The sequence below is a fragment of the Bombyx mandarina genome, chromosome 01 (assembly GCF_030267445.1).
Source record: "Bombyx mandarina strain Sakado chromosome 01, ASM3026744v2".
Taxonomy (NCBI): domain Eukaryota; kingdom Metazoa; phylum Arthropoda; class Insecta; order Lepidoptera; family Bombycidae; genus Bombyx; species Bombyx mandarina.
This window is the reverse complement of record NC_143208.1, coordinates 11,569,132-12,133,898: the sequence shown is the minus strand read 5'-3', so window position 1 is coordinate 12,133,898 and position 564,767 is coordinate 11,569,132. Positions and strand designations below refer to the sequence as shown.

Sequence of the window (564,767 nt, the reverse complement as noted above, 5' to 3'; positions counted from 1 at the left end):
AGCTTCACCCCTACTCTGACCGGGTTCTGACCCCGGACGGAGATCGGACGTCGGGTGTAAGAGTGCAGGGGAGTCGTTTAGTGGGTGGGCCCTAAAATCCTTGGGCCCGCGATCTGCTCTCAACACCTGCAGATCGTTGAGTCTCACATACCCCGCGCGCCCCCTAGACCTCGTAGGAGGTTCGGACCCCGGCCCGGAAAAAAAAAGCTTCACCATTTTCTATCAAATCAACAGCCAATTTATATGTAATTATAAAGTTATGTAACCTATTTATTTTACTTTGTCGTTTTATGGAATAATATATATATTTTTTAAAGCATCGTGTCGGTGTTATTCTGAGCGTTTAAGCTAAATGACAAACAAACATATTCACTATAATTGAGACTTCGGCTACATCTCAAGGTCGGTGGCCGTAACCGATGCACCTGACCTTGCCTACGGACGCGGGTATAGCGCGAGCAATCACCAACTGAATTCATGCCACACATTCGTAGATATAATTACATAGAGAATTACATATTTTCCGTTCACGTTAAGCTATTGCTATACATTTTGAGGTGTACAGAGCTAGATACGGTTAAGCACATATGCAAGTGAGATCTGCGTTCTTTTGCCTAACAGAGAAAGATGATTCAGCTTGGCCATGGCTTCTTCCATGCGACTCCGCATCTTCGAATCTCGAAAAACTTCGGCATAGTATCATCGATGAAGATAAGTGTCGTGCGTCAGTAAATTTTTCGTTAATTAAATGACAGTCGCGGCAAGGCGTGACCTGGTTACGGTAATTTTCTATATTGATGTCTCCCGACCGTTGGCACGTCAATACTGATGACTCAATTTATTGAGCGCATTCATCAATGCACGTTGACGCGGAATGTTATCAGGTATTCTAAGCGGCACAGGTAAGCATGATTAAATATTTATTCAAGTATAAACACAGGTCAGTCTTGTGATCTTTAAATAGACATTTAAACGAACAAGGTAGAATCGGGAAGCATAAATTGAGGCGATGTGAGTTGGCGATCATGTGATTTTGACCTATGCTAACCTTCAATAATATTTATGGCTTGCTCAATACGTTTTCACCGATCACTTGCCAAACGATTCATTTTTAAATCTTACGTTGTTTTGTTCGACTTTTAAGGATTCGCCGGCCTATAGAAAAACCAGTCTTTTGTTTCAAGTCTAATGACGTTGTCGTAATTTATGTTGCTGAAGCCATAAATAATGTAAGTTTGAGTTTCAAAATATTTGTTTGCGTTTTTCGTGTTTGTCGTTCGAAAGACCAACATGGATAAAAATTGCATGACGTAATTGACACTTTTGTTCTTCTTCGCGGTCGTTCTTTCATTGTTCAGGATCTTTTTACTGTTGGTAGGACCTCTTGTGAGTCGCACGGGTAGGTACCACCACCCCGCCTAGTTTTACCGTGAAGCAGTAATGCGTTTCGGTTTGAAGGGTGGGGCAGCCGTTGTAACTATAATTGCGACCTTACAACTTGGGCTCCAGTAGCCACTTAACACCATGTAGGCTGTGAGCTCGTCCACCCATCTAAGAAAAAAAAAATCTTGACTTTTCTGTAATATTGTTGCTGTTTCTCCCCATTTATTTCTGTCGTTTACTTCGTGGAGGGGTACGTTGACAGGCAAATCTAGCTGCTAAATCACATGATCAGACCACCCCTTCGGATTCGATCGCTAGATCTTGTGCCTTCTACTCTACCGGCAACGATGAGCCTCTCAGGCTGTGTTACGATCCAATCATCACGAAATTTGAAAAGATCAAACACGTTGTCAGCGGGAAAGAATAGAAATTAGGGTGCATTTCATAAAAAAAAAAACCTATTTCCCGGTGATAGAATTGATATTGATGTTAAGTGAAGTCACGTTCTATAAACAGTACAAAACGGGATGCAAAAATTATCTGTCATTCTTAATTTGTGTATTGTTAGTAATGTAATGCTTCAATATATAGTTACGATATAAATATAATATATACATGTATTCTATAATATAGTATCTTTAAAGGTCAAATTCCATCATCATGGTGATATACATAATTTAAATAATCTTATACACGTAACAACCTTTATATATACATACATATGGTTTCAAGTAATTTAGCTTACCACAATCATACATATTTCGTCGCAAAATTGAGCATTCCTTTTCGAAGGATAGAACTGATCTTATAAAATGGTGGTTGACACTCCATTTTGTCTTAAACTAGCTATTCCCGTTATGTCTTCCACAGATTCCGCTGATAGTTTAACTTCAAGAGGCCATACCATATATCAGTTTCATACTTAAGTTAATAAAAACATCATACCTATATTAAATTAAGCTTTAAAACAACTTTTCTATGAACTACAAACACATAAGCAAAACGTTCCGTGTTGCAGGAAAAAGAAAAAAAAACAGAGTGTAGCCATGTCGAGGTACAATTCAGTCGAGAAAAGTTGGAAGCATATTTGCCCACAATAAAGTGTCAGTAAATCTGGCTTAGTGCATACAATGAACAGGCTCGATACAAATATATGAAGAGCACAGAAGCCATTGTGAACGTGGAACATTGCACCGTTTCCCACCGGGCGTTGACGGAGCCAGTCACTACTAAGGCTCCTTCGCATTGCATCGGTACGTTTATCTCGGGAAATTCAGCTTCTCGGTCAATAGCGAGTCAGTAAAAGGAATTGGCTTATTTAAGAATATTCCGCCAAGACAAATGTTTGAAAATGTTTTTCACACGTATTTGATAAAAACCTTGACTAAAATTAATAGTTAAGACATTCAAGAATAATTGCCTATTATGTCATATTTAAAATAAAAGAAGTTGCCTTAAATTTATCTCAGACATATAATGAGTGAGCATGAGGATGTCCACGGTTCATTAATTTGTAAAGAAAACTAGACAATTAAGATCTTCACAGAGCTAGCTTCTTTGCTTGGTAGACTTAGGCTCCACATGTTTTATTTGGAACTTGGCTATAATGGTAAGTTAAATTTTAAACGTCACTAGGTTGGTTCAGCTTTTGGCCAAATGTCTTCCATTTTATTATAACTATTGCAACAGATAGTATTATGCAAATTTAATAATAAGAAGAAAAATATTAGATTAGACTAATTACGAAAACCGATTATTTAGCCATCCGTGACCACGAGAAATCGAAATTTTGGAATGCCTAAAAGTGAGATATACCAGAACCAAATCTAGTTTCAAATACATTACCTTCTTACTTCAGACACATTACCTTAAGAAAAAGAGAATGGTTCTGATATTATTAAGGACGTATTTTTGTAAAGACATTAAGATGATTGTTAAAGCCTTAAAGAACAAAAAAATATGTAATTGGCGTGTTAAGGTGTGTATTTTATTATTATTATACATAGAGCTTAAGTTATTATAAGCTTTGATAAGGTTGGTGTCTGGACAAGCCAATCTAACCAAGCCCAAACCTGGTACCTCTTTCATGATATTCTATGTATATCCTTGTAGAAAGGTAAAAGTATTTTAGTATTCATAATCAAATCTTAAGTTAGATTGAAATAATATGAAATAATATTTATTTATGACGTCACACATCCCACTTAACCTTTTCTTACGTTTTAATTTCAAGGTGAATGTTGGCATTCACCTTGAGACACGAGGGGGATCTTAATCGAAGAGTATAAGGGCAATCCTACCCTTCTAATCGTAATCGGCCTGTTTCTCGCGGTACCGGCCCGTGTGGAAGCTCCTCCAATAATTATGCAAAGTCAAAATTATAAATCATTTCCATTTGATTACACGATATTATTCCTTCATTTGAACCCTGACATAGTCTACGAATACACAGATTTATTACCCATTAGGTCATTTTAATATTGATCAAACAAAATGATTGAAATATTACATGATGGACTCAGAAAATGTTTATAGTTTTGAGGCATCTCTAGAAAATGGCACTTGGCTTACAGAAGATCTGCAATTCATTATTAATACTACATTAATTAATACTTTTAAGCTACTTCAGTATCGGAATAATCTCATCATAACGATAAGCCAAGCTCTTCAGAAAATATTACAGTTTCGATTACATTAATTCGAATAGGTAAAAGAATAACTTATGTGTATGTAGAATAAACAAACATCTCAGCCCAAAACCATTTTATAAAAAAAGTACTTAAATATTATAATACATATTATTATAAACATATTTTATTCTATACAATTTTATTATGTTTTTTTTATTGCTTAGATGCGTGGACGAGCTCGCAGCCCACATAATGTTAAGTGGTTACTGGAACCCATAGACAACATTAATGCGCCACCCACCTTGAGATAAAAGTTCGAAGGTCTCAGTTACAACGGCTGCCTCGTCCTTCAAACCAAAACGCAGTATTCACGGCAGAAATAGGCAGGGTGGTGGTACCTACCCGTGCGGACTCACAAGAGGCAACCCACCACCAGTAATTACGCAAATTATAGTTTTACGGGTTTAATTTTTATTACACAATGTTAAACTCTATTATGTCTGTGTGTTTAATTTAGATTTCAATGCACCTACCAATGTTCACTCTGCAGTACCTTTGGTTGTTTGGTAGAGGATGCCTTAGACATTAAGTCCAGCGATCTAGATCAATACATAAAGTGTAATAAATAAATAAAATCATCATTGGATTGAGAATAACTCCTCTTGTCATATTGTAAATTAAATATAAATAGGCTTAATTAACTTCAGCTTTGTTTTGTTAATAGTCCAATATTTTTAGGGTTTTTTTTTTAATTGTCTTCAAAGCGGATCTGCATATAGTTCGTTCGATGATCACCGGTAACCGTAGCATCAGCAATGGGGCAACGGCTGTAGAATTCTGTAGAAGAAGAACAGTGGCTGAAGAGCTAAGAAAAAAAACTTAATTTTGGAACTGGATGAGAGGCGTGATTTTTTGCGACGCCGTTTTTTGTACCAAGATACACCAACAGGCAACTGAGTCCACTATAGTCGAATGTGCTCGAAATGCTTCGAACCGCCAGACCTGGAGGGTGGTCGTCGGGAGCATGGGCGACCTAACGAGACCTTCTGCACATACAGCGTCAGCGCAACCACGACCACTCTGACAAGAGTGTCCGACTAAGAAGAAGACACCAATATACATGCGGCCACGCACCCAATTTTTTTTTTTAAGTTTTCGTATAATAACGTAATTAACATTCGTTTTTGTTTCGAGCCGTAACCCTGAAAACTGTTCTGAATTAAAAACGAGATTAAGGTGTAAACATTTCCTTTTTGATAATTCATAAAACTCCATAAAATATATCATATAATAATATGAGATTAATAATATTTTATTATTATTCGAAAACTACATCAATGGAATTGTTATCGAACAAGTTTAGCGAGTTTTAACCCGCAGAGGAATTGACTGAGCTGCTCCATTGAAACGAGCGATAAGCTGTTCACTTCAAAAATCATATTTCTCGCGTTACTCTGCATTCCATGTGTTGAATACCAATAATCAGATATCTTCCTTTTTTAATATAGCTAATGCTTTTCTTTTAATACTATTTTTAATTTCCTATTTTTTCATCCTAATATATTAAGATAAAACAAATAGGGGACAAATTATGGCGTCAGGCTGTGTTGATTATCTGTGCAATTCGTTTACAAAACTTGAACAAAAAAAAAAAGGTTATTAAAGGAAAACTATCACAACTAAACTATCACTAGATAAGATGGCGTCTTACAACAATACAAAGATATTCCCATAGTGTCCAGATTCGCCCACTAATACAATCTGTAATCTATACACTATAGTAAGGTAGTTTCACTTTGAAATAAATGAACGAAACATCGATAAGCATTCCAATTAAATGTACACAGTAATCAATTAAAACACTAATTACTTTACTACTAGAAATTGCTTTGCTAATTAATATAAAGCCAACGTTCGGGGTAGTGATCACAAATTTAAATTATAAATATTTACCTTCATTCATAATATAGAAAAATAATAAAACTTATCAGTACACTGCAAAATAAATAAAAATCGCAAAAGAATTATAAACGAAGTATTTTCAATATTCCATTGTCTTGTCTAGCACACAGTGGTGGATTTACACTAGGGGCAGTCGGGGCAAGTGCCCAGGGCGGCAAAATTTTGAAAGCAAAAATTTTTTTTAGTCTTATGAAGATTATTCAATATAATTAATTAATTCTAATAATTAATAATTTTCTTTTTAATTGATAATTCCAGAAATTCTATATGATAAAGTTTCCGTAATATTTTTTATTTATTTTGAAAAATAAAATAATAATATATAAACTATAATTTTAGGTAAAATTCCAGTATTGGGGCGGATTTTTTTCGGTGCTCAGGAGCGGCATTAAATTTAAATCCGGCCCTGCTAGCACACTGAATAATACTCCTGAGCGATCGGTTATGTCTGTCCTCATGTTGAGCTGTGACGCTTCCAGACTCGTACGAGCATATCCCACTGTAATTGATTCTGAGCTTAAATACAAACCTATACTTTGGCAAAACCGATATGACAACGGCCACGATACAACAATGTACATTCAAAACAATTTTCATTAACTAGACGAATATAATTAATTAGATGCATAATAGCTTAATATAGTTAGCGTTATAATTTTTTTTTTGTATATTTGATCATGTCTTATCATATATTATATCATATATTACATAAAGTTGGGGTCTAAAAAGGGTTTTACCAGAATTCCTTATATATATTACGTGACTAAATTATAATGCGTAGTTAATCTTAAAAATAAATACTCTTACTGCATGCACGTGTATCTCCATTAAAAACAAATAATAACGTGTTGCACTAGGACGGTACTGATAAAAAAATATATTTTTTATTTCATTTCAATACTCATTTTGTCGTCGATGAAATTCACTAATGAAAACGAGAAATTGACAAAAGAAAAAGCGTTACACATTCGTATGTAGTAATTAAGTAATGTACGTAATACACTCTCTTTACAAATCGTCGAAGAGAACTTCAGAGTAAACAAAAAGTTTCTAATTAGTTTCATATAAATCAAATATATTTTCGGAGGTGAAACAAATTATTTTCTCTAAATCTAAATTTTGTTGAACTTTTCTCGAATTTTATTTAGTTTGTTAATTCATAAACTGACTCTTAGGTGTTATTAAGAATTAAAACGAATCGCAAGAAACCAATGTATTAATTTAATAAATAAAAACAGGGCAATACATAACGTTCCATAAACGATCTATAAAATTTAATAAAATAGACATCGACACAATAATTGTACAAATGCAAGGAGCAAGCTTTCCAGCAAACTTAATCTCAGCTGATTTCGTTGCAGAGAGTGGTTGAAATTTTCAATTTGCTTAGAAAGTGACTTGTTTCTTCTCCTTTTCTGATCTGATAGAGATTTTTGAAGAAGCAACGGCTGTGTCAGACGAATCAGTGTCAGCGACTAGTGCCCTTAGGCGCGCCACTCTCTTCTCTCTAGCTGCACTCCTCTCGTTCAGTTCACTCATTTCGTCTTCCAGATCTGAAAGGCGTGCCCTCGTTACCTTCGCTCGCTGAGCGGCTGCACTCTCTTCCTCTCCGCTTTTTAGAGCAGTCCATTTCGTAAGCGAATTATCTTCGAGTCTCCTGGCGATGCGCTTTTCTGTGCGTTCTTCGTTATCCTGCAGAGCACGTCTGGCGCTGCTGACTTCCGAGTGACCAATCCCGACGCTTTCGAGTATTTTGTCAGAAATCCTCATTCGGTTTTCGAGATTGGCAACGCTGTTCTCAAAGTCGATGTCGTCAGCGAACCTCGAAGTCTTTTTGCTGGCGCGCAGGCGTTTCAACGATTCTGTGATCTGAAATGCAATTTTTTTTGCGATTAATTTCGATTGGGAGACAGCAGATGTTTGTGACAGATTGGAATCGGTTACATCCAAAGAGCACGCGAGAGAGCGTCGTAATAAAATTGTTTTCGACCTCGAGTTGGTGATGTCACGTAGGTAGATTGGCAGCTCCATTACACATGGTTACAGGAATATTGCCATCCGGTCTCTAGTGCCTGACGCGAGGGCCGCGTTTGAAATCTTTTTCAATTTTCATTTGAACTTGTTTGACAGACAAACAGATTGAATTTATCACATATTTTGTTTTGCTCTGCGGTAATTGAAGTCACACATAGATTAAACCAAATTCTACATACACACTACTATTTATTAACTATTTTAATTCATCGCCTCGTTACCACCCGGTTAATGTACCACACCACATATACCACACGGCTATTAATCAATTCTTAGTCGGTCAAATATAATTGTTGAAGATATTTTGCAATTCATATCTGACCCTACTTTTCCTTGTTGTTTCTGTGTATGTTTCCAACATTCATAATACAAACGTTTTATTTGACCTTTGTATAAACTCGTATATTATTACTTGAGACCTTAGAACTCATGTCTCAAGGTAGGTGGTGGCATTTACTTTGTAGATTTCTATGTCTTTGTAGATGGCTCCGGTACCCACGTAACATCAGGTGGGCGGTAAGCTCGTCCACCAACATAAGCAATAAAAAAAATACTATCCTTCAAAATTTCGATGTCAGTTTACTAACGTTGATGTTTAATTGTAATATTATCTTATATTAGTGTGCGATCTAGTCTAGGTTTTGCGATTCTGTCCCGTTGCCTCGTTAAAACTTTCACCAGCTAATATTTGTTGACTAGTTTATGCTTAGCCAAATTCAACTTGGAGTTATAATTTATGATTTAATCTTGAAACATGAATTCGAAGGCTCAATATGACGGCTGTGCAACTAACCCTTGAAACATATGTATATGTAATAATAATATAATACGCCCTACCATTTCTGCACAGAAATGAGAAGAAGTGATCGCCAAACAAAATGGTGAATAGGATGATCAGGGGATTATTATTTAGTTATTTATAAGGCACTAAACATTACTGACCATAATTATTATAACGCTATTTACTTTAAAGAAAACTCGCGCTCATCATAATAGAAACGCTCTACTTTTCCTGGGTCTCACTTTGCTCAAAATATATAAGTAACTATTAAATGAAATGTACATTTATAAACAGTATGCTTTCTCTCACTAAAAACAAACATTACAGTTGAATTTGATGATACAACATCGCTATTATAACAGAGTACCAATATTTGTATCCAATTACATTTGGTCTGCATTTTCAATTAACATGTCGTAAGCAGAACGATTGTGGTCTTGCAATTCCGTTTTGAAACAGATAATACCTGAAAAGCCTTTTACGTGTGCACAATAAAACACTAGGTCCCTTATCTGAGAGCTATTTTGTTCATAATTAAAATGACCGTTTCAATGTTTTGGGAAAACGTTCACCAACAGAACGAGGATGGATAAATGAATGAGATTTTAATTTAAGTTTATTTAGAACGTTTTAAATGGAATATTTACTGTAGTGTCATTTCGTCTTTATTTTAATGTTAAACTTCAAAGCGAATTGGGTTCGCGATGGGTAAGAAAACGTTAAAATCGTGTGGTTTATAATTGCGGTCCTCGTAGTCCTGACAATGTTTGACAGAGCTTTGGCTAGTGCTCCGATCTGCCTCTTCTAGTTTTAGTTGTTTTATTTATTTATATTTAACACTTTATTTATCTTATTGTAACTTTCCGTCTATAGCTTCGTTTGCATAGACCATGCTGTACATGCCGATACGTGAGTATCTTAAAGTGGGATCAGAATGCTATTTCGTAAAGCGGCGCAACACCGAGCTCTTATTGTGGTCGCTAGTTAATTACGTAACACAGGCGAAGGGGCAACGCAAAGCCGCCGTCGCCAGAAACATACAAATTTATCGGATCTTCCGGATCCACTCTCGGTGCCTCGGCTCTTCAAGCATCGGTCACCGCCTTTGTCGAAATTGTCGATTACGACGTCGTTCGACGAATGAACTGATCCATAGACACAGCAAATAGTTTCTTACTGGATCTTCACACCGGGTCCCGATTACGATCAGGTAATAGAGGTAGGTAATATATTCTGCTAGTATTAACAATTCTCTCAGATGAGCCCGTGAATTCACCTACCCGTCCGCGCGTAGCTGCAGTAGTCTGTGAAGCTATCAGCGGATAGGTAGGGAAAATATTCATTCTCGTATGGAACTTGATGAATTTATGCCAATGCCATTAGGCAGCAGTTTGGTTGTGTCCCTGGCATTGGTGATAGCCATCAGGAACGGTAACAACTCACAATCAGGGTCGTATATTCGTCGGCCTAAAAATATTTTTTGGAAATTACCAATTTTACTGAAACATGATAAGCGTATATTCTGCTCTAAGTTAATCGCTGTGAATATGTGTATACTATTTCAAAATTCCTTCAGTAGTTCCGGAGATGAGCGCAAACAAACACAAAACCCGAAAAAAAATTAATATCTCTGGTTTACTCTTAATTAATGATCTCCTTTCAAATTTTTATTAGTTTTCTTAAAAGTACAGACACAACGGATTTCAGTATTTCATTTTATAAAAATACTAGCCGTACTCACCCGCTTCGCTGGGCATTTAAAATTAACATTATTATTCATTGTCATTATTATTAGGGAGTCCAACACTCATATAAATATTAACGTATCCATTAAGTACATGTATTTTCTAAATGGATACCAAGTTTCAACTCAATCGGATGTATGGTTCAGTAGCTATAACGGAACATCCGTAAAAACCACTGTAGATTTATATATTAGTTTAGATGTTTTTTTTTTTCATTTCTGTGTTTTAATTTACAAATGCTACATAATAATATGCTTAACGACGATTTTGTTCAAGGCTGAAGCCGCATTTCGTATCATGATTAATTTAGAGCATCCGTGAATCTAAAAGTTTGAGTTCTGAATACTCAGTAGTGCTTTAGTTTTTCGACACACAAACACGGGGCTGTCGAAAAATCAACTCACGAAAATTTCGCCTTTTTACATTTTTTTTTATTACAGACAAAATAAATTACCAAACAAAGGCCGCAAAATATAAGCAAGCTAATAAATTGCCTTTGTCTTTTATTTCTCGAGAGACAAAGCAGATACGTCATGGAAATTCGATTTGACACTTATGAAAATGCACCGAAGAAAATAAACGACAGAAAACGAAGAAAAAACTGAAAATTCTCGAAGTGAAATGATAAAATATTTTTCAAAGAAAAATCTGAAATACCTTTACGAAAATTCTAAGAGCAAGAACCATTTAATTAAAAAGCATAAAGAGCAAGATTGATGTTAAGTTAAGATATGGTTTTTTCGTGCGAAACATTCTTGATGGCAAGAGTAAATATAAATTATTTTAACGAAAGCTTTATTTATTTACCTGTCCGTTGCGTTTCCGGTTCATTTATTTTCTTTTAACAGTTCGAGTGCCGTTCGAATTTCGAATGCATCTTGTGACCTGATTCGGCTCTCGATATTTTAGTGCTAAAGTCATTGAAATACTAAAACGCGAACATGTAGACCTTGATTATAATAATGTTACGCGCTGGGGTTCGGGATAAATAAAAAATCTACCGAAGTACAAATTAAAACTGTAATAATACTTAGGACACTTAAAACAGTTAGTTCATTTCTTGCGCTTCGCTTCAGGTGATCCGTTCACTGTTTCGCTTCGAGTAGATCCGATTACTGACCGACTTCGTGCCATCTCTGCAACGCTTTTATAGTCGATACGACGTCCGTAGATTTATCGAGAACATTCTGGGCAAGTCGAGTAGCTTCGATGTTCTGTTTCCGCTATCTGACAATAGATGGCGCTGTACTTCTCAAGCGTTCTCGATGTTACTAGTTCCTTTAATATTCGTTTCTGCTATTCGGCGATAGATTAATCTTACTGGCGTAACAATACATATAACTGTCCAGTAGGTATTCAACAAAGCAGTGCTTCCTATTTCAATAAAATACATATTATATCGGAATATTCTATTAGAAATGTAACTTCAGTGAATTGTTTCTCTGACGGTGGCAAATCATTTAGAAATGATTTGATTATGTTAATGTCACTGAAAAATCTCATGATAACTCGTATATTGTAAGCGGTACTGATATTAAAAGATTTTTGTTAGCAACGTTATAGCAACAAGAATTGCTTTATTAATACCCTTTAAAATGTGAGCATTTACAAACCTACAAGCTCTTAGCTTAGGTCCCATAAATTCTAGATACCCGAAGGCCTATGACACCGAACAGCGTCTACCGCTTAACTAGATTGTCAGCTAATGAGACGCTGGGGTATCTCGGGGCTATTACAGCATGTATCAGACTATAATTTAAGAGACGAGCGGATTTTATTACAACAACGTGTTTAGATAAATTATCATTGTATTTCATAGTTACCGTAGTAAGATTAGAATGCTTACGTACGTATTAATTGTTAAATCTATCCATCTATATATATATATATATAAATGAATTGCTGTTCGTTAGTCTCGCTAAAAGTCGAGAACGGCTGGACCGATTTGGCTAATTTTGGTCTTGAATTATTTGTGGAAGTCCAGAGAAGGTTTAAAAGGTGGACAAATATGAAAATGCTCGGAATTAAATAAAAATAACAATTTTGTTTTCCCTTTAATGTCCCCCCCGTCGGACGGATTTCTTTTGTTTGCTTTAAGTTTATTTTATACAAAAGCTTAGGTCATTTATTCATCGATTGAGGCACTACGAAGTCTGCTGGGTCAGCTAGTACTAATTTATAAATCTACAGTGGTTTTAACAGATGTTCCGTTATGACTACTGAACCATGCATCCGATTGACTTGAAACTTGGTATCCACGTAGAAAATACATGTACTTAATGGATAGAATAAAATTAATATGAGTGTTAGACTCCCTAATAATAATGACAATAAATAATAATGTTAATTTTAAATGCCCAGCGAAGCGTGCGATTACGGCTAGTAATCTATAAATTGGTGCAAATTTATTTTCAAGTTTTACGCTTTCATTTTTTATCATCGTTGAATTAATTAGTGAGTAGGTATGTGTTATTTGTTTCCTAAAAATAGGTAAGATTTTTTTATTTTTCTATTGCATAGATGGGTGTACGAGCTCACGGCTCACTTAGTGTTAGAGGTTATCAGAGCCCACAGACATCTAAGAAGTAAATGCCGCCACGCAGCTCGAGAAATTAGTTCTTAGGTTTAAATTTTTACAGTACAACGGCTGTCCCGCCCTTCAAACCGAAACGTATTACTGCTTCACCCTAGAAGGGTGGGTGGCATAAGCAGGGTGGTGGTGGTACCTAACCGTGCGATTTAGCTGTGCCCTGGTATTACTGGCGTCCGTGAGCGATGGTAACCATTCACCATCAAGTGGGTTGTATGTTCGTCTGCCTACAAATATTTTTGCAATTTTAATCTTACTGAAACATTATTAACAATATAATCTTACAATATTCTGCTTTATAATAGTCTGTATCTACATGTAAATAGTATTTTAATATTACTTTAGTAGTTCTGGAGATATGCGCGAATAAACAGAGAGCTAGAAAAAAAAAAAAAAAAACATGTTAGCTCTTAATTAATTATTACCTCTCTATTTTTATTACTTTTCTTAATTGTACATACACACCGAAATTTAGTGCTTTATTTTAAATACAATACGATTAAAATTTTTTCATTTTATTTTTTTCATTGCTGTGTTGAAATGTACAAACAAATGCTATACAAAAGTTTGAAAGGTGATTTTCGAAAAAAAACTTAGTTTCTTTTTGTTTGGACCATGAAGACATTTATTTTAAGTGTCACTTTTGTAAATACTCAAATTTATAAACTTAGTCGATTTTTTATTACATTTCATTTCGTCTTTGGGGAAAATTCAATCCGGACACTACCTTTAGTTATGAAGATAGCGACGAGAAGAAAGAGAAGTTATTCCTTTGTCGTACAAGTCGATCGCGAGAGCCCATTGGATACGTATTTTTTATCAAAAGAATGGTAGTTGCCATAAAATTTGCACGCAAAGTCGCATCGCTTTGAACTTGTCCGCCAGGCTTCAGCATTTATGACATAAATTTTGACTCGGGCACTTTCTCTTGATAGTTTTCTTTCAGTTTAATATTCTCAAAAAAGTATAGTTGAAACATAGGTTTTACACAGTCACATTCCTTCTTTGACCTGTTCAAGCTTAACTAAAATTATAATATTAGTAGACTTTAGTTTATTGCCAGATTAAAAAAAAAACTAATCGTGTTCCAGAATCAGTTCATAGTTCAATAATTACCATACACATATAGATGCTTAGTATTATTTAACACAAAACTAAACAAGAAAATGTTACTCAAAGGATTATCTAAGTCCATAAAGCATGTCTGATGTCTTGTGGTTAGTTCGTGCCCGCAACGATTAACGTACAAAATTTGGTTCCCGTGTGTAACGTTGTATTAACTAACAGACTTGCGTTATAGTCCAGTCTAACTTGTTCATTACTGATTTATGTAGATAGTGTGCTGTAAGTCGCTTAGTTAAAAACAAGTTTTGTTGGGGTGTTATTAGTGTCTTATAGTGAAGTTTGTGACCTGACAAACCATAGTTGATGAGTCCCTGGTATTCATGTTAAGTGGTTACTGGACCGGATGTATATCGCAAAGAGAATGCTGATACCTAATTTGAGATACGGGTTCTAAGTCACATTTCTATAGTACAAAGGCTGCCCCATCGCTCAGACCAGAACGCGCGATTGCTTTGTGGGTGAAATACGGTAGTACCTACCCGTTTCGGGTTTACTATACGTCCTACGATTAGTATTTACGCAATAGCGATAAACTATGTTTGATTTTTATTAGACGATATTACAATTCACAGTGAAAGTTTTTAGCGCAGAGTATGTACTAAAGATAATACGTATTTTCTTCGAAAAATGGTACCTGTCTCCGAGATTTTAACACCGGCAGTCTCGTCGCTTGGTAGTACAATGTGCGTATTTTAGTGCCAATGTAAAATTTGTTTAAATTTGACATCAACGATTCGGGAACAAAGCACGCGAAAATATATATTTATTGCTTAGTTTATTTGGCAAGAAGTGGCTACCCAAGCCCGTAGATATCAACAACGTAATTGCCACCAGCCCTCTTGAGAATCATGTTTTAAGTTTTAATTCTACAGAACAACGACCTCACCCTTTAAACCCGAACTTATTACTGCTTCACGGCTGGAATAGACTAAGTAGGGTGCTTACGCATGTGGGTTCAGTAGACGCCCTGCCACCAATGGACGCCCTATCACCAAGGGACATCCTACTACTAAGGGACACTCTACTACCAATGGACACCCTACTACTAATTGAGACCCTACTCTCAAAGGACGCCCTACCACTTAATTTTACTAATTCTTTTATTGAGTGTTACCAAATAATGTTATTGCTTTATGTGTGATTTAATTTTCAAAGTTTGTATAAAAATAAGTAATCCAACCGTTGCTTGAAAGCGTTTATTTAATTTTTCCATTCGCATAAACTACTTCCTTGTCCCATTTTTAAAACGGGTAATTTAAATCCAGTCGAGGTCGCAAATAGATTACCGATGAGTCTAGATCCCGACCGCGTTAATACCTAACTAAGATAGAAACGGTTTATTTCATTGGAAATATTACGGACGTCACAGAATAATTACTTCTATGGATTTTAGAGGAGAAAGCCTTAAATGGTAAGCTCATTCCATTTTTGACATCGTTTCTATTTTTGCCATTTAATACTCTTTTGATGAGTTTATATATTTTCATGTTCTTATTTTGGTAAAGAATTTTTAAAGCCAAAAAAAAAGTTTTAGAAGAAAAAAAACCCAGAAGGATGACAAAGAAGATTATAAAATTATTATTAGATAAAGTCGGAGGGACTTCGGTTCCCTTTGTAATTTTGTACCGTATGTTCCATGGGGAGTGCTCTGAGGAATTGTTCGAGATGTACCGGCATCTCGTTTTTACCATCGCACCGCCCGTCACCGGAGTAGAGTTCATCCATACTACCTGGAGCCACTGCGGTCATCCACAGTGCGTTTCCAGAGGTCTTTTTTGCCACGTACTATTCGGCTATGGAATAAGCTCCCCTCCACGGTGTTTCCCGAGCGCTATGACATGTCCTTCTTCAAACGAGGCTTGTGGAGAGTATTAAGCGGTAGGCAGCGGCTTGGCTCTGCCCCTGGCATTGCGGAAGTCCATGGGCGACGGTAACCACTCACCATCAGGTGGGCCGTGCGCTCGTTTGCCTACAAGGGCAATAAAAAAAAAAGTCTATTGTTTTCCTTACAACGTTTTTTTTATCACGTAGCCGTTCGATTTTACTAGGCATGAAAAATGGGACTTTCATATTCTTCCATTAACTCCAAAAACATTGATATTTCAGTAACTTTATGATATCTTAAGACATTTAGGTCTTGAAGATTGTTAATCTTTTGCGTTACAAAATACTCAAAATAATAATAACAAATAAAGAACCTAAGGGCCTATAATGAAGAGACTACACACATGGGTCGACTAGTGTTGGGGCATACATACATTCAGTCAAAAAAGTATCGGGAACGGATAATTTGTTTATGGTTCCGAACAAATTTTTTATTATTTTTTATTTGTTGTTGTTACATTGGCACAACTAACTCCATTTAGGCGAGAAATTTGAGTTGTATCTGTTTTTTAGATTAAATACAGTGCTGTTTTTAGTTATGTGTTATCTAGTGTGCATTGCCAATTTCATAATGTAAATAAAGGTTTGTCTTAAATTTTGCATCGTCAATGGAAGTATGTATTATATTAGGTATGTATTCCTCTGAATACTCTTCACTGAAAATGTTATAGAAGGTCCACTGTGAATCGATTTTATCAAAAAAACGTGCTTATTAATAGTAAAAAGTGTTAAACAACTATCGAGATGTGATGGAAAATTAGCCTCGCTCTGTGTGCTAAGTGCGAGTTTTTTAATTACTCGATCGTGTAAAAGTCACCCCGCTGAGTACCTACACGCTAGAACGTGTCAATACCGACCGACCCAACTTTCATGAAACGTTACTAGTGGCGAGACGTGGGTTTACGAGTTTGACATGCAACTAATCAACAAGCTTCGGAGTGGTGCCCACCAACTGAACCGACGCCGAAAAAAATGTGTTAAAAATGTTTGGATGATTGTTTTATTCGTTACCGTAAGTAAGTATATTGTGTCTGAAGGAGCATACCTTGAAGGTGATAAAATAAAATTTGAATGAATCTCTAACATTTTGTATGTATTCTTGATCTTTTCCCGGTATTATTTTGACAAAGTAATTAGTATTCAGCAAAACCTATCGCACCAAGCAGCACCAAGCTTAATATGTATTTATTCTACAGTATTTGATTCTTGGTCAGCATACAACCTCATACTTACTTGTTTATTATATTAAAATAGGTGAGGTGTAAGAAATAAAAAAAAATTTAAAAATTTCAAAATTGTCGTTGATATTTAAGTTTATAACAGCGTAGTATAAAATTGTCATAGTATATTTATTAGTTTACAATTCAAGTAGCTCTGTCGCTATTCTCTCGATTTGATGACTACCGCAATTCTATTTGATAGCCCGATAAGCTAGTGCGCGATACATTGAAAAATATGAAATTTTGCATTGTGATTTCAATAAAGGATACGATATAATATGCCTTTATTGGAATACCCGAAGTGCTTTTGTCGAGTTCAGGAACCTAATTGATATTGCAGTCTGTAGTTTCTGTTCGCTATGCGGAGGTTGGTATCGGTAATATAACTATATAACGAGTTCTTTACTGGAATATTTGCATTAATTTAATGTTACATTATTACTTGTGGTAGGCATGTTCGTGTGTAGGTAGTAACATAATAGTATATAAGTATAATATATACTATTACGTATATAATTTAATATGAAATGTATATCATATTATATACGTATATAACATACGTATAAAACGTATATATTATATGTGTATATGTATATCATGTCCACTCAACATCTTATAATAATAGCTAACAACTCTTTCCCTATGGACGGGAATTCTTCAAGATTTTTTCTAAAGCATGCTTCTATTGTTTTGTTTGAGAAAATGAAGTTGAATTGTTCAATAATACGAGGAAGCCACACGCTTCCCGGGAAACAGGAGTACTTCATAGAACAGACAACTGATCCCCATCAACGGACAGAAGAAGAAAAACGCGCAATAAAAATAGAGATTGAATAAAAAGCCCGCCTTCCTAGTTTTCATTTAACAGGGACTCGCTCCTCATATAACAGAGCTCCTATTTTTTTTTTAATCTAGTCATAAACTGCTTCTAGTCCTTTGTTCGGGATACTCGAGTCGATTTCGTGCTTTATAAAAGTTTAAGGCTTCGTTTAATCTCGCATTTCTTCATAAAGCATTCTCAGTTTAAAAAATTCCTGAAAAACATGACTACGCAAAAAGAAAAAGAAAAACAATAAACTGAATAGGAAAGCACCTACGAAATCAAGTTGAAACCACGCCTGCAGTTTCAACTTGTTCGTCCTCGAAACGCGACCAGTGCTCATAGAAAAACAAAAAAAAACAAAAAAACTTTTTTTAATCACTGATCCCATCAGGGGCAAAGGAGAGAGTTAATTAAAAAGCAGTCTGCGTTGTTTTTTTACGTTAGCTATTCTATGTTAAGCTCGATTGTTTTCGCTAATAATTAAAGGTACGGTCTCCCATTGTTTACACGCTTCGTCCAAAACTCGACGCAGCGCAATCCTTGTTTGATATTCGGTTCATTTTATCACTTCAATTACGTCAGACAGTCGATAAGGTCGTGCGTTTTTATTGTTTCGTCCTGTTTGCACGCTTTACGTGCTTGCAGTTAAATATCGATAGAATTATTAAAAGCAAAAAATAATAATAAATATCGATAATGTTGCAGTAAAACGATTTTACATTAAGCATAATTGCCTAAATGTGTGGACGAGCTCACAGCCCACCTGGTGTTAAGTGGTTACTGGAACCCATGGACATCTACAAGGTAAATGCGCCACACACCTTGAGATATAAGTTCTAAGGTCTCAGTATAGTTACAACGGCTGCCCCACCCTTCAAACCGAAACGCATTACTGCTTCACGGCAGAAAAAGGCGGGGCTATGGGTACCTACCCGTGTGGACTCACAAGAGGTCCTACCACCAGTAATTACGCAAATTATAATTTTGCGGGTTTGATTTTTTATTACACGATGTTATTGCTTCACCGTGGAAGTCAATCGTGAACAATTGTTAAGTACGTATTTCATTAGAAAAATTGGTACCCGCCTGCGGGATTCGAACACCGTTGCATCGCTATATACGAATGCACCGGACGCCTTATCCTTTAGGCTACGACGACTTCTGAAGTTCTGAATTCTTCTGAAGTTCTGAATTTATTAAATTTAATCATTTTCAATTTATTAAAAGCCTTCCATAATACATTTAGTTCATAGTTTTCGCGTTATTCAATAAAGAGATGATATTTGTTTACACTGAATTATATACGAATTGGAATTAGGCAATTTTTTAAATTAGCAACTACCTATTTCGGATATAAACTATTATTAGGGAAAAATATAAACATAACATTAAATTTGTTTAAGTAAGTAACTCAGGTTAAGTAGATAATAATGTTATTAAGTTTATAGAATGGCAGCCTCTTTATTTTGTAGAGCATGTCATAGTAAAAATTTGAAATTGAAATTGCCGGTAATTAATTTACGTATGTCAATTGCAAGTTAATGTTTCTTTCTACGAGTATATATGTTCGCTATTAGTTTCTAAATTAAAGATCTGTTTATCTTTCATTGCTATTGCCGGCAAGCGAGCGTCCGATCTACCTGATGGCGAATGGTCACTGTGGCTCATGGACATCTACCAAGGGCAATGCCGCTTACTGCTGAGGACTCTCTTCAAATGTTATATCACGTTGACACGTTATAGTGCTCAGGAAACATCCCGTGGAGGGGAGACGATTCTAAAGCCCGGTAGTGGATGGCAAAACAGATCTTTGGAAATGCGCTGTAATAAGTGGTTCTAGATAGTATGGATGAACTCTGCTCCTATTTTAATCGTTAAAAAGAAGATAAAAGGATCATCTCGAAGAATTGCTCAGAGTTTTTTTTTTTAGACCTGGTAACAGAGACCTTTAGGTCGTATCTTATTTGGGCTCAGATTAATAGGCATGAGGAACACAGAACAAAAAAGAGATTGAACCGTAGACCCAAAGGTACCCAGCGATCCGTGAGAAAACTTGGATTTTTTACAAAAGTGTTTGCGTAAGTCAAAATGTTCGTTAGTCTCGCTAAAACTCGAGAACGGCTGGACCAATTTGTCTAATTTTGGTCTTTAATTATTTGTGGAAGTCCAGAGAAGGTTTAAAAGGTAAATAAATATGAAAGTGCTCGGAATTAAATAAAAATAACAATTTTCTTTTTCCTTTGATGTGTCCCCCGTCGGACGGATTCGTTTTGTTTGTTTCAAGTTTACTTTATACAAAAGTTTAGGTCTTTTATTTATCGATTGAAGCACTACGAAGTCTGCCGGGTCAGCTAATATTTAATATAAATTAAAAAGTGTAACTCCCACAGCGTACGTAACCCATCACGATTTCACTACCTAGTTCACAAATACAGAAGAGCAATAAAGTCTCCGCTGAATAAAAACGTTCCGGAATACAAAACGGCGCATCTATGCCCGTAAAAAATAATAGACATTGCAACAAACAAAAGGCGTTATTATTTTTTACTCTTTTATTTCGTAATCGGCAGAGTGCCGGTTAACCCGCTACTCTGGTATAGTATTTGCGGATGCTGCAACGCGTGTAGAGAGCTCTCACAGATCGTAATCGTGATATATATATCTAAACTACCGCTTTCAATAGCATTGCTTTTCTATTGATATAAATGTTATTTGAGGATGCTCTAAGTTACCTTTGTTAGACCGTTTTATGTAGTATTCATTGGTTTACGTTTCGTAGTTTGAGACGTTTGGTCCATTGTTTTTTTTTCATAAGCTGAGGAATCCGCGAATGTATTTTTTTTTTGGGATGTAAGGGTTTCTTTTGACTCAGAAGCCTTCCAGCTTCATCGATAGGAATTTTTTTGTAAAGGCGAGGTCCCTTACTTTTGACACACCCCCCTCCAAACTAGAACAAGCCATTGATTTCCGGTTTTTTTTTTTTTACCTATGCTGATAGCCTTGTGACGCTATTTCAGCTTCACCCTAACATTTGTAGGTAAGCTCACGGGGCTCAACCGGAGAGTTGCTAACACTGACCCTAGCAAGAGCAGTGCTTCGTAGAATCTACCACCGGATCGGAAACGCGACCCACTGAGAAGATCCGGCGAGAAACTCAGTGGGCTGTGTCTATGGGTTAATTCGCTCGTCGAGCCTTTCGTCACAAGCGACGGGTTCGACGAGGACAGTGACTGGTAAAAAATGTGGAACGCTTCACGATTTTGCGTGTCATCCTTGCGCAGGGGCTATGCTAATCTTCTCTGCATCGTTCCAATTTTAGTATATGTACTGCCGAAGCAAGTACAAATTTCCGGTATAAATTGATGTGATGATTGTTTCAACCGCGCAAGCTTAAAATACGCAGCACAAATACGCAATACAATTTAACAGCTAGTCTCGAGTAGGATTAAAGAAGTAGAGAGATTTGAGCAGTTAAATAAGGTGATATTAGGGTATTAGCTGATGTTTACTTGTTGTGAGTGTTTTAGAGCCGTACCCTAAGTGATAAGACGTAAATGGTACGGCTATGCCGAAAATACGTCACGAGCACGTGTTCACAAACGACAGCTGGGTTGTACGAATGAAATCACGTGATCAAAATTAGTTTCAGATAATTTATAGAAACTGGCTTAAGTACTGATGTTCTATGCCCACGTGGACAGGTACTGCCAATCTCTATTTCTGGCGCAAAATAATAACGTGCTCCGGTTTCAAGAGTGAAAGACCCGTGGTGCATTTGAAACATCGAAACCAATGTCTCCGGTGGGTGACAATAATCACGTTATGATTTCTATCCGTCAACGACCTAAGACCAGAGAACTGCTTTCTCGTTTGGGAACGCAGTATGTGGTACTTACCTACGGTTGAAAACTATACAAAGCAAACGATTATATTATCGAGATCCGTGTGTTTTTATTTATTTATTTATTTATAGCTTTGATGGGTTGACGATCTCACAGCCCACCTGGTGTGAGCCCATAGACATCTACAGCGTAAATGCGCCACCCACCTTCAGATATAAGTTCTAAGGTCTCAGTATACTTGAAGAGGGTAATAATTGTGTTTCGTAACATTACTATGACTAGTTAATTAGAGGAGCTGTTCTGTCGGGGCGATTATAAGATCGGTAGCCATGGCGACCCCCTGCGTATTTCCTTAGGGGAAGACACGCTACGTAAATACCTGGAAAAAGTAATCTCCTATTATATCCGATGTGGTGTCGTTCGTTGCTTCGTCCGAAGCTAAGTTTTATTTAGTATACTTATTTTTATACACACTCAAATATCCCATTATTTTACCAATGATTTCGAGAACAGATTCTCGTTAGCTTTTATTCTGAATTTTAAGATCTAGATATTTGAAAATCCATTGCTACAATTCAGCCAATAGTTTAAAAATTACTTTAGAATCTTTAGTTCAGTTAAAGCACGCATTGATACGTCATTCGTCAAAAAACTACGTACTGTTATTATATATTATGTATCTTTGATAGACTCAATCGAAGTTATTTGAAGATTTTTTTGCAAATTCATTGATTATACTCGTATTTAACAGAAGATATACTTTAGTTTTTAACGAATTATAAAACTTCTTTCTACATCACTGATTATTTTTATCGTGATGAAATGAATATTTGTGACCTCCATAGGTTATTTTACTTACTCCTCGTAGAAGATTTACACAGGAAAATGTAATTAAATTATTTTATCCTATTCTATCGTGCTATTTCAATCGAGTGTTTGACGCGGGCTTCTATGGACGGCCAGCATTTGATATTCGGTAGGAATTGTTTGTGCCTTTATGAAATATATTGGGATGGGATATCTGTGTATAATAATTGTTGTCTTATATTTGTTTCTAACATAGAAGATTCTTAATTTGATGCAGTTTAAAGCGAAACTCATTTTTTACATTGTATTTTGAAGGCTCAATTAACTGAACTCCCAAATGGATAAAGAAATAAGTTATCAAAGTATAAAAAAGTAATTCAAACTCTAATGAAAACGTCCCGATCATTTGTACTAATACCCTGTAAATGTAACGAAGATTTAATGAAATTCGTTTTTTACTTTCTTTCATGTGAATTTCGTCAGTTACCTTGAGATGTGATTGAGGAAATTTATTGATTTTCTTACATTTTGGATGTTTGTAATGATGTTTAAACATTATGCACCTGAACTCAAAAATGATTCTTGATTTTTCCAGTTGCTAAGTATTGTGCATCAGAAGTCTGAATAGCCAACGTGAAAACAACTTTAGACTCTTAAGGAACGACATGGGAAACTGAATTAAACGGAAGTGTGAATTCCTGCTGAGAACGAACAATAACGAACGTTGCAATTCGTGTTTAAATCTTTATGTCCTGTTACATAGGAAACGAATGTAGGGTAACGTGTGTTCCGATTTGTGTAACGTATGCATGTGTTCACATTTCCATGTATCCGCCTTTGGATGCTCAATATTTTATTAATATTACCTATGTCACGTATGTCATTTCCAGATTGACAGCTAATTAATATTCAAAAGTATTTATATCATAAAACATATTATATTTTTAATTAGCAAACTAGTCCGTGCAAAAAATATAACATTTAAAATAACCACCCAATAAATAGGTGCTGAACTATAGAGCAACCGTTTGAACAAATGGTGGTAGGACCTAAGCAATTTTACTGGTGGTATGACCTCTTGAGTCTGCACAGATAGGTACCACCGCCCTGCCTGTTTCTCCCGTGAAACAGTAATGCCTTTCGGTTTGAAGGGTGGGACAGCCGTTGTAACTATACTGAGACCTTAGAACTTATATTTCAAGGTGGGTGGCACATTTACGTTGTAGATGTCTATGGGCTCCAGTAACCACTTAATACCAGGTGGGCTGTGAGCTCGTCCACTCATCTAAGCAATAAAAAAAATTGGGACAATATGAAACATAAAGTCTAAATAATAATAAAAAAATAAAATTGCTTTTACAACCTTCTACCTAACTAGCTCAAAGTTAACAAATGTGTACACATGCATGTCGCATCCAATCACGTCTACCTCCGGCAGCTCAAAGCTGTTTATAGTACACAATATAGAACGAGAAAGTTTGTTTAACCAAACACTTCTCTTGATTTTATACCTTTAAGCTCATTTACATTAAGAAAATTATAAAAAAACAGGCAACTATGTAACTTAAATCATAGTTTATTTACCTGTCTGTATATTCGTTTGAGAATTTGGAAATAATTATAAGTATCTACAATTGTAGAAGTAAATCTTACTTGAGCATCTGGATATCCACGATTTCAATACATTTTTTATAGCATAGATTGGTGGACGAGCTCACACCTGGTGTCAAGTGGTTACTGGAGCCCATAGACATCTACAGCATAAATGCGCCACCCACCTTGAGATAAGTTCTAAGGTCTCAGTATAGTTACATTTTTGAACTATAGTTGAACATTTTGAAAGACTATACCTACTCATTAATCTTTTAAGTATAAGTAAACGATCTCTGAAGTCAGAATCACAATTCGCATCATAGCTTAGCGATGAATATCCATTGGTGGCCATGATCCACAATCCCGTCATTTGATTTTTAAAAAAACTGTCTGGTTAATATACATTTAAATGACATGGATAAAACTGCGTAGGTATATACGGTACTTGTTACAGGCTACTTACTGGCTTAATAATTTTCGCTATTTTTTTAGTGTCACAGATTATACATACAAAATATGAAACGTTTTGTACACGAGTTTTTAATAGATGGCGTTACTGTCCACGATTCCAAAGTGAATATTTGAAAACATAATTTCAAAATATGCGACATGAATTATCTAAGAATAATCTCTGCAGATTAAGTTCTCAAGAAAAAGTTACAAAAAGCTACGCAGATTCATATAAGCTCAAACTTTGCAAAAGTAGAGCCTACTTTTTGAGTTTGATGTCGAGAATTAGATCTACAAACTGGCATATTTGTTTCATCTCGTTGCAAAGACAGGAAATAAGAATACAGAAAAAAGAATGCAAGAAAGAAATCATACTTTTTTATAACCAAAACCAATAATGTGACTATTGAGTCCCATTTAAATTAAAAGACCGAATGAATTAAATGAAACCGCGTTCGTATATTTTAGTTTGAATCTTAAGAAGAAATGATTAGGCAATCAAGGGGTCATTTATCATGTCTGTCGATTCCAAACAGCAAACCTTAATACTGTCCTTGTTCACGCTAATGTCCCAGACTGGTACGTCAACCCATTATTGCACAGTATTATACTTTTAAATTTACTATGTCGGGACGCACGAAATGCTTCTTTAAGCTAGTAGAGATATCGTATATTTTCAAATAAGCGAATCCTAAATCCAAGATAAGAATCATCTCAGATTTACGGCTGATGTCCTTTAAGTTGAGCTTTGTATCCGCTTAATTGGTATGGTGATGGTAATGAATTTTCAAAAGTGTTGCTTTGAATGAAACTCTTGAAAACTAGTTATTATAATGTATTAAATGTTTTTTTTTTATGATTGATAGATTACTGGTGGCCCGGAGGCCTTTTCAGCTTCACCAGGACAGGTGGGCGAGCAAAGGCTCAGCCAGGAGGGGTATTAAATTTTCTGGCTGCTCATTTAAATTTAAGTCCAGTATATAATTTTCTGTTTAAATTGTATGATGTATGTAATTGTTCGCATGTTTGGGATTATTCACTTATGAAAGGTATTCAATGCATAATTGATTGTAACTTATACGAAAACAATAAAAACTGTAAAATATTTGAAGGGCGGTTACTAAGTACTCTGCTTGATTCTTGCGCAAAGCATTTTCTAGGTTAGGATATTAAATACTATGATGAATACGTCTTAGGGGTATGACATTTACTATCGTAATACAAAGAGCTAAAACATTATTGTAAATAAGTTGCTGATTCCATTTCTACACTATAGTCATGAAACTATTGGGAGCATTTTATATAAATTTCAGTACTATAAACAGACATTAACGTTAACAAACTCTATTAAAATATGTCTATTAAAGTATGATTAAAATATATTTATTTAGAGTCAATTTTCATGTCCATCATTAATGTAAATAATATTATTAAATTATTAAGACTATTGACTTCTAGAAATAATTCATGACTTAAATTTTTTAGTCGTCGTGGCCTAAAGGATAAGACGTCCGGTGCATTCGTGTTGAAGCGATGCACCGGTGTTCGAATCCCGCAGGCGGGTACCAATTGTTCTAATGAAATATTATGTACTCAACAAATGTTCACGATTGACTTCCACGGTGAAGGAATAACATCGTGTAATAAAAATCAAACCCGCAAAATTATAATTTGCATAATTACTGGTGGTAGGACCTCTTGTGAGTCCGCGCGGATAGGTACCACCGCCCTGCTTATTTCTGCCGTGAAGCAGTATTGCGTTTCGGTTTGAAGGGTGGGGTAGCCGTTGTAACTATACTGAGATTTTAGAACTTGTATCTCAAGGTGGGTGGCGCGTCTACGTTGTAGATGTCTATGGGCTCCAGTAACCACTTAACATCAGGTGGGCTGTGAGCTCGTCCACCCATATACGCAATAAAAAAAAAAAAAAAAAATACATGTTTCATGAACACAGTCATTTTGTCAAGCTTTTGTCCACTTCGGCTATGCCAAAAAAACGCGGGGCGACACACAATGATGGCCATTACTGATTGAGCCCAGTTATAAACATTTATAATTTAAAGGCAGAAGGAGGACGTGCTGTGGAATCGGATAAGGTAATTTATGTTTCTGAATAAACCAAAGAGAAAAAGTATATGAAACTGGAAATAAAGGAAGTATAACTAAAGAGTGTTTGGATTTTTCGGCGAAAGCCAAAACATGTGACTTTGACCTCATGTCTCATGGTAACTTCGACCTCATGGTTCAGTTTCGCTGCAACTACGTCTCCGAAAGCGGTATAACACCAGGCGAACCTTGAGCTCGACTACTAGACCAATTAGAATAATTCCAATTTAATAAAGGGAAATGTCAAGTCTATAGCTCATTTATTCAATTCATTCATCAACTATGAATAAAACAGATTTGTTTTAAGTTTCGATTAACCATGTACCGCTACCTCCTAACACATACAAAGTTTTAATAAAAAAATGTGGAACTCTGCATCGACACGAACTACATTTTTCCAATCATTTCAAATTTATTTCAGGGAAATAGATTTTCCAATCATCCACTTGGAACCAAATAAAAGATTCATTCAAATTTGATTCGTGTTTCAATCAAGACTATTTGAAAGGAGAGAAATACCTATAGCATGTCAAAGCTTTGGTAATGCATTTCAATAAAATGCAATGCCCCATTTCTAATGTCACATCCATTTCGGAGGAAATGACTTTTCTAAAGATCTAGAAATTTCACTGGGTATTTGCGTGCTGCTTATATAATTGCATATATTTCTCGAATGGGTATTTGTGAATTAATATTCTATTTGGTTAAAATTGGTTAAATTTTGAGTTTAAAAATAGAGATTTCACCATCGTTTATTATGCAGAACGCAAGAATCCAGGTTCTAACGCATATTAAAACAGTCTTTAAAATCAGAATAACATCGAATAAGGTGGCGTGTTACGATTGAAATTAAAAATAAATCCAATTTTTTTCATAAACAAGCTGACCTGGCAGACTTCGTAGTGCCTCAATCGATAAATAAAAGACCTAAACTTTCGTATAAAATAAACTTAAACCAAACAAAAGGATTCCGTCCGACGGGGGGTACATCAAGGGAAAAACAAAATAGTTATTTTTATTTAATTCCGAGCATTTTCATATTTATCTACCTTTTAAACCTTCTCTGGACTTCCACGAATAATTCAAGACCAAAATTAGCCAAATCGATCCAGCCGTTCTCGAATTTTAGATGAACATCAATTCATTTTTATATATTTATAGATGTTTCGTCATGTCGTTGTCTACATTTAAAGCGCTTATGTTCGTTTGCGTCACAGTGATGCAATTTGTTATGTATCTATTTTCATCGTCTTGTCATGGAAATTACTACGCCCTTCGTCTTGTCCTTTGACGCCTTTTTTTCTTTTACTTTTTTTTCCTTTTTCTCTCATGTCTGACTAGCAACTTTTATATTTTAGTATTTTTCTTGTGAGATCAGTACTTTCATCAGTACTGTCAAGTACTGTTTCGTATTTACGTCATACATTTTTAAATTCAACGAGACAAATGAGTATACATTTTAATTTTATACGTAATAATATGAAAATAATTAGAAATTTAAATTATTATTGTTTTCTTTGTGTATATTCTGATGATTCGCGAGTCTAGAAAGTACAATGCATCCTGTGTAAAATTTAAAACGAGCTTTTATTAAACACACTTAATAAAGCTACTAAAGAAAATGATAAACTCAAGGCAGTTCAGAATATGTAAGGATTCATTTTGATTAATAGGTTTAACTCTTACGTTTTACGTGACGGCTCTAACATGGCATGATTATCCGACTATTCAACCTTCCGACCAAAAGTATAATAAAATACTATTTGTAATTTTATTTTAAGTTTCTGTTCAAACTACCATCTAATTTGAGTATGATAGATCCCGAATATAAAACTTATCAAAATAATCTCTTAAGTTCATATATCTCCATTAGAATTTGTCAAAATAATTTCTTAATGTTAGAATGTGTGCCGGATTAGTGAATATTTCTGAGAACGTATTCTCGTTCCGCGTCATTGGCTGAATGTTATGCAATTCAACGTCCATTGCAGGGGATTAAATATTTTCGCCGATTTCGCTCGGAATCTGACATTGGCAGTTCAAGTGCGAGAATTCCAGAAACTTACAGTCGGTAGGTACTTCTAGTTGGGACATTCAATTTCAAATTTACGTTATTACAAACTGAACATGTACTCATAGACGCAGTACAACGATCGATCTTGTGATATTCGTGAGCTATAAAGTGAATACATACTTTACGTCTACCCAAATAGCCAACATGTTTTGTTTAAATTTACTATTTACAAATATACAATCACTCCGAAATATTATTAAATTGGACAAGGTGATGCGGATTTTCGTTAGAGAGGAATAAATAAGTTGTTTTGCATATCTAGTCACCTACCTTAATTTTGTTAGTTGTTCTAATTATTTTAAATGTGTAATGATGGGGTAGACACAATTATCTTATCATTTATACCATATATTATGTATATGTCTTAATTGGGACAAAATATGTTTTATAACGAACGTTATGTCATCAGTTTTTAGATAGCGTTTCAGTGATACTTTTTCCATGTGACGAACTTCCAATGAGGATGTGTTTTAGCTTTGTCGACGTTTGCAACTTATATACTTATTTGTAAGATTTCCTGATCGTGTTTCGGTCTAAGATATGTCTTTCGAGTACACATTTTATTTTCGCTTTAGAATTATTTTACCTCGTGGGGAATCGTTAAACAGCGAGAGACACTTCTACGAGCTGAGAATTTTAAACGAACACGCAGAGCCGTAAACCGGTATCCTTGTAGTTACAGTGCCTTTGAGAAACACGCTGGCGTCGTTATAACCACGCAAACTATGTATGGTCTCATGACGTATCAACATATACTTTTTTTTTTTTTTTTCTCTTATGTTTTAATGTCTCGTAGCGATCTGTTTTTCAGTTAACAATGAGCTATTCCTCTGGCTGAATTTATTCTTAATAGATTTATAAACAGAATCAGATGTCCAGTGACACCTTCATCTTTTATTGTTAGATTTAATTTCTGTTGTGTAAGGTAGGTATACTGTACTACGTTCGAAATGTTCGCGTGAATGTCTCTTTAGATTTCAATGTTGACTGCTCGTGTCGTAAAACCGACGACTGACCTGTGTGTGTCATTTGAATGAAGTGCTACAATGTTAACATTCGAGAAACACATCGAGTCTGTACATTTAGCCTTACATTTTAGCAGACGCGGCACTGCAGATATTCGTTGCGAATGTTGCGTTCTGATAAAATGATCGTGTCAGTCGAAAGATTAGCGTTCACGCGAGCGACTCTTAGTATTTTTCAAAAGGTCCCGCTGAAATATCTTAAGATGGTTGTTCTTTGCTTTTATTGGTCCTACACTACGATCATAGGCTATAAGTTATTATATAGGTATATTAGAATTACAGAACGAAGCTCAGCATTTGAATTACAGCTATTTGAAATTCATCAAAGCTTTTCTTGTTACGGTTTCGTTAGGCTATGTTTTATACTTACGTCTTCGTTAAATTCATCGTCTTCCAAGGCAGAAGAGAGAGGTCTGCCGCGCTGGGCCCGTGCACCTCTGAAGTCGAACAGTTCATCGTTGGGTGTTTCGATGTCCTGCAGGGCGCTCTTGATGCGGTTGTCGACATCAGCTCGAATACTTTCGCGTTCGGGTTCGCGAACTATAGGCGCTTTGCCGTCCAAACGGTCAAGCACGGGACGGTAGTAGCTCTCGCCCTTGTTGTAGTTGCAGTCGTAGACGCGGGTACGTCTTGTTCTTCCAACACGGCTCATCTTGCTTTGTTTTCGGTACCCTGTGAACCGGATAAAAATGCTAATTTACTTTATCTGATCTTCTTAATAATATTTTGATTCATTTAAATTCAAAAGAAACGTTTCATTGGTTTTTCACAGATTTCAATCCAAAAAAAAGGAGCCGTAAGTCGATTCGGGGTTTATGCTTTTTTTTTTCTTTCTTAAATTAGGTACACGTGAATAGGTGTTTAATCCGCTTACTTATCGGCTAATGCAAAATAATGAAACCAAATTTCCTTCGCATAAAAACATAACCTTCTTTCGGTACTCTCGGCACTTTTGATTTTGGAATTGCAAATTCTAATTAATTAATAAAAAGTTTAGTTAAATATTTGATTAAAATATTATTATTATTACGTCGATAATCCAGAAAACAGTTTCAAAATTTACCTTTTACAATTAAGGATGTATTAACACGGCTCGAACGTTCGACTGTAAATACTAAAGTGGCTCTTACATCACTGGAGCTGTCTTTATAAACGAAGCATTCGTTTCGGGTTTGTTTATTTATAATTACATGATGAAGCGTAGTCTATGGTAATGTGTTGGCACTAACTCGGCTCCGGATAAATCACACCAAAACATTGTGTGGGCCGAAATGAATCGTTGTTTTAATATGGAATTATTCGTAGTTCCAAATAAATGACATCACAATAATGGTGGATAATGACTACATTGAGTTCTTATTAATTTATTTTTCTCTTACAATTTTAATGCTGCTACGAGTAATGTGTGCCTCAAAGTTTTGGTTTTGATTTTTATTATGTACCTACGTTGTTTATTTTACAATATATCTTTCCAACAAACATGTCATTCTGAATTGCAGTTTGACTAAGACAAGTACAAATTGTACCTAACAAGCATATTATTATCGTTTGGTTTTTTTTAATGTAACTAACATCATTATTATATTATTTAAATTAATATTATGCCTAGAAATTAACTCCAATAATCTAATATATCACAAGAATTTGACTTTTTAGAAAGAATATAAGAACGTAAAAAAATCACTTTTCCTCGTGAAACTCGGATGGGAAGATTGATTTATTTCCACGAGTTTGAGATGTTATTAAGTTACCAAATACAATATTTGGCTCTATTTAAAAATATTTTTTCAGAACAGTACTTCTTTCTGGATGAACGTTACGCTGTGTCCATACGTGCTAATGACAACGTGCGTACATAGTTTCATGATGTCCGTTGAATATATAGGTATAATAACATAACAAACAAACAGTCAAACTTCCTTTTACAAAAACACTTTTACTGGTGGTAGAACCTCTTGTGAGTCCGCACGAGTAGGTACCACCAACCTGCCGTGAAGCAATAATGCGTTTCGGTTTGAAGGGTGCGGCAGCCGTTGTAACTATACTGAGACCTTAGAACTTATATCTCACGGTGGGTGGCGCATTTACGTTGTAGATATCTATGGGCTCCAGTAACCACTTAACACCAGGTGGGCTGTGAGCTCGTCCACCCATCTAAGAAATAAAAATAAAATAAAAAAAGTTAGTGCAATATTCAAATATCAAGTAACACCTTAATCCTCCGAAACTGCGAAATCTGTAAATTATTTGAAACCTCCGGAGCAATAACATAAAAAAAATAATTTAAAACGAAATTAACCCAAAACAGTTTTAAATAGACCTCTGTGTTTTCATGATCAAGTGTTTTTTTTTCTTTCTTTCTTGAAAACATTTAGATTTTAACAACGAAACGAAGATTGTTTATCGTTGCGTGTAAAGTTATTAAATTTTCACCCCTCGGCGTAGGGCTGGCCGTCTGTACCTACTCATTAATATGAAAACAACGAATCTACTCGTTTCCATGTATGACGCCACAACTGCACATCGATGGAGGCTTACGAAAATATCTTTGTCCAAATTTCATCCAAATAAGACGTTCGATGTAATATCGGGGCATTTTTGAGTGTTACAATGCTATATGCAATAATGTTGTAAATCGATACCTATAGTTCATAGTTTTCGTGAAACATATTTAGTGTTCAGAGTCTGGATAAATTTGATTCGAATGTGTTTCATAAAAAACACACGAGAAAATCATATTTTGGTGTATTTGAAAGTGAGGCTGCTTTTTTATTAACTAGTTCCACTTCATGACGTATGATCATTTTCCTTTTAATAAGATAAAAACTAATGAGTATTATAAAAGAGATAGGTCGAGTGGTCTCAAGTGATGCTGCAAATGATTTTTAATGTGTTCTATAATGTGTTCTTGTTTCATTCATGCCATTAATGCAAGAACAAATAATTTTAAAACGAAAATTAGCGATACGAAAATGATAACGCTTAAAGCAGATTGCAAATTACAGTGTACCACTAATGTACGCTTCAGTTTAATTTTCACATCGTACTCGAGCTAATTTAGCAAGGCAATTACTTCTAAAAGCATACCGAATGAAAATGCAGCATGGTAGCACAAAATACTCATCAAACACAGACGACTTTAATTTAGATGTGTAATAACTATGAATCGTTAGCATCTCGATAAACTGCGAAAATACCAGTTCCACCCCCTTTGACGTGCAAAGCGAACACGGTTATTTTAGATCAGTTTCACTAGACTAGTCTCGATTTGCAACCCGTATTGCCAATAAAGCACTTGCTTGCTTTGATGCGAAGTGGCTGCATTTAGTGTTTCCTAGTCCTGAGCGTCAATGGCACTTGGCTTTTCAATAAACCAGGATTAATGTTAGTTTTCAAGTTGCGTCGGAGTTTCCAGATATTATCGCGGAGTCCCAACGGGCCCCGGATCCTTTTGATTCACCATTCTGTTACACCACTATAGTTTGTAATGCTTATTTTTGTTGTTCAAAATTTCTGATAGTCTCAAAATAATATAATATAACAAAAACGTAAAAACAGAACAGTTCAGTACTATTTTCTCTTCTGTTTCTCAAACGTTTCTTTTTTGTTTGTTGACTGAATACCTGTTAACGCGTTTTAGTGCTTGCAATAAAAATAAACTTGGAACAAATTAGTGTTTTTCTTCAAAATACTATCGACATAAAAGAAGTAGTTGGGACATTAAATTTATTTTGAATCTTAAGATCAGTGATGATGGTCTAATATCGATCATCCGGCGAACTCATTTTTTTTTATCTTTTGCCCCTCTGTTACTGAAAGAGTCAGCATTTGAAGACAATCAAATATGTTACGGTTTCTAAATAAGGCGAAAATCATTCTTCTCCCCGGAGATTCGTATCCTTTTCTAACTCAATTTGCCGTAGTAAAAGTATGTTTTATTCATCGAAAAGATTTTGTTGAACGTTAGGTCAAACTTTCCCCAAAACACTGGGTTCAGTTGTTTTTCAGTCGGTTTGTTTGTTTTTTATTGGTTCGAACCACCGACAAAAACTACTGAACCAATTTATTTATTTATTTAACCATAATGACGAAAGTCTGAGCTACAAAAAAGAAATCATAGTTTTCACTATGAAGCACAATTGGATACGGTTAATTCTATATGAGTTGTAAAACCGTGGATGGTGAATTTACTAATAAGTGAGTGCAAGCGACTTTAATACTTCTTGAAATTAGATTCATGAGTTTTTTCCAATTTGAACATTTCTAATCGTAATCAGTTCTGATGTAAGCGTACTTGTGAGTAATAGAAACAAAGTTTTAATTTATCAAAAGAACAAACGATTTAAAATTAAGATTTATTTCAATGCTGCATATCAACAAACTACACACAAACGTGCGTAGGAGTGTTAAAAAAAAATAGTGAAGTCAATTTGTCTCTTCGGTCAAGAAATATGTACTGCTATGATTATAATTCATATATGAAAAACATCGAAAAACTAATTTCACTACTATCGATGGACGATTGTATTATACATAAGGTCAAACATACCGAATCTTTTTTTCAATAGATGTAATCATTTTCAATCTTTTCGAAGCGGTGTTTTTTTTTTTCTTAATTTATAGGTAGGGCATATAAGGCACAAGCAGTTGTTCCTATTCTACCAACTTTTGGCGCTGTCAAGCGTTGTACTATACAACTGAATCTCGGACCTCATGTCCCAAGGTAAGTAGCGGTATTCACGTCATGTATCCGGTAACCGCTTAGTACCAGATGGGCAGCGGAACGGCTAGCTCCACTTTTACCATAATCTGCTATACAAAGTGGACGGAAAGCACGCCTAAAAACAAAAACTAGCAAGGTGCTAATAAAACTATTGTTACGCCAGTAAGAGTAACGCCATCTATCGCCGAATAGTCGAACGAATATCGAAGGATCTAGTAGCACCTAGAACGCTCGAGAAGTACAACGCCATATATTGTCAGATAGCGGAAACACAATACGAGAGATGTTTGGAATATTCTCGATAATTCTAGTGATGTGGTATCGGCTATAAAAGCGTTGCAGAAAATACTTGGTGGCCCGTATGGCCTGCATGCCCAGCATGCCTTTCTAGCTTCGTGAGGATGGGTGGAACAGGCTCAGTTGGAAAGGGTAGAGTTTATTAGCTAGCCCAGCGCCTTCAGCTGTCGTAATGGTTCTATAGCAGCTGCTTCGCGAGTCCATCTACTATTGGATCGAAATCGTGACCATATGAGAAGATCCGGCGAGAAACTCTACGGGCTGATATTAAGTAACTGTCTCTAATATCCCCCCCTCTCTCTCTCTCTCTCTCTCGCTGCAATGAAGTTATTGGGTACTTTCATTTTTGGCTCTCTATTATCATGTATAAAAATAAAGCAATTGTTGCGTTTTGATCTGATATTTAGCTCGGTTTGCTTGTTGATACGTCATGATACCTTCAGGCATTTATACAATCGCAACCCGCATGCAAAACTTCCATAGTTAGTCCACAGTGCATTCAGTTCTGTTGAATTTGTTACGTTCACAAAATGCATTTTACATTTTGAATAACAGTGTTTTATTTATCTTGCATACGTATTTCGTGTATTTAATTTGTTAAGGTCTCTTATTTCATCTCGATTCGGAATGTTTTTGTATTCAAACTGATCAATGAAAATGATGCAAAGTCATTGAAAATTATTTATAGTTCAACAGCATCTAGGTCAGATTATTTTGTCGTAAAAAACAATGTTGCTGTTAGTAGGTACGTGGAGCGAACGTAAATTAAAACAGCGCGTAATATCCTGCTATCGAAACTAAATCATTTTAACGCCATTAAACTGAACAGAATTAGAGCCAGTCCATTAATATTTGACAACTAGGTATTCGGTTTATTTCAAAGCGATTCTACGTGCGTCTTTAAAAAAAAAAACGGATATTTGGCAAAAACACAGATGTTATTAATTGAATAATATATTTTATGAGCAGATTGGCTTATACTATTGCTACTGCGACGATCCGAAACATGATTACGTTATTATTGTGACGATCAATTATGTAAGATCTAGTTATCGATCCCTCTAGGCGCTGGAATGCGCTTCATCGATAAATTCCCTTGCGATGAATCGATTATCTCTCCGAGCGCCGGCATCTCGGACAGAAATTCAAATTCTAAATAAAATTCGCAAACATTCGATATGAGGATATTTTTAGTAACGAAAACCCGGTTTTTGTTCGCCCGACTTGAGGTATTGTGATATGCACCCGTTGAATGTTCAACGGTACATCTAAAAATAAACGCACATTCGATATCCTAACGCGTAATGTCTTTAAACCGATTCAATTATTCGAATGACTAATTCAAATATTTTGGCACAAATTCCACAAACAAGAACGCACTGAAAGTGTCGCGAAGCATCGGGCAATAGAATAAAAAAAATTCGCTTATGTATACGGTTATAATAGTATAAAACAGGACTAACCTGGAGCGTGTATAGGCGTCGGGAAAGCAAATGGTACTGGGCAACCCAGCGACGACTGAGGCGCGTGAGCAGCGTGGGCGAGACTATGTTTAACCGTGAGCCACACCGAAATATACTGAATTTTGTTCCGTATGATTTCCTTGTCCAAAAAAAATGAGCCCAAGTCGGGAAGAAAATAACCGCATATAATATTTAGAAAATCCCATCAAGTTCGTTACGATATTTAAATCATATATTCAATTTAGTCCGATGACTCTGAGAGTTTGATCGCAAGTCCCAGGGTGTCTTAAACGCGTGTAATTAATTGAACATCTACTAGCGAATAAATAAATAAATAATAAATAAATATTTATTAACAGTCACGCCACGTTAACTGGTCCCGTGATAAGTTCGTAAAGAACTTGTGTTACAGGTACCAGATAACCGAAATAAATGTAAGATTTTTATTATACACATACAAATATTTAATATACATCCATAACCCTGGAAAAGACATTTATATTTATCATACAAATATCTTCTCTTGGCGGGATTCGAACCCGCGACCCCCTTGTGTAGTGACCATGTCACTTACCACTACACCAGACGGCCGTTCAAATCAAATATTAATTTAAAATGAATGAAATATTAATTTAAAACTAAATTTGAAAAGTGCCGCCGCAATATTCATTGTTGTTCCATTAATTTGCGGAGTGAGACGAAACAGTAGTTATCCGGATCTTATGACTATTAAACAATAACCCGTCGCTTGGCAGTCGAGCCCCATACCGGTATACCTCCCTCATTGTTTCTATAATAACCGACAGTTTGTTTGTTTCCAATGATATGCCTTTAATTAATTAATGCCATATTAGCTTCTACAGAGCTGGTTCATACAATAAAATAAAATAAAACTCATACGGGATGGATTTAAATATTGTGATTATTTTGTGAAAATTAAAGCCTTCATAGCCTAAAGAATGAGATACTCTCGGTACTTCTATCAAATGAAGCTACTATGTGGGTGTATAACCGCGCTGTCAGATTTTTTTAATACGATTTTTTTAGCTTCAGACATATTATGTCAGTTAGTATGTAACGGAATCTTTGAACATGATTTTGACCCCATTCAAAATGTCGGATTAACTCGAAATTTGGTATACTACGATCGATAACAACTAAATATTAAAAAAAAAAATTGAAAAAAATTTAAATTCAACTAAAAAATGTAAAATAAATAATAGTTTAAAAAAACTAACAAAATACACTTTTATAAAAAATCCAACTAAAAAATAGAATGTGGGGTGCATGGTATCAGTAGTTGTAAAATATTTTATGAATGAGTAGTAGGGTTATTTTGATAATATCCTGAAAAGCACCCCACGCTGTTTTACAATAAAATCGTTTTTTTACACTATTTTTAATTCAAATTTATTTAAATTTATTTTTAAGTAAATGCGCACTTGAAACTAATTCACGAAGACTTGCACAGCATAGTCATCTACCTCACGTTTCAAGAAGAGTGACGAAATTCAATAAAGTTGTTGCATTGTCATCGATTCTTCATACGTGTGTAAGTTGAGGCTTGAAGATTAACATCACTAAGACAGATGGCTATGGACCGCACGGAGCTTGCTGTATTTGTCGATGATTGTGTGCTTAAACAGGTTGATAAGTTCAGGTACCTTGGTAGTGTGATAACAATTAAAGGAGACCTCGATGCGGAGATAAATGCTCGAGTTAGTGCTGCTTCGGTGGCATTTGGGAAGCTCCGGGATAAGGTGTTTCGTTCGCATGACCTTTCCCTAAACACTAAAATAAAAGTGTACATGTCAATTGTGTTGCCTAATGTCTTATAGCACTCAGAAACATGGTGTCTGTATCGTAAACATATACGCGTGTTGGACAGACTTCACCTAATAGGCAGGCTAAAACGACAGGACGCGCGAACTGGACGACAGACGAAATAAACTGAAAAATAGACCGCCTTCCACCATTTTTTACAACTTCGTGGGTGCTATTCTTACGTGCAGCTTCTGTTTGCGCACGTTTATAAACAAGATAGGCTATCATAGCCATATTAGAGAGCATGAGAGGCGCGGACTATAGCTTTTAAGTTATTGAACAGAAAATTTGGTCGCCGTTGCCGAAACTGGCTTGGAATCATGATGATGATGATGATGATGATGATGAAGTTAACTGGATGTCTTTGATTTCAAATTGATTAAAACTGTAGTAGTGTATGTAGTATTTAAATAGACGTCTATGTATTAAGCGTGAAGCAAAAACTTTTTACCCCTTTTTACGAAAAATGGGCGGTCGGAGGAGTATGAAATTACCTATACTTATAGAGAATATAGAGAAGGAGTGCACAATGCATTTTTTTTAAATAGTGCATAAAAAGCACATTAAAACAATATAGAAACCATTACACGCACTAACATTTGTTTCACGCACACGCCTATATATATTACTATTTTGTATATTGTTAGTCTGTGGCCGAGTTGAGAATAGATTAATGTTGTTTTTCTTTAATATTATTTGTCTATAGTGTAGCCTTAGCGAAATCTATGATTACAGAAGTAAAGTCTTTGACAATAGAACCATAATAATGTTCACACTTATAATTTAAATTAATAATTATAGTCGAATTTCGACAACCGGGCAACCGCTAGTACAAATAAAAGCATCCCAAAAAAAGATAAAAATTCAAATGCGAAAAAAAAGGAACAAATTTTTCTAAATATTTTTGCAAAACACGACGTAATGTAATGTAACTTGAAATAAGTTGACTTGTGTTGCCAGTTATTTTCACGTATAATGCAGACATACAATATTTGTATCTCTGTAAAACAATTGCTAATTTGTAGTAATGTCTACTACTTAACTGCATAAACTAGTCTTTAAATGTAGATTGATCGTAACTGAACTAAATTATTTGCTGACTTTATTATCAATTGCATTGCGTAAATAATTTGCTCTGAATTTGGGCTATTATATTGTGGAACACAAGATAATTGACCGATGCCAAAATCTAGCTAACGATATTTTTATAATATAACTTTTGCATATTTACAAATTCCGAATGCATTGGGATCCTCGCGTTGGTCTACCGAGCCAACTTATTCGTTCGGTGGAAGAACTTCCCTTGTCGCTAACCTCCAAATATTTGACGGTACGATAGCTAATTAATAAACAAAATAACTACGTAGGTACATTCAAATTGAATCTGAGAGAGCTCGTGCAATTCTGTCAACCATCCGTTAATTATATTACAAACTAGTAACATAACAACTTGCGGGAGTCAGCGTAAAGGAAATACTCCCTGACTCTCTACAGAATCTGAACTATTGAATACTCAAGTCTAACTACGTTGTACCGACTGGAGTTGCTCGTGAATTAGCAAGTTCGTCTCAACGAAGACACTGTTTACTCATGACATATGCAGCTTAGCATCTGCGGATAGGAATATGGAACATATCATTACGCTTTGTGTTCAATGTAGTATTCGTTGACAAACTCGCCTCGTGCGATGCTCCGTAACAAGCATGCGGGCTCTGTGTTTTTGGTCTAGTTAAGCTCTTCGTATTTGTTTTGGAACTATAATCTCTAATTAACAAGCTCGTGTTTAATATAACACATGTTTGCGATGCGAAACAACGGTGATTTTTTTTATTATATATTTTTTTTGTTGCCCTATAGCCAGACGAGCATACGGCCCTCCTGATGGTGAGTGGTTACCGTCACTCATGGACGTCAGCAATGCCAGGGGCAGAGCCAAGCCGCTGCCTACTGTTTAAAAAATACATTAGTTTAACATATATTATTATAAAGAAAATAAGTTTTGTGCTGTTTCCGCAGGTCATGTACGGAGAGGCTTGCTTAAAATTAAACCTTTTGCCTGAGATCTCAAGCTCTCCTGTGGAAGTAAGTCGCAAAAAAGACCTTACCGATGATTACACTTTATTTCGACAATGAAAGGTAGCGGTCAACCAATATTAAGTAGTTACCTGAAGACATCCCAAAGCTAATACCACCTCACACCTAATATGACAGATATGACAAGGAATTCTAACAACAACAACAACAACAATAACAACAACAACAACAAAGCATCATAATTCTATTAGCTTGATAGTTGATAAGCATTCTTTTAGCTGGACCTGTAACATATCTGTCTCTTTATGGAACGAAATTTATCAATGGATTTGGACAATATAGTAATTTTATCACTTTGATGCAATACTTTGACAAATTGTTATGAATTGTTATGAAAACGTGTTTATATTGTTGTTTTTAAACTAAAATATATTTTGTAGTCAGTAAAGTCTTAAATTAACTATAATAATATCATCTTTAAATTGGTGGCATCTTTATGGGCTACAGTATCTGGTGACAGATGCAAGGGCTCTGATCTCTGTCAGTAAAGAAAAGCTACTCCCTGTTTACGATTGTATTTTGAAAGAAGATTGCTAATACTAAAATATTAATGACCAATATAAAAATGGAGCCGATGTTAAGGGTTCTCTTATTTTGTTCCATTTCTTACGTTAAAATTAATATTGAACTTACATAGTTTTAGCTATTTGCTAATGAAATTAAACATTGACTATCCTCGTTTGGTTTATATTATTGACACGGGTTATATTATAGTAATTAAAAGTAAAAATTCATGGTTATTTTGGACCAGAAAGAAGAACTAAGCGGACATACTATTCTGCATCACATGGCGTAACTTTGAGAATAATAGAAAACCACATAAGGTTTTTAATGCATTGTCTGAGTTTTAATCGAGTGAAAATATTTGGTTCCGATTGATTATATTGGTCAGTTGTTAGCCACGCAGTTATGTAATCAATTATGTTGTTGACTTCATCAATCGTTTTTGTTTTCTATTCATAATCCGTCTCTTAAAATATGCTTCTAATTAAATAAAAACATTTTGAATGTCACTTATACTTCGGAGAATGATAAATAAAATTTATAAGTGTGCACATTATGATTAAGCCCCGCAGTATAATATTTTGGTGCGTTAAGAATGCCGGAAACTGGTATGAAACAAGAACATTTGGAATTTTATTATTATACAATATATTGCGCGTTCACTGCGAAGAAGGACCCTTTTGTCATGGCACCGGAATTTCAAGGAGTATCCCTGCAGCTTTCCGCGAGTATCGGGATTCTGAGGGTCGATATTTCGAGCGATTTGTGCAATTTCGGAGTCATTTGGAAGGTAAAGCCAAATTGGCCTCTAAAATCTTGGGAGTCCTCAACAGAGCGAAGCGGTATTTCACGCCTGGGCAGAGACTTGCGCTTTATAAAGCGCAGGTCCGGCCTCGCGTGGAGTACTGCTCTCACCTCTGGGCCGGGGCTCCCAAATACCAGCTACTTCCATTTGACTTCATACAGAAACGGGCTGTTCGGATGGTTGATAGTCCCGTTCTCGCGGATCGCTTGGAACCTCTGGGTCTACGGAGGGACTTCGATTCTCTCTGTGTTTTATACCGTATGGACCATGTGGAATGCTCTGAGGAATTATTCGAGATGATCCCCTCATCTCCTTTTTATCATCGCACCTCCCGCCATCGGAGCAGAGTTCATCCATATTATCTAGAACCACTGCGTTCATCGACAGTGCGTTTCCAGAGATCTTTTCTGCCACGTACCATCCGGCTTTGGAATGAACTCCCCTCCACGGTGTTTTCCGAGCGCTATGACATGTCCTTCTTCAAACGAGGCTTGCGGAGAGTACTTAACGGTAGGCAGTGGCTTGGCTCTGTCCCTGGCATTGCTGACGTCCATGAGCGACGGTGACCATTTACCATCAGGTGGGCCGTATGCTCGTCTGCCTACAACAGCAATAAAAAAAAATATTAACGAACTCCGTCCGCTAATGCAACTCGAACTCAGTGTTACAGTAATGCCGCTAACCATTTAATCGATAAACGGAACAATTTCAGAAAAGTATCTAATAAAACTCATTTATTACTAAGTAATTACTCAGCATTTAACGTCCAAAGGCATTGAATGTTTCCAGAATTTTAAATTCATTTTGCCACACACCTTGAGATATAGTTCTAAGGTTTCAGTATAGTCACAACGGCTGCCCCACCCTTCAAACCGAAACGCATTACAGCTTCACGACAGAAATAGGCGGGGCGGTGGTACCTACCCGTGCGGACTCACAAGAGGTTCTACCACCAGTAATTACGCAAATTATAATTTTGCGGGTTTGATTTTTATTGCACGATGTTATTCCTTCACCGCGGAAGTCAATCGTGAACATTTGTTGAGTACGTATTTCATTAGAAAAATTGGTAGCCGCCTTGTAATGTATTAGCATTGAATGTGTGCACAGGTCTATTCGTGATTATTAAAACATTATTTTGTCGTTGGAAAGATCACTTAAATCACAAGCCTCAAAATTATAATGAGTAACATTCGCACGTACTTGTACTTAAGTGAATGTAATAAAGCAATTTCGTTTGAAATGTGAATGTCAAGACATAAGCCGGAATAACTGGAGCGTTTGTTCGTGGTTTGTGTCGCTTGATAACAATTCTTAGGTCACTCGGGGCGCTGAGGATTGTTGCCAGTGTGGGTAGACGTCTGAGTGTCGACCAGCAAGCGAGACGATTCTCGTTCACTGTGAATGTGATTTCACGGTATTCCACTTTACTCAATCTAGCGGGACAGTGGCTTCTACGCTCTGTTTGATCCAATTGATACGTTCTGTTTCGGAAATTTCATTATATTGTTTATTTATTCTTTATTCGAAATAAACTGATGTTTTTTTTTTATTGCTTAGATGGGTGGACGAGCTCACAGCCCACCTGGTTCTAAGTGGTTATTGGAGCCATTAGACATCTACGACGTAAATGCGCCACCAACCTTGAGATATAAGTTCTAAGGTGTCAAGTATAGTTACAACGGCTTCTCCACCCTTCAAACCGAAACGCATTATTGCTTCACGGCAGAAATAGGCAGGGTGGTGGTACCCACCCGCGCGGACTCACAAGAGGTCCTACCACCAGTGAAAATCACCAGTCCAACACTCATATTGGTCCTACCACCAGTAATTACGCAAATTAAAATTTGCAGGTTTGATTTTTATTACACAATGTTATTCCTTCACCGTGGAAGTCAATAGTGAACATTTGTTGAGTACGTATTTCATTAGAAAAATTGTTATCCGTCTGGGATTCGAACACCCCATGTATCGCTCAACACGAATGCACCGGACGTCTTATCCTTTAGGCCACGACGACTTGTAAATGTAAGAAATTTATTGAAAATTTAAATTGTCTGTAAAAAAAGGTTCTATTGTATAAATAAACATTTTATTTAGTTCGGCAACTGTCCTGGCATTAAATTTGATAACAGCACAAATTAGTCAACTATCTACATATAAAACTATGATAGCCGCATTCACAGCTGTTAGAGTTTTATTTGTCATTTTTTTTTCTAGAAACCGCTATTTAATTTACATTTATAAGGTATATTCAACGCAAAAATTTATGAAGCATGCACTTCTCCACTGCCAGGGGACAATAAATGTCATAGTCTGCAGTATGATAATTAAGACAAAATTGACGGTTCGAACTACTAAAAATCTGTAGTTTAAATTCATTGCGACATTTATTGGAGATCGGGCACATTGTGACGCGACGTAGCATTCGAAAGCTCTACGTCGCATTGTCGAAAGTTCCGTGTATGTAATATCTGTCTTTTACGACCCTAGTAAGGTCTAAATACACACCTCTCCACTTATCCAGTCTGGAACAATATTAAGGACTTTCAACCCTCCGTTGTGGTCTTTAGTTTCAGCCAGGTTGCCAATAGTTACCAAGGCCCCTCAGCACGATAAAGCAGACTGACGCGAGGGGAACAAAACCTTTCAATACCTTGTTCATCTTACTTAGTAGGAGGCTACGAATACGTTTCTATTCAATCAAATCTATCTATATGTCGCATCCGGGTCAATAGTTCGGAATATCAACGATACACAAACGTCAAAGTGACAGAATGGCCGTGTCGTGGTTGACGACTTTTAGTAATATTAAGACGGTGGTTTTGATTATTATTTTAAATGATGAAATGTTGTTTTGATAAATATCACAAAATGAAGGGTAGACTCCGTAACGCCACAGTTATAAAATGGCGGTACGTGGACAGAGTCGTAGCATTCGTGTCAGACAGTGATTCCGTCCGTTTCAGCAGTGAGTCTCTGACAGTCAGTCAGTCAGTCAGTCGGTCTGTCGGTATGTGCAACGAAACTGTCGGTTTATCCTGTCATTGTGAAAGTTGTGTGTGTTGAGTTTCACTAATTATTATTCAAAAAGTTTTATTTACTAAACTGAGTTCAATCGAATACGAGTGATGACGGAACCTACCGCTCAGCCATCCCCGCTGCCGCCGACGACATCAGAAGTGGAATCAGGACTCTACTCTCACTGGCGTGACGTGTTTGAACATGTTCGAAGTACAGCAAAAAAAACATGATGCAGATCAGAATACTAGTAGTGGTACGCCACAAGAGCGTGAATGCAGCATACGTAAGTCGTGTAATAACGTCTCTGTTACCTCGATGGAAGATCTGAGCCACGAAGAAATCGTCACATCTTACGTTCTGGCTCATGTTGCCCAGTTGACTCTCGACTTATCACATGGCATTTACTAGCGGAAATACAACACGTTACAAGCTATTGCAAGAAATTAAGGCAAGTGCAAGTCTCAAGTGAAACTTCGATCGCAATAATGGATCTGTCATGACGAGTGGGTAGTTCCGACAAGAATTATTTTATGCGGCTGACTTCTGCTAGAGTTACATGGCACTAGTGCAGTAAACCAGGACATGAGACTGTGAATTGTCGCTGAAATTTTAGAATCTACTAGATTCAATACCAATAACACTACACGTTCGATGACTTCGGGCTCCAGCAAGCAAGCAAACAAGAAAGCAAGCAAGTTTCCGTGGGGAAGAAAAATTGACACATCTGAAGTCGTCGTGACCTGTAAGATAAGACGTCCGGTGCGTTCGTGTCTGGCGATGCGGCGGTGTTCGAGTCCCGCTGGCGGATGCAAGTTTTTCTGGTGAAGTGCGTGCTTGTGCGTGCTTGACAAGTGTTTGCGGTTGGCTTCCGCAGTGTGGGAGTAACATCGTGTAGGAGAGGTGGAACCCGCCAAATTGTAGTTTGCGTGGTGGCTGGTAAGATTTGCTGTGGTAAAAAGTTTGCGTGGTGGTAAAATGTCTTGTGAGTCTGCACAGGTAACCGGAGGTGAGTCTTCCGCGGTCGCGGCCTACCCAGTCCGCGAGAACCGGGCAGATCGCCTCAACGGTACGGAGGCCGGCCGACGCGTCCGCCAAACGACGAGACCACGCCTCTAGCACGGACTGCCGAGATTGGAGCCCGCGCGCTCCGACTACACTTGCGCTAGGGCGCGCCACCTCGTAGGAGACTGTGAGGTATCCTTGAAAGACTCTGACTGCGATCGCGTGCTGCCGGCGTCGCAGCGCGGCGACGTTCTCGTGGGTAAGGACGTGGCACCTGACGGGTGCTCCGTATAGTGCCATCGACCGCACGGGTACCATCACCCTGCCTATTTCTGCCGTGAAGCAGTGGTGTATTTCGGTTTGAAGGGTGGGGCAGCGGTTGTAACTATACTGAGACCTTAGAACTTCTATCTCAAGGTATGTGGTGCGTTTACGTTGTGGATGTCTATGGGTTCCAGTAACCACTTAACACCAGGTGGGCTGTGAGCTCGTCCACACATTAAAACGAAGAGCGTAATCAAACGAAATTAGATCCGAAGTTTAAAGGGCCGTTTAAAGTAGTTGAAGTATTGGATGGTGACCGTTACACATTGAAAGCTTTAAATTCAAAACGTACTTACAAATACCCACATGATAGGCTAAGAAAAATGCCAGCATGACACATACCAGTCGAGGTTGATGTAAATGATGATGATGAAGAGCAAGCTTAAATTGTGGTGAAAACTCGAGTAAAGATAGTCTATCGGCCGTATTGTGTTCGACCGTACCAGTAGCTATTACGTAGTCGTAGCCCGGTAGAAATCGGTTGTCTCTTGAGGCAACTCAAGTAGTCCGTGGGTGCGCGGTGCGCGTTTGGCTCTGGCGGAGGTCGGGGTCTGTAAGGGCCATCGTGTGTAGTCAGCGGGTGATGCACACGGGCGATCCACGCTGTGGATGCGCATCATGAGGGCAATTGCGATTGCTGGTCGGCTGGAGAGCCGTGGCGTTAGATATTTTTACTCGGAAGTTTTCTTTGATCTGAGTTCCTGTAAGCTATGCCTGATTTGTACAGAGTAAATTTGAGGTTTGATGAACGACTGTGGTACTTGCTCTGGCTGCTGAATAGGGAACTTTGTATACCCTATTGTTTGATTTGGTTAAAATGGTATTAAAACAGTTTAAAGCTTTGATGACTTTAAATTTTCCGATAAGTCGTAAAGTGTAGTCAGGAGGGATCGAGCGGAACAAGTGTTCTCGTGGATGTTTTTGATTGTAGGTTAACCATCACACGAGGACGTCTACAGCCAGGAAGACCGTGTCGCAATCAACACGTGATTGCTGCAGCCAATACGAGATATGGGACGCAAGCGCCGTCTGTCGGCACTCGATGGGTCAACTATTCACCGGCCGAGCGGAGCGACATGCCGGTAGCTGTGTAATATCGAGTATTTTTGGTAAATGAGAACAATCTGGTGAGTCGTATTATTTTTATTTGGATTTTGGTGCCGAATGTTCTCTTGTCGAGAAATCTATATGCGATGGTTCTCATAAAAGGACTGTCGATTAGAGTCACAGGGATGACTGTCGATTAGAGTCACAGGGATGACTGCCGATTAGAGTCACAGGGATGACTGCCGATTAGAGTCACAGGGATGACTGCCGATTAGAGTCACAGGGATGACTGCCGATTAGAGTCACAGGGATGACTGCCGATTAGAGTCACAGGGATGACTGCCGATTAGAGTCACAGGGATGACTGCCGATTAGAGTCACAGGGATGACTGCCGATTAGAGTCACAGGGATGACTGCCGATTAGAGTCACAGGGATGACTGCCGATTAGAGTCACAGGGATGACTGCGATTAGAGTCACAGGGATGACTGTCGATTAGAGTCACAGGGATGACTGTCGATTAGAGTCACAGGGATGACTGCCGATTAGAGTCACAGGGATGACTGCCGATTAGAGTCACAGGGATGACTGTCGATTAGAGTCACAGGGATGACTGTCGATTAGAGTCACAGGGATGACTGTCGATTAGAGTCACAGGGATGACTGCCGATTAGAGTCACAGGGATGACTGCCGATTAGAGTCACAGGGATGACTGTCGATTAGAGTCACAGGGATGACTGCCGATTAGAGTCACAGGGATGACTGCCGATTAGAGTCACAGGATGACTGCGATCACAGGGATGACTGTCGATTAGAGTCACAGGGATGACTGCCGATTAGAGTCACAGGGATGACTGCCGATTAGAGTCACAGGGATGACTGCCGATTAGAGTCACAGGGATGACTGCCGATTAGAGTCACAGGGATGACTGCCGATTAGAGTCACAGGGATGACTGCCGATTAGAGTCACAGGGATGACTGTCGATTAGAGTCACAGGGATGACTGTCGATTAGAGTCACAGGGATGACTGCCGATTAGAGTCACAGGGATGACTGTCGATTAGAGTCACAGGGATGACTGTCGATTAGAGTCACAGGGATGACTGCCGATTAGAGTCACAGGGATGACTGCCGATTAGAGTCACAGGGATGACTGCCGATTAGAGTCACAGGGATGACTGCCGATTAGAGTCACAGGGATGACTGCCGATTAGAGTCACAGGGATGACTGCCGATTAGAGTCACAGGGATGACTGCCGATTAGAGTCACAGGGATGACTGTCGATTAGAGTCACAGGGATGACTGTCGATTAGAGTCACAGGGATGACTGTCGATTAGAGTCACAGGGATGACTGTCGATTAGAGTCACAGGGATGACTGTCGATTAGAGTCACAGGGATGACTGTCGATTAGAGTCACAGGGATGACTGTCGATTAGAGTCACAGGGATGACTGTCGATTAGAGTCACAGGGATGACTGTCGATTAGAGTCACAGGGATGACTGTCGATTAGAGTCACAGGGATGACTGTCGATTAGAGTCACAGGGATGACTATCATTGAACACTTGTAGTCACAGGGATGACTATCATTGAACACTTGCAGTCACAGGGATGACTATTATTGAACACTTGCAGTCACAGGGATGACTATCATTGAACACTTGTAGTCACAGGGATGACTATCATTGAACACTTGTAGTCACAGGGATGACTATCATTGAACACTTGTAGTCACAGGGATGACTTAGTTACTGTGTACATGAATTGTACGGGGAGAATTTGCAGCAGTAGTAAATCACTTATTTTCGTTTGTGTAATCTTACAATGTCGTTATAGAATTTGTGATGACACAAGACTTTTATTTTAGTAGAGTGGTCAGATATGGCCGAGCGTGAATGATACTGTGCGGTATTGGCTTTTGTTTAAGATTAACACACGAGGACGTGTGTAACACAGGATGGCCGTGTCGCATCCGGGTCAATAGTTCGGAATATCAACGATACACAAACGTCAAAGTGACAGAATGGCCGTGTCGTGGTTGACGACTTTTAGTAATATTAAGACGGTGGTTTTGATTATTATTTTAAATGATGAAATGTTGTTTTGATAAATATCACAAAATGAAGGGTAGACTCCGTAACGCCACAGTTATAAAATGGCGGTACGTGGACAGAGTCGTAGCATTCGTGTCAGACAGTGATTCCGTCCGTTTCAGCAGTGAGTCTCTGACAGTCAGTCAGTCAGTCAGTCGGTCTGTCGGTATGTGCAACGAAACTGTCGGTTTATCCTGTCATTGTGAAAGTTGTGTGTGTTGAGTTTCACTAATTATTATTGAAAAGTTTTATTTACTAAACTGAGTTCAATCGAATACGAGTGATGACGGAACCTACCGCTCAGCCATCCCCGCTGCCGCCGACGACATATATATATAAAAATGAATTGCTGTTCGTTAGTCTCTAGATTTGGCTAATTTTGGTCTTGAATTATTTGTGGAAGTCCAGAAAAGGTTAAAAGGTAGATAAATTTGAAAATTCTCGGAAATAAATAAAAATAACAATTTTCTTTTCCCTTTCATGTGTCCCCCGTCGGACGGATTCCTTTTATTTGTTTTAAGTTTATTTTATACTAAAGTTTAGGTCTTTTATTTCTCCGTTGAGGTACTACGAAGTCTGCCGGGTCAACTAGTAAGTAATAAGTAAAAGGTGGAAATTATACGTTAGCTAAACAAATTTCATTTCATTTTTAGCTGTCTTCAAAACGGGAGTTTGTTTTTTAACGCATGTTACCTTAGAACTTTTTCCATGGAAAAACGATTTTGCCGATTCTTTTTTATTTGAAAGCTCATACTTCTCACTCAGTCTCATTTAAGCTTTATGAAGATCTGACCAGCAGTTTTTGAGTTATCCTCAATAGTACATAATTTTTAGTTGAATTCGTTCTACATTGATGATATTCCCATTTTGCTTTTCCAAAAGACAGTTTTTTTTATTTGTTAATATCTTTTATTTATTATTTAGCAGCAGAAATAAATTTTAAAATTTATTGCTTTAAGATAAAATCGCGTGAGCTTTGATAGCGAGATTAAATTATTCACTAGTCAACAACGTGAAAGGTTTCTTTTCATTTCGTACTATTCATTGATCCGGTCGAGCACTTAATGCGCCAGAATACAAACAATGAATGAATTCAAAAGTAACACTATTTGAACGTTCAATGAATTTTCACAGCCTTCAATAAAATCTAAATAATAGTTTGATTTTTACTTCCAGGGACACCCAGACTAGGATTTCCTCCACTGTTCTAGATCTGAAAATGCACTAAAATAGACAAGAGACAATAAAAGCATGCAGATGAAGAATATCGAAGGTGTTTCACTGTTCTGGTCAACGTTCAACGATAATCACAAGACAATCGAAAAAATCCTTATGTGATTTTTTTATTTTTTTTATTGCCTAGATGTGTGGACGAGCTCACAGCCCACCTGGTGTTAAGTGGTTACTGGAACCCATAGACATCTACAACGTAAATGCGCCACACACCTTAAGATATAAGTTCTAAGGTCTCAATATAGTTACAACGGCTGCCCCACCCTTCAAACCGAAACGCATTACTGCTTCACGGCATTACTGTATCTATATTAATATGTAAAATTGAGCTTTTCATATTTTTTTTACTGGTGGTAGGACCTCTTGTGAATCCGCACGGGTAGGTACCAACGCCCTGCCTATTTCTGCCGTGAAGCAGTAATGCGTTTTGGCTTGAAGGTTGGGGCAGCCGTTCTAACCATACTGAGTGAGACCTTAGAACTCATATCTCAAGGTGGGTGGCGCATTTACGTGTACATGTCTATGGGCTCCAGTAACCACTTAACAATAGGTGGGCTCGTCCACTCATCAAAGCAATAAAAAAATAATTAGGGAAGTCATAGAAAAATCTGTCTGACTTTACATAGTCAGTGTTTTATCTGAACCACGCGAAATGTTTAACGTTGACTAGAAACTTCATATCATTATGTAAATTTGACTAACCTAGATTGTGTACCGTGCATCGTTCAAGTATCGTGAATGTTTAAAAATAGTACAGAAAAAATAACAAAACATTTAACGATGTTCCCGTAACCGATCACACGGATGAATGTTACAAGTGTTTTGTTTTTGAATGAGCTCTGCTAACAGTCCGCCCTCGGTCGTTTTTATGTTTTTTTAAATTTTCCACGAAAATATTCTCGAATATATAATATAATATAACATAATATAATATAATAATATTATAAAGAGGAAAGATTTGTTTGTTTGTTTGTTTCGAATAGGCTCCGAAACTACTGGACCGATTTGAAAAATTCTTTTACCATTAGAAGCCGACATTGTCCCTGATGAACATAGGCTACTTTTTTTTATTTTTTATTTATTTATTTTTTTGGTTTCAATTGTGTTTTAATGTTTCCGAAGCAAAGCGAGGGCGGGTCGCTAGTTCTAGAATATATTGAAATGAGATTTTCGATCATTTTAAAATTATATTTATACGATAAACTAAATAGGTACTAGAAAACACGGTAACGGGAAAGGTTAGGTGCTAAGTTTTTATATTATTATTTTATATATATTATTATTATGGTATGTATATATTATTCCCAAATTACTTTATGTAAATTTTAACATATATTTTCTTAAACGTGGCTCTCTCGATTTTTTTATTTTAATAACTGTTCAGATAAGTTCCTTTTTTTTTCTTTCAAAAAATTCAAAAATTTCGATGCAAATGGAGGAGGTTTCTTTAATAAATTTAGCGATCATTGGAGCAATGCTTGGCGTCATATTCAACGGAGACCGGTGAGAATAATTCTGGTTTTCTATTACCCGGTGCATGGTTCTCAAACTCGTGATCCCGATGATACCTTAGTTCCAACGGAACCGTGTAGAAACCAAACACGATCCGAACGTAAACACAAAATTAAGTAGACAACCTAGCGAAACACGGTTCAATGTTGACACACTTATGTTTGTAGAACGTGCGCCCATACGATCGGCTCCCTCTGTCGCCGAACTGTTATCTTATCAGGTAGCCTTTTGTATTGCAGGATTAATCAGATTTCTTAGTTTTAAATCTATCAAAATGTATCTATAGATATACTAATAATATAAAGAGAAAAGATTTGTTTGTTTGTTTGTACTGAATAGGCTCCGAAACTAGTGAACCGATTTGAAAAATTCTTTCACTGTTTGAAAGCTACACTATTCCCGAGTAACATAGGCTATAATAATATTTGAAAAAAATTGGGATCCTTACTAAACCTCCAATAATGTAACCCAAGATGTAAAAAAATTATCTAAAATATTCTTTACATCGGGTGCCCTGCGAAAACTATTGATGATAGAATAAAATAATGTACTACGACTTTGTAGAACACATTATTATTTACAAAAAGTGTCACGACAGCATACGTCTAACTATTATAGTTATGCCGCAATAAGTGTTATTTTATTTAAAAAAACTAAAACAACGTCGAATATCGTTGAAATTTTTGTTAAAGACCCGAGCGGAGCCGGAGCGGGCCGCTAGTTTAGTTATAAATGTATCTAAAAAAATTCTGGCAAAAAGTTTACGTTTTCAAAAATCTTATTTGATGCCGCCACATATGTACTTACATAATAAGTTATCTGTGAGACGCAAAATTTATTTAATTACTACAAAATATATAATATATAGTTATTGGTGAAAATTAATACTGCTTAAAATAATAGTTGCAAAAAATAAAAATTATTAATCCGTAAGTTTTCATGCTTCAAAGTGAGCTACATAATTGTCAAATACATAGTTCTTCACGCTCACCTCTGTTTGTGGAGAATTATCGAGTATCGAAAAATATTATTTGTTTGTTGAATGAATATTGTTTTTATTATTGAATCTTGTTTATCAATGTTCCCCTGACAGCCGCCAAGCAGATCTGAAGCCCACTTTCCATTAAAGCAGCTGGTGAACTTGTTGTTGTATGATGATCTTTCCTTAACTTTGCTTTAATAAACCTTGTGTTACGACAAGCGGGACCGTCGATTTGCGCAAGCACATCTCAAAATTTGTTCTACCTATTACATAAACCATTTTTAATGTTAACATTAAATTTAATGAAAATTACGTGTGAAAAGACGTTGCAATGCGTCATTTCATACGGAGTTTTAAAAAAATATGTTTGCTGAGTGAAATATGAAGTTGAAGTACATTTTTCAATCGCAGGCCGTAGGTAGCACTATCTACCAATCAATGTCACCAAGGGAAGCGGCCTTGACCTCTGAGAGGAAGCCTCAATAATACGATCAAACAGGCTTTCTCGCTCTGCATCTATCAGTTAACCTGGTTCTCATATTTCTATTTATATTTACATCTTCAGATATATTTAAGCATGTGCATTTACGATATTTGATTGATTTAAAAAATAGCTTACTCAAAATTTGGTTTTGGACCGCAAAAATAGATGTGTGATTCGGTTTACCGAAATGGCGTCTTAAAATATTTATGTCACAAAACAGCGTAACCTCTGTAACTGCTCATATTTTAGGGCCACTCAAGCTTTTATTTCCATCGCTCAGAACAGCCGGGAGCGAATAATTTTATTAATTCACTTCTCTAACGTTCATACCAACTAATTACGAAGTCTCACATTACGAAAACCTGATGGTATGTACTACAGGTAATCCACGACCAGGCAAATGTGATCCCTTAATTTCGACTGAAACAATTGCGTTAAAATTAGGAGGGTGGGTCAAGTTGTTTGGTGCGTTTTCGTAAACGCATACACCCTCGAAATGCGGAAAAGCACACTGTTCAAGTATAAATTTTAAAACGCGTAATAATTAATTAGAATTCGGAGGTGAAAAACTTGTGTAGTACTTACTTACTGCTCTTGTACAGAGAAATTAGGTCAGGTTTCGGTCGCCGCGCAAGACAACACAAAATGAATCTTTCAGAATTAGGGTTAGATTTTACTGTCATGGCCTAAAGGATAAGACACCTGATGCTCTTGTATCCAATGTTGCTATTAGGCCGAAGTTCAAATATCAAAGCAGGTATCAAATTCCTTAAAGAAATACTTACAAAATAACTCGGACGACTTTTTTTTATTGCATACTAGCTGACCCAGCAGACTTCGTAGTGCCTCGATCGATAAATAAAAGACCTAAACTTTTGTATAAAATAAAGTTAAAACAAACAAAAAGAATCCGTCCGACGTTCTTCGTAATTGTCCGTTTTCATACTTATCTACCTTTTAAACCTTCTCTGGACCTCCACAAATAATTCAAGACCAAAATTAGCCAAATCGGTTCAGCCGTTCTCGAGTTTTAGCGAGACTAACGAACAGCAATTCATTTTTATATATATAGATATGAGTGGACGAGCTCACAGCCCACCTAGTCTTAAGTGGTTACCGGAATCAATATACATCTACAACGTAAATGCCGCCACCCACCTTGAGATATGAGTTCTTAGGTCTCCGTAAAGTTACAACGGCTGCCCCACCCTTCAAACCGAAACGCATTACTGCTTCACGACAGAAATAGGTAGGGTGGCGGTACCTACCCGTGCGGATTCACCAGCAGTAAAAAATTCGATATTGACGTAATATTATAAACATATATGAAACATTTATAAACCAATTCAATTTGGTAACCATTTAAGACAAGTCAGGCCATGGTTTGTTCGTCGTAATGTTAAAATAAATATGCAATTATGTACCGTATATACGTATAGAAGTAGTGCAATGAAGCTTTGTGGATTTATTTATAATGATAAACTGATAGAACATTTGGTGCTCGAATTAATTTCGCGCTTTACCAATCGACTCAAAATGATCTAAGTACAATGCAAACAATCCTAGATACACACTAATAGCTTATAGTAACTTTTCATATCATAGTTACCGTATCATAATAATCGAATCGGCTGGGTCCGCATGCAACCCCGGATGTTTCGTTAAGTGAACCGTGATTTTATTAGTGAGTTATTTGTTGTTAATTAGCAAGCAGCCTCTCAATATCCTGGTGGCGGGAATCACTCGTCTGCCGATACGTAGTAATGTTTTGTATACAGGAAACTCATATTTCCGGCGGGGTCCCTACGATACACAAACAGGAAACTCTGCCACGAATTAATTGAGCACAATCTTAAGATTTGAGCACCTCAAACATCTGTCATTCAAAATAATTGAATATCAAAAGAGGGTCATAATTTTAACGGTTGATATCGTCGTTCTTTTGGCTCGGACAAGTGCGGTCATTTATATGTCGTCTACTGTAATTGGGGCTATTACAATGACAAAACAGCTTTATTTAAATACCTCAAATTGTACTGTAATCTCAAATTCAATAATTCATTCACTATTCATCTTACAGGCAATTTTATTCGAGCTTAGAGTTTAGAGCAAAACCGGTTGTTACAAATCTCAGACACAAACACACACAAAAAGACTAAAATTAAAACTAAACACTAAAATTAAAGAGAATAACCTAAAGGTTATTTAATGAAATCAAAATTATAAGAACAGAGAAACAGTCACGGATTCTAATCCAAAAAGAAAGGATGGTATCACTCAAATTTTTCAAGATTTGTGTAAGATCTTATAGACATTAAATAATAATTAAAAAGGTTATCATATAAAATTTAATTTCATTTTGGAAATATTGATAAGAAAGATTGAATTTGTTGGCAAATTTTGAATTTACAGTTTTGAGTATCTTTGACAAAATAGTCACTAACAAGTTGCAGTCGCATTCAATTTCAATGTAACATAGAAAACGTTTTAGTTTTAAATTCAAAGTAATGTACGCAATCGACTATAATGCGCGAAGAGAAAATAGGTTCGATGGCCCTCGGGAATGGTAGGCCCACCTCAAAACTTGGTTGGAAAACAGTAAATTATTCCACTGCCTTCGAAACCCTAGGGATATGAAGAATAACAGAAGAAGGTAGAGCAAGCCAGCGAATAATCGATTGGGTTTCCATTGGGATTGCCTTGATTTGTTGGGATATATTATAATAATAAGGAAATTATTATATATTATTTTTTACATCTTCTAAGACGATCATCTCTTCTGACTTCTGAATGTTTTTAATCTCTCGATAGGACTATAGTTTTTTCTAACGGTCTCATTATCTCATTAGATTTGTTTCTGAACACAATATTTTTTTATTTAATTTTTTTTTTTTTTTTTTTTTTTTTTTTTCAGTTTTATTTTAAAAACCATAACATTTTGTTAGTAAGAATTACTTATAATTTATGTTAGTAACTTAAAAAATCTAACACATAAATATCATTACATGCATTTTATATCATTACATATTTTTTTTCTTACCAAGTGCCTGCTGCAAAGGCTATTAATCAGCAGCCCCTTGATCTTGCTCGATATGATTTCAATATGATGTGTGCATAAGCGCAACGTCGTCGCACATAATCATGACATTTAAAGTTTAACTATTTGGTAAGATTGACCATCTTTTTTATTTAGAATCTGTGGTTATCTCGATCTTTTTTTACATGTTAGGATCCTCTGTTTCCTGCACCACGTTTTTTGTATTAATTATATAAGACTTTTAAAACATTGCGTTATTAACTTTTCTTTTCGTTTTATCAAATTATCTCGGTTTGCTTTGGTTGTGCTAAAATATTTTAAAGAAAGGCTAAAACAGATGCGGCTATTAATCAGAACAGATAGGTATGTGACCTCCTCGTTTCCGTCGACCAACAGTATTACCTCTGAATACTCATTTATTATCCTAATTAACTCCGTATTCCTCAACATAGTTCCTATTTAAGAACTAGTCATTGACCATGATGCAAACCTACGCGGGCTGATATCAAGATCCTGCTTATTAGTGCCGCAGAGCCACCCTTCATTATGGTTGTATACCTATTATTACACAATTAAAGTTTTAATCTCATATCCCAAACTGGACACCAGTGGCGTAATCTAGTCGGTTCTTTAAAAAAAAAAAGAGATCCAAACTTTTAGCATAGAGATTAGAGAAGAAGTATTTAGTTGTCTCTCGAAGATAATTTGACATCAAACTGACAAACATTGATATTTTTCTTTGCACGTTTCAATTACTTCCAAGCGATAGTGAATACTAGTGCTCGAAGATCTAAATTTATGTTAGTAGGATTACCTTTATTTATACCTTTACAGAATGAACGTTTATATAAAATTAATCTTGATGCAAAACACCTTGAAAAGTATAATTTCGAAGTAAAATAATCGACAAACGAAATGTGCGGAACTGTGCATCAAGAAAAATTAGTCTGGTTCACGCAAAATTCGCAGAAGGATATGTAATTTTTGGAGTGTAACAAGAGATCCATGTCGGTCATAGTGACTGGTAGATTTATAGATACAGATATATTTAGACGATCGATATACGACAGATATATTTATGCCACCATGGTGGTAGGACTACCGTCTGATATTAATAATAATAGTGATTTCATTGTACACCTTTGTCTGTATAGATTTTCGAAAATGGGTTCGATGCTGAGGAGTGACAAAATGGCATTGTGCGATATATATTTGCAGCCGGAAGCCGCTTTCGAAATTTTATCGCAACTCGGCGAAGTTGGATGTGTCCAGTTTTTAGACGTAAGTTCAGAACAAAATAATTTTAGAAATTATTAAGGCGCAATTTGCTTATCGTCGACAACAAAGATAATTATTGGGGCTGAGTTAGTTCTGCTAATTAAAGTTGAGAGCTTCTCCTCGAAGAAGCGTTGATACTTAAAAGTGTAAATAAACATTGGTCTAATAAAAACTGGAAAAGGTGAAATATTATTAATAAATAAACTATGAAAATTCTATTTATATCTATTAATCCGTTCTGTTTATAAATATACTCAGTATCTTGTCTTATTATTTTCTTCTTGATTTGGTCCATATCATTCTCTAAAATACCTTTTAGCGAACGACTATACTATCGCTGTTTCAACTAAAACAGAAAGTGGTTTATAACCACGGTGACTTCCACAGTGAAGGCAGCCGTTATAACTATACTGAGACTTTAGAACTTATATCTTAAGGTGGGTGCGGAATTTACATTGTAGATGTCTATGGTTCCGGTAACTACCGGTGGGCTGTGAGTTCGTCCACTCACCTAAGCAATAAAAACAAAAAGTCCGTCAGTAATGCGTAGCTGTATTTTTCCAAACAATTCCCTTGTTGTTTATAACTTAATCGAATTATTTTTGGATTTACCGATTACAATAGATTAATAGTATTATGATGCTACCTTGCACTAGAAGAAGTGTATAGTAGGCCCGGCACCAGTTTGTTGTCGCGTGGAATCTTGGGGAAAGCCTGCGCTTTGCGTTGCAAAGAATACGTCCTTCGGTGAATGATGATCATGATTATCGGTTTTGTTGTTTAATTCATTCAATCTAGCCAGTGTCCACTAATTGGCAGATTGCATTATTCATGTTTCTATTTTCATCCAAGTGACTGATTGAACTAATTAATTAAAATGCACGGCGATATTAACATTATGCTTTGGCTCAAACAATTTTATAGTTCTATGTATAATTCAATTTTGTAATACAATAATATAATTATGTATTACAACACCAACGTACGTAATATTCACAAGCATACTTTCCGTCTCAAAAAAAAAAAACCCACAAGAGATAATTGTTACAATAAAACTGAAAGGTATCTTTAAAAATGTAAATAATAATTTTGTTTCATTTTGCCAATCTCTTTCCTTTAATTTATTATTCAATTTGTCAAGAATATTTTTTTTTCATTGCCATATTTTAGTGGCGTAGCAGACGAGCATACGGCCCACCTGATGGTGAGTGGTTACCGTCGCTCATGGACATCAGCAATGCAAGAGCCAGGGCCAAGCCGCTGCCTACCTGCCTACGTATGTAATTAAGATTTTTACTCAAATTTTTCTAAACAATTATACTATATTCAATATAAAATATCATATACACAGCTTCCTAAATACTTTTACGATCTTATTTCAAACTAGCGGCCCGCTCCGACCCCACTCGGGTTTTAACAAAAATTCAACGATATTTGACGTTGTTTTATTTTTTTAAATAAAGGAACACTTATTGTGGTATAACTATAATAGTTAGAGATATGCTGTTGCGACACTTTTTATAAATAATAATGTGTTCTACAAAGTCGTAAAGTAGATTATTTTATTCTATCATCAATAGTTTTCGCGGGGCACGCCATGTACAGAATATTTTAGGTAATTTTCTTACACCTTACATTATTAGAGTTTTAGTAGGGATCCCTAATTTTTTTCAAAAAAAACTTTTGTCACTCGGGAACAGCGTAGCTTTCAAACAGTGCAATAATTTTTCAAATTGGTTCATAAGTTTCGGAGACTATTCAATACAAACAAAAAACAAATCTTCCTCTTTATAATATTAGTATAGATGAGTAATCGAAGTTTCTATAAGCCCGTTATAAGAAGACCTAAATTTTATCATCTACAAAACATCGACCTTGTTGTTTTAAGGTGCATGCCGGTCTAAATGTTGAATGTCTGTACTGCGATTAACGATTTAACGCATGGTGAGCCGTGAACTCGTTCATACATCAAAGCAAAGAAATTATAAAAGTTCAAACGTCATTTAAGCCTATGGAAAATTGAATAAGATTGTACAACAGTTTCAAAGGCTGGGCCATAACTAAAATTCCACTAGCAATATACGTATATCCTTGATTTGCTACGATTTATTGAATAATGAACTCTTAGAGGATTGGAGAACAAATAATTCTAATAATCGATCTGTTGTTTCGCTAATCGAAGACCATATTTAGTCGATTAACTCATAGAACAATTGAACACCGTTGATTAACGTTTTCACACACAATATTGATAATTACAATAATAATATTGAACCATTTTGTAGAGAACAAAACGTTCTCACTATATCTCATTCAAATTCGCACCGTTAACATCGTATAACAATTATTTATATCGCCAAATGAGCTTAATATTGCCACTAATGTTTGAAACGTTTAACAAAACAGTTCATTAGTAAAGCGTAATGAAGCAAACATATCTAGTAGGCGTCGGAACGATATCTGGGAGCTGTTACGGGTTTAATCTTTCTATAAATAGTTCAATATTTGATATTCAGTGAAACGAAACAATTCGAGATATTTGTTATAATGGAAATTACTCGAAGCGTCTTTTGCATTGTTTGAAGATAGCAATTAAAACAGTACCTTTCTTGTCTCGAATATATTACTTAATTTACATTGCTCGAGAATTCCAAGTTAGAACTTACAAGTGTTGTTCTATGTTTGACGATAAAATACCATTGCTGTTTTATAACAATATTAATCCATGTATATGCACAATGATTACTTAATTTCCTTTACGACCACAGTCGACCACACGTCTCACACCGTCCTATCTGTCGTACGCTGCAGTCAATAATTTCGTTTGACGAAAAACTATTCAATTCTTTGAGATGTATTATTTTTGAGCACATTTTCACGTAGAAGCACTTCAATATACCCGTCTCGTAAAACATTTTCGATCACCTAATGGCTTGCTCAGGTTCGACTATTTTTACAAGGGGCGAATATTCAATTTCAGATGAATCCCGATGTGCAGGCTTTCCAAAGGAACTACATAACGGAGGTGTGCCGTTGTGCCGAAATGGAACGCAAGCTGCGCTACGTAGAAGCTGAGCTGTTAAAGGATAATATTTATGTACCAGACAGCGTTCAGGAACCAAAAGCGTTGCAACCAAACGAGATGATCGCTTACGAGGTGGAGTAAACATGAAAGGGAGTCTTTGAACTTTGTATCAACCATTAGTTAAACTATCTTATTTATAAGATTTTTTTTCTATATATATGTACATTTTTTGTTGAAGTCTAATGTGATGGAATTTCGTTTTTGATTTTATTATAACTATATATATGTATATTCACTAAGCTTCTTGCGAAATTCTATTCAAGAATTTTATTAGTTTTAGTTTATTAGGATGTTTTATCATAATACCTGCTAGAAATATCTACTGTAGTTGTTTTTTATTATTTCTAGAATATTCTTGAGAAGTGGAAGAACGACATTACGGTGATGTCAGAAAATCACACGAAGCTGAATAAGAGCTATCTAGAATTAAACGAAATGCTTTACGTTTTAAACCAAATTGGTCCTCTCTTAGGCGACAACGACATGCGACGCGATTCAAAATTTCCGAAGTAAGTAGTTCGCGCTCACTACTTTAGACTTGAGTTCTAATTCGTTCTTTTTTACACGCTTTATATTAGCTTCACTTGTATGTATGTTTGTGTTTGTGACTGACTCCTTTAGAAGCGATTTTGACCCACTTTAAACGGCTAGATTTCATTCAAACTTTGTAGATTTATCGAGGATCGATGACAATACACTAATTTGATAAGATTATTCCATTATTCGATTTGCAAATTTTTTATTTTAATTGTTTTCCTACCTATGCTGATAGCCTTGAGAGGCTATATCAGCTTCTCCTTGACGTGTAGATGAGCTCACGGGGCTCAAACCCGAGTGTTGCTAACACTGACCCTAGCAAGAGCAGTGCTTCGCAGAATATACCACCGGATCGGAAACACAACCCACTGAGAAGATCCGGCGAGAAACTCAGTGGACTGTGTCTATGGGTTAATTCGCTGACCGGTGCTTGTGGTGCCTTAAAGCACCGTTAATGGATCAGGAGGATCCGTAATGACGTGAATTTGCAAAATAAGATTTTTGCCAATTTATATAACTTTTATCTTTAGTCGATAAGGCAGGAATCGATGTTAAAGTACTTAATAGTTTTAAAAATACGCTTTTATAGAAAATTTAACTAAAAAGTTAAAAATAAATATTAGTTTAAAAAACTAAAAAACACGCTTTATATAAAATTAAACTAAAAAATAGACAATTAACAATCAACGTTCATAATCAATTCGAGCGTCCATGTAAACCAACTACTTTATTACACTCACACGCACTTACACACATCGACACAACACAATCAGATTCAAACTTATTCTGCAAGTTATCATTCGACAAAGTTAATCTACCTATTTAACTGTCTTACCTTAGTTGAACTACCTGTGTTCATTAATTATGTTAAAATTTTTTGGAAACGTAATGTGTTTCTTTAATTGGCTCATGTTTGGGAAAACATCCTCTGTACCCTGTGTCTAGTTAAATGCTGTTGAAACATTGTTTATTAAATAAAAAATAAAAAAAATAAAAAAAAAATATTTTTAATAAATTTAAATTGAAAATAGTGTAAAAAATATATATTTTATTTTTTATTTTTTAAAAAAAGCGTGGAGTCCTTTTTAAGATATTATTGAAATAATAATTCTTCTATTCATATTTGTAAGAAAAATATTTATAACTAATAACACCATGCACGCCACGCTTTTTTACAATAAAATATATATATTTTTACACTATTTTCAATTTAAATTTATTAAAATTTATTTTCAATTTTTTAGTTGAATTTTATATAAAGTGTGCTTTTTTTGTTTTTTTTTTAAACTATTTTTTATTTATTTGATTATCATAGCTAGAGATATGATGACGTTAAAAAGGAACTATTTTTTGTTAATTAAGCTTGAGAGGAGCTGATATTCTACCCGGTGGTCATCTCATCGTCATGCCGGGGGTCGTCCGTCGCAGCAAGAGTTACCACTTTGAAATGATGCTATGGAGGGTATCGAGAGGAAACATTTACTATCGGCAAGCCACAGAAGATAAAATACTCAAAGACCCGTTCACTGTATGTGGTTTTTGTTTTCAAAGATTGAGTACAGTATACTTTGTATTTTGTTATTGATTTAATGCTGCAATTGAATTCTTCAAAATCTGTATTCCGGGAATGATTCTTTACAATATTTGTAAACTCAAATAGCTTCAGTAGGTTTCTGAAATTCAATTAGAAAATATCCTAATATTTTTCACAACATAATTATTAAAATTAAAACGGAACTTCAAAGTGTTTACACATCAGTTTTTTTAACATATTATCGAAGGGTGAAATTCTATTTTGCTTAAGCGATATTTAACTTTGTATTATTATAGGTGCGTTTTATTTGATATTAACATCAATTGGTTTGATATTTTAATTGAAGTTCAATTAAGTTAATTTCATTCAAATAGCTGAAGAGGTTTTTGGTATGATATTTTTTCCATATTTTGAACATTAAATGGCTGTATGTTCTGTAAAGTTGCAAAAATGCCGCTTAAATCAAATATCCTTTCACCACTCGTTATATTCTTCTCTTTTTAGTCGAGTTACATCATGAAGCAAAATGCCCACGAGCGTTCTTGTTATATTTTGCTTATTAATAATTTAATATTGTTTTAGTTGTTGTCAACATCAGTCGAATTGCGTTTCAACGACACAATTGGCTGTAGTCTCAACCTTCATCATTAAGTTATTTATTTATATATTTATTAATTTATTTATTTATTAAAGTGCACCAACAAAGTGATCATCAATACAAAGCATTGACAAACTGACAAAAGTTCATGGCAGATGTCACCTCAATTATAGGTGCAATCGACAGTGCATTAACAATTTTTTTTTATTGCCCTTACAGGCAGACGAGCATACGGCCCACCTGACGGTGAGTGGTTACCGTCGCCCATGGACTTGAGCAATGCCGGGGGCAGAGCCAAGCCGCTGCCTACCGCTTAATACTCTCCACAAGCCTCATTTAAAGAAGGACATGTCATAGCGCTCGGAAAACACCGTGGAGGGGAGCTCATTCCATAGCCGGATGGTACTTGGCAAGAAAGACCTCTGGAAACGCACTGTCGATGAACTCAGCGGTTTCAGATAATATGGATGAGCTCTGCTCCGATGGGGGAGGTGCGATGATAAAAAGGAGATGAGGGATTAACATTATCAGTGATATAATTTTTAGAGCGATGGATGTGAATCGATGCTATCCCTTAGCGTCTTTCTTACCTGTCCACAGTAGTAGAGCTTGCCTTTAATTCACTGTAAGGTCAATTTTAAGCACTGATGAAATTAAGCAAGCAAGGCTGGACGGTACCACTTTGATAGCTGTTTTTGCTGCAGATAATACGTCGTTATTTGAAGGAGAGGAAAGCCAATGTACTAAACGCGATCAAGACTTTTTAATTCTTAAATGAGGCAGTTTTTTTATGGTTTTATCGGGCACATGATATTTATTCCATTTGTGAGTTCGTCTAGTTTGTCGTGGCTAGATCGTTCTTATGAAAATCTTCTGAACCGGGAGTTTGGCTTGCTATTATATTTACACGTGTACCGCTAATTGATTCTCTTAATACAATTTCTATTTTACCTTGTTATTGTGGTTGGAGTAGTTCGTCGTATATAATGTTCAGCACAGAAGACGATGTAGCAACCTTTAATTAGGCATGTAGGCAGCCTAAGGTGGGGAGTTCTTTTTTATTGTTTTCGATACCTTGTCAGTATTTCGTTTCGGTGATTTTATAAACGTATAAGAATTTATGAAATTCGAACAAAAGTCAAATTGAATACTCGATACAATATTTAAAAGTTAATTAAAACGTTTTGTGTTATTTTCGTGTAGTGAAATATATCGGTTACTAGCTGACCCGGCAGACTTCGTAGTGCCTCAATCGATAAATAAAAACAAAAGGAATCCGTTCGACGGAGGACACATCAGATGAATAACAAAATTGTTATTTTTATTTAATTTCATATTTATCTACCTTTTAAACCTTCTCTGGACTTCCACAAGTAATTCAAGACCAAAATTAGCCAAATCGGTCCAGCCGTTCTCGAGTTTTTGCGAGACTAACGAACAGCAATTCATTTTTATCTAGATAGATGTGACGAAATTTTATTCAGTATTTAAGGAACCTAATGCGCCACAAATCCATCTAAATGCTACATATTCTTTCTTATTTACTAAAGACGCTATATTATCTAAGTATTGTCTATTTTTGTATTCTGGACGATTTATCTAATTACCTACAACATATCGTCGATATAATACTATGTTTTGGTAGGAATTGTTTGATTTCTGGATTCTCCGAACGATTAGTTTTAATTATGTTACAGCCATTGCACTGTAGACACACGATCTTGAGATATTACATCCAAGTCAATTTAAACAATGGAATTAACACAAACAATGGAATTTAAATATTCCGCAATACACATTGGAACGCGTGCTCATTTCCCGACTAGGAATAGCAGATAGGCCTGCGGTACTAACTAACTCATGCGGGCACACAACACACCCTACCCACCACTGGCACTTAAATATAACTTAGCGAGATGAAGTCATAAGTAATGGAGGATAAAATCTAAACGATTCCATTAAATATTACCCGAGAACGTCTACTATTAAATTTGTCCATTAACTAAATTAAAACTAGACTATAAAAAGGAAACTTGTTAGATGGAATTGCAATGATTTTTCCTTATTGAAATATACGAAAGCTCGTAATAATTTGTGGGGAGTTCGTGTAGGTAATAACTTTTTTTTTCCGCAGGGCATGGAAATTAGGAAAGTGGCATTCTTAGCCGTCTGCCAGGGCGAAGAGCTTAGCACGAGAATGGAAAAAATATTTAGTGGCTTCCGGGTGAACTCATACCCGTGCCCGGAATCTGCTAAGGAGCGACTAGAAATGATAAATCAGCTAGAAACGAGGATGAGCGATTTAGAAGAGGTTCAATTTCATTTAAATTAATACAACTTGAAATTTAAAGCTGAAGACTTTGTTTGTTTGAACGCGCTAATCTCAGGAACTACTGGTCCGATTTGAAAAAATATTTCAGTGTTAGATAGCCTATTTATCGAGGAAGGCTATAAGGTTATATAACATTACTCTGAGACCAATAAAAGCGGTGCACCAATAAATAATGTTTAAAAACCGGGGTTACTTTTACCTTTTGAGAGCTTCCGCTGCGTGCGCTGCAGAAACGGTTAAAGTTTCGCTAAAATAATGTATGACAGAATTGTTCACCTTTAAAAGATCTAAAAAAAAGTCTGCGACAGCATATGTCTATAAGTTAAGGTTGGCTGACTCAAATTTGTTCGAAAATAAAGCATTATTTGTGAACTATTCCACGCGGACGAAGTCGCGGGCAAAACCTAGTTTAAAGATAAAAACTTTATATAACTGGAGGAAGGTTTTGTGGGTTTACTTGGATTCCTGTGTCATAATTCTAGCACGAAACAGCCACACGTTTCATTTGTCTATGCAATTGAGAAAATCGTTGTCAAGTAAAGGGTCCGCGGTAAAATTCCTTTTTATAATAATATACCCTAGTTATCACTTAAACAATAATAAACAAAAACACGCCTCAAGGAGTTTTGATAACTGACAATTAATATAATGTACGTCTACTAAAATTAGATGTTTAAGCAATAAAAATATACCCCAATTTGCGACCTTCGATTGACACGCGTGATATTGCCAGTTTCATTGTATTTGACCGAATCTGATTGTGAATCATCATTTGTTTCTCATACATTATGTTCTACGGAAAACCATTGTAGGTGGGTAAAATTCGGAAAACCCGGGGTCATAAATTGTGTATGGTGTAAATTTAACATATCTTTGTAGATTTTGAGTAAATCGAAGTACATTCGCTGCAAAACCTTACGGACTGTCGGCAAGCAATGGCAGAACGGAATTGTACAAGTGAAAAAAGCCAAGGCGATTTATCATACCATGAACCTTTTCTCCTTGGACATTACAAAGAAATGTCTAATTGGCCAATGCTGGATACCGGAACGCGATCTCATGAGAGTTCAAGACATTTTAGTGGAATGCTCGGTAATTCAGTAATACCTCTCAAGTTGTTATAAGTAGACGTGAATGTCTCTTGACTCTTGACTTTTCGAGAAATTAGCTTAGTAACAAATAATGTAAGTTCAGAATACTATTTAAATAAACGAACGGAGAGGGAGCAAACGTAGAATGATACTTGAGATACTCGAACAAATATATTGTATTGGTCTTATGCTCATTAAGGTTCGATAAACTTTAAATAATCCTATTATAACTTTCGATAGGTTTAGGGGGGGCATTGAATCGAGCATATCTCTCCCTTGAAAGTTTTATTTTCGATAAAGACAAAAAAAAAGTATATAAAAAAGTGCGGTGACCATACCTTTTTGTTAGCTCTGTTGACCACTAAAACACCAGGGAGACCGCGAGCTGATTTACGTATTAACGCAAAAAATAAGAAAGGCTTTGTTTTTTTTTTTCTTTCTTTAGTATTGAAATGCTTCAGCTAATGTTGTATCTGTTATTCGGAACGCATTTCCCGTTGGTTTCGCGTTACGACGAAGCCAATTCATTTTAATGGAAGTTCATTTTTTTTTTGGTGTTGTAACATTTTCCTTGGTACACGAAAATATGGTTGTTACAGGAAACGATCGGTACAAATGTGCCCTCATTTATATCTAAAACTACGTTTTCAATGTCGCCGCCCACGTTCAATCGTACGAACAAATACACGCACGGCTTTCAAGTTCTGATCAATGCTTACGGCGATTCTATGTACAGGGAACTGAATCCAGGTAATCCAGTTGATACGCATATGGCAGACGTAGATTATTATGATCGAAATTCAACAGACGTAGCCGTGAAATTACAACATGAAACACATTTCGGATAATGTTATCGCGCGTGCCGTCAAGTGATCCGTGTAGCGGTCTATAGATCGGGATATTTATTATTGTTATACTTAGTAACGAATGTTTAGTGTTATTGCTTGTATTAGTATTTTGTGTGGAAGCATAGACAATAACTGTTTTATATTAGAGAAGCGTATCACGATCGAATAGAAGTCAAGCGTTCTATTTAGTTATAGCGTTTTACAAAGACTAGAGGTCCCGCAGTAGTCGAAATTCGACTATAATTAATTGGAATTGTAACTTTGTACACTATTATGATTGTATTTTATACTTCTATAACCACAAATTTCGCCAAGGCTACACTATAAAAAATATATTAATACAGACAAACAATATTTAATTTATTCTCAAATTAACAACAGACGTCAAGAACAAAAGTTTGACAATAAATAGTATGCATTATGCATGCGTGTGTGCGTCAAATACATGGTATGCAGTGTGTGTAATGTTTTCTTTATTGATTTAATGTATCTTTTATGCATTATTTAAAAAAAAAAATTAGCATTGTGCACTTCTTCTCTATATTCTCTATAAGTGTGGAAAATTTCATACTCCTCCGTCCGCGCAATTTTCGTAAAAAGGGATACAAAGATTTTGCTTCACGTATTAATATATAGATTTTGTATCTTGCTCGTGTATGCGAAACGGACCACGGTGTCGGGGTTCCGTATTTGTTAATTTCGGTATCTAGCGTTTCGAGTCCGTGTTTACTTTTTTGTGCGTTTTTCCATCACGACAGGATAATAATTGGTGAGATTTACTTAATGAAGTTTTCAATCGTGATTGATTTAATATTTACACGCGTTAATCACACCAAGGCTATGAATCTTTGTTTCAAATGGATATATTAAAACCTTTTAAATTAATTTGATTTCTAATTTTTCGGTTGTTTAGGTATGTACTCTGAATATTATTTAATAGCCAGTGATCCATCCAAAATATAGTTTGATTGCTATTCAATTTTTGTACTCAATAAGGCACAAAAAATAAAACGAAAAGATATATATATATATATAAGCTAGATGCTTTCGAGCTCAGAACAGACAGTGAAACTCACTTATCGTGGTTAGGATTCATATGAATGATTCATATTCATAGAATTCACACATTCATTCATCACAAAATTTTAAAAACAGAGGTAGGATGTACAGCTGTCGCAAACTAGCAAATGGCACATCTGACAAGAATGTTACAGATTAATATTACAAGAATATACAATATCTACATCTTTTTTTTATTGCTTAGATGGGTGGACGAGCTTACAGCCCACCTGGTGCTAAGTGGTTACTGGAGCCCATAGACATGTACGACGTAAATGCGCCACCCACCTCGAGATATCAGTTCTAAAGTCTCAGTATAGTTACAACGGCTGCCGCGCCCTTCAAACCGAAACGCATTACTGCTTCGCGGCAGGAATAGGCAGGGTACCTACCCGCGCGGACTCACAAGAGTTCCTACCACCAGTAAAAATATATAAATATTCCCCATCTTTCAATAGTGTGTAGCTATTAAATAGTAGAAGCAAAGAGTTTGATGTTACTGGTAATATAATGAAGCGCCTTCTCAGACTTTTTTTTTTGTTACAGCTCTTTATACAATAATATCTTTCCCGTTTTTGTTTGCTTTGATGTTCGGTGATATGGGACACGCTTTAATATTATTGTCGTTTTCTACTTGGATGGTTAAAAACGAGGAAAAGTTCATAGCCATGAAAAGTAGAAATGAGATTTGGAACATTATATTCGGAGGTACATAATTATTATGATGCGTAGCTGATAATTTTATACAGATTCTTTTGAGTTTTACTATCATTTAATTTCTCCATATAATAAAAACAAATTATCGTTAAAAGTTTGGTTGAAAATATGAACTAGTCGCTGGCGGCCACCGGTCCGGCGTCCGTGGGACGGTGGGATGGATGTAATGTGCTCTGCGTCAACCCTGTCCCGCCGTTTCAATAGCCCCGACTGGGCTCCGGCCCGGTCCGAGGTAGGGCGCCGGTTGTGAGCGGCAGGAGTTTTTAGTGAGGTTCAACTCCCACATACCCCACCTGCCGCGCGGGTGGGGATCCGGCGATATTCTCCTGTGGAAAAAAAAAAAAAAAAAAAAAAGAAATAAATAAATAAAAAAAAAAAAAAAGTTCAAAATGACTAGTGATCACGGATTGAATTTGGTTCACTTCGGTTATTAATGAATGAAAGAAACAGTTTTAAACACTTTTTTTTTATATTATCGTTTATAATGTATTTTGTAATAACGCTGATGGTGGCTTATAAGGCCAAGTCATTTATGAAACTCGGATTGCTTTTGACTTTGAACTTCTGTTGAACTGTTTCCGTTGCCCGTTCTCAGTTGTGCTTAGGTATTTGCGCCGCATATAATGATTCTGAATCAATTTCCGATTATCTCCCACAAGGAATGCTTTTGGAAGCTATTGGTAGTAGCATCTAAAGTGCAAGTCACTGTATTGGTCGAATTCGTCGAAGAGTCCGATTTGAAACCTAGTCAATAGCATGTACCGACTGATTTTCTCGCCCGATCTTCTCAGTGGATTGCGGTTCCGATCCGGTAATAGTTTCTTTCGGAGACGCTCGGCAGCTGTTTCCATATCCCACTCCTACTGGCTGAGCCTATGCTCGCCCACCAGATACTCGATTTCGATTCTGGTACTACGATTTCTGGTAATGTCACAATTGTACTTTTTTATCCATTCCTGCCTTTTGTTTCCCTACGTATTCATTCTCTGATAGCCTAAGCAGCCATTCCAGCTATGCACTGATGGGTAGATGTGCGTACGGGCTCAAACTGAGAGAATTTGCTAGCAGTAGTCCTAGCAAGAGTAGGGCTTCGCAGAATCGGAATCCCAAGCCACTGAGAAGATCCGGCAAAAAACTGAGTGGGATGTGTCTATGGGAACTCCTACTAGATGGCGTAACTACGCCATTCATTACGGCCACTATTCCACGAGAAAAGGAGATTTAACCACGTCGTACACACTGTAAGTGGTTACGGCTTCTCATGGATACCAAAAGAAGGATTAAAATAAATATATTATGATTCTAAAATCTGAACGACCTGGTGGAGTGAATTTAACTAATTGTGTTTTTTCAGGTCGCTATATCATTTTATTGATGGGCATGTTCAGTTTTTTTTCCGGTGTTGTGTACAACGATTGTTTCGGCAGGTCGATAGTACCAATGCCGTCTTATTGGGTGAATACCTTCTCTTCAGAAGCCCTAGCTAAACAAAGTGTCCTCAATTTAGACCCGAAAGGGAAAACGAGAAATCTTTATTTATTGGGCGTTGACCCTGTCTGGGGCGTAAGTAATACATTATTATGTCTTTATGACTACTGAAAAGCCGGTAGGAACCATTTCATATTTAAAAAAAGATGTGGTGTCGTGGGACACCAGGTAGGAACGAAGTTCCTTCGGCTAATGTAGAATCGACACAATTTGCAAAAAAAAATCGTGCTCAATTTTATGTAGGTTTTCTTGATTTGTCTGTTAAATTTTGCTGATTAGTTTTTATTTAAGTACAGGAAAGTATTTAGGAAATTCAGTATTTTAGGAAATAATAAATTACGTAAAATAAAAAAAAATCGTAATTCAAGTTATCAATTAAAATAACAAAATATGTCTCTTTATTTTTGTTTGACAACATAAAATTACATAGAAATAGAAATAATTACAAAATAGAGAGAGAAGGGATGAGAGAACGAAAAGAAAGAAGGAGAAAGAGAAAGGTATTATACACTACTCGCTTGTGTATACTACTGTCGCGCCTGCGCACGTCTCATTTAACGGTTTTATTCCAAGGACTTTTTCTTACGGTTTTACTGTCACTTTTTTATCAGTTCGGTCGCGCAGCAAAATCCCTATCTCCTCCAAGCCTGCCGTAAGGAACTTCGTTCCAATAATCAAATAGCGTGTTCAATGCCGTTCACTTTGACCTTGTGGCTCGAGGTAGCTATCAAGTGCTTATGGACTTGGATAACCTCCGGACACTGGGTTCCGTACCTCTGGAATAGTAGGATCGTACTGTAGATAATTGATACGTTAAAGTGATGACGTGTTCATAATTTTTTCCACAACCATATCAAATCCTGAGCTCAAAAAGCAGTCGATTATTTTAAATATTGTCATGTATTGTGTTTACTTTTTCGATAGTACAAACTGAAATAAGTAAAACAAAAAATTTACCGAGCCTCAAGCGTATTGTTTTCGAAACACTTATCAGCATTGAACGGTTTACTGGGCACCACTGAACTCAAGTGATGATACCTTTATTTAGCTTTGCATATGTTTTGGCTTTGTTAACCCACGAAAACGGACGGTCGCTCTTCTTTGGGATTTCACTTTGGATGTACTGGTTTTTAGACAACTCATTTAAGTCATTCATATTAAGCAAACCTGTGGACTGTGCAATTAAAAACATTCCATGTGTTTGGTTCAAATGAACGAATTTACTTTTCAACGGAATATAGGTGATACGAACCAAATTCTGAGACAAGGAGCATCGTGGGCAGCATGATCTTATGCTTATGATTAAGACAGCGTGCTACTGCAATACTAGTAATTGACAACAATGGAGGGACATAGTGTCACCGATGATGATATCTGACTTCAGATATCATCATTACAGATTAAAGTGGCAAAAAATGTACAACGAATTCCAGGTTCCCTCGTAGCGTGACTTCGGATGCATTACGCTATTGTAGCATTACAATGTAATTAGGCTATACCATTGGTGCATCCATAAATATACATTTGATTCTAAATCAAACATGTGAAGAATTACTACGCTAGTCTTCGTTTTCCGATGAAGATTTCATTGTTCATTTTATATTATTTTTTGGAGCAAAAATAATATAAAAGCTATTTTTGTAATTAAACAATCTAACGTTTATAACTAGAGCCAAAAGAAAATTGATAAAGATATTCGTTTTTCTTATATTTCAAGCTTCGTTTAAATTATAATTCTGACGTTATTTTCTAAACAAAACAAAATATATTATAGTGAAGCTATTCTCGAGTTTTTATTGTAGTTGACATGGTGGGATGGAATGAAAATCCAAACGTTTGACTTAAAATTTATTTCACGGTGTGAAAGGAAGATTAATTAGATCGGGCGGTTCATAAAATAATGAATTAGTAGCCTGGCTGGCAACCCTATTTATGGCAACAAATCGTTTTGCAACAGACTAACTTTTATGACGACTTCATATTTACAATGAGTCTAGAGCATATTTTAAATTTTAACTGACGCTCAACGCATTTGTCGCGTATAATATTTAATTGTTTTCAGGTCGCAAAGAATAACATAATATATGAAAATTCTATTAAAATGAAGTTTTCTATAATTGTCGGTGTCCTTCATATGATATTCGGTTTAAATTTGAGCGTTGTAAACCATTGGTAAGTCTTCACAGTTTTATTTTCTTTGAAAGATTCGCATTGTGCTGTAATATATAAACAATAAACTGGGTATAAGCTGTTAATCTCACTTTGGATTACCTAAAAAATACACTTCGTTTGTCAAATACGATGAGACAAGTCAACTAAACTCATATTTAGAATTAAATCTTAATATAATAATATATAAATTACGTGTCTCGTTGTTTGTCCGCGATGGACACCTAAACTACTGAACCGATTTTAACTTTTTTTTTTAATATGTGTTTTGTTCTAACTTATGCCATATGCTGGTTTTTATTTCGATTAATGGTCACAATATTTATTAATTAACGATAAAATGATTTCTTATGTTGATTATTGTTATTAATTGTAAGTTTCATAAGTCTAAAACAGATGGCGCCTTATATCAGTTTTATAGACATTAATATCTCATAGATGGCACTGTGCTAAAAAAACCAACGTTTCACATAAGCTACAATTGAATGGCATAAGCACCACGTGTTGCTGAGGCTAAAGTATAAGTGAAATTTATTTAGTAGTAAACGCAATATAGTGAAATCCAATTGATCTTACTTTGTTAATTTTTGGTATTAGCATAGCCGGCCACGTGTTATTTAGAAACAAAAACCTTAGCCACAGCAACGTGTGGCCGGGTCTGTTAGTAAAGGTATAAAGAAAATAAAACATAAAGGAATAGAACATAGGAAATAAAAGGTAAAGGAAGATATTAAATAAAACTTTGATGATAAAAACTTTATTATAAAACGTGTGATAAAATTTACTAAAGTCATGAAAATTTATCAGTTTAGATGTATTCACATTTTTGTGATATATCACATACATCAATAATAGGTTTAGTAATAGTAGAATTTTAATATCGTAGTAAGTAATAAAAAAATAATTTGAAGAAATGATCATAGAAATTTAGTCTCGTGTAATAATAATATGGTCCGGTAAGAAATACAAGCCAATTTAAATCCCCACATAGCAAAAGAGTTGGAGCTACACGCCAATGTCAAAAGCAATGACAATACAATCTTACAATATACGAGCGCTCAGAAACTGCTTCATTTGACGTATATTAACATTCATGAGCATTCCTCGAGCAACTTCGTATAGAAACGAGACTGTCGACGATTTGCTACCAGAAGGTTCTTGGTTACTTTGGTCATATTGCTCGGCGGCCACCCGACAACCTTGAAAGATTGATTGTGGTGGGCAAGGTAGAGGGGACAAGACCCGCCGGCCGGCCACCAAACCGTTGGTCGGATCAGATAACTGCGCTCACTGGACTCTCTGTTACCAACGCCCTGAGAGAAGCCGAAAACCGAAGCAAATGGAAGCTGAGGGTACAAAGAGCCACGAAGGGCTTTCAAGGACACGACCTTCAGCAATGAAGTATTCGACTAAGAAGAAGAAGAACATTCATGAGTAACAAGCATTATAGTTTACGTATTATCAAACGGACAATCTTGCTATTTCAAGATTCTGTTGAAAAGGTACTAATTGAAGACGTCTTTGATAATATATTTTTCTGGATGTTTATTCGATATTTAAGCAATGTAAGCAATAACTTACAATGTATCGAATATTCGCGGAAATTTTTCATTCTGCTACAAAAATGTCTCGTAGATAAAATTGACTATGAACCGGAAACAGCGACATTGCCTCAGTGATTTTAGTCAAAGATTTCAATTTGTATTTCTAGTTCTTGGCGGAATATTTTTATCACATACCAGCTGTGTTTAATTTTCTTTAGTTCGGCTTTTCTTATTTGACTTCGGTGGCTTTATCAAGATTCACTAGTTGATGTATGTTTTTAATTGCGTACATTTCATCATAGGCAATAATATTATGTATACTGAACTGTACTATGCAATTAAAAAAAAAATATATCGGCATATATATGTAACCTCTATATTATTATGATTTATGACATAAATCTTAAAAGAGGTTAATATGTTACAAATGTGACATAAATGATAAAATTTGAATATTGAAACATAAAAAGAAGGAACATTAGAAATATTAAAACATTTTTTGAATATTGAAATATAGAAAAAATTAAAAACTGGTGAAGCAATAGCTTTAAATGTGGTTTCTCTTTATAGAGCAACTCAGTTAGTGCTATAATTATACTAGGCGAAACTTTATTTTGATGTAAATAAAATAATACATTATGTATACTGTATATGTTTGCCAATAGAATTGCTATAAATTATTAGCCATTTTACCGTTGAAGTGAAGAATCTTTTGATATGTAAGCATCGTCACATCGAACACAACAGTTTTTGAAGAAGAAGTCTCTTGTTCTTCAGATGGAGTTCTTCACGTCTCATTTGACTTTAAATAAGCGAGGGAACATAATAATATATTTAACAGCCCGATATGCGCTCATTTAAAATATAAATATATAATAACATTATCAAGTAGACTCTTCGATACAATTATAATATTACTATAATATATAACAGAGATTTATCGATTTTCTGTTTGTACATATTAGATTACTTGTTCAATTAGTGGGTTAAATACAAAAAAACTATAAGATATAATTATTTTAAATCAACTTTTCCCGCTTAACTTTAAAATATAAAGATACTTTTTTCGCTACGGTGTAAGATACAAAAATAAATATCGCAGTTAAGTATCAATTAAGGAGACCTCCGTAATATTTCGTAGGCAAAATCCGTGACGAGCTTATTATGGTTATATTTAAAATATTATGTAAGATATTGTATTATCTATGTAATAAAATCGATTAAAAAATAATTTTAGTTCTTACCATATTATGTAGAGATATCGATGCTTGCATCTGCGTCAACGCAACGGACATAGTCTAGCGTCATTGATTAATCAGGCTCTAGTCATTGCTTTTATTTACGTTAGCTCGTCTTATTTATATATGTTTTTTTTTTCTTTCATTTTGATTATTTTCTGAAAGAAACGAATCATAAGTCTACCTCAAAACAATACTTTGTCTACGACTCCTGACGTAGGCGGATGAAACAAAATTCATTCGGGTAAAGCGCTTTAAAAAGGATTAGAGGAGGCCCTTGCCAAAAGGCTCACAGTGATATGGGAAAACTTGTATTTTATAGTTTAATGCTTTTAAAATTATTTTTGTTTATACATATTTTTTTTATGGCATTGGATATAAGATAATGTCTCAACCGACGCGAAATCTTGTTCAGATGTGTTTTTTTTTTTTTGCACTGCGGATTTGTGCATGGTTGTTTACATTCAACAAAAACACTTGTTCTAGGTACTTGAATCGCCGATACTTAATAGTTTTTCAATTTATACCTGAAATTGTATTTTTAACCTGCATTTTCATGTGGCTGGTACTACTGATGTTTTTCAAGTGGTTCATGTATAGTGGTAAAATAAGTAAGTATTGTTGATTTGTTTTAATAGTGAAATAATTTTTACTATTCACTTTCACACTTTCCCTTCATTTAAGATACTGTTTTTTTTTTTTTTTTTTTTTTTTTATTGCCTTTGTAGGCAGACGGGCATACGGCCCACCTGATGGTGAGTGGCTACCGTCGCCCATGGACTTCAGCAATGCCAGGGGCAGAGCCAAGCCGCTGCCTACCGCTTAATACTCTCCATAAGCCTCGTTTGAAGAAGGACATGTCATAGCGCTCGGGAAACACCGTGGAGGGGAGCTCATTCCATAGCCGGATGGTACGTGGCAAAAAAGATCTCTGGAAACGCACTGTGGATGACCGCAGTGGCTCCAGGTAGTATGGATGAACTCTACTCCGGTGGCGGGCGGTGCGATGGTAAAAACGAGATGCTGGTATCATCTCGAACAATTCCTCAGAGCACTCCCCATGGAACATACGGTACAAAATACAGAGGGAACCGAAGTCCCTCCGCAGACCCAGAGGCCTTTTGTCACATTTCGCTTTATTTTTATGTTAATGAAGCTATTTGATTCTACGGATTTAATCAGCAAATAAATAACGTAGCTTTTCTAAGTAACATGATGAGGTTTAGAAAGTAACAACATATTTAGTATTTGATTTGATTGTCGACATCAAAACAATATCGAATAGCACATTAGCTGTTTCTACATTTCATTGCTTATTTTGAAGTGAAACCTATTTAGGCGCGTTAAGAGTATAATTTAACTCGTGACATATTCGTTGCGTCTAGAAAGAAAATATAAAATTTAGGAAGAGCGAGAGTGAGAGAATAGACAGAGCGTCTCGCGAACTACTCGACGTGGAGAGAGGGAGAAAGCGAGCTAGATCGTTTCTCTTGTACACATTCTGTTTACGGGTGTCGGCCACTAGATGGATTGTTATTAATTTATCTTTGCTCTTGAAGATGGTAGTAACATATTAAATATTTTATAACTAAGTCGTCGTGGCCTGAAGGGTAAAATGTCCGGTGCATCCGTATAAAATGATGCACCGGTGTTCGAATCCCACCGGCATGGGCAGGTACTAATTTTTTCAGTGAAATATAATAGCAAATGTTCACGATTGACTTTCACGGTGAAGGAATAACGTCGTCTAATAAAAATGAAACCCGCAACCCGCACAACATTCCTTATTACAAGAGAACTAGCGCACACACACACACACTACAAAATAAGTTTCTATTATTTCACGTGCACCAAGCTGCACGCGTAGAATTTTTTTTTAGAAGAAACTCTTTATTAACCTAGCTGCATTCCTTGCAATTTTGACTTTTATGCAATAATTAACATTCCTAAAATTGCCTTTTAAATAAAGAAAATAAAAACGATAAGCCCTGCCGCATTTTTCATTACAATCATAGTTTTTTTTTTTTTTTTTTTTTTTTTTATGATTGAACGATTACTGGTGGCCCGGAGGCCTTTCCAGTTTCACCAGGACAGGTGGGCGAGCAAAGGCTCAGCCAAGAGGGGTGGGATTTGCTAACAACTGCCCGAGCGCCTCCGAAGGAGACCTAACAACTCAAGAGCAATTGTTTCGCGAATGAATCTACTACCGGATCGGAATCGCGACCCGCTGAGAAGATCCGGCGAGAAACTCAGCGGGCTGATGCATGGGTTAGGTTGCACGTCGACCTCTTTGTCGAGTTCGACGAGTACGGTTACCGGGGTCCCTAAGCCTGGCCCTAGTATTAGAGCTGAAGGCATCTAATGCAAAGGTTATTGGATCTGATGGATCCGTAAGGACGTGTCTAGGGCGTCGACGGTGACTGGCTCCTGCGTGATCAGGATTCGGGGAGTAGTCAGCGGCGGCTACGATAAGGTGATTATCATGACGCATAGCCTTATCGAAGTACCGTTCCGACGCTGACTTCATGTATTTCTGTATAGATTCGAGGCCCAGGTCGTCGTGTAGGTCAACGTTCCTCACGAACCACGGAGCTCCGACGGCTAACCTGCAAAAGCGGGATTGTAGAGATTGAAGGGTGTCTATGTGTGTGCGGGCCGCGTGAGCGAACACCACACTCGCGTAAGTCATGACGGGCCTTATGCAAGTTTTGTAAAGTGTCACCTTGTTCCGAAGGGACATTTTACTCCGCTTACAGATCATGGGGTAGAGTCTACCGAGAATAAACGCGGCACGGTCACGGACTGATTTTATATGCGGGCGGAATGTCATCGATGCATCCAGGGTAACGCCCAGGTACTTGACCTTCCTGGCCCAGGGTATGGATTGACTAAAGAGAGTAATCGGGGGTGTGAGATTCCTCCTTCTAATACGGGAGGAAATCCGTGTGGAGCTTCCCCTCTGAAACAGCACCGCAGTACTTTTCGCTGGGTTGATGTCTATGCGCCATTTTCGGAACCACTGTCCTAGGGCTAGGGCTGCGCTCTGAAGCTTCTTCGCGATTAGGGACTTGTTTCTACTGGAATAGTAAACAGTCGTGTCGTCGGCGAATAAAGCTAAATGGGTCGGCGGCGACCGGGGAATATCGTTAACGAATAAGCTAAATAGGAGGGGTGAAAGGACAGAGCCTTGCGGGACTCCAGCTGTGAGAGGTCGTGGGGAGGAGCGGGTTCCCTCGACTCGATATCGAAAAGAGCGGTTCGACAAGAAGTCCCGTATGATGAGCACGAGACTATCCGGCACACCCATGTTGAATAGTTTGAAAATCAAACCGTTGTGCCAGACTTTGTCGAACGCTTTTGCGACGTCGAAGAAGAGAGCTCCCGTGTATAACGGTTTTGGTCGATTAAGCCCCACAAGAATGTGCTCCGTGAGGCGGTGCACCTGTTGAACGCATGAGTGATTTGTACGGAATCCGAATTGTTCATCGATGAGAATGCCCTTGGATGAGACGAAGTCTCTGAGGCGTTTGTAGAGCAGACGCTCATACAGTTTGCCTAGAGACATGAGGAGGCTAATCGGGCGGTAGCTCGTCGGATGATTTTTTGGTTTACCGGGTTTATGTATGCCGATAACGTCCGCTTCTTTCCACACCGCGGGAAAGATACAGTTCGCCATAGCGGCATTGAAAATAGATGCCAACATCACGATGAGTTGGACGGGTAGAAGTTTAATAACGCGGTTGGATATACCGTCGGAACCGGGAGCCTTGCGAGGACGTAGTTCTTTGATCAAGTCTTTAACTTCCATCGGGGTGACGGGTGGTAACGCATCCGAGGGTGGCAAGGAGACTCTGCGTTCTACCTCACTGTCTACTAATTCTACATGAACAGGGTCCACGGATTGAGTGCTGGGCGTGCACTGGGTTTGCAATGTATCGGCCAGCAACTCTGCTTTTTCGTCATCATCAAACGCCGCGAGTCGGCCTGAGGGGCCTACGAGGGGGGGCATAGTTACTACCGTATCCGATTTGAGAGTACGAGCTAAGCGGTAGTAAGACCTTTGGGAGGGCGCGAGTCCTTCTAAGAAATCAGACCATCTGGCATCTCGGACTTCGGCGATGCGAGTCTTTACGTCGCGTTGTAGGGCACGCATTCGAATTCGATTTTCCGCGGTAGGATACCTGTCGTAGGCGCGTATCGAGGCGTTCTTAGCTCTAAGGAGTTCCCTAATATCATCGGACAATTTGAAGCGGTGAAGGAAGTCCTCCGCTACAACTTGTTTCGATGATCTATCTAATGTTGAGGTGATGTGTGACGTTAAGATGTCTATGGCTTCAGCGGTATCCTGAGGAGACGGGATAGAGTCCGGGTTAAACGGGAGCGATGGTGGATCAGATTCAGCCAGGCTGATGCCCAGCGTGTGCCAATCCACCACAGTCCTCGTGACGGGAACGGAGTCGGGAGCGCGACCGAGCTTCATAACGACGGGACGGTGGTCTGAATCTAACTCTGAAACTACTTCGATCGAGTGTAAGCTCAGAGTTACGTTTTTTAATAACGCTATGTCGAGTATATCCGGGCGATGCGCGATATTTAGCGGGTAGTGAGTCGGTGTTAGCGGAGCAACGATATCGAAGGCGAGATCATCGACTAACGCGTCAAGCCGCCTGCCATTCGGGGTTGTGGTGTGTGAGTTCCACCTGATGTGTTTACAATTTAGGTCGCCCGCCAGAATGACAGAGCTCCCCATGCCGAGCAGCGCCTCGATATCACTGCTTAGAACGATCTTATCCGGTGGAAGATAAACGGACGCGATAACGATCGGCGCGTGTCCCGTCAGTGAGATTCGGCACACTGATGCTTCGATATTAGCGAGCGCGGGAGGATCGAGCGGGACGCAATGCAGGGCTCTTCTATAGTAAATGACGGTACCACCACCACGAGCAGAGAGCCTGTCGTTCCTGACCATGTTATAGTTCGCGATTTTAGGGTCACGGCGCGCGGGCTTAAGTAGGGTCTCCTGCACTAAAAAGATATCAATTTGATGGTCACGCAAAAAGTCAGAAACCTGATCACGTTGATTTGCGAGACCATAAGCGTTAAAAAATCCTATCGTTACGGATAGGGGCTTTATTCTACTTATATACGCCATTGATTACCGGCGGAGTGAGGGGAGGACGTACGTATTTAATGACGCGTATACGTCGGCGTATTCTTGCACAACGGCGATAAAGTGTTGTGCAGTGGAGGCAGCGCGAATGGCGTCGCCCAAAGCGTTAACGCGCTCAAAGTTGATCGACTGAAAGAAGTCGATCGCTAAAGCGAGATTGTCGGACGCGGTCGGAGGGCAAGTCGCGGGAGAGGGACGAGTTGCGGGGGCGGGACGAATCGCGGAGGAGGGAGTTGTAACCGTGTTCGTGTACGGCAGCGGTTTCGCCCAAGCCGAGACACTGGGCACCGGCGCCGGAACGAACGCTGGCTTAGCCTGCGACACAGAGGGTGCCGAGGCTTTGATGTCTGGGCCGGAAGCTCGGAGGCGATTTTGGCGGGCGACGCGGCGATTTATTTTCGGGGCTCGGGGGCATCCGCGGTAATTTGCGGGGTGACCCTGTGTACGACACAGGACGCAGCTAGGCGGTTCCGTCGCGGTTTTTTGATCGCGAGTGCAGAGGGCCGTGGCGTGATCTCCTAAACACTTGACGCATCGTGGGCGCGCGTGACAGTTACGGGAAGAATGCCCGTATAATTGGCAGTTATGGCACTGGCTAGGTGTGCCTTTCTTGTGTGGGGTTTCGACGGCGATTCCGGAAAGGCTACAGACCGTTCGGATGTTGAATATTTGCTTACCCTCGGGGGTAGGCTGGAGGGCGACGAGAACCATGTTATATGGCTCCCTTTCGCGACCTGTGTGCATGCGGTGTACGGAGTTAACCGGTAGGCCTTGTTCGAGAAGGTCGGCCTTGACTAGCTCGGCATCCAACTCTTTAGGGATGCCACGTATGACGGCACGGAGTTCGCGCTCCTCCTGGAGCGTATACGTGTGGAAACTTATACGCTCCTTACGGAGATAAGAAGAGAGGGCCCTATGGTCGTCGGGTGTTCGAACCTTAATTTGAATGCCGTTCGCGAGGTTACGGGCATTCGTGAAGTTGATATTTTTGGCCTTAAGGGCCAGGGAAACTCGATCCCAAGCTGCCTTCTCTTGGAGGATTACCGGGGGAGGGGTCTGGGTTTTATTTTGTGCCACCGGACGCGGCGACGGAGTGGCACGGGCTGGAGGCGCAACGGGAGTCTGAGGGCGGGGGCGCGACGCGTTCGCGGCTTTGCTAATTTTAGCGGCCGCGGGAGCTCGAGACTCCGCGGCACGCTTCTTACCCTTTTGTACCAGGGTGAATCCATCCGTCGATGAGGCGGGAGCGAGGTCGACCTCCATCTCCGAGTCAGAGTCGGAGGACGAGGAGGCGGGCGCAGGTGACCTACGAGCAGGTGTTTTGGAGGGCACGACGGAGACTGCGGATGATCGCGCTGCTGGAACGGTGGCCACGGCGGACGACGCAGCAGTTTTACTCGCCAGTATAGGCGACGCGGGAACGGCAGGCACGACGGAGGCTGCGGTGCTCGATGCAGAAGCTTTGCACGCAGGTACAGGCGACGCAGGAGCAGCGAGCTCGGCGGAGTCCACGAGAGGGCTCGCGGTGTGATCGGCCTTGAAGGCCAGAAACTCTGAGGCGAGCTGTGGGTGGCGAAGTCGGAGGAATTCCGCGAATACAGCGTCCATGATCGCTGAGTGCCCAGGTGGGGCGGCCCCGGGTCTTGAAAACACTCGCCTTGCGGCGAGGCCCCAACTTCTCGGACCTGAGCGGTTCTATTGAACACAGGTGGCGATGCGGCACGATTACTACAGGACAAAGAAAAAACACAACAAAACGGAAATAACAAAAAGAAACAGAACAATTAAACACTTCCAGGAAAACAGTTTGTCGGCAGATGTACCACGAACACAGAAACAACAAAAGGAAACAAAACAAATAAAAACTTCCAGGAAGAGCACTTAGTCGGCAGATGTACCACGAACACAGGCCGCGCGAACAATGGCCGGGCTAACAAAAGCCGGGCGAACAAAGACCGGGCGATCGAGTGGTCGATGGGCACGTCCGCACGGGACGGGTGCCTCTATCGGAATGACAATCATAGTACACTTAAGCCCGAAGCGAATGTCGATAGATTTTAAATATAAAACTGTTCAAGAAAAAAGTCGTCAATTAATGAGTGCTCTGACGAAGCACGGGAGCAGGTGGGTGCATTCCAAACGAGTGCTATTCTAATATGTTCAGTCGAGAAATTGCAATCTCAATTAAATGGAATTCTTTATTGAATTCACATTTTTTATACCTCGTTGTTTCTTGTTTTATGTGTTATTAAACGTAGGTACTTTTGTAAGGTATTTGAGGAGTACATAAAAATTGTGAACACTTCATTACCACGTCACTTTGTGATATCAGTCGAACGTCCCCATTGCTTTGAAAAGGATTTGAATGGCTTTCCAGCCCTCACAAAAGTAAAATAAGATATGCACAAATTCACAAATAACTATTTCGATTATCGATTACGATATAATAACAGTAAGAAAATCGAATTCTCGAATGCTCGAATGATTTATATAAACAGTGTGTTGTGTGAAATTTTTGCTTCTATTCTTGGCCTGTTGTTTAGTCCTGATTTATTATTCTACATTGCGTAATCGTGGAAATGAATCTTTAAAGAGATGAAGACTGTATTAGGGGAACTGTTCGTGGAAACAAAAAAAAACTCTTACGATTCTTTTGTTATTCGATGTTCGTTTTTGTGGATTCTAGTACTTTTCTCCGAATAATGTTATCTAACACAATTCGATTTTTTAAATGCCTCTCTAAATATTAAATTTGTATCGGTAGGCTTTGCTTGGCTCTTAGAACTGTCAGATTTCTAAGACGGTTAATATTTAAATACTTAAAAGTAATGTTGCTAACTTTTTTTTGAGCATGTAGGTATTTAGAAATATTAACCCAAGTGCCTTCTCGTCTCTGGAAAGAAGCATGTTGATAATTCTTAGTATCTTTGGTTTATCATAGTTTGATTTCCTATTTTAAAATATTCATAGTTTTGATTATGTTCCAAATTGTTTTATAGTATAGTAATCTATTCTCTTATGGCATACTTCTCGTATCTCTCGGGATCAGGACTGAATATGTGAATGTCTCAACACGTTATGATTTCTATTGGCTCCAGTAATTACCTAATATCACGCGGCACGCTGTTAGCTTCGTCTACCGAAGTATAAGCAATAAGCTTGGCTTGTGCTAGTGAACAATCTCCCACTATTTAGTAATATTTTTGTACTGAAGTGTACAATTAAGTAATCATTCATTAAATATATTTTATTATTACTCAAAATATTTTTTATAAAGCACTACATTCTACCTTTAATATTTTGTTCGAGATAATTCTTAACCAACCTAATTCATATTCCGATTGATTTGTTCTAAAATATTTCCGTTTTGACTTTAAAAACCGCAATACGTTACAGAAGAAGAAGAAGAAACTAGGCGACGATGTTACCAGAAATTGGTTATATTCCTTTTATATAATTTTCAGGTGGCAAGCGAGGTGCAAATTGTGCTCCTCAAATTCTGATATTATTCATTGACATGTTCCTATGGACTAAAACTAAACCGGTGGGCGCGAACTGCGACGCGTACATGTTCAACAAACAAGAATTAGTTCAGAAGATACTGATGATTATAGCCATATCGTGTATACCTTTACTTTTATTCGGAACACCTGTGTATTTGTACTGTACTAACAAAAAGAAAACACAAAAGCCTGATGTACGCTATGATCTATTTACTATGTTTTGTATATTTTTGTTTTCTAAGCAAAATCTATCTATAATATAATATAATCTGCTATCTAATCTATATCTAGTCTATATCTAATCTATAATATAATATAATCTGCTTCTGTCTTGGTGTCAAACTTTACGAGATTTAAAAATGTTGACTATTACGACTATAAACTAGTACATATGATTAATTTTATTATTACGCTGGTCGTTAATTAAATATTTTAGCTATAGTGACTGTGATATATATTATGAAATGTTCATCTTTAAAAAGGTTCTTAAAAGATTAGTCAACGGTAGGCAGTTGCATGGTTGGAACCCTTGTAATACGCAATACGTAATACCATGGACGATAGTGACCATTTAGTATCAGAGGGCCATATGCTTTACCGTCTCCGCAAGAAAATAAAAATAAACATGTGGTCGTAATCTTTGTTGATGATAGTATTTTTTATTTATTGCTAAGATGGGTGGACGAGCTCACAGCCCACCTGGTGTTAAGTGGTTACTGGAGCCCATAGACATCGACACCGGTAAATGCGCCACCAACCTTGAGATATAAGTTCTAAGGTCTCGGTATAGTTACAAAAGCTACCCCAACCTTCAAACCGAAACGCATTACTGCTTCACGGCAGAAATAGGCGGGGTGATGGTACCTACCCGTGCGGACTCACAAGAGGTTCTACCACCAGTAATTATGTAAATAATAATTTTGTCTTAGTTGATACTGATTATATTACGAATACAATGCAGCGCAAGAGTGTATTTACTTTTATGTAAGAGTGCACTCCTGTATCGTAATCCATAAAAACCTCATTATAATGCTATTCAGGTCAAAGTGAGTGATTTCAGAAGATATCAGAGAAGAGACTCTGATGAAGAAAGGAAGGAACCTAAGAAAACCAGCGAAAAAGAGCACGACAGTTCTTCATTTGGGGATTTGATGATTCATCAAGCAGTACACACAATAGAGTTTGTCCTCAGTACAATATCACATACAGCTTCGTATTTGAGACTATGGGCATTATCTTTGGCGCATGTTGGTAAGTGTATTGTATTATATGTACATATTGTATTATAAGTTTAATCTGTGGGGTCCGAGATTACATTTAAAGGTGGGCTTCATGTTAAACAAGTACAGCCTACACAAATATCATTTTAGGTTGGATTATTCTTCTGTAAAACGAACTATAGTACAATTATTTTGTCGCTGCAGTTTGGGTCATAAAAAGTCGGAGCGGTGAAGCGAATATTTCGCTCTCTCTTCCACTCACGAGCCTTATGGACGGGCATAGTGATGCGCATTATTGTTGTCGATAAGCGTTATCGATAGTGTATTTAGTTTTGTCATTTTGTGGGTTAGTGATAAATTTGAAAGAAAAATCACTAATCGAATACTTATGCCACATATCGCCACAGCAAGTTAACGAGAACGGCAGAAATTAACACTTTGTAACTTTTCGGGATTTATTCTTATTTCAGTGAATTTTTTAAACACATTGTTGATAACAACACGTGCAAATATTATTTTGAATAAATTCTGCCGTTTTGATACAAAACAAAGGAGTAGCCATTGTGTCACTAATGAAATTCAGAGAACAAATGCATAAAAACACATTTCTCTTCGACATAATGTACTATAACTTGTAGGTAACTACAAATTACTCATAACATAACAATGTCTCACCACCCTTCGTATACCACCCCGCCGCCATGTACCTGCCTTCGATGACTCATTTGTTTTTATCGATAATGGCGTTGCGCCCACGCAACATGCTCACCGCCCTAGCCGCGCTATGTTTTCTGACCCAAACTGCAGCGACAAAATAATTCTACTATAGGGTTGCCTTGGATTGGTAACAATTAAAATAAATTAATTTACTGGTGGTAGGACCTCTTGTGAGTCCGCGCGGGTAGGTACCGCCAACCTGCTTATTTCTGCCGTGAAGCAGTAATGCGTTTCGGTTCGAAGGGTGGGGCAGCCGTTGTAACTATACTTGAGACCTCAGAACTTATATCTCAAGATGGGTGGCGCATGTACGTTGTGTATGTCTTTGGGTTGCAGTAACCACTTAACACCAGGTGGGCTGTGAGCTCGTCGATTTCTATATTTTATTTGTATTATCACTTAATTCGTTAAAATTATCAGCAGAAGTGATACATATGTAAAATGCATACGTATGATTTTAAAAACTGAGCTGAACACAAAAATGTTATTAATTCGTTTATTTAAGTAATACGAGAAGCTTTTACGATTAATCTAAGAAAAAATATAGTACGAGGGCGGCACTGAAAATTTCGGGAATTAACGAAGTGACACAACATTACTATTTAAAAATGTATTTATTGCTTTTCGAAGTATTCTCCGCGAAATTTGACACATTTTTCCATACGATGAAACCAATCATTGAAGCAACCATTCCATTCGGAAGTTGGGGTCTCCAAAATGGCCGTTTTGTAGGCGTCCACAGCTTCTTCAGGTGATGAAAATCTCTGTCCACGCAATTTATTCTTTATTTTAGGGAAAGTATAGAAATCATTAGGGCTTAGGTCGGGGCTGTACGGCGGATAGTCTAATAATTCTATGTTTTCTTGCTCTACAAAACTCTTTTGTTCTGTGCGCGGTGTGAGAACTCGCATTGTCGTGATGGAGGATGATGCGGCGGTTGCAGTTCTCTTTACGGAGTTCAGAAACGACATGTGGCAAACAAATTCTAGCATACCATTCTGCATTAACCGTTCTTTGTCCCTCAAGAGGAATAGTCGTAACATGGCCGGTTTTGGAGACAAACGTGGCCACCATTTTTTTTGCCACACTCCGTGAACGAACAATTTTTGTTGGCTTTAACTCATTTTCGAACACACAAACTCGTGACTGGTTTTTTGTTTCGGGTTCGTACGCGTATATCCAGGATTCGTCACCTGATACAATGTTGTATACAGAATTTGAAGATCCTGCGTGGAATCTTTCGAGAGTTCTGACGCACCAAGTAACGCGAGCCGCTTTTTGCTCTTCACAGAGCGAATGCAGTATCCATCGGGAAAACAACTTTTTTACACCTAATTGTTTATGCAAGATTATTTGTATTTGACTCACGCCAATATCTAAAGTTGCCTGAATTTCGCGGTATGTCACATGTCGATCTTCCTCAATCAGCTTACGCACAGCATCAACGTTTTTTTGGGTGACTGCAGTTTTTGGACGACCTTAACGGGGATCATCACTGAGCTTGACACGTCCACGTTGAAACTCGGCAAACCAACGATAAATTGTGGTTTTGGATGGGGCTTCATCACCAAATGCAGAAATCATCCGGTCAACACACTGTTTTTGTGTTAAACCACTTCGAAAGTCATAATAAATAATCGCTCTTGAATTTTCTCGAGTCAATTCCATTTTCTCAACGACTAAACAAGTTTGACAAAACCTCGTGACAAGACCGAGAATCTTTTTTTAAATAAATAAATGATATTCGATTTTTAAAACCAAGGAGTTTTCAATTAAAAATATTTTAATATGACAGGAACAGTGGAAATATTCCATTCCCGATACTTTTAGTGCAGCCTAGTATATCATGTGATTATCTTCAACTAGCGGCCCGCTCCGGCTCCACTCGTGTTTTTAACAACAATTTCAACAATATTTGACGTTTTATTTTTTTAAATAAAAGAACACTTATTGCGGCATAACTATAATAGCTAGATATATGCTATTGTGAAACTTTTTGTAAATAATAATGTGTTCAACAAGGTCGTAGTACATTATTTTATTCTATCATCAATAGTTTTCGCAGGGCACGCGATCTAAAGAATATTTTAGGTAATTTTTTTACACCTTGGGTTATGTTATTGGAGATTTTCCAAATCGGTTCAGTAGTTTCGGAGCCTATTCAATACAAACAAACAAATCTTTCCTCCTTATATTATTTGTATAGATATGCCCACGCAACGCTATTACAGTTTTAGATGAAGAATATAAAAGCCGTGTGCTTGGTGTTTGTTTTTTTCCTTGTCTTTGATTCAAAGAAAATGTGTATGTAAACAAATACGGTATTGAATATAAAAAATAAAATTAAGTCATAAATTAACTATAAATACTATGTAAAATCGAATTGTATCCCGAAGATAATAGCAAAACCAGTTAGGATATTGTGTCTTTTAAGCTCATCTAACTAAACAAAACACTAAAATAAAAACCGTCGATAGATTTAAAAATAACAAGTCATTAATTTGATTTGGTTCAAGGCAATGGCGGATCCAGGGGGGGGGGGTCATGGGGGTCATGACCACCCCCTGAGCTGGTTCCAGAACTTAGGTGGACCACTAATTGAATATAATGATTTTATTTATATATTTTGTCACCATACAGATTTTATGTAACTACATACCTTCAATATTTAATTCATTTACTATAATATAATAACTTTGTATAGGTATAATGGCAAACGTTTGGGAACGAACGCATCAAAATTTGACTATGTGACCCCCTCCTGGCGCCAAAGCTAGATCCGCCCTTGTCTCAAGGGTATATAAAAAGTCAAAAGATGACCCTCTACTGCAATCTGCATTGACAGGGTACCGGATAATTGTTCCGTTTGTCGATCAATGAATTTGTTGTCAAAAAAAACTTCTAATTATTACTTTGTATTAATGAGATAATAAAAAATGATTACTGAAACTGGAGATGTTTGTATAGCTTACTTATTTTATGTGTAAAGCATCCCATTTAATTGATTAGTAGAAAGTAATTATTTCGAGAATTGTAAATATTTGGAATGTTAGATCGACATCTTCCGCCTTAAAATATTAACACGCCTTTTTGTTGTTGTCTTCCAATTTTTTTTTTTTTTTTTTTATTGCCTTTGTACGCAGACGAGCGTACGGCCCACCTGATGGTAAGTGGTTACCGTCGCCCATGGACTTCAGCAATGCCAGGAGCAGAGCCAAGCCGCTGCCTACTGCTTAATACTCTCCACAAGCCTCGTTTGAAGAAGGACATGCCATAGCGTGAATTTAGGACAAAATACTACTATTCGTGAAATTAAGTGTAATAACTTTTTAAACACAAAGAACAAACGTAGATTTGTCGACAAAAACGAGACTGGCAGCTAATCTTGCGGCTCAAATGCATACAGCCGCAAAATTAAAGACCTCTAAGCTCAGAGTCTGTTTGTAACTAGAATTTTTAATAACCGGTCCGCGTGACATTTAATTTCATTTCTCTGAAACTTTCAAACGAAACGACTATTGGTCTGGACATAATCTCTGAAACGCTTTCAACATAATAAATTGCATATGAGTGAAAGCCGGGCGCCGGTTGCGCTTGTGCGGGAATTTCAATTTGCTTTATTGTCGTTGTAAGTATAATGCGATACAGCCGTACTTGTTGGCTTTGTACCTACTGTATTTTATGTTTTACTTTCCCAAAAGTGAATTTGAAATTTTTATGGCGTGACGTTTTTGTGACGTGTTCGTTTATTCATCCGTGGCAAAAAATATTTTACCTTATGTTCTTATTTAAGTCTATATCTAATGCATGCCGTGATTAAAACCATTGGCTAGACCCATCTGGTGGGATAAATCGATAAGTTAGATAACCAAGTATCAAAAATTATATACGTTTTTTTTATTGCTTAGATGTGTGGACGAGCTCACAGCCCACCTGGTGTTAAGTGGTTACTGGAGCCCATAGACATCTACGGCGTGAATGCGCCACCCACCTTGAGATATAAGTTCTAAGGTCTCAAGTATAGTTACAACGGCTGCCCCACCTTTCAAATCAGGACCTCTTGTGAGTCCGCACGGGTAGGTACCACCGCCCCGCCTATTTCTGCCGTGAAGCAGTAATGCGTTTCGGTTTGAAGGGTGGGGCAGCCGTTGTGACTATACTGGGACCTTAGAACTATATCTCAAGGTGTGTGGCGCATTTACGTTGTAGATGTCTATGGGCTCCAGTAACCACTTAACACCAGGTGGGCTAGGAGCTCGTCCACACATCTAAGCAATAAAAAAAAAAATCTAAACGCATTACTGCTTCACGGCATAAATAAGCAGGGTTTATTTCTGCCGTGTTAAATGTTCCAATTGGTGGATTAAAATTGTAAAGCACAAATTCTGGGTATCCTTAAATTATACCGATAGTACAAACCGCAGTTATAGCTTGAGGTAAGGTGCGATAAAAAAGTGGTGGCTGGTTCTTGCTTATCATATCATCAACCCGCTATAGTCCACTGCTGTACATATGTCTTTCCTATTGTACGCCACGGAGTATGATCCTCGGCTTCTCTCATTCAGCTTTTGCCAGCCACCTTGCAATGATCGTCATTCTGCACTGTGTTTGGCAATTCGCGGTCTCCACTCAAGAACACATTTACCCCAACGGTACTCGGTACTGTATACCCGTCTATTCATCTGGTATCACCTAAAGCAACCAATTTCATCTACCATCGGAAATAATATCTTACAAAATCTCCCAAAATTGATAAGAATATAATAATAATTTGTATTTAATAAAAAAAATTGAAATAACATCTTTCATAAAAATCATAAAATAACATTATTGTAATGTATAGTTAAATACTATGGAGAGTTAAAACGATGCGATTTGTTAAAAAAAAAACGTGACCTATAAAATTCAAAATAGATTTAATGGTATTGTAGAGTAATTTTTTGTTTTAAATTAATCCCTTTTCGATTGCAATTAGCGTAGAGTAGGCTATGCTTTGATATACCCGAAATCATCAGCTAAAATCATAGTCGACATCAAGAGGATTATAAACTACAATTCCATATCAATCTAACAAACAATACCTATCGAGCCCAAATCCGATTGAAATGGTTTTGAGCTGACGTTTAAAAGTTTATAAAATAAAAAGTAGAAAACGAATGGTTGGAGCATTAATTATATTATTATGATTTAAAAATAGCTAAGAGTGTGGGTGAAGGAAAGCCTTACCACTCCCACTAGTTTCGAGAAAACCACGTCTTAATTCGTAGACGCTGAAATCTAACGTTTAAATTGTAAGCTATCTCGATCTTCTTAAACATAGATGCTATTTTTAAAAGTGTGTATTTTTAAAATGCTTATTACAAGGGCGGGATGATAAGTAACTAGCCTAACAATAAAACACTTAAATTTTCGTGACAAATTAATTTTATTTTTCGACATAGTCTCCGTGAACCTCTACGCACTTATTCCATCTTCGTTCTAAAGCAGTAATGCCTTCAATAAAATGATTTCTTTCGAGGCCTGCAAAATACTCCTCTATAGCGGCTATGAATTCATATTTGTGGCAAATTTCTGTCCGCCCTAAAAAGTTTTGAGCTTAGGGAATAAGTGGAAGTCTGATGGCGCTAGATCAAGCGAATAAGATGGGTGGGGCAAATCATACTTAAATTCGTTGATTTTTGCTATAGCTTTAACACATGTGTGAACCCTAGCGTTGTCTTGGCGGAAGATGTTTTTTTTTTTTTCGCCAAGCCTGGTCGTTTTTGCTGAATACACTGATGAAAATTATCTAGAATATTAGCGTAGTACTCTCCATTAATCGTTGACCTTTAGGAAGGTAATCTATCATCAAGATCCTATCTGCATCCCAAAAGACGGAAGCTATCACTTTTCCAGCCGGCTTTACAGCCATAGCTTTTTTGGAGCCGGGCATCGCGATTGCGTCCACTGTTTTGATTTGAATGTCTGGCGTGTAATAATGAACCCATGTTTCACCTGTTGTTATAAATCGACTAAAAAATCGGCTTTATTACTCTTGCACCCTTGTTTTGCACCCGAATCCTTTTTTGATATTGCGTAAGCAATCGTGGCACCCAAAGGGCCGATGACTTTTTCATATTTAATTCCTCACTTAGGATATGATGTACCAGTTCTTTAGAGATAGGTACCTGTAGTGTCAGCTGTTTCAGATAACTACAATCGTCAATCTGTTAAAACTATATCATGTTCTTTCACGACAATTTCCGGAGTCGTGACGCTTTTTGGACGTTCGGGGCGGGGTTCATCTTGGACACTCATGTACGAGCGCGTTTAAACTCATCCACCCAGTTTTTTACTGTGGCATAAGAAGGAGCACATTCACCCAAAACATTCTTTAATTTATCATAGATATCTTTCCCCTTCATGCCCTTCATATGAAGAAATCAAGAATTTATCAACGCTCTTTGTTCAATTTTATCCATTTTGAAAACAGTTGACGAAATATATATTTTCAAATGACAAAAAATCAATAAAATTTTCACGCCACCAAATTCAAATTTGGAACACAGGTGGCCTGAGATACGAATGTAAAAATGACATATTATTATATATTTTATTAATTTTAACTTTTTAAATAGTAGAGGCTAGTTACTTATCATCCCGCCCTCGTACTTTTCAATGTGAAACAAATTTGTTCTCTCGAAACATTATTTTGTGGGTTTTGCTTGATTTTTTATTTGTCGTAAGTTTGAGAAACTGGCCATCCTACCTACTTATATTTCGATTTCTTGAAATCCCAAAGCTTGTATTCGTAAAGCAAAATTTCTTTTTGAAATGTTAATAATAGAATAAGTCCTATAGAATCCTGTCTCTGCCTATTTATACCTAATAATAAAATAAAATACCCAAAATGTCCATGACAAGTATTAAACAATAATAATTCAAACTATTCAAAAATTTTCGAATATTCAAACAATGCATATTCCAATCAAAATATTCATATCGGGATATCAGTTATACGATCGATGGGATTCCTTGGGGTTCTGTCTGCATTTGTGTCGCGAAAGCATTCCGAAAGCTATGGCGAAAATGTACGACGTGCCATAGTTGTGCTGTATGAGATATTTCTCTGTAACATGTTGGGAACATATTTCGAGTGGAGGCGTAGAAACGTACACATTGATGTCAACGCAGATTGCGGCTTATCTAGTCGAAGTGCCTAGTTGCCTGAAGTTAGCTATGGTATTTTTTATGTTGCTACTTTAATGTAGACATCGGTTCATGAAAATGGCCATGGTTATTGCTATGTTTAGGTTTTATACTTTAATATACGACATCACATCTTCGTGTTCGTTCTAGATAGGATTTTTTGTTAATACATAGCTCCTTTCTCTTTATTATTTCTGAATAAGTTTTTGAAATGTTATTATTTTTAATCACAAATACAACCCTGTCGTCCTTAGAACTGGGAACTGGTGTTTTACTAGAAAAAGATACATATTGATTGATTGACTGATTGAAAATTCTTTATTGAACAAATTTATTTTTTATTTTTTTATTGCTTAAGTTGTTGGACGAGCTCACAGTCCACCTGGTGTTAAGTGGGTACTGGAGCCCGAAGACATGTACAACGTAAATGCGCCACCCACCTTGAGTTGATAAGTTCTAAGTTCTCAGTATAGTTACAACGGCTACCCCACCCTTCAAACCGAAACGCATTACTGCTTCACGGTAGAAATAGGCAGGGTGGTGGTACCTACCCGTGCGGACTCACAAGAGGTCCTACCACCAGTAATTACGCAAATTATAATATTGTCACTCGTTGATGAAGCGAAAGATTCAAGAAGTGCGTAGCTGTGATAAAGTTAATACATGGCAATCATTTATAAAATTATAGTAGACATGAGTAAAAATAAACACTAGGTTATAATTACATTGTCAAAATAAATACATAGATACATACATTCATATCAAATAAAATAAATTATATAAACCACAACATACTATTACAAACATACTATATCAATTAAATATTATTTTTGTTAATACAGAATTATCAGAAATGTTATGGAATATGGTACTATCGAAACTGGCCTTACGGGACTACTCGATGTTCGGTGCCATCAAAGTATTTATCATATTCAGCGTTTGGGTCATGTTCACTATCTCCATTTTGGTGGTAATGGAGGGGCTATCTGCTTTCCTTCACACTTTAAGATTGCATTGGTAAATATATTTTTATCACTTTATTGTTAGATAGCGACCCGCCCTCGCTTCGCTTCGGAAACATTAAAACACACATGAAACCAAAAAAAATAAATAAATAAAAAATAAAAAAAAGTAGCCTATGTTCATCAGGGCCAATGTCGGCTTCTAATGGAAAAAAAAATTTTCAAGTCGGTCCAGTAGTTTCGGAGCCTATTCGAAACAAACAAACAAACAAATCTTTCCTCTTTATAATATTAGTATAGACTACACAAAAAATTATCATTGTTCTATACTCTTCGTATATACTGTATTACTTATAATATTTTGTATTCAAGTTTAACAATATTTGGAATGTGTATGTGCATTACTATAATTCTCATGTTGTATTTATTATTTTAGCTGTTCTACACACACTGATCACTTTTAATTATTATTCTCATAATCCTCTCGCAGGTCTGCTGGAAGAGATTTCTTAAAGAAATAAGCAGTGCCTTTGTACATAATTTTCCTATTACTCTGTACTATGTCTTCTTTTTTGTGTGTACATAAATAAAAAAATAAAAAAACAACAAAGTAATATATGTATACAGCGATGATTACAAGCAGGGCTTCTTTTAAAAGTTTTAAAATGAACTTCCTGTTTCGGCTTACTTTATGCCGTAACACATTTCTTTCTGCAAATGAGACTTGAGAATTTCATAAAACATATGGCTATGGGCACCGTCGTGAAAACTTCTGGTTACGTGGAAACAAAACCCACCCACCGTACCAATGCGTTTACGAAATTCAACGCGAAAAATTCATTCTCTAACTTCATTACTTAAAGAAATGAAATGACCTGGGTATATTCCCCCCATACATGAGAATCAATAATGTGCTTTCGTTTCCACACGCTGTCAAATTTCTTTTTTATTTATTTAGGTGGTTAGGCATAATAATATAAGCAATACACAGCGAAAATGAGATACTTTGAGCCTAATTTATATTGAAATAACGTCTATAAGACAAGTGTTTTTTTTTCGCAAAAAATAGGCTGAATACAAGTCATTTATATTTGCGAATATGTTTTGAAATTAAATTATAACAATCCTCAATAGTCTGTGAACTGATAATAGGCTTGATCTCATCTTAGAAGTTCCTTAAATACAGGTTTTTAATGAATACACTTCACACACGTTTTGCAATTAGATTATCTGTTAAAGGCAATGCAGGTAGGCCGTGAGTTATGATGACAAAAAAAATTAGAGAGATGAGAGAGCTACTAAATATAGAAATACAAGTAATGAACAAATACACGTTTCCCTTTTGTTGTAAGTTACATTTATTGAACTGTAAGTTTATTGTTATTAATTGAGTGGTTCACGTGACTGTTTCGCGTGGGTTAGCTACAAAATTAATCATTTCTGGCAACAGATGTGTAGTGTTGTGTATTAAAATAATAAACAATTCGTAAGTTGTAGAAGATGCTATGTTTGATCATATTTAATTGTGGCAACTAAAATTTAGGAGTTGACGATGTTCTTTAGTAAATATTACTACTTATTTCATGTTCAAAAAATATTTAGAATCGAAATTAAATTTTTTTTCGACATTGTTAAGCCTATCTTGAATTTACTACTATCTTAGCCATGTGACCGAAGTTATTTGTTAGATTAGAATAACTACTATCTTGTCTTTTAAGCCGGAACGGCAAGGGTTTTTTTTATATTTTACTTTCACTCACTTGAAATTTAAATTTTGTTTTAAAATAATACGTTTCATCTTTTTAGGGTCGAGTTTATGAGCAAATTCTACATTGGAGGTGGATATCCGTTCCGGCCTTTTAGTTTTGAAAACATATTGACAGCTGAAACGGAAAAATCAAAGGGAGAAAAGAGGGGGGCTACACATGACAACAGCAACAATGTTTAAATGATATTGTTTTATGGAGAGAAAATTATTCGAACATTATTATTATATATTAGTTAATATAATTAATTGACTATTTTTTCGTAACTTAATAATCGTATATTATATTATTATATATTAATTAATATAATTAATTGATTATTTTTCCGTAACTTAACAATCGTATATTATATAATTTGATTATAACACAAAAGCGTTATTGATTTATTTAGCAGTTAAGATTTATAAATTGAGATGGAATTAGACAGGATGGCGATACCCGATTGAGCTCACGGACATAGTGCCAAAACATTTTAAATTTAAATTATATGCTTTTATTTATTCCTTCATCATAAAGTTTGGTCTGATAGGCATGTAGAGAGTGACTTGACTATGCTGTTGGCTTTGTCGATTTTCATTAACGTGGTAATTATTCACGACCAGCCGGGCCATAAGTTGGTCTGCATATTAAGGCAATAAAGATATATATGTTTCAGGTACAAAAATACTTTTTTTTATGAAGTTTACCTTCAGTTTTTCTCTAACTTACGGCGTTGCGATGGCTAAAGCCTAGATTGTAAGAGGACTATGGAACTTTACCATCGGACCGAATAGTTATAGTACTTAGAACCGCTGCGTTCATCTACAGTACCTTACCAGATATCTTTTTTACTAGTTACCACTTAGTTTTGGAATAGACTTCTCTCCACGTTGTTTCATGAGTTTCATGAGCGCTATGACATGCCTTTTTTCAAACGAGGATTTCAGTGACTAGTCAACTATAGGCAATAACTTGGCCCCTGGCATTGCTGACGTCCATATGCTTATACATAGACTAGACCATACGCGGTAACTGCTCACCATTAGTTAGGCCGTATGCTCGTCTGTCTACAAGGGCAAGTCCATTGTAATAACTATTGATGAAATCCATTCCGCATTAGAGGGGGTAGGTGGAGCATGTCGGGGTTGGACCAAATTAAGCCTCTTGTTTCTCAATAATTGATAAGGCAGAAATCATGTAAGGCAGGCTGCGGAAAAGGTGAGGACCATGGTGCGGAGTGCATATTTCCCCGGTGCCCTGGCTCACTGGATACCGAACCGGCGGTCGTCGACGCCACGACCGCAATGCTCGGTGGCCTTCTACTCCAAGCCCGCCTATACGATGTCGCCAACTCTAGTCCCCAGGATACCTCGCCGGGCCAAAACCAGCGTAGGTCAAGGAATGCATAGATGAATCACCCGGATGTTCTATCGCAAGATGCGCACAAAGCAAATCAAATCAAATCAAATCAAATCAAAAAAGTTTTATTCAACATAAATGAAAGTACATACTTGTTGAACGTCAAAAGAATTACCGCCAATTCACAAGAATTAGCCTCCGTCCTGAGAAGAATTGGCAAGAAACTCAGCGGGCATGTTTTTTTTTTTTTTTTTTAAATAGATTTTTATTTTTAATTTCAATATTTTTTTTTTTTAAATATTCATATTACAATAAGTAATTATAACATAACAATTTTACAATATTGAAATTCCCGGAGCGTGCAACTCATTCCCACTTTGTGCAATATTCTAGATAATCATTGACTTTATAGTAAGCAGTTTACACATTGTCTTCTTTGATGGCCCGTGGAGGCTCCCAAACTAGTAAAGAATGGGGACTTGAAACACTTACGGAGCAACATCTCTATGCCTACCCCTCATCCCCGTGGCGATAGTTTGGTGCGGAAAGAGAAACGCAAAAAAAGCACAATAAGAACCTGTTTAGTTTAGTAGTTTATCAGCAATATTGTAGCACACTACTTTCATTAAAATTAATGGCATTAAGCTGAGTAAGTTATTCAAAATAATGAAGTCTCGAATATAATTCTAAATGGTAGAGGAGTGTCTTAACTATTCCCCTTGCACAGCTGATGTTCCAAAAGCAACGGTGAACACTATTAATTGTGCAATAAGCATAAAAGAAAAACAAAAAAAAATAATTGAAAGCTGAAATACAATTCGAAAGAACAAAAGCTGAAAAAATCTCGTCTTCAATAAAACGATAGGCTTCCATTCGAATGGAGTGAATGATGCCGGACAATTTGCAAAATAGATTATTGTTTTCTTTTCTCTTTTCGTGCCCGTTTATGTTGCGTAGGTAAGTGCTCACCGAGGCTTCGTTTCTTTCGTCTTATTAATTGCTAATGATTATTCAGTGTCGCCTGGAAATATTACGGCTTTATTATTCACGCGTTGCTGAAATATTGATATAATTATTGTTATAATTTCACTTTGAAACGTTTTACTTATTTAGATTCTCGATAGCGTATTTTTGTTGTGTTTTTTTTAATAATATTTATGGGGTATTAACTTTTATGCCATTACAATATATGCAATACAATTATCGCCCTTAAAATGATTGTGAATATAGCTCTAGAATGCGGTTGTGTTAAGCATTTACGTAGTATGCTCCATATTAGGTACCTTGCGAATCATAAAGTACTTCGGACACATTTTCAGAAAAGACGGTGAGTTGAAAAACTGCTGATTACTGACAAATTCGAAAGACAAAAGATCGTTGAGTGGGGGCGCAGTCTAACGCGTTGATCCGCACCACCATTAATTCCACAGTCTACGATGCTCTCTGAGTAGCCAAAGACAGGATGAGACGGCACAACATCATGAAGACGGAAGTCATGGATGGAAGTGGTTAACACAAACTACACGACACGAGGAGCAAGACTGGAAGAGGCATTAAAAAATGTTCAACGAATTTAATGGAATACACGTTTATTTCTTTTTAATACATCCATTTTCACCGCAAACAATCGCTTCGCTTGTTTTTTCTAGAAAACAAAAATAAATAAATAAACAGCGCACCTGCAGCGGCGCGGATCAAAACTTTTAATTAAAATTTCCGTATAGGTACGTTATTGTTGCCTCGTTCCGTTGTTTTAGTTTTCCTTGTTTCCGCAATCCCGAAACCATACAGTTAATTAAATATATATATTAGTTACATTATATAATTAATAAAAACTTCTTTTACAACAATAACATATCACTAAATACGGCTTAATTGAATCATTAAACACCGTACTCGCCTCATTATGTATTCTGAATACATCTTTATTTTTTTTAATAGAAGTGAGGTGATTGAGAAATAAAGCAAAACAATTTTGTGTACTCAAAAGAATGAATGATGTGACGTGAATTTTGATAAAAATGTAGAACTATCGTATCTACGTAATACACCTACATGATTTGCATTTCCGCCAAGTAAGTACAGAGATATTTTCCTAAAATAAATGTATGGGATGTTAGTTTCGAAATAGTAGTAAAAACATAGAAATACTCAAATGCGGTTAGCAGAATAAGAATTAGTTTTCAATTCACTTCAGATTCAGCGCCGGGCCAGCGTGTATCATTTGCGAAAATTTAATCGATATCTCAGCCACAATGTTTTTTATTTATAGTATCGCTCTTATTATTTCTCCTTCAGTTTGCTGACATTGCTTTTAGTGGAAACAGCAGACTTTCGGCTGACCAAAGACTTTGTGTCCGCCCTTTCGCTATCCACGCCAACATCTTCAGACACATCTTCCAGAGAAATATTAGGTGTCGCCGTCACGTTCTTATTACTGAAACTTGTTTCTCTCGGAAGATAAATACCAAAACGGTCCTGAAATTTTTAAGCGAAACTAATCGAATAAACACTTTAAAATGACGGGCTCAGATGTCAATTTACATTATCCGTTTTGTGTTTGTAGAAACAACATTTTGTTGATTCGTTTCGAGGTCATTTAGCACAGTTCGTGAAAAAAAAAGTAACATTATATTGCAATGATAACTAATTGTTTAGGTGAACTTTCGCGGTGGAATGTAAATATTTTGTGAAGTACCCACTGTGGGCAATCGCTAACGTACTTCAGGCTGCCACGATAGAAAACGTGTATCTGACAACAAACAAATGTAAACAGGACTGGCACATGCCCAGCGACTATGAATAAGAGGCGCGATTTATCACAATGAGCAATGAGCATATTACGTATTACAACTATTGTTTTCTAAGTGTAATGTTTTTATTAGTTATATTAACGTAGCTTCTAGTAGGTACCAACAGCTATTTTATGATAACTGCAAGCACATCGTGATACGTTGCTTTCATTTCTGTCAATTTCAGTTATTTAGAAAATGCTTTCAGCTAACAGACCGCTCATTGAATTTTATGTCCAAACCATATTGTTTCTAGTGTATTATTTTTGGGTTCAACGTACTCGACGCTCGCTAATGCTCTCGCACCGAAATGGTACATGGGAATTTAAAAATGAAAAGGTAATATGTATTAAGGTATTTAAAAAAGAAAACATGCCTTAGGATACCGATTGTAGTTGTTCTGCGGATGACAAACGCAAGATTTCGGCATTGGTTTCTTGTAGCTCTCGTGGGAAGAAATTTCACTCTTTGGCGTTGGTGGAGTTTCGTAACCTACATTTAAAAAATAATTGGTAAAAACATTTTTCAATTCTTCATGTCAACCTATAGCGGTCCATTGTTGAACATAGGCTTCTATGATCGGTCTCGAGTGCGGCCAGTCTAACGTGCCTCAGCGATTTTCATTAGGTCATCAGTCCATTTGAAAGGTGGCCCATACTGCGTTGGTCCCCACTCAAGAATTTTCTGCCCATCAGCCGTCCGATATTCACGCTATGTGACCTACCCATTCTAAGGCATGTTATTTTTAAATGAAAATACTTTGCAGTAAAATGATTTCGTAACATCGTGACTCTTCATGACTTAGGTTAGAATATCTAAGTTTTCGGCTTGATACTACAATCATAATTCGGGAATAGATTCGTGATAGAATTAATGTTTTTATTTGCATTAAGCTTTTTAACCTCGAGTAAAAAAAAAAAATAAAAAAAAATAGTAGTGAATGTCAATAAATTGACAATTAAGAAAACGACGCTGATCTAATTTGTTTTAGGTTTAAAACATAAGGTATGTACTTGTTTTTAATTACTAGTTACCTGTATAGATATCGATAAACATTTTGAGCAAGCGACATTATTAGGCATACCTTTGAAATTCATTTGACGTCGCAATGTTTTCTTAAGCTTTTTCCTCATTCTCTTCTCCCAAGCAATTTCGGCAGCTAAAAAAATTGTAATAGTTAAACCGGCGTTAGAAGCACACGGGGTAGTTTGTGGTGTTAAGTATTTTCTCGTTTCCTCCGAAGCATAGATAGTATGGTGGGGACATTTTGCTTGTACAAGATTCTTTATTCTTTATTGTACACACATTTAATATTACAGTAATTGCGATAAGATATAAAAAATGGCGAGCTTAACTCAACAATTGAGTTTTCTACCAGCTAACCGTTCTTAACGAAGGAAAGCTTTAAATGAGTGGGTAGAAGAATACAATCTAATCAATTTACAATTTACAATCTAAACAAGAACAATAATAAAAAAAAAAATAAGACACTAATACATAATATATTAGACTACATATATACATACACACATAAATAACGTACACACATAAATAATAATAAGATTAGTCCATAGAAATCTTACGATTTTTTTTACGAATCAATGGAGAAATGTCAAAGGATAATTATTGTCAAATGTTTGAGTGAAAATATTGCTAATTTGAAAGAAACTGCTGGCGATTTTATCATTTCCCGAATTCGTGATGGAAGCGTCAGACATGAAAGATCAACTTCTATGCACGTGGGAATCGTCCATTAGATTCGAATGATGATAAATCCGTTGCATTTAAACTATAAATAATTTAAACTATGCAATGTGTAATTGGATAAATTATAATAATATCTTCTTAATGCATTATCTTTCTGCATCAAGATCTCTCTCTGACTGACATATGAATAATATGTTTTTTTTTGGACCGAAAATTAATTGTTGCTTCGAAGACCTTTTTAGCTTCACATTAATTAATATAATATAATAAATGAGACTAATTAATGAGCACGAGCTCAGCCGTGTTGTATCATGTATTAATTAAGCGAAAAACATGTTTCTAATCCATTTACGACCTGTGAAAACTTAATAATAATAATATTCTTTCAAAATCCATTAAAAAATAACATATAAAATTTAGATTGAACCTAAAATCGACTTACCGATTCTTTCCTTCTCCATAATATTAAGTTCGAACATCTTATAAGAGTTATATAGTAATTCTGCTATGTCCTCTCTTATTTCAATGACCGGAATCTCCATAGCTTGTTCAACTGCTTTTTGAAGCTCTACGTAGGCTGTGTCGAATTTGAGTGTAGCCGCGTCAACGTTTTGGTATACTGCTTTATCGACTGTACCTAATATAGTGTTGTAGAAAATCTGCGATAGCGTCAGTTCTGGTTGTGCTTCTGGTTCTGAGAAAATAAAGTTGATCGTTTACGTGAGTAGTTAATTTTCGAATAAAAAAATGTCTACTCGCGTTTTCAACCACCTTAAATTCGATTTAATAAAATATATGATATTATAACGCTAATTAAAAACAATATTTGTTCTATAATACAATTTAAAAACATATGACAATATCAATTTAACTCCAAAATTCATATCATATATTCCCAAATTTAAAATTTCAAGGTTCACTTATTGAGGCTCTCACTCGTCCCGGTGGTTTTTCGTTGCGATAATTATGCTATATTTGCGTTGTGTATTATATTTGTATTAATTGTACATTGGATTGATCGGAACTACAACGCAGTTATCGTCATAGACAATACACATAAATTAGTTATAGATAAGCAACTCAAGCACTCTACAAAAGTGTTTGCGGGAGTCGGTCACTAGATGGATTCGTTTCGATTAGTTTCTCATTGCTCCTGTAGATGGCAATAACCTTTCCTATATTTTATTTTTTAATGAAGATTTAATTAAATTTTCATAATCCACAAATTGATAAGCTTTAATCAATTTGTCTATAACAAATAAAGACTTGTATGATTTATTATTTTTTCTATTTTCTGAGTTTAGTTATACAATAGTGAAATGCCTTAACTTTGACAACGTATAAGTTTAGGGGCATTCGCTACAAGATGTCGCTAGCATTCATATAAAAAAATATGTCTTAATAAAGTATCGCAGTTTCAGGGCCTTGGTTGTCGTGAGCGCTTGCGCAAAAGTTTTTGAAGCTGTATCAACGAGTATGTTTTTAACGTACGAACGCATTCGAGAAATGTAATGAGTATGTTTAATCTCATTTAGCGTAAGCTGCTATTCAACTCTATGTAAAAAAAAAAAAATAGTTTTCTAGTTAAGTTTTAAATTTGAATTCTAGAATTTCTTCATAGATTGAACCAAGATCTATAAAAATACATTACGATTGTTCGAGTAATATACAATCGGGAGCGTTATGCGTTTTTCCCTTACGGTCAAGCAAAGCTTATTTGATTATTTTTCTTCTAAATTATTTACTAGGAAGTTAATATGGTGACTTTGAAATAGTACAAAAAATATTTATAACCACAACTGTCCGTTCTTCTTATTTGTAGTACATGTGAGATTACAGTTTAAGGCTTAAAGTGGTACTGTACTATTTGCGTGGGTGCAATGTACCAAATCTAATGTCAGGCCTATACCTGGAGTTGGTAACGTAGTTTCCGAAGTCACACAAGATAAAAATGAAGAAGATAAAGTGGCAGGTGTTGTAGATATCGGGGATGGTATTGTCCACGGCTCCGGTGGGTAATGCTCCCTTATAATATTCTGCAAGTCCGACTTGAGTTCATAATCCTCATAATACATTGTTGGTTGGTTTAACTAAAACATAAATAAATACGTTGTCGTTTTTAAATATAATAATATATTCTCATTAATGAGACCGGATGTTCTCTTCCAAGCTAAGGACATTTAAGCCCACGCTACATATATTTACGCCCTGATTGTCACAGCTAAGTTATTTATAATTTTTTTTTTATATATTTCCCTTAATGATATTACATTTACACGATTTTTTTCAACATATTTTTGGTTGATCGAGCTCACGGTTCATCCAGTGTTAAATGTTCTTCCAGAACTCATAGAAAAAGCATGAGAATGCAGAAGAAGGAGCGGCCCCAGGCCCTGATGGTATCTACAGCCGTATCTGATATTTGGCCTTCGATGTCTTTGGGAACTACCCAGTGACAACGTCGCGATGTTGCCACGTACGCAGTGCGCGATCGCGGTCAGGGCGGTCTGCGGTTACAGCACTGAGTGAATCGCGACCGAAGACGTCTTAACTACTGGACGACATAAGTGCTGACGAGGCTGTGTCAGCCGCCACGGCTGCCTTTCTAGGTGCGATCCACGTTACAGTTGTCGCCCGATGTACTGTAGAAAAGTACCTCGATGGCTGTGTATCAACCGGGCAGGCTCTTTCTGACCCAACAGATTAACCCGGAAAAGCGGCGGCAGCGGGTGCGGTGCCGCCCCTCACTGGGCGCCATACCGCGGTGTCCAACGTCGTTGGTCATTTATGATCGTCTCGACAACCCGTATCCGTACCTTTACATACCCGAGTAGAGTCCTAAGACATCCTAGGGCCGACGGTTCGCTCCTAATGTCTGCGGACTGTCAAGACGCACATTCTATGCGATCAAATATCAAATCTATGAGATTCGACACCCTGCCAGGAAAACCGAAAAGTCTTTGGATTATAAAATTGAAACTTAGATCTCATGTCTCAAGGTGGGTGGCGGCATTTACGTTATAGATGTCTATGGGCTCCGGTAACCACTTAACACCAGGTGGGCTGTGAGCTCGTCCACTAATCTGTGCGATAAAAAAACACCGTTGTTCATTTAATGAGAACATTTTTAAAGTTTCCGTTTTAAAAATCGGTAGTTCTTTGGATTATTTAGTTGCCCGATGAGGTCACGACGACTTCAAATGAGGGTTAACTAAATAATTCTAGTTCAATTTTAATCAAAAATATGTAAGTTTCTATAGCTAAGATTTTTTCCGTGATTAGTTTCGTGGTTTTATACCTTAATGTCTGAAGCGTCAGCCGGCAAGCCCAGAAACTCCTTGATCTCACACTCTAGCTCATCCACAGTTCTAGTAAAATATTGAGCAGCTTCCTTTAAAATGTCCTTTTTTTTCGATTGTTGCACCATTTTACAGACAAAGCCTTCAAGCATCGCTTTCACCTAAAATATTATTTCTGCTTAGAGTTTAGCTATAATTATTAAAATATTTAATTAAGACATTTTGCTGATGATAGTAGACTAGCTTGCAGATCACTAAAAGATCGTGGTAAGGAAAACATATTGCGCCTGCGGGAAATTAAAACCAGATGTTTCAGAGCTTTAGTATTACGGAACTTTTGACGTATTTATTCTGAAGTTTATTTTTAAAGTTGCCAATTTTAGGTAGTAAGCGGAGCCTATGGAAAAATAGCAACATGAATTTCAACACATTCAGATATGAACTATTTCAATGGGTTCCTAATTTATTGTATTTTTAATATTGTATTTATTTGTATAATTTAATAATATTGTATTTTTTTAAAGAACCAATAGATCAATAATCTCTAGGACTCTTAATAAGTTAATGAACTCCATTACATTAATACAACCATATTGCAGGCGCTTTGAACAACGGCTGTCTTAATACTTCAAACAGAAGCACTACCGAATTGAAATGCGCCTTGTATTACCACTAGCAATTTTCGAGTGGTAAGATTCATAGCTTGAAACACAAATCTCGTGCACATTACAGCCTCCACCAATTGAAGCTAAGAAAAAAATCTGCTTTATTTAATTTAGTTATTTTATTGACAACATCATCCTTAGTCTACAGACATGTACTGCTGGATATAGACGTGCTAGCCACGTCCAGAAGATTCCCGGAAACTTCAACTTTTAGCTAGGAGGTGCTGTTTATTAATGAAGAGATTTAAATTTACTGTTATGAATCGTAGCTTTAAGTGTTTAAGACGCCACCTCTGGATGATTGATCAAATAAGCTTCTTGTTCCAGTTGAATTGTCTTTCCTAGTCTCCTGATACAGTCGCTCTGGCAGGCAGTAATAGCATTTACGTTTTGATGGAACAAGCCACGAGCAGGCAATCGGTCCGTATTTTGACCCTTCATAACACGTTTGAAAGACATTTTTGAACCAAAATTGGTGGAAATTTCGCAACGTTTTTTCCAGTGGAATTGATTAATTTATTGTCAATATGGTTTGTTGGTTTCCATAGCAATCCGGCTGTGACTTTCTACTCTATGGGTTGCGACAGTGACTTTGTTAAAATGATTCAGAACATATGTAAAAACTCATAGAGGTTTCATACTTAAGTGAACAAACATAAACAAACTTAATATTATGTACCTTAATAATCTGTGTATAGTGTATTATCTATGGTTGGGTCAAAGACAAGCCAATTACACGAATGTCGGCCATACAACAGCTTTCAATAAAAATTATACATATATGTATGAAGCTCTATGTTAAGTTCTTGATTTGAAATCTGATAAAAAAAAAATGATTGGAAGATTTAGTTATTTTCTGTTCAAAATCTGTCCTCAACTAAAATATGAAAAAGTCATAGTAAAACTGTGTTGTGCGAATGAACGGTACAGTGTCAATGACGCTTTTGCCGTTAGACAAAGCCTATTTTTTTACCATTTGATCATTGAATTGATTTAATAAATGCCTTTGACAAAATCTTGCTCATTATTTTTCCAACAACCCACGCAACTCCACAAGATTCGCGAAATCAATTTAGCGAAATGGAATTTTCTCGCTCAAGATGCTTGTTTTAAAATAAGATGTTTTCCTATGCTTTTTTTCGATCTTATGAAAAAAATTACAGGCACTGTTTTCATATTTTGTTCTCTTTAAGCTTAAACCAAAAAAATCCGTTAAGCCATACTGTATTAAGGACTAGATGCGGAACATAATATACACTTATATTATACACAATATACCCTTGCGCGTGAAAAGCTGTTTTTTTTATTAGTTTTTTTATTGCCCTTGTAGGCAGACGAGCATACGGCCCACCTGATGGTGAGTGGTTACCATCGCCCATGGACTTCAGCAATGCCAGGGGCAGAACCAAGCCGCTGCCTAACGCAAATAAAAAATAAAAAAAATTTAAAATGATACTCTAGTTTTATAAACAGAAACTAATTAAGGATTCACATTTTATTACCCCAGATGGAAGATCAGCTCACAGTATCTGGTGTTAAGTAGTTAAAGGAACACACGGACATCAGAACGAATGAATTAATAGTGCAGACCTTGGGGTATGAGTTTGAAATTTTAATTGCAAGTAAAGTAAAAACTGTCGCACCTTTCAAATCGAAACGTATAATTGCTTCCCATAATTCGCTATCGATTTTCGTTGCACCACACGATACTTTTTTTGTTCCAATTATTGATTAATATTTTTTTTTTATTATTTAAGATTATAAAACACCTTTCTAGCATGGGTGTTTGAAATATAGAAAAGATTAAAAAAACTAGATATGGCTTGGGACGTAAAAAAATGTGGTAGTTAGTGCCAAGACAAAATTACCATGCCAAGTATTCTTACTTAAACACTTATTACTGTTGTTCAAAATTATCATAGTTATAATAACTAGTCTGGCCATAAATACTGTTACATAAAAAAAAAAAAAACGTTTTAATTCTTTTGAATTTAGAAAACGTATATTATTTTAAAAAATTCTTTCGATTTTGCACCGTTTCACATTTTTTTTTTCGTGTTCATTATCAAAATACAATATGGAATGGAGTGTTAAAGAAAGTAGGATTGCAGTGATCGCCTTGCACAAAGTGGGTATGGAGCCGTCGGTCATATTTCAGACATTTCAAAAGCTTGGTATCAGCCGTTTGTTCGTATATCGTACTATCAACAGATACAACATTTCCTCTGTCGAAGATCAGAAAAGATCGAGACGGCCGCGTGCTGTTAGAGCTACAAAGGCTAATAATAATAATACTGTTACAGTCAGTTTTAGAGGACATGGCCTGCGCTAAACGACACGGCGACATTGAGTCTCTTAAAAAATCTTTGGAGCAAGCAGTGGCGAAATTTTCTTCAAAAACAGTACCTACGTAAATCCATAGATTCGTGGCCAAGCAGATGAAAGGCCTGTATAAAAGCCAAAGGTGGCCATTTCGAATAGAATATTTTTCTATTTTTTGCAGAGTATAATATATATTATGTACGTATAAATTTTAATAATATTATCTTACTGCATTAAAATTAATGAATTTTCATTTGTAACAGAACTTATGGCTGGACTAGGTACTATAATAATAGAGAAAACGAGCGCTCTTACAAATCTAATTTTAGTGGTTTCGGTGATATTTCGATTCCCCCATATTTTGACGATTCCATGGAGCGTCCTGTGGTGCAAGGCATGTGGTACAGGACCGCGCGGCTGCTAATACAGCGAGCCCGCAGCCGCTATCAGTCGGGGACCCAACTTCTCGAAGTGAAAGCGAAAGGTCCAACGAACATTAGTACCAGACCGAGGTACTGCAATCCGGTCACCCCAGGCTTACTCCATAGCATACAGGTAATTCCAAGAACACCGAAGGCTATAAATCTCAGACTCGACCGTGAAAACCATCAGGGCTAGGGGCCGCGAACTTCCTTTGCATTCTAGACACGACCAAACGAATGGCACCCAAAAAAAAAAGAAAATGTACAAAATTGGAGGATGTCTGATTGAGAATGTAGCTAAAAACGGAGAGTTATAGTCAAAAATCGAAATTAAAAAAATATATTTATCAATACTAGGTTTGACCATACACTACAACCAACCTAATCGGCTTTTGTTTTATAATCAAGCTAATGGATTGCACTGTCTAGGTTAAAATGTTCAATGACAACAATATCAGGTTCCGATATTAGTTATTATTTCACTAAGCTTTAAGGGGCAATACAAATCGAACCTAAACAATGAATGTCGTTCTATACGATTCTCCCCCACGGCTTAACATCAAAATCATTGGGTATTATAAATCATATAACTAGCACCCTAAAAATTCTAACCGTTACTTTGTACCCACATGATGGAGGGTGAAATTATCCATATAAAAAAAACCATTTCTTAATGCGAAATATTTTTGTGGATGAAAAATAAATGGTGCGGTGAAATTAGTTTTATATTAGTTCTATAATTCATGTTTTATTGCCAATGTAGCTTTATTTATACAATTCGTAATATTGAATTGGAATTAGAATAGACATGGTATTTAAAATTTTACAAAACTCAACTTATTTTGCTTGGCTTTTCATAAAATTTCAATATTTAAACAATAAGCGGGAAACAATAATAGTTACTAAGAATGGGATCTGGATAGACCGAACGAACTTTTCTACTCACATTTGATATTTTTCAGCTAATTTGCTTCCTAGACACTGCTAATTAAGGAAATATTAGCATTTAGATCTTGTACTGAAATATAATATAATATTAATTCATAAATAATAAAATAAATTCAAAGTCTAATATAATAGTTTATTACTTTCTGGCTGTTAAAAGTGTCTTTAGTAAAATTAATGTGTACAGTTCGCCAGGGCTTCAAAAAATATGATATTATTTTCAATGCTTTCTCCAAGTTATTAACTAAAGCGATGACTGATGTAAACACTACAGTCGATTGAAACTAAAACTAAGTTTTAAAATTAACTTGCAAGTTTGTTGTTTTTGTATATCAGGCTCTCGATCTGCTATAACTTAAGCTTTCTTAGCTACGAAGTTCCTAGCACTGAAATGTACGTTAATTAACTATATGGAGAGCTTTATTTTTTTTATTATATCGCTGAGCTCAATCGTCAATCTAGGTCATCGGCAAATCACTCTTTAAGTAATTGAATAAGCGAGCACGCGCCACACAAGTTCATATATAGTTATATATATATAATTTTTTCTTTCTAGTCATAATTACAATTTTAAGCAGTTATCACTGATGTCATTAACGGTATGGAAGCATAAACGATAATAACACATCTAAAGGTCTAATAATAAAAACCACGTATGCAATAAACACAGGATGTGGGTAGCCTTTTTTGAAGTTTAAAAGATTTTAGTGTTGATATTTTAGGTACCGAGAATCTAATGACTAATCCCTGTGTATTAGAATGAACTAATGATCCAAAGTGTCAGATGATTTTGATTTTTGATATATTTTGCATCCGATTTAAAAAAAATACAGTACAAAATTTGGATATGATTTTTTAAGATAAATCTTCAGCACGGTCTCCTAACGGAAACACAAGGATTGATCTGATGTGAATTGGTTTTATTCTGTTAATTTAGTATTTCTTCAAATTAGCATTTATGAAATTTGCACAAGTGTGGATAAATGTACAAGTGGATTGATAGAAATATCTGAATAGTGTACTTATTGTTTCGAGAGGCTCATTAGACCTGGGTGGGTTGCTAAACGATTCTCCGACATGCCGGTTGCCCCTGACAACAAATCCTTGATCGACAAGCAACTAATACCTATCAAGGTGGTTAGACAGATAAATTTCGTAATAGAGTGAGTCTATACAATAAAGCCACTCTGAAATTCTGATACAATAATAATACTTGAAGAACTAAATTAGATAAATTATTGGCTGTAAAATGTATGGTCAATTTTTTTATCTCTTAATTTTAGAAGAAAGAATATTTTCACAGTATACTCGTAGATATGACAAAATATGGTTCGTAGTAGAAAATTTAAACAAGTCTGTCAGCAACAACGTCAGGCTTCACGCCCGTGAGCTCACCTACTCGCCCGGTGACGCTGATATGGTCTCTCAAGACCATCAGCTTAGGTAGGAAAAAAAAAGTCACGTTGATCCCAAACACATACGACGTGATCCCGGAATAGAAGAAAGAAATTTAGTTTGTCTACAGAATCAATCATTTAGACAGTGCCAATAAATAATAATTTACAAGCGACAAACGACCTCTGAATCTTTATAAAATATTATCTTTAGACTGTATTTAGTTTTCATTTTTGTTCTTTTACAATGCTTTTTTTGTCTACGTCATTTTATTTGAGTACGAATTATGTTTGTCTTAATTTCAATGTATGTTTGGGCGCTATTTTTGATTCCCTTTATTTTTATAGGCGTGTTTTTTTTTTCTATCACGAAACCGTTTCACGATTTTGCAATAATGCTTTTAATGCAAATATGTGTTTGAAAATGAATTCTTAGGTAATTATTTTTAATATTTAAAGATGCATGCTTAACACATCTGGCAAGCATTAAAGAGCGTGTTTTATATGTACAAGTCTAAAATTCTTTTTCAATATCATTAAGAAAGTTTGTAGTCTAAAATTGAGAGTTTTCACTGTACCTTTTTCTTTTTACTTGCCTGCGAGATTCAAACATCGGCATAGTCACATTGTAAATTGTCCGATTTTTTGTTTAGTAAGTACGTTACATGTGAATGCATAAAAAAACCAGAAGACAACACAGTCTAGTGATCCATTCGGGCAAAATTATACTACGCGTTATTAAGTTATGGGAGGATCCTTCATAAAATTGTCGCTTTCAACTACGAGTATTTACCTTATGTCTCGTAAAAATTGGCAATACAAGCCGAATGTAAGCAGCGAAAAGTAGATTTATTTAGGCAAATTATGAGTTTTTTTTATTTCTTTACAAACACTCCACATTTGTTTGCATTGCTAATTTATAAAAACAATATATCTTACTACAATCCCATTACCCGAATGTGTCGTACCTATAACGAACTGGCAAGGTCGTCACCTGAGTTAGATATTTTTACTTGTAGGTTAGTTACGTTTAGAAAAATGTTCAAGGGCATCCTCCACGTTATTAATAGGTAGGTTAATGTAATTGTTTAATGTATTATATTGTGATTTTTTTTTGTCCTTACATTATACGTTAGATTCGTTTTCGTTATCGTGTTGTTTTGTCGTAATTGTAAGGAACGTTGTTATACAAATTCAGCACTATATGTCTGGTTTTGTCGTGCGCACATAGCTTATGTTGCAAGCCAGATTTTGTTTCTTTTCATTTGTATTTTTTATGTATCTTTAGCTTGTGATGTGTATTGTGAGCCTAATAAAATAAAAAAATTAAATAAAAATAAAATTCCACGACTCATTACTTTTAGTATTTTAGTACCATTAAGAAGAATTTGCCAAAAAAAAACGGAACGTATAATTTACAGGTATACCTGTATACCAGTATACTTAACATTTCGAATTTCTCAATATTTGTACCAAACTCCATAACTGATTTTAAAGAAATTTGTTTTGAAATAGTTGGGGCCCTAGGATATAATATAATCTATCAAGCCCTAATGCCAAGTATGGGTTTTCGCCCACATCATACAATTACACATAATTAAAACGGGCAAAGGTATAGGCTATTCAATTATAAAAACATAGAGAAACGGTATTACGGTATTTTTGTTTCAAAATGTAAGTCCTAGCTTGAAAATGTAAATAAGAGTTCATAGAATGTTAACAGCCATCCTTTATAGAGAGAAACTTATTAATGTCAGATCGGATTTCCATTTTGAGTGGAATTTATACTTGATTAAACTTGTATGTCATATTACTGAATCTTCCAGATACACGCTTGTTAATGTTGTTTCCCTGTTGCTTTAGCAAAAGTTTAAAAGCTCGAAGTCTGCTCGAATGCTGAATACAAGACGTTAAAGAAAAAAGATAAACTGAAGAGCTCGTTCGGCAGCTTTCATTACTAGCGAAGCATGTCTTGGAAAGGCAGTATTAATCCTCTTAGTGATTCTTGAACTATTTACCTGAGTACTTTGTGAACTAATAAGCTTAAACATGATGTTACAAAGAATTGTATCGTTTTGAAGTGTTTTATTTTTTTTCGAAATTACTAATTTTATTATGGAAATATAAGACCTTTTTATTTCGAACTTCGAGCTTTTGAACTTCGAAAAAACTATTATTTCTAGAAAGTTTGAATTTCAACTCATCTCCGCAATTAAGCCATGAGACTATCGTAGATACGTCTATAACTTGTGTAAAAAGGTAAGTGTTTTTTTTTTTGTTTTGGTCAAGTGGTAATCGTGGAACGAAGATTCGAAAAAAGCTCTGAAACGTACTGAAACAAGCGAGAAATCAGTTTCCCGATTGGTAAGTAAATTTTTATTGTTATAGTCTCGCTTGATGAAAATTATTCATGCTAAGAGGTCAACCGTCAATCATCACAGACTGCATACTTTTTGACCATTTTAATTATGAAGTAGTAAATAACTAAGCCAGCAAGTCAACTAAGCTTTGATTAACAAAACAAGTGTCAATTTTATGAGCCATCTTTGTGGTTTTGGAAGTCCACTTTGGTGCGGGGAATATTTGAACATTTGAACTGTCAAAACTTATCGGATCGCCGAAGAGGTCTTGCTGACATTGCGTATTGACATGACATTATGGCTGTGAGGAGAGATAGAGTGTGTGTAAAAAAAGAGAAAGAACTTTTCCGGTAGACAATATCTTAAAATGTGTGCGGCCTGTGAAGTTGTTCACTATAATACAATGTTTGTGAAATAAAATTCATAGCTCTTAAAGAAATTAATGATCGAACTATTTTCTCAATAGACCGGATTACCCTGGCGCCGCAAATTCGAGGTCAATGGACTTGCTCTCAGTGGACATCAGAAGCGATAACTACTCGATGACATATTTTTGTACCACCATGAAAACGTTCTTACTTCGATCCAGTTAGCTATAAATTATTATGAATAAATTATACGTCGAACGTAGTAGACTTCAATCGGCTTGAGTTAACATGAAAATATAAGTGGCGATGTTGATCGGCTGAGATAAACCGTAATACCATTATTATGTTGTCATTTATTTTATAAAATGATTACGTATCCAGGACTTTATTATACAGGGTGTAAAGACTAATTCAAGCTAAATTGCTTATTCTTTGAAAAGCTGCATTGTTAGTGAACTTACAAACTAAAACGAAGGCGGGTGGTAGGCGTCACAAGAGATCTTTAATCCCACACAGCTTTTGTAAGTTATTTTTTTCTTCTTCATTTCATATTTTTGTGCGCAGTTAAACATATTTTGAAACTGTTTATATGTGAGTCGTCTATTATCAAAGGTGGCTATCTGTGCATTTGGACAAAAAAATGTTATTGATATGTCAATACAGATTGATTTGAATATAATCGTCTCCTTCAAAGAATACGGTTCAAAACCTGCATTAAATAAAGGTTAATACTTAACCTGTTATTTATCTAAGATGTCGTTCAGAAGAGTTTTGTGACTGCGAATGGAACACAAAGTCAATAATTCGTTTTTCTGATTTATCAATAATTGTTCAAAAGTCACATTGCCGGCTTTGATAATAGTCGACTCATGTATTACATTTCCAAAACTTGGGTTCGTTCATTTTTTATTACTTATTTGGGTAGCTCATTGCCCACTTGGTGTTAAGTGGTTGTCGGAGCCCATATACATCTACAATGTAAATGCTGCCACACTGAGCTTACAGATAATACATAACAATTCCCCTACTCTTCAAACCGAAACGCATTACTGTTTCACCACAGAAATAAGCAGGGTGGAGGTATCTACCCAGCCCGTTACGTTTAGGGTATGCCAGACTCTAAAAAATACTGTAAAGCATCATCAAGCGAATTAAGATCGGGACTAATCGGTAACTCTGATGAAGTCTGAAACACTTGAGTGGATCGAGTTGGTCACCCGTTGCTGAGTCTTCCTGAAAATAAATACCATTGTTGGTAACGGAACATTATGTTTTCAAGAGAGCTATTAATTCGTAACCACTTTCGCAAGAGTCTCATCTAAATACATCGGGACAAATGTTTTGAGACATTTTTCAAAAGATATAGCTCACTCAGCCTTGATAGCTAATATACGTCCAAACCATCACTGAAGTTGGACAATGCCCATGTTGCGCCCTACCGACTAATGAGAAGCTTTAGAAGTTCTTTGAATATGCACGCCGTTTTAATGCTAATTAAAATGTTGCTCAATATGAAAAAAAAACTCATCGGCTTTTTTTCTATAATCTCCCTTCATGAGTTTTTATTTTATCATCCCATTTATTTTTAATTATTGGTTAAGCAATGGAAATGTTTCTTGTACCTGCAAATTGTGAGTCATCCTTTAAAATATCCGACACGCTTTTGGATGCTATATTAATTTCCTTACAATAAATATTTAATTATCAACAAGATTCCGTCAGATTTTTCCTTCACTGCTTTGATCGCAGTTTCTTGTAAAATGAATAAGTAATCCAGTAATACTCTTTTACAATTTATTATACCTACAATATTAATAGCTGAGTTCACAAACATCCGTCTAATACCGAGCAGTTGAAGAATTATTATACATATAATACTATTTTAATCTCACATGATTATTTAAAAAAAGATTGACGCGAAAATGAGCAAATATCACTACATAGTATAAGACAAAGTCGCTTTCTCTGTCCCTATATCCCTATGTATGCTTAAATCTTTAAAACTACGCAACGGATGTTGATGAGGTTTTTTTTGTAGATAGTGATTAAAGAGCAAGGTTTATATGTATAATAACATCCATTAAATAGTGGAAAAATCAATAATAAATTACAGCTTCCGAACCGAAGCGAGGGCGGGTCGCTAGTATAAAGTATAAAATAAATATATGAAATTGAAAGATTCCCAATTCAGATGTAATATGATTGTTTTTTCACTGTAACAGTATTTATGGCTAAACTGTGTTAAGGAACGTTATTCAAAATACGCTTTGTGGGTTTCGTTTAGACCAGTCGTTTTTCACTCACGCGTCGTGAAATACTGACAAGTTCTGATGAGGTTAAGCCTCTGAAACAACTCTCTTTATTCCGAGCGACTAACTTTTAAAAACCTTTTTGGAATAGACAGTCTTCGAAAATAGCACCTAGTACCTTATTATTATTATATTACCTTATTATTATTACCTACCTTGTTATTATTATAATAATCTTCTCTTGTGACTCTATGCAGTCGCAATTACATTTTAATTGATGTAGGAACGGAACGTAGCGATATGGATGAATGACAGATATGGAGCATGACCGAGTAAGAGAGATAGAAGATGTCGTGTTAGGAAGTAAGAAAGAGGGCGAATAAATGCGGAACACTTAGTTTTATTTAATAAGCAAGATGAGGGTAGTTCCCGGACGCGACGGTAGACAGACGCGGTGTAACTCTGAAGAAGCAAGACGTTTATATTTTAGTTACATAGATTAAGACGATTAAGACGAAATAAAGGATCAAGTTTGTATAAAGTGATCAACCGTTTCACTGGCCTATCCTAATCACAAAACCCCACATTGATATACATGAATATGAAGGCTCACGGTCTAGTATTAAATAGTTTTCGGAGCTCATACAAACCGAAATAGCACACTAAATCCCGAGATAAAAGGCAGAACTGTTAAATCGCTTTATAGACAGCGCGTTACAAATCCAACATAAGAATAGGCGAGTTGATTAGCCCTAGTCGTTATAACAATTTATAAGTTCTGCAGTTCGAATTTTATTCTATGATCTTATTGTAATATCGTGGCAGTCAATCGTACGGATGTTCGGTACTTATTTGTTTTAGATAAATGCTGCCTTAAGGATTTTCATCATCATCGTCATCATCATCAGCCTATAGCAGTCTCCTCGGCGGCCTCTCCAATAGCACGCCACTGAGCACGATTCTCGGCTTCTCTCATCCAGCTTTTACCAGCTACCCTGCAAAGATCGTCACTACACCTCATAAGACGTCTTATTCATTAATCCACGAATATTTCAAATTCTTCATGTTTTTTTTTTACAGATGACGCTTTGGCCCTCTTGTTAATTTATACTATTTGAATTTATCACGTTTATTCAAATTCAAATTCAAATTCAAATTCAAAATCATTTATTTCAACTTGGATGCCATCAAAAACACACTTGTTGAATGTCAAAATGTAAAAGAAAATGCTAACTCTACCACCGGTTCCAAAAAAAGCCACAGTCCTGAGAAGAACCGGCGAAACAAACTCAGCGGGCTTTTTTTTTTTTTTGTATTTTCTCAACTATTTTCTTTTTTTTTTTTTAAACAAGAAAACATATTACAGTATACGATAAAACAAGTCAAAAAAATACAATTCAAATAAATAATAATAATAATGAAAAATGAAAAGGTCAGGTATTTGTTAGAAACTTGATGTTGTAAGAGATTCCATAAAAATGCAAATCCAAATTTGGTTAGGTCTGTGTCTGAGCGCGTATTGCCAAACAATATAAATTTAAAAAAATCAGCGGTAAAGTACCTAAAATAAATTTAAATGATTCAAAATGTTTTTGTTGCTCCTAATAAGTAGCACTTGGCCTATCTGATATTATATGGATCCGGGAGACTATTACATCATGCAACTTGAGACATGAAATCGAACCATGAGGTCGAAATCTCTATTGTATTGTATAATGGCTGTCTCACCCTCTTCAAACGGGAGCACAAGGCAGACAGGCAAGCGCAGGCAAGACAATTTTAACTGGTGATAGGACGTCTTTTGAGTCCGCGTGGGTAGGTAAAACCACCCTGCCCATTTCTGCCGTGAACCAGTAATGCGTTTCGGTTTGAAGGGTGGGGCAGCCGTTGTAATTATACTTGGTTCATCTCAAGGTGGGTGGCGCATTTACGTTGTAGATGTCTATGGGCTCCATTAACCACTTAACACCAGGCGGGCTGGAAGTTCGTACACCCAACTAAGGAATAAAAAAAATTTGATAAAAATATGTGTATTACTAGTGATAAGGTGGATTCTAAGCACGCGCGGATATATATTACCATCCTGCCTAATTCTACGGCAAAGCAGTTAGGCTTGAAGGATGGGGCAGCCCTAAAACAATGCAACTGAAACTTTGTCTTAAACTCCGTAGTGACATTCACATTGTAATTTCCATGGCCTCGTATAATCACGTAACACAAAAGACCGTGAGCTCTTCCACCTATCTATCGTGTTAAGATAATTAAGTCGGAAAATATGATGCGGCTATACCACCAATAAAAAAATGTCGGTCCCTTAGTAAATATAATTTCTCTGTCATGAATATCTCCCTCTTGAATTAATAACGTTGAATAATTAAAAATAGTAATAATAGCAAACAAGACCTTTAATAATGTTGTGCATATTTCACCATCTAATTTTGTACGGCGCGTTGATCCAATTATAAATATTAGTGGAAAACATCCCCCACGTTTGCCATTCGAACATTTTACCCTATGGCAATTTAAAAAAAAAATACACTTTGAATTTACTCTGGTTCTATTTGTATTTTCAGTCGTCGACTGTGCCAATCATTAGTAAAACCGATAAAATAGTACATAGCTACATAATATGGTAAAATAAAAGTCTATAATTTTATTTTAATTAAAATTGTTTTAAAAGTACCACATCAGGATCACAGATAGAAAACTAGAGCGACCAAACAACAAATGCGAACTTAACAGTGAGTTAATACTTTAATTTACATTCAAAGAGAGGGAATCTGCATAAATTTTACACTAGCAATGGGCGAATTCAACATTTTCTATCCGAATGTTTCGATTCTAGAAACATCTCGATGGTTCTCGCTGATTTTCTCTTGTAATCAATTTGAGTCTAGGTGGAGCTACAGATCACAATCCAACATCATGAACTTTTGTTTCAAGTCGATTCATCGATCGAGCTTGCATGATCAGTGAGTCAGTCACAATCGAGTAATATCTCGATTTGCTGGATATGGGAACTAAATAGAACTCGATTGTAATTTTGAATCGTTGGCGATTATTTCAATTTTTAAAATATATTGGACTCGCCCATTGCTATTTACACTACACAAAGCAATGCAACAAAGTTTGATCAAAAATTATTCGTTGCTCCGTCCCACTTCCAATCAAAGTTACCGAGACGCAAACTGAAACTAAAATAAACAAAGCATTTCTTAATAACCCTCCTCCCTTAATGTTCACGAAGATTCAGAATCAAACTTAATATTTTGTAAGGCTTCCGTCGGCAGCCAAGTTTTTTTTTGTTCCTAAAATATCAATGTTTTTCACCAAACGTAAAATGTTGTTGGCTTCACTGTTTTGAGTGAATCATTAAAATGTTCTTTTTATTAAAAGTTGGTTGATATTTATGAAATGTGTGTTTGTTTATCAAAAGGCAATATTTTTTTTTTAACCTTTTTTTAGACTGCGCTAGAAACAATATTATAAAATTTTATATTTATTTAGTTCCTGCTGTAGAGATGGATGAAACGCCTACGCTCCAAATGTTATTCTCTGTTTGGCTATATAAATAGCCCTGCAAATATAGGAATTAGCTACTGAGCATATCCACATAATACTCAAATACAATTTTTTTATAAATTTCACTCGATTCATTCCTTTTCGTACACGTATTTCTTTTGTAGAATCGTTATTAGCCAAATAATTTGAATCGTTCCATATTTGTGTCACTCGAAACGATTACAGTGGACGTTTTATAAATTTAAAATATACAATTTAGCATTATTTCCTACCTATAAGACAAATATTGAGAAATATAATAAGTAAAGACAATCACCGCGCCCACATATGTTTCATTTTTTTAACTTAAAGTATAATTAAAAAAACAGTCTCTAATATCGTTCTCCTAATACAAAGCAATAATAAATTTAATTAAGCACAAAAGCAGAAAGTAATGTATTATCTTAAGAGCTCTCGTGATTAAACCAACCGCCTTTAAAATTTTAATAATTGGAGTGGAAACAAAGGCGTTTTGAAATACCTCGTGCTAATTAAATTTATTCACAAAGGTGCTTCCCTAATTAGATACGTTACGCCTTTTAGGATGCCTAATAGAACCATTTTCTGCAAAATATGTTTATATCGGAAAATGTTAAGAACGCTTTATGGACCTTCTTATTCTAAATTGAGTTTGAAAACGGTGTGTGTGTATTCACTTAATTACAACACATGACTGCAAAATGTTTGAGGCTTTTATAATAGGAAAGTTTAAATTGATAATTGACGAATGAATAAGTGAATAAAATAAGAAACAGAATACTGATAAAGATTGATTGATTTTAAGAACTAATCAATTATCTTATAAAGTTTAAAGAACTCGACGAGTATTTTAGACTTTGTACTTTAGGCAGAATACTTTAGAGTCTAATATTTTGGCTATTTTTGAAGTTATACTTCTTTAGGCGCGTTATAAAAAAATGATGAGAGTGAAATTTTACGATTCGCGCGCACCGTGATACAAAATTAACAGAATGAAGTTGCCCACTAAATCGCTCATTACAATACGACCGACGTAACTTGGCGAATCTGAATATAGCCGCAGGTGAACTTTCCTACCGGACCGAGAATTACCGAATTTATACGATGTCAAGAAAAGGGATGTCCAATATGCGTGTTTGAGGATGTTGTTTAATCGATTGTTTTTCAAATTGATTAAAATTTAAATAAAAACAAAATTAAGAAAAATAAAGTATAACTTCTTACGCGCATACATAAGTACACGCACCCTTTTTTTAACATTTCATTATCTGCGACATTTCAAATACTGTAGGTACAGGTGTCCGTGGTCAATGATCGTCGCAATTTCTATATTGTGCTAGCCGCCGTCAAATTATCTATGAAATGATTTATTGACATTAACGTTGCATTGCACATCGAAATAAATAAGAGTATCTTGAGTTTCTGGCACTTTGCTTGGCGTGGGTTTTCATCTTCACAATAAAAGGATCCCAGGTGTTAGATAAGCGCCGACCATATTTTCTATTAAAGTTAGGGATTTTCTATTTTTATTTCAAAGGCCTTACGTACTGTTTACGTGGAATTATCTTGGTTTCTTTAGGATCTTCTCTTTGGATTTTGTCTAAAATTAAATCACGAAAAGCAACCCTATTCAGAACGAACTGCAGACTTATATACGATTATTTTGGACATTCGCATTGTATAACATACATACATATATTCTTTCTTATTAGTTGACTTTTTTTTTGGTCAGGAGGAAATCGCCGGACTTCCGCCCTCCATTGACTTAGCATATTATTATTGTATGAGTTTACGTAGAAACTTGATCATGTTATTTTTTTATTCTGTAATTTATCTCTCATAAAAACAACTCATATTGCGGAAATTTTAGTAAGCGTCAGTGTGCATAGAACAATGAGCTCCATATGTAATTAGTCTGTGTTTGATAGATACATAACTAATATAGCAAGCCACTTGGACCGAAATTAAAGTAAAATTTTACAGTATATACGCTGTGTTTTAGAGTTCAGGTTCGTGTTGTTTGTGTATGAATAGCTTGCTCCTATGACTAAGTTATACTTAGTAAATAAGTACTAAGCTCATAAGTACCAAAATAGTCACAGTAACTGATGCACTAATAGTTGTTTTCTATCTTTCTACCTTCCAGACTACAGTCGTCTACTGTTGGACATAGGCCTCAAAACAAAGTTGTTTTCGCGAGACCGAAATACGATTTTGTAGTTACGTTCCATCAAACTCGTAACGGTTTGCCAAAGTCCGGAGAGTTCACAAGTCAAACAATATCCAGCCGGGTGAACTCCGACGAAATTGAACCGGAATCATTTATAAACGGGAGGTGAACGGGAGATCCGCGGTACTAGAGAGGCAAGGTGCGCGCTGCATTTTGCATGAGCTCAATGTTGGCTGCTCGATGTGGTCCATTTCTCTTTTTCATTTACGTATGTGTACGTGCGCTTGTTGCCAAAGCTACATACGCAATTAGTTTTCCAATCGATTATCTAGGTACAGTTATTTTGTTTTGTAACATCTTGAATGAAATAAATGTAGCTTAGGCTTACTTAAGCTTACTAAGACTACCTTGATGATTTCATTTGTTTTATTAATTTCTAATGAAAACTATTGAAAGACTGCGAATTCTAAACACACATACATTACTTTATCGCAGTAATAATAAAGAAAATTGTGCTGTAAAGGTTTTCAACATTAGGTACACGCCTTGTTAACATTGATTTCATATGTCAGTATTATGAGGGTTTGATTTTATTACACTATTCTGAATGTGTGAATATATTATTATCTTCATTATTGATATAGCTTGCAATCACACGTTAAGCTGTCCACATGATTAGTGAAAAAACACCTGCCTCAGGATTTAGCCATGATATTCCATAACTGTTTATTTCAAGCATCTTAAATATTCGATTTCGATACTGTTTTTTTTAGTTGTAACAAATTGGATCTGCATATATATTTTTTTTTTTTTTTTTATTGCTTAAATGGATGGACGAGCTCACAGCCCACCTGGTGTTAAGTGGTTACTGGAGCCCATAGACATCTACAACGTAAATGCGCCACCCACCTCGAGATATAAGTTCTAAGATCTCAGTATAGTTACATATTATATTGAATCTAACTCTTTTTAATTTTTTTTATTGCCCTTGTAGGCAGACGAGCGCACGATCCACCTGATGGTGAGTGGTTACCGTCGCCGATGGACTTCAGCAATGCCAAGGCCAGAGCCAAGCCGCTGCCTACCGCTTAATACTCTCCACAAGCCTCGTTTGAAGAAGGACATGTCATTGCGTTCCGATAACACCGTGGAGGGGAGCTCATTCCATAGCCGGGTGATACGTGGCAAAAAAGACCTCTGGAAACACACTGTGGATGACCGCAGGAGCTCCAGGTAGTATGAACTCTACTTCGATGGCGGGCGGTGCGATGGCAAAAGCGAGATGACGGTATCATCTCGAATTATTCCTCAGAGCACTCCCCATGGAACATACGGTACAAAATGCAGAGGGAACCGAAGTCCCTCCGCAGACCCAGAGGTTCCAAACGATCTGTGCGAATGGGATTATCGACAATCCGAACAGCCCTCTTCTGTATGGAAAAAGCTTCACTTTCTTTCAGCTAACTTCAAAAGCTAAATCCTCAATAGTACTTACTGTACTGAACGTCAAAAAAACAACCACACTGTAAAGGTACATATTATTATTTAAATTATGGTAGGAAGGTGGATCTTGTGAGCCATTTGGGTAGCTACTACCTTTCCTGTTTCTGCCGCACCGTAATGTGCTCCGGTTTGATGGATGGCAGCCACTACCTAATACTAATACCTAAGACTTCAAGGTGGGTTGATGGCATTCACGTTGTGACCCCATGCGTTATACTATCCAATCAAAAAAATATATATGTGAAATTTAGTTAAGGTATTGCGAACAGTAGTAATCCATAGTCCAAGGTTGCCTAAATGTTCGGGCCCTGAATTATGCTGAATTTTTTATAAGAACGTAACAAAATGGGATGAGGTGGGTGAGAAGCCGGGTGGCACGACTCGTCGGCGCTCTGCATATTGCATTAGATTTAAATTGTTTACGTCGTTAAGAAAGAAAGTTTCCACAAAGTGGGCAGGAGGCATGAAACTTCAACGTTGTAGTTTTACAAATTTTACACATACTACACATTTAATAATACACATTTCAAAGGTAATTTAAATTAAAGTTATTCAAATAAAACCAGCCCTCATTGGAAGGTATCTATTTATTTATGCAATAGAGCAGTAACGGCTTCTGGTTTGAAGATCGAGACAGCCATTAAATAATGCAACTGAGAACTTTGACCTCATGTCCATATGCGACTTTTATGGCAAGTTATTTCTATAATCTAGGATTTGAATACGTCTGTTTCTGTTTTTTTTTCGCAATGAGATTACAATTCACTATCTATATCCGGTGATTAAGAAACCTCTAATTGATTATTTTAGAGGACAAACATAAAAAAAAAATACTTTAATAATCGTTCCACTGTTTGTCTGTTCATTTTTCGTTTCTTTTACTCATCAGCTGACTGACCATTTAGTTTGTACCTCTATTCTATCTATCTCCGGCGATAGAGCTGCCATTCATTAGATTGGAACTGTATTCACGTTTTAGGGTCTATCTCTATGTAGAACTTCACCGAACATATTAAAATTTGTGGGTCGTCTTTGTTGCCCTTTTATATTAATAAAACATGACCTTGTTTTGGATGTCGAATAAAAATATCAATAATCTTTTCTAAAACCTTAGTAATTAGATATTGTGATGAAAACGAATGTTGAAGAAACGAAAATTTAGATTAAGGAAACGTGAAAAGTAAAATTCAGAACTGATAAATTAGAAAAGAAAAATAGAGTTACAACAAATGCTTGTTCCAACCAAATTCAGATTGTTCCAACCAATTGTTTTAAATCTAGTTTAAACTAATTAATCTTCAATCTTTATTCGTCTCTATGTTTTTGATATTTGAAATATTTTAGATCATGCTTACTTTTTTTGGCATCCATTATTTTTATGTGACTAGGCCATTCTAGCTCTTATGGTGACAAATTATGAAGCTAATAAACGTACCATCCGCCAAATGAGATTTAAAATATCTTCTAATATTCCCATTCCCAATAATCCAATTCCCAATAAATATTCCCATTTTGCTTTCATTTTACTCACTTTACTTGCATTGGCACGGAAAGGCTTTTTGCAATTTAATGTAAGTGTAGGTAATGTAATGTAGGTCACGACTCTCAGTAATGAGCAAACGATGAAGAAGAAGAAGGTAGTAGATAATAGGTATACTATTATCACTATTATCACTATTAGTTCAAGTATAACATCTGATGACTTTTAAATATCATGTCGAATTAAAATATACCACGACAAAGTTATAGCACAACTTTGTACATCTACTAAAATGTATTCATAAACACGCTCCCGATATTAAAATATTGCATATTAAGCAACAATGATATTATTAGTATAACATCATCGCATTGTCATCGTAATTAAACAATGAAATGAAACATTCTGAAATAACTCGACGCGAGAACTGAACGAAACCATAATGGCTTTTATAATTATCAAAATTTTAGTTTTATCTGTTTTTATTAAGGAAATCATTTCTTTTCCAATACTGGATTTAATTCCAGAGCAGTTCAATGACTATGTGACAACGCAGTTTATTATTACAATAACAGACCTAAAGGACAGCGTAACAGATTTCTTTGCTACAAAATTAAGTGAAGTAAATGAAGCGTCGAAACTTATCAACTTACCGATCGAGCGTGGAATCAAAAAAGCTGTAAAAGATATTTCAAAATTGACCACGAACTTAAAACAGAAATTTGACCAAATTGATTTAAAGTAATAGAGCCTGCAGTCGACTTGGTTATAATTAATAATCGTTATGGCAGAATAATAGAATAATTAAATGATACGGAATATCAACAAACTTCGTCTCTGTTGAAGAAGAAATATAATTGGATACAGTGTTTCTGCATGGAGAGTCAGACGCCATTATGAACGTCTGACAGAATACAAGTAATCATCACTTGAATCATTTTTAAATCACTTTGAAATTTCCAGTTGGCTGTGCGATGCGCAATCATTTTGTTTTGAATGTATTAAAGATTTACTTCAGTGTGGAATAATCCATTGGATACAATGGCTCCGACAGTAATATTTTTACTGTTCGTAATCAAATTTACCTGACTACAGAATGTTCGATTCGGAATAGCACCATTACTTTTTACGAGGAACAAGATCTTGCAGGAGTATATTTGTAAACTTCAATTATTATTGTATATCCAAACACTATTTTTTTTTTAATTGCAATTTAGTTATAGTTTTTAGCAAGGTCAAGTTTTTCTCGAAAAAATATGGCTAATTAATTCAAAATAGTACATACCTAATATGATAATAGCACACATTGTCGGCTTACTCATAATACTCCTATAAGCATATTATGTTTTCAGTTCCTGAAAAAAATTGTGAAATGGAGAGTGCAACAAGAAAATAGTATGTGATCTGAATTGTCACGTCGTATTATAACTTATTGTGAAAAAATAATGATGATGCTAATGAAACTATTAACTATTACTACACTATAACTAGTACTAAGCTATTTATGATGAAATCAGATTATTGAGGATTTTTTTTACGCAATTGATATACATAAGTGTTTGCATTGTTATATTTTTTGGTCTGTCGTCTGTCGAAGACATGAAAACCACTTTTGCGCTTTAATTTCAAATGTTTTAGTGTCATTATATTATTTACGACGTTTTTTTTAAGAGACATTAAGCCACATAAGTATGTTTTATTACGCGTTTGTGTGTGTAATGATTAAAAGCACGGTCTTGAGGGGTGGGTCAGTCGTTATGCAGCTGATACTTCTACATAAGTCTTACAAGTCGATCACAGCATTCACCGCAACTGTCTATGGACTCAAGTAACTACAGCAAGTGGCCCGTGTTCAGTCATTTACGCAATAATAACGGGTAGTATATTTATGATACCGTAACGATTTTATATTAAACTATAATCTAAATATACACTTAGTTATTTAAGAGCATTTACTGAAAATGAAATCGGCACGTAATATTTCTTGTGATTAGTTAACAGTATTGTGAAAAGTGGAAGACTCAAATCCATATCAAAAATATACAAATATGCACCTATTATGTATGTATTATAAATGTAATATTGTCAATTAATTTATATTATTATAACTACCTCTTATTTACTGATAATTAAATCATAATAAATAAATAAAACATCCTGTTTATAATATAGAATAGAAATATTTTGAGATTTTATAATTCCAGTTTTATTGACAACAGAAAATTACCAACTTTACTTATAATATGTACAAAAACATGTGTGCCTATGTATTAGTGTTTGAGGAATTGAAGTTATGTTTTAATAGTAAAAGTATTAAATTAGAGATATTATTAATTATCAGAGACCCTTCGAGTTGAAGATATCGAAGTTTGAATTAAAGTTCTTCAGCAGTCCTAATTTTGAAAACCAAGTCCGTATATTACAAATTCAGAAGACTATAATTTTGCTAATGAAGACAAAATAACTAAATTTGCAATCGTAATTTAGGTGAATTTTATATGGTGCGGTATTCATAAATATAAAATTATCTTCATATTTTTTTTGTGTTTATTTTGAAGATATTGATTAAATTACAAAGTATGATTACAATTGTGTGCAGAATAGTGCTTTTTTGACATCTTTTAAGGCCATGTTAGAAATAGTTTTACACCGAGGTCACGAAAGTTTGCATGAACAACAATTTTATAGGAAGCATTGGTATGGCGTAGCGTGACACGTATGACAGGAAAACGCTTCAAGACTTTGCGATGAGACGCGCAGGCGGTGGATATATTTAGGCGGAATGAATATGGGAAAACACAGACTAAATCAAAGAATAAAAAAGTCCTAACTCGCCTGATGTTATCCATGGCCTCGTTCTCTCGTCCTCGCAACCGTAGGGTTCCTTAATGGCTTCTCAGCGGCAAACAGGGCGCGAGCACTTCACAATGCTAATTGAAATTTTGTAGTTTTAGGATGCAGTAGTTGAAAAAAGCGGGCTTAATTTAGATTTTTCCCTTCCCTTATTGTAGGTACCCTAAGGGGCTATTTCAACTAGGCGCGGACGGGTAGATGAGCTGACGGGGCTCAGCCTGAAAGAGCTTGCTAACTGCTAGGGCGTGTTGTGAAGGCGCAGAGGTTGTACCACAGCCCTACCTATTTCTGCCATAAACAGTAATGCATTTTAGTTTGAAGGGTGGGGCAACCGTTGTACTTTAAAATTAAGACTTAGAACTCGTGTCTCAAGGCGGGTGGTGGTGTTTACGTGGTCGATCTCTATGGGCTCCAGTAACCACTATAAATCAGATGGTGGGCTTGAGCTCGTCTAGTAACTACACTAGACCTAGTAAGCAATCGATCACTGGACCGAAATCGCGTCTCACTGAGAAGATCCGATGAGAAACTCAGTGGGGTGTGTCTATGAACTGTATGGACTACTTCACACGTTGAATTCTTCATTGTAATCGAAAAATTTGAAGAGAACGATCACCGGTGCCTCCTAAAAGCATCGATAGTGGAACTGGGGAACTGGAGGATCCGATAAGATGTTCTTAGGACGACGGCGGTTTTTCGTTGCCCCGTTGTCTGTGTTGTTTTTTTTTGATAATCGTGTTATTAGTCTCAGTAACAGATTATAATCATCCACCTACAGCGGTGACCGGTATCAGCCTATTTCTGTCGTAAAGTAATCACGGGACTCGCTGTAAAGGTTGTATCAGCAATTTTTTTTAGCCAGATATAAATCTGTATTCTCTGGAAAGTATTTGACAGATAATTTTCATCCAACTATAACGGTGACCAGTATCAGCCTATTTCTGTCGCAAAGAAATCAGGGGACTCGCTGTATAGATTGTATCAGCCATTTTTTTAGCTAGATATAAATCCGTATTCTCTGGAAAGTATCGTAAAGTATAGTATGGACATCGGGTGATTGTTATACTCGCTTCTTATCAATACTAAGAATTCCGAAAAGTGGGATTCTTGTCTATGAACGCAGTACATGCTAAAATACTTTTTTTCTAAAGTAAATAAAATTCATATTTAAATCAATAAATAAGCTATTCAAAAATCATAAGCTACAATTAAGTCTACAGAGAGCCATTCTAGAACACATTTGAAACTAAAATCATTAGCGTCAAAATGAATGGCGGTATTCACCTTGCGATATCACACGACTTGCGATTTAATATAAGATGTCACAGACATTACAACGTGAATTTCACCATCCAGTTTTCTGCCTCTTGCCTCAAGAGGCAGAAAACGCATTTTATTAACGCCTGATTAAAATTTTTAAAATATAGGGACAGTTAAAAATACAAATGCATTCAGCAATAGAATTAACAGTTTCATCAATAACATTCCGTAGAAAGACTTAAATGGATAGTTCTCCGGACTGCGATAGATTTACAAAGAAAATTTCACAAACAACTTTGTTTTACGGGCATGATAAACTGAAAACAATACAAACAGTCAATGTAATTAAAAAGGCACAGACGAAAACAAACGATAAAAACTCTCAACAAATAATTCGAAAAACAGATTTGCATTTATTTCCAGGACAATATTAGTTAGGCCACGTTGTTTAACTGGGAATCCTTTATTTTAATTCTCCTCTCCGAATAAGTATTCAAATGCAAATAGAATACACAAAACTGTTTTAGAATTTTTGCCGAGGAAACTTTTACTTGGACAATTAGATTTATTTTTGAATTGCAAAATAGTGAATTAAAATCTACAGGGCAAGATCGCAAAGACAACGTTACTAAGGTTAATCTGTGCATAAACAACTTCTCCAATGTACACGGAAAGCCATATTCATCTTTTAAGCTAAGCACAAATAAGTTCAGCAGCACAAATGTAAGACTGCCGCACTTACTAAATGCATGCTGCGTCACTTCATTTGCTACGCTGAAATAGCCTCTCAAGGCTATCAGTTTAGGTAGGAAATAAAAAAAATCATTTGTAGTTTTGTTTGAACGTTCTTTTATTTTTTATAACCCGAACTAGCACCTTGGATTGATTCAAAGGGTTATGGGAGTGATTTCAAAATACTCTGTGTTCTCAAATACGTTGTTCTGCCTGTCTGCAAATTGGAGTAGTACGAGTACTGAACAGTAACAGTTCCAGAACACAGTTATTTATTTGCTGATTATAGAAATACACATTTTTATTAAATCGATCGTGGATCGTTCAATTAATATCTGTAACAACAAAGTTTGTGTTCGTTTTGAAATGTTCATTTCTATTGAGAGGCTTCACACCTTAATGAGAATTCGGCGGGCCTTACCAACCACTGAAAAAGGGCGAGTTGGGATTTATTCTAAATGTATTCATATACAAAAAGTACGATTCCTTTACTATAAATTGAGTAGATTATGGCTCACAGCACAAGAGACTCGATATTATAAAAAAAAAATGTTTTTTCATATAAGAATATTCGAGCCCAATATTGTTAATTAATACTAATGCAACAATGTAATGTTTACAATGCATTGCTAACTATTATATTATGATGAAATAAAACGCACGTGTTTTTCAATTATCAATGACTTACTATTATTTAACGATGATGCAGAACAAAAGGCTATTGTTCCCAAGCATATAAATAAGGCCAGATTAATAACTAGCACTATTAAAGATTTGTTGCAACCATAGCCTACATGTGCTGTAATAACATTCAATGTATGTAAAGTAGCAATAATGTGTGAAATTTATTATATGTTTATACTGATTGTCATATTAAATATCGAAGTGAGTGAACAGTTCAGTAATCAAACGATGGAAGTCGTACAAAACATGAGCAATACTATAAAAGGTTTCTTCGTGAAAACCATGAGCGCAATTAAAAAGAAATTTCAGAATCTCTGGCAAAATACCAAAGAAGTATTCGAGAAAAAGAAAAAATCCATAAAAAAATCTTTAATTAATTTCGTAACGAAACTGTTGCAGGCTGAAACAGAATCAAAAAATAAAACTGTGGTATTTTCTGAGACCCAATATGATACTGAAAATAATATGCAAGGACCACAATTGATAGCTTTTCATGGATACAAAGTTGAGTTGCATACTCTTATGACGTCAGATGGATATTTGCTCACGATACACAGACTGAGTGTAACGGGACATACACAAACGGAAAGTAAAGTTGTGATATTACATCACGGTTTGCTCGGAAGTTCAGATGATTTCATCCTTTTAGGAAAGTCAAGATCTCTTCCGTACATGCTGTCGGAAGCCGGATATGACGTTTGGCTCGCAAACGCTAGGGGAAATAAGTATTCGAAGATGCACTCCGCTAAGCCGGCAGATGCTCCTGACTTTTGGGATTTTTCGTTTCACGAAATCGGTTTATACGACTTGTCAGCTTTGATAAATTACGTTTTACAAATAAGGGATAAAGTTGAAATTTGTTTGATCGGATATTCAATGGGCGCTACCAGTGCTCTAGCGTTATTATCAACGGATTCAATTTACAATGAAATTCTCAAATCAGTGATTCTAATTGCACCACTAGTTTTCATGAGACAAATAAAGGGTCCGCTTAAACAGTTCGCAGGTTTGACGAATAACGAAGATGAACTGATTGATATACTTGATCCATACGAGATAGCACCATTCAAAATACTATCCCGAGAGTTAGTCAACAGATTTTGTCCGGGCGATGCGGAATTATGTGAAAATCCACTACTTTTCCTCACTAACGGTGGCCAAGAATTTTCCGACGAAAACATTAAAGAGCTCGTCTTAAACCACGTACCGGCGGGTGGTTCTACCAAAACAATACTTCATTACATCCAATTAATAAAAAGTGCCCGCTTTCAGATGTACGATCATGGACCACAGTCGAATTTAAAAAACTATGGAACTATCACGCCGCCTTTATACAATTTGAGGAATGTGACAACACCGGTAGTTATTATTACATCTTTAGATGACTGGCTATCAACTCCGTCGGACATTTTAAATCTAATAAACATATTACCTAATATCAGTCATCATCAAATAATAAAAAAAGAAAAATTCAGTCATGTCGATTTTCTCTGGTCGAAAAAGGCACCGTCTCTCGTATATCGATTTATCTTGAAGTTTTTAAAAAATAATTTTGTATATTAATTTTCTAGTAATTAATGAAATCATACAATCCGAAGTCCTGTTATTACTGACATAAAGATTTTTGTTAAATACGATGTTAGTGAGAGGCGAGAAAACTTTTTAATTTATTATATTTTTTTTATTTATTGCTTAGATGGTTGGAGAGCTCACAGCCCACCTGGTGTTAAGTGGTTACTGGAGCCCATAGACATCTACAATGTAAATGCGCCACCCACCTTGAAACCCATTTACAAAGATTTAATGAACAGCTTATGCTGTAATGTAAGTGAAACAGACTCGAATTGAATGTAGTGAATTATAATTTTCTGCTTTTTCAACATATTCATTTAATTTTAAATGTATGAATTAACATCGAACCTCTCCGATTTCGTAGTAGAGAGACAAGCACATTACCGTTGATCCATGAATGCAATCATCCATGTCCTCATCTCATTTAAATTAAAGATAAAGACACAGTTTGCTGTAAATATAAACAAAATTGTCGTTTAAATGGAGTGGAAGAGCGTGTTAGCTATTATCATTGCTGGAACAAGAGTTCTAACGCCGATGATTTCCCGTGCGAGCCCATGTCGTGCCCAGAGCGGCTGTAACACACATTCTGTTATTGTGACAATTATTACTCACACATAAAGCTATGCATAATTATTAGTACTAAGCCTGAAAAAACAAAAGACGATTAATAACGAAAACGTCGAATGTGACAAGCATTTTAGTTGTTATAACATCCGCCAGAATCGCGATCCGTATTTCCGGCCCTTCGGATACTGTCCTAACGTCGTTCTCTTTAATATTTTGTATGTATAATATGTGGAAAGTAAAATAAATAATATCGTATTTCATTCACATTCAATAGCAAACATATTTTAAGGGTTTCACTTGATTTTATTTATATTATCGACATTTTATACCACACTGTAATCATGTTATATGTATTAATTTTAGAGTTAAAATTTGTCTACAGGTTTACCTTTTGCAACTAAAATACATAATGCTAGACGCTCAGATTAAAAGATACAATAAAAGCATTGGACAAATCTTCCCTAGTTACTAGGATACGTTTAATTATCACTACAATATGTTACTGGTATAAATTGATTATTCTTTTAAAATTTTCAATCCGAATTAGGTTTTAGTCACAGTTTAAATAATCTAATTTTTAATTGAAAACGTACAAAACTTTCGAATAGTTTGGTTCATTATCGCACATGATACTAGTAAATATTACTTCTATTCAATATATCGCACGTTAACATGCATTACCGACCCTGCGGTCACCTATGATGCAACACGACAGAATTTATTTAACTCTACGCTTGGGAAGACCAATTCAATTTATGCCTAGTCTCTGCCTAGGTTGTTTATGTAATTAGTCGTCGATTAAAACGGCAAGCTTTGAGTCTTGGAGGTAAATTTAGCCGTGTTTACTTTGAGGCTCGGCGCAGAGGAATATGAAGACGTTTTGGAATTTAGTGAGGGTGAAATTAGTCCGAAATGTATGTTTAATGCGTGGGTTTTGCGGTAGGTTTCCCGCACTGATTACATTGTCAACACAAATAGAAATTTAGTGGCCAAACTGGTCGTGAGATATGCTGCTAAAGGATTCTTGTTTATGTTGGTTAAATTTAAAAAAAAAATACAAGATTGAGAATTAAAGTAAGTAAGTTCCTGTTTTTTTTTAACATTAATGACTTTATGTACGTCTTTGGCATTTCCTAAGATCGCCTATCAATAAAGCGATTTGAACCTTAGATACAGTTTGCTTCTTCTTCTTCTTCTTCCTCTTATACTACGTAATGTGGGGTTGGCACAGAAAGTCCTTTTATCATGCTGCAGAAGGATTTGGTATGAGTTTTACGATCAGCCGCCTCAGTGATGTACCCACTTGGATTATACAAATCTCCAGTAGCATATACATTACAACGTGCCATAATCACTTCGATAAAGCGGCACGACATGAGAACCCTCTCATCGTGGCCGCAGGTAACTATATTCCCGATCCTGCGAACAGAATGGAAAGCAGTCGACGTCGCCCCAAACGCGTCATTTCGGAGCCTCCCGATCCACTAACGGTGCTTTTAGGTACCTCAAGCACCAGTCATCGTTCTAGTCGAACCCGTCGCTTGCGACGAAGGGCTCGACGAGTAAATTAGCACTTAGACACAGCCCATTGAGTTTCTCGCCGGATCTTCTCAGTGGGTCGCGTTTGAGATCCGGTGGTAGATTCTGCGAAGCACGGCTCTGGCTAGGGTTCGTGTTAGCAACGTCGTCAGGTTTGAGCACCGTGAGCTCACCTACTAGGTAAGGTTACGCTGAAATAGCCTCTCAAGGCTCTCAGCTAGGTAGGAAAAAAAATGCCATAAGAATGGACAAATTTGTTTCTACTTTTGGTGTTTCTTTTATTTAATCCCTTTTTTTTGGTTTTATGATTTATATTTTATTTCTAGAGATATTGACATTAAAATTTTGATTTTTAAAGACCATAAAGATGAAAATATAACATTTTATTCGTTTTTCTATAGTTTCACGATAGTTTTCTGTTGTTACTACTGGTGGTAGGACCTCTTGTGAGTCCGCACGGGTAGGTACCATCGCGCTGCCTATTTCTGCCGTGATGCAGTAATTAATGCGTTTCGGTTTGAATGGTGGGACAGCCGTTGTAACTATACTGAGACCTTAGAACATAATATCTCAAGACGGGTGGCGCATTTACGTTGTAAATGTCTATGGGCTCCAGTAACCACTTAACACCAGGTGAGCTGGGAGCCAGGTATGCAGTGAAAACAAAACACTTAATAATAAAATGACGAAATTTGAAATTATAAATCCATACTTTAAAAATAATATTCATTCGAATTTAGAATTTATTGCCAGTCATACACAAAATATGTTTTAAATGGCCAGTACTGTGAAACGGCAACTTTAAGAACTTATTAGATGATTGAGATAAAACTAAGATACTCTGTATGTACATATGTGTTCATTTTAGATATTTAGTTTTAAATCGCGAGTTTTTTTTTTAGATTAATGTAAGATAGATCTTTGCATCACATGCGAGGGATGAATACAAATATGTTTATCTGATACTAGCGTGCCAAATGCATCGCAGCTGCACTCGTCGGTTTTATTGCGAAATAAAACATTAAAGCTTCGTCGCGGAAGTGCGCAGAGGGGTGATACTACTCATTGATTGAAGTAAAGCGACAAAATTGTGTTTACTTGTCATGTAATACGAACGTAAAATATTTTGTATGTCTATAAAGTGCGGCCTTCTTGCGAGACAGCGATTTTCGCTAGTCATACCGACGGCAAATTAACTTTACTAGAGGTACCGCAGTAGTCGAAATTCGACTATAATTAATTGGAATTGTAAGTTTGTACACTATTATGATTGTATTTTATACTTCTATAATCACATATTTCGCCAAGGCTACTCTATAAAAATCTTTTAATAAAGACAAACAATATTTAATCTATTCTCAATTTGACCACAGACGTCAAGTGCAAAAGTTTGACAATAAATAGTATGCATGCGTGTGTGCGTCAAATACATAGTGTGTGTAATGTTTTCTTTATTGATTTAATGTATCTTTTATGCATTATTTAAAAAATATATTAGCATTATGCACTTCTTTTCTATATTCTCTATAAGTGTGGAAAATTTCATACTCCTCCGTCCGCGCAATTTTCATAAAAAGGGATAAAAAGTTTTTGCTTCACGTATTAATATATAGATTTCAGTGCGTCCTTATGTCAAACTTGCCAAAAAACGCACGTGGCTTAAATAGCATTTTAACGGTAAACACAATAACCTTATCCATAGTCATTCTTAGTCTTATATTCAGTTTAATAAAATGCTCAGCCGAGAGGGGTAGGATTTGCTAACAGCTGCCCGAGCGCCTCCGAAGGAACCTAACAACTCAAGAGCAGCTGCTTCGCGAATGAATCTACGACCGGATCGGAATCGTGACCCGCTGAGAAGATCCAGCGAGAAACCCAGCGAGCTAATGCAGGGGTTTGGTTTCACGTCGAACTCTTTGTCGAGTTCGACGAGTACGGTTACCGGGTTCCCTAAGTCTGCTTCTAGTGTTAGAGTTGCTCCTAGTGTTAGAGCTAAAGGCGTCTTCTTATACTGTAGCAAACATTTCCGTCTTCTCAGCGACGGGATTAGCATCTTAAAATTTTTCAACACCTGACGTTCCAGTATTTTATTTAATAATTAAAGAAAAAAAAACTACAGCATGTTCACAGAAAATTTGAAAGCCGCAATTTTAAGTATAACAGATATTATCTGAATGTACCTAGCCTGAATGTAGTGAGTGTAATATTGTTATGTGTGCGGGCACGTCATTGTTGTTTGAGTTTTCCTTGGCCTAGAAAATAAAATGGCCGGTTCGCTCGAGGTGTCGAGCGACGCCACAATACCGCTCTTGAAATTCCACAGAAAAATGAACGGATATGAGACTTCAACGATTTCATTGAAAAATAATTGAACACATAAGAATTGTGTCATAAAAATTAATACAACAGTTTTGAAAATTTCGTGTTCACGAATGATTAAAGACCAAGTAACTATACTTGAGACCTTAGAATTTATATCTCAAGATGGGTGGGGCATTTACGTCGTAGATGTCTATGGGCTTCAGTAACCACTTAACACCAGGTGGGCTGTGAGCTTGTCCACCCGTCTAAGCAATAAAAAGTAAAAAAAGAAAATGTATTCCAAACGTTAGTATAGGCGTAACCAGTGGCGAATAAGTAAGTATAATACCATAATCCTGCTTTCATATTTTTGACGTAGTTGTGTGACAACCGTTATACAATATATCCGAGACGACAACCTCAAATCTCAATTACTCGTAACTATGGGCTCCGGTTCACCGCCCCTTTACACGTGTGTCGTCTCCCGAAGTACGTCAAAAAAAAAGATCTTCTAGATAAGTTTTTTTTTTTTTATATTGCTCTTGTATAGATGCGCACACGGCCCACCTGATGGTGAGTGGTTGCCGTCGCCCATGGACTTCAGCAATGCCAGGGGCAGAGCCAAGCCGCTGCCTACCGTAAGTAAGTACATAGTTTACTTTTCAAACAAGCATTATACTAGAATGCACCACCCTCGAATATTTACTTGTCGCAGATGTAAGCAATATGTTTTCGTGGATGGGATTATTCGGGGGATTAAAGTATCGGTCAGCCGTGCAAATCGATAGCGTATATTATTACATGCGACGTGCGTTACGCGTTCGTGAACCACCCCTTGGTTTTTGTAGGAGGGGAGCATTTTAAATTGAATAATAAACAATAAAACATGGTAATGTTTATTCAAAAACAGGTGCCACGTGTAAGTAGTACAAGTGGGTTTTTTTCATTCGTTAAAATTAGATATGATTTTTTTTTTAAAATGAAAAACTTGTCTAGTAACCCAGATACGCAAATAGGAAGCTCTTCGACACGTGCTCCAAACAATTTCTTTTAACTGCTTTAATCCATAACACACGAAGCCGGCGAAAGGCGGGTTTGTTCTATGAAATTTGCAGTTTGCAGACAATGCACTGTTAAATCAAAGAGACAAATTATTTAAAACTAGCTGATCCGGCAGACTTCGTAGTGCCTCAATCGATAAACAAAAGACCTAAACTTTTGTATAAAATAAACATAAAACAAATAAAAGGAGTCCGTCCGACGGGGGACATCAAAGGAAAAACAAAACTGATATTTAATTGCGAGCATTTTCATATTTATCTACCTCTTAAACCTTCTCTGGTCTTCCATAAATAATTCAAGACCAAAATTAGCCAAATCGGTCCAGCCGTTTTCGAGTTTTAGCGAGACTAACGAACAGCAATTCATTTTTATATATATAGATTTATCCAATAATAAATTATTTGAAAACTTAATTCACGTCGTAAGAATATAGACCCAATGAGAAGTTGCCTATCGATAAATTATTGATGAAATTTCGTGGACACTTGAGTTATGGGTTTATAATTATTATATTAAAATAATGTTTTTAATCATCAAACTATGCCTATTAGTGGTGGAATGAGTTAAAAATAATAAATATTACGGGTGACAATAGCTTCCATTCGATTTTAAATTATCAAAGCGTTACGTACCTACGCTAAATCCACAAGTCTTCAATCAATTAACGGAGCGATCAATGCTAGAAACTCTGGTCCAGACCACGTAATCTTCCCATCCGCTTGGAAGCTGCAGACGGTAGTTCCAATACCAATATTCACTAATTAACGTTCACGAACAGAATCACCACTAACGCTTTGACAGTCTAAATGTGTTTATTGAAGGATACTCACAAACTTGGACCTATACTATTCCCGAATAGTCTCCAAGCTATTTGCGTATCATTTAGCGTCCGTAATGGAACCGAATGGCCTTCTGACGGCCATTTTCCATAATATGAATATGAGCTAAAGTGTCAGTCGGTTCGGCAATCTCACTTGGGAGCGTTGAGGTATATGGACTTTAGACATTTTAACTCAAAGATTTTTTAGTGTTTTAATATTCAAAATATTTTTTTTTCCATTTGATTAACTCCTTATAAACAACTTCCATAAATAATCATTCTTGTAATTTTCACTAATTAACGAATAGGTTAGTACATTTTGAGATTTAAGACAAAGCGAAAAGCAAAAAAATTAACAGTATAGAACAAAATAACGATGCGAAACAATAATTCCACGACCCGCAAAAATAGTAATCTAATCTTAAAGCAGGTCGCGGTGTAAAAAAATCACTTTTGTACACGATAATCAATTGTGTTTTCTGTAAAACAACTATAATTATTCAGTAGTCCGTTATTGACATTTAATATAATAATTGTCTGTGTAATTTTTCAAAAAGTCTGGAAATTTTCAAAATATCGGCTAATAAATATATATTCGCATGAAACGTGGTTATATTGTTTCGACCAAACATAAGAAGCAACGTTTAGTTTGTAATAAGAAGCATAATCATTTGAAACCTGAATCCAGAATATCAAAATCGTCTCTAATTTAGGTATTGTTAAACTAAATGAACGAAACTTTAAACTAGAACATCCAATTATCAAATATTAATCTTAGATGCAACTATTCATAGCTGCATCTAAGATCCTTTCAAAGATATAAATCATAATTAAATACAGACCAGTTCCACTATTTTGATAACATCTGAAAATTGTGTGTAAATGTCTATGGATGGGTGTGTGTGTGTGTGTGTGTGTGTGTGTGTTTTGAGGGTGCGTATTTACACGCGATAAATTTGTTGAAATGGTTTTTTTTTTCGTTTAATGAGATTAGAGCGCCAATCACTTATTTTGATAGAAAAATTTCCATAGCTGCTGCTCTCTCTTTATTGTATTTGTTTCTTATTGCATTAAAGACAAAGTGCATTTATTGCAAGTCAAACACGCGCTTCATATTGTGTTTGTGAATGTAATGTCGAGTAAAAAAATAACAATATTAAAAATAAAATTACTTGTGATGATGCGTTTTGGAAACTCGGAGTACTAAGCTTATGTCCCCACCACTTTATCTATTGCTGCCGCCAAGCGGATATATTCCCCGGTTTGAAGTATGGAACAGCTGTGATCCCATATCTGCAGGTGGGTAGTGACACCAGTTCTACGAAATTGCTGTGTAAGAGCAACCGGTTGTCGGTATATCGCGTTCCAACCTGGCAAGCTGGTTCTCTTCCAGCGTGGTATTCCGAGACACCAGCAGCACCACTTAAGGGGACCTGTTGGGTTGCCGTACCGAAAAGACTGATGTAGAGTTATCAACTATTGCCGCTCGACGACCCACCAATGGGGCAACCTAGGTACCGCAAATCTGATTGTCGTGTTGACTACGGAAATCCCCCTACTCTGACTGGGTTTTTACCCAGGGCGAATTGGAGAGAGTGCAAGGCAAATCGTTTGAAGGGTAGGGCCCTAAAACATCCTTGGGCCCGCAGTCCGCTCCCAACATCTGCAGACTGCCAAGTCCCACATACACCACATGCCCACTAGACGGAGACACTTCGTATGAGGTTCGGCTCATAAAAAAATTACGGTCATAAAAAGATTACGACGACTCGAATACTCCTTAAAATTATTATTACTTAGTAGAAAAATACCCTGTTATCACACTGACACATCAATAGAATAAATACTATGTAACATGCAATCATCAATGCAATGTATCATGCAAAATGTTTTTGTATGACCATTACGTCGCATGGAAATAAACTGTAATGCACTAACTAAATACCTAATATTTTTTTTATTTTTTTTTGTGTTGCCTTTGTAGGCAGACGGGCATACGGCCCACCTGATGGTGAGTGGTTACCGTCGCCCATGGACTTCAGCAATGCCAGGGGCAGAGCCAAGCCGCTGCCTACCGCTTAATACTCTCCACAAGCCTCGTTTGAAGAAGGACATGTCATAGCGCTCGGGAAACACCGTGAAGGGGAGCTCATTCCATAGCCGGATGGTACGTGGCAAAAAAGATCTCTGGAAACACACTGTGGATGACCGCAGTGGCTCCAGGTAGTATGGTAGCTCCAATAGTAAAGCAAGATGAAAATGACTGAGATCATCATGAAACCACTCAAGCACTCGATATAAAGAAAATTACAGCTAGATTTTCCCCTAAAAATATTACTGGGAACATTTGACCATTCCGGGTAATTTGGGTTTGGTAATTTGACAACTTTCTGCGCGCTTACCGCAAATTGCTTAACCGATATACATATGTATAATAATAGCTATAGCACGGTTCCCGATTCCAAGAAATATTCGTTCAAAACCGATTTATACACATAATTGTGACGAGATAAAGGAAAACGCGTTTACAGGTATTGTTTTCTTTTGGCTCATAAAGAAAAAATCTTCTACAAATTCGAATCTACAATTTTGTTCTATGCTATGGGATGCTAGAAACATGTATGAGGCTTAATAATTCCAAAAATGTGAATAACAACACTAACGCCTTAGCGCCAATTACCACGTTCTATGGACGACACCATTCGCATGTAAAAGAAAACAATCGAAAATCTTGAGACCTTTGAATATGGATAAGCTTCCGTATATGGCTATTACTATTACTACTACTCCTACTATAATTAAAACAACAACAACAAAACCTACTACTACTGCTGCTGCTACTAGTGCTACGACAACTACTACTACTGCTGCTACTAGTACTACGACATCTACTACTACTACTGCTACTACCACTACTACTAGGTACTACTACTCTAAGTATAAGACTATATCTTTACGTCGAACTCATTTTTATCAAAATATATATCAATTACACAAATTTAGAAGATCAATTTCGTATATTTTTGTATGTTTAAGACTATTACTTGATAGCACGAAAGTAAAAATTCTAGACATTAAAAATTAGCAATATACATGATTAAATGTTTTTAGTTAATTTTGTAAACGCAACTACTACTACGACATATTACATATTTTACAAAAACAATTATGAAGCAAAACGTAATGAATCATGGAATATTATAAACAAAACATTTTGAAACTTTTGTCGCTTTGTTGGTTTCTTTATACAACTAAACTACATCCGAATTCGTATCAAAGCGGTTTAACCAAAAATTAAAACCACTCACTTTAAGGTGACGATCTTTAAAAATATGTACTCTCGTCGTCTTATTTTTTAAATTACAAAATATACAGACCACACTTTTTCACGATTCACACATACGAGACTATATGTTGACCAACCCAAGCCAAAGCCGCAAGTCTCAGAAGTCTCGATGTCTCGATGGCTTCGCGGCAGAAATTGTCGCGATTGATTTCCACGGTGAAGGCATAGCATCGGGTAATAAAAATCAAACCCGTAAAATTATAATTTGCTTAATTACTGGTAGTAGGACCTCTCGTGAGTCCGCACGGATAGGTACCACCACTCTGCCTATTTCTGCCGTGAAGCAGTAATGCGTTTCGGTTTGAAGGGTGGGACAGCCGTTGTAACTGTACTGAGACCATAGAACATTTTATATCTTAAGGTAGGTGGCGCATTTACGTTGTATATGTCTATGGGCTCCAGTAACCACTTAACACCAGGTGGGCTGTGAGCTCGTCCACCCATTTAAGAAATGAAAAAAAATTATGAAAAATAATAATAATAAGCAAGGGGTAGCTACCGGTGCCTCAATAAGTGCTACTAGCAGTAAAATTGACATTTGTTCTAATATTTGAGAGAGATCCATTATGTATAACCAAGCATTCTATTCGGATTGTCGATAATCCCATTCTCTCGGATCATTTGGAGCCTCTGGGTCTGCAGAGGGACTTCGGTTCCCTCTGTATTTTGTACCGTATGTTCCATGGGGAGTGCTCTGAGGAATTGTTCGAGATGATACCAGCATCTCGTTTTTACCATCGCACCGCCCGCCACCGGAGTAGAGTTCACCCATACTACCTGGAGCCACTGCGGTCATCCACAGTGCGTTTCCAGAGATCTTTTTTGCCACGTACCATCCGGCTAAGGAATGAACTCCCCTCCACGGTGTTTCCCGAGCGCTATGACATGTCCTTCTTCAAACGAGACTTATGGAGAGTATTAAGCGGTAGGCAGCGGCTTGGCTCTGCCCCTGGCATTGCTGAAGTCCATGGGCGATGGTAACCACTTACCATCAGGTGGGCCATATGCTCGTCTGCCTACAAGGGCAATAAAAAAAAAACAATATTTTTGTGTTGACTGCCTACAATCTGAATCAAAACTTACAATTAATTAGCGAATGGTAAAAGCCAGAGGTTTCCACAACATACTTTCAACATACTCTTCTTAAGATCACAAGTGGGCTATTCCACTAGATGTTTCCAAATTTATTTTCCGGCTTCATATTGCCCGAGTTATTACGTAAAAACCCTATGTAATGTCAGCAGAGTATTTCAATGGTAATATCGTCAGAGAGTACTGTGTTACATAAATAAAGTATGTTTTCAAAGTAATGTTCGCAGAAGTATTTTTTGTAAAAATGAACAAATGTACTTCAAGGAATTGCGTTCAAGCGCTTGTAGATATTTGAAATCTTGACTAGACGAGCACACGAATAACCTGATCTTTCACGATTATAAAAGCCAGTAGATGCAAAATGCAAACGCGAGCTTAACGTGAGATATGAAGTAGAATCCAAAATAAGAACGAATTAAAAAAAAAACAAGTGGTCCCAAGCGACTTTACGAGGGCGGCACTGAAAATTTCGGGAATTAACGAAGTGACACAACATTACTTTTTAAAAATGTATTTATTGCTTTTCGAAGTATTCTCCGCGAAATTTGACACATTTTTCCATACGATGGAACCAATAATTGAAGCAACCATTTCATTCGGAAGTTGGGGTCTCCAAAATGGCCATTTTGTAGGCGTCCACAGCCCCTTCAAGTGATGAAAATCTCTGTCCACGCAATTTATTCTTTATTTTAGGGAAAGTATAGAAATCATTAGAGCTTAGGTCGGGGCTGTACGGCGGATGGTCTAATAATTCTATGTTTTCTTGCTCTAAAAACTCTTTTGTTCTGTGCGCGGTGTGAGAACTCGCATTGTCGTGATGGAGGATGATGCGGCGGTTGCAGTTCTCTTTACGGAATTCAGAAACGACCTGTGGCAAACAAATGCTAGCATACCATTCTGCATTAACCGTTCTTTGTCCCTCAAGAGGAATAGTCGTAACACGGCCGGTTTTGGAGATAAACGTGGCCACCATTTTTTTTGCAACACTCCGTGAACGAACAATGTTTGTTGGCTTTAACTCATTTTCGAACACCCAAACTCGTGACTGGTTTTTTGTTTCGGGTTAGTACGCGTATATCCAGGATTCGTCACCTGATACAATGTTGTATACAGCATTTGAGGATCCTGCGTGGAATCTTTCGAGAGTTCTAACGCACCAAGTAACGCGAGCCGCTTTTTGCTCTTCACAGAGCGAATGCGGTATCCATCGGGAAAACAACTTTTTTACACCTAATTGTTCATGCAAGATTATTTGTATTTGACTCATGCCAATGTCTAAAGTTGCCTGAATTTCGCGGTATGTCACATGTCGATCTTCCTCAATCAGCTTACGCACAGCATCAACGTTTTCTTGGGTGACTGCAGTTTTTGGACGACCTTGACGGGGATCATCACTGAGCTTGACACGTCCACGTTGAAACTCAGCAAACCAGCGATAAATTGCGGTTTTGGATGGGGCTTCATCACCAAATGCAGAAATCATCCGGTCAACACACTGTTTTTGTGTTAAACCACTTCGAAAGTCATAATAAATCATCGCTCTTGAATTTTCTCGAGTCAATTCCATTTTCTCAACGACTAAACAAGTTTTACAAAACCTCGTGACAAGACCGAGAATCTTTTTTTAAATAAATAAATGGTATTCGATTTTTAAAACCAAGGAGTTTTCAATTAAAAAGATTTTAATATGACAGGAACAGTGGAAATATTCCATTCCCGATACTTTTAGTGCAGCCTAGTATAATACGCCCTACTATGTAATATTTTTGTTTTTATGTATTAACAACTATTGGGAAATACCAGTCAAGATATATTGTTTATTTTTGCTTAGATGGGTGGTCGAGCTCGCGGTCCACCTGATGTTAAGTGGTTACCGGAGTTCATAGAAATCTACAACGTAAATGCCGCCACCTACCTGGACATTTGAGTTCTAAGGTCTCTGTTTTTACAGTACAACGGCTGCTCCTCCCTACAAGCCGGAACGCATTACTGCTTCACGGTAAAAATAGGCAGAGTAATTAATGGTACCTACCCGTGCGAACTTACAAGACGTCCTACCATCAGTAAATATCCGTGTGACTATCTATACTATGACTATCGGTAAACTTAAAAAAAAATACCTTTTTTAAAACTACTCTTACGTACTTCATCTGTCTTATACTTGCCAACAATATCTGTAGAAAGTTAAAACTAAATTGGATAAAAGACGCGCAAGCGATCACAAGTAAAGTTACACACAAACATTTGTTTTATAAATCTATATATTAATACGTGAAGCAAAAACTTTGTATCCCTTTTTACGAAAATTGCGCGGACGGAGGAGTATGAAATTTTCCACACTTATAGAGAATATAGAGAAGAAGTGCACAATGATAATATTTATTTAAAATAATGCATAAAAGACACATTAAATCAATAAAGAAAATATTACACACCCTACATACCATGTATTTGACGCACACACGCATGCGTACTATTTATTGTCAAACTTTTGTTCTTGACGTCTATTGTCAAATTGAGAATAGATTAAATATTGTTTGTCTTTGTTAATATTTTTTATAGTGTAGTCTTGGTGAAATTTGTGATTATAGAAGTATAATAGTGTACAAACTTACAATTCCAATTAATTATAGTCGAATTTCGATTACTGCGGGACCTCTAGTAAGATTAAAACGTCACCAATTTTACTTAAAGTATGAAGCCAGGGAAAGGAAAATAAAACAGACTGTAATTTTACTCATTTGAAAATCAACTCTGAATCTTAAACTACATAGCTCTAGTCATAATAAAATGGCGTGTATGTACCCGCAATATAAACACACAAACTGTTGACGGCAAAATTTGAATGACCGTTAGTTAAGTCTTTGTTTAAAAACATAATTATATAAGCACGACTTGGTATTCAAGTAAGAGACTCATTTATCATTCATCATAATTTTCACTGTTAAAACCCGATTATTTTGGAAGTACCTACACGAGAAAAGCACTCGTCATCATATTTGGATATGGATGCTATTTTACCATTTCCACAAAAAACAATACGAACTTTTACATTCGCAAAGTTTTCTTTTTTATTATTATTAAAAACATCCCAAGCAGAGCCCCTTACGGTATGTTTTTTCGTGTCTTCGGAATTCATTCGGCAGGGGTGTAATCAGTGGCAAATCGTGCAGAAACGCGCCAAACTTATCACGAAAGGAATCCAGATGAGAATTTGCCTCGTGTGCGTTACAATTTCTATCAAACCCTCGTAAACGTTAATGGAAATTGTTTATAAAAGCCCTCATTCAATTCGTTATATCCGGAATTTTATATTTAAGAAAATTAATTAAAACCCACACAAATGACACCCCTGTGCAAGGAAAAAGAGAAAATAAAATTCAATGAACAAAATTAAGTTTTTATTCATGCCACATAAGCCGATTTGTTATCAATCAGCTTTTCCTTTCCAATTACGACATTGTTCAATGAAACGTCTTCCGCGTCTCTTAATTTTGTAAATTTAAGACATACATATTGCTAAAATTAAATAATATTAAATGTACTGCTAAAATTAAATTCATACAGCGCCTCGTCAATTGTGTTTTCTAACAGCTTGAAAAGATATAATATTTGATAACATTCTTACGTCAAAATAGATTTTACTTTACCTTTAGCTTTTATACATATAAACGTATGTTATATTAGTAATTACATTTACTAATGTATTTTTCAGCTGTAATGTAACACAAAACAAACTCAACTGACGTCGGAGTCAACGGTCGAAGGAATGTCAAAATAATGGAATGTAAGTCTCCCAGAGCGGTAAGTGGTGGCGCCCTGAGATCCTCCTCACAGAGTCTCCTGTTCGCCGGTTGTCTACCGGTGGTGACGTGTCAAGAAGTGGTGCGACTCTGCCCCGTGTCTCTCGGCCCATAGACCACTTTTTGGGGAGTGACGCGACTGGGCCTCATGTAACATCGGCATACCTAGGGGCACCCTCAGACACAGACACGTTATAAAATTTGAATGTGGTATACCACCTTCGGATTCCATTGCGGGTTCACTAAACGTCATGTTTCTATGCTTAGTCGAGTCAATCTATAATATTTTTCGTCCCTTTAGACCTAGGGCTTATTCCCGATTTCGCTACGGGAATAGACTGTATACCTCATAGATAGTTGTATAATAGTTTCGTTTATATTAAAGTTAGATTGTTTTGTTTCTTTGAAACTAAAAATCGACTAGTAATAGAAGCAATAATAATAAGTTTCCAACATCAACTAGAATAACAATGAAAAAAAATCACAAGATTCACATAAAACCTAAACTGAAAATTTAAAAACATTTTTATATAAATCCAATACTCGTCTTCATGCCTCAACATTGAATTATTATGTTTAGGCATGATAAGATGAACATGAGTTTATATCAAAAATTTCAAATGAATACAACAACACGTCGTTCCACGAAATTTATTTATTGCGACACTGAAGAGACGGGTGATGCAGAAACTTAAATTGAATTTCCCGTTTCGATGTCAGTGTTTTCTGACAGAGTTTAAACAATATACGATATTACTTTGGAAAGGAAATATACTAGTATTTCGTTCAATAGTGCTAAGATAGCTGAATAATAAAGTAAGAGGTAGTGCGCTAATAATAATGCACCATTCAAATGTTGACAGCGGAAATTTGAAATTCGAATTCTAAAATTTGACAGCTATCACAGACAGCTCCGACATATCTATGCAGATGGAGCTTTAAATAAAAAAGGTACAACATGCTATCATTATGAAAACTCACTACAAAAATGAGGAAGGTTACATTGAGACCACTTGCAAGCCTAGCGAAATTCATTACAGAAAGATGATAATGTACTTATTATGACGTCAACTGAACACTCAACCCGCTAAATTGTAATTTGCGTAATTACTGGTATTAGGACCTCTTGTGAGTCCGCACGGTTAGGTACCACCGCCCCGCCTATTTCTGCCGTGAAGCAGTAATGCGTTTAAGGTGGGTGGCGCATTTACGTTGTAGATGTCTATGGGCTCCAGTAACCATTTAACGCCAGGTGGGCTGTGAGCTCGTCCACCCATCTACACAAAAAATAAAAAAAAAATAAAAATAACATGCGGATCTGGACAACAGCAAAGTGGCACCATCTTCCAGACCGTGCATAATTCAATCGATTTATAGCATCAACCAGACCAAATAATTTCACGAAATTCTAATGTCAACTTGCCACAAAAATCATCCGATTGATTGTTGTACGATTCCTTTTTCTGGGTTCTATGAAATCTCGAATTTCTGCGAATGAACCAGGTACAGATCCCGAGCTCGAGGACAAGTCTAACACATTATCTGCTAAATAACAATATCCACATCTATGTGATATTTTTTTTCGAAAATTTCATGAAAACAGCAATGGCCGATCATATGAACGGCGGTGGTCATTTTCCGAATATTATTACTTCTCTTTATTCGCTACCTTTGAACCAGTTGTCCGAAGGTATCACGTATTATACTAATTTCTCAGTGCCTCAGAGGGAAATACGTCACTCGATCATTTCATTATGATAATAATGTTATCTAGTCTCGCCGGGAAATCGAATTCTGCTTTACGGATATTATAGCGGCGTCTTCTTAGCATCAAGAAATTCAACATTAAATTTTACCCAGGTGTTATTTTTAAATTTCGCGCTGTTTATATTATTTGTTCATTTATAGCTCAATACGCAGCTTTTTCAAGAAGTGCATAGTTTTTTTTTAGCTATGTGGTCGTAGTCAATAATCAAGTATGTTAAATAAAAATATATTTGTCAAGGCTTTCGAGTTACGGTCTTCCGCACCAGTACCAATTTTTTTTTATTTTATGCAGTTCGTATGTGTTTAGACATAAATATTATAAATTGAACATCAGTTGATATTTTTTATTGATCTTAAATGATATGCGTACATAATTACGTATTACGATATTACATTATATTAAGATCGTGCGGCTTTTTTTCTATTCTTATAGTATAGTCTAACTAGAGCATAATTTTTAAAGAAACTTAGAGAAATATTATTCAAGACCAAATTAATTAATTATACAGTTATACAGATCTAAAATTTAATATGTTGACATCATGAATATGCAAACTCAGTGCCCTCATTGTAAAGATGTTTTATCTTTAACTCATAGTGTGAAGTAACCGTTAAATTTTAAGGTGCTCTTATATAGTCAAGCATCTCATATGCAGGACCATAAGCTTCATGAGTGTTTAAAGAACAATGTTATTGTCACATATAACGCACAGACTTTCGAAATTAACTTTGATAGAACAGTGGAAACTTTGAAAATTTATATCCGGTGATAAAATTCGTGATGCGACCACAGCGAAATAATAACTGACATTCTTGTGCGAGACGTTCTAAAACGTCGTAACATTGAAAATTAAAATGAAAAATTCCTAACTAACAGCCTTTTTCATTCAGCCAACCGTATACCGTAAGCCATTAAGATCTTCTCATAAGTACCGAAGCTAGAATACTGAAGGAATCTATTTTACGTTCGAAATAGACGCTGTTTCATGGTTTATAAACATTTTAATTAATTAAGGGTGAGTAGTGAAAACTAGTACGGGAAATTTGAACCTTCTTGCAGCAGATATTTACAACTTGGGAGAAGACGCGTTTAATGCAAAATATTTGTTCGAGGAAATTTTTAATATATTGCCGAAGTTAGACAGAGCGGGGCGTGAGGCGCAGACATCACACAGGTACAGACTTTAAAATTTGTTGTACTATATTTTGTATTATGACTAGAGATTGTACTGTTCAAGCTTGAAGCTGATCATCGGAGTTAAGATCTTTCCGATAGCACGTAATCGCTTTTAGTGGAGGGCTTAGAGCACTATTTCTCAAGCGTATCGCATCATTTGCTTGTACTGAATTTCCCTAACTGGAAACCTCTTGAGTGAAGAAGCCTTTGCGAGAAATTAGAATTAAACGATATTTACGCATTATATAAAATCGCGTACGTCGTATTTTGAATACGACTAAATACCACAAAGTTGCCTGCTACTGCCACAAAGTATTTATGCTTTCCCTTTGGAAGGATACTACAGCCGGGATAGAATAAAATGAAAACTTCGGTCTCGTGTCACAAATAGGCCGCCATATTCAAGATGTGTTGCATATTGGATCCAACGTAAAACAGTAATGCGTTTCGATTTGACGGCAGGCGTTGTACTGTAAAACTGAGACTTCAGAACTCATGTCTAAAGGTGGGTGTCTGCATTTATGTTGTTGATCTCTACGGACTCCGCTAATCCTTTAATACCAGGTGAGCCGTGAGCTCGTATACCCATCTATATAACTAATAAATAAATGAAAAAACTGAAATTAGCCAACGCAAAGAAACCAACCCTCTTAACAATACTTTTTGATTTGCAGCACTCGAAGTCGTCGTGGCCTAAAGGATAAGACGCTCGGTGCATTCGAGGTGAGCGATGCACCGGTGTCCGAATCTCGCAGACGAGTACCAATTTTTCTAATGAAATACGTACTCAACAAATGTTCACGATTGACTTCCACGGTGAAGGAATAACACCGTGTAATGAAAATCAAACCTGCAAAATTATAATTTGCGTAATTACTGATGGTACCTGATGATACCTCTTGTGAGTCCGCACGGATAGGTACCACCACCCTGCCTATTTCTGACGTGATGCAGTAATGCGTTTCAGTTTGAACGGCGGGGCAACCGTTGCAACTATACTGAGACATTAGAACTCATATCTCAAGGTGGGTGGCGGCAATTGCGTTCTAGATGTTTATAGACTCCGGTAACCACTTAACACCAGGTGAGCCGTGAGCTCGACGACCAATCTAAGCTATATATATATATTTTTTTTCATTTATCTACCTTTCAGCCCAGACGTCTGTCTGTAACACTGTTGGACATAGGCCTCTCACAAGCCTCGCCATAATAACCACTGCTGCGCTGCCTTCATCATACATTTGCAACACTAATAAACTTTAATCACAATATGTTACACAGTCTGTAAGGTTGTAAAATTCAAACCGCATACGCTATTCTTTACTTTGGCAAAATATATTGGAATGGCTTCCATGAACTGGAACTAGAAATGTAGGGGGACAACGAATGAGATAAAAGTTTTACTTAGAATCCTGAATGCATGCAAACAAGCGAGATGATACCGGCATCTCGTTTTTACCATCGCACCGCCCGCCACCAGAGTAGAGTTCATCCATACTACCTGGAGCCACTGCGGTCATCCACAGTGCGTTTCCAGAGGTCTTTTTTGCCACGTACCATCCGGCTATGGAATGAGTTCCCCTCCACGGTGTTTCCCGAGCGCTATGACATGTCCTTCTTCAAACGAGGCTTGTGGAGAGTATTAAGCGGTAGGCAGCGGCTTGGCTCTGCCCCTGGCATTGCTGAAGTCCATGGGCAACGGTAACCACTCACCATCAGGTGGGCCGTATGCTCGTCTGCCTACAAGGGCAATAAAAAAAAGCACAAGACAGTAAATAGTTGGAAATGCCGAAAAAAGAAATTTACACTAAGCCGAACACAAAAACCGAAAAAAGAAATACACACTAAGCATTGGACGGCTTAAGGTACGATAAATATAGGAATACTGTTATTCAAAATGAATCAGAATTGAAATGTTACCTCTGAAACGAAAACATATTTATCAAAAGAGTTCTGTAAAAGAATTGATTGGATGCCTACTTAAAAATTTATAAAGATCGCTTTAAGCTGTATTGTCTAGACAGGAGCCAGTTCAATACGTATATTGGGGCGCAGGTATAAAATATTCAAGAAAAGTATAAATAAGATTTAGCCAAAACTCAAAGAAATGAGCAAGCATAGAATATTTTACTTATCTTATAAATTATCAATTCTAATATTTATAACGTAGTGGTAACAAAAACAAAGGGATTGAAAACGATTGAGAGATATGATAAACTATGAAAATGTTGAAGAGGAATTAGTGTTGTTGTGTGTGAATAAGAAGTTGTGAAGCCTCATGGCTAAGCCCTTAGTCGCCCACCTGTCCTGGTGAAACTGGAAAGGCCTCAGAGATATTGTAGATACTGGACACTTCGTCTTTGCGTATTATGACGAACACGTGAAATAGCGTTGTATTATCACTAATTATAAGAAATATGATACTCAATATTAATAATGTTTCACGATATGATTGCTTATAATGAACGCCATCAACATGTTAGAAATGATAATTTACAAATAAATGCGTGGGTGGCTACGGAAATCGGGGCTTGATTTTTATTATTCTTACATTAATATGACTGCTATATATAACTCAGTAGAGTTACGAAATGGTTTTATATTTTCCGAACGTTTTTTTTATGTACATAAGTTTCTTTTTACTTACGCGATATTATTTAACAGACATACGTGTACATTTTCACATTATTAGTTGTGAACACGTTATTTATCTGTTGCGGTATTTATCGATAAACAAAAGAGACAAAACCGTGATACCAAAAACAGCTTTTGTTGTTTTTTTAGGAAGCATTTCTAGCTTAATCCGTAAATTATTAGTATAGTAATAGTTCAGACCTCCAAATACCAACTTACTATAATAAATGTACTATGTATGTACATAAATATGTGAGTTTTCTATACTTAATATTCTTTGTGTGTTTTACGTAATATCTATGTTCAAAGGTAACAGAAATACAAACAAGCAAACATAAATTCGCTGCTTTTCGATAGACATCTAAATTTGTTATCGTAATTAAAATATCCAAGAGAATATTCAATGTATACATTTCACCGAGACACTATTTTGTTTTAATGTAGTTAGCTAAATATTGAAATGAAATAAACGTTTTATCTATCGTTTAAATAAATGACATTATCATTATTTTTTTAAAGTATTAAATATTGACTTTCTCTTATTTTATATATTAATATTTTTAGTTGTAGTTCAAATATTTTATTCAAAGTTAACTTGAGGGCCGAAAATTGATCATTAATAATTTTTTTTGTACAAATAACAATTACTTTTGTTACTATTAAAAAAAAATTTGATATAATTAGACCTTAAATTTAATTTAAAGGTAATTACGGCACTTTTTCCTGCGATCGTCACGTAATCAGATCAAGGAGAGTTTGATATCGGGCAGAATTTTTTGAATTAAGGGATGCTCCCTTCGATTTATTCCGCTCGGGGGCAAACACAGCGAAATCCTTACCCTTTGCCTTGCCTGTGGCTCAGCATCGTTGTGGTAAAACTTGTAACTTAAACGTAAGTTTTTTGATAAGTCAGTGTTTAAACGATAGGGAGGTGGGTGATACAGGCAAGAGGGTGTTAGGGGAGGCGATTTTAGTGACGGAGACAGTGTTAATGTCGATACCGCCCACACGCATATCTGGTAATTTTGATAGTTTATTTATTTATTTTGTTAATATCGTAAAGAGTGCTGTGAATATGCATATATGTGAGCTTAGTTAAAATTTCTTTAATAATCAACTTACCAAAATTGATTCTATAAATAAATCGGAGTTAACATTTAATTATGTTGTACGATAACAGTGCTAAAATAAAAAAAACCTTTTCCTAGAACAAAAAGTTATCGATATTTTTAAATATCACTTTTATCTTGTATTTTTCAGCCAACAGACCATTTATGTATGTCAAATAAAAATAAAAATAGCAATATTAGAAATTCCATAATTCTCAAATTTTTTATTTGATAAATTAAAACATCGATAGTCGACAGTGAAAATAATACAGCGGTAAGAAGCAACAGGGTGCTGGACGCCTGCGCGATGCCACTCCTCCGAGAATAAATGGGCCGGCAGGTCTGTTTGGGCCTCACATTCACATCAGAAGTCGAGAGAAGAGGCAACCGAGCAGCCAAGCCTCCCGCGATTCCACCGGCGGGGAAATGTAAAAATTTTCTAAGTCCATAAACTTTTGTGAAGTGACTTTAAATTTTTTTTTGTCGTGATGAAGACTTTCTATTAAGATGCCTGTTTTGTTCGAGCAGTGCCAGTGCAGTTACATCTAAAAGGTACGTTTTTAGTAGCATTTAAGGTTTTTTTTAGGATTTTATCAGAATTGGCAGAGAGGCGGCGGAGTTCGAGGAAATTGTTTTGCTTATAATTTTCCTGTATGTGTGTGTTTTCTCTGTCGGTTTTCCAGTGTTTTTCACATTCATCTGATATGTAACAAAAATATTTAAAAGGAAAAAAAAACTTCACATAATCGGTGAATAATATCAATATTCTGGCTTTTTTTTTTAATTAGTACCTATAAACTCTGAGAAGCTATCATAAAATGGTAGAAACATATCTACTGAGCAACTGACACTTATTTAAATTCAGTGAATTATTATTTGGGCGATTTAACAAACTCACTGGACGGATTATTTGAGAAAATCGACTGAGATAAAATTAAATAAAACAATAAAAAAATTTTAGGAGCGTGATTTCAGCTACAATTTTTGTAACCGGAGCTCCGAATTTTCATAATATATATATATCTTTCGATTTTTATTGAGTCCATTTTTTTTCACATTTGTTACACAGCTGCTGTACGGAATTATTATTAAAAATGCGTGACTAAGCTTAGTGAAAAACTATTTTTTAGATTTGCGAAACTAATAAAATGGAGTCACACATATTCAAAAGCAAAATATGCTGTGGAAACCAAAGAAAATAATTTAAATAGAACTGTCATGGTTTTATTCTAGAGCCTAATAATACAAAATCAGAAATTTAATTAAAAACCATAAATGAAAAGGAAAACTTCGACCGTGAAGGTAATAATACGTGGAAAAGCAGCTGAGAAAAGTTCGAGTTTTTTTCATTGTACTTGAACTTTTTTTGTTCATCTGTGTTAGGTTGAGTAAGATCGTGTCGTATAAGTTCTAAGTAGTCACCGTAGCTTATACCACCTTCCTTTACATCCAAGACGAAAGTTATAGTGATACAACGGACATCCTATTCTTCAAGCTGAAGGGTATGATTATTTTACAGCAGACATAACAAAAGTTTGGTGGCAGGATTTTTAGTGCATCATCGAACTAATTATGTTGGACGAACTCATCCGGTGTTAAGTGGCTAATAAAGCCCACAGACGACACATTTTAATCGTGAATGCCGTGAAGGTAGGTAAGGTAAGATTTGAGATCTAATTCTCGCTTGTATATTGCAATACAACAACTGTCTCATCTTTGGACGCCGGATACATCATAATGGAGAAGCAGCATTTGTATCCCTTTCGACTTATCAGAACCAGATACACTTCACTTCAAAGTCATATCATCAGTTTCCTGTGATGAAGAAAAAAATATGTAGTTGCTTAAGTACTTATAAACTAACCTAACAACCCTTGAAACAAACCGTATTCGTATGAATCGGCAATTCGTTTCGGCAATGAACCCGCATTAGAATTCAATTAGGAAAATCGGAACAACTTGAAAATCAGCATTGCAAATTAGGAAAACGAGATATTGATACAATTTTAATGGATCTATTCATAATCTAAAGGTAATGTAGGATTGGATATTCAATTATTGGACCCAAACAAACAAGGATAAACCTACGCAAATTATATTTCACACTTGAGATAGACGAATAAAAACGAATCCGAGTCAAGTGTGATTAGTTTTCCCATAAACGTGGCATTTGATTACGTATTTTTATTAATGATTTCATTAAAATTATAGCTTTTAATAATGGCATTTTGAATGCAGCTATTTCTTTCTGTTAAGTATAGTTGGAAAAAAAAAAGTGGTTAAACAAAATGATAAATAAAAAACTGCTTAAATACGCTTCGAATTAAAGAAAACAAAGTAACCAACTATTATTAACTTCATTTTAGTAATCGATACTAAATAGTCGATAGTTGGTCGCCATCTTTAAAATAACCACGCTTCATTGAGCTGAACTTATTTAGATTGTTGGAAATTAGACCGGCTATTTTTTTTATAGATTTAAACAGTTATACTACCACTACAATCTAGTGGACCGTAAGTAGCCTTCATAACAGTTTTAAAATACATAGATATATTATATCTACTAATAGTGCAATACTTATCTCTTTTATCATTTACATTAAGTAAATTAGGCTTTTTTTTATCTTCATAAGACGCGTTATTACTGTTTATAAAAGTTTTGAAAAAAAAGACGAAAGAAAAACATCATTTTTACAATTACTAATCTAATTTAAATTAGAATCCAATTTACAACTTGCTAATTGATTGTTTGTTAACGGTTAGTCATCTGTAAATTAAATATCTTTTGAATAACTGAACCACCTCCATTTTATGATAGATATTCTCAGAAATATTTTTCCTATTAAAACTAAATATTAATTTTAAAATTAAAAATAGATTTAGACAAAATTTGAGTCAATGGTAAAGAAAAAAAGTAAGTCACTGACATTGGAAAATCGACTTTTTTCCTTTTATTTAGGTAGGCAGCGGCTTGACTGTGTTCCTAGCGTTGCTGATGACCATGAGCGACGGAGACCGCTTACTATCAGGTGGGTTATATCCTCGTTTTCTCCGGTTGCTGCCTGCGATCGATTCTGTGACTTTTTCAGCAATTTACGACGCGCCGCTCAATTGCAGCCTAATAAAATTAATATGATCCTGAAGTTCTTACAACTCATGAAGGCAGCCTACTATTGATTCGAGAGGGATCGGAAATGTAGATTTCACAGTACGTTGTAGGTATCTTTGTCTTTACAGTCATAGTTATTCGACTAAAGACAGGCGGCATTTTTAATTGAAATACAATACAGAACCAACAATATTTAGAAATGATATACTGATTTTTTTTTAATGTTTTATTTATCACTATGCGGGTAGATTAGCTCACACCTTAATGTTAAGCGGTAACCGGAATCCATAGGCGTAACAAAAGTGAATACAATCACCAACCGTAAGACATGAGGTCAAGTTCGCAGTTGTCATTTTTACATTATTACATCTTAACTTTATAAAGTCACTACTTCTACTTTAGATGTCATGACATCATGTAGGTACATGAACAAAACGACGTTTACTAAGGTCAATTACGTTTAAATACGGATCGCGGTAAAATTTGTAGCTGCTTCGAAAATTTTATTATTCTGATACCAGTTACTGGTTAATTTTTTTTTTTTTATTGCATGGACCTGTGGACGAGCTCACAGCCCACCTGGTTTTAAGTGGTTACTGGAGCCCATGGACATCTACAACGTAAGTGCCGCCACCCATCTTGAGACATGAGTTCTAAGGTCTCAGTATAGTTACGACGGCTTGCCCTACCCTTCAAAGGTGGTACCTGCGCGTGCGGACTCACAAGAGGTCCTACCACCAGTAATTATAATTGTTAGATGATACAGTCTAAAGTTTTGACAGCTGAAACCAATTCTTTTGCGTGTTGCTGCTTATTAATACATAATTAATTTCATAATAAGTAATTAAACAATAACAAGTAAAGAGTTAAACATTCCTTGTTCGGTTATCGGCATGCCGCAACACCTGTTCTGAGCTTCCTTAGAACATCTTCATGTTTTTAATTATTAATGATGATACCTATTAATAAATTATAGCTCACAGCCCACCTGGTGTTGAGTGGTTACTGGAGCCCATAGACATCTACAACGTAAATGCGCCACCCATCTTGAGATATAAGTTCTAAGGTCTCAGTTTAGTTACAACGGTTACCCCACCCTTCAAATCGAAACGCATTACTGCTTCACGGCAGAAATAGGCGGGGTGGTGGTACCAACCCGTGCGAACTCAGAAGAGGTCTTATCACCAGTAATTACGCAAATTATAGTATTGCGGGTTTGATTTTTATTACACGATGTTATTCCTTCATCGTGGAAGTATTTTTTTTTATTGCCCTTGTAGGCAGATGAGCATGCGGCCCACATGATGGTGAGTGGTTACCGTCGCCCATGGACTTCAGCAATACCAGGTGCAGAGCCAAGCCGCTGCCTACAAAATCGTGAACATTTTTTAAGTACGTATTTATTTTGTTAAGTACGTCTAAATTAAAAATACCAAATATCATGTGAAAAAGCATTTAAGTTATTGAAATCAGTAGCAAGGATCTTTTCACTGCAATTACTCTTATAGACGACGCTGCTTTCACAGAGCTGTGCTCTGTAACATCTGCGATGCAAATACAGAATGAAAGGCGACACGTATCGAAACTTGCATCTCTACCTTTACGTGGGTAATATCACTAAAAGCCACATGCAAACTATATAAGGACCAAGTTGTGTGGGAACACAAATCCTAGTTTCCTATTACAAGTTATGGATGTTTGTTGTTTGTTCGGGGTACTTTATTTTGCGCCGTATTCTAGTAAAGTGTGGTGATTCAATATTATGTAATATTTGAAAACAAGATCTAGTATCGGAAATTCTTGTCAGTGACCAATTTGTGGAGAAAAAATAATCCGTGTAAATAATTGGACACTCCATTTTATTTACCATACCTTTGATATCCAGATTAGGATGTGGGTAATTAGGGCTTGCAGCTCAATTAGTTGAACATATATTTAACTTATTTAACAACGAAATAGGCTAAAATAGATGGAGATTTAAAAAATTTGCCTTCCCTAAATGGAAGATTAAAATAACATTATTACATTTCATGTAACTAACGGTGAGATTATAAGTACCGTTGGTAGGGAGATTTTTTATAATAGATTTTAAGTCTGCCGCCAAGTAGACGTGCGTTCCCGTTTGAAGGTTATGGCTTCCGTTATGTCTCCTATTTTCAGGCCGTGTACCTCCTACGAGGTCCCCGCGCCTAGGGGGCGCGCGGGGTATGTGGGACTTGACGATCTGCAGATTTTGGGGGCAGACCGCGAGCCTAGGGCTATTTTAGAGCTCTACTGCACTAAACGACACCCCTGCACTCTCATACCCGAAGTCCGATCTTCGCCCGGGGTCTGAACCCGGTTATATTAGAGGGGCTCCCGCGATCAACACTACAACTAGACTCACGGCGCTACTCGTTCCGTGATACCTCTATATGAATTCCGTCATCCACCACGTGAGTCATGAGCACGACATCCCTTCTTGTACTATATAAAGTAATATTGAATAAATAATAATAAACAACGTTCGTCTTTAAAACAGAACCCTTCACTGTAAGTTGTTAGATGGATGCTTTCCCAGCTGCTTCAATATAAACTGTGGAATTACTTAATCAATTTTTAAATCAGCGAGTTTGTTAAACGAATCCACTTTTCTTGAAATACATTTTAATTTTAAAAGCTCATATCGTACATGAATTAGTTGAGCAATGCTTCGGGAAATCAAACGCTTAGTTTAATTTTTATCAATGGTTTTTCGCACATTTCAAAAGTTTATTAATGAAATTGTCACTTGTTTCTCGACAAACAAACACTAAGAGTATGCTAAGTATTTTATATTATTAATCCATGAGAAGCATACTCTGAATTTCAATTTCAGAAAACAAAGGTCGAACTACGCAGTTAAGTGAAATTTCATTTTCATAAATTCTAATCTCGATAAATTATTTCTAAGTGGACGTGGGGTTGGCCTGAACAGACTCGCCAAGGTGAAGAATTAATATAATATCAAGACTCTTCCAATCCGAGGTGGGTAACGTAAAAACTTTTTTAATTTCTCTAAAAGTCTTCAACGAATCTCAGGGAAAATAATGAAACACGTACTTAACCGGAAAATCGGTAATGTTCAAATTACGGTGGGCTTTGATGCGTTCGGAAGCGTAAATGCGCATTAATTTTTAATGAAAACGTGAAATCAAATTTTAATCGTAAATTCGAAAGCGATTCATTTCGAGAAGCTTGTTCGTAACTGAACTTTTACACTCAAATCGGTCTCACATTCATCTCTTTAGAGTCAATTTTAAATGTGAAATTCAAATGGAAAGAGTGGTTTTAAGTAAAGTATCGAACTCGGGCACCATTCGAATATAGTTTGGAAACAAATAAACGACTTTCTCGACTCCTTTTTCCCTTTTTTTATACATAAAAGCGCCGAGTTGATTTATCGTCGGATCAGCGAGCGACTGCCGCGTCCTGCCGCTATTCCTGATCGACGAAGCATTTCAATTTATTTTATGAGTCGACACCTTCGCTACGGTCTGTTCTGTTCTTAGTAAAACACCCCAATTCGGTCGAGCTGACATTTATTCAATGGAAACAATTTACTACTGTTTTCAGATTCCATCGCGCTTCGGTCCATTGACTGTTCTCAATCTTTGAACGGCTAAAAGCTGGTCGATAGATTTTTTAGCTCCATTGTTTGATGTGCCTTAAAGGTATTATTTTTCGTTTGAAAATTTAAGGGTCTGTTGTTATTCTTTGTTATTTTTTGTTAACAAAATATTCAGATCAAATACTTTAACGAAGTAAGTAAATTTTTGCAAATGTAAGAGAAATAAAGCATTATTTGATTTACATACTGCGAATATTCGGGATCTCTGAAAGCTGACTTAAGCCATTTTCCAATTATCTCTAAAGGTCGTCGACTCATCTTCTTCAGTATTTCAATACAATAATTGTAAATAGCCCCTTTTTAGTTCCGCTTAAATATGAAATATGTTGAAAGCCCTTAATGTACTAAGTTTCTAGATCGAAGTTGCAGTTTTTAAAGTATATTTCGGTATCACATTAAGAAATCGTCTTTTCTGAGTACAAGCGCCACTTTCATTTTATATTTGTTAACTATTGCATGTTCGTAAATACTCTTTTTCTTTTTCTCCACCTTACCGCACTAGGTGGGGTCGGCACAGCTAATTTGTCTCTTCCATTCTCTTCTATCAGCCGTCATCTCAACACTCACTTCTCTCTCCCTCTCATATCGTCATTCACACACTCCATCCATGTCTCTTCGTAAATACTATTAACTATAATATAACGATTCATGATAATCTGAATTTTAATCGATTTGCGCTGAAAAACAGCAGATGAATTCTTGAACCGGGGCGTATAAAAAAAAACCTGAAAAATATCACACAATTCCGGCCGTCGCAGACAGCGTAAACAAGTTAAGGCTTTTCAAAAGCAACGCGAATTTTAAACGTTGCCACGGCGGAATTCCGACGACTCCGGCCCGGCCGCGTAACCGTAAAGGTAAATGGGTCATAAAGGCGTATCAATATTGACCGCGCAACTCCCATCCAGCGTACATCATACCCGTTATATTGGCCATATCTCACTTTATGCGGAGACGCCATTTTTTCCCTACTAATTTATGTACGCGTTCTGTCTTTTTTTTTTCATGTCCCTTCGCCGCATCGACGTTCCGTTTTTAACAAACGCATTGCGGCGCCCTGAATGAGCGGGCAATTGCAGATAAATCGTGTCGGCCCGATGTCGTTTAACTGGTAGAAGTACTCTCAAAAATTTCCATTGCGATTACGCTTTTATGTGGTTTTTTTAATACGAGCCCGCTGTTAACCTACTTCGTTAATGAATATTTTTAATGTAGGTTAATTTTGCTAAAACCGAGTCATTATTTACTTGATGTGCAACGATTTCTGAGCATTAAATTTAAAAAAAGAATAGTCCAAATGACTTTATATAGATAGGGATCCGTCGAATCTGTAATTACCGCCTTACGTTCGAAAGGGATTGTTGTAGGATTAATTAAAATCCCCTAAAAATTCAATCCTCGTCATTACTATTTCCTTAAACAGTTTTAATTATTGAGTTGATTTTCTCGTAATCCCGTAACACAGGCCCTTTTTCATTAGAGGTGATAGGTAAATAATTACAAAGGATGGAAGCAACGGTATAATCACGGACACTTCGGTCCGGTATCTTATTTCAATAAATAATTAACTAGGCGCCTTAAGGGATCGGCATGATTCGAACAGGAGGGGTTAGAGGAAGGGAGGAATCTACTTTAGTTGCGATATAGTTGTAATTGTGCGTGAGGGCTTTGTTTTGTGTCAGACAATTAGGCACCGCTTGTTACTGCTCCAACAGTGGATCAGCAGCTGCAGTCGAGCAAATCCCGTGAATTTTGAAAAAAATATATACTTCTAATGCTATCGAAGATAGATGAGAACATCGACCCAACTAGAAAGTTTTCACTGCTCACGGACTGCCAATACCCAGGGTAAAGACAACAGAAATAAAATGAGAGCGGTAGGCTTTAAAGCACATTCGATATTTTAAAAAGTAAGTTGTAATAATATTACAATTGTTATAAGCCAAATACAAAGTAATCTACAAAAAAAAGTACTACAAAAAACTCGAATATCTTCTGTTCATTCTAATTTGATTAAACATATAAATATATATTTAAATATATTAATATTTGCTTGATTGCATTGTGATTTTAAAAAGAAGAAACTGAGTGAGCATTTTAAATACCTAATTAATTTATGTTTCCCGTAATGTTACGAGTAATTATTCTAAAATAAAGCGATTACCGTACAGTCCAAAAGAACAGTCGAAATAAAGAACTTAAAAAAAACCCGCGCATTCACAATTCATAGCGCGAGCCAAGTGACTACTCATTCGGTTAGTTCAACGAACGATATGAAGTTTCACAGACTATTTTAATTTCACTTAAGCAAAGAATCGAATAATTTTTCTAGTAGGTAGTTATAAAAACAGCGTTCAATTTATTTAAAATCGATTAGAATGTGCCTTTCACATCAAATTCATGAAGTGTAGCCTCCCCTCCTTGCGTCCATAATCCTGAAGGTCGTGGCTTCATGAGGCTTTCTTGGGAAAATACATATGGTGGGTTCTCGCGTTCTCCTACAGCAGTGCTTTTGAAAGAGATTTAGCTCTTCAAGGCCGCTGAAGCCTTATTTGGGTCCGGCTAATTAACCACCACCAGATATTCGGCGTTGACTGTTTTACGGTGGAAAGGTCAAACTCCAACTTAACCCTCCTCTTTTCTCATCCGGGCTCGGGACCGCCATTGGCAGACTTAAGTTTGGCCTAATAAAGATTAAGTGACCCTGAGTACTCGTATCCACCGATGCGACTATATCAATGTTTAAATCCCGCCGGTACCGTTTTTTCCAACGAAATACGTTGTTAGTCCTAATTCATTAATTAACCCCAAAATTTAAATATAACGTTTTTTTATTTATTAATTAATAATTGTTTGTTATTAGATTTAATTTAATTTCATAGAATACAGTGTTATTTACAGTCTCGTAGGTTTTAATTTAATACTTGAAAACAGAGCATACGTTAGTGAATAGTGACGTAAGTATTCACGTGTTCTCTACAAACTGCTTACAAATAATTGCATTATGGTACAGGGATAGAGCATTATTTCTCAGCTCCCATAACCTAGTCTTATTGTAGGCTAGGCCTAGGCTTATGTCTCCAAACTTTGGGTGGCTTTCGCTCGTTAAAGGTATATACATATTTAATGATATTAATGATAATGATATTATTCATAGCAGTCAGCTTTCCAATCTTCTTTAGTTTCCCTATTAACATTCCACATAAAAAAGCCACTAACAAAATGGTTAATCGTAAAAGTGTTTACTGGAACATTTCACCAAAACTAGGCAATCTTCTCGCCTCCCTCCTTACACTCATTTAGCAGCAGAGTCGCTTAGCAATAAATTATTCATTCGACTACTGAACATTTCGAGCACTTATCCATGTTGTTTAGCTGAGCCCGATTTCCTTCCACCTACGTGATGAAATCGGAATATTACAGGCGAATAACTTGTTCACCTCAACTTTAATAAATTGAATATCTGTACTGTTTATGTCTTCGGAAACCTATTGGAATAAAAGTCATTCAATATGGCGTGTAAATTGAACTTATTATCTTATTTACTAGTTGTTTCTCTACTTAAATCAATATCAAAATATTATAAGCTTAAAAGAATTAAATTAATGTGATACGTTTTTAAACAAAATTAATATTTACTGCCTGCTTTTATCCAATCAACAATCAGATTAAATAATAAAATAAAACCAATCCTTTAGTTAGATCTTAGGGTGAATAACGAAAACATTATATATAGTTCTTCTCTGTTTTCGTCAATTCCTCTAATGACAAACAGCGGCCCAAGTTAAATATTTGAGCGGTACACGTTTAAGAATTATTCGTCCGAAATCTCAGATGTTGCTGGGAGCGGACCGAACTAATTACCCTTATTAAACAGAAGCGGTTAAAGGTTTGAATTGATAACGTTTATGGCGGGTTGCCTTGGACTCTATTTTACATAATTATACAAGTTTATAGGCTCGTAATTCGTTCCTGGGACGTAAATTGTGATTAAAGTTCTGTTTCTCGCTGCAAAACTATTGTTTGTTTACTTTTCGAGGGTGATGTAAGTTGACGAGGTTCTTCGATGTGTAAATCTGTAACGTTTTATGATATGCTTTGCTCACAACGATATAGGTGAGTACTCGTGAACATTTAATGTAACTTGATGAGGTGTCGTCAAACGGAAAACATACGTGCCTAATCTCGAATCCACCTTAATATGGCACGACGAGGGACAATAACTGGCTATTAAATTACCAATCTTTAACATTCGACTAAAATGTAGTAATATCTCAACAATTTAACTCGCAAATAAAGCACCTGGTAAACGCCGCCAATTGGAAAAATATTTTTCACTTTGTCGGATATAATTCAAGCGTCGAAGTACTTAAAAGAATAAAGAAGTAAAAGAAAGTTGACTACAGCACTTGAAAATATTTTCCAATGTTCCGGAAGACTAATCGTGGTGCCGCTGTGGTGCCGGTGTGGCTACATTTACGCGCGAGCATTCGCTAGGGCTGTCCAATAAAATATTCCGTAATAAATGATGTTTTTTTTTCCTTCGTAATAGCATTCAAACAATTCGCTTTGGTGTTACGATAAACATTTTTTCCTATTCGTATTCCTCGATTCAGTGGTCATAATTATTAAACTAGTTACTGTAATAAATGATCGGTTTCGTAGGTGATTCATTATACAAAATCAATTCAAGCACACACACAACACTTTAATGGTGTGTCATTGCAAAACTGTAAGCAAAGGAGGTAACCCTATAGAGAAAAGAAACTCTTTTATGCCTAAGAACCTGGCCGCTTTATTTATTTGATTTGATAAAATTCTCGGCCACATTTATATCCACAGAATGACATTCCACGACATTCCACGAATTCCGATAGTCTAGCCACACCGTCAAAGGAATCCAAAATACAAAATTATAAAACTAAACGATCTGTTCGTGATTTCCATCAATCAATTTGTTTTCATTTCATTGGTTTTTAAAACTTAATAACTAATACAAGACTTAGTGAATCGAACCATTTGGTAAAAGTAATTAAGTTACTGATCTGTTCATTAGCTTTCAACTTGATTAAACTTAATTAACTTATTTCATATTATTTAATTACAATTTCGTTTGCAACCATATGAAAAAAGTAAATGCTACTTATGAACTTCATCGAATATGCTGGTTAGGAAATGGGGCTTCTGTTATGTTTGAAGATAGATAAAGAAGGTATCTTGCTAATAGAAAAAAACATAAAACAGTGTATTACTTCTCGGAAACTGGTTCTGACATTTTTTTTGGGAACTTTTATAATATTACACAGCCGGTATTTTTTTTTTTTTTTTTTTATTGCCTTTGTAGGCAGACGGGCATACGGCCCACCTGATGGTGAGTGGTTACCGTCGCCCATGGACTTCAGCAATGCCAGGGGCAGAGCCAAGCCGCTGCCTACCGCAAAATATGAGGTATGAGGTGAGTCACGGTGTACTAAGGTCGCTGTGAATCGCTGAATATTATGTAGACCATGAACTAATCTGCAGAATATCTACTATACAAAATTGTAACAGCACAACGATGAAAACGACAATGATGATGAATTAATGATTTCGTAAAGAAGATTTACTGGTGGTAGGACCTCTTGTGAGTCCGCACGGGTAGGTACCACAACCCTGCCTATTTCTGCCGTGAAGCAATAATGCGTTTCGGTTTCAAGGGTGGGGTAGCCGTTGGGACTATACTTAAGTCCTTAGAGCTTATATCTCAAAGTGGGTAGCGCAGTTACGTCGTAGATGTCTATGGGCTCCAGTAACCACTGTGTCCTTAACCACTTGTCCAGTAACGGGTGGGCTGTGAGCTCGTTCACCCATATAAGCAATAAAAAAAGGTTCAACAATTGCATCCAAAAACCTACAAATTCATGCTTCATTACTTGCTTACGACTGAAGAGCAGCGGATCAGAAAGTTGTTGTAGTAAAAACTAACAAGAAATTCTTAAAATTCGAATACCATTTAAAATATCTTAGTGGATTTAAGCTTTATTCGTTTTTCAAAGTAATATATTTATACTCTCGTTCCATTTGAATATTCGAAGATTATCCTTAGAAATAAACAATTGACATGCCAAAGCAGCCGTGCCGCGGTTCTGTGCACGACCGATAAGGGGAATACGTGAGCACGAATATGTTAGCGATAAGGTCACTTTTAACTCAACTAAGAGTTTGTTGCCTTTATTTAAACCCCGACTATAGTATTATGTTTTATTTTCAGATAAATACGATAGATAGATTATACAAATAAGATAGATTTGGACGACAGATTTGTTCACGGAAAATGTTTCACGGTAGGTCGACGTTACATATCCACTATTTACGCAGAGGTACTTCAATTATAAGAGAACTGTCATTATGTTTTATAATTAATTAACATGAAGATATTACGTCTACTTATATACAACACTGGAAAACTAGAAAGAATCAGTAAACGTTAGTATGATTAAATGTCCAGATCCAAACATTAATAAATATAAAAACAATTATAATTTTATATAATATACCAATCAATTACATTAGCATTTGATGCATAGTAACTTTGATGATCTTTCGAAAGTTTTTAATGAAAAATATTATAATATGACTTATCATGACTCAATGACTACTATTACTATATATTATATAAATAGATTTGGATTGAGTGATGTAAATTAGAAAGATTACATGAATTAGATTTATTATACTTACTCGTTGCTTGTGTGTTTCTATATTAATTGCTAAATTCATTGAACGTATGACCCATTTACAACTCTAGACTACTATTATGCTAAATGCTCTTCAAGATCTCAGTCTATGTCAAACTATCTTGCATGAGTCTATTATTTGATTGGTAGCTCCGAATAATCTCAATCTAGTAATTTCTAACTTTCTTCAATAAACTCAAATTAATAGTAAAATTATTAATAAAATAATTATTATTTTTGTTACGTTTAGCCATAAAAATATCCTTTTTACAACAATGTAAGCTTCACACAAATATATTATATGTAAATATGAATGTTTACACATTACTTTTATAGCTTGCATATTATGTATTTCATGTTAACCATAAAATTTTCAGCAAAATTGAAAACAAAGACAAATTGTTTGACACGTGAGAAGATTTAAATCTCGGAACCCTTTACGTAAGAATTCGCTGCCATCAAAAATTAATCGGCTTTTATGACTTCTTTCAACAGTTCTTGATTAGATAGCATCATGTCTAATTTATCGGAATCTTTTAATGTAATCGGACCAATTTAGAGACGAACGATTAACTCCAAAATCAGCATACGTCTAAAAACTTATGTCAATATAATCATTTTATGACTTTGCTCTAACATCGAGATTTTGACCGAGTGGATAAAGAAAAATTGAATTTTTAATTCGCCTTGGTTCGAAAGGCTTTTAGGTGTTATTCCATTATATACGAGAAAAAAAAAAAAAAAATTCTTGAACTAAATAGTTGTAAAACGACAAACTTGTCTACACTGATTTTGATGAAAACCAAGCAAACATAGACTGTACAGTACTTATACTATAAAAATTTAATTAAACACATCAATAACTTTGTTTCAATAAACGGGTCTTTTATATAAGAGGCTTATATAGCCCAATATGTGAAGCGTATGGCTTTATGCACTGAACTAAATCAAATATTTCAATCCAGGCCATGCCTTCCTTCATTTGTATGCAGACGGTTTAAAATTCATACTCTGCCATTTGTAACGTTGCTATATTTTTCATTTATTTTCTATTCATGGGTAACTGGCTGGAATCCAATGTTGAAAAAACGTATCGAATCTGGATTGAGAATTTAACAAATTGAAATTGCATGTGACGTGAGTTTTAAGCCTTAATACGCTATTTCAAAGCCATTTCAGATTTTGGAGATGACTCTTTTAAAATCCAAAATTGATTTACGTATCAGATTCCCAGAATCTTAATAATATATTTATCAATGAGTTTTGAATCAGATTATATTTCGGGGAAAATTAACGTTGCTTTCATTCGGATAAAAGATTAAAAACAGTCCTGGTGAGCGTAATTGCTATTATATTCATTTAATTTCCTTACAGATTCATAGTCATTACGCCATAATGTCATATACAAATTGGATATTAATCCAATTCAAAGTATATATATTTTTTCTTAAGTTATAAATTTGAAATTCGTTTTGGTAAATACAAAAAAATACTTTGGATTTGAAATTAATCAACTAGATCTAAGTTTAAAGAACACAACAATATATTTATGTATATTCATGTGTTGACTACCATCCTCTTTATACAAAAATTTATCCGATATCTACCTTTTCTCCCTGGGTTTCACCTTGAGCACTTTTATTTAAAAGGCACATCGAGATCGCATCAAGAAACATGAGGAATTGTAGAATAAGAATTTAAAAGGTAAATCGTTCTTTTGTGCGAATCTTTTTCTTGAATAATGCAAATAAAAATTACGAACACTCTATGATTTTGTTCTAGGTTAAGAATTTACAAAGTATGTGTTTTTTTGCATTTTGTCATCGCAGTGAATGTGGAAATGACAGGCTCACAACATATGATTTTTAAAATTAAATATATTAGCGAAATCTTTCAGCGCCACAAAAAATTAAATAGCTAACACAATTATTCGAATTCTCGATTATTAAAGAATAGCATCAAAGCATTCATTTCAAAGCGTTAAATTTTGAGGAAAATTCACCAACCTGAAATTACAATTTCGAATAACAGTTATTCGAATTTTCGATTATTGAAGAATTGCATCAAAGCATTCATTTCAAAGCGTTAAATTTTGAGGAAAATTCACCAACCTGAAATTACAATTTCGAATAACAGTTATTCGAATTTTCGATTATTGAAGAATTGCATCAAAGCATTCATTTCAAAGCGTTAAATTTTGAGGAAAACTCACCAACCTGAAATTACAATTTCGAATAACAGTTATTCGAATTCTCGATTATTAAAGAATTGCATCAAAGCATTCATTTCAAAGCGTTAAATTTTGAGGAAAATTCACCAACCTGAAATTATAATTTCGAATAACAGTTATTCGAATTCTCGATTATTAAAGAATTGCATCAAAGCATTCATTTCAAAGCGTTACATTTTGAGGAAAATTCACCAACCTGAAATTATAATTTCGAATAACAGTTATTCGAATTTTCGATTATTGAAGAATTGCATCAAAGCATTCATTTCAAAGCGTTAAATTTTGAGGAAAACTCACCAACCTGAAATTACAATTTCGAATAACAGTTATTCGAATTCTCGATTATTAAAGAATTGCATCAAAGCATTCATTTCAAAGCGTTAAATTTTGAGGAACATTCACCAACCTGAAATTATAATTTCGAATAACAGTTATTCGAATTCTCGATTATTAAAGAATTGCATCAAAGCATTCATTTCAAAGCGTTAAATTTTGAGGAAAATTCACCAACCTGAAATTACAATTTCGAATAACAGTTATTCGAATTTTCGATTATTGAAGAATTGCATCAAAGCATTCATTTCAAAGCGTTAAATTTTGAGGAAAACTCACCAACCTGAAATTACAATTTCGAATAACAGTTATTCGAATTCTCGATTATTAAAGAATTGCATCAAAGCATTCATTTCAAAGCGTTAAATTTTGAGGAAAATTCACCAACCTGAAATTATAATTTCGAATAACAGTTATTCGAATTATCGATTATTAAAGAATTGCATCAAAGCATTCATTTCAAAGCGTTACATTTTGAGGAAAATTCACCAACCTGAAATTACAATTTCGAATAATTAATTAATTATACGGGTAAATAAGGGTTGCATATCAGGAAATGTATACTGATTGATCATTAACAAATCAAACGAAACCGAACGAATGTTTTCCCATATTTTATTTCTTTGTAATGATTGATATTTTGAAATTTGGAATTAAGGAAATCCTTTATTGAATTAGATTCGTTTAAATATTCAACAGGATAGATTAAAAGGTAGCATACATTTGCATCTCTTCGAACTAAGCCCTTTTGTTTTTCTTCAGAATATTGATTAAGTTAATAACATCGAGTTTTGTGAGGGAGATCACAACAGCGAACTAGCATTAAGTTATTGAATCATAGCTATCAAACTTTTTTTGTAAAATGATTGAAATTCTATAATTTTCACAGAAAAGATCAAAAATCGGTATTTTGTTCAACATAAGAATACGTACTATTTAGCAAACTTTCATTTAAAATGGATATTCTCATTCTGTTTCTTTTATAATTTTAGTAAGCTTTAAGGTACTAATCCAATTATGATATTTTTTAAACGTTGGCAATGGATATTCCTGGTAAAAAAATATCAATTCTGAATAGTGCTCATTTTGAAGACAATTTATTTATTGTCGATCCAAGTGAAGGGGTAGACTTCAAATATGTTCTCAAATTAAAAAGTAATGTTCTATAAAATCTTCTGGCTTAGTGTTATACGTACTTCGGAATAACTCGCAGTTTACTATAATTCTTGTATGTATTCAGAATGTTACCTGCCGTAACTATCACTAACTTTTCATTACCATTAAATTGGCTTAAAACATATAAAACAATCTTTATAGCGCATACAACGCTACACCGTGTCCTCAGCTACGCAAATGTCAAGTACAATATACATATAATAGGAATGTGCATATATTTAGAAATTCATTGCCGTAAATCAAGAAATTTATTTCGATCCCGGTAATATACCTATATAAAGTAATAAAAATCCAATTTTCCATTTATGAATTACTTTTCCTTAAAATCATGGCTGATGTCAATATGTTTTGTATTTTATAGTCGAATACTTATATTATACTAGCGACCCGCCCTCGCTTCGCTTCGGAAACATAATTTTTTTTTATTAATAGCTGAGTCCCGCGATGTTACTCGCGGTTATTCTCGTACCGCAGGTGAAGCCGCGGGGCGAAGCTAGTCTAAAAAAAGTAGCCCAAGTTATTCCTTATATCATCAGCTACCTATCAGTGAAAGTCCCGTCAAAATCGGTCCAGGCGTTTCAGAGATTAGCCGGAACAAACAGACAGACAGACAAAAATTGTAAAAAATGTTATTTTGATGTATGTACCGTATATAATATATTCATAATATGCCTGTAGTAATAAGAGGCTATTTCAATATTACAAGCAGACACTCCAATTTTATTTATATTATATTATATTGACATAACGTGCGGTAGAAATCACCACATCAGTGTTCAACGGGTGATTTCGGATGCGAATGTTTAAACTGGACAAGTTTAAATCGTTGTCATTAAGAATCGATAACGGTTCCTCATTAAAATTGATTCCATGTTTTAACGAGACATTCACGCTCTGAACTTATTGTACTCGGTCTTTTGTTAAAAAAATACCGTTGCGATAAATTACATGAAAACTTTTCTGTGTAATGTGGCGTTTATTTGAAAGATAAACAAGATTATGATTAGGCAGTGCCCGTATTCGAATTGACACAGCGTCTAATTGACTTCTTGACTATTTTACCGCAAGCCAATCTCGCTTTTGTCTGTTTATTGACTATAAGAAATATTACCAATAAAAATATGATTAAATTATAACACACGTGGTACTTTCTACTGCCAGTAGAGAGAGCATCTTGTGGACCCACACGGGTAAGTACCATCAACCTGCCTATTTCTGCCGTGAAGGAGTAATGCGTCACGGTTTGAATGGCAGTTATGTTGTAGAATCTGTGACAAAGAACTTATGCCTCAAAGTGGATGGTGTATTTACGTGCGTGATGATAGGATCTGTTAACAATTTAGCACCGGGCGGGCTGTGAGTTCATTCACTTACCTAAGCAAAAAAAGATGTATTTAGTCAACTTAAGATTACCGTACCCGAATCGTTACGTAAAAAAAATAGCAGAGGTCACCACTGACGACCTGGCTATTAAACAAGACTAAGTTATTAAATAAAGTACCGCTGATCCTTAGCGATTCCAGCCATCAATTACCTACTCGAAAGAACCAACACACTGACATAAGTGCCGTGAGCAAAGTTTCTGCTGTTTATTGTTTGTCGTGGTGTGACGTTTTAATTTTTTTAATTATTATGTTATTTAATATTATAAAAATAAAAATCAAACCCGCAAAATTATAATTTGCGTAATGACTGGTGGTAGGAACTCTTGTGAGTCCGCACGGGTAGATACCACCACCTCGGCTATTTCTGCCGTGCAGCAGTAATGCGTTTCGATTTGAAGGGTGGGGTAGCCGTTTTAACTATACTGACACCTTAAAACTTATATCTCAAGGTGGGTGGCGGATTTACGTTGTAGATGTCTATGGACTCCAGTAACCACTTAACACCAAATGGGCTGGAAACGTCCACCCATCTAAGCAATAAAAAAAATATGTTATTTCTTCTTCTTAGTCGGACACTCTTGTCAGAGTGGTCGTGGTTGCGCTGACGCTGTATGTGCAGAAGGACTCGTTAGGTCGCCCATGCTCCCGACGACCGCCCTCCAGTCAATGCGCTTCCAGGTCTGGCGGTTCGAAGCGTTTCGAGTACATTCGACCATAGTGGACTCAGTTGCCTTCTTTATTAGGTCAGTCCAGCGGGTCGGTGAGCGGCCGCGTGATCTCCTGCCTTCCACCCGGCCCTGGATCACCAGTCTCTCCATCGAATGCGCTTCTTGAGATGTGACCACAGAATTTTAAAACCCTCAGTTGCACAGTTGACGATAGTCGGTCTTTGATACAAAGTTCTTTGAAGATGGATGCATTGGTGCGCAATGCTATCCATGGGATCTTTAGGAGGCTTATGGCGAGAATCTTATTTAAGTAAAACATATTTGATACTCGATTTATAACTTAAATTCTTAAATGCTTTTAGTGAACACATGGATTACATACAAGCACGGGTGTGCTTAATGATGTGTGATTTTTAAATAGTCAAGATTTATGTCAACCAAAACATTTATGTTCATTTTAACATGAAACATAAGATGATTACTGCAAATGTACATAATAATATATGTTAACAAAACAGGAAAGGCTTACAACTACACACTTTCGTTCGTAGAATAATTAATGGTGTTTTATGTTACTGTAAGCCAGGTACGGCGTGAACACACCTTTTAGACAATTTTCGAACGTCCATTAAGGGATTCTGCGGGATTATACAAGTTTCCAATAAATCCTCTTCTATTTTTCATTCTACGGAATTTTTTAAAATATATTTGTGTAAACATACATACCTACAAAGAGTGTGGACTTTTTCCACAGATTCGGTAGAATCTGGCGCCAAGTTCCGTTCAAAAATCCCGTTGTAAACGGAGCGCCAGACTACCGACTGTGTTTACTGTGAGCAGAACAGTTGTTTGAGGTTGCGAAATTTTATTTAATTCTACGGTACTTCTGGTTCCTAAATTGTATATTATATCAATCACTCACAACTTTATTTTACTCATATTAACTAGTTATATCAATTACAACAATTAATCTACTTGAAATTATTAATTTTATCACCACAAACTATGGCTCGCTCAAAAATTTCGATCCTGACTTTTTTCGATGTAAAAAGTGACATGCCACAGACTATAAATATTCGAGAATGGTAATCTACGGCCGCCAGGGTGCGCTGGAATTATTCCTATTTGTAATGGATTTTATGACCTGGTAACTGAGACCTTTAAGTCATGTCTTATTTTAATTTATATTCATATTTTTATGAAAAATGATATTATGGAGTGAAATGAAATGTGATATTATGGAGTGAAATGAAATGAAGATGATTAATTTGAGACATTAATCAAATGGGATGAAATGAAATGAGATGAGATGATATGGAATGAAATATAATCTTAGTAAAATGGTGGTGGTCATTTACTAAGATCTCAGTGGACTTTTTGGAGGAAACCGAGAAGCTACGTACAGCGACTTTGTTTAATTTTCCCACATTTGTGCACTTTCACAGATATTAAACAGTTAATAAACCACTATTATTACACATTTAAACCCGAAGAAACACTAAATAGACAAATTAAAACAAATCACACAACTTCACACCTCACGTTCCCGCCAAAAAGTCATTATTCCTACATAAACTGTAGCTTCAAGGGGATAGTTTGCAGTTCTTATTGAACGGTTTATACATTAAATAACGTTAATGTTGTTACTGTTAGTATTTTAGTTTAAGTACTGCCGAAGCAAGTACTGTTGTTACTGTTGGAGAAACAATTTTGTTTTGTAATGTAATACCGAAATACTTTACGAGATGGCGTTACAAAAAATCCCTTCCCAAAACTATAAAACCGTTGTGATTGTCTACGAATAATAAATAATATAATAACTAATATTTATTCGTAGGTGATTGTTTAAGATGCTATGAATATTTCGGTTTTGATTTCATCAAAATAACTTGAACTTTACTATTGAATTCCGAAGAAAATTCTAGTTAAGGCTGAGTTAAGTTCAGCTTTTTATTTAAGCCTCTTACTGTAGTTTTTAAATTACATTTATGTGGATTGATGTTTCAAGGCTTTCAGATTTTAATTTTAAATTCTGAAATAATTAAGAACAGCGTCATCTACCCTTCACATTTGAAACAAAATTTAATTCGGTTTAAATTTGTAAAAGTTGATGTTGATTATTATTACATTGTAACGCAGCGTTCCGTTTCGCGGGGCAACAGCAGCCAAAGGGAATGTGACTCAGGTCCGTGCCGCGACGACCCACCCCGCGCTACCCGCGCCCGCGCATCTGTTGCATCATTCGTACCCCCAATTAGTGCGCGCCAGACTTTGAAGCGGAATACACGCGTCCCCGGTCGATACCGGAACTGACAACCAGAGAGTCTCATGCCAGTCGGGCACCTAACATTAAACTGGCAGCCCAAGCGCGGGCCCTTTAACTAGTATTTCGGAGTGAATCTACGTAATTACGACACGTACTCGTCGTCAGTCACGGCGTCAATCCGATTTTCAAGACGTTGAAGAAGAAATTGGTTCAACCGCGGGACCGACGCCAACATTTACCGCAAACAACATGGCGTCATTACAAGAAAGTCAAATGGCAGCATTCGAACGCCTACTCGACCGAGTTTTTGAGCATAAAACTCAACTCGAATCATCAGCAACACCGACGTCGGAGCCGACATCGCCGCCTTCCTCGACGCCCGCTCACCATTCTGGGAACTTCGCGTCATGCACGGCGCGGTTCAGCGGAGCGCCCGGCGACTCACTCGACGGTTTCCTTGACGCGGTCGAATCATACAAAGATTGTGCTGACGTAGGACACGCCATCGCGTTACGAGGACTCTCGATGTTACTAACCGGAAATGCAGCCGTGTGGTGGCAAGGCGTTAAAGCTAGCATCACTTCCTGGGACGACGCTTTATCATCGTTACGAAGCGCTTTCGGTGATTGCAGACCGCCCCATCGAGTCTACTTAGAGCTCTTCAAAATGTCGCAAGGACAAAGAGAGAAGACGGAGATCTTCGTTGCCAGAGCACGAGCCCTACTAGCTCGACTCCCACCTGGTGACCTTAGTGAGAAAGTTCAAATTGATATGCTTTACGGCCTTCTACACCGTCGTGTTCGTAAAAGATTAAGAAGAGACGAAATAACTTCATACGACACGTTATTAAAGAAAACGCGCCATATCGAGGACTCCATCTACGAGACCAGTCCGCCTGAATTTATTCATCATCCTCAGCGAGCGACGCCACGTTCATCGGGTAGTACCGTAGGCGAAGTTCCCACCGGTGCTTCGACTTCGCAGCATACATACGCGCGGATGACGCCGCGGAAAATATTCAACTCGGGCGCCGCTGGCGGCCCGCCACGCGACGACAGCGCTGCGCCGAGCACCGTTCGAGTCCCCGCGCCTCGCTACACGAACACTGATAATGTATCATCTACGTCGATTGTTAAAAGACTGTTCTGTGTTTATTGCAAAAAGTACGGACATATTCGTGATGAGTGTTTAAAATTAGCGTCAAAAACTAAATTCGACAACGAAAATACGCAAGCTGTATCCTCGTGTTACGGGTGTGGTACCAAAGGTGTTACTCGGTCTCAGTGTACAAAGTGTAACGCAAGTTATTACGCCGTCGACGCTGCAAGGACCCGATCAGTCACATCCGATTTACCTATTGGTAAAGTAAATACACAGCTGTCAAGTTCAGTGAACTCTATTCATCGCGACAGCTCGTTGCATACAGCTTGCACTTCAAACACCGTAAAGTCGTCCATTTATATTAATAATCGTAAACAATGTTTTGTTGATAATGAAAATAATTATTATCCTACCGATTTTAAGGCGATTCTTCCTCCGCGCTTTTTCGGTACTGATAACAAGGTTAGACTTCAAAATTAGATTCCGATAGAGGCACCCGTCACGTGCGGACGTGCCCATCGACCACTCGATCGCCCGGCCTTTGTTCGCCCGGCTTTTGTTAGCCCGGCCATTGTTCGCGCGGCCTGTGTTCGTGGTACATCTGCCGACCAAGTGTTTTTCCTGGAAGTTTTTATTTGTTTTGTTTCCTTTCGTTATTTCTGTGTTCGTGGTACATCTGCCGACAAACTGCTTTCCTGGAAGTGTTTAATTGTTTTGTTTCTTTTTTTTATTTCGGTTTTGTTGTGTTTTTTTCTTTGTCCTGTAGTAATCGCGCCGCATCGCCACCTGTGTTCAATAGAACCGCTCAGGTCCGAGAAGTTGGGGCCTCGCCGCAAGGCGAGTGTTGTCAAGACCCAGGGCCGCCCCACCTGGGCACTCAGCGATCATGGACGCTGTATTCGCGGAGTTCCTCCGACTTCGTCATCCACAGCTCGCCTCAGAGTTTCTGGCTTTCAAGGCCAATCACACTGCGAGCTCTCTCGAAGACTCCGCCGTGCTCGCTGCTCCTGCGTCGCCTGTACCTGCGTGCAAAGCTTCTACATCGAGCACCGCAGCCTCCGTCGTGCCTGCCGTTCCCGCGTCGCCTATACTGGCGAGTAAAACTGCTGCGTCGTTCGCCGTGGCCACCGTTCCAGCTGTGCGATCATCCGCGGCCTCCGTCGCGCCCTCCAAAACACCTGCTCGTAGGTCACCTGCGCCCGCCTCCTCGTCCTCCGACTCTGACTCGGAGATGGAGGTCGACCTCGCCCCCGCCTCAACGACGGATGGATTTACCCTGGTACAAAAGAGTAAGAAGCGTGCCGCGGAGTCTCGAGCTCCCGCGGCCGCTAAAATTAGCAAAGCCGCGAACGCGTCGCGCCCCCGCTCCCAGACTCCCGTTGCGCCTCCAGCCCGTGCCAGTCCGTCGCCGCGTCCGGTGGCACAAAATAAAACCCAGTCCCCTCCTCCGGTAATCCTTCAAGAGAAGGCAGCTTGGGATCGAGTTTCCCTGGCCCTTAAGGCCAAAAATATCAATTTCACGAATGCCCGTAACCTCGCGAACGGCATCCAAATAAAGGTGCATTCATCTGATGACCATAGGGCCCTCACCTCTTACCTCCGTAAGGAGCGTATAAGCTTCCACACTTATACGCTTCAGGAGGAGCGCGAACTCCGCGTTGTAATACGCGGAATCCCTAAAGAGTTAGATGTAGAGCTCGTAAAAGTCGACCTGTTAGAACAAGGCCTACCAGTGAATTCTGTGCACCGTATGCACACCGGTCGCGGTAGGGAGCCATATAATATGGTTCTAGTCGCTCTCCAGCCTACCCCCGAGGGTAAGAAAATCTTTAACACACAGACCGTCTGTAGGCTCTCTGGTATCGCTGTCGACGCCCCCCATAAAAAAGGCACTCCTAGCCAGTGCAATAACTGTCAATTGTATGGGCACTCTTCCCGTAACTGTCACGCGCGCCCCCGATGCGTCAAATGTTTAGGCGATCACGCCACGGCCCTATGCACTCGCGATCAAAAAACCGCGACGGAACCGCCTAGCTGCGTCCTGTGTCGAACACAGGGTCACCCCGCAAATTACCGCGGATGCCCCCGAGCCCCGAAAATAAATCGCCGCGTCGCCCGCCGAAACCGCCTCCGAGCTTCCGGCCCAGACATCAAAGCCTCGGCACCCTCTGCGTCGCAGGCTAAGCCAGCGTTCGTTCCGGCGGCGGTGCCCAGTGTCTCGGCCTGGGCGAAACCGCTGCCGTACACGAACACGGCTACAACTCCCTCCTCCGCGATTCGTCCCGCCCCCGCGACTCGTCCCTCTCCCGCGACTTGCCCTCCGACCGCGTCCGAAAATCTCGCTTTAGCGATCGACTTCTTTCAGTCGATCAACTTTCAGCGCGTTAACGCTTTGGGCGACGCCATTCGCGCTGCATCCACTGCACAACACTTTATCGCCGTTGTGCAAGAATACGCCGACGTATACGCGTCATTAAATACGTACGTCCTCCCCTCACTCCGCCGGTAATCAATGGCGTATATAAGTAGAATAAAGCCCCTATCCGTGACGATAGGATTTTTTAACGCTTACGGTCTCGCAAATCAACGTGATCAGGTTTCTGACTTTTTGCGTGACCATCAAATTGATATCTTTTTAGTGCAGGAGACCCTACTTAAGCCCGCGCGCCGTGACCCTAAAATCGCGAACTATAACATGGTCAGGAACGACAGGCTCTCTGCCCGTGGTGGTGGTACCGTCATTTACTATAGAAGAGCCCTGCATTGCGTCCCGCTCGATCCTCCCGCGCTCGCTAATATCGAAGCATCAGTGTGCCGAATCTCACTGACGGGACACGCGCCGATCGTTATCGCGTCCGTTTATCTTCCACCGGATAAGATCGTTCTAAGCAGTGATATCGAGGCGCTGCTCGGTATGGGGAGCTCTGTTATTCTGGCGGGCGACGTAAATTGTAAACACATCAGGTGGAACTCACACACCACAACCCCGAATGGCAGGCGGCTTGACGCGTTAGTCGATGATCTCGCCTTCGATATCGTCGCTCCGTTAACCCCGACTCGCTACCCGCTAAATATCGCGCATCGCCCGGATATACTCGACATAGCGTTATTAAAAAACGTAACTCTGCGCTTACACTCGATCGAAGTAGTTTCAGAGTTAGATTCAGACCACCGTCCCGTCGTTATGAAGCTCGGTCGCGCTCCCGATTCCGTTCCCGTCACGAGGACTGTGGTGGATTGGCACACGCTGGGCATCAGCCTGGCTGAATCTGATCCACCATCGCTCCCGTTCAACCCGGACTCTACCCCGTCTCCTCAGGATACCGCTGAAGCCATAGACATCTTAACATCACACATCACCTCGACATTAGATAGGTCATCGAAACAAGTTGTAGCGGAGGACTTCCTTCACCGCTTCAAATTGTCCGACGATATTAGGGAACTCCTTAGAGCTAAGAACGCCTCGATACGCGCCTACGACAGGTATCCTACCGCGGAAAATCGTATTCGAATGCGTGCCCTACAACGCGACGTAAAGTCTCGCATCGCCGAAGTCCGAGATGCCAGATGGTCTGATTTCTTAGAAGGACTCGCGCCCTCCCAAAGGTCTTACTACCGCTTAGCTCGTACTCTCAAATCGGATACGGTAGTAACTATGCCCCCCCTCGTAGGCCCCTCAGGCCGACTCGCGGCCTTTGATGATGACGAAAAAGCAGAGCTGCTGGCCGATACATTGCAAACCCAGTGCACGCCCAGCACTCAATCCGTGGACCCTGTTCATGTAGAATTAGTAGACAGTGAGGTAGAACGCAGAGCCTCCTTGCCACCCTCGGATGCGTTACCACCCGTCACCCCGATGGAAGTTAAAGACTTGATCAAAGACCTACGTCCTCGCAAGGCTCCCGGTTCCGACGGTATATCTAACCGCGTTATTAAACTTCTACCCGTCCAACTCATCGTGATGTTGGCATCTATTTTCAATGCCGCTATGGCGAACTGTATCTTTCCCGCGGTGTGGAAAGAAGCGGACGTTATCGGCATACATAAACCCGGTAAACCAAAAAATCATCCGACGAGCTACCGCCCGATTAGCCTCCTCATGTCTCTAGGCAAGCTGTATGAGCGTCTGCTCTACAAGCGCCTCAGAGATTTCGTCTCATCCAAGGGCATTCTCATCGATGAACAATTCGGATTCCGTACAAATCATTCATGCGTTCAACAGGTGCACCGCCTCACGGAGCACATTCTTGTGGGGCTTAATCGACCAAAACCGTTATACACGGGAGCTCTCTTCTTCGACGTCGCAAAAGCGTTCGACAAAGTCTGGCACAATGGTTTGATTTTCAAACTATTCAACATGGGCGTGCCGGATAGTCTCGTGCTCATCATACGGGACTTCTTGTCGAACCGCTCTTTTCGATATCGAGTCGAGGGAACCCGCTCCTCCCCACGACCTCTCACAGCTGGAGTCCCGCAAGGCTCTGTCCTCTCACCCCTCCTATTTAGCTTATTCGTCAACGATATTCCCCGGTCGCCGCCGACCCATTTAGCTTTATTCGCCGACGACACGACTGTTTACTATTCTAGTAGAAATAAGTCCCTAATCGCGAAGAAGCTTCAGAGCGTAGCCCTAGCCCTAGGACAGTGGTTCCGAAAATGGCGCATAGACATCAACCCAGCGAAAAGTACTGCGGTGCTATTTCAGAGGGGAAGCTCCACACGGATTTCCTCCCGGATTAGGAGGAGGAATCTCACACCCCCGATTACTCTCTTTAGACAACCCATACCCTGGGCCAGGAAGGTCAAGTACCTGGGCGTTACCCTGGATGCATCGATGACATTCCGCCCGCATATAAAATCAGTCCGTGACCGTGCCGCGTTTATTCTCGGTAGACTCTACCCCATGATATGTAAGCGGAGTAAAATGTCCCTTCGGAACAAGGTGACACTTTACAAAACTTGCATAAGGCCCGTCATGACTTACGCGAGTGTGGTGTTCGCTCACGCGGCCCGCACACACATAGACACCCTCCAATCCCTACAATCCCTCTTTTGCAGGTTAGCTGTCGGGGCTCCGTGGTTCGTGAGGAACGTTGACCTACACGACGACCTGGGCCTCGAATCAATTCGGAAATACATGAAGTCAGCGTCGGAACGATACTTCGATAAGGCTATGCGTCATGATAATCGCCTTATCGTTGCCGCCGCTGACTACTCCCCGAATCCTGATCATGCAGGAGCCAGTCACCGTCGACGCCCTAGACACGTCCTTACGGATCCATCAGATCCAATAACCTTTGCATTAGATGCCTTCAGCTCTAATACTAGGGGCAGGCTTAGGGACCCCGGTAACCGTACTCGTCGAACTCGACAAAGAGGTCGACGTGCAACCTAACCCATGCATCAGCCCGCTGAGTTTCTCGCCGGATCTTCTCAGCGGGTCGCGATTCCGATCCGGTAGTAGATTCATTCGCGAAACAATTGCTCTTGAGTTGTTAGGTCTCCTTCGGAGGCGCTCGGGCAGTTGTTAGCAAATCCCACCCCTCTTGGCTGAGCCTTTGCTCGCCCACCTGTCCTGGTGAAACTGGAAAGGCCTTCGGGCCACCAGTAAACCTTCAATCATAAAAAAAAAAAAAAAAACTTCAAAATTATTCTAGAAATTCATAATAATTTAATATTATAAATATAAAATTCATAATATAAACAATAATATTAGTTCTAGGAATAGGCCCCTGATGCGTTACTCGAGTGGTACCGAACCAAAACATAGTTATTCCGAGGTACCAAGTGGCCGCGATAGGGTGGGTGACCATGATGAACGAAAATAGGGTGACCATGGAAAACGTCGGACATTTTTCGACGATTAATTCTAATGTGAAAAGTGTTGCCCAGAGTAACTCTACTGAGCACCAGGTTAGGTTAAGACCAATTTTAAGTGTTCAAATTTTAGGTATACGAGGTAATGCTTTGTTGGATACGGGAGCTAAGAGTAGCGTTGCCGGTGCGTTGCTTTATGAATTGCTGTTAAAGCATAACCATCCGTGTGAGGAAACCAGGCGTCGGGTGAGGCTTGCAGACGGTTCCGCGCGCACCCGCCGAGTTTTGCTCACTACTCTAGAAGTAAGGATAAGTCCCGAAAGGTCAGTAACCCTTGAATTTACTGTTTTTCCAGATGCTCAAAATAATGAAACTTTGCTTGGCATGGATTTTTTGGTGGCGGCAGGTATTGTGCTTGACTTTGCTTCATCCACTTGGCATTTTTCGGGAAAACGGGTTACCTATCCAATTGAATATGAGTGCCCTAAGCCATGCATGTTTGCTTCTACTGCTGACTTCCTGCGTGATGATAAGGGTTCTATGCTTGGCTCCGATGAACGGCAGCAGCTATCACATTTATTGCAGCAGAATGGAGACATCTTTAGGGTGGGGGAGCCCCAACTCTTTACGCCGAGCACCACATTGATACCGGTGATCATCCGCCTATATCGGTACCGCCGTATAGGCTCACTCCTGTGCTTCAACAGCGAGGAGAGGTTCTCGCAATCGATTTGTTCGGGCCACTGCCAGAAGGAGAGCAGGGGGAGCGATGGGTACTCCTGGTAGAGGATGTAGCTACAAGATGGGTAGAACTCTACGCACTTGTTGATGCCACCGCCGTGGCTTGCTCCCGAGTCCTACTGGAAGAGTATTTCCTTCGTTATGGCTTGCTTATGCGTCTAGGGGTGTAATACGTAAGTTCATGCCACGACGGGATGGCCCGTATCGCGTAGTAAAGATAGTTAGTCCTACAACGTACTTCATAGCAGACTTGTCAAACAATGTCATCGGCAAGTATCACACCGCGGATTTAACCCACTCTCCGTCAAATTCAAGTACGGATCCAATTATGCCAAAGAGGCAGAGAGGAAGGCCGCGTCTTCAGACTAACAGTCCCAAGTTGGACTCGGGACGCGTTCCCAACTTGGAGGGGGAGTATGTAACGCAGCGTTCCGTTTCGCGGGGCAACAGCAGCCAAAGAGAATGTGACTCAGGTCCGTGCCGCGACGACCCACCCCGCGCTACCCGCGCCCGCGCATCTGTTGCATCATTCGCACCCCCAATTAGTGCGCGCCAGACTTTGAAGCGGAATACACGCGTCCCCGGTCGATACCGGAACTGACAACCCGAGAGTCTCATGCCAGACGGGCACCTAACATTAAAACACTAATTAATTGAGCGTTTCATTAGCTTTTAAGCTGAGTGACTATTTATAATTTATTTTTATTAAGTAATAAATGAGCAAAAAATAATACTTAACAAAAAGATATGAAATCCGAACAAAAACAGTTTCACTGTAAAAAATTGCGCCAAGTCCACGTTTATAAAACTCATCTCAATAACATTTGCACTTTACAAAAAAAAGAAGACTTCAATAGCTTTCATTCTCTACAAAAATATGTGAAATACAAAAAAATACCAAGAAACCGTCATAAAGATGAAAAAATAAATAAAAAATTGTTGAAAATTTAAAAATAAAAAAATTAAAATTTTATCGTACTTGGCGCGCGTCATTGAGTACCCCAAAATTTTTCGGAAGAATTTCAACCCGAGAAAAAAACCGTTTTGCTTTAATATACAGTGAAAGTTGAAAAAGTTACCCAGGTTGTCTTTTTCGCTCTTGTTAGCGTTTTATGAGAAATTGAGACAGAACTACGGTAATTTTCAACAGCTCTCACTATATACCTATGGGCTATTATATGCCAAATCGACCACTTTTGCGTTCGACCCCTTTAGATTCAGCTGAAACTTTATTATTCTTTTCTACCCTTTGAAAAACATCTTTGAGAATTTTTTCAAATGTTTTGAAGCCAACGTATACATACGTATCGACTCGTAAGTAGTTTGTATTTGTATAAGCGAACACGAGAGGGTGTTTAGTTCAAATCATAAAAGATGAGTGGGAAATGAAAAAAATTCAAATAACATACGTATGAGATGTCGATTTTACTTAACTTTTGTAAAACTTATTATGAAATAATAATTCATTAATTACATTTATGCATTTCATAGGTTGACCTACTTATAAATTTCTAAACATTGAAAGGATGTTCATTTATCCTGAAAAATTTGGGGTACTCAATGACGCGCGCCAAGTACGATAAAATTTTTATTTTTTTATTTTTAAATTTTCAACAATTTATTTTTTATTTTTTCATCTTTATGACGGTTTCTTGGTATTTTTTTGTATTTCACATATTTTTGTAGAGAATGAAAGCTATTGAAGTCTTCTTTTTTTTGTAAAGTGCAAATGTTATTGAGATGAGTTTTATAAACGTGGACTTGGCGCAATTTTTTACAGTGAAACTGTTTTTGTTCGGATTCATTTTACCGTGGTTGTTTGTTCACTCACTTTGTCGTATTTAAATAATAACTTGGATAGTTCTATAGAATTTATTATACATTACTTTATACAAACAATCTGTAGAAGTTTTGCAGCAGAAATGGAGGGAAAAATGCAATGACACAGATTATACCGATAAAATAGATTAATAAACTCAACAGTGGCAATTGTAGTCGATACGTTTTGTTGCTGTTGTTTTTTTTTATTTAAATGGGAGTCGCTTTGTTGTCGATTAGTATTTTGTTCGTAAACAGCAATTTAGCCTCTGCAGCAACTGGAAAATTGGTAAAAGAAAACTAAAACGAATCACGTATACAAAGAAATTTACTTAGCATTTAAAATGCGAATAGATATTCAGAATTCATCGAGACAATGCATCGTCCTATGCTCGAATTCTAGTATCGGCAAGTAAAGGAAGGAAAAAAAAGTCGATTGCGACTATTATGCTTTGAATAAATCTTACAAAGAATATAAATATGTTTGTCACGAATTATAGTATAAGCCGAACGTCGGTTTACCGAACAAAGACATCTGGCTAGATACAAAATCCTCCCTTTATACTATTTCCTTGTATTTTCTTCCAATTTATAACTAGATATATAAATAAAGTTACTGAGTTGGAGATTAAAGTAAACAGCTCTTAAAGTAAACGATTCCATTTAAATTTATAATAAATATAAAAAAAAGAAACGCTGCATCAAATAATGGAAAATTGAGAAGCAGCGAGAAAAATATGCAAGCGCACGCGTGGCGGTGCCTTATCGCAGCCACAGCGACGATCTGCGACCGTCGAAATGTTCTATTAATAAATATATTGTATAAAATTAATATTTTTAAAATGCAAAACTAAAATGAATTCCCGCATAAAGAGCTCCGGTTGTTAATTTAAATTTATAATGAAAACAAATGAATAAACGAAAGATGTAAAAACGTTTTTTTTTTTTAATAAATTTTATTAGAAAAATTGTCAGAGCAGAAGCAATTTTGACGTTCAGGTCGCTTTACATGTTGGACAAAAAAATAATGGTACATCGCAATAATCGAGATCTAAGAAAACTACATCTCACTTTAGGGTATCTTAATAGTTTATCCAATATAGATTATTATAGTATATTACGCGAAAAAGAGAAATGTCTGGCTGTTAGGCTAAAATTTTGTAGGCAGCGGCTTGGCTCTGCCCCTAGCATTGCTGAAGTCCATGGGCGACGGTAACCACTCACCATCAGATGGGCCGTATTCTCGTCTGCCGAAAAGGTCAATAAAAGAAAACAATATTTAAAAGTAACCACTACGGCTACATGCTCCGTTAAGTGCTACGCAGGTTTCACACAGACCCCTATAATAATTCTGATTACATTATCTGTATACGATACCAACGAATTAATTGATAAAATATTCAAATAGCACGACCGGTCGTTGGACTTACATTTTTAATACACAGTCCTTTCACGTTTCACTCACTGGACTGCTACGTTCCATGTAAACTTCATGTCGTATAAGCGTTCGATTTTTCAAATTACGTTACCCTGGTCGACCGTGCTCGATGTTCGTGTAGGCCATTGCGCTGCGAATCGATTTTGAGCCACATACCGGCTGGACAAAGGATTTCGTACGTTGCATTATGGTAATGAAACGAAATAGCGAACCGAAATTCCGTGAGATTATCGATGTGATACCACAATAGGGGAGGTTGTTTCAATGTTGCAGTAGTCGTTGGTTCGGTGATGGCATATTGAAAACTGTCTAATTAGGTATCAGAGTTTGCGTTGGAGCGATGACGCGAATTACAAAAAACTGAGGTAGATATGTTAGTTAAGTATCGTTTTTTTTTTCCTACCTATGCTGTTAGCCTTGAAAGGCTATTTCAGCTTCACCCTAATACTATGTAGGTGAGCTCACGGGGCTCAAACCGGAATATTGCTAACACTGGCCCTAGCAAGAGCAGTGCTTCGCAGAATCTACCACCGGATCGGAAACGCGACCCACTGAGAAGATCCGGCGAGAAACTCAGTAGACTGTGTCTGTGGGTGGTTAAGTATCAGAAGGTCTGTTTGTATTTATATAATTTTGAAATCGCTAAAGTTTTTGAAAAATAATAATACTAAATTTACCGGAAAAAAAGGACCCGTTGTTAAGCTTGATCAATTGGATTTTCTCAGGACAGGCTCTTTAGAATCGCTAGTAAGTTGAATGCGACTTTACATTTAACAATTACCTACGTTATGGTGGAATTTCAGTTTAAATTTGTTTGAATTAAAAAAAAGCACATAATTTTCATTTCACTAAAACGATATTTCGACAAGTAATTAATAGACTGCGTTCATTTACAAAGATCTATCAAAACAGGCCACGTCCGAAACAAATACACAAATAGATAAAAGGCTTTTAATCACAGCGAGAGCTATCGCATCACATTTAGAGACGAGACTTCTCTTTGCCTTTGATCTGTAAAAGCCCCTACTGATCTCGACATCAGACACAGCAAAAGTCACTACTAAGTAGGTACTTTATTCTAATTTAAATAATTATGAACGGCCGTGGGCGAAGCGACTTGAAAGGAACATTGTATGCCTTTTAGCATCACGAATCCCATTATCGTGTACGAAATATTCTTTTTACGGATTCTCGTGGAAAAATAAATTGACGCACGCGTTTTTGCAATGTAATGATTTTTTAACGTTGTCAGAAATCTGAAATATCAACTCGGCATGAACGTTTAGTGTTCTAATATAAAGCTGAAGTTGCAGGGAATAAATTTAATGTGCAGGTATTCAAAGGATGTCTTTTTTTTTTCGAAGTCTTTAAAAACGCCTTACGTTTTGCTGGCACGCGATGTTTTTGTACGCCACCGACCGAAGCACGATAGACGGTATGGCTCAAAAACACGAACATTACGTAATGTTTTCTTTGAATAGGAAAATTTTATATGCAAATCAAGTTTTCAATCGTAAAAGTCACATGTTGATGTGAAGCCGACCTTTGGAGGATGTATCAGGCTCTCCTCCTTTTAAATTATACATGCGATTTTAAGTAACCAGCCACGAGATCGGGGATTCGTAGGCCCCTCGATTCCGCTTATCTGCGTGATTTCACCCCGATATCCTTTTGGGGTAAATTGATTGAATAATGTTTTGATTCGCACCGTCTGCGCATTTACATAACAGCGTACCGAAGACTCATGAATAGTTTGAGAGCATTCTTACGTTGTTGAAACGGTTTTTCTTTATTATTATTATATTATTCTGGAATTGGATTATGTAATATATATGACGTCTCTCCATCAAAAGACCTCATATTCAAGACTACTACTTGTATTATGCATTATTCATAACGCAATATATATCACTTGGTGTGTTCACCAGTGCTCCAGGTCAACGGCCTCTTATCAATAAGTCGACTTTGCTAAAAGTGTGTAGTAGTGTTAATATGAAATAATAAAGAAAAAAATACATTTTCTAAACGAAGCAGTAATTCTGGAGAGCTGAGTGACTCATTCGAGTCCAATAACGACGTCACAGTGGAGAACGTCACACTGCGTTCAGAGGTCACTGAATTAAGATAGAGATCGTTGCGCTAACATTCATCGTAGTGTTATGAAACAATATCAAATAAGTTTTAGTTTTTTCTGTCGTCAATAAAGGGCGATTTTCAAATCGGTATCGTTTGAATGAAGTTCCGGTTCGAAGTATAAACCGACTGTTATTGAAACTTAAAGCATGCTTAACATATACAGGCTGCTTAGGCGGTTTGTAAGCAACTTAGATACCCAATCTGAAGGCATAAAGTCGAATGACATTGGAATAACAATAATTTACTATAAACTGTTTTTTTTCTTTTATGATTTTGTAATACCATTTCCCCTGGACTACAATGATGAGTGCTATTATATTTTTTCGATCTGATTAATTTAGATGACAATGAATTTTAAAGCAATTTTAAACGATTGGTGTTTTTGAACAAACCACTTTCGCGACATAATCGCGTGATGGTTATTATATATTTGGTACAACGTGAATGGTTTCCATTACATCGAAACTTCAGTTCTGATTGAAAAACAGCGACAGAAATGATCAAAATTATGATCAAAGGTACCTTTAGCTCGTACAATAAGCGCCGCCCGACGAGAAGTACAACCATTACCATCAATACAACTATTAGCAGCAGTGCTACCGTTAGCAGCAGTACAACTAATACCATTAGTAAAACTAATATGAAATGAATTTAATTAATTTCATCACTCTGTAATCCAGTATAACCGTTCGGAATCTTAGAATGTTTACCCAAAAAGGGATCCCACACAGGCGTATCCGCGTCACGGGTCGAGAGTATAAGCCTGCTTCTTTAATGTCCATACATAAATCCGAATTAAAACCTAAAGAGGGACTCGAATAAATAATGTTGCCCGTTTTTCAGAGGTCTTAAGTATCTCGTTCCACTTACGCGGCCATGTTTTCTTTTTCGAATTAAAAAAAAACCTGTGGTAATTACAAGATTCCAGGTTTAATGTTTAGCTATTAAACAATGGATTTTACTAGATACTACTAACATTACAGTTTAAGTCGCGCTGTGGACTGTGAGAAATACAATTAGATCTTACTTACATTGAAAGAGCAATTTCTGACTTTTATAAGTAAAAAGCAACCCTTTCCTGGGCTTGTAATTTGATAACAGGAGTAGTTTCAATATGTAGGCCTAGAATAGCATTACTCAATCTCTTCCTGTAGGTGTCGTAAAAGGCTGCTTAGGGATTTACCGGAGAATGGACAACAACGCGAATATACCATATTGCGATTTCAGTCGTCAGGCTATCAGACTCTATGGTTGAAATGGGGCAGCCGGCCAATTGAACCTTAAAGCTCTTGTTTGAAAGTGATCGCCGACATTCACGCTGTGATCTCTACCGACTCTTGTAAATCCTTAAAACCCTCTACCTAAATCAACCAATAAAAAATATGTAAGTATAAATAGTAAATAGTCGTTCAGGGATTAAGAAATCACGAATATAAATTTGTAATAAGTTATTTCTGGATCTACGTTCAATATTTATTTTTATATTTATTAAGCTTCTTAATGCTCACATAATCCCTTGGGGATATTGTAAAAAATCTTAAATATAATTTTATAGATGTATTACGTAACATGGATCACAGGAGATATACTTTATAAATAATACTCAAGTACTCCATACACGTGTCCCTTATAAAAATTAAATAAAGCTTATCGTCTTTGTGCTCGAATTGTTTGCCTCCAAGCTATGAAAATAGATTATTTTCACTCTTTCCTCTCTATGTCCGTTACTAAATCGTACATTCATCTGAAATATGTTTGGTGCTGAAATGTAACATGAAACAACTAACATAAATATATGACGCCTTTACCAAAAAAAATAGACTATAAATGTTTTTTTTTAAGTTTCTTACAGAGCAATATATTGAAGTATTAATTGAGTTTATGCAATAATTACAATTAGAACTTCATAGATACATGTATAAATGTATATTCACGTATTTTCCAAAGATCATTTCGACGTCCCCCAATTCACCCAACGCCGTAAGATCGCTACGGTCAAACTAGAACTCAGTTTAATATGTAATATGCACATCTTCCCGAACCTGAACTAGAATTTCCAGACAAGACATGTGTTAAGTTTCTGAACGTAAAAATATCAGCTAGCGAAGTCCGCTATGACACCAAATCCTCTTTCAATTTCAGCCGCCAATATTTTATATTGTATTTTTATATATTTATATATAGTTATAATATAGGTGTCTTATACAGTCATTAATCTATACATATAAAAATGAATTGCTGTTCGTTAGTCTCGCTAAAACTCGAGAACGGCTGGACCGATTTGGCTAATTTTGGACTTGAATTATTTGTGGAAGTCCAGAGAAGATTTAAAAGGTAAATAAATATGAAAATGCTCGAAATTAAATAAAAATAACAATTTTGTTTTCCCTTTGATGTGTCTCCTGTCGGACAGATTCCTTTTGTTTGTTTTAAGTTTATTTTCAACAAAAGTTTAAGTCTTTTATATATCGATTGAGGAGGCACTACGAAGTCTGCCGGGTCAGCTAGTTTGTAATAGAAAGGTTCAATAAATATATCGAACAAAAAAAAAACAGTCCACGCTTAATTACCATAACGACAACAACATGTGAACTCAAATCCCGAGCATAGCGACAAAAACATAATTATAATTTTCACAAATATACTAACCACGACGAAAATTTCAACCGGACCCGTGGCTCAGTACTTATTTTACCAGCCCTTCGACTGCCGTGACGATAAGAACATCGTTCAATATCGTCAGGTACTCGTAACAAAATTCCGAATGCTCAGAAAATGAATTCGTGCACTGAAAATAAAAGCAGAAGCCAATCCGTTTGCTATTCCCACGATGATCACCTCGAGATCCAATCCAGGAGGAAACCTGTTCAATCCAGCTAATTTTCAGCCCTCTCAATGGAGAATACAAGTCGGGCTACCAACGCTGTAATTAGTCTCAAACGACCTGCGCTGATGATTACTTTGATTGTTACACAGACGCCACAATAACTAATCTATTGTTCTACATTTGTATGGCTAGGGTTTTATTTATATACATATATAAATATAGTTTAGACGGAAAAATGCTATGATAGATATGCATGTAATAGAAAAAATCATTAGAAAGTACTTGTTATTTCTATAAGAAATCTTCCCTAGCAGACCCGCGTAAGAGAATAACTGAAGTGAATAACTGAAGGTGACCGAGTGTCTCTTGAGGAGTTTTACAGTATGAAATAAATGTTAGACATGTGAATCGAATTGTAATCATACAAACGTTAACGTCAAACACATGCATAAAATCACGTACAATATATAAATACCAAAAATACTTGAATAAATACGTGCACAAGACAAATACTTACTTAATGTGAATATTTTAGAATAGCCAATAAAATATTGATCAAAGATAAAACTCCTTGTTTTTGTGTTTAAAAAAGGAAAGGCATACAAATTTAAATTATTATTAGCTAATAACAAATTCCACAGTCTAAATACATGACGACATGAAGGTGTGGAAATAGAAATTGATTTTGTGAGAGCGAAATATCAGAACGAAACGTTCGTCTGACCTGCAGGGTACGTCAGGGAAACGGATAAAAGAGAATCTCTCACGTAAATATAATAGAGAAGTGGGCCTATACAGGATATTGAATAGGAGGCATAATATCCCAGCGTTCCTACGTAGGCGTATTTGTTTTTCTTTAAATTATAAAATAAAATAAAAACTAAGACAATAAAGAGTATTTTATACTAACTAACCGCCAATTAATGTAAATAAGATGAATGTTATTCAACAATCTATATAAATAAATAGACCATATAGAACGAAATATATAAAGTATTAGAAGCGCCAGAAATAATATAATGACAATAAAAAACACGAGACTAAACCGTAGGAGGTATACGTAAGAGGCTTATGTATACTGCCAAAAAAAATAGATTATAGAATACCAACTGATATATGTTGATTGAAATTGGTAGACAAACTCTCAGTTTACTTGGAGTTAAATGGTTATGGAAGTTTAGAGGTGAAATATGGAAATCCCATTACATCTAAATACGACATTGGTACACCCGAATAATTTACATATAACTATTTCTGTAAAATAGGTAGGATATTACACAAATGCCAGGGTGTACAATACACTAAATGCATAAAACTTTAACACTTTTTTTTAGATTCGTCTGTATCAATGGATCTAAATCTTTCATCGTAATTTTCACCAACTTCAAAACATTTGACTAACTTGTAAAATGTACCTACACCTGACAAGGACCAGTTATAAAATATAAGAATAATATTATTATTACACTGACCTAATTTCAAGGGAAGACTTTCATTGATATTAATGCATTTTGGTAGTTTTAATATGGTAATACGATATTATTAATATATCTCTCTGATGAATACCAATATTGAAATCTATTTAAGTAAAAAATCTTAAAAACTTATTCTTTATTACTCGAATAGGACTGACGAGCTCACTGATCACCCAATGTTAAGCGGTTATCGAAGCAAAACATTTTATTTCTAATATACTTAAATTGATCGAAAAGTTCGCGAGAAAAGTTACTAACATCAACAATTACATGCTATGTCTATATGTATTTTTAACTTTTTACTACGCGTACGGCAGGAGAACTCGTCAACCGAATTTGTCCGGAAATTACGTCGCGAACACGACATTGTCTGAGTTGGATTATTGTCAATTCGGTACGTCATATCCGTTTTACGACGACATCCGGTAATTATTCGGAAATTGTCAAATGCAATACAGTTTGATGATGTGATTCATATGTGTCTCAATAAATCAGGGATTCAGCTGAATGATTCGCTTTAAGATTAATTAAGGGTTTTAAGGTTTCTTGATAAATATTGTTACTATTATCATCATCATCATCATCCCTGTCGTCACACAGCTCACAATCGTCCACTGCCGGAATTATGTTGATATTATTACAATGAAGATAAACAAACTATTTACCATTTATGTTTAGTCAGATATCGTATCATATTTTACCCCAAACAAAAAGAAAACAATAACAAAAACCGTCGATCGTAATTAGTCGTAAATGAGACCAACAAAACAAAACAAAATTAATACCCAAAAATATGACAGTTGGTACTAAATGCATGCATTTTACTGCAATAGAGCGTAAAAACACCACCGAAATAGAATAGGACTATATGTCGATAATACAATATTAAAATAATCGATAATACATCGTTTTCATAATTCATCAATTACTCGATCAGAGCTCAAAATAATTAAAATCACTTCGTACCCATTCGAGCGTCAAGCTGGAATTGACAGGAGCATTGACGTCATCCCAGAGAGGCTCGACAGTACTAATCTTAATAATCAATACTAAAATATTTGTTGTGAATCATGTTTATTTATCAGGTTTATAATATTATTGTGAGCATATAAACTGTTATAGACTATAGGCAAGTCTGCTACAAAGAAACACTTATTTATATTAGGGTGGCACTGATTACCTACGTCTGTGACCTGGATCTGGGCAATAACTAAATATTAGATGATCTAATTCACATCACGTACGCAGCCTAATGCACGAAAATATATAATGTAAATCGTCGGAATTTTTATTTTTTTAATGAATTTAATTGAAATATTAAAAAAATTACTATGAACTTAGGTAGGTCTTAGCATCTGCTTCATTTTGTTGCGAAGCAGTCCTTCGCTTTTAGGGCTCTGTATGACAGCCTAAGATAATGAAGTTTTAGGAAATTGGAAAACATCATCCAAAGAAGAATAATGGGAGTAGATGGTCCGACCCTCAGATATGAGGAATGCGACTCAGGCAGGAAGAAGACAGTCTATTATCCCAATTAAGAATTCCTGGTGTCTCGGTGGTATTAACGTTCTGAAGCATTTAAGCTATAATAACCAAATGCACAATAAACAGGCGATAGATTATGAAGTTTTTCGTGCATTTTTTGTCTACCTCACAGTAGTCTAGCGGGGCTTTTCTGGCTTATCTATGACTGCTGGGCGATCTCATGGGGCTCAGCTTGAAAGAATTTGCTAACGTGTGTCCCAGCAAGAGCAGCGATTCGCTGAAACTACCACCGGATAGTTATCGCGACCCACTTAGAAGACCCGACGAGAAACTCACTAGGTGTTCATGCATATAGCGCTATAAAATATTTATAGATTTACCTAGTCAATCTATTGATGTTGGAAACGGAACAAGGCGAGGAGATTGTGTAGGAAATCAAAGTCCGGTGCTAAGCGGGATTAATTCTTGTATTAAGAAGAATGAAAATGGCTTTTTAGAAAATTAATCGGAAATGTAACAATTGAGGAAGGCTCGTTTCTTATTACTGCTCAAGGACGTTGTTAGACTATTTTATTATTTGATTTCATTCCTTTCTGACTTTATTATTTCGTTCCATTCACTTGTGTTTACAGTTTTTTTTTTACTCTACAACAAATCTGTGTGTCGTATTTGTTGTTAGAATTTGAAAGTCGATAGGTTGATTATGTAGGTTATAATAATTTATATTAAATTAATTAATTAATTCGTTTAATAATTATTTAATTCATTCGTTCATTATGCTATTCAATAATATATTCATTCATTCATTCATAAGTGGGTTATTCTTCATGAATGTAATTCTTCACAAATATCAAGACGTTTTAGTTCAAAATATTTCATATTTTTTTTTTATTAAAGCCTTCAATCAAATCGAAACTTTACTTTAGGTTGTTATTTAAATTTTTACGATTTATTAATCAAACAGAACGCTAATTAAAGAAGCAAGCTTGAAGCACATCTGTTAAAAAAATGTCTCTTTCAATTGTATTATTAAAGTTCAGTAACATTTCTTATTCCGAGAAACGAAAACCTCGATAATAAGCTTTAAAAGTTTCGAAGTTAGTTCTTTTCACTTAAAGTTCTGCCAGCTTATAAATACGATCAGATTTTCATCTATTAGCTTAGTTACGATATGTTAATTTTTACATAATATAGGAGACTAACTGACTAATTAAATATAAGAACAAAATTATTAATGCCTTTGACATGGCAGATATGCTACGAACAGAAAGAGCACTCGTGAGCAATCTTAAAATTGTATACGAATATCTTTTAAGGCGCTCGTGCGGTTAAGACTCGGTGTATTCGTATTAGTATACTCAGGAACGTCCGCGAACGATATATGCAGGATATATAATCAGCAAAACATCATCCGCTCACAGAGGCCCACTGCTGGGCATAGGCTTCCCCCAAGGATCGCCACAATGACCGATCCTGCACAGTTCTTTAGATAGTTAAAAAAGCCCAACGAGCAGAATTTATACAATTTCATAATTACTATTAACTAACCAATTTTCCAATAAAAACGAAATCTCGATCAAGCATTTTAGAATTATTATCGATGGGCTCCGGTCACCACTTAAGACTAGATAAGCCTAGAAATTCTCACTTCATCTAAAGCATAAAAAAGAACGGATGTATTTGAGAAAATTTGGGAATTGAAATTCCCATTCCATTCACTTTCCAGTGTGATTAAAGCTTCAATTTGCATTTGCTCGACGATTTCTAAGGACTTTAAATACTGCTTCAGATGAGACGGACCCTGGGATAATCTGATCTATCTCATGCCTCTAGGCAGATGATGCCATGCTCGTCGTCATATCTATGGGCTCCGATAACCATTTCACACCACGTTTATCGTCGTAATCTGATTCACGCGTGTAAAAAAATAATATAAATCGATAAAAAAACATACACGCGATCACCTGTTTAGAATTCGCTCTACAATAAGAACCAGACACTGATAAAGATACTTATATAAGATTTAACATTATAGACATTATAGATATTGAAAACCCAGACCCAGAGCAAAAAGAACCTGTTCATCGCACGAATATTTGCTCATTATAGAAATCGAACCCTCGACTCGGCAGTCACGACAACTACAATGCCACCGAATCAGTCAAGAAAAAAAAGACATTGTATCGTAACAAATTAATATGCGAAAGGGCTTCCAACTTCCCATATCCGAATCGAACAATTCCAAACCAATCCAAAACTCGCTGCCGATCCAACCGTCGCCTGTTACAATCCAACGCACTATTACATTGAAACTATACGATTACGGAAGGCGACCACCGAAACTATTTCAACTTGAAACTTGGGAAATCATTAAGCATTAAAATGAAGCATTCTCATGGCACTAACAACTAACAAACTGTTAAACTCAAGTTTTGTAATCGTTCGTAAATCGTCGAGGAATTTTCGGTGGCATCATATCTTTAACAGTGAAAACGCTCTTCAGAACTTGGCTTTCATAGCAGTCGAGTTGCGTAAGTTGAAGCAGGTTTTATTTGCTTATAAGATCAGTAGAAGACCGGGGCTTACGAAATATGTAGTTATATCATCGGGACCTATCGGATCATCAGTCAGGAACTGTTTTCGATGGTTATAACAAACTTGAAACATTAAATTCAAGCACTTTTTTGAATACAGTAAGTTAACCTTATATCTTTAAGCGAGCAATTCTTGTATATAAATATATTTAATCTAAATCTCGGAAACGGCTCCAACGATTTTCATAGAATTTAGTATACAAGGGGATTTCGGGGGCGATAAATCGATCTAGCTACGATTTATTTTCAGAAAATGTTGTTTTATCCGTGTTTTCAATAATCAACTTTATCGATAATCAACTTAAACATAAACTTCTTCTTTTTTGTTGAAAGAAAATAACAAATTATATAATATCAATATGTAATTCGTATTTAAATATAATTTCTAAGAAACACAATTTATCAAAATACTCATCCTCTAGTGCTTTGTTATTAAACAATTTATATCTGCAAGCCGCGTTGTATAAATGGAAGGTACGTAATGTGATGCTGTCGCTCTATGTCAAAATGAATACAAAAATGGAAACGGGTTGTTTGAAAACGTTAGGAAACAGTAAAAACGTTAAAACTACGCACAAACGGTGCCGTACCGTATCATGTCTTCCGCTGACTGACGTTTTGACGTGACATGACATCTGCGGGATAGGAAACGGGGCCAATGTCTGAATTACATGCAATTTGATTCCGTTCAGGCAGCGTTCGCTGACGTACATTTGACATCAATAGGAATATCCTCAGATTGTTATTTGTGGCATATTCTGCGGCATATCGGGAACATGTGAATAACTATCTCTTTGTTTCGATAGGCGTATTAAGTTCCGTGATCCTTTGTGAGAAATCGGATTAGGTTACGTGAGCTCATTGTCCGCTGTTATAATATCACATGCAAAAACCGAATTCTGCGACAAGATACAGAAAGATATCGTTATCAGAAGCATTAAAAAATGAAATCGCGATTCCAAATCGTCCGTGATAAATTATTTCCTGTCCCTTTTGACATTTAATTCGTTTTAAAATAAATTAATTTGTCGAGATCTTCCCTGTGATATCTAATAAGCTATTATTTATGCCTGCGATAGCCCTTTAAAATGACAGGCCCTTTATTATGTATCTGCAGCGGGAATTTAAATTAAATTTTGATAATAGGGACAAGGTATTTATCACAGATGCCTTTGTGTGACTGGCAGATGAATTCAATGTCAGCTGTAGCAAATATTAAATTTGAAGTAGGTAATATCAGTCAATGCCTCATTTTGTTGTGGAGCAAAGCGTGAACCTAGTAAAGTTTTTAGACATCACACATTTTTCTGAAAAACCAAAATTTTTAATACGTCATTGTGAATTACGTAAAAGGTCCGGTGAACATAAGTGTCATAATAAAAATTGTAAATATGTATTTTGAAATCATGCATTATGGTAAACTTTACTGTCTCGTAAAAAATCGTTCTTGGCGATCTAGCATTTAAATCATTAAAATAGATGATGGGATAATTTCTAGGAACGGTATTTTTGAGAATAGCACACATTTAAAAAGTGTTTTAATGTTTTTAGATATCGTTGAGTTGGAGAGTAACAATGATAATATTGAAAAAAAAGAAGAGAGAGAGAGAGAGAGAGAGAGAGAGAGAGAGAGAATACACTTTATTGCACACCAAAACACAATTTACATTCAAAAAAAAACAATCAGAAAACAGATAAATTTGTACAATAGGCGGTCTTATCGCTAAAAGCGATCTCTTCCAGACAACCGTATAATTTATAGAAATTCTGGAAAATATAAAAAAATATAGCAGGTATGTTGCGGTGTACTATAGATAATACGTTATAGAAAATATATACATACAATAAACAAAATATATACCGTTTACATATAATATGAAATATATACTTATTATTATATACCAATATACATACTTACACACAATACATACTAATATACTTACATACACATAATACATCAACAGTATGGAAATAATAAATGATGATGCAAACAAACAGCACTAAGAAGATAAGTAGTGTTCCTTCACCATTCTTTTAAAACAGTTTAAAGTTTGAGCACTTCTCACTGCATCCGGCAGAGCATTCCACAATCGAACCGCCTGGACGGTGAATGAATGATCAAAGAATGATGATGAATGCGCCGGCATTTTCAGTCTCAGGCTATCCGATGATCTCAGGGAAAAATTATGCGTATCACGTAGGAACTCGAAACGTTCTTTGAGATATATGGGGGCATGGGGGTTAAAGAGAGTACAGTATAGTAATGAAAGGACATGAGTATTGCGGCGAAGGCGAATTGGTAACCACTTGAGTTTAGTGCGAAATTCAGATACATGATCATATTTCCGTAAACCAAATATGAATCTTATGCAGAAATTTTGTAGCCGCTCAAGTTTATCAAGTTGTGTTTCAGTTAAATCAGTATAGCTGGCATCGGCGTAGTCAAGAATTGGAAGAAGGAGAGATTGTGCAAGCGCAGTTTTAGTGGCAGTTGGAAGAAAATTTCGTAACCGTCTCAAAGATCCAGCTGTTGCAAACACCAAGAAGATATGAAATTAAATCATATCAATGAATTAAAAGAAAATTTTTAACTAGTCTCTGCTTTAACCATATGAAGTGAGACTAGTAGATAAAGACAAAAACTATTACAGTTGAAACTAAGACCATTGAATATTTACAATATTTCCCTATGATAGTTGCCTAGCAACCGGTAATGTTTTTATTTATTTATTGCTTAGATGGGTAGAGGAGCTCACAGCCCACCTGGTGTTACTGGTGTTACTGGAGCCCATAGACATCTATAACGTAAATGCGCCACCCACCTTGAGGTATAAGTTCTAAGGTCTCAAGTATAGTTACAACTAGATATGTGTCGTTCGTTCAATTTTAGAGATTCAGATCAGTACTGACCTGTTGACAAAATGATCCGGTTCGTACGACCCGTTCAGTCGAACGAACGACTAAGCGAGACGGGCGCGGGGCGAGACGCGGCAACCCGAAATGACCCGAATGACCGTCGTACTCGTATGGTTCTTTTCTTCTGATTCGTAGGTTTTGTGTTAAACGAGTCGATTTAGTGAACAACTCATATTTTTTGAAGTGACCCTATCGTTCGCGCGGAATTTGAGACCCGGGTCGTTTGACTCGTTCGTTCGCGAACGACACATATCTAGTTACAACGGCTGCCCCACCCTTCAAACCGAAGAAATATATAATACTTCACAAACAATAATTATGAAACAGATCAAGCAAGGATCGTGATCGGTAACAAAGCTCAAAGTTATCACATAAAGGTAGTAAAGAAAGTACGTTACAGGAAAACATTTTCGTTCAAGCGAGACAAGTACATTAATAAAGTCATAAATTCTTCTGTCAATCGAAAATTTCTCGTCAGCCGTTTTAATTTACCGACATTAAGGTCTAAATTCGTTTATGGATTTCAAATTCCAGTTGCGGATCCCTGTCGAACCTTTGTCATTTTAATCATACTTCCGATCTTTCCAAATAACGTTATTGAAATATGTTCAATTTCCTAGTTTCGATTCGATCTTCATAATTTTCTGTGTACAGCCTCGAAGTATCCACGCGTTGTAATTCTACCTTGTAGGTGTTTTGTCACGGAAATAATTTCATTTCCAATTTCGTAATACATTTCATACAGCGTTCTCGTATTACGTTTCATTATTTGCTAGTGTAATGAAATTCCGTATTTGTAGCTCAATGACACTCTTTTTCCTTATATTCGCTTAATATTCGGTGTAGCTGGCGCATATTTATGTAAAATTAATTTTAATAATAAATAAGCATGGTAAATCATTACTAGTAAGTAACAAACACATATACACGCTTTCTATTACTGATGGTAGAACCTCTTGTGAGTCTGCACGGGTAGGTACCACCACCCTGCCTATTTCCGCCGTGAAGCAGTAATGCGTTTCGGTTTGAAGGGTGGGGCAGCCGTTGTAACTATACTTGACGTGGGTGGCGCATTTACTTTGTAGATGTCTATGGGCTCCAGTAACCACTTAACACCAGGTGGGCTGTGAACTCGTCCACCCATATAAGCAATAAAAATAAAATAAAATAAAAGATTCGTGGACAACACTTATACACGGATATGGTTTATCTGAAATATGTACTTTTAATGATAGAATCACGTTTACTATCAGCGTTATCCATAATCGCGTTATGATACCTATTAGCTTCGATATCCACTAAGGATGTGAACCGGCTTACTCGCCGTGCACAATAAAAATAATAATAACTACTTACATATTAACCATGTAACTGTTGCTACCGCACTTGAACAAACTCTCAGACTTTCGTCCATGTTACAGAATCTCATGAAGCACCCTAATATTGCTACACAATATATTTTATGTTACGATTCGGGACCCTTCCATCACTTCAAATACATCATCCTTTTCGTCTCACTACAACCATTTACTATTGATATTTCGTCACAAAAAGCCATTCACACATTCATGCCTGGGCTCTAGACCCGTGGAATTACTACGGAAGGCGAAACGTGATTTCAATTTTCCCTACATTTATCATAAGGGTGTCGGCGATGGGGTGGGGGCAATTTGGACCTCTTGACGCAAATTTGACGCAAAGTGCCTAGCTAAGCTGCCGGCTTACTGAATCACCAGTCATTTGCGTTTAATGAAGCCAAACTCATTTCATTGACGATATTGGATTTATATCGATTGACATTATTTCGACTATGAAGCAAACGTATATAGCGAGCCTGATGTAAAGAAGGCATTTACAAAAAAAAAAAAACATAGTATACATTTTATCGAAAAGTCTAGACGTCAGTAAAGTATTTCAATTACAATATTAAAACTGAATGAAAATGAATTTCACTTAAAATAATAAAGTAAACTTGCGAGCCCAAAAAAAAAAGTCTTATTAATTCACATCATTCGAGTTTTTAATTAAAACTACTAATTCGCTTTCAGTCTTGGTCCGTACACGTCCCGGTATTATCGTAAAATAAAATTTTGCTACTAAAGTTTCAGTTTGAAGACGACAAGCGAGCCATATACTATTTGCACGATTTTAGTTCTTATCGCCAGGCTCGTACGTCGCTTCATTAGGCCTATCACTGCATGTACCGCATTGGAAACTTGTGGATCATTTTTGTAGCATCGTAAGGTTATTTCATAAAGTCACTACGTCTGCGCTCGGCCCCGTCCATTGAATGAGCCTGTCCGACCGTGCTCGACCATGGCCAATAACCGTCGCCGTAATTATATTATAGAAAAGCGTAAATACGATGACAAACCTAAATATCGCTAGTATACGGCCTGGTAAGCATGGGGAATTATTGTTAAAAATAGTGTAACTTATTGGAAATGTACTTGCTTTAAAAAGAAAAATTTAAAATTAAAAATCTCTAGGCAAACAATAAATAAATATTAAAAATAATTAACACAAACATATATAAGAGCTCTGACAACGTCAGAGGTAAAACGGCAATACATAAAAAAGAAAAAAATAATAAATAATCGTTATTAGAATACATTACCAACCAAGACTACTTATACAATATTACTTACTAACTTACTATAGCGGTAGGCAGCGGCTTGGCTCTACCGCCGGCATTGCTGAAGTCCATGGGCGGCGGTAACCACTCATCATCAGGTGGGCCGTATGCTCGTCTGCCTACACGGGCAATAAAAGTAAGCAAAGTCGTATTTCGATTATATTCGCAAACCTCCATATTTCACGTACCTACTACTTGTTACAATAAAGACACAAATACTTGTATTTTATCTTTGAAGTCATATCAATGTAGGTCCTAAAATGCGAACACACACCTACTGCCCACCTGTTCGTTGGCCTGCGATTGTTTTAATGCCGCACCTTTATGAAATTCAAATGAAGCCTCCAGAGATTAAGAGTACCTACTTCGTACTGTTTATTTGTTTCCAAAATATGAATCGCAATGCTAACTTGTGTGATTATTGCCAAGGCCAAAACCTTTTTTTATGACTGAATGGTTACTGGCGGCCCGGAGGCCTTTCCAGTTTCACCAGGACAGGTGGGCGAGCAAGGGCTCAGCTTGAGAGGTGAGATTTGCTAGCAGCTGCCCGAGCGCCTCCGAAGGAGACCTAACAGTAAGAGCAGCTGCTTCGTGAAAGAATCTACGACCGGATCGAAATCGCAACTCGCTGAGAAGATCCGGCTAAAAACTCAGCGGGTTGATGTATGAGTTAGGTTGCACGTCGAATTCTTTGTCGAGTTCTACGAGTACGGTTACCGGGGTCCCTAAGCTTACTCCTAGTGTTAGAGCTGAAGCCGTCTAATGCAAAGGTTATCGGATCTGATGGATCCGTAAGGACATGTCTAGGGCGTCGACGGTGGTTGGCTCCTGCGTGATCAGGATTCGGGGAGTAGTCAGCGGAGACAACGATAAGGCGATTATCATGACGCATAGCCTTATCGAAGTATCGTTCCGACGCTGACTTCATGTGTTTTCGGATCGACTCGAGGTCCAGGTTGTCTTGTAGGTCGACGTTCCTCACGAACCACGGAGCTCCGACAGCTAATCTGCAAAACAAGATTATAGATTCACTAGAATAATGGTTCTAACCGCACACGGCTTATTTTATTTCGTTTCTTTTTGCCTTGACAACCCGCAGTACATTCGGTCAAACTAGTGTTAATTAAAAATGTTTTCGGAGTCCTTTAACAAAACGCTATTCAATCGCTAAGGCAGATTGAACTAATTTTTACAATAGAAGATAATAAATACAAATAAATATAAAAATTAATTTCAAAGTAAAAATAATATAATAAAATCGAAATATACTTTGATACAATCACATAACTCTAAATTTTAAAAAATTAATCACAGCTACATTGTACAAAATAATGGCTATTAAAGTGTATCTAAAACGACATTCATTAATGTAAAAAAAGCCCGTTATTAATAAAACTTTATAATCCGCGGACGTAAACAAAAAATATACTACGAACATAATAAAGCCTACCGTAATAATTCACAATAGAAGTTTAATAATGTTCATTTAGGAAATTTTGGTCGCCAAGTAAACAAGTTTGTAATTTAAATCTGCTAAGTATTCAACGAGACTTGGTAGAGTGAGTCCGGGTGAGTTCACTCACAGTTCAGAACTTTGCGAGAGGAGTTGACGAGGGGCGGAAAAACACCTTTACGAGTATTGCACGTGCGCTAGTCGAGCGGTAATTTCTGATAAAATTATACTAGTTACTGAGTCTGGTAAACGTGGCGCTCCGTACAAATCGGCTCAGTAGCCGGTCGTCGCTCATAATCCCGCAAATTTTTATCTACGAGCGCATCATCGCGACACCGCACTCTCGGTTAACGAAACACTAAAAAAAATCGGTTGTCTGTAAAGTCGGTTTACTGACGATAGTTGAACGTGACAACATCATAAGAAAATACTGATGGAATGGTTTCATTTTTCAATTATCGCAATTATCGTTGCTATAAAACCACCGCATTCACTTTTCACTGAACTTCATACTTGACGAAAACACTTAAATGTATGTATAGCAGCTGTCCACGCAGATGCATCGCTTACTCAAGTAGGAGAGAAACACATTTCGAACGCTGCCGAACGCGGAGGCCGATTGTGCTTCTTTGTCGCTCGTCGCGCGCTCTCGCTTGCACTTCAAGCCTTAAATGGAACGCCTCAGAGCGAGGTAACGGCGCATGAGTCATGTTTTTTCATGCACACAGCCAGCTCCATCGAATTATAAGACGTTATCACGTAAAAAATCTGTGTTCTCCATGTTTTTAATAGAAAACCGTCAAAGTGCGCCCAGAGGTTTCGTTGAAACGAAGCTATCGCTCAAATTTTGGTAGCAAAAACAAATTTATTTCAACATTAAATGGTGTATTTCCTTAAGGCACAATTACCCGTCCGCGTAATGAAAGCAACTCAAAGCGTTTCAATAGAAACGGCACGGTAAACAGTACACCTTTATCCACTTGATCTTTTCTGGAGGTTTCGGTATATTTCCGTTCTTGTCTCCCTTCGACAACAACTACGGGCGATTCCTCGGCAAATTGAAAACGCAAAGGGTTCATGGCTTCCCGTCAATAAACATTGAGCAAAACGAGACGTATCATTGTTCTCTGTATATTTTAATTATTAGGCATAGCTCGAGGGCCAGCCCCGGAGCGAAAAGGACCCTTAATGGGAGCGATCTTTCGTTCGTTTCACGTTGCTAGTAAGGGAAACATCCGCTATATCGTTTTACCTTTGTTTCCTAATGTTATGTTGGGCTAACGGCTTGTCTGATGCTGCTCATCTGGAAGGTGAGCGCTGTGGCGAATTATTAACGAAGCATTATTTGGGAATAGCTGTTTTGTTTTTCGTAATAGCGCTAATTGAATCGCATACCGATAACACTTTAATATCGGAGCGTATCTGTAACATTTGAATGTAAGCAATGATCAATACAGGCTTTTTGAAATAGCAGTTGTAGCGGGTAGCTACCATAGATCACAAGGTATATAAATGCTATAGGTATATGAGTGTTCATAAATGCAAGTTCCGAACATATTATAACATTCGATCTACCGAGCAATTTCGCTAGTTCCGCGGAAAATCTTCCCTTTGTGGTTACTCACTCACAAACACTTGACATTAAACTTTCTAAAAACAATAATCAGAACTCAATAATTGAAATAAAAAAATTATATACCATTTGGCTGTCACTAAATAAACGAGAAGCTGTTTTTAAATTTCTCGAAACATTCTCCACTGTAAATAATGTATAAAGCAAATATAAAGAGCCCGCATTCGCTTTTCTGTTAACTCACTAGCCGTAAAAAACAAATAAAATGCTTGAAAAAGTATATTAAATTTTCCTCATAAAATTACCTGTTTTACACTTTTAGAGACGTTTAGTCTTTTTTTTTTAAGATTAATTAATGCATCCTGCATTTATTTTAGATGTACACCGGTTTGCCAGCGCGGGAAATAAACCATTTAATTTACATTCGCCGCGAGAGGGGCTAAGCTGGCGCTTTGTGTCCCTTCGATTTATAAATTCGAAATATTAGTTGGAAGCTCCCACTTTGAATAAAACCTCCATGAAATGTAATCGAAACGTTTTGTTTACTTTGGGAAAAATGTTTTTTTTATCAAATACTAGGTGACCCGGCGAACTTTGTTCCGCCTTAGGGGCAATAAATGAGCATACTTTTGATTTTATCAAGGTCAATTTTTTATTTGGATAATTAATGTAAATTAAAAAAAGCAAGTATTTTAATGATACTTTATTGGCCACGTATTTTAGTTGTTATTATTATATTTTCTTGTTCTTCTTCAGTCCTTTCACTCGCAATGTTTCGAACCCTAGTTGCATTACGGCTTCGTCGGGAAAAATTCGATCATGTTGATCGCGGCATGGTTTTCTGGTAATGATTACCTATCTCGGCACAATAAGCTAATAGAAACTCGAAACAAACACATCAACCGGTCTACTTCAAAATTCTACTTTAATTAACCATAGACTACATTACGTTTAGCTGTCATTTGCATTTTGTTAATCCATATCAGTTGTGTTTTGTTATACCACGTTGTATGCCACGTCCCACGGGAACGTGATGAAAAGTATCCTATGTCCTTCTCCTGGTTCCTTAGAACTTAGCTTACTACCTCCCCACCAATTTTCAGCCAAATCAGTTCAGCCGTTCTTAAGTTATAAATAGTGTAACTAACACGACTTTCTTTTATATAACTAGTCAGGTCATAAGTATTGTCACACAGTAAAAACTTTTCTTTTAGAATGCTGGCCACAAAAAAGTTTATTGAATTCGAATTTAGAATTGTTCATGAAAATAAAAATGTATACTTTTAGAATTTTACTAATTTTTAAATATGGAGTGGACGCTTAAAGAAGACCGTGTTGCAGTTATTGCGTTGCATCGTTGCGGTTACGCGCCAATTCAAAGTTTTAACATACTGAAAAATTTGAATATAACCAAAAGATTCGTTTATCGTACCATCAAACGATACAATGAAGACTCTAGTGTAGATGACAGGTCAAGAAGTGGTCGCCCTCGGTCTGTTAGGACTCCAGCAGTGATAAAAGCTGTGAAGGCGCGAATTCAAAGAAATCCCAAACATAAGCAGAAACTGTTGGCCCTTCAGATGGGGTTAAGCAGAACCACGGTGAAAAGGGTGTTAAATGAAGACTTAGGGCTTCGGGCATATCGAAGAAAAACAGGACATCGTTTAAATGCTCGTCTAATGGACCTGATACTGAAGAGATGCCGCGCTTTGTTGAAGCGGTACGCGGGAAAAAAATATCGGGAAATTCTTTATTCGGATGAAAAAAAATTTATCGTAGAAGAGAGCTACAACAAAAAAAATTATAAGATGTACGCACACAGTAATGAAGAAGCGAGCAACCGTATTCCGCGTGTCCAACGAGGTCATTTTCCATCCTCGCTCATGGTATGGTTGGGAGTTTCTTATTGGGGCTTAACAGAGGTACATTTTTGTGAGAAAGGTGTAAAAACGAATGCAGTTGTGTATCAAAATACAGTCCTGACGAACCTTGTGGAACCTGTTTCTCATACCATGTTCAATAACAGGCACTGGGTATTCCAACAAGATTCGGCGCCAGCTCATAGAGCGAAGAGCACACAAGACTGGCTGGCGGCGCGTGAAATCGACTTCATCCGGCACGAAGACTGGCCCTCCTCCAGTCCAGATTTGAATCCGTTAGATTACAAGATATGGCAACACTTGGAGGAAAAGGCGTGCTCAAAGCCTCATCCCAATTTCGAGTCAGTCAAGACATCCTTGATTAAGGCAGCCGCCGATATTGACATGGACCTCGTTCGTGCTGCGATAGACGACTGGCCGCGCAGATTGAAGGCCTGTATTCAAAATCACGGAGGTCATTTTGAATAAACTTTAGTGTCATAAGAATCTATGTTTTGTTAAGTTCATTTTGGTATATGAATGGTTACATAATGAATAAACTTGTTTCAATTATTTTACATTAAACATGTGACAGAATTTATGACCTGACTAGGTATATAGATGCCATTCTTTTCCGTCGATTCTTCTTTGGGACTGCGAACTGAGTTGGTCGTATGCGCCCTTATATAACATCTAATACATCATAATTTTCTTAGTTCAATAAGCGATTCCGAAGTAAGCTGTATGACAGGTATGTACAAAGTATCTTTATTTTTCTGACCAAGGTGAACGACATCTTCTTTAATGTATTATACTCTTTATTGTTATTTAACTTAATAATAATGCGTTGTTTTAATGTATTGCACGTAGGCTAAATATGCTTATTCAAAATACAATAGTTTTACATACATTTTTGTGGATTCTAATGTAAGAAATTACAATGTTTTGATTGATTAAAAATATGCTTACTTCATAAATTATGAAAAAGAGAAGTAAAACGTAAAATTATATTATTTTTTTACACTCACAAAAATCTAGAAACCATTTTTATTTATTTATTGCTTAGATGGGTTAGACGAGCTCACAGCCCACCTAGTGTTAAGTGGTTACTGGAGCCCATAGACATATACAACGTAAATGCGCCACCCACCTTGAGATATAAGTTCTAACGTCTCAAGTATAGTTACAACGGCTGCCCCACCCTTCAAACCGAAACGCATTACTGCTTCACGGCAGAAATAGATGGAGTAGTGGTACCTACTCGTGCAGAATCACAAGAGGTCCTACGTCCAGTAAGAAACGTATACTGTATATTCTGAATGACGATTCAAAAAACTTGTTTGGCCATCTTTCTAAATTACATAAATTAAATAATGACGTAATTTTTATCACACAATTTTTCACAAAATTTTATCAATAATAAATTCAAATCAACGTAGTTTCGGTCAGGTTTGCCGCAGCCTCTCTCTAGTCTTTACATAATTGAATGACAACGCCTACGCGATGTTTGTATCCGACGCAAATTGCGTTATCGAGATGAAACTGCGGACCAGCTGTAAACTAACTTTACTGTTATTGTCTTGTTAGGTAATCTTGCAACTATATTGTCTAAACAGTCGTATTAAAATGTTAATTGGAACAAAGCGAATGTTCGACAATTAGCATTTATTTACGTATTTATGTAAACGATTATTGTAAGGTACTTACTATTGAAACCTTTTATTTATTTTATATTAAAGGATAATTTTTCGGTATCATTCCGAAAAATAATACCATATCCTGCAATAGCGGTTAAAGCGTCAATATTACAACAAGATGTTTGGTGTTTAATAATTTGAGACCAATATTATGATTAAATTGTTCAATTATATTTACCGATAGACAGTGGTATGCTGGTATCATACCATGATCGACGACCATGGACTGTATAGATTTCCTCACCGCAGAACCATGTGTCTAATAGTGTTTTAAACAACAAAATTGTCGATGACTTTTAAATTTTGCTACTATACTAGCCGTACTCGCCCGCTTCGCTGGGCATTTAAAATTAACATTATTATTTATTGTCACTATTATTCCCTAATAATAATTGAACTCCCTAGTCCAACATTCATATAAATATTAGCCCATCCATTAAGTACATGTATTTTCTACATGGATACCAAGTTTCAAGTCAATCGGATGCTTGGTTCAGTAGTTATAACGGAACATCCGTAAAAACCACTGTAGATTTATATATTAGTATAGATTTAATAAAATACGTTATATTTCCGCAATGAGATTTCTCTTTAGCAGATTCAATTCAAAACCCTTTAACGAACAATTATAAGTGTCGAAACTGGCGCCGCTTGACTTGAACAATCAACAACGTTGATTTTGTTTTCGTTGCGCTAATAGCTTCGGATCTGCATCTAAGCAGTCACTTCGCACAGCAACAAATATTCAAAACTCGGTTTACTGACTGCATTAGGAATGAGGTTTGGGAGATGAAGCCGTCTCAACTATTGCACGTAGACTATATTTGCATTAAAGCCGAATACGCAAACAATGTAAAAGCGAGCTGATTGGGTGTGTGCAAAGAGATAGTGCTAATACACAGTATGCGATTGTGAGGCGGAGCACGGCCCATGTCAGCTACCTAACGTTTACATTTGCCGCTAACTATCTGACTACTTGATGTACCCACGTGTTAGCGAAGCAACTGCGTGTGTACAAATTAATTAGGCTGAACACAGCCGACACTGACAGTTGCGGTCTCATGAATCCCGAAGTACGCTCGGGAATATGGTGATGGAATCGGAGGCTCCGTCGGGTTCGTGCTTACATCGATTCGAATGCAAAATCCATTTTTCTGTATACTCGACGTGGTTATATGCATCACTGGACGTATTTGGGACTGTGATAATTTTTTGCCTATTTCATTGATATCGCATTCACACGCATTGAAGTCATGTGACAGAAATTAACAAAAACAAAACGGTGTGTGTGTATTCACTTAATTACAACACATGACTGCAAAACGTTTGAGGCTTTTATAATAGGAAAGTTTAAATTGATAATTGACGAATGAATAAGTGAATAAAATAAGAAACAGAATACTGATAAAGACTTGATTTTAAGAACTAATCAGTTACTTTATAAAGTTTAAAGAACACGACGAGTATTTTAGACTTTGTACTTTAGGCAGAATACTTTAGAGTCTAATATTTTGTCTATTTTTGAAGTTATACTTCTTTAGGTGCGTTATGAAAAATTGTTGAGAGTGAATTTTACGATGTGCGCGCACCGTGACACAAAATTAGCAGAATGAAGTTGCCCACTAAATCGCTCATTACAATACGACCGACGTAACTTGGCGAGTCTGAATATAGCAGCAGGTGAACTTTCCGAACCGTACCGACAATTACCGAATTAATACGATGTCAAGAAAAGGGATGTCCAATATACGTGTTTGAGGATGTTGTTTAATCGATTTTTTTTTAAATTGATTAAAATTTAAATAAAAAAAAAGAAATTAATTTAATAAAAATAAAGTATAGCTTCTTACGCGCTTATATAAGTACACGCACCCTTTTTTTTCTAACAGAACCTTTGCTTTATTTGTAACGTGATGTTTAGTCGAAAATCTAGATTTTGTCAGACGAATCAAATTTTAACAGGCCAAAAGAGCCACGGCCTTCGTCAGACTTACGAACATTCATTTGCTATAACAAAACTTGGCTCCGTTAATTACATTAAAAACCCGGCGGTGGAATGACGTGATATTTGGTACAAGGGTGAACATTAATCATTTGCGAACAGCGTTATCTCGTGTACAAGCCGACGAGAACTGTAAAGTCTGTCAAATATCAGACCAAGGGGAGACTACCGACTCAGATATACGTATACAATTATTAACATACGTTTTGTAATTAAATCTGTTCCGGACGCCATTTTTAGGTGATGTTTGATGTTGGATGAATAGTTGGGCAAACATATTGAATACTGCAAGTTACATTTGGAACCATGAAAATATGTATTATGTTTCAGTAGAGAAACTCACAGTTACGTGATTCACACATTTCTCTACTGAACATTGGCATATCGCTTTAATTAGATATGTCAAACAGTAATTAAAAAAAAAACGTACTTTCGTAATGATTACTGCAATTAGTGAACGAGTTAAGTGTCAGACTGTAACGTGACTCCGAAAACATTTTTCGTGTTAGGGAAAAATAAAAAGTGACGTGACACTTTTTGCTGCTGGCTTTAACGATCATTCCGCGGTTGTCGTTAAATCAGGGGTATTTCGTGCCATGAATATGCAAATATAACATTCGTGCTGAAGATTAATGCCGATTCGCCCTCACTGGCGTAGGGCTCTATGACGCTTCCACACTACCTGTTGACATAGATCCATTACTACTTTTGTCTGAAGAATTAAGAAATCGTCTGCTGAATCAAGACAGTAACTGGCTGGATGGTACCTGTCAAATGATTTCTTTGTCAGTTTATTTATTGACCTGAATTCTAATCTTTTCGCCAAATCTTTATTTGATAAAGTGAAATAGAGCGTAATGAAATAATGTTGATTATTCTGAATAATTAATTATTTGCTGTTTTACAATCTTCAGCCGGGAAAATTACTAAAATAAAAAATAAGTTAAAAAAGTTACGACTGGACCAAATCCTTTGGACTCGATAGTATGCCGAGGTACGAGTGAATTTACAGACTCGTTTTATAGCTCAATGGTGCCTCTCTTGTTCGATAATGCACTCATACTTTACCCTAAATGTATCAAAAACCTAGGTTTACTTAAGAACTGTAACCATGCCTAGACCACGGTGTGTAGACCACGGTGTGTAGTGAACTCTAATCATTTCCGACTCTCTACTACTTTTCCATAAGCCATTTATTACATTATTTGGGCGAGCTCCTGCTAATGGAAATGCACCGGTTTTGCAAGCGTCCTCAAAAGTCTTAAAAAATTGTAAAAATCCTAAAAAGTCCGCCATTTTGGATTTATAAATACAATTCCTTGCTTAAAAAAGCATGGCTTGCATTTTTCAGTTAACAACTCAATTCATCTAAGTAGAGTTCACTCGTAAAGTAAATAGCCGTAACTATGTACACGTCTGCTCGAATTATATATTTAGTAAGGACCCATAAAGACATATGACGTCATAACTTCCCGTCACGTACCACAGAGTGTAAACAGAACGGAGCCGAAACGTTAGCAATAATTATTTACTACAGGCGCCATCTTGAAAATAATAATATAGTTAGAATCGTAAAAGCCAAACGGTAACGACTCCTGACTATTAAGGCTCCGTATAATAAATAATTATTTTGTTTTATAATTTTCTCAAATTGAATTCAACACTAGCTCATGTTATGTTTTTAATTTTAAATTATAGTTCAAATATCGAGTTATATATTCCTTAAGATCTCAGTCTTTCTACCTATTTAAAACTATCAAGCAAATATTTCAAAAAACTGTCGACTTCGAGTCCGTTGAGTGAATCTCGATTTTGGATATTAACAACTCACATTTAAGTATTTATTTTATATATTATGTATTACTATGTAAATTGAAATTTGATGATCTCTCCCCTGGGTCCATTTTGACTATTGCATAATATGAAAAACACGGATTTGCTTTGTTGATTTATATCGTGAGCCGCGGATTTTCCATTAAACATATTGAATCATAAACTTTTACGTAATTACGAAATTGAATCGGGTAAATCGGGTGCGCGATCATGTATACCACGAACAAACTAATTTTTTTTTCTACCTATTCGCTAGTAATGAGAGGGCCAATTCCATTTTCCATTTCTCGCAGACGGGTAGATGAGCTAACGGACTCAAGCAGAGAAAAACTGCAAATTTTTTTATTGCTTAGATGGGTGAACGAGCTCACAGCCCACCTGGTTGTTAAGTGGTTACTGGAGCCCATAGACATCTACAACATAAATGCGCTACCCTCCTTGAAGTATAAGTTCTAAGATCTCAGTATTGTTACAACGGCTGCCCTACCCTTCAAACCGAAGCACATTACTGCTTCACGGCCGAAATAGGCAGGATGATGGTACCTACCCGTGCGGACTCACATGAGGTCCTACCACCTGTAGTAAGTACCTCTTGTGAGCCCGCAGTACCTGCTAACACTAGCCCCAGTAGTGCTTCGCAGAATCTACCACGAATGGAAACGTGACCCACTGAGAAGATCCGGCGAGAAACTCAGTGGCCTAACGAACGAATTTATTTTTACTACACAACGTAATAACAACACGTTATTGTTTTCAACCAAATTTTTCGAGAACCTTCCAGATTCCCATATGATTCGGAACCAGATTATCATATGATTCGTATATGTATGTCATTCACAGTACAATGATGCAAACGCAATTATTTTGGCACAATATATCAAATGTCGGACCGTATTCATGCATCTGCAAGTCTCACCTCTGTGCTATGACATTCTCCGAGATTGAACACTACATTGTTATTGTTCTGATACTGTGTTGTGACAGAAGCCAATCACACTCTACATGTACACCGTGTTTCAATTACGTCTTATCTTATTTAGTGTACAAAACACGAATTAGGAACAAACTCGGAGCTAACGAATTGCTGGACATCGAAAACTGTTGTGTTTGACTCGTGCTTTTATTACGGGCATGGATTTTAAATATACGATACAAAACTCCTCAAGCTACCTCTGCAATTTTCCTACCATCACATTAGGAGCATCCTCATATCAGTTCTAGTCAATTCTCCCGCTAAATTTTATCACGAGTATCTTGCCTATTTACGCTAAAAAATACATTTGTTTCTGCCTAACACATAATAGTCTGAATACTGTAACAACTGTTATTCTAATCGCATCGTGACTTATCTCAAAATGAGCGTACATACAAATACTCTAGTATCTATGTAGCTTTCAAGCAATACAAACCACGTTGGTTACAAAGTTTGAGTAACTTAATTTTTTAGTTGAACACCAAATATATTACATTGATAATACAATATATTTTTCAACATTAAATAGGTATAATTAGATTTTTTTTATTAATAGTGTATTTAACACAGATGGGTCATAGCTGTAGGTAATTAAAAAAGGTATTTAAAGTACAATTAAATAAATAAAAAATCATATAAACACATTTAAAATTAGTATTTAGTTTCGTTGATCATATTAAACTTGACATAAACAGTACGATAATACCCACTATATGAAAAATAATATTCGCAATACTAGACGGAACACTAAAATTTAATTTAATAAAAAAACACTGACGATAATTTAGCGATTATTTATTTATCTCAGTTTTTCCGCTCGATTTTGTGTCGGTCAGGATGCGGTCAGTGCCATTGAATATCTACCGTAGGAGAAATGTCGCGTGGATTAAATCCGCACCGCATCCAAACCATATGTTTTCAGGTGCGATTTTTAAATCGCCTTTGCCACGGAATCGTTACAGAAAAAATGCGCGGTCATAACTCGTACTGTTATAACAAAATAATATCGGGTGTACCAGTAATCCTTCGTTCATAAAAAAAAAAACTGGGAGTACGCTTTACGCGAGAGCGCCTCTAGATACACAGACGAATAATCAAAGTTCTTTAGTTTACTTTAACTACTTTTAAACTAATTTATTTTTCCAATATACTAAGTTTAAAAGTTTTTAAAAAAACCTTTAATTTTTACCCAATAAAAAATCAGTTGAGATACGCATAGCACCAAATACAAATTATTTTGTAAACTTTTTTAAAAGTTTTGTTATTGAGCGCCAAATACTTTTGATTTAGAAATGTTTAACAGGCTAAGTATTTATGCTTAGTTTTATAGTTGAATATTCTTGTCATTTTAGAGATGAAGCTTCTTATGTCATGTATTGTTTTCGCAATTTGCGATTGCGAAAACTTTCTTACCGTTTTTGTTTGGAACGAAGTTCCTTATGCGATGATGCGGAGGGGTACCCTGACCGGGAAAAAACGTCCGTAACGTAAGATTTTTATTAGTAAAGCACACAGTTATTTACGACTTAACTTTGTAATAACGTACAAAAAATAACACTTTTTTTTATCATTCATTGACCACGACCTCAGAGTGTTCGTTTGCGCAATACACTAACTCTCATGCAAACAATCGTGAATGAAGTGTACCACAATAAGTTCGCACGTTACCGAATGACCGTGGGTTGTTGCGAAACGTCCAGTTTTATTGTCTTTATACCTCGAATAGAACTTAAAATTAATATTTTTATAATAAGGAACTTCGTTAGATTATGTATTTCCACCGATGCAACAATCTAACAATGAACTAATTGCCAACACACGCAGAAAACACGCAACGCACAAAAATATAAACAATGCAATGAACTGCTTAATGCTTACTAATAAAGACTAGATGCGGCAATAAAAATATTTTATGTTTCCCGTTACGTATCTACCGGGAGAGTGAGAGGCGGTCACGCGATGCGATGGTGACGTGCCCATTCGTTCTAATTCCGCGAATGTAAGTGCCTATTACGGGGCAACGTACTCGCACGATAACTAAAATAAACTAAAATAATAACTACCCTGAAAATCACTATTCAATTATATCAACTTATGTTAATCGAAAATGCATTTAATACGTAGGTACATCTGAAACCTTTTACATATCTATATATTAATACGTGAAGCAAAAACTTTGTATCCCTTTTTACGAAAATTGTGCGGACCGAGAAGTATGAAATTTTACACACTTATAGAGAACTTTTTTTTTTTTTTTTTATTGCTTAGATCAGTGGACGAGCTCACAGCCCACCTGGTGTTAAGTGGTTACTGGAGCCCATATACATCTACAACGTAAATGCGCCACCCACCTTGAGATATAAGTTCTAAGGTCTCATGTTTTAGTTACAACGGCTACCCCACCCTTCAAACCGAAACGCATTACTGCTTCACGGCAGAAATAGGCAGGGCGGTGGTACCCAACCGCGCGGACTCACAAGAGGTCCTACCACCAGTAAACATAGAGAAGAAGTGCACAGTGCTAATATTTTTTTTAAATAATGCATAACAGATACATTAAATCAATAAAGAAAACATTACACACACTACCATGTATTTGACGCACACACGCATGCATACTATTTATTTATTATCAAACTTTTTTTCTTGACGTCTGTGGTCAAATTGAGAATAGATTAAATATTGTTTGTCTTTATTAATATTTTTTTTATAGTGTAGTCTTGGCGAAATTTGTGATTATAGTAGTATAAAATACAATCATAATAGTGTACAAACTTACGATTCCAATTAATTATAGTCGAATTTCGACTACTGCGGACCTCTAGTTTATAATAATTTCCCGGAAAACAGCGAAATCGCATTAAAAGTAGTGTAAAACCGAAAATAAAATCGCGAATGCGTTAAATTCGAAAAGCTGCCAACCCAAACACCTTATATTTAGTTGATGTGCATAAAACGGTTTTTGTTTATGCAACGTCTCGTTTTCACGATGAAATAAAAAGCTCGTGCTGCACATATTATAGTGACTGTCAAAAAAGATACGGACAACTAGAACGCCGCGAATGGCTAAATGACGCGCACGGCTCGCTAAATGATATTTTAAAAGCCAGACCGACGGACAATGGATCGCTTTTTATGAATATTTATGACCATTTGTATAGATAGTCGTTGAAAGTTTTTTCCAAATTCGCATCGCTATATCAAACTATCAGATATTAATGTCAACTTTTAACTAAACCTCATTGATAAGTTATCAAACCTGACTAGACTACACACTAGTGGTAGGACCTCTTGTGAGTCCGCGTGGGTAGGTACCATCACCCTGCCTATTTCTGCCGTGAAGCAGTAATGCGTTTCGGTTTGAAGGGTGGAGCAGCCGTTGTAACCATACTGAGACCTTAGAACGTATATCTCAAGGTGGGTGGCGCATTTACGTCGTAGATGTCTATGGGCTCCAGTAACCACTTAATGCCGGGTGGGCTGTGAGCTCGTCCACCCATCTAATAAAAAGACAGAACTCCCCAGCAGTATACCTCGTTTTACAACAAACTCTTCAACGGATACGGGAAAAATTAAAGAGCGAACTAAAAAAATCAAACACGTACGGCGAAATCTCGTATTACATGCCGAAAAAGTATCATTCGCCCCCTGTTCAAACCGGCTACAAAGCGTTGAGAACGAGCCGCAGTAATCCATACACATTAACCCACTTGTTTTCACACAATATCGTTGCCGGGTCCGTGAACAAAACAAAATTAAATCAATTTTCACATTGAGGCTCCTTCCGAGGACGTGGTACTTCGTGAAATCTGACAGGTGACGCGAGGCAAGCCACAATGGGCGCGCCGCCCGACCTTATCGCTAAGAGGGAAATAAATGGGACGACTTTTTTCTACTTTACGACCGAGTCACTGTGAATTTTGTGTTTTGCCATGTTTCAGACGGAAAACATGTTTCTTTATTTTTCACTTGATTACCTTTGCTCTTGAATTTTTATTTTCTCAAAGCGGGCAAAAGGATTTTTTTTGTTTTTTATTTATTTTCTGCCCTAAGAGCGGCTGATATTTTTCATGGAAAAGTCTTCATGCCGCCCACAGTATACGCAATCTATAGACTATCTTGAATACATACAAAGCTTTAGCCAGAAATTTTCCTTAGAATATTAAAATAGCATTGAGTACTCAGTGCTAAATCTGCTTAACAATGAATTTCTGGCCTCTTGAAGTCATCCGGCTTAAATCGCGATTCCGCGAGGTACATCTTCAAAATCAATTTGATTTTCAATACTCGTAGAATTGGCTCGGAATGGTGCTTGTTTGAAAATACACCTCTAACTGTACAATATTTTGTACGTTTTATGCGACGTTGTTTCCGATTTGAATGTGATTTGCCGAAAGAAATAATAATACTCGTAATGGTTCGTACCAATGTGTGCCGCGCTGCTTTTTGTGACATCCACGTTAAGGTACACTTTATTTACGGACGCTAAACACGAAGATTTCATGAAATGGTTGTTTGTTATTTTAACTACGATTCTAATTTAAAAAAAGAATTTGCTGCGTTGTTTAACTTAATAAAAAGCCGTGTGCTTGTAATTAACTGTTAAACGTTTTTCAATAATAATAATAATAATAACATATAAAATAAATTCAATAAAATAAACCATAATAATCATACCATAATACAAGACTTCAAACTTTCTTAAAGTGAAAAAATTACGTCAACAAACAGCTTTTTGAAGTATTTCAGATGTTTTATTACGATAAATCTCAATTTTAATTAAGATTTTATAAGCAGCGGTAAGCGTTTGAACATTTCACAAATTTCAATACTTTAAATGGTTACGGAATTAATTTTGTGGCTCGCCTCATATCTACGAATGCCACGTCAGGCGTTTTCAAGCAAAGCAATGGCTTTATGAGAGTTCCCACTTTTTCCGAATAATTCGTTCATATAACGAGCGAAATTAAATTATTGCGCTCCTCGTACCCACCGCAGGTGAGCAAGCAGCAACAAAATTCTGTAATATTTTTATAGAAAAAAAACAATTTTATACATAGTACCTAATTATCAAAAAAAATTTAATCTAGGAAAAAATACTTACATATTTTATTAGCAAACAAACATTGCGCTCGAAAAAAATAAATGAAACGTCACAAGCAGATATTATGCCCGTGGAATTTGTAACGTGTATTTTACCGGATAATGTGTCTCGTTCTTATTAAATACGAAAAGACAGTTCACATTTCTTTTCGCTTAGCTCGCTCCGCCCACCTCGGGGTCCACGGAAGCCAAATCCTATAAACACACTTAAAAGCCACAAAGGTACGCAATAACGTAATGTTACCTTACAGTAAACCGAAAACAATTCATTTCTGTGAGCCCCGCCTCGCTTGGCTCCCCCGCGTCACGTACCTTAGCCCCCCATCCCTGGTAGAACCGCGGAATGTTAGCCGATCCGTAAAAAGCAATTCTTCCCGCGCCGTTTCGCTTTTTCACCGTACATTGAATGTAAACCAATGCCATAGTTTCCTTTGGTCATATTAATAAAAACAATACAACATAAAATGAAACCATTACGTTGGAAACATATCGGATGAGTGACGATCGTTTACTTTAGACCGCGTCTACAAATCTACAAAACCAAGAGTACTTTAAGTACATCTATAATAGGATAAAAAATACGCCTCACTTCTTTTGCCTAATACACAATGGCCCAAGAAAGAAGCTTGTACAAAATACTGAATACTTTACTTAAGTTAGCTAAGCACATAAGTTATAAACTTCACAGAATTTTAAAAAGCTTAAGCAAACAACGTACCTACTTAATGTTTATACAAAATGGAAAGTGAGTGATTTATCATGAGATTTACTTCCACAGGAAAATATTTTGTTATAAAACAGCTATTAGGTATTGCATTTAAATATAACATAAACAAGTATGACAAAAACGTTGGATGCCGACGGATTGGAATCTATATATTAATACGTGAAGCAAAAACTTTGTATCCCTTTTTACGAAAATTGCGCGGACGGAGGAGTGTGAAATTTTCCACACTTATAGAGATTATAGAGAAGAAGTACACAATGCTAATTTTTTTTTAAATAATGCTTAAAAGATACCTTACATCAATAAAGAAAGCATTACACATACTACCATGTATTTGACATACACACACGCATGCATACTATTTGTTTATTGTCAAACTTTTCTTTGCAGTCTGTCATGTTTTCTCTTTATTAATATTTGTCTAAAGTGTAGTCTTGACAAAATCTGTGATTAAAGAAGTATAATAATAGTCCTTGACAACAGAATCATAATAGTGTAAAAACTTATAATCTCCATTAGCTATAGTCGAATTTCGACTACAAGGGGACCACTAGTTTGTTTTAAAGCTACCAAGTTCATTTGCGTAGCAGACGATATATATTATGATGGCTGTGAATAATTTGAAAATGAACGTATGATCACGGTACTTTTCCGGGTGTCAATATAGAATTGTTCTCCCAATTCATTTTTCCTACAATTCTTTCTTATTAACAGTACACGAAACATTCACAATACCGACGAACTCTTACAAATAATACTCTACAAAGAAATGAAATTAATATTTCATATGTAACGAGTAAAATATTTCTTAAATGTCTAATATTTTTATACATATGTACATACATACGTATTATTTTTATACATATATTTCTTCTGTGCGTGTGTTTGTCACTGAGCTCCTAAACGGCTGGACCGATTTTAATGAAATTTTCTCTGTACCTTCAGGTGGATTCAAGAATGGTTTAGATTACAAATAAGCCCGGCAGATGGCGCTGCAGTCAGTATCTAGGTTATTTATCTTTCCTAGAAATAATTTATATGGTAAAACAACCTTTGCCGGGCCAGCTAGTATTTTTATACATATGTACATACGTATTAAACCATTTGAATTGAATGTACGTGGTTTGAACAACAAATATTGGAATTGCTAGGTTATAATAACATTATTTATTCTTCTAATTCCACATACTTGTAACAGTGTAATAGAAGTCTGACTGTATATTGAACAGTAATGCGTTTCGGTTTGAAGGGAAGGGCAGCCGTTGTAACTATACTGAGACCCATAGAACTTATATCTCAAGGTGGGTGGCGCATTTACGTTGTAGATGTCTATGGGCTCCAGTAACCACTTAACACCAGGTGGGCTGTGAGCTCGTCCAACCATCTAAGCAACAAAAAAAAAAAAAAAAAAATATTTATTTACTAAAAACGAATACAGTATGAATCACACAACACAGACTGTATAAATTATTTCCAAGCCAATCGTTTAATATTATATTATGTTATTATGTTTTCTCTCGACTTCTTGACTCGGCTTAGTTCCTAGCTCCCACCCTGAAACCTTCAGGGAAGATGTCTTTAAAGTCGTCGTGCCCTAAAGGATAAGACGTCCAGTGTATTCGTGTCGGGCGATGCAACGGTGTTCGAATCCCGCAGACAGGTATCAATCTTTCTAATGAAATACGTACTTGACAAATGTTCACGATTGACTAGTGTCAATGTGCTCTGAGGAATTGTTTGAGATCATTCCATCATTTCATTTTTGCCATCGCACCGCCCGCCGCCGGAGTAGAGTTCATCCATACTATCTGGAGCCACGGCGTTCAACCACAGTGCGTTTCCAGAGATATTTTTACCACGTACCATCTGGCTTTGAAATGAGCTCCTCTCCGCGGTTTTTCCCGAGCACTATGACATGTCCTTCTTCAAACGAGACTTGTGGAGAGTACTTAACGGTAGACAGCGGCTTGGCTCTGCCCCTGGCATTGCTGACGTCCATGGGCGACGGTAGCCACTCACCATCAAGCAGGCCGTATGCACGTCTGTCTACATGGGCAATAAAAGAAAAACTTCGACCTTGGTTGGATAGTGTGTTGCCTGTGAATTTATGTATCTTAGGATTATTTGGATTTCTTTCTTTAAAATATATTTCTAAACTATTAATAGAACCTACTCCTTCTGCCTTAGTCTTATAGTAACAAAACATTAATAGTGTATCTTTTCTATAGATAACATTCTTCTCGAATCATTAATATCTACTGAGCTTGTCTTGGTCTCTACCAATGGACTGGCCAGTTCTTCGCTCTGCAAAGTTTCATCGGTGACTCGGTTATGATCGATTGTAGTCCTTTTGGGGTTTCCCGGGTCTCGCCCGCTAAGTCAACGAAGAGCCACTAGCGGTCTGTATACTGTCACATCCAGAGTCCGCTCCAGACATGCCCCGACATGCCTCGGATAGCGACATTAAACAATTACTTTTATTACTTTTCTCAATTTCTTTGGGTGGTTGCCATCGCCCTTTTGGTCAACTGATTAGTAATTTCGTTATGTCCGCCTCTCACGTGGCTTAGATGTTTTACACGCAGCTTGATCTAGTGAGTAGGTAGTCGTCTGTGACCTCTAAAGTATTCAAAACGTCGTAAATAATATAAGGATAATAAATAACAAACGTGGGATTAAACTGTAAAACCGAAAGGAATACATTTGTATTTGTTTGTTTTACAATATTTAGAAAACTACCAGAAGAATTTTCAATAAACATTTTGCGTTTAAAAAACATACAACATTTAATTTGAATACTAGTCACCAATTTTATTTCGTTATGAGGACTACCGTTCGTCCGTGCCGAATATTAAACAAAACAAAAAAATTGTTAGTAAGTGATTTCAAAGCCTGAACTCCCACCCGAATTACATACATAATAATTTGAAATATATACAGTGAGTGGAAAAATAGGCCAATATTTTATAATTTAACATAGAACAATAATAAAAATAAATTGTTATTACTGTAAAATTTTATATTATTATGTTATTTTACGTGCTTCTTTATTGAGTTAAATTGTGTTTCAAGAAAAGTTAATACATAAACAGTTCTGATTACCCCCCAGATACTTTTAGCTAAATTTTACTAAATTTAAAGTCAACGTTGCACAAAAAAGCTTTCACTGAAATTTTCTATTTAAAAGCCATAAAATAAAGCTGGTACTGTTTAAACAAAAATATATTGCTTCATACTACATTAAGATAAAATTAAAATAAATTAATTTATTTACAAGTAAGTACATGTCCAGATATCATGAAACATAAAAACGTTGTCAGTAACATTAATTTATTATTAACTTGTAACGTAAATTAATGAAAACGAAGAAAGGAAAAGGAACGTTTTAAGCGAAATACCTTTGCAAACGAAATATTATATTTACAAAGCATTATTGAGTTCTTATGTGATAAAACTCACGAGTCTAAGGGATCTTAATATTTTCTTTGAGATCACGGATGGAGTCGATTCGCTGCGTAACAAATAAAAACAAATCCACTATTCGATTTTCCACATAGTGCATAAGATATTTACAAAATAAATAGATGCAAAATAAATAGAACGAGATACTTTAGTACATTCAACATTTTGTGTAGAAAGTCGAATTTAATTGATCCTAATTTATGTTCATATGATACTTCGAATATAAGAAAAAAATGGTTAAGTAGTACTATAATAATTCCAAATCAATTATCAATAATATAATGTTTCGCAAATCGATATACATTTTGCTGTAGAATTTTGTTCAAAGTGTAATATTGCTTCTGAGTACTGAAAAAAGTTAATCAAATATCGTTTCCAGATAAATCTTAATAGTTTTTTTCACTTTTCAAACTTTGATGCCTATATTAGCGTTCAAGTTTATTATTACTTTTTTTTTACATTGACCAATAAAAATTCTTAATAAGCAGCTCCGTTTAAAAGAATATTGCTATACACAACTAATGTACAGGCTCTATATAATTTACGTACCACCAAGCATTTATACAAACGAAAGTCGGTTTATTTTTGCCGAAGGACCGCCATACTTTGTTACAGATTAATATAAAATACATTTATACGGCACGGCACTCGTATTCCGAGCGAGTAATAACTTTGATTCCGATCCGTAATTAAGATGAACAATCGTCTTCAAAGCGAAAGCCGGTATTACGTATACATAATAAACGACTTGGTTTTTTAAATAGATATTTTCCGCCATTTTACGCTTTCATTTATGATTTCGTTTGATTAATCTTCTTGTGTTATTATACCGGGTACAATTGTCGCAGCATCGATGCTGTACATTTGATTACATCCACAGCTTTACGCACGATCGGATTAATCTTTTATGCCGCCCTGGGGTTGAGTTAAAAAAGCCGCCATTACTATATAGAATATTCTATAGAGAGTATATATTTAGCGTATAATTTCATGACAAAAAATATAGGCTAATAAAAATGTAATAATAATCAGAAAACATTATTTAAGGCTGGAGTAATGTAAAGTAATACATCAATACTGTACACTTGAGATATACAAATTTATTGTACTTCTTTTCATTTATTAATCTATTTAATGCGATCGCACTTGTCAAGAATTTATCAGCAGAAAAATGCTTTTGCTCACGCTCAAAACGTATCGTCGTTGGAAATTTCGCTGCACTGGCTTCACGACTGGTCTCGACCACGTTATCTATTCCTGAAAATGGCAGATTTTTATTTTCTTTGAGCCTGGTGGAAAAAGCCGAAACCATACTAACGGTCCGTGGTTCAGCTTTGAAGGTATTGGAATCAACCCCTCCTCACTACGTCTTTAATTAATCTTAGTTTTATAACTAATAATCAAAACTACTTTTACGGCTCTTACGGCTATGACTAAGGTATTTTTTGCTATTTGTCGACATTTTAATATTGTGCTAACTAGCGTCTCTTTAACTATAAATCGTTAAAGTAGAATTAATTATGGCCGCGACTCGTAATAACCAAAAACTTAATAACTAAGCTGCAATCGTGTGTATACCTTTGATCGGTAAAGCAGAATAAGTAATGCGACTACTCATTTAAAACGAAATCTGTGACTTGTTGGTTACCATTCGTTCGTATTTACACCATTCATAATGTGACGGAATAAGTGATGGTTACTCTAAAGCGACATATGCGAAAGTAAGCACGCTATGTCAAATTAAAAATTTCTTTAAACATTAATATAAACATGTCGAATAGTACGCACCTAAAACTTATTTATATTTATCTTATCACTGTTCTTCGCTTTCATCGTAATCTTTAAATACATTTGACAATTTAAATAATAATAAATTCTTACTCGATTATTTTGTTAATCATTTTCTTTTATTCCTCATCGTCAAAAGAGAGCTTCCTAAAGAAAAAAGAAATATATTTTTGTAAAAGAATTTTATTTGATAACAAATCTCTGGCCGTAAATCTTCTGCTCGACCCGTTGCAACTATGTACATCCTCTTCATTTGTCTGTTAGAATGCTTCTAGATTTCCTACTTAGCTGTCCACTTATTTTTTATGTCAAGCACTAGCAAGGTGAGGCTGGAGCTCATTGCTAACACCGTCTTGTTTATTGCTGCATCGAAGCATTTATGCGTTCAGGTTTGAAAGGTCGTTCTTCTAATGAAATTTGAGCTTTGACTACATTGTACAAGTAAGCGAGCTGCATTCACGTTCTATGTCTATGTTAACTATTAGCAATACTTGGACTGCGAGGCTGTCTAAAAAACTCCGCTGAGAAAGAAAAAGGAGTACTTCGTCCGACTATATATAACATTAACGTCCTTACAGAATTTCATGGAAACAAAGCTAACGTATCAAAAGCAGGTATTTTACAGGCTTACGTAGACTTGGGATTTTTTCATTTCAGTATCCAATATTCTGCCTCAATATTAAGGTCAAGAGGAAGGAACGCTAAAGTGTTATTTGAAAATAAAGTCTTCACTTTGCTTATTAAGGGCAATACGTAAGAAAATTAATGAACCTACACAAATTATCAATGTCTTTTTTTTCGTGTGCAAAATCACGCAAGTCTGAAATCACAAGAGTCACATCATTTTCTACGTAAATACAGAATATATTTGTGGCAACATCTTTTAGGGAATAAAAGCGGCCTGACCGAAACATGAATTGCGCTATCAACATAAATACTTCGTTTATTTTATACGAACTGTCACCGACTTCTAGTAATCAAACTGTATGGGAAAACTTAATAACTGATCTCACTTACGTCGCCACGACGACGTGGTCTGGAGATCTGTCAAGAAAATCATGTTTTTTTTGTTGGTTTTTTTTTCATAACAACCATTATGTTGATTGATTTAATTATCGATTTTTTTTTAGTATTCAATTACTTACAGCAAATGTAGTGAGCTCCAAAAAATTCAGACAAGATGAACCACGTGAAAAAACTACTACAGCAAAGGTTCATTCATATTTATTTTAATAAAATGAATCTAAATAATTCGTTTCTGAATGTTGAACTGGCAAGTACTAGTAAAACAATAGAATCAAAGATGAAAGTGAGACAGCATTGAAGGGTACTGTCTAGTTCTACAGTTCTTTATTAGTATTTATTTCGCTTTTCGCGAGTCATAGTTATAACTGAAGTCGTCGTGGCCTAAAAGATAAGACGTCCGGTGCATTCGTGTTGAAGCGATACACCGGTGTTCGAATCCCGCAGGCGGGTACGAATTTTTCTAATGAAATACGTACACAACAAATTTTCACGATTGACTTCCACGGTGAAGGAATAACATCGTGTAATAATAAAAGTGAAACCCGCAAAATTATAATTTGCGTAATTACTGGTGGTAGGACCTGTTGTGAGTCCGCGCGGGTAGGTACCACCGCCCTGCCTATTTCTGCCGTAAAACAGTAATGCGTTTCGGTTTGAAGGGTGGGGCAGCCGTTGTAGCTATACTGAGACCTTACAACTTATATCTCAAGGTGGGTGGCGCATTTACGTTGTAGATGTCTATGGGCTCCAGTAACCACTTAACACCAGGTGGGCTGTGAGCTCGTCCACCCATCTAAGCAATAAAAAAAAAACTTTACTGCTTAATTTTATGTTTTTTATTGTCATCATATTATTTCCGTGGTTTCAAATACTTTACTGCTTTAGTGGTCATGGACGACTACGGCGCTAGGTACTTGTTGACATTTCATTGGGCAACGCAATATGCAAATGTCGATAAAAATCTGGAGATTAAACCGTAAAAATGTATTTTCAATTCAGTTCAATTACATTCCGTACGTAAAGAAAACATTTTTGCATTCAAATAATTTAACATACGGTATAAATTCTATCCACTTTTGAGATTTTTTAAGACTCATCTTTCAATTTTATGAACATGTTTGTATGACAATTTAGTTTATTTTTTTTATTGCGTTATATTCATATAGGTACTTCCAAAATGTCACCCGAAAGGGCGTACTATGAGATCGCACGGGTACGTACCACCATTCTACATAATATACGGGACTCCTTCAAGAACTTGGAATCAATCCATTGATTTTTGTTTGAATAACATTGCGTAGAATGCGGTATTGCAATTTACAAATTTTTAAAATACGCCGTAATCTATAATAAATTGATAAAGTACATGATTCGTATGTACCTAGTCAGGTCATAAATTCTGTCACATGTTTAATGTAAAATAATTGAAACAAGTTTATTCATTATGTAACCATTCATATACCAAAATGAACTTAACAAAACATAGATTCTTATGACACTAAAGTTTATTCAAAATGACCTCCGTGATTTTGAATACAGGCCTTCAATCTGCGCGGCCAGTCGTCTATCGCAGCACGAACGAGGTCCATGTCAATATCGGCGGCTGCCTTAATCAAGGATGTCTTGAGTGACTCCAAATTGGGATGAGGCTTTGAGCACGCCTTTTCCTCCAAGTGTTGCCATATCTTGTAATCTAACGGATTCAAATCTGGACTGGAGGAGGGCCAGTCTTCGTGCCGGATGAAGTCGATTTCACGCGCCGCCAGCCAGTCTTGTGTGCCCTTCGCTCTATGAGCTGGCGCCGAATCTTGTTGGAATACCCAGTGCCTGTTATTGAACATGGTATGAGAAACAGGTTCCACAAGGTTCGTCAGGACTGTATTTTGATACACAACTGCATTCGTCTTTACACCTTTCTCACAAAAATGTACCTCTGTTAAGCCCCAATAAGAAACTCCCAACCATACCATGAGCGAGGATGGAAAATGACCTCGTTGGACACGCGGAATACGGTTGCTCGCTTCTTCACTACTGTGTGCGTACACCTTATCATTTTGTTTGTTGTAGCTCTCTTCTACGGTAAAAATTTTTTCATCCGAAAATAGAATTTCCCGATATTTTTTTCCCGCGTACCGCCTCAACAAAGCGCGGCATCTCTTCAGTCTCAGGTCCATTAGACGAGCATTCAAACGATGTCCTGTTTTTCTTCGATATGCCCGAAGCCCTAAGTCTTCATTTAACACCCTTTTCACCGTGGTTTTGCTTAACCCCATCTGAAGGGCCAACAGTTTCTGCTTACGTTTGGGATTTCTTTGAATTCGCGCCTTCACAGCTTTTATCACTGCTGGAGTCCTAACAGACCGAGGGCGACCACTTCTTGACCTGTCATCTACACTAGAGTTTTCATTGTATCGTTTGATGGTACGATAAACGAATCTTTTGGTTATATTCAAAATTTTCAGTATGTTAAAAATTTGAATTGGCGCGTAACCGCAACGATGCAACGGAATAACTGCAACACGGTCCTTCTTTAAGCGTCCACTCCATATTTAAAAATGAGTAAAATTCTAAAAGTATACATTTTTATTTTCATGAATAATTCGAAATTCGAATTCAATAAACTTTTTTGTGGCTAGCATTCTAAAAGAAAAGTTTTTACTGTGTGACAATACTTATGACCTGACTAGTTATAATACGTTCAATCCTATCCCGTTACGAATCATTAGCTCCACTATCTATCTTCGTTTTTGGGAATTGTTCCAATATACCCCCGTTCGCAGCAATAAATACAAAACAACGCTCTATAAAAAAAAGCTAGTGCAACGACCTCTTAATCAGATTTTATAGGAAACTCGGGAATCTATAAACTAGTCTGGTTGCATCCAATTTCGTCTTGACGCGACGCCTCTTGAACTTTAATTGAAACTCAATTTGGTACGGAAATCGTTATCGCGTCTCGGGAAATAGTCAACCTATTTAAATAATTGAACGTCTTATTCTTATTTGGAAACGACATGCAGCTGTCAATTATTTCCTTGAAATAGGTATCGATATTAGTTGAGAATATTGAGCGTCCATACTTTTAATGCAATTTAAATGAAATTTTGGACAATAATTTCATTATAAATTAAGATAGTACCAAACTAAGAACATAAATATAGGATTACAAATACAAATACACAAAAAGTTATATCAACTGGTATAAAAAGGAATGGAAATATTTTTTAAATTCAAAATGGCGAAGGATACGCTCCGTCTGATAGTATTTAGATATTAGTGCTCGTAGTTGTCACAAAGCGAATGTCGTCACCAAAACGGGTACATGAAATGATAGTCTCAATAGTATTTATTATAAGCTAAATAATAATGCTGCCGTAATCTTCAGATTGGACCATATACTACAAAACAGAAAGAAGAGCAGAAATCATTCGGGAGTTTAATGTTAATCAATTAAAATGGGGTACCACAAGCTAGAGATGGCCGGTATCGTGTACCTTTATGGCCAGATGAATAGCCGAAAAAATATCAGTATGGGATCCTCTGACCTCTGACTTGGGCTTAACATGGTTGATGATGTTGACATATAACATTTCTTAAATAATATTACTCTTCTCTTTACAAATATATTTATAAGTTCAGTAAGCATTGACAAAGTAACCATAAACAAAACTCCTTAACCTAAGATCAAAGTGGAACGTTACTAAATAAAGGACATTATAAATCGCCTGTTGAACAATAGATTCCGCCTCAAAGTACGCAATTAAATACTTAACTCAGTCACTAAGCAACTCAAACTAATGACTAACTTCGATAGATAGCAGACACAAAGACGGACCTAACTTTAATTAATTTGAAACTGACTATGTACCGTTGTACCAAGATACCTGTGCAACATGCTGAGGATGTTAAATGTATTTTAGTATTGTGCAGTCTGGTATTCGAACTCACAATCCAACTTATGTAATGTGGTCACTGGAGCGGACAGATTTTACGACCTGAACGCTGACACCCACATGGTGAGATGAGATTTTAGTCACAATTATAATAGATGCACCACCATTTAAACAGGAAATGGGTGGGATGATAGTACCTACCCGTAGAGTACCTTACCGTATATTTTAATCAATATATATAAACGTCAATACATTTTGAAATTAAATTTCATTTATTGTTTAGTTTGATTGTATCTATCAATGTCCATACAGCACTTCTGTTGCACATAGTTTCGGAACGAGTCGAGATTATCGAAGACTTGGACACAACGTTCCGTAAATGGATGTGTGAAGTCGCACGCTCTCGATAGCTTGCTGGATTCCAATCTCATTTCGAACTCCGAGGACATATAACAATTCGGATAATCAACACTGACAAAAAAATCATAAGAAAAAACATTGGATTTTCATGACTTGCAAAGTTTTTTTAATATAACGATACAGAGAGTGTCGCTGTTTTTAGTTAAATGTATACTCATTCTTCTACACTACGCAATGAATTTCGATTTTCGACTTCACTATCAATCAGATTGTTTTCCCCAAACATTTAAACATACTATACATAGATGCATATTAAAACACATTTATAGATTAAAATCTTATAGATATAGATCGTTTATAGACTTAGTATCTATAAATAAAAAAATACATGCAAATAACAAAAATTATGTTATACGGCACCGACAAACAATGCGTCGTCGTCTTAGCTCGATACACAGAGGAAGTGCCTGAAAGTACTTAAATATTATCATTAGTAAAGTGGATTGGTCTAGAGTTAAGTGGAGTCTAGAGTTTGCAACACAACATCCCGATAGATCGGTGCGAATCGCGGACATGTTGTTAATGATAGCAGAAAGACTAAATTTTAAAACACGTAACAAAAATGTATCGCATCTACGTATTAAAAAAAAAACATGCTTTAATTTACAACATAACCAAAATAAAGTTTTAAATTTACGTTATATCTTAACCCGCGCTGTTTGTTCAGTATTTCGTGGTTAGCGGCATGTTCACGATTTTCACGTGTCCCGAGTAATCTCATAAAGCTTATTTTGTCCCCCGGGGGTCCCAGGTATTATATTATGTGACGAGTTGCATGACCGCAGGTAAGGGGAGCTTTGAACCTAACCAAATACACGAGGAACATTCCGGATCTGGTATTTTGAATGAATCCAACAATGAATTACTTTGAGGATGCTCCTATTTTTCACTATTTACGTTGGCACAAGGTCTGTTTGATGTCGGACTTAGGGACGGGACAAAATCTAAACGCGTGCAGTTTGTATATTCTTTTCGCGGAACAGTTTTGAGGTAATAAAACAAGTGAACGGCAGTAGGATTGCGCTACTAATTTGTCCGTTTTTATTAGCGTATAAGTTTCACCTTTTTTTTTTTTCTTTAATAGAATCCAATAGTAAAATAGCTTTTACGAGCATCCCTATAAAACGTGCGCTCAATACATTAACAATCGCCATTCGATGGATGGTGAGGCCGAACGTAAAAAAATAATTCCTCTCCCAATCGAAATTTCACACACCGTGTAGTTGAATCGGTACACGCACACACTGCAACGTATTGTAATCACCTTACCTTTCATTGAAGAGATAAGTAAGTGGATTTACCTTTATGTATATAACGGTTGCTTCAACCAGCATTATTTATTACGTGGGATTCACTATGGATGCTAAGTCATCTCTTTGGGTTGCTCATATTATTAAATAATCCTTTTGTATCAAAGCATTGAATTTGATGTCTTTGTGTGTTGTAATATCTGTATTGTCGTAACGAATGTGTATAGTAAGTAAACAACGGTATGTTTAATGATATATGGGTTTGTCTATAATTTTAGCTGTATTTCTTCTGTAGTTCTTTTTTTTTAAAGAAAATTTACACAATAACACAAATTAATTTGATGTATAATACAAAAAAATCGTAACATAATAAACGGACATGTTTCAAACAAAACAACAGCGTGAGAAGACTATAAATCCTAGGTTTTTGCGGAGTGAATGCCGCCTTGGGCAATAATCCGGTAATCCTTATTTACAAGCGAAAGGCTTCGTAGGATAGAGGTCTTATTCGGAACTCGGTCCCCGAAGTTTGGCACGATTTCATCTGTTCATGAAAACCATTTTAACATTTAAATTATGATTTTCCGGTTTGCGACCGCTATTATACTAACTTTACGGGCAGAAACATTTAAGTGGTGTTCGCTTATTTTAATGAACGAAATTTCGTTTCTTCAAATAACATTCCATAATTTATTGCGCGTATCACATGCTTTAATTTATTTTATTTTTATAGGCATAAAAACTTTAACGCTCTTTATTAAGGTATATAAAGGAAACTATTATTTTTGTAATAATAATATTGATTTTCAGACGTTGCCCTTAAATGTACAATTTTTCATCGTAAAATTTTATATATTATCCCGGAACACTAAATTCCGTTTTCAAAATAACCAAGAATGATCTACCTTCTCCGTCGGGAAACAAACAGCGACGACACCTGTAATTCAAGTCATTAATCAAATTGATTAGACCTCTCACAAAAAAAAAAAAAAATGATAAAGGCAGGAGCGAATCGCTCGATAACCAAGTCGAATTCTTTTTTCATCGAGCGAAAAGCCCTCTGGGGAGGGAAATATCAGCATGTCATTTGTTTATATTGCAAAATTAATCCCCAGAGCCGACGTGACTGATGAGTCGAGTCAAACGTTGCTTGCCAAACAAAGAAACAGCGAGGTGTGTACTATAATCGATGTTCACTTAAACGACAGATGCTACAAACGGGTAGCATCAATCTACCTCTGTTGCCTCGCCCGGAACCTGCCTCGCTCCCCCCCCCCCGGCCCGAATTGTTATTCACGTTCCATTACCTCATTTTTTTTGAGTCGAGGTGCCTGAAAAGGAACCCTTTCGCTTATTGTGTTTCATTCTTGAATAGGTGGAGGACCATCGTGAAATTAAATATCTTTAGATTGTTCATTTTCGTTGATCATGGCACGTGTTTTTTTTTTCTTTCGCTTCGGCATCCGATACTTTTGTCAGAAGAAAATTTATAAGGTTCCCCTACTTTTTTAATATTAAAGCACTCAGGTACTCAGTAAGTTGCTCAGTAAGACCTTTTATCGCGCGGCCCACCTTTATGAAAAAAGGAAAACGTGGAAGAATATTTTACGCTTCTTATCATTCGACTCAATAGCAAACAATATGATGTAGAATATAAACAAAAAGAAAATGCGTTCGAAACAAAATATTATTATTACGTGAAAATGATTAATGAGATTAAATGAAACAGGACGCGACAAGAATCGTTGAGGAATCGATTAGGGTAGCACACCGCACACGTACAGAATCGGCAGAGCCTTGGACTAGGATACGTATACTGAACCAAGTCCATTTCCTGTCCGATCACGTACCGGCTTGCAATAATTCAATAAGATGCGATCCGAACTAGAACCCGTATCATTGACTCCGAATGCACAATGCACTTAATATACTTACATAACAACATAAAAAACAAAATGTGTGCAATTCACACGTGGTAGAAGTGAAACCTTCCAAAATTAAAATACAATTATCCTAAACGTCTTAAGTATATGTAAAATTTTGTCATTAGTAAATAATTGTAAGGTAGCGCCCTCTGTGAATTGATATTTTAATTTCAGGTATAATCCTAAATTAAAATTCACTACAAGAGCTTTCATACACACGTTAGTATTAAAAAATCTCACAGATGGCGCTGTATTAAATAGTATGTATATTTCTGTCTCATTCTTTGCTGGCTTCATCCTGCACATTTTTGTATTTGTGTCTCTTACCTGTCGTTTTTTCCGTTGCATCCGGTTTGAAATCACAACGATTCTAAAGAAGTTTTCACTTCAATAACTAACGCCTTTCATAAATTATTTAACTAGATTACACATTAATTTAACTTGTACATCTCTCCGCCACGAATTCCATAGAGATAAAAAAACTTTTGATAATTAATCATGAGAAAGTTAAACATGAACAACGTTTGACGTGAACAAAACAATATTTTAGACGCATATTTTACGAGCCCACGAAAGTGAGTAAAGACCAACAGCTTAGCTTAGTCGAGCGGGCAATTTCTCGTTTTAACAATACAGTAGCTCGCCGCAGCTCAGTAGCTGGAACAAAGCTTCATTATACGTTTAGCTCATTAAGTAAATTAATGATTTCGACAGGAAGGGTTCGGCACGCGCGCCCTTGATGGCCTCCCATCATATTGATGGCAGTCAAATGATGTGACAATGTTATTCCGTCTTTGTCTTCGCTTTAAACAAGCAAACCGGTTAATACGACGTCTTATGAGGTGATCTGTCTCGGTATACTGTTACGTTATAACGAATTATATTAAACAACAAGAATTGAATCTTAAATAGGAATTGCTTAAACTTCATCCTGCACAATTAAATTTGATTACTGAGCAAAGAAGTTGTGCCATGTAGAACGGGACAGAAATATGAATCTACAATTTCAACATTATGCTTTTTTATTTTTTTATTACTTATGTGGGGGTGGACAAGCTCACAACCCACCTAGTGTTAAATGGTTACCGGAGCCCATAGACATCTACAATGTAAATGCCGCCACCTACGTTTAGATATCTCAAGGTAAGTAACCACTTAACACCAGGTGGGCTGTGAGCTCGTCCACCCATCTAAGCAACAAAAAAAAAAGATATGAGTTCTAAGGTCTCAGTTTTTACAGTTCAACGGCTGCCCCACGCTTCAAACTGAAACACACTACTGCTTCACGGCAGAAATAGCCAAGCTGGTGGTACCGTGCGGACTCACAAGACGTTCTACCACTTTACAGTAATATTTTTTGTTAATAAAACCATTTTCTTTTTCAGTACAACTCCTAGTTGCTTTGTTGTCTACATTTAACGGTATCTTAGTATTTATGTCTGTTAGAAACCTCTCATCAACTTTACACATTATATAAAAAGGTAACACAGAGACTCCTATACTAACGGTTTTATATTTTAAGTACTTTGATAGCTCGACTATCTATCTACCTCCTCCTACTTACTAACAGGCGATGGAATTCGATGAAATAAAAAGAAGAACAAAAGAGTGCTAGAAAAAACGATATCGTAGTGAAACTTCGATGTCCTTAGATGTGAGCTGAGGCTTTCACTTTCCCGGGAATTGAAACTTACTAAAACGACGAGTATTTTCGCGTAGATTATTTAATAAAAAATACATTTTGTTTTTTTGGCAGCTTCTTTCTGTTTTAGTTTCGTTAATGTTCTTTCATATCCTGCACAGTAAGCAATTGTTCAAAACAACGAAAATACCGCTATCCACCTTCAGAAATGTGGTTAAAGTCTCGATTGTAATAGATAACGGCTGTTCCATTCTTTAAAAAGAAATAACCACTTTGACGCCAGAAATAGGCCGGATATAGGCTCTCGTCCGGGCTTGCAATAAGCATTACTACCGACAGCGGACTTAGAATGCACTTAGGAATCATCTATTAGTTCCAGCCGCAAGTAAATTCTAGCTATATACATACATATATATAAAATTGACTCCATTCATTCGGAAGAAACTTTTGTAGTTTTACAAAACAAAAACAAAAACGAAGTTAATAACAAATTTGTTCGTAACTAATGTACAGAGTTCTGAATGGCACACGCCTAACAAAAGATCCATAAAATAACTTTTTAATAAAGTTACGTTTTAGTCATAGCGTTATTTAAATGAAAGGCGAGCTTAGACGGGCACGCGACGACAAAATGCACTATGTGTGGGCGCGTGTAATTCCATTAATCAGATTAAAAGTGTTATAAAATTTGATGCATATACCGACCTGTCTGAGTTAAATACCAAATTTAAATTTCGCATGAAATTTTTGGGGATTATACACTGAACGGATTTAGTTTAGTACCTAATGATGTTAGGAGGTAACAACGATTATGGAAATGAGCTAAATATGTAGGTACGTGTAAAGCTAAATTATTGTAACATTTCTTTTTATTTATTTATTCTAAACTCTTCAGAAAATACGATTAGGATTCAAAGCCAAATAAAAAAAAAATTGATACTAAGTACTTCATCATTTTCTCGGTCACAGCAATCTTGAGAAATATTTTTTTTAATACGCTTTTATTAGCTTCAGACGTATGTATTGTAACGGAATCTTTGAACATAATTTTGACCTCCTTCAAAACGTCGGATTAACTCGAAATTTGCCATACTTATTAAGGACCGATGACAATTCAATATTAAAAAAAAAACTTTAAAAAAATTGGAATTCAACTAAAAAATGAAAAATAAATTTTAATAAATTTGAATTAAAAATAGTGTATTGTAAAAAAGGGTCGGGTGGCTAGACTAGTAAAAATCTATTATAGTAATCGGACCTCCGAAAACGCTACGTACTGTATGTACTATTCGCGAAATGTACTCGCCATCATTTTTAAATTCGTACGGTTATTCGCGTGAACTTAATAAAGAGCAGCGTCAGAACTCAAAAACCCTGAACAAGTCTTAAACATTTGAAACACATCGAAATGCTAAAACAAAGTTTGTTAGCTGCATCCGATGTTAATTGCACAACAGCTAAGCGAAAGTTTTGTTTATTTTCATGATAAGCTCTCCGCTGTATTAAGTGCGATAAAAAGTGCTTAAGGCTTATCAAACAAAAGGGGGAATTTCCCGTTTATTCCATGTTCAAACCGTTCCGAGACTTTTCATTTCTGTTTCACTTAACACTTCCAAGTTCTAAGTAAGTGTGATATATGAATGTTTCGAGGGAGCCCGAACGCCGCATTAACATTCAGACTCACCTGTATACGGTTAAGTTAAAAATCGTGTACCACTCGCATCCCGTGTGGACGCGATCGGGCAGAATGGGACGCTCATGGAAACATCTTTTGCCGAACACGAATGCATTTTCACTACACTTACAGTTCGTATGTGTATAATACCCGTAGTACATATATAACGTACCAGACTCGTGATAATATAGATACTTTCGGATTTCAAGTGAAAAAGACGGTATGCTTTTAAAGGCGAACGTTGGCGAGAGACGAGTTTTTCTTGTGTGAAACTTACGTTATCTATACTTCTATACTAATATTATAAAGAGGAAAGATTTGTTTGTTTATTTGCATTGAATAGGCTCCGAAACTACTGAACCGATTTGAAATATTCTTTCACTGTTTGGAAGCTACACTATCCTCGATTGACATAGGTTATATTCTTTTATAAAAAAAATTTGGGATCCTTACTAAAACTCCAATAATGTAACCCAAGGTGTAAAAAAATTACCTAAAATATTATTTACATTGCGTGCGTCGTGAAACCTATTGATGATAGAATAAAGTAATGTACTATGACTTTGTAGAACACATTATTATTTACAAAAAGTATCGCGACAGCATATGTCTGACTATTATAGCTATGCCACAATAAGTGTTCTTATTTAAAAAAATAAAACAACGCCAAATATCGTTTACAGGGAAGCTCTGATTCAATAAACTCAATGGCTTTTGTTTTGTATGTATTTATAACCTTTTGACGAAAATTATAAAAATAATAAAAACAACAGATTAAAACAAACATTATTTAAATGGAACTAAAATGTCATTAAAATAATAATATTCAAATTATCTTTATAATTCTCTATTTTTAGAAACCTGTCGCAAATATAAGGGTTAATGTGTGTGTGTGTGTGTGTTTTTGTGTGTGTATTATAATGTTATTTTGAAATTTGTTAAAGACCCGAGCGAAGCCGGAGCGGGCCGCTAGTATAATATAATTTCTGAAGGTAATACAAGCTGTATGTTCTGGAAAAAAAATCATACTTCTGATGCTTCTACATTAGAAAAGCCTGTAGCGCGTGATTGGTTATCGAAAACGTATGGCTTCATTTGAGTACATCGGATTCATATAAATCCCCGCTTCTGACGCGAAGAGGTTGCGAAAATATTATTGAATGATCGCAGACAGATTGCCGGTTAGGGTAACACGCACCACATTTTCTATTCGATCGATTGTAATCGTTTCGCGGATCGCCGCGACACATCGGAGCGCGGATACCACCCGTAGAGCACGACACAAAATTAGGTTACGATTCCCTCGCACCGGTTCACTTCGATCTAAAATTCCGAAATCCCCTTCCAATTTCGTGGATAATTTTTGAGAATTCGACATTGACGCTCCACGATTCGGAATATCGAATCGAGAAAGCGGTAGCGGTGAACTTTTGCAGTATTGCCACCGTCGAATGCGTTTCTTGTTCAGAAATAAAGGAGTCTTATCCGACTTGTCCTCGCCAGATTGTTCAATTAATTAAACTTTAGACTTAAGACAAAATTTAATTAATCGCCAAAATTTCTACATAGCAACCGTTAACAAATACTGTGTTATTATAAGTACTCAGAGAGACATAGTTGATTGTAAATGAAGTTATTCGCGTCTCAGTTTTAATATATTGTATATTCAGGATTTGATCTCGTTAAACAATCAAACATATCAAATCAAATCAAATCTTTTTTTTTTATTCAACATAAATGAAAGTACATATATGCTTGTTGAACGTCAAAAGAACTACCGCCAATTCACAAGAACTAGCCTCCGTCCTGAGAAGAATTGGCAAGAAGCTCAGCGGGTATGTCTTTTTTTTTAAATATTAGATTTTATTTAAATATTCATTTTTACATGAGTATTATAACATAACAATTATTACAATATTGAAATGCCCGGAGCGAGCAACTCATTCCCACTTCGTGCAATCTTCTAGATAATCATTGACTTTATAGTAAGCTTTATTGCACAGATGTTCTTTAATAGTTTTCTTAAGCCTATGTATATGTAGGTTCTGAACATCTTGTGGGATTTTGTTGTGCCTGTACAGACAAACACCCGAATGAATTTCGTATCTTATGTAACCTACTCATCGGCACAACAAGCTTGTGTTTGTTCCTAGTATTTCTATTTAGATAAGATTAAATAAGAATGAAATACGCCTCAACTATTGTTAATGTAACATATTACATATTTCTAATAAAACGGCGAAAATATTCAATTGCAACAAAAAAGAATCAAAGATTAAATTCAATTCGAGTGACCTCCTTTATATATAGTTGAACAAAATACAAAAATAACACAAATAAAAATATTCTGTAATATACACCAACTGTAACTACAAAACATTTTTTAAGGCAGATAAGTCGTCAACATAATATTTTTATTAAAATAACATTTCGGGTAAAAATAACAGATCGGCTACTATGAAACAAAAATAACTTTCAGATTTTAAAAAATATTCTGTAATATACACCAACTGTAAGTACAAAACATTTTTTAAGGCAGATAAATCGTCAACATATTATGTTTATTAATATTACTTTTCTGGTAAAAATAACAGATCGGCTATTATGAAACAAAAATAGCTTTCAGATTTAAAAAAATATTCTGTAACATACACCAACTGTAAGTGCAAAACATTTTTTAAGGCAGATAAATCGTCAACATGATATATTTATTAATATAACATTTCGGGTAAAAATAACAGATCGGCTATTATGAAACATTTATTTTCGTTTAATTCTTATGTTAGAATAATGTGAAACAAAGATGAAAATAATGAAAGCTAGTGATTTAAATCAAACGTACATCTACAATGGAGCACTAACGCCGTTTCTTCGATCAATTACTCGTAGCATCACTAGCGATTGTAGTCGAATAATTTGCAGAGCAGCAAAACAACAAATACTGAAGGAACTGAACTAATCGTATCGATTCGATCTCCGTAAATAGACAAATTAATCCAAGTTATTTATGATTGTAACAGGAGTATTGTGATGTCTGTAGACTAATTTTAATAAATAGTCATAAATGTAATTTGTATTGAGAACTTTATAGTTGTATTTATTTTCTCAAAACATCAGTCTATGTTTTCTTATTAAAAGTATTTGCGTTAATATTTTTGTTTAGAATCAAACGATATTAGGTATTGCTTCATGAAGGCGCAATATTTGAATGAAATTAAGCCATGTTAGGCCGTTGTTTGTAGTTCTATTACAATACTGGATGATTTTGCGCAACCACACGAACGAGCAGTGTGTTTAGGTACGTAGAGTTTTCGTTGCCTCTGAACCCACATCATGGAAAAGTTGACGCATCAAGACCTTAATTACACACAGGGAGGGTCGGTCCTTTTCGGAGGTACCTCGGCAAAGATCATCAGAAAGTTTCCTAAAAGACAATAAGAGAACATAAACTTATCTTCACGCTAGCACGAAATTTGGGTAGATGTTGATATTTCAATACAGAGTTATACGTAGATGGCATTTTGGACCATAGCTTCAGCTTCGGGGCTCAGTGCCGACGAAATAAAAAAGAATAGTTACGCGGTCCGCTTTAAAAAAAAATATAAATATATAATCCTTGTTAAATAACAAATAACCCAAATATTACATGTCGGTTCGCCCTCAAACACAGCGACCGAAAAAATTCAACATCAAAATCACGAGTCTTTAATGCCGTAAAAATTCAAAATTCCCGGCGAGATTGTTTATCTAAAACAATTTCCTCAACCTAGAGCCTAGAACGAGGCGAAGGGAAAAATATGGAAATATCTCCGCAGCGATTTTTCCCGGCGGCTCCGGCTGACATTCCCGGTTAACACTAACAACCAACGCATCGTACTGCATCTCAATTGTGCAATGCGAAGTACCGTGTCGAGCAATCACATGTCGCAAATCTTTTATACAGCACGTTGAGCGGAAAGATTGTTCATGCAACGCGAAAATGCGTCTAACAATTGCATTCAGCTGAATTCAACACACATTGTTCGTCGCGAACGTGGACGTTTCTGTTGGTTTTATTTGAAAGCACGTAAACAGATTTCGTAAATAAATTTCAGTTTTTTTATTGCTTAGATGGGTGGACGAGTTCACAGTCCACCTGGTGTTAAGTGGTTACTGGAGCCCATAGACATCTACAACGTAAATGCGCCACCCACCTTGAGATATAAGTTCTAAGGTCTCAGTATAGATACAACGGCTACCCCACCGTTCAAACCGAAACGCATTACTGCTTCACGGCAGAAATAGGCAGGGCGGTGGTACCTACCCGTGCGGACTCACAAGAGGTCCTACCACCAGTGATTACGCAAATTATAATTTTGCGGGTTTGATTTTTATTACACGATGTTATTCCTTCACCGTGGAAGTCAATCGTGAACATTTGTTAAGTGCGTATTTCATTCGAAAAATTGGTACCCGCCTGCGGGATTCGAACACCGGTGCATCGCAACAACGAATGCACCGGACGTCTTAACATTTAGGCCACGACGACTTATCTAGCTTGCGTCTGATTAGCGTACCATAGTGGTATGGACATGTGTTGAGACGAAATGAGAATGAGGTTGGTAAGAAAGTGTTAACTATGAGTGTGGAAGAATATAAAGAAAGAGATAGATCTAAGAAGAAATGGATGAATTGCTTTTGGACTGATTTGGTAAAGAGTTTTTAGGCGGAGTTATCTGATAGCCTCAGTGGACCTGATGACTTTAAGGTCGCTCGATTTGTTTTAACTTGACGTTTTAACAATTTATGCATTTTTTTTTTTTTTTGTTTGCTGTTGTTTGTAATTTTACAACCATTTTTCTTTAACACATATTTCTTTATTTTGTTTTTGACGAGGTTGGCGATGCGCATACGGATAATCTGATGGAAAGAAATAACGCGCTTTGAATCTGAAGGGCGAGATAGCCCTTTTCCGATGTAAACGAATTTGAAAATGTTATCTCAAAACATTTTTGATTATACTCAAACAAATTCAAATAAATATTTTTTGTTAGTTCAGAAAATTTCCTCCAGTAGCCTCCTCCGTTTTTAGAGGTAGTAGTAGTCATATAAATGGATTTCCTATAATTTAATTATTTTTTCAACCATCATTCAACCACAAGATGGTCAAGATCGGCTTAAGATAAGGTCGTATCATTAAATATGATTCCTGGAAGTCGTTTTACCGTAGCCTGAGAGAAGGAAGTTTCAAGGTAACCTCTTAGAATAAGGATTTCAGCAGAATACCGATTCCCTTGAATTTTGTTAAGTGGAGTCGAGGTAAGTTTTGTAGTATCGTCAAGGTAATAGCGGCATTTACTCAGCTTAATTTATCTTGTAATCTCATCGGAATATATAAACAAATAAAAACTTCTATTTCTTATATAAGAACAATGTTGTATTGTTCCAGCAAAAAAACAGGAGAGGCTACTCGTAAGTATAATACTTTCTCAGTTCACTTCACAATTTATAGAAACGTCACGATGACAATTTTGTTAATCGTAAAAAAAAGTAATTATTGTTAATTAACACAAGGAAGCACCTATTTTCCTTTTTCATATTCCTTGTAATGCCCTCAAAAGGGTCTTTTGAAGTTCCCTTTCAGTTAATTACCTTCCCCGTGGAGGTGAGACGTGGGCACACAGCTGAAACATTTTTCGTGCCCCGCGGGGGCTTTATTGATCCCCCGAATACGACTACCGGTAAATCGAGAACTTTTTTACCTATTCCATTTAACTCCGAAAATTAAATTAAATGAAAATACAACGAAATCCAACAGCAAATTTTAGGTATTGGTGACGTATGAAAATGGTAGTACAAGGTAGAGGGGGAAGCGGTCGACCGTAGAAAACACGAATCGAGTGTGAGAATGACGATATGAGAGAAAGAGATGTGAGAGGAGAGTGGGAAGGCTGAGAGAGGAGAATGGAAAAGCGAAATTCGTTGTTTCGACCCTACCTAGTGGGATAAGATGGAGGGAGGCAAAGAAGAAGGCGATCCTACTACCGTCGAAAAATATTGTGACGTCATCGTAACCAACATTTAACACTGATTCGTTAATGCATCAATCATTAGCTATTTTTGTAATAAATATACATTATATTATAATATAATTAGACTAGCGAGTGCTTTTCATGTTCGTCTTTGACTTGCTGTATGGAACGTTATTGTTGAATTTAATTATTACATCAAATTTTATACAAATCATTTTATAAAAATATACACAACTACTTTAGGAAATGTCACTATAGAGTTAAAGGCTTTGACGTGACTATAAAACGTTGAAAAAAAAAATAGCAACCTTTACTGCAAATCTTTTTTTTAAATTATGACTAATGTCAGACGTCACGGTGACTATTGGAACAAAAAATACTTATATTAACAAAGTTCTGGCTGAATCGAATGCATATCGGAGTTTATTTATCCGGCTTGTGATTTTATCTTCACGATTAGATAAACGCCAACTATAATAAAATAAATAAAAATAAAAAAGCCTTTATTTGATCTTGCTACATTGCTTCTTATTTTGCTAAATTTATTCCAGCAAGATCTCCAGGTTGGGTAAAGGCCTCTTCCAATGATGACCACTTATCTCTATCCTGTGCTAATTGCGACCACTCTGGGCCAGCTGCTTTTTTTTATTTCGTCCTCCCAGCGTGTCGAGGGCCTTCCTCTCTTTCTTTTTCCTTGAGGTCCTCTCCATATGTTAGTTCTGTAGGTCCATCTTTTATCTCTAAGCCTCGCTATATGACCGGCCCATTTCCGCTTTAGCTTTTGGGCGTAGCTTAGGGCATTAACGCGAACTATAGCTGGATGGTATGCGATCCCGCTTTAAGAGCGCAATATGCGTTATACAATAAATTGTCAATTAACACAGCAACAATAACGACAAACAGCAATAATGCTGACAAACGGGCAGAGGATATCAGACCCACCTAAGAACCAATGGTATCTCACAATGTGAATACCACCACTCGCTATGAGACATGTTATTAAAATATTAAAATTTATTCACAGCTATCCAAAGTTTCAAATCAGCCTGCTTTACTGAAGATATAGATAAGTTGGTGAGAGCTTGTACAAGCTCACCGTACTCCCTAACATTCGAAGAAGAAAAAAGATTCAGATTCGCATTTTTTTACTCCAATTTAAAATACAAACTTACCATTCCTGAGGAACTTTAAATTTAAGTAGCCCACAGATGATAAAACAGAAAAAGTAAAACAACAAAACGTATTTTGAAACTACGCTTAAAAAACCCCACGAGATGAAATCACGACAAGGAGACGGCTATTTGTTTTCTAAAGGAAAGAGCAAATAAAACAACTAAAATAAATAAACAAACACGTCATAAATCAATGTAGCCTTGTTATAAATAATATTACATATTCATTCGCGGAAACGTACGTACAATATTCCCGGGAGGGCTATCTGCACGATATTCCCTTGTAGAATGCAAATAAGTCTTTGATCTCCACTAATATCTTATTCTGTTTCAACAATATCCATTTCTGATGTTACTATAAGTATTGTTATTAGGTGAAGTACCTTTTTAAACGTAATTTATGTAAACGAGCCACTGGGTTCTGGCTACATTTGCCGCTGCGAAAGGAAATTTCGCTTTAAGAATCCATATATACATGAAATGATAATGTCTAAAAAGAGCTTATCAATTTACTATCTCATTGTGACGACTCCATGGGTTTTTGTTCGTCTTTCTAAAAAAGTCTGCCCCAGAATCAGAGTCCTTGTGAAGTGACCAAACCACGAAGTTTGTTCACAAGTACTCTGTCCTACTTGTTATTGTTCATCGGCGAACTCAAATAGGTTAATAATATAATGACGCATTAAAAAGAAGGGAAAATAATTACTCCGAAAATCACTTGGGCCTGATAATATAATCCATGACGTCAAACAAAGTGTCAACCTCGGTTTGTTCTTGACGTCCATCAACTTAAAGAAAATAATGGCTATTATTAAATTAGTTTTTTTTTTCCATACTTGCTTTTCTGGCCTTTTACCAAATTGTCAACGGCTGGTTACCACCTTCCTATTCCTGAAGCAAAAGCTGTTATTTATAGTATTGAGAATTCCGCCTTCAGCTACGCCTTTACTTACGCTGATATGGAGCACTGTTTCGCTTCTTAACAACGAAAATATATTGATTTCTGAGAAGCCATCTACTTCCTTATTTGGCTGGGTGCTTAGAAACTTAAGCCTTAGCTTTGTTTGTCCGTATTTTCCAATATGAAATGCTTAACATTTGATTCGTTAGACATATTTGACTAAATTTCAGATTTACCCATTTATAAGTTAGTTTTTACCGTATACTTCTCTTCAGATAGTTAATTGAAATGAGGGGGCTGTAATTTTCAACGCCAAGATTTCAACAGGTGGCCGAAAACATTAACAGTGTTCAGAATGCGTGAATCTGAGCTTCCACTAATACACGTATTCAAATGAACGTTACTTACGAATGAATTACGTCACTCAGATTGAAATAGAGCTCGCATTGTGGTACCAGAGTATTAACGAGGCTTTAGAAAGGACTGGAAGAATTCAAAGCAGTTGTTTCAAGCATTTTTCAGTACTAGAACGTTTACAGAAGAAAATTAAGTTTTTATTATCACTAAAGTACGCTATTTTTTTATTTTATCCCTGAGTTTATTACCTCAAATATCTATCATAGCAGTAGAATAAATTATGTTAAAACTTTGGAGCCTTAGCGTGGGTTCTCGAATACAATGTTTTGCTACTCGATCCTATAACTATGCAAAGCTAAAACAAAGAAACTGGCAAACAAAAAATGTAAAATCGGTGATTTGGACTCACGAACACGTGAACGAAGGGAATATTTTTTTATTAAATTCCTCGCCTCATCAAATAAAAACTATTAAGTTCAAATTATTCAATTTAATTCTCGAATTCGATCAACCCTTCACCGTAATCTCAGTTTGATTATTTAAAAAAACCATCATATTCTCCCATTCTACATATTCCTATCACAAAAGCAAACATCCGTTGAGACTTGAAGGATATGATAACATTTAATTCGGTGTAACTAAAACTTCAACCGAGCCTTTGAATTGCGATCGATGCTCAATCACTTAAATTATTTAGTTCCGAAAAAAGTATATCAATTACGTGAGTATATTAATATATATTTTGATATATATACGCAATGAGAATGTTGCCTTCACAATCTTAAAGCAAGCAGCGGGATTCGAACTGAACATAAAATGAAAATAAAAGCAAATGTAAAATAATATAAAAAAGACGTGTGGCATTCGGTGACTGCCGCGATAAAGCTATTGCATAGCATTTTTTATCAACTTATGCAATTATAATTAGACAATGATAATTTAATATTAAAACAATAATAAAGCAAGACCACGCTATATTAAACATTAAAAAAAGCAAAACATTAACTGTCCCCTCACACTCATAAGCTAGACCGCGCGAGAGAGAGATGGGTAGACTTTTCATGATGCGCATGCAGTGTGACGTCACGCCACGTGCTTATTCACAAACACTACACAAGCGCAACGTGTGAATATGTTGAATGCGAGCTACATGGTAGGCGGAGTGAGGGGTGTTAGGTTTTTTTCGTAACGGAATTTCATGATTCGGTCTCCACGCTCAAGGCCCGCGATAGAAGCTATGCAGTAGCTTAAAATATCTCATATTATAACATTTCGTTCAAATGAATATTAATGTACGGTATTCAAACGGTTAAATCCATTTACTGCGGGGCCGATAAAGCTAATCTGTGAGGCTAATCTTTTATCGATTCAGAATAGTTCAGTCCCCTAACACTGGGTATCCGTACGTACATTTAGGGTGTTTTCAATTACCGCTGTGGCTTACAGCCAAAACAACGAAACTAATTCGTACCAACCTAACCTATTGATTGAATGGAAAATAAATTAGAAGATTTTCAATTAAATGTATTTTTTTTTTGTCGGACACTTGTGACAAAGTGCTCTTTGTTGCCATCGGCTATCGAAATTAAACTCCATCTCTGTCAATAATTGGCTTTGCGGTATGACATACACTATGTTAATAGCATGTCGGTAATATGAGATACTGAATTAAAAGTCAAACTAAAATTAGACGACGCATACTAGCAAGTAACATTTACTTATATCTTACCTTTCTTTCCTATACCTTTAAATGAGCAGTTCTTGTATATATATAATCTGTATCTCGGAAACGGCTACATTGATTTTCATAAAATTTAGTATACAGGGGATTTCGGGGGCGATAAATCGATCTAGCTACGATTTACTTTCAGAAAATGTTGTTTTATTCGTGTTTTCAATAATCAACTCTTCCCGACATCTATTGGCGAATAATAATACTATTTTTCTTAATTGAGGGCAACTAACCGCTAAAAGACACAACAAGATGGCGTTATCAAAAAAAAATCTAGTAGGTCATCATCTAGTGTATTATAAAAGCGAGAAACAGACACAAATGTACAACACCTCGAATACCAAATGTCTAGATAATTCTGAATCGAATAATATCAAGGCACCTTTTTCGAGGCCTGCTATATGTTTTTAGTACGTGTTAATTGACAAAATATTTATATTTAGACTAAGCTTTGGATATTATCTGTATCGACTACATATATATGTACATAAAAATAATAACATACATTATATAACATACCCTATATAGACTCCGAAAAGGCTGAACCGATTACGAAGAAACTTTCTGGAGATCTTCAGATTGGCTTAGCAAATAACTCTGTGAAGTTTGGTAGCGATGGAATCAAAGTCAAATTAAATATCGGCCAGCAAAGCGGGCCGGGTTTGACTAGTTTGACGATAATTTCAACATTCGAGGCACCCTTTATGATTATAACTTATCAAATCATATTAGAACAAAGTATTTTAAGTATTTTTAAGTATCGGAAACAAGTTTCAACAAAACCTTTTTAGCATTAAAATTGTAATTCAGCTCTTTTCGTTGATGTCTCATCAAGCGAGAGAGAGAGAGTATCTCAGAACTTTGATGAACCTGAAATGACGTCCTGAGTGAACAGCAGTGCCATTTGAGACAGAAAAATGACCTATAATCAGATCCACTCCCAACCAATAATCACTCTCTATTATATGAAATAACTTAATGTCATAGTGAAAAAGCAAAATATAGCCCGCATTTATTACGGTCGATTAGGCATTTTGAATCGTCTATAATTACTCCAATAGCTGTGTTGATGCATGGTTTAATTATGTCAACTACGACCAACCCCTTAAGAAGGCTCTTGTCCTTTCTCTTGGCAGAACACGTGAAGAATTTATCTCTTGAACCTTCACTGATAATTAAAATAATTCGTATTAACGTAATTCAAAATATCATGTTTTTTATATCTACAAACCAATACGTGTTATAAATAACTACATTATTCTTCAAGTTTTGAATCATATCTTAAGCCACTGTTAGACAATGCTTCTCTTTGGATAGCCGAGCGAGAGGCGCTACCATCAATCATTTTCACTTTTCGATCACCCGAAATACACCTCGTGTATTGGCTACGGATAGCTAACGGATTGTTTTGCCCCACCTCCTGGTTTCCGCGAATATTTCGAGAAGATAATTACAATACTATTTGTAAAACTAACGTCATAATATTACGTGACCTTTTTTTGTTGTTTTTTTATCATGTGTTTGCTTAAATGGCTTAGGATTACGTAGACTAATTATAAAAAATTAAAAAAAAATGTTTTCTAAAAAATATTAGCTAAATAATAATTACTTAAATACTAACCTTCTGATTTCAGCAACTCTCACGTAACATAACAGCATTCTGCATAAAAATGTTAGTGTATAGAAAAATTAAATGCCGCCTGCATGTATTTTTCTTATCAATAATAACATAAGTCTCAGAAACGTTCAAAAAGACAAAGATGCCGAGAAATATTCAATCTTTTCAAGCTTTTCTTTTGAATGTTTAGTTATAATGATCGTGAGTAACGAGACATGCGCCAAAGCTACAAGCATCCTAAAAATGAGGCGCCTTATATAAACGAGAGCGCACAAAACGAATCCATACATGTGAATACGTCTCAAATATGCTCATACCATTGGATTAATGGTAATCTATCGCCGGCACACCTGTACGATTTACATTATATTGAACATACCGTAGCATCTGCGGGGGTCGACGACCTCATCTGTTCGACGTATTACAATACTAGAGCAATTCTATAGTACAATGAACTTGTAATAAGATGCCTTATAATTTAGTCCGTAACCTACCTGAGCCGAGCATTATTCTATTGTAATTAATGTTGACCTAGTTGGGTTATAAACTTACTTTTGTGTATATAGGCTTTTCAGTCGGCTGAGACGTAGTTTATTGGCTTACTTTAGAATTAACTCGCAATGGGGAGCAGCAGCGTATTTATGAACCGTGAATCAAGATAGGAAAGATGAACGAGTTTCTTATTCAGACAGTACTGCTTTCAAAGGCAGCATTACTTCGAAAAGCCGTCTATAAAGTCAGTTTTCATTCATATTCGACTATCATTACGAGTATAGGGACACGTTGCGCGACAAGACGAGTTAGCAAGCCGGTAATTAAAGCCTAAAGACGGTTGGAGCATTCGAAGATTACAAAGTGTCCTTACAGCCGTATTAGTCGCTTTTACACCGTTCCCATAGTCTAGAACGCGTTCCCTATATACTCAGATCTTAATGTCACTAAAAAGGCTGCTATTTTTTTTATTGCTTAGATGGGTGGACGAGCTCACAGCCCACCTGATGTTAAGTGGCTACCGGAGCCCATAGACATCTACAACGTAAATGCGCCACCCACTTTGAGATATAAGTTCTAAGGTCTCAGTATAGTTACAACGGCTGCCCCACCCTTCAAACCGAAACGCATTACTGCTTCACGGCAGAAATAGGCAATAGTCGAACAGTTCAATAATAGCGAAGACATATTACAAATTTTGAGCTGGTTCTGAAGAGTGTATATGGGCTCATGGTCTGATTGATGGTATGATGTTAATTAAATCGTAAAACATCAACACTTGCTGCACTCGAACATGAAACTTATTTTTTCTCAATTTAATAGATATTTTATGTGGGAAAATAGCTATCTCGCACATTTTTTTTTATTCCTACCTATTCTGATAGCCTTGAGAGGCTATTTCAGCTTCACCCTAACGTGTGTAGGTAAGCTCACGGCGCTCAAACCGGAGTGTTGCTAACACTGACCCTAGCAAGAGCAGTGCTTCGCAGAATCTACCACCGGATCGGAAACGCGACCCACTGAGAAGATCCGGCGAGAAACTCAGTGGGCTGTATCTATGGGTTAATTCGCTCGTCGAGCACTCAAACAGACAGAATGCGTAACACTACAGAAATACGATATGAATGATATTATTAAGCTATCCAGATTAACAACACAACTTACTAATTTAATTCGGTAGAAACTTATTTATCTACCCTCCACTGTGTATTTCGACTACTAAAAAATGTCATTGTCAAACCAAATTAGAAATAAATCCTCATCAATGATCTCACCAACCACTTAAAATGCCTTCGGGGATTTAAAAGAAAAATGAATGATGGAATCTAGTGACTTGGGATGTTCGAGTCATCTATCGACTTTTGTGATATTTGATGTAGCTAAACTTTCAGTCTGTTAATTTCTTCTTAAATTCAATCTATACTAATATTATAAAGAGGAAAGATTTGTTTGTTTGTTTGTATTGAATAGGCTCCGAAACTACTGAACCGATTTGAAAAATTCTTTCACTGTTTGGAAGCTACACTATTCCCGAGTGACATATCTATAATCTTTTTTTAAAAAAATTAGGGGTCCTTACCCTAACTCCAATAATATAACCAAAGGTGTAAAAAAATACCTAACATATTCTTTACATCGCGTGCCCTGCGAAAACTATTGATGTTAGAATAAAATAATGTACTACGACTTTGTAAAACATATTATTATTTACAAAAACTATCGCGACAGCATATGTCTAACTATTATAGTTATACCGCAATAAGTGTACTTTTATTTTAAAAAATAAAACAAGGTCAAATATCGTTGAAATTTTAGTTAAAAACCGGAGCGGAGCCGGAGCGCGCCGCTAGTTATTTAATAATTTAAATACATTATTTTTACAAAACAATTGATTTTATGAAGACGTTACCTATATTTGTCAACATTAGCATTTCAGCGCGCGTCGAATCATTTTTCGTGACGTACTCGCCACAGATATGATACCTATTCTGTTCTCAGACTAGAGCCGGCGCAATCTAGAAGCGACACCAATGTCACCATTTGCATTTTATTGCCAAAGTTTCTGGCCGCGGAACGCCTATTTTTATGGTAAACTTATTCAAATGCACGGCGTTGTCATAAATTGGGTAAAGGGGTTGTTTCCTGGCACGGCAGGCGCACGAAAGTTTGTGAATATCGAACGCATTGGCCGTGCTTCGTACATTAAACTGTCTGTTCGTTCTATTATTATTACATATTGTTTTTTAATAAACTTAGAACTCTATTCTGAACCAGAATGTACATAATAATCCATAAACTGTTTTTGGAACGAAGTTCCTTATGGGACGATGCGGAGGGGTAAAAACGTCCGTAACGTAAGATTTTTGTAATGCACACAGTGTACGACTTGACTTTGTAATAACGTACAAAAAATAACATATTTTTTTATCATTCATTGACCACGATCTCAGAGCGTTAGTTTATGCAAACTCCCGTGAATGAAGTGTACCACAATAAGTTCGCACGTTACCGAACGACCGTGGGTTGTTGCAAAACCTGCAGTTTTATTTTCTTTATACCTCGAATAGAACTTAAAATTAATATTTTTATAATAAGGAACTTCGTTTCTATCCGAAGACATCACACATCTTTTTTTTTTTAGAAAAACAAGAAAATAAGTTTTAATATAAAATGGAATATTGATCAAATACAATCTACATAGTACATCGTGATTAAGAAATTAACAACACTTATTTTATATTAAACCATACCAAGCTGGTAGGGCACCGACACATAAGTGAGTACAATGAAAATTTTAAAATTTAACGTAATTTTTTCATTTTATTTTAATACGAACATATTTTCATTTTAATTATATGTATTTTATTCATATAAATTACTGATGTCTACATTAATTCCCTGGTCCGCTAAGGCGCTTCAAAAAAAAAACTTTGTTGTTTGATTTCTTCTAAACAAAGAAAAAACCAAACAAACAAAATACGTACAAGTTGTAAGAAGCTTTGATTTTAGCAGGATAATAAGGTAATGTCGACGTCGTATTTCGCCGTGAGGAATTTTAAGAACCATCCCAAAGCTGCTTTCATAAAATAAATGCTTGATGTTTTGTGCGATCCAAACAACAACAAAAAAAAAACGACAAAGAATTTACTTAATGCTTTTTAAATACTTCCTTTGTCAATACATTGGTTTTGTGCTTCATCTGCAGAATATAATAGAAGGAAAACCTCTTGGTCTTCACTGAATGAAAATCAATCTCGCACAGTTGGGAAAATTCATTTATCAACCACCTGCGCTTCGCATCTCGATCAACCGAACGCCAGCACAATAGGGATCAGAGGTATAATCTCGAAGAAGGCGCTTATTTCAAAACGACTTGTCAAAGAATGCCATATTGGCTTTAATATCACCAGCTGTATCTTGACTTACCAACACTTTGACATTAATATAATAATATGATTGTTGATATTATAATATTGTATTGACACAATCATTAGCGAGATTATGAATAATTTAAAACGATCACCTAGAAACTTTAAAACATGAACATTCTGATACAGTAAAAGATTAAAATTTAATTATTGAAATTTTCATTAATTCAACATAATTTTAATGTGGAATAATGTTTTCACGAAAAGAGGACGTCACAGAAAAAAAAAGACCGTCACAACGCAAGATGTCATCACTCATCCACTGGAATGACTAGCCAACGATTTCGAGGATAAGTCAACAGAGATCAACCAGGGTCAACCGACTCTGACCGATTACCGACAGCACTGTTTATCATCTATCAACCTCACATTCTCGGGTTCGTATTATAATGAAGTATCACAAAATTGTATTAATTGCCGCTTTGGGACATGGTTATCTTGTGTAAAGAGACTATAGGCATCTTTGATACGAGACATCTATTACACGTCCTTTGCATTGTAATGAAGACCTTTTATGGATATCATTAGTTCTTGGGACACAGTTACGTCGCGCCTAAAGAAACCATTTAATCTGTAACATATACAAAGAACCGTGTTTTGAACTTTGAGATATGAGGACTAAGTCTCAGGTTATATTGGGAGTAATAAACTTCAAACGGTAATGCAAAACTAAAGTATTAATATTAAAGAATTGACCAAAAATACATGAGACGGAACTGAAAGAAATTCTGCCAAGTTAAGACCTTTTTTTTGGGTAAAAGGAAATCGCTGAACTATCTATGCGTTGGGGGCGGTAAGCGGGGCATATCGGAGCTTAACCGACTGAAGGCTTCATTCAACAATCTACAGCTTTCCGGAGCACATCTCTTACCACCATTCTCCTAACCCTGCGGAATGCCGAGCGTACAATCGCAGACACCAAGATCACGACCTACGTGCGAGCTATCCTCTGCCTAGTTGATACAGTAAGCGCGTTCTCATGGGATTCCTCGCACGGTCAGAACCAGCATGGGTTGTCGCCGTGTTGTTTTTTTATTGTATCCATGATATCCGCAACCTGGTGGTACGGATAAGTACGGGCAATTACTGCCGCTAAACAATCTTACGTTAAGTTTAAAGCTTATAAGTTTAAAGCCATTCTTATACAATTGTAACTAGATGATAACCGAGCTTTGCTGGGTTTTTTTTTTTGATAAATTGGTCTTTTAGAAATTATATTTAAATACAAATTCAAATTACATATTGATAAAATGATGAAATATTCCAAGATCGTTTAGGCATTTTTAAGTGAACACGTGAGTTAAAAAGACACAAATAATATAAATAAACAATTCATTTTCTTGGTCTAACCTTAAACCAAACACTCATTGGCTTCGGGTGGCTTAACAACGCCATCTGCTGAAATAGCTTTAGTGTTATTGTGTCTCTATAGTACTTTACAGCCATCGATCTATAGATCAATGTTTAAAGCAGTTAGTTGCTCTCAATTATGAAAAATAGTATTATTATTCGCCAATAGATGTCGGGAAGAGTCATAAAGTTGATTATCGATAAAGTTGATTATTGAAAACACGAATAAAACAACATTTTTTGAAAATAATTCGTAGCTAGATCGATTTATCGCCCCCGAAATCCCCTGTATACTAAATTTTATAAAAAGCCGTTTCCGAGATTCAGATTATATATATTGCTCGTTTAAAGGTATAAGTTATACAATTGTAATTTCGATCAAAGTCTTACGGTGGCGACATTTGTTTCAATAAAGCATATAAACATCGGGTACTATATTAGGTACTATGGTTTCGCTGTATAGCTTATTACGGTGAGTACCTATACGATTTCCGCGTAGTCGCTGTACGCTGAAAGACCGGTAATGAGATCACATTACGACATTCATACAAATGTTACGGTAATATTTTTCAATTGAATTGACTCTCTTGAACGAACGTTATATTACATTTTCTTCTCGACAATTTGTAAAAGGTATTTACGTCGCTTCGTTCGATTTCTTTTGATGTTACTCTTTTAAAAAATGTAATTCAGTTTCGAGTTTAAATATTCAAAGATAGCAATGCTGTATAGGAGTGGTGATATTGTACACCGAACAATATAAAATTACACAAACGATTTCAATTTAAGTTTACGTATATGATACGGTATTGTTGAATGAATAAATAATGAATAACCGTCCTACAAAAGAGCCGAAGCTAGAATCGGTCTTCTATGAATTGCGTATTATTTTTTTGGAACGAAGCTCCTTATGGGACGATACGGAGGGGTAACCTAAACGGGTAAAAACGTCCGTAACGTAAGATTTTTATGATTTATGTATAGTCTTAGTATGATGGCTATACAGTGTAAGTTTCTTTGTATATTATTATTATATATTTTTATAAATAATTTTGAATAAAATAAAGTTGATAACTTTGTAAAGTAGTTGTTTTTTATCAATAGAAAAATCATAATAAAAAATGTATACCCGAATAATTATTATACCCGAATAGAATTTAAAATTAATACTTTTATGATAAGGAACTTCGTTCCTATCCGGTGTCCGGCGACACCACCCATCACTTTTTATTGCTTAGATGGGTGGACGAGCTCACAACCCACCTGGTGCTAAGTGATTACTACAGCCCATAGACGTCTACAACGTAAATGCGCCACCCACTTGAGATATAAGTTCTAAGGTCTCAGTATAGTCACAACGGCTGCCCCACCCTTCAAACTGAAACGCATTACTGCTTCACGGCAGAAACAGGCGGGGTGGTGGTACCTACCCGTGCGGATTCACAAGACGTCCTAGCAGCAGTAACAATTAGTACATCAACACCTCCACCCACCGCCCCGTCGAAGAATATAAAAAAAATTTAAACGAAGATACTGGCACCGACCTGGAATAGCCACCCGGTGCCAATGTACTTTCATTATAGCGAATTGTCAAACGAATGTGGTGATCAAAAATTAATAACTTATTAATTATTATTGCACAAACCGTATACAAATAAACGGCCATGTTAAAAGCACTTACCTAATTAAAACCACTATTAACCGTCGTGTGCATGTCCAATAATGACAAACCACAGACCTTTTTGCTGTAATTTATTCAATCATACCGCGCTGTTTTCGATAATCACACATCGAACCGGCTTACAACAATTGTTTTTGTTTTGTAATATTTGGAAGACTAACAGCGAACCTAGTATAGTTGCACGTGTGTAACTTGATGTTGGTCACAAGTTTTGCTTATAGAATAACAACCAAGACTATTAATTATAGTATTATTGTTTTTATTGTTATAAATTTGTCATTAATTGCTTTTTATGGAGAGCCAAAAACCGGCTTAAGGGGTGTTCGTAGAAACCCAGGGACGGCCGATGATGATGATGATAATGATGATCATTATAACCTTCTTAATTTTAGCCTCGCAGGATTTACCTGTACGCGAGAAACCTTTCTTTTCAATGTTAACTCACGTTCAATCTTTACCATACCAGTAAAATAGTTTAGTATTTAAACCACAATTATCAAACAAAAGCATATCGACGGCAAACGAATATTTCTTAAACTGAACTATTCGTGAATAACTCCAGAACGTTGGAGTTCAAGTGACAGGCTATATATTGCGAGTGGACTATAAGTGTCAAAGTTTCGTTAACCGCAGCTCACGTTGCCAAACTAAGCTACACGAAGGTTATAACTGTCAAAGTTATTATTGTCAGTGTTTCCCGTACAAACGTTTCTCTGCGATACGTGAGGAGCGCCTGGCAACCAATTTATTCAATGACAAAATGAATTTAATTTAAGTTCAAGCAACGCTGATCTTTATAACGGAAGCCGATTGAAACTCGAAATTATTAATTTAAGAAGTAATAACATTTTCAATTTACGTTTTCGTATCCAACGAGTTTCGACATTTTGTCGTTCGGACTGCGTTATTGTCGAGGGTCATTAAAATAAAATAAGGCTCTAGAAGTAAGGAAAATTTAATAGAGCTGCAATCAAGTATTGATTCCAAACGAAGCTATTTTCTGCAATACGACCGGGAAAGTTTTATAGCTTCTGACAATGATTTAGCGAGCGTAGTGTTTTCATTTCTGTGAAAGTTAAGGCAATTTTTGTAACAAATAAAATGCTGACGCACTCCTTCAATATTTACCGTCGAATAAAAAATTCATACCGCGAAATCCGTATGAAATTTTAGTTAGGTTGAGAAAGTCTTTGTCATCCATCAAAGCGAGCACGCGAGAGGCGAGAAATAAAAGGTACGAGGCCTAAAGAACATTGCCTAAGTGGAGCGGAGCTAGGGAGGCTTTCAGTATTCTCCCCTGGGAAGCGTTAGGCGTACTCTATCCTATTCGAGAAGCCAGCAGGCGACATCAGCAGAGTATCTCGTCCCACGCGATTAGGCACTGTCCTTTTGATCGATGCAAACGAATCTGCATATTTTATGTCGCACTGACACAGTACCTGCTTTTAACCTTCAATGGGATTTTCTTTCATAAATTTGTACTAGTTGTATGGCACGTTGTGAGTCCGTACCTTTTTTTATCGATCTCCCTCTCGATCTATTCCACAAATAAGTCTTGAAGCGATAAATGCCATTACTGTTAAACTTGACCAACTAAGAGCTACAAATACATTCAACGCTTGTAAAAATATTTTGATTTATTCAACACACTTGGGCTTAATCTTTTGTCAATAAACCACTTACATTAACATTCAAACTTCGAATAATCTCCATTAAACGTACAATAACGCCATTTTCTTTTTAATTCCTACAAGTGAAACTTATAATATGGTTGAACCCCGATGCCTCCTTACAACAAAATTCCATTTGGCGAGGTAGTCGAATAGAATGCCATAAAGAATTTACAGTGGCCCTTTCGACCCCCGCAGCATTAAGCGACGCGAAACGACCACATTATAACGTTGACAGATGTTTGCGGTCAAGCACTTTAGCTTTGATATTATTTTTTTCACAACACTACTTTTTGCAATAGTACAAATCGTGTATATACTATAATAGTATATCGTATTTATTATGTCACTGTAATTCATTTTTTTTTTGCTTAGATATGCGGACATCTGCAACGTAAATGCGCCACCCACCTTGAGATATAAGTTCTAAGGTCTCAAGTATGGTCACAACGGATGTCCCACCCGTCAAACCGAAACGCATTAGTGCTTCACGGCAGAAATAGGCAGGATGGTGGTACCTACCCGCGCGGACTCACAAGTGGTCCTACCACCAGTAATTACGCAAATTATAATTTTGCGGATTTGATTTTTATTACACGATGTTATTCCTTCACCGTGGAAGTCAATCGGGAACATTCGTTGAGTACCTATTTTATTAGAAAAATTAATACCCACCTGGGATTCGAACACCGGTGCATCGCTTCAACACGAATACATCGGACGTCTTATCCTTTAGGCCACGACGACTTAAATTCGTAATATATATAATATTTATAAGGTTCCTTACGAGAACGAAACTTGTGCTCTTTTTGAATTGAATATTAAACTGATGATTCTTTTGTTACAGGCAAGATGAAGCGTATAGCGCCACTGGTGATGCGGTTAGCAACCGTGTCACTAGTGGCGCTGGCGCTCGCCGATGGTGGCTCGGGCTCTGGCACCTCCATTGTGGCAAAAATGCCAAAAGCTGCCACAGCTGCCCCGACCACTGCGCCAGCGCCACGCCGTCAGCGTCAGCGCAACCGCCGTCGTACAACCACCACCACCACCACCACGACTGAAGAACCTGACGATGACGATGACGTCGATGAAGTCACCACTCATGTCACCACGACCACTGTCGACCCGAGGACTTTTGACCACAGTAAGTGGTTAATTTTTTTTGTTATACCAATATAACCATTACCCAAAATCGATGATGCACATTTAAATGTTTTTAGACATGAGGGAGCTACAGACTTTTTAGTTTAATGACTAGACATAGAAAGCTACTTTTATACAATTACGTCAACGTTCATGAGCACGATACAATCATAAATACCAACACACACGCACAATCCCTACCAGATTAATAGTAGTCACCATCATTTATTTATGCAAAACACGTTATAATTATCTTGAAACGATTCCATAACTTAATCCTCACTAAGCCTTTTGATTGCAATAAATAAATTATCAAACCAATTATAACGGTTTGAATAATTAAAAAAAAAACAGTAAATTAATTTTCCAAATTGTATTTTATAAAAACAAAAACGTAGGCCGTATAATCGAAAAATGTATCCGAACGTTAAGTCAGTTGAAGTGTGTAATGTGACGAGCGTATCGTCGTGCTATTCGCTTTAAGGCGAATAGTTTTGTGAGGGTCCTCGCTAGGAATGCCTTTCCATCCGGGACGTGAAGACATCTGAATTGTTTACCCCAGGCATCGGACTAAAGTAATTTGAGAAAGTAACTGTCATCAACGGAATTTGTTAGGTTAACACGGCACTGTAGGCCTATTCAGCCCTATACAGTCCGCTTGTAACATTAACGGATACCATTTTATAACAATTAGAAAATTGAAGGTGTTAAATATTTAAGACTAGCCGACCCGACAGACTTCGTAGTGCCTCAATCGATAAGTAAAAGACCGAAACTTTTGTTTAAAATAAACTTAAAACAAACAAAAGGAATCCGTCCGACGGGGGACACATCAATGGAAAAACAAAATTGTTATTTTTATTTAATTCCGAGCATTTTCTTATTTATCTATCTTTTAAACCTTCTCTGGACTTCCACAAATAATTCAAGACCAAAATTTGCCAAATCGGTCCAGCCGTTCTCGGGTTTTAGCGAGACTAACGAACAGCAATTCATTTATATATATATAGTTATAAATTTGTATTAATATATATGCGCTTTAAAAATAAAGACCATGATCATCACTCAAAGGATACTTACTGACAAATACCGATTTGAAATCCTGCCAAAAATAAACAAATCTAATTGATTCCTTAAAACTTTTCAAATGAACTTACGGATTCAACAAGTCGAATATATCACGTTGTTTATTCCCCAAACTTTTCCACCTCCTCTTTCGCAGTTTTGACATAAAAAGGTTCAGTGTCACACGACCAATCAACTTGAAACCTTGAAACCAATGCACAGTGCGTTCTTATAAGGACTCTCGCTGAAAAAAATATAAACAGCAAAGGTCGTCTTCGCTTGGTTATTTTACCTCCCCACAGGGCGGAGAGTGGGGCATCATTTCACGCCTCTTGAGCGCGTATTGAACCAATATTAGGTTTATTAGATAGATGGACCATCACAAGACGGTTTTTTGCTTTGAATTTTTAGTATTTTTAGGGAAACGGTATGGACCGTGTCGAATATTGTTTTTAAGCTGTAGTCATAAATGGTTTTGAGAGTTATTAATAATAATTATATTATATATTTTTTTTAGAAAAAGTAGGTAGTAACACACTTTTATTTTTTTTAATTAATGACTTCCTAAATTTTACTGGTAAATATATATAAACTACCTGACCCGTCAGACTTCGTAGAGCCTTAATCGATAAATAAAAGACCTAAGCTTTTGTATAAAATAAACTTAAAACAAACAAAAGGAATCCGTCCGATGGGGGACACATCAAAGGGAAAAACAAAATTGTTATTTTTATTTAATTCCGAGCGTTTTTATATTTATCTACCTTTTAAACCTTCTCTGGACACAAATAATTCAAGACCAAAATCGGTTCAGCCGTTCTCGAGTTTTAGCGAGACTAACGAACAGCAATTCATTTATAAATATAGATTTGTATCTCGGAACTATAAACAATTACTAAAAGTATGAACTTAGCTGTTGATTCAATCCCATTCCACGCTCTCGAAGTGTCGAACGAAATAACTTGAAACTAGTTAAAAGAGCAGTCGTACAAACAGAAAAGGTTGTGGAAAAAGTTACCGACCACTAGCCGGTTACAACCGCTTCAAGCCGGTTCAACAAAGAGCTGAAATTAAATTTACGTGGCGCAAAGAAAAAACTAGTTACAAGAGGAAATTGGCGGAGACAGTGACAAATTGTTCCCGCAAGAGGATAGTGTATTTGTCTCTTTTAGGCTAGTATACATTTCTATTCTTCGTCCCGTTTTAGCTCTGTGAGTATGCGGAAACATAACGTGAACACACCAGAATAATTGTCGTGAAATTTTTCGATGTGTAAAATTGTGTTAGAGTAAATTTGTTTAGTGTCAAACAATGTTTTTTCAGGAAACTTTAAGATTACGAAGTTAGATTCTTAAAAATAGATAGCGAACAGGCACGATTTTCACACGCAATATAAGTTAACCTTTTACGAAGAACGACATTAATATTATATTTGAATATATGAAAAGAAATGTAATAGAAATATTGTTTTATTAATTTAGTAAATGACATATAAACTTTTGTCAGCACGTGGCTTATTATTTCCAAGTAGCGAAGTTCCGAGTACAAACTTTAGTAGCTGAAACTGAAATGAAGTTTAAATCCGAGCTATCATATTTGTTTGTACAAAACCGTATACTGACAGCGTTTCGTCGGCCGCGGCGGTTCATATTATCTTTCGTAGATTTTACGATGTGTCCCATTTGCCCAAGTAGTTTTATTATACTCTTATTCCGCCCGAGAATCTCGTTTCAACATTAAATAGTACTACAGGAGAGAAATTTGGTTGATATTTTTTTATTCGAACATTTTCGTTGCATTTTATCATGCGCGTAATTTTTAGGTATGATTTCTGATGTGAAACATCTATAGCCGCACGTAAAACCTATTTCTGGCGTGGCGACGCATGCCGTGGCGACGCATGCCGTGGCGACGCGTCCCACGCTATATGATAGTATATATATACCTCCTCCTCCTAGCGTCGTTTTCCTCATTACTGAGGGTCGTGACTCTTCCGCTACATCAGTTTCTTCCGTACGATTTCCCTCCATCTTCTACGATCCTTAGCTTTGTGGAAGGCATTGTGGAAGTTGATGTCCAGAGAAGATCGTATTTGGTCCGACCATCTCGTAGGACTGCGTCCTCTGGGACGTTTGCTATCTACCTTTCCTGTCACCATCAGCTGTTCAAGATTATGACCCTCTTTACGAGCAATATGTCCGAAGAATTCCAGCACCCTACGAAGGCATATAGTGGAAAGTCTGGCTTTGACATGAAGCTCTCTCAGAATAGACACGTTGGTGCGAAAGGCGAAGGAAGATATATATATATACAGTCTATATGCAGTAGTGTGTAGCGACTGTGCGATTCTCTCTGTGTTTTACTTGAAAACAAATTATTTTTTCGTAATATTTTATTTTATCATTATGAAATATTTAGTTCCTATCACAATCTGTTCTTTTCTGCATATTACTTTTACAAAATAATGTCGATGTTTCACATCTGCCAGGCGTTCCGTGACGGCTCACATTTTTTTATTTTTTTTTATTTCAGTTGTTTGTTTTGTAACGCCGCACGTACAGCCTTTTTTAGCGTTAGATATCATGATATCCGATTGAAAGTTAGTGCAATCGTTTTAATTGCAAATGAGACTTCATCCTCAAGGTTTGGAAACATTATAGACTCAAAGAACTAGGTCGACCAGCAGCGGACGGACCTTGTTCGCTTGTTTAAACAAATTAAAAATCATAATGATAGTTGAAATATAATTTATATGATTCTATTATAACCTATTTTACGGCTTAATTCAGTTTATTGAAGGCTCTAACCTTTCCGATACCTCGTATTTATTTCGGATACTTATGAATTTGTCTACGAATCACGGAAACCGTGCAATGTGTACCTACCAATAAAAATATGTCTGCGGTAATTATGTGAAAAAAAAACCACAATATTTATATCAAATTATAAAAAAACATATCTAAGAAAAAGAAAAAAACTAGCATCTGCTACACAGTTTACACTTACGAACAATAAATTATAATAATAATAATTAATTTGATGTTTTTTTATTGCTTAGGTGCGTGGATAAACTCACGGCCCACCTTTTCCCATAGACATCTACAACGTAAATGCCGGCACATACCTTGAGACACCCCTCGAATCGAAATGCATTACTGCTTCCCAGCAGAACCCTACCCGTGCGGACGGCAGTAATTACGCAAATTATAATTTATCGGGTTCGATTTTTATTACACGATGTTATTCCTTCACCTTGGAAATCAATGGTGAACATTTGGTAAGTACGTATTTCATTAGAAAAATTGGTACTCCCGGTTCGAACAGCGGTACATCGCAAGATACGAATGCACCGGACGTCTTATCCTTTAGGCCACGACGACTGACAAATGTAATTGTTTTTTTTGGTTTTTTTTTATTGCTTAGATGGGTGGACGAGCTCACAGCCCACCTGGTGTTAAGTCGTCACTGGAGCCCATAGACATCTACAACGTAAATGCGCCACCCACCTTGAGATGTAAGTTCTAAGGTCTCAGTGTAGTTACTACGGCTACCCTTCCGTTCAAATCGAAACGCATTGCTGCTTCACGGTAGAAACAAAGCGGGGTAGTGGTACCTACCCGTGCGGGAGAGGTCCTACCACCAGTAAATTGTAATGTTTAATTAAATTTGTACCTATTCAAACATGATCCAAGAAGCCTTACAAATCCTAATTGCAACACCGCATACCTGTGAACAGCTATAAATAAATCGATAAACTTAATCGGCTCACAGCGCTCTAGTATTCCAAATTGAGCTGAACGAGGTTACGTTGCATCGCGCTCTCACAATTAACCTCTTTACAAAAACATAAGCAATGTTTATATATATATATTTACTAATGATCACGCCACGTTAACTGTTCCCGTGCTAAATTGTTAAAGAACTTATGTTACAGGTACCAGGTAACGGAAATAAGTGTAAGATTTTTATTATACAATACATATTATATTTAATATACATCCATATCATACAAATATCTTCCCTCTGCGGGATTCAAACCCGCGACCCCCTTGTGTAGTGTAGTGATCATGTCACTTACCACTACACCAGAAGGCCGTTAATTATCCAAAAAGTTTTTTTTTTTAAATATCTTATCGAATTAATTCCCTAAATACAATATTGCAGTTATTTTTAATGTCACCATAAATATTTCCTTCGAAATAGATAAGTTTTCTTATATGTACATTGAACAAAAACACAGCGTAACGAAAGTTGAATGTTAATGTAAGTATAAATACAAAAACGATAATGTATAGGCGTGTCGTAAAATGCAGTGGCCACGCAAATTAAATTTCATTCCACATCGTTAAGTCAAACAATGCAGAAGGAAAACAGTAAACAAAATAATTATGGTCTAAGTGGAAGGGCAGGGTGAAAGTGCAGGATCTCCGTCAGAAATTCCCGTCTTCTCCTAAAGTAATGTTACTCTTTGACAATAAATATCTTTAAGTTTGCCAACGTGACTGGTTAGTAAATGATTTGAATTTCAATTGAATTGCTGATGTGTGACTTTGAAATGTTATTAATTTGGCTATCTGAATAATATTATTAAATGTAAACACAGATAAATTTAATTGTATTTGGAAAATAATAATAGATGCGATTTGCTTGTGAAGAATATAACATACTAAAAAGGCTATTTTTGATACTATAGAATGAAGTCAGAATAATCGTGTTGACCGAACCAAACTATAATTAGGTGCAAAATAATTGTTCCGCACCAGGGTTACCAGGTGACTAGAGTCTACCGGGAATTTTCCGAAATTAGACCTGATCAACTTCGAGCAGTAAAAATTTCCTTGATTTTAAAGTCGCATTAAATAAAATACTCCTGCCGAGAGAAAAAAAACGAAATTATTGGACCAATGAACAAAACAGCCTGACAATTATTATTTATTGACTAAGTAAAGGTAAAATATATACTTTCAACTAACTATGTTCTGAATTTACAACAGTTTTAATAAATTTATTAGAATCGAGTGATTCCGGAACTTAGGTCTTAAAATCTGTCTTACCTATTTTCTGTGGTGAAAGTAAATATAGTACTGTCATAAGATAACGTGAAAATAATGCTTACAAACCACTAAGCCGTGAACTAGTTTTAGTGTATTCACATTTTGTGACCACGCAATCTAAAGCAAACACGCCCGTACCCCCATGATTCACGAAGCCGTGAACAACGCACGTCAGCTGTTTTTGTTTGTGTTAAATTTATGCAGTTTAAAAATATTGAAACTATTATAATAGAATATAATTCGACAACATAAGTCTCTGATTTCGATATTTAAACATTAATTACATTGGGATTACAGTTGATTTTCAGAATATTAATATCAGCGTAACTAATATGATTTAAAATCTTACTTCATTCGAGTCATCAAACTAATTTTGATAAACGACGTGTATTTTTCTTCTTATTTTCTTTAATATGTTGTATTTATATTGTAATCGGATCAAGACTAGAATGGTTTCTCGAAGCACAACCATAAAACGCCCCCAAAAAAAAACTACGCGGTACCACCAACTACTAAAGTTCTTGTTGGACGGTGATTTAAACGGTTTATCAGGTTACATTGCGCGTGACATATACAACGGATATTTAATAAAACTCTAACTTGGCATCAACAATATGATTGATGGAAAGTCACTTCCGCTTGTCGCTACGCCTGTCATTAAGACCGGCAGTGTTCCGTGTTCGGTAAGACAGGGTAATGAACCCGAAGCTGGATCTCTGTCAGAGTCGCAGAGCTCGGTGCCACATCATTAATTTCTGCCTAATGTCTGAAACGAGCGGAGCGACGTCCTCGACCACGTTTTGCGTTCACATATACCTACGGCACGACCTTTACCTAGATGCTCTTTAATTTACTAAGCTGCTAACGCGCGTTTTGATTTCGCCTATGCAGCGGTGAAATGGCAATAAGAGACGTCTTATAACTAGTGGTCCCGCAGTAGTCGAAATTCGACTATAATTAATTGAAATTATAAGTTTTAACGTTATTATGGTTCTATTGTCAAAGACTTACTTCTATAATCTTCTATATACTTCTATAATCACAGATTTCACTATAGACAAATAAACAATATTAACCTATTCTCAATTTGATCACAGACTTACAGAGCAACAAAAGTTTGACAATTAACATAGAGTATTCATATGCGTGTTTGTCAAATACATGGTAGTGTGTGTAACATCTTTTTTATTGATATAATGTATTATTAATGCTTAATTAAAAAAAAATTACCATTCGGCACTCCTTCGCTATGTTCTCTATATGTGTGGGAAATTTTGTACTCCTCCGTCCGCGCAATTTTCGTAAAAAGGGGTACAAAGTTTTTGCTTCACGAATTAATATATAGATAACAAAAATTCTTCGGGCAAAACAACAAGTTCGTAGCACAATATTATAAAAAAATCTCTTAATAATTTAACAATTATACCTTGCATGGTAATCATCGTCATCGTCGACCTACAGACGCCCACTTCTGGTCATAGGCATCCCCCAAGCTTCGCCATAATGACCGCATCGTAGTACCACAATTAGTTTATTTAAAAGTTTCAACAATGCAATAAATAAAACAAAACAAAATACTCGTAAATCGTTCACACTGAATAAATAAAACAAAACAAAATAAATCGTTCAAACAGAATAAATAAAACAAAACAAAATAAATTGTTCAAACTGCATCACTTAAATTAATTAATATCAAAGCAAAACAAATTAAATAAACAGACGTGTCCGATGTTGTCTGAAGGACGTTCAAATATTTGATATAAACCAAGTTGAAATACAAGACATGAACTTTTTTTTTGTTTTTGGAACAGAATTTTTTTTTGCCCTTGCATGCAGACAAGCATACGGCCCATCTGATGGTGAGTGATTACCGTCGCCCATGGACTTCACCAATGCCAGGGGCAGAGCCAAGCCGCTGCCTACCGTTAAATTAAGGAAAGTGGATAGATTGATGAAAAATCATTCACCTACGAATTAACTATCCTTTAATAGGAAATCATCAATATGTGGAAAAAAACGAAGCTCATGGATGTATGAGCATCCAACGCATGTCAAAAAAGAAGTTAACATATGAAATATGAAGCAACTTAATAAGTTAATTGTTATTGTTTAACTGTTTGTTAACTTATTTAATTTCAACGTCATTAATACGGACAGAGCGAAACTTTTTACTTAACTACAGACCCCACTCACTCATCCAGACACAACTAACTATTAATTGTAGCACTTAGTTTGGACTGCATTGATGCTAATTGAAAACTAGTTGAAACAACTCGAACTGATCACAATACAATCCTCTGATACAAACAAAATCTCGACCTTTGTTATGATTATAAGTACATTTGCTTTTAGACTCAACATGTGTACAAAGATTGGATGAAAGTCAATTTCAATTTGTGCTTATAACCAAGGAGATCTTTTACCACGAAAAGCTTTTATTACATTACCTAATTTACTTATATATTTACACATCAGAAAATATTACACGTTGTAAGCGTAATTTTGCCGCCATGTTACGATACAACACAAGCACATTAGAAGAACCCGTGCTGAGAAAGTGCATTTCTAGGTTGAGTTCTAAAGCTAACAAGAAGTAAACAAAAGAGAGAGAGAGAGTACTCCCCGCTATGTTCTCCATACTTTTACATTAACGCAATATAATAAAACAGCCCCAAATATATTTCCGTAATAATAAAACAGCGTTAGTGGCCCACTAAGATATCCGCCTGTACGTAACCACCCTCAGAACGCCCTGTATCTAATGTTTAACATAAGATTCCGTACACATTTTTATTTGGCAACGCAACACGTACGAGATACGGATGTAGTCCTGGATACTGCGGTAGCGACTGGTTCCGATGCGGCACCCTCCGAAAATTTATATACCACTGAGCGTGCAAGACCCTGTACCGGGTATCCAGTGCGAAACACTCTTCTTGGTGAATTTCGACAAAGAGCGCGTCCTATTGCGGTTTGTGTTGTAAAGCCTGTCCCTTAGTCGCTTACATATGCAGCTCTGTAAAGTAAACGAATGCGAATAAACAACGAATCTCTAATAGTTGCCGTAGAGGCTCGGCCTTTGGGGCCTGGCCCGTTCAAATATTAAGTTAGGTAGGAATTTTAAATCAAGAACATTAGGCACGGTGTCTCACTAGCATTTAATATTAATAAAGCTATTCGAGCGAACTTGGCGGAAGGCTGAAACAATGAATTTTTAATAATTATTCTCCTTTACGTCGGACGATTAATGTAATGAGGTAGCAAGTTTAGTTTGCTCACGGGAGGGCCAACGGAGCGGAGTTAATTCTCGTCTAGATTCAGTCATTAATCCCGTTTTCATGAAAACGCTTTTCCGATAATAATAGTACTCGTGATGTTCCTTTACCTTGATTATTTTCTAATAATATCGCTCGATATATAATATATATAATTGATTGAAAGTGGTTACGCTGCTGAGTGTACTTAAAAGACGTGCGATAAACACATCCGTTCGTAGTCGTCTCGAGTTAGTCTCGTTATTACCCGTAATCCGATGCAAACCCTTCGCTTGCAAGATTGGTTTTATGCAAATGACTTAAAGATGTTTATTATGCCTATGCTAGATTAGTAGTTAATAGGTATTAGGGAGGGTTCCGTTATTATCTGATCTGTGTTTAAGGTTCTCGTTTACCGTGTTGCCAGTCGTATGTTAGCGTAAGTTGATACATCATATAATATGACGTTGTGAACATTATAATGATGTGATTAAAATGAGCCCGTGACAGCCGAGTCGCGGCTCATTCGTCTTCGTAATAAATTGTATGTTTTTCTCATGCCGGTTACACGTAATTTGTTCTCGTGTAATACATCACGTGTCCTCGCGGTAATGTGGATTAGGTGAGCATCGCTCCGTTACTATCCGCTAGTCGATTTCAGACAAATGAAAGGGCGTATCGCAAAAATGTTTACAGTAAATAAAGTACGTGTCAGATATTTAAAGGAACGTTTTTCTAATTTTTGCAAAAGAATTAAAAAACAACTTTTTTAAATCTTTAAATCTGAAAACAATCTAGATATTTTGATTTGATCATAGACTTTATGTCGAGTAACGGTAATATTTTTTCACCACTCTATTTATGTCATCAAATCTATTTATATAGTACGGTTTAAAATTCAACTTTTCTTTCTTTCTTTCTATAGGACTAGCGACCCGCCCTCGCTTCGCTTCGGAAACATTAAAACACACATGAAACAAAAAAATAAAAATAAAAAAAAATATTAAAAAAGTAGCCTATGTTCATCAGGGACAATGTCGGCTTCTAATGGAAAAAGAATTTTTCAAATCGGTCCAGTAGTTTCAGAGCCTATTCGAAACAAACAAACAAACAAATCTTTCCTCTTTATAATATTAGTATAGATAACTGAACAAAAGAAAACGAATAACAGAATAACATTAGTATTATATGTTAAAATAATGTTGTCCGTTGGAATGTATTTGAATATTTTATTGCGTCTCACCTGTTGTTTGCGTTTGTATTAAAAAAGGGAATAAAAGAAAAGAAACAGAGAAAGGTTGTTTTCATTTAAACCTAAACTTGATTCTTAGAAAGATTCATCGTTCGTACAAAAAACCAATTTAATTCATTAATCTAAAACAAATTATAATTCGTTGTAACATCAGTCATACCAAGATATGAAACGATGATATAATAACTATTTAAGCGTTCTGTGATAGATTGAGTAATCGAAGATTGTTATGAGTAAAAAACAATTTGAATTTTAAAACATGTCATGGTATTTAAAACGTAATTTTTATCGTACAGTTGAAGTCGTCGTGGCCTAAAGGATAAGACGTCCGGTGCATTCGTGTTGAAGCGATGCACCGGTGTTCGAATCCCGCTGGCGGGTACCAATTTTTCTAATGAAACACGTACTTAACAAATGTTCACGATTGACTTCCACGGTGAAGGAATAACATCGTGCAATAAAAATCAAACCCGCAAAATTCTAATTTGCGTAATTACTAGTACCACTGCCCCGCCTATTTCTGCCGTGAAGCAGTAATGCGTTTCGGTTTGAAGGGTGGGGCAGCCGTTGTGACTATACTGAGACCTTAGAACTATATCTCAAGGTGTATGGCGCATTTACGTTGTAGATGTCTATGGGCTCCAGTAACCACTTAACACCAGGTGGGCTGTGAGCTCGTCCACACATCAAAGCAATAAAAAAAAACGTAATTTAAAGCAAATTAACCATTTTTAATTCTCAATAGAAGGTCGGAATTTTTAAGTGCTTTTCATTTTTATATTTTCGGTGCCCTCCGGCGTATGTGTCTTGTTTTTACAGCAAAAACAGGATTGTAACGTGTTTAAAAATACAAAATAATAACCCTTTTAAAGCGATCCTTTTTGTACATGAAATTGTAAGTGATCGACTTTTTTGTTGTTTTTATTTTAAGCTCAACTTTTTATAAAAAACTGTTCGAATCTACATTAAATACCTACTCGTTTTTAAAAGCGTTAATTGAAATTTGGAACTTCTGAAATAGATATGTATATAATAGAGATATACAATACATAATATAGAAGGGTTAACGCTCTTCAACCAAAAAACAATTTACATAATAATAATAATATGTACACATAACAGAATTCGCAGTTTGTGTGTACATGTGTGTGTGTGCGCAGTGTAAATGACTGTGCTGTGTTTGTTTGTGGCATAGAATGTTTTCAAATTCACTGGTGGTAGGACCTCTTGTGAGTCCGCACGGGTAGGTAGCACCACCCCGCCTATTTTCTGCCGTGAAGCAGTAATGCGTTTCGGTTTGAAGGGTGGGGTAGCCGTTGTAACTATATTGAGACCTTAGAACTTATATCTCAAGGTGGGTGGCTCATTTACATTGTGGATGTCTATGGGTTCCAGTAACCACTTAACACCAGGTGGGCTGTGAGCTCGTCCACCCAACTAAGCAATAAAAAAAAATTACTGTAGCCAAAAAAAACACTAAAACTGATTCACAAATAACTTCTACTGTGAAAATAATATGATTGTGTGATAAATGAAACATTAATTTTTCGGTGGTAGATCTTATATTGAGCTCTCGTTTACTTCTACGGCGCAATTATTCGTATGGGCTTAAAGGTTAAGTATATTCATTAAAAAATCCAACTCGCACTACGTCTTAGCTTATACATAGCGGCATTCTCTATGTTATGTATTCAGCTCGTCATTTAATACACTCATAACCGTAAGCTTTTCCACTCATGTACTACAAGATTAAAAAAAAAACAAAATGTGTGCAATTCACACGTGGTAGAAGTGAAACCTTCCAAAATTAAAATACAATTATCCTAAACGTCTTAAGTATATATAAAATTTTGTCATTAGTAAATAATTGTAAGGTAGCGCCCTCTGTGAATTGATATTTTAATTTCACGTATAATCCTAAATTAAAATTCACTACAAGAGCTTTCATACACACGTTAGTATTAAAAAATCTCACAGATGGCGCTGTATTAAATAGTATGTATATTTCTGTCTCATTCTTTGCTGGCTTCATCCTACACATTTTTGTATTTGTGTCTCTTACCTGTCGTTTTTTCCGTTGCATCCGGTTTGAAATCACAACGATTCTAAAGAAGTTTTCACTTCAAAAATATAAACTGTCTTTCGCACGTAACCATTATCATTAAATGGAATCATTAAATAGTACACAAGATATTTCGGAACGAGAAGCACGTGTACGCGCATAAAATAAAGTCTGGTTATCTCGTGATAGGCTGCGTAACGATGTTATTCTAGAAAGTGTTTGTCATAAGTCTGACTGCGAACGTCTTGTTTGAATAAGAACTAGAAATGAATGAAAACGTGTAGGTGTTGATACGCAACGGCGCAGAATACGAAACTAGTCACGTACGTACATACGAATTTAAACAAAAACATATCAGTATTTGTTTCGAAGAACATTTGGTAGTTCTGTGATGATTTTTCGAAATTTTGTCGAGCTTCGTCGGGTATAGGGATTATTTATTTATTGATTGCGTATTTTGAACGAGTTCACGACCCAACCGTTGTAAAATGATTATGTCAGCGCCGCCATCGAACCCACCTTGAGACATGAGGTCGAAGTCTCAATTGTATCTATCCCACCCTAGAAACCGGAACGCACTATTGTTCGGAGCAAAAATAGAAACATTGACTGAGATCTTAGAACTTATATCTCAAGGTGGGTGGCGTATTTACGTTGTAGATGTCCATGGGCTCCAGTAACCACTTAACACCAGGTGGGCTGTGAGATCGTCCACCCATCTAAGCATTAAAAAAAAAAGCATACCTATGCTAGCTTACAGTACGGCGCGCCACCAATAAATATCGGTTAGAGATCGTAGCACGCTAGTATAATATGGAGCTAATGCTACTGCCATTATCGGTAAATTTCTTCTTAATACTTTCACTGCTTAGATAGAAACAAATGAGGTGCTATTCTAAGCCGACACCTGGACAAATATATATTATGTAGTTGGAAGTCGTAGGCAAATCTATTCTTCGTAGACGAGCTACGCAATAATGAGATCGTAGCAAACGTAGTAGTTCTACGAAAGTCAAACCCGCAACAACTTATTTGATAACACGGTTTGCCTACGAAGATGATGAAATTTTGTGATAATGGTTAATTGATGGAAATATTAGTCAAAACCAATCCTGACTTACGAACTGTAATATGATTTATTCAGCCAAAAAATAATTGTTTTTATTACAGTTTGTATAATTTACAAGGGCTAAAGAATTTTGAAACATTTTACATCAAATTAAAGTAATGTTAGCTGTCATAATATAATATGCTGAGTTACGTCGATCATCATAATTTTGGATAAGTACGTTTTTTTTTTTTTTTTGTTAGCCAAGTGGACCCTCAATTTTACTGATAACTTATAGCCCAAGCCCATAGAACTACCAACATGACTAACGGTATCCTTGAGTGAAATTTCTTTTGATTGCATTATTATAGCAATTCCGAACCGCGATGCATAATATCTTAGCTGCGTAACTAGGCAAGACGGTATTACCCGTGAAGACTCACAAAATTTTCTAAGAGCAGTACAAAGGACGATATTAAATTGAATTATAATCCTTGCTTTGTTACCGCTAACAACTACGATTTCGCAGAATATCTCCTACACATCGTACGAAGGGTGAAAGAAAAGCTTTGAATCGGAATATTAGAGCTCTGCTGTGTTAAGCCTTTGTCTACTTCTATCGCTGTTTCTAGGCCCATTTTATATTTTATCTGTAATTCTCTCTTTTTCCACTACAATTTATCTGTATTTCAGTTGTAAAAAAAAAATCCGCATATCAAACATTAAACAAAGCCATATAAAAATTCGATTGCTTGTAACGGTATCTCGAATGAATCGTGTTGGAACAAGCAATGTTCCATCTATACTATATTTACGAGTAGCCAAGCTGGAATTTTTAAGTTTATGATTTTTAAAAAAAAGGTTTCTCGCACTCTCTGGTTATCTGTGGTTTTTGATGTACGTGTACGGTTATATGAAAAGGAAAATAAAAAGAATTACATACCCAATGAAAAGAAATGTTTATTTTAATGATACCAAAAAAAAAAGCCCTATATCAACAAATTGAACATCCAAATACAGGTTATACAATTTAGCCAACGTTCGAGAACTAACTCGTTACATTGTTACAGCCGACATCGGCAGCTGTGAAGTGCCGTTGGGAATGGAGAGTGGCATGATATCCAACGAGTCACTTTCGGCGAGCTCCAGCTATGACCAGAGCGTCTCGCCGCTTAGTTCTAGGTAAGATTAAAATTAAGCTTGAAGGAAAACTATTGCCAGTAACTGTCTCAAAAAAAGGCTTTACGATTTTAGACCATTATCTTTTAATTATTTTTTCATTTTGTGTAGTGTTCTAAATTTAAGTTATCATATTAAATTTTATTAAGTCACATGCAGACCAAGATAATGCAAATAAAAATCAGAAACAGGTCTTCAGTTTTGGAACCGTTAATTTATTTATTTCGCTGGTCGAACTCAAACAGCACTATCATCTAGCACTAACATTGCTCAAATAAAGCTTATTCTGTATACTATTACCGTACGAAATCTTTATATATAAAAATGAATTGCTGTTCGTTAGTCTTGCTAAAACTCGAGAGCGGCTGCACCGATTTGGCTAATTTTAGTCTCGAATTATTTGAGGTAGCCCAGAGAATGTTTAAAAGGTAAATAAATATGAAAATGCTCGGAATCAAATAAAAATAACAATTTTGTTTTCCCTTTGATGTGTCCGCCATCGGACGGATTTCTTTGTTTGTTTTAAGTTTATTTTATACAAAAGTTTAGATATTTTATTTATCGATTGATGCACTACCAAGTCTGCCGGGTCAGCTAGTCTTGTATAAACATTATCTTTAAATAACAAACACCCATACTAGTAATGAACTCTCAAAGAAATTTGAATAAGAACGTTATAAACTCGCTTTCAAGTGCGCTGTTACCTGCAGAACGCGCAATTATTGCAAACTTGAAACGACCCCGGCGAAGTTGCAACATCTGCCGTGTAATATATTGAGCTTACTTAAATAAATTACGATCACTAAAGGAGGGCTCGCTTATTTTATTTTCAATCAGCAATTAAGATTTCTGGAACTTTAAAAACACAGGAATTTGTACATAAATTAATAAAAATACAAATAGTACAAGGGAGTCGGGAACAATTTAATTATATAACAGGTCTTTTTTTTATCTATGAAGTTGCCGTTTTGTAATACTAGCCATTTGCAACGCAATCTATGTATCACTGGCAATAAATTCTAAATTCGAACGAATTTTATTTTAAAATTATGAATTTATATTTTCGAATTCATTCATTTGTTTATTGTTTTTGTTGTGTTTTGTTTTTGTTTTGTTTGTTTATTTGCTTTTCGGTTTTTTTTCACCCCATTTTTATCCGTTCGATCAATATAAATACGATGAAAATATAAGTCATTATGGGATACGAGCTTCGTTGTGGTAGCAATGCAGCACAGACGGCTCACAACGTTAATGACGTGTACAGAGTGAACATTACGAACGAATGCACGACTCATTATTTGGTTTGAATGCTTAGAACATGAAAATTTTGATCTAAAAATGAATTCCGCCTGAAAACTAAAGTCAACAACGACGGATTAAAGACGCTACTCAATCTACCGCTGTGCTAGTAGCAACTTTCGACGTTAGCATTAAAACAATATTGGTTCATTTGCGCCAAATTGGCTATGTAAAAAGACTTGACAACTGGGTACTCGACAAACTGACGATAGCCAGCGCGACGTGCCTTTCGTTGCTTCGAGACACAGAAACGACGGGACTTTGAACCGCATTATAACTTGCCATGAAAAACGGATTCTTTTTGATAATCGTCAGCGGTTATCATTATGATTCAGCACCTGGACGACCTTGTAAACGAAAACTTATCCCTAAAAAAGTTAATTTCACTGATGGTGGTGCATATTTTGATTGATAGAAATAAAAAATATAAAAAAGAATACTTTAGGTACCTTTCAGTATACTAAACGGCCATTTCGTAGATAAAAACCTGTTTAAATGTATATTTGGTTGTATATACCTAGTCAGGTCATAAATTCTGTCACATGTTTAATGTAAAATAATTGAAACAAGTTTATTCATTATGTAACCATTCATATACCAAAATGAACTTAACAAAACATAGATTCTTATGACACTAAAGTTTATTCAAAATGACCTCCGTGATTTTGAATACAGGCCTTCAATCTGCGCGGCCAGTCGTCTATCGCAGCACGAACGAGGTCCATGTCAATATCGGCGGCTGCCTTAATCAAGGATGTCTTGAGTGACTCCAAATTGGGATGAGGCTTTGAGCACGCCTTTTCCTCCAAGTGTTGCCAGTTCTTGTAATCTAACGGATTCAAATCTGGACTGGAGGAGGGCCAGTCTTCGTGCCGGATGAAGTCGATTTCACGCTCCGCCAGCCAGTCTTGTGTGCTCTTCGCTCTATGAGCTAGCGCCGAATCTTGTTGGAATACCCAGTGCCTGTTATTGAACATGGTATGAGAAACAGGTTCCACGAGGTTCGTCAGGACTGTATTTTGATACACAACTGCATTCGTTTTTACACCTTTCTCACAAAAATGTACCTCTGTTAAGCCCCAATAAGAAACTCCCAACCATACCATGGGCGAGGATGGAAAATGACCTCGTTGGATACGCGGAATACGGTTGCTCGCTTCTTCACTACTGTGTGCGTACACCTTATCATTTTGTTTGTTGTAGCTCTCTTCTACGGTAAAAATTTTTTCATCCAAAAAAAGAATTTCCCGATATTTTTTTCCCGCGTACCGCTTCAACAAAGCGCGGCATCTCTTCAGTCTCAGGTCCATTAGACGAGCATTCAAACGATGTCCTGTTTTTCTTCGATATGCCCGAAGCCCTAAGTCTTCATTTAACACCCTTTTCACCGTGGTTCTGCTTAACCCCATCTGAAGGGCCAACAGTTTCTGCTTACGTTTGGGATTTCTTTGAATTCGCGCCTTCACAGCTTTTATCACTGCTGGAGTCCTAACAGACCGAGGGCGACCATTTCTTGACCTGTCATCTACACTAGAGTCTTCTTTGTATCGTTTGATGGTACGATAAACGAATCTTTTGGTTATATTCAAAATTTTCAGTACGTTAAAAATTTGAATTGGCGCGTAACCGCAACGATGCAACGCAATAACTGCAACACGGTCTTGTTTAAGCGTCCACTCCATATTTAAAAATGAGTAAAAGTCTATAAGTATACGTTTTTTATTTTCATGAACAATTCGAAATTCGAATTCAATAAACTTTTTTGTGGCCAGCATTCTAAAAGAAAAGTATACCATTTCAATATGGTCAAACGATCCTTAATACATTTATTACAATAGAACGATACACAGTAAAATTATATTTAGTAAATTAAAAGAACTCATATTTTTTTAAATAATATTGTGACACCATTGAAAAACTTTTATCACAGCTTAAACATGTTAATAATGACAACTCACTATTCAAACTAGTCGGCAATCATCTCTCGGTGAAATAAAACGTTCCTAAGGAAAAAGTCATAAATTTAATTTTGAATAATTTAAAATACTAGTTAAAACAAGAACAAAGGCTTCGTTCAACTAATTCCCGCACATTCCAGAAAACGGGCGGCAAATAGTTGAATCGATAGTAACATTTCTACGCTACCATTGTTCAACAACAATAAACTAGTATGATACGGCCAAGTTGTTACAATAATTGTGAATCCCCCGACCGCAAAACGCTCATACTTAGCTCAAACAATTAACAGAGGGTCTCACATTCGGGTCTTAAGCCCGCATAAGCCCGACGCGAGACAATGGAGCGCAAAACTCTGCTCCCGTATGAGAAATTCACTAACAGAAAATTAAATTTTCATATGAATTCGGTGAGACCGTGATCCCACAAAAGCTATCGCTCGACTCCCTAGAAATAACAAGATGTAAGTGTGGTCGGATATGTTGAAACCTTATCGTCGAGCTCTATAAACAGGGTCGAAGGCGATTTAGCAAAGGTAACTTTAATTCAGCGTTTAGCGCGCTTTGTTGCCGCTGTTTTTGAGACGGGCTCCATCTGAGTCGCCCGTGTCGAGATCGTCGACTAGATATTCAAATGGAACGGCCGCCAGACGTACTCCCATCTTTGTTGACAAACGAAACACTGGAACATTCTGCTCTATTTGTTCTGTACAACATACAGGTCAGATATTGTACATAACACGTAAATTTTTTTCATGTATAGCCATGCCTTAAGAAATTTATAAATAGCTTCTTACCGGTTAATTACCGTGCAAATTTAGGCACTAGTCCTAGAATTTTCCAAGTTAATTCTCAGAGTTAAGTAAGAAAAATGTAATACATGTATAAATCTCTCGAGACGGATGAAATATAAAAAAAAACAGCATTTTTTTCAATTTTCAAAACTCTTAACTTTGAACAGGATACGAACTGAAATCCGCGGCGGCGCCTGGTGTCCAAATGGATTGATTTCACCGAAAAGCCGTCAGTACTTGGAGATAGACCTGCACAATGAGTACCTTATAACAGCGACCGAATCACAGGGTCGTTTCGCAAACTCCATCGGAGTAGAATTCGTTGAGAGCTACTCGATCGAATACTGGCGTCCAGCGCTGAATCGTTGGGTCAAATACAAAGACTTCAATGGAAGCAGGGTAAGTGTAAAAGCCCTATTATCGAATGTATCCAAAGGTGGCGTTATTTCATTGAATAAAACTACTGAAACGAGACACTGAGTGAATTGTATCAAAATGGATACTGTTAGGCTCAAACAAATTTTGAAAGGAGGGTTATGAATTGTGTATTATTGATATTTTGGCTAAGTTTCTAGGTGGGCGGCATTGAAATCGTAGTATCACCGGTGACAGCTTGACTATCACGTGATCTGTGACCTCGTCAACCTTTACACTCCAGTAAAAAAAACGTTACTTTAAACATTAATGCTTTGAACAATGTTCTTCTTCAAATACTTGCTAGCGTTGGCTCATATTGCCAGCCCACACCTATTCGTATTCCTATTCCTACAAAGAAGTAGTCATTAATTCAGGCTTGATACCATTAAATTAATAACCGTAATTATGATACACACAATGGAGACTTTGCTCTCGTGTCTTAAAGTGGGTGACAGCATTCACCACTTTCATTCACTTTACTATATCCACAAACGCCAGTAATTTACTAATATTGTAGAGCCCAGTCTGTTTGTAGACAGTAATTAAAAAAAAACACTCCGTAACTATGACTGCGTTTGACAGTTAACAATACCTAACAACCGTGGCCAACACGGACAGTATATGATGGGCATAAAGCTTTTCATGGCAAATTCAAACTTCGAAACGCAGTTCAAAATTTTGTATCATAACACAAAATCCCTTCACAAGTCAGAACTAATGCAGTAATGCTCATGGGGGCTCCGTTTGCTCTGTATATCCGGTTACTTGAAATTAGGCCCGGCGCGGCAGTAATCCTATACTGAGGCAGTTGACTCTTTGCTATTAATTTATTTAACAAATCTGTTTATCGTGACAGCAGTTTTTTTTTACTGTTTCTATCCGTATTAATATAGCTTCTTTGTTGCAGCTGATACCGGGAAACGTGAACACTTACACGACAAAGAAGACGACCTTAGAGGCGCCCTTCATCGCATCTATAGTACGAGTATTTCCTTACGCAGCCCACCCGAGGACAGCGTGTATGCGAGTTGAGTTATATGGCTGCCGCTGGAAACGTAGGTACAACAAGGAGTTTGATTTTTTATTCGCTCGCGACGTCCTGGGACCTGCGATGCGAAATCCGCAGAAGCGACTGTCTTTTTTTCGTTTTGATTGTATTTAGCTTTGCGTTTAACCGCCATCGAGCGGCCTATTTATTTAAATTCCCGTTTCACAGAGGCTTTGATAGCATATTCGGCACCGAAAGGCGGAGACATGCAATCCATGACCGGTGGGGCGAAATTCGAAGACATGTCATATGACGGAATCTTGCGCAAAGGCGTTATGATTGATGGAATGGGCCAAATTACAGACTCTCTTTTGGGACCTAATGATTTTGAGCTACCTGATCCAATGGATACGAGAGGTAATGAAACAGATCACAATTAATATGAAACAAATAATGTATCCAAATATACTAATGTTATGAATGTCATATTTGGCAATTTTGATTTGTATGAAATTTTGTTTAAAATAGTTTATAATCTGGACTTATACATTGGATTTTTAGTACCTATAGTGAATGACATGACCCGGGTAACGTCAACGTATGTACTATGATAATGAGGACATTTGTTCGCTGGTTTGTGATTTATGCACCCAAAAATCTGCAAAATTACTAGCGATTTATAAATCAGAAAGTGACACAAGCAATTCTTTATCTCTACCAAATACAATGTTCATTCTTTCAGAAATCAAAACATAATAAACTTAAACTAGTTTTAGTTATTACAAAGAGCTAAAAATTTCTGGCCAGGGAGGTACTCAATTCACAATACATGAAACATAAGACTGTAATAATGAATTTAATAATATCTATTTAATTTTAGGAACTCGTTGGGTTGGATGGAATAAGACAATGCAAGTGGATGAAGAAGTCCAAATAATATTTAACTTTAGCACAACCAGAACCTTGTTTTTCGTCGACATTCACACCAATAACATGTTCACTAAAGATGTTCAGGTATACTTCAGCTATTGACTTTGGAGGTGTTTAATGTTTTATTTTATTCTCTTTCAACACTTTACTTTGTTACACCAACAGCTTTTCAAGGAGATAGAGATATACTTTTCCTTGGAGGGTGAACGCTGGCAAGAAGATTTTATCTCAATGGAACCAAAGCAAGACCGGGTTTCAGAACATGCTCGCATTATACATGTGGATCTTGAGAATCGTACTGCCAAACACGTTATGATGAAACTATATTTTCAACATGAATGGATACTTATAAGCGAAGTCACCTTCAAATCAGGTAAGATCTTCTTAAATCCAATGGATTCACAAATTGCAATATCCGAGGACTCCAAGCAAAAACTTCTCTTAAGCACAAATCTAAATCGATGAAGCTTGATTCTTTGGATGCTTTAGATTCCACAGAGCGGTTCAGTAAAATTATTGAGATGATACCTCGGAAATTTTTAAAAGGAAAATTGAAGAACAAAGGCCTTTGGGATTCATATGATTTTTCACGCGAACAAAAAGAGTATTCTCTTAAAGGCACAGAAATCCCAGGGACGCTAATAGTCCCCTATTACTCCTCCTCATCGGGCTTTCCTTATCAGTTCGGAGCACTCGCGAGCCGACGGCTATTTCACAAATTTTATCTTTCTCTAATTAATCCACAGCTCAATAAGGGAATCGCTTTCTAAGTGATAATTGGCAAACTAAACTACAGTAATAAACTTATAAGTAGTAAATAAGATATTCTCGTTGGTTTTATTAATTTCAAGAATATTTTTGGAATACACAATTAGTGCACTTATCGTCCATCACCCATTCGTAGTTTCAGCAACGTTACTTTTGACTACCTCAACCTTTCCATTATATAAATAAATTGGGTTAGGAATCCCTATTCCAATTTACCAAAACCTCGAAAAAAGGTCTTAAATTCTCAATGATAGGTTAGTCGTAATCTATACACCAAATAAAATTATAAAATGGTGTAAATAGATAAAAATAAATATAGGCCAAGCTTAGTGGAATAATGGGCAATAAAGTTATAAGTAATTACAATTAGTTATTGTAAACATTTGAAAACTTTTACTCACAGTGGTGTAATATGGATAAGTAGGATCCTACGCGAATCAGCCATGTGCTCTGGTGTGAAGAGTGACACACCCATAAAACAATACAGGCTTCGTTAAATAGGATATTTTGCAATAAAAAAACTGATCTGCTGTTCTAGTCATCACAAGCAAGTAACCATTGGAAAATACTTGAAACTTCAAGCATTCTTGAAGAAAACAAGCGTGAAATGCTAATCACGAACTCCATTTTTCAAAAACACAGTAAAAGCCTTTTATTTGCAAGTAATTTAATATGTTCTTTTCATAAATTTAATAATTCATACAGCATAAAAAGTAAAATATTTTCTTGAACTGTGGTCCTTAATCTGGTCAATTCAGAAGCCGTGAAGGTGCAATCGGTGTTTATTACTGGCGCCGAAAGCCTCGTTACGTTCTTATCAAAACATCATCCAACTACTTCGGATTCCTACCAATACGTAAATAGAAATGTCTGATCTATGTTGGTAATAAATTTCAAGAACCCCGTAGGCGGCTTTTGCAATAATGAAGGGAGATGGAGGGATAATTTCCAAATGCTCCTCAGAGCAATTCCCGCCAAATTACTTATCAACAATAAAAACACAAAGAGCACCAAAATCTCATTCATAAACCGAGAGGTTACAAAGTGTGCATCAAATCCGGATTATTCACAATATTAACAGCCGGAAGTGGTTCTGTATGAGAGGATTTTTTTAAATAACTTCTTCAGCGCCATCCAGTTGCTCAATCTTTAGATAGTTCTGGGAGTGCAACACTAAAACGCACCCAATATATTTACGTATTGTCCATAATTCGTGCAAAACTGTTCAAGCTGTCTTTATACAGCAATGTACAATGTATAAAACACAATTTGAAACTTACATCTGAAATGATGATTTTTTTTTTGTAATCCAAATAACCTGTAATTTTATAAATCAGAAATAAAATGATAAATTTTCCGATTTAGTTCGCGGGCGTCGCTATCATTATTAATGATCAGCATGAACTAGGTATCGTCTAAAAGGATTCATGCAGCATTCAATGAAGTATCCAATACTCTCGGACCAATTAACTAATTTTCTGCGTTATTTTTAAAAGCAAGACTTGCCAATATCTTAATTGAACTAGTATTTTGAACTAGTATTTCATGACCCCTAAAAAAAACTTTAGCAACTCTTTTTTAGACAGAACCCTCGTTCAGTGGCGAAACGATAAATGAATCACGGCACATCTTAACAAACATCAGACTCATCTATATGGATATTAAACTAAAGCCTTAAAAAAAATATTTGTTATCTTCAAATATATTTAAACAAAAGGATCCATTGTTGTTCGATGAATAGGGATGAACAGTTGAATGAAGTATTAATCGTATATTGTTGTATTGTTGATTCAACATCAAAATCCATTTATTGTAATTCTTTTGGAATTCAATCATTACATTTTTTTTTTAATACTGTCATAAATAAATATGCGTACATATTTTTTTCTAATGGCTTATAGAAAATCTTATGCTACACGAGGAACAAAATTCAATAATAGTTAAGTGAAATCAAGCTGTTCAATTATAAATTATTTTCATAATGCATATACCAATCTATTAGTAAATATTTATGTGAAACGTATACAATGTTGTATATTCATATAAAGTTAATGTTCTGGTAATAGTATAATATCATCTTTCTCGGCTCTGAGAATAAAGGAACTCGTGATGTAATGGGCCTTTTATGTTGTTATTGTGAATTATGATACCTAGCAAGTTGTGAATGGATGTAGGTCTTCCGGCCAATCGTAAGATTGCAGGTTCTCTTTCTCTTTACATTATCATTTCGAGAGTGAGGCCAGTTTCTTCATATTTTTATCTCGTTAATTTTAATAAATTCATATAAAATAGCACACTAACAAATGTGTTATTAAAATGCTTTTATCGGCTTAATTTTCATGCGCGTCAAGGACCAGTGATAATACAATAATTTTATAACTTCGCTCTAACATCCTGACCAGCATCAACAGCATAAAAAAAGTGACTAGTAGTTCTTTTTTTATTTTTTTCTCATTATTTTTTTCTTTTTAATTTTATTCTATTTAATAAGTTTTCTATTTAAATAAGTCCTTTTATTTTCTTTAACTACATATATTTTAACAGTTCATCCTTATCAAATCAAATAATCAGTATCTTGGGTAAAGTTACGAGAAAATCCTTCGTTAATCTCATTCCGCAAGTTACCACTTTCCAATTCCAAAGCTAATAAAATTTGCTTCTGACGCTCAGCAATTTAACTGTTGACCTGAGGTGCAGTTAATTAACAGCGCAATTAGAAATTAGCTCGGCATTAACTGTGTCTTGGCACCTAGTCACTGACGCCCTGGCAGGCAGCCATTCTCGGTTACCTAGTGGAAGTTGGGACCCAGTTTTGACTTCTCGTGCCGGCCTATTTGTGTTTTGCCGTTTCGGAACTTTGAGCCCGATATAACGGCTTCTGTGTATCTTATCCGACGACGGCAAGTTTCGAGTTTCTAGACTTAGATTACACCTCATTTCTTTTTCCCATTTCGACGGAGTTTGGTGCGGAAATCCTTTCGGTAATGAAATACTTTTTTAGTATTGAAAATTGTTTTTCATTTGTATCAAATCGTTTGTAAATATTCTAAGAGAATTATTAATCGTTAAAAAAATCTAAATTTCCTTTAATGTACAAATAGGACACAAAACTAAGGCAAATATTCGCGCGACATCAATTTAAGTTTATTTTACAGTCAAACTAGCGACTCGCCCTCGCTGCGCTTCGGAAACTGTAATTTATTATTGATTGCTCCACTATTTAATAGATGTTATTATACATATAAACCTTCCTCTTCAATTACTCTATCTATTAAAAAAACTGCATCAAAATCCGTTGCGTAGTTTTAAAGATTTAAGCATACATAGGGACAGACAGATATAGGGACAGAGAAAGCGACTTTGTTTTATACTATGTAGTGATGTAGGAATGAACAAAGTTTGACTATTTCTCTACTGAAGCCAACTATCGAAATCTTCACCTGAATTAATACGATGTCTCGCAGTTCTCGAAGCTGCAAACACAAAACCGAATGGACTCTAGCTAAGTTCTTGTCCCATTGTAACCAAACAATTAGTCCTGCGCTCGACACCTATTCATTTTCTCGCTTTGTTTAGGGCGACTCTGGTTTCCCTTATTCAACGCACTGAGCTGCTTTCTTAGATCTATTACACACGGTCATGTTATGAAATTCTTTGCCCAATCCTAAAGCATAGTCTGTATAAACATGGTATATGAAATAAGTCGAATATGCACCTAAGTATTTGTACCCTACAAAAACAAGTTTGTAAACAGATTTATTAAATACACATATTTTCAAATTACGACAATATTAAAAGAATCGTTTTCAACAGCGCCAACTGTCGTGAACGCGTCAGTTGAATTTCTCGAAGAATATTATCGAACGGACATTCCACCTTCTTCACGTAAGAAAAGAAATTCCTCGATGAGAGTCTCCGTCGGTTTGGCCTGCGGAGCGCTGGTCGGTGGGGGAGCATTCATAGCTGCCACCGCTGTACTGCTCACAAAGAAGGCGCGTCGTAGAATTCCGAACGTGCTGAAGAAACCTTTCTGCCCGTCGCTTAGAAATGGAAACGCGAACGCTAGAAACACCCGACGCGCGCCGAGACTCGCTCTGGCACTAGCTAACTGTCCACCGATCCACATGTTAAGGTAAGCAGTTTATTTTTCAAAATAAAATTCACTTAAAACACATTAACGTGTTGTTTTGTATCTTCGAGAATACATTACGTATTAGCAGTCAAAATATCTTGTCCGTACTTCGAATGCCGAACGCTTTGTATAACAAATATAAATGAATTGTCCATAGGCCCGCAGTAGTCGATGAAGATTATCGCGAGCCATACAATATCTGGAGGGAGACGTTGGGTCGTCGTGACAAACGAGAAATCCATGATCAGAATGAATATAACGGTACGTACGAAAACAATGTTTTCCTTCGTAGCGGAGAATTTCATTCATTTCCGCTGCTGTTTTTTGTTTCAGTGAACCACCATTTCGGTAAACGCACCTGTATTTTTTTTATTGGGCTAGATGGGTAGACGAATTCTTGGTCCAACTGGTGTTAATTGGTTACCAGACTTCAAATACATTACAACGTGAATGCCACTACTCATCTTGAATTGTTAGGTCAAGGTCTTAATTCTACCGTATTATGCAGTCTTTTTTCAAAGAGAAGTCGCACGACTATTTCGCGGCAGAAAAAGAACATGCGGTAGTTTTACTTTTAACCTATTATACTAAACAATACTGTTCTCCAAAAGAATCTTCGTATCCCTCACCCGAAATAGTTAATAACAATAATTAAAAAATACTCATAGGAAAGGTTATTTACCCTTAGAGGCCGTGTTATCTGTGATGTCAAGCGTTTGTACAGACTTTGAAGTACAAAAACCGTACAACACAATAAAAGAAGAAATTTAAAAAAATGTAATAAAGTCAGCGATGTTAAATCCACAAGAGCTGACCCTAATTGTAAACAATACTACTCAGACAAATGAACAAACTACCGTTGGCTGTTTTTTCTTGACAAACAAAGGGCTCGACCCTCGATCGCGTATAGAAACTTAGTTTGCTACTCAAAAACTTGTGTTTCGGAAGCCACATGTTCATTACATTACATGGTATTATTGGATACTGTGTAATAATAACGAAACAAATACTTCAATGACCGTGGAGCATGTGGTTCTCAAACATTTTAGTTACATCGTAAATATAAAATATTTATACCCATTATTATAAACGTACATCTACGTACTGTATGAATGTTAATATTAAATTTTAATTTTAAATAACGCATCAAGGAAAATAGTGAAGTTCACTCGAATATCTTAGGCAGCAGTTTGGTTACGTCCTTGGCATAGATAGCTCTATTTATCAACATAAACAGCTGTAAAATCTATTGCCTGATGATCCATTTTGTTCCTAAGTAAATAATATGTACAGTAATTTTTACGATTTCCACGATGAAGGAACGAAATATTTTCCCTAGCAATACCTCGTTTTGAAACAAAACAGCAAATTCTTCTTTCTAATTACATAGCTATTAAGGTGAGCGTATTGTTAAACCTAATAGGCACACTACGATCCTGCCTATTCCTGTCGTGAAGCAATAATACATTCCTATTTGAAGGGCTAGATATTCATATGCAATTGAGATATTGGCCGGGGGTGAAAACGTAACGTTTTGATGCCTACAGACTTTCCAATTGTAACAAAAAATTTTAGCTCTCTTTGTAAATGAATTATGGAATACGAGCATGCATTTAAGAGAGAATATTTAAAGGAGTTTCTTTGTAAGCCGTACCTTATTTCGTTGCAGTCGGTCCATATTTTCGCGCTAGTTAGCTCGACCGCGGCTCTTGACTGCACTCGTTAGGCCTTCAAGTGCACTTGCACAGAGATTGTTACCATTCCCGTTTCGTGCTACTTACGTGCCTCGGTTCTTGCTAGTCGGCTGCAAAGCCGCCTAATGATGCTCGAAACAATATATTATTTATTTATTGAAGTGAAACTTCTTTAGAATCGTTATGATTTCAAACTCGATGAAACGAAAAAATAAGTCCATAGAGACACAAACACATAAATGTATAGGATTCAGCCGACGAGAGAATGAGATAGAACACATTATACGTAAAGTTAAAATATCAATTCACAGAGGGCGCTACCTCATACTACAAAAGATGATTTACAATTATTTTATTTTTGAATTCTTAAACGACGATTCTTATTTCGTTTGAACACCAATCGTTACTCGACTGAACTTGAACGCAAATGTATGTAATAAAAAAAAGAAACAACGGTCTTCATATAACAAACTAAATATTTAACAAAAAAACAAAATGAGAAACTTCAGTCCGTGTACACGGTTTCTCTAACAAAAGACCCCAATTACAACTAAGAAAAGATTTTAATTTTAATGCAAAAGTTATTTCGAGTCTTACAAAGGTTTTCAAGGGACGCGGACCACAATGTTCTGTCACTAACTAGTTTCCCCTCAGGCAGGAAACGCTACTCAAACTCAAGAAACAACCAACATTAACTTGTAAAGTGTAAAGAAAAAGTTGTTTTAATCAGAACACAGCACTAATTGTACTGAATAGTGAAATTTTAACTCAACACAAACTAACGTCTTATTTAGGAGACCTTTCCTATTATGGGCTGTAATCTTCTCAAATTTTAGATATTTTAGCCGAGATCAAACAAAGAAATGCAATGCCCAATATAAAACGTAATACTACTATTCAAAGAGAGCAGTTGGGAAATTCTAGTTGAAAGGAAAAGTGCACGGTGGATAGTGTGCTCGTTACGTCATCGGGACGTCCGGCCGGAAAGGCAGCCATTGTTCAGGAACCATATTGAAAAGATGCTTCGGCCCGAGCACAGGATAATAGGAGGCAGCCGTTGAAAGACTAAGGATAACACTGTCGGAATAGCGAGATTTTGGACGGGATTTATTATTCTCGGATGACGGAATAAATCCGTTACAAATAGGAAATGGAACAGATTCAAACGTGAACATTAACCTTTGCAGAGGTCTAATTAATTTAAAGGTTAAGATAGAAACATTAGGGCTTAGACGACAAAAAAAAATTAAAAAAAAAACCACGTGTAGCACTCGGGGACTGCCGCGGTAAAGCTGCTTATTGCATAGCATTTTTTATCAACTTTGCAATTATAGTTAGACAAGAATAATTTCATATTAAAACAATAATAAAATAAGACCACGCTATATTTAGAAACATTAACAAAAGCAAAACATTAACTGTCCCCTTCACAGTCATGAGCTAGACCGCGCGAGACAGAGATGGACAGACTTTTCATGATGTGCATGCAGTGCGATGTCACGCCGCGCGCTTATTCACAAACACTACACAAGCGCAACGTGTGAATGTGTTGAACGCGAGCTACATTGGACGATGTGGGGGTGTTAGGTTTTATTTTCGTTACGGAATTTCTTGATTCGGTCGCCGCGCTCAAAGCCCGCGATAAAAGCTATGCAATAGCTTAAAAAGTTAATAAAAATACATTCTTCGACAGAAATTTGTGAAGATACCGAATTCCCGCGTCCGTACATGATGAAACGACCAGACCCGCACGAGAGCTTCTACGCAGCGACTGACATCATACACCACGTAAGTAGTCTAGATATATTACATTATATATTATATTATGTCATGGGCTTAAACTCTTAGAAACAACGGCACATACAAAAATGCAGCAACTCACATTTAGATGTCAGATCGAATACTCGATGCGAATCAGACACGTAGACTAGACTTCGTATTCTGATCCCCAACTCAAGCGCCACTATCCTATGGCAATACCTTCAGGCTTTCCAACTTAACGGGTACTACAGCATAATATGCAATAAAATACACAAGGTCATGTCTCCGGACTCGTACCACCACTAAAGAGTAGGTGGGTCGTCGCTAATCTAGAAGAATACAAAATATCGGTATTAATACCAGAATGCGATATTGCTGCGTAAGGTAAGTACAGATACAATTTATTTTATAATGTCGTGTTCAAATCGATCTGTAAAACGACTATATTTCACAGATTTAATTACGTACTTACTTTAAATTTTAAAGTGCCGTCAAATGCCACAAAATTATCAAAATTTAATTGTTTTCTAGTTTAGACATACGTTTTGTGAATCGAATAGAAATATTGGAAAATATTCTGTTATTGAAAAAAAGCAACGCATGAAACTTACTCATCAATGTTTCAATGGTTTAAGTCAAACTTGTTTTTAAACCTTTTTTTTTTTTATTTTGGTTATTTTAGTGAAAATCTTCACAATTAATACATTAATATCTCAAAGTATACTCGTACAACAAACTCTCATTTGATATCTCGTTTAAAACAGCAACTTTATTCATCATTGTTATTTAACATACCAATGCAAACTTTACGTTTATTGATATGGCACACGATCTAAATATTGGGATCTAATGAAATCAGTATCAATTTGCTACAACTCTATCTAAATTTTTTTATCAATTGAATAATAATAATATACAGTATGTCAGTGTGTTCTCATCTATATATTAATACGTGAAGCAAAAACATAGTATCCCTTTTGACGAAAATTGCGCGGACGGAGGAGTATGAAATTTTCCACACTTATAAAGAATATAGAGAAGAAGTGCACAAAGCTAATATTTTTTTTAATTATGCATAAAAGATACATTAAATCAATAAAGAAAATATTACACACACTACATACCATGTATTGGACGCACACACGCATGCATACTATTTATTGTCAATCTTTTGTTCTTGACGTCTGTTGTCAAATTGAGAATAGATTAAATATTGTTTGTCTTTCTCAATATTTTTTATAGTGTAGTCTTGGCGAAATTTGTGATTATAGAAGTATAAAATACAATCATAATAGTGTACAAACTTACAATTCCAATTAATTATAGTCGAATTTCGACTACTGCGGGACCTCTAGTAAGATTAAATTAGCCAAAAATAGTTTTAAGAGAATATTTTAACAAGCAAAAAAAATAAAGCTCCAATGACAAATTACAAAAAAATTACGCCATCACGGATTAGGGATGTGCCCATGTTGTTCATAATAGACCATAAGACCAGCATCGAAAACCAACAATTTTGTTATAAATTTTTATACATTAATAATCTGCTTCTCTGAAACGTGCATAAAATTTTACGGTACTATTATTTAAAACTTTTTTGTGAAACGAACTTCACGTGTTTTATATTTTATTCGACAATTGTAATAAAAACGGAATCGTTTCCTTTGGCCGTGTCGTAAAATCAACTCGGGTTTTATTAAATTATTTTCAACTTAAAAGGAAAAGTCGCCATATAAAAGAGTTTGAAATAGTGGAGAAACACGTCAAGAACATAAAAAAGAAAATGCGTCACTGAATTTTGTTTAAGTTTGTTTTGTACACATAGCAGTTATTAAGCATTTGCTTAACAAGACATCATACTTGTTGTGATCTGACGCAGATCTATTCAAAAAACAAAACGGTATCTCGCAAGTAAGTAGTTTACTGGTGGTAGGACCTCTTGTGAGTCCGCGCGGGTAGGTGCCACCGGGTGGTGCCTATTTCTGCAGTGAAGCAGTAATGCGTTTCGGTTTGAAGAGCAGGACAGCCGTTGTAACTGTACTGAGACCTTAGAACTTATGTCTCAAGGTGGGTGGCGCATTTACGTTGTAGATGTCTATGGGCTCCAGTAACCACTTAACACCAGGTGGGCTGTGAGCTCGTCCACCCATCTAAACAATAAAAAAAAAAGAAAAGTAGAAGACATTTTGCGATAAAATTCATTACAGTTTCTTATCTAAACTAATTAAGTAAACTAATGTTTACTTTTAATTATACTGTCGGATCGATACAAATAACATAACAGCTGACGCTAAAGTACATAAAATTCAGCGGAAAATTTCATGAACCAAATAAGATTATTTCTGTAAAAACATAAATTAACGCTGTATTGGTAATTCTTTGAATTGATTCCACAGAAAAACAAGTGAATGTTTTTTTTTTAAATACATACCATTTAATTTTCTTTTAATATAATGTGACAAAACATAACAGAATTTCCTGCATCAATACGAGCATAGAAGCACGTTCAACCAACAACAACGTTATTTCTAGTTGGTTTTGTTTTTTTCTTTAGCAATTGTGTTTCTTAATTCCTATTAAAATTTTAAATAACCACCGTTCTAACTTATTAAGTTATTATAATATAAGTAATATATCAAAATGTTTATGCAATTCTAATAATATATATTCTAGTAAAATCGTCGTGTAACAAATTAACGAATGTCGCATTTAATGAGAAAGAGTAAAAAGATAAATCAATTGGACATAACAATACCATTACCATTAATATTATATTAAAGAGATTTATCGTTTTTTTACTGGCGGTAGGACCTCTTGTGAGTCCGCGCGGGTAGGTACCACCGCCCTGCCTATTTCCGCCGTGAAGCAGTAATGTATTTCACCTTGAACGGTTGGGCAGCCGTTGTAACTATACTGAGACCTTAGAACTTATTTCTCAAGGTGGATTTACGTTGTAGATGTCTATGAGTTCCGGTAACCGCTTAACATCAGGTGGGCGGTGAGCTCGTCTACTCTACGCAATAAAAAAAATGTATTTAGTATGTGAATATGTTTACAAAAAAATACAAACTATCTAAATCACTATTATTATGTGAGATCGTTTTTCCTCAAAACAGCGGTATATTTAACTCTACCTATTATTTTAATGAATTAAATTAGTTTCCAGAATCGACCACATTTAATTACGGGGCACGTACGTACGTGATAAACTAGTGGAAATTAGTATGTCGCTAATGACGCTCGATCGAATCTGGTAAAAGGTGCTCTCATTGCAATTGGGATAGAGATGTGGTCGGGGCGGTCGCGATAGGGTCACGTTACGGAATACGACCGTTTGTTGTTTGTGGTCGTACGCTAGTTAATGATTTGGCTTTATATCACTAGCGCGCTGGTTTTCCGTGGCCATGATTAGAATCGCTCTCTGTTGGAATACGTGAATTGATCTATATCAGAACATATACGTTGATAACAAAGTATCAAGGATTATCGAGCCCTGAATCTTGATAGAATACCAAAACAAAATGAATGATTGTCTGTAAGATTCGAAACAAGGCTGTCCTTAGTTAGTAGATTCCTCAAATTAAATTAATTTTTTTTTTTCATAATTTTCAAAGTATACCTCGAAGAATGATTCCATCGACACGCAGTGCGGAAGCGGCATGGTGACGGCCCTCGGGAAATCATTTCAGCTTCTTAACGTAACTGCATCAGGGCGCAATACTTTACGTGTTTTTCCTTGTTTTGTAATTGCCAATTTTTTGTTTGTACCAAAACAAGATAAGACAATGTAAATAAATGGATTTTTTAATGCAATCAATATCTTAAAAATCGTAAAGGATATTGTAGGTAAGGTAAATTTTTTTATAAAAAAAAGGTTTTTCTTGAAAAGTGTATAAAATTCACGACTGAAATATGAGTCTCGAATCTTTAAATAAATTTAAAAATAAATTGGTACATAATCTTCGATAGTATCTTCGGCGTCGACAAACAATGAAGCTTACAGAAGGTATAATTTGCCTGTGGGTTCACGAGCCGTATGTCCGATACAAAAGCTCCACGAAGCCCGTATTGACGATGTGGTCTTTAGGAACGTGTCCCCCGGTAATGACGCTGCATTGAATAGCAAACCTTTGTCACGTCGGTGACGATTCCGCAAACACGGGTAAATTGTACTGTGACGGATTTGCGGGAAACTATCGGAACTCGAGTGCTGCCTTTTACTTTGTTATGTTGCCGTTCTGATTAGAGAATTTGTTTTCGAGATGTATTTGTCGTTGATTGATCAAGAAGGTTCTTAAGCTCTAAATAATAATATAGTCTTCTTGAACTATAACTACTGTTTCTGTATTCAATTAACACTGCTATTAAAAAGTTAAGCTATGTACTATTGTATTATGAGTCATTTTAAGAGCCTTAACACGTATAGATCTACAGGAAATTCAATCTTATTTTTAAATCGATTTGAAATTCAGAACTGACTAGGTGTTTGAAAATGATTAAAAATATACTTTGTAATAAATTTCATTGAATTATTCACGAAATAGTAATTACGCAACAACACTAGTGCGATTTCAGATCCCTGTTTTCACATTTCAAATTCAAATCTAATGTCAAATCTAATCTAATAATTCGGATGCACCCATGACAATTGGGATGCCACTTCATACATAATAAGCTTGTCATCATAATAATCTCAAATTAAAATAGATCGAAGGATTGTAATGACGCATAAAGTATTATCACGAACAGGCTATTAGTCAGAGAAAAACAAATAGTGTTTTCATTATACCATTATACGCGTCGCCAATTGCACGTTGATCATAATATAGCAGTTAATATTGAAGTATTTATAGCAACTATTGAAATTAACAAAAAGCTTGATTATTAAGTCATAATGACTTGTTGGAGCAATTAACGGGCATGTGGTTCCTGTCAATATCTGAACCTGTTGTTCCCATCGCAACTGTATAGGTTAATTACAGTCCCATAAGTAGTACTACCAAAAATTACCAAAAAAAAAGTACCAAATAATAAAATTACCAAATAAAAATTATTGGAAAATTTTTCTTTCAAATGTCACACCACAAATTTCATTTTGATATGTTTAATAAAGTTCTTTCTGGAGCTTTACAACTATTACGCATGTATCGTTCCAGAAAATCTTAACAATGGAGCAATTTATTAAAAACTTAATTTAGTCTAATAGTTGATACTACTGGCCGATATACCAAATTCTCAATTATGCCGATGTCTAGTCTGCGAAATGGGCGAATCTAATTAGGATTCAAGCTCGGTAGTGGGGATATCTATCAATACGGACTACAAGCTAATTGAGGATTGGATTGAATATACATTAACGCTGGTTACCTGTACGTACTGTGCGTAAATTTCACTAACTAGATGAATTATAACATTTAATAAGTAAAAAGCAACAAAGAGTCATTCGATCTCGCTTTTGTAATAACAAACACTTTTGTCTATTTTGTTATAAAAAATCAAAATTACAATTAGAATTAGAGTCAATTACAAACGTAAGTGTATTTGTTAGTTTACCATTATTTCACTAGACTTGACAATGGTTCGATAGTGATTTCAAAATGCGGTTAAATTGATGGTGATGGTTGTATTGGTATTATACCATTTTCATTTGATGACATTTGGCTTTATTTTCCTGTGTGGAGCTTCTTCGGGGTCTTATTGCAACGATTATTTTAATAAATACTGTCATAAAACTAACTATACTATTGTATACTACAATAAAACCGATTATAAGTTGAAACCATGGATAAGCGTTCCAATTTTGTTTAATATCGTAATTTCAGAAGCTTTATTCTTTTGGGCTTTATAAAGTTTAAATAAATTTTGTTTTCATTCCATATGATGTCAATTTAATTCAAATTTAATAAATTTTAAAAGATAATAAAAATCCGTTTGTCACCCAGGTGTTGTGGGCGTTTTTCCCATTTTTGCCTTACGTTAGCAATGGTCTTGGAACGAATCAATATCCACCACTTTCTCATCAGATATCTTACGTTCATTATATCTAAATGAAATAACAATACATTCCCATCAGACTCGATGATGAGGCTAAGCGATTCGCTTATTTAATTCCGCAATCTATTACAGAATTCAATCATCGGCCCGCTTTGTTCCGTCCGTAACAAGAGAGGTTGCAATTACAGTTCATGCAATAGACAGTTCCGTTATTGAGTCATCGTACTGACGTTTGCCTGAAGGGTATTGGGTGCATATCCGGTAATTAGCACGTAGCTGGAACGGACACGCGATGTACTGGTATTGTACTCTAGATTGTGCACTCAGGTATTTAGGATTTAGGTATAGGTACTGCGGCAGGTAGGTAATCTATGTTAGTAGGTAGTGTAATCTATGTTAATTAACACTGCAAATTAAAATGAGGTTGTCGCGATTCTTTTGGAAATGTCCTTCTAGTTCAAGGTTTAACTAATCTAATACCAATTTTTCATATCACGAAGAGGCAAATAAAAAAAAAAAGATGTCTGGTATCGTTGTACACCGGATAGGAACAAAGTTCTTTATTATAAAAATATGAATTTTAAGTTCTATTCGAGGTATAAAGAAAATAATTATTCGGGTATACATTTTTTATTATCATTTTTATTGATAAAAAAAAAAAACTACTTTACAAAGTTATCAATCAACTTTATTTTATTCACAATGATTTATAAAAAATATATAATGAAATGTTATTTTTTGTACGTTATTACAAAATTAAGTCGTACACTGTGTGCATTACTCATAAAAATCTTACGTTACGGACGTTTTTTTTTTCCGGTTAGGGTAACCCCTCTGCATCTTCTCTAAGGAACTTCATTCCAATAAAAATAAAACAATTCAAATTACTTTCAACAACGCAATATAAAATTAACAAACCTGAGAATAGAAACGAGCAATTAATTTCAAGTTAACTGTTAGGCGGGGTACGTAAGCGATGGTTCAAAACTGGGTATATATCGAACTTTCTGGGAATTTCAATGCAGCGGTGCACCGCGGTACAACCGCATCTAACTTTGTTCCACAGATATCGCTTCGTCAAAGACAATGGAATACTTGGAAACTGCGTTAAGGGATGACAAATAATTTTAATTTAAGACTTAATATATTACGTAAGGCTTACGTATTAAGGCTTAATAGATGTCTTATACCGTATTTTCAATAAATAGTGGCCATTCGTAATAAGACGAGATTCCACCAAATATGCATTCGCCTATCATGATTCATGCGATTGTGATGTTCACTCGCGCGACTCGTGGACCCTCTTCAAATGTCCTTAGGTTACCCGTTGGAGGTACGTAAGAAAAATACAACTTCACTGTAGCTCAACCCCATCCGTCAGTTTATGAAGACAATGTCAAAGCGGTTCTTCTTAACAGCAATGTGACACTTCAACCCTATTTTTTATTCCTTTGATGGTTAAAGGAGCTCACGGCTCATCTACGGCCAAATGTTCACCGGATCTCAGAGTAGCTAACAACGTAAATTCCGCCACCCACCTTTAGACATGAGTTCTAAGACTTAATTTTATAATACAACGGCAGCCCTGCTCTCCAGACCAGAACGCATCACTGTTTCGCGGTAGGAATAGGCAGGATGATGGTACCTACCAGTGCGGGCTTAAAAGACGCTCTGTAAAAAATCCAAAGCTCTTATCGTGGCTGCCACTAACGACAGATCTGATCCGGTACCACCTTTGATTTCCTAGACAGATCCTGATGGACCTACCTGATCCACTTTCGGTCCTATTAGACATAATCAGTCCTAACGCTAGCAGTGGCAAAAACTTTAAGTTACCATACTCGTCGATCTTGTCGAAGAATTCGACGTGACCCTTAACCTCATAACATTAGCCCACTCAGTTTCAGGAATTAAAATTTTAATTTGAATTCATTTAGCTTTGGAAGGAGTTCAATTGAGCATCTCAACATAAAATTTTAGTGAGGTTATATTATATTCTATGTCATAAATTTCGTGAGGTACGAGACTCCAAATGGCATTAGTGGAAAATAGCTGAACAACGTTGAATTGAATGCACCATTTCCTTTCACGAAACCGAAAGGTGAACGAAAATTCTCTTGAATCCGAAATCACATTTCGATAGGTCTTTGTAACGGACAAAGGCGTCTGTTATTTGCTTGAAAATATTTGATGAGCATAATATTTCAAGGGGATCGTGAAATTTCGTTGTACTTTCGGACTTATGTACATGGAAATAATAAATTATAATTAAAGGCCTCGCTAAAGCTTGTACTCGCAACGTTTTGTATTGTTAATAATACTTTTTTCAGTTAAAATATTATTATTTTTGATATAACGCAACAGTACTCTTAGCTTCCAACGTAATTCGTTTCATTTGATCGTTTTTGTTGGTGACAAACAAAATTACACCACGTTTTATCAAAAACAGGATAATCATTGTATCTGAACTTTTTGTTGGTTTTAAATTTACTCTTCGTGTGTATACAGTAATGAGAACCCTAGTCGCGATGAGGTGACAAGTCTAACTCGCGTTAGTTTCGCCTCACCAGAATGTCTTTGTCTGCTCACTATTATCCTCGACGAGCCCTGGTTTGCATTAGATCACGACAAAGGCATCATTATACCGTCTCTCGGCTTCAAATACGTAGCTTTGGTTAGTTACTCTAGATTTAGTTTATTTATCTACCATTACGTTTCAAAATCTGAAGGCTACATGTTGATTTTGAAAATTAAAACTTATGTTACCAAGAAAGCTATAAAGCATTTATTATTAAGCTTTGAAAATTATAATACGGACAGTAATAAATGAGAGATTAAGCAGTAAAAGTATTTTAAAGTTTAACTACATATTGAAAATTGTATTATTAACAGGAAGCCGTCTCTACGATCTACTAATGGTGAGTGGTCACCATGTTTCATAGGTACCGCTCTGGACTATACACACCGTTGTTACTAACTTTCTATTAATTTACAATCACATAAAACTATTCTCACTGTTATAATAACAATGCTATGTTAATAAAAGCATAATTATTCTAAATATTCCATGTCTACGCCCACTGTCTACGCTAGCCTACGACGTAGGGATGTACATATTATATGGCTACGTAATCCAGTATTGCTATATTTTTAACGATTATCAATAAGTTCGTCAGAGCATTCCGGCAATTTACGCAATACACTTTACTCTCACTCAGGGGATAATTATTAATATTATTACATTACATGCAATGGAAAATACTACATTAAAATAATAATAAAACAGGTATGACACGTGGGGACTGCCGCGGTAAAGCTATTGCATAGCATTTTTAATAAACTAATGTAACTATAATTAGACAATAATAATTGAATTTGATATTATGTAATTATTGCGCAGGAATAGAAAAGTGATTACAACAATTATATTACACTAAAAACAATAATATAAACAGGCAAATTACGACTATGTGTTGGTACTTAAATTGTTTATTATTACAATTATTTATAATTGCCTATTATATACATTGATTTACCAATTGAGACCTTGTTTCAAAACAATAAGTATCAAAGATTATTAATCACTATCAATTGCTTAATAAAGTTAGTTCTAAAGTTCACTAAACACACAGAGTTATTCGCGTACTATTGTTATTCATAGCCGAATAACCCTTGTTTACTTTTAATTTCGCGAAAATTACGATACACAAGCAAACTAAACGACTTAATGGATTTTTGGTAGATGCGTATCGTAAATGTTTACAAATGATAAGTTACTCAAACTACCTACTACCTCGATTATTTCAGAAAAATCATAGTTACGATTAGTTGTAACTTCAATAAATACATAATAACAGACCTAAACATTAATTTTTTTTATTGCTTAGATGGGTGGACGAGCTCACAGTCCACCTGGTGTTAAGTGGTTACTGTAGCCCATAGACATCTACAACGTAAATGCGCCACCCACCTCGACATATAAGTTCCAAGATCTCACTATACTTACAACGGCTGCCCCACCCTCAAACCGAAACGCATCACTGCTTCACGACAGAAATAGGCAGGGTGGTGGTACCTACCCGCGCGGACTCACAAGGTTCTCTACCACCAGTAAAAATAGAATATATAAACATAACATAATTGATGATAATTAAGAAGTGATTTCAAAAACAAACAAAAAATGTAATTATTGTTTAATGAATTGTGGTTCGATAACGTTTTAATACTGTTTCCTACTAGTCTTGATCTTAAATAATATATACACTTAACATTTAAGAGTCTACACCATACACCACGTAAAGTGAGCTATTAAAATTAAGCGACTTTGATTTTTTGTTGTTTGTAACGCAGTATTTTTAATAATGTTAGCGACAAACTAAACAAAAGAGCATGTGTTAGTGGAACTACTCTCAAACACGTCCAGACACTCCCACACAACTATACGACTGAAAGCCGACACCAGAAACTATAAAACAAATACGTATCAACCATAAAACAGTGATAAAATAGTCATTTAGATTGCTTAGTACTTAAATGGCTTATAGAAGTGCTCTCAAAAGGACCTAATTCGATTAGTGTATGTGGTCGTGTTTGAGTATCACTTTAAGACAAAGAGTCGAGGTTTTGTAACGACTATACTGCATTGCGCGCAATCTACTCACAAACACAGCACGCAATGTATTAATATTTAATATAATTTATGAACAAACTAGCTGACACGGCAGACTTCGTAGTGCCTCAATCGATAAATAAAAGACACATCAAGGGGACACATCAAAGGAAAAACAAAATTGTTTGTTTTTATTTAATTCCGAGCTTTTTTTTATTTTCTCACATTTTAAACCTTCCCTGGACTTTTACGAATAATTCAAGACCAAAATTAGCCAAATCGGTCCAGCCGTTCTCGAGTTTTAGCGAGACTAACGAACAGCAATTCATTTTTATATATAGAGACTGCGGGTAGAGTCGAAGACCTCGTTTAATGTAGAGAAGATGCGTTCGTTTTAGATGAGTGAAACAATGTATGATTATCATTTAATAAGCCAATTCGAATATTATCAAACTTCGTTACATGTAGAGGCAAAAAGTACGTAGCGAGAATTAGTTCTGGAAACACATTGCGGATCAGTCTGCTCTAGATAATAGAGATGCTCTACCGATGTGATTATAATTAAGAGATGACTATATAATTTGAGATTGTTAAATACGAAAAAACTTTAAAAAATAATTATCTATCCGCGGATCTAATTATGATGGCGCATGACATCGCTACTGTTTTTTTTATTGCTTAGATGGGTGGACGAGCTCACAGCCCACCTGGTGTTAAGTGGTTTCTACAACGTATATGCGCCACCCACCTTGAGATATAAGTTCTAAGGTCTCAGTATAGTTACAACGGCTGTCCCATCCTTCAAACCGAAACGCATTACTGCTTCACGGCATAAATAGGCAAAGTCATGGTAGCTACCCGTGCGGACTCAAGAGGTCCTACCACCTACATTATACACACTACATTGTACATACTACACTCGACATTGTATATCTTTAATTAGGGTACACTTCATCGCTTTTTTATAACAGATTTACGTATATATCTGTTTTTTTTTAATTTACAGCCACGACCAGCGATTCTACCGCGAAGTTCTCATTAATAATTTATTATTTAGTCGCGCTGCAAGCACTTCAACAGCAGATATAATTGGTCATAATTCACATCTGCCTACCACTAAGCACATTTGCTTTTTATGCAATTTATTCCATTCTCATTGCTCGATTTACATTAATTTGTAAAGGATGTAAATTTATAAAACCAAAAGTCAAATCTTTGCCTTATTTGCTTGCGCTACAGATTTAAAAGTACTTTTTTAAAGCATGGAAAATAAAATATTGACGCTTTTTACTGGTGGTAGGACCTTTTGGAGTCCGCACGGGTAGGTATCACCACCCCGCATATTTCTGCCGTGAAGCAGTAATTGGTTTTCGGGTTGAAGAGTGGGACAGCCGTTGTAACTATACTGAGACCTTAGAACTCATATCTCGAGGTGGGTGGCGGCATTTACATTGTAGATGTCTATGGGCTCCAGTAACCACTTAACACCAGGTGGGCTGCTTCGTCGTATTTTATTGATTTGTTTGTATATTTATTGTGTTTTTTAAGCGTACAATACTTAAGAGCAAGTACTTAATGAAATCGTATCCCAAAATAGCTATATGCATTACGTATAATAAATCCATTAGGTCCCATTAAATTTTGACATACCAAAACTAAGAAACGTTGATAAACGACCTAAACCTTTAAGGTTAAGGCAATAGACGACCGTTTTAATTGAACGTGTTTATTATCCCGTACGATGCTCAAGCCATCCAAGTTTGCTCGTGGTAAATAAACTGAAACTAGCTGAACAAACGTAAGGCGACCGCAGCTGTCGAACGCCAGGATTTGCTTTGAACGAACTCACTGACCCGTCCCGGTTCCTACTATTACTTGACTTAACACGATTAATTGTATAACATTCATGTTCGATTTCTAAAATTTGAACATAAGTACCTAAAGCGATTGAATTAAAAAAATATTCCAAAGAAAGTGGAAAAAAGTTTTAGTTTGCTCCTAGTCCTGCTGATAATGAAAATTAACAGAATAAATTTGTAAGACTCGTAGAATTTGGACTATCATTCTAAATTAGAACCTTATCTTAACATGCAAGTACAGTAAGTCTGAGCCTAGGGAGGCAGATTTTACGTGCGGCAAATTTGGATACCGATTTTTTCTCTTCTGTCTCTAAGCAAATCCACCAGATTTCTGTAAGAATACATATACTCTGGTGTGTTACGTAAAGAAGTCAACGCGAGATTGTGTTGATTACTTTTCTCTTTCTTTTCATTGTACATTTAGGATCTTCTATGTTCTAAATTTTGCTGATGTGAAAAGTTTTTCTTGGCTAGAAACTTAACAGACCACTCAATAGTAACGTGTGAATCCATCTCAGTACCTAAATTATACTTATTTATTAATTCTATTGAGTTTTAATCGAAACGTATCTCCAAGCATTTATTTGTTTATTTTTTTTCAGAGTGCGCTGCGCTTTCTTGTTTATCAAGCTTTTAAATCAACTTACTTAATTAATCAAAGTATCAAATTGTTGCAGACAACAATCAAAATACTGCATTTTTAACTAATTATAAACAGAATATGCTTCTACTGAAATGATATTTTTAATGACAATCTCGTGACAGCGGTATTCGTCTTTCAACATCAATTTATCTTCAAGTCCTTTCACTTAGAAACTACTTATTCACTCTCTCTTTAATTCTGTTAATGTAGATTTTAATACACCAAAGAATAGAATTCAATACAGAAGACTTTACAAAAACAAAACATCGATAACATAATTAAAGTTTTTTTGCTATTTCGATTTACTGCTAAAAGTGTTTTCACAAAGACAAATCTCAAAGCAAATCCTTACTACAAAGGAAAACACCAAAATTGAAACGCATATATCATCAGTTTATTTGCGAGGATATCGTTTCCAATTCAGCAATCTGTCAGAACGGTATTTGTTTTTTTTTTTTTCAATAACAAGGACAAAGGTAAACACGTTTAGATGCAGACGTACTTTTTTAATCCAATGAAAACAAAACAACGGATCGAAACATATTACTCTCCTGTTTAGACTAAAAAAGGATTTTAAAATAGAACGTACGTTGTGTTTGTATTCGAGTATGAGGAACGAAATATAGAAATCAGCTTACTTTGGTTTCCTGTCTATTCTTCAAATATTTTACAACATATTTTGCAATCAAAAATAAATCTATCTTTAATTTAAAAACAACTTCGGTTAATTCGATACTATATCGAGGGGTAAAAATCTATTTGATTTAAATTACCAATTTGGAAAATTGATGAGAACAAAAAATTTAAGCTATTTCAATGGAGTAAGAAGCTAACTAAAGTATTTGCAAAATTTCTATTTGACGGAATAGACGACATGAAAACGCGCTCTTTTTTTTTAATACGCTTTTATTTGCTTCAGACGTATGTATGTTTGTAACGGAATCTTTGAACATGATTTTGACCCCCTTCAAAACGTCGGATTAACTCGAAATTTGATATCCCACGCTTTTTTTTTACAATAAAATCATTTTTTCTTACACTATTTTTAATTCAAATTTATTATAATTTATTTTCTATTTTTTAGTTGAATTTTCTATAAGAGCGTATTTTGTTAGTTTTTTTAAACTATTATTTATTTGTTACATGACATCAAAAATGAATCGATTCTTAATTGCTATACAAATAGTTTCATTTATCGTCATCATTATGAAAGCCGACAAAAATCTGTAAAAATTTTCAATATTAACGTTTCAACATCGCTACGGCCGAATAACTCGGTTCGCTCGACATCGGCACGATTTATAACTACGGGGCCCGATCCGTTGATTACGCGCCCTCCGCTCTTTAACTCCAATTACGTACTCGTGATACCATTGTAACGAACCAGCTCAGTGCAGGACATTAGTTTTACATTCGTAATACGGAACGCGAACACGAGCTTCTTACAGAGATCAATTGCAGTTGTAGATTTGGGAATACAAATTGGGCTTTTTTGACTAATTTACGGAATGTAGAACACAAAGATCGCTGACTTCAAGGCACTCGAGGCCAGAAAAACTCATAGTATTAATACTATATAGCACTTAGTATCATATAGAATAATATAATAATGATTTTATGATAATAATCAACATTAGCAGATTATGCAAGATTAACCTTGAATATTTTTTATCACTGAGTTAATAAAACTTTGTACGTGTCTTTGTTGAAGCCAATCTGGTCCAAATCGCACCTGCGATCTTATTAAAACTTCCGATAAAACTGGATCGCAAAAAAGTTTTCCAGCTAAGCTATTGAAATTAATCAAAGAATGACTATTCACATTTTTTGTCTTCATTTCGACTTTTTCGATAGGAATTTCCGAAATAACATTGAGATTTGGTGGCTAATATCTCGACATAACGCTGCTGACATAATATCATTTTCATTCTAATTAATATACACAGCGTTCGATAGTTGATAAATTATTCTTAAACTTTGTTATTTCTTACAATATTTAGCCATATGAAATACATTTGATTGATTTTTTAACCTAAAGTACATTGCATTGTTCATACATTATGGCTTGATTTCATACATTCAAATAACAAACGCTGCCCAGTACCAATACTCCATGGCCGATTTCTCTTCAACTCCGATTATAATTATCATATTGTGCTCGTGTGTGGCTTACATAACCGATCTTATTCCTAAGCGTTCCCGCACCATGTGGGCAGCTGAGCACACCATTATAATAGTTGTAAGACATAGCACAAGACGGGCGTACTTTTAGTTCATATGTAATATTAATACAATGAAGCATACCCGCCACTGTATTCTACCAGCTTTCCTTCATCGGGAAGATGAGATTCGCTGAGTGCGATCGACATGAGACATCGATATTATAGCGATGAAGCTTTCTAGCTACAATGGCAGTTTTAGGCCCGGGACAGGCACTTGGCTCGCGGTCATGAAGCGTACGCACATTCCACGCGTCAAACGTCAGTAAAGTTGATAGTAAACTTTAGATGCGGAGGCAGCCACGGTTGCTATCCTTCTTATGTGTCGCAGTGAGCATTTGTTTAGGGCACCTTTTCTAACCCTGTTCCCGGCTGAACCAGTAAAGCAGTGCCTCCCTAAATAGAGCGGTTTTGTCACCATAATGCAGAACGGAAGGGACCACGATGTATACTATACCCTTAAAGCCACCAACGTCCAGTAGTCAGACAAAGACCAACGTCATCGCGTCAAGTCTCTCTACCTCCTCCCGTCGCCGTAGGAATAAACTGTAATCGAAGTCTTTTGCGGTCTATTGTGCAGGATATATTAACGTGCACAAGTGTACACGCCAGACACAGGTGCACATACTCATCCTTGTCTTTCTAGACCCAGTGGAACGGAGACCGTTACGGCTGGAGAAAGACAGGTGGAACAGTTTGGTGAAAAAAGTCACTGAGGTTCAGTACTTTTTCACACACCTTTAACCTCCTTCTACGATACCCACGGGAAGATATGAGGTGATGCTATTCTATTCCACCAGCACCATACGGCTATGGTGCAAAATATATAGAGCCATAATTCCCTTGTAGCAAATGATTTCAATATTGTATTTGCCCTGAAATACTTTGGTTGTTGGTATTCAAGAGCCCTCCTTGGTTAAGCTCCCTTAATGTGAAAGCAATACAAACTTTTTCGTCAAGTGTCCCTCCAATCAACTAAGTTTCCTCGCCTCGTTGAACTACCCCTCGATGCTCATCCGTTTCGATTCGATTTGCTTTTTAAGATATTTCAACAAGTAAGTATCACTAAGTAAAACTATTGCAGTAAAATAGCTAAATCGAAAATCGACCTTTTTTTCCCTACCTATTCTAGTAACCTCGAGGTTCTAGATTCTAGATTCGCCGAATTAGCTCACGGGGCTCAAATCTGATGACGTTGCTAACACGAACTCTAGCAAGAGCTGTGCTTCGCAGAATCTACCACCGGATCGGAAACGCGACCCACTGAGAAGAACCGGCAAGAAACTCAGTGGGCTGTGTCTGTGGGTTAATTTACTCGCCGAGCCCTTCGTCGCAAGCGACGCGGCGACGGGTTCGACGAGAACTATGATCGGTGCTCGAGGTACCTAAAAGCACTGTTAGTGGATCAGGAGGATCCGAAAGGACGTGTTTTGGACGAAGTCGACTGCTTTCTATTCGGTCCGCAGGATCTGAAATGAAATCGACCAATAAGCATAGACAACATCAAATTTTGATTAATTATATGAATTGCTTTTTTTTTTGTTTTAGTATGTATTCTCATATGGGATAAGACGAGCATTTTTTCCAAAAAAAAAGAAAGTATTAAGCACGCGAATAGTTAGGAGCAAACTGATAAAAGAAAGTAGGTACTGTGAGAAATACAAACCGATGAAAAAGGTGGTGACACGTATTGTTATGCCTATTTGTATATACATATTATCTCAATTTAGGTTTAAAAAGCGTGGTTATATAAATAATTTACGAAAGAGAATTGTTCTTTAGAAAATTTCTCCTCAGATCTCTTTCAAAACTAACATATAATGACCCAACTAAATTACGTCATAATAAATATAACATTTTAATTAAAATTTTCGAACAAGACCCGAACAAACTTCACATATTTCGGTTATGAATACAGCACCAAAAATTGTAGGTCTCCGCGGAGGTGCTCAAAACGAAACTCATAATAAAATCGCACAAACAGCATTCGTTTAACCTGTGCACCGATACAGAGGCGTACTCAGATAAAGTATTTTATGAATGAAAACACTTTAACATAATTTCATTTCATACGTAAATCGATTAAATAATTATGTGTAATTTGAAAGATAAAATTAGTAATGAACCAGACATGTATTTAAAGAGAAACGACACCGTTAGTTCAGCTTAAAAATAATCTACGAATAAGAAAAATGAAAAGTAAGTCAAAATTCGTAAGTGAGTCCAAAATTATAATAAAAAAAACACAAAATGTGTGCAATTCTCACGTGGTAGAAGTGAAACCTTCCAAAATTAAAATACCTAGTCAGGTCATAAGTATTGTCACACAGTAAAAACTTTTCTTTTAGAATGCTGGCCACAAAAAAGTTTATTGAATTCGAATTTCGAATTGTTCATGAAAATAAAAAAGGTATACTTTTAGAATTTTACTCATTTTTAAATGTGGAGTGGACGCTTAAAGAAGACCGTGTTGCAGTTATTGCGTTGCATCGTTGCGGTTACGCGCCAATTCAAATTTTTAACATACTGAAAATTTTGAATATAACCAAAAGATTCGTTTATCGTACCATCAAACGATACAATGAAGACTCTAGTGTAGATGACAGGTCAAGAAGTGGTTTCCCTCGGTCTGTTAGGACTCCAGCAGTGATAAAAGCTGTGAAGGCGCGAATTCAAAGAAATCCCAAACGTAAGCAGAAACCGTTGGCCCTGCAGATGGGGTTAAGTAGAACCACGGTGAAAAGGGTGTTAAATGAAGACTTAGGGCTTCGGGCATATCGAAGAAAAACAGGACATCGTTTGAATGCTCGTCTAATGGACCTGAGACTGAAGAGATGCCACGCTTTGTTGAAGCGGTACGCGGGAAAAAAATATCGGGAAATTCTTTTTTCGGATGAAAAAATTTTTACCGTAGAAGAGAGCTACAACAAACAAAATGATAAGGTGTACGCACACAGTAGTGAAGAAGCGAGCAACCGTATTCCGCGTGTCCAACGAGGTCATTTTCCATCCTCGCTCATGGTATGGTTGGGAGTTTCTTATTGGGGCTTAACAGAGGTACATTTTTGTGAGAAAGGTGTAAAAACGAATGCAGTTGTGTATCAAAATACAGTCCTGACGAACCTTGTGGAACCTGTTTCTCATACCATGTTCAATAACAGGCACTGGGTATTCCAACAAGATTCGGCGCCAGCTCATAGAGCGAAGAGCACACAAGACTAGCTGGCGGCGCGTGAAATCGACTTCATCCGGCACGAAGACTGGCCCTCCTCCAGTCCAGATTTGAATCCGTTAGATTACAAGATATGGCAACACTTGGAGGAAAAGGCGTGCTCAAAGCCTCATCCCAATTTGGAGTCACTCAAGACATCCTTGATTAAGGCAGCCGCCGATATTGACATGGACCTCGTTCGTGCTGCGATAGACGACTGGCCGCGCAGATTGAAGGCCTGTATTCAAAATCACGGAGGTCATTTTGAATAAACTTTAGTGTCATAAGAATCTATGTTTTGTCAAGTTCATTTTGGTATATGAAAGGTTACATAATGAATAAACTTGTTTCAATTATTTTACATTAAACGTGTGACAGAATTTATGACCTGACTAGGTACAATTATCCTAAACGTCTTAAGTATATATAAAATTTTGTCATTAGTAAATAATTGTAAGGTAGCGCCCTCTGTGAATTGATATTTTAATTTCACGTATAATCCTAAATTAAAATTCACTACAAGAGCTTTCATACACACGTTAGTATTAAAAAATCTCACAGATGGCGCTGTATTAAATAGTATGTATATTTCTGTCTCATTCTTTGCTGGCTTCATCCTACACATTTTTGTATTTGTGTCTCTTACCTGTCGTTTTTTCCGTTGCATCCGGTTTGAAATCACAACGATTCTAAAGAAGTTTTCATTTCAAAAACACAACAATCAAATATTATTTTTAAAGATCGACGAACAAGTTCATGACGAATTTTATCTAATTGCTGAAGCGTACAAGAAACATTATATAAATGCCGCCACAAGTTGGACCCGAATTGCCTAAAAGTTATCTGCCTCATGTCAGAAATAGTATAATGGTAACTGGCTTGACGCCTTAAATACCCTCTACTCGCTCTGAGTAGCCTCAGAACTATTATTTTTTATAAAACAATGCTGTCGTTCATCGTCAAACATTTTTTTTACGCGTATGAGGCGTATATTAACTCCGAATTCAAACCACACTACCGTTACAGGTACTAAGTCACAGATGCTTTGAAGCCAACAAAATGGATCTCCGATAAAATGTCGCATAGATAATCAAATATCAATCGATCTGACTCCGCACCAGTGTTACCGGCACATTTGGCGAGCGTAAACTGGAAGGCACACGGTTGTGGCAAACAAATTAGAGAGGACGATGTTTGCGCCACGAGCGTACCGAGTGCCGGCACACGACACCGGGGAAAAAGAACCCAAAGTACAAACGTACTCGTCCCGATACTAATGTCTACACTCACTTTATGCGCTATCCATAAATATAAATACGAAGGGGAATTTAAACAGAACACACCAACTAAATATATTTACTCGCCCTCCCTAAGTTCACAAAAAACAATTCAAAAGATTTTTCTGTTATACAATTTTCGCCTTTATTTATCTAATAGAAATAAACGTTGATTTGATTTGAAACGTTGATAAAAGTTGATTTACTTGTGACAGTTTAGACTACAAAGTTCTTCTATTTAGAAAGTTTTTTTTCATAACCTTGCTTCACACCTAGAAATATAAATGATAACATCTTAGTGACTACAACGAAATATAATTAATACAAAATAAACAAAAACGAAATGCTAATGGAATAAAATAAAATGGGCCTAAAAGCGTGACGTGCGAATTAGCACAGTAAACTACAAGTGAACGCATCTCGCTATCCAGTTGAGCGTACTCGATAAATATAAGTCAACTGACTACAGAGTACCAAAAAGGAAAATAACAACAGCCCCGCATAGACGGGAGCGCGGCGCGGGGCCCAGGTGTTTCGTAGCTTACCCTCCATTTCTCAAAGTGAATCCACATTGCGGCCCGTATTTTATAATGACACAGGGAGTTTGCCCAAACGACGTATGCTCGCTGCCCACTCAAGGATTACCTTTAGGGTTGTGCCTTTTGTAGACGAAATCTTTTCGAGGACCGCGCGGTAAATAGTGCCAACATTTTCGGGTCAGGTCCCAGAGATAACGTAAACGATGGCTTTGGTTGACCGTTTAATGAATAGTGCAAATGATTCATACTTACACACAGAAGCTTAAATTTTAAACGCTAAGCTGAGTACGGGTTTATGAATTTTAAAAAACTTCGAGGTAATCGCTTTAAAAAACACTACTGCAAGAATTTAAACGTAAAATAAACACGAATGCATGTATGAACAGAATGAATACACGGTTACATAGTTGCGCTCGGACGTTCAAAACATGAGGTAACTAAGCTAATTAGTGCACCGCAACAGCGCTTGCGGAGGCTTTTTCCAGCGATCTTAATTAATGCATTTTCCTAAAGAACACCTGAGGCAGCCTCGGTTAAATTTTAATTACGTTATTAGAAGTGCGGTGAACCCTGACAGACTTTTGTGCTAAATAATGCAAAGATCTAAGGTACCTTTGAAGGGCGTCTCCTTGTGTTATTTTCATTATGACAATCACTCGAGGCGGTCTTACACTGTCTGAACTTGTAATTAGAACAAAAGTTTTTAAGGATTCTCTCCCAGAAGAAGCTGGGTCTTACGACTTAATAAATTTGTTAATTGAATTTATTGGCAGACATGCAGGTAATTTGACGAAGTTTGAAGCTTAATTGATTTAGGTGCTACAAGTTTCGATATTAATGGAAACACAATTGGTAACATAATTAAATTAAAAAAAAAAAGCAAATACGATATGCGATAATATTTGGATCTTAAAATACTCACAATCATCCAAATGCATGTACCAATTCGTGTACTTAAACCACATAGCTGATTTAATTACACCAATGGAATTTTCTGCACCAACTTCCCTTTTTTTTCGGTTAGCCGGAAAAGCCTCCGTAGTAAAATGAAAACTCAGTAAAATCTTTCTCTTCGTAGCGACATTATTCAAGCGTTAGTAAGTCTTGAAACGGACTTATTAAATTATTAAACTATATCTCTGTGAAGTTGTTGAGGTTTGGTTCTGGAATATCTTTTTAAAATTTTATTCGAGAGTTGCGTATTAATGAAATGTCTGAGTTTAGTGTTACACTACACTACATACCAGCTTCTAATATATATATATAAACAATTGAAGATTTACGATTTTATAGATGTTTTTATTAAGCCAGCACAAACTACTGAATTTCTAATGATGACATGGAAGGAGTTAAGATATTTTAGTTAAAGTAACTATTGACTTGAAAACTTTAAATAGTTACAAAACATATTTTTTTTCAATTATTCACATAGACCATACCCAAGAGGTTAGGGAAAAGTACTCAACGGCTCATTGGCTAAGCTAAAAATAAACAAACATGTGATATACAAAATGCTCACAGACAATTCGAGACATGAAAGCCAAAAACACTTAAAACTCACTGTGCTTAATCGCTCCTTGTGTTGTCATTACATAATTCTCTACCGCTGTAACAATAAAAACCGCTATTCAAGTACTGTATACATTGTATAAAGGCTACAGCAAATATGTTTAAGGCCTTGTTTATTTCGCATAAAGTATGACAAAAACCCTCGTTGGATGGTGAGCGCAGTATAGATTAACTGATGGACGAAAAGTAATGTCACCCTAGTTTTCTCCTTAAATAGACCATAGCTAATTAAAATTAATATATTCAATCCCATTCCTTCATAAGGTAACAATGATATCAATTTTTATATACTTATGGCCTTAAGCTGAGCTATATTTATTTTTACAAAAATCTGCTAACAAATCTTCAACCACAATTCATCATCATTCGGTGTCTTAGTGAAATCATTTTTACATTCCCGCTTCTGTCGAAGCACATTACTTGTTATGTAGCAACGTGTAGCCGCAACGTTGGCTGCTATAAGCACTCCCGTGCGGCACGAGAATATGTCACATGTCCCCCCGACTTCCGCAGACCTGCAGGGGCGACACCCGAGTAGAATTAAATAATGGATTGCCTTGCATAGCCAAACCAGCTTATTTTGTTTGTCATAAATGAAAATTTACGCCCGGAAATGAAACACTCCAGATTTAGCATCCCAGTCTTCCTCTATTACTACAAACTTAAAATACTGTTTCGATTTTTTCTCTTCAATATTGAAATTACTTTCAAAATGGTCTAGAATATTGATTCCGCTACTAATGTTGAATTAAATTCTTTATTAAGATGTCGCAAAATGAAAATAGCCCCACCAGGGTCTCACTGAAATTATTAATGTTTTCTTATCCACTGCGGTTTTTTATAGAACAGAAACAATATCATAAATGATCAAATTTCCATCAACATTGTTGATACGAAGCCAGAAAAAAATACAACAAAACAGAAAACAACAGAATCAATATCATAATTGATCAAATTTGCATCAACATTACAACATACGAAGTCAGAAAAAAATACAGCAAAACAGAAAACAACAGAATCAATATCATAACTGATCAAATTTCCATCAACATTGTGATACGAAGTCAGAAAAAAATACAACAAAACAGTAAACAAACACCTACAACATCGTACATCGGGAACAATAATAATCATAATAATGTAGAAACAGAAGCAAGATACTTAACCAAGCATACTACAAATAGGACGACCGGGACTTGTAATATTAATGGAATTGCCCAAGGTATGTTTGGATTTTACTCATTACGGGTATTATGCGGCCGTTTGCAAAATGATAAATGATTAGGGCACGATATTAAGAGGAGGAGACCGACTGCCGGAGCCGACGCTGTTTTGTTAATGTTTTACTGGGGCTTTGTTAGGCTTACTTATAATCCCTTACTTTACAAACATTCAATTTTGTTCCTATTTTTACAGAAAAAAGTTTTAGCGTAGACTATTTTAACTGTTAGTTATTGTAATTAAAATATTTTACTCGCATACCCTAATTAACGACGAACTTATATGTATTTTATCTCGCATTCCAACTCCTTAAAGATTATTAGTAATAACATAATAAAACAATAATACATTTAAGGGCTTTTCATAGAAATAAACAAATAATATAAGACCAAACTTAATTATCCACATTACTCACTATTGGAATATAATTATTGTGGTCCAGTCATATCGCACACCTAGGCCTGCAATAATTCATAGACGTAAAATAAATTACACGAACGCAATCTTACGAGGGCGAATGGCAATTAAGCAAAGGAACCGAGTTATTAACCGACACATATAAACTGTACATAACGCAAAAAGTGATCGATATAGCACTAATAACGCAGTTAGGGTGCCGGCCAGTAATGTGCACTCGATTGATATTTAATGGGTTCTCCGTGTTACAAGGAAAAATGTGGAAAATAATGACAAAACGACAATAACTTTACAAATATATACGATATTAATGATAACATACCATCTTCGAGAGAGCGTTTTTTAATTTGGTTGTACATCAAAATTTGTCGTTACGATTTTTATGCTATTCGGTTGTTGATTAAATAAACTAGTTACAACTAAACATCGATTCTTACCGTTTGTGAACAAAATACTGGTTTATAATTTAGATAATCCGTTGCACCAAAGTTTGTGTGTGTTGTTTTTTATATGGGATTACTGGTGGCCTGAAGGCCTTTCAAGTTTCACTAGGACAGGTGGGTGAGCAAAGGCTCGGCCAGGAGGAATGGGGATTTGCTAACAGCTGCCCGAGCACTTCCAAAGAAGACCTAACAACTCAAGAGAAGTTGCTTCGCAAATGAATCTCAACCGGATCGGAATCGCGACCCGCTGAGAAGATCCGGCGAGTTACTTAGCAGGCTGATGTATGGGTTAGGTTGCACGTCTAACTCTTTGCCAAGTTCGACGAGTACGGTTACCGGGGTCCCTAAGCCTGCTGTTAGAGCTGAAGACGTCCAGTTCTTGTGTCTTCTATCATCTAAGATTTATAGTATTTCACTCTCAAGCAGTAAAGCGTGCAAGCACACTAATGTGCTCTGCGTTTATAGCCAACTATTTTTTTAATTAAGTAATAATGAAACACCTTTTATTTTCTTTACTTACGTACCTGCCCACGAAGAAAATACTATATTTATTATTGTTGCCCGAATCGTATTATAAACCATGTTAAAAAATATTTACGTTAATCCAAATTATAGACTATTGCTGTGCCAACTTTCATGCAAATCTTCATTGCATTTCATGCAATCTGTTCAGCCATTGGCTAACACTCATTACAACTTACAAAAATTAACGTTTTATGATACTACTCGGTATATGAATAATATGAACAACGCATTGTTTCGTATTAGTATTAATTACAAACAGTCCATTCTTAATGTTTATAACACTCACGATTTTTGGGATATCAACAATCACCAATAGCTGTATTTAATTATCTTAGCGCAATAGAAGAGAATACAATTAGCACTCGAACGATTAATAGTTGTGATGCGTTTTGAGTAGACGTTCTTCCATTAAAACTTTATAGGTACTAAAATTAAATACAAAACACTTAAAATTCACTGTTTACAACATTCGAATGTTGTGTTAATAGTGCTCTGATCGACAGAGCATTTCAATTGTTTGTATTTAAAACTAAAACATAGTATTTTACTGTAGCATTTTCTTCGGTATTCGCGAATCGTATATGTCGGCGTTAAGCCAGGGTTTACACACATAAGTTCTTTTACAATGAAAATACAATACAATTCTATAAAACTTTAACATTACTTGTTTACAACAAAAAGCCACGCCTGAATTATTCAGTGGTTCTTACACAATTAGCCATTTTGTGTTGGTTATAGCAACTACAACTTCTTTTATACAAACAAATGTAATTACTGCGAAACAATTCACAAAATATAGCTTAATATTCACAATACATATTTTAGTGATTTTTACATGACTGACCTTTAATTTATTTTACATGAATTACTTTTAAGTAATATTAACTAACATTGTTATTATCCAGCCTAATCATAGATGGCGCCAACAACATCATTGCATAACAATTACAATTATTAATACTGTTAATTATAATATAAATTATTATTAATATTTACGCTTTATTCGTATTAAATCATTTATACAGTCATTTGTGCTTTTAAACAATAATATAAACATTAAACAAATATTCTGAACATTTTCACATCAAAACAGTGTCTGCTAATTATTAAATATGGTACAATAACAGTTTCATCTTGCTAATAATAAATAAATATTAACATAGAATAAACTATACTATATATTATTATGTTAATTATTGCCAATGGTGGCGTTTGCGCCCATATGTACGTATAACGTATATTAACTTTAACTGTATAATAGACTCATCGTCCGTGACCACGAAAACTGTAGGACTAGAAATCATATTGAAAATAATATTAAACGGCCGTCTGGTGTAGTGGTAAGTGACATGGTCACTACACAAGGGGGTCGCGGGTTCGAATCCCGCCAAGGGAAGATATTTGTATGATAAATATAAATGTCTTTTCCAGGGCTATGGATGTATATTAAATATATGTATGTGTATAATAAAAAAATTACATTAAAATTTATTTCCGTTATCTGGCACCTGTAACACAAGTTCTTTACGAACTTATCTACCGTAAAAGTATTTTAATTACTTAGGGACATATTGTAATTATTCCTATTTATTGAATTATGAATGAACTAAATAAGTTTAGAATTGTCATCAACACGAATGACTGTGATAATCTAACTCGACCTACCTTTTTTTTAATTGCTTGTCGGTGGACGAGCTCACAGACCACCTGGTGTTAAGTGGTTACTGGAGCCCATAGACATCTACAGCGCAAATGCGCCACCCACCTTAAGATATAAGTTCTAAGGTCTCAGTATAGTTACAACGGCTACAACACCCTTCAAACCGAAATGCATTACTGCTTCACGGCAGAAATAGGGGGGGGTGGTGGTACCTACCCGTGCGGACTCACAAGAGGTCCTAGCACCAGTAAAAATCGTGTACTAATGTTAGCAATGACCACAGGCGTATCCAGAGGAACGTCCAATCCGTCGCGAGAGACCTATCCCAGGTCTCTTCACCTCCATCAAACTACCAGAAGCCGAGCCCCCAAACGGAGTGGCGCCCCTGCTGGACTTCCCGCGGGGGCGCATGCGACCGGTATCTTTCCTTGGCGAGGGCCCTCATGGGAATGTAAGTACCTTGTCTACTTCATTTATTTATAACTAGCGACCCGCCTTCGCTTCGCTTCGGAAACATTAAATTTTATTATTGATAGCCGAGTCCCGCGATGTAACCTGCGGTTATTGTCGTAACGCGGGTGACGCCGCGGGGCGAAGCTAGTCTTTAAGAAAGTAAGTTACTCCTTATATCATCAGCTACCTATCAGTGAAAATCTCGTCAAAATCGGTCCAGCCGTTCCAGAGATAAGCCGGAACAAACAGACAAACAGACAGACAGACAGGACAGACAAAAATTGTAAAAAATGTTATTTTGGTGTATTTACCGTATATATATTCATATGCATGTAGTAAAAAGCGGTTATTTCAATATTACAAACAGACACTCCAATTTTATTTATATGTATAGATTGCCTACTTCATTACTACTTCTGGTGGGTGGCGCATTTACGTTGTAGATGTCTATGGGTTCCAATAACCACTTAACACCAGGGCTGTGAGCTCATCCACTCATCTAAGCAATAAAAAAAATAAAAATAAAATATTGTACTTTTCAATCTATTCATTAGATAGACGCTTGTACTGGCGACCCGCCCTCGCTTCGCTTCGGAAATTGTAATTTATTATTGATTTCTCCACTATTTAATGAATGTTGTTATACATATAAACCTTCCTCTTCAATCACTCCATCTATTAAAAAAAACCGCATCAAAATCCGTTGCGTAGTTTTAAAGATTTAAGCATACATAGGGATATAGGGACAGAGAAAGCGACTTTGTTTTGTACTATGTAATGATTTACTACTGATTCCAAATTAACAAATTTAGATCAAGATTTAATCCAAAAACGCTAAGATGTTGTCGTTCTTAACGTAAGGGTCATCATCGTCTGTCAAATTCATGTTTTGATCACTCGATTTCAGGAGAACGCCACCTTTCGCTTTGTTCACGCTTTTGCTTGATTGACTTTTTAAATTGCGTAGCACATGCTTGGACGAGTCGCCTTTGAATTTTGAAGCTAATTCTCCGAAATCGACGATTTTTTTCGTTTCATTATTTTCTGTTATCACTCTTGATTCTTCTTCTTTTGAAAAGGTGCTATTTTTTTCTAAAACATAGTTAAGTACATCAAAGACCATTTAAAGTATTCCCATACGTGCGTGACGCTACAAACAATATTCTTAATTAAATACAACCTCAACTACAGTTCTCACCGTTTTTAATTAATCCAACAATATTGTCGTAGGTAACTGTGTTTTTCAATTTCTTGAAAAACTCGTCCATTTTTTTATTTATACAAATCTGCCCATTACTGCAATCTGAATTTGTTGTGCCAGAATGTTTGAATGTTAGCTGACAAGTCCTTAAACTGACAGAAGCCAATTGCTTCTCATTTTAAGTAAGAAGTTTTTATTCAAATGCAATGAGTTTTAGTCATGTATAAATTTGGAATTTGATCAAATCACTGGGTCGCAGCTGGATTATATTGGCCCAAAATCAACATAGATTGCGTAGTTGAGCTATGGGGTCGATTGGAAGGTTTTTTTTTTATTTTACATATTAATACGCTCTCTGCAGATCCGTTATCATATTTCTTTCAGTCAGTGTACTATACGGTCGTATATACAAATCCAAAGACAACCACTACTAGACAATGCACTGTTTTAATGCTAAGAGCGTTAAAATCAAATCAACTACAAAACACTCTTATTTCAAAATGACATTAGTGGGACAATGCGCTTTTCAATATATTGTTTAGTTTTAAAAGACAATAGAAAGTAATAATTTGTATGCATCGAATTAAATAACACGGTTTTCTTCAAGCCACTACTACAAAATTGTTCTGCGTGGTCAGAAATGATATCATACACCAATGAACGTGTGAATATTATAAATACAGGTTGAATATGATGTATTCATTAATTAGGCACCTATGCTTAAATAAGTAGCAAGTTATTAAAATGAAATCAAAGTTGTATTTTGTTTCTTAAGTAACTTTGTATCTTGAACTTCCGAGTTTTTTCTTGGCCACTTAAAGTATACCACATGTCGCTTTTTCGCATTAAAAGTGTACAATTTCCAAAAATATTCGAAATTGAGTTAATATGCGGAGTTAATATACCAGTATTTTTCTCATAAATACTGTCAAAAGAGCGTAGTTTAGTTTTACTTTTTTCTTTTAGTTTACCCATGTTTTGACTATTATTAACAAAATGAATACATAATTTTATCTTACTTTAAAAGACAGATAATGTAACTGGTAAAAAATAAAAAATAAATGTTGCCAAGATGATTAATATTAAAAATATCATATGATAAACCCTAAACCTTTAAAACACTCTCCTGTAAAATTAGTAAGTTTTGAGATTATACAGTTTTAATGCGAGAAGACGATGTATGTATAATACAATACGATACCACAGATGTAAATGCCTAATTCAGGACATTAACGTAGAATTCCGAATCTAGTTTCAATGACAAATTAAGCATTAGTACAATAATTTAATACCGTAAAGCCATGCTGCGGGATCTCGGCATGTAATTATCAATGGCCCCGTGGCTTATACTGATTTGACGGCCAGCTGTGACGTAGGTTATGAAATTCGAATTACCATACCGTCCTGATGCAAACCTTATTAATTCATATGGGTCTTTCAGTGTTCAGTGTGCAAAAGTTTCCTCTTCCAACAAAACTTTCAATGTGTTTCATAATAAACCGTTTAATAATTTAAATTTTACTGGTCTTTACTGGTGGTAGGACCTCTTGTGAGTGCGCGCGGGTAGGCACCACCACCCTACCTATTTCTGCCGTGAAGCAGTAATGCGTTTCGGTTTGAAGGGTGAGACAGCCGTTGTAACTATACTTGAGACCTTAGAACTTATATCTCAAGGTGGGTGGGGCATTTACGTTGTAGATGTCTATGGGCTCCAGTAACCACTTAACACCAGGTGGGCTGTAAGCTCGTCCATCTATCTAAACAATAAAAAAACCAAATAATAATATAATAATTAGAAAAAAAAACTTTAACACATACTCTGTAGATTATTAGGTAATCTTATTATCTGGAAATATTTTTAGACTAATATGTGATTAAATACGATTTTGAACGGACTACGCCGACTAGAAAAATTGAAATTCGACACAGAAACGCGGCTAGGATTCGATAATGCAATTTGTTTGAGCTTGTACGTCCGTAATGAAAACACAATAGGGGCATGCACCAATGTTTACTCGGCTCCAACCACCGACGCGGCCGACGCCTGGGGCCCGGTACGTTTTACTTGTTAGAAAAAAAAAAGAACGAGCCATTCCGTTTCATCATTAAAAGTTAGAAATTAAATTAAAAATATACCATATATTATTACGCTTTCACGAGTAAGTAAGCTTTTTAAGTCGTCGTGGCCTAAAAAATAAGACGTCCGGTGCATTCGTGTTGAGCGATGCATCGGTGTTCGAGTCCCGCAGGCGGGTACCAATTTTTCTAATGAAATACGTACTCAACAAATATTCACGATTGACTTCCACGGTGAAGGAATAACATCGTGTAATAAAAATCAAACCCGAAAAAATATAATTTGCGTAATTACTGGTGGTAGGACCTCTTGTGAGTCTGCACGGGTAGGTACCAACACCCTACTTGTTTTTGCCGTGAAGCAGTAATGTGTTTAGCTTTGAAGGCTGGGGCAGCCGTTGTAACTATACTTGAGACCTTAGAACTTATATAAGGTGGGTAGCGCATTTACGTTGTATATGTCTATGGGCTCCAGTAACCACTTAACACCACGTGGGCTGTGAGATCGTCCACACATCTAAGCAATAAAAAAATAATAGTATTTTTTCTGTTAGAGATACGAATTTAAACTTTCGATAACACATTTCGAACATTTTAATAGAAACAATACCACCCCCAATTCTGTGTTATCAAATTCGAATCAAAACTACCTTTCATCGAGCCGCGTGGGTCTTAGTGTAGAAGTGTTACTTAACACATTAGCCAAATCCATGCTACTCAATGGCATTACCGATCACCCGTTCCCGACCAATACGATCTCTAAACAGCCCCACTAATTCCATTACAACCTCCGTCCGCTTTTAGATTGATCTAAACGCGTTCCGTTCAGTTAGATTCAGATAAAATCGACCCAGCAAAATAGTAAGTGTGTGCTTACGGCTTACACATTCCGAAACCGTATTTGTGTACTGACAAATAAATATCTACAATCAACACATCATACTTTCGGTAATATATTCCGTTTTTGTAATTTTAAGAAGACAGAATCGATGTTTAAATCTATATATATAAAAATGAATTGCTGTTCGTTAGTCTCGCTAAAACTCGAGAACGGTTGGACCGATTTGGCTAATTTTGGTCTTAAATTATTTGCGAAAGTCCAGAGAAGGTTTAAAAGGTAAATAAATATGAAAATGCTCGGAATTAAATAAAAAAAAACAATTTTGTTTTTCCTTTCATGTGTCCTCCGTCGAACGGATACCTTTTTCAAGTTTATTTTATACAAAAGCTTAGGTCTTTTATGTATCGATTGAGGCACTACGAAGTCTGCCGGGTCAGCTAGTTTGAAATAAGAAAATAATTACAGCTTTGAACGGGAACGATAATTCAGTAGCAGCGCGAACGAATTAAAATGCACATCGCCGTCGTACAGCCCGCAGGTATACATATTATTATACTCGTAACTGTCATTCGGAAGGAATTCATTTCGGGCAGCTTAGCGTTAAATTTATAACACAAAACCACCCTTTGAAATGGATGTGTCACGTAATTTGATGTATTAGCACCTCAATTATTCATAGCCGCGTTAGAACCTTCCTAATTTGTATTTGGTTTGGGAATTAATTAGCTAACGTTCTCGTTTCTGTAAAATTTATAATAGGATATTAAACAATTTTCGCACCCTATTTTAGTCTGGTTTCCAACACCGGCGGAATTTCGGTACGTTCCTGAGTACATTACTGTCTTTTGGTTATTGTATGTAGGATAATTTACTTAGTCTGCCCATAAATACTGTTACAATTAAAAATAAACAAAATGTTACATTTGAATTTGGAATCTGTCATTTTTATATGATTGCTCATTGAGTTTTCTCATTTTGGCGCCAATACATTGTACAACATTTTGCGATATTAAAATGGAGTGGGGTGATAAAGAGAACCGAATCGCTGTGATTGCATTACACAAAGTAGGTATAGGGCAAATGCAATTTTTTAAAACTCTCCATACGCTTGGTATTAGTAAAATGTTTGTGTACCGGGCTATAAATAGATGCAATGAGACCTCCTCTGTTTGTGACAAAAAAAGATCTGGCCGTCCACGTAGTGTTCGTACGAAAAAGGTGGTCACAGCAGTAAGGGAAAGAATTCGAAGAAATCCTGTCAGAAAGCAAAAGATTTTATCTCGGGAGTTGAAGATAGCACCTAGAACTATGTCGCGTATTTTAAAAGATGACTAAGTGCAAGTCCTAAGTATATAAGAGACGTACTGGTCATTTCTTAACTGATAATTTAAAAGAGAATAGGGTGGTAAAATCGAAACAACTACTGAAGCGGTACGCAAAGGGAGGTCATAGAAAAATTTTGTTTACGGATTAGAAATTTTTTACAATTGAGCAAAATTTTAGCAAACCACATGACCGAATTTATGCTCAAAGCTCTAAGGAAGCTTCCCAATTAGACGACAGAGTATAAAGTAGGCACTATCCGACTTCAGTGATGGTTTGGTGGGGTATTAGCTATGAAGGGGTGACTGAGCCATAATTATGTGAAAAAGGTATCAAAACATCGGCACAAGTGTATCAAGATACCATTCTTGAGAACGTAGTGAAGCCCCTTAACAACACCATGTTCAATAATCAAGAATGGTCCTTCCAGCAATACTCGGCGTCAGGTCATAAAGCTCGGTCTACGCAGTCTTGGTTGGAAACGAACGTTTCGGACTTCATCAGAGCTGAAGACTGGCCATCGTCTAGTCCCGATCTTAATCCGCTGGATTATGATTTATGGTCAGTTTTAGAGAGTACGGCTTGCTCTAAACGCCATGATAATTTGGAGTCCGTAAAACAATCCGTACGATTGGCAGTGAAAATGTTTCCCATGGAAAGAGTGCGTGCTTCGATTGATAATTAACTGGCATCAACGTTTAAAGGACTGTATTGCAGCCAATGGAGACCATTTCGAATAAGCTTTTTATACTTAAAATTGTTTTATATTTATGTATTAAACTAACACACTGTAAAAGTAAAAAATGTTATTTGCAATAGATTTTTTTTAAATTTTTAATTGTAAAAGTATTTATGGCCAGACTAAGTATATACGACGGTGTTCTGTTTTGTACAATTCCATCGCGTAATGCTTAAAAATAAGTTTTTTATTGCTTAGATGGGTGGACGAGCTCACAGCCCCCCTGGTGTTAAGTGGTTACTGGAGCCCAAAGACATCTACAACGTAAATGCGCCAATCACCTTGAGATATAAATTCTAAGGTCTCAGTATAGTTACAACGGCTGCCACGCCCTTCACATCGAAACGCATTACTGCTTCACGGCAGAAATAGGCAGGGTGGTGGTACTTACCCGTGCGGACTCACAAGAGGTCCTACCACCAGTAATTACGCAAATTATAATTTTGCGGGTTTCATTTTTATTACACGATGTTATTCCTTCATCGTGGAAGTGAATCGTGAACATTTGATAAGTACGTATTTCATTAGAAAAATTGGTACCCGCCTGGGGGTTACGAACACTGTTGCATCGCTGGATACGATTGAACCAGACGTCATATCCTTTAGGCCACGACGGCTTCAACTAATTATTTCATAATCTGCTGCGTGCGTAAATTCAAGTAGCACTCTAGTTCAATATTGTTCAAAATAGTAGAAATATGGTGCATTTGTGGAAGGAACCATCATTAATCCGTATAAATAGTAACTAGCTCGCCCGACGTATCTAGAAACAATGTTTACTTCTAATAAAGGAGAAATTGCAATTACAATACAAACACAAGAAACTTAGAAATGTTTCCTTATATTAGTTTACTTTGGTATATCGATTCGTTCTCCAGAAATTAAACCTACCTGAATGAGAGCAAATATGCCGGAGTTGACTACTTCCTTGTAGAACAAGCATGATTTACAATAAAAATTGGATAAAATTATAGAAATTCTTGAAAACGTAATTTTATTTTATTTCTTTTTGACTTATGTAATCAATCACATTTATTATAATTCAAGAATGATAAATATTTGGGTTTTGTCAATAAATTAATGCAAATAATAGTTTGCTTGCTTATAATGTTAAGTTCCATACAGTCGAAATTGTGACAATTGAGTACGTAATAAAGACAAATTCGCCAAATACTACCTTCTACTTTTCGTTGTCTTGCTTACTTTCAAAACAAAACACTACCAACAATTCGTCTTTCATTTAATACAAATAGATATCCTCATCAGAGATTTGTTTAATTTCGAGAAAAAAAAATCCTCAAAAACATGAAAATCGTGGATACCTCCTCCAACATTCTCAACGACCTTTGTAATTGCCGCCCGCCGAAGGAACAACGCTCGGAATGAATGCCTTCATGTTTATAACAGCAACTCCGTATTATGATTCATCTAAATATACTTTTTAATTAAAAACGAACAAAAAATTGCGAAACGCAAAATTTTTATGAAACCAAAACTTGTGCCCGAGATCAAACAAAGTACATTTCTGTTGATAAATTAAAACATAACATTTTTTTTACAATGTTTTTATACAAACACAATTATTTTATTCGAGAATATAATTATATTTATCGACCGATTATTATAAATATAGTTTTTTTTGTAACTGAGTAATAAAATCATACACGAAATTCAATTTCCTTAATACTCGATTTTTCAAGCATCAAACTAATGTCTCTTAAGTATTACGTAGCTAGCTTTGGGGATCTTTTTCGATTAAGTGGTCATTTTTTTGGCAGATGACGAAGAAATATAAGTCATAGAATCGCCATTTGTACCTATTGCTTTTTTATAAATTCCATTTATCATGTAAACTAAAGCTACACCCTCGTCGTCATTTCCATATATAGTCTCCCCCATAGACACCTTAACTAATTAATTGGAAATTCCCCAAATACATAAACGTATGTTAGATTGTCACTTTAATTACGACTAGCTTCTTTCCGTGGCTTCAATCATGTTGAAAATTAATTAATTAAAAGGTAGCTAATTCTAGGTATTAATAGGTATAGCCGTTAATAGGTAGTTACGACTGTCGCATGTCGTACAAAAAAACTAAAACTACTTTTACTGTTTAATATTGGGTTTATTGATTTCAATTTAGACTGACTTGGTGGTACAGTAGCTAGCACCCGTGACTGTTGTGCCGAGGGTCGTGAGTTCGATTCCCACACCGGACAAACATTCTTGTGTTGAACAGGTTGCTCTTTGCTTGGATGTTTATTGTCTATAGATTTAAACGTATTTAAGTATTATGTCAGTCCCTCGTACACAAAACAGAAAATCTTAAATTGGAGCCGGATAACCGTGCGTGATTTCTTGTCAGCCATTCAGTTATTCATAGAAATTATTTATTATTTTCGACATCATAAATGTTTACTGTTCTACTGCCGCAAAAATAGTTTTAATTAATTATTAGGAATTTCGTCGAATTTATTTCAGAGTATTACTGTTAAACAGTTTTATGATAATAGATTATAGTATGTATCTTATGTATCTATCCATTCAGATTAAAAAAACGATCACTAAACATCGTATCGAAATGAATGAAACAAAAAAAAGGGTGCGTGTACTTATGTACGCGCGTAAGAAGTTATACTTTATTTTTATTAAATTTATTTCTTTTTTTTTAAATATTAAATAATTAATAATGAATATTTAACGTCAATAATTTAATAATATTTAGTATGAATTATATTAAATAATAATTTTGTCATTTATATTACTAAAAAATAAATGCTAATAATACTTTTTTTTACGAGTACATGCGCGAAAATTCACCTGCGGCTATATTCAGACTCGCCAAGTTACGTCGGTCGTATTCTAATGAGCGATTTAGTGGGCAACTTCATTCTGTTAATTTTGTGTCACGGTGCGCGCGCATCGTAAAATTTCACTCTCATCAGTTTTTCATAACGCGCCTAAAGTATAACTTCAATAAAAAAAAGATTTCATTCAAGTAGATCTTAATAGGTGCTCCCGCCTTCTGTTAACGTGACCGAAAAAAATCCTGATCGATTAAATAACTAAGACTTGAAATCGTAGCAAACAAACAAACTGATTTTCGCATTTATTTTATTAGCATACATGTACATTATAATGAAACAATATTTTGTGCTCTGCCAATTAATTATTGCGCCATGCATGTAGGTACATACTCGTACAAGTCGTTATCGTCGTAATACCATCAATAATTCGACCGCTTAATTAACGTATGTATTAAAACAATACCCTTTAGGCATTCCAGTTATGATGGATATCGAAGACGGAATGCCCATTACAGAAATTAATCCGTACAAACGTAATATTGCCGTGCGCTCAGACAACATTATGTACTTAATTACATTAGATGAGAGTTATTCGGCTTAGGTAAATGTTCTCGGTGAATATAGAACTAAATAAAGTAATTAGTCATACTACACTCTCACAACAGAATATCAACTAAAGTGATGTTATGAGAATTTGTATTTTCTGTTTTTAGTTTAGAATATTGTCTTGTTTGGGTACTGCCCACGTGATAAGTATTGATTATCGGACCCTTTAGACGTAAATGCTGCCTCTCACTTTGAGACGCGGTTTTCGAAGTCTCAACGGTAACTACGGTCCCACAGAGAAACCGAACCCCACGATGACTTTACAAAAATAGACAGAATACTACTGGTGCTCAAATATGGCTTTTCGCTAATAAAGGACTATAAAGCGACAAGCCATCACAGTGCGCTTGTAATACTCAAAAAACTCTGATGCCTATCACCGGAAAATCCCTCAGATATATTTAAATATACGCACACACAGCATTAGTTCCTTTCAAGGTTTAACCAAATACCATAATATGAATGAGCTTTTTTTTGAATTGATTAATAAACAACCGCTCTAGCTAAGTAATATCTGAAGTTTAAAGACGTCTCAGCGTAAATGCCTTTCTACTTTGAAACTAGAGACCGAAGTTTCAATCGGAATAAATTTCGAGTACCTACCGTTAGATAGCCTGGCAGCATTGACGTGTAAAAGTGGCACTAATAATGATTAATTGTAGAGATATAATGAACGAAACAAATTTAACAGAAAATGCTGAATATGCATTTTTATGTTGTTTACCTAACCTGTCATTAAGAAGTTACCGGAGCCCATAGACATCAGCAACATAAATGACACTTTGAAACATGATTTCTAAGTCTTAAGTAAGCTTTGTAATACAACGGCTGCCCCACCCTTCAAGCCTAAACGCATTAATTCTTCACGAGAGACATAGACAGAGTGGTGGAACCTACCCGTGCAAGCTCACAAGACGCTCTACCACCAGTAAGATATCCTACCATCAGTAGACGCCCTACCATAACGATAATAAATAGTTTGATAGCTCCTAATCACTTTGCGCCTTACTTTTAAATTAATTTACGACAAGATTGCATTCCGTGGATATAGCGATCGATAATTACCACAATTACCTAATGCGTCAATTACAACTAGGAATCAATCGCAGGTGAAACACGTTTAATTGATTTGCCTATTCAATGACAGATAATGAGATCAATGCGACCGATTGCATCGAATGCTGTGGTTAGCTGTGAGAATTAATTTTCCTCTTGAACAACCAGTGGCATTGCCATTTCACCAATTACTTAAATTGTACTATGATTTCACATAACATGAACATTCAATGGTTTTTTTTTAACTTAGACATCGATTGTTGGAAGTGTACACATTTTGTGGCATCAATGAGTTCAGACATGTCTTTTGTCTAAAACTCGCCTTAGAAGCAGTGGGCTATGGTTGCTTTTTCGGTTTATTAAAAATAAAAAGTCGTAATAACAAGGAGAATGCGCGAAGTGTACTGGTATCAAATGATGCGTTGACCATGTCGGCATTAAAATCTCGTGTATAGGAATTTATAATAAAGAATTACGTAAAATGTATTCACGAATGGCTTTGGTCGTAAAATAATCATTGAAAAACGAGTTCGCATTTTAGTGGTGGTAGGACCTCTTGTAAGTCCGCACGGGTAGGTACCACCACCCTACCTATTTCTACCGTGAAGCAGTAATGCGTTTCGGTTTGAATGGTGGGACAGCCGTTGTAACTATGCTTGAGACCTTAGAACTTATATCTCAAGTTGGTGGCGCATTTACGTCATAGATGTCTATGGGCTCCAGTAACCACTTAACACCAGGTGGGTTTTGAGCTCGTCCACCCATCTAAGCAATAAAAAAGAAAACCGAAATTTGGGGGTATAAGGTTTTATAGGTTCTAGATAATCAATGCTTTGTTTAGGAGTGACTGTGTCCAGTTGCAATTAATTAAATTCGTTAAGAAAATATGTTAACGTTTCCGACTGTTTGAAAAGTACATATTACCACGACTCTTGATCTCTAAGTAGCGGTTGTAGGCCAGGGGTTAGGCCGATTGCGTCGTTTAAGGTTTACAAGCACTTGAATACATTAGAGCTCTTCCTTTACAATAATTACCTTTGAGAGTTTACGGTTGGTTCCCGGGCAAATTTTATTCCATTAACATTTTTACGTCCGCTTTTTTTTACGTTAAAATGATAAACTACAATGATATTGTAAAACTTAGAACACTTTTATTTAGAACTAGATCACGAATAAATCTATACTAATATTGCAAAGCTGAAGAATTTGTTTGTTTGAACGCGCTAATCTCAGGAACTACTGGTCTGATTTGAAAAATTCTTTTAGTGTTAGATAGCTCATTTATTGATTTAACATCACTTTAAGACCAATACAAACGGAGCACCAATAAAGAATGTTGCAAAATCGGGCTTTTTTCCCTTTTTGAGAGCTTCCGCTGCGTGCGCTGTAGAAACGATTAAAGTTTCGCTAAAATAATGTGTGACCGAATTGTTCCCCTTTAAAAGATCTAAAAAAAAGTCCGCGACAGCATAATAATATGTCTTTATGTTAAGGTTGGCTCACTATAACGTTTTTATGCTGACCAAATTTGTTCTAAAATAAAGCATTATTGTAAACTATTCCACACGGACGAAGTCGCGGGCAAAAGCTAGTTTTTAAATAAATCCAATTAAAATATTTCAAAATAACGACTAGTTAAGGAAATATGTACTTTTAAACTTGAACAGTTTTACTGAAAGTCAGTAATGGGCCGACTTATTCAAGATCTATAAATCCGTTGCCATTTTGCACGCTCGATAAACTAAGAAACTGGGCCAAACTAGGCTTGGGAAAAATATACAAGAACTCTCTACCTACCCTCACTATACTACGTGCTTAAGAACTATTTCCGTGGAAAGTTCCCGCGTGCCGAGGAATAAATATGTAAATTGTTACATCCTTTTTTCTATCTTTTAATGCATATAGCAGATTTCCCCGGTACGACAAACTTCCAATGAAGGATTTAGCTTCCACCGAACAGGTTGGTACAAAAGAGACTCAAATCAGTGGTAAGTGTTATTGTTTAAAAAAAGTCAAAGATACATATATATATATATTTATTGCTTAGATGGGTGGACGAGCTCACAGCCCACCTGGTGTTAAGTGGCTACTGGAGCCCATAGACATCTACGACGTAAATGCGCCACCCAGCTTTATATAAAAATGTTTTCACTCAATTGAGCTATATCGTTGATTTCACAGCTCCAGATCTGCGAGACAGATGGAATCGAAGAATTGAGCGACGAAGAGTCTCCGAGCGGGGGCAGGCGCCGACTTGTCGTTGTAAAGACCCTGTGGCGCGGCTGCCATAACGATATCAAGTTAGTTTCCTTGTCAATAGTTTTCTAAACATCGACCGACACTGAATTCAGTTCACGGCAAGCTACACGCGACACGGATTCTGATGATATTAATTAAAAGCTAATATTTGTTGGTTGGATTTTTTTATTTATTGCTTTGATGGGTGGACGAGCTCACTGCCTACCTGGAGTTAAGTGGTTACTGGAGCCCATAAACATACAGCGTAAATGCGCCACCCACCTTGAGATATAAGTTGTAAAGTCTCAAGTATAGTTACAATGGCTGCCTCGCCCTTCAAACCGAATCGCATTACTACCTCAGGGCAGAAATAGGCCGGGTGGTGGTACCTACCCGCGTGGACTCACAAGAGGTCCTACTACCAATAATTACGCAAATTATAATTTTGCGGGATTGATTTTCATTACACGATGGTATTCCTTCACCGTGGAAGTAAATCGTGAACTTTTGTTGAGTACGTACTACATAACCGCGCGGGTAGCGCGGACTCATAATAGGTTCTACCGATGGTAAAAAATATAATTGAATGTGATCATAAGGCGTTTCGTAATTAACAGAGCGGCGTTTGCCCGCGAAGCTACGTGGGGCGCAGGTCTGAAACACCCTCAACTCGCCAGGGTTTTAGGCCTGAGTCTTTTAGAGCCCCCGTGCGCGGCACTCGACCGCGGCGATGCCGTTCCACTGCCTACGATATTGAGACTGGACAGGAAATTGAGGTAAATATTTAGTTTACACAAACGTACCTACCTCACTATACGTACATTTGTAATCTATACTAATATATAAATCAATACAGTGGTTTTTACGGATGTTCCGTTATAACTACTGAACCATGCATCCGAGTGACTTGAAACTTGGTACTCATGTAGAAAATACATGTACTTAATGGATAGGCTAATATTTATATGAGTGTTGAACTCCCTAATAATAATGACAATAAATATTAATGTTAATTTTAAATGCCCAGAGAAGCAGGTGAGTACGGCTAGTTTAATTATAAAGTCGTATTAAACAGTCTTCAGTGGGCTTTGGATTTTTATTAGTCTTAATGGAATATAAAATCCCACGGATATTGATTTTTTTAATGTAAATTTATATTAGCTGGAGAGTAGATAATTTATAATGTCTTTCACAATATAAATCTTGCTCGTCTATTTGTCTATAAGCCATTACGGTCGGCACAGTATTTAGTCTCAGTTTACGATCGGTTGCCAGCTGTAGTCGACCTTCCTAGTGAATGTCGTGAGGAAATATTCGATCTGATCGAAATTACTAGAAGGATTAGGAAGGTTAGAAAATTAATTAATTGCTACTAATACGGATGACTGGAATTCAGTTGTTACAACAAGTAACTGGGCTCGCCCATACCTTTAGAAAACATACTTTTGCTACATCACTTTTTTTTCCTGCCTTGAGAGGCTATTTCAGCTTCACCCTAACGTGTAGGTGAGCTCACGAGGCTCAAACCGGAGTGTTGCTAACACTGGCCCTAGCAAGAGCAGTGCTTCGCAGAATCAACCACCGGATCGGAAACGCGACCCACTGAGAAGATCCGGCGAGAAACTCAATGGGCTATGTCTATGGGTTAATTCGCTCGTCGAGCCCTTCATCGCAAGCGACGGGTTCGACGAGAACGGTAACCGGTGCTTGTGGTACCTAAAAGCACCGTTAATGAATCGGGAGGATCCGTAACGACGTGTTTTGGGCGCTATATAACATCAGCCCTATTATGAATCAGCATTTAGGAGTCACAACATTAAAAAAATGTTACGCTTTCAGTTATTCGAGTTTGATTCACATATGCTGTCAGATAGCAGCAGGCATGAAGTATCTGGAATCATTCGAATTAGTACACCGGGATCTCGCGGCTCGGTAATTATACTTCGTGTGTTACGTATTTAAACAGTGTAGTCATATTCTAATTTTCCAGACGCTTTTATTGATTAGACTTACTTATAATAGATATACATGTGTATGTATACATGCATATATCTATGTGTGTAGAGTTGCAACGTAATTTTCAGCAACATCGAGTCGTACGATCAACTTGTAAATTTGCACACGTATCAAGGACATTTGGCACAATAATTCTATTCAGTTTGACGTAATAACCTGGTCGGGATCACTGGGATAAATATTAAATTATCAGAGTGTGTTTTTTTTCCTGTAATCTGACAGAGGACCACACATCGTGTTTTATTAGCTTGCTGCACTTGCCTTGAGCAATGAAGTTAAAATCTCAATTGTATCATATCATGCCAGTCCCCACCTTTTGAATTGAAACGGACAACGGACGATGATCTTGGATTTCCGAACAAAAGTAGCCAGGTAGTGGCATCTTTCTGCACCTACCCACAATGTCCGACCGTCTCACCAATAACTACGCAAATATAGATTCTTTTTTATTACACAATGCTTTATGCCTTCACAATGGAAGTCTTTGGTGACCGCCATCTAGATTTCGATATATGATTGGATATATGTATGTAGATACGGATCGATCAATTAATACTGCTTTTTGGTCAGGAGGAAATCGCCGGACTTCCGCCCTCCCTGGGGATGGAGGGTGGGGCATGTCGGAGTCGAACTGACTAAAACCTCCTGTCGCTCAACAACCCACGTCCGAACCTCGCATGAGACAGAACCCATGAAAAGGCAAAGGGGGAAAAGTGAAGCGTTTAGTGCAGAGCACATCTCTCCCATCACCCTCCCCCTAATTAATACTGCTTAGGAGCGACGCTTAAAAATGAACTCTTTAAAATGAATATTCAACGGTTTTACAGGAACGTAACAGTGAGTGAGGAGCTCAACGTTAAAGTTTCCGACTACGCCATGTTCTGTGAAGAGTTCGTTGGCGACTACCACGTAATGGCGGATGGTACCCGCATACCGCTGCGCTGGATGGCCTGGGAATGTCTGTTGATGGTGAATTTCAATTTACATTCGCAATTTTTAACGACTATTTTTTAGTGACGCGATTTCAACGGTCGATATTCCTTTTTTTTAGGGTATGTGCTCTCCAGCCAGCGATGTATGGTCATTCGGAGTTACTGTTTGGGAGGTCCTCACCTACTGTACCGTTAGACCCTTCGAGGAAATGAATGATGACCAGGTAACCATACTTATGTTTTTTATTGCTTAGATGGGTGAACGAGCTCACAGCCCACCTGGTGTTAAGTGGTTACTGGAGCCCATGGACATCCACAACATAAATGCGAAACCCAACTTGAGATATAAGCTCTACGGTCTCCGGTATAGTTACAGTTAAGTGATTAGTACGTAATTTAGGAGGACTCGAAGACAATTTTGAACGACCTATTTATTTATTTAATATGCGTCAGATTTTGCATCCATATTACACTCATTAACATTTCATTTATACTAGAATTAAATAAAAATAATAATTACAATCTCGGACTAAAACAAAGGCAATAATAATAATAATAAAAACAAAAAAAAAAAAACAATAATAATAATAAAACAAAAACTCAAATTTAACATCAAAACTAACTTAACCTAAAGGCTGGTTTAGATCCAGAGTGCTCAACATGCACACGTGTCCAGCGTTGCATTATTGGGCAGTCCAGATCCATCCGCGAGGCGAACAGCCTAGGTACCTGTTACTGATATGTATGTTTTTTTTTTTATTGCCTTTGTAGGCAGACCAGCATACGGCCCACCTGATGGTGAGTGGTTACCGTCGCCCATGGACTTCAGCAATGCCAGGGGCAGAGCCAAGCCGCTGCCTACCGCTTAAAACTCTCCACAAGCCTCGTTTGAAGAAGGACATGTCATAGCGCTCGGGAAATACCGTGGAGGGGAGCTCATTCCATAGCCGGATGGTACGTGGCAAAAAAGATATCTGGAAACGCATTGTGGATGACCGCAGTGGCTCCAGGTAGTATGGATGAACTCTACTCCGGTGGCGGGCGGTGCGATGGTAAAAACGAGACGTTGGTATGTGCTTCGGATTTATAGTCACCCGCGTTTCCTCGCAGGTTGTCGGCAATGCTAGCGAGTGGCGCTGCGGAGGACGCAATGCCCGGGTACCGGCTGCCCCCCCACCGCGCTGCCGTCGTGAGCTTTACGACCTCATGCATGAGTGCTGGCGCCGTGAACCGATACAGCGACCCCGCTTCCACGACCTGCACCGCTTCCTCGAACGCATGACCCACGGATACAAGCCCCCGGCTAACCGTTAAACACGGACCGAAAAATGTTTATAACCGGATTCTACAATGCTGTACCGTATGAGCTTCTTTTAAATTTAATAGGCTATTATGTAATCTCTAGGAGCATATCGTTAGGTAGACGCCCGAGGTGTGTAAAAATGAGCTCGGATTCGAACAGACTGGATAGTGATATGGAATAATGAAAACGGGCAGTATTAAAACAGTATTAGGATTTTAGGAATGTTTTGAATTAGGCACGCGCTGTACGCATACGTGCATTTCAATTATTAATAGATATTTTAAACGTGTCTTAGGGTGTAAGTTTATGATAATCGATGAAGCAGCTAAGGAGAACAAAATAGGTTTCTGACTGACAAATAAAAAGTAGATAGGAATGCATGAAAACAATGCTTTTAGTCTAGTCTTTTAAAAAATTATATAATTAAGCGGTCCGGAAGCCTATTTGTCGCCAATGGGTCAACGCCCCATATCTGGCATTTATTAAGCGTATTTAGGTATATTCATAATCTAGTCATTAATTGGTGTCAATAGATGCACCGGCGTCGTCTTCTTTCATTCTATCTATCCTAGGCGCCCCTTGGCTAGTGCTAACACCACCTATCTACCGCCGTTTTGGCCTAACCCTTAGTTAGAAACAATATTTGAATACGCGTTAGAAATTTCACAAAACACCTGACCGCTATACTTAGATCTTCCACGTATTTAAATAATGTATCATCGTTCGGGAACAAGACAGTCTTCGAATAATTCTATTAACATTTTAAGGGCATATATTATTATATAGTATTAATATATTTGTAATCTCATAAAAATATTCTAGTAGTTAATTATAAGTGAACTATAAAATACGCGTAGTTAGTTTTCTATTTCGAACCTTGAATTGTTCCCGAGCGATTAGTATATCCAAAGTCTAACTCCTATTTTTTAAACCTGTTTTAAATGTTAAGGGTGTATACTTTTGAGGCGTATGTCTCTAGGCCATTATTTGGCCCCCTTTGCTTCTTGTTTTCTTCCACAAAGTCTCGTGATAGGTCATCGCACCTGTGACAATTCGGTCGCAAATCGAATTTTTATAAGAGAGAGAGAGATATATATATATCTATAACTAACGTAATGAGTTTATTTGGATAACGCAAAAAGCTGCTGTTAAAGTGAGAACCGAATGTGTTCGGATTTGCAATGACCTTAGATCGATTCTAGTCGAATTACTCCCTCTGATTTCCTATAACTAAACCTATCGCTATCGTTAGTTTAATAATATGCATTTTCAGTATAATAATTATAACGGTACATCACTATAACAATAAGTATGTGTTTACGATATAGGCACCCTACTAGGCTACCTACTACTGCTACTAACCCTAATAGGCATACCTATTCGTAGAGATAACCTGAAATGAGGGAACAGCATCTCGATTCATTTAACTAGTGAATAGCTATTATTTGTAGGTTCTCTATTATAGGCCTAATGCCGCACTTATTTCGGCTTATAATGGGATATAAATTACCCATATCTGTCGCATTTTTCCATGTATTTTATATATAATATGACCAGTGAATAGAGGTGCTGTTTTCATTCCCGTTAACTGATAATTAATAATGTTTAAAACTATTGCATGAATTCGTCTTCTATAGATTTCGATATAAGATTAGAGGTGGCTATAGGATTAGGCGTAATGCTATTATTTTAAGGGATCATTCGGCAGTCGAGTTCCGCAGAGTATTTATATTGAATACCAGATATATTAATCGGTTGAGTTTCTGTTATTAGATAATGTTCACGTTTCTAGGATATAACTAGTTAGTAAGAGCATCTCAACAGGTTGTGAAAAATGTATCATGAATAAAATTATACGGATTACCTTTTGAGCTGTTCTTCTGTATGATGACCGGCATCGCTAACCTGTCAATAATTAGCATCAGATCTTGAAGTTAGTGCTTCGGTAAGGAGGATCACACGACACGATGTTGTCGTTATTCATGCTTCCTAGATGTCAGCATAAGGTATACTGTACCGCAGGTTCTAAAATAGCTAAACTTGTAATTTTTAATGTCCTTATTAACGTAACGACAATTTGTATAAAAAAGTTGAGTCATAAAATTATGCAAACGTCTCGATCACAATTGATGTGTGGTAAAAAATCTTCGTAATACGCATTTTTGCTAAAGTTCTTCTTAATCGTTTTCTGAAATTTTTGAATATATTATGATATTAAAAAAATTGTGAGATTTTGTTGAAAAGGTGCATTCACATCCACTGAATTATAGCGCGTTTGCGAAACGATATTATGTAACTAAAGCACCTGTGCATTTGATGATTTACATAACCGTAACCACACCGTTGTGGTGTCGTGTGATCGTTCCTGAAATAACGTTCTTAAGGCTTCGTCAAACAGAACGCGTAATTAGCGCGCGTCAGAGCGCTAAACTGACGACGCGCTATGATGCGCGCTAATTACGCGTTCTGTTTGACGAAGCCTTTAGTGTTGACAAAAAGCGACGTCGATTGCCATACAAACAACAGCGTTGATGTTGTCTGCATGTTAGAACATAGCTTGTCGTTGTCGCCCCCTTTCCTATTAAACTTCTCGAAATTCGTCCCAAACTAAAATAACAAAAATCAAAAAAATATCCTAACAAAACTATTTAAACTATAAACCTAGTTACTCGCCTAGAATAGTTATAACAAATTGTAACCAATGTTAGAAACGTAAGCCTTATAATCAATCGGTTTATTGTAGGGGTAATTGTGATTAAATCTGTTCCCAATATAAATTCGTAGGCTACATGGAGATTTAATCTGAAATTAATTAGGTTCATATGATAAGAATTGCAGGTTTTGGAATATCACAATCGTAATCTGAATCATCGCGACAGCTACATTATAAATGTTAACGATCACATACCTTTCATTGTAATTCGGTGAGGCGCGCCAGTAAATTAGACTGTAATAAACATTTTTAGAGACATGCGAAACATCCGTGGTTAAGGAGGAGGTACTTGAAACGTGTGGTCATTAACTTTGATTACGTGAGTAATGTTGTGTCTATAGAGCTAGCGACACCCAGCTGACCGTCAAGCTGGAAACGAAAACAATCCGATGATATCACATAATATTTTAATGTTACAATACAATGCTCTGCGGACTCCGGCTGAACCATTAAAAATCATTTTCACTCATGCCCATTCAAATAGGTTAAGGCTCAGATTCTGCATCTCTTACAATTGTTTTATTTTTATTTTACGTTCTTTCTTTTAATAAGATCTCCTTGTAACTAACTGCGAGCGACAGATTATCTCGCGATTCACTTGATAGGAAGAGGTTACCGAAACACATGGGTACTACACTGTGATGCCGGCTGGACACTTCAAGCCCTTTTTTTTTCTACCTGTGCCGATAGCCTTCAGAGGCTATATCAGCTTCACCCTAACGTGTAGGCGAGCTCACGGGGCTCAAACCGGAGTGGAGCTAACACTGGCCCTAGCAAGAGCACTGCTTCGCAGAATCTACCACCGGATCGGAAACGCGACCCACTGAGAAGATCCGGCGAGAAACTCAGTGGGTTGTGTCTGTGGGAGTTCAAGACCCAATATGGCACTGCACGATCGCGGTAGACAGGATAATGATAAACATCCTTGCAAGCTTGGTAGCATGCCACTGAGTGCTGAGGAACCAGTTATTTATGAATTAAAAAAGAAATCAGTTGAGGATTTTGATACTGCGGTCAGATCACAGAGAAGCAGTAATTGGTCGAATACCTGTATTCTCCTGAGAATATCTGGAGAGTTGAGTTCCCTAACATGCTAGGTAAGCCGGTGAAAAGAGATTCATTCGTGCAGTGCGTACACGCAAATAGTTTCTTAAAATAAAAATAAACTGACAAGAATGTTCTGGGTGAAATTATTTTAAGTCTGAAAAATACTAAATTATATTAAAATTGAATTACTAACAAATAATAAATAGAATACGCATTAACGCACTTGAAGGCCACGGTGTCACAGGTCACCTAATGTTAAGTGGTCATCGGAACCCATAGTCATTGGTGTCGATACCATGAGTAAAACGAACTCAAACAATGAGTCAACATGGAAAAACTTTTTGTGTAAGTGAAATTGTATGGGGTGATTGCGTGAGTGCGCGGCTGGTTCTGTAGCGAGTGCTGATTCACAGTTCTTTAACTGTTATGTGTATGGATGTTTGTATGTGTGAGTGTTTGTACGGATTCAGAATGCTTGGGTGTGATTAGGGGGTGGGGGGGCGGTGTTTATGAATGGGAGATAATGTTAGGATGTGTGTATGTGATTGGGTTTGTCTGAATATCGGTACAAAAATTAACAAGCGGTTCACCTAACTCTTCAACTTCAATTTGAGATAACGAACGGAACAAAATAACAACCTTCGCTTGAAGTCTGAGTTCTATAGTTAATTTACGGGAAAATGTGTACAGCGATACAACCCAGTTTGACTTGAACAGTATGTGCGAGAGTGAGAAAGAGAGATTCGACAGTTTTACTGAGTCTGTTTGAGGGAAACGAGAGAAGATACTTATATTACCATCAATCACTCAATGTTTCACGAATGTGGGTTGGTACTATAAGTAGCATAGCAACAACAAATAGGGGTCACGATCTAATCATTTATAGAAAATCGGAATTCAATATTAATATTCAGAGAACATACAGGTAATTCTTTATTTTTAGGGATTTATTTTATATTGTTTTTTTTTTTTTGGTATGTGTATTTTCTTCTACATGCTCTGTCACTGTCTATTCTTTTTCTTCTTTTATGTATGTATCTTATGATTTCTTTATTTTTCAAACACTCTGTCCGTTTGTGATAGAAACAGAATCTGTGCGTTTTAATTGTAAGCGCAATGTGCCACGTCACAGCGTATAGGTTAATTTATTGGTTCGATTATGAAACTTTTTATTTCACTTTTCGGGTTACGTGCTATTCTCATAGAAAGCAATACAAAAATTAGTTGTGAATAAAAAAATTAGATTTGGTGTTTAAACACAACAACTTATACAGCAATGTAAGACTTTATCTTTTGCAGTCTTAGTATAGTGATGGCAAGTTTTACCTTTGTAAGTAACCAACCTAGATCGTAATCCTTTTATTTCAGCCCTTGCTGTAATTATTGCCTAGAGTCGGGGCTGCCATATTCACTTCAAAATTCCGGCCCAGAAATTTGTATCTATTTTTATTTTTATTTCATAACCTTATTGGGACCTTATTGGTAATTTTAGCAAACGCCATATATGAATATTAAGAGGTATGTGATTCATTTAGATGATCTTGTCAGTTGGCCACCTAAATATTCTCTGACAAAATGATGTACCTACAGAAAAAGGGTTTTGTAACGTGAAATATACGCTCGGCCTACAAACCGTAAAAATAGAATTAAAGCAGTTTTCACTTTAAAAATGATACCATCTTAAAATGCCATCTTAGAAACAACAAGTGATTTTCCATTTAAAGTCAGTGTATCTCTCTGGTCAAATTTCAATACCAATTTTTCTAAGGAAATACATACATAATAACAATGAACGACTTCCACGATGGAGGAATAACATTGTATGACAAAAATTAATTTTTCGTTTATATAATTTTGTGTAATTTGTATAGCGTATGGTAAAGGCTGCCCATATTTGCCCAATTTTGAAAGGATGCGACCGTCGTAATACTTCGACCAGCCAATAGAGACATCGATCCCATGTAACAAAGTGGGTACCAGCGATCACGTAGCCTCTGTTAACGACTAAACATCACGTGAGCCTTGATAGGGGCTCAATCAATCATGTGTGTATACAATAAAAATAAAAACCTTATTCTAATTATTCACTTTAATAAGCCAGCGAAATCAGTGTCCATAGTTTTCAGTGAATATCTTTGACTTGTTATTTTTCTAGACAGATAAATGATCATATACCTCTGCATGTTTATTGGATTTCGATATTTTAGTAAATTTTAGTTTTTATATGGCAGCCCCATATATTTTTGAGATACGTTTAATGAAACTTTAGTGTAAGTTTAGTTATTACGTATATTAAATTAAGCCAGCTCGTTACCAAGTAGTTCGAATACATTGAAAAAGAACAGAAACAAATATCAGTTATAATCAAAAAAAATAATTAACAAAACTGCATTCCGTTTTAAAAGAAAACACAACTGAACGAAACATTTGCAAACTATACTTATTTATTCTGAAACGGCTGCTAGATAGTAAGTTAAATATAAACAAAGATTTTAGAACTTAATATTCTGTAGTCGTGTCGTCGTAGAAATTAGATATAGCGGATAGACTTTACGTTTATTTGGATTGAACCATTTAGAAGGATAATTTTCAAGGGCTCGTTTAGAAGCAAATATTTTAGACTGCATTAAATAAAGTAACCCCAATCGGACTTGTAAATATGAAGGATAGCAGTTGATAGTCCTGCACCTCGAAATTTTTATATTACTGTGTATTTTGTTGTGTTTGCTTTGTAAATACGCGTTAAGAAGAGAATTATATTTTTATGATAATTAGAAAACGATCCAAAGAGATTTCGTTGTAAGCATTGTAATATTGTTTATTTAGATATAGGGATATTAGGTAATTAAACGTAGCGCAGATTCGAAATTATAGTTTTTAATTAAATAATTAATTCATGTTTCAGCCTTTCCTCTGACAGGAATGCTGCTTCGCGGTTCTATTATTTTAAATATCATATTCCCAGTATATTCCGATGTAATATGTAAATTAACCAGTAAAACAGGATTAGACATTATATATTATACATCCCATCTGTTTATAGTATATATGATGGTACTATATCAGAAACCTTTCCTGAAACATCATCAATAACTAGAGCATCAATTTAGTACGATAAACGAAAAACTCTCAGAACACGGAGAAACAATAAACAAAAACCCGTTTTATGCTAGCAGTTTTGTAAATATTTTAAAATTACGCTTTTATGATTTTTAAAGTAAGTAATAAGTATTGTTAGTAATTTAGTAATAATCTCGATGGTACACTGTTTGCTTACTCACTTTACGTTTGAAATAAATAAATTGTTTAAATCGTCAATATGAAAAATCACTAGAAATTGCATATAACAGAGAAAAAAACACAGATTATCAAAAAAAAACAAAAACACACAGTTTAACTAAGGATGCGAAGTTTTTTTTTAGGAATTCATAACAATATTATTTTATCTGTGCATAACGAACGAATCTAAGTGAGCAAACAATGTTATACCTTCGACACTGCCCTAGACATACTAAAGTCAATCACTACTCTTAAGAATTAGTATTTATGAACTATAACTAGCCCATAGCTAAGTTAAATTATTTAAAATTAAAACTTAATAAAGTTTTAATTTATTTATTAATATTTAATAATAATTACAAGTAAATTTAATTTCTGACATTAACTATATAATCATGGTATTGTCAAATGCGTAGTTTTACGAGTAAGTATTTGAACTATTGTATGTACTAGTGGATAATGCAAAGCATATTTGTTCGTTTAAGAAAAATATATCGCACGTAGATTAATCAAAGTATTTAATCGTAGTTTTAGATTGTCATCTTGGTTAGATACTTATTAGGGTAGCGAATCGGTCGTATAAGGCCGCTGTATGTTGATAATTAGTTCGTTATTCAAGAAAACAAGAACGGATCTGTTGCACCACGTTTTTGTTTACAAACATTGATCCTAATCTGCCATAGGACGTCCTAAATATCGAATTTTAAATACAATTTCTATGATTTCATATTCTTTTGACGTTAAGTTTTATTTTTATTTGTTATTCTAATTTAAAAAAAATGTTGTTTTAAAGGTCATTAAAAAACTGACTAAATTCATTGAAATAATGCTGAACAATGATAAATACATAATTAAATTCGTAACACTAAAATTAGAATTGAAAATCTCAAATTTGTAGAAACGAATATTTTGCAGAAAAATGACCGGATTCGTATTTTTAGGTTTAAATTTACGCTTTATTTCCATTCGGTCATTTGTTACGCCATCCTGCCAAGAGGAGTATCTAACCAAGTTCATATACCATTTTCATTCACATAGATTAGACGCGTATTCTTATTGCTGCCTCTAATCCTAATATTACATATAACCATATTATAATATAGAAAGAAAACAGGTAAGCTAAGGAATTCTTAGGTAAGACGGTCCTGCATGAATATTTCATTTTATAGAGTTAAAGGTACTTTAATTGGTTGGTTAATCATTCTATTTATAATATTATTATGTATTTTTCAAACTGTGGGTTCAGACAACGAATGCTTAATTTAACGTAATGATCATACGCCGTATGTATGTAGTCAGTTAACAGTGTAGGTCGCGTCCCCGAGTATAGAGAAACTCGGCGAAGACCGGCTTAGTCTTACTGAAGCCAAACATAACGGCAAGTTGATGTACTAAATGTTCGGTGTTACTTTAAACATTAAAATATATTGTGTTAGTCGTAATCGATGTTCAATGGACTTGTGTATAACACTCATTTGTCGAGAAATCATTGTCGTTAACCATAAACGTAATTTGAATGTTTCATTACATTATGCATGCTTAATAAATTAATTAATATATTATTGTGTGTTGCCGTCATATAAATGTACGTGTTTGTAATTATTATTATTATTATTATCTTCTATTGTACCTACTCTTTTGTCGTGTGTGACTTATATTTCTCGTGTCACTGGATTCATTAAAAATTAATTGTAATACGAAATAGTAATTTGAGCGCCATAACATCTTGAATTAAAATCGATTTCAATTTTCTAGTCTTAATTTAATAGTGTTGTCATATCGTAAAATTAAAATATTTTAAAATTCTTATAAAGAAAATGTTTTTTCCGAACTTTTACAATATTGTATGTACTTTGTTACAAATTTTATTTTTTACTAACTTAATTCTGTGTAATCTACTGCAATTCGTAAACATTGGTATGTGCTTAAATCAAAAGGGGTCTTTTAAAAATAACAAATCACAATCAACATCTTAGTTATCGATGTAATTAAAAAAACAGTAAACTTCACAAACATTTCAGCTGCGTAAAACTTTTAAGGTACATATCTGAATCGCAGAAATTATGAATTTTGATAATTAAAGAGAACAGACCCCTTTTAGGAAGCGTTGGGACCAATATCATAGGACACGCAATCGTGTCCACACATTGGCTGCAAGGGTAAAACGTAGGTCATCCACAAAATTAAATAAAACAAAACATGGACGCAGTCAATGGGAGAATTGTTGAAACGACTATTTAAAAGTGGAAGATCAGCCTCACATTAGGAAGGTTCATATTTGATTGACGATATTCGGAATGTCGTAGTATTGGTTAAATGTCCAGATTGTCGACAAATGGTGGTGAACCAAAGATGTCATAGCGTCTATGCTGTTAACATAATATAAAATTAATTTTGGCCCTCATTGCGAAACAAAAAATAAAGTTTTCCGTATGTAACGATGGTTGATTTTATAATAAATTTGTAAAGATATGTTTCGATCGAAATAAAAATGACAGTAATAAAATGCCAAAATTAAAGCAGTTTCCATCATACATTATCTTCCGTAATGTGTTCTGGTCTCCATTGCGACTTAACCTTTTTATTTCTGATCTGTATAAAATCAATGTGGTATTTCATATCTTAATAATATAAACTCGTGTACTTTGTCTTGATGTAATCATGTAATTAATGTTTCCCCTTACATATCGGATAAATTGTTTTCTGAAAATCTCGGTAATTAAATATTTGACGTGCTATCAATAATTGAATTGAGCATTTTAGAATCTAAAAAGATTTTCTGTGAAGTCAAAATTATGAATAATGAGAGTATAAGCCTCCATTTCTGCCATCTCATAGACAACTATCTTACTGCAATAAGAACTAACGCTGTAGTTAGGAATAAGTGAGCTGCATTTGCGTCCGATACACGACGTCCAAATTTGACATAGGAGCCATAATATTATACTAACAAAATTACCTTAAAAGATAGCACGTCAAAACTAAATCTTCCAACACTGATATCACTCTATAAATGAAATAAATTCTGTAGGTACATATTATATTAATCAAAGACTTTTAAGGCAGAAAGCCTTCTTTTTATGTAATTTTGAATGTTAAATAAATGTTGATAAACATATCAAAGCATTGGTGTTTCATTTATATTCGAGTAAAATTTTCATCGAATCCACAATGAGTGTAAGAATCTCCTTTCTGAAACAAACGCAACAGCTCCCGTGGTTGCTATCTTGATAGCATTTCATAATTATGATGAAAATATTTATTTTGAACCTGCTTTATTGGATAATGCAATATTATTAAAATAAACTGGGGATTTACAAAATATGGTATTTTGAAACGTCTAGTAGGCTATATTTATGTCTACCCATTTATGCTTGGATAAGTTGGATAAGTAATTAGATGAATAGCGTTTCCATTAATGGAAAAATAGTATTGTCTATATTATAACGAATTATTAACATTTCAGTCTTGCCGCTCCCTTCAGTCCCTTTCACTCATTATTTTCATAACAGATGCCATTTTAATTTAGTACCATAACAAAACATAATACATTTAGATTCACATAATATACTTTGTCCCATATGCTGAGATGACACATTAAGGCTATGATTCTAAAACCTGATCAAAAGGGCAGTTAATTTTCCAAGAGATGAAAAAGCTTCAATTAGTTCTGTAATAAGACAACAGATGACACTAGCAATTAGTTAAAATAAACGATAATAGATGGAATTGATATTTAGTTTCATTTAAAAAAAAACAGATGTCGCTAGCATTTAGTTTCATGTTTTGAAGAAGAGATGGCACTACTAGTACTATAAAAACAAAATAATTCTTCAACATACAACGAACGCTATGCGTTATTCATTCCATCAACCCGAATTCAAACTCTTTAATGTGTATTAAAAGAAATGTCCCTGAAAGCTTGCGATCCAGGTATGAGAATATTTTATTCTTGAATTGGTAGTTACTGTCGTACTCATATGATTACAACAAATTTCTCATTGGCGCTAAACATGTATTCAACTGTTCAGAAGAGCAACAGCAACTGTCTGTTCCCAGTTCCGTTCTTAGTAAATATATTAAGCAAGACTTCTTAAAATCATATTAGGCGTTGACTATAACGTGAATTCCACCGCACAACCTCAAACTTATTTTCGATTTCACGTTCCAAATCGAGACGGACAACTGCTTCACTACGGAGATTGACCCGTTGGTGACATTTACTGACAAAACAACTGAACCAATTGCAAAATAAAATGTAGATAAAGTACCGCTACAGATTGGACAACCTTCTGACTCGCCAGAAACATTTCAATCCAGTCACACTAAATTAAGAATATTTTTCTATCATTACTATCCAATACAAAAATAACTTAATTGCGAAACGTACAGAAGTTGATTGAGATTAAAGAGCCCCTAAATCAGAGCGATTGCTCTTGAGATCACCATAAGCAATCATTATTTATACGTGATATAAAGAACGTGATAAATAAAATTAGAATTATTGAAATTCAATACTTTTTATTAGATACTTATTTTCAGTCGTAAAAATATTGTATAAAATATTGTGTAATATCAATTAAAACGCATATAATCGGAGACCATTATTAACATTACAACAGGCAAACGGACAGTAATATAAAATATATTGTCAGACAAACGTTTTCTTCGTAATTTTAATTAAATACATTAAACATACCATTTTAATTAAATACAACATTTCTTAAAAATGGTTATTGAAAGACGGTTTTTATTATATTAAGATACACTAACCTTAGTCATTGTATTGTTTAATTTTTATGTCCGATTGCCTATTATTGTTTGTACAAACATATTATCAAAATTTAAAACAAACAAAATTCCCTGTGATGTAATTAATATCCGTGTGTTACGTAACATTTTATAAAGCCTAAATTTATAGAATTGTTTAAATTCAACACGGTTTTTCCTATGGTTGTAAACTTAAAATAAAAATCAATAAAAATAATTAAATTGATAAAAAAATTAGAAGGAAATGTAAAGTCGGATAAGTTTTTGAGAAAACCTCTTTTAAAGCGGTCCCACATCGGAAGCATTCGGCCTGTGCTGTCTTAGATAGAATCCAAGTTTGTGGATTTTACAAATTGTTTCATTATAAGTAACGCACTGTAATTCTCGCTGACTGATGTAATACTCAGATTTGAATATTACAGACGAGATCTCGTGATGAAAGATGAAGACGTTATACGTATTATTGTCTACAATCATAATTTATTGCCTTTTATTTACAATCTCTTCATGAATGCTTGCATTGATTATTTAAAAACTCTATCCTTGAAATGATCGCATCTATGAAAAATTTTAATCACATTTATCCGACTTTATGCTTCTTCTAACGGTACGTCGAGGATTTTTTGTTCAATATCAACTAACGCTATAATTAAGATCTGATTCCAATACTGAGTAAAAACATTAATACAAAAGAATAATAATAATACCACCACCCAAAAAAGAAATACATTAGTAAAAATATTCAGAATACAGAACACGTTGTAAATCATGAAAATGTTAAAAAAACATAGACGTCTCATAGGTAAGACGTCCGGTATACTTGAAGTCGTGCGATTGTGTCGTGGTTCGATGCAAGCTCTGACACCGTATTTTTAACTATATATATATATATATATAACTGTGCCCATGAACGACTACCGCTGAAAGAACGTGATCGTCTAATGAAAAAAGGTTTTTACTGAAGGCCGCATTCAGAGTTCGGACGTGCGATTACAGTATACAAAGACAACGTGCTAAGGCACCATTAAAAAAAACACGTGTGGCACTCGGAGACTGCCGCGGTAAAGCTATTGCATAGCATTTTTTATCAACTTATGCAATTATAAATCGACAATAATAATTAAATATTAAAACAACAATAAGACCACGCTATATTTATAAACATTAACAAAAGCAAAACATTAACTGTCCCCTTCACACTCATAACCTAGACCGTGCGAGGGAGAGAAGGGCAGACTTTTCATTATGTGCATGCGGCAGAGCGACGTCACGCCGCGTGCTTATTCACAAACACTACACAAGCGCAATGTGTGAATGTGTTGAACGCGAGCTACATAGTAGGCGTAGTGGGTGGGTGTCAGGTTATTTTCGTTACGGAATTTCTTGATTCAGTCGCCGCGCTCAAGGCTCGCGATAGAAGCTATGCAATAGCTTAAAAATACAATAAACAAATAAACTTTCAATACATCCAGACAATATCAAATATACTTAACGAAGATGTTGACGGCCACCACGACCCAAACTAACCTCGATAGAGTTTAGAATATTCTCGAAATTGCTTAACTACCAAAGTATTTACAGCAAATCTATTCGCAATTCTTCTTTAGTTCGCTTCAATACGATTCGCGTGTATAATCTACAACTTATACCATCGATATATTATGGTAATATATCGATGACTTATACACAATATATAAGAATTAAAACGAGATACAAATAAAGGACGGTTTAATTGTAGTTACAAAGCGACGTTTAAAATAGTTATACACTAACATAAACACAACACAAGTTACCAATAGTAACACGAGTTTTGTACGAATTATACTGAAGCAGCAATGTCACTCGATTATTTTATTTTTATTTAGTAATGGTTTAAGAGTTTGCAATATGTAGTCGTCGACGTGATAATATTAGTACCCGGTGTTTTTGAGATGTTTTATTGAAGATGATCCGACGCATGATCCAAAATGGTGACGTGACACGCACGGTATTATAATAACGCGACAGACATTTTTAAACACGTGAGTACTAATAATTAAAAAAAAAAAAGAATTATATTGAGGATTATACTAGACAAAATTAACGCAAGGTATTTTCAGATTCAACACAGACAACAACAGACATTAGTGTATGAAGTTAAAAAATAAATATTCTCATTTATGATGCTGATTGAAATAAAAAACTTTGTTATGATCATTAATACTTTTCGAACAATACGGTTGAAAGGGTACCTACGTTATTTAAAAACGAAGTCTTAATTCTGTAAAATTTCCGCCTAAAATATTTAAAGTGCATTCGGTGTGGCATAGTCGCGAAAGGCCGTGTGCGTATAACGGTGGACATATAATTAGAAAAACCTAATCACTCGTTTTTAATTCGTTTTAGAAATTACTTATTTCTCTGATTTCACTCAACTATTGAAAAAAGATGGGCAAAACAAGCGTTGTCTTTTAGTAGCAACAAAATATTTTTATGAATTTTGTGTTAAGAAAATACACTATGGAATATGGAGAAATTGATGCTCTTCCAGAACGTTCGAAGATGTTTAACGCCATTCCTATAAGTAGACCGGCGGTGAATGGTATCAAAATGGTTTGGATTTAGAATAAGTTAAACTTTATTCCTAATTTTATATCCACCACTTTTATATGCCGATTATTCAATTAAAATAAAATTATAATACTAGCGGCGTGAAAATTTCTAGAGATTTAAAAAAGTCGCACTGAAAGTTATAAACACTTAGAAAGTTACTCGACTTGTCTTCAATTAAATTCGATATTAATATTACTAATGTACTGAGCGAACACACCGCCTATTGTAAAATATGATTATATATTAGAACTCCCATCACCATGGCGAGACATACGAGGTTTTGACGTTTTTACTTGAAGTTTCTGCGTGTTTCTCGAACAAGTATAATAAAATATACATCAAAATAAGTAAATAGGTATTACGTCAACAAATGTGTAAACACATCTGTTAGTTTTACGTTATCTGTACGTGGGTTTCTTCATATCAACGTCGACGATAATATTTACGTTGTATATCAGAGTAATTGCACTTAACAACTTATAATATCTTTAAGATAAAAAAAAACAATTCCGAAAGAAAATACTTCTTCGTAAATTCTTACAATCTAACACAGATATACAAAATCAATTAGCTGGTAGTTGCACAAGACATGTATCGAACGTTAAATAATTAGTAGTATTTCTATGATACTAACTATATAGTAGATCTATTATCTTATTAATTCGAATAGGAACGCACGACCCATCTAGCGCTGAAGTGGTTTGTGCTTCGTTAGATATTGGAAATTTAATAGCTGCCTAAAACATTGAGACAGAAAAACGAATATTATCTAATACAAAATTGATAACGATTTATTATTGTCTTCTTATTGTCAGAGGTACACAAAAAATTTAAAAAATTACCTAAAATTTTTTTATTATTATTTTACTTTTAATATCTTAAAATACGATTAAAGGTTTTTCTTTTTCTCGTTGAAGAAATAAAATGATTGAGTATCATTTTTATAACACGCGACTCGCTCGCCCTATAATCGTTTCCTTGTCCCTCGTCTGTTTCGATTGATAAAAGATTTCATCCGAGCCGAATTACCCAGAAAATGGGGAGAGGGCAAATTGTGATGAATGAATATGGATTTATCTACATTGATAAGTATACTAACGCTTCTCTTTATAGATAAGGCCACCTTGAAATTTACTCCTATTCACTGCAACAGGATGGTTAAATGAGTCGACTATTATCAAAGCCGGCAATCTGACTTTTGGACAATGATTGGTAAATCAGAAAAACGAATTATTGACTTTGTATTCCATTGGCAGTCACAAAACTCTTCGGAACGACATCTTAGATAAATAACAGGTTAACTATTAACCTTTATTTAATGCAGGTTTTGAACCGTATTCTTTGAAGGAGACGATTATATTCAAATCAATCTGAATTGACATATCAATAAAAAAAATTTGTCCAAATGCACAGATTGCCACCTTTGATAATAGACGACTCAAATATAGAAAATATTTTTTAAGTTCCCCATGTCCTTTTGCCCTGTCCCCTTTCGTCTACTTTTTTACCGGTGAGTTGCGATCCTGTTTACAACAGATTGAAAGAGTCAATGAAACTACTGATTTATGCCATAAACAATAAGACCTGAATTCACTCGATCCGGTGTCCAACACTAAACGGCTACCCGATCCATCTCTATTTTAAAACAATCGAAACAGCTCATCTGAATCAAGAACATATCTGTTAACATAGACACACACAACTTAAAATCCTATTTATACAAAAAGCACTAATTAAAAAGATTAGTTTGAAAAAAATACTTTATGTTATTGCCTACTGTTAGGAATCCATTCTACATTGGCAACGTACACTAAAAAACTTAAACATTAAACTATAAAAAAAATGTCACATTGCAAACTAAATACTGCTAAAATACAAAATATTTTGGACGAATAAAAAAACGTAAAAAAAGAACTTAACCACGATAAACTTCATGTGTCATTAGGGACAACTCTTAAAATACGTTTCACAACAGGTAAATCTTACCATACCTTGAACGGAATCATGTTGGTAACTAGCACAAATACTAAAACTTCATTAATCATAATAAATGAAATTTGATTATGAAATTATACAACATTAAACTTTGCGTTTCAATGTATTAGAGCTATTTTCCAATGGCCGTGCGTGTTTATTCCACTAACGTCTAGTATAATATACACTTATCCATTCTGTTAAATAATACGGTTACTTTTTTTTCCTACTTATGCTGATAGCCTTGAGTAGCTATTTCAGCTTCGCCCTAACATTTTTACTCTTAAGGACGTAAATTAGGGGCTGGATGAGAACTTTATTTCATTTTAAATTTGTCCACTATGCATTCGAAACCGTTCACCCGATTGTATTGAAATTTGGAGCAGTTACAGATGGTAGGTATTCCTTATTTTTTTAAACCTATTCTATTCTTATAACCTCAAGGGGTTATAATAGATTTACAGAGCGAGTAGGTGAGCCAAGGGGCTGAAACGTGACGACGTTGCTAACACTAACCCTAGCAAGACCAGTGCTTCACAGAATCTACCACCGGATCGGAAACGCGACCCACTGAGAAGATCCACCGAGAAACTCAGTGGGCTGTGTTTATAGGTTAATTCGCTCGTCGAGCCCTTCATCGCAATTGACGGGTTCGACGAGGACGGTGACCGGTGGTTGTGGTACTTAAAAGCACCGTTCATGAAACAGTAGGATCCGTAATGACGTGATACGGTTGCATACGGTTGTTTTCAACGGTCCTTCTAAGGTAGCGGTCTAAGAAGCCAATCCAATTTAATCATATTACATTATTAAAAACTTTAATTATAGTACAAATAAAACAATTATATTATGTTTTGCTCATGTCTTAAGCAATTTTTCATTTGAATTACGTCAACCCTGATATTTTCTTCTGTTCCCTACTCAACAAACATTTACAATTTTATTCTAAGACCTCTTTCGTAGCAACAACAAAATCGATCTGTAAAGAAGCTGCGAAATAGCTCATAGTCGGTGTCCTGGTTAGGTAAAGAGCCTATTAGTTATCATTTCAATTCATTATTTAAGCATGAATCTTATTCGAAATATTATCGATGGAGTTGCTTACTTAATTACGGCTTCGCATGAACAAATAGAGTGGGATAAAATACATACCAACCTAACTAGAAATTGTTTATGCCGAAGCACAACCCGCTGGCACTATTAATGATAGAAAATGGCAAAAAGGCATAGTGTCACAAATTGTTGTTTTCCGTCATTCACTTAGGACAATAGTCGCCTAATGAGAGTAGTTACGTAGTGGAAAATGGCCTTATATTATTATTATGAATCTAATTATTACGTTCGAAAATAATTAATACTCTTGGCACCGTTTTGGCAATTTCGTCCATGACCCGATTCAAATGGATGGCAAGACATGCTCTCCAACAAAATTAAATATAAAAATTATTATTTAGTAGTATCTATATACACGAAAAAATATTCGGGCAATGCATCATTCATTGTTTTAGCAGAATAGAAGGCGACTCAAAAGCACTTAAGACCTGACTATGTCCCATTTGTTATTGGAATAGTCATCGCAGATAACCATTAAGACGGTTTCCCCTCTGTACGATCTGTCCACGCCAAGACACATTCCGGCCGCCGTGTTATAAATAGGAGAACTCGCCTGAAAAAAAAAACAACGTCAGTGGTGAAGTCAAAGACAATTTGTTTTTTTTTTAACTCTGGCTGGTGGCTCTAGATTCTGCCCTGAAATTCCTAGAGATGAGACAAAGATTTAATTACAAGTAAGGCATTGGTTACTTGAAATTCCAGATTACACAACTCTACAACAGAATTTTCGTTCTTTGTCCTAACGTCTATACTAAGTTTTTCCGGTTAATTATTCACGAAAACGGAAATAAAATACCTTTTTTTGGTATAAAGTTTGCTTTTGTGAGTTATAGTAATAATACTCATTATTCAATTTTTTTATAAATTTTAATTAATTTTAATACTTTCAAAAAAACCGCGCTATGAGAGTGGGGTGTTTACGTTTAACACAGGACCACCAGATGGCGCTCGGGTCATAAACAACGATCAGGTGTTTTGTACAAGCCCAGAAAAACTTAAAGTGTCACAAAAGTGTAAATACGATTCTGATGCATTTTGTTTCATAATTATGTGGTCAATTATTAAAGTTCAAAAGCAAACTGTTTCATGCCATGTATTTTTTTTCGTTTAATTACTATCTAAAATATTGAAATTTTATGCTTTCCAAAGTTAAATTTGGTGTTGACCCGTGTTATATATTATTCATTCGATTTCGACGAATAGTCACCGAAAAAACAAGGTAGTGCGTCGTAACATGAACGTGCACGGGTAAACACCACTATATTAAGAAGTCATTCTTTCCTGCTTGAAAGGCGGAAGAGCCATTTAAGCAATACAATTAGGATTTTGACTTCATAACTGAAAGGTTTCGGTGATGAAAACCTGCGAACCGTAGGCAGACACTCACTCAAAATAAAAACTTTTTAGTTGTCTTTCGCCGCTTAATGTGTAAATTAGTTATACAAAAATTTAAACTAATTATATAATTCAATTATATTTACGACTATCGAAGTCCAAAGAAAATACTGTATGCTAGTATTCCATGTTATGATTGCTTTTTTTTAAAGGTTTTTATGACCTGGTTACTAAGACCTTTAAGTCATGTCTTATTTTAATTTGTATAGTCTTCTTTTTTATAAAAAATGATAATATGGAGTGAAATTAAATGAAGATGATTAATTTGAGACATTTATCAACTGGGATGAAATTAAATGAAATGAGATTAGATGATATGGGATGAAATGTAATCTCAGTAAAATGGTGGTCATTTATTGAGATTTTTTCAATGGACTTTTTGGAGGATCTCGAGAAGTTACGCCCAGCGGCTTTGTTTCGTTTTCCCACATTTATGCACTTCCACAGATATTAAACAGTTAATAAACCACCGTTATTACACATTTAAACCTGAAGAAACACTAAATAGCCAAAATAAAACAAATCACACAACTTCACTCCTCGCGTTCCCGCCAAAAAGTCATGTTATAATTGCATTACCAGCAGCTAGGGTTCACAAGTCAACTATTTTTTTTTTTTTATGGCATGTTTTTTTTTCTTCATAAAACTATTGTTTAACACATAAATGATTATCACTCACAGTGCCCTTGTGTTTCCATTCCTGTGTTCCACCCATTTCGTGGCACTTTCCTAGTATCGGCGCCACGTTGTTCGATGCGTCCAGACATAATGTCCGGCCGAGCACCAGCTCGCTACGATCAGTTTCGAACCACATCTATAGAACAAACCATATATCGTCGTTGCAAACCAAAATCTGATATGTGCACTTTTTGAGATTTTTACTTTTTGATATTTTCGTATAAGTAGTTCACAGCCCTATCTACCGTATAAACAAAAAAACTGTTATGTGTTAATATTCATCTATATCTTTCACTTGATATAGTTCTTAAAAATTCATTTTCATATAAAATTTTATACGAAAATGTTTTTACTCGTTAATTCAAAATAGTTATTGCACATAACAGATTTTGGTTTGACAGCAACGTTAAAGAACATTTCTATAGAACCACATTTATTCAGCAATAAAGAAAACGCACTGTTTAAAACCGATAGAAATGGAAAAATTTGATTCGAGCCCTACACCCCAGCAGAGGGTAATAGGAAAGAATGATGATGATGATGACTGTTTAAAATGTATATACGATTAAAAATGTTATTAATTTAAATTGTTAAAATAATGTTCGTATCAGCTTCGTACGTTTACATGATTGAGCACGCTTTGTGGGAAAGGGACAGAGAATCACATTGCAACCACATTGAAAATTTTAGGCACTTATTTATTAGAATGAATTTAAAATGATCTTTTCAATTCAAATGTTCTTTTTAAATTAATTCTTCATTGGTTCGTTAATTGCTTGGTCTTATTAGTATTAATGAGGACGACATCAGCCCACAAAGCGACTATTCAGTGATGACACATATAGAAATTTTATAAAATTAATTATTATGTATTATTAGTATTTATATTATTATATGTAAATTATTATATACAATGAAATTAAGATTAACTATGACATACCTGATTAAGAGTTCTTATGCAGTTAGCGAGCACTAAGCCACTGCCTTTCGTTTTGATGTCCTTAGCACTTTGCATGCAAAGAGACGTGTTTTTCAATCGTATCTGATATGAATCTGTGTAATTACGTTTCCTGAAATAAATATTGCATTCATTAAAAGCGATCGTGGCTATATATCTATGGAAAAAATAGTTTTGGATTATTTATTAGTTAAACTTTTTTTTATTGCTTAGGTGGATGGACGAGCTCACAACCCACCTAGTGTTTTAGTGTTCTAAGGTAAGTTCTAAGGTCTCAAGTATAGTTACAACGGCTACCCCACCCTTCAAGCCGAAACGCATTACTGCTTCACGGCAGGAATAGGCAGAGTACCTGTGCGGTGCTCTCAAGAGGTCCTACCACCAGTTAAACTATTTATTAGTTTGGGCAATAGAATTGTTTGTCGGAACATATAATCAATATTTGGTATAATTTATCTTTATTCTTGTAACATTCCATTCCCATGACATCATTTAAAAGTGAAGCTATGTTTTACAATTTTTTTTTTTTAATATTTTTTGCTGTAGCCCTTTTGTAGTAAATTTAATTAGCCCGCAAATGTATGTAGTTAGGACAGCCCTGGTCTAGTTGGTTAGGTACCTCGAATGCCACGGCTGAAACTTATTCTTCTCGGCGTCGTTCAGAGCCGCCATCCTCTTCTTGGCCTGGGTGTTTTCGCCCGTCTCCAGTTCCGGGTAAACATTGTCCAAGTACCACTTAAACGTTTTGCACTGCAAACGTTCGCGCAACGCTTTCCGTTCTGATATATCGCCGATTTCCACGTGAGCCGCCGACGGATTCACTTCTATCACCTTTTTCTGAACAAACATTTAATTTGGTTCAGTGCGCTTAGTGCGAGTTTCTTAACGTTCTCGATAGCGTGAAAGTTAAGCCAATTTTTGTATGCAATTGGAACAGCGCCCCTAGCGGCAAAAGTACGCAAATGATCCCATTCCATACAATTAAGAGATAACTTTTACGCTATCGAAAACGTTAAAAAATTCGCACTAAGCACACAGATATAGACAAAAACTTCTAAAAAATGAGCGGCTATTAACGTTTACAGAGAAGTTACTTGAATTAAAAATTCAAAACCACAAGGAAGAATTCCCTAGAACGAATTATAGCAGAGCTAGTGAATCTCAGTGAGAATGTTAATATACTTGTTGAAATTAATTTTCAATCAAAATCATTAGATCGTAAATCCGCACACTTATTGATGACCGATGGTAATACAATCTATACTAATATATTTTTTTTTATTTTTTTTATTTTATTAATTTATTAATTATTAATTTATTTATTATTTATTAATTTTAAATGCGAAGCGGACGAGTACAGCTAGTAATTCTGTAAAATGCAACTAAAATTCTGATCATCTAATGGGCCTTTATCAAAAGAAACTAATCTTCTAATGAACCTTAAACTCTTTCAGAACTTTAAAGCAACAAAATAAATGGATATTCCATTTTTAAATATATTCCAATTCGCAAAAAAAAATACGAAGCAAGTTTCTATAATATTAATAATAATAATAATATTCACCACATAATCATCCATCCACACTCGAGCCATCCTCATAGAGTTCTGAAGCATGTAGTCCTGCTTCTCGCCTACACCGTACGGTCGCCTCTTACGAAACACGTGCCCGACTCGACTGCAAGGGATCAGCTCTAACGAACCACCACACATCCATATCTAAAACATTATTTTCTTCTAGAATTAATAGAACTTTTGGTCCAACTTTTGATCCAACTTCAGGTCGTTTGCCAATATTTGAACATATGACCAGCCTTGTACAGGGTGGCCCATAAGTCCTTTGATATGAAAAAAAATTATTAAAATAAAACTAATTACATTATGAATTAAATTTTTATTTACATAAAAAGCTTAAAAAACGGGAATTATTTTTTGAAAATAACATCTCCTAAATGTAATCCGTTGCGATCACGGCACTCTTGCAAACGACGTCTAAAATTGTCGATGACTGCGCGGCACGTCACTGCTGAAATGCTTGTCATTTCTCTGCGGATGTTTTCTTTTAGGGCCTCAATTGACCGCGGGTTTGTGTCGTATACTTTAGCCTTAAGGTAGCCCCACAAAAAAAAATCCATCGGGGTCAGATCTGGACTACGTGGAGGCCAGGAAATGTCTCCTCTCTTAGAGATAACTTTGCCAGGAAAAAGTTGACGGATAACGGGCATAGCAGTGTTAGAGGTGTGAGAAGTGGCCTCATCCTGTTGAAACCACGTCCTGGCATTAAAGCCAAGTTTTGCAATTCTGGTATGAAAAACTCTTCGATCATAGCCACATATCGCTTACGAGTTGACTGTGTCGGATTTTCGCGAATAGACTGTGTCACTGTGTCTATGTTTTGTTCCGTACGTGACGTCCTTGGGCGACCCAACCGCGGTTTATCTAACGTCGAACCGGTCTCCTCGAACTTAGCAACCCAGTTCTTAATCGTTTGAAGAGTTGGAGTGTCGTCAAAGTTGTGTAAACCTTTGTGTTCTCGAAATTTACGCCGCGCAACGGTTGCCGAATTGTCGTTTTTATAAAACTCGCGCACACAAAACGCACGGTCCGCTCCAGTAAAACGCTCCATCGCGACTAAATTCCCAGAAACCGAAGTTACTCCCCACGCTTCCCCTGCACCGCTCACGCGCGCCCTGTTCGTTTTATTCAAATTTTACTTTTCAAAGGACTTATGGGCCACCCTGTATATGTCTTTGAAATGTTAATAATACTTGGAGCAGTGAATCGGATTAGAGAGGCGAATGAACTTAACATTTTTTTTGTTACATAATATTTAATAGTTGGAAGAGGATGAGCTTCAAAGACGTTGTCTAAATGACAAGAAGCTTGATTTACAGTACCCGACTAGAAATATTGCGTGTCGACCATGGAAAGACGACCCACTAATTTCGCCTTGTATATCGTTATCTCTGTCTCACGCTGCCTATGTGACGTTTGTTAATCGTTGTTCAAATTTTTACTGGTGGTAGAATCTCTTGTAAGTCCACGGGGGCAGGTACCACCACCTTGCTTATTTCTGCCGTGAAGCAGTAATGCGTCTCGGTTTGAAGGGAGGGGCAGCCGTTGTAACTGTACTGAGACCTTAGAACTTATATCTCAAGGTGGGTGGCGCATTTACGTTGTAGATGTCTATGGGCTCCAGTAACCACTTAACACTGGTGGACTGTGAGCTCGTCCACACACTTAAGCAATAAATAAAAAAGTCCGGTAGTGTGCGGATTATTAATGTTTCGTGCGACAGAGATAACACTATAATAATCCGAATTTAGCCGATTGTCTTTCTCTAAAGACCGATGTGCAATATTTATCGTCGGGTACTGTACTCGTATCGAGTGATGCAGCTTTGTCTATGTTCAAATGCCTATTTTTCTAATAAAATACAAACTTCCCTCATGTTCGTGGAGTGGATTCTGATCGTAACTATGTACCTTCTCTCAAGAACAATTTCACGTTATTCTTTTACTAATATAGGCAATTTTATTTTAGTACTCCTATTATTTGTTAGGCAATCCAGTTGGTCAATAGATTATCTTAGATAATGTAGCAATCGACACAATTCTTACCGATTATAATAACAACAAATTTAAGCAACTCACTCTAAAAGATATTTCTAAATTTTCACCACCCCATACATTCATGCCAGGATCGTATTTTCCAATCGCATTAAAATACTCTCGGTATATAGCGAAGAGGCCACCAGCCATTGTCGGAGATTTCAAGGGTTTCATGAAATCTTCATCGTCTGAAAATTATTGTTTTAATATAAATCTACTGAAACAGTTACCTACTTCGCATTTATTAAATCCAAAACTACTTTTAAAATTATTTTACTGTCATTTACTTGATGAAACAGATCAGACACAATGTTTTCTTTACCACCACCCCCCCGCTGTTTTACATGTAGGTATGATCATAACATGAATTTATTTGTAAAGGCATGATTTAAAAAAAAAACAACTGACTTATGAGCGTTCCTTTTGGCAGATTGTCCCATTTAAAATGCAGTCCCCAATTAAATCCACCTCTCACAAGTGGACTGGGCGAGTACTCAAAAGTGTCAGCGTTTATCACGTCAATGACAGGCGTCACGGCACGAGACGAGTATCGCACTTTCACTCCGTCCACACCTTGGGACAAACGCTTCAGAAGCGGCGGCAACCAGCCCACATTCACTTCGATATGTGAATCTAAAAATACTAAGACCTGAAAAATGATTTTATTTTATATCGATCACTTATTTTTTTTTCTTTAATATACCTATATTTTATCTGTAGCCTGTTCATATGAACATTCACAGTATTATTACAGTGCAAAAGCCATGTAATAAAATTATTCGTAATCATCATAAAAGTCGTGAAAGCCTAAATAGAAAGCCTAGAAAAGACTAAATACATACATCACCCACACTGTTGTCGGCACCATAGAGTCTTGCCCGAATAAGTCCTTCTCTCTTACTCGTTTTTAAAAGTCTTATATTAAAAACATTATTCTTGACCTCACTATTTTCAGTGCTTTTCTTATCATAATTGTCATCGTTTATGTAATCTACAACATTTTCCATATCAATATTATTAGTTTCGATCATCTCTTCCTCTTTCTTTATAACATTATTCAATTTATCTACCGCCTCCTGTACATCATGATGCAAATTATCTAAGTCGCTGTAATCATCAACAAGTATAATTTCTTTTATGTGCTTCTGATCCGTTCTATCCATGATAGAATGTACTGATCGCATCAATGTTTCGAAATGTTCATTGTAGAAACAGATTATAATTGACGCCCGGGGTAATTCATCGAAGTATTGTTGCGATTGACACCTGAAAATCGTGGTTTTATGTTGTAATTCCCAAACCAATATAAAATACTTCTACACGTGCAGTAAGTGACATATAAATTTTACCACCAGTGCTCATACTTTAAAGATTTTTAACCTATCACATATTATTATAATATTTTCTCCCCCTTATTTTTTAAAAGCTAAAACTACTTGGTACAGGAAGCGAAAATTACTAACATCTTTTGTGAATTTATTTGGTCAAAATTTATTTATTTGGAAATATAAGAAATATCTACTGTATAACTCCTAAGCTTTGATGAAGCTCATATACCTAGTCAGGTCATAATTATTGTCACACAGTAAAAACTTTTCTTTTAGAATGCTGGCCACAAAAAAGTTTATTGAATTCGAATTTCTAATTGTTCATGAAAATAAAAATGTATACTTTTAGAATTTTTACTAATTTTTAAATATGGAGTGGACGCTTAAAGAAGACCGTGTTGCAGTTATTGCGTTGCATCGTTGCGGTTACGCGCCAATTCAAATTTTTAACATACTGAAAAATTTGAATAATATAACCAAAAGATTCGTTTATCGTACCATCAAACGATACAATGAAGACTCTAGTGTAGATGACAGGTCAAGAAGTGGTCGCCCTCGGTCTGTTAGGACTCCAGCAGTGATAAAAGCTGTGAAGGCGCGAATTCAAAGAAATCCCAAACGTAAGCAGAAACTGTTGGCCCTTCAGATGGGGTTAAGCAGAACCACGGTGAAAAGGGTGTTAAATGAAGACTTAGGGCTTCGGGCATATCGAAGAAAAACAGGACATCGTTTGAATGCTCGTCTAATGGACCTGAGACTAAAGAGATGCCGCGCTTTGTTGAAGCGGTACGCGGGAAAAAAATATCGGGAAATTCTTTTTTCGGATGAAAAAATTTTTACCGTAGAAGAGAGCTACAACAAATAAAATGATAAGGTGTACGCACACAGTAGTGAAGAAGCGAGCAACCGTATTCCGCGTGTCCAACGAGGTCATTTTCCATCCTCGCTCATGGTATGGTTGGGAGTTTCTTATTGGGGCTTAACAGAGGTACATTTTTGTGAGAAAGGTGTAAAAACGAATGCAGTTGTGTATCAAAATACAGTCCTGACGAACCTTGTGGAACCTGTTTCTCATACCATGTTCAATAACAGGCACTGGGTATTCCAACAAGATTCGGCGCCAGCTCATAGAGCGAAGAGCACACAAGACTGGCTGGTGGCGCGTGAAATCGACTTCATCCGGCACGAAGACTGGCCCTCCTCCAGTCCAGATTTGAATCCGTTAGATTACAAGATATGGCAACACTTGGAGGAAAAGGCGTGCTCAAAGCCTCATCCCAATTTGGAGTCACTCAAGACATCCTTGATTAAGGCAGACGCCGATATTGACATGGACCTCGTTCGTGCTGCGATAGACGACTGGCCGCGCAGATTGAAGGCCTGTATTCAAAATCACGAAGGTCATTTTGAATAAACTTTAGTGTCATAAGAATCTATGTTTTGTTAAGTTCATTTTGGTATATGAGTGGTTACATAATGAATAAACTTGTTTCAATTATTTTACATTAAACATGTGACAGAATTTATGACCTGACTAGGTACATACAGGCATCAACATTCACAAATATTTAGTAGTACAGTAGTAGTACTTACAGTTTATTCCTGGTATCTGGTAAGTCCCTATGGTCTCCGATTCTTTGAGATATAAGTGTATTGAAAGCATGAAGATTATAACCTTTGTCTCGGATTCTTAAATCTTCTGAATTTCTTATCAAGCCAAATTGTTCTTCTGAAAGTTTTTGAAAAAGTGTATTTTCACTAATCGATATACATTGCTACATAAAACCTAAAAACCTAATTATTAGGTTATTTCAACAAGATCTCTGGGTACATAGCCATGATTCTTATAATTCAGATTTTGAAAATTACAAACAATTAATAATTTTGTTATTAGATACAACATCAAGACACTTTATTGTGAACAAAATTATTATTTTTAATTAAATAAAATATTTTGGTGTGAAGATCGAATGATAAAACATACAAAATACTGACCTAAGAAAATTCTAAAATTCAGGGACTTTCGAGTGCATTGAAGCTCACTAAATTATTTGAGTCGTCTATTATCTAAGGTGCCAATCTGTGCATTTGGACAAAAAAATGTTATTGATATGTCAATACAGATTGATTTGAATATAATCGTCTCCTTCAAAGAATATGGTTCAAAAACCTGCATTAAATAAAGGTTAATACTTAACCTGTTATTTATCTAAGATGTCGATCAGAAGAGTTTTGTGACTGCCAATGGAATACAAAGTCAATAATTCGTTTTTCTGATTTACCAATAATTGTCCAAAAGTCACATTGCCGGCTTTGATAATAGTCAACTCATTTATAAAGAAGATATCCCAAAATTTTTTTATTAATGTTTGAGAATATTCGAATGTCTCATTTGTATTATGGTTAGTGAGATTACTACAGGCTCTTGGCTTGATTCTCGGCTGAAGCTAGTGTCTTTGTTGAAGACATTTAAATTTGCCTAACATATTTGTAGGATAAGACCTGTTTCTTGGGACCCTTAAAGGTGGATTTATTGTAGTTTGTTGAGTATCAGTTTCATAATAGAACTAAAATAATATATTACTGACTTAAGTATGTTAATTGTGTTCATAAACATCATCTGTTATCATTTGTATTGAAAGTGCAAGACTGTAAAATAATGCAATAAATATTATTATCTTCATTTTATAATAATATACATTAAAATAGGCCTTATCAGGGTAGTGGTCATTAATATGTTAATTTTAATATAGTGTAAAAGTGGGTCAACTGCATAGATGTCAGTGGCTAAGCGAATAAAGTACAACTAAGTATGTATTCCAATTCAATCAATACTAGCTATGATAACAGACTGCTCTAAGTTTATAGACTTTTATGAAAACACTTTATGGTAAACAACATTATAAGACAATCTAGGAACTCTAGTTTGAAATTCACATATGATTTTGCTCTCCTTATTTATTTTGTAGATCAGATGGGATATGAGAAATATCCCTTCATCCTTTTAATAACAAAAATAGTTTATTGCACTGCAATACTTATAAAACCAAAATAGCAATATTAATCATGTAGTTACCTAAATCATTTTCAGTCTTTTTTGACATTTTAATAGCTTGCTGTTTAGCAAATTTTTCTTTTAGCATCACTTTTCTTCGGTACTCTGATTGTCTCTTATAATCTTGATATTTCCACATTGTCTTTGACAATGTTTCCTCCACATCTCTTGGTTGGTCACTGAGTAAATCCTTCCCTTCCAATGCTGCAATAGATTTATCATTGTTCTTTATACGATCTTTGATATCCCAGTTAAGTGGTCGATAGTGGATTTTTGTTGCTTTGTTTACTATCTGATTACCTAAAAATTTTGTATCATTTAAGGATAATTTTTCTTTTGTTAGAACTTAAGAAAAGTGTTAATTGATGATAATATAATTTTTCCAAAGATGGTTTTGGGCATATCTGATTGCACAGCAGGCGAATCAAATACAAAGTAAATACATACATATGTAAAGTGCGACTAGTAGGTTTTGTTGGAAAAGATCTTAAAAATAATTGTTAGTTAATTTCCCAATATCAGAAGTTCTTCTTCTTGTAGTTTTTTATTTGTAACTTCTAAAATATGTAGCTATTGATTATTTTAAACAATAACTCATAAATTGAACAAAAAAACCCAAAAAATGAGGCCTTGCCGAATCCCAAGAATAAATTCAGAACTGTAATTGTAAATAAAATGTGATTTTGAGTACAAATTACATGACTAATTTTAGAGAAATTTATGGAATCACTATTATGGTAAGTAGTCATGGAATCACTATAGTAATTTTGAAGTCGTCGTGGCTCAAAGGATAGGGCGTCCGGTGCATTCATATCTAGCGATGCACCGGTGTTCGAATCCCGCGGGCGGGTACCAATTTTTCTAATGGAATACGTACTTAACAAATGTTCACGAATGACTTCCACGGTGAAGGAATAACATCGTGTAATAAAAATCAAACCCGCAAAATTATAATTTGCGTAATTACTGGTGGTAGGAGCTTTTGTGAGTCCGCACGGGTAGGTACTACCGCTCTGCCTATTTCTGCCGTGAAGCAGTAATGCGTTTCGGTTTGAAGGGTGGGGCAGCCATCGTAACTATACTGAGACCTTAGAACTGATATCTCAAGGTGGGTGGTGCATTTACGTTGTAGATGTCTATAGGCTCAAGTAACCACTTAACACCAGGTGAGTTGTGAGTTCGTCCACCCATATAAGCAATAAAAAAAATTTAAAAAAGTAAACAGATTTTCAGTCAGACTTTAGAAGTTGAGATTGGTGCCAATTACTCCAAATAAATAAATAATCTAACATGCTCATTAATGTCTTCCATAGTCAAGGAATAACATCATATTATAAAACCAAACTTGCTGTACTTATTCAATGGCTTTACTACTATTACTAGGGTAAGGCAGATTTGAACTGCACTTATGAATGTCACAATGAATCATTTAATGGATAGAGCAGTCTTTTATCTTTGTAAAAACCAAAGTACTGAATTATGTCATAGATGTAGCTATATCGCAACTGCTTATGAATGCATGTAGTTTTTATTTCCTTGTTAATTTACTGGTTTAGTGATAAAAGAAACCATATATTGTGTGGTCTGTGCACAGTTCTCAGCCAGTTAATATGTTGTTTGAAATATTTTGGCATTCATTCAATTTAAATTTAGACACATAGTACATAAGAAATTCCTAGCTTGGGATTAAATGCAAAACGCTTGGTATCGTAAATGAGCTTTAGACCACATTTAGTTTGGTGCTATTGAAAATGAAATGTTAAAAACTTTTTAAAGTAAAATGATATAAAATTAAGTATTTCTAATTTCTGTTTTTCTAATTTACTAAGATTAATGAAATAGCATAGAAATTAATTTAAAATTAAGTTAGCAATTTAGATGTTTCTCTAATAATTTTACCACTATTTTTAGAAACAAAATTATACAATAAAACTTGTTATTTGCATATTAATTAAACATGTGAGATAAGTATTTGCTAAACTCTAGATGATTATATAAGTATTTCAAATGTATTTCTGGTCAAATATTTTTAATATTATGTACTTTGTTAGTTTACACTATATTAATGGTTATTTACTTTCAGAACACATAATTCCACTTGAGTAAATACTAACCGCTCATATTAAGTAACCAATATAAGTAAAGCGAAATACTCCACGTTGCCGACGCGAAAATTATTCCCCAAAAAAACGAATTATTTATTTTACCCATGTTTTATTTTTTAGTTATTTTTAAAGTACCAATTAATAAACCTAGCCGAAGTTCATCGTCTGACACTTTTGTTTTATTTTTGTTTACAAAACAAAATAGATTCGGTCTCTATTTATATAACGAGTTTTGTCACGAGTTTAAAATTAAATATTATTATTTTTATTTATTTTCTAACGATATATTAAATACAATACAAAATTATTTATTCATAAAGTTGCAACTCAACGTCTTAAATTCCAACTAGAACTAAGAAGTAAGAATTGTGAGCCAATGTCATTCTAAAATGAAGTCTATGAATGCCATCTGTGGTCTGACCACAGATTATTTTAATAGTTACCACGTAAGTCTGACGGCTCAGTGAATTTAGCCTCTCTTTTTTGATTTTCAGATTTTTTTCATTTTTAATTATTTGTTCGTTAATGTTCGCATGTCAAAATTGTTTGTTCGTCTTTTATTTATTTATAATTAATTAAACAAATGATCACCGTTAAGTTGGCCTCCTTTACTAGATATCTTTATTTTTATCGCTCAGATTAATTAATTTTGATCAATTATCGTTTGTTCGACGACTATTGGTGATTGTTCGATCATAAAAACAATTAAATTCTCAATTATTAATTATTTTATATCTATTAAGCAAACCATCGCCTCACGCCTATACGGTGCGCATGCACCGGTTATGTCGGTCAGCTGGCAATGGCCGTATTTACTAGCGTTTTGTTAACAAGTGCCTTTTTACTGTGTAATTATTAAATTAATTAATAAAAATCTATGTTACTTGAATAGCAATGTGAAAATAATAAAGGTAAGTCACACAATTATAACATCAAATATTTTGTGGTTTATAATTAAAAAAAAAAATATTTAAAGATCGAAACTTAATATTGCATAAAAACGGACGTAGTCGTCATTTGTTAGTTGTCAGCACTACCAGTATAATAAAGGGGATTGCCCACTCTCCATAGTGTGCTAGGCCCAAGATGGACATCAAATATTACTATAAAAATGTACTGATTCAAATTCTTAAATGTATTGGATATCCAAAAAATATATTGAAATTGACGCCACTATTATAAAAAATGTAATAAAAATAAAAACTCGTTTTGAGGTTAATTTTCTATATAAATAAGTGTCGGATTGTGAGATACTTCAAGAACTTTTCTTTTCTTAATGTTTAAGATGTTCCTAATGTATTTTTATCCAATAGGGTATAAAAACACACTTAATTCTTTAAATATCTATATTTTCTTCATCTTCATACACAATTAGTATCATCTAAAAATAGCAAAGGAGAGCATATACACGGTTTTAAATCTCGGTCAGGGTAAAACCACAATTCACACAATGTTTTTTAGTCGTAGTATGAAACGTTATTGATAAAAGTAAAATAAATCGAAGAAAAATCAAAACACATCCATTTTGTACGCAAGCACAACACCACAAGCAGCAAGCGAAGTATCAGTCAGTCAGATTAAATTCAGTGTTGTCAGTATAAAGAAAAATAATTACATGAAATTCATATATCGATAATTTTTTTAAATAACCGATTTTATTTATATCTTAATTTTTTTTATATCTTAATCGATTGATTTATATCTTAATCTTTTTTTTACGAGTACACATTATTTTTTATGTTTTTGTTTTAGTTGTACATATTTAAATAACAATACTAGTAAAGTTTTTTTTATTGCTTAGATGGGTGGACGAGCTCACAGCCCACTTGATGTTAAGTGGTTACTGGAGCCCATAGACATCTACGACGTAAATGCGCCACCCACCTTGAGATATAAGTTCTAAGGTCTCAAGTATAGTTACAAGTTAAAGTCCAATGGGTATGTCTTCGATGTTATTTTATGTGCATAAAATCCATTAAAATCGTTTGATTAATGATAATACTTAAAATGATTTATTTATATGTTTTATTTATATACTCAAAATATTTACTTCATACGTAAAAGGATTTGAAGCTGGCAATATTTTTCCCGCAAAAATAAAAATCCTTGTTTTTTCAATAGAGTTACTTTTTTTAAACTACTTATTGTAAACTATAGTGGCGCTTATTTGCAAGAAAGTAAATGCATATTTATTTATGACAAAATTAATGCACTAAGTATTTTTTCTATAATCTATTGTCCGCTTTGGGCCTAAAATGGGCCATCCCCTTTATGTATAATAATAACTGACGATCAATTAAAGGTGAATTATCGGGAAAAAAAATTTTTTAAAACTGGAACTCATCACACTTTTTATTTGTTATTTATTATTTCTTGTTTGTTATTTTTTATTTGTTATTTTAGTTATAAAATAACAAATTTGTCAAATATTTCCACGATAAAATCAAATTTTACTATATCGGCATATGTTCTCCACTTCATCGATAATTTTATTTTCAATGATGAATTTCCACAATGGAAGTCAGAAATCAGAAATCAAAACATTAACGAACAAACGACGAGCAAATAATTAAAAATAAAAATAAAAAAATCAAAAAAGGTGGCGTGAGGCGATGGTTTGCTTATTAGATATAAAATAATTAATAATTGGGAATTTAATTGTTTTTATGATCGATCAATCACCAATAGTCGTCGAACAAACGATAATTGATCAAAATTAATTAATCTGAGCGATAAAAATAAAGGGTATCTAGTAAAGGGGGCCTACCTAAGGGTGATCATTTGTTTAATTAATTATAAATAAATAAAAGACGAACAAACATTTTTACATTCGAACATTAACGAACAAATAACGAAATAAAAAAAAGGGGGCCAAATTCACTGAGCCGCTTTTGAGCATTGTTCGAATTCGAATTCTCCAAAAATTCGAAATCGATTCATTCGGAAGTCGATCCAATAAAAAAATCTTAAACAGTACCTAGAAAAACCGTATTATCTTTATAAATATTTTTGATCAGCAGTCATAAAGTTACAACCATTTTTGTCAAAGGATAGTTAAATTACACAGACTAGATGTAGTGAATCCCGGATTAGCGCGGATTAAATTGTTGCTTTTTAAATTATTACATCGAAAGAACATCGTTTGTAGCACTGAATAAGTAATCACTACGTTATAGTTCGTAGTGTTAAGTTATTATCATAGATTTGTATTTTAAATGATTATAGTACGGAGGTAATGAAACAAAACTCAGTGCTAGATTTTCGACAACGAAGTAATTCCCAAAAAAACCGTCTAACCTACGAAAGTGTTAGACGAAGCAATGTTTAGAATTTCATTTACATAAATAAACTGTCGCAAGCACGCGTTTTGTGTTTACATAGGGCTACACAAAAATACTTGAGGTAAAATTCAATATTGATATACATCTGTATAATTTTGTCCTTTAAATAAATTTTATATGGTCACCACAGACAAGGACACCGCGACCAAAATGTTTTCTCTTTCGAGACCGGCTTCTCGGCATTAGACAGCACTCCAGTTGTATGTAGGTAGGTACTTATTAACTCCATGGTTATTATCACGAGAGAACTGTCAAAACTACTTTTCGCAATTTTTTATTAAAAGTCCCGCCATTTCTGTAGCAATGATAATAAGTCACAAAATAACAACAAGCTCTAGATTTAACGACAAAATATCTTGCGTTTTATGATGGCTACCGCCACAAAGCTATTGAAAAAAATTGATTGATACATTGATATTTTATGCAAATAAAACTGTCAACATAAAAAATCTTACTACACTGGTGGTAAGACCTCTTGTGAGTCCGCACGGGTAGGTACCACCGCCCTGCCTATTTCTGTCGTGAAGCATTAATGCGTTTCGGTTTGAAGGGTGGGGCAGCCGTTGTAACTACACTGAGACCGTAGAACTTATATCTCAAGGTGAGTGGCGCATTTACGTTGTAGATGTCTATGGGCTCCAGTAACCACTTAACACCAGGTGGGCTCGTCCGCACATCAAAGCAATTTTTTATTTTTATTAAATAGTATATCGTGTATCGTCTACCGATTTTTTTGAAGAAAACTAAGTTACTTTTGTTAGGCTACTTAAAGAATATTACTGCGATAAATATATTATATAAGCGAACGAGCAAATACGTAGCTAAATATTTGACAACTTTTGCAGCCTTTGAAAATATACCGCAATAACTTAATATTTTGTCTTCAAATTTGCGATTTAATCGGATGAATGATACATGAAGGCATAGATTTGTCATAATACTATTTATTAATCTTTAAAAAGCCATAGTCGCCATGCTTAGCACGATGGTTGACGATCGCAGTATACTGTTATCATACTCGAAGAACGCTTGTTCTTTGGAGAATCTCTAAGTCGGCTTTTACCCCAAGGGGTGAAACGGGGAGGCACTATAATTTTTCGAGATTCAATTTAATAATATATTATGTTAATCAGTTTCAAATATTTTACTATAATAATGTAAAATTTAATAAAAATAAAAACAAAATTGACAGTGTGGTGTCGAATTAATTATGAGGACTTATATATCTGAATTTAAAATTTATTTATAATTTCAAGAGAAGTATTTGTTGACTAGTTTATCCTACAATTACTAGAGAGTCACTAACAAACTTATAAGGGGGAACCTCTAAATTCAAAGGCGCGGGTCCTTTACGAGCTCTACCGACGTTATCGTAATGACTACCGTGGCAGGGACAGTAAAAACCTCCCGGATAGTCACCAGCATTTGCGATCGGCACACATCCCAAATGAGTACAAATTCCAATCACTATAAGCCACTCCGGGATCGTAGTACGTTGTTCCGGGGTCTCTGGATCGCGTAGAACCGACAATGGAGTCTTTGCCTCAATATCGATGTCTGCTTGAGTTCTACGCTTAATGAAAAGCGGTTTTCCACGCCATTTGTATGAGACACAAGCCCCGGGTGTGATTTTGGTCAGATCTACTTCTATCGATGCCATAGCTAACACGTCAGCGGCTGCGGCCATGTAAGAAATGAAATGTACTAGCTCGGATTTTACAGCATACGATCCACAGAGCAATCCGAAGAAGCCAATCGTGTAGGTCACTCCAGACTTCTCGTCGCCCGCACCCCACCTTGTCTTTCTCACATCCTTGTATTGATCTTTCCTGTACGGATTGAAGTTTGGGAATTCGATATCGCGGTGAAGACGAGGACATTCTTTGTGGTATCGCACTTGTACCCACATACTCAGACTCGGTAATTGCTCAAGATTGTTTCTACAAAATCTCGTTAGAGGTGCATCGCTTTTATTGACAGACGCTCGTTTTCGTCGCACATCCCGTACAGTTTTTATACAAGTTAAATTCTGACAGCACAGCCCGGTCCAAAGATTAGGACAAATTGCACGCGCATTATTTAGAACATTCATTTTTTTATAATCAACAATCAGCTTAAAAGCAAAATGTCTCCATCGCAAAAAGTGTATTCAGAAAACACAGGAAAGATAATTTAATGATGCCCGAACGGATTTTTTGACTTGTTGTCAATATCAGCAATAATTGTCATAAGCGGTACCAAGTTTTTTTTTAAATGCCTAAAGAGTATTCACTTAGGATATATAGCTTACGTTCTGGGATACCTATTTTAAGACTAGTAGAAATTGCACGCCTATAGGTATATAAGGCACCGCTGATTTTCCGTCCTAAAATGAACCTTTCTTACTCTTTTATTCTTCACTCGTTTGTCTCCGAGCTTCTCGCCGATCACGGCGATTTTATTCAGAGACTATTATTATTTAAATGATAGCAAAAATTTACAACAATACTAGTCAGATCACCTTTTCTTCTGGGAGTAATGACACCCTGTTAAGGTTTGAGTCATCGTCCATCAAAAATACGTCATTACATAGTGAGCAATCGATGGCTTAATTAGATTCCTAAGGACGATTTATTATTGTTACACTATAAGACATCGTCCGTCTGTGGCCACATCCACCTTACGTTTTGGTTAAAAGAGAGCCAAGGCCCAATGATGTAACACGTGAAAGTGCGCAATCGAAAGCCCCACTAGAGACACAACGTGCGTCCGAACAACACGCCGACCGGTTGGACTACCAAGTGAGTGATTAGCAATTATTGTATAACAGTTTACAATATTACAAAAAAATATCTCTTGTTTTTTTAATTTGGAAACTTTCATTTTTATTTATTTAAAGTATCAAATTTCTTAATCCTTCGTCGAATTGAAAAAAAAACTATTTTATTTATTTATTGTGCACCTGCTTATTGCAAAATAATTTGTAACTAACTTACATTACGTTTATAAAGTCTACGTATTCTTTAGAGGCAATGTCTGATTTCCGCTGTGTTTTTATTTTTCTTCTATATAGGTATTCGAACTTTTAAGAAAATGTAAATTGGTGCTGTTAACATAAAAAATAACGTAAAACTTAATTCCCCCAAATCACTTCCAATGAAGTACAAGGACAAGGGACTTTGATCTCATATAATAAACACAGGTATATTTAGGTGGAAGTGTTAATTCTATTCTATAACCGGTGTGCGGCATAAACAGGAGGGATGGTGATACAGGTGGCGGTAGATACAAAGTATACGTAGAAATTTTTTTTTTTGCATCAAACACTAATTGTATAATAAATTTAGATTACTAGAAGATACACGCGCATCACCTCTCGTGTGTTGATGGCACTACGATAGAAACCTTCCCTGCAGTACCATGCCCATTGAGTTTCTCGCGGGATCTTCTCAGTGGGTCGCGTTTCCGATCTGGTGGTAGATTCTGCGAAGCACTGCTCTTGCTAGGTTTAGTATTAGCAACGTCGTCAGGTTTGAGCCCCGTGAACTCACCTACTCGCCCTATGAATCTAGTATAACCCCTCGAGGTTACTAGAATAGAATAGGTTTAAAAAAACAAGGAGTACCTACCATCCATAACTGTTCCAAATTTCAATAAAACCGGGTGAACGGTTTACGAATGCATAATGGACAAATTTACAATGAAATAAAGTTCTCATACAGGCCTTATAATCCACGCCCTTAAGAGTAATAATCTCAATAAATTCCCATTCATAGAGAAACTAAAGTGAATTTAATACCCAGCTGGTCGGGAATTCTCAGTGGGTCGCGATTCCGATCCGGTGGACAGTGCTGCCAAACATTGCTCTTTCTAGGGCCAATGTTAACAATCTCCCAGTTTGAGCCCCGTCAGCTCATCTACAGAGCATAGCTGGAATAGCCCCATAGGCAACTAGCGCTTCAATAGTGAAAAAAATCCGTTGTAACATTATTGTATCTAAGCTCACGTGTGATTTATCTATAAACCTTATTCGTGTTACGTTAATGGATTGCTTAATTGAAACCCGCAAAATTTACAGTTTGCGTTTATATTATAGTAGTTTGGCGTATCGTATTATAACATTTACTAACCCGGCACACGCGGGTTCTGACGATTTCTGCCGCAAAGCAGACAGTAGGAAGACAGCCGTTCAACTATACAATGAGACCTCAAGTCTCATGGATGGTACCATTCATCATTGACGCAGTCCTATTTACATTTTAAAAGCATTTTTCTTGTATTAAGAACATAAAGTATTTAAAAAAAAATCAAATCGTAATAGTATGAACCGCAATAGTTTATTAAGCTAAATATCAGGTCAGGTGTAAAACATATTAGATGTTTGTACGGACCGTAAACTATTTAAGTAATGATAATGGGCATACTTTGTTAAATACATACAGTTGATGTAATGTCATGATTCTTGAGTAACTAATTGTTTAACAGTAATTGATTAAAATGAGGTACTGTTTTAAAGTTCGTATAAATTCCTATCATATGACTTATCTTTTGTTACTTTTGTTGTTTTATGAGCTTAGACAACTGAGTTCAGGGCCTTTTTTGAAGTAGTTATTGACGACCACTTGAAACATCAGGTCGAAATTTCAGTTGCATTAGAACTAGGGATATCCGGCCCTTTCGATAGGAACGCTTGACTACTTCGCGGCAGAAATAGGCATATAATCACAATGTACTCTGCTGCCAGTCGATACGATGAGTAAGCGGAAGGCTTTACACCTCTGAGTTTACAGAGACAGTTTAATTATCAAAGTTTTTAATGCATTTGGCAACTTTGGTAACAGCCCGCTTGATGTTATTACTGTCACGCATTGAAAACGGTAATTCTCGGGGTTTAGCCAACTTGCTACCTACCACTGAGAAATCCTTTCGAATTTCATTTGAAAATAGACCCGCTGGTGGAAACTACGAAGGGAGATTCATTCCAGAGTTGCCCTTTTGTTCCGGTCTACTGTGGACGGGAATAAAAAGCTACATACGATATCAAGGCGAAGAAACTATTGCTACAAAATAATGATTGGAAGTATACCTAGTAGAATTTTGCACGGCTACCTCAAGGTAGTGGGAAGGGTTACTAACAATTGACTTACCTTCGACCAGCTGGGAATTAAACTCTGGTTTTAGTTTCTCAAAGTTTATTTGAGTGTTCAGATTAGGAAAAAAGTTCACAATACATTAACTTTTTTGTAACACAATGATTCCGTGAGCATGAAAGCGGTCATTTCTATTCACAATTGCCATGAATAATTATGAAACAGGATTAAAACAGGCCACTTCTAGTTTTGCACAAAATATGTCAGACAGAAATCTAAATTATAATGATTCTTTGAAATTGTACCCCACCACCATAAAATATAACCACAATTCTATAAATATGGTAAAACCTAAATAACCAATGACCATAGCGGGTGAAGATATTTTTTTCATTACACAAGTCTTTGCGAGAAAAAAACACGATACAGGTGCACCGATACAACCCATGATCATTATAAGGCACATGGCAAAAGTCACGTATACAAAATATTTCACGCAGGACTTAGACGAAAACGTTACTCCTAAAAACAGCAAACCATTTCCAATGAACAACATCAGAGAAGTGAATCCAATTGACATTAGAGCCATTTTCTTCGAACCTTCATCAACTTTGGTTGTATTCATGAAATGAGCAATGATTTGCTCTTGAACAATGCCATACATGATGATACCAGCCAGGCCAGTCCCTCCAGTTCCAAGACCAAGCCAAGATATCAAAAGACACCCATATTTCGGAGGGAACACACCGAAACAACGATTTACTTCGGGCATCTCCATTTTCAAAGAAACTATTTACTATATTTGTATAAATGTTTTTTGTTTATTTACAAAGATCTGAATATAAATTTCATTAATTCTTTTGATTTGTCGTGAGTTTTGATTGACGTTTGATGTTCGATATCAGTTCCTAGTACAATGGTATAATTGCTCTATGTCAAGAGATTCTCGTAAATACCTAGTCTATTTCTTGTGGCTAGATAAGTAATAATAATAAAATGTACTGATCCAGTCATTCAACCTACATCTAACCCAACATTTGTTATTGTTGGAAGGTCGTGATGCTGTCCACGTATAATTGTCTATGATGCACTATATTTGAATTTGTATTATGTTCCTTTTACTTTTGATGTGCGGTGTCATTCTGAATTATATTTTCTCTTAAACAAGTCAACACAATGTTTTCAAGTATTTAATTTACGTTTTAATTAATTGCTATAGCCGCTAGTCCACCCTATCAGTGGTAGCAGAGCGTGGTTACATAAATATCTAGTGGCAAATGGAAGAAGCATATTAAAATTTAAAATAGTAAGTAAATGAAAAAATAAAAAAATTAAAATGAGCTCGAGTATCAGAAACATAGAACCGCTGACAAAATCAAAGTATGATACCTGGTGCTTACAAGCACAGGCGATTCTCGTAAGATACGATTTGTGGGAATACGCTAGTGGTGCAAAAGCGTTAGCGGCAACTACGACTGCCGAAGAAAAGAGTGCGTTCCTAAAGGAAGACTTAAAGGCAAGGTCAGAGCTAATTTTACTTATATCTCCACCAGAACTGAAACAAGTTAAAGGGTGTAATACATCCAAGGAGGTATGGGACAAACTAAAGTCTATTCACCAAAGTTCAGGGCTGGCAAGAAAGGCTACGTTATTAAAGCAGCTAGTATTAAAGAAAATGACTCCACAAGAAGATGTGAGAGACCATCTCAGTAATTTTATGGATGTAGTAGGTAAATTAGAAGACATGGATGTCAAAATTCATCCAGAGTTATTAAGTATAATGATGTACAGTTTACCTACAAATTTCGATAGCTTCCGAACGGCAATTGAGTCGAGAGATGTTATACCAAGTCCTGACAGTTTAAAAATAAAATTCGTAGAAGAATACGAAGCAAGAAGGCAAACCGAAGATAGTGAACCTCAGGCTTCAGAAGCTTTCTACACAAAGACGAAGAAAAAGGTACAATTTTGTAAGGATTGCAATAAGAAAGGGCATTCCACAGAAGCTTGTTGGTCAAAGAAGAAATCCAATAACCCCAATAAAACTAAAGGTCAAGAATTAACATCTGTTTAACAACAGGAACATCGAAATGTAAAGGCAATTTATGGTGTCTTGACAGTGGCTGTACGTCACATATGACGGGTGATAAAAGTATACTCCATAATTTAATTCCCGCGACTGACACTCTAAAGCTAGCTTCAGATAAACATACGACCGAAGTTAAAGGGAAAGGAAAAGCCAAACTTTATTCAAAGGATCGACGCTATAAAATTAGTCTTTCTGACACATTATATGTACCTGATTTATCGAATAATCTAATTTCTGCAAGCAAAATTACGGATCATGGCTATAAGGTTCTATTTGAAAAAGAACAAGCCAGTGTCATAAAAGGCGGGAAAACTGTATTAAAAGCTAACAGAAGAAATGAATTATACTATCTTGAATTTAATAAACCGGAAGAGACAGCAAACTTCGCACCTAGTGATGAAAGCGAAATTATGAAATGGCACAAGAAATTAGGTCACATCAATGAAAGAGACCTAAAAGAAATGGTTAAAAATAAAATGATGCGAGGACTTGACTTTAAAGAAAAAACTTTGGGTACCTGTGAGACTTGTATCAAAGGAAAATTTTCCACTTTACCATTCCAAAGCCATGGACAAATAACCTCTACCGAAGTGCTCCAGATAATTCACAGTGACGTGTGTGGCCCATTTGAGAACGAATCAATGGCCGGATCAAAGTATTTCGTAACATTTATTGACGATTATACAAGATACTGCTGTGTATATTTCTTGAGCGAAGTAATCGATAAATTCAAGGAATATAAAAACTATGTTGAACTGTTTCATAAGAAGAAAATTCAAAATCTACAAACTGATAATGAAGGCGAATACAGGTCTAAAGCGTTTGATAAATTCCTCAAAGATAACGGTATAAGCCGAAGACTATCTGCAACTTATACCCCCCAGCAAAACGGCATGAGTGAAAGAAAAAATCGGTCGCTGATGGATAAAGCTAGATGTCTGATGATAGATGGCAATATTCCGGCAAAACTTTGGGCAGAAGCAGTAAACACTGCAAACTATTTAATAAATAGAAGCCCAGCAAGAGCTCTCAAAGGCAATTCCCCATATGAGAAATGGGTACAACGAACACCATCAGGAAATCACCTACACGTATTCGGAAATAGAGCGTTTGTGATGAACAAAAACCGAAGAGGAAAATTCACAGCCAAAGCGACAGAAGGAGTATTCTTGGGATATGCGGAATATACAAAAGGTTTTAGAATCTATATACCCGAAAGGAATTATGTTGTTATCAGCAGAGATGTAAAAGTAGTCGAAAAGATGCATTATAGCGGTACTCCTGCTGAAAAACGCGAAGATCTTACTCCAGAACCTGAAACAAAACAAATTGAAATTCCAGAAAAAAGAAACTACATTAATGAGAACTTACTTTTTCAGGAACCTAATCCCCTTTATTCCAGCTCTAGTCAAGATCATGTTGATGAACCATCTCCCTCAAGTGGAAGACCACAAAGGGACGTGAGACCACCAGCATGGACCAAAGATTATGAGTTAAGTCGCTGCGTGACCATGTTTACGTCAGAAAATAATGACGACTATGACTGCTCTTTACTAACATACAAAGAAGCTGTGACTGGCACCGACAGACGAAATTGGGAGAAGGCGATATAATCTGAAATGGAATCATTGCAGAAAAATAACACCTGGGTATTAGTAGACAAGTCAGAAGCCAAAGGACACAAAATACTGTCGAACAAATGGGTATTTCGGATTAAAGATGACGGTATGTACAAGGCTAGATTAGTCGTACGTGGATGCGAGCAGAAAGGAAACCTGGATTTCGAAGACATTTATAGCCCAGTAGTAAGTCAATCTGCATTAAAAACTTTATTAGCAATTGCCGCATCTAAATCTTACTACTTCATGACATTTGACATCAAGACAGCTTTCTTATACGGAGAGTTATCAGATGAAGTTTATATGAAATTGCCTGTTGGCTATGAGACTAACTGCAATACTACTGAAGTAGTTTGCCGATTAAAAAAATATTTGAACGGATTAAAACAAGCTCCATTTACATGGAACAAAACTTTTACCCAAGCGATGTTTGATTTGGGATTCAAGACAATCAAAACAGATCGATGCGTTTTCATAAACGAAGATAAGTCAATAATAATCAGACTATTCGTTGATGATGGACTTGTCATAGGAAAAGATAAGAAAAAGATCGAAGCTATTTTGAAGAAACTTGAAACCAAATTTCAAATGAAAAAGAATGAAAATCCAAGTACTTATCTGGGTATGGAAATAAAAAACTCAAAAGAAGGAATAATTCTTACTCAGAGATCCTACATAAATGACGTACTGGAAAAATACAACATGAAAAATGCCAAACCTTGTGACACGCCCGCAAGTAGCGATTCAAAGTCGATACAGGAAACTGCCCAGGAGAAGGAATATCCCTATAGGGAAGCAGTGGGAAGTTTACTGTACCTGTCTACCAGAACCAGACCAGATATCGCACAAGCGGTCAATCTAGTTAGCAGGAAGGTCGAAAACCCCACTAGAGAAGACGTTACAAAAGTGAAGAAAATATTCAAATATTTAGTGGGAACCAAACATAAAGGCATTTTATTCAAACGAAACAAACCGATAGAGAGCATCGATGCTTACAGCGACTTGGATTATGCTGGAGACCCATTGACGCGAAGAAGCACTTCTGGTTCCGTGTTAATGATAGCCGATGGACCAATATCATGGGCATCCAAGAGGCAGCCTATAGTAGCGCTATCGTCGACTGAAGCCGAGTACATAGCCGCAGCAGACTGTTGCAAAAAGGCATTGTATCTCAAATCTCTATTACAGGAAACAACCGGTTTGGACATAAAAATAAATCTACATGTTGATAACCAAAGTTCGATTCAACTTGTGAAGTCTGGATCCTTCAACAAAAGGTCTAAGCACATAGACGTGCGGTACCATTTTATACATGAACACTTCGTGCATGGATTAATAAATATTAGGTACTGTCCCACAGAAATTCAGTTAGCTGACGTAATGACAAAACCATTGTCAAAAGTAAAATTTGAAAGACACTGTGCAAGATTAATGCATGTATAGAAACGTGTCTCGGCTACATGAGTGAACATCAGGAGAAGGTGATGGAAGGTCGTGATGCTGTCCACATGTAATTGTCTATGATACACTATATTTGAATTTGTATTATGTTCCTTTTACTTTTGATGTTCGGTGTCATTCTGAATTATATTTTCTCTTATACAAGTCAACATAATGTTTTCAAGTATTTAATTTACGTTTTAATTAATTGCTATAGCCGGTATCCACCCTATCAGTTATTTTATATTAATGTTATGTAATAGGACCCTGTAACGTAATTTTAATTGATTATATAACACTTACTTCACTTATTTCACTGATTCCATACTTAATCGTTCGACAAATCGTGTATAGTATGTTTGAACAAGAAAACGATGCAGATTATTTAGGAATGATATAATAATAAAGATGGTATGACGGCTGGGTTTCGACTCTATGTGCACCTTCAACTAGTAGTCAATAAATCTCGACAAGCACACTATGTAATAGTGCTCTTAGGAATTATTCGAGATGATCCCTCCATCTCCTTTTTACTATCGCACCTCTCGCCGACAGAGCAGAGTTCATCCATACTAGATAGTAACGCACTGTGGATGAACACAGCGTTTTCATCTGAAATCCATCCATCTGAATTCCAGAGATGTTTTTCGCCATATATGATCCGACACTGGGATGAACTAACTTTAGAGAGCACTCAGTGGCAGGCAAATTTGGCTGTATTGGTGACATTGCTGCTTACTTGTGGCCATAAGCTACATTAAAAACTCACCATCAGGTTGGCGGTATGTGCGTCAGTGCGTACAAAGCAAAAAAAACAGACAATAATGAAGTAACAATTCTACGCTGGAATACATATGCACCAGGCTTTAGAGAGCACTTTAGTATTGAACAAAAATTATGGCTGAGTTTATCCACTACATTTTATGTCTCAATAATATTTATTTGTTCTAGGATGCTGCATTCATCAATTATGTTATTACTGCTGTGCGTCAGTATCAGTACCTCGGCACCTGCGGACTCTCCCATTCGAGTCGACTTGCCAGTATTTGACCAGCCTCAGACAAACTTTGATATCCAACCGAATGTGGTTATAGAAGCAGAGAATTACCCAGGTGGAGAACCTGACACAAATTCCGGGAATTTTATTGCGAACAAATTACAATCTTCTACAAAGTTCATCAGCAACAAAATTGAGACTCAAGTAATTATGATATTCTCTTAATGCATCAATTATTATTATTATGGTTTTGCTTTTGGATTTACAACTCTTTTTTATATAGGTAAAGGCTTTGAATTTCGGAGGACCCTTTGCTTCTCGAACAGCCACACTCGAGAGCGCCGTGCCAGAAACGGAAGGTTTTGGAAGTAAAACTTTATCAGTGAAAGAAAACATACAAAACGTTGTGGCCGGAATATTTCAAGTAAGTTAGATACTCTCGTAATAAGTAAGATACAAGAATGTATAATTTACAGATAAAATAAGTTCAGAAAATATTACGATAAATAATGTACCTGACTTCGATCGATACGATTACACTCGGTGTCTTGTCTCTAAAAACACGGGTCCTTTCACTAACAGAAAGCCTTGATAATTCCTTAGGTGTTTATAACATAAGCTGGATTTTATTTTAATCAATATACATTTAATTTCATGTATTTATTCATTTTCAATTCCATATACATTAGAACACGAGCTTATCTAGATTATATGTATTTAACATTGGTGTACACACGAAAGTAGCTTCCTGTGTAGCTTCTGGGTTTTAATTATCCAAATAAATTAATTCTCGTTTACAGCCTAAGCCCATAGTAGACACAATCAGCGAATCAGAAAAATACGGCAACACTGGAGACAAATTCTATACCGCGGGCAAAGTCATCGTAGGTGGTGCTGAAGGAGTGTCCAATGTAGTCAACTCAGTTCTTGAGGTAAGTATTATCATCCAGGTATCATTTTAATATTTAGATAAGTAAGAATAGAGATCAGAATCTACAAATTGCTGGTAGTAAGGCGTCTTTTAAGCCCGCACAGGTAGGTACCATCACTGCCCCTTATTCTACTGCATTACGCATTCCGGGTTGAACGGTGGGTGGTGGCATTTACATTGTTGATGTCTATGGGGTCCAGTAACCACTTAAAACCAGGTGGGCCGTGAGCTCACACAATCACACACAATCTGTCATCAAATTGCAGTCCACTTTATTGGCGTCCTTTGGTAGGACTGGCATTATTTATCCCGTTTTTGACACCTAATTTCGTGTCACAAGTGGGATAAATATTGCCAATATTACCAAAGTTTTATTTTCCCGATCCCCGACACCTAACAATAATACGGTAATGATGCCAAAAAAATGGATCCTATGAAACTAAGCGTCAAGTATTTCGGTTCACGATGATGAATTCTGATTCCATTTCCATCTTTTTTTCTAGATTCCAGGGACCTTCATTAGAACAATTACCAGAGCTGCCACCGAGAAACTAAACAATTTGGGTGGAAAGCTAATTGGTTTATAATCTTAAGTTTATTACATTTCTACTGTTTAAGTAAGAGGTAAAATGTGTACATAAATAGTGTTGTTTTGTAAAATATTAGTTCTAGGAGAAAATTATTTGAATAAATTTGAATAAATATTATTTGAATAAATTTAAATAAATGAAAAATGTGACGACTTAAATAATATTGTCTTATTTCAAAACTAGTCTCATTGCACTCGATGTCCTCAGTAGATATTATCCATTCCTTAATGTAGAAATTTGTTTAACCAACGAGTGTTTACCGGATTCTTTATGCTGCTGAAACTTTAACTCACTTATTACCTAAGCGGTTATCTTATTATAATATCGAATATACGTTACGAAATAAAGATTATTAGCAATAACTTTATTCTTTTGTTTACCTTTTCATTTCCGTGATAAGATCAAAATATATTTTTTCCCCCAGTCGTTTCCAGTCATTTTCAGATCGTCAGACAATTGAAGGTCATTCAGTCCCGTTTCTGCGTGATAGCGGTCGGAGTAACGTGGTAAGTGAGGAACGTCGACCTTCACGACGACTTAAGTTTAGAACCGATACGTAAGTATCTAAAGATAGCGTCAGAACGCTACTTAGAGAAAGCGGCGCGACACGATAACCCTCTTAAGTTGTCCGCCGCTATTTACATATCTGAGACAGGAGACGGGGCAACGCAACGCCGGCGTTGCCCGAAGCATGTTCTGTCGAATCGCCCGGATCTACTCTCGATGCTTTTAGGCTCTTCAAACCGCGGTTACCGTTTCTCGCCGGATTTTCTGAGTAGGTCGTGATTCCAATCCGGTAGTAGATTCTGCGAAGCACTGCACTTGCTAGGGTTAGTGTTGGCAAATTCTCACAGGTTGAGCCCATGAGCTCATTTACCCGTTCACGAGAAGCTGAAATAGCCCTTTAGGCCACCAGGGATAGGTAAGGGAAAAAGGTCTCTGTTGTTATATTTCAACTCACAACCACCTTATCCGTCCGTGAGAGGTTTTCCAATCAGAATAATTGAAACACATTTCTCAATTTCAATATTTATTATGTCACTATTGTATTTTAAAAAAACCAACATAAAAGAAAACATGACATAAGAATCGCACAATTCAATCTGTTGAGAATTTTAAATGTACATCGATAAATAAAAGATTTTCATAAACTTAATTGTAATTCATAATGCATGGTACTTTATTACACAACAAATTAAAACAATGACGTCAGTTTAACTGACTTATTGCATATGACAGAGCTATTTATCGTTGGAACACGTTTTGCTAAACTACAACTCATTATTTCAGCGAACGTAATGTATTATAATTATGTAACAAAAAATATACATCGCGTTAAATTAAGACAAAAACTATTCAAAAAATCTAGTTTAATTTTACTTAACTACAAGGTATTATAAATATGCATCGTATTTATAAGATATTCGGGTGAATCAGTTCTTAGTAACCTGATTTAGTAGACCCACAATGTTAATAGAATTTCTTAAAATGACGAGTATCAATATTTTATTATTATTTTAAAATAGGAAGGCTGTTTGAAATCGAATTCAAATTTGACGCATACTATAATTACCTGACGTATAGAACTATAGAACGTACATCTAGATATATCGAGTGGTGGTGATAGAAAAATACGTCAAGTCACCGCAACAAAAAATCATTTTATGTATTAAATAATGTGCGACTTTAAATGCTTCTATTATTTACAAATTTTATGCTAACCAACAACAGCATAACATCGATTTAATTTAGACAATAATGTCTAACTAATGTTTTGTGTACACTAACTTTATAGTTAGTGTACACAAAACTAGAAATTTAAGAATATTGATTGACCTGTGCATAATCTATTTTCTAATAGGGCTGTTAGCTGTTAGATTGTAAAAAATAAATCGTCATGGGAAAACGTCATAGGGTTTGTGGTAAAATGGAGTGTAATACGCATTCCTCTTTCTCACTCGCAAGTTTGTCCATAATTACGATAAAATTGTATTACGAACAAGATCTGCTGTTTTTTAATAGGAAAATATTCTTAAAATGTTGCTACTTTATGAATAAATTTATAATTTCCTTTCTTTGTTCTACTTTAAAGAAAACATTTTTTTTAATTCATCTAGTATTTATAGTTCAGTCTAGCTCTATTCATATTGGAATTAGCTGATTTGAATCAGTTGCCAAATAAATTATAAATGACTAGAAACTCCAAAGAAAAATTTATTACGTTGTCTATACAATGAAATAAAACATTGTTAAATTAAAGTTCTATTTAATATGTCGTATCGTACATGTTTATAAGAATAAGGTCGTATCGTAGAACATATAAGACAAAAGGTCAGGTTTATCAAGGTTTTCCTTCTTTTCTTAGCGTCTCAACCTACCAAATGTAGAAATACATATATTTTAAATAGGTTTCATGTAGATATTTATAATACACAGGTACCGATCAAAATTGCATGGATAGTACATAAAAAATCGTTTTAACGTTGTAAATAGCGCCATCTATCATTAATAAGCTTTAACTGTGTATTGATAAGTTAGTATTTTAATCATTAAAGTTTAACGTAAGTACTAATAGTATTTAAAAAGAGAGATATGTCATAAAAGAGTTAATTTAGCATTATAACTATTTAGATGAGACGGTAGTTAAATAAAAACACAAATTTGATTTATTTCGCATAGTTCGATATGAAAAATGCACACGCTATTATTGAATGAAACCACGTTAAAATTTATTTTTATTATTAACTTGGCTTCAAGTGTTAATGATTGGTGTTAGAGCTTAAACTATCAATACAATTCTGATTCATCATCATGTAAATATCAACCGATAATGATTTCAAATGATCAATTTGTTAAATAGAAATTTGGATATATCAGATCTTAAGCCTCAAGTCGAGAAATTAATTGATAAATAAGCGGGTAGGTCCATTCACAAATTTCATTCACCCGAATCATTATGTGTAAATAAAAATTGCGGTAATGTTAAACATATGGGCAATTTAATAGCAATATATCAATTCCTGTGTATGGATAAGTATTTTCATTATCTTATTGATTACAAGCAGCTATATTCCACTTCCATCGTCCAACCTCGAGAAATCTGTGTAGAGAATCTTAATGTCATCTTTGAATTGCAACAGATCGACATGGAAAATGTTATACTTGGGCCGTTACAAACGTTCGAACTGAGTCATAAAACATTACGTCAAAGGAGTGCGACAATGCCGGGCAACTCGATATCGATAAATAGAGTAAGATCCCAGGGCCACTAGACGTCACGTATTTTCTGACGAACGAAATTTGGCCAATTGCGTAGTGTTAGTATGTATTAAGAACGCATGCCTACCTGCTAGCTTGCTTAGACGGTCAATTATCAGGTATCAGGTAATCGAGGTACATAAAATCATTACGCACTTCACGTAAATTCTGAAAGCTGATTTTTACGTATATTTTAAGCAATATCCTTAAAAATAAGTCGCCAATACTCCCAGCCACTTTCCGTCGGCCGAATTGCTTTGCATAGCATTATTCGAGAACTTTGTTAAAACTCAAGGGCGATATTAACGTCCAAACTCGTTCGGTTATTGATAATGTGTTGATAGTGTTTAACGAATTAAAAAGTGATCCGGAAAAAATATATATTTTAAATTTAAATAGAGAACGTTTTTAGTGTAATTATATTGATTTAAGTTTTACACAGACAACACTAGAAGTGTGAGCGAGAGATCCGATATGCCTATAAGTGTGAGCGAGAGGTCTGATAAAAATTATTTATGACTCAGTTCGCACATTTGTAATGGTCCAAGTATAACAATAAAATTTTAGATAAATCTTTTTATGTGCGTATAATAGAAAATTGAATACCTACTTTAACACGTAAGTTTTTGTTTACATAATATTTCCCATGACCAAAGAGAAGACAATTATTATACTAAATAAAAAATAAAAATAAAAATTACTACATTATCAAAAAAAAAAAACGTGGTGTCCCATATATCTACAAGTTCAAAAGCCGATGATAAGTCTTTACAATTGTTTATTTACATTTTACTACAGATAGTTAACGTATATCAAACTACATAAAACAGTCAGGTGACTTCTAAGTTTAACGTCACTTAATAATTACAATCTCGACATCAGAGACTAGTCACACACACATAAGTCCGAGGAGATCAATGCGAGGTGTTCAACTTCGAAAAGAAAATAAAACATCCGTCCTTTTGGCTCTGAAATCGAGATATATACATACGGGTGTAAGTCAACTGTTCGCCAATTCGAATAGGGAATTATGTACTTTAAGTAAATATAAGCGAAAAGCAATTTTCATTCGTACTGCTGTAGCGTAAATTACGTTTCGTAACGTAATTCGAGAAACTGTCATATCGGCTGATTTTAGAATTTGTTTCATTGTGTGGTGTGCATAGAGTCGGAAATCCAATAGTTTAACATTTTAAATTTTACATTCTAACTTAATTTACTCTAATTATGGAAATATTTCTTAAAATATATAGTTTTATATATACGAATAAACGTATTTTTTTTATATATATACGAATATATAAACGAAACCTCATGAAATGCACAAACAGCCTACACACGAAACCGCCTTTTTTTAATGATTTCCACATCGCGAGTCAACTTCTCGGGAACTATTCCCTTACACCCGGCACTATCCAATTACGTCATTCTATATGAGAACATTTACTTACGATAGCCACCAAGAGACTAGTTTATCAATATGTTAACGTTTTGTTTTCTTTTAACCAAAACTACACTGGAAATAAAGTATACATATGAATATCTTGTAATCGTCAAAGAAAATTCGGTTTAATTAATTCCATATGTCAAAAAAAAAATTAGTTCAATTAGTTCCATATCCCCGGTCATTATGCATAAAATGAATTGTATATATATGTAAACGAATTAAAATATGTAAAGTTAAAGTATTTTCTTTTTTTTTTTTTCGATAATCAACAATAAGTATATGCGTAATACAAAGCTACATTATTTATAAGCATCAGACATCACATACATTGCGCGATATATATATATATATATCTTTAGTGAAATGAAAAGTGTATACATTATATATTGCACGTCGCTGGCACGTTTAACTCGTGTTGCATTTATATCACATTTCGAACTAGTTGACAAAAAGTACAATATAAAAAAAAATCGTTCTGAATAGACAACCGGACGCGAATAAAAAAAACAATCTTAACAATAGTTATGAGGGAACTTGATTAAACAATAACGATTCTCTCACTATTTTGTTTTTTTTTTGTTGTGAAATATTAATGTTTTATATATTAAGTCAGTAAATTAAATCTATTAAATATTCTAGCATCATTTCATAACAAGCTGTAGTAAGCCTATCGCCGTAAATTTGGGCCCAAAACGAGTCGAGTTCAGCCATGCTTTATGAAGTTTGCGCGTCAAAGTATAAAAAAATAACAGTTGTCCGGTTCCTTACTGCTTAAAAAACGCAACATCACTAGTTCACATAGCACTTAAATATATTAAAAAAAAATCGATCGAATTATAGAATGTTACATTTAAATAAACTTTATATTTTTTTATTACAAATTCAAATAAATTTTCTGGATCACATTTTTATTGAAAATGTACAAAATTTGCTTTCATGTTAACGGTATTTCGAAACCATTATTAATTTAATAAAACAACTGATGAATTGCATTTCAAGTAGTAAGTAGATTATAACAGTTAAATACATTTTTAATTTCGTAAATACAATATTTATCCAATATAATAAAGAGATCTCGCGTCCATCAATAAAGCAAGTAACTCATTACAAGACCGAACAGGTCTTTTGTCATAAAACCGAATAAATAAATTCACTTTTCGGTTTAAAAAAAAACCAACTCTTTTCAATTTTATTTCTATACGTAAATAAACTATGAAAATAATATTTACACTAAAAAGAAAAATATGTATATTTAATACATGTGTACGGAGCATAGCATAATAAAAGTTTCTTTTTTAAACTGAAAACACTTATTTCTATATTTATAAACCACAATCTAATCACAACACGTCCATTTCGTTAATCATTAATGACACTTCGAATATTTTTGCTTTGACATTAATATTTCGGTGATTCGCTCATTAAAAAAAAACATTTTCCACAACGCAATGTTGATTTTAATTCGATCTTTTTTAATTCAATCGAAATACTGATATTTTATTACTATTTATTTGGAATCGAATGCATCCGTTTTTTTTTAAGACGAATTTAAAACGTTATATTATAAAATATTATAGCCGTTTTATAGAATAAATAAAGAAATATATAACAAAGAATCCGATTTCGCTATGGAACAGTATTTAATTTCCAATTCGTCAAATCTATTATAAATTATATTGTAAATCTAAATTAGTTTATAATGGCAGCCCTTCGTAAGGCCAGCAATACTTTTTTTATAGTAATAGCCGACACAGCGCGGCAGAAGTCGGCAGGGAGAGAGTACCTACCCGAGTGGTGCGAGTTACAATACGAACTACCAGCAGTAAGTATTAGCAGTGCCATATCCTGCCGTTTCATCGAAAACAGCATAACGGAAAGTTTCTATGAGATGAATTGAAATCAGTGGAAGTAGATATCGCCTTCTCGCATTAAAACTGTATAATCTCAAAACATACTAATTTTACAGAAGAGTGTTTTAAAGGTTTAACATGTGATATTTTTAATATTAATCCTCTTTGTAACATTTATTTTTTATTTTTTACCAGTTACATTATCTGTCTTTTAAAGTAAGATAAAATTTTGTCTTAATTTTGTTAATAGTATTCAAAACATTTATGTAAATAGAAAATAAAAAAACTAAAACTAAACTACGCTCTTTTGATAGTATTTATGAGAAAAATACTGGTGATACCTAATGATTGCGCATATTTACTTAATTTCGAATATTTTTGAAAATTGTACACTCTTAATGTGAAAAGACGATGTGTTAAACACCCTTGTTTTTCATTTTATTCACTTTATAACACATCCTGTGTAGTGGCTTGTCTTTTCTTTCCAATCATTAAAAATAAAACCCCGATCGTAAATAAGTCCTTTCAATTTATAAAATCGAATAGCTCCAATTTGAAATATTCAATTCGGAAATTAAGAAAAATGCACGCTTCGTACAAGCGTTAGTTATGATTTTGGTTTAATCACCTTAATAAACAAACTTACATCTTTATATTACATATCGATTAATAATTTTATATTATCGATTAATATTAACCAACCGGTGGTATTGTGATCTCGTAATTTAATCGTAAGTAATAATAATAAGTCGAAAATACCGGCAACACTATTCTACAAGACCTTCTAAATAAAAAATCAATGTCAACAAACTTTCCTTATTAACTAATTCATAAAAAAAAAACTCAACATTTCACGACGCAAATAATAATAAAATTATGATCGTTCGTTCAGAGATTTTCTTACTTTCATAGCCCTTCAAGATAAAGAAACGATACAAACAACAATCTGAGCTTTATTCATTGACTAATTCAAAAAAAAAATTAGTTTGTTATTTATTTATAAAAAAAAAAAAATCGAATCCGAATCACGAAACATGAATGCCAAAGCGAAATAGATCAGAATTCGTCCATTCGATATAGTTTATTCAGGGTCGAAATACTCCAATACTGAAAAATCTATATACTTATTGGATCTTAACCGTCATGGACGCGACAAATGTATCGCCCGCACTTTCTCCATGTAGTGCTTGTTGTGGGCCATCACGCACTCCTGCAGTTTAGGAGGCAACTCCTCGAGAGTCGGAGCCGAACTCTCCTCCATGTCTGATCTCCTGTAGAACAGTATATACGGAGTGCTGTTCGGATGTAGCTTGCTGAACTCCGATTCATCGGCGTTTGTGACGATGTCGTCGTTGTATATGTGCCATTGGTCGTTGTCTTTAGCGAGGGTGTAATAGTGACCGGAGTCGAGCGTGGTGCCGGCGTGAATGATCGCCGCGTAAAGCGAGTACGCAGAGTGCTGACCACGGGCCCGAACAGTCGGCAGAGTCACCGACTGGTTATGGTACATAGAGTGCATCAGCTTCGTCTGAACCTGAATCTTTGGCTCGAACCTACGAAAATAATGATCATGTTTTTTACGCTTTTTTTATTTAGCTTCGGACCTATGTAGGTTAGTACTTAACGGAATCTTTGAACATGCTTTTGACCCTCTTCATAAACGTCGGATTAACTCGAAATTTGGTATACTTCTAAAGACCAATGACAAATCAATATTTAAAAAATAATTGAAATTCAACTAAAAAAATGAAAAATAAATAATAGTTTAAAAAAACTAAAAAATACGCTTTTATAGAAAATTCAACTAAAAAGTAGAAAATAAATTTTAATTAAAAAAACAGCGTCAGTTGCATGGTATCAGTAGTTATAAATATTTTATGAACACATGCTTTTTTTTACAATAAAATCACTTTTTTTCACACAGTTTTTAGTTCAAATGTATTAAAATTTATTTTCAATTTTTTAGTTGGATTTTCTATAAAAGCGTTTTTTTTAAAACTATTATTTATTTTTAAATCTCATTCTGGTGTTAACCAACCAACCAATAGACCAACGGGAGTTCAGATATAAGACGTTGTCAACACACTAATTGAAATGAGTATGGAATTCCCTAAAAGGAAGTTGAATATCGTATATTTAACTTTTTTTTATTTTTTTTATTGCATAGGTAGGTGGACAAGCTCACAGCCCACCTGGTGTAAAGCGATCATCGGAGTCCATGGACATCTACAACGTAAATGCCCCTACCCACCTTGAAATATGAGTTCTAAGGTCTCAGTTTAGTTACAACGGCAGCCCCACCCTTCAAACCGAAACGCATTACTGCTTCACGGCACGGCATTAATATCAGATCGTATTAATTTTATTGCATTCGTAAATGTACAAAATTATTTAATTTAATTGGCGTTAGTTAGTTTTGTAATTAATCATTAAAATCGATTAGTAAAAAAGCAGTTTTATTGTCATTAAGCATTTGAAGTAATTATAGCCGGCGCATATTTGTGAATACCAATTTGTTTGTTTATTTCCTCATCAAGATCGGAATACTTTTTGGAAATCTGATCGGTTAATTGTCTAACTCTGATTAAAACGGTTTTTTTGTACTAAGCTATGTGTTTGCCGCGTAGTTCTAGCCGATTTTGATAAAATTTTTAGGCTTAGACAACGCGTCATGTCAAAAATTTGACGGTGTCTTTAAATTTTAGAAGAGTCGATGTCGATCCTCAATGCGCCCGTATTGATCACAAAAGCGCGATCGAATCTGAACAAGCCCAATACCGCCGCGTCTATCCTGTGTGCTTAGTGCGAGTTTTTAACGTTCTCGATAGCGTAAACGTTAGCTATTTTTATGGAATGGGATCGTTTGCGTACGTTTGCCGCTAGGGGCGCTGTTCCAACTGCATACAAAATTGGGTTAACTTTTACGCTATCGAGAACGTTAAGAAACTCGCACTAAGCACACTGATATACAAATTCCCGCTAAATCATTTAAAGTCCGCTCGTACAGACGGCAATACTGATTGATATCTAAAATGCGGAAGACAAGTTGCGTTATCTGGTCACTTGTAGCAACCACGTAAAGAAACTACTGTATTTAAATGAATATACAATTTCGAAAAGGGCACATCTCTGAAAATGTAAAATGTTCAGGAAATGAAAAAAACTGATTATTTTCTAAAGCAGTGTAAAATTTAAAATATTAGCTTCTGAGATATATTATAGTGTTAATTAGCAATTGAAAATTACTGGAATTATTATAATATGGGTGTAGGGCAAGCCTCAAAACTACATGTATATGAAAAAACGTATTTGACAAAATATGCAACATGTGCCCTTTTCGAAATTGCATATTCAAATATTGTGACTCCGTTACCGGCACTGACGCCTGGGACCGAATTATGACCTTGTTGACCTTATAACCTTTGGTTGGTGTGCTTAGTTCCCGGCATTATTTATGGACATTATTCAAGATTTATTAATTTATTGCCGAGATAAGTGGACGAGATCAACTGGTGCTAATGCGGAGTTTACATTACGAAATTAGTGTCATGCATGTTGAACTAAGTTTCACGAAAGTAGTTTCGATATAAGCGAAAGTAATTTCGTTAAAAATTAGTGTCGCGAAATCCACAGTATCGCAGTAACCATGGCGCCTTCAGCATCAAAGCTATAATTTGCTATATTCAATGTAGTTAAAGAAATGCTTATATACCAATAACTTAAAAAAATACTATCAAGAAAAAAAAAGTTGGTAGATTCGAGGATGGTCAACAAGAAGGCATTTAGGTGCAATGAAGTTAGGCTCTGAATTAGCAGATGAAGATCCTGAGAATTATAAAAACTATTTTCGAATGAGTGAAGATAATTTTGATTTTTTACTGTAGGTGTTTCGGGACCCTTGTCATTGATATTCATTAATAAGATCTATATTTATTTCTGTACTCCATCGTTGGTTTGCCATTTTCAACGCTTGAAGCGCGTCCGAACTAACAATACACACGTCCGCACAGCGCAGGCCCTTTCGCGAAATTAGTTTCACGTCGCGTCTACACTATGAAATTAGTTGCATGACACTAATTTCACCAAAAAATCGCGCAGGGCACGAAACTAATTTGCATGCATGAAATTAATGCATGCATTACGAAAGTATTAAATTACACGTGAAACTGTTGGTAAAACTAATGTCACGAAATTAATTTCACGCCACTAATTTCGTAATGTAAATTCGGCTTAAGAGATTACTAGAACCGGAATAAACATTGCAATGTGAAACATGAAATTGGCTTCCAAACCCGTTACGGCTTTGATGCTAGAAATAGGTAGAACAGTGCTACTTATTCATAGGGGCATCTAATACAATCTATATTAATTAATAATGAATAAGAATGACATTGGAATAGTGCTTCAGTTGGTATTATCTTAAGGTGACATTACGTGGGTAGTTATGAAATTATTATCTTTTTAACGATCCTCAACATCATAGTCATTTCTGAGTTTTTTTTCAGATCCTCACAGAACTTTTTGAGTTCGTAATCTCAAGTTTATCTTTTTGAGCATTTCACAATTTTGAATAACTTAAATCAACGACTCGGCCGCCTTAATAAAAGGCTTCAACCAAATGTCAATATAAAATTAATTACGTTGCAGTAAAGAAAGCAGACAAAAGAAATACTCCTGCGTACATATAAACCGCAAATAGAATATTATTTAATTAAAACGATTAAAAAACAAAAAAAAAAGCAAAAAAACTTACTTGAAATTCTTCAAAACGAGTATTAGATATTTCGGCGAGGTTTCGATTAAGACGCTCCTTTCGGCGTCACGTAGGCCTCCGCAGTCACGGCACTGATACTTGTTATCGCCCGAGAGGCTCTCTTTCGAGCAGTAATATTCTAGAAGGCTCTGGACGCTGTGCTGTGACGCTTCGGGCTTATCGGGAAACGCGAGTTGGAGGTCCCGGAACACGTCACGGGAAAGGGACGAAGAATGACAATCGGTGCATTCGACGCGCGTCAACAAAACCCCACCGAACATCGTATCTATAATCGAATCTCGCCGTAAGAACGTTGTATCGAACAAATGCCGCATCCGTTTTTTCGGCGGCATCATTGAGTCCACGTCTAAAGACGTTGCCTTGCTGTTGCCGGAGCCTGAAAATTTACTAGTTTACTCGATTTGTTCTGGTTTTTTTTTTATATATGTCAAATATATAACGTGGACTAGTTTAAAGAAAATTTCAACACAAAAACACTAACGCTTTAATTCGCTGTGTTCTTTTTATTTCTTTTTTTTATTGCTTAGATGGGTGGACGAGCTGACAGCCCACCTGGTGTTAAGTGGTTACTGGAGCCCATAGACATCTACAACGTAAAAGCGCCACCCACCTTGAGACATACGTTCTAAGGTCTCAGGTATAGTTACAACGGCCCACCCTTCAAACCGAAACGCATTACTGCTTCACGGTAGAAATAGGCGGGGTAGTGGTACCTACCCGCGCGAACTCTCAAGAGGTCCTACCACCAGTAAAAATAATCTGAATAATCAGAATAATCGACTTCATCCGATTTACTAGGTATTTATTTACGCTGACATTCCCAACCGATATCAAAGACCCATACATACATTTCACTATTTCTTACATTTTATCTACTAGTCTGTTTATTTCTATATGTGTTGCTTAATCATCATTTTAATTTCTTATTTAACTTCATATTTCAGTTCATTTCTTCTATTCAATTTAGTTTTAATTTCCTATTTAACTATCTATCCATATTTATTACCATTTTGCCTAATTTATTACAGTATTTCTGACATAAGCAATATGGCACATTTTAGGCAGTAATTTCTAAGGACTCCTATGTACGTGTTTTTTCACTTGCTTACTGGTGCTTCTTCCCACTATGTATTTCAACAATTTTACTTAGATCTGTGTACAACTGAGTTTGAGTTCTTTTTATGGCTAGTTTCCACCCGTTGTCTTCTAAGTTGGTGTTTAGCCTTCACCCATTCCGCTGTGTATTCGAGTTCCAGATCCAGGTCTAGACCGCCTACTATCAATGGAGGACCTGGTTTGACTTCATCAATAACTAAAGCTTCTCTTATCCAGTTACCATGCTCAATAACCCACAGCAACATTATGTCATATTACGTATAATTTATAATCCAACGAACATTAGACAAATACAAATTTTCCTTCGCAAAGTATTTATTCTACAATCTGTCCTGTCGCGATTGATTTAAATAAACTAACCGGTATATTATATACAGTCAAACCTGGATAAGCGAGAGTTCAAGGGAGCACAATCTCATTCTCGCTTATAGAGGTTTCTCACTAACCCGAGTTTCTCACTAATGCTTCCTCTGAATTTCATTTCGCGATTTTCCGGATTCAAACGCATTCACTATTTTAAGTTTGTCACTTAATGACAGCACTTAAATTTTCCCTTTTGACATGATGCAGAACAGAACTTTCTTTCGCAATTGATTAACGATAAACTGAGTAAGTCTGACAAACAGGACGGTACACAGGCACACGTGTCCATTCGAAAAGAATGCGATAAAATAACAACGTTATTTAGTTCCACGAAATAGAATAGGTTCAATATTGACCAGAAAACAATACAAAAACAATGGAAGGAAGTTCCACAAAAATTAAGAATGAGTCATAAAATAGCAGATGTTAAATTTGTAATTTGTTTTGTCATTTGTTCCTCCTAAATAATATAAATAAATAAAGCTCGACTGTCGCTTATAGAGGTATAGATGTGTAGCAGTCTCACTTACGGAGGTCTATGAGGGGAAAAATGACTCTCTCTTACAGAGGTTTCTGTTTCTCGCTAATAGAGGTTTTGGGAGCTTAAAATGACGGGTCCTGGCTATTACTCTCACTTATAGAGTTTTCTCACTTATCCAGTTCTCACTTAAACAGGTTTGACTGTATTATACAATAGTCAATCAATCAAACAAACAAAAACAAAATATACAACTATTATTCTTACATTTCTTATAAAAACCTTACTTATACTAATTATTTCATATTATCAAAATTCACACAATTTAGTAAAAAAAAAGTGGAATTAAAAAATTAAAAAAAAAAAGAGTGTAATTAGCTTTTAAAAGTAGTTTTGACTAGTGTAAAGTTAATTCCTTGACATTTTTTTAATGTCCGAATTAAAGCGTCAATGTGTTTTGTGTTTGAAATTCATCTCGACATCAAAAACATATCCCCCCCCGATTACAACTTTACAAATTGTGATTGGCTCTAATTGGCATTCATAAGTATCTATGCAATCGTTTTAAGGATCAAATTTAATTAAACAACCGTAAATAAGTTTTGGTAGAAATCACGACTTCAAAAAAAAAACAACAAACTAAACTAGAATCGGTGTGAAAGCAACGTTTGATATTGTCGCTGTTTTTTTTTTTTTTTTTTTTTTTTCAATACATACCAGAAGAACTGCTAGGCCTCGAATGGCTGCTACCTGCGCGTGCCCCACTGCCACCAGCTCTCGAAGAACTGCCACCCGGTCGCGACACGCTGCTGCCAGGTCTCGGAGACAGGGATCCTCGATTACTGGACCCCGCGTCGTCGCTGCGATAAAACATTGTCACTTATGATTATACAGCATAGGAGATAGTTTATCTTTTATCTATATATTATATATATAAAAATGAATTGCTGTTCGTTAGTCTCGCTAAAACTCGAGAGCGGCTGAACCGATTTGGCTAATTTTGGTCTTGAATTATTTGTAGAATTCCAGAGAAGGTTTAAAAGGTATATATAGGAATAACTATGAAAATGATCGGAATTAAATAAAAATAACACTTTTGTTTTTCGAACGGATTTCTTTTGTTTGTTATAAGTTTATTTTAAACAAAAAATTTAGGTCTTTTATTTATCGATCGAGGCACTACGAAGTCTGCCGGGTCAGCTAGTTTAATAATATAATACACACTCGTGGGCAAATGCAGAGAAACGCAAGCTTATATACTTATATTTAGTCCTGTCATAAACCCTGTATATCGATTACAAACTATAGTAAATTTTATTTAAAAAAATAATTGTGGATTGCTTTTGTCAAATTGATATATATAGTAGAATTATTTTGTCCGTGCAGTTTGGGTCATAAAAAATCGGAGCGGTGAAGCGAATATTTCGCTCTCTCTTCCACTCACGAGCCTTATGGACGGGCATAGTGATGCGCATTATTGTTGTCGATAAGCGGTATCGATAGTGTATTTAGTTTTGCCATTTTGTGGGTTAGTGATAAAAATGAAAGAAAAAATCACTAATCGAACACTTACCCCACATATCGTCACAGCAAGTCAAGGAGAACGGCAGAAATTAACACTTTGTAAATTTTCGGGATCTATTCTTATTTCAGTGAAAATTTGTAACATATTTTTGATAATAACACGTGCTGGTATATTTATGCCAACAAGCAAAATATTTTAATAAATTGTGCCGTTTTGGTACAAAACAAAGGAGTAGCCATTGTGTCACTAAAGAAATTCAGAGAGTGAATGTCCAAAATCACATTTCTCTTCGGTCGTGGGGTCTTCGTACCCCCTTGCGGGAGCACGGAGTGGGCCTCGGGGAAACCCCTCTGCCCGGCCATTTAAATTTCTCTTCGACATATGCACTATAATTTGTAGGTAGGTACAACAAATGACTCATAACATAGCAATGTCTCACCACCCTTCGTATACCACCCCGCCGCCGTGGTACACGATGCCTTCGATGACTCATTTGTTTTTATCGACAATGACGTTGCGCCCGCGCAACATGCTCACCGCCCTAGCCGGACTATGTTTTATGACCCAAACTGCACGGACAAATAATTCTACTATAGTTTTATTAATCGCTAGCTTTACGCCCGCAGTTTCGCCTGTGTGGACAACCTTCCTCTCAAGATTTAGCCAACCTTAGCCATATAACCGTACGAAAACCATTTTTATTTAATTAAAAATTGTTTATAAAATTGAAAATAAAACCTAACACCCCCCCCCACTCCGCCTACCATTTATGAGTGTGAAGGGGACAGTTAATGTTTTGCTTTTAATAATGTTTATAAATATAGCGTGGTCTTGTTTTTTTTTATTATTTTAATATTAAATTATTATTGTCCAATTATAATTGCATAAGTTGATAAAAAATGCTATACGATAGCTTTAACGCGGCAGTCCCCGACTGCCACACGTGTTTTTTTTTATTGCTTAGATTGGTGGACGAGCTCACAGCCCTCCTGGTGTTAAGTGGTTACTGGCGCGCATAGACATACACAACGCAAATGCGCCACCCATCTTGAGATATAAGTTCTAAAGTCTCAGTGTAGTTTACAACGGCTGCCCCGCCCTTCAAACCGAAAGGCATTACTGCTTCACGGCAGAAAAAGGCAGGGTGGTGGTACCTACCCGTGCGAACTCACAAGAGGTCCTACCACTAGTAAACCTGAAATATTATTACATTAAATCGAAATTACCCGGCCCCTTGTGTCGGTTGCACGGCGTGCGAGGCTTGTGACGCGTGAGATGATCTGGTCTGCCGGGTGCCAGCCGTCATGACAGCTTGCCGAGAATAATCAAAGTTCACGTCCGAACAGTGTTCGTAGGACTGGAGGAGTACGAACAAATACCTGGAACGGGAGAATCAACTGATTAATTCTTCAACCAGTGGTTGCCTTAAAACTCACCCGTACTTGGTTGTTTTATTTAAACTTCGAATGTATTTTGAATGTAATTTTGATTTGAATGATTACATTCGCAGTGAAATCCCTTTAAATTCTGAGCTTATTTTCCAGAGATTGTTAAAGGATTTTTTTAAAAAAGCACCTATCTTATTAATTAAGAGTGCACAGAATCTTAATTATTAATACGTGAAGCAAAAACGTTGTATCCCTTTTTACGAAAATTGCGCGAATGGAGGAGTATGAAATTTTCCACACTTATAGAGAATATAGAGAAGAAGTGACAATGCTAATATTTTTATTTATTTATATATATTATTTACACACACTACATACCATGTATTTGACGCACACACGCATGCATAATATTTATTGTCAAACTTTTGTTCTTGACGTCTGTTGTCAAAGTGAGATTAAATATTGTTTGTCTTTGTTAATATTTTTTATAGTGTAGTCTTAGCGAAATTTGTGATTATAGAAGTATAAAATACAATCATAATAGTGTACAAACATACAATTTCAATTAATTATAATCGAATTTCGACTACTGCGGGACCTCTAGTCTTAATTATTTTCTTTAAATGTAGATGGGTTTTTTGTTTGAATTGAATGGCTATTTATAAATGATACAAACTTTTCACACCCCCGATTACTCTCTTTAGACAACCCATACCCTGGGCCAGGAAGGTCAAGTACCTGGGCGTTACCCTGGATGCATCGATGACATTCCGCCCGCATATAAAATCAGTCCGTGACCGTGCCGCATTTATTCTCGGTAGACTCTACCCCATGATCTGTAAGCGGAGTAAAATGTCCCTTCGGAACAAGGTGACACTTTACAAAACTTGCATAAGGCCCGTCATGACTTACGCGAGTGTGGTGTTCGCTCACGCGGCCCGCACACACATAGACACCCTCCAATCCCTACAATCCCGCTTTTGCAGGTTAGCTGTCGGGGCTCCGTGGTTCGTGAGGAACGTTGACCTACACGACGACCTGGGCCTCGAATCAATTCGGAAATACATGAAGTCAGCGTCGGAACGATACTTCGATAAGGCTATGCGTCATGATAATCGCCTTATCGTTGCCGCCGCTGACTACTCCCCGAATCCTGATCATGCAGGAGCCAGTCACCGTCGACGCCCTAGACACGTCCTTACGGATCCATCAGATCCAATAACCTTTGCATTAGATGCCTTCAGCTCTAATACTAGGGGCAGGCTTAGGGACCCCGGTAACCGTACTCGTCGAACTCGACAAAGAGGTCGACGTGCAACCTAACCCATGCACCAGCCCGCTGAGTTTCTCGCCGGATCTTCTCAGCGGGTCGCGATTCCGATCCGGTAGTAGATTCATTCGCGAAGCAGCTACTCTTGAGCTGTTAGGTCTCCTTCGGAGGCGCTCGGGTAGCTGTTAGCAAATCCCACCTCTCCTGGCTGAGCCTTTGCTCGCCCACGTGTCCTGGTGAAACTGGAAAGGCCTTCGGGCCACTAGTAAACTTTCAATCATAAAAAAAAAAAAAAAAAAAAAAAAAAAAAAAAAAAAAAAAAAAAAAAAAAAAAAAAAAAAAAAAAAAAAAAAGATACAAACTTTTTTTAAACATTATACATTCGCGCGCTAAGACACGTCCGTACATATCGGTAAGAAAAACTGCGCATTAGTCGGTATTCCGATGTTCCGCACTTTATAAGCATTAAGAGAGTCGATGTATCGACGGATCGCGCCCTAATAGTTAATCTAATTAAAATGATCTACTGTGCATTAACTTCATTTAATTATAACGTAACACTACCTACATTTACTTGTAACGTATTATCTATCTGTAATAATCAGTGTTCGATGCTGTCTTTGTTTGTCTTGTATGCATTTCATCCGTAGTTACTATTAATAACGTACGATCTGTGACGCGCGAGTATACAAGAAATCGGTTTATTTCGTACAATTAGCCATTGTGGCGACGGAGCATTACCAGACTTTCCTAGTTATTCAGCATTTTTATCCTTAAACATGGACAAGGCTCTATATGAAATTATATTTGTGCCAAACACCTCAGTGCTCCCCGAAATTCAGATATCAGCTCACATAAAATGTTATCCTATTTTCTTCCCTAACCCTTTTATTCCAGACCCTCTAGTTCTTGTCTTAAATACAGATACCATTATCACTCTGCTCATTTCGCTACACCAGTGGTTCCCAAACTTATTTTGTCTACTGCCCACTTTGAGAATAAATTATTTTTTAGCGTCCCCATTTTTTCACCTACTTAAAAGCGAGAGCTCAGTCGGTGTCTAAAAGTCCGAGATGAAATTACAAATCGCCTCCCAAGCCTCTACACAGCGCCCTCATATTTTTCTGGGTCTCTTACCGCCCCCCACTGGGCCTGCAGCGCCCACACTTTGGGAAAGGGTGCGCTACACAGACAGCACACAATACTATACGTTAAAAAAAAAAAGTCGTTTAAGCTATCGTTCGTTGAAACGATTTTAAATTAACAACACTTAAATCTGAGCACTTTTGATCTTCGCTTTATTTTATTACCTTTCGATCGCGTATTTATTATATTCGTTATAGCTTTTTTTGATGGAATGGATGATGATGGCATGATTACTGGTGGCCCGAAGGCCTTTCCAGTTTCACCAGGATAGGTGAGCGAGCAGAGGCTCAGCCAGGAGGGACGGGATTTGCTAACAGCTGCCCGAGCGCATCCGAAGGAGACCTAACAACTCAAGAGCAGCTGCTTCGCGAATGAATCTACTACCGGATCGGAATCGCGACCCACTGAGAAGATCCGGCGAAAAACTCAGCGGGCTGATGCTTAGGTTAGGTTGCACGGTTACCGGGGTCCCTAAGCCTGCTCCTAACTTAAGAGCTAAAGGCGTCTAATGCAAAGGCTATTCGATCTGATGGATCCGTAAGGACGTGTATTCGTTATAGGTACTCATAAGGCCATTATAAGCGGGCTAGAGAGCTAAACCTTATTTCTATGTCGTTTGTTTGACTACCGCGTGACTTTTTTTAATTAAATAGAATTTAATTAAACAGGAAGCCAAGTTTTTCTCTGCCCGATAGGCCAACGGTCCGAAATATGCTGTTCGAAAATTTCTATTGATGCATCATTTCAAGAAATGATTGTTTTGTTAGTGAGATACAGGAATTTTTCGATTCCCAATATCGAATTTAATGTTTATATTAATGTGGCAACATTAATGTAGCTTACTAGTAATCACTATTACGTGTGAGTAACACTATATTGCCTCTTGCATATTTAACTTTCATTTATTATTGCTTAGGTGGGTGATTAATACGACCCGCCTATTGTTAACTAGTTACCCACATCATATGAATTCCATCACTTAAACAAAATATCGATTTATATAAAAAGACTAGCCGTACACGCCCGCTTCGCTGGATGTTTAAAATTGACATTATTATTTATTGTCATTATTATTAGCGACTCAAACACTCATATAAATATTAGCCTATCCATTAAGTACATGTATTTTCTACATGGATACCAAGTTTCAAGTCAATCGGATGCATGGTTCAGTAGTTATAACGGAACATGCGTAAAAACCACTGTATGTATGTATTTATGTATTTATATATTAGTATAGAGTATAGTTTTTTATTTTATTTATTGCTTAGATGGGTGGCCGAGCTCACAGCCCACCTGGTGTTAAGTGGTTACTGGAGCCCATAGACATCTACAACGTAAATGCGCCACCCACCTTGACATATAAGTTCTAAGGTCTCAATATAGTTACAACGGCTGCCCAACCCTTCAAACCGAAACTCATTACTGCTTCACGGCAGAAATAGGCAAGGCGGTGGTACCTACCCGTCCGGACTCACCAGAGGTCCTACCATCAGTAATTACGCAAATTATAATTTTGTGGGTTTGATTTTTATTACACGATGTCATTCCTTCACCGTGGAAGTCAATCGTGAACATTTGTTAAGTACGTATTTCATTAAAAAAATTGATACCCGCCTGCGGGATTCGAACATCGGTGCATCGCTAGATATGAATGCACCGGACGTCTTATCCTTTAGGCCACGACAACTTCAAGATATAAAAAGATTTTAATACACACGAGGACTTACCCTAAAAACTCAGAGCTATCGTGTTGGTTATTAACTGTGAAGAACGGAGGCTTTACGACATTAAAGAATTCGTCAGGATTCAGCTTCGTGTTGTAGGAGTGCATCATTTTGGCGAACAGTAGCCCCATCTTCGACCAGTACGGTACGGCGTTCATTTTCATCATGACGTGTGTGCTGAAGCTGTAACAAACAAACAAAAACGTTCGGAACACCGGATTTCACACCAACAACTCGTTAATGCTGCAAGTGATGGAGAAATTAGCGATTATTCATTTCGCCGGTATTAAAAATCGCAAGCATACCTTACGTGTTATAGTTGTTTTTTTTTTGTTCAATTTAAAATAACACAATATCGCCGCTTTCGTAGAATTCGCTTTCTGTATGACTCGTGTCAAAGCCACTTATTTACGTTGGCTTATGTATATAAAAAAGCCATGCGCTTTGCGTTGAAGAAGTTAAATTACGCATTGCCAATGCAATGATTTCGCACAGCTAGCTGGATGCAAATAAATCGCACTACATGCAATAAAACAAAAAACAAAAAATCAAAAAAACATTAAGCGCCCAAATACAAAGCAAAGGAATATATATTCGTCACAAAAATGTTCGCCCGAAGTGGGAATCGAACCCACGAACCTCAGCCCACCAATCAATCACGCTAAGTACTGCTCTACCAACTCAGTTACTACCAACGTAAGTAACTGTTTCGTCTCGTATTAGGTACTGTAGCGTACACTAAACGATTAGATCGTTTAGCCGGGTAATATAAGCCGGTTGTGTGAACATTATTGTGGCATGTCATTGAGACAGGTAGCGTCAAGCGCTTCCGATCTTACGATTTCTTTTTGTTTTTTTTCAGGCAGCGGCCGAATTTCACGAGATTTTTGCGCCTAGCGGATGTCTTGACCAGCCGCAGTACCCAATGATGTTTTAGGGACCTACCCACCTAATAACTCCCTTTGCAATCTCTCACCGGACGTCCGATCTCCGCTGGGGGTAAGAACTCGAGCAGATTAGGGGAATTCCCACGGTCAACACTACAATCAGACTACGCTACAACAGGTCGCTGAGGCGATCGTCGGTTTCCACGGCAACCCAACGATCCCTTACAGACAATATTAATTTAAAAAAAAATACATATCTCATAAAAGCGATACGATACGATACGAAGTTGTCGTAGGTATGATAATTTTGGGATGTCGAATGAAAATAGTATTAAAAACCACGGTTTTTCACAAATATTTTCATGGTCACGATGATAAACAGGATACCGAGATACTTCATTGTCGTCAGCAATGAAATAAACATCGCATCACAAACACACCTTATTGTATATTCAATCGGTACGGGCAACGAATGAAAAACGGCAAATGCATTCGAAATGTTGACAAATGTTGTATTTCATTTGTTTTATTTTATTTTTTCATTTTTTATTTATTCAGAAATGACATGTGTCCCGTTTAAAGTTTCATTAATGAATAAAGTTCTTGAATGTTTCACACACTACATTACAATTCATACGTAAACTTACAACAACAAAAAAAGAACAGGTTGTCTGATTTAATTTATTTTAAATGTGGGACGCAACTGTATTTTTTTACGAATTAAACTGTCCGCTACGTATTTCGTGTTTTATTTTATTTTAACTGAATGGATATTAATCCATACACATATTAGTGAGATTTCTAGGGAATCGTGACGTGTTAATATATTCATGACAATCGAATTTCCTCAAGGCGAGTGCGAGGTGATTTCGCTTAATATCTTACATGCAAACATATTTGAGTGCACATTATAATTGACAATGAGTGTGATTGACGTCGTCGGCACACTTCCTTAGACGGTCTGCATACAACTAAATCACCCTTGAAACGTAATAAAATATCAAGAGTCAGTTGCAAACTCAAGAACGAAATTGATCCTATTAATATAATAATATAATATATTGGACAATTGACGACATCCGACTAACTCGATTCTTGTAAATGATTTATGGACCCTCGTATTTACTGTCTTGCATATTGCATACCGCTAATACTTATATAATAAATCGCTTCATAGTATAAAACAAAGTCGCTTTCTCTGTCCCTATATCTGTCTGTCCCTATGTATGCTTAAATCTTTAAAACTACGTAACGGATTTCGATGCGGTTTTTTTTAATAGATAGTGATTGAAGAGGAAGGTTTACATGTATAAAAACATCAATTAAATAGTGGAGAAATCAATAATAAATTACAGTTTCCGAAGCGTAGCGAGGGCGGGTCGCTAGTTTATTTATATAATATAACTATGTTTTGTACGCATGTTTGAGAGCGAGCAAAAAAATAGCGTAATAAATATTAAAACAAAAATATATTAAATTCGCAAGCATATGTTATCAAGAGCGCGCGCAACTCAGTACAAGCAATAAATGTCAAACTTATATTTATAACGCAAGAGAGAGAACGAGCTATTTTTTATTTATTTCGCGAAAGATTGCGTTTTTTTTATATAATTATTGGACTTAAAAATAGAATTGTCTTTACGTACTGTCTGGTAACGAGCAGGGCTTGCATGACGCTGTTCATGTAACACGTGTTGCCCAAATTCAGGAGACCAACTTTCCTAGCTGGCGGTTGCTTCGAATTCGGAGGCGATGCGGGGAGTCCCCGAGGCCTCCATGGCGGGAGATGCTTAAACCGAGACCATCGGGATGCCATGTGATATTCCAGGCATGAAATCTACAAATAAAACACAAAAAATATATATAAAGTACAAAAAAAATGTTTTTAAAACTAATTACTACGGTTTTTAATCATTTAATAAAATATTAATCAATATCTCATTTTATCAATAAATATTATTATCTTTGAGTAAGATTAATTAACAACTTTCGTACTATAGTTCGATTGCCGTATGTGTGTACCTACATATGACGTCACTCGTTAGGTCACGTTTACAGTAAAAAATTAACACCGACATTCTGAAATGTATTCTTTAGATGGATCATTATTACTCACTTTTTGTATATAAATATCGCAACTCGTATTTCTTAGGAACATGAGAATTCCTTAACAAGTGTGCGATTTACGATGACTGATGTAAAATATTTATCACAATGTTAGATTGAGCTTTTACTGTGTACAAACGCTAACAAGAGATATGCGAGCTGTCGCCAATCTTGTGTAGCCTGTTCCATATTGTTCCAAAACAAATTAACTTAATGACACAGCTACGATAATTATTCAAATTGATCTTTGACATTTGAACGTAGACGTCACTGTACAATAGCGCGCTCTCCGATTAGTATCATAAAAAAAACGCCTACACAACTTGCTTAAATCTGTGGCGATCTTAATTTACTTCCGTCTTTTTACTGATTATTATGAAGAAAAAAAATATCTGTTGCGAGTCTCACCAAATCTTCGTATTTGTCCTTGAAGGTTTCCAATGGCTCTCCTTTGAGTGGTTCCATTTTGTAGTCGACCATAGCATTGACTATATCGACGACGTTCTGTAAGTGTTGCCGGCTGCTTTGTCGACTGTCCGCCGCCAGATTCCCGAGCACCTTCCTTACGTTCGTGGCGATCTAAGCAATAAAAAAAAAGATCAGTTAAGAATCATTAGCGATACATTCTTAACATCAAACGTGTGACGACTAGGCAAACGAGAACGCGTATAAGTTTTCAGTGTACGCTTACAGATATTTAAAGAAGGTTTAAAGGCAGTTATATAGACAGTTTTTCAATTAACGATCAACAAGTATACAAAGGCAATAAAAAAAAAATAAAAAAAAAAATCCACCGATGTCAAATTTTCTAAAATACCCGCCCGCTTCGCTGGGCATTTAAAATTAACATTATTATTTCTCACCACCAAAAAGATTATCATTATTAACGCCCCCGCAACTGGTGTAGGGAGTCGTCCAACACTCATATAAATATTAGCCTATCCATTAAGTACATGTATTTTCTACATGGATATTAAGTTTCAAGTCAGTCGGATGCATGGTTCAGTAGTTATAACGGAACATCCGTAAAAACCACTGTATTGATTTATATATTCGTATAGATTAAAAATGTACATATAGTGAGGTAGGTACGTCTTAGGACGTCTTATCCTTTAGGCCACGACGACGAAACTATTATTAAGTACCTTATCAAGAGCCTCTTGCTGTTCTCGTAACGACGCCAAGATGTGAATGACAACGTCCGCTTCCGAAGTCCGTAAAGTTCCGGGTTCACCCAAAGCCAAGAATAACTTCTCTAGGTTCTCGAGAGAGACATCAAGTAATATTTCGAATTTTTCATTTTCCTGCAAGAAAAAAAAACAATCTTATAAGAGTGTTAAAAAACGTAATAGGCATCATGACTTTTAAAAACTTTCATCAGAATTTACCGAACCTTGCAAATTAATTTTCGAACTAAAATACCTTACCATTAACTCCTTAAACTCCCTTCTTAGTTCACCTCTAAAAACCTCCGAAGAAACAAATGTCCAGTCTCTATGTCGACTAGTTTAATGCTATTATTTAGTCTAAGCCAGCAGGCTAAAAGTATTATTTGTATTTATTATTGTAAATCTATCAAATACATTTAATTACCGAAGCTATCTGTGACACGTCGTAAGCACTACGACAATAACCTTTCATCGCGCTCGCGTAGATCATACGGAACACGATCATAAGCACAGAAATTATTTTCCAAGTTTCTTTTTTTTTATTGCCCTTGTAGGCATACGAGCCTACGGCCCACGGGATGGTGAGCGGTTACCGTCGCCCATGGACTTCAGCAATGCCAGGGACAGAGCCAAGCCGCTGCCTACCGTAAGTATTAAGATTTAAGATAAGTTATTGTGTTATTTATTTTTTTACCTCCAAAGCTTTTATGTACGCCATGACCCAGTCGCCGAGCAAAGGTGTTCCTTGCCAGCTGTGCATCCAACAATAGAGGACTGATAGAGCAGCCCTCAATCCAGCGCCGTCCGGTCCGGATTCGCCTTGTTGGACCAGCCAACGTGCGTTCGACATTGTGGCCGCGTCGTCTAAGCCATCGAGCACAACTAACACGACAGACGTCTGAGGTCCAATGTGGCTTTCTAAAAATAAACACAATACAAACTTAACAATAACCTAAGTGTTTTTATTTTAACACATTGACTGCGGGGCCATTTCTGAGGGAGAGTCAGTGGGTATGAGGCTTTTTGAGGAACGATTGGACTTATTTACAGAGCATATGAGATCTGACAGGCCTCTTTGAATATACCCATAACTATAGAACTGTGGACATAGTCGCCTCTCGCGTCGAGCGAAAGAGCGCGATTTCGACTGCCGTGCCAGGGGAGATTCACGCGTGGAGCATATTAAACCGCAAAACGCAGTGAACGTGTTAAATAATTTTTATTATCTTGCCGATAATCAAACAGTTAAACGCTAAGCTTCACAATATATATGTCTTACTTTCAATTAAAATTAAAAAAAAATCTGATACTTGTCCCAATGTTTACGGCTCGAAGGATTTGCGCATAAGATCTCTAGTCAACTAACGAGAGCATTTCAAACATTTACAGACTCAACGGATTTTACCGTACTGAAAATTCAGTTCAAAAATATCATAATAATATATAAAACGTTATATAAAAAAAAACTCACTCGGGTCCGATATAAACGAATACAGTTTGTCGAGTACGGCTGTTACGATTTCGTGACGCAAAGTGCAATGGACGTGGTTAACAACGCGCAAAAAGAACTCTTCAATTGACTGCAGTAGATTCCATTCGTTTCCCGTAGCAAGAGCTATAACGAAAACAAAACTATATAATGAAACACGTTTTATAGTTATTGTTCGTAATAATTTACGATCACAAATTTATTATTAACTAGTGGTCCCGCAGTAGTCGATATTCGACTATAATGTTAATTGAAATTGTATGTTTAAACATTATTATGGTTCTATTTTCAAAAACTATTTATATTTCTAATATAATGACAAATTTTGCAAAAACTTACACTATAGATAAATAACATTAAAAACAAACAATATTAATCTACTCAGAATTAGACCACAGACTTTAAACAAAAGTTTGACAATGGACAATAAACAAAGAGTATAGTTATATGTATGTGTGTGTGTCAAATACATGGTAGTGTGTGTAATGTTTTTTATATTGATTTAATGTATGGTTTATGCATAATTAATTTTAAAAAATATTAGCATTGTGCACTCCTTCTCTGTATTCTATATAAGTGTGGGAAATTTCATACTCCTCCGTCCGCGCAATTTTCGTAAAAAGGGGTACAAAGTTTTTGCTTCACGTATTAATATATAGATAAGTTTCAATTACTTATTGTGATATTACATATATGTTCCGAACGAATTTCAATACCAAATCATTATCAATTTTAAATGAAATACCAGTTAATTAAGACTTACTGAGGCATTTAACAATATCTTGACAGTTCTTAATCAAGTCCAGGGCTTGCGGGAGGTAGTTGGGTTGATCATTCATCATCTGGATGTACTGCGCCAGCGCTTTCAAATCCAGCTGGCAGTTGTCTTGAACGAGTTCACGTTTTTTAACCGCCATTTTGCTGAAATATAAATTAAATAAAGTTTAATTCACCCTTAATTCGTATAAATATTCAATGACTTCGTAAGTATATTGAGAGTAATTCGAATAGGCAATTTCCATAATAAAAACATATTCAATTTTCTTTTTTTAAACCAAACCAAAAGGTTTTAGGGGGCAAAACAAAAAAATAGTCAATCGGGTCATTTTCGACTTTTTGAGAATCTTACGCACGCCAATTGATCCACCAGTGTATATGTGTAATTCATATGTAAAGTGATGATGATGATGTTAAAAAAACACAGGCCTAACATTTTTTAATAGCCTTTAGTGCACTGAGGAGGACCAGAATGTATGAACACTTCCCGAAACACTTGGAATAAAATAAAGTTGTACATGCCCCGTATCGAAGCCGCGATCCCATAGTACAGGCCATCGGTGTAACCTTAGATTAGTCAGGAAACATGAAATCAAATACGGACAAAACATTTGCCAAGCTTTCGGCGCGCGATAAACTAATCTCTAAGAGCAGAAACAGAGTTTAGATGTGTGACGATGTTCTAGCTTTATTTATTATCTAACCAAAGGCCGCATCACAGACGTTGCGTCGATGCGAAATGTCACACGAATTTGAAATAACAGCGCGGCAATACGTCAAAACGATTCTGTTCAATGATCTTTCGTTTCAAGTACAAAGGACAGAACAATTAAAAAAGACGCGATCTAGAACATTTTATGGATCATTAATTATTTATATGGTTAACTAAAATATCCACGAATTATTATTAATAATAATTTATGTATTTAAATATCCCGGCACCGATTTTATAAAGTTCAACAGATGTGCATGCGATTTTTCGTCTTCCTTTAAATTTCCACAGTCATATTTTGTCAGCAGGATCTTGCATCTTACCTCCGATTACGCAGATAACAAATGGGAATTTTCTTTGTTTTTTTTTTACGGAAACAAAGATGAGACTTTATAAAAGAAACCACCAAATGTTTTGTTTCAATCAAAATCGACACTATTTTGCACATTATCGTAAAGAAAAACCGTAACCCAAGTCGTTTGAATTTAACGTTCACGGTGTACCGATGCCCGTGTTAAACTGAAAACTTTCAAAAATTTACAAATCGGTAATGCAGAAACAACAGTCAAGAACAAGACTGTGTTATCCAAATTAGACCCATCAATGTAAAGTTATTCATACAAAACATTGTGATTTCCATCAAAACTGAATTCACATATTGTACCTAAGCTCAAAAGTATGACATTGCGTACACTTGAAAGTATCAAATTTTTTTAGGACTTAACAAAAACCCATTGATCCGCGATGTGAAAAGAAACCGTTCGCACTAGCACGTAATAATAAGTGAATTTATTGTTTTTAAATTTAAAAAAAAACAGACCTGACATTATGTAATATATACTAAACTATTGAAATAATGTTTCTATCCTGCTCCAGAGAAATATATTAATATCAATGTGGATTACTATTTATTCCGAAATCGATCTAGTAATGTCGCTGGCTGACTAATACATTACTTCAAATTTTCAACATTAAATAGTTATTTTTGGGGTTTAATTATTTATTTACTCGATAAACAATATTCAATAACAATAGAACAGAGTAAATAAAACGGTTGACTTATCACTATAAGCGATCTCCTCCAGGCAGTCAATAACAGAAAATTACATCAACGATAGAAGCGTCGTTGTATTGACTTTTGTACAAAACGAAATTTATATAATTAAAAAAGTAAAGAACTTGCTAGTTCATTGAAATTACAGTACTCAGGCTGGCTTTGTTGATGTCCATGAGCGACGGCGACTACTTGCCATTGAGTAGGCCGTATTCATGTCCATAGACAACGACAGTAAAAATGAAAAAAAAAACCATTTAGTACCAGTTTCTCGTCGGATCTTCTCAGTGGGTTGCGATTCTGATCTGTTGTAAATTCAGAAAAGCACTGCTCTTGCTAGGGTCAGAGTTAACACCTCTCTGTTAGGTTGAGCCCGTGAGCTCATCCACCGGTCCGTGAGCAGTTAGCCCCTTAGGCTACGAACGATTACGTAGGGGGAAAAAACCATTTTGTTCGGAATCACTATAAATAGACCTTGCACACCGACTCGATTTCATATATCTACTTTGAGTTCTGGATTACATATCCGGATAATCCAAAATCCGACAGCGCTGCGATCGGATCAACGCTATTTTTGTGATAGGGAATACAAATTTTCACAATATTTTCCAAAGTCGACATTATGCAAATTACAAGGTTTACCGTACCCGCCCACATAGGATTTTAACACCATCAAAAGTAAAATTAGATAACAGGAACCTTTCTGTTTTAGAGTAGTTCCAAGATTACTCCCAACGTTTGAACTGAGAAGACTATTCCGCAACTGCTTGTTCAGTTTTTCTGGTGCAGGTGCTGACCGGGCACGGATGCTTCGGGAAGTACCTGCGCCGGATAGGGGCTGAGCCGACGACGAGGTGTCACCATTGTGGACACGACCTGGACACGGCGGAGCATACGCTCGCTGTCTGCCCCGCTTGGGAGGTGCAGCGCCGTGTCCTGGTCGCAAAGATAGGACCTGACTTGTCGCTGCCTGGCGTCGTGGCGTCGATGCTTGGCAGCGATGAGTCATGGAAGGCTATGCTCGACTTCTGCGAGTGCACCATCTCGCAGAAGGAGGCGGCGGGGCGAGTGAGGGAAAGCTCTCTTCACTACGCAGAAACCCGCCGCCGCCGAGCAGGGGGTCGGGACCGGGGTCGTATCCGTGACCTGGCCCCCTAAGAGCTAGGGGTCCCACCCGTTTTGTGCGGGGAGGGACCCAGACGTGGCGTGGCGTGCTCTGCACGCTCACCCGCAATAGGAAGCCGGGTGATGGTAGACCGCGTTCCCCCGACCGCTCTGGGGGAAGGTGTAACGCGGCGCCATCAAAGCGGGCTCTCGGCCCGCTGAACGAGGGAACCGGTGGTCGTGTCGCTGGCGGCCGCCGGTCCGGCGTCCGTGGGACGGTGGGATGGATGTAATGTGCTCTGCGTCAACCCTGTCCCGCCGTTTCAATAGCCCCGACTGGGCTCCGGCCCGGTCCGAGGTAGGGCGCCGGTTGTGAGCGGCAGGAGTTTTTAGTGAGGTTCAACTCCCACATACCCCACCTGCCGCGCGGGTGGGGATCCGGCGGGATTTTCTCCTGTGGAAAAAAAAAAAAAAAAAAAAAAAAACATCCGCACCTGGTCGATTGCGTGAAATATAATTTGTATCCTGATATTCAATGGCATTTTCAATCAATACCTATACTGCTTTAGAGCTGTACAAAGCGTTTAATTTGAAAGTTTGCATAAAGGCGGAAGCATAGGAGAGTCTATTGCAAATTGTAAATAAAATTAAATACCGCTTGATGGTAGATGCACTACAATACCGACGACCAAAAAGGGGTTTTTAAATGCTAATTTCGGTGAGCAGGTTACAATCGACCTGGTCTTAAGTTTTCTCTGTTGTGTGGTCTAAATCGAGGCACGACTGCCTCGAGGCAAAAGTAAGTAGGTAAGAAACTGATACCTACCCATGTGAACTTACAAATACAAGCCTCCATCCCTGCACGTAAATACTAATTGGCGATCGCACTACGGTATAATGCTCAGGGAACGCGATTTTGCTCATTCTACAAAATCTGACACATAAAAAAAACGTACTGAAAAATGTAATCAATCAATCGAGTAAGAACAAACACTAAAAATAAAATTTGCAACTGATAAGTACAATTTACGAACAATCAAGAACGGTCCACTTGCGAACCCCAACAATCAAATGTTACTTACGATTGGTACACACTAATTTAAACTTTATTTTCATTCAAGTAATGATTCCTTTACCATTTCCTAGAGTTACATAGCATCGATATTATTATTGGTCGCCAATAAATCAGTACAACTGTTTTAATTTTCAAACAAATTTCATTCTGAAGCATATTCCTTTTAAAACATTATATTCATACAATGAAGTTATAAATAATCAAGAATTTTAATTAACTCAGATGTTTTTCTTATATAATATTATATATATACGCTCAAATAAATAGAGTACTTTAAAGCAATATTATTTTTAAAACTAATGGATATGACAGGGTGTATGGATTGTGGATGGATGGATGGATATGATAGTATGCAGCCCGATACCAATAATTCTATTAAATTAAGACATCTGTTGTCTCTTTTTACATAATTAAGTTCAATATAATACATTAAAGCAAAATACCTTATCACCTTTTAGTTTTGAAATAGTCACAGGGGTTATTAAACTATCACAAAAATCTATCTATCAAAATATGTCGTCAATCGATCAGCTGTGCAGTGCAGACTTAGAAAATCATTATCCTATTTCTACCTGAGGTTGTCACCTGACCTGATCTGAGGTGGAATCAATTATTAGTAATTCGAATAGTAATGTAGAAAAACATTCATATGTTGAATGTAGCTTCTGATAAATTCCAACTGCAATACACAATTATAGCAGGGAATAGTTAAAAATAATACTTTCAAATATTATCAAATATTAATATTATGTGTATTCAGTGGATACACTTTTAAATTTCGAACTTTCAAATTAATGAATTTTTTTTTTATTGCCCTTGTAGGCAGATGAGCACGCGGCCCACCCGATGGTGAGTGGTTACCGTCACCCATGGACTTCAGCAATGCCAGCCAGGGGCAGAACCGAGCCGCTGAAGAAGGGCATGTCATAGCGTTCGGGAAACACCGTGGAGGGGAGCTCATTCCATAGGCGGATGGTACGTGGAAAAAAGACCTCTGGAAACGCACTGTGGATGACCGCAGTAGCTCCAGGTAGTATGGATGAACTCTACTCCGGTGGCGGGCGGTGCGATGGTAAAAACGAGATGACGGTATCATCTGGAACAATTCCTCAGAGCACTCCCCATGGAACATACGGTACAAAATACAGAGGGAACCGAAGTCCCTCCGCAGACCCAGAGATTCCAAACGATCCGTGAGAATGGGATTTTCGACGATCGGAACGGCCCTCTTCTGTATGGAGTCAAATGGAAGAAGCTGGTATTTGGGAGCCCCGGCCCAGAGATGGAAGCAGTACTCCACGCGAGGCCGGACTTGTGCTTTATAAAGCAAAAGTCTTTGTCCAGGCGTGAAATACCGCTTCGCTCTGTTGAGGACTCCCAGCATTTTGAACGCCAGCTTGGCTTTGCCTTCGAAATGACACCGAAATTGGACATCGCTCGAAATGTCGACCCCAAGTATCCCGATACTCGCGCGGAAGGTTGCAGGGATACTCCTTGGAATTGCGGCGAAATGACAAAGGGGTCCTTCTTCGCAGTGAACGCGCAAACTTGTGTCTTCAAGAAATCTTGATAATCGCTTTTAAAACCTTAACAGAAATCAGTTATGTTAATTATCTATATCTATACTAATATTATAAAGAGGAAAGATTTGTTTGTTTGTTTGTTTCGAATAGGCTCCGAAACTACTGGACCGATTTGAAAAATTCTTTTTCCATTAGAAGCCGACATTGTCCCTGATGAACATAGGCTACTTTTTTTTATTTATTTTTGGTTTCATGTGTGTTTTAATGTTTCCGAAGCGAAGCGAGGGCGGGTCGCTAGTTTTAGTATAAAACAGAGAGTTTTGGCTTGTAATTCCGATTCAACCTAAAGAGTGTGTAATTCAAAACACTAAACTTTATTGCGACAATGTTTTGACCAGTCCCACTCAGATTCGAACCAGGGGCGCACAGATTCATTTTCCGCACGACTGTGCCGCTGTGCATCATTACATTTACTTCAACCGCTACACCCAATACAGATATCGCATTATGTTCGACATCTACTACTGCACTGCTTCCTCTTCGTCATATTACCAAGCGCGCTGATAATCAACGCTTCACAGTAAACAACGTAATACATACGAAGAAGTATTCTTCGCTACTTCCCGATATACAAACTATATATGGTTACATCACCATGGAGTCTGTGCTCACATTACTAAATCAGTGTTCTGATGACATTAAGCGTGAAGTAATTGCCCACAGGACAAATGAACGTGATCTTACCAATACTCGATAAGGGTTCGTTTGCCATTACGCGTTATTTACTTGCTTGGTATCCACCAGGGAATTGCTCGCAAGCAGACACTTGCCGCTGTAACACTAAGATCAGGCATAGACTCTGGTAAACCTACTTGTTGAACTCATAAGACGATTTCGTAGCGAAACCTAGCGCATAACTTCACCCCACTGAGTTTCTGACCGGATCTTCTAAGCGGGTTCGGATTCCCACACGATAGTAGATATATTCCCTAATAGCAGCCACAACACAGCAACAGGTAGCTATTCGCAAATCGAACCCCTCCTGGTTTTGGACGTACTCGGCCACATGACCAGGCAAATCTAGAAAGGCCTTTGAGTTATATATATTTATAATGATTAAATTAGGCCCTATCCTGCCAATGCTTCTACTGACTTGCTTTTTCGGTTATATATTATACAGCACACTTTATTGGTTACAGCACCAGCTCAGTTTGCTCGCTTAATATGTGTCACTTTTTTTTCTATTTTATTTTTTTGTCACATAGCAATCCGCTTCAATTAACAATGATCTATTCCTTTGGCTGATTTTCATCTTATTAATGATATAAACAGAGTCAGATGCCCAGTGACATCCTCATCTTTTATTGTAAGATCCACAGATTCGGTAGAATCTGGCGCCAAGTTCCGTTCAAAAATCCCGTTGTAAACGGAGCGCCAGACTACCGACTGTGTTTACTGTGAGCAGAACAGTTTTTTGAGGTTGCGAAATTTTATTTAATTCTACGGTACTTCTGGTTCCTAAATTGTATATTATATCAATCACTCACAACTTTATTTTACTAATATTAACTAGTTATATCAATTACAACAATTAATCTACTTGAAATTATTAATTTTATCACCACAAAATATGGCTCGCTCAAAAATTTCGATCCTGACTTTTTTCGATGTTAAAAGTGACATGCCACAGACTATAAATATTCGAGAATGGTAATCTACGGCCGCCAGGGCGCTGGAATTATTCCTATTTGTAATGGATTTTATGACCTGGTAACTGAGACCTTTAAGTCATGTCTTATTTTAATTTATATTCATATTTTTATGAAAAATGATATTATGGAGTGAAATGAAATGAAGATGATTAATTTGAGACATTAATCAAATGGGATGAAATGAAATGAGATGAGATGATATGGAATGAAATATAATCTCAGTAAAATGGTGGTGGTCATTTACTAAGATCTCAGTGGACTTTTTGGAGGAAACCGAGAAGTTACGTACAGCGGCTTTGTTTCATTTTCCCACATTTGTGCACTTTCACAGATATTAAACAGTTAATAAACCACTATTATTACACATTTAAACCCGAAGAAACACTAAATAGACAAATTAAAACAAATCACACAACTTCACACCTCGCGTTCCCGCCAAAAAGTCATTATTCCTACATAAACTGTAGCTTCAAGGGGATAGTTTGCAGTTCTTATTGAACGGTTTATACATAAAATAACGTTAATGTTGTTACTGTTAGTATTTTAGTTTAAGTACTGCCGAAGCAAGTACTGTTGTTACTGTTGGAGAAACAATTTTGTTTTGTAATGTAATACCGAAATACTATACGAGATGGCGTTACAAAAAATCCCTTCCCAAAACTATAAAACCGTTGTGATTGTCTACGAATAATAAATAATATAATAACTAATATTTATTCGTAGGTGATTGTTTAAGATGCTATGAATATTTCGGTTTTGATTTCATCAAAATAACTTGAACTTTACTACTGAATTCCGAAGAAAATTCTAATTAAGGCTGAGTTAAGTTCAGCTTTTTATTTAAGCCTCTTACTGTAGTTTTTAAATTACATTTATGCGGATTGATGTTTCAAGGCTTTCAGATTTTAATTTTAAATTCTGAAATAATTAAGAACAGCGTCATCTACCCTTCACATTTGAAACAAAATTTAATTCGGTTTAAATTTGTAAAAGTTGATGTTGATTATTATTACACTGTAACGCAGCGTTCCGTTTCGCGGGGCAACAGCAGCCAAAGGGAATGTGACTCAGGTCCGTGCCGCGAAGACTCACCCCGCGCTACCCGCGCCCACGCATCTGTTGCATCATTCGCACCCCCAATTAGTGCGCGCCAGACTTTGAAGCGGAATACACGCGTCCCCGGTCGATACCGGAACTGACAAACCGAGTCTCATGCCAGTCGGGCACCTAACATTAAACTGGCAGCCCAAGCGCGGGCCCTTTAACTAGTATTTCGGGAGTTCCGATTGCATCGCCGTTCGGTCCGGACGCGTTTTTGCAAATTATTGTCGCTGCCGTCGCGAACGTGAGTCTCGAGTTGTCCAACATTGTCGTTGTCGCACCGATCGCGGCATTGTTGTGCATTCTTGACGCGCTGTCGCTGGCGTCGCGACCTTGAGTTGTGAAAACAGTTTGTACTTGAGTTGTGCATTCGAAACGCCAACTTCACTATCATTTCACTCATCTCATATTATTAAATTTATTTATATTATTCGGCGAGCAAAACAGTCTTTTTAAAGACTAAAAACCCCGCTGCGATCACCGCTTGTTGTGGCACTCACAACCCAGTGGGGTCCCCACCTTCCAAACTCCACCCCAATCCCCAGCCAACTGCCGTTTTCACGGCAAAGGCACTCCCCCCCTTTGTTGCTGGTAAAGCACAAGGGGTGAACTCCTACTCAGGGGACTCGCCTTTCGGCGAGTGTGCCTTAAGTCCCGGGGACGCCCCCCCCGGGCACAGAACAACCATGAATAACGCGAACAGCGCGCTATTCGCGCAATTCGTACAACAAATATGCCCGGACATCATGTCCCGTTTTGAGGCCTACAAGGCCACGCTAGCATCGAACCCCGACGATTCGTCCGCCGCCGCCGCGATAATCCGAGACTCTCCGCTGTCGCCTCCCGCGCCGGTACTCCGCGACTCGCCGATGTCGCCCCCCACCCCCGCGCCCGCGTCGATCGCGTCATGCGCATCGAGCTCCGGCTCCGACTCCGAGTCGGAAATGGAGTTCGAGTCGGCCGCCAGCCCCGAACCCGGAACCTCCGATGGGTTCCAAACCGTCAAGCGCGGAAAGAAACGCGCCCGCGCCGTGGAACCGTCCGCGGCGCCAAAACAATCCAAGGCCGCAAACGCGTCGCGGCCAAAAGTCGTGGTCTCACCCGACTCCCCTCGCCGCGCAACCCCGTCGCCGCGACCCCAACCCGCGTCCGTCCGCAAAATTCCCGCGCCGCCGCCGGTAATTTTACAAGATAAGACCGCGTGGGATCGCGTATCCCGTGCCTGTAAGGCACAAAACGTTAACGTCGTCCATGCGCGTAACATCGCGCACGGCATACAGATAAAAACGGCCTCACCGGACGATCACAGGGCGCTGACAGCCCACCTCCGAAAGGAGCGCATAAGCTTCCACACTTATGCGCTCCAGGAGGATCGCGAGCTCCGCGTAGTAATACGCGGAGTACCTAAGGAGCTCGACGTCGAGCTGGTCAAGGAGGACCTCATCGGGCAGGCGTACCCGATTGTAAGCGTGCACCGAATGCACAGCGGGCGCGACAAATTCGCGTATAATATGGTTCTCGTCGCGTTAGAACCAACCGCCGAAGGCAAACGAATTGCCTCAAGCCTCCGCACCGTTTGCGGCTTATCCGGGGTCACCGTCGAGGCCCCATATAGAAAAGGCACTCCCGGGCAGTGCCACCGCTGCCAGCTGTACGGCCACTCCGCGCGCAACTGCCACGCGCGTCCGCGGTGCGTAAAGTGCCTCGGTGACCACGCGACAGCCGACTGTTCGCGGGTCAAAGAGACCGCGACCGAACCTCCGAGCTGTGTGCTCTGCCAAAAGCAGGGCCACACAGCCAACTACCGCGGATGCCCCAAGGCCCCGCGGAAGCGTCTGGCCAACGCGCCTCCAAAAACCGTCGGCCCAAAGACTTCGGCGCCCCGTGCGCCGAAGCCTGCCTTCGTGCCGGCACCGGTGCCCACCGTCTCCGCGTGGGCAAAACCGCTGCCGCTCACGCTGGCAGGGAAACCACCGGCACCCCAGCCCCTGCTCGCGCCGCGCCCCGCCCCCGCGCCCGGTCCCGCGCCTCGCCCCGGCCCCGCCCGGCCAGCCGTTAACGACTTTTCAATCGTGCGTGATTACATCGCCGCGATAAATATAGATCGCATGCGCTCGTTCGCCGACGCCATGCGCAGGGCGGTCACGGCCGAAGACCGCCTACACGCGACGTTCGACCATATGGACGTCATCGAGTCCGTCCAGCGTACGCTGGGTTAAATACCGGTAACCAATGGCGAACAACGGTAGGGAAAAACCGCGTTCCTTAAAGTTAGCATTTTATAATGCTAACGGACTCGCGCGTCAGCGCGATCAAGTATATGAGTTTCTCCGCGATAATCTCATCGACATCCTTCTGGTGCAGGAGACCTTCCTAAAGCCCTCGCGTCGCGACCCCAAAGTCGCGAATTACGTCATGGTTAGGAATGACAGACTCTCCACCCGCAAGGGCGGGACTGTCATTTACTATAGGAGGGCCCTGCACTGCGTCCCTCTCGATACTCCCTCGCTCTTACATATCGAGGCGTCAGTGTGCCGCATCGCGCTGACGGGACACCAGCCGATCGTCATCGCATCCGTCTATCTCCCCCCTGACAAACCCCTCCTGAGCAGTGACCTCGAGACACTGCTCGGTATGGGGGACGCGGTCATCCTGGCAGGCGATTTAAATTGCCACCACACTAGGTGGAACTGCCATCGCACGAATGTGAACGGTAGGCGTCTCGACGCGTTCATAGACGACCTCACATTCGAAATATTCAACCCCCCGACCCCCACGTGCTATCCGTACAACGCCGCGCGTCGTCCGAGCACAATAGATCTGGCACTGCTGAGAAACGTAACTCTGCGCTTACGCTCCATCGAGGCAATGTCAGAACTCGACTCAGACCACCGACCTGTCGTAATGCAGCTCGGTCGCCCAGTCAACCGAGAACCAGATATGAGGACCATGGTGGATTGGAAGAAGCTGGGCACGTGCTTAGCTGACACCGCTCCACCAATCCTCCCTTGCGGCCCGGATTCAACTCCATCCCCCGAGGATACCGTCGAATCCATAAACATCTTCACTGATCACGTCTCGACGGCGATCATAAGATCTTCTAAGCAAGTCGATGTGGAGGACTGCTTCCACCGCATCAGACTTTCCCCCGATCTTAGGGACCTCGTAAGAGTTAGGAACGCGGCAATCCGGGCCTACGATCGATATCCCACGGATTCAAACCGGACTCGGATGCGTCGCTTACAGCGGGAGGTCAAATCCCGCTTAAGCGACGCCCGAAACGAAAACTGGGATAGTTATTTAGAAGAACTCGCGCCCACTCACCAAGCATACTGGCGACTAGCTAGGACCCTCAAGTCCGAAACTATAGCCACTATGCCGCCTCTCGTACGCCCCTCAGGCCAACCACCGGCTTACGATGACGATGACAAGGCAGAGTTGCTGGCCGATGCACTGCAAGAACAGTGCACCACCAGCACTCAACACGCGGACCCCGAACACACCGAGTTCGTCGACAGGGAGGTCGAGCGCAGAGCTTCCCTGCCGCCCTCGGACGCGTTACCCCCATTACCACTTCCGAGGTTAAGGAGGCGATCGATAGCCTACAACCACGGAAAGCTCCCGGCTCCGACGGCATCCGCAACCGCGCGCTAAAACTGTTACCAGCCCAACTGATAACGATGTTGGCCACGATATTAAATGCTGCTATGACGAACTGCATCTTTCCCGCGGCGTGGAAAGAAGCGGACGTTATCGGCATACACAAGCCGGGCAAACCGAATAACGAAACCGCGAGTTACCGCCCCATCAGTCTCCTCCCGGCGATAGGCAAATTATACGAACGGCTCCTTCGTAAACGCCTCTGGGACTTTGTATCCGCGAACAAAATTCTGATAGACGAGCAGTTTGGATTCCGCGCCAGACACTCGTGCGTCCATCAAGTGCACCGCCTCACGGAGCACATCTTACTAGGGCTGAACAGGCGGAAACCCATTCCGACAGGAGCCCTCTTCTTCGATATAGCGAAGGCGTTCGACAAAGTCTGGCACAACGGTTTGATATACAAACTGTATAACATGGGAGTGCCAGACAGACTCGTGCTCATCATACGAGACTACTTGTCGAACCGTTCGTTCCGATATCGAGTCGAGGGAACGCGTTCCCGGCCCCGTCACGTCACAGCCGGAGTCCCGCAAGGCTCCGCCCTCTCCCCGTTACTATTCAGTTTGTATATCAACGATATACCCCGGTCTCCGGAGACCCATCTGGCGCTCTTCGCCGATGACACCGCCATCTACTACTCGTGTAGGAAGAAGGCGTTGCTTCATCGACGACTTCAGACTGCAGCTACCACCATGGGACAGTGGTTCCGGAAGTGGCGCATCGACATCAACCCCACGAAAAGCACAGCGGTGCTCTTCAAAAGGGGTCGCCCTCCGAACACCACGCTGAGCATCCCTCTCCCGACTAGGCGCGTCAACACCCCCGCCCCCGCCGTTCGCCCAATCATGATGTTCGACCAGCCCATACCGTGGGCCTCGAAGGTCAAATATTTAGGCGTCACCCTCGACAGTAGGATGACATTCCGCCCCCACATTAAGACGGTACGCGACCGTGCCGCCTTCATTCTAGGACGTCTCTACCCGATGATATGTAGGCGAAGTAAAATGTCCCTTAGAAATAAGGTGACACTCTACAAAACTTGCATACGCCCCGTCATGACCTATGCAAGTGTAGTGTTCGCTCACGCGGCCCGCATACACTTGAAATCATTCCAAATTATTCAATCCCGTTTTTGCAGGATAGCCGTCGGAGCCCCGTGGTTCGTCAGGAACGTCGACCTCCATGACGACCTGGACTTAGAGTCCATCAGTAAGTATCTGCAGTCGGCGTCCATGCGCCACTTCGATAAAGCGGCACGACACGAGAACCCTCTCATCGTGGCCGCCGGTAACTACATTCCCGATCCTGCGGACAGAATGGAAAGCAGTCGACGTCGCCCAAAACACGTCATCTCGGATCCACCCGATCCACTAACGGTGCTTTTAGGTAATTCAAGCACCGGTCACCGTTCTCGTCGAACCCGTCGCTTGCGACGAAGGGCTCGACGAGTAAATTAACTCTCAGACACAGCCCACTGAGTTTCTCGCCGGATCTTCTCAGTGGGTCGCGTTTCCGATCCGGTGGTAGATTCTGCGAAGCACGACTCTTGCTAGGGTTCGTGTTAGCAACATCGTCAGGTTTGAGCCCCGTGAGCTCACCTACTAAAGTTAGGGTTACGCTGATATAGCCTCTCAAGGCTCTCAGCTTAGGTAGGAAAAAAAAAAAAAAGTATTTCGGAGTGAATCTACGTAATTACGACACGTACTCGTCGTCAATCACGGCGTCAATCCGATTTTCAAGACGTTGAAGAAGAAATTGGTTCAACCGCGGGACCGACGCCAACATTTACCGCAAACAACATGGCGTCATTACAAGAAAGTCAAATGGCAGCATTCGAACGCCTACTCGACCGAGTTTTTGAGCATAAAACTCAACTCGAATCATCAGCAACACCGACGTCGGAGCCGACATCGCCGCCTTCCTCGACGCCCGCTCACCATTCTGGGAACTTCGCGTCATGCACGGCGCGGTTCAGCGGAGCGCCCGGCGACTCACTCGACGGTTTCCTTGACGCGGTCGAATCATACAAAGATTGTGCTGACGTAGGACACGCCATCGCGTTACGAGGACTCTCGATGTTACTAACCGGAAATGCAGCCGTGTGGTGGCAAGGCGTTAAAGCTAGCATCACTTCCTGGGACGACGCTTTATCATCGTTACGAAGCGCTTTCGGTGATTGCAGACCGCCCCATCCAGTCTACTTAGAGCTCTTCAAAATGTCGCAAGGACAAAGAGAGAAGACGGAGATCTTCGTTGCCAGAGCACGAGCCCTACTAGCTCGACTCCCACCTGGTGACCTTAGTGAGAAAGTTCAAATTGATATGCTTTACGGCCTTCTACACCGTCGTGTTCGTAAAAGATTAAGAAGAGACGAAATAACTTCATACGACACGTTATTAAAGAAAACGCGCCATATCGAGGACTCCATCTACGAGACCAGTCCGCCTGAATTTATTCATCATCCTCAGCGAGCGACGCCACGTTCATCGGGTAGTACCGTAGGCGAAGTTCCCGCCGGTGCTTCGACTTCGCAGCATACATACGCGCGGATGACGCCGCGGAAAATATTCAACTCGGGCGCCGCTGGCGGCCCGCCACGCGACGACAGCGCTGCGCCGAGCACCGTTCGAGTCCCCGCGCCTCGCTACACGAACACTGATAATGTATCATCTACGTCGATTGTTAAAAGACTGTTCTATGTTTATTGCAAAAAGTACGGACATATTCGTGATGAGTGTTTAAAATTAGCGTCAAAAACGAAATTCGACAACGAAAATACGCAAGCTGTATCCTCGTGTTACGGGTGTGGTACCAAAGGTGTTACTCCGTCTCAGTGTACAAAGTGTAACGCAAGTTATTACGCCGTCGACGCTGCACGGACCCGATCAGTCACATCCGATTTACCTATTGGTAAAGTAAATACACAGCTGTCAAGTTCAGTGAAATCTATTCATCGCGACAGCTCGTTGCATACAGCTTGCACTTCAAACACCGTAAAGTCGTCCATTTATATTAATAATCGTAAACAATGTTTTGTTGATAATGAAAATAATTATTATCCTACCGATTTTAAGGCGATTCTTCCTCCGCGCTTTTTCGGTACTGATAACAAGGTTAGACTTCAAAATTATTCTAGACTTAATCATAATATAAACAATAATATTAGTTCTAGGAATAGGCCCCTGATGCGTTACTCGAGTGATACCGAACCAAAACATAGTTATTCCGAGGTACCAAGTGGCCGCGATAGGGTGACCATGATGAACGAAAATAGGGTGACCATGGAAAACGTCGGACATTTTTCGACGATTAATTCTAATGTGAAAAGTGTTGCCCAGAGTAACTACTGAGCACCAGGTAAGGTTAAGACCAATTTTAAGTGTTCAAATTTTAGGTATACGAGGTAATGCTTTGTTGGATACGGGAGCTAAGAGTAGCGTTGCCGGTGCGTTGCTTTATGAATTTCTGTTAAAGCATAACCATCCGTGTGAGGAAACCAGGCGTCGGGTGAGGCTTGCAGACGGTTCCGCGCGCACCCGCCGAGTTTTGCTCACTACTCTAGAAGTAAGGATAAGTCCCGAAAGGTCAGTAACCCTTGAATTTACTGTTTTTCCAGATGCTCAAAATAATGAAACTTTGCTTGGCATGGATTTTTTGGTGGCGGCAGGTATTGTGCTTGACTTTGCTTCATCTACTTGGCATTTTTCGGGAAAACGGGTTACCTATCCAATTGAATATGAGTGCCCTAAGCCATGCATGTTTGCTTCTACTGCTGACTTCCTGCGTGATGATAAGGGTTCTATGCTTGGCTCCGATGAACGGCAGCAGCTATCACATTTATTGCAGCAGAATGGAGACATCTTTAGGGTGGGGGGAGCCCCAACCCTTTACGCCGAGCACCACATTGATACCGGTGATCATCCGCCTATATCGGTACCGCCGTATAGGCTCACTCCTGTGCTTCAACAGCGAGGAGAGGTTCTCGCAATCGATTTGTTCGGGCCACTGCCAGAAGGAGAGCAGGGGGAGCGATGGGTACTCCTGGTAGAGGATGTAGCTACAAGATGGGTAGAACTCTACGCACTTGTTGATGCCACCGCCGTGGCTTGCTCCCGAGTCCTACTGGAAGAGTATTTCCTTCGTTATGGCTTGCTTATGCGTCTAGGGGTGTAACACGTAAGTTCATGCCACGACGGGATGGCCCGTATCGCGTAGTAAAGATAGTTAGTCCTACAACGTACTTCATAGCAGACTTGTCAAACAATGTCATCGGCAAGTATCGCACCGCGGATTTAACCCACTCTCCGTCAAATTCAAGTACGGATCCAATTATGCCAAAGAGGCAGAGAGGAAGGCCGCGTCTTCAGACTAACAGTCCCAAGTTGGACTCGGGACGCGTTCCCAACTTGGAGGGGGAGTATGTAACGCAGCGTTCCGTTTCGCGGGGCAACAGCAGCCAAAGAGAATGTGACTCAGGTCCGTGCCGCGACGACCCACCCCGCGCTACCCGCGCCCGCGCATCTGTTGCATCATTCGCACCCCCAATTAGTGCGCGCCAGACTTTGAAGCGGAATACACGCGTCCCCGGTCGATACCGGAACTGACAACCCGAGAGTCTCATGCCAGTCGGGCACCTAACATTAAAACACTAATTAATTGAGCGTTTCATTAGCTTTTAAGCTGAGTGACTATAATTAATTTATTTTTATTAAGTAATAAATGAGCAAAAAATAATACTTAACAAAAAGATATGAAATCCGAACAAAAACAGTTTCACTGTAAAAAATTGCGCCAAGTCCACGTTTATAAAACTCATCTCAATAACATTTGCACTTTACAAAAAAAAGAAGACTTCAATAGCTTTCATTCTCTACAAAAATATGTGAAATACAAAAAAATACCAAGAAACCGTCATAAAGATGAAAAAATAAAAAAAAAATTGTTGAAAATTTAAAAATAAAAAAATAAAAATTTTATCGTACTTGGCGCGCGTCATTGAGTACCCCAAAATTTTTCGGAAGAATTTCAACCCGAGAAAAAAACCATTTTGCTTTAATATACAGTGAAAGCTGAAAAAGTTACCCAGGTTGTCTTTTTCGCTCTTGTTAGCGTTTTATGAGAAATTGAGACAGAACTACGGTAATTTTCAACAGCTCTCACTATATACCTATGGGCTATTATATGCCAAATCGACCACTTTTGCGTTCGACCCCTTTAGATTCAGCTGAAACTTTATTATTCTTTTCTACCCTTTGAAAAACATCTTTGAGAATTTTTTCAAATGTTTTGAAGCCAACGTATACATACGTATCGACTCGTAAGTAGTTTGTATTTGTATAAGCGAACACGAGAGGGTGTTTAGTTCAAATCATAAAAGATGAGTGGGAAATGAAAAAAATTCAAATAACATACGTATGAGATGTCGATTTTACTTAACTTTTGTAAAACTTATTATGAAATAATAATTCATTAATTACATTTATGCATTTCATAGGTTGACCTACTTATAAATTTCTAAACATTGAAAGGATGTTCATTTATCCTGAAAATTTTGGGGTACTCAATGACGCGCGCCAAGTACGATAAAATTTTTATTTTTTTATTTTTAAATTTTCAACAATTTTTTTTTTATTTTTTCATCTTTATGACGGTTTCTTGGTATTTTTTTGTATTTCACATATTTTTGTAGAGAATGAAAGCTATTGAAGTCTTCTTTTTTTTGTAAAGTGCAAATGTTATTGAGATGAGTTTTATAAACGTGGACTTGGCGCAATTTTTTACAGTGAAACTGTTTTTGTTCGGATTTAATATCTATTCTCTAATGTATCTAGATATACTGTGTCTCCTTAGTCTAGTGAACTGCACTGTTCCTGTGCCTCTTAGATCCAACGCTAATTTATTAACGTGTGTCAATAACCTGACTTGGTATTTCTTGCTGTAAGCATAATATTTGTAAGTGTAATATTTGTCACTGTGGACAAAATCTAAAATTCAACCTTTTTGAAACCTTTAAATATATGTACATATATTCTTTACTGCAGCTATTACTGCAGATTATCCATTTAAATTCTTGAACATTAGCACAATGATTTGGCTGCTAGAAGATAATAATTTCAACTTTCTCAAAATAAGTTCTCTCTCTCGATTTTTAATGAATGATGTATAATTAATACCCAGTGAAGTCTGTTATACAAGGTACTTGTTGCCAGCATGAAATCTATAATGCTGTGAGCAGACTATGACATGAAATATTATCCCTTTAATATTAATAAGATACTATATGAATGTTAATAGTTCTATCTCAAAGGACTATCATTGGCTTCTAGCATAGTGGGCTCTGAGTGTGATCAATGTTGTACTTTGTAAAGAATTCTGCAATAGAAGTTACACACACACAATATAACCCCTAAAACTGCAGTTTATGCAGGAGTTAATGTCTTTATGCAATGACAGACCATATTCTATTTATTTTTAGAAAAGATCATTATTGGATAATATAATAATTCAGATTGTGACTGTTAGGAGTCTTATCTTCACAATATTAATCACCTGTGACTGCTGTCATCTCAATCTTTCTTTTTATCATATTACAATTAAAAATTTCAAACATTATCAATTTATATGTGGAAATAGTAATACAATCTAATTAGAACATTGTAAACAGCCTAAATACCTAAAAATCCTTATTTGAGACCACCCCATGACATGCTATATGTGACAACATTAAAATTATCACAAAAAATTAAGCAGGGGAAAAAACATAACCATGTAAATCCATGTAATTCCGTGATCGCTTAATTAACTACTCTTTTACTGAAATGTACAGTACTGATGATCTGAAGAAGGCCTATGATAATTTTCTTGAGATTTTCAAACTCTTTAATGACCTTTGTTTTCCGGAAAAAACAAATATTTATTCGGTTACACAAAAAGGCTAAGTGGATATCACATGGTATAAAACAATGTGTAAAAGAGAAAAGAAAACTTGTTTGGTTGTATAGACATAACCCTTCTTTAATAAATAAAAACTATCTAAAGCAATACTCTAAAAGATTAAAGAAAATCATAAAACTTACACAGAAAGCACAAACATCATTTAATATAAATAACTCTGTTAATAAATCAAAAACCACTTGGCAACTAATAAACCAGTCTAAAAATTATAAGCCAGAAAACTTTTTCAGCATGATTAAAGTAGGAAACAAACTTGTGACGAATCGACAAGCCATAGCAAAGTATTTTGACAATTATTATATTGATAAAGTAGTACCATCTACGAATTTAGGAAATAATGTGTTACAGTTCGTTCCAAAGTTAAATAACTCAATATTTATATCACCTAGTACGCCATTAGATTTTATAATCATAAAAAAAAAAAATATATTAGTTTTGGTTATGACGAAACAGGCACAAAAGTATTAAATTCAGTGGCTGAGCTGATTAGTCCCTACATCTGTTATATAACTAACCTGTGTATCAGTGCAGGCATATTTCCTACAAAACTTAAAACTACTGAAACCACTTTTTAAAAAAGAAAATAGAGAGCTAATGGAGTTTTATAGACCAGTGGCTTTGCTACCTGTTTTCTTTTGTACAAAGAAACATATGATTTTCTTGAAAAATATGTTCTCCTTGAAAACCAGAAAGGATTTCGTGAAAGTAAAAATATAAATATGGCAATTTTTTACTTTTTGAACATTATTACATGTAACATGGGCAAAGGTAACTACATCACTGCTCTTTTTTGCGATATGACTCAAACTTTCGATGATGTCGATTTTAACGTACTGTTAAGTAAATTAGAATACTGCAGGATGCGAGAAAATATATTAAACTTACTGGAGTCTTATTTAAAAGATCGAATACAATACACTGAAATTAGTAGCATAGATTTTGTAAAAAAAACAGAACTTAAATTTAAATCTAACAAACGTAAGATTACATACGGTGTTCCGCAAGGAAGCGTACTTGGGCCTCTTTTATTTATAATTTACATTAATGATTTTCCAAATTCAATTGACCACACTACGACCGTTTTGCAGACGACAGCACCATAACTATTAGTTGTAGAAATGACATTTTATATAAACATGATATTAATAGTACTCTTCATTCAATAATATCTTGGCTTGATAAAAATAATTTAACAATTAATTTAGACAAAGCACTTTTACCAAAGAAATAAATATATAAATTTAACCGTTTATAATAATAACAAACATATATATGAAACAGAAAATGTAAATTTTCTCGGTGTAAAAATTGACAACAATCCAATCCAATGGAAATCTCATACAGACGGTCTGTGTAAATGTGTCAGCTCCTCGGCCTATGCACTCTTTAAATTGTCCTCCATTTTAAGCACAGACGCCATACTAACTGCATATCGTGGTGTAGTTGAATCCTGTCTTAGATATGGAATAATTTTCTGGGGAAACTCAACACAAAAAGATCAAGTTTTTAAGGCACAAAAAAGGTGTTTAATGTTTGGATTGGCAATAGCCGACAGTCGCAAGCCATATTTTGCAAAGCATAGAATTTTTACCCTTCCTTTTCTATGTATATATACGAAGTTGAATTTTTTGTTAAAACTTGTCCTAATAGATTCACCAAGATGTCAAATGTGGCAAATAGAAATCAATGCGACGATAAGCTATGTTTCCCAAAATCCAAAACTACATTAAAGACTAATAGTATACTAGGTATTAGCGTTAGGATATTTAATAAACGACCAAAGAAATTAAGAGATCTAGACTATTTTCATTTTAAGAAAAAACTAAACGAGAATCTTATTAGTGAAAATTATTATCACATAAATGATTTTCTTAGGGACAACATTGAAAATAAATGGATTTTTTAATTATTAGTTGAATTATGGATGAATGAATGGTAAATTATATAATATTATAATATCTTGCACTGCACTAAAATTCGTATGTCAAATAATGACAAAGCATACATGCTGCTTTTAACTTATGTAGTAACTCATTTTCACTATGCTTAGCGAATAAATGATTTCTTTCTTTCTTTCTTTCTTCTTTCTTTCTAAACCACTGTATAAAATTAATTAGCCAATTCACAAAGAAGTAGTTTTACTACATACAACAATACAAAATCAAGCTATATCAAGAATACAAAAACAAGCTACTGCGGTCTCTTTTTTCCATTATCTCACAATTCTTATGAGATATATGAATTTTAAGAATTTTTAATATACTTAATGACGATTTCGAACTGCTTTCTAAGCAGTCTGTTTCAACAAAGACTTCTGCCTGATCCATGGTAAACAGCTGCATTCCAATTGTGGTGTCAAAGTGGTTCAGTATTTAAACACTTTGATAACACCAGACATAACTTTTCTGTCCATTCAAAGCAAAAAACCAGAACCAGCACTATATTCATGAGTATGCCTCTATACTCTCATTACATATTGATAAATAAGGTATTTTAAACATATCAAAGAAACAAAAAACATTACCTTAATCTCAACATTTCAAATGCATAATAATGTATTGTTTCATGTACAGTACAATCATGAAATTTATGCTAACTATAGTAAGAAAAATACCAAATAGAGCTCTCCAAAAATATATCTTTTGTTGTCAACAGATAATTGAACCTTCATTTACATCAAAATTCATAGGCTGAAATGAATGACCCCAGATCTGACTGTCAGATAAGGAAATGTATGGTAGACATAATATTATGAAAGATGAACAGATATTTTAACGCACTTTTCATGACTACGTCTGAAAACTTCCGACTGAATTCAAGTTCGAAGTATAGGTAGGTACTCACCGTCGTGTATGTCGATGTCAAAAAATCACTTCGGGGAATTCACACTTCTCATCGACGTAACTACAATGCATTGTCTTATCCACCTTTCCTTTAGAATACGTGATTAAAGGCAAACTATTGCATAGTTATAGCACAACCTGGTTAAAATTTCGAATTTTTTCAATTCGTGACTGATTATAGACACATATCATTTCGTCAACAAAGTCTTCAATAACTTCCCTAGTTCCCTACGAACTACTTTGATTATGTATCAATGAACGTACTTAATTATAATGCGATTTTCATTAAGCGCTTTTTTGTTACATAAATTTAGTTGTAAAACATATATTGCACTGCAAATAATAAATTTTAACAAAGAACATATGCTGTAATCCAGATTTCGAGATGAATTTAATTTCGGTTTATGGTGAATTGAAATTAATAAATCTAAATTCTTTCACACAATGCCCACAGGCAGACAGATAACATATTTTTATTACGTCTCTGGCCTTTAAAGTTTAACTTATCCCAATACGCAATAATAGGTATTTGAAAGGCACAGACGTAATGTGTCTGAAAGACAAAACTAGATATGATTTTTTAAAATATACTTTAAGTTGTGTATTGTAATAACAATGCACAATTCTTTTTTATTAACCAAAAATATGTGGAAAGCATTGGGGAAGGCCTATGTCCAGCAGTGGACAGATAAAGGCTGATGATGATGATGATGATGATGAACCAAATTCAATGATCAATTCAGTAATTTTTAAATGAAGTAGACTAAAATAATAATAATGGGTTTCAGTTTTGTAAATACACTAATAAACAATTATTTAGAGACGTCAAAATGTTTTTATAATGTTTTGTGATAATATTAATATTATATTATATTAATATTTTCTTTTTACATTATGTTTCGAGTAGCAATTTTTAGCGAATAATAACATTTTTCTTTTAGATCATTTTAAAACTATAACAGGATCTATATTTCAATCACAATGAAGTGGTCTTTCATGGATCATACTATATTAAGATGTAAGTTATGGTTCATCATCATCCTCATCATAGTCGGTTACTCTTGGCAGAGTAGTAGTAGTCATGTGGAATCCTTGTCTGTTAAAGCCTTGACAGCCGCACTCGTAAAGTGGGGTTCTGGTAAACAATTTCACTTGATTAGTTCAACGCATGGGGCTTCATCCACGAAGTCCTTTACCGTTGACCCTACCCTGAACAACAAGTTTCTGCTGGACAGAGACAATGAAAATAGTGTGAGATCGTGTCATCTTAAACTTACCTAGGTTCACTTGTGACTAACAGTGATGGCTCAGAGGACGAAATTAAATGTCGCATAATCTTAACACGATCGACTATGGACCGACTCTCAAAAATATGGAAAGTTATGATCACTTCGTTTTTTAATTATAACTCAAAATAGCGTTCAGTATTAAAGGATATTCATGAACAGAACTGAGACATCACCAGAAATAGGCCTAAGATAGGAATCGGAAAAGTTTACTTATAAAAACTCACATTATTACAAAATTAAAAAGCAATATTTTGTTTATTGCTTAAATAAGTGGATAAGCTCATGGCCCACCCTGTGTAAGTGGTTACCGGAGGCCATAGACATCAAAACGTAAATGCAGTCACCCACCTTGAGACATGAGTTAGTTATATGTTTCAGTTTTACAGTACAACGGCTGTGCCACATTTCAAACCGAAACGCATTACTATTTCACGGCAGAAATAGGTATCTATTCGAGTGGGCTAACAAGCCCTCAATCACTAATAGTGGGTGGATTTTTTGTAGTGAAAGTATTATAATTTTGGGTGTCTGATAAAAGCCACTTACTTCAAGACTCTATTTTAGCAAACATAATTAAAAATAAACATCCAGACTAGCAATGACAAATTACTCAAAATTAGTCAAAACATCAACTACTTCAACTGCGCACTGCACCCTGCCTATTTTATAAAAGATTTGGCTGTATATATATGTCTTCTTTGCACTTTCTAAATTGGAAAGTAAAACCACTATATACTGACAAAAACTGACAACAGCCAAAGTCAATGAAAATGTAGTAAAGTAAATTCAAAAAAAAATAAACAATTAAGATGCCCAGTTTTCAAAATTCTAGTGCTTGTAATAATTGAACGCATTGAATAATGTTAAAATGTAAATCGATTTAAACAAAGTAAATTACAGCATCCGTAACATGGATGCAGCGGCGTCTTCTAAAATCGATGACGATTTTAACAAACTACTTGATAATTATTTAAAGATTGATACAGACACGTTTTCAACGCGCTCGAAACAAAGAAGATCAGTAATAAAGTACACTAAATTACCAGATTACGATTTCAACTCAAACGGTAATATTTATTTACTAACCTTCGTTCATGATTAAAGGACGTCTACTTTTAAGAATTGCGACATCCATTTTTCTATATGATTGTCTATTTTTGTTCGGTCTAAAATCAAGATTTCATTACTCTGAAAACACGTAGTGCTGACAATAACAGCTTGACATAAATAAGAGTTTAAATCTGTTCAAGGCAGTTTGACTATGTTTTTCACAATTTCTACTAAGGATACCTTTCACTATGAAGGATGTATTTCCCAAAAAAAACTACTAAATGTCGCCTTAGCCATCCTCCATGATAATTCGAAGATACTTATTTGATTTTACACATTATGGTCTACCTAGGATTGCACATTATTGTTAGTTTCTGAAAAATAGTGCAATATTTCTGTAACAGATGTTGTTCTTTTATAAATTTTGAGCCTTAATCTACAACAATATAATATATAGCTGATAGATGATGATTGATTGATGATTACTAGAGGTTGCTTTTTATCTCACATAGATTGAATTTACAATGTTCAAAATTATAGCAATTCACTTAAAGAAATTGATTTTTTAAAAATATATATTCCCCAATTTGAGAACCTCACATTTCTACAAATGTTTACCAGACTAATCCAACTTTGTGCCCTGTTTACTATTTTATTTATATATATATAAGGAATTTTGTTGCACTTGTTACATTGGTGTCATTATATCTCTCAACTGTATTTGTCTATACTAGTAGGGGCTGATTGAACCTACTGTATGCAATGCTACAACACAATGTCACTTTTTTAGACCATGTCTAGTGTCTCTAGATCAACATCCCACATTTTGTGACTAAGATGTGGTCATGTGAAAGTTGAACCCACCAAACAAAAACGTTTCCATCAATATGTCTGAACTCGGTGGACTCGGTTGCTTGACACTTATTTAGATAAAAATTACATTTGTCAGCTCTTTTAAGCTATACCAAAGTGGTCTTGAATCTCAAAAAGGCAGGTGATTTTCTGCTACTAGATTACATTGCACATTATTTGTGTGAAGGGTGTGAAGGGAAAATATTCATCCTGGCCACCCCATTCCTCTAGGCCTCTATTAGACGCTTGTCAACAAATTCTGGCAGTGATCTCACGGTATCAAGATGTTTTACAACTCCCATCACCCTCCAACAAGAGCTGATGTCTCACCTGCTTCCATCAACACTACGCACAGAGGATGCTTGTTACATTCTGACCACTAATTTCAAGTAGGGGTTCCCTTAATCATCTATATGACTGCCATATTGATACCTGTACATTATGTCTAAAATTCTGTGTTGAAATGCAAGGCAATAATGTGATATCTTTTGTGCCCCTTCAAGAGTTTCCAAAACAATATCGAGTGAAATCTTGCCTCCTGGTCCTGACCATTACCTAAAAATAATGATCTGCAAAAATAGTGCATAGTTATTTAGTATCTGTTACTGTCCAGCATCTTAGCCAAAACGGTTGGTGCTCATAGGTTGGATCCCACTTGTATGATGAGGGTACAGTGCTATCTCTCTCATGTGAAGCAAATTTATAGCCATGTGCTTCTCTATTAAAATATGTATTAAAGGAATCAATAGCCTTTATAGACAGTACATGCTTCACCAAGAAAAACATATATTCTTCAACAGTCCCAATGGTATAAATTTTTTACATACATACATTTATATTGCAACTTTAAGTGTTTTTTTAAATTGGATATTATTATGATGAGTATTTACATTATGTTGTGTGTTTTTTTTTGTCTAGTGTCATGGGACAAAGGAACATACTTTCAGCAGCCAAGAGTACGTCGTATTATAACACTTGAAGATGAAGAATCAAAGACAAGTAGGTCGTTGAAGCCGGATACCATATCTGTTCAAATAGGCAGAATGGCAAACAGCAATTCCAAAAGAAAAATTGTAACTATCAGTGAAGATGATGAAAATGATTTTCATCCTAGATTCTGTGAGTTGAAACAGTTTTTTTTATTCATTCCCTTTTTACAAATTAAATTTTGCAATACGATATATATCAGCATTATGCAAATTATTTAAAAATGTCGAATAGGATAGAGAAAGATTAAAAAATATGATAATGTCTTAAGGTTATAAAAAAGTCATTGATTAACTTTAATACTGTATATTTTACTAGTATATTTTTGTCAACAGTCAAAGATCGCAAATCGAACTCTGTCAAAACATCTAGTCGGTCCGTTGCAACAGATTTTAAAGAAGAAAAGCAGAATTCACAGCGAAGCACGTCGAGATTATCAACATCTACAAAATGTAATATTGTCCTAATTTGATTTTTCAAATCATTCAATTTTTGAAGTTATACTTCTTTAGGCGCGTTATGAAAATTTTATGAGAGTGAAATTTTACGATGCGCGCGCACCGTGACACAAAATTATCAGAATGAAGTTGCCCACTAAATCGCTCATTACAATACGACCGACGTAACTTGACGTGTCTGAATATAGCCGCAGGTGAATTTTCGCGCATGTACACTCGTAAAAAAAGTGTTATTAGCATTCATTTTTTAGTAATATAAATGACAAAATTATTATTTAATATAATTCATACTAAATATTATTAAATTATTAACGTTAAATATTTATTATTAATTATTTAATATATAAAATATAATAGAAATAAACTTTATAAAAATAAAGTATAACTTCTTACGCGCGTACATAAGTACACGCACTCCTTTTTTAATGCCACAATGCACAAAGGGCATCTCTTTTTTTAAATTAACGATTTTAAATTTTTTTTAATCTTTATACCAGGTAATGTATAAAAGAGTGCTTAGAGAACAATAATATATATATCCCAAAATATATATAGAATACCAATTAAAAAAATCTTATACTTTCCTTTTTTAAATAGCTGATGCTGTCAGCTCGGTATACAGTCCACCCGACATTAGCAATATTGGGGACACAATTGAGCTTTTGCGTATCTGTTTGCTCCTGACGTGTAAACGAATTTATCACCTACCTATGTCACAAACATTTCTCTGAACTGCACCTTGAGATAACCTGAGATAACCCACGATTATCGAATTAAAATTACGAATAAAAATTCATTTCTGCTTATCTTAAGACAGTAAATAATTCATTTATAATTTTCAATGTATTTAAAAGTATTCAAGCTAATTAAATGTATTCAATGTATTCAAGCTAAGAATGTAATATATGTAGGTCTAAAAAGTCATATTCAAAAAAGATTAGAGATATACAATTAATTAAAATTGTTAAAGAACGGCTAAGTGTTTGTTTAAATTATTGATTGTAATTATTTACATTTAAAATTTTCAGGTAACAAAGGAACTAAGGCTGGCACCAAAACCACTAATTTATACAATACTAAGAAATCGAACACGAAAGAAAAACAATCTTTCGATACGACGGAAAGTAATATTAAAATGCGCAATCTCAAAGACAAAGGTAATATGCATATTAAATCTATATATATAAAAATGAAACCCGTTTTCCGTTGTCACGACATAACATGAAAACGGCTTGACCGATTTGGCTAATTTTGGTCTTGAATTATTTGTGGAAGTCCAGAGAAGGTTTAAAAGGTATAAAAGTATGAAAATTCTCGGAATTAAATAAAAATAACAATTTTGTTTTCCCTTTGACGTGTCCCCCGTCGGACGGATTCCTTTTGTTTGTTTTAAGTTTATTCTATATAAAAGTTTAGTTCTTTTATTTATCGATTGAGGCACTACGAAGTCTGCCGGGTCAGCTAGTTTATTACATATATGTACATTAATAAAGATCAATTAATAAAAATCATATCTCACTTATTATCTGCTAGATGACATCAGGTTAACGGTTTAATTGGCATCGCGAATTGATCAGTTCTCGAATACGTATATCAGCAAACAGCATTCCGCGATAACCGAATCCATATTCCATATAACATAAAGAGGCGAACGCAATTTTTCAACAGTTTTCAGCATAAACAAATTTAATATTTCAGATAACGTTTACAATAATCGGAGCACGTATTCACCCGTTAAAATTAATCTCAGTAAAAACATAGTCGATACGGATGAGAACAGTAAGGAATTAGATATGGCAAAAACGAACATCCGCGACAATCGTAGAGCCGATAGTTCAGCGAGGAGGTTGAAGACTCACACAGGGAAGACGTCAATGCAATCCAATAAAAATAACGTGAAAATATTGAAACAGACGCAAAACAAACCGATAACTATAATTCATGTACCGTTCGAAGAGAAATGCGAAACGCGTCGCAACGAACACAAAAACGTTGCTCCTAAACGAATCCAGAAAACGAACACGATCGATTGCGGTACAGATATGCGGGATTTCGTATATTTTGAGGACGTTCACATCAATACCGAACCCCTCCCGCCCACCGTCGACCGAATGACGGGCATGGACGAATTCGACTGCAGTCCCGTCTACAAAAGCATGCAAAGCACCGACGCACAGACCGAACTAATCAAGGCGACGTTCGACAGTCTTGAAATACCAAACGTCACATTAACTAAAGAACACAACAAGTACCAGCAAAGTGAATCGCTACCGAACATGAAAATTCCGTCTATGAAAACGACGTCCGATCAGGAAGACGATTCGTTTGTTCGCAAGACCGGTTCCTATATAATAAGTCGTGCCACTTTAACGTATACAACCAAACAGAAGATCAACATTCAAGTGGTCAGCAGTAGCGACGAAGCCGCCTCTGTACCCTCATCTAGTCCAATGTCTTACCCTATGAACGTTATATCGGTTTTTAAAAATGAAATAAAAAAGAATAGAGACGCAATGAATACATCACAATTTATTACGAATCACAATAATGAAGAAACTAAAGATAATGAAGACGATAAGGAACACAAATGTCGCAACGAAATCAAGTCATTACATTACTCGCACGCCTCCGACACCTACAAGTTGATGAAACCTTCGGAAATAATTAGTTCTATAAAAGTGAACAGTTTGGCGCAGAGCGATTTCATGTGCGAACAGTTCCAGAGGGAATTCAACTTCATTGATTCATTTTTTGAATCTCTACAATATTTAGAAAACTGTTCGTTGTCGAATAAATGTTTGTCGACGAATAAAGTTGAAAATTTGATTAAAAATCCGATTTTATACGATTCCGATTTTGACATCAAGGCCACTGAATATTTGGAATTGTTACCGAAATTCGAAAATGGCACTAGTCTCGAGAATGGCCAAACAATGGCAACGAAGAGCCTTTGTCTGGTGAGTGTTGTATGCAGATTACATTATAGATATTATTTTAAATCCTTTCACAGTACTGAACATCATTTATTTTAAATTAATATCACATTAGGCTAATTGTATTATAAGTTGTCATTAACCAAATAAATAAGGCACTGATTACACGTTATTTTTAGTAGAGCAAGTAAAACGAAAACGATTAATGTTTGTTTTGTGATTTGTTTCCAGCTCAATTTACTCATACGCGATGAGCAAAGGCGAGCCAGAAATCTCTTGTATGTACTTAAGATGCGCGAAGACGCTCTGAAGGACTTCACAAAATCGCAAATATTATGGCTAGAGAATAAGAAAAAACACGAAAACACTGACGTGTCGACGTTAAAGAAGAAACAGCGCGGCGCTCTTTTAAAATTACAGCACGAATGTGGGGAAATGCATCGTATGCGTAAAGCACTGTTGACGCTTTCGGAAAAACGTAAAGACGCCCTAATCAAGACCAAGAAGAACATTGAACTCAAATTGAAAAACAACGTAGACGTTGAGCATCTAATCGAGAAAAAGAAATTGAAAAGGAACGGTTCAGATAGGAACATTGTTCCGTTGAAGTGCTTCGATTTGTCTAGTAGTGGGTGCGAGGAGACCTTAACCTCTCGGTCCACTTCCGAAATCGCAATCCGCAATACGGACATCGCCAATGTTACGTCTGTTAGCATTAAAAGTGCAGAAAAAAGTATACAAACTGGTGACAGTATTTTAGAAACATTAATGACTGCGCCCACTGACGCCGCCGCGGAGAATTTCGTTGTAGTCGACGGCGGCTACCTTAATATAATTTTCCATAATTTAACATTACCGCAGATCTTCAGTAATGGCAAACAGTACGAGGTGAACGAGGAAGCGTTGAGGAACATAGTAAACTCGTCAAATCAAAATCAGTTAAGCGGCAATGAAGTTGTGAAAAATTTAATGGAGCAAATACAAAAAGGTGATATAGAAATGACTAGCACTCCATCCACAGCCCGTAGTCTCGTCGAGGAGTTCGATCAGTATTACAAGAGTTTTGTAGAAGAGGAGATACAACTGAACAGGCCCGAACGAGAATACAAACCCCCAGTTGTTTGCGAAATTGAGGACAAATATGTGCAGGTGTCTCTTCCGAAACTGGCACCTATCGAGCCTCGCAGTTACCAAAGCGCCTCAACAATGACCTGTGACAGCAGTGACGACAATGATGACATACTAGAGAATCTGTGTACTTATGATATGGTTCCAATAAATAAACCAGAATATCCAGAGCTTGAAGAGACGATTCCGCAGACTGGTCCTCTACCTGTCCCTGTAGGCGCTTCATATGTACCGGAACCTCAAACGCTTGATAGCACCTCCTGGTCTCAGATAAATACTTCTCCATCGCCTCTTGGTATGTATATATTTGTGATTTACTGTTATTTATAAATTGTATCCCTACAGGTATCTACCACCAGTCTGTGACATAATTACACAATAGACTCCCATCTCATGTTTCAAGATGAGTTGAGGCGACCACTTTCTAATGTCACCCATCAAAACAATAAAATAGAATAAAAATACATGAATTGCTTTAATACTGCATTACTTAGGCAACAAGATCATACAAATGGACCTAAATATTCCCACAGTGAAAGAGGAAATAGTAGCTTACAGCAAGAAATACTAAGTAAGGTTATTGAAACACGTCAATAAATTGGCGTCGGACCTAGGAGGCACAGGAGCAGTGCAGTTAACTAGACTAAGGAGGCACAGTATACCTACCTTAGAGAATAAATATTAAGTCTAACATGAAGATGTCACTGGACATATGACTGTTTATATAATTAATAATATGAAAATCAGCCAAAGGAACATATTGTTAATTGAAACAAATGGCTACTTGACAATAAAACAAAAAAGAAAAAAAAATGCTTTGACTTACAATTTTTCTTTTTATTGCTTAGATGTGTGGACGAGCTCACAGCCCACCTGGTGTTAAGTGGTTACTGGAGCCCATAGACATCTACAACGTAAATGCGCCACACACCTTGAGATATAGTTCTAAGGTCTCAGTATAGTCACAACGGCTGCCCCACCCTTCAAACCGAAACGCATTACTGCTTCACGGCAGAAATAGGCGGGGCGGTGGTACCTACCCGTGCGGACTCACAAGAGGTCCTACCACCAGTAATTACGCAAACTATAATTTTGCGGGTTTGATTTTTATTGCACGATGTTATTCCTTCACCGTGGAAGTCAATCGTGAACATTTGTTGAGTACGTATTTCATTAGAAAAATCGGTACCCGCCAGCGAGATTCGAACACTCGTGCATCGCTTGATACGAATGCACCGGACGTCTTATCCTTTAGGCCACGACGACTTGTAAAAATCTTGTTTTATAACCCAACAGAACAGTGCAGTAGCAGACAGACATTTGATGATAATATATCAATGTCATCAATGGTGTCACCTGTGCAATATGATAATATATCAATGTCATCCATGGTGTCACCCGTGCAATATGAAGCCGAAGAATTGCGAAGACAGCAGCTAGCTATAGAGAGAGAAGTAAACATTTTATTTTTAAACCTCATTTGATTATTTGTATTGGGATAATATTATTGTCTGTAGAGTGACTGTTCTTAATATTTATTCTTATTCGACAGATAAAGGCATTAGAACAGGAACAATGCAGGCTGCTGGTTGTACGAGAAATACCAGACAAGCCTCCGCCACCGTATACTCCACCTGCAGATCCACGAATTCCGAAACGACCACGTATGTTCCTCGCTGACGAAAAGACAAACGAAATAATATACGAACATATTAATCACCCTGCAAGTGCTGTAATAGAACCCACCGAACCGTTCGACGTATTCCTCAAAGACTTTTGCGAGGAAACGTGCGAAAGACATAAACAAGTTCAGAGTGATAAGCCATGGGACGCGTGCAATTTATTACCACAAAAACCTCAGATCGTCGGAGATAAATTACTTAAGGAAATTTCTATGGAGTTAACTGAAGTATTGAGCGGTGTCAAGCCCACCGTAGTATCAGGTAACTAATTTCTTAATATTAAAAAAATAAAATACAGGTCAGTGGATTTTATTAGTATCTCTGGCTATTAACTAAAACTCCTCCTGCATTTGTTACTAATTTTCTGTGATTTATCAACACTAAGAAGATCCTCACTTATTTACTTTCTAATTTCTAACCCACCAAATATATTTTATGCATCAGTGGTAAGGGTATCCTGCAAGCGGAAATGAGTGGGTGCGACCATTTAGTTATTTTGCATTCCAGTTTGAAAGATAAAACTGCAACACTGAAACCAAATAAGACCAATCTTATGTCAATGTAATAATCAGTTAAATCATCAGTTGGTAATGTTTGTATCGTCGGACCGCAAGTACTGGCGATACGTACCCCTTAGCATGTAATCGAAATTATTACTTCGATTTCATATACAAATAAATAAATATGTTAAACTTTAGGTGTATCAGGTCGCCGTTCTGACCATATTGATGATATATTGTTTGCGGAGTGGCGCCGCTGCGAGCCTGAATGGACTTCGCTACACACAGACGAAGCGACCGTCAAAAATCAAATCTTCGAAAGCATTTTCCAGAGAATCTTAACCGAAACGATAGACGAGTATAAAAAGACTGTGATGTGTGACAGAAAACCTGACCACAATACCTAAACTACGTTACATTACAATTTTTAAAATAGTATAATTAATAAACTTTACTTCAATGAAATCCTTAGTCAAATATATTTATAATAAGTTGTCAATCCTATGAATTATGTCAATGTCATTTGTGTTTGCGTTTTTTAAAATTTGATGATAGGAGTAAGAGTTTGTTTCTAAAAAACCGCCGTTTAAAATTAATCACAAGTATTGATTAATTGAATTTAGGACATCATTTATTGTGACGGCGTGACCGATCAAAGTATGCTTTGAAAAGATGATGCCAAAAACAGATTACAATTCACAAGTAACAGTTCTATGAAATAGAGCTAAAGTAAAAACTAATGATAATTCAACCGGATCCATTCCAGTTCCGCATTCCAATATTTTGCATTCATTTCACACTGATTATCGTGTGTCTAAGTAATCAAAATAGAATATTACCATCCATAAAAAAGTATAATTAACAAAAAATAACAATAAATGGAAATTTAATAACGATCCTGCAAAACTCGAAGTTTTGCTTTTAAAACGTACCTTCACAAAATGTCTCAGTTCGATCTTATTAAAGCTATTACCATGACACATACTCTTACTTTTATTAAAATCAATGACCTCAGAAATTTTATTGCTCGAAATCCTAGAGAGGAGGAACTTGAAAAAATGTTTTATTGAAATAAGTTTTGTGAGTGTTTTTAAATTGAAACTCTTATTTAATTAGTTGTGTTAAATGTGTTATGTAATTTATTAAGAACCAAAAAATAGTTAAATCTTATTGTATATTGAGATTAACTTGTTGAGGCGTCTGTATACTAGGGAATTAAATAAGTTGCATGTTAAAGCTATTGCTTAAATGGAAAAATACAATAATGTAGTTTGTTTGTTTAAATTATTTATTCAGCAATGTTATATTATGACAAAATATCACAAATTGTAGTTGATCATAATAATCGTTACTTAGATATAATAATTATACATGTATGTATATTTGTCAAATGCATTTAAATTCCATTATAATGTAACCTGTAGGCAAGCAATATACTATTCCACTATACATGTTGTTTTAATGCTCATAATAGTATGAAATATAACACAAATCTTTGTTATTTGACATAAAGACAAGCATTTTAGAAATTAAATCTATTACAGTATGTGTCCTATAAACTGACAATAGGTTGGTTATATAGTGAATGCACAATATGGGTCCTGTAGAAAAAAAAACATGGGCCTACTTGCTATGGTCATCAAATAGCAACATAGTAAATGAAAATAGGAAAAAAATTCTTGCCCAACATAGGAAAGCAGACAAGGTCAAATGTCTCTTACGTAACAAAGATGTTTAATTTATAAGAATCTTGATAATGTCCTATTTCTTAAAATTAATTGTAAATTTATTTCTGAACTGAGAAAATCAAACAATCGGTCTACCATATTAACTGACCCTTAAAATTTAAAATACTGCTTTAAAATAAATAATTACCTTTGACGTGCTAACAATTTGTTTATTTTCTTGTGTAAAATTTCGTTATACCTTTAAAATCTAAATACTCTGTAATACTGAGAATTTTTTCTTTTGAAAATGATTCAAGAAATAATTGTTAAAATTTTTTTTTTTCAATAGTACTCTATTTTCTGCTGCGTTGTAAGTGCAAATAAAAAGCAGGTGCAATATGGGCCATATTTGTTGTTTGTTCTAATTTGTTCATCGATAGGAGAACCGTATTAGTGGCCAATACGTCTTTAAAATTGGACTAAATTTTAAATTTTAATTGAAATGAAGTTTTGTGGCAATCCAAAGGCACATTAATTTCATATATTGAATAATCAATTTCATACTGCTTAAAATTGTTCTATCTTTGAAGACGATAACAAAACATATTTCAAAGGTGCATTGAAACCGTTACACAAATTGTACCTAGGTAAAACTAAACTCTTGATCCTTTCATACATGTTAAGATTAAAAATCGCAAACGAACCTTTTTTAACAAACAATTCTGTATGTTACACAGCTGACGGGCTGCATAAAGCGTTCAGAGAAATTGTGTGTATCGGCTAGCAGCATTTGTTATACACTGCAGGTCTCTGATGATGAAATGTCCATATAGACAATCATTTATGATTGGGTTTTTTAATGACGGTATAGTAGCACCTTTGCTATTCTGGAATATTCCTAAAAGATAAATTTATCAGCCGTAAAATATATGAAAATAGTATTTCCTCCTTCAAATGGTAATTACTCATCTAAATCGAGTTCTGTATCCAGTAGAGTTGTTAGTATTTTAGCGAAGGTTTCTGGTATAGTATCATCAATGGTACCATAAGCGGCACCCGAGTAGACCAATATATAATTGCATTATAGTACTATGCATACATAATCGAGTCTCTCAGACTGAGGCCTATGAGCTCGCCTACCAAATCGCGCGTTGTTGGAATAGCCCTCGCAGCTACAAGCGAATAGGTAGGAAATAATTGACCGAGATTCACAAATGCGCCTTATGAATACATGGTCTGATTTAACTCCTCCTTCTAAAAATGTAATTATGAAATAAGTTAGCCATTTTGAAAATAAAACGAAATTATCTATGTAATACTTTTTTCCATTAGGCAAAAGGCGAGATTACTTAATCTAAAATACAAATTATGAGACTAGTAAAAGCCTAGTGATTAAAGTAAAATAAATTACACAATTAATATTCGGAAAACGATTTTACCACAAAGCAATTCTCATTTTGATATAAAATATGCATTCGATCCTACTTTAATGTATCATCTGATTTTTATGTGAGAAAAAGTCGAAAAGAAAATGCTGTAGCTTTATGATAATATCGAATTTCTTCCTTTAACAAACACGAATGAGAATCTCATAGAAACTCCGCAAAATAACTAACTAAACATTTATATTAATGTTTATCATTTGTCTCCTAATCATTATTTAATTTATAAATTTTAAGGCACTAGCATTGTTTGTGTCTGTAGGAGTTTTTTTTAGATTCAGTCATCAGCTTTCAGAATAGACTCCAGAGGATTTGGACCTTTCCTTCTTGGATTAGGCGGCAATTTTGTCACTTCCGCTGAAAAAAACAAGAGATGTGTACAGGCAAATGGACAGTTCCTAGTTTATAAATTAGCGCGCTAAATTGACTAATCTTTACCAAAATGACGTCATTTAGGGTCAAAGCATGCAACGAACTATAATTGTTGCAAAGTACGAGCGCGCGTGGGCTTTATTTGTAGTTGTAAACGTAAATACACATTTTCGTTAGTGCGTGTACCCGACTGAGCAGTCAGGGTTAGTAGCGTAGCGAGTGAGCCATCGCTCGATTCACTTGTACTTATTGTCTCCACGTTGCTATTGTTCACGAAGTACGGTCAACATGACAAATATTAAAAGTGAAAGAAAACGCAGTTATTCATGGCGAGGTAAGTTTTTTTTTATTAAACTTGTCCCTAAATATCGATGTAGTTACTACATGTAATTTATATGTATATAGAATAAAAAAAAACATTCCGGCAACGAATGGAATACAAAGGACTTGTCATTATTGTTGTGATTTGAGTCCTTTGACTAATATATACGGAAACGTACCGCTAAAGCTACAGGGATCAGTAAACGAATTGTAACTGCAATTTTAAAACAAGACAAAGAGCTGCCATCAATGATGATGACAGTGACAGTGTAGAAATGTTCAATGAAGGTAGTGATATAAATTAACATGATTTATTACTAATAATAAATGACAGAGCCTTTTCTTTTGTGTAGAGTTAAGTTATTGTTTAGGATTACATTTCTTTTGTGTTTATTTTAATTTTCTACGTGTAATTAATTATTATTATTTATGTAAATTAGTAGTTAGATATAAAGTACCGTTGTAAAGTACGTTGTTGTTTATTTTTTATTTTGACTACGCCTAATAAGTAAATTAAAAAGTACTTATAATATAAAAAATGAGTGAAAGCCGTAGCTTGAATTTTTGTTTGCTAACCGTACGTGCTCTCACGCCTACATTGACGCATATACAGATTGGTCACTCACACAACTAAGGACGGCGCGCAGTCGTACTTTGCAACAACTGTATCCGTAAATTATACACTAATAAATATTAGTCACATTATGCGTTATCATTTTTTAGGAATAAGAGGTATGAAAAATACAAAATTTCATTTAGTGATTGAAATCATGCGTATTGACACAAAATAATGATGGACACACTTGTAACTACTTGATTGTTTTTTCGTGTATGATCTAACCTTACCTTCCGGAAATCAAATAAATAGTTAATGTATGTAGTAGTAGGGCATTGTTTGACATTGACAGAGTTTTAGACTAGATCGTGTTCCACTTAGTGAATATACGTTCTATTTGAAGGTTGGAGCACTCGAGAGAGAGATTTCGACCAGGTGTTGGTGGAGGCGTCCATACTGTGATCTACATGGGTTTCGGTGACGTACTTTGTGCTCATCTACGTATCTAAAGCTATAATAAGTAAAAGTAATAAAACATAGGACGGTGTGGTACCGTGAAGACCTTAAAATACCAGTAAATTTTCTTTATTTCTTCTTTGCTCATCGACAATATCCAAAACTTTAAGGGGATTTGACTCATTTGAAAAACTAGTAGAAATGATCCATGTCTGAAGCAAACGAGGATTGAACTCACTTGTCTGCCCTTGCGAGACCTGGGTGACTTCCAAACACGCCATCCATTCTGTGATGCTGATTTTGCTGTCGTGATTGACATCGCAATAGCGAGGCAGCTTCCTACCGCACTTCCTCAGAGAGTCCACGCTGTTTATCAGCTGGTGAAACGCTTTCCACTCTCGTCGTTCTAAAGCTTTATCTTTATCTTTGTCAAGCATCACGTAAGTCCACGTTGCGGCCTGCTCTTCCCTTGAAGCACCCCATTTCACCATGTCTCTGTAATTTAATATCTAAATTATTAGTTTAGCAGATTTATAAATACCCAGTATACGTTGACCGATTGAAATTCGACCATAATCAGTACCACCGTAAGTTTTAAACTCGTTTTTGTTACATGTTTACGTTTGTTTCGTTACTAATAAAAAAGACAGATCATTTCGATGTTTTTTTAATAGATAACAAAAAAACCTCGTTTTTAATTTTTAATAAAAAAAATCGTGTTACTAACATAAACTATGCTTTAATGTGAAATTCTAAGAAAGCTAACTCTAGCCGAATAGCGGTAACACCGCAGAACCACATCTACGAGTAATAGAGACTAAATGAGCGAAATCGAAATGTCGAGACGTTATTGGAAAAGTCATATCAAGTCCCATGACAGAGTCGGGAATGTTCGACTGTGTTCTGCATTGCATCGACATTATAGCACGAAGCGTTACGAATGATTCGATCCAAAGAGAAGTATTAATAACAACAGAATTATCAGTGCAGACTCTTACTAAAGAGTATGGTGTTTTGTGACCTTTAAATTATGATTATATATAAGTTCAAACTTAAATTGTCGTTTAATTCAAGATACATTTCAGAATATACTTTTTTACTACACTAGATAGGCAGCCAATCTGTTGTAATTTGTTACAGCTGACCGTAATCCGATTTTTTTGTGTTTAGGACCTTATTAAGGGGGAGGGTGATGGGAGAGATGTGCTCCGAACTAAACGCTTCACTTTCCCCCCTTTGCCTTTTCATGAGTTCTGTCTCATGCGAGGTTTTGACGTTGGTTGTTGAGCGACAGGAGGTTTCAGTCAGTTCGACTCTGACATGCCCCGCCCTCCATCCCCAGCGGATGGCAGAAGCCCGGCGATTTCCTCATTAAAAAAAAGGCCCTTATTAAAACGAGAATATGTAGTTTGAATGAAAACGCAAGGAAACCTATATTCCGACTATCGAATAGACAATGATCAGATAAACAATACATGTTAAATTTAGATTTTGCGACGTGATGAAATTAATTTACTTACAATTCGTTTTAATTTTGAGCAATTATAATTATTAAGAAGAAACGTACCCGGGTGCTGTTCCGTTTCCCGAGGCAGTCATTCTGGACGCAAAGAAACTTCTCAGCTCCTTCAGGAAAGCCGCCTTCGTAGGCTCAGGGCATCCTGGAAACCGATGATAGTATTATAAATGCACCGAACATTAATGAACACCCACACCGACAGATTAGTTCATCAGCGCCCACGCCAAACGTCTGAACATAAATCGGATTATATGAGTAATTTAGAAGCAAAACTTTAGCGCAGGATTTCTCTGGTTCCTCGAGTAAACAATTATGAGATTGTCGCTCTCTGTCTCATCTAAGAGATCTTGTCCGTACTATTATTTGGGCAATAAGGCGCCGTTGAAACTTCAGAGGTTTTTATCGTGTTACCACTAACCAATGAAAATGGATTTGCGATTCGTTTCAAAAAATAGTTAATGTTTTAAATAATATTGGATAGTGTGAGTGTCAACCCGTAATCATGGCGCTTGCAACAGAGCTGAAATGTCAGGTACTCATTAAGACTTAAAATCGTAAGGAAAACCTGTTAAATATTAATATTCATTATGGCAATAATCATAGAAATAGGAAATATGTTCGTACCATGCTTTATGGGGTCACAGTAGGTACGCTTTATCATCAGTAAATGCCGGTTGACTAACGCAGCATACTGGTAATTGGTATAATTCAGACTATACAGCTGCCTATTCTACGAATCCTTAGTAGCTTTCACGGCACCCACGGGAAGAGATAGGCTGCCACTCTAAGCCACCATGCAGCCGTAACTCACTCTCCAACTCACCTCTCATAGGGCTTGCGTGCTGTGGTGCGGCATCACAATCGGGTCGTCTATCCTTTACAGAAGAACCAGGTATAGGTTTCCCCGTGTCTTGGTGGACGCACCAACAGTATCCAGTTGACCTGTAGCACTGGGCGCGAGCATAACGTCCATCGCCAGTGCATTCGGGTACATACAGCGCGGCACCACCTGCTTTCTAATGAACAAAGTAAGAATTCAATTTCGATGATCACTAGTGGAGTGGGAACGTCCAATTCGCGTTTAGCATAAGTGCACACTCGCAACGTACTGATAACACGATCTTTTAGAAAACAATTAGAACCGCTCATTTCGCGTTGCAAAGCATTCCGCCAGTCAATGTGTAGCCAAAAATGCACGCTACGAAAAAGTGATTAGGAATTCAATTGCAATACACGCCGCAGGCTAAGCCGTCACATGAAAAGTGATGAAAATGTAGGAAACTAGTCAAAACAAGCATTTCCACCTGTTCGTCCAGAACAGCTTGACGGTCTGTAGAGCAGTCGTTGGCTTCGTCCTCTCTCCTCGAGTCCGAGTCAGAGCCGTCCGGGGCGAATGAGTTCCGCATACCTGGTAACACTACAAGAAGAACATTCATATAAAGTGTAGAAGAGATAAGCTATTTTACTATTTTACTGGTGGTAGGACCTCTTGTGAATCCGCACGGGTAGGTACCACCGCCCCGCCTATTTCTGCCGTGAAGCAGTAATGAGTTTCGGCTTGAAGGGTGGGGCAGCCGTTGTAACTATACTTGAGACCTTACAACTTATATCTCAAGGTGGGTGGCATATTTACGTTGCAGATGTCTATGGGCTCCAGTGACCACTTAACACCAGGTGGGCTGTGAGCTCGTCCACCCATCTAATATAAAAAAAAGCTGTGCGTTGCGTCAGTGACTTGGCTAAGTTCTAATCTTAAAAACACGCACTCGTGTATAAATGAATTTAATTTAATATCATCATCATAATAATCGTTATTTGCGGAACACATTATCGGCACTGCTAAATCAAGATTACAAATATATCATCATACATGAAAACAGTTTATATTCTATTTTTATTTTTATTACTAGGTTTTATTAAAGTGACATTTTAATAAAATGTGTTAAAGTGGCATTATAATAAAACTTATACCAATATTTATTGTAAAATTATATTATATATTTAGTGGGAGGTAGGTGACTTTTAGGAGTAATTTGAAAGCATTTGAAGTTTTCAAGATACTTATATATTATATTATATAATTCGAAACTATTGTAGAATTCAGAAGCGATTGGATCTAATTTTCACTAAAGTTTTTCTTTGGTTACGACCTATTATATTCTGTGACGTTTGGATTAATTTATTTAAGAAAATCTCATCCTAAAAATGATGGCTGTATTTATAATACGTTAGAACTATTTATAAATTATAGTTTTAATATTTTTCATTTTCAAAGATTGAAGAAATGGGTACCGCCCCTTTGGTGGATGGTGTTTGTGTATTGGAGCGTTTGTTTTTATTGTTTATTCGATCTGATGACGTTTCTATTTAATAATTCTACAATAAGTGTTTAGTTTCCATAAAATAGTTCGTTTTGATTAATTTGCTAAAGATAGAAGCGACTGGGCGTCATGATATAAAGGAAAAGGAAGAAACTCCTTGCATTGCTAATAAAATTATAACATTTCGAACTCATGTCTCATGGTGAGTGACGGCGTTCACGTTGTGATTTCTGTGAGGTTCGATAATCGGTCTATAGCACACAGTGTGAACATCGAGCAAATTTACGTCAAATATTCAGCAATAACAAGGAGAATTTTCTGCCAACTCCTGAGGCCATCTTTTTAATCTCGTTATAGCGCTCAGGAAATGCCGCAACTCCTAAAACTATTATTTTTATTACTGCAATTCAAAATATTAAACAATATCAAAAGCATGTTAAAGAGAATTTCCCACTGAGTTTCTCGCCGGATCTTCTCAGTGGATTGCGTTTCCGATCCGGCGGTAGATTTTGCGAAGCACTGCTCTTGCTAGGGCCAGTGTTAGCAACACTTCCGGTTCGAGCCCCAAAGAGCTCATCTACACGCTAAAGTGAAACTGAAATAGCCTCTCAAGGCTATCAGCATAGGAAGGATAAAAAAAAAGAACGTAACACTTAAGAGAGCTTAATAGTAGGCAGCGGCTTGGCTCTGCCCCTGGCATTGCTGATGTCCATGAGTGACGGTGACCACTTACCATCAGGTGGGCCGTATGCTCGTCTGTCTAACAAAAGGCAATTAAAAAAAAAAGAGATGATCAATGAAAGCTGTTTTGGCCGTCGTTCCTAATGAAGCATACAAATTAAATCTCCCAGTCGTATTCGGGTCAGCGGGTGTGCATACAGACACAATGGGCGTATAATCCGGCTTATTAGCGTTATCAGATGGTACCTGAACTCGGGTCCGGTGGCGGCTCCTCTTCGTAATCAGGCTCGACTTCCGGACCGCTGTCCTCGTCTGCGTTCAATGACATGAAGAAACGGAGAGAAACTATATATTATTATAATGTTTGCACACACGTTAGCATTTAATGCAATGAATCGTGTGCGATTCATTTTATATTTGGAAAAATATTTGATTTTCAAAAAAAAAAAATCGTCTCAGCAAAGGGATTTAATGTAAACGAGTTAATAATTTCACTTTACACTTTAAAATGATGTGCAAAAATCGCGATTAATTAAATCGTATAAACAGAAATTATTTCAGAAGGTAGTTAGTTAATATAAATAAAAAATTAATAGAGACATCAAAGTCAATTTGTGGAAGAAAGTGAAACTCGTTTACTGAGTTGGAACACGTTCGAGATGTTTTTTCTATCACAAGCCGTATTCTGTTTTGGTTTAATGATAATAACTTAATGCGGGTTCGGCCGTAGCCTGAAGCACTGCAAATAATTGGTCATTATTATTTCCAATTTAAACTGTTCCAAATGGCTGTTAGGACGCCCTTTCATTGAGCAGTGCGAATAAAACAATGACTTAAAGATAAGTTCAATCATTTAGAACTATATTTTTCTGGAATATATATTTCTGAATAAATAATAAGCTAAACGCTTATTATAAATAGCATCTTATATATAAATAGCATCTTCGTGGGATTTTTGTAATACGATGAATTTTATTTACGTCCTAGTGCCGCAGATATCTTAGTTAATCTAAGACTGAAAAAATCACACAGTTATTTTTTTGGCACGCTAATGCAATAGTTAGCACAAAGCACGAACATTAAAAAAAAATCAAATGACACGTGCCTTTTATTCGTGGCCTATTATTAAGAACGTGGCAGGCGATATTTTTTATTTACCAGCAACAGATATCTTAGTTAATCTAAAACTGCAAAAATCACACAGCGTACTAATTTTATTGGCACGTTAATGCAATATTTAGTAGATAACGCAACTTAAAAAAAAATCAAATGACGTCTGCACACGTCATGCTCGAAAGAACGCGACGGGCGATTTTTTTTATTTACCGCACAGATGTGTGACCTAGCTAACGGTTCGTTTAGTATTAAGTGGTTACCGAAGCCTATAGACTCACTCATAATTTGAGACCTGAGGCCTCATTTGTATTGTTAAAAGGCTGTCCCGTTCTACAAACCGAAATGCAAAAATGTTGCCTATATCAATAATGTACCTACGTATAAGTCGATTCATAAATCTATTAGTATAGAGAAAACAGTCTCGTATTTAATATATTAGATATACCCGGCGTTTCCCGGGTTATCATATTTCAAAAGATAAAAAAAAACTATAAAATTCCATTCAAATCCGTTAGGTCATTTTTATGTGTTTGACTAATAAATATACAATATGTGTGTTGCCTCCTGGCTGAGCCCGTGCTCGCCCACCTGTCCTGGTGAAACTGGAAAGGCCTCTGGGCCTATAATCCATCATTCATAAAAAAAAAACAATATAATATATGTATGTCATAGCAACGGTAAAGTTAAACTTATCGGGATCTCAAATAAAATTACTCACAATCCGGTGTAGGGGGCTCGGGGTTTGCTAGTAAACAGGCTGTCCACTCGGCCCGGGCTATCTCGCCGTCGCCATTCCCGTCGCAGCCACGAGCCCAAGCTCTGGCGCATCGCTTCGGTTTGACGACCTGAAGGCATCATTAGATCATCAACACCAAAAAAAAAAGTTTTTTTTTGTTTTTGTTATTATTATCCTCATTTGTACCGAGCCAAGAAGCTACCGCCGAGGACTGCTTTCAAGCTTCGTTTCAAAAAGGGCATGTTATGGCCCTTCGCGAATATTGTGGAGAGGATTTCATTCCAGAGCCAGATGGAAAGTTTTTAGAAATAGGTGAGATGGTGGTACGTGCGTACATGCAATAAGCCTTAATACAAGTAGGTATGCGATGAACATGATCCAAGCCCACTGAGTTTCTCGCTGGATCTTCTCAGTGGGTCGCGTGGTGACTTGAATCACTAAATAGTTGCGCGTATAGATAAACTAATCAAATATTTTACCTTCTTAATAAGTTTCCTCAGTCCCCTATATTCGGACTTTTGGAGTGAGTCGCTTTTATCTCGGTCCAGTTCTCTGAACTTCCACTCAGCTACGATCTTTGATTCAGTTGCGAGACCGCTGGCTTCGGACCGCATCCTCTCGTATTCTCCATTAAATATTTTAATCAAGTTCCCGTTGAACAAAGCACGATCAGTCCGGGTGCAACCTACAAATTGGCTATTCATTAAATGATTACCTAAATTGAGCTATCATTATTTATAAATGTCATAGCATCTTTTAGCGTTTTTTTTTTTTTTAATTTTAATTCTTCAGTTTCTCATTCTACGAATCGACATTAAAGTTTAGATTTTCAAATATCAAAAGAAAAATGTATCAAATTTCATTAATTCGCTTGTATTTTCATAGGTTCTTATCATTATTTATGACGTGATATAGTATCATATATTTTTAGATACTTTCACAGCTGCCGGTGGGTAGACAGCTAACGACAGATTTTCTGTTGTAACCGAGTATTAGTGCTTACCGTAGCTCACAATATGCGCTCCGTTACCTTCTTTGAGATGTAAGCGTAATTTTTACTTACTCTTTTTGTTACGTTGACCGCGAATCGAAGAACGCCGCCTTGCGTGTGATTTACCTGAAAGAAAATAAATTAGTGTTTTAAGGTTAACTTTCTACTAATAATCGATTATTTACTGTTAAAATGGGTTTATATGATTTATTGAGTTTTTTTTTCTTATGTGGGTGGACGAGCTCACGGCCCTGGCACACGAACCTCGGGTTCAGTAGTTACCGGAGTCCATAGACATCTACAACGTAGATACCGCCACCCGCCTTGAGATATAAGTTGAAAGGTCTCAGCATAGTTACAACGGCTGCCCAACCCTTCAAATCGAAACGCATTCCTGCTTCACGGCAGAAATAGGCAGAGTGGTGGTACCTACCCGTGGGGATTCACAAGACGTCCTGCCACCAGTAAAAAATAGTAATTAAAAAAGTTTAAGTTCGTTAATTTAAGTCTCTTAGGTTGTAAGAAGGTTTTCGTGACTATTAATTTGTCAATTTTGCTAATAAAAAAGCTAAATAAAGCACACGAACCAAATTGAACATTTTCGCAATTTTTTTCTAGATATTAAAAAAAAAACGCATGTAGTTCCTTGAATACAACTTTTGTTCGGTTCTTAGATAGACTATTTAAGCAAGTATTGTTATATCGATAGTTCTTATCGACAGTACATTAAGCGGCGATATACACATAAGTTAAATTGGCTAAAAAAGGAATTCATTGTGATAAAACAAACTACCTACTGTTATAGAGTACATATTGTATTCTTAATTTAAATTATAAATGATGCAAGTGACAACAGAGCGGCCGCACTAGAGATCGGCTGGACAGGCCCATGGTCAGCAGTGGACAGCTATAGGCTGAGATTAAAAATACCAATATAATGTTTTCTGGTTATATAACGTTATCTTCTCTGAGCGCGCCAAATCGACAAATGTATCTGTTTGAAGTTTCAATTTTACTCCAACTAGGTAGACGAGTTCACATGACAGGATTATCGGTCTAATTCTGTGAGCTCACAATACGTTCTAACGGCCAGTGTTATAAATACTGTTACAATAAAATAAATACTATTTATTAATAAACACTGGCCATAAATAAATAACGAAATAAAAACAATAAAACAATATTCAAATATAGTATGCAATAGACTTCGAAACAGTCATTCTGATTTAAAAAAAAAATTTTTTCTTATTCACGTCTATCTTTTTTAAATATTCTTATGGTATTTAAGTGAAGTGGAATGTTAAAGCGAGCCTAATTACGGCGAAGCGTTACACAAAGTAGGTAAGCATGGAACTGAATTAAAACATTGAAAGCCGCTTGGTATTAGACGAATGTTTGTGTAGTACCGGGCTATTGAATACAGGTACACATACATTTAAACGTTTCCTATTAGTGACAGATCAAGATAAAAATCAGACCATTCAAATATTCGTACTAAAAAGGCGATCACAGCAGTGAAAGAAAAAAACCGAAGCACTGTTGCCCGAAAGCAAAAGAGAAGGAAAGAGAAAGGAAAAGAATACGGTATAATGAACAATTTTTTTATTTTTTTATAACATTGAATATCTAATATTTTTATAAATATAACCATAAAAGTTTATCCTTATGTGGAAACTTCTCATCGGGGGTACAAGCTGGATATTATCCAACTTCAGGTTGGTATATATACCTAGTCAGGTCATAAATTCTGTCACATGTTTAATGTAAAATAATTGAAACAAGTTTATTCATTATGTAACCATTCATATACCAAAATTAACTTAACAAAACATAGATTCTTATGACACTAAAGTTTATTCAAAATGACCTCCGTGATTTTGAATACAGGCCTTCAATCTGCGCGGCCAGTCGTCTATCGCAGCACGAACGCGGTCCATGTCAATATCGGCGGCTGCCTTAATCAAGGATGTCTTGAGTGACTCCAAATTGGGATGAGGCTTTGAGCACGCCTTTTCCTCCAAGTGTTGCCATATCTTGTAATCTAACGGATTCAAATCTGGACTGGAGGAGGGTCAGTCTTCGTGCCGGATGAAGTCGATTTCACGCGCCGCCAGCCAGTCTTGTGTGCTCTTCGCTCTATGAGCTGGCGCCGAATCTTGTTGGAATACCCAGTGCCTGTTATTGAACATGGTATGAGAAACAGGTTCCACAAGGTTCGTCAGGACTGTATTTTGATAGACAACTGCATTCGTTTTTACACCTTTCTCACAAAAATGTACCTCTGTTAAGCCCCAATAAGAAACTCCCAACCATACCATGAGCGAGGATGGAAAATGACCTCGTTGGACATGCGGAATACGGTTGCTCGCTTCTTCACTACTGTGTGCGTACACCTTATCATTTTGTTTGTTGTAGCTCTCTTCTACGGTAAAAATTTTTTCATCCGAAAAAAGAATTTCCCGATATTTTTTTTCCCGCGTACCGCTTCAACAAAGCGCGGCATCTCTTCAGTCTCAGGTCCATCAGACGAGCATTCAAACGATGTCCTGTTTTTCTTCGTTATGCCCGAAGCCCTAAGTCTTCATTTAACACCCTTTTTACCGTGGTTCTGCTTAACCCCATCTGAAGGGCCAACAGTTTCTGCTTACGTTTGGGATTTTTTTGAATTCGCGCCTTCACAGCTGTTATCACTGCTGGAGTCCTAACAGACCGAGGGCGACCACTTCTTGACCTGTCATCTACACTAGAGTCTTCATTGTATCGTTTGATGGTACGATAAACGAATCTTTTGGTTATATTCAAATTTTTCAGTATCTTAAACATTTGAATTGGCGCGTAACCGCAACGATGCAACGCAATAACTGCAACACGGTCTTCTTTAAGCGTCCACTCCATATTTAAAAATGAGTAAAATTCTAAAAGTATACATTTTTATTTTCATGAACAATTCGAAATTCGAATTCAATAAACTTTTTTGTGGCCAGCATTCTAAAAGAAAAGTTTTTACTGTGTGACAATACTTATGACCTGACTAGTTATATTTAAATATCGGCCCAAATGTTTTAAGATACGATTCTTGAAAAGATGTAAGTGAGAACCACATTTGGAGTGCCGAAGACATATCGTTAAGATGGCTAATTTTTACACGGAGAAAGCTAATGTCTCAATAGAACATAGAAACAATAAAAGCCGGTCACAATGTTTAGATTAGATAGGATCACTTTAATTATCCCTAATGAAGAACATTTTCAATGAGTTTGATGTTTAAATATGGTATTCGTATAAACTAACGCAAGCCGCACTAATAAATGTTTCAATTAATAGAAAGGAAAAAAACTATATTTCTTATCACAATAATACATACGCAAGACGTAAGTCAATTGTTGTGAAATAATGTATTTTCCCATATCTTCACAATGACGAATGACTGATTCGTCCGTGACTACGAAAACTGTAAAGTAGGTACCTATTCGAAACGCGAGGAAGAATACAATGTCAATAAAAACGCGATATTAAATGTTGTCTTAATTGATCTGATTATAATATTTACCTACTTCACTATTATTTTTTATTAATAAATAAAAATCCATTAAAGACATTCAGAAAAGGAACATAACTATTAATTAACATCTAAATAAGCTCCAATGGTCTTTTGAGGCTATCTTCAATGTTTTCGTTTCTTTAAATAACCATCCTTATGATAACGATCGTCATTTCGTTCACACCAACACGCCTGATTTCATAGATAATACGTTAATAAGCAGTTGCATTAATGTGTGCAGCCGTTGCGCGTAGTGATTTATTTTTATAAGTGTGTGGTGGAGCGGGAGGCGGGGGGTGGTACCGACCGGTCTTGGACCCGAGTGATGTACATCATTAGGCAGCGCAAAAACCGGTACCGATAGGTCGCTTACCGCGGATTAAACATAGATTATATGCCCTGTTGGTTATTACACAATTACTTTATTCACTTTTACACTTTCTAACTCAGCTGCGTGAATTCAAACTGATGGGAAATTTTATATCGAATAGTAGATTTTGTAATTCATATGGGTTGTTCGTTTCCAATTTTCGATTTGTCGGAAATTATGAAAGCGGCTTCGTCAGTCGGTTGCAATAATATTTTATAGACCCCACTTAGCTATGTACTCAACAAATAGTATGATTATTTAAACCAAACATAAATACATAGATTTATTGAACAGTCATCGCCAGGATACAAAAATTGTAACTTAATTTTTTATCCGGTAAGTATTAAAAGGTTTTTTTTTTAATAATAAAAAATATAATTTTATTCTAATTAAAAATAATATCGAAGAAATCATTTTCAAGTTTAAGTCCAAATTACATTTACAGGTTATAAAACAGAGCACCGTTTGTATACAATACCTTCGTAGACACTAATTTAGTTTTACCAAAACTATGATCGGTTTTTCATAATCAGTAAGGCTTAAGATTTAATTTTCTTCTTTGTACATATTTAATCGAGGCCATATGAATGGACGCAGTGAAACCAAGACTGGTCGCAATTGGGTATCATAACATTCACAGCTCCAATAAAAATACTTTCATAATACATTTTACAAAAGAAAGCGTTTTGTACTAAATTGTTTTGTATTAAAATGTCAATTACGTTAAACCGTATCACAAATAAAAGTTTTACTGTTATTAATATCTCGCCTTATCCTTCCCATCCCTATGGAACTACTTCTCTGTAACCGGTGGCGTTGGATTTCTAAATAAAATAAAGGTGTTGAATCGAGTTCTCGGTCTGTAGACAAAGCGGCGCCCTTTCTAGAGCTAACCCATTTTAAAAACAAAATGTTTCCGGTTTAGTACAATTTTGGATGAATTTAGTGGCTAATCATTAAAAAAAACTGCGTGACTGATGTTACTTAGATATTAGAATTTATTAATCAATTACTTTATCGCGATGTTCTAAGAAGATTATGATAAGTTTAAACCGAGCAATTTATAATAACGGACTGCGTTTTGCATAAACATTCAGTACTAGATGAGTGCAATTTTGAGGATATAAATAATCAGGAAGGCTGCCGAGTTCTCGTGCTAAAAACGTTGTCTTGATAGGTATTCGCGCGTTGAAGTATTTTGTACGTAAACATACAAATGAGCGATGAACAGTTGATTCTTTTAACTCTTCCCTAACGACTTCATTAATTTTGTTGCTCAGGTAGGCACCGTAGCTAAATATAAAACATCAAAGGTGCGAGCGCGTATACCGATTGATTCTCTCGAAGCGCAACGTCTGGAACTTTTTTTTTCTGAATCTCATGGCCGACTCGGATTCTCGCCTTTGAAAAAAAGTGTGGCCCATTGTAACCAGGGCGACGGGCTGTCTGACGCGATCCTCTTTTTCTAAGAAACATTTGAACCTTTGTCGCTTTCAAAATAGATGGTTACAGACTAAAATAACTGCTATGGATAGTTTATTTATGAGTTCAACAAGCCGCATCTGTTTGGGAGTTTCGGGTATATGTACCTATGTGTTTTTATTTTATCTTTTCGTTTATTTAAACAGAAATACACGTAAGCTAATTACAGACTGCTCGGATTATCTTCTATTATACATTTTAAGAATAATCACCACGAATATTATGGATCGATCCGAGTTTGTATTAAAAAAATCTTTGTTTCAGTCAGTACTCATAACAAATTCATCTGTAATTAATGACCAATCAATTATGTCTTCAATCTGTTGAACGAAATAAATGCTGATTATATTGAAACATTTTTACACATGTTTTCGATTTCCTGTCTTTAACTTTATCGAGTAAAAGCAATAAAAGCAATAAATTAATCTATAGATCGTCAATAAGCAATCAAAGCGGTATTTATCTCTGTGCATCCAGGTCACCATATGACAATAAACGGTAACATCGATCCAAGACGCCACTTATCTGTTACAGACGGTACCGGTCAAACACAAACACATCGAGCTACGAGCGATCATTACGCGCGATTTTGTTTCGCATTTATGTAATTACCACGTTTCGTATCTGAAGATAGTATCACTTATTTCACAACAAAATAATCACGGGAACGTTATGTTCGAATCGATTTCAAAAGTTTTACTTCCAATCCTGCTTTAAAATTACATTGCTCAATGTCTAATAATCTGATACTTACTACTACGCTACCTCGAAACTTGGCATTTAAACAAATTCAAGCTAATCGGTAGGTATTCTTAGTTGAAAAAGATCTCCACTTCGGGTAACTAAATATTTTTCCTAAGCTAAAGAAAAATAAGAAGCAATTAACAAATTGTACATAGGTCGTGACGTACATTTCAATTATATGACGTACATGTATATTTTAATTACATAAGTTAATGACCATATTTAGAACATTGTCTTTTGCACAGTCACAATGACACTCAGTCATTGAGATTGGAATTTAGTCAAATTCAATTTACAATACTACAAGGAAAACGTTGCATGATGATGTAGTAAAACTGTATTTGTGTACATAAATCCAAATATCCATTTTTTAAACTACCAAATGTTTCCTAATATAATTGTTTCTAATGTTTTCCAGTTATCCAAAAGCGTTTATTATATCTCTGATTATTTTATATAAAAACTCAGATCAAGATCCTAACATAACACCACCCTTCAAGTGGGTATCGAAAAACGTGACTAAAGGGATTGATTCATCGCAGATTGGGCGTTCTCTGATAATTAAGTCCGTTTACTGATAGTAGGGCGAGTTGTGAACTCACACGGATAGGTACCAGAATCCCGCGTATTTCCGCCGCGAAGCAGTCATATGGGGGAAAGGTGGGATCAGGTGGGATAGTCGTGATACAAAACGTTATAGTCGAGATTTAGACCTTACGTCTCGAAATGGGTAGCGGCATGCACACTGTAATGTCTATGGGCTCCAGTGAGCATGTAAAAACGGATTTTAAGCTTCTGCATATTAGAATAACAGCTATTTCATTTTGGAATCAGATCCGATGATTTGTTTTCGGCAGGAATATCTTCAATTGATATTTAAATCGTTGCACTAGATTCATAGCTTTTCAATTATATAATATAATAAATTCAGAACATAATGTCAGTTGTAATTTTGATAAGATTTGAAACAGACCTAACAGTTCAAGGATTAAACTCATTTCTTTTGGTTTTTGAAATTTCAAAGTACACACGAGGAACATAAATGTATAAAAATACCTATAAGGTATGCACAACTAAATTTCGACAATGATGAAGAAATTGGATATCGGATAGTTTACGTTTATTGCAAGTAGCTTCGAGTCGATCTTGTCTTGGAGGCTTTCTGGGAAGTTATAACTTTTATGGTGCTATTTCATATTCCAATTTAAGTTCAGCTTTCATAGGATTACTAATTAGGAATTCGAAGCGCGACAAAGGCAGGACTGTACGAGAATGCTAAGCGAAATTATATGCGTCGACGATGCATTTCGAATTTAGTTTATTTACGACTTTTGTCAAACGAATCTCTTAGTCACGTCATTCTTAATATTTATAAGGTGTTAGTATATTTATTCTTACTAGAGGTCCCGCAGTAGTCGAAATTCGACTAAAATTAATTGGAATTGTAAGTTTGTACACTACATATTATGATTGTATTTTTTGTATTTTCAACGCCAAGACTACCTACACCAAAGAAAATTTTTAATAAAGACAAACAATATTTAATCTATTCTCAATTTGACTACAGACGTCAACATCAAAAGTTTGACAATAAATAAATAGCAGGTGTGTGTCAAATACATGGTAGTATGTGTAATGTTTTCTTTGTTGATATAATACATCTTTTGTGCATTATTTAAAAAAAAAAAATAGCATTATGCACTTCTTCTCTATATTCTCTATAAGTGTGGAAAAGTTCATACTTCTCCGTCCGCGCAATTTTCGTAAAAAGGGATACAAAGTTTTTGCTTCACGTATTAATATATCGATATTCTAAACGGAGGTCTAAGTATAGAGTGTGTTCTCTAAACTTAAAAACTATTAAATATTATAATAACATAAACGAAAAACGATATTTATAATATGCTAAACTGAGCAAATACTTGTCTTAACGTTGGTTCATATTATCTCGAGAACGGTCATTTATGCGACACATTTACGAAGACAGCTAGTATCTGACGCGTTCCGATAGTGTAATCTCATTTTTTTTATACTGAGTTACATTTCGTGCAAAACATCACTCGTAGAAGAAGATAATAATTAAATATTTTTGGAAATGTTTCGAATGTGGTCGTAGGGTAGAGATATAGTTTAAATTATTAAACGAATCTCTAAAAATATTCAACAATTACCTTTAATATTTTACGTTTGTTGGTGGTAGGATGTCTTGTGAGTCCGCAAGGGTAAGTACCATCACCCTGTCTATTTCTGCGGTGAATATAATTTCTACAGAAATTATTATTGTTAAATTTAACCTTATATTTAGGTATATTTTACGGTCGACTTATAAAACATGGCGGCATGTAATATTTCACGTTTTAGCAAAGTAACAAACTAACTGATGGACCATCATCGCATTTAAACTTTATGCACATAATAAGTGTGCTTTATAAAACATGAGGATATTGTCACATTCCTAATGTAACGTGTTTCAAAACACAAGGTTTATAAAATTTATTGTACGATGCGAATGGAATAATGTCCATCCAATAGTGACCATATTATTATGCAGTTGTTGCCGCGCAATTTGTTTTGAATTTCGATTTATTAGATACAAGCGACCCGCTCCGGCTCTGCTCGGGTCTTTAACAAAAATTCCAACGGTATTTGACGTTGTTTTATTTTTTTAAATAAAAGAACACTTATTGCGGCATAAATATAACAGTTAGACATATGCTGTCGCGACACTTTTTGTAATTAAAAATGTGTTCTACAAAGTCGTAGTACATTATTTTATTCTATCATCAATAGTTTTCGCAGGGAACGCGATGTAAAGAATATTTTTGGTTATTTTTTAATACCTTGGGTTACATTATTGGAGTTTTAGTAAGGATCCTTAATTTTTAACAAAAAAGATGTTTTTCAAAAGCTATGTCACTCGGGAATAGTGTAGCTTTCAAACAGTGAAAGAATTTTTTAAATCGGTTCAGTAGTTTCGGAGCCTATTCAATACAAACAAACAAACATTTCCTCTTTATAGTATTAGTATAGATTATACCGTTGTCAAAATTCCATCTGTGGTAATTATTATTTTTCCTCGTAATTGTATTGACGACATGCAATAATATTATTGTCAACGTTGTATACAATTAAAATACTTATATTATTAAAACAGAACCTTTCTCCTTTAGAACAGAAGCTACGTTAAGCCTCGAAATTCGAGGAGCGCGTGTTGTGGGAGATTTGAAAGTATTGTTCCTGTTTTATTATTATAGTTTTAATTGCCCAAAACATCGAATGGGCACTAATAAAAATAAGTTTCGTTTTAAGTGTTCGAATTCACTTCATTTGTCATTTACGTATTCTGAATGGATATCAAATGGTCAGACACCCGAGATCGGAACATAAAATTAATACGATTAGTTCCGACACACCAATAAAGAAGAATGAAAACGTATTTCTTTATCTTTACAAGCGGGTAATGGCATGTTATTCGATCGTCACTCGCTCAGTTCAGTTATAATTGAATTATATATTTTTACAGTTCTTTTATTTTAAACTGTCAATAAATTATAATACCTACATAAATTAAATACATCGGATATTTATCGGAACCAACTTAGGGGTCAGATGTTCCGGCATCGTTGGCTACACGACATTTATAGATCTTTGTAACGAATGGCATCTAATTTACATATATTATAAGTGCAAAACCAAGTCACGGGGGTTCTCAGTTGATTCAGGCGTGCGTTTTTACCTGAGTTTTATTTATGGTAAAAAAAAAACAATGTTTGCATCGTAACACAGAACATTAATCAAAGCTAATTCACAAAACCTTCGTGGAGGTTTAATGTGAGCTATAAAATAATTATATATTTTACGATGTTAAACACAATTAAGGAACTACAGACATAATATCTTAAATATAACAAGTTTGGTATGCGTCTACATATCCAGTTTAATTTAATCACGCTGATTGAAACGTGTGTTGTAGAAATGTTAAGAAGATAAATAATTGCTTTTAATATTCTCCTAATCAAAGTTCCGAAAAATACATATACACATAACAGTTGTTTTCTTGTAATTGCAACAATAAAACTCACTATAAAATTTTATTATAGCACGACTTATAAATGTATACGTTCTCCTTTTCAAACACAAGATCTGGAATGAGGCAGCAATTACCTGTGAGTGACCTGATTTCCACCTTTTGACAGGTCTGCTGTATCAACCGATACGAGTATAGCTTAACTATTCCGGATGCCGAAAAGTGGACAATGCACTCTCATAGTGAGGACGCAAAAAGTATTGGTTTAATAAGGTAAACTTCAAACTACATCTCTCGATTGGTGATTCAGATTTCGCTGAACCGCAAATTAATTACGAAAGAACTCTGCGGACGTCTCTTGCGAGCTGCGTTACACAAGAGCGCGAAAAATGCGCGCCAAATATATATTTTTTTCAATTTAATATAGGTATGCAGTGCTAACGCTTATGTAAGGGATAGGAAATTTAATTTTTATTGTAAGTTGAAATTAATGAAGAATCGTTTTTTTTAGAACAAACCGATTACACTGAAACATTGAAGACAATTCGTCGGACCAATAAACCTAAATTGTAGTACATTGCTTCACTTAAATTAAATGTCAATTATAATAGGTGTGAGTGTTGAGGAAGTTTATATTAGAACGAGCGCCGGGCGATGCCCTGCGTAGGATGACCCTTTGTCTAAAACTCCACATACGCAGACATGCCAGGAATCGGAAGAACATGACGTCTAATAGGTGCCTTTGTTGACTTTCGCAGCATAACATGTAACATCTCTGCTAGGAGCCATAAGTTTTCAAATATGTATATTTTCTAAGTGTATTGGCAAACCAAATTAGTTTCAAAGTTTGGACTCGGACAATGTCCGGTAATTTAATCGTTAATTTCTCAATGGCACCGATTTGAGGGACTCTTCACGAAACCATTTACTTTATAACGAATACTGAATATGTTTTTAAAACAATATAACGTCACGTTTCTATGATTGAGTTTAGTTTACAAGGAAGCTAAATCGGTGAGACGGACCTTTAATTCGATAATAGTTATGTAGGTAGGTACCTGGCTAGTGAATAACACAGGATTGCCGTCTTCCGTCGTCGCTAGCCCTAACACTTTTATTCCTAGAAGTTTATTAGTCACGTGGCGGCATACGGAAATTGCCCACACACGTGTTCTATGTATTTTAACTGACATTTTTCATTAATCTAATTAGCTATGATAGAAGCGGTTTTGCGGAACCGCTCATAAATAAAATTATTATTACTCGTATTGGAAAATTTTATATAAACCATTATTTACCTACCGAACACTAAATGTTCTCGTATATTTTGAACTGGGGTGAGTACACTTCTGGGTATCTACAGATCGAAACACTTGTACAACATGAAATGCCTCCCGATATGTTGTTAGTAAATCTATCAGTAATGAGTTCTGTTTCAGATCTCTTATAATTGTAAACAGTTCTGTGAAATATTTTTAAGTGTGAAAGATACTATGCAAAAACTTGGCGCCACGTTACGTTTGGTTTTTTAAACGCCTAATTTATTACGAATTCCCAGGATTAGTAAACAGTTTACACAAGCGGTTCTGGGTACCACAGATAATATAAACTCCGAGTATATTACACTTTTACTAACAACGCAGCATTTTTTTTCCGAAAATCAGATCGCATATTCGAATTAAAACTAAAATCAGCTTAAGAATACAGATAAAAACAACTTTCAAATAAATTCATAACACTTAACAAGACTGTGATTGATTTTAATCTTAAATGGAATTCGTTCGACTCGATTTTGTGGGAACTGTCAACGAACGTGTTTTATTAACACTAAAAGACTGAGACCCACCACAATATGTATCCACATTGTCGCAATGTGTTAATGAACTAATATTTTCCAAGCGTTTCTAATAATATAAGGCAAACAAAGGCTTTCGTCTGGCGTTTATTTACAAATAGACATGGCATATTTCAACGTATTCACAAGGCAGGTGAAATAAACTCCCAAGATCCGGGTAGACAGGTTAATAATATTTATCTTTGTAAATACTTGATAGGTGCTCGTTCATCGTAAGTATATAAATTGATTGCTTCATTTACCTCGTAATTACCACTGGTTGAACCTTATTGAAAATCAGCGATACCGGAGTTTATCTGGGTTGGTAATTTCATAATCATAATGTTTTGCTGTAGTTATGTTTAATGTAATTGGTTTTTTAATTAACAAATAGAAATAGACGCATTTGAGAAAAGCGTTTGTATTAGCGATTACGAATAGAAATGTTGTTTTCTAATCGTTAATCCCCAAAAGCCGTATGCATAAATTTTAGGATGAATTGTTGTGAATGAAAATTAAGCTTCAAAAAATATTAAATTCGCCAGTTTAGGTCTGAATGCTAGAATTGTTGTATTTACTGTATTAGCGGGACTTCTATTTCAGATTACATTATTTCATTGTTAGAATAAAATTTAAGCTCAATGTTAGAGCTGACTATCTATAAGAAGTGCACAATGCTAATATTTTTTTAAAATAACGCATAAAAGATACATTAAATCAATAAAGAAAACATTACTCACACTACCATGTATTTGACACACACACGCATGCATACTATTTGTTTATTGTCAAACGTTTTTTTATTGCATACAGTCTATGGTCAAATTGAGAATAGATTAAAAATATTGTTTATCTTTGTTAATATTTGTCTAAAGTGTAGTTTTGGCGACATCTGTGATTATATAAGTATATAAATATATATTTAATATATAAATAGTCTTTGACAATAGAACCATAATAATGTTCAAACATATAATTTCAATTAATTATAGTCGAATTTCGACTACTGCGGGACTAATACTTGCCTTAATTCTATGCAATAGTTAAACTAGAATTAAATTTTATCCTTACCAGTTCTAGTACAGTCGGGTCTTCCATTCCTCACAGCTGTATCTGGCAGCGGCTTCCCGTCGGGAGTGACACACCAGCATCCGGCAGCTGTGGTCCCTGATGCGCCGCATTGCACCGCTGCATAGGTACCATCAGCCCGACACCGAGGGATGTACGCTGGTCTAGGAGCTCTCTGCTGGGCTTGGGCGTTCAGGGCGTATCGATGCGCGATTAGACAAGACGACTGCCCGTCTACACGTACCAAAACGAAACAGCTGATAATTTAACGGTTATTAGAAAACTGCCTTAATTTAAACCAGTTCAACTAGACGTTCAAATTACACGAAACAATGTGCACTGTGAAGTTCAATTATAAAACAATTAGGAAGTTCTTTGTTTGAGTTTCCCAGACAGTCATGATCTGTTTAAATAATTGGATTGTTTTCCTAATTATAGTCATATTCTTGCACATATAGGTTTCGCTATGGAAGGTGGAAATACAATATTTTTTTCGGCTTCCGTGAGTCGTAACGTAACGTAAACTGAGTTAAAACTAAAAACTTCTGTTATTAATTATTATTATTTAGCATTAATTCATTTATTTCGTTATAAAATTCTTTCATATTTCCAGTTCCATAGTTAAAACTATTTTTACGGTTTAATTTCGGATTTTTTATCAACATTAATGTCGTGTGCTAACTAACAATATGGAAATGTCGACATAGAACTCCATAGTCGTCCGTGACCACAAAAACTGTAAAGTATTTGAAACTAATATAACAACACTAATAAAAAGCCCGAGATTACACCGTAAAAGTAGTTTTAATTATGTAACTGGAAATATGAAAGAATTTTATAACGAAATAAATGAACTAATGTTTAATAATCTATATATTAATACGTGAAGCAAAAACTTTGTGTCCCTTTTTACGTAAATTGCGCGGACGGAGGAGTATGAAATTTTCCACACTTATAGAGAATATAAAGAAGAAGTGCGAAATGGTAATATTTTTTTAAAAGAATGCATAAAAGATACATTAAATCAATAAAGAAAACATTACACACACTACATACCATGTATTTGACGCACACACGCATGCATACTATTTATTGTCAAACTTTTGTTCTTGACGTTTGTGGTAAAATTGAGAATAGATTAAATATTGTTTGTCTTTATTAATATTTTATTATAGTGTAGCCCTGGCGAAATTTGTGATTATAGAAGTATAAAATACAATCATAATAGTGTACAAACTTACAATTGCAATTAATTATAGTCGAATTTCGACTACTGCGGGACCTCTAGTAATAACTAATAACAGAAGTTTTTAGTTTTAACTCAGTTTCGACCCAAAAGAGAGACTTCCCGCTATTGGGGGAAATTGTTATTTATTTATCGGCTAATTTGAAGATTTCCTGAAAATTAAATCAAAATTGGTCCAGTCGTTTTGGAGCCAATAGGTACATATACAAGAGACATACACACATCGATTTTTGTATAGGTAGTATATAGATGAAATATTCGAAAGATGTGTCGATATCGTTAAAAGGATACCAAACATAAAAACAAACATTTACCGTTATCTTCTTCGTTCAATGTTTTTACATTAAAAACAAATAAAGAACTAGCCGATGATTCAAAGATGTAACTTTGAGTGCGTTAAATGAGCTACAACTTAAGCAGATGCATTTAAACTAAACTGGATCGTGTTACGACTGGTTAATGGGTGATATCATTTCCGAATTCCTTTTAACTGCCATGCAAAATGAACAGACTGAATGTTTGATTTTCATCCATCGTCCTGAACGTTAAATAATGTCCGCCAGTTGTGTAATGAGTCATTTTATTCGTACAGAAGCTTTCTGCAATTCAGGATGACGAATATGCGAGTATCAACATTATTTAAGAATACATATTATGTAGGTACTATTTGTTCCGCGCAGTATTGTCGTTACTGAAACCTGTGGACGAGCTCACAACCCACCTGATGTTAAGTGGTTACTGGAGTACATAGACATCTACAACTTAAATGCGCCACCCACCCTGAGATAAAAGTTCTAAGATCTCAGTATAGTTACAACGGCTGCCCTACCCTTCAGACCGAAACACATTACTGCTTAACGGCAGAAATAGGTAAGGCGGTGGTACCTACCCGCGCGGACTCACAAGAGATCCTACCAGTATCAACCTATTACTATTTTTAGTATTTTTTAACATCAAAATGAATTTTAACTTATGTTAGTGCTCACAATATCACTTACCTAGACACGGTCCTTTTCTGGCTATGGCAACAAGTTCTCCGTTACATTGAGCCTTCATGAGCAGGCACCTTGAGGCGTAAGTTCGCCCGTTGGTACCGCAAACAGGTCTCCGAACACTCGATGCGTTTGTCTCGCATGATGCTGCCCGCGTCTTGCATAACTCGTTCCATATTTCACTAGTCTGTACGAAAAAACAATAACGCTCTATAGTTTGTTATAAATTTTATGCTAATGACGGCCCGTTGATACTTGCCGGCGGCTCTTTCCTGGAAAATATGGGCTAAAATTAAACTATTATATATGAGGTCATAGGATTCACGAGCTCTTCAAACTTAAGATTAAAAAATCGTGAATATTTTTATTTATTTTTATATTATTTTATTAATAATATTGTCGTGCTGTTTTGAGTTTATTAGAACACGAAATCACGTATAAAAATCCGTGACACTATTATTGTAATTTAAGTTGATCGGTTGGTTAGATCATTAAACTTCGATTGGTTTAAGTGAGATCGTTAATTGTGAGTTGACGAGGTAATTTGTTACCTGTACTCAGAGAACAATGACTGTACTTTTCGAACTAAGCTAAACAAGTCATATAAACGTGCCACATCGACTTTGAACTAATATTTATAATATAACAATTCGTAGTTATCGAATAATGGTTCATTGAGGTATGCCTTATTATGCGCGTACTCGTTAAACTCTTGGTCGTTGTTGTACAAAGCGAATTTTCCTGAGCTATAAACACAGATAATAATTAATTCAGTGTTCCCGGTACACGTAATAAAGCAACTGTCAACTACTGGGAATATAATCTGGACGTAAGCAATGCGTTTTATCGTTTATCTTTGCATGCCCTACGTATTATCTTGTTTTCTATTCGCACCGCTTATTAACGGCGCTTAAAACATTACGAACTAAATGAATTTATCGTTAATTTATATATTTACTAGCGACCCGCCCTCGCTTCGCCTCGGAAACATTAAAACACACATGAAACCAAAAAAATAAAATAAAAAAAATTAAAAAAAAGTAGCCTATGTTCATCAGGGACAATGTCGGCTTCTAATGGAAAAAGAATTTTTCAAATCGGTCCAGTAGTTTCGGAGCCTATTCGAAACAAACAAACAAAGAAATATTTCCTCTTTATAATATTAGTATAGATTCTTTCACTATAGGAGTTGATATTTTTCTTAGATTTTAACGAAACCTCTCATACATTAAGAAATATAAAAATTCAATAAATTTCCGAATTCGGAAGCTGTAAAATATTCGAAACGTTGTATTGTGAAATGAATAAATACGCACGAAATAAAACTTAAAACTATCTTGTCAAAGTTTCACTTAGCTAATGTAGTAATTTCAATAGTAGCTAATGGTAGCTATCGTAGAATAAGTTAACAAAGGCCTGAATGACGCTGACGGACGTTTTTGTTTGTTTAAATATATACCTCTATATCAGTTACGTACAGTACGTTACGAACGTAAAAGAACATACAGGCCATTACTACTTTGATAAGGTGATGCGTCATGAAAATCGTGGCCATAGCAGAGTACTCTTCGTCCACGGCTAACGCAGGAGCCAGTCACCGACGACGCCCTAGACACGTCCTTACGGATCGACCCGGTCCATTAGCCCAATTATAGACACCTTCAGCCCTAAGAGCAGGCAAAAAGGATCCTGGTAACCATACTCTTTGAGCTCGTCAGTGTTTGACGTAAAACCTAACCCATAACGTTAGTCCGCTGAGGTTGTCACCGGATTAACGGCCGTCTGGTGTAGTGGTAAGTGACGCGGTCACTACTAAAGGGGGTCGCGGGTTCGAATCCCGCCAAGGGAAGATATTTCTATGATAAATATAAAAAATGTATTTTCCAGGGCTATGGATGTTCCGGGGGCCGGAGGCGGGAATACGCCCGTACGTCCCGGCCCCTGTAGGTAGCGGCCTCCCCCCGGTGAAGGTCAAGGGGCGACCTGGGGGGGTATAGGCCGCGCAGCGCGCTACCAGCACTCTAGCACGCTGCCGTGGAGTTATAGAGCGACCGGTCGACGATGTATCGCGTCCCGACCCGGCAGGCTGGTTCTGGTCCAGCGGGGTATTCCGGGACACCAGCGGCACCGTCTGGGCGGTCTGACGGGCTGCCGTACCGAGACGGCTGACGTTTCAGAGCCTTCGATTCGCCTCGAAGGCTCCGTCGGCTGGGCGTCCTTGGGGTGAGCCGCGCCGTCTGGTTGTAGTGGTAACCCCCCTACCTCATCCGGGTTCGGACCTCGGAGGGGATCGGACGTCGGGTGTAAGAGTGCAGGGGAGTCGTTTAGTGGGTGGGCCCTAAAATCCTTGGGCCCGCGGTCTGCTCACAACACCATGCAGATCGTTGAGTCTCACATACCCCGCGCGCCTCTTTTGCGCGGATACCTCGTAGGAGGTTCGGCCCCTACCCGAAAAAAAAGGGCTATGGATGTATATTAAATATATGTATGTATATGTCAGGTTATTTTCGTTACGGAATTTCTTGATTCAGTCGCCGCGCTCAAAGCTCGCGATAAAAGCTATGCAATAGCTTAAAAATAAAAATGTCTTCTCAGCGAAGCAGAGCTCTCCACTTCACCCACACGTACTGCATATAGGGTAAGGGTCTTATAGTCGATCCTCCAAACACTGGTTTAGTAATAATTTTTTACATTTTTTATTGAATAAAGAGATTAACTGTTCTGGAGCGAGGGGCCGAGCCTGAACCTCTCGAACCTATGCCTGGAATACTAAGTGTAATCCTTGTAGGCTCCTCTCTCCATTAGACACCTGGAGATTATATCTCCTGGAAGGCAGGGGATAGTAAAACAACTCACATCTATATACGATTATCAATATTCGAGTACCGAGCAACAGAGCGAGCACAAGGCCTTTGTTATCACTGCTACCATCCATCATCTTGATGATTCTTAGTGCTTTTGTGGGTTTTTGCAGGTGGAGGAACACCCCACTACCTGGAAGAGCTCTCTAATGCCCACTCCCAGGTGTACTTTACAAAATTAGTAGTAGCCAGTAAAAATGTGGAATATAAAAATATAAATAATTTTAAATGCAATTTTTAGATGCGTGGGAGTGGCAGATATTTTGCGGTTTTCGGTAAGATTTGTGTGAACGTAGAGAACAACAATGTATCTGTTTTTTTTTTTCATTTCTAAGGGCAAACGTTCTATATTGTGTCGGGCTTTTAAAAGTTCGCTCACAATGCTTGAGGTTTTTTTTCAATTTCGACGATGCTCTCCGTTTAATTCATTTTCGAAGTGTCCGTTGCTGAGTGGATATTCGAAACGCCATTAAAATTTGAATGACAGCTTAGATAACAACAAACGTCACAACACGCATCGAGCGCACCAGTATTAGAACTGTCAGACTGTATGGACAGTTTCGAATTGGACGGTGGCGCAATGTCGTAGTAATTGACGAATACCTCCTACACTATGTCACTGGGTCGACTATATTCATTGAAGTAATCCAGCGAACTCTTAGTAAGAGAACACTCGGGTCTGATTATTCAATTGCAATCTTTTTAATAATTTATAGGTATTATATACTCTTCAGTCTGCACTTATTTGTGGTTCTATCAAAAATGATATTGTCTTTATTCTAAACTAGCTGTACCCGTCCGCTTTGCTGGGAATTTAAAATTAACATTACTATTTCTCACCCCCACAAAGATTCTCATCATTAACGCCCCCGCAACTGGTTTAGGGAGTCCAACACTCATATAAATATTAGCCTATCCATTAAGCACATGTATTTTCTACATAGATACCAAATTTCAAGTCAATCGGAGGCATGGTTCAGTAGTTAGGTATAACGGAACATCCGTAAAAACCACTCTAGATTTATATATTAGTATAGATTTCTCTATATATCTGTAAATGGAAAGTTGCATTTATTGTATCTACCAGACATGACTACATATAGAATCATGATTTATACCTTTAATTTTAATGGCTCTTGAACTTTAACTCTGTTTGCGGAATCATTCGTTAGTCATGTTCCGACATGGTGTTGAGTTTTATATACGTAATTTTCGCAAAACTATTACACATATGTGAGTATATTTATTTTTAATTCCCGAGTTTCCTATGGTCTATCAGATTTATTTAGATTTTTTTTGTGATCGATCTTTCTGTCATCGCCACCAATTCGTTAATAGTAAAGAGCAGAGCATGTACACTTCTTCGCGATTATTTTCTTGGATTTAACAATATTGACGACCTTTTTAACATACATATAAAAAACGACCTTTTTTTGTTTTTTCCTCCTACCTAATCGATGGTAGTGTCGAGAGGTATTCCAGCTACGCACGGTTTGATAGATGAGCTAAGGCAGCTCAACCTAGGAGGACTATCTAACTTGCTAAAAGGCTTAGAAAAGCAGAATTTCGCTGAATAGACCACTAGATCGGAACCGTGACCCCCTAAGAAGAACTGGCGAGAATCTGGGCTGTATTTTCATCTTGATTTTTTATTCATCAATACAAGTTCGTTGTTAATTTCGCGTTAAGATTTCTGCATATCTATGTAGACTAGTCAAATTGTAAACGTGACGCTGCCACTGTACAGCTTAAGACATGAATTGGAAGTGGGATCGTATCATAATATTGTTAATGGTGGCAACATGTTTGCTCGTACTTATCTTTAACACAGTTTGTGGATGTGTTGTACTGTTACTTTCCCAGATAAACAATATAAAGAGTAAAGTAATATCGTACGTTGAAAATTAGGCAGGGCAATGGATAAACATTTACGGGTTCACAAAGCGCCCGGAAATACTCAAGATTTAGGGGATATTTACGTTGGTAATTAGGTGGGGATACAACAACTAAGGACTGGTTTTCAAGTATTCGTTGTCCACCAAGGAGATTGGGATCGCATAGACGTATAATATAATAACATGGTGTGTGACATTCTTCAAGGTGTCTCTTGTTTTCCAACGATAGGTACCTAGGAAACAAAATACTGTATCGATTTTATACTCGTAACTGTCTGCTTGACGTGATTATTCATTGGCCATTTTAGACGATATTTCCTAAGCGCTGTGACATGTCCATTCCTAAGCGAGATTTGAGGGAGAACTGTGAGCGTCAGGCAGCGTCTCGGCTACATTTCTGGTATTTCAGACGTCGCATGAGCGACGCTGAACTTTCATTATCAGAAAGGCTGTATGCTCATTTGACTACAAATACAATTTAAAAAATGCTTAAATCGGTAATAAATATTTATCAGAAGCTTATAGAAGGTAAATTTTTCTTTTGGTAAAGAAATTGATACCACTGCTAGTAACAGATGACAAGGAAAACGTGACAGTTAGTAGAAATGCGAGATTCGCCTAGCCCCATCTTAATATTAGTATGACTAATAATACTTAATTACTAACACTGATCTTATTAATTATTATTACATATGATCTAACGGCTGAATAAAGCTGATTTGTAACAATAAAATCACTGGTAAAATTCAGACCATCTATGATTTTATATTGTTTCATTAAACGCTGATGTTAAGGCGATTAGCGAGGTTTTGTTGAAAATTAAATGATTAACCTTTTAATCAGTAACAGGTTTTATTAACACATATTAATAAACATCAGTTAAGAAAATATTCGATCCAAGATAAAACGTTACCTACAAAATAGGTGTTTTAGGTACCCTGCTTCTAAAATAAAATAAAACTATAGTCGGATTTTTTATTAGACGAAGTAAACTGACGTTTACTGTGTTGTCAGTTTTTGATGAAATAAAAATAGTGTTGTGACAAAGTGAACGATTGAAAAAACTCCTGAATTAATGAAATTGCCTCGATTGTCTAGTGAATAGTTAGTGTGCCGAACTGCCGATATCGGGCACGGGGTTCGAATTTTAGCCGTGCTTTGTACATACCAACGAGTTTTCGACGAAACATTATGTTCCTATGGTATCTACCTGTACTGAATACCGAGTGTTTTAAACATTAAGAAAAACATTGCGAGAAAGCTTGTAAGACTGTCCTATTTCCAATGCATCATATAGTTGAAACTATAGATGTATAAAATATAACAATTATAGGTACATAGGTAATGAAAATAAAAAAAACTGATTGTAGTTACATACTACTAGTAACATATTATTATATTGGATCACTTTAATACAATTTTATTGTAAAATATAAATAATATTCTTTTATAGTTTGAAATTAATGAGTAACTCTTCACACTCATTGTTCATTTATGTGATTGAACGAGAACTGAACGCATCACTATTACTTTAAATATAGCAACATTATTTCACAAAGTGACATTAGCTACTGTCAGCTGGCTTCGTCTAATTAAAAATCCGACTATAGTTATTTGAATACCGTTTTAAACAAGAATAATACATAAACTCTCTCATGTATTTCAAATTATTCTACCATTAAAATTTTATATCGATTCTAGACAATAATAAAGGTGCTAAAAAAAATTTAATTTTCATTACCTGAACATCGGGTGCTGCTCCACATATCAAGTTAACGATGTGTAGAAATAATAAGTGAAACACTGAATCAAAAATATTCATAATGTCCGATGATTAGTCCTACTTTACGATAATATAAATTAACTCTAGAAAAAGAAAAATATTATTACATTCAAAACACTTGTTCACAGAAAAAAACAATACATTTATCGGTCGGAGAAAGAAGCAACGATTTTATAATAGGGAACATATTGGCATACTACGCTTTTATAGAAGCCGTTTTTGTTAGAACAGACGGCGATCGTTTCAAAGGGAGATCGTAGGAACGTTCGACGAGACAGGGAGCGCAGAACGGAATAAAAGACAATAAGGATAAGATCCCGGTGCGAAGCCGGCCGCCGCCCGCGCCGCTCTCGCCTACCCATGAGCAAAAAGCGCAGTGCTCACGTCGCGTCGCGTCGCGCCGCATCGTGGACGCACCTTGCCCCGCCCACCCTTTTGCCGGCTGTACATGCTAGCCGTTGTTTACCGAGCGAAGGCCAGTGTGAACGTGTGACCAGCCCATTTGCCTAGCTTGTTTATGGTTTACGTTCGACGTCGCTTGCTTAGCAGGCAGACTCGGGCCAGCGCCAACGTACTGACGGTTAATTTTATGTGCTCTCTGATTTCGGAACATTGACAGTTTAGGCGCAGAAGCCAAACCAAGTAGATAGTTCCCCATACTGTCTCACATTGCCGTGATTATAATTCGTGTTATTTAACATGGAAACTAAAACTTGCGTTTTATTTTTCATCGTCAAAGGTCATATGAGCGATTTTCACGTTTGCCTTCGTCGCGTCGTTGATTAGATACATCCAACATGTCTTGTACAGTCAACCACAACAACGACCATGCACTCGTAAAGTCTATGACATGTATAAAAAATTAGGTGCAGATATAACGAACGAAGGCTAGCGAATGGGTTTGAGCACACACTAACTCTTGATAAGGCAGAAACCCACAGACACAGCCCACTGAGTTTCTCGCCGGATCTTCTCAGTGGATCGCGTTTCCGATCCGGTGGTAGATACTGCGAAGCACTGCTCTTGCTAGGGCCAGTGTTTGCATCACTCCGGTTTGAGCCCCGTGAGCTCACCTACATGTTAGGGCGAAGCCAAAAAAAGATAAGGCTGGATTTTCGTAGAGGGGCTGCTCTGCTCCGTTGCATTAATCATAGGAATTTTGAAATGTCATATCTTCATAATGTTATGTATCTCACGGTGACACGGTTGTTATAAATAATATAAATATTGATAAAACTCATTGTTTATCCTAAAGTTGTCGTCTATTATTACCGTTGTAGACAGACGAGCACTCGCCCCCCCGGTTGGTGATTAGTTACTGTCGACCATGGACGCTATTATTGCCAAGAGTACAACCAAGCCTACCGCTAAGAACTCTCCTCAGTTCCAGGAACTAGATGGTGTTACGGATGTTGGATTAAGTTAAAAACTTCGATGATGACCTCACTTTTTGAGAATAGTATGTATCAAATGAGCGTGTAATACTAATAAATAAGTTTGATTTTAGGAACTTACCAAATTTTTACAACGAACTGAAAGTATGATCTTCCTACTTTTTGTTCGCATCTCCTTGCATAGTCGTCCAATGATGAACTGTAAATTTTGAATCGCCACATAATGAACTCAAACGAAGCTAAGCTACATATATTATACGTAGAGAATAACCAGATTGGTCAAACACCCATATCACTTAAATCACAAAGGCACGAAATTGATCTCCCAATTTTCAACATTTCTCTGTATGCATAGATAATTAGAACGCTGTGAGAAGTGGAAATGAAGAAGACAGACATCCGCTAGTCATTTTAATGTTGGTCATTAATTTACTCCTGAATTGTGTTCTGTGCATCTATTAGCACGAAATAAAAAAGCACTTCCATCGAAAGAAAGCCTTTGCTTTTTTGGGCCAGTTCGTGCAAATCTTGCGTTTAGAAACTGGGATAATAGGTCTGTGTTCGCTATATAAACGCTGTGAACGTGTCATATACCCGATCCTGTAGACCGAATGGTAGACAGTCGACGTCGCCCAAAGCACGTTATTACGGATCCTCCCGATCCATTAACGGTGCTTTTAGGCACCACAAGCACCGGTCACCGTCCTCGTCGAACCCGTCGCTTGCGACGAAGGTCTCGACGAGCGAATTAACCCATAGACACAGCCCACTGAGTTTCTCGCCGGATCTTCTCAGTGGGTCGCGTTTCCGATTCGGTGATAGATTCTGTGAAGCACTGCTCTTGCTAGGGTCAGTGATAGCAACACTCCGGTTTGAGCCCCGTGAGCTCACCTACACACGTTATGGAGAAGCTGAAATAGCCTCTCAAGGCTATCAGCATAGGTGGCATCGGTATGAAGCATCGGTAAACAGCGGCTTGGCTCTGCCCCTGGCATTGCTGAAGTGCATGGGCGACGGTAACCACTCACCATCAGGTGGGCCGTATGCTCGTCTGCCTACAAGGGCAATAAAAAAAAAGTAGGAAAAAAAAGACATATTTCATATGGCCCTTGCATCCTTACACTCGTTCAATTTCGTACTTTCTGTTAATTTGCTTGTAGCTTTGAAAATATGTCTTAGCTATTATGAGAAATTTTTACTTTGCAGGTTAATTAAGCCCGAATAAACAGGCCATTCAATTAACTATTCTTATTGTATTTATTAAATGATTATAACCTACCTATCTTTGTATTTGAACCTAATAAAGACAAGTCGTAATTTGTATTTTAGAGCAATTTTCTAAACTCAAACTAAGACACAGATAATATTCCTTATTTTAGAATTCATTCAAAAGTTAATAAGGAATCATCCTTATAAATAATTTTTAAAGAGGTATGTTATTTCACTGACCTTAAAAATTTTACTCTCGTGATTTAAAGTTTGTTTTAATTATTTTTATTCGGTGATGGCTCACATTTTAATATACCTACATTAGATTAACTGTAAAAAAAAGCATACTTCGTCTCGATATACAGTTATTCCAGATTAACAGAATTCTATTCTATTTCAAAATGAAATTTACCTTGATTTGAAAGACTTAGTAAAGATAATTGATAGGAATATAAATAAGTTTAAAGGAGATTCGATAGGTAGAGGAGATAGATACATAAAGTTATAGGAAAAGGGTTTCGAGTTTCTTATTCAAAAATTATTTTAAGCGACATCTATTGCGTTAAAAAGAAACTTCAACGTTTGCTCTTACAGCAACACGGATTTACTTATTGGGTTTAGTATAGTAGTAATATTTCTAATAGATGGCGCTGTGTATTAGAAATGAATAATCGAGTAAAAGTTCTTATTAGTTAAGAAACAAAGATTACTCGTAATTTAAAACAGGTCAACTTAACTTTAATATACTGGTACTTAAAATACTTATTTTATAAGGTACTTTACAAAAAGAATATATATTGTAATTATTAATTTCACTAGGTGAATAGTTGAAATGAAAATTCATAGATTAAGTTTTTAAAAAAAAAAAACTTATATTTTTTGGAGAGAATTGGGAATTAAATTAAATAACATATTTACAGAAATAAAAAATATTTACAGAAAAATAAACCAAACTTACTCAATATATTTTATTTTCGAAGCATTCCAATACCTAAGTACTAGTGCTAGGATCGAATGTGATTCATACAATTCAGTTCAATCTATAGTTCAATTGTTCAATTTGTGATTCAATCAATCACGTGATACCTATTTATCACACCTAATAATAGCAATTTTAAATCATTACATCGGAAGATGAACGAATAGTTAACAATAATATGTGATTAATGAAATAAGCAGATTAGTTAGAAATTATTTGTAGTAAAAGTTAAAAAAATAGTGCGGATTGCTCTATTATTGATTTTATGTTGCCACTGTTCGAAGCATCACGAAATATGAAATAGATGTCTTTAATATCTGAAAAAAAAAACAAATCTTTTCTCATTACATCAAACAAAACGACTTTTTTCTAAGATCTTCGTCTAAGTTATCGATTACATCTGATTTCTAATATTTCATTGCTTATAATAGTCACCAAGCTACTTTAGGCAGTCCTATTTTGATTAAGTTAGCAGTTCAAGACCTAATGGTAGACTAAGTGTTTTATCACATTCCCTACCTACCTACTTCCATAATTTTAGTCCTCTAATTTGATAATTTTAATTTTAATTCATTGTAAATTTATTGAAGTATAACATCGGCTTGAAGTCGATAAATGAAAGGTATAATATTTATGTGTGGTTTTTATTATTATTAGGTGGTTGAGCAAAGTCTTAGCCAGGATTATGTACGGTCTGAAACAATCTAACTGCGTTGAATTTAAGCAAAATACTAGATACATTTTAATTTAGACTTCTTAACCGACTTCAAAAAAGGAGGATGTTCTCAATTCGACTGTATGTTTGTTTTCTTATGTTTGTTACCTCATAGCTTTTGACGGGGTGAATCGATTTTGATGATTCTTTTATGATTAGAAAACTGACGCTTCCCGTGTGGTCCCATTTCAATTTAATCTAGTTCTGATAATGGTATCCATGAGAAAATCATATAAGTCTTAAATTAGAATAAAATACGTGCGCAACAAATAGATGAATAACTCAATATCACGCCAACCGATTTCGATGATTATTGTTTTTAGTGTATATTAATTTGTTTTGGAATATCTTTTCTTTTTTCCAGTTGAAGTCGGTTTTTGTTAAACCATGTCTATTTACAATTATATATGTTTATACTCACACTCGCCATCGTCTGTACTCCAACGTCGAGCATACCCATTGCTTTGAATCGTACGGGATTCTGTGTCCTTCGTAGGAAACCGTACACGACCCTCCTGTTCTTCACATCCATACATTCCCAAGGTAATTGATACACTGCGTCTGGTATTCTATCCGCCTGATAGTGATATGTTGTGTTATATAAATTAAAGCCGAATGAGTGGTAGGTTTTGAAGCCGTCGTAGCCTAAATGATAAGACGCCCGGTGCACTCGTATCAAAAGATGCAATGGTGTTTGAATCCCACAGGCGGTTACAATTTTTCTAATGAAATACGTACAAATGTTTACGATTGACTTCCACAGTGAAGGAATAGCATCGTGTAATAAAAATCAAACCCGCAAAATTATAATTTGCGTAATTACTGGTGGTAGGATGTCTTGTCAGTCCACACGGGTAGGTACCACCGCCCCGCCTATTTCTGCCATGAAGCAGTAATGCATTTCGGTTTGAAGGGTGGAGCAGCCGTTGTACGGTTAAAACTGATACCAGAACTCTTGTCATAAAGTGGGTGATGGTAAGCTCGACCATCGGTCTAAGCAATAAAAAAATATTTTGATTGAAGTTTTTACTATCAGTAAGTAGTTATCGTTGTTTTTTCTATTGTATAGATGAGTGAAAGATCTCATGTTGTATCTGGTGCTACATGGTGCTACATGGCTATGGTAGTCCACAGACTAAGTCCAAAGTGATGCTGTCCCAAATTTTAATCGAGACTGCATTACTATTTCGCCGCACAAATAAGCGGGGACGGAAGCAAGCTTATTACGCGGTGCTTTTTTAGTTTTTCCTTTCCTATTCACTGGTACCCTAAGAGGCTATTCCAGCTGCTCGAAAACTTCGTCACTTACCACGCTCCCGAGGAGTTCGAATATAATGGATATTTGAATTAATTGTTGAATCATGATCAAGGTTAAGGGTCCGTAACGTAACATGGCCTTCGTGGACTGAAAATGTAAAGATATAATAAATAATGATACGAATAACGTTTTGCTTAAAAAGTCATTATAAAACATTTAAAATACAATCAAATGTAATCCTATTGATGGCAGACTGGCAGTAGGGCATCTTGTTAGCCCGCACGTGTAGGCACCACCACCCCGCCTAAGTCTGCCGCGAGGCACTAATGCGTTCCGGTTTGAAGGATGGACCAGCCGTTATACTATAAAAAATACATTTAGAGCTTATTATCTTAAAGTTGGGGGCGGCAATTACGTTGTTAATGTTACACCGGTAAGAGTAACGTCATCTATCGCCGAATACCCGAAGCGAATATCAAAGGATTTAGTAACATCTAGAGCGCCCGAGAAGTACAACGCCATCTATTGTCAGATAGCGGAAACACACACAGAAAATACTCGACTTGTGAGGAATGTTGTCGACAATTCTAGGGAGTTGGTATCGGCTATAAAAGCGTTGCAGAGATGACACGCAGTCAGTCAATAATAATCGGAACTACTCGAAGCGAAACAGCGAACGGATCACCTGAAGCGAAGCGGAAGAAGTGAATTGAGAATTTTAAGGTGTTTGTGAAGTCTTTTAAGTGTTCTAACAGTGTTAACTTGTAGTTCGGTAGAATTTTATTTATCCCGAACCCTAGCGCGTAACATTTATATCCATAGACTCCGGTAACTACTTAAAACCAGGTTAGCCTTAAGCTTGCTCACCAGTCTATCTAATAAAAAGTCTGCGCCTTCAATTGCTTAGTACCGTGATAAAATTATTTAGTAACTAATGGTAATGTACATATATATCTATGTAGATACTATTATTACATTTAGGTACACTGAATTTGTCGACCGTTTCGGTTGAAGGCTACGAATTCTTTCAGCTTACGATAGTACTCACACTGTGATGCCAGTTGACTATGAGCATCAATTACTAATTTTTCTGCATATTTCTTCAATATAATAACGAAATAACGATCGCTGGGCATACCCTACTAATGAAGAGATCGACGTGTCGCAGCGGCTTCGGGCAGTAATCTGTTCTCGAGAAGTACAATAAACAAATAAACATCAAATTTACCAAATCAGAACACTCCAAGAGCAGCATGCATAGGCTAACTTGATGAAACCCATAGTACACCAATAGAATAACTCCAAACGTTTCAGACATATCATTGGCGAAACTGGAATAAATGAAGGATGCTACTATAAATATATTTATATATAAGTTTACATTTATTAATGTCCGTATTAGTAATACATTGATGTCAGTTACTGTCTATCTCTCTATTAGAGAGTACTGTGCTGTTAGATGCTGATAAGTAATATCTTTTATTTTATTTTATTTTTATTGCTTAGATGGGTGGTCGAGCTCACAGCCCACCTGATATTAAGTGGTTACTGGAGCCCATAGACATCTACAACGTAAATGCGCCACCCACCTTGAGATATAAGTTCTAAGGTCTCAGTATAGTTACAACGGCTGCCCCACCCTTCAAACCGAAACGCATTACTGCTTCACGGCAGAAATAGGCGGGGCGGTGGTATCTACCCGTGCGGACTCACAAGAGGTCCTACCACCAGTAATTACGCAAATTATAATTTTGCGGGTTTGATTTTTATTACACGATGTTATTCCTTCACCGTGGAAGTCAATCGTGAACAATTGTTAAGTACGTATTTCATTAGAAAAATTGGTACCCGCCTGCGGGATTCGAACATCGGTGCATCGCTAGATCCGAATGCACCGGACGTCTTATCCTTTAGGCCACGACGACTTAATGCTTATTCTAATGCTTATTCTAATCCTTGGTTTAGTGGTCTGAATCTATTGACCCTAACTGTTGAATCACGGTAATTGGGTTTATTTCCCGGTCGGGGTCTAATACCTTTCCGATGTTTGGGCAAAAAAGCGGAATTTGACAACACACGGGCCGTTAACTCATTCAGACTACGCAACCAAAAGAAAATAAAAAGTAAAATCATACTCATCAACTGTTCCATAGTGTTTTATGCATTCACGTAGTCTAGCGAAAACTTCTTTCGACTCCTCTTCTGTATACGTCTCCACATTCGTTGGTCCGTTGGGCGTTGTGATGACATGGCTGGCTTTAGGTCTCGGGAAATTTATGAGGTTGTGTGAGAGTATCTTAAGGTGACCCCAAACGTGCATTACCATGAGGCACATGAGCAAATCAAACATTACCAATCCAATCGAGCATGTAACTGACACATAGGAATTGAATAAGGCCATTATGATGTATCCCCTAAAATTGTGAGAATAGTCGAAGGGGAAAGCAAAGTAAACAGAATGGAAAAACGTTACATTGGGTCCATAAGGATCCGAAAATGCCCCGGACACGTAATTGTTGTACAACGGTAGAAGATTGAACAGCCCTAGACCCATAAACATCGAAAATAACACATAAAGTGTGTAAAAATGGGACATTCTGTTCACGAAAGTGCAAAGCTGAAAACACATATAACATATCGGTTATATTCTTTAATAATTATCTTATATTATATTATTACTTTTAAGACTATTTAGCGATTAGACTTCACGCTAATTTTCTTTAACGATTTCCAATTATTTCGCACGGTTTTATGGCCGAAATTAACGAAACAAAAACTTTAAAGAAAACCAGTTAATTCCGTATACATATATAAAACCCAAACTACAAGATGGCCGACGCTTATCTCATGTCTGGGATGCGATGCGAATAAGTGGTGGACCGTTCATAGAGCAGGTGCCAAGTATCTGTTCATGAACAGCTTTCAAGGCATACGGCGAACATCGTGTTAATTATCTACTATTGGAATATTACACCCCAGAGCTTTTGCCGAACCATCTTGATGGTTCCTACAGCAAAACACTCAGGTATTTGGAACGATAGGACATTAATGCAATTCAAAAATCAATCTCATGTGTGAAATGGAGATCATAGTATCAACGATGTAGTAACTTTTTGATTTTTATGTCGGATATTTGTTGGCACCTTCGCTTCGCACTAGATCCGTCGCAACTCACCTGACCAACAACGCTAATAAAATGTTTTTTTTTTTTCTCTTTGAAACCACAAACTTCGACAAATAGAATAGTGTTAGCTCAGTGTGGCAAAAAATCACAAACTTTACCTTATAAGCGTAATCTGAGTTCTTCTGGAAATTGAATAGATGCATTACCGTTATGAAGCGACCAGTTAATACATGGTAACGTTCGAAAAGCATAACTAGTGCTGTCCTCGACTGAAAATATGTAAAATTATAAATTCCCTGAAGTTAGTGACAAACTTCAATCAAAAATACGTATATCTAGGTCTACATTTTTTATAAAAACAAAAAAAAAAGAAAGAAACTGGTAGTTTCTTAAATCACTTTCAAAACCTTGAATGAAATTTTAATAACATGAAAACAAGTAAGTTTTTATATATTTTTTTATATTTAGGGGTTTGGCCTAAAATAGCACTCATATCTTCCTATAGGTTTCGCAAAAGGCGATGCAATGTATCGTTGGCAAATGGACAGTCGTACCGTTAATTTAAACCACAATAATTAGCGATCGCTTAGCTGTTTTGGTAATATAGTGTATTACTTGTAGGTACTATCGTCCTGACTATTTCTTACTTGAAAAAGTTGTGTATTCCGGCTTGAGGCGAGGGGAGGGAGATGACGATAACCGTTACGAAAAATAATTGGGATTTATATCTCATTACTCAGACTTTGTTATTCTAGTAGTCGATAAAACCCCGTTACCCTCTGCTGTACGTCCTCTACTTGCTTACAAAAAAAAATACTAAATGCAGAGAGATTAAAACTTAATATTAAATGTACGTTGTCATTCCTCTTCTCATTCCGGACCTTAGTGATTAGTATTGTTACGCCGGGAAGTTTAACTCCATCTATCGCTAAATAGTTGAACGAATATCGAAGGATCTAGTAGTATATAGAACGCTCGAGAAGTACAACGCCATCTATTGTCAGACACCGGAAACACACAATACTAGACTTTTGTGGAATATTCTCGACGATTCTAGGGATTTCGTCTCGACTATAAAAGCGTTGCAGAGATGACACGCAGTCAGTCATTTCGACAAAGCGGCACGACATGAGAACCCTCTCACCGTGGCCGCCGGTAGCTACATTCCCGATCCTGCGGACAGAATGGACAGCAGTCGACGTCGCCCAATACACGTCATTTCGGATCCTCCCGATCCGCTAGCGGTGCTTTTAGGTACCTCAAGCACCGGTCATCGTTCTCGTCGAACCCGTCGCTTGCGACGAAGGGCTCGATTAACTAACAGACACAGCCCACTGAGTTTCTCGCCGGATCTTCTCAGTGGGTCGGTCGCGTTTCCAATCCAGTGGTAGATTCTACGAAGCGCGGCCCTTGCTAGGGTTCGTGTTAGCAACGTCGTCAGGTTTGAGCCCCATGAGCTCACCTACTAGTTAAGGTTACGCTGAAATAGCCTCCCAAGGCTATCAGCACAGGAAGGGAAAAAAACATGCAGTCAGTAATCGGAGCTACTCGAAGCGAAACAGCGAACGGATCACCTGAAGCGAAGCGGAAGAAGCGAATTAAGAGTTTTATAGTCTTTGTTGAGTGTTTTAAGTGTTCTAAGTGTTGAATACAGTTTTTAGTTGTACTTCGGTGGAATTTTATTTATCCCGAACTCCAGCGCGTAATAGTATTGTAGTCATTAAACAATACACAGAATTAAACAATACACTGTTTTTGTTGCATTGATTTTTGTCTACCTATCCGCCTGCCGCCTGTAGCCTCGAGGGGCTATTCTTGTTTTGGAGGGTTTGCTAACATTAGCATCAGCAACAGCAGTGGTTCGATGAATCTACCACTGAATCGGAATAGCCACCCACTTAGTAGATCCGGTGACAAACTCAGTGGGTTACATTGACAGTTAACTTTATTACTATGATCGAAAACGACACGACATTAAATCTGGCAGTACTATTCCCTCTGAAAAAATAAAAAATCCAAAATTAATACTCACACAAGTAACCAAATTCATCATCACAGTTATGAAGGTGCTGGCCAGAATGAAAAACGGTATCTCGTTAAAGTGAAAATGTATGTACAGAATTCCACACGCGAGGCAAACAACGGACTGGATCGGTAATATGACCCGGTGAATCGAATGTCCCAATGATCGTATTTCGTTCAGTTGTTTTTCCGGCCACGCACATATTATCTTTAAATTAACGCGAAGTATCTTCATATATTGAAAGTTTTGAGGTTTTTGGATGTCCCTAAAAAAAAAAGGAATGAATTTTGAAATATATTATATAAACTTTTTATATATAACTTAATTTTTATTTAACTTTTAAATATTTTTGAAGTTAGCGGAATCGTCATGAATTTATTATTATTCCTTTGAATACTGTATAAGCTATTATATTACACCTACCACTATTTACTCTGCACTACCTTTAGTTGACTGGTGCCTGAATGTCTTAGGAATTAAGTCCGCAAATGTAAATTTTACATGAAGTGTAATAAATAAATAAATAAAACACAAACATTAACAGATAGCTGTATCCTTAAGTAGATTTTCATTGTATCAAACAGAAACCAGAAAAAAATAGTCTCCGTCTTACTCATAATGCATCAAAAGAACGCAGTTATCATTGTGACTTAAACCGTATTTGTAAAGTAATATTATTTTAATATTTTAATTTCACGGAAAAACAAAACAGGAATACCGTTGGGAATTATTTTTGTAATCTTCTGTACTAATATATAAATCTACAGTCATATTTACGGATGTTCCGTTATAACTACTGAACCATGTATCCGATTGACTTGAAACTTAGTATCCATGTAGAAAATACATGTACTTAATGGATAGGCTAATGTGTATATGATTGTTGGACTCCTTACACCAGTTGCGGGGGCGTTAATGATGAGAATTTTTGTGGGGGTGAGAAATAATAATGGTAATTTTAAATGCCCAGCGAAGCATACGGGTACAGCTAGTACTTAATAAATGTAGTAGGTACGTACGGTGAACGACTGTCATCTTTGAAGGATAGTAACATAGCTTGAAGCTCAGCGAGGATCGAAGTATTCTATCGTTTCTTTTATTTAATGTATTATTACGTGGTGAACGATATTTTAGCGCTTTTATAGCCGAAACTGACCTTGGTGAAATTAAATGCCAAGCAAAACAAACACGCCTTTGCTATTAAGGAATAAAAAATTCCTTTATCTATTTTAATAAGAAGGTGCATCAAATGGAATGACAAATGAATTTATAATTTAATCTAGTTTATCATTTACTTAACAATAATTTACCTGTGAATAATTTATTACCAGTTTATAGTATCTGTAAATGAGGAGAAGCGACAAGACTAGCCACAAACGTTTTACAATACAGGAAATGAAAAAACCATCATTGAACCTGGAATCAGAATAAACTACTAGCCAAGGTAAACATAAATAATATATTTACTTAACAATATATTAGTGGATGTTATGACAATATTTATTGTATTTTTGGAGAACCTCGATTTACAACGCGAAGGTAGGTAGCCAGCCGCACAGTGCGTTGCTTCGAGGCCGTTGACCCCATACGCCAGTTAATTTCTAATCGTGTTCCATTACGTGGAATCTAAAGAACAAAGAAAGAAAAAAATCGACTATGATTTTTAAGAATTATCGTGTCCAGATTCATCCATTTCATGACATATTTTTAAAAACTTTGTTTTTCTCCTACCTACTCTAGTAACCTCGAGGGGTTATTCTAGATTCGCCGAGCTTGTAGGTAAGCTCACGGGGCTCAAACCTGACGACGTTGCTAACACGAACCCCAGCAAGAGCCGTGCTTCGCAGAATCTACCACCTGATCGGAAACGCGACCCACTGAGAAGATCCGGCGAGAAACTCAGTAGGCTGTGTCTGTGGGTTAATTTACTCGTCGAGCCCTTCGTCGTAAGCGACGGGTTCGACGAGAACGATGATCGGATTTGAGAACGGTTTCCAATATATCCTGCACAATGAAAATATAGTTTGAAATCATAAAAACAAAACCATCAAGCCGAACTAAAACAATTTTTTATTTTTATTTTATTCTGGTGATCCAGATCCTATTGGACCAATGTAATATCGGACATCTTAAAGTTCTTGGAAAATATCTTTTTATAAGATACCTCAAAGAATTGGTTCACAAATCAATTTTGATAATTATTATTTATAAACATTTTGTCGTTTTAATTTTTATTTATGAACTGATTATTTATAAATATAATTATTATTTATGAACATTTTGTCGTTTTAATTTGGTAGTAAAAGGAATCGACTGACGAGAGAGAGCCTTCGACAAAAATGTGATTGCAGACTCTGAGTCATACTTTCGTATTGTCTAAAAAAATGGACAGCCTTCCGGACTAACGCGTCGATATTGAAGCAACTGGGCATCAAAATCAGACTGTCTACTGTGTGTCTGAAGCGGATCCTCGAATATTTTGGTCACATTGCGAGGAAAGACGGCGATAAACTGGAAAAACTTATGATCACAGGGAAAGTTGAAGGCAGCAGATCTAGAGGCCGCAGCCCGACTCGTTGGTTCGATCAGATCCGCACCGCTTTGGACAGTACAGTGTACGGCGCGCTGCATGACGCCGTGGACAGGGGAAAGTGGAAAAACATCTTAAGATTGAAGCTCATGGGTGATGGTGGTCACGACCTTCAGACATGAGGAACACGATTCGAGGAGGAAAAAAATGGAAATTTCTAATGTGTAGGTAATTATATTATTCATGTCTAGGTAGGTACATTATTTTATTATGCATTGTTTTTTTAAATGCGCTCACAATAGAAGCTATATTACTTATGTATTCTGTGGTCACAACATTAAGTGTATGAAATGACAAGTCTAAGTTTGAATAGGCACAGGCAGAACAAAACATTAAAAGTATGATCTCTTTTAATTTCCCAGCGGATTATCTTTTTCCTTTATTGTTTAGGAGCAATTGACAAACTTCAATGCTTCCAGTATATTTTAAAGAATCAATTTTGTCAAAACCATTCGTGTTTAAGTACCAAAAATTTAATGCATTACTTAAATGAAACTGAATCTGAGGTGTCATCGATGACGATCTCTTTTCAAATTGAGCGAATAGTAGTCATTATGAAGTAGTTAATAAATTAACTATAATACATATAAATACATATTGTGTAGCAAATTCACAACAACACTTAATTTGAAATGAAATTTACGACCGCATGAAATAGTTTTACCGTATTCGTATGCTGGAAATACACTAGCACGATTTAAAAGTAATGTTTATTTTACTTTTAAGGCACACATCTCGAGCTTACTACGTTCATTTCGCTATTGTTTTGTTGTTGCTTGTTGTTAACTGTAAGAAGTCGAAACGCAAAACATTTCACTATCACGGACGGGCAACGACAGCGTACACTAAAAAGATCTGTGCGGAATTGGACAGTACATTGAGAGGTAAAATGCAAAATGTTATTTCATATCTATATATTATTATATAAAAATGAATTGCTGTTCGTTAGTCTTGCTAAAACTCGAGAACGGCTGGACCGATTTGGCTAATTTTGGTCTTGAATTATTCGTGGAAGTCCAGAGAAGGTTTAAAACAGAAAGTTGAATATTTAAATTAATGGTTTAAAAGGTAAAAGGTGAAAAAATATGAAAATGCTCGGAATTATTGTCGGACGGATTCCTTTTATTCGTTTTAAGTTTGTTTTATAAAAAATTTTAGGTTTTTATTTATCGATTAAGGCACTACGAATTCTGCCGGGTCAGCTAGTTATTAAATAAATTAATGTCGAAAAAACTTTTATCACATCCTTATTTTACGTGACCTTTCTTAGTCGTTTCGAAAATACGACTGTGCCGTAGTTCAAGTACTCTGGCAGATTCGTTAGTGATGTAATTTAAGTAAAAGTTAGATTCGAAATGCGCGAGTCAAACGATTACGAGTATAATAATTAGGTTTTTTTAAGCTATTGCATAGATTTTATCGCGGGCTTTGAGCGCGGCTTGAGAGCGGAATCATGAAATTCCGTAACGAAAAAAACCTTACACCCCTCACTCCGCCTACCATGTAGCTCGCGTTCAACACATTCACACGTTGCGCTTGTGTAGTGTTTGTGAATAAGCGCGTGGCGTGACGTCACACTGCATGCGCATCATGAAAAGTCTGCTCGTCTCTCTCTCGCGCGGTCTAGCTTATAAGTGTGAAGGGGACAGTTAAGGTTTTGCTTTTATTAATGTTTAATATAGCGTGGTCTTGTTTTATTATTGTTTTAATATTAAATTATCATTGTCTAATTATAATTGCGTTGATAAAAAATGCTATGCAATAGCTTTACCGCGCCAGTCTCCGAGTGCCACACGTTTTTTAATTTCTTTCACGATAGTGACAACGAAGCTTGGCTATATTATTGGACAAAATATTACTTTCCGACTATTCCACAGCTCGTCACAAAACATGTTTTCTACGCCCAGACTCTGGTCCGTGTCGAGCCGATATCGTTCAGTGGTACTTCGACGTGAAACAACACAGATGCTACAGATTCTTTTGGGGCGGTTGCCAAGGAAACGGTAACAAATTCGAAACTGAAAAGGAATGCCGAGACTACTGTTATCTTAATACCACAACTGCAATACGTAAGTTTGGATTCAGACTAAATCACCTAAACCGATAATACATCTCGGTGTTCTGATATTCTTATTCGGTAAGTTGGCTTGTTCCAAAATTTTGATAATGATGCTAAAATAGATCGTAGCATGTGTACCGAGAAATGAAGAAAATTATGATCATTAATGGTTTATTTGTAGTTTATCATAAAATGCATGATATGCGTCTTTAAATTTGTAAAACTATACGTGCTTGCTTTAACTTTGTTGTCTAGTTCTAGTTCGAAAAATCGAAAACAGAGAAGTCGTTTTGAAGTATTCGTGGCCTAAAGGATAAGACATCCGGTGCATACGTGTTGAGCGATGCACCGGTGTTCGAATCCCGCCGGGGTGTACCAATTTTTCTAATGAAATACGTACTCGGCAAATGTTCACGATTGACTTCCACGGTGAAGGAATAACATCGTGTAATAAAAATCAAACCCGCAAAATTATAATTTGCGTAATTACTGGTGGTAGGACCCTTTTGTGAGTCCGCGCGGGTAGGTACCACCTCCCTGCCTATTTCAGCCGTGAAGCAGTAATGCGTTTCGGTTTGAACGGTGGGGCTGCCGTTGTAACTGTACTGAGACCTTAGAACTTATATCTCAAGGTGGGTGGCGCATTTACGTTGTAGATGTCTATGGGCTCCAGTAACCACTTAAAACCAGGTGGGCTGTGAGCTCGTCCACCCATCTATGCAATAAAAAAAAATACATATACCTTTTTTGGTGAGGTAAATATTCTAGGGGAGATGAAGGCGCGGAGGTTCAGGTGGCTTGGGCGTGTAGTGCGGATGAGGCAGGATCGGGTTATATGAAGCGGATGTTCGCGGGTGTGCCGGAGGGCCGTCGTTCCATAGGAAAGCCCGAGTACAGCTGGTCTAATGTTGTTGAAGTGGATCTACGCGAGCTCCGCGTGCCGGACGAGTGGCGGCGTTTATTGACGAAGGCCAAAACCCACTCCGGGGTTATAGCGCCAGCGCAGAAGTAGTTTTTTTTCCCCTATCTAATCTGATAGCCTTGAGAGGCTATTTCAGCGTAACCTTAACTAGTAGGTGAGCTCACGAGGTTCAAACCGGAGTGAAGCTAATACTGACCCTAGCAAGAGCAGTGCTGCGCAGAATCTACCCCCGGATCGGAACCGCGACCCACTGAGAAGATCCGGCGAGAAACTCAGTGGGCTCAGAAGTAGTAGTAATATGTATTTACATACAGGAACTTTCACCCAAAATCCAAACAAATATAACCATCGAGATTTTTCGAAGTCCTGTGTGCTTAGTGCGAGTTTTTTAACGTTGTCGATAGCGTAAAAGTTAACTCAAACTTGTATGGAGTTGCGTTTGCCAACGTTTGCCAACGTTTGCCGCTTGGCGCTGTTCCAACTGCATACAAATTTGAGTTAACTTTTACGCTATCGAGAACGTTAAAAACTCGCACTAAGCACACTGAAGTAAATTTCGTTATACCTAGTCAGGTCATAAATTCTGTCACATGTTTAATGTAAAATAATTGAAACAAGTTTATTCATTATGTAACCATTCATATACCAAAATGAACTTAACAAAACATAGATTCTTATGACACTAAAGTTTATTCAAAATGACCTCCGTGATTTTGAATACAGGCCTTCAATCTGCGCGGCCAGTCGTCTATTGCAGCACGAACGAGGTCCATGTCAATATCGGCGGCTGCCTTAATCAAGGATGTCTTGAGTGACTCCAAATTGCGATGAGGCTTTGAGCACGCCTTTTCCTCCAAGTGTTGCCATATCTTGTAATCTAACGGATTCAAGTCTGGACTGGAGGAGGGCCAGTCTTCGTGCCGGATGAAGTCGATTTCACGCGCCGCCAGCCAGTCTTGTGTGCTCTTCGCTCTATGAGCTAGTGCCGAATCTTGTTGGAATACCCAGTGCCTGTTATTGAACATGGTATGAGAAACAGGTTCCACAAGGTTCGTCAGGACTGTATTTTGATACACAACTGCATTCGTTTTTACACCTTTCTCACAAAAATGTACCTCTGTTAAGCCCCAATAAGAAACTCCCAACCATACCATGAGCGAGGATGGAAAATGACCTCTTTAGACACGCGGAATACGGTTGCTCGCTTCTTCACTACTGTGTGGGTACACCTTATCATTTTGTTTGTTGTAGCTCTCTTCTACGGTAAAAATTTTTACATCCGAAAAAAGAATTTCCCGATATTTTTTTCCCACGTACCGCTTCAACAAAGCGCGGCATCTCTTCAGTCTCAGGTCCATTAGACGAGCATTCAAACGATGTCCTGTTTTTCTTCGATATGCCCGAAGCCCTAAGTCTTCATTTAACACCCTTTTCACCGTGATTCTGCTTAACCCCATCTGAAGGGCCAACAATTTCTGCTTACGTTTGGGATTTCTTTGAATTCGCGCCTTCACAGCTTTTATCACTGCTGGAGTCCTAACAGACCGAGGGCGACCACTTCTTGACCTGTCATCTACACTAGAGTCTTCATTGTATCGTTTGACGGTACGATAAACGAATCTTTTGGTTATATTCAAATTTTTCAGTATGTTAAAAATTTGAATTGGCGCGTAACCGCAACGATGCAACGCAATAACTGCAACACGGTCTTCTTTAAGCGTCCACTCCATATTTAAAAATGAGTAAAATTCTAAAAGTATACATTTTTATTTTCATGAACAATTCGAAATTTGAATTCAATAAACTTTTTTGTGGCCAGCATTCTAAAAGAAAAGTTTTTACTGGGTGACAATACTTATGACCTCACTAGGTATGTATTTGATTGACGTTAGGGTAATGTATAGTGAAGTATTTATTTATTCAGCATCCAAAAATACATTACAAACACGATAGAAATACAAAAACAATACGCAACCTTTGTGTTATACCTACGGGATATACCCCACAATGCCATTGGCAAACCGTTGAGCAATTATTAAGTAATAAAAAAGAGTAGGTTGCGGTGCATTGTAAAAATTACGAGCACATGATAAAAAACAATAGTTTTTTTCATATCTTCGATTTAAGAGTCGGGGCAATCAATAATAATAATAATAATAGTAATAAATTAATATTTACTAACAATTGCCCGACACTTCGATTATTGGGATATTTTCTGTCATTCTCCTCTTTCGCTTGTTTGTGTTGTCACAAAGTATGTGTGTCAACCACGTTAGATTACGTAGCTGCTTTCCAATGCCGAAATGCCCAGTGAAGCCCCAAAAAATTGTATGTAACTATAGTATTAATTTATTATAAGCATAAGGTTGGATTGAATACTACGGAAATCCCCTATCTGGTATGGTTTTTGCCTCATTTTTGTAGCTGCGACTTGTGGAATATAATTTTAGATCAATTACTTTGATATAGATATTTGACCATTCTACTCTATTGTCTTGTTCGAGAGGTTATCTAACTATATCTATGTTTGCGAGCTTAGCTAACGCGCTATTAAAGTTTCAACGGGTTTTTTTTTTCTGAATACAGTACAAGTACCACACTTCTGTTCCTTGAGCTTCGACTATGGAACATGCTTCGGATATTACCATCGATGGACTTGGGATAAATTTTTTAAGTAAGCTTTTTAAAGTATTTGTCTAAATCTTTTGTATTATTAAAATGTATCATAAAATTTAGCTATCGATAAGACTTACAATACGCAGATAAAATGATTATACTTTTTGGCTACTACATTGTTTATTTTGTTTGTTTGTTAATAAACTCCATTTTAGATTTAGGTTCAATAAGATATTATATATTTGTAATATTTTTGTAATGAAAGCCATTTTCAGATACCTATTCTAAGTAAAGAAATGCACAGATATGTCAATTATGAAATGTATTAAATGAGTAAATCTTGGTATATGATATTGGCATTGCTTAATAATGTTCCTTCATTCTGAAATGCGGTAGGAGGAATTTATTTATTCATTTTATGATTATACCAAGAAATTGAACAGAATACAACGCGACTTATGCTTTAAAATCGTTTTGCTCTTTTAATTTTTGTAGGCGTTTAGTTGAAATTATACTGTAAATTACTTTTAGATTATTTTGATCTGTAACTTTCCGTCATATATTTTCCGAAGCATTGCTATTTATAGTCGCCTAAGTAGTCGAAGGATTGGAAGGCATTTTCAGGCAATACCTCAACGAAACGTCTTAGATTGAAGGATATACTAAAGAACTAGGTATAGGATAGGTTTTCTCGCTCTCTGGCTGGGTATCCGGGATAAATGTCTACACCGCTCAAGCTACGCTGTTAACAAATATAACAAGAACTTAAAATTAATATTAATTAAACTTGCAGAACTTGCAAGCGCCGCTTGTATTCCGGTTGCGGTGGAAACCAGAATAATTTCGAGACACGAACGGAATGCTTCTCCACTTGTCTCAAGCCGCCAAACAATACGCTGCAACAGCGTTATCAACGCTTCACGACTTGTGTCCCGTTCAACATCGACGACTTCATGTAAAAATAGTATTTTTTAAACTCACTGTTCTCTCTGAAACACCTGAACTCCGACACAAAAGTCATTACCTACAACAAAATAAAAAAAATACTAATTTTATTTAAAACTAAAATAACGAATTACATATCGTTCGAAAAATAAAATAAAAAAATACAACAAGATTGTTTTTATTTCGTGAATATTATCATGCGTGTTTTTTTTAATAATTAAAACTAGTTTTATGGCTTTTCCTTAATGCAATTACTTAGTCTGGCCATAAATACTGTTACAATTAAAAATAAACAAAATATTACATTTGAATTTGGAATGTCATTTTTATATGATTGCTCATTGAGTTTTCTCATTTTGGCGCCAATACATTGTACAATATTTTGCGATATTAAAATGGAGTGGGGTGATAAAGAGAACCGAATCGCTATGATTGCATTACACAAAGTAGGTATGGAGCCAAATGGAATTTTTAAAACTCTCCATACGCTTGGTATTAGTAAAATGTTTGTGTACCGGGCTATTAATAGGTGCAATGAGACCTCCTCTGTTTGTGACAGAAAAAGATCTGGCCGTCCACGTAGTGTTCGTACATAAAAGGTGGTCAAAGCAGTAAGGGAAAGAATTCGAAGAAATCCTGTCCGAAAGCAAAATATTTTTTCTCGGGAGATGAAGACAGCACCCAGAACCTTATCGCGTATTTTAAAAGACTACAGGTCCCGCAGTAGTCGAAATTCGACTATAATTAATTGGAATTGTAAGTTTGTACACTATTATGATTGTATTTTATACTTCTATAATCACAAATTTCGCCAAGGCTACACAATAAAAAAAAATTAATAAAGACAAACAATATTTAATCTATTCTCAATTTGACATCAGACGTCAAGAACAAAAGTTTGACAATAAATATTATGCATGCGTGTGTGCGTCAAATAGTCTGGCACAACGGTTTGATATACAAACTGTATAACATGGGAGTGCCAGACAGACTCGTGCTCATCATACGAGACTACTTGTCGAACCGTTCGTTCCGATATCGAGTCGAGGGAACGCGTTCCCGGCCCCGTCACGTCACAGCCGGAGTCCCGCAAGGCTCCGCCCTCTCCCCGTTACTATTTAGTTTGTATATCAATGATATACCCCGGTCTCCGGAGACCCATCTGGCGCTCTTCGCCGATGGCACCGCCATCTACTGCTCGTGTAGGAAGAAGGCGTTGCTTCATCGACGACTTCAAACCGCAGTTACCACCATGGGACAGTGGTTCCGGAAGTGGCGCATCGACATCAACCCCACGAAAAGCACAGCGGTGCTCTTCAAAATGGGTCGCCCTCCGAACACCACGCTGAGCATCCCTCTCCCGACTAGGCGCGTCAACACCTCCGCCCCCGCCATTCGCCCAATCACGATGTTCGACCAGCCCATACCGTGGGCCCCGAAGGTCAAATATTTAGGCGTCACCCTCGACAGTAGGATGACATTCCGCCCTCACATCAAGACGGTACGCGACCGTGCCGCCTTCATTCTAGGATGTCTCTACCCGATGATATGTAGGCGAAGTAAAATGTCCCTTAGAAATAAGGTGACAATCTACAAAACTTGCATACGCCCCGTCATGACCTATGCAAGTGTAGTGTTCGCTCACGCGGCCCGCACTCACTTAAAATCCTTCCAAATTATTGAATCCCGTTTTTGCAGGATAGCCGTCGGAGCCCCGTGGTTCGTCAGGAACGTCGACCTCCATGACGACCTGGACTTAGAGTCCATCAGTAAGTATCTTTAGTCGGCGTCGATGCGCCACTTCGATAAAGCGGCACGTCACGAGAACCCTCTCATCGTGGCCGCCGGTAACTACATTCCCGATCCTGCGGACAGAATGGAAAGCAGTCGACGTCGCCCAAAACACGTCATCTCGGATCCTCCCGATCCACTAACGGTGCTTTTAGGTACTTCAAGCACCGGTCACCGTTCTCGTCGAACCCGTCGCTTGCGACGAAGGGCTCGACGAGTAAATTAACTCTCAGACACAGCCCACTGAGTTTCTCGCCGGATCTTCTCAGTGGGTCGCGTTTCCGATCCGGTGGTAGATTCTGCGAAGCACGGCTCTTGCTAGGGTTCGTGTTAGCATCGTCATCAGGTTTGAGCCCCGTGAGCTCATCTACAAACGTTAGGGTTACGCTGAAAAAAAAAAAAAAAAAAAGCGTCATATACATGGTATGTAGTGTGTGTAATGTTATCTTTATTGATTTAATTTATTGTGCCTTCTTCTCGATATTCTCTATAAGTGTGGAAAATTTCATACTCCTCCGTCCGCGCAATTTTCGTAAAAAGGGATACAAAGTTTTTGCTTCACGTATTAATATATAGATGACTTAGGACTTGCAGCCTATAAGAGACGTACTGGTCATTTCTTAACTGATAATTTAAAAGAGAATAGGGTGTAAAATCGAAACAACTACTGAAGCGGTACGCAAAGGGAGGTCATAGAAATTTTTTGTTTACGGATGAAATTTTTTGTTTACGGATTTACGGTAGGCAGCGGCTTGGCTCTGCCCCTGGCATTGCTGAAGTCCATGGGCGACGGTAACCACTCACCATCAGGTGGGCCGTATGCTCGTCTGCCTACAAGGGCAATAAAAAAAAAAAAAAAAAAAAAAAAATTTTATCAAACAAAATGATTGTATTTATGCTCAAAGCTCTAAGGAAGCTTCCCAATTAGTCGACAGAGTGCAAAGTGGGCATTATCCGACTTCAGTGATGGTTTGGTGGGGTGTTAGCTATGAAGGAGTGACTGAGCCATACTTTTGTGAAAAAGGTATCAAAACATCGGCACAAGTGTATCAAGATACCATTCTTGAGAAGGTAGTGAAGCCCCTTAACAACACCATGTTCAATAATCAAGAATGGTCCTTCCAGGAAGACTCGGCGCCAGGTCATACGCAGTCTTGGTTGGAAACGAACGTTTCGGACTTCATCAGAGCTGAAGACTGGCCGTCGTCTAGTCCCGATCTTAATCCGCCGGATTATGATTTATGGTCAGTTTTAGAGAATACGGCTTGCTCTAAACGCCATGATAATTTGGAGTTCCTAAAACAATCCGTACGATTGGCAGTAAAAAAAATCCCATGGAAAGAGTGCGTGCTTCTATTGATAACTGGCCTCAACGTTTAAAGGACTGTATTGCAGCCAATGGAGACCACTTCGAATAAGCTTTTTATACTTTAAATTGTTTTATATTTATGTATTAAACTAACACACTGTAAAAGTAATAAATGGTATTTGCCATAGATTTTAATTAGAAAATACTCTAAAGTATATAGGTACTACATAAATGCGTGTTTCATATGTTCAGTTTAATGATTTACAACGAAGTTAATGTGCGTTAGTAATACCACTAGTATGATGTTAAAATTGTATTTCTTTTAATTTTTATATAGTAGACTAGAGTTTTATATAGTAGAGTAGAGTGAATCGCATTGAAAATATCACTGCCACTCACCTTGAGGAATGAGATCCAAGTCTCAATTATTGTATTCTATAATGGCTGTCCTACTCTTCAAACTGGAACACATTCACGACACGATTTAGCAGAATGGTAATTCCCGTGCGGTCTTACAATACGACGAACCATTAGTAAATGCCAGTTTGAGGTATAATAGTTAGCGCTGCTACCCATTCTCCGAAGTATTCCATGATCGCATTTCCAACACTCAGGAGAAGAGATGGCATAGTAGTTATTCGCCTTTGATGAAAAAGTATTGAGGTTTTTTTTTTTTAATCCTACCTTTGCTGATAGCCTTGAGAGGCAATTTCAGCTTCACCCTAACGTCGGAAACGCGACCCACTGAGAAGATCCGGCGAGAAACTCAGTGGGCTGTGTCTATGGGTTAATTCGCTCGTCGGGCCCTTCGTCGCAAGCGACGGGTTCGACGAGGACGGTGAATGGTTCAGGAGGATCCGTAATGACGTGGATAATGTTACGACGCACGTTTCGTTCGTAAATGCAATCGTAAATGCTTGACAATCTTGAGCAAACGCGATTATGCAATAGGAACTTATATTCAGATTATACTGCGATCTAGGTCTCCTCAGTATCAATGCACATTTCATTAAAGCAATTTACATTTTATTAAAAGGTATACGCGTAACAGAATGACGCCACGACCAGTTATGGAACTGAATTTTTTATTTGAATTACATTAAAATGAAAATATTTTGAATGTATGTAAATACTACGCCATTCTTGTTGGTTCAGTGTGGCTATGTAGGTACGTAATATTCAAATACATACATGTCAATACACGTAAAAATGCATCATAATCAAATTTTGATATTTAAAAAACAACAATGTCTCATCATTAGGTACAGGTCGTTTTGGATCGTCGTGGCCTAAAGGATAAGACGTCCGGTGCATTCGTGTTGAGCGATGCACCGGTGTTCAAATCTCAGGCGGGTACCAATTTTTCTAATGAAATACGTACTCAACAAATGTTCACGATTGACTTCCACGGTGAAGGAATAACATCGTGTAATAAAAATAAAATCCGCAAAATTATAATTTGCGTAATTACTGGTGGTAGGACCTCTTGTAAGTCCGCGCGGATAGGTACCACCACCTTGCCTATTTTTGCCGTGAAGCAGTAATGCGTTTCGGTTTGAAGGGTGGGGCAGCCGTTGTAACTATACTGAGACCTTAGAACTTATATCTCAAGGTGGGTGGCGCATTTACGTTGTAGATGTTTATGGGCTCCAGTAACCCCTTAACACCAGGTGGGCTGTGAGCTCGTCCACCCATGTATGCAATAACAAAAGGTAAAACAAAAAAACAAAACACTAATATCAATACATGTCTAAAGATATATTTCAGTATGTAAAATTAGGATTAAAGTAGTAAGATCAAGTTAAACGCTATACTAGGATCCATAGTAATTTTTTTTTCAAAATTGCAGAGCTCCTTTTGATGGTGACCTTATTTGGGGACAAATTAAGTGACAGACTAACGATATTACAGTGTTGATGATACATTCTATACCAAATTCAGCAACTGCGACCTACCTACTTCTGTTGACGTATAGTTAGTTACTAATGCGCACCTTAAAGGTAAAAAAAATAAATAAACGAAAAAAGAATTCGTGTGATAAAGAATTCACTGTGCGACTTAGATTACTAAATAATAATTATGTGCGACTATCTGGTGATCGAGTAGAAAAAGAATGCTTTAAAAGAAAATTATTGTCTGTAAAATGAACATGCAAAGAAAAATCTTTATACAAAGACTGTTACGTTAAGTTTAGAATGTATTACATTCTACATTGATTTCTTATCATGTTTGCATTGTTTTTTTAACAAATAAAAAAAGCCATAAAACTTCAGTATTTTCTAGGAAATAGAACCGTTAAAAAATATTTACTATTTCAATTTCATTTTTCATAAAATCATAACAACAGCAACACTTAAAGCAATGTCAACAAATACTCTATTTCTTTTCGTTTTGTTCTGTTGCATTTATATTTATTTCGCCAACGCCGTAAGTTGAACAATTTAATGTATAATGTAATTGATAGTAAAACATTTCAAGCAAACATTTTTGATTAACACAGGCGCCGTATCAGGATCTACCGGCGCATCCTAAATCGAAAGATCCTATCCAAGCTACAGTTGTAAAAGGCTTAGACAATTTTCATGCTTTAATGAGAAACATGATCGCAAAACTCAAGTCGGATTTAAGCAATTCGCATTACAATAAGTAGTTTCTGTTACTGGACGTTGGCAAGTCTCCTTAGATTTTATGTTTTAATTAATATTTAGGAAGTCGTTTGATGTTTTTTACAGTGCACAATGTGCGCGACTAACAAGGCCAACGCCGAGGACCCGTCGGATAACTTTATGAAAGTTCATTTACCTAGAAGAAAATTTCTTTATCGAGTGACGGACATGAAATCCCCGTATTGAGTGTTTTGTTCACTCAATAACCCTTTAATAACAGTAAACACGTTGTTGATATTGATTAATAACAAAATATAAACAAAAAACTACACGATATTACAGACGATTATCAAATTTAATTAAAGGGTATAAATAATACAATCTTAATAATTCAAAATGTAAATTCAATCTGACAGGAAAATGATCATTCGCCGCAAATGAACGCTGACGCCTCTGAAAGTCGATTAGTTCGAATTATACAAACAACTCTATCGCCTAAAATACAAAAAGTATTAGTACAATTACAAGACAGCAAAATTTTGAAGAGCAAAGTTCACTACAAGTCACTTCTGCGACAGCTGAAAAAGGTCTTTCACGTCACGAAAAAATTGGCGACAGTTTGTTCTAGATGCAGGCAATAAAATCGTTTTGTCAGAAGTATTTCATTTTATTTAACCTTAAAATCTTGTTAGAAAGCAAATTAGATTTTTTTTATTGCTTAGATGGGTGGACGAGCTCACAGCCCACCTGGTGTTAAGTGGTTACTGGAGCCCATAAACATCTACAACGCAAATGCGCCACCCACCTTGAGATATAAGTTCTAAGGTCTCAAGTATAGTTACAACGGCTGCCCCACCCTTCAAGCCGAAACGCATTACTGCTTCACGGCAGAAATAGGCAGAGTGGTGGTACCTACCCGCGCGGACTCTCAAGAGGTCCTACCACCAGTAATTACGCAAATTATAATTTTTGCGGGTTTGATTTTTATTACACGATGATATTCCTTCAACGTGGAAGTCAATCGTGAACATTTGTGGAGTACGTATTTCATTAGAAAAATGGTACCCGCCTGAGAGTCGAACATCGGTGCATCGCTCAACACGAATACACCCGACGTCTTATCCGTTAGGCCACGACGTCTTCAATTAGCGAAGTGCACCAAATCTTAATGTGAAGTTGCTGGTGGTAGAGAGAGCAGTGAGCTCGTACGGGCAGGTACCGCCACCCTGCCTGTTTCTGCCAGTAATTCAATCAGTCATCCCTTCCGGTTTGTAGGGTAGGGCAATTGTTTTAAACTGAGACTTAGAACTCATGTCTCAAGGCAGCATTTACGTTTTTATGGCTATCGGCTCCGGTAGTCACTTAACACCAGGTGTCCTGAGCCCTGAGCTCGTCCACCCGTCTAAGTAATCAATAAAAAAAACTTGAATTAATGAATTATGACAGATAGTTAAAGGATATCTTTACAGATTTATATAATTTTTTTTATAATATACAACGCGAATACGAAATTTTATACCTTTTACGTGATTTAAATAAGCTACAAGTATTTGTAAATGTATTATTTTTCTTATTTTGGAATTTTACAATTTTCACCCGCTTCTCATTTTTTATTACAATTGGAATTGCGAATTTCGTGTATTTCTGGTGTCAATACATTCAAATGTTATAATACACTAAAATGTTGTCATGTTAACTTGGATAAAGGACAACGAAACATTTGCATGGCAAGCCCGTCAAGCTTGCCACTATCAACGATCAAAGATATTTAGTCACATTGCGTTGACATTACATGACGTTTTTAATTACACTAGAGGTCCCGCAGTAGTCGAAATTCGACTATAATTAATTGGAATTGTAAATTTGTACACTATTATGATTGTATTTTATACTTCTTTAATCACAAATTTCGCCAATGCTACACTTTAAAAAATATGAATAAAGACAAATAATATTTAATCTATTCTCAATTTGACAACAGACGTCAAGAACAAAAGTTTGACAATAAATAGTATGCATGCGTGTGTGCGTCAAATACATGGTAAGTAGTGTGTGTAATGTTTTCTTTATTGATTTAATGTATCTTTTATGCATTATTTTAAAAAAATATTAGCATTGTGCACTTCTTCTCTATATTCCCTATAGGTGTGGAAAATTTCATACTCCTCCGTCCGCGCAATTTTCGTAAAAAGGGATACAAAGTTTTTGGTTCACGTATTAATATATAGATAAAGCAAGCAATACATGAAGCGAGATGTTTTAGTTTTCAACTTGTAATTATTTGAATTGTTTTAGGTATTTAACAAAATTAGTTTATTGATTGCTTACATCTTGCTAGAAATTTGCGATTAATAATTAACGAAAATACGAATACACATAAGAAAACTATGATCATGGCCGATTATTATATACGCGCAGTATAGACGGAACAACTGTGAAAAATATTTCACACTCACAAAATCATGAGAAAGAAAATCACGGGATAATTTTGAGAGGCTGTTTCAGCGTAACCTTAACTAGTAGATGAGCTCACAGGGCTCAAACCGGAGTGATAGCAACACTGACCCTAGCAAGAGCAGTGCTTCGCAGAATCTACCACTGTATCGGAAACGCGACCCACTGAGAAGATCCGGCGAGAAACTCAGTGGGCTGTGTCTATGGATTAATTCGCTCGTCAAGCCCTTCGTCGCAAGCGACGGGTTCGACGAGGACGGTGACCGGTGCTTGTAGTGCCTAAAAGCACCGTTAATGGATCAAGAGGATCCGTAATGACGCGCTTTGGGCGATGTCGACGGTTTACCATTCGGTCTACAGGATCGGGTATGTAGTTTCCAGCTGCCACGACAAGAGGGTTCTCATGTCGTGCCGCCTTCTCAAAGTGGCGCAGAAGGAATTCCGATACCGGGAATCGGACCCGAGCCTCCTGGGTGAGAGCCAGGTATTCTAGCCACTAGACCATATCAGATAATAAGTATTGTTTAAATAATTGCTATACCTAAACATTTTAGTCTATAGATAAAAACTCCAAGAAAAACAACAAAAATGCGCGGATCATGTAAATGCGATTCTATCGAAAAATGGTACCGATATGTCGAGATTTACAGCGTTGATAATAAAATTCCAGCACAAGGCCCTTGATGGATGACCGCCAATGAACCGTTCGTAGTATTGTTACGCACATAGAACACTTGTTACCTTGTCTTCGAGTACTTTTTAGTTTATAATAATCAAGTGCCTCTGTCAGTGTTATCGAGACATTTACAATACTTAATACTCAGTACAATATTCAACCAAGCAAATAATAAATATCACTTTTTTCCCACCTATGCTGATTGATAGCCTTGAGAAGCTATATCAGCTTCACCCTAACGTGTAAGTGAGCTCACGAGGCTCAAACCGGAGTGGTGCTAACACTGGACCCCAGCAAGAGCAGTGCTTCGCAGAATCTACCACCGGATCTGAAACGCGACCCACTGAGAAGATCCCGCGAGAAACTCAGTGGGCTGTGTCTGTGGGCTAATTCGTTCGTCGAGCCCTTCGTCGCAAGCGGACGAGGACGGTGCTTGTGGTACCTAAAAGCACCGTTAATCGATCGGGAGGATCCGTAATGACGTGTAAATATCACATTAACGTAATGTTAGAACAAATCAAGTCAAATAGTTCAGTGATCGTATTCCACTTTATTTATACAATATGTGCCGCTATGTGTACCATAGTTCATACCGGTAGGTATAATGGACCTGCCTATTTCGATCGCGAAGCAGTCGTGAATTTCACTTGGAAAAACAGAACAGACATTATTAGCTTGGCCATCATCGCTCATGGACGTCCGCAATGTTAGGCGTATATAGTAAATAGTCAAGTCAACGCCTACTGCTTAAAATATAAACGTTACATAACTTCAAAAGCGATGGAGAAGCTATAAAAAAACCTTACCTGATATTGCCATGCTTACGAAACTGTGAAATCACTTAAGTCAGGCGGGCCGCAAATGAGTCTAAATGATCTTACTTTAAACAGTATTATTCTCCAAAAAGTATTAACACTGCATTTGACAGAACTCATTTAATCGACTTAAAACTTGTCAAAAATAGTATAACCCACACAAAATTATTAGTAAAAAATTGCAAAAGGAAAAGTTTATCAAAAATGGAGTCTAATGACTTTCGTCCATACTTTATACTGATCAGAAAGGAAGAGGAGAAAGGAGACAGGTTTGCAAGAATCAATATGGAAGTGAAACATCAAGCTATCAACGAACAAATCAATCCGTTTACAAAAAAAACTGTATACACGCAGACTTACCCAACGAAATTGATTCCAGCGGCACCGAGAAAGGCTTGCTGCTTTTATTGCTCTTAAAGCACTGTTCATAAAATATATTCAATTAGTAGTTATGCAAAACAGGAATGCGGATATCTCTAAGAAAAAAACACTACTTCATTTACTCTGCATCGTTTGGGCGAAGAGTCTTGGTAATGCTCTTGGAACGTCAATAAGAATATTAACTTGCCACAAGATGTCTACAAATCCGTATTTAATTTGTTTACAATCATACAAATATTTAGCACAGTATCTTTCTTTGGATTTAAATTTGGGCAATAATTTATCCGAAATAAATGGCTAAATTGGATAGCATAGGGTTTATTTGGACGATTGTCATCATGAATATCAGAAAATTAAGTGTGTGTAAAGAATATAAATTGTACCAAAATATATTTGTTCGTATTTTTATTCATCATAGCGTATGATTTATTATTTTCCCGGCTAAGGATTTATCGATCGAGACATGACATATTTATCTGTTCGATATCTTTTTCTTTTATCTTTAATTTGTTTACCTGTATTTTGAAATAAAAGATAATTTTATACGGTAAGAGAAGTAAAAGTTATTATTGTAAAAGTTATTATTTAATAGTGTCGTTTTCTCGTTGAGCAATGTCGGACATGGCACGTACTGTATATAAGTAAGAATGACTACCTATACTCAGTATTACCTATATGTAAATTGAGCAACGTCACGTAACCGAATGAAACCTTTTACATGATTCCCGGAACATAAACTACGCAAAATCGTAATTTTTTCAAAAGTTCAATTATGTACCGGATACCCTTTGCCCTTTAGTACCAAATTACAGATGTAAATAAAGTGAGCAAGAAAAATTTATACATAAAATTGTGTTTGTTGGATCTGTAAAGTGGATTTTTGTTGATACAGTAAAAAGGAAAAGAAGAAATAGGACGTATTGTAAACAGCAATTATAAAAATTGGAAATTAATATGTATTAATAATATGACTTCAGCGGCTTACTTCGGTTGCTTCAACACAACGAGGTATACTATCAGGACCATTTACTGTTACATCAAAGAAGCTAAAATCAAGTTCTATAGTATTATATTAATTGTTAGTTTTCTAACGCATTTAATTACGAACAAGCTAGGTTAAGTATGGCACGTGACCTTAGAACTCATGCCTCAAAGTGGGTGGTGGCATTTACGTTGTAGATGCCAATGGGCTACGGTAACCACTTAACACCAGGTGGGCCGTGAGCTCGTCTATCCATCTAAGCAATATAAAAAAAAGTGCTTACGAACTACATACTTCGATAATGGTGGTAGATTGTATTGTACATTAACCAGGTCATCAGGGAGGTATAACCCGTCTAATTTTTCTAAGGAGCGGACATGTCTTAACGGTAAAAGAGTGGGATAGCCATTATACATTACAACTTGAGACTCACGTCATCTCATGGTGGAGGGCGGTATTGTAATTGTCTATGGCCTCCAGCGACCACAAAGTTAGGCGGACGGTGATCGTATTAAACCACATAAGCAGTAAAAAATAAACTAAAGAACCCTGAATTTTAGCTAGAACTTCAATTTTGAGTTCCTAACCCGTAAAAACTAATATTTAGTATATGAAAATTAATAAAGTCGGTCAACAGTCTTCAAAACTAGAAAACTTGAAGTAGGTATTGAAATTGTCGTGGCCTGCTGGATAAAACGTCCGGTACATTCGTGTCTAGCGAAACGACAGTACCCGTGTTCGAATCCCGCGAGCAGGGGTCCATTATTTCTAATGAAATACGTGAATAACAAATGTTCACGAATTGCTTTCATGATGAAAGAGCATTGTGTTTTGGAAGTATTGCGTCTTGGAAGCCCGCACGCGTAGGTACCACCACCCCGCCTATTTCTGCCGTGGAGCAGTAATTAGTTTCGGTTTGAAGACTGGGGCAGCCGTTGTACTAAAAAACTGAAATTTAGAACTCATGTATTATGGTTTTAGTATTTACGTTGTTAATAGCCGGGCTCCGGTGACCACTTAAAACTATGTGCGCCGTGCGTGAGCTCGTCTACCCATTATGGCAATAAAAAAGAAACATTTGATACGAGTGCCGCTGAAGATAAACCGTTAAAAAGCATAAATTGAAGAAGACAATCACAGAGTATTTCAAATTTTTGTAAAAACCATCTCGGACTAGTTTAAGTCACTGACGAACACAGTATTTAAATACAAACATGATTAAACTTTTAAAAACTATGACGCCCGCAGTGTGACCCGATTGTGTTTGTGGAATAATTATTTTAATATTTTCTAGTTCGAGTACTTTTCGACGTCATACCCAATAATTAGTTCTTATCATCTTAACGAGAGTGCTAAATTAGACAGTACCGTATTGCCACAGTAATAAATATTTGTACAACATATTTATATTATATTTGGATATTAAAAAAAAAAACAATTGATACCTCGACAATATTTTATCCAACGAACAGAAAAATTTCACCTTCAGGTCTTTTGGAAAGCAATAACGTCAATGACAGGTATTGGCACACCGCACATTGGATCTGATGCTTAGGGCATGTTTTGCCGAGCGCTTCAAGTCAGTCAGTCACATTCTAAAGAATAGTAAGTAACCAGTAGCGCGCGCTTGAACACGGCAAACGCGCGTATGAACGCACGCGCACATTATGATAATAATATTACGAGATTTATATTTAAAGGAATACTTTTTTTAATTTTTCCCGAAACGAATTATAGCGCCCTCGTTCAACAATGGAGCATTCGATGGAAGCAAAAACGGAGGTTGGTGCTTATTGTTTTACGTTTTAGTGCTAGGTACCATTTTTATTTAATTAACATTTATGTAGATAATGTTTGCGTGCCGTTCATCAATGCTGCGAATTGGTATATAACATATTGTTCATAGTACATAATGTAATAATTATTTTAAGATTGTGCTAAGCAACATTCGATTAGCATGTACAAAATTAAATATTTATGTATTTACTTTGGGTGAATTTTTAGTGGCATTTTATTCTTAGGTGCAGAATGAGGTTGAATTTCGATTGCTGTCCAACTAATTAAGTATTTAATTATTCTTCGAAACGATGCTCGGAAATTTATGGTTTCTAATGATAATAACGTGGTTTTGAGTTTTTACATTAGCATTTCTCATTCTTAATTATAATAACACAATAGAGACTTCAACCTATCGGATTAAAAGTATTCTGATGTAAAAAATCTAGTTTATAATTTTACCAGGCTACAATTTCACTTCATTAATTTCTTAATTGGAATAAATGTTGGTGTTCTTAATATCGAGGTGCAATAATTCAAAATAATAGTTTTGAAAGTCCACTTTAGTCTTATTCCACAGGTTTACGATGCGTAAAGCGAAATTAAAAAAAAAATCAACCGTGCGAATCAATCTATACTTTAAGTTTGAATTTATGAGTCAACCTTTAAAAGTTTAAATAATTATACAAATATACGAACGTGCTTTCCGTAGGATCAATTATTCAACAGTAACCAATCAGGTCAACTTTGTGCAATATTCACGAGCTCTCTCTGTCCTTTTCCAAATTGCATTTTATTATTGCTATATACTGAGTGTATGCTTTAAATAAATTTATTACTGATGCTAAATTTACTTTTACAACAATAGCTGCATATGATCTCAAAAAGAATGGAGAACTGTTTACAAATGGGTTAAAATATAAACCTTTTTTAACGCTGTAAATTCATATTTGGTTGACGAATTAAACAAATAAAAGGCTATTGTGATTTATACCAAGGTTAAGTTGATGCAATTTAAAGTAAACATCATTATTAATTTCAATAATAATTTCAAAGCAACACGGAGAAAACTTTTTGTTTTCCAGTTCTTACAGTTTTAACAATTCATTACAGTTTTTATATTCGGTAAATACTGTGTCGTATTTACACGAACCGTTTCTTTTGACAACATAACTTTTTTGTTTAAAATCTCCGATCCATTTAAAACATCATACTGCGTATCTTGACAATGCCCATAAATGCACATTTACGCAATATTTTGATAGACACAGCTTAGCTAATCATATCAAAGATCTGCTCATGCAATAGCTTCAAACAAAATGTATTATTTGTATGAAGAAACTAATTATACATACTGTCTACGTGCAAATGGTGTGTTGTTTAATTTCCTTATTAAATCAATCTCGTAATTAATTAAAATCTTGCCGTCACATTAACCTCCATGCTACTATTATTATTTTTAAAATGAAAATCTGATGTGCATTTATATGCCGAATATATAGGTATTATGTATATTATATGGCGAATAAACTTTACTAACTCAAATAAACTAATCATAGACTAGATATTTTTATCTCTTTTTATCTTCCTATTTAAAACACTTCCATAATTATCTTAGACAGATTTTATTACGGATTTCTCTTACAGTAATGAACATTAAAATACTATTAAATAAAATTTTAGATTGACGAATTTGATATGCATTTCGGTATTTACACTAATAAAATATTAAGGTTCATTTAATGTCTGGTCAATAAAAAATTACGTTTTGGGCAAGTCGAGATCAAGCGGACAAGTAAAATTTGAAGTGGTTTTTTAATTTACAATTTTAAGAAAATATTTATTTAGCACACTAAGCAATAAACGTATAATAATTAAAAAGAAATTATTCAATGTTAAAATGTAAATAAAATGGTTAATTAACTGCTTATCAATAACTGACATACCTAATATATTAGAATCTTAATCTCTCGGGTGACCGGGGCGTGGCGCGTCCCAGCCCCAGTGTGGTCAGAGCGCGGAGGGCCCAATCTCGGCGGTCCGTGCTGGAATCATGGTCCAGGCGGCTGGCCGATCCTTCGGCTGGTCGTAGGACCGTCGAGGCGATTCGCCCAGTCCTTGTCGACTGGGTGAATCGTGACAGAGGACGCCTCACTTTCCGGCTCACGCAGGTTCTCACTGGGCATGGTTGCTTCGGTGAGTTCCTGCACCGGATCAGAGCCGAGCCGACGGCAGAGTGCCACCATTGTGATTGCGACTTGGACACGGCAGAGCATACGCTCGTCGCCTGCCCCGCATGGGAGGGGTGGCGCCGTGTCCTCGTCGCAAAAATAGGAAACGACTTGTCGTTGCCGAGTGTTGTGGCATCGATGCTCGGCGACGACGAGTCGTGGAAGGCGATGCTCGACTTCTGCGAGTGCACCGTCTTGCAGAAGGAGGCGGCGGGGCGCGTTAGAGACGTGCAAGCCCGCCGCCGTCGAGGGGGGATCCAGGGAGGCGGATCTCGCCCAAGCCCTGGCCCTCTAAGTGTTTCGGGTCCCCCTCATATGTCGGTCTGGGGACCGGCGAGGGGGACCTAAGAAGACGTCGTGCAAGCTGCTCTGCACGCGTTTTACGCAAGAGCATCCGGGTGATGGAAGGCCGGCTATCCTCGACCCACGCTGGTTCTGACCCAGCGGGGTATTCCGTAGGATAGCTCACTCTAACCGGCGCCATCTAGGCGGGCTCCGGATAGCCTGCCGACCGAGAGGGCTGGTGGTCGTGGCGCCGACGACCGCCGGTCCGGCGTCCCGAGGGGGAGGGTGACGGGAGAGATGTGCTCCGCACTAAGCACTTCACTTTCCCCCCTTTGCCTTTTCATGAGTTCTGTCTCATGTGAGGTTTGGACGTTGGTTGTTGAGCGACAGGAGGTTTTAGTCGGTTTGACTCCGACATGCTCCGCCCGCCGTCCCCAGTGGAGGGCGGAAGTCCGGCGATTTCCTCCTGACCAAAAAAAAAATAATTTCTCGGGGGGGCCGAATTATAAAAATGCGAATTTGTAACCTACCGAAATTTGGTACATAAAACGCTATTTAATATAAGTAATTTAACATAAATACTTGTCATACTAATAACAGAACGAAGAAAACATTACAAGGAAACAGGTATAGAATAAAATGTTTAAAAAATATAATAGTTTTTTAAAGTGTTATAATAATAATAGTAATTAATATTCATTCTTAAAATTATAAAAAGTACACTTTACACTGCGATGTCAAAGTAATCTTCAGTGTAAATTTAATTATTTTAGTAATTAAATAGATAGATTGTTGGCTCATGACAAATAATTAATGTATACTACGACGTAATAAAAACTCTCTAGAATTAATCAATAAAAAAAAATGCGATTTTTAATTTTAAGTTAAGTAACGATTGCGAATCTTTTCAGGAAATATTTTTTATGGACAATTTTAAAATATTTATGTATTTTACTGTAATGTAATATACCATTTTTGTTTAAATCTAAAAGTTTTTTTTCCAAATAAACTGAGAAGCTGGCGGATTAACATTGACAATAAACCATCTAAAACTAAGAGTTTATCTATTTAGATACCTAAGTACACGGTTGAAATTAAATAAAAACAATAGGTAATTTTTGTAATCATCCTTTGTGAGATTTATTTATATTTTTTATATTATATTTATATATAGGCTTTATTTAGGATTAGGCTTTAGGGTTATAGGCTTTGACTTATAATACGTATATACATCGATTGAGAAATAGTTTTTGTACATGTTCGGTTTTGTGGTACAATCTAGTTTATCATGTGGTTATCTATGATACTTGAAAGATAATTTGAATTGTGTCTGGTGGTGCAGTGGTTAGCGGCCCTGACTGTTGCCCCAAGGGTCGTGGTTTCGATTCCCACTTCGGACAAATATTGGGTGAAGAACACGACTGTTAGCTCTTTGTCTGGGTGTTTATTAACTATACCTATATATGTATCTATAAGTAAGTATTGTGGCGAAACATGTAATTCCGTCACGCGCATGCGCGACCGAAGGAATCTAGGAGGCCATGATCCCCGCCATTACAAAAAAAAGTATGTTTGTCAGTCTTTGGTACCTATAACACAGGGAATCATAAATTGAGGTCGGATGACCGGGCGAGATTCGTCTCTGATATAAAATATATACCCGCTTCGTGAAATATTATAATTTGCATTGTATCATCGTGTTGTTTTGTCTTCGTGAGCCGAAGGAATCCCGGAGTAGTTCGAGAAGTTTATTCACTCATACTTACGTATACATAATTTACTAACAATGTATCTTGGCTATTTGTGCCGCGAAATAGTCTTACGTAACGGCTTGTAGGCCGTGACAGCCGGTAAATTATACGATGCAAATCAAACTTCGACTACATATCTGAAGGTAAATCGAGGCATGCATGTTGTAATGATAATGTTATCTATGAGTGCTGGCAACCATTTTACACACAAGGTGGGCAGCAAAGTTTTCTTATACAGTTAAAAAATCATGAAAAATTAACGTATAGTAGGCAATAGTTGAGTATTATTTGAATTTGTAGTCTATGATTCGTATTTACAGCAATAAAAACCATCATTTTATTCTCAAGATCGATTGGAAGGTGTCGACGTCATTAAAACTCTAGTCACAATCATTCCACGATAACCTTCGCTGTGATGCCTCAGGAATGGCTTCACGTATCCGAGCATCGTGAAGTTAGTAAACAACCTTCAAACCGCAACAGCCGACAAAACTGTTAGATTTGAGAGACAGCGTCGAGCGCCGTCCGACCGTGACGTAATAGCTAGGAGCCCCTTATACTCGTATCGAGTGACGTCACTATCTTGGGCAAATCCTGGAACACATGCCAGTGTCTAATAAATAATTCAAAGACAGTGAAGTAAATGAATCTTGTATAGAAATTGAGTTCCGTGTTAGATTGTTTGAACAATCAATAAGCACAATGAACGAGAAAAATATTGAAAAACATGGCTTATTAGCTCGGGGCTCGGGGTATGTAAGTTATAACCCTGATTTTCTGAACTTGGTTTTAATTCTGAAGTAAGTCTCGTTGCAAATCTTAGTGAGAAATAAGATTATTGCGTTTTAAAATCTGGATCAGTTTTGAGGCAAAGGGTGACGTGGAATACAAAACCAATAATTGTCGATGCTTCTAAGGCGTAGTCACATTGCTTATTGTTTGCTCAAGCACTTTCAGCAATGCCTCGCTTGAGATGTCGAGCGCAGACATCCAAGTAACGTCTAGACATTCCCCAATTATCAAAACAACGAGCAGCGGCTTGGCTCTGCCCCTGGCATTGCTGACGTCCATGAGCGACGGTGACCACTCACCATCAGGTGGGCCGTATGCTCGTCTGCCTACAAAGGCAATAAAAAAAAAAAAAAAAGAGTAAAAATCATCTTCTGCTTCAAAGAAGTGCTCTGAGGAATTATTCGAATTGATACCGGCATCTCGTTTTTACCATCGCACCGCCCGCTACCGGAGTAGAGTTCATCCATACTACCTGGAACCACTGCGGTCATCCACGGTGCGTTTCCAGAGGTATTTTTTGCCACGTACCATCCGGCTATGGAATGAGCTCTCCTCCACGGTGTTTCCCGAGCGCTATGACATGTCCTTCTTCAAACGAGGCTTATGGAGAGTATTAAGCGGTAGGCAGCGGCTTAGCTCAGCCCCTGGCATTGCTCAAGTCCATGGGCGACGGTAACCACACACCATCAGGTGGGCCGTATGCTCGTCTGCCTACAAGGGCAATGAAAAAAAAAATGGGAGCTACTTTTAGGAAATTCTTAGTATTGGAAAAATGTTATTGCATTCGAGATTTGCACTCAAGGCGTCGACAATTAGATATGATAATCGCCTACCATCACGTAGATTGCTACATCGTTTGTCTGTCTACACACTAATTATCTACAATTCTTAATGACAAATGGAGTAATAATGACACAACATTTTCAACGAATCGTATTTGATTAGGTAAAGGTGTTGATTTCGTTGATCTTTTATGTTCATGTACAGTGTACGTATACATAATATTATGATCAACGGTGTGGTAGGACCTCTTGTGAGTCTGCACGGGTAGGTACCACCTAGCCTGCCTATTTCCGCCGTGAAGCAGTAATGCGTTTCGGCTTGACGAGTGGGGCAGTCGTTGTAAAACTTATATCTCTAGGTGGGTGGCGTACTTACGTTATAGATGTCTATGGACTCCAGTAACCATTTAACACCAGGTGGGCTGTGAACTAGTCCACGCACGCTAGAAAAAAGAAAAAAAAAGTCAGATTAGTCGTGGCCGAAGCTATCATATAAACGTGCCAATGGCAAAAATTTCGGACTAATAATTTAAAATTTTTACGTATTATATACATAATATATGTATATACCCAATGAAACCCAAAACGAATATTGATGAAATTGTTCGAAATGTTAGACGCGGTAAACATAAAAAAATGTAAAAAAATACATTTCCCTGCATTTAAATTTATTTTTAGAATTTTTTTGTAAATAGATACATAATTCGACGCTTGAAAGGCAAACGTGACTAAGCGACAATAACTACATAAACGATAGGCAATAACCATATTCGATGCGCAAAAAAAATATATTTCTAGGTCTATTCAAATCATTTCAATCCTACAGCTACTAGCTAGATTCTACTACAGCTAGATTTGTTAAAATAAATATTGTTTTCAGGTATTTCAACTTTAAATTAGTCTACTGTAAAGTTTACAAATTGTCGCTTAGTCACTTTTGCCTTTCAAGCGTCGATATGTTCTTAATTTTTCTGAAGATTGAATGCGAGATGAAGGTAATGCTTCCGGTTGGCAACCTTAAATAGGTTCAGGCTTCATTGTAAAATCATATAAAAATATACATACGTAATTCTTTGAAACGCAAGTTCCAGTTTTTCTTTTACTAAAGCCTGCATGCATTGCAGTACAATAAAACAAGAGCGGGGGCGCGCGGGCGGCTGCTTCGAATGCACTGTATTTAGTTCGGAATTTTTTTAACTTTCGTTATGAAATATCAATGAAAATACATAATATCCAATCGGACTAGCAGACGAATATCAATAAAATCCAACATTAATACATTTTGCTGCGCAATTGTGAATCAATTGCGTTTATTATCGCCGTCAGTATAATGTTCTATCAATAAATTTTACACGATATCCTTGTGTTGAATTAATAAATTTTAAGTAAATGGAAATTAGACTCTAAGCAGGTTATCGTATAATGTGATATGTGATGTGTTTACAATAAATCGTGTGATTTAATACAACAGTCGATGTGGTAGATATTGTTCCTATAGAAACGTCATAATAATAAAATTATGAATGTTCATGTTTAAACAAAAAATAAGTAATAACTTATCTTTTTTATTTATTAGACAGGCTTTGCCGATAAGTTCACGTGTCGCATTATATTAATCAGTTCCTGGGGCACATGGTCTCAAGTTGGAACGTTAATACCATAGGTCATCTTGATATTTCTTCTCATTCTCAGTAACAAGCAGAATGGTGGTATCAAACCCTGACCTCTGATAAATTGCCTTATCACAAAAATTATTAGTGAAATTAAAACATTTTACTGATGTGTGTGACGTTCATTGCACGATGTCGTTGTAGCTTAAAGTACATAAATCATTATTGTTTAATTATTTAGAATAAACTGTATATAATATATACCTGAAGAACCGAACTACGTTAAAATCATTCATTAATATATTTAATCACAAGCCCTATGCCACAGGCCATAAGAGGCTACAGCGCTTACTCTCGAGACCACGGACGCTGTAGATGCAACAGATGAATCAAAATATGTGAAACTAACAAAAGACTAGCTTCGCTTCGGGGACTAAAATTTATTATTAATTTTATTGAATTTTCTTTTATACAAATCTGAATCTGAGAAACTGATGTAATATAGGATATTGTATAGCAAATTGTTTTTAGTACTAGGCTCTACCACATGGCTCTCAAAGTACTTTGTCAGCACTGCCATTTCTCTGCCAACCTTTTCAAATACCCTCACTTCTGGTTGCTTCTGGAAATTCATAGAATTACAAGCGTCTTTTACGCTATTCCAATAGATAATTTCAAGTGAAACCTGCCAACGTAGCTTGCAACCGACATGTGTTGGTAAAAGTTGATTGTTTTTCAAAATACTCACATTGAAAGTTGGTATAAAATTTTCTGGAATAGGTAACTTTATTGCTCCAAATGACGTCATTTGAAAGCATTTATTGTATTGCTAGACATGAGTAATAAATGTTTAGAATCTGCCCCCTTTCCGGAAACCAATGAATGTAATGGCTTTGGTGGCGGTACCAATGGCGTCAATTTGACTTGACCGCTCGTACATTTTTAAACTTACATGCCTTGTGTAATATTGGCACAAAGCATTAATTAGTCCAATAGCAACGATTGGCCGTGAACTGTGAAATATCAGTTTTTTTACATCCTCGTATTATATAACTTATTTAATATTTTCATACAATACATACAAATTAAATAATAATACCTACCTTTGGTAATAATAATATTACATTACATTACATTACATGTGCTACGTTAATAATAAGAAAATAAATTAATTAAATACTAAATTAATAATATTAAAATAATATTAATAAATAATAAGAATAATAATTTAATAACTAAAATATATTATTAAAAGGAGTCCCTTTAGGCAAGGTTCCGAAGATACTGGCAATATTTAATATCATATAATGTAATTATATTATATAACTTCGACCGAAGCATTTGTTTTAAACGAAATTAAATTTTTTTACATCCTCTTTGACGATATTTGCAGAATGCATTCTGTCAATGTTATGTCAAATGTCATAAGGTTAGGTACGTTAGAAAATCGTTGGAAAATATATAATATTCTTAAATTTTCTAATTTTCCGCGCATTTTTTTTCTTTTTTTCATAAAAACCTTCTTACATTAACAAGCACAACGGAAAAATTATTATCGAAATCGGTCGAGCCATTTACGCGCGATGCCGTGACCAAGGGAAATGGGGATAGGAAATAGGGAATTCGGTAGGCAGCGGCCTGGCTCTGCCGCTGGCATTGATGAGGTCCATGGGCGACGGTAACCACTCAACATCAGGTGGGTCGTATGCTCGTCTGCCTACAAGGGAAATAAAAAAAATAGGGATTCATTTATATATACGTAATATGTATATAGATTGAAATACAAGAAGAAATATGGTTCCACTGTGGCACTGCTGACATTCTTGAGCATCGGTGACCACCTCAGGGGAGCCGTACGCCTCTTTATCTATTAAAGATAAAGTACGGCGGTAAACTACGGTAATTAATAATTATATAATAGTTATAGGATACCACCGAAAGCCTACGGCATCTCGTTTGCGGAATTATGTACAATAATATAAGAAAACGTAACGTCTCGGTCTCGTTGCATCAGTGGTTCGTCGAAAGTGAATGTGACAATGAACACAGCTCTCTCTTTGCAAGGCCCGTGGCTGTCTGTCGCTTTGTACAATTTTACTGTCATAAAATTCACCGCTTGGTATTTGTAAACTAAACGGCATCGCGCTTCTTAGTAACTCTGTAACTAATCTAAATAAACAAAAAAAAAACAGTCGAATTGAGAACCTCCTTTATTTTTGAAGTCGGTTAAAAATAATTTTTTTTTATTGCTCAGATGGGTGGACGAGCTCACAGCCCACCTGGTGTTAAATGGCTACTGGAGCCCATAGACATCTACGACGTAAATGCGCCACCCACCTTGAGATATAAGTTCTAAGGTTCAAGTATAGTTACAACGGCTGCCCCACCGTTCAAACCGAAACGCATTACTGCTTCGCGACAGAAAAAGGCAGGGTGGTGGTACCTACCCGCGCGGACTCACAAGAGGTCCTACCACCAGTATATCTCAAATCATTTTATAATAATTTACAGTTGACAACATAATGTACATAACTAAGAACTCTAATGAAATCCGTAGAGCTTAATCAATCGAATCGACACTGTATTTTTCTTTATTACTTATTAGATACACGAGGTTATATCACAGTAACATTAAATATAATTTTTGAGTGTTCTCAGTAAACTGTCGGAATATTGTTGCACTATAAAGAATTTACTTGAGAACTATTTTTTATAAATTATTTTATAACGAAAATTAGCAACTTTTAATTCTGAACTTTTATACGGAAAAACCAAGTCCATACATTAATTTTCGATATTATAAACGTAAAAGAAGAAATATTTTTCAATACTCAATTATTTTAATTCAACTTTAGTATGTCGTAAGTACTGTAAGAGCTTAATTTATAAGAAAAACGTACTTAAATTATATTCTTTTGATCGAAAACATTAGTTATTCTAAATGTTTTTCTTTTTTGAAGAAAGAGCCCTCAAATAAAAATTTAGTTATAAATAAAAGTTATTTGTATTCATTTCCGGAAGTTATCTCTATTGATTCAAAATTTAAATACACTAAAGCTAATAAACGGGCTCTAGATTTACGAATGCTATATTACATACGTTACGTTCTATCGTCTTTCGTTTTTACGTTCGTGTGCTCACTAAATATGGATACAGTAAAATAAGTTATCTTAATCCGTTATCTTTTGTGTGAGTGAAGATAAGAAGTCATCTGGATTGTCTCAAGTATTATAGGTACGGCAAGCAACGGATTTTCTTTGCCGTTGACAACTGTAGCTATCCACGATATCTACTGATAGAGACCTTGTATTCAGAAGATAAAAATGAAATCAATCATGTGGAAATTTTATTGATGGTTTTCGAAAATATTGTAATACTAAGGAACTCATTTCTGGGCACAGTGCTGTTCAAGTCACGCTATAGCAATCAAAATTCGTGATTGTAAAATATACCGTGTACACATAATTGCCAAAAGTATACTTACCAGTGTGCCTACAGTAATCTAAGCAAGACAGTGATGTCTCTTTTTTTTCAAACATGTTTTGGAGATTTCGCGTGGATCCTCCCATTCGACCTTGGACCGTATATTGCTTTGCTATTAAACCCAATTGAGGTCATAATGTAATGCGAATGACTCTGTGGTGGCGAGCTAACAACTTTCTTTTCTTTAGGTAAAGGCGAATTTACGTTACGAAATTAGTGGCATGAAACTAATTTCGTGACATTAGTTTTACCAACAGTTTCACGTGTAATTTAATACTTTCGTAATGCATGCATTAATTTCATGCATGCAAATTAGTTTCGTGCCCTGCGCGATTTTTTGGTGAAATGAGTGTCATGCAACTAATTTCATAGTGTAGACGCGACGTGAAACTAATGTCGCGAAAGGGCCTGCGTTGTGCGGACGTGTGTATTGTTAGTTCGGACGCGCTTCAAGCGTTGAAAATGGAAAACCAACGATGGAGTATAAAAAAATAAAATAGATCTTATTAATGAATATCAGCGACAAGGGTGTCTCTGGGACCCGAAACACCTACAGTAAAAATCAAAATTGTTTTCACTCATTCGAAAATAGTTTTTATTACTCTCAGGATCTTCATCTGCTAATTCAGAGACTAAATTCATTGCACCTAAATGCCTTCTTGTTGACCATCCTCGAATCTACCAACTTTTTTTTTTCTTGATAGCCCTTTTTTTAAGTTCATAGGTATATAAGCATTTTTTTAGCTACATTGAAAATAGCAAAATATAGCTTTGATGCTGACGGCGCCATGGTTACTGCGATACTGTGGATTTCGCGACACAAATTTTTTTACGAAATTACTTTCGCATATATCGAAACTACTTTCGTGAAACTGAGCTCAACATGCATGACACTAATTTCGTAATGTAAACTCCGCATTAAGCTTCCCAAAACAAGATTTTTTTGTTAAAAATTAACTTTGCTTTTCGTTTAATTTGGGATTGCCGTATTTTTCGTTTCCGTAACTTAAATGTTGCCTCACCGCCTTTATAGTACTAGATGCATCTATATATTAATACGTGAAGGAAAAACTTTGTATCCCTTTTTACGATAATTGCGCGGACGGAGGAGTATGAAATTTCGCACACTTTTAGAGAATACCTATGAGAAGGCGTGCAGAATGTTAATATTTTTTTATTATGCCTAAATCAATAAAAAAATATTACACACACTACCACGTATTCGACACACACACGCATGCACACTATTTATTTATTGTCAAACTTTTCTTCTTGACGTCTGTGGTCCAATTGAGAATAGGATAGATATTGTGGGTCTTTATTAATATTTTTCTATAGTGTCGTAGTCTTGGCGAAATTTGTGATTATAGAAGTATAATAGTCTTTGAAAATAGAATCAGAATAGTGTAAAAACTTACTATTTCAATTAAATATAGTCGAATTTCGACTACTGCGGGACCACTAGTACTAAAAAATAGATGATGACGCAAAAGGATAAAACGCATAGTGCATTCGTATCGAACGATTCGACTGTCCCAAAGTTATCTAACCAGTAGCCCGGTTCAAGGAAAGGTACAAAATTTTCTTATGAAATACGTACTAAATATATGTTCACGAAGGAATAACAATGTGTAATAAAAATCAAGCCCGAATTATTTTTATTGTTATTTGAGCGTTAATGGATGTAGGGCGTTTTGTGAGCACGCAAGGTTAGATTCCACCATACTGCCTATTTCTGTCGTGAAACAATAAGGCGTTTCAATTTGAATGACAAGCCTGACGTTGTACTATAAAAGTAAGACTTGGGCCTCATGTCTCAATGTAGATGGCGGCATTCACGTTGTTGATGTGTTGATTTGAAAGAAAAAAAAAGTCGGACATACATAATAGAAATACTAGGAACAAGCACCAGCTTGTTGTGCCGATGAGTAGGTTACATAAGATACGAAATTCATTCGGGTGTTTGTCTGTGCGCCTGTACAACAAAATCCCACAAGATGTTCAGAACCTACATATACATAGGTTTAAGAAAACTATTAAAAACATATGTGCAATAAAGCTTACTATAAAGTCAATGATTATCTAGAAGATTGCAGAAAGTGGGAATGAGTTGCTCGCTCCGGGCATTTCAATATTGTAGTAATTGTTACGTTATAATACTCATTGTAAAAAATTCATATTTAAAAAAAAACCTAATATTAAATAAATAAAAATATAATTTCATATTAAAAAAAAAAAGACATGCCCGCTGAGTTTCTTGCCAATTCTTCTCAGGACGGAGGCTAGTTCTTGTGAATTGGCGGTAGTTCTTTTGACGTTCAACAAGTATGTACTTTTATTTATGTTGAATAATTTTTGTTTGATTTGATTTGATTTGATGTCATCTTAGCAGTAAATTAAAAAATTATGTTTAAGCCCATCTTCTAGTAATTAAATTGTGTTGAACACATTTTGATAAGCCTCTAACAGATAAAACACTTATATTTAAAACACGTAATCTGTTTACATTTAAAAAAGCGAGATACAGTCTGAATTGCCTTCACTTCATTTTGCAGAACAGTTCGCCTTGACACCGTCTTCGGAATTAATAAAACTCCCAATAAAACCTAAATAAATTTAAAAACATTTACTAATCGCATTTTTTTTTTGGACCTGTTTCGTTAACATTATGATTTGGATAGCAAGGATAACTGCCACTTTGATAATTGCGAAATCGAACCATATTGTAGTCGATGAGAGCTGAATTGATGCTGATATTTCAAAAGAATCATCTCAGTTTTGGTAGTGTCTCTGTTTTTTAACAGATAATATGTTATATTACCTGTTTTAGAAGTCTCGCCGCTACCACAGTATTTTTAATTTTAAACGTAACATTACATGAAAAGTCATAAATCTTAAAACAATATGGTTACAATCCAAAACATATGGCATTAAAATCCAGTTTTGAAAAAATTTCTAATCAACATGTTCTAAACAAAATTTAAATAAACGGTGTTCTTACAGAAGTCGTTAACCTGGTTGAGCACTGTTCATTTTCTTTTAGGTTTATTATTTTAAGCATTGTAGCATTAGTTACGGCACAACTTCACGAACTTTAAAGTCGATTATTCTTTATATATACAAATTAATTCATAAGCCCCTTCTATAATGAGAAAATAAATCGATCGACTCAATTGGTTAGGTACTTCATAATATGCGATTCGCGAAGCCCACAGACAGACCCATATTGTATATACCACCACACAACTAATACAATAATTGTGATGGAATAAAAATTACTTTAAGTCTTTTAATCACACAGCATCCTTAGAAATATACTAGACGGCGACAGCAACTTGTGAAATAGAAATCAAGACTAAAATTTGGGAAGACATATCAGCACGGATGTGGCTAAAATAGAAGCGGAAACTCAAAAAACCGGTGTATCGAGCTTAGCGTCGCTGTCAAACAAAAATCTGCTATGTGCAAAACTCTATTTTGAATTAATTAACAAGTAAAAACATTTTTGTATAAAATTTTATATGAAGATGAATTTTTAGAACTATATCAAATAAAAGCTATAGATAAATGTTAAACATACATAAACATAACAGTTTTTTTTATACGGTAGATAGGGCTGCGGACTATACGAAAAAATCAAACAGTAAAAATCACAAAAAGTGCACATAGTAGATTTTGGTTTGACAACGACGATATTCTGATTGTGTTTTAAAGACACGAACCTAATTCTAATATATATGTTTGAAAACATGAAACAAAACCCGCTCTCAATCGTTCTTACTTTAAAGTATCTTTCTGATTTAAGTGGTGCAAAATGTTTTTTGCTTTTCGTTCGAGCCATCTCTTGCATCGAAGTCAAAATAGATATGTTGGTATACATAAGGATAGTATGTTTAGATACGAAATCGTTTAGTAGAAGGTCGGTGTCAGCTATAAGAGATAAAGAAAACAATGATTGTCGATAAACGATTTTCTGAAACGCGGATCGATAACATGCGATTTGATGTACAAATCGGATGGAACATTCGATCATGATTTTAGAAATACGATCAAATACAGATATCGCACATCCCTATTGTATACAGATAATATTATTTTCCTTTGTCTGGGTTGATTCAATGACGTTATTAAGCCGAAGTTCGTATAATAACCTTGATTAATTTACAACAGGGAAAATCCGTTAAGTCTGGTCAGTCTTTAACATGTTTTGAATGATTTAGTGTAATTAATGTAGTTTTCAAAGAAATACGTCACAAACCTATTAAAACAAAACAGACTATAGTATTCGTTAATATATGAAAGAAGTTATCAGAGAACAAATATATTTTAAAAATGTTTATAAGCTAAAAACTCAACATTCCTTAGTGTGAAGAAATACAAAATGCATACGATATTAAATTTACACAATTTAAGATGGTGACGTAACCGGATAACCACCTACGGGAAACATAACTTATTAAGATAAACAAGAATTTCGTAAAAAAAAAAGCAGAAAAGGACAGGCATAAACACCGTACGTAACTTGGCGAGCCTTAAATTCTAAAATATTGGGCAAGCGCCAACACGAATGGACATCCATCTCTGTATTTTATTATGAAAGTACAAAAATAAATTATCTATTGCGAAATAAACAAATTCGTCGTTTATTTATGTTGTATTAATTAATATATCTTACTGAAAAATAAAACTTAGCTTGAGCATTCACCTGGTTCTGATTGTAAATTTAAATCTATTTCGTAGTTTGAGAGGCAAAATATTTGCATTAAACTGCTGCCTGGCATTTTCTAGGCAAAGTTTTGTATTGACAACATTGGTAACGTTTGTTAAGGTAAAACAACAGTAATTTTGTTATTAAGGACAAACGTTGTCTAGGAACGGTGGCTAGGTTCTTAGTCAATCGCCATCGCTCATGGAAATCGGCCAAGTCAGGCTCACAGTCCAGTGACTGATTAATGCTGACAAAATTTAATAGACGAATGATATATTCAAATGACACAATAAATTATCTTGAAATCAGAACGGAAAATGACTGTCCTGGTTTATAACTCAATTAGCAGTAAAATGAATGGTTCTGTGATTACGTTAGGACAAGCTGTATTTATTACCTACTTTCGACCACGGTTCATGCAATCCAGTCTAAATGCAAGATATAATGAAAAGGTTAATTACCTTATACATATAATATGTACACATTTAAAAAAAATATAATTCCTTCCATATCAAATTGGACACGTTTTGTTCACTTAAAACATGCAATAAGCATTTCCAAGGTTAAAAAATCCTTTTCAACCAATAGTATGACTGAATGCTGATAAAAAAAATATAATGTGTCGAAACAGCGTTCGTGTTGTACGCTCTCTAGAACTAATTTATCACCTGTCCTGGTGAAACTGGAAAGGCCTCCGGGCCACCAGTAATGCTTCAATCATAAAAAAAAAAAACTAATTTAACCCCAAGTTCTCACTCAAACCCTCTATCTACATCCAGACTCGACCATTGTGTTTCGATTCTCTTTTTAAAATGTAATGTATAAAGCCAACTGTCAATTCCAATCGGCATTCAAGTATTGTACGTTGCATAATAACTAAGAAAGCATAGTGGGTAATGCATACCGCGGTCCTGTGTGGTGTCATTCAAGGAAAACTTCCGCTTCCTCAAACAATTGCTCAAGTACGACATAATTCACCTCAGCCGTATGTGGACAAGCTCAAATCTTATACCTTTAAACGAGCAATTCTTGTATATATATATAATATAATCTGAATCTCGGAAACGGCTCCAACGATTATCATAAAATTTAGTATACAGGGGATTTCGGGGGCGATAAATCGATCTAGCTACGATTTATTTTCAGGAAATGTTGTTTTATTCGTGTTTTTAATAATCAACTCTTCCCGACATCTATTGGTGAATAATAATACTATTTTTCTTAATTGAGGACAACTAACCGCTTTAAAGACACAACAAGATGGCGTTATCAAAAAAAAACCGAGCTAAGCTCGGTCATCATCTAGTATTTCTTAAAACATTATGGAGAAACGCATGGAAAAGTTTGTCTTGAGACGGGCGTGGTTTTTCCAATCACTTGTTTAACCCAATACCTTCAAATGGCTTTTTGTTTTATGACTATTAAGTAACACTAAAATAACACGAAGAATGACGTATCCACTAAGAAATATGGTAAACGAAGCTTGTAGATGTCGATGCAAAGACTGTACCTATCTGTTGTGTTTTTTATAACCAATCTATTTGTGTTACTTAATATAAACTAGTTATATTTAAAGTGCTGTTATTGCCGCTAGACAGCGCTCATAAATCAATTGCTAGCTGTAATTTAACTATGAATCTACTAATATATTTCGCAGCACAATGAAATCGTCATTTTGAAGTCGTCGTGGCCTAACGGATAAGACGTCCGGCAATTTCGTGTTGAGCGATGCACCGATGTTCGAATCTCAGGCGGGTACCAATTTTTCTAATGAAATACGTACTCAACAAATGTTCACGATTGACTTCCACGGTGAAGGAATAACATCGTGTAATAAAAATGAAACCCGAAAAATTATAATTTGCGTAATTACTGGTGGTAGGACCTCTTGTGAGTCCGCGCGGGTGGGTAACACCACCCTGCCTATTTCTGCCATGAAGCAGTAATGGGTTTCGGTTTTAAAGGTGGGGCAGCCGTTGTAACTTACTTGAGACCTTAGAACTTATATCTCAAGATGGGTGGCGCATTTACGTTGTGGATGTCTATGGGCTCCAGTAACCACTTAACACCAGCTGGGCTGTGAGCTCATCCATCCATCTAAGCAACAATAAAAAAATAAAAAATTGGTTAATTCATTTCTTTTTTATAATCATCTGCCGTATCAATACCTATATTCAAAATGAAACGTCTAAATGCCAATGAACTTGGACAGCATTAATCCTTTTGTATGCAAATAAGCTCAATGTATTACCAGTTACTTTAAAATAAACAAGGTGTACCTATAACTGTGATCATAACAATCATAATATTATTCGGGGCATCGGAAATAGTCAGCCGGTCAAATGAAAATTTGTAAATAAAAAGCTTCATCACAATCATCAAAAATCTTTATTAAACAATTATTTTTCAATGGATTCACGGAAAAATTATAACACGGATTAAAATTATTTTGATCGTATCTATATCGATTTTATTCTATTCTCAAGCTTTTTAAATCACTCACTTTTTTACTAATAGGTAAAAATGTAAGTAATTTATAACTGTGTAAATTAAATCCGGAAGTGGATCTTGGCCCCCGAAATGAGATCTCGCTGTCCTTTCCGTTTCTCTTGCCTGTTATAAGTAAATACTAAAACATAATTGAATACTAAATAATCTATGATTACCAATTGTGGTCGTTCATAGCGTGGAATATGACACAGCGTTATCGTTATACCAAAAATATGTTGCTTTTTACACTTTTCTATATTGATTGCGGCTTATTTGCAGACGCTGCGACTATTCACTTCTTTATTCGACATTCTAGTTACAATGACACTAAAAGGAAACTTTTTAGTTACTATATCCAGAAAACACATAGCAAGACCAGAACAACAAATCTCGAATATTCTCGAAGAATGTTTGTTAAAGAACAAAACATGCGTTTCTAAGCCCTTCATCTGAAAACGATGAAACTTGTTGCTGTTGTTGGTGGCACTTCAGCGTTGGTTTCCATTAAAATACCACCAAAGTAACGTATGCGACACGCGAGTAATTTCAATAAATCGTTTTCTTTACCCAACTAACGATAGTCGATGGAACAGACAGAGCGTGGCTGGGTTTCTCTTACTAAACAATTATTTATGTCAGCTTATTATATTATTACGATGTAATGCTATTCGATTAGACTAAACAGCGGACCGACATAAGCCAAAGAAGTATTGAAATGTCACTCGAAAAACATTACTAGCGGTCTGTAGTGCTGTAATACCCACGCGTATTTATCATCTCTATTCTTGAAGAGATGCAGTCTTTCGTTTCAATTTGAAAGATGGGACAGCCGTCATTCAGGACATGAATAGACATTGTGGCGGGTAGCCATCACAGAACACAAGATATTTGACAGATGCCTGAATCTCCCATACAGCATTTTCAAGATAAGCTTGATATAAATACAAGTTCCGAACAACAGCATTCGGACCGTTGATCTACTGAGCACTGTCATACGCTCGATGGGAGATCTTTCCTTCATCGTTAAAGCCTCTACAGCACAATGACCTAAGATCTCAAGACGAGTGGTTGAAATCATTTAGCAATATCTATGGTGTTTCGTGCCAGCTTAACACCAAATAACCAATAGTTCGTCTCTCCGTCTAGTCCAAAAAAGCCGTTTCGGAATATTCACATCAAAACAGGTTTTTTTTTTTTTTTAAATGATCTTACCAGAAAAATTCGTGGACATATTTGTCGCAACAGCGCCCAAGTATCATGAAATGCGAAGATCATAGTAAGAACCCGTTAAATAATAGTTTATACAATGTACATTCGAAAAATAATTTCGAAAATGTGGAACTTAAAAAAGTATTTAATAAATAGTTACGAACGTACCACAACCGCGAAAAAAAAATGTATAGATTCGCAAAACCAATTTCGTGCGCGATATTATCAAGCGTCTGCCTTGTGCCCCGTAATTGGTGCGGCTTCAACAAAGACAGAATTAAAGTCCAGTTGTTACCAGTTTTACATGCAATCTCCATCATGTGGAATTCGGAACAAGACACCGACCTGAATGTCGCGAGTAATTTTAGTGTTCAGTTGGCTCCAATTAACCCTTGTGCAGAAGCCGGTGCAATGATAAACGTAGTCGGTTTTCATATTGGGAAACAACTGATGTTCAATTGAAATTCATTAACAATGACCAAATTACAATATTCCATAAGTTTCATTCATTAGATTCAGCGTAAAATTGTATCATACACTAGTTGAACCCGTCCGCTTCGCTGGGCATTTAAAATTAACATTATTATTTCACACCCCCACAAAGATTCTCATCATTAACGCCCCCGCAACTGGTGTAGGGAGTCCAACACTCATATAAATATTAGCCTATCCATTAAATACATGTATTTTCTACATGGATGCCAAGTTTCAAGTCAATCGGATGCATAGTTCAGTAGTTAAAACGGAACATCCGTAAAACCACTTTAGATTTATATATTAGTATAGATTAATGATTATGATGTGTCTAAATGTAGTTATATTATAAACATTATAAGCCAGTAACTGTATATCGAGGGACGTAAAGTTATTTGGCTTAGGCGACACTTTTGCATCATTACAGCGGAGCCATTTAAAATTTGGAAAATAATATCATAACAAAAAAGCTACTTCAGTTATTTGAATGGTGTAAACTTAATTGAGGTTCAATTAAGAACATCGAATTGTTGATACTAATACCAAGTAAAACCTTTAATTATAAATATAGATGTGGCGTATTAAGCGAATTGTCGCTTAAACCAAATAGCCTTTACCCCTCGATATGATTATTATGTAACAAATAGTGGAACGCTGCTTAGGCAATCTTTAAAAAATTTGTTAATATAATTCTTATAGACGAAATGGGTTATAAAAAAGAAAATACACTGCAATTATTCATTACGTGAAAACGTTTGTGTCATCGTTCATTAGCTCATTATAAGACGGAACCGAAGTGAGGACACTCTGTGCACGCAAACATAAAATTACAAGAAGTTGTTTCTCTTCGAAACCAATCTTCAGTACTGGAAACAGTGAATGAAACAATTTTAATTAAGCAACTTTTTTTTTGTTTGTTATTGCTTAGATGGGTGGACGAGCTCACGGCCCATCTGATGTTAAGTGGTTACTCGAGCCCATAGACATCTACAACGTAAATGTGCCACCCACCTTGAGATATAAGTTCTAAGGTCTCAAGTATAGTTACAACGGCTGCCCCACCCTTCAAACCGAAACGCATTACTGCTTCACGGCAGAAATAGGCGGGGTGGTGGTACCTACCCGCGCGGACTCACAAGAGGTCCTGCTACCAGTTTTGTAACGAGGATATTAGCGTAAGTTTTATTGTTTAGTATTAATCGAATGATGTCGGTCCAGAATCCTTATGATCATGTTCAATCCAATAATGAAAGTGATTAGTTATTGTGGTTAGACGCGACCGAATATTCGCTGATCATATTAAGCGCGGAATATGTGAGAGTGCTACATGAAGATAAGTCATTTCATGAAATGTCCTTATTTAGTTGTTTGTCGTTACTTTAGTCTAATCCATAGAATATTTAGATGTATTTAGAGCAAAGTAAAAACGCATAATCTTTATGTTTGCATTGCTAAAGCATATATGAGTCGACTATTATCAAAGCCGGCAATGTGACTTTTGGACAATTATTGGTAAATCAGAAAAACGAATTATTGACTTTGTATTCCATTGGCAGTCACAAAACTCATCTGAACGACATCTTAGATAAATAACAGGTTAAGTATTAACCTTTATTTAATGCAGGTTTTGAACCGTATTCTTTGAAGGAGACGATTATATCCAAATCAATCTGTATTGACATATCAACAACATTTTTTTGTCCAAATGCACAGATTGCCACCTTTGATAATAGACGACTCAATTATCATAAGAAACTAAAATGAAGTAATCCATTTAAAATTATGTACTGAAAATGTACAATTTCTTAAGTGTAACAATACTAATAATTGAACCAGTATAAAGTTTCGAAAATATTTATGAAAAATTGAAACAAACATCTATATCGCTTAATTTACTCATCATGAATAACTTGAGTATGATAAAAACCGGCAGAATTAATTTAATAAAATTTTTAGACACGTATTCAAGATAAGCTAAGACCTAGTTTTTTATCAATGAACTAGCTGACCCGGAAGACTTCTTAGTGTCTCAATCGATAAATAAAATACCTAAACTTTTGTATAAAATTATCTTAAAACAAACTAAAGTAATCCATCCAACGGGGGACACATCAAAGGAAAAACAAAATTGTTTTTTTTTATTTAATTCCGAGCATTTTCATATTTATCTACCTTTTAAATCTTTTCTGGACTTCCACAAATAATTCAAGACCAAAAATAGCCAAATCGGTCCAGCCGTTTCCGAGTTTTAGCGAGACTAACGAACAGCAATTGATTTTTATATATATATAGATTTCAATTTACAAATGAGTTTTTAATTTAATAGCTAGTGGCCGTTTACGAAGTTCCCTGTCGCACGTCATTCCGGACACGGACTGCGACGTTAATTATAGCCCTGTCTGTTTAACTGACCAAAGCAATTAGCCAATGTGGTTGTTCTGGATTTCCACAAATAGACGCTAATTAATGTAAATGCCTAATAGATCGATAAGTAATTAACTCCAAAACACCCACATCGTTTAGATAATTAAATGATGTGCTAAATTTGTACGCTAATTTCGAAATGATTAGCCTGTATTTGGTGGTAATAGCGGTGTGGTTTAATGAGCATTTGTGATCGATGGCCCCGTCAAGTGTTCTACGCGTTTATAACAAAAAATCCTACCTAAGCTAGTAAGTAGCCTTAGAGGGCTATGCCGGCGTCATCGAGCGAGTAGGTGAGCTCACGGGGCTCAAACCTGAGGATCATACCATAAGTTAACAGTTTCGTTTGAAATCAATAAAAACTACAAAAGACGCGAATACAACAAACTGAATTAACATACTAATACTTGATACTAGTCAGCGCTAGAGCGAAGTTAGAACATGATTGTATAGTCGTCGGTTCTTGATGGTCGATTGATGGCAGTGCGCCATTTCGCGAAATCGGCACGACACGAGAACCCTCTCATCGTGGCCGCCGGTAACTACATTCTTGATCCTCCGGACCGAATGATAAAATGGTCGACATCTCCCAAAACACGTTATTTCGGATCCTCCCGATCCACTAACGGTGCTTTTAGGTACCTCAAGCACCGGTCATCGTTCTCGTCGTCCCGTCACTTGGGACGAAGAGCTCGGCGAGTGAACTAACCCACAGACATAGCCCACAGAGATTCTCGCCGGTTCTTCTCAGTGGGTCGCATTTCCGAGCCGGTGGTAGATTCTGCTAAGAACTGCTCTTGCTAGGGTCAGTGTTAGCAACTTAGCCAGGTTTGAGCCCCGTGAGCTTACCTACTCGTCCGGTAACGCTGATGTAGCCTCTCAAGGCTATCAGCATAGTTCAGAAAAAAATAAATCTAGATGCGCGTGCAAAGGTTCAAGCTAATCGGTCTTCAAGTCAATGAAAGTAACGTTCAAAGATTCTGTTACATACGAACAAACATATATATACCAAACTAATAAAATATGGTGTTAAAAAACTAAAGCCATGGTTCACCTGGTGTTAACTGGTTACCTATTGGAGACCATTCACAATTACAGTACATAAAACGCACACCTTCAGATATGAGATGAAAGTTTCCCCTTGTTGGAATAACTTACGTATATTCATTTGTACATATAGGTATATATAGTGTTATTAGGTATAACAATCATACGGAATATATATAAGAATGCTTCGCAGCAAAAATGGCTGGGATTTCACGACATTCCGGGTACAATACTCAAACACTGAACCAATACATATCAGTGAGTATAGAAATAAAAAAATTACATGGGCTAGTTTTTTTGTGACTGATTTCATTTCCAGGTTTTTATTTTCCTACCTCTCCTGATAGCCTTGAGAGACTATTTCAGCTTTACTCTAACGCGTGTAGGTGAGCTCACGGGGCTCAAACCGGAGTGTTGCTAACACTGACCCTAACAAGAGCAGTGCCTCGCAGAATCTACCACCGGATCGGAAACGCGACCCACTGAGAAGATCCGGCGAGAAACTCAGTGGGCTTTTCCAGAAAGTTCATGAACATCTATTAGGTACTTACCTACCATAAAAACTTATGAAATTAATTCAATTCAAATATTAATGTAATATAAAGCACAAAATTATCTTAGTTCCTGAGGCGGATCAACTGTAGTATAACTGATGGAATAGCTGGCGATAGAAAATGACGCAAGCTAAATTTCTGCGCGCAATTATTGATCACGACAGCTAAGACGTAGTACATATATGCATAGATTGTTGTGTAAATACGTGTTAAATGATGAGTATTCTATATATAATAATATGTGAGTAAATAAATGCTGGCATCGTTTGTACAGATGTTTTAAAGTTTTAATTCGCACTGTATAGCACAACACTAGTTAAAAAAGTCTGGTTTAAAAAAGTTTTGTTGTTGTTGTTTTTTTCGTTTATCATTAATAATAATATACTTTATACATGCGTGTTTGTGGAAAATGTATGTATGATTTTTCAGATGGTGTTCCGGTAGAGTAGTAATTTTATTTTATATTTTAGGGTGAATGAACCCACGGCCTATCTGGTGTGAAGTGTTTTCAGTTTAGACACACACCGCGTGAATGCAGTCACCCACCTTATGAAAAGAACTCGAAATATCATTTGTATAGTATAAATACCGCCCTATCTTACAAACTAGTTGTTTTTTATCTATATATTAATACGTGAAGCAAAAACTTTGTATCCCTTTTTACGAAAATTGCGCGGACGGAGGAGTATGAAATTTTCCACACTTATAGAGAATATAGAGAAGAAGTGCACAACGCTAATATTTTTTTTAAAATGATGCATAATATATACTTTAAATCAATAAAGAAAACATTACACACACTACATACCATGTATTTGACGCACGTCGCACACACGCATGCATACTATTATTGTCAAACTTTTGTTCTTGACGTCTGTTGTCAAATTGAGATGAAATACTGTTTGTCATAGATTATACACTTAATATATTTGAGCTGTTTGTCTTTGTAAATATTTTTTATAGTGTAGTCTTGGAGAAATTTAAGTATAAAACACAATCATAATAGTGTACAAATTACAATTCCAATTAATTATAGTCGAATTCCGACTACTGCGGTAACACCAGTTTAACGTAATACGTAAACGAATCAAACTACCTATGAACAAATAGACAGGCATATTTTAAATGGAAAAGTGAGTTTATTTGTTTGTAACACTTTCACGTCTCAGCTGCTCGACCGATCATTCATCATTTAATTTTGCACATGTACATTGTTAGGGATAGAGAAAAGGGTACCTTTCAACAAGAAAAAGCACTATTTACGAGGAATAGCTTTTCATACCTTAGCGCGAGATATGCCGTCTGAAACCTAATCTATATATATAAAAATGAATTGCTGTTCGTTAGTCTCGCTAAAACTCGAGAACGTCTGGACCGATCTGACTAATTTTGGTCTTGAATTATTCGTGGAAATCCAGAGAAGGTTTAAAAGTTGAATAAATATGAAAATGCTCGGAATTAAATACAAATAATAATTTTGTTTTTCCTTTGATGTGTCCCCCATCGGACGGATTCCTTTTGTTTGTTTTAAGTTTATTTTATACAAAAGTTTAGGTCTTTTATCTATCGATTGAGGCACTACGAAGTCTGCCGGGTCAGCTATTTGAAATAAAATGGTCCCTGGTTTAGGGCGAAAAAAATAGCACTTTTATTTAGAACCAGCGGACCCGGCAAAGTTTGTTTCGCCACACGGTTTGTTTCAAACACATCAACCGGTCAACTTCAAAATTCTACTTTAATTAACCAAAGAATATATTACGTTTAGCTGTCAGTTGCGTTTTGTTACACCACGTTTTATGGCACGTCCCACGGGAATGTGATAAAATGTATCCTATGTCCTTCTCCTGGTTCTAAACTACCTCCTCACCGATTTTCAGTCAAATCAGCTCAGCCATTCTTGAGTTATAAATAGTGTAACTAACACGACTTTCTTTTATATATATAGATATAAGAAACGTTGACGCTGTTTATCAAATCGCATTTCACATCATTTTGTAAAAGCAATATAAATTACTATTTATTTCTTTGTTTCAGAAACTACCGTATCCAAAAGCAGTAGCCTTCATAGTCACAAATGAGTTTTGCGAGAGATTCTCCTATTATGGAATGCGAAGTAAGTTTTTATTTTATTTATTTATTTATTTATTTATTTTGTTCTCTGCGTAATAATGTTTTTATAAGTCATTGAGAAGATGTAAGTTGTCATAGTATTTACGGAATTACAACAATATTTTAAAACTACACATATTTACAATCGTTTATTATTGCAGTTGTTCAAAGCACTGTCAACAATGTCTGTAGATTTGTATACATAAATATATTTAAGCATAGCATACAAACTGTTGTGTGTATTTTTTATTTTATTGCTTACATGGGTGGACGAGCTCACAGTCCACCTGGTGTTAAGTGGTTACTGGAGCCCATAGACATCTACAACGTAAATGCGCCACCCACTTTGAGACATAAGTTCTAAGGTCTCAAGTATAGTTACAGCGGCTGCCCCACCTTTCAACCCGAAACGCATTACTGCTTCACGGCAGACATAAGCAGGGTGGTGGTACCTACCCGCGCGGACTCTCAAGAGGTCCTACCACAAATCAAATCAATCAAATCAATAGATCACCGAAATAATTACATATTCATAATATATTATCTATTTAAATCAATTATTCCAATTTATTTATTTATTTGAATATGTTTTTTTTTGCAATAAATTGAATGTCAACGGGAAAATAAGTACATTTCTCATATTACGTAAAGTGTTTAAAAATTAATTAACACGATTAAAAAATTATAACCTTGTTAATCTTTGAAGCTGAACATTTGCACTTGATATGTACGCGTGTACAATAATTATTTCCAACTTGTGGCAAATAACATGTGTCGTCGATGCATGTTCAATTGAATGCTTTTTCCAGTATAGCTTTAGCAAGCAGGTATTATCTGTCTGTATGTCGCAACCGATTTCACCACGTATTTCGGTAATCAGACGTAGGTACTTGAGTTTACAACGATCTCAATCGACCTATTTCTGTATTTAATAACAACTAGCAGCCCGATCCGGCTCCGCTTGGGTCTTTAACAAAAATGTCAACGATATTTGACGTTGTTTTATTTTCTTAACTAAAAGAACACTCAATGTGGCATAACTATAATACTTAGACATATGATACCGCGACACTTTTTGTAAATAATAATGTGTTCTATAAAGTCGTATTACATTATTTTATTCTATCATCAATAGTTTTCGCAGGGCACGCGATGTAACGAATATTTTAGGTAATTTATACACCTTGGGTTACATTATTGGAGTTTTAGTAAAGATCCCTAAGGCATAGTGTGGCTTCCAAACAGTGAAAGAATTTTTCAAATCGATTCAGTAGTTTCAGAGCCTATTCAATACAAACAAACAAACAAATCTTTCCTGTTTATAATATTAGTACAGATTATACAACAAATAATGGAGAACATGTTTGCAATATGTGCGAAAACTGGTCAACAAAACAAATTTACTTAATTTATTTTCTTATTCTAAAACATTTAATGAAACATTATCGACTCCCTAATTGTTTATAAATTGCGTTTTTTTTTTTATCTGAACATTTGAACCATGCCTCCTTTTTTGTGTTCATTTTTAACGTACGTATTAAATTATCGTATATCCGACTACCATATCCTACTTAGTTAACGAGAAAAAAAAAATTTTTTTTTTTTCCCATCTCTTGTTCTATTTTAATGTCATCCTATCTAACAGTATTAATAAACATTATTAATTTATTTTAAACTAAAAATGTGATTAAACTAATACATATGGGATCTTCAACGACCACTTTCTGGTAAGGCGCATTGTGAAACGGCAAGGTTATGGGCCTCCTAGCTTATTTTATGGTTATCGTGCCCATTTTTGTCGCGAAGCAGTCAAGCGTCCGGTTTGAACGGTGCAACATGTGCTATGATATACAATTCAAATTTCGACCCCATGTTATTGGGTGGGTTGCATTTACTGATTCTTATGTATTCCACTAATCATCTAACCAGGAGTGTCTGCATAGCTTTAATAGCAAAAAACTCATAATCGAACTGGACTGAGTATCGATAATTCCGGATCAAATCATTTCAAGTCCATTTACCAATGTTACATTACAGCCTTTGATTGCAATAAAAAGTTGCATGCGAACTAAAATTGAAAAGGAAATATCCATAACGCAAAACGACCGCCGTAATTACGTCAAGTCAAGAAGAGTTCTTATATCTATAACTATTCAATAACAGAAAATTAAAAACAGTAATTATAGGCAGGTTATATAAGTAACATTTTTTTATTACGAATTTCATTTCATAACATAAGTCCAAGTCTTCCTCGCAATAAAATGTTCTTGGCCATTTATTTAAGTAGGTTGTTTTCCCGTTCAACGATTGCAACAGTCACAAATATAGATGAAACATGCCTGGCAAAACAATGAATTCGACAAATTCGATTATTGCAGATTTCCAAAAAATGTGCATAAATAACGCTCATGGGTGTTCACGGTTGGTAGCTTATAAACAATGCATTCAAATCGTTCATGACTTGGGTTATGGTTGCCCTTGAATTACTTAAGCTTTAGCTATTAAAAAAAAAAAACAAAGACAGAAACAAATAAAAGATAAAAAGCTTACGTAAAACAACTGACCTTCTTTCTCGACCTTGCGATCGTTGACACTGATGTTATTTTTTTTTTTTTGCAGCAATTTTGTCGTTGTACCTTCGAGACAAACTGGGCTTCACAGATAATGACGCCACAGTCATCTACCACGTGTTCACGATGTTTGCTTACTTCTTCCCGGTTCTCGGAGCCATGATTGCCGATGGATGGCTCGGAAGATTCAGGTAATTAAGTACTCTTACCTCAGATTCGATTTAAAATAGAATTATGTTATATTTTTTTAACTTTTTCGAGAAATATAAACTACAATCATGTAAAAGTATCTCCTCCGTTTTCGCGAGCCGTTGTAATCAGTTGTCCTTGACCACGAAAACAGTACATTGTACGAGTTTTCGGAAATAATACAATAACAATGAAATTAAAGTGAAATTAAACTAGTTTTAATTACACATTCAAGTAGTTCAGTAAAACGGTCAATGACCTCGATTCTTTTTTTAAATTTCGATTTTCTATTAAAGCAGTTTTTACTATGTGGTTTTTAATGTATTCCGTTTTTTTTTACAGGACCATATTTTATTTGTCACTGGTCTACGCTACGGGTAGTGTTCTAATTTCGCTGACCGCTATGCCCCCTATCGGCTTGCCGCAGTTGTAAGTTTTTTTTTTACTATCGTGGTTGGGAAGATGTGTTAATGCTCCATCTGGTGTTAAGAACTAACCAGAGCTCTTTGACATCAATCACTTGAACCTGACATCCTATCATCAGTAGGTACTTAAGGTTCATAGTTTGGTAGGAAAGCTGATAAAGAAGTGCGGGATCACTAACTTGACTGAACAACCTATTATCACGAAGACCCTCGAACATTACTGATATGATGTACTAATTAAATGCAATCACAGCACAACATCATACCCGATCCTGTCGACCGAATGGTAAACGGTCGACGTCGCCTTAAGTACGTCATTACGGATCCTCCCGAACCATTAACGATGCCTTTAGGTACCTCAAGCCCGGTTACCGTCTTCGCTGAACCTATCGCTTGCGACGAAGGGCTCGACAAGTAAATTAACCCATAGACAGAGCCCACTGAGTTTCTCACCGGATCTTCTCAGTGGACCGCGTTTCCGTTCCGGTGGTAGACTCTGCGAAGCATTGCTCTTTCTAGGGCCAGTGTTACCAACACTTCCGGTTTGAGCCCCGAGAGCTCATTTATACGCTAGGGTAAAGCTGAAATAGCCTCTCTAGGCTATCAGCATAGGTAGGGAAAAAAGGACAACATTATTCTACTAATATTACCTATATACACGCAATTGAGGTTGTTCCACAATAGATGCAATAAATATGTATGTACTAAAAATTAAAATTAAACTTATACAAATTCTATGTCAATAACTTAGTTATTTAATTTTGGTAGCGGCTGATACGATGCCTGTAAATTTCAAAGACATAAAAAAAGCGAAACTGTTCATAACAGTCAACAGTTAACAGTCGTCCACACAAGTACGCCAAAAAACGAAAACCTCTAAAACCTCAACTCATCAGAAATTGGTACGATTTCGATAAAAATTCGCAAGGCATTTCGCAGTAGCATAAATACATAGATGATGATGATGATAATACGTAGATGATGAAGTCACCTTTTTTGAGGTGACAACGTCTTATAATTCGATGGAGCTGGCTGCACGCACGAAAAAACATGACTCATGCGGCGTTGCCTCGCTCTGAGGCGTTCCATTTAAGCTTGAAGTGCAAGCGAGAGCGCGCAACGAGCGACAAAGAGGCACAATCGGCCTCCGCGTTCGGCAGCATTCGACATGTATTTCTCCTACTTGTGTGAGCGGTGCATCCGTGTGGACAGCTGCTAAACAATAATACATTTACATGTTTTCGTCAAGTATGAAGTTCAGTGAAAAGTGAATGTGGTGTCAATTGTTTATAGCAACGATAATTGCGATAATTGAAAAATGAAACCATTCCATCAGTATTTTCTTATGACGTTGTCACGTTCAACCATCGTCAGTAAACCGACTTTACAGACAACCGATTTTTTTTCAGCGAACTCACAATATTGGCGTTACTATTGATAGCTTTCGGAACGGGAGGTATTAAGCCCTGTGTGTCTGCTTTCGGAGGAGACCAGTTCAAGCTACCAGAGCAGGCAAAATATCTCGGCTATTATTTTTCTCTTTTCTACTTCGCAATAAACGCGGGTAGTTTGATCTCCACCTTCTTGACTCCGATTCTGAGAGCTGACGTTCACTGTTTTGGAGACAGTGATTGCTTTTCATTGGCTTTCGGAGTCCCAGGGATTCTAATGGTGGTTTCGATTTGTAAGTTATTCATTGAATTTGAATAATTTATTTAATAATAAAAAATAATAAAATAACCGTATGGATTTAAAATTTAATTAAAAATAACATTATTTCGTTTTATTAAATCCTCATAATAGATGTTTTACATAGAATTTGAAGATTTTAATACAAAGATAATCATTATAATGCGTATCGAAATGTTTTCAGTGATCTTCGTCGCTGGTCGAAGACTGTATATAATCAAAAATCCATCAGGAAATGTTCTAGGAAAGGTGTCGACGTGTGTTGGGGTATGTACTTTCTTATTTCACAGATGAGTGAACGAGCAAGGTGTTCAGTTGTTACCGGACCCAAAAACGAAAAATAAAACCGAAGTCTCAATTAACATATTATTATAGCACATATTTTAAAAGTCAGTCATATTTTAAAAGATCACTCACAGGCTTTTGGCGAAAAGACCGATTATTAAACTTTTGCCTAAGTTTTTACGGAAACTTAACTTACGTGTTACATTTTAAATCTCAACATTATAAATCATATTGATAGCAATAATAATTTAATAGCTTAATGAATTATTTTACCCACGGGTTACACAAGAAATAACAGGTTATAAATAGGTACATCTCTTATATTCCGATTTAATAACCAACGTAAGTTCTTTTTATATGCATAAAATAAAAAAAAATAAAAAGTAATCACACTCTAAAATAAAAATATCAGAAATGCTAATTATAAAATATGTATGTATAACGAGTATTTCAATCAGATTTCATTTATATAAAAACGGTTGATTGAAATATTAGTGCAAAAACTGCTACTCAGTATATACTTACTTTGAAAAATCCTTTGAAACAATAGAATAAAGATCATAATCCCCATATAACTTTACATAAGCTATTACTAGTACTTACTAAACTACAATAATATAATTACCTCATATTGAAAAGTAGTTTCGAATTGACTCAAGCTCTAAGAAAAAAACTTAGGCGTGGTTATTTGTTTGCAGATAATCAAAAAATTAATGCTATTAAATTTTATTACATTCAGCATGCTGTGGTCAAATCCATCAAAAACAAACAGAAGAGAGACCACTGGTTGGACCACGCTGACGAAAAGTATGACAAGAGCCTAATCGAGGATATAAAGTCGCTGTTCAGGGTTTTGGTGCTATTCGTTCCTCTACCAGTGTTTTGGGCACTTTTTGATCAGCAGGTATTTTAAAAACACATTTTTGAATATTCATATTTTATTTATTTATTTTTAAATAAACAAAATAAGAAATAGAAAAAAAAAGTACAGTTGAATATCTTTGCTATTTGTCAGGGTTCCAGATGGACCTTCCAAGCTGACAGGATGGAACAAGACATAGGTAGTTGGACGCTCAAAGCTGATCAGATGCAAGTCCTTAATCCTTTCCTGATCTTAATATTTATTCCTCTCTTTGAAGTGGTAAGTCAAACAACTCAATCAACCATGAGTCCTGATCGTTAACTTTAAAATTATTTCGTGTTCAGATTTCTTTCAACTTACTAAGTTTTATTTCAGGCAATTTATCCATTCCTAACTTGGTGCAGACTGATAAAGAAACCGCTACACAAAATGATTTGGGGTGGAATATTAGCAGCTTGCGCATTCCTTATTTCAGGAATAGTTGAATTAAATCTTTTGGTATATATATATATCTTTATACAAATTTCGATTTATATTAATTTTTACAAAATCCAGTTCATATGTTCATGTTTGTGTTTTTTTTTTATATTTTCAGCCTACATACGGTACTCCGGTATCGGAAGGGTTGGCTCAACTCCGAGTGTACAATGGATTTGACTGTAATTTTACAATCAACACAGGAGATTTCAACGCCAACAATAACAACATTCATAGTATTGGACCACTTTCGGTCTATGAGCATCTGGATATTAACACAGATGGGTCTATTGAACTGCCGTATTATATACGTGGTGAAGGAAATTGTTCGAATATCGTGTACAATGGAAATTTCTATTTAAAAGAAAATACTGCTAACTCTTTCTTCATTAATCGGGAAGGAATTTCTAACTTCACTGATAATAATGACAAAGCAATCAACGGAGTAAGCGTTAGGTAATTATTTCAATGTTTGAACTTTTATCGTACGTGTAACTTATATTTTCAGTCCATTAATCACAAACTCACGTTTCATCAAAATTAAAATATATTAATGAATTATAATTAAAATACATTTTGTAATCTATAAATTATTTTACGTAGTCTTATAATTCATCATGGTGATAGTTATGACAAGTTTTCGGATTAAAATACCTCTCATAAATATCACTCCAAAAGGAAAACATTTCTTGTTCCTTTCTTGGTTCAATTACTCTAAATTTATTTCCTATTAGCAGCATGTTATATTTATTTGCGGATACCGGAGGCCAAGTGATCTCTCCTTTAAAGTTCGGCGGTGTTGGATCACCATGTTTCACAAAATTGGACCAAAGTTCCGTTATTCTTTTAATAAACAGTCTATCTCTGTGCTTATCATCTTTGTTTACTTTTACGTAAACATCAACCAGTGGCTCGCAATTAAATAAATAGCAAATTTCATCTCCGCTTGAGGCTCCCTTGACTTTTGCATTCGATTCACCTATCGATGTCGCTTTGAAAGCATTGAAGTAGCCCTCGTACTTGAATTTATAAAGGTATATGTTATTTTCAAATTTCTTGTAATGAGTTTTAACATATTTGAAAATAGGATACACATGTAAATCAGAAACGTATTTTAAAAACATTCCAAGAGAATTCTCAGAAATCGTAACATTAAAATATGTTTTCTTTATTTCATTCGCAACTTGAACGTATGCTTCTGATCCATATTTGTGAATGCATCCATCGTGAAATGGAACAATGAATTTGAATGAATTTGTCATTAAATTCAATAATTTTGCGTTATGGAGGAAAGGTATAGCTTCTGAAATACATTCTTGGCTGTTAAAGCCCATCAAAATCGGTTTAGATCCCTGACTCTTATCTTCAGATTCATAATATTCGAATGGTGTTTTCAAAAATAAGGTTTTCTTAATATTTCTATCAACGATAGGTAGAAAGGTATCAAAGGCCGTTGATGGTCGGTTATTTCTTTCCTACTATAAATTTTACTTGCAGCTTGAACAATATATTTTGTTGAAGCATTTTCTAAATTTTTCATATCAAGTTTCTTCAGTTCCTTTCGTAATTGTCTTTCTTCCGAAACATGGTCTTTTTTTAAAAGTGACGGCGAAAACATCGCTCCACTATGTAATATTAACTTCGAGAATAAGTTGTTATATTTAGTTGTCGATAACATAGATATAAGCGTCGCAGCGGACCCACTACCCATTAAGGTCAATTGATTTTTATCGCCTCCAAACGACTTCAAGTTTTTTTTTATCCACTTCAATGCAACTACTATATCTTTTAGACCCATATTTGTATGCGTATCTGAATTATTCACTTTCGCAAAACCAAATGCGCCAATTCTATGGTTAAGTGTAATGACAATCACATTATTGTCTATAAAAAAGTCTGGTCCGTGTAACTGGCTGAAGCTTGATGCGAAAGCGTATCCGTGGATCCACACGAGTGCGGCCTTTAATTTGTCTCCCGATTTCGGAATGTTTGGCGTGTAAATGTTTAGATGGAGACAATCTTCGTATCCATACAGTGAGTTCTTGTGAACTATGTGCGCTTGAGGGCACGCGCCTCGATACTCCACACTTGCGTCGAGAGGTCGTTTCCAATTCTTCAGTTTTTTTGGATTTTTAAACCTCAATTCCCTTACCGGAGCCTCAGCGTACGGTACTCCGTAAAACGCGAAATAAACGTTGCCATCAAAAACGGTCAACCGACTCATGCCAACGATCGTTCCCTGTTCAACTTTGACACGAACTTTATAGCATTCCGCTCCAAAAAATGTGAAGATTGAAAAAAGCAAATTCAATACATTCATACGTAACGTTAATACTTTTTGATGCATTATCAAGTTATAATTTCATTTTATGTTTCTTCGATTGAATTATCGTCGCTCTTGTTTTATTCGCAAGTTTTCAGATTTAATTAAATTTTTACATACACACACACACACACTCACATAAACACAAAGTATTTTACTTTTATTTGATTAAGTTTTGTGTTATTTGTACAGGTTTTTGTCAAACGTCCAAACTCCGGTGACCGTTGCAATCGTGGAATCAAAGAAGAACAAAACAAGACTGTCACTGCAAAGCGATGATATCAGTCAGGTGAAGATCACCAAGGGCAATGGCGATGTTTTAGTGAATGACCAAAAAGTATTAGAAGGATATGCATTTAAATCTGGAGCAGTCTACACTATCAATATTTACGAAGACGCGGACGGTGCTTATGTAAGTTTTTATTGATGGACAAAAGTCAAAGGACTGAGCCAATTTAACAGTTAAAATCAATTATAACGCGTTCTGCGAAGTTGCATTATAAAATTATATTAGCTTTTGACGGCGTGTCTGCTCGTGTTAATATAGAAATAATCCCTCAAGAATAGTGCTTTTCCGGCAATAAATAGTTCTTTATTTCTTTTTTTCTGGACTCCTGATCCGTTGCGTAGCTTAAACGTGACAAACAAATTCAGAACTCACTTTCTCATTTGCAATATTAGTAATTACTTATTAATGTCTAAGTTTATTGGTGATATTCACGTGGATTGTGGTATTTATGGGTTCCTCATCTGAATATAATCATCGAGGTGAACTGCCAACACTACTAAATACTACTACGACTTACTACTAAATACATCAATGGGATGTTACTTAGTTTTTTGTTTCTTAATGCCTTCACAAAATAATTGAATTGGACTTAAATTTTAAAAGCAGCTCAAAAACGAAAGGATGTTGATGATAGAAAACAATACAAATAGGTCGTTACTTTGAATTTTAGATGCGGAAATTATTCAACGTATAATCTACTTGAATCTTTTTTTACAGCAAGCAAATCCAGTGGTTATAACTCCACCAAATAGTATACACATTCTCTGGTTGATACCTCAGTACGTTGTAATGACTATGGGCGAAGTGATGTTTTCAGTAACTGGTTTAGAGTTCTCTTTCACACAAGCGCCAGCTAGTATGAAGTCTGTACTGCAATCGGTCTGGCTTCTCACTGTCGCTTTTGGAAATTTGATCGTTGTTCTCATAGTGGAAGGGAACTTTTTGGATGCTCAGGTAACAAAAAAGTCAACTTTGAATCAGTGAACTGCATGTTAATATATTTCAGTTTACATTAGATTAACAATATCTTAATTTAAATAAATAATAGTTTAAAAAAACCAACAAAATACGCTTTTATAGAAAATCTAACTAAAAATAGAAAATAAATTAAATAAATTTGAATTTAGAAAATAGTGTAAGAAAAATGTTTTTATTGTAAAAAAAGCGTGGCGTGCTTTTCGGAGTATTTTCAAAATAACCCTTTTACTCATATCTGTTCATAAAATATTTATAACTACTGATACCACGCACCCCACGCTTTTTTTTACAATAAAACCATTTTTTCTTGCACTATTTTTAATTCAAATTCATTAAAATTTATATTCTATTTTTAGTTAGATTTTCTATAAAAGCGTATTTTGTTAGTTTTTTTTAAACTATTATTTATTTTTCATTTTTTAGTTGAATTTCAATTTTTTCAATATGTTTTTTAATATTGAATTTTCATCTGTCCTTAATAAGTATACCAAATTTGGAGTTAATCCGACGTTTTGAAGGGGTCAAAATCATGTTCAAAGGTTCCGTTACAAACATACATACATCTGAAGCTAATAAAAGCGTATTAAAATGAAAGCTAATCTAATTATGTTATTTTATTACAGTGGAAAGAATTCTTCTTGTTCGCCGGTCTTATGTTATTGGACATGTTCATTTTCACGGCGATGGCGTTCAGATACAAGTACGTGGATCACAAATCGAGCACAGAGGAGGATATTGCCGTTGAAGAGATCAAAATGCCGGAAAAATCAACAATACAACAAAAAGATAATTAGATTTTAAGTTTTAATTTAATAAAGTTTATGATTTTAGAATGTTTAATATGATTTTAGTTTTCCTATCCATGTCCTTGAAGTGGAAATGACGATGGCACCACAGGTTGAACTCCATATAATACCTACATATTATAGTGCAATATTTCAAGGCCACATATAAAAATATTTTCATATCTATTACTCAATAATTTAGACATGGGATTATATTTTCGATTTAGTAATTTTGCCGATGCTAAAGGAATCGAAGGTCTTCTAATATCAACTATACTTACTTCAAATAACATATACTCCTAAACTCCGAACTATTTATCTTTTCTTCTTTTTTTTCTTACGCGTTTAGTGGTTAACGTTCGTAACATTTTTTTACTATACTGTACCTACTTAAATTTGTTTTCGGTAAAATCAATAATTTTATAGTAATACTTTAGCCTCCGTGTCTGTACTAGGCTGCACTAAAAGTATCGGGAATGGAATATTTCCACTGTTCCTGTCATATTAAAATCTTCTTAATTGAAAACTCCTTGGTTTTAAAAATCGAATACCATTTATTTATTTAAAAAAAGATTCTCGGTCTTGTCACGAGGTTTTGTCAAACTTGTTTAGTCGTTGAGAAAATGGAATTGACTCGAGAAAATTCAAAAGCGATGATTTATTATGACTTTCGAAGTGGTTTAACACAAAAACAGTGTGTTGACCGGATGATTTCTGCATTTGGTGATGAAGCCCCATCCAAAACCACAATTTATCGCTGGTTTGCTGAGTTTCAACGTGGACGTGTCAAGCTCAGTGATGATCCCCGTCAAGGTCGTCCAAAAACTGCAGTCACCCAAGAAAACGTTGATGCTGTGCGTAAGCTGATTGAGGAAGATCGACATGTGACATACCGCGAAATTCAGGCAACTTTAGACATTGGCATGAGTCAAATACAAATAATCTTGCATGAACAATTAGGTGTAAAAAAGTTGTTTTCCCGATGGATACCGCATTCGCTCTGTGAAGAGCAAAAAGCGGCTCGTGTTACTTGGTGCGTCAGAGCTCTCGAAAGATTCCACGCAGGATCCTCAAATGCTGTATACAACATTGTATCAGGTGACGAATCCTGGATATACGCGTACGAACCCGAAACAAAAAACCAGTCACAAGTTTGGGTGTTCGAAAATGAGTTAAAGCCAACAAAAATTGTTCGTTCACGGAGTGTTGCAAAAAAAAATGGTGGCCGCGTTTGTCTCCAAAACCGGCCATGTTACGACTATTCCTCTTCAGGGACAAAGAACGGTTAATGAATAGTGGTATGCTAGCATTTGTTTGCCACAGGTCGTTTCTGAACTCCGTAAAGAGAACTGCAACCGCCGCATCATCCTCCATCACGACAATGCGAGTTCTCACACCGCGCACAGAACAAAAGAGTTTTAGAGCAAGAAAACATAGAATTATTAGACCGTCCGCCGTTCAGCCCCGACCTAAGCCCTAATGATTTCTATACTTTCCCTAAAATAAAGAATAAATTGCGTGGACAGAGATTTTCATCACCTGAAGAAGCTGTGGACGCCTACAAAACGGCCATTTTGGAGACCCCAACTTCCGAATGGAATGATTGCTTCAATGATTGGTTCCATCGTATGGAAAAATGTGTCAAATTTCGCGGAGAATACTTCGAAAAGCAATAAATACATTTTTAAATAGGAATGTTGTGTCACTTCGTTAATTCCCGAAATTTTCAGTGCCGCCCTCGCAATGAAATCTTTGACACATTCAAATTTTTCACTCACTCCATACATTGGATTAAATCAAAATTTAATTCTTTTTTTTATTTATTGCTTAGATGTGTGGACGAGCTCACAGCCCACCTGGTGTTAAGTGGTTACTGGAGCCCATAGACATCTACAACGTAAATGCGCCACACACCTTGAGATATTGTTCTAAGGTCTCAGTATAGTCACAACGGCTGCCCCACCCTTCAAACCGAAACGCATTACTGCTTCACGGCAGAAATAGGCGGGGCGGTGATACCTACCTGTGCGGACTCACAAGAGGTCCTACCACCAGTAAATCAAGTACAATCATCCCACTTTTTTTAACATGATTTTTATTTTAAATTTACATCGCTATAGAATGAACACATAAAAAAGTATTTTCTACTTTAAGTCGACTAGCGACAACAAATAAAAAATTTTTACACGGCTATTTATTTTAATGTATTTATAAGGACTATAAGGAAACCAGCGGACCACTTAGCGCTGCACTACACCAGGCAACTGACCGGAACCGATGGAGACTGGCAGCCGACAAGCTGAAACGGAGTCACGACCCTCAGCAATGAGGGAGCGATGGAGAAGAAGAAGAAGTATAAGGACTATTAAGAGCTGTATTTTTATTCAAGAACATACCGTTATCGCCGCACAGGGAAGCACTACCACTCGAACTGTGCAATCTGTTTATTCGAAGAACGTTAACACATTAAACAATTAGTTTTGGTTAATTTGTGTGTTGTTCCCATAGGACTTACAGGGTTGGACATACGAGGGGTTTCTCGTTCCCTAAACTAACCCTTGTGACGATTCAACTTCAAAATGGGGTCGGGACAGTGACTGTCAAACTTTAGCTGCCTGCGTAGAATTTTTTCTTAAGCTGTATGAATTATCGTTCCATATAAACCCATCAATAATTTAATCATTGATTAAAGGTCAAAGTGTAGTAATTATGTAACAGAAATAAAAATTTCAATCTAGTAATAGAATCGACAAATATTCAGAAGGATTTTGTTAAATTGTTCATATTACCAAAATCAGACAACTAACAAAATCAGACAAATAATGTTTACATTGGTGGTTTGAGTAGAGTAGGCTTCAGCATTTAAGCATAAGTATTCATTAAATTTTAATGTGAACAAATCTTGAAAACTTAAAAAACCAAAATATGGCATTTTACGGTTACAGTTTATTTTTAATATTGACCTTCCAAAATTTGAGAACCGCAGCATACACTACAATGATGAGCATCAGTCTGTTGACGTCTTGTTAATAATTGCGTATAATAAATGCTTAAATACAACAAACACAAAATAAATACGGGTTGGGGTTTAACAATGAGAGCGATTTAGTTTCCGATCTATTGATTCGATCAGATTTTTGTCTAAGTACTCAGAATATTTTGAATTTTAAGTGACTATAAGTAATGATAAATGAGTGGAATGCAAAAAGATGTATATTTTTAAATTTAGCATACAGAAACTTAAGGAAGTTTGAGTCAAGTTTAAACCATAACGTTTTATTCTCAATTACTTTTATTAAAAAATTATCTGTATCTTTTTTATTTAGGTATTTTATGTATTGCTGGTATTTCAAATAATCGTCTGAAGTCAATTTTAAAATAGTTTGCCAAGATTTGACCATGCCTGAAGACAAATTAAGATTTGAAAAGTTAAAGCATATCAGTAACTCGGATACTTTTACGGCTAAAAAATGTTATTTTAAATATTCATAATATCGAAAAGTCCCATTTAAAAGTGTTATAGTAAAGGATATTAAGTCCTTCGAAAAAAAAATATTAAAACGATTCGGTTTTTGGTAAGCAAAGCAAAAAAAAAGTAATCGATTTAAGTTTGAGTGTTTATAAATAATGTCGATACGAATTAATTAAGTGCTGTCAGTAGAATGTTCTGGTGAAGGCGTCGATACATGTTCCGGGCACTTTGAGGGACGCGTGTCGGTCGCGGGTCGCACGCGGCTCCGGCACGCGACCTTTAGCCACGCGGCCTGCAGTACAAAGGAACTACAAACCACGTGTGTGCACTCGTTGGATAATCTCCATCGAGCATATGCAGCCAAATAAATAAATTAAGCAAATCCGATGTGGTTTTTTGTTCAGACTTTCTTTTTTTTTATATTCAAAATTAAACTACAAATTATTGATTTCAGTATCGACACTTTATTGAAACATTCCGGGTGATAAAATTTGAAACATTAGTTCATTCCAGTATCGTACTATTACGGCAACTTCCTTAAACGTTTTATAAGTAAAACAATAATTCTTAGATACAGCAAAAACACGGAGTTTCCTATTTACAGAATAATCATCCCCAATAACGTGGTCGTTTAGAACAGAACACACACAAGAATCCGCAAGACAAATGAGAACCGACGGGGTATCTCACGCGAAAAACTATCAAACATGGTCTCCGTGGGCGGGGTGGGTCACGCGTAAGGCACGTGCCTAGGTTCTAGGGTCGCCAGTTGCCGCGACAAATCAATTACAGGGTGGACTAGGGCATGACTTCCGAATACGGAATTAGCGCCAAATTATGGTCGTTGCCGAAATTGCTTGTTTATGAAAGGGTGACTCGCTAATTTATAGGCATAGCGAAATATTCGTGTTGTGTCTAAGTACGTACAGTTAATCTAATGGATAGTGTGTGAAATTTGTCAGTTGATGTGAACGAATACGCAGTCAAGAACTCAGTTTTGATGAGCTCATCGTTATGAGAGAGTAGGTTTGAATACGCTACAGAGAGATAACATCTTGCCCGGAACGATAATGTCAATATGAAGTCCATCGGGGATACACCAAAATACACATTTACGTATTCATAACTAGCCAAAAGAGATGTTGCCGAATAAAAATTTGGCTTGGGAGTATTATACCTATAATTTAGATTAGAGGTAGGTATTAGGAAACTGTACTCACTGAGCGAACAGTTAATTAACGATTTCACTATCGAATGATCTCAAAAATCAGATCGAGTCTAGAAGTTTAAATATTATCCTGAATTTTACTAAATTTTCAAATAACCTATGCGACCTCAATTCGATTCGTGATTGATTTTGAAAGTTCATGTTTCATTTGTAGCCATTATAGTACTATCGACCGATCGTCGTAGTAGTCTCTCACCGCTTACTTACCTACTCCTCTATTTCCTGCGTTATGTGCCTGTGGTAGGGCATGCATAGGATAGGGCATTCCTGCCATTAGGCAACCGTTTTGGACAGCCGTCATTCCAATCCAATTCAACCTATAGTCTTGTATATATGGTGGAACACAAAAAGGACAATTATTCAGGTTGTAGTGGATCTCTTACAGCTGTTTTATATGTTAGCTAATAAACAAATAACTTTTTTTAAGATCCCTTTGCAAGTTACAATATATCTACACTTAGTTCTTGAAGTCTTTTTTTTCCAAAAGAAGGTAAACTAAACAATATATAAATTAAGGCCCGTGATATAAAATACGTAAAAACTTAATAATGATACCCATGTTTCTCGATAAATTTTGAAATTAATTCAAAATTTCATCATTTGTAAACTTTTAAACAGAATAAAAATTTCTGTTCAGTAAACGTTTACACATAGTTTTGTGACAGTCTGGTAACCGCATGAATTAAAAAAAACAACACTCGATTTCACAGCAGCTCTGCACTTGACAGAAGCTGCGTTTTATAACATTTTAGGCCTGTCAAAAACATACCAGGGTCCACCAATGAGGGAGAAGAGTACACATCGATCCAGTGACACTCCCACTCTGCTGGTGCCTCGTGAAAAAAGACGTAAATAACAAAGAAACGTTAAGCTAGTTGCCGAAAACTCTGACGTGTTCTTTTCGGTAAAAAGCATTTGTTTACGTTTATATTCACATGTAAAACACAATCTCGAAGTTAGTTAATACACACTAGTTCATGACGGTTATTTAGATTCATTAATTTTTTTGCCTGAAATTTTATGTTACAAAGGCGACGCGTTTTATATGTATACAAAAAAAAAAGTGTATTTAGGAAACATTAAAAAATTAGTGATAAATGAATAAATTTTGTTTTAGCCCCTCTATGCAGACACTTCAGTTGCCCCGCCCATTTCTTCCCCAACTGTTTAAAGGACCAACCCCGCCACTGGGGATGACACGCACACCGCCGAACAGTCGAAATACCATGCTAATACATTTTCAGATCTCTTTATAACAAATACGACCTATTTTACTAAAACGTCTAACTTCCCTAACACAAGCTTAACGGGTGGCTGTCTTTAATTGTATAAAGTTGTCCCACAAGTCTGATTTAGGCTCATTCAATTTTCGTCAGTGATTGAGTGTTTTTGAAAATAGTGGCTCTCAAAATGTCTGGCGCAAGGACCCAGCTCGCTGATTCATCGACCTCTCCACCATTAAGGTATCCTGTTTTATTTATTCATTACTTTTGAAATAATTTAGTTTATATTGGATATTTACCTTGTATACATTATATATTTATAGTATTAATCTATACTAGTATATAAATCTACAGTGGTTTTTACGAATGTTCCGTTATAACCACTGAGCGACGCATCCGATTGACTTTAAACTTGGTATCCATGTAGAAAATACACGTACTTAATGGATAGGATAATATTTATATGAGTGTTGGATTCCCTAATAATAATGACAATAAATAATAATGCTAATTTTAAAAGCCCAGCGAAGTACGGCTTGTTTATAATACTTATATATTTAGGATAAAAGACTCCCTGTAATTTACTTAAAATTTCAATCACGTCTACGTGGTCTAGCATTAGTGAACTTAATTACAGCACCATGCGGTCTAGGTCAGTCAGGGTAAGTTTTCGTAGTTATTGAGCTTTACAGGTCTACGTACACTTTTTCAAGCATCTACAGGGTTTCCCAGCACCTACTAATGCAGGAGAAAATCCTAGCTGAGGTCGTTCAATATAGATAGAACTTTGTTATTGCTACTTATTTAATTATTAACATTAATAATATACATGTGTATGTTTATTTTACAAATTTTATTAGCCATCATAGAAAAGTGGCTCGACAAAAATGTTTTTAATACAATATACGGAATGTCGCGTAAATGTTAATAATTTTAAACATTAAGTAAAATAAAAATAATACGCTCCATAATTTTAAATGATAAATTAATTTGTTTATCTAATGTTACATTTTTGGATGGTTTTTTGTTCGTACTCAATATTTTTAAAACACGGAAGATCGATTCTCTTAAAAAATGGTGTATGTATAAATACATACTTATATGGTTTTGGCAAGTGCTCTTAAGTAAAAGTTTGTTTTCCCAAACAACCAACATACGTACGATACATATTCACAGTATGTACATATTACTAAACTCAAGAAATGAATTTTATATTTAGAAAAAAAAATACACTAACCGTTCTACACTTGCTAAAATAAATATATATAATTACAACAAGACACACAAGACAAGACAAGGACAAGACACAGTATCAGTGTAACTTTCCGCGAGAACTGTCTTTTTAAAATAAACGGTACCTTGCATACTGTCCTAACTTAATGCTATCATTTTAAAACATGTAAATCCGTTTCTTCCTTTTGACTTAAAAGAAGGACAAACAAACACACTTTCATATTAGGGGTTAAAGTATGAAATTGCCGATTTGTACTGAAAAATTGAGGTTCGTTTTTTTAATCAAAACATCTACCATTATTATCTATACATTACTGCCATCTAATAGAAAGGTCATTTATGCCTTTGCAATAGAGTCATGGACATCTGGATTCTACAAACTGTGTGAAAGCATTTTGTAGTGCCTCCTGGGAAGAAAACCTTCTATCACGTAGAAAATTGCCCAAATCACGAAAAAGTGGTAGTCCGTTGGAGCATGGTCTGGCAAATACGGAGGGTGACGATTGGATTCTAATTGCAGTTCCTGTAGAGTTAAAACGGTTTCTCATGCTATATGAGTGCTCGCGTTATCATGGAGCAATAATGGTGAAGATCGATTCATGAGTCGGGGCTGTTTCACTGCAAGTTTTGCTATCATTGTTCGGAGTTCGGCACAGTAGACATCAGCCATTATTGCTTGACCAGATCGGAGAAAGCTATATTGAATACCACTATGCTGAGACCACCAAACAGTTACCATTACCTTTTTATTGGTAAGTTTTGCTTTTGGCCACTGTTGCGGCGTTTGATCTGGGATCAGCCATTGCATTTTTCGCTTACGGTTATCGTAAAGAATCCACTTTTCATCACATGTCATAATTCGATCCAATATTCCTTCATTTCTGTATCGATTCAACAAGTTTTAACACGCGTTTCTTTCTTCAGATCAGTAAAGTCATGAGGTACCTATGTTTCATATTTTTTTATTTTATTGATTTGATGCAAATGAGTCAATATTGTTGGTAAGGTAACGTTAAACCATGCAGCTAATTCCTGTATAGTTTGGCTCGGATCGGTTTCCACCATCTCTTTCAATTCATTGTTATTCACATGTGTGGGGGTTCTTCCACGCTCTTCAAATCAAAATTTTTTTGGGGTCAAAGGGTTTAAACCAAAACCACACGGTGCGTTCATTAGCAGCCCCCTCTACAAAGGTAACATTGATATTGCGAGCTGTTTCTGCAGCGTTAGTTCCGCGTCGGAACTCGTATTCAAAAACCACTCGTATTTTCGAAGTATCCAAATTTCTTGTCTAAGCTGAATAAAAAAAAACATCTGAAAGTCGATAATCGAATATTGCACATTTTTTTAAAGAAAAACCTCATAGGTACCATTTCAAAAAAGTTTCATTAAAAATCTTAAACCACGAAGGTTCTATGTCAATTCGAAGTACCAATTACAACAAAACGGCAATTTCATACCTTAACCCCTATTATTAATAATATTAAAAAAATGTATAACTAATCACCTGCTATTAAACCAGCGACGTGCTGCGACGTTCTCGTTCGCCTAGAGCTATCCCCACACTGGGTGTTTCAATTACAAAACAAGCTTTGTAAAAGGAAACACAAAAACTACAGCGATCGGAAACAGCTTTCAGATGCAGCGAATATGAAAAACTGAATGCGATATAGGGTTTACTGATGTCGATAAAATGTTTTACTAATCTTTACTGAAGCGGGATTAAGTAAACTGAACAAATTACGTAATAAGAAGACAACTTAAAAAAAACAGAATGAACAGAATTTTCATCTTCGTCATTTATGTAGATTGTAGAAAATATTCGACATATTACTGCTGTAGGTGCATGGCTCATCTAGGCGGGCTTCGGATAGCCTGCCGACCGAGAGGACTGGTGATCGTGGCGCCGACGACCGCCAGTCCAGCATCCCGAGGGGGAGGGTGATGGGAGAGATGTGCTCCGCACTAAGCGCTTCACTTTCCCCCCTTTGCCTTTTCATGAGGTCTGTCTCATGCGAGGTTTGGATGCTGGTAGCTGAGCGACAGGAGGTTTTAGTCGGTTCTACTCCGACATGCCCCGCCCTCCATCTCCAGTGAAGGGCGGAAGTCCAGCGATTTCCTACTGACAAAAAAAATAAAATTGCCCTTGAGACCGTGTGATGAAAAGAAACATACAGATTATTTTCAAAGGAACATTATCGGATTTATCTTGGTGGAATACAATTCGATATAATTTAAAATTTGTCGGCTATTCTAAATTGTGAATCGAACAAAAAAGTCATATGAAACTCCTTGTCGTGTTAAATATCGACAGCTCCGCTCCATTGGTTCTGTAGGTACGTTTTGTTATAAAAATTCTGAATACAGGTACAAAATCATTGATTACCGAAACCAAATTACAGTTTGGACATCCGTGGAGTTCATACTAGGTAAGCCTGTATCGTGCGCATCAATTACGCTTCACATTTACAGCTCACGCCTCTGTTCTCAAACCATAGATAAAGCAGAATTACGCAAATATTTATTAGTTACTAGCTGACCCGGCAGACTTCGTAGTGCCTCAATCGATAAATAAAACACCTAAGCTTTTGTATAAAATAAACTTAAAACAAACAAAAGGAATACGTCCGACGGGGAACACGTCAAAGGAAAAACAAAATTGTTATTTTTATTTTATTCCGAGCATTTTCATATTTATCTACCTTTTAAATCTTCAAGACCAAAATTAGCCAAACCGGTCCAGCCGTTCTCGAGTTTTAGCGAGACTAACGAACAGCAATTCATTTTTATATATATAGATATAGATTCTTTTGTTTTATCCATAAGATCATCTTTTGGCAGCGACAGTCGTCGCTTGGACTACTCCGGTCTGAAGTTTTCGTACGTGGATGGTTCGGACGACGAGAGTGCCTCATTGCATTCGGAACTGCCTTCGTGTGTTTACGCCGCGGCCAGGTCGAGGCTCCAGCTCCCCTTGGCCGCATATGTACATCAACACACCCGACAACTTCATCCTGGTATTAATACGTTCATCACTTTGTTTTGTTGTTAATGATCGGAATTATTTGTTCTTGTAAACGTTAATGGCTCACAAACTTTAACTAAGTTATAACGGCAGTAATTTTTTTCGTTTCCTTGGTCAAATGGGAGAAACGGAAATCTATAATTTGGTCACAGTCAGATGTATGTGTATTCTATAAATTGATACACAAAGGTATGTCAAAGAAAAAATTATTCGATGACATAGACTTAGGTATGTTTTTTTATTGCTTAGATGGGTGGACGAGATCACGGCCGTCCTGGTTTTAAGTGGCCATCGGAGCCCATAAACATCTACAACGTAAATGGCGCCCCCACCTCGAGACCTGAGGTCTAAGGTCTCAGTTTTAACAGTACAACGACTGTCTCACCCTCAAAACTGAAAAGCATACTGCTTCACGACAGAAATAGGCAGGGTGGTGGTACCTACCCGTGTAGACTCACAAGACGTCCTACCACCAGTAATTACCCGAATTATAACTTTGCGGGTTTCATTTTTATTACACGATGCTATATTATACCTTCTACGTGAAAGTCAATCGTGAACATTTGTTAAGTACGTATTTCATTGGAAAAACTGGTATTTGTCTGTGGGAGTCGAACACCGTTGCAGCGCTTGATATGAGTGCATCCTTTGGAACAAGACGAAAATTATACCTGAATTACGAGAAAAATATGACAGAAGCGTATCTAATATCCTGCGATATGTGTAGAAAACCTATTAGAAATCTGACAATAAGTAGTTATTGAAATAATAGTTGGTAAGATGCGCTTCTAATTTCGTATGTAGGTGTTTAGTAATTTCAAGTAATCAAAAGTAAATACATAATAGGTATAATAATTTAAGGCAGGTAATTTTCATAACTTTATTCCCTCAACCGTGTATTTACATACGTAATTACTTAAAGTATTAGATATTTGCTTGTTCAAAAATCGAACACGTCATAAATGCAGAAAACATTCACTGCATAGTCTTATAAATAAACTTGTATTCGAAAAAGTGACAACTGACAATAGGATAGCGTTTTTTTATTTGTAGAGTTTTATCTAATAAAGACTACCTCGAAACTGTTCGATAATTTAATCACGTAATTGACTGCAGTTTTTTTTGTGACGTATAAAGATTCGTTGCTGGAAGCTGCAGCTGAGCCCGACTACCAATGCGGAGGATCGCCTTATCGGGTGCAACGCGCCGCCGCAAATGTACGCGAACGCCGACGGATGCTGAGGTCCGGACCAAATTGGTACCTTGCTTGTTTGTTGCATGAACGAAGTTCGTCTTAACATCCGTTTCTATATTCAAAAACGATAGTTTCGTAAAAAGTTAAAATAGAACGGTGTGTAAGTGGATATTCTGTTGAAAAATTTAAATGTCAACTTTGTGTTTAATGTCAATGTAAATTATGTTTGGTATAAAGTTGCTATTTTTATAATTATATATTTCGCTAAGCCTATGTTCAACTATCGTCGGCAGGAGCGCCGCCGTCGCCACTGTGAAAGTTGCTAAGTTTAAACCGATTATCTCAAAACAGCAAGAATATTTTGATACGATATATTTTTGTAACCATTCCATTGACGAGTTGGGATACAGGAAACCGCATCGAAAGGCTTTCGTAGTTTTTTTTTGTAGTTCTCAATGAAATAAGTACCTCAACAATTTAGACTGTTTCATGTAGATACGTGGTATTGATAGATCTAGAATCTGTATTGTAAAAAGAAATCTGTAAACAGGAAAATTATTACAAATTTCAAGTCCGTATTTTCGCACGTCTAAACTAGATTATTCCAAATTAAAGTGGACGAAAAAGCTCTCTATACTCTCTACAGCAGAACGCTAATACTCCTGTGAAATAAGTATGAGAAATCGTTTAATACACTATTGCCCGAAATTTCCACGTCGATAATATAATAATACAGTATAATGAATAAATTAATAAGAAATATAATTAGAAAACATTGTTACACGATCCTGAGTAGTATAGTCTCATAATAAATACTTACATGTTACTTTGTCGAACTAAGGTATGGAGGTACTGGCCTTATATATTACCTGTGTCTTCGATCTTTCATTACGTAAAAACTAGTGAATATATTTTGTTGAAATGTAATCCTTAACTATGATTAGGTACAGTAAGCAATAGAACATTACAATTAAACAAGTAAATTTTAATCGATACTCTATCAGTATCGATTAAAATCGCACAATTCACAATTATTTGACAAAACAAACAAAACAGGCGTGTCCTTCAAAATATCTTGACAAAAGCTAAAACGCGTGTGTGATGTTGTGACTTTAGCAGTATAAACTCGGCGTTCGATGAGCTGCGTGTTCATGTACCGACGTTCCCGTACGAGAAGAGGCTCAGCAAGATTGATACACTGCGGCTCGCCATCGCATACATCGCTTTGCTTCGGGAGGTAAGTTTTATACAACATAGATTTCAGTATACGAAGACGTCAGTATTGGTCCTCTTCACTCAAGTATTATTTTTAAGCTATTGCATAGCTTATATCGCGGGCTTTGAGCGCGGCAACCGAATCACGACATTCCGTAACGAAAATAAAACCTAACACCTCCCACTCCGCCTACCATGTAGCTCGCATTCAACACATTCACACGTTGCGCTTGTGTAGTGTTTGTGAATAAACGCGCGGCGTGACGTCGCACTGCATGCACATCATGAAAAGTCTGCCGATCTCTCTATCGCGCAGTCTAGCTTATGAGTGTGAGGGGGGCTGTTAATGTTTTGCTTTTGTTAATGTTTATAAATATAGCGTGGCCTTATTTTGTTATTGTTTTAATAATAAATTATTATTGTCTTATTATAATTGCATAAGTTGATAAAAAATGCTATGCATAATAATAATAGCTTTACCGCGGCAGTCCCCGAGTGCCACACGTGTTTTTTTACTTATAAGAAGGCTAAAATCGCACGATTGATGTGAGATGTAGTAAAGAAAAAATCTCATCATCTTCGTGGACCTGTGCTTTGGTGGAGTACGTTCAAGTACTATGAATCAGGTCTATTTATATTGGTTCGTTATGATACCTATATGTGAGAGTATAAATGAGATTTCACTCTCATGTGTCAGAGGGAAGCGCTATACCTTTTTTATTCTTTTTTTGTTGATTGTTCCATTTCGGTTTGAAGGGAAACACATTAGTGCTTTACGGCAGAAATAAGCAGGGTGGTGGTACCTACGCGTGCGGACTTACAAGGCCCTACCACCAGTAAAAACAACTCAACATCGTGACTTCGCCGACGTAAAGCAAGGAAATATTATCGAAGGAATTATTTATGATGATTCCGGCATATACCCGTAGGTACCTTTATGACTTAGGGTGTTAGCCGAACGCTATCACTTGTCCGTTTTCAAACGAGTTTTGAAGACTCCTTGACCGTACGCGGCGAAAAAATATCTATGAATTTCCGCTGATAATAAACGAGACATGTACCTTCTCTACTTATAATATATGTATAAATATAAAGTCGTTTATCTTCTTAATCACATTAATCACAATAATGTAATGTGTGCATTCTAAATTGCCCTAGGTTTTGGATGCAGACTACGATCCATTGACGTACGTAGAAAAATGTCTTCGAGGTGAAATAAAGGCAGATCGAGCTCACTGGAACACTAGCGGTAATTGGACTCCAGTTTACCTATGCAAATTTTCTTATACCTACCCTTTGCGTTCAATGCCAATCCTCGTTGTTAAATATTTGCTTAAGAATTTTACATAAATTTCTTTATATAAATATATTGACATGTTAGCGACAACGAAGACAAGCGATAAACCAGCTAACTCTTAATACGATAACGCTGAACTCTTTCTAACACTAATATTTGACTAACACACGCAATGGAATATGCTTAAAAACCGTTAAGGGAAAAAAATCCATGCAGTGCCTGTTTTGATATATTGTCGTTTCACAATTATTTATTTTAGCAGTAAAAATGAGGGGTCTTCAAATATGGATGAAACCTCATCTTGCATAAAGTCTATCTCACCCACCAAACCGGCAATTACTCTTGGGGCTTACAATACAACTAAACAATGAAATATTGACTTACCGTAGTAAACGTTTCTGTGGCCTAAAGCTAAAATGACCAAAGTACGTTTTTGTATGAAATGAAATTGTAGTAACAATTTATTAATAAATATGACTTTTTGTGCTAAAAGGGCGTTAGCGTATCAACAATCAAAGGACAGTATAAAAAATGCGCTATAATAACTGTTATTGACGACCCGTTGTTCTTAATGCTTAATATTTAAAATAATCATTATTGATAGTTGCCCTTTTAGCCCAGATCACAGATTTGTACCTACTTAGTTTTGTGTTGAGGAAGTTGTCCTAGCTTCCTTTACTTAGGTATACTAGAGCAGCTGTCTATAATTAAAGGCTTTCGAACAATTAATCAAGTTTAAGTAAAACTCAATTAAGTAGCTACTACTAATAACTGTTTATCTATTCAGATCTGACCGCTAGACTGTCCTGGATCAACTGGGAGAATCTGGGAGTAAACCCGCAACGGCGCAGTGTCCTGACTTCATTGGCGCTTAGTTCCGATAATTTACAATACGGGCACAACTAGCACTGCCTCAATGTCGAATTATGACGTCCGCTTATCGTTTCGAAGTCAGTTTTGAGTAATTGATGTTTAAGTGCCGCTGCGTATTGTAGGTCCGAATCGATCCCGCAGCTCGAATGGGCAACAGGACTCGGCAAGCTTTTGCAATAATTCATCCTCTTTTGACGCGTAATTTTACCGAATCTGAATACACCTACGGTGCGTGCCGAAATTTATTTATGTTGTGTAACATCGGACGTCATCTCAGCATTTGTAGAACATGCTTAGAATTTCCTCGTCTATTTAGAATGAATCATGAGGTCCACCAGATCATAAAAACGTAGAAGATTAGTAATAGTTTAAGCTCTCAGTGATAAAGCCTCTTAATGTTTCGAGAATTCGTGAAACAGACAGTAGTTGGAGCATTTAATTGAGATTAATGTGTCCAGCACAGCAACGGGTTGAGTTTCAGGTCGATTCTTTCGATTGTTCTCGATAGTTTTCCCTTTACGCGAACTTGAGTCGAACTGAATCAACTTAATGTCGATCCAGAAATACGTATCATTGCAACGATGGGTTATCTTGGGCGAAGATGCGAGATTTTCTAATAAAAAATTTGCGCCATGAACCGATTGATTTAGCTGCGAGTCCGGGATGTTAAGCAATCTAATTACCGCAATCAAGTTCGACAAACGAGTCAGTCGAACAGCCACAGTGTCAGCCAACAAAGAAAAACATTTCGATTGTTAATTCGATTAGGTTGCAATACCTAATTGTATTTTTTTCGTTTGTTTAAATCGGACTCACTATACCAATGTAAATCTTTTTTTTATTTTTTACATAAAACTCGTTCGTTTCCTTTTTTATGTTTTATCTAAAGTGCTTACTAAATGTTTTATCTTCATACTGAACTTAGAAAGAATTACTCTTAAATAAGTCGGTAGAATTTATGTTCATAATAATATATTCATCGAAGTAATTTAATGCTTAGTAAAAATATTTTAGTCTTAATATAAGTAGTATAATTCTAGTTGCGTGAGCTTGACGATGGCGAGAATTATCATTTTTACTGTTTGATTTAAAAAACAAAACGTATTACTGAAATTTTTATAACAAAACAGTAATAGGACAGTAAACAGTATCAGTGGGTCTGATATTGAATCGAGTTGATATAAGAAACGAGATTTATACTAACTCAGTGTTTTTTGAACGGTTTTATTGAATTATTCGAAATCTAAAAAGCACTCTTAAAAATATTAAGCTTTAAATATAAAATCAACAATAGTCTGTCAACTTAATTCGTAGGTACCTAGGAAATTATTTGTTTAGGGGGAGGGGGGGGAGGGGTTAAGTAATTTTTGTAAAATTTTCTATTTTTAATTAGAAAAGCGATGATTCCTGTCATTATTTACAGTAAAAACACTAATATTTTGAATTTCCGCACAATGTACCCAGGTAACTAATTAATATCAGCTGACGCATGGGATCAGTGGTCGCAGCTGTTGCGAGCAACTAGCGATGGCGATCGCCAGCTTGTGTTTAGAGTGCACATATACAACGAACTTGCTAAAACAACAAGTACATATTAAGCTAAGCAATGTATTGAGGGATTTCTCTCCGATTTTCCTTTTAATGATCAATTTTTCGCTTCAGAAACCTTACTTATAAATAATTAAGTAATCATTATTTCTTGTAAAATAACTAAATTCATCGTGACCTACAATTACCTCAAAGAATAACTGGTACTAATAATGTAATACGATCAATAGAGAAAACGCTAGAATAGAAATATTAACTACCTATGTACACAAATTAATTTAAAGTTAGACCATATATATACCTACTGTAAAATTCGCGAACGGAGGTTACAGTCTAGCCATAAATATTGAAGGAAAATATTATTTTACATAAAACCTTTTAGATAAGTAATTTTTTTATATTAATGCAGTGTGCGATAGTTTATACCGAGTAATTTATCATTTGGAAGAAATATTAATTAATACCATAAATGTAGTCGAAGTCAATTAAATATCCATTATTAAGGACAACCCTAAAGCTGATCAGACCTTGTAAAATTTTAAATGGGACCACATGAGAAGCATTAGATTTCACATAAAATGAAATAATCATAAACATTGGTTTACCTAGAAAAAAGTTCTGAGGTGGTCTAAAAAAATAGCCGATCTCAGATTTTATATTTTTGAAGTCTTTTAACACACAATAAATAGGTTCAGAGAATAACGGGTACCAAATTAATTTTTTTAATTTTTAAAATCGCTATATTATTTATGACGAGACTGTTATCTGCCATAGAAACATAAATGACCATAGATTATACACTTAATATATTTGAGATAAATGACTATAGCAATTTTAGACTTTGATGGCTTAAGGAAATAGATAACCTAAAAACAGTGAAGTAAAAATTGTGTTGTCAGTATTTAAAACAAACACGCAATGTCGGTATTCAAATTTTGCTCCACAAGCACTGTTTTAAACAGGAATTTGAAAGTTCATTCTCAGCGTGGTCACATTGTACTCGCGGAATTTATGTATTTTCCAGACAGCTCTAAGCAAAATCAGAATCCAATAATATGAAAACAGAATTTAATAACAACGGAATAAAATTAAATAGGCTTCCATTCTAATATATAATAATATCAACTTGTGCCAAATATTAATGTTAAGATTATCGAACGTGCAATATGTATTAACCTAGTATTCATTTAGATGCATTGTGATATTAAATTATCATTAAGTAGTAGCAAACGTGTAAGTCGTAGTTGTATTTCTACTGTTCTCGTAGTGAATTTGTAGTTTTTAAATAAAGAGAAAGTAAACTGAAATTCGTTGTTTTATTTCATTACATTATTTTAACAAGAGAACATACATAATATCAATTAAGGAGATAATATCCGGTCATTTTTGATTAAATAGCTTTTGACTACTAAGTGTGCTTGTGTGTGAAAAACCTTACCAAAACCCCACTTAACGAATGCGTGCGTTAAGCATCAGTTCGTGTATTATGGAGAGCAGTGTCAATAAAGGATTCCACATGACCACGATGGCTGCCCCAAGAGTGACCGACTATGATGGGTTTTATATAAATTATGTGAATGACATATTTGAATTTATTAAGGCGGTCACTTAGAGTATACATTGCTTATGTATACTCTAAGCGCGGTTATCTTTCTAGATGCTACATTCTCCTATTATAGTGTGATGGTACGTGGTACTATTTTTAGTATAAGTTTTTCATGAATTCAATTGAAATTTTTAATCCCCTTTAAATAAAAGCTGAAACCAACCTGGAACAGATATTATTATTAAGTGACATTGCCTGCTTCGAACAAGTCAATAAAACTAATTTTTAAACTGTAGGTATTGTTTATTTTTTTCTTGTACGTATGAGTGATATAGCAGCACTGTATAATTTGCAAGATACTCATGGGACAAGTAAGTAAAACAAATCATATAGTTTAAGGAATTGTAGGAAACTTTCCTTTTAAATAATAGCATCAACAAGCAATATATTTAAATGGACACCGAAAATTTCTTTAGTATTTTTTTAATGCATTATTTCTTTTTCTTACTGCCAATGTATTTTTAAAATAAAACCAATATTGAGATATGGTCTGCCTTTGACTACAGGGTGGATCCATAATTTTCATCTCATTGAATATAAATGTCTTTCATTGGAATGTAACTCATCTGATTTGTAGTGAGCTTCTATAGCACTTACTTTGCCTTATATAAATACTTTTACTGCTATTTGATTTCTATTTACAAATTTTATGTACAGAAAGTCTGCATTAGAAGTAAATGTTTACAACTTCGGCCAAGTGTAAAAGGATCTGTTTGTAGTTTGTCTAGCTCAAAGTTAAACAAGGAAATGTATGGAAACTATTTAAATCTGTCAATAGCATAAATCGTGGCATAACAAATATGTAATATGTTAAATAAACGGTAAAATATAATTTTAAGTATATGAGTATAATACAAGTACATCTCACTAACAAATTCAACAATATATCATAGTTTAACCAAAACTAAGTACAGACATTTTTAAAAAAATTGGACTAGCTTCTTCTCTTAATCTATAACTAAGTTTATTCCTAATCGACCTCTAAATAATTATTCTATTTAATGTCACAACACTACGTTAGAACTATCATAATATTATAGTACATCTTAATCTTGAGGTGAGTGATTATCAAATTAACATTTTGTATTACACAATGTATTATTCAATATATTAACTTAATATAAATTATGTAATATTAAAATAAATCAGTGCCTGTTATTGGCTTTCAATTGTTTCCACTTAGGTGTCTATGTGTGTTAAGAAATTTTGATAAACTATTTCAAGGCCAATCTTCAATAGTGTTATGTACAGTATGCCATGAGAGACCAGTTCCAGCTGGTTTATGACTAGAAGGTAATAGCACGTGCCTCAAAAACGTTCGTCCTTGTATCAGTCCAAGGAACAACCGCCAGTTCTTTTTCCTGCCAAAATCATACGGATTCTTGAAATTAGGCTGACTTTTCCTTATTCGCATGTTAATATGTGATTCAATGCTTGTTTCCCCGCGCGATATATTCCTTCCATGGGAAACAGTCAGTGTTCCCAGAGCAAACAATACAGAAACGCATATAATAGCCATGAACAAAACAGCTTTTCGTTTCCACGGATGTGCTGTAATACGCTGGGCCTCAGTGAATGGAGGAACAGTCAAATCATGTTCACGAGGAAAATGTTCTGAGTCATACTCATCTATAACCTTCACTGGTACTAATATTCCCGATTGGTTCATCCGTAATGGATGGCCGATGAGATCTGGATCATTGTTTGGAATGATTCCTCCTGTAACAAATGAACTTATAATTATTTATGAGTTATTATTAAATGGATCTAATATAACTAATGTTTGTAAAACAACAACTTTAGGAGGCCCTTGCTCCTACTGATTTTAATTGCAGATTATCAAGCATAATATCTTTCTAGTTAGAGAACAAATGTTTTCCTAAAGAAGCATGAGCAAGAAATTCCCACATATGCTAAAAGAAGCAATTGATTAAATTTCAGACACCAGTTCAATATCACCTCTCCAGTAGGCATAATACAAGCTTCGTTTCCCTATTAGCAATTTCTACAGTAAATCTCACCTGTATCATTTACCCAAAGAACTTGATAGCCAAGGTCAATACCAGCAACTATTACAAATGTAACTCCAGCAACCATGTAAACCATGTATAGGTAGAAGTACCGAGCATTGTAGTATCCTACACAATTGTTTAGCCATGGACAGTGGTGGTCCATATTAAGTATACATTTATCACAGACTGAACAATGGTGTGTTCTAGGAGGTTTTGGCGATATACACTTCTTGCAAATACTTGCAGCTTCTGTTATCATTGCACCCTGTAATTTTTCAGAACATTTTTTTTTGTCATAACATCCCTTTTTTCAGAACTCCATTTTGAAGTAAACTTGAGCTTTGATAATCATTTAATACTACTACGATTTATTTTGAAATTAAGGCTGTTCATTGTTGAATTACGTGAGTCTAGCAGTTGTCAAATCATGTAGAGGTTACAATAACCAAAATTGAGGGTAGTGATAGGATTTGATTAGGTGGCAAATAAAATGATTGAAAAATGTTAATTGCAAAGGAAACTATTATATAACTAACTAATATATAAGAACCAAAGAACTAAGGTTTTTTGATTATGTATGACTTTTTATATGATATTTCAAAGCTTGTGTGAAATCCAAGAGGAATCTCACATGTGTTCTGGACAATAACAAACATAAGGCAACTGTTTATAAGCTCAAGTATATATCTTAAAATTTTTAGCACCTTTAAAATGTTATTTGTACCTTTTGTAAGCTGATAACATAAACAGGTGTTACTCATAAAATGTATTTACTGACATCTCAAACTGAATGTATTCTTTTCATAACAGATATTAGCTGTTGTGCTACAAAGAGTGTATAATTTTATGGGTTTTAAGGTAAGTCTTTTGGATCGTTTGGAGCCTCTAGGTCTGCGGAGGGACTTCAGTTCCCTCTGTATTTTGTACCGTATGTTCCATGGGGAGTGCTCTGAGGAATTGTTCGAGATGATACCGGCATCTCGTTTTTACCATCACACTGCCTGCCACCGGACTAGAGTTCATCCATACTACCTGGAGCCACTGTGGTCATCCACAGTGCGTTTCCAGAGATCTTTTTTGCCACGTACCATCCGGCTATGGAATGAGCTCCCCTCCACGGTGTTTCCCGAGCGCTATGACATGTCCTTCTTTAAACGAGGCTTGTGGAGAGTATTAAGCGGTAGGCAGCGGTTTGGCCCTGCCCCTGGCATTGCTGAAGTCCATGGGCGACGGTAACCACTCACCATCAGGTGGGCCGTATGCTCGTCTGCCTACAAGGGCAATAAAAAAAAAAAGTATTAAATTAAACTAATTTGTATATTATGGGAAGTCTCATGTTTATCATGTTTGTGTAAAAAGTTTAAAGTCGGTTTTCTTATGTACGTAAGTAAAGGTAATTACACTGATTGGAGTAATTACAATGTACATACATGAGGTGGGTTCCCGGGTGATGTTACTATACCCATGTAGTAGTGAAAAATTATGTTCAGGAGAAGCCAGTTTCCGAATATAATTAGGAATATTGTAGTTTTTGGACTCCGCTCCCACCAGTAAGGCAAGCCGACCCAATATGCTATTATCACTACAGCTGTTGTTAGAACACTAACACAGAAGACAAACACCTGAAATCATAAATTGGATTCATTTATAACAACTGTAATGTTAACATGCTTTTATTGATTTCAAAAAATTTCCAGCAAACATTATAATTATACTTTCTACAACGTACAACATTACAAAAGGACTCATAACAAGCAATTGTTACTTTATATCTTCATTTGTGTATCTACAACAATGTTTGAAATCTAAGTTTTGCTTCAATTTCAGTCTTACCTTTCCTAGGTACTTAGCAAAGTTGTCAACAATCCAAAATATTGGTTCCAGTAAGATATCAATGGCATAGTTTTGACTCATGTGTTCGTTGTAGGTTAAAGAGCGGAGTGTCAACAATGTTTGTGAAAACTGCCATTGTATGCGGTCTCTAAAAAGTATGCGTGTTTTAAATTATTGTAATTTTTTATCCAAGTTACCTTAACAGAACATCCAAATAGCTAATATGAATTATATTATCATGTGTTCTGTTTTCTTTTATATTTGTGTTTGATATATTCGGCTTTAATTAAGGCATTGGCAAGAATCAAAAACATACCGTAGTTTTCGAAAAAAAACTCGATAACGAAAATTCCATGTTATGACAACCATTATGCATATTGTTTAATAATATCTTCCATTGAAATCTGTTTGTAAATCTGTTTGTGTAACATACACCTATCTATTTTTTAAACATGTAATAATCTCCATTTGAATTAAGTTCTACTGTAGAAAAGTCACAACACAAAGAATTTGAAAGAAGAGAAACATGGGATTGGGAACATAAAAATTAAAAATATTGTGTTTTTTTTAAGAGATTTAATGACCTGGTAACTGAGACCTTTAAGTCATGTCTTATTTTAATTTATATTCATATTTTTATGAAAAATGATATTATGGAGTGAAATGAAATGAAGATGATTAATTTGAGACATTAATCAACTGGGATGAAATTAAATGAAATGAAATGAGATGATATGGGATGAAATATAATCTCAGTAAAATGGTGGTCATTTACTAAGATTTTTTCAGTGAACTTTTTGGAGGATCCCGAGAAGTTACTCCAGCGGCTTTGTTTCATTTTCCCACATTTGTGCACTTTCACAGATATTAAACAGTTAATAAACCACCATAATTACACATTTAATTTCGAAGAAAAACTAAGTAGACAAATTGAGTCGTCTATTATCAAAGGCGGCAATCTGTGCATTTGGATAAAAAAAGGTTATTGATATGTCAATACAGATTGATTTGAATATAATCGTCTCCTTCAAAGAATACGGTTCAAAACCTGCATTAAATAAAGGTTGATATTTAACCTGTTATTTATCTAAGATGTCGTTCAGAAGAGTTTTGTGACTGCCAATGGAATACAAAGTCAATAATTCGTTTTTCTGATTTACCAATAATTGTCCAAAAGTCACATTGCCGGCTTTGATAATAGTCGACTCAATTATAACAAGTCACACAACTTCACTCCTCGCGCTCCCGCCAAAAAAGTCAATATTAAGTGTATAATCTATGAGTCATAGATAATAATACTTCTGTGCTTCTGATGAGCTTACAGATTACAGTCTATTAAGAAATCATAACCTAAATATCAACAGCTGCTCAGAATGGCTCAGATATGGGGTAGAAGTCTCTATAAGACAGTCATTTACGCCTATTGACCATAACACAAGACTACTTCGAGGCATGTTGAGGTAGGATTGGCCCCTCTTAGTTGAGTCCTCGAATTCTTCCATGTTTCGTGACTAAACAGTAAGGTCTATCCACCACCCGCAATCTTTACATCCTCAAAAAAAGGAGGATTATGATACCAGCCAGTATGATGATGAAGCGTTACAATACAATATACCTATATGTGGCCTAGATTTTTATAACACGAAGTTATTACTCCATTGTGAAAGTTAATCGTACTTTCTGCATATCTGTTCGGTAGGTACCTACCTTTTTTTTTGTTAAGGCGCGTGTTCCTCCTGCATTGTTTCTTTTTTTTTATTGCTAAGATGGGTGGACGAGCTCACAGCCCACCTGGTGTTAAGTGGTTACTGGAGCCCATAGACATCCACAACGTAAATGCGCCACCCACCTTGAGATATAAGTTCTAAGGTCTCAGTATAGTTTCTGCGCTTAGGTACCCCGTTCGGGGTAGGTATGAGAGTTTTTGACAGTCAGCAGATGTTGGGAGTAGACAGCAGGCCCAATTATGTTAAAAAATTGGTATCTGTCTACGGGATTACGAAAACACAGGACACAGTCACTTTGGTTGACAAGAGTACTCCAGGCGCTCTATTCTATCTAGGCTCTATGCCACGATGATTTAGGCCTAAAGCCAGGTTTTAAATATACGAACATAATAGAATCGATATACGGTTGAAACGCTTGGTCTAGATAAGCTTATTTATTAAAAGGCTACGCATTACTATTGTTACACAATAGTAGCATAATTTTTTT

At 36.3% G+C, this 564,767-nt stretch overlaps 18 protein-coding genes, 1 non-coding gene and 1 pseudogene across 31 annotated transcripts; 8 read left to right on the top strand and 12 right to left on the bottom strand.

Annotated features, from left to right (window-relative positions):
- Window positions 1-7,180: 7,180 nt before the first annotated feature.
- On the bottom strand, window positions 7,181-36,695 carry LOC114246898 (uncharacterized). 2 transcript variants are annotated; one of them, XM_028179634.2, is made up of 3 exons: window positions 36,558-36,695; window positions 30,445-30,746; window positions 7,181-7,844 (listed from the first exon to the last, which is right to left on the bottom strand). In XM_028179634.2, exons 2-3 carry the CDS (start codon window positions 30,724-30,726, stop codon window positions 7,362-7,364), a joined length of 765 nt encoding a protein of 254 aa, XP_028035435.2. In that variant the 5' UTR covers window positions 30,727-30,746; window positions 36,558-36,695; the 3' UTR covers window positions 7,181-7,361. The 2 variants fall into 2 exon arrangements, with proteins under 2 accessions (XP_028035435.2, XP_028035434.2); XM_028179633.2 differs by lacking the exon at window positions 36,558-36,695 and adding an exon at window positions 31,138-31,296.
- Window positions 21,414-21,520, bottom strand: LOC114246944 (U6 spliceosomal RNA). The gene has a single exon (XR_003624854.2). It is a non-coding gene; the product is annotated as a U6 spliceosomal RNA (small nuclear RNA).
- Window positions 36,696-57,417: 20,722 nt separating the features above from the next.
- Window positions 57,418-96,770, top strand: LOC114246921 (V-type proton ATPase 116 kDa subunit a 1). Its single transcript, XM_089730391.1, has 15 exons — window positions 57,418-57,807; window positions 60,785-60,961; window positions 61,238-61,398; window positions 62,789-62,954; window positions 65,693-65,869; window positions 66,770-66,982; window positions 67,581-67,731; window positions 69,435-69,596; window positions 70,960-71,168; window positions 73,156-73,265; window positions 76,531-76,655; window positions 84,679-84,911; window positions 85,758-85,968; window positions 94,685-94,859; window positions 96,611-96,770. Exons 1-15 carry the CDS (start codon window positions 57,532-57,534, stop codon window positions 96,750-96,752), a joined length of 2,688 nt encoding a protein of 895 aa, XP_089586517.1. The 5' UTR covers window positions 57,418-57,531; the 3' UTR covers window positions 96,753-96,770.
- A 2,739-nt stretch (window positions 96,771-99,509) lies between these two features.
- Window positions 99,510-105,862, bottom strand: LOC114246887 (uncharacterized). The gene is made up of 6 exons (XM_028179619.2): window positions 105,706-105,862; window positions 104,317-104,497; window positions 102,850-103,101; window positions 101,785-101,859; window positions 101,077-101,192; window positions 99,510-100,386 (listed from the first exon to the last, which is right to left on the bottom strand). The coding sequence occupies exons 1-6, from the start codon at window positions 105,856-105,858 to the stop codon at window positions 100,192-100,194; spliced, it is 972 nt and encodes a 323-aa protein (XP_028035420.2). The 5' UTR covers window positions 105,859-105,862; the 3' UTR covers window positions 99,510-100,191.
- A 24,917-nt stretch (window positions 105,863-130,779) lies between these two features.
- On the top strand, window positions 130,780-133,267 carry LOC114246908 (lipase 3-like). The gene is made up of 2 exons (XM_089727611.1): window positions 130,780-132,168; window positions 133,178-133,267. The coding sequence occupies exons 1-2, from the start codon at window positions 130,804-130,806 to the stop codon at window positions 133,265-133,267; spliced, it is 1,455 nt and encodes a 484-aa protein (XP_089583737.1). The 5' UTR covers window positions 130,780-130,803.
- A 20,571-nt stretch (window positions 133,268-153,838) lies between these two features.
- Window positions 153,839-341,408, top strand: LOC114246907 (discoidin domain-containing receptor 2). Its single transcript, XM_089730385.1, has 18 exons — window positions 153,839-153,997; window positions 257,521-257,817; window positions 272,622-272,733; window positions 276,946-277,177; window positions 278,103-278,250; window positions 278,412-278,600; window positions 279,064-279,197; window positions 279,279-279,486; window positions 283,695-284,013; window positions 284,171-284,274; window positions 287,401-287,495; window positions 313,938-314,105; window positions 326,938-327,056; window positions 327,612-327,770; window positions 328,834-328,926; window positions 329,838-329,979; window positions 330,062-330,166; window positions 331,053-341,408. Exons 2-18 carry the CDS (start codon window positions 257,526-257,528, stop codon window positions 331,254-331,256), a joined length of 2,823 nt encoding a protein of 940 aa, XP_089586511.1. The 5' UTR covers window positions 153,839-153,997; window positions 257,521-257,525; the 3' UTR covers window positions 331,257-341,408.
- Window positions 314,706-315,549, bottom strand: LOC114246914 (uncharacterized). Its single transcript, XM_028179655.2, has 2 exons — window positions 315,306-315,549; window positions 314,706-315,199 (listed from the first exon to the last, which is right to left on the bottom strand). Exons 1-2 carry the CDS (start codon window positions 315,373-315,375, stop codon window positions 314,928-314,930), a joined length of 342 nt encoding a protein of 113 aa, XP_028035456.2. The 5' UTR covers window positions 315,376-315,549; the 3' UTR covers window positions 314,706-314,927.
- Window positions 341,409-342,785: 1,377 nt separating the features above from the next.
- Window positions 342,786-362,249, bottom strand: LOC114246934 (polypeptide N-acetylgalactosaminyltransferase 35A). 2 transcript variants are annotated; one of them, XM_089730346.1, is made up of 11 exons: window positions 361,871-362,249; window positions 359,778-360,056; window positions 358,295-358,430; window positions 356,216-356,639; window positions 355,782-356,022; window positions 355,416-355,561; window positions 353,329-353,481; window positions 352,384-352,601; window positions 351,747-351,876; window positions 350,808-350,942; window positions 342,786-349,286 (listed from the first exon to the last, which is right to left on the bottom strand). In XM_089730346.1, the coding sequence occupies exons 1-11, from the start codon at window positions 361,965-361,967 to the stop codon at window positions 349,155-349,157; spliced, it is 2,091 nt and encodes a 696-aa protein (XP_089586472.1). In that variant the 5' UTR covers window positions 361,968-362,249; the 3' UTR covers window positions 342,786-349,154. The 2 variants fall into 2 exon arrangements, with proteins under 2 accessions (XP_089586472.1, XP_089586477.1); XM_089730351.1 differs by having other exon boundaries at window positions 359,778-359,960; window positions 361,871-362,248.
- Window positions 344,848-378,299, top strand: LOC114246932 (uncharacterized). Of its 4 annotated transcripts, none has more exons than XM_089730375.1 (5): window positions 344,848-345,075; window positions 376,371-376,620; window positions 376,700-376,840; window positions 377,217-377,348; window positions 377,851-378,299. In XM_089730375.1, exons 2-5 carry the CDS (start codon window positions 376,372-376,374, stop codon window positions 377,932-377,934), a joined length of 606 nt encoding a protein of 201 aa, XP_089586501.1. In that variant the 5' UTR covers window positions 344,848-345,075; window position 376,371; the 3' UTR covers window positions 377,935-378,299. The 4 variants fall into 4 exon arrangements, with proteins under 4 accessions (XP_089586501.1, XP_089586497.1, XP_089586505.1 ...); XM_089730371.1 differs by lacking the exon at window positions 344,848-345,075 and adding an exon at window positions 365,664-365,803; XM_089730379.1 differs by lacking the exon at window positions 344,848-345,075 and adding an exon at window positions 365,665-365,693.
- LOC114246931 (cytochrome b-c1 complex subunit Rieske, mitochondrial) lies at window positions 365,843-367,570 on the bottom strand. Its single transcript, XM_028179692.2, has one exon. The coding sequence runs from the start codon at window positions 367,292-367,294 to the stop codon at window positions 366,479-366,481; it is 816 nt and encodes a 271-aa protein (XP_028035493.2). The 5' UTR covers window positions 367,295-367,570; the 3' UTR covers window positions 365,843-366,478.
- LOC114246933 (uncharacterized) lies at window positions 370,156-371,255 on the bottom strand. Its single transcript, XM_028179694.2, has one exon. The coding sequence runs from the start codon at window positions 371,047-371,049 to the stop codon at window positions 370,552-370,554; it is 498 nt and encodes a 165-aa protein (XP_028035495.2). The 5' UTR covers window positions 371,050-371,255; the 3' UTR covers window positions 370,156-370,551.
- A 4,584-nt stretch (window positions 378,300-382,883) lies between the features above and the next one.
- DUBAI (Deubiquitinating apoptotic inhibitor) lies at window positions 382,884-426,924 on the bottom strand. Its single transcript, XM_028179700.2, has 12 exons — window positions 426,450-426,924; window positions 404,694-404,851; window positions 403,913-404,056; window positions 403,136-403,359; window positions 402,418-402,576; window positions 401,681-401,851; window positions 400,813-401,003; window positions 398,283-398,462; window positions 393,975-394,127; window positions 391,941-392,083; window positions 389,246-389,642; window positions 382,884-386,045 (listed from the first exon to the last, which is right to left on the bottom strand). Exons 2-12 carry the CDS (start codon window positions 404,845-404,847, stop codon window positions 385,634-385,636), a joined length of 2,328 nt encoding a protein of 775 aa, XP_028035501.2. The 5' UTR covers window positions 404,848-404,851; window positions 426,450-426,924; the 3' UTR covers window positions 382,884-385,633.
- A 1,559-nt stretch (window positions 426,925-428,483) lies between these two features.
- LOC114246888 (uncharacterized) lies at window positions 428,484-438,776 on the top strand. The gene is made up of 9 exons (XM_028179620.2): window positions 428,484-428,804; window positions 430,558-430,758; window positions 430,962-431,078; window positions 432,113-432,241; window positions 432,783-434,041; window positions 434,249-435,440; window positions 436,442-436,599; window positions 436,698-437,088; window positions 437,526-438,776. Exons 1-9 carry the CDS (start codon window positions 428,648-428,650, stop codon window positions 437,732-437,734), a joined length of 3,813 nt encoding a protein of 1,270 aa, XP_028035421.2. The 5' UTR covers window positions 428,484-428,647; the 3' UTR covers window positions 437,735-438,776.
- Window positions 438,598-471,700, bottom strand: magu (SPARC related modular calcium binding-like protein magu). 2 transcript variants are annotated; one of them, XM_028179621.2, is made up of 12 exons: window positions 471,307-471,700; window positions 464,816-464,996; window positions 462,575-462,805; window positions 449,578-449,631; window positions 448,994-449,199; window positions 448,497-448,623; window positions 446,909-447,007; window positions 444,965-445,077; window positions 444,484-444,676; window positions 443,709-443,802; window positions 442,380-442,636; window positions 438,598-440,793 (listed from the first exon to the last, which is right to left on the bottom strand). In XM_028179621.2, exons 1-12 carry the CDS (start codon window positions 471,385-471,387, stop codon window positions 440,714-440,716), a joined length of 1,716 nt encoding a protein of 571 aa, XP_028035422.1. In that variant the 5' UTR covers window positions 471,388-471,700; the 3' UTR covers window positions 438,598-440,713. The 2 variants fall into 2 exon arrangements, with proteins under 2 accessions (XP_028035422.1, XP_028035423.1); XM_028179622.2 differs by having other exon boundaries at window positions 446,909-446,974.
- A 3,204-nt stretch (window positions 471,701-474,904) lies between these two features.
- Window positions 474,905-483,224, bottom strand: Or-1 (olfactory receptor 1). The gene is made up of 8 exons (XM_089730299.1): window positions 483,070-483,224; window positions 482,060-482,315; window positions 480,186-480,296; window positions 479,039-479,520; window positions 478,132-478,234; window positions 476,955-477,050; window positions 476,067-476,222; window positions 474,905-475,247 (listed from the first exon to the last, which is right to left on the bottom strand). The coding sequence occupies exons 1-8, from the start codon at window positions 483,102-483,104 to the stop codon at window positions 475,194-475,196; spliced, it is 1,293 nt and encodes a 430-aa protein (XP_089586425.1). The 5' UTR covers window positions 483,105-483,224; the 3' UTR covers window positions 474,905-475,193.
- Window positions 483,225-485,029: 1,805 nt separating this feature from the next.
- On the top strand, window positions 485,030-491,365 carry LOC114246941 (BPTI/Kunitz domain-containing protein). Its single transcript, XM_028179705.2, has 4 exons — window positions 485,030-485,524; window positions 486,518-486,709; window positions 490,208-490,295; window positions 491,031-491,365. Exons 1-4 carry the CDS (start codon window positions 485,347-485,349, stop codon window positions 491,194-491,196), a joined length of 624 nt encoding a protein of 207 aa, XP_028035506.2. The 5' UTR covers window positions 485,030-485,346; the 3' UTR covers window positions 491,197-491,365.
- Window positions 491,366-503,778: 12,413 nt separating this feature from the next.
- LOC114246925 (peptide transporter family 1) lies at window positions 503,779-540,848 on the top strand. Its single transcript, XM_028179678.2, has 13 exons — window positions 503,779-503,978; window positions 529,847-529,925; window positions 532,541-532,682; window positions 533,023-533,109; window positions 534,515-534,789; window positions 534,979-535,061; window positions 535,819-535,983; window positions 536,095-536,220; window positions 536,317-536,439; window positions 536,537-536,874; window positions 538,934-539,153; window positions 539,748-539,984; window positions 540,632-540,848. The coding sequence occupies exons 1-13, from the start codon at window positions 503,949-503,951 to the stop codon at window positions 540,800-540,802; spliced, it is 2,076 nt and encodes a 691-aa protein (XP_028035479.2). The 5' UTR covers window positions 503,779-503,948; the 3' UTR covers window positions 540,803-540,848.
- Window positions 536,904-538,880, bottom strand: LOC149503548 (juvenile hormone esterase-like; annotated as a pseudogene).
- A 5,782-nt stretch (window positions 540,849-546,630) lies between the features above and the next one.
- Window positions 546,631-556,897, top strand: Fer2 (basic helix-loop-helix domain-containing Fer2). Of its 6 annotated transcripts, none has more exons than XM_089730265.1 (6): window positions 546,631-546,956; window positions 550,776-550,966; window positions 552,112-552,232; window positions 553,289-553,406; window positions 554,543-554,633; window positions 555,469-556,897. In XM_089730265.1, exons 1-6 carry the CDS (start codon window positions 546,904-546,906, stop codon window positions 555,585-555,587), a joined length of 693 nt encoding a protein of 230 aa, XP_089586391.1. In that variant the 5' UTR covers window positions 546,631-546,903; the 3' UTR covers window positions 555,588-556,897. The 6 variants fall into 6 exon arrangements, with proteins under 6 accessions (XP_089586391.1, XP_089586410.1, XP_089586382.1 ...); XM_089730284.1 differs by having other exon boundaries at window positions 546,632-546,956; window positions 552,112-552,217; XM_089730256.1 differs by having other exon boundaries at window positions 546,633-546,956; window positions 553,286-553,406.
- A 2,033-nt stretch (window positions 556,898-558,930) lies between these two features.
- On the bottom strand, window positions 558,931-563,086 carry LOC114246940 (palmitoyltransferase ZDHHC16). Of its 2 annotated transcripts, XM_028179704.2 has the most exons (5): window positions 562,870-563,086; window positions 562,554-562,701; window positions 562,151-562,342; window positions 560,730-560,985; window positions 558,931-560,427 (listed from the first exon to the last, which is right to left on the bottom strand). In XM_028179704.2, the coding sequence occupies exons 1-5, from the start codon at window positions 562,920-562,922 to the stop codon at window positions 559,928-559,930; spliced, it is 1,149 nt and encodes a 382-aa protein (XP_028035505.2). In that variant the 5' UTR covers window positions 562,923-563,086; the 3' UTR covers window positions 558,931-559,927. The 2 variants fall into 2 exon arrangements, with proteins under 2 accessions (XP_028035505.2, XP_089586366.1); XM_089730240.1 differs by lacking the exon at window positions 562,554-562,701 and having other exon boundaries at window positions 562,870-563,079.
- Between the last annotated feature and the right edge of the window lie 1,681 nt (window positions 563,087-564,767).

Bases quoted from the DNA above. Each gene is read 5' to 3' on its own strand.
- LOC114246908 (XM_089727611.1), top strand. From the start codon at position 130,804: ATGTGTGAAATTTATTATATGTTTATACTGATTGTCATATTAAATATC. The intron at 132,169-133,177 runs GTATATCGATTT...ATTTGTCTACAG, and splicing joins CGAAAAAGGCACCGTCTCTC to GTTTACCTTTTGCAACTAAA.
- Or-1 (XM_089730299.1), bottom strand. From the start codon at position 483,104: ATGTTACTATCCTTCAAAGATGACAGTCGTTCACC. The intron at 479,521-480,185 runs GTAAAGTTTGTG...ATGTGTTTTCAG, and splicing joins ACTCAGATTACGCTTATAAG to CTTTGCACTTTCGTGAACAG. The intron at 476,223-476,954 runs GTAAGTGACGAA...TATCACTATCAG, and splicing joins TCGAACTCCTCGGGAGCGTG to GCGGATAGAATACCAGACGC.
- LOC114246921 (XM_089730391.1), top strand. From the start codon at position 57,532: ATGTCGGTCATAGTGACTGGTAGATTTATAGATACAGATATATTTAGA. The intron at 71,169-73,155 runs GTAAGTAATACA...AATTGTTTTCAG, and splicing joins GCGTTGACCCTGTCTGGGGC to GTCGCAAAGAATAACATAAT. The intron at 76,656-84,678 runs GTAAGTATTGTT...TATAATTTTCAG, and splicing joins CATGTATAGTGGTAAAATAA to GTGGCAAGCGAGGTGCAAAT.
- LOC114246940 (XM_028179704.2), bottom strand. From the start codon at position 562,922: ATGGTTGTCATAACATGGAATTTTCGTTATCGAGTTTTTTTTCGAAAA. The intron at 562,702-562,869 runs GTATGTTTTTGA...CATACTTTTTAG, and splicing joins GTTTTTTTTCGAAAACTACG to AGACCGCATACAATGGCAGT. The intron at 560,986-562,150 runs GTATGTACATTG...GAAAAATTACAG, and splicing joins CACCCGGGAACCCACCTCAT to GGTGCAATGATAACAGAAGC.
- LOC114246907 (XM_089730385.1), top strand. From the start codon at position 257,526: ATGAAGCGTATAGCGCCACTGGTGATGCGGTTAGCAACCGTGTCACTA. The intron at 278,251-278,411 runs GTAGGTACAACA...CCCGTTTCACAG, and splicing joins ATATGGCTGCCGCTGGAAAC to AGGCTTTGATAGCATATTCG. The intron at 284,275-287,400 runs GTACGTACGAAA...ATTCTTCGACAG, and splicing joins TGATCAGAATGAATATAACG to AAATTTGTGAAGATACCGAA.
- Fer2 (XM_089730256.1), top strand. From the start codon at position 546,904: ATGTCTGGCGCAAGGACCCAGCTCGCTGATTCATCGACCTCTCCACCA. The intron at 550,967-552,111 runs GTATTAATACGT...TGACGTATAAAG, and splicing joins CACCCGACAACTTCATCCTG to ATTCGTTGCTGGAAGCTGCA. The intron at 553,407-554,542 runs GTAAGTTTTATA...AAATTGCCCTAG, and splicing joins ACATCGCTTTGCTTCGGGAG to GTTTTGGATGCAGACTACGA.
- magu (XM_028179621.2), bottom strand. From the start codon at position 471,387: ATGAATATTTTTGATTCAGTGTTTCACTTATTATTTCTACACATCGTT. The intron at 448,624-448,993 runs GTAAAATATTTG...TGATGCCTTCAG, and splicing joins TGAGGAAACTTATTAAGAAG to GTCGTCAAACCGAAGCGATG. The intron at 442,637-443,708 runs GTACGTTTCTTC...ATTAAATTACAG, and splicing joins GGAAACGGAACAGCACCCGG to AGACATGGTGAAATGGGGTG.
- LOC114246898 (XM_028179634.2), bottom strand. From the start codon at position 30,726: ATGAGCCGTGTTGGAAGAACAAGACGTACCCGCGTCTACGACTGCAAC. The intron at 7,845-30,444 runs GTAAGTATAAAA...ATTGCATTTCAG, and splicing joins ACGATGAATTTAACGAAGAC to ATCACAGAATCGTTGAAACG.
- LOC114246887 (XM_028179619.2), bottom strand. From the start codon at position 105,858: ATGCTTGAAGGCTTTGTCTGTAAAATGGTGCAACAATCGAAAAAAAAG. The intron at 104,498-105,705 runs GTATAAAACCAC...TTTATGTTTTAG, and splicing joins CTGACGCTTCAGACATTAAG to TTAAACCAACCAACAATGTA. The intron at 100,387-101,076 runs GCATGTTTTCTT...TAAAAATTTCAG, and splicing joins ACTACAATCGGTATCCTAAG to GACCGTTTTGGTATTTATCT.
- LOC114246934 (XM_089730346.1), bottom strand. From the start codon at position 361,967: ATGGGTAAAATAAATAATTCGTTTTTTTGGGGAATAATTTTCGCGTCG. The intron at 355,562-355,781 runs GTCAGTTGTTTT...AATAATTTTCAG, and splicing joins GCCAAAAGGAACGCTCATAA to ACGATGAAGATTTCATGAAA. The intron at 352,602-353,328 runs GTGAATATTATT...ATGTTTGTTCAG, and splicing joins TGTGGATGGATGATTATGTG to AAAAAGGTGATAGAAGTGAA.
- LOC114246932 (XM_089730375.1), top strand. From the start codon at position 376,372: ATGCTGCATTCATCAATTATGTTATTACTGCTGTGCGTCAGTATCAGT. The intron at 376,621-376,699 runs GTAATTATGATA...TTTTTTATATAG, and splicing joins GCAACAAAATTGAGACTCAA to GTAAAGGCTTTGAATTTCGG. The intron at 376,841-377,216 runs GTAAGTTAGATA...TCTCGTTTACAG, and splicing joins TTGTGGCCGGAATATTTCAA to CCTAAGCCCATAGTAGACAC.
- LOC114246941 (XM_028179705.2), top strand. From the start codon at position 485,347: ATGTTTATTTTACTTTTAAGGCACACATCTCGAGCTTACTACGTTCAT. The intron at 486,710-490,207 runs GTAAGTTTGGAT...TTCTGAATACAG, and splicing joins TAATACCACAACTGCAATAC to TACAAGTACCACACTTCTGT. The intron at 490,296-491,030 runs GTAAGCTTTTTA...TTAAACTTGCAG, and splicing joins ACTTGGGATAAATTTTTTAA to AACTTGCAAGCGCCGCTTGT.
- LOC114246925 (XM_028179678.2), top strand. From the start codon at position 503,949: ATGGAGCATTCGATGGAAGCAAAAACGGAG. The intron at 503,979-529,846 runs GTTGGTGCTTAT...TCTTTGTTTCAG, and splicing joins CGATGGAAGCAAAAACGGAG to AAACTACCGTATCCAAAAGC. The intron at 535,984-536,094 runs GTATTTTAAAAA...GCTATTTGTCAG, and splicing joins GGGCACTTTTTGATCAGCAG to GGTTCCAGATGGACCTTCCA.
- LOC114246914 (XM_028179655.2), bottom strand. From the start codon at position 315,375: ATGGACGAGTTTTTCAAGAAATTGAAAAACACAGTTACCTACGACAAT. The intron at 315,200-315,305 runs GTGAGAACTGTA...ACTATGTTTTAG, and splicing joins TGTTGGATTAATTAAAAACG to AAAAAAATAGCACCTTTTCA.
- DUBAI (XM_028179700.2), bottom strand. From the start codon at position 404,847: ATGGCGGTTAAAAAACGTGAACTCGTTCAAGACAACTGCCAGCTGGAT. The intron at 403,360-403,912 runs GTGAGTTTTTTT...GTTTATTTTTAG, and splicing joins TTCGTTTATATCGGACCCGA to AAAGCCACATTGGACCTCAG. The intron at 386,046-389,245 runs GTAAGTTTTTTT...TTATTTTCGTAG, and splicing joins CTCGTTTTGAAGAATTTCAA to GTTCGAGCCAAAGATTCAGG.
- LOC114246888 (XM_028179620.2), top strand. From the start codon at position 428,648: ATGGATGCAGCGGCGTCTTCTAAAATCGATGACGATTTTAACAAACTA. The intron at 432,242-432,782 runs GTAATATGCATA...TTAATATTTCAG, and splicing joins GCGCAATCTCAAAGACAAAG to ATAACGTTTACAATAATCGG. The intron at 435,441-436,441 runs GTATGTATATAT...ATAACCCAACAG, and splicing joins TACTTCTCCATCGCCTCTTG to AACAGTGCAGTAGCAGACAG.
- LOC114246931 (XM_028179692.2), bottom strand. From the start codon at position 367,294: ATGAATGTTCTAAATAATGCGCGTGCAATTTGTCCTAATCTTTGGACC.
- LOC114246933 (XM_028179694.2), bottom strand. From the start codon at position 371,049: ATGGAGATGCCCGAAGTAAATCGTTGTTTCGGTGTGTTCCCTCCGAAA.